This window comes from Sus scrofa, chromosome 3 (genome assembly GCF_000003025.6).
Source record: "Sus scrofa isolate TJ Tabasco breed Duroc chromosome 3, Sscrofa11.1, whole genome shotgun sequence".
In the NCBI taxonomy this organism is placed as follows: domain Eukaryota; kingdom Metazoa; phylum Chordata; class Mammalia; order Artiodactyla; family Suidae; genus Sus; species Sus scrofa.
The window spans coordinates 80,253,210-80,670,754 of record NC_010445.4 but is presented as its reverse complement, the minus strand read 5'-3'; the positions used below and the strand labels follow the sequence as shown (position 1 = coordinate 80,670,754).

Sequence of the window (417,545 nt, the reverse complement as noted above, 5' to 3'; positions counted from 1 at the left end):
AATGATTTGAATAGACATTTCTCCAAAGATATACAAATGGCCAATAGCACTTGAAAAGATGCTCAACATCATTAACCATCAGGGAAATGTAAAGAAAAACCATCATGAATTAGCACTTCACATCCAGCAGGGCAGATATCACCAAAAAATCACTTAATAATGTTGCTGATAATATGGCAAAATTAGAACCCTCACACACTGCTGGTGAGACTGTACAATGATGCAGCCACTTTGCAAAGCATTCTGGCAGTTCCTCAAAAAAATTAAACATAGAGTTACATTTATCTACCAATTTATCCTAACAGGTATATCATTTTCTATTTAGTCTCTTCTTGTGTTTACCTAAATCCACACATCCATGCACAGAACAATATTATCTGCCTTTTTTTTTTTAACAGATGGAGAAACTGAGACCCAGACATGGCAACTTGTCTAAGGGCAACAGAAAATGGTGACCCAAGCTGTGTGCTCTTGATGACGATATCACTGTGTTAAGGTAACACATGCATGTAAAGCACTTAGAACAGTGCTTGACATAAGTAAGTGCTCAAAAAAATGTAAAATATTATTATTAGACCATTATTACTTAGAAATAACTAGATTGGAGTTAACAAATCCAACTAGGAACCATGAGGTTGCGGGTTTGATCCCTGGCCTTTCTCAGTGGGTTAAGGATCCAGTGTTGCCATGAGCTGTGATGTAGGTCACAGATGAGGCTCGGATCTGGCGCTGCTGTGGCTCTGGCTTAGGCCAGTGGCTACAGCTCCAATTAGACCCCTAGCCTGGGAACTCCATATGCCGTGGGAGCAGCCCTAGAAAAGGCAAAAAGACCAAAAAAAAAAAAAAGAAATAACTATATTGTGCTCACTCCCATTTTTGGCCTTGGCCCATGCTGTTTCCCTGTCTTGGCTGCTCTTTTGCTTTGCTGCCTGTGGAAGATTTCCCCTTGCTCCAAGACCTTGCTCAAATGTCACCTCCTCTGTGAAGTCGCTGACCTCTCTCTTCTCTGAATTGTATGGCACTCACAACAGCGTCACAATTTAGCAGTCAGAAATTCTCACTGCTTTTGCTATTATTGGTCTTAACTCCCCAACCAACTCTTACGGTCTATAATAGCAAAATTATATATGAAACATGCATGACAGTGTTCACATTTGTTAATTTTGAATGGTGGGTTGTTTTAGATTCTGCCTGTGGATAATATATTTTCCCAAAAAAAAAAAAAAAAAGAGGTGTTCTCATTGTGGCTCAGCAGTAATTAACCCAACTAGTATCCATGAGGATGCAGGTTTGATCCCTGGACTAGCCCAGTGGGTTAAGGGTCTGGCATTGCCATGAGCTGTGGTGTACCTCGCAGACATGGCTCAGATCCTGTGTTACTGTGACTGTGGCATAGGCTGGCAGCTACAGCTCTGATTCAACCCTTACCTAGCCTGTGAACTTCCATATGCCTCAGGTGTGGCCTAAAAAGACCAAAAAAGGAAAAAAAAAAAAAAAAGCCAGCCAGAAGCTATTTATAGACTGTTGAAATTATGAGAATTTCAAAAAAATTAAGAAAAAGCAAAGCTTCAGCAAGAAATGTAGACAACTGTCAGAATTATTTTACATCATGAACAAATACTTGAGGGGGGTTCTCTAAAGTGTATTCTCTCTTTTTTTTTTTTTCCTTTGGTCTTTTTGCCTTTTCTAGGGCTGCTCTTGAGGCATATGGAGATTCTCAGGCTAGGGGTCTAATCGGAGCCATAACCACCAGCCTACGCCAGAGCCACAGCAACGCAGGATCTGAGCCTCGTCTGTGACCTACACCACAGGTCACAGCAACGACAGATCCCCAACCCACTGAGAAAGGCCAGGGATCGAACCTGAAACCTCATGGTTCCTAGTCAGATTCGTTAACCACTGCGCCACGACGGGAACTCCAAAAGCGTATTCATTTCTAACCATAGTAAGTAGCTGTATGATATACTCAGGTAAGGAAGACAACTTTTTCCCAATAAGTACTGGAGCTGAATGTTTGTTAAATGACATCTAGCTTTGTCCAATGAATCAGCTAGTCTCTCTGAGAGTGGTTCTGGAATGGGGCCTAGAGTTAGTTTTTTTAAAAAGTGACCAGGTGACTCTATTGTGCAGTCAAGTTGAGAACCATACTGCTGTGAGACTAACGCTGCAAACCTCAGCCAGAGGTCAGGAGCGTTAAAAGAAAGCATAGGTTCTGACCTAGAGTGCTGCCATAAGGTGGCGCTAAAAGTGCAGTGAAACCATAGTATAAATCACATTGCTTGCTTGCTTGCTTAGTCTTTCTGAGTGCGCATATGCATATTTTTTGTAGAAGGAAACAGAATATGGGAGAAAGAACTCATAAGAGAATAGCAAAAATACATAAGGAACCCTAGAAAGCAACTGAGAAAATGGAAGTAAAGTGGAAAAAAACCCCAAGGAACGCCACTTATAAGATCAAGTTTAAAATGGATGCTCTTCTTTAATGCCAGAATTGCTTATTCTCATAGCCATATTTTGCATGTTTATCCTATAGGTTTTATATGCATTTAGAAGTCTCTAATAGTTCTGAAATATCGAGAGGGGAACCGTTTCAAAAAAACAAGAAAGTGATGGGAAATGAATTAATGCAAAATTTAGAATATAGAATAATGAAATGTTGGAGTTCCCGTCGTGGCGCAGTGGTTAACAAATCCGACTGGGAACCATGACATTGTGGGTTTGATCCCTGGCCTTGCTCAGTGGGTTAAGGATCCGGTGTTGCTGTGAGCTGTGGTGTAGGTTGCAGATGCGGCTCAGATCTGGCGTTGCTGTGGCTCTGGTGTAGGCCAGTGGCTACAGCTCTGACGGGACCCCTAGCCTGGGAACCTCCATATGCCATGGGAGCAGCCCTAGAAATGGCAAAAAGACAAAAATAAATAAATAAATAAATAATAAAAAAATAGAATAATGAAATGTTTCTCCTTTTAGTAAATATTCAAACTTAGCAAGACCACATCTTCTAAGTGAGTAAGCTAAAGTCCAGATTATCTAGGCAGCTAAACTCTGCACTGTCCTCACCACAGTTAAATGAAGACCTACCGCCCTGTCTCTTCTATCCAGCTGGGCAGGGACACAAAGACACAGAGAAACCACATTGGACAATGGATTTTCACCAGTATGTTAATAGAGGTCATTTCAGGGATGGAGGAGGGGGTCAGGGTAATACTTATAGATGCTCTTTCTTTTCATTTTTGTTTGCCTGTATTTTCTTTTTGCTTTCTTTCTTTCTTTCTTTTTTTTTTTTTAGGGCTGCACCCGCGGCATATGGAGGTTCCAGGCTAGGGGTCTAATCGGAGCTACAGCTACCAGCCTACACCACAGCCACAGCAACTCCAGGTCCGAGCCGCATCTGCCTACACCACAGCTCATGGGCAAGGCCGGATCCACTGAGCAAGGCCAGGGATCAAACCTGCGTCCTCATGGATGCTAGTCAGATTCATTAACTGCTGAGCAACAATGGGAACTCCTTCTTTTTAATTATTATTAAATATTTCAAATAGAGAAGTGCAGAGGATAATACAACAAACATCCAGGTATCTGTCACCCAGCATTTTAACACAGTGGCATGGTATATATTTTTTAGGAGAAATGAACCATTCCAAATACCCTCACCCTATTATAGAGGATCCCGTTTCTAGCTCTTCCTTTCCAAGAAGTAAACACTTCCCTGAATTTGATATTTGTTATGGCCATGCATGTTGTTATATCTTTACTACATATACTGTGTATCCACAACATAATGTACTATTTAAACTTTATGTAATGAACTTGTACTGTACATCTCCTTAAGTGAGCTTTTATACTCTAAATTATGTTTTTAAGATTTATACATTTTGAGACAGATAGCTTCTGTTTATTTACTTTAGCTACTCTATGGTCATATATTCTATGAAATCTATGAAAATGTATCCATTTCCTGTCAATAGACATTGAGTTGTTTTCATTTTTTTCTTAATGCTATGATAAAAACTTTTGATCATCATCCTTGTGCATTTGTGAGTTGCACAAGTTGACCAAAGATTTCCAAACTTTTCTGCAGAGTTGCTGTACTGGCTTGGCCTCCTGTTTACAGTATGTGAGGGTCCCTGTTCTGCTTCTTTAACAACGATTAAGGTTATGTCAGTCAGGATGACTAAAATTAAGCCACAGTAACCAACAATGACCAGTGGCTTAATTTAGATGTTAGCTTTTATTTTTATTTTTGGCTATGCCTGTGACCTGTGGGAGTTCTGAGGCCAGGGATCAAACTTGCACCACAGCAGTGACAACACCAGATCCTTACCTTCTAGACCACGGGGAAGTCCCAAAAGTTTGTTTCTTGCTGCAAGGGCAATGCATGTTAGCTGTGAAGAGCTATTTCCCACAGTCACTCAGGGACCTGGGACGAGAGGCTCCATTCTGACCCATGCTTCTGTGAGGCTGGGGGAAAAGAACTAAAAGGCTTGTGCTCTGACTGTGAAAATTTCTGCGTGGAAATGACACTCCTCACTTCTGCTCACATTTCATTGGCCAAAACAAGTCGTGTGATCACCTCAAAGGATCCCCATCCTTACTTTTAGGGTCTGAGTATTTTCGAATGGTTACCAAGGTACTGAAAGGCTTTAATTTTTATTAGTCCAGTGAGTATGAAACGATGACTTGTTATTTTTATTTATATGCCCCTGATTATTACGGAGGTTGAGCATGTATTCAGATGTTTATTGACTGTGTGTTAAGTCTTTTGAAAATTGCCCATTTATCTCCTTGGCACATTTTTCTATGGAGGTTTTAAAATTTGATTTTGAGGATTTCTTTATATTCTGGCTACTAATCTTTTATTGATTCTATGCACTATAAATATCTTTTTCCAGACGGTGGCATCACTTTCCACTTTGTGGAAATGACACTCCTTGTTTACGGTATCTTTGTTCATGGAATTTAATTTTAAAGTAGTCCTATTTGCCAAATTTTTCCTTTATGGTTGGTACTTTCTGCATCTTATTTAAGAAAAAGTTTCTTATCCTAATATTTTAAAACCCTATAAAATACTTTCAGAAGTTTTGCCTTTTCACATTTAGATCTTTAATCTACCTGGTATTGACTTCATGTATGATAAGAAGTGAGGATCTGATTCTTATTTTTTCCCATTTAAATATAAAATGAATTCAGCTTCCTACTTTCTTCCCTGATTTATAATGCTGCCTGTTATCATGTCTCTATGTATGTATATGCTCTTCTGGGATCCTTGCTTTGTTCCGTTTGTCTGGTCCTATGCTACAACGACATTATCTTAACTACTATAGCCTTATAAAGGCCTTTATATCTGGTTGAGTAAGTCTAACTATCTTGTTCTATCTTATTTTTTAAAAACTGTTTACATTGGTTTGAAAGTTAAAGGCTATAAAAAGATTGTTAGGAAACAGAAACCATACAAGGGGAGTTCCCACTGTGGTACAATGGAAAAGAATCCAACTAGTATCCATGAGGATGTGGGTTCGATCCCTGGCCTTGCTTAGTGGGTCGGGGATCTGGTGTTGCCATGAGCTGTGGTGTAGTCGCAGACACAGCTTGGATCCCGTGTTGCTGTGGCTCTGGTGTAGGCCAGCAACTGTAGCTCCGATTCAACCTCTAGCCAGTGGACCTCCATATGCCATGGGCCCTAAAAAAGCAAAAGAAAAGAAACCATATAAGGTGTTTCAATCAATAGATGATAAGAAATTGATCAAACAGGCAGTGGAGAATTTAAGAGATGAAAAGAGGACACTGAGGTATTGCAGGCAACAACCACCACCCTTGGGCTGAGGGAACAAAGTGAAGAAGTTTCCTATTTATCATTTGTACTTTTACTTGGTGAATGATGTCTTTTAGCCATTCAGAGAGTTTTTACATTTACCTATTCAAATTTACCAATCTAGTCTTTCATGACTTTAGGTTTTTTGTTGTTTTGTTTTGTTCTGGTTTTTTGGCTGTACCCCAGGCATATGGAAGTTCCCCAGCCAGGGTTTGAATTTGAGCCACAGTCGTGGCTCTTATAGCCCACTGCACCAGACTGGAGATTGATCCCATACCTCTGCAGCTACCTGAGCTGCTGCAGTCCGGATTCTTAACCCACTGCACCACAGCAGAAACTCCAGGCTTTGAGTCACATGTAGAGAGGCCTTTCACATTTAAAGCCTTCTAGAACTTGTATGATTTCATTTTTCCCATTGCAGTGTTTGATTCCTTTGAAAGTTTTTATAGTAAAATGTGTGAAGTATGGATCCACCTTTAGTTTTCTTTTGGATGGCTACCCAGTTTCCATGGTGTCAATAACACACATACTGGATTGAATTCTTTCCTCCACTGGTTTGAGATGCTGAATTTATTACATACTAAATTCTGGTTTAAGGTAACGCTGACTGCAAACTCCAAAATGGCTCAAACACCATAGAAGTTTACCTGTCATTTGAATAAATTCCTAACAAATGTTCCTTATTAATAAATAGCTTCCTGTCTGGTATTGCCGTGAGCTGTGGCGTAGGTTGCAGACACAGCTCGGATCCCGCATTGCTGTGGCTGTGGTGTAGGCTGGCAGCTGTAGCTCCGATTTGACCCCTAGCCTGGGAACCCGCAGCCCTAAAAAGACAAAAGACAAATATATTGTTTATATATAGATATAGATATATACACACATATATCTTCCTGAATTGGTAATTTGTGAACCCAGCTCTTATTTTCTGGTTCCACACTCTTCAAAATGGCTTTCAAGTAGCCCTGCTTATCTATCTCAAGTCAGAGGATAGAGTAGAAGATTACTTGTGAGAAACTTCTGGGGCAAGCCTGCTAACGACATACTTCACTTTTGCTCAAATTCTGTCACCTTGAACTCAATCACATGACCACACCTATTTCTCCATTTATTGAACCTTTTCCTTTCTAATTAGTTTTTCTTGCTACTTTCTACCTTTCTTAATGTTGTCAGAGGTTAATGATTTTTACAAGTTTTTAAAGAACCAGTCTTTTTTTAAAAAAAATTTATTGGAGTATAATTGACTTACAATATTGTGTTAGTTTCGGGTATACAGAAAAGTGGATCAGTGGTGCATACACAAATATTCATTTTCATATTCTTTTCCTATATAGGTTATGAGAGAATATTGAATAGATTTCCCTGTGCTGTACATTAGATCCCTGTTAGTTATTTTATAAATAATAGTATATATATGTTAATCCCAACCTTTTAACATATCCCTCCCCCAAACATTTCCCCTTTGGTAACCATAAATTTGATTTTGAAATCTGAGTCTATTACTGTTTTATAAATAAGTTCATTTGTATCATTTTAAAAATTAGATTCCACATATAAGTGATATCATGTTACATTTGACTTTTTCTGACTTACTTCACTTAGTATGATAATCTCTAGGTCCATCCATGTTGCTGCAAAATGGCATGATTTCATTCTTTTGGGAGGCTGAGTAATATTCCATTTTATATGTGTACCACATCTTCATCCATTCCTCATTCGATGGCCATTTAGTTTGCTTCCATGTCATGGCTATTGTAAGTATGCTGCAGTGAATATGGTGGTGGGTGCATGTATCTTTTCAAATTTTGATTTTTTTCCAGATATATGTCCAGGAGTGGCAATGTTGGATCATATGATAGTTCAGTATTTAGTTTTTAAAGGAACCTCCATACTGTCCTCCATAGTGGCTGCACCAGTTTACATTCTCACCAACAGTGTAAGAGGGTTCCCTTTTTTCCACACCCTCTCCAGGATTTATTGTTCATGGAATTTTTTACAATGGCCATTCTGAATGGTGTGAGGTGATACCTCATTGTAGTTTTTATCTGCATGTCCCTAATAATTACTGATGTTGAGCATCTTTTCATGTAGTTTTTGACCATCTGTTTGTCTTCTTTGGAGAAATATCTGTTTAGATCTTTTGCCCATTTTTTGATTGGGTTTTTTGTTCTTTTGATATAGAGCTGCATTAGATAGTGGCATATTTTGGAGGATAATCCCTTGTCAGTTGCTTCCTTTGTAAATATTTTCTCCCATTCTGTGGATTGTCTTCATTTTGTTTATGGTTTCTTTTGCTGTGCAAAAGTGTTTAAGTTTAATTAGGTCCATTTGTTTATTTTTGTTTTTATTTTCCTTACTTTGGGAGGTGGATCCAAAAACATATTGCTGTGATTTATGTCAAAGAGTGTTGTGCCTATGTTTTTCTCTAAGACTTTTATAGTATCCAGCCTTAAAACAAACAAACAAAAAAACCCAGAGTTCCTGTTTTAGCTCAGTGGGTTAAGAACCTGACATAGTGTCCATGAGGGTGTGGGTTCAATCCCTGGCCTCAGTTAGTGGGTTAAGGGTCCAGTGTTGCTGCAAACTGTGGTGTAGATTGCAGGTGCAGCTTGGATCAGGTGGTGTTGTGGCTGTGGTGTAGGCTGGCAGCTGCAGCTCCAATTTGACCCCTAGCCTGGGGAACTTCCATGCACCACAGGAGCAGCCCTAAATTGAAAGAAGAAATTTAAGATTATGACTCATTCCTTTCCACTCTCTTTCCCCACCTCCCAAACCAAAACTTTGGAAATCAATACTGACCTTATGAAATGCATGATGCTAGTTACAGACCGCTTTTGCTGACATGAAAAATTTTTTTTCACATTCTTAGATCATGAAATTTTTAAAAATTTAGTGCAGGAATTCCCACTGTGACTCAGTGGTAACGAATCTGACTAGTATCCATGAGGATGCAGGTTTGATCCATCACCTCACTCATTGAGTTAAGGATCTGGCATTGTCATGAGCTGTGATGTAGGCCATAGATGTGGCTCGGATCCTGTGTTGCTGTGGCTGTGGGGTAGACCAGCAGCTGCAGCTCCGATTCAACTCCTAGCCTGGGAACTTCTATGTGCCGTGGGTGCAGCCCTTAAAAGACAAAAAAAAATTAGTAGCGAGAGCACTTTTTTAGAGCCCCGCTGGCGTGACTATATAGTAATTAGTTTGTAAATACATAAATTGCTCCAAACTTGCAAAATACTGTTTGCAAAAGATACTTCTCAAAGCTCAGCTAACGGCAAGCTGACAGACTTATTTCCCCCTTTTTTTTAATCTAGAGAAGTCATATATATTGCAAAATCTTGTAATATTCCTCAAACTTGTGTAATATATGACAATGTAAAACCCACATTGTCTATATAAAACTGTGCATTACACAGACAGAAGTCAGAGTGCCTAGACAGAAGTAAATATAACCTAATTGACTATCTCCTGTGATAATAGTACGGTCACAAAACCTTTATTACAGACCAGTCACCAATGTGGACTGGTCATTTCCTGTTAAACTGCAGTTCTACTTATTGTATCTTTGTTTTCTTTTTCATTAATAATTTCCTTTGTGCTTGAACACATACAAAAGTAGCTTCTGTTCATTGATAGGGTAAGTCAATATTATAAATCTATTAATTTTCCCCAAATAATCTACAAGTTTAGTGTGACCTCAATAAAAATACCATTTTTTTTCCTGGAACTAGATGAGTTGATTATAAAGTTAATATGAAAAATAAATATATAAGAAGAGCTGGGGGGTGTTCCTGTGGTGGCGCAGTGGTTAACGAATCATGAGGTTGCGGGTTGGATCCCTGGTACTCACTAAGTGGGTTGAGGATCTGGCGTTGCCGTGAGCTGTGGTGTAGGTCACAGACTCGACTTGGATCCCGAGTTGCTGTGGCTCTGGCGTAGGCTGGTGGCTACAGCTCCGATTGGACCCCTAGCCTGGGAACCTCCATATGCCACAGGAGTGGCCCAAGAAATGGCAAAAAAAAAAAAAAAAAGAAGAAGAGCTAGGAAAATCTTACAAAGAAAATCCAATTTGGTGTGTAGGATGGACTGGCCCTATCAGGATATGAAAGCATTGAAAACCCTCTACAATTGAAACTGTGTGGATCACTAGAACATGAGAGAAAGTCCACAGACTCAAGAAAATAAAATACACGGCAATGGTAGCATCTCAAACCACTAGGAGAGATGGGATTTTTAATAAAGCATTAGGACAACAGAATATTTTGAAAGATAGTTTTAGATTGTACCTGATCTCATACATTAGAATAAAACCCCAAAGAGCTATTATTTATTAATTAAATCATACAAGTACTAGAAGAAAACTACATGAATTCCACTATAATCTGGGAGTGGGAGAAGTAATAAAGAAAAGACTAAAGATTTTACTTTTTTTTTTTTCTTTTTAGGGCTGCACCCACAGCATATGGAAGTTCCCAGGCTAGAGGTTGAATGCGAGATGCAGCTGCCAGCCTACACCACAGCCACAGCAATGCAGGATCCAAGTCAGATCTGCAACCTACTCAACAGCTCACAGCAATGCCAGATCCTTAACCCACTTAGTGAGTACCAGGGATTGAACGCGCAACCTGATGGATACTAGTTGGATTCTTAACCTGCTGAGCCACAACAGGAACTCCTGAAAACTTTAAAAAAAAACAACAACAAAAAAAACCACTTTATTGTGGCAAAAATAAATAAATAAAAAATAAAGTCAGGAAATATTACAACCTAGAGAAAATGTCAAAGGTTTTATTACATAGGGCTAATCTCACTAATATACAATAACTTCTTTTTTTTTTTTCTTTTTGTCTTTTTGCCTTTTCTAGGGCCGCTCCCGTGGCATATGGAGGTTCCCAGGCTAGGGGTCTAATCAGAGCCGTAGCCACTGGCCTACACCAGAGTCACAGCAATGTGGGATCCGAGCCACATCTACAACCTACACTACAGCTCACGGCAATGCTGGATCCTTAACCCACTGAGCAAGGCCAGGGATCGAACCCACAACCTCACAGTTCCTAGTCAGATTCGTTAACCACTGCACCACAAGGGGAAGTCCTACAAAAACTTCTTTTAAAATTAAGATGAAAAAGAAAAAAGACCAAAACTTGCGAGAAAAGAACAAAATATTAAATAGTTCACAGGAAAAGATATATGAATGGCCTTCAAAATAAACCACTGAGAAGCATCTCAACGTACTATAGGAGAAATGCAAATTAAAATTACATTGAAGTAAAAAAAAAAAAAAAAAAAAAAAAAAATTACATTGAAGTACCAATTCTCATAGGGGAATCTGGCAATATCTAGCAAATATACATAGGCATTTATCCTTTCACCCAGGAATGCCACTTTTAGGAAATTACTTGGAACTTCAAACCTTACAAATATAATATTACTCATTGTAGCATTATTTCCACATAATAGCAATAATGTAAAAACACCTCAAATGTCCATCAGCAGGAAACTGGTTGAGTAATAATAGGACATCAACACATTAGAGTACTAAACAGCCATTAAAAAAACAAGGACAGGAAGTTGCTGTGTGATGCAGCAGATTAAGGATCCTGTGTTGTTGCAGCTGTGGCGCAGGTAGAAACTGGAGCACAGGTTTTATCCCTGACCCAGGAACTTCCACATGCCATGAATGCAAAAAAATAAAAGAACAAGGATGAAGATTATTTCTATGAATTGATATGGATATATTGTTAAGAAAAGAAGGAAGAAATGTATAAAGCAAGGGTCTTTTGTTCAAAAAAGAAATAGAAATAAGAATCTAGATTCTGTTATTTTATATATATATATACATACATATATATACACACACACATATATATATATATATATATATATATATATATATATATTTTTTTTTTGGCTGCACCTACAGCATGTAGAAATTCCTGGGTCAGGGATCAAACTGAGCCACTGCAGTGACCAGAACCACAACAGTGACAATGCCAAGTCCTTAACCACTAGGCCACCAGGGAACTCCTAGATTCTATTTTTAAACAACAAATTCACTGTTTTATTTAGCAATATAATTGTTGAAATAATATCCACATTTGTTCAACAACAAATGTTTATTTTTTCAAAAAGAAACAGAAAAGATCAAAAAATGAAACTATGGGGAGTAAGAATGAGGTGGAGGCGTTAAGAGTTAGAAAAGTTAGGCTTCTTTAAGGCATAACTCTTTACATGGTTTTGATTTTTAAAAACTTTATTTTGAGGAATTCCCATGTGGCTCAGCAAGTTAAGGATCTTGAGTTATCACTGCTGTGGCTCAGGTTGCTGCTGTGGCATGTGTTCGACCCCTGACCTGGGAACTCTGCATGCGTCAGGTGCAGCAAAAAAAACAAACAAAAAAAACTTTTTCTTTTTTTCTTTTTTTGGTCATTTGAGGCCCAGACTCGGGCATATGGAAGTTCCCAGGCTAGGTAGGGGTTGAATCAGAACTATAGCTGCTAGCCTACACCACAGCCACAGCAATGCCAGATCTGAGCCAAGTCTGCAACCTACATCACAGCTTATGGTAACACTGGATCTTTAACCCACTGAGAGAGGCCCGGGATCGAACCCACATCCTCACGGATCCTAGTCAAGTTTGTTACCACTGAGCCACAACGGGAACTCCCCAACTTCATTTTGAAATCATTATAGATTGGCTGAGTACTATAACACAGTCAAATTGGCACATAAAATGATGACAGTGGGGATAAAACAGGAAACATGAGAGTCAAGGGATGTTTAGGAAGTAAAACCAACAAAACTTGGAAATTGACTTAGGAAACGGTGGGAGAGAGGTGGGAAATTGAGGATAATCACAAATTTTTTTGCTCAGAAGATCCAGTAGCTGAAATGAGAAATAGAAATAGAAGAGCAGACTTGGAGTGGGGCATCTGGTAGAATTGTGCCCAACTTCTTTTTTTTTCTTTTTATGGCTGCACCTGCAACATATGGAAGTTCCTGGGCTAGAGGTTGAATCGGAGCTACAGCTTCTGGCCTACATCACGGCTACAGCAATGCCAGATCTGAGCCAATCTGAAACCTACGCCACAGCTCACGGCAATGCCAGATCCTTAACCCACTGAGTGAGGCCAGGGATCGAACCTTCGTCCTCATGGACACTATGTTGGGTTCTTAACCTGCTGAGCCGCATCAGGAACTCCTGTGCCCGGCTTCTTGTCATTCACGCTGAAACAAATATGCCGGTAGAGAGACCCTCCCATGAGCACCGAGTGATAGACAAGCTTCTTCTTGCCTGATTCTTAAATGCAGCCATCAGCCAAGGAACATTGAAGAGAAAGCCTGACAGAAAAAGACCAATATAAACAAAGAGAAAAATGAACTGAAAGGAAAAGCTAATTCAGGTAAAAAAATAAAACATTAAAAAATAACTTTAATAAATGTCCTAGGAAAAATTCGAGAAAATTTGCATCTGTCAAGTAAATAAAAGATAACACAAGAAAAAAAGAGAATAAAAAGGAGGTCTTTCACTTGCTGAAATAAAATCATGCAATAATAGATAAAATTGGAGTTCCCATTATGGCACAGTGGAAACAAATCCAACTAGAAACCATGAGGTCGCGGTTTGATCCCTGCCTTCACTCAGTGGGTTAAGGATCCGGCGTTGCCGTGAGCTGTGGTGTAGGTTGCAGATGTGGCTCGGATCCCACATTGCTGTGGCTGTGGCGTAGGCTGGTGGCTACAGTTCTGATTCGACCCCTAGCCTGGGAACCTCCATATGCTGTGGGTGCAGCCCTAAAAATAAATTAAAATAATAGATAAGATTAAGGAAATTGCTGAGCACGTAGGGAGGAAATGATGATTGGGACCTTTTGATCCTTCTGCGAACTACAACACAGCTCACAGCAACACCAGATCCTTAACACACTGAGCGAGGCCAGGCATCGAACCCACATCCTCATGGATACTAGTCTGATGCATTACCACTGAGCCATGATGAGAACTCACTCCACACTATACCATTTTAAATAAGGAGCTATGGCTTGTAATGAATTTATCAGATAAAACACAGAAAAGTATGTGAGCATTGCATATACTCCTGATATTATAGCATCAGTATTGAGACTGATTGGTTGTTCGGGAAAATTGAATTTGAAGGAAAGGTTTCCATATACTTTGAAAAATAATAGTTGGGTTAATGGGTGTGTCTATACAGCATGCTTGGGATTAAGATAAACCATGCAGTTAGCAGCTGTGTATGCTCTTTGTGACTTGAGTCCTAGCAATCCAGCAGAAATATACAAGAAACCAGAAGCGTGGAGGAAAGAGACCTCTAATAGTGTTCCATCCACAGTTGTCAACTACCTAGAAGTCAATTCATTGTGTGCAGAACTCAGGAAGCCACTGGCAAGCTACTGTGTCTAGAAAAATGCTGTTAGACATTTTGAATATAAATAAATGAGTAAACGTTCAGCCATAAACTAAAGTTTAAATAAGAAATACATGGATAAAATGACAAGAGGCTGGGAAGGAGACAAGAGAAACAAGCACCTGCAAAGATGTTTTCCCCTAAACTGCACGAATTTCATGCTAGACTGCAAAGATCACGAGGTATGTATTGCACTATCGTGTCTTTGCCAATCAGCAAAACTTGAACTTAGCCCTTTTGGGCTGTAGAAAGTGTATTTTAGTGACTTTCTTTTTCTTTTCTTTTTTTTTTTTTTTTTTTGCCATTTTCTTGGGCCGCTCCTGCGGCATATGGAAGTTTCCAGGCTAGGGGTCGAATCAGAGCTATAGCCGCCGGCCTACGCCAGAGCCATAGCAACTCGGAATCCGAGCCAAGTCTGTGACCCATGCCACAGCTCTCAGCAATGCTGGATCCTTAACCCACTGAGCGAGGCCCAGGATCGAACCCAAAACCTCATGGTTCACAGTCAGATTCGTTAACCACTGAGCCACAACAGGAACTCCGTAGTGGCTTTTTTAAATTGAGTGGCACCTTATGGAGTTCTTGTTGTGGCTCAGTGGGTTAAGAACCCACCTGGTACCCATGAAGATGCAGGTTTGATCCCTGGCCTCGCTCAGTGGGTTAAGGATCCAGAGTTGCTGTTAGCTGCAGTGCTGGTCACAGATGTGGCTTGGATCTGGTGTTGCTGTGGCTGTGGTGTAAGCTGGCAGCTGCAGCTTCAGTTCAACCTATAGCCTCAGAACTTCTATAGGCTACAGGTTCAGCCCTAAAAAGAAAAAAAAATGAGTGGCATTTTATGAAATTAACAATATAAAAATGGGATATGGTTGCTGAGCTATTTTTGTACTTTGCTCACAAGTGACTGAGTAGGAAAAAATTGGCTAAAAAGGAACTAGAAGACTTTCACTGCCTTAGCTAGAAATGGGCTACAAAATTTTCTCAGGATTTCCCATTGTGGCGCAGTGGAAAAGAATCTGACTAGTATCCATGGGTTGTGGGTACGATCCCTGGCCTTGCTCAGTGGATTAAGGATCTGGCATTGCTGTGAGCTGTGAGGTAGGTCGCAGATGCAGCTTGGATCTTGCGTTGCTGTGGCTGTGGCGTAGGCCGGCAACCGTAGCTCCCATTTGACCCTTAGCTGGAAACCTCCATATGCCACGGGTGCAGCCCTAAAAAGCAAAAAACAAAACAAAACAAGTTTTTTCAAGGTCTAGTGCACAATTGTTCAAAGCACAGAGAGCTCCTAAAATTTAATGCATTTTCTTTATATCTCTAAATTTCCTTAAATATTTAACCATATATCAGGAAAACAACAACTGGAGAGTAGAAGTTCAACTGAAGGCTTTTTTTTTTTTAAATCAATGACACGTATATAAAATATTCAAAGAAGACCCAGGTGCATCTGTGTGAGCTGTGCGTATATAAATAGTGCTATTGTGTGTTTCATATTTAATGATATTCTACTTTGGAGCTCCTGTTGTGACTCAGCAGGTAAAGGAACTGACATAGTGTCCATGAGGATGCAGGTTTGATCCCTGGCCCCACTCAGTGGGTTAAAGATCTGGCATTGCTGCAAGCTGCTATAGGTCACAGATGTGGCTCAGATCCATTGTTGCCATGGCCATGGTATAGGCCTGCAGCTGCAGCTCCAATTTGACCCCTAGTCTGGAAACTTCCAGATGCCGTGGGTGAGGGCTTAAAATGAAAATGATAATAATAATGCTATTCTACTTTTGGAATTTGAGTTGATGTGTATAAAAATGGGTTTAATAATGCATCATGGTTCTGATTTATCTTACATTCATCATTTCTTAAAATTCTTGCATATACTTTTTTCAGTCTTTTTAGGGCCACAACTGCAGCATATGTAAGTTCCCAGGCTAGGGGTCAAATCAGAGCTGTAGCTTCAGGCCTACCTCACAGCCAGAGCAACACCAGATCCGAGCTGCATCTGCAACATGCACAGTTCACAGCAACTCTGGATCCTTAACCCACTGAGTGGGGCCAGGGATCAAACCCATGTCCTTGTGGATACTAGTTGGGATAGTAACTTGCTGAGCCACAGTGGGAATTTCTGCATTTTTTATAATAAAAAATAAAAGTGAGGCCCAAGAAACAAAGACAAACAAGGTATGCCATTATGAAATTCGCAATGCATGGAATAAAAAGACTCTAAAACCTTCCACGGAGGGGAAAAAAACAAGTCATATTCAAAGTATAGGCAATTGAAATGACATTTTATTCTCAAGAACAGCACTGAAAAGTAGAGAACAATGGAGAACAGTAAAGAAGACAATAGAAAATGCTTTGAGGGCTTCTCTTGTGCAGGGGGTTAAGGATCCAGCGTTGTCACTGCAGCAACTTAGGTTCCTGCTGTGGCACAGGTTTGATCCTTGGCCTAGGAACTTACACATGCCATGGGCACAGTCAAAAAGAGAAAAAAAAAAAAAAAAAAGAAATTGCTTTAAATCTAGACTTTTGTGTGTAAACTATCACGTGTGAGAACAGAGTGACGGGATCTTTAGTTAATCAATGACTCAGGAGTTCCTCTGTGGCACAGTGGGTTGAGAGGCCGACTGCAGTGGCTTGGATCACTGCAGAGCCATGGGTTCAGCCCTGGCTAAAAAGGATTCAGAGTTGCTGCAGCTGCAACTGGGATTCTGTCCGTGGTCCAGGAGCTGCTATGTACCACGGGTGTGGTCATAAAAAAATTTTTTTTTAAATCAATGACTTAGGAAGTTTACCTTCCACACATATTTTTTCAGGAGATTATTTGTATATGTAAAACATCAACAGAAGGAAAAAGAAGGTGTGGTTACCCCAAAAAACAAGAACCCAGCAGAGGAGAGACATGAAGAGGATCTCCTTTCAGTTACCCACTGGGACAAGAGAAGATGGTACCATCCAGAAGAGTCTTCGGCTCTTCAGTGAACAGTGGTTAAACAATCATCATAATGTAAACAGTGTTTTTTGGTTTTCAACTTTTAGAATCAACCTATCTGGGAAGGGGCTGTGTTAAATCCTTTGTTCATAGATCACCCTTCTTTCCTACTTCATTCAAGCTGTGCCTTGGTCTTTTACTGGGCATCACAGCTGGTAATGAGTTGAAGATGTGAATCCTCTCAGTGTGACTGCTGAGGTTGAGAAGGAAGCCAATGACTAAATCAAAAGCCATGAGGGGACCGTGAGTGGAGGCTTGAACTGATTATAACTGGATTTAGAAAAATGCCTGAATGTTGTAAAGTAAATTCATTAACCCACTATATAAAATGTGGTGGGTTTTTTTGGTTTGTTTGTTTGTTTGTTTGTTTTGTTTTGTTTTTGGACTTTTTGCCTTTTCTAGGGCCGTTCCCGCGGCATATGGAGGTTCCCAGGCTAGGGGTTGAATTGAAGCTGTAGCCACCGGCCTACGCCAGAGCCACAGCAACTCGGGATCCAAGCCGCATCTGCGACCTACACCACAGCTCACGGCAACATCGGATCCCCAACCCACTGAGCAAGGCCAGGGATCGAACCCTCAACCTCATGGTTCCTAGTCGGATCGTTAACCACTGAGCCATGAGGGGGACTCCTTAAAATGCATTTTTTTTTTTTTTTTGTCTTTTTGCTATTTCTTTGGGCTGCTCCCGCGGCATATGGAGGTTCCCAGGTTAGGGGTCGAATTAGAGCTGTAGCCACTGGCCTACACCAGAGCCACAGCAACGCAGGATCCGAGCCGCATCTGAAACATACACCACAGCTCACGACAACGCTGGATCCTTAACCCACTGAGCAAGGGCAGGGACTAAACCCGCAACCTCATGGTTCCTAGTCAGATTCGTTAACCACTGCGCCACGACGGGAACTCCTAAAATGCATTCTTTTAATTTTCACATACACTGGAACACAGATATATTTAAAGAAATCTTTAAAGATTATTCAATTAAACTAAGGAGCATTGTGTGCTAGATAATGTTGGTTGCTTTTTTTCCCATTTGCTAAATAGAATTCAACTTTTGTTCAGGTATTAAGCGGTGAAATGCTTTCAAGGGAAGCTGGCCTTAACCCACTGATCAAGGGTAGGGATGGAACCTTTGACCTCATGTACTAGTCAGGTTTGTTTCCCCTGAGCCACAACGGAAACTTCTAGAAGATGAATTTCGATTAGTCCAGGCTAGTAATGGTGAGTCAAGTTCCCTTACCAGTGATTCATTTAAGAATGACCATGTGATTATGAATAATGAAAGGTGAGGAAAAGTCCACTGTGGAGCTTCTGGGAAATTTCCCCGATGTTTAAAACTAGGCATGAGTAAGGGATGTACTTTTCTTCCCTTTCAGGCCTTTGGATGTTGTAATATCAGAACATTAAGATTGGAGTTGCTAAAACTGCATTGTAGTCATGAGTGGAACCAAGAGAGAACCAAGCTGCTACACTGAGAGATGGAAGAGGAGAACAACTTAAAGTCTTGGGCTTGGGTAACTTTTTGGCTAAATGACTTTTCAGGGCTTTTTGTGAGAAAATGTGATTCTTTTATTGTTTCAGGCAGTTGAATTGGATTTCCTGTTACTTGCAAGCAAATACATCCTAACAGATCCCACATTTTTGGGGCCATGGTCATAGCCTGGCGGCTACAGCTCTGATTTGACCCCTAGCCTGGGAACTTCCTTATGCCATGGGTGTGGCCTAAAAAGCAAAAATACAAAAATAAAAATAAAAACAGAACTCATCATCCCTGGAATATCTGGGCAGTTTGTGGAAGAGTGTTCTGCAAGTGGGAAATGATGGGCTTCTTGCTAAAAGGACTTTTGGCTAATTAAGCAATTGTTTGGAAAAACAGGCCATAAAATTTACCATGAGAAATGTGCCTTCCCTGTACCAGGAAGAGAAGAAAACCCTTATCACTATAGGCTGGGAATAGATGCTGAAGTGGATCGCTATATACAAACTTACTGAAATAACTCATCTGTTTTGCCCTGCCCTCATCTATCTTGTAGCCACCTTTCCATAATTTACTGTGCCTAGACCAGACCCCTTTGCCTTGTCATTTCTTCATAAGTTTATTGTTTCTTTGTCTAAAAGGTATAAATGCTTTCTAATCTAGTCACTCCTTTGGATCTTCATTCTCTTGTGATGGTCCCATGTATATGTATGCCTTCCTCCTGCTAATATTTTTTTTTTTTTTTTTTTTGTCTTTTGTCTTTTGTTGTTGTTGTTGTTATCTCTTGGGCCACTTCCTCGGCATATGGAGGTTCCCAGGCTAGGGGTTGAATCGGAGCTGTAGCCACCGGCCTACGCCAGAGCCACAGCAACGCGGGATCCGAGCCGCGTCTGCAACCTACACCACAGCTCACAGCAACGCCGGATCGTTAACCCACTGAGCAAGGGCAGGGACCGAACCCGCAACCTCATGGTTCCTAGTCGGATTCGTTAACCACTGCGCCACGACGGAAACTCCAGCAGTTTTTTGTTTTTTTTTGTTTTTTTTCCTCCTGCTAATATTTCTTAATGCCAGTTAAATTCTAAGGCCCAGCTGGAGACCCTATGAGGGTAGAGAAGAATTTTTCCTCCCCTATACTCTCGTCAGCTTAGAAACACCTCAGCTCATACTTTAAATCATCCCTCTTGACCCAACATTTACCCTTCAGCCACTATCCTGTTTCTCTATTCTCCCTCTCAGCAAAAACTGAATTTTTCCTCAGCAGTGATCTTCAGAGTTTTTTGCCTACAACACCCTAGAAGAATTTTGTAAAGTTATGTACCCCTTTGGCATGTTTTTAGTTTAACATTTACATTTTTTCATATTGTTTACATAGTTGCAAAGGCTGTGATTTCCAGAATAATGTAAACGTTGGTGTTTTAACATTGCCACATCAATCTTTAAAATATCCAGTACATCTAAATATGATATTCATCATTCACTAAAAAACCAAAAGCAATTTAAAAAGCTTATCTTTAGCACACAAATTGTACATCACTCCTTTGTTTAAGTTAGCTCTAGTTCTAATTCACTTCCCCCACAGAATTTTATCCTGATATATCTTCAAAGTCTTTTGTTTACCTATCATACTTCTTTGGAAAAAGTGTATATGAAATTAAAATGTTTACATTTCCCATGACCAGAAGGCTCTAAAAGATAACGTGTCTTGTGGATTTATTGTAATTATTCAAACATAAAAGATCAAAATCACATTGAAGTAACATTTTATGGAAATGCTGTCAATGAAATGAGTAGATTTTTTTCAATTGGCTTATATTTTTGAGGATAGCTCAAAAAGGTTGGGACTCAGCATCAATTTTATTTCAATTTTTTATTATAAAAACTTGTTCACCTTACTGAGTCAGAAGAAAAAAAAAAGAAGAAATTCTATTACAGCAGTATCAGTTATTTCTTTGGACTCCTAAATTAATGCCAAAAATTACTGTGTACTATCATCACATTATTATCTATCATCTTTCTCAATTTGATTGAAAGAATATGAAAACATCTGACTTTCAAGATAATTTCTTGGAGCTACTGCTTTCTCAACTTGATGTCCATGTCTTGAATTGTCACTGTGCTGTGTCATCCCTGGACATTTTACACCCCAGAGAGATGTGCTGTTGTTATAGCCAGAGGAGATACATACCTTTCTCTTGTAAAAAGGGAAAAGGGTGACTGAAAGCTGAAGTGAGAAAGGAGAGGCTGTGCCCACAACAAAGACTTGCTCTTGGGAAGAGCATTTTTAGGAAAATGCACCTTTAGAAAAGAGTTTATCTTAAATGGAGGACTTGAAATTTGATCCCTTGAAAAGTCTTTGGGTTCCCTAGTTTGAAGACCACTGATATATACATGCTTTTTCTACTGACCTCTATTCACTCTTAAAATCCACCCTCCTTGCACCCCTGTCGCCACGCCATTGAAAATACTTTTACAAAGGCCATCAACAATATCCACACTGGTAAGTCCAAATAAACACCAAGACTAAGAAGCAGTTACAAGCTTCAGGACAAAATAAAAAGAAATTCTAGGAAGTTAAGGATAGGGCATTGCTATAGATGTGGCACAGGCCGCAAGTGCAGCTCGGTTCCAATCCCTGGCCTAGGAACTCCCACATGCCTTGGGCAAGGTCAATAAAAAAATTTCTAACTCTAATGCAGAAATCTGACCCAAAGTTGCTCTTAAAGAATTTTCTCTCACAGTGGTCAAGCACTCTGTGCCCATTTTATAGTGAACATTACTAATAAAGACCTGGACGTAGGGTACATTAGTTTAGGGACAGGTCTCCCCATCCATCTGGCTCCAAATAGGAATGCCACAGTTGTGCAAGAACTTTGATGAAGCATCTCACAAGGTATGGGCAGCTTCTGAAATGGTAGGAAGAACCGTGTTTTCAAGATGTATTTGCCTCAGCCAATCTCCATCACACCTTTTTACCAGGTACTATTTGACATTGAAGTCTATTTATTTAGAAAGGGAAATTTAAAATATTAAGGTAATGTTTGGCAGAACTCATTTAAAAAATTCACTGGTTCCCAAAGAAACTCTTCTTTTCAAATCACAGATAATCAGAGACTGAGCATAAGATGTTTTTCAAGGAGGGGAGAGTAGAGCCAACATTATAGCTCTTGGTTGGAGAAAACAGTCCTCAGACTTCCAGAACCACCTCTCCAGGATTTAGTTTTAAAATGCTGGGCATTGTCTCTAGGAGCTTTCAAAAAAGTCTCACAAAATGCAGAAACATGACTGGTGCAGCACCTTTTTCGGAGTGGATGGCATCTTCCGATAAGGTTTAACTCTTCATCGCGTCAACCAAACTGAGAAGTCAGAGCATCTTCTTCTCTCTTTGTAAACAATAGATTCCCTCGCCCCGCCCCGGGCTTTTCCGTCTGGGCGCCTCTCTATAGTGCAGCTTATGGAACACGAAGAGTATATAGCCTAGTATTAAGCTCTTGACGCCCTTGAAGGTCATTTATCACTAACTTCCTCAATATAAAGCATCAATTCGAAAAACTTGCTTTAGACACTGTTTAGCGAGGGGCGGTAATAAATACCCGCTGATGTAATGTAGGGGGGTTTTCGTTTAGGAGCCACAGGAAGAAGCCTTGTTAGCAGTGGAATTCCTTCTACAAATCGGGGATGGTGACTCGGGACATATTCCGACAGCAGGGGGCTAGGCGAGACCTGCACCGCCAGCGCAGCAACAAACGCCTTCAGGTATTTGTGGAAAAGCTAAGAGGGCAGGTTTAGGAGCATGCGCAACAGATTTTCCGTTGGGAAGCAGTGAGCACGCGCACAGCTGATTCGATTCAGGTGAGACTCTTCGGAGCGCGCGCCGTGGCGTCCCGGCTCCCGGTAGCTGTGTGGGCGAATCTGTGGATCCCCCCTCCCCCCTTGGCTGGATTCCAGACTCGTGGAAGAAAGGCTGGTATATTCGTTTTTATGGCAAGAGTTTTTAAATCTTTTTTTTTCCACCTTCTTGAATCGTTGTTTTACAAATACAAATGTATACTGAATATGCAGTGTAAAATACCTAACAATTGGCAACAAGCCACTTGAAAAAATAGGCAAAGGACTGGGGAACAAAGGCATCACAGAAAAAATAACCACAAATAGGCCTTAAACATGCAAAAAGATGCTTGGCATCAGTTGTAATAAGAGACAGCAAAGTAGAACTACACTAAGATACTATTTTTAATTACTCATGGGATTTGGAAACATTGAAGCCTTTGGTGCTATGCCATATAGGATGATGTGGGGAAACAGGCTCTGTCTTACAGTGGGTTTGAGAGAGCAGAAGCTTGCAACCCTTAGTGGTTATCAAATCACAGCTGTATTCACACTTTGAGCCAACAATCACACTTTATGGAATTATTCCTATACATACACTTATTTACATATGAAATGTTGTAGAAGGTTGTTGATTGTAATTAGCAAAATGTGGAAGCTACCAGAATATCCATGAAAGGACTGATTTTTTTGTTTTTCTTTTTTTACGGCCACACCTGTGGCATATGGAGGTCCCCAGGCTAGGGGTCCAGTCAGAGCTGTAGCTGTTGGCCTACACCACAGCAACAGAAACGCCAGATGTGAGCAGCATCTGTAGCCTACACCACAGCTCATGGCAATGCCGGATCCTAAACCCACTGAGCAAGGCAAGGGATAGATCCTTTGTCCTCATGGATACTAGTCAGATTCGTTTCTGCTGAGCCATGCCAGGAACTCCAAGGACTGATTTTAAAAACAGTGGTATATATGCACAATGGAGCATTACACAGCTGTGAGAAAGCATGAGGAGTTTCCTGTGTACTGATTTGGAAAGATCTCCAGGATATCTTGCTAAGTAAAAAGCCCAGGCAGGTGCAGAACAGCATGTAAGGTATACCTTTTGTGTAGGAAAAGAGAATAAGACTTTATGATCCTTTCTCATTTCCCTATAAGTTTTGGAAAGATACGCAGGAAACAAGTAATCATGATTTCCTATGGGGCGGAGGGGAGGGCAGAGATGAGTTGAGGGACTTGTGGATATATACATTATAATATACTGCTTTTTGAACCTTGTGAATGTTATCCATTAGACACAAAAAATTAAATTACAGTAACTTAAAAAAAATCAGCAATATGTAGTATAAAAAATGAAAAATCCCCTCTTCTAAGGATAACTACTAAGTTGGGTGTATGTTCTTCCAACATCTTACTTGCTTTAATCTTAAAAGTCTTTTTAAAAATTCCATTACAATGTATGTTATTCACATGCTTCAGAAATATGGGGAAAGGATTGTTTGTTTTTTAAATATTCTGAATATAAGTCCTTTGTACATAAATACTTTTTGGCTTGTCTTTTCACTTTAATGTGTTTTGATGAACAGAAAGTCTTAATTTTAACGTGGTCCAATTATCAGTTTTTTAAATGGATGATGCTTTTTCTCTGGTACTGTTTAACAGTCTGGTATTAAACCTCTTTATTGAGTTCTTAATTTTTTAATTCTATAATTTCCATTTATTTCTTTACTATAGTTTCCAGTGCTCTGCCAAAGTTGTCTTTTTTCTATGAATATATTAAGAATTGCTATTTTAAAATTTATGTCTGATAACTCTTCCAGTCTTTTTTTTTTTTTCTCTTAATTTTTAAATACATCAACTTGTCTCCTTGTGTGCCTGGCTGTTTTTTTTTTTGTTTGTTTGTTTGTTTTTTTTGTTTTTGAAATGTCATTGCCTATGAGAAATTATAAAGAGAATTTGAACCCTAAAATTATGCCCTTTTCATCAAGAGGGAATTCATGTTTGCTTCTGACAGACGGCTAGGAGCACTGCAGTCTCAGAGCAACTTCATTCATTCCAAAATTGGGCTTCAGTGCTTATGAGGGCTGGTTCAGCCTACTCCTAGAGTGTGACCCTTTGTATCCCAACTCAGAGCCTGAGGATTTGCCCTAAATGGTGTTCCCCAGCCCCATGAGTCTGTACAAAGCTCTATTCAGCTGCTCAACTGCATCTTTTCAAACTGGAAGTCTAAGTACTGGACTGAGCACCATAGATTTCCGTCTATCCATTTTCTCCTGATTCTTAGCACATAATTCTTCATGGCTTTATTTGCTCTTATATGCTTTCAAATAGATATTTTAAAAACACTTCATCTAGGTTTTCCAGTCGCCCCTGTAGGAAAATTGGTCCAAATTGCCAATTCTGCAAAACGTTTTTATAACTTGAAAAAAAAAATTGTGTGTTTCAAGACTTTAAAGGAGGAAAAAAGGCTTTAATTTTATGTTCTTTTTGTGTGTTTTGAGAGTAATACTGTCTTGGAGCCTTATCTATATGGTGAGTTTAAAGATAAAATATTTACAGCTGATTTTCAGACAGGCTTTTATAAAGCCTGTGCTGTTCTTTAAATCAGAAACTTTTGGGAGTTCTCGTCGTGGCGCAGCGGAAACGAATCTGACTAGGAACCATGAGGTTGCGGATTCGATCCCTGGCTCAGCGGGTTAAGGATCTGGTGTTGCCATGAGCTGTGGTGTACCTTGCAGACATGGCTCAGATCCTGCGTTACTGTGACTGTGGCGTCGACTGGAAGCTACAGCTCTGATTATACCCCTAGCCTGGAAGCTCCATATGCCTCGGGTTCAGCCCTAAGAAGACAAAAAGACGAAAAAAAAAAAAAAGAAAGAAAGAAACTCTCAGAATATAAGGACTATGTTGTGTTGAGGCTGTGGATGGTGGAATTAGACTTGGAAATAGAGGGTACTTAAGCTGAGTGTGTTTTGAGAGCCCGATGTCTCTTTTGCACTGTCACTTCTCTGCCTCCATCTCTAGTCTCAGTAGCATTTCATGTAGGTGACCACTCCATTCTTCTTCTTCTTTTTCTTTTTTTTTTTTTTTTTTTTTTGCATCCATGGCCTATGGAAGTTCCCAGGCTAGGGGTCGAATTGGAGCTATACCTACCGACCTACACCACAGCCACAGCAATTCCAGATCTGAGCCATGTTTGTGACCTACACCACAGCTCGCAGCAACACCGGATCCCCAACCCACTGAACGAGGCCAGGGATTAAACCTGTATCCTCATGGATACCATTTGGATTTGTTCCCCCTGTGCCACAGTAGGAACTCCACCCCTCCATTCTTCTTGAAGCATTTTCTCTGAACCCTTATTCTCCTGTTCCTTCTCTCTCTCTCTCATTCCTGATCTATTTCACTGACTTATTTTCCTTTTCCTCACCTCTGGTTCCCTAGAGCTTACTCTAGGGTTTCTTTTCTACCTAAATTCTCTTCCTAATTGATCTCATGCTGACCCATGATATTAAATGTTTTGTGTGCACAGAAAAAAAAATCATGGACTTGGAGAACAGACTTGTGGTTGCCAAGGGGGAGGGGGAGGGAGTGGGATGGATTGGGAATTTGGGGTTAGTAAATGCAAACTGTTGCCTTTGGAATGGATAAGCAATGATATCCTTCTGTATAGCACAGGGAACTATATCTAGTCACTTATGATGGAGCATGATAATGTGAGAAAAAAGAATGTATACGTGTATGTGTGACTGGGTCACCTTGCTGTACAGTAGAAAACTGACAGAACACTGTAAACCAGCTATAATGGAAAAAAATAAAAATCATTAAAAAGGGAGTTCCCATCGTGGCACAGTGGTTAACGAATCTGACTAGGAACCATGAGGTTGCGGGTTCAGTCCCTGGCCTTGCTCAGTGGGTTAATGATCCGGCGTTGCAGTGAGCTGTGGTGTAGGTTGCAGACGTGGCTCGGATCCCGCGTTGCTGTGGCTCTGGCGTAGACCGGTGGCTACAGCTCCGATTCAACCCCTAGCCTGGGAATCTCAATATGCCGTGGGAGCGGCCCAAGAAATAGCAAAAAGACAAAAAAAAAAAAAAAATCATTAAAAAGAAAAAAAAATATTTTGTGTGCAGAAAAATCTCAGATTTACATCTCCATCTTAGATATCTTTGCAGATCATCTACTTTAGTTCCTCCCTTTTTTATTAAAAAATTGATATATAACTGGCATACAGTGAAGTAGACAAGTCTTAATCATATAGCTATAAAATAAATTTTACATATGTATACATCCAAGTAGCTACCACCCAAATCTAGATATAAGGCATTTCTACTATGCCAGAATGTTCCACTGTGGCCTTTCCGTTCAATACCCTTTTCTCAGGTCTCTACTGTTCTGACTGCAATTTTGCCTGTTCTTGAACATCATATAAATGGAATCATACAGTGTCTATGTGTCTGGCTCCTTTCACTCAACAAAATGTTTTACAAATGTGTTTGTATTGCTCTATATATCAGTATGGCACTCTTTTATTGCTGCATAGAATTTCATTATATGAATATCCCACAGTTTATTCCTTTTCCAGTTGTTAGATATTGCTTTTCCCCCAGTTTTTGATTATCATGAATAGAGCTGGTCTGCTATGAACAATTTTGTACATCTTTTTTTGGGCTACTCTATGACACATGGAGTTCCTGGGCCAGGGATCAGATCTGAGCCACAGCTGCAGCAAAACTGAATCCTTAACCCTCTGTGTTGGGCCAGGGAACAAACCTGAGTCCCAGGGCTCTAGAAATGCTGCTGAGCTGATCCCGTTACACTACAGGGGGAACTCCTTTTTTTTTTTTTTTTTTTTTTTTACTATAATGCACATATTTCTTTTTATCCAATCGCATGCTTCCAAGATCTGATTAGATGGCTTACATAATACAGCATCCTAAGAAGAGAAACATTGACCTTGACTTTTTCTTCCAAGTTCTTAAATTCAGCTACAGTTAAAAAAAAAAAAAAGGCTAACATCCAAAATGAAGTGTTGTAAATCTGTGAAGATAACTGAAATCATCAGTGATAAAGAACTTTAAGAGTTCCCATCGTGACACAGCAGAAACAAATCCTACTAGGAATCATGAGGTTGTGGGTTCGATCCTTGGCCTCGCTTAGTGGATTAAGGATCTGGTCTTGCCGTGAGCTATGGTGTAGGCTACAGATGCTGCTCAGATCTGGTGTTGCTGTGGCTGTGGCGTAGGCCGGTGGCTCGGCTCCGATTCGACCCCTAGCCTGGGAACCTCCGCATGCCAAGGGTGTGGCTCTAAAAAGACAAAATACAAAAGACAAAAAAAAAAAAAAAAGAAAGAAAGAAAAGAAAAGATAAAAAAGAACTTTACAGAAAATTATAATTTTCCAGCCCTAAGCAAACGTTCAAGAGAATTTGCTCGCCAAGTTATATTGACTCCCTCTGCTGATGATTTTTTTTTCTTCCAGGGACCTACAAATTATTAGGGCTTTGAGGACAGGCAAAGAAACACATGTACACAAACATTTGGTTTCTTTATGCTGGTTGTAATTGTGCCAGGGAGACAAAAAGCAACACTCACAGTGGCCAAGACACTCTCAATCCACAGACCTAGTGCCTTTTGTTGACTATGTTAGCCCTTTTTCAGTGATCTTTTCTTCTCCTTTATTTCCTGGCTACTCAGAGTGTGGTCCTCCAACCAAGAGCATCACTGTCACCTGGAAGCTGGTTGCCTACTGTTGTATAACAATTTATCCCAATATTTATCAACCTAAAACAACACATGTGTTTTACCTCACTGTTTCTGTAGGTTGGGATTCTGGGCATGGCTTGAATGGGTTTTCTGCTTCATGGTCTCTCATAAGGCTGCAATCAAGTTGGCATCCCAAAGTCTGTGATGTTGTCTGAAGGCTTAACTGCCACCAATCCTGAGAGCAGCCAGCTGGGGTCTGAGTGAAAGAGTGCCGAATTCTTTTTTTTTTTTTTTTGGCTTTTTGCCATTTCTAGGGCCACTCCCGAGGCATATGGAGGTTCCCAGGCTAGGGGTCTAGGGGTCTAATTGGAGACGTAGCCACTGGCCTACGCCAGAGCCACAGCAACGCAGGATCCGAGCCCCATCTGCGACCTACACCACAGCTCAGGGCAACGCTGGATCCTTAACCCACTGAGCAAGGCCAGGGATAAAACCCAAAACCTCATGGTTCCTAGTCGGATTCGCTAACCACTGTGCCACAACGGAACTCCGTGGAGTGCTGAATTCTTTACCTGCATAGGGCACCCACACAGCTCAGGCTAATTCTGTTCATCAACTCAGTGATTTGGTCAGATCCCCTAATCCAATTCATCATCTCTAACAGCTTCAATCCTCCTTGTTTGTTCTTTTTCCTGATTCCCAAATAAGCTCTCTGGTTCTAGTCTCTGCCTCTTTTTTTCTGGCCTCATTTCCCATCATGATGCTTAGCCTCTTAAGGGCCAGGCCTGAATTGGCCAGCATTTTTTTTGTTAGAGTCTGTGGGTCAAAGCAAGTCACTAGCCAGCTCAGATTCCAGGGCAGAAGTGACTTCCCCTCATAGGAGGAGTGGCATGCATGCCCAGGGGACAGGAGAATTTTTGGTGGTCATCCTTGCACATAATCTACCACAGAAAGAAAAGTGGAGGATACAGATTTTTGCTTTCAAAAATTAACAGGTTATTTCCCTTTTTAAGAGGAACAAAATTCTATTTAAGAAACAAACTAACTCTAGGAACAATAAGGGTAAAGGGCTTAAAAATAAATTTTTTTGGTTTTTTTGTCATTTTAGGGCCGCACCCATGGCATATGGCGGTTCCCAGGCTCGGGGTCCAATCAGAGCTGTAGCTTCCGGCCTACGCCACAGCCAGAGCCACAGCAATGTGGGATCCGAGTTGCGTCTGTGACCCACACCACAGCTCACAGCAATGCCGGATCCTTAATCCACTGAGTGAGGCCAGGGATCAAACCCGAAACCTCATGGTTCCTAGTCGGACTCGTTTCCACCATGCCGCAATGGGAATTCCGGAGATAACAGTTTCTGAAAGAAGAGTTTAGCTATGTTTCTCCTGAGATAGAGAGAATGGAATTCAAACTCTGGCGAATGTTCTTGGTCTGTTGCATAACAACCTCAGAAAGGGAACCTTCTCTTTTCCACCCTCAGACATAGCAGCAGCAGCAGAGAGAGGAGGGAAGATGGGAGTTCAAGAAGATGCAGGTATGCCCTTTTCCTGCCCACACCTCTGATTCCTCTAACAGAGAATTCCCTGCAGAGGAATTACTGAAAGCTTGGGAATAGTGAGAGGGAATTACAACATGGTGGGTGACCCAAAAACTGGATACAAAATATTATGGTCTAAGTGGGGAAAAAAAAACAACAACATGACTCTTCTACAAGGTTCCTGGTCTTGCTTTCTTGTCTTTATTTTTTTGGCCATACCCATGGCATGCAGAATTATCCAGGCCAGAGAACAAGCACTACAGCAGTGACCCGAGCCACGGCAGTGACAAAGCCAGATCCTTTAATACAAAGCTAGCAGGGAACTCTGTTGTCTTTAAATCCACCCTTCACTTATGTGTCAGATGTGGCCACAAGAAGTGACACAGGAGAGAATCAGGAAAACAAAGTCTACACTCACAAATCCTGGAGGCAGGATGCACAGCACGTCATGCGGGGCCACATGGGAAAGCACCTGTGTTGGTTAGGAGCTGAAAGGAGCAAGGGAGCTGAGACCACATCCTTTATTGGAGTTTCCACAGGAAAAGCAAGGCAAGGCAGGGGAAACAGCTTAGAACTGACTAGTTTTTAAATAATTTTTGAAGTACCTTTTATGGTTCAGCGGTAACAAACCTGACTAGGAACCATGAGGTGGCAGGTTCAATCCCTGGCCTTGCTCAGTAGGTTAAAGATCGGCATTGCTGTGAGCAATGGGATAGGTCACAGACAAGGCTTGGATCCCACGTTGCTGTGTCCGTGGTGTAGGCTGGCAGCTGAAGCTCCAATTCAACCCCTAACCTGGGAGTTTCCATATGCTGTATGTGAGGCCCTAAAAAGCAAAAAAAAAAAAAGTTTTTGTGAGCTCCAAACTATATGGATGGTCTCTAGTTGCCTAGTGCCTACCCCTGGGATGATTAAAGTAGAGGAAAATTGCCTCCTGGGGTGCCTGGACCAGACTGGGGAGCTATGGCTCTGGATTGGTTAGTATGCATAACCAAAAGCATGCTCCTACTTGAGCCCTTTGCTATCTCTAAGAACTGGCTAAACCTAGCAGGGCCTAGCCAGAAAGGTTTTTAATATGTCAAAATACCATAGTATAAACAAAATAAAGTTGTTCCCATCATGGTGCAGTGGTTAACAAATCTGACTAAGAACCATGAGGTTGCGGGTTCGATCCCTGCCCTTGTTCAGTGGGTAAACGATCCAGCGTTGCCTGAGCTGTGGTGTAGGTCGTGGATGCGGCTCAGTTCCCGCGTGGTTGTGGCTCTGGCGTAGGCTAGTGGCTACAGCTCCGATTCGACCCCTAGCCTGGGAACATCCACATGCCGCGGGAGTGGCCCAAGAAATGGCAAAAAGACAAAAAAATAAAATAAAATAAAAATAATACAGGCTGTATTAGTCATATATTGCTGCATAACAAATGATCTTCAAACTTCACAGCTTAGAACAAACAGTTTCTATGGGTTAGGATTTTAGGAGTGGTGTGGCTGGTTGATTCTGGCTCAGAGTCTCTCCTGAGGTTACAATTAAGATATTGGTCTGCAGTAATCTGGAGACTCATTTGGAAGAGGATCCATTGGCAGGCTTATTCTCATGGTTATTGGCAAGAAGCCTTAGTTTCTTGCTAGTGGCGGAAAGGCCCTCCGTTTTTCACCATAGCTGCTTGAGTGTCTCCACAGCATGACAGCTGGCTTCTCCCTAAAGAGGTGACCCAAGAGAATAGCAAGGAGGAAGCCACAATGCTTTGTATGACCTAGACTCAGAAATCATAGGCCCTCACTTCTGCTACTTTTTATTCACTGGAAGTGATTCACTAAGTCCAGTCAACACACAAAGAGAAAGAAAGAATAACTAAGAATTAAAACCGTTAGGAAGTCCAGCACGAACTTCATCTCCACAAAGTTAGCTCCATGGCAATGTAGCAAAAGCTAGACTATGAGTTTGTCTTAGATCCAATGATTCAGTCTTTTGGAGGCCATGGATTTTAAACCATGAGATTTCTCCTTTTTGTGGATTAGAGATGGGAGATTTTGGGAGTGAATCCAGGTGAATTGGTTTGGGGTCTGCAAAGGTGGAGGCTCCAGAATGTCCCAAAGTGAGGTTTTCAGAGAGAGGTTCTTTAAAGTCTAGAAGAGTCACTGGGCATAAAGACTGGGTTAGGTTGTGTAGGGCCAGATGCTGCCAACCCACTGCCATAGACTCTTTCTCTTTTTTAGGGCCACACCCACCACATATGGAAGATTCCAGATTAGAGCAATTGGAGCTGCACCTGAGGCCTACGTCAATACCCGTGGCAATGCAGGATCTGAGCCACATCTACACCACACCTACACCACAGCTTGAGGCAAAGCTGGATCTTTTTTTTTTTTTGTCTTTTTGTCTGTTGTTGTTGTTGTTGTTGTTGTTGCTATTTCTTGGGCCGCTCCCAGGCTAGGAGTTGAATCGGAGCTGTAGCCACCGGCCTACGCCAGAGCCACAGCAACGCGGGATCCGAGCCGCGTTTGGTTTGGGTTTTTTGCCCAACAGTAGCCAAAATCTTACACAGAAAGGAAGCATTAGGTAATCAGTGATGTACAATGAGCATTCTTACCTTGAGCTTGAAAAGATAACAGAGAAGTTGAAAGTGTTTGATTAATCAAATTTAAGTAAATTTCTAAAAAACTAAATTTGCTCAAATGGCAACTTTGTGAATCTAGGGTTTCTTTTAATTCAAATAAGGCAATAAAGTTTTATGATCAAGGAATACTTTGACACCTATACTAGAGGCTAACTTCTAGACTCAAGAAAATTGCTTCAAATCAGGAAGAAAAATGCGCTTATGAGAAAGTGCTTGTTTATGAAATATGTTTCTTAAAATTTAAGTCACATCACCAGTGCATTATTTTCTTTTTTTTTTTTTTCCCACAAGCAGGAATAGCTGTTGGGTTCTTCAGATGATTGTGATTTATTATCCCTCTTTGTACTAACTAATGAGACAAATTGTAATGAAATTGTAGTGTCTTTAACAGTTTCTAGGAGTTCCTGCCATGGCACAGCGGAAATGAATCTGACTAGGAACCTTGAGATTGCTGGATCTATCCCTGGTCTTGCTCAGTGGGTTAAGAATCTGGGTGTTGCCGTGAGCTGTGGTGTAGGTCACAGACCTGGCTGGGATCTGGCATTGCTGTGGCTGTGGGGGTGGTGTAGGCCGGCAGTGTAGCTCCAATTCGACCCCTAGCCTGGGAACCTCCATAAGCTTCCCGTGCGGCCCTAAAAAGACAAAAAACAGGGAGTTCCCATTGTGGCTCAGTGGTTAACGATCCAACTGGGAACTGTGAGGTCGAGGGTTCAAGCCCTGGCCTTGCTCAGTGGGTTAAGGATCCGGTGTTGCCGTGAGCTGTGGTGTAGGTCACAGACGCGGCTCGGATCCCGAGTTGCAGTGGCTGTGGTATAGGCCGGCGGCTATAGCTCAGATTGGATCCCTAGCCTGGGAACCTCCATATGCCATGGGAACGGCCCTAGAAAAGACAAAAAGACAAAAAAAAAACCAAAAACAGTTTCTAAACCTAAAGGAAAACATTGCTTTGGCCTTAACAAAGGTTGAGAGGAGACTGAATCTAAGAAATTAGAAATAAGGTTTGTTTGTTTGTTTGTTTTGTTTTTAAAGGGAGTAAGTAGAAGTTAAAGATAATAGATCAAGGAGTTCCTATGGTGCAATGGGAGTGCTGGACTTGGGTTCGATCCCCATCCTGGCCCAGTGGATTAAGGATCTTGCATTGCTATGCCTTGCTGCATCTGGACTTGATCTGATCCCTGGCCAGGGAACTCCATATGCCATGGGCGGCCACAAAAGAAAAAAATATAGTAATAGATCAATATGTAAGATATTTAGAACAGAATGACACAAAAGGGATGAGATTTAAGATAAAAGATAAAGCCAGGCAGAGCCTCCTTGACTGCCCACTTGCTTCTCTCAAAGTACCCTACCTGAATAAATCTATTTCTTGCCTAAAAAAAAAAGGTAAAGCCAGAAATCAGTTAGTTTTTAAGATAAAAGCAAAGGTTCGTATTTGGTAAAAGATTTAATAGTATCAGAGTTGTGCTCACATATTTATGTACAAGTATGTCCATCAGTGTTATTTATAAAAGAAGTGGGTTGTCTAACAGTAAGAAAATAATTATAACGCTTATATAAAATGAAAAAAAAGTATAGATATTAAAAATGATCCTTTTGAAAGATATTGGGAAATGTTCATAATAAAAATGATGTTATATTTAACAAAGTAAATATACACTGGCTCCAACTTAAAAAATTATAAAATACATATGTATTTTCTCAAAATGCTAAACATAGAAATACTATGTGACTCAGCAATTTCACATCCAGGTATTTACCCAAGAGAAATTAAAACATATGTCTATGCAAAAACTTATTCATGAATGTTCATAGTAGCATTATTTATAATAGCCAGAGTGGAAACAACTCAAATTTGCAAAATTTGATGTATTCATAAAATGTTATTCAGCAATAAAAAAGAATGAGGTACTGTTACATGCAGCAACATAAATCTCAGAAACGTTATGCTAAGTTGAAAGAAGCCAAACACAAAAGACCACATATTGTATGATTCTGTTTGTATGAAATGTCAAGAATTGGCAGATCTAGAGAGAAATAGATTAGTGGTTGCCAAGGACTGGGGAACAGGGAGTAGAGAGTGACTGCTAATGGCTAAGTCATTTCTTTTAGAGGTGATAAAAATGCTTGGAATTTAGGTTATGGTGATGTTCGTGAAACTATATATACATAGATCAGTATATACAGTATAAAATATCGGTATATTTCAACAGTTTTTCTCTCTAGACGGTGGAATCATAAGAGGTTTTGTTTTCTTTTTTTCTGCATTTTCCAAATTTTCTACAGTGAAAGATGTCATTTAAAACAAATAAATGAATTAGTAACCAGCACTATTCTAAATGTGATTTGCGGAGTTCTCATTGTGGCTCAGTGGTAAAGGATCTGACTAGTATCCATAGGATGCAGGTTCAATCCCTGGCCTCACTCAGTGGGATAAGTATCTGGTGGTGTTGTGAGCTGTAGTGTAGGTCGCAGACATGGGCTTGGATCCCACGTTGCTGTGGCTGTGGTGTAGGCCAGTAGCTGCAGCTCTGATTCGACCCCTAGCCTGAGAACTTCCATATGCTGCATGTGCGGCCTTAAAAATACATAAAATAAAAATAAAGGTGGCTTTGTGAGCTGGTGCTGATCCCCAGGTGTCACTGGTCTGCAACTAAATGCAGAAATTGAGGTAAAATACTTAGAAACTTTAAATAACTATTTTACATTGCTGTGATATCCAAGTGTATGGTCAGTTTTTTTGGCCATGCCAATGGCATGCAGAAGTTCCTGGTAACCCAAACTGCTGCAGTGACATTGCCAGATCCCTAATCCGCTGTACCACAGGAGAACTCCTGATTACTTTAATTCTCTTTTACTAAAATATTGGTCCTCAGTGGATTGGGATTAAAAATAAAAACCTACTCCTTCACCATAGATAGTTAGTGAAGCCATGCCCTAGAGAAATTCCTTAATATCCTTTTCAGAAATGTCGAGATCAAAGGGATTGATCGAAACTGAAACATTGTAAGAAGATATAGGAAATCATACTAGTACCAATGATTACAGCAAATCATGTTTATAAGGAAATAAAAGCAAAAGGCTTATGGATTGAACAGAATGAATAGAAAGGGAGAAAAGAAAAAAAAAAAACAAAACACTGCCATCAGTTTCAAACCATCAAACAAAAATGCAAAAGGAGGTCTCCATCTGCCTCTCGATTATGGTTTCCACTGCTTGTAACAGGTGCGGCATTGTTGTAGGGGTAGGAAGGGGGAAGGGGGTTGGAAAACAGTGTGAAGCACAAAACGCTCAGCCTGTCTGAACCCTGTGGCCGCCTGGAATGTGGCATTGCCTCTTCCCTGGTTTGGATCCCTGAACCTCCCCAGAACCAATGAGCCAGGTCAGCTTTAACACATTTCCCAGACATCTCAGGAGTGTGGAATCCGAGACCAATCAAAGGCTGTGGAATTTGATCTGCACTAACTGTGTAGCATGGGGCAAGGCAGAAGGTGCTCAATTGCGTGGCAAAAACGTTCTCTGCCTGCAGCCTAACACTGCCCTTCACAAACCAGAAGGGTAGAATGGGACCACCGGGAGAATGGCTCAGTTGATGAATCTTCAACACTGTATTCTTTTTTGTCTTTTTTTTGTTGTTGTTGTTGCTATTTCTTGGGCCGCTCCCTCGGCATATGGAGGTTCCCAGGCTAGGGGTTGAATCGGAGCTGTAGCCACCGGCCTACGCCAGAGCCACAGCAACACGGGATCCGAGCCGCGTCTGCAACCTACACCACAGCTCACGGCAACGCCGGATCCTTAACCCACTGAGCAAGGGCAGGGATCGAACCCACAACCTCATGGTTCCTAGTCGGATTCGTTAACCACTGTGCCACGACAGGAACTCCAACACTGTATTCTTGCATCTTCATGAACCCTGCAAGGCAGAGGGACTTTAAAATGTGGCCCAAGATGGATGTGTGCATGGATGTTGTGGCTACCATGGTTGAAGCCAGGCATGTACTGACCCAATGTGGGTCATTACAGCATAATATTAAAAGTACATTACTTCTGACACAAAGACATTTCAATTCCAGATGAATAGATATTAGCTATAAAATTTTGCTAATTCTTTTGCAGTGAATTTGTAGGCTCTTCTGCTTAACTATAGCATTAGGGGATTGGTGCCCAGTTCCTTAATGAGTGAAATGCTGCCTTGGTGTCATCACCTCTGCCAAGGACAGTGTTTCCTATGATATAGCTCAATGTTACTTGTTCCATGAGAAACAACTGGGTGATGAATGGATTGCATAAAAACCTTATGAAGCTATAATGACTTTGATGTTTTAAATGGCTTCTTCATGAAAAGGTTAATTGTGAATCATGAATAATGAAGGCTTCTCTACAGAACAATCTTTCTCTTGTGTAGACATCACATATTCTGAAACTTTAGCCATTTGTCTTGATGTTTAATATCATTTTTTTTTCTTTCTTCCTAAAATAAAACCTAAAGGTTTTGGCCATTAATGTAGAAGGAAAAAAACTCTTTCAATCCAAGTGCCTTGTTAAATAAACAGCTCAATGTTGATGAGTTTCAGAAACTTCCATTTAATTGTCTAAAATCTGAAATAAGACCTCCAATCAGCACCCCCCCCCCCCAGCTGTGGTAGGGAAAAAGGCTGCACTAATTATATGAAAGAGAGAAGGTACTCATTTCATTCCACTTGTCCTTTGAGGAGAGGAGGGAACCTGTTTAATGTCCAACAAGGTCAGGACTGGTTGATGGGCTCAGTGGCTCTTGTGTGAGGAATCAAGGAATCTCACGTTAGAAGTTTTAGGGCTTAGAATGGGAGGCAGTGTGATGTTGGTTACACTGTGTTTTGGTCAGCAGTCTTGGGTTGCAAGAAATAAATGCCACTCAAACCAGCTTAGAAGAGCACTGGCTCATGTAACTGAAAGCCCAGTCCAGGTTTCAAGCCTTAGATCAGGCTTGGTTAGATCAGGCAGAGTCATTTGCAGTTTGACTCTCTCCATACCTCTCTCTCAGCCCGCTTTCTTCTGTGCTGGTAGTTTCTGCACATGTCTTTTTTGTCTTTCCCCCCCACCCCAGGGCCGCACCTGCAGCATATGGAAGTTCCCAGGCTAGGGGTCTAATCAGAGCTACAACTGCCAGCCTACAGCACAGCCACAGCAGCATGGGATCAGAGCTGCATCTGCAACCTACACCATAGCTCACGGCAACGCCGGATCCTTAACTCACTGAGTGAGGCCAGGAATCAAGCCCGTGATCACATGGATCCTAGTCAGGTTCACTATTGTTGAGCCATGATGAAAACTCCAGGAATCATACTTTTGTCAGAGGACCTCACCAGATCACATGGATCAAGACCTCGGGAGGTGTCTGAGGATTCATATGCACCCAGACCTATCTGGAGCACAAATTGTGGGGATCCTGTCACCGAGAGTCCAAACCCTCTGGCCACCAACCCCAAAGGTGACTGAAAGCAGGAGAGGGAGGCAGGACAGAACTGCTCACCCGAGGAGGAGTTGTCTGACTGCAATGTGCAGTTACCAGCAGTGTCAGAAAAACCCCCTTGCTCTAAAGAGAGCTCCCCATCTGCTGGCTGATGCCTGAAATTCTACCTCGACTCTCTCTCTGGCTTTTGCTGTAAGCCCTTGAGAGTGGAAACACTTTAAGTTTCTATCAGACATTCTTGGTATGAAGGATTAGAAAGCAGGTTTTGATAATAGGAGGGAATGAAGTTTTCAGGGTTCTGGGAGTCTGGGGTCAAGGAATAAATGGGGAGGAAGGTGAGAAGTGATGAAGAATATGAAAGAACCAGCCACTTTCCATCATGTCTATGGCTGGAACTACGTGAGGCAAGGGTTTGTGATGCACGTAGGTGCCATAGTGTCACTGAGTTGAAGTGGCAGCCTAAAGAGCAAGAGGGAAGGAAGCCCTGTGGGGAGTGATGGATTCATGGAAAAGCAGTCCAAGAACCAAATCTCAGAGGATTTAGAGGTGGGGACAGATAAAAGTAGGGGAGGACAATCACAGTGGGGAAATAACATTGAGCAAATGGATGGAGATTGAAACAAGTTCTCTATGTGCTGGTTGTCTTGTTTTTCCAGAGCCTGCCTTGTTACCAGGCTACTTTACAGATGGGTTACCTTTCCTTTGATACACAAATAATTTTTTAAATTGTGATAAAATGCATACAATACAAAATTTGCCATTTTAGCTGTTTTTTAAGTGTACTGTCTAGTAGCATTAAGATATTCACATTATTGTGCAACCATCATCACTAGCCATCTCTAGAACATTTTCAACATCCCAAACAGAAACTATATCCATTAAACAGTAACTCACCATTTCCCTCTCGCCCCAGCATCTGGTAACCACTCTTCTACTTTCTGCATCTATGAATTTGACTATTCCAGGAATGTGATATAAAACAAGTCATTTTGTATCTGGCTTACTTTACTTAGTATAATGCCTTCCACCATTCATCCATGTATCACACATACCGGAATTTTATTCTTTTTTAAGGTTGAATAACATTTAATTGTATGTATATACCACATTTTGTTTATCCACTCACCTGTCAATGAATACCTGGGTTGTTATGGCTATTGTGAATGAGACTGCTGTGAACATGAGTGTACTATTTGAATCCCTGCTTTTACTTCATTTGTGTGTATACCCGGGAGTGGAATCGGTGGGTCAAATGGAATTCTATGTTTAATTTTTGGAAGAACTGACATACCATTTTCCACAGAACTATACCATTTTACATTTTCAACAGCAATGTACAAGGGTTCCAATTTCTCCACATCCCTACCAACACTTTTTTTTTCTATTGTATTTTTAATAATAGCCTTCTTAATGGGGTGTGAGGTGGTAGCTCATTGTGGTTTTGATTAGCTCCTTTAATGGTTAGTGATTTTGAGCATCTTTTCATATACTTGCTAACCATTTGTATGTCTTCTTTGGAGAAATGTCTATTAAAGTCCTTTACCCGTATGTGAATTGGGGATTGTGGGGGTGGGGGGGGTTTATAATTTTTATTTTTTCCATTATAGTTTATTTACAGTGTTCTGTCAATTTCTACTGTACAACAAAGTGACCCAGTCACACATATATATATGCATTCTTTTTCTCACATTATCCTCCATCATGTTCCATCATATGTGACTAGATATAGTTCCCTGTGCTATACAGCAGAATCTCATTGCTTATCCACTCCAAATGTGTAGTTTGTATCTATTAGCCCCAGACTTCCAGTCCGTCTCACTCCATCCCCCTCCCCCTTGGCAACCACAAGTCTGTTCTCCAAGTCCATGAGCTTCTTTTCTGTGGAAAGCTTCATTTGTGCCATCTATTGGATTCCAGATATAAGTGATATCATATGGTATTTGGCTTTCTCTTTCTGACTCACTTCACTTAGTGTGAGAGTCTCTAGTTCCATCTGTGTTGCCACAAATGGCATTATTTTGTTCTTTTTTATGGCTGAGTAGTATTCCATTGTGTATATATACCACATCTTCTTAATCCCTTCATCTATCGATGGACATTTAGGTTGTTTCCATGTTTTGGCTATTGTGGATAGTGTTGCAATGAACATACGGGTGCATGTATCTTTTTCAAGGAAAGTTCTGTCTGGGTATATGCCCAAGAGTGGGATTGCTGGATTATATGGTAGTTCTATATTTAGTTTTCTGAAGTACCTCCATACTGTTTTCCATAGTGGTTGTACCAGTTTACATTCAAATCGGGGATTGTTGTTGTTATTGTTCTGAGTTATAAGATGTCTCTTTAATTTCTGCTGTATATAAAAGTGACCCATTGAACAAGGTGAGGGATTGAACCCACATCCTCATGGATACTAGTTTAGTTCATTTCTGCTGCACCACAGAGGAACTTCCAAAGTGCATTCATCTTAAGCACAGAGTTTGATGGATTTTTTCATATGTCTAGACCTGTGTAACTACTAGTAGATTTATATAAAATATTACTATTGTGCGTTGTTAGTGTACATGAGATGTGAGATGATTTGGGCTCTTAAAATCTCAATCTAGCGGCAGTGTAGAGTAAGGAGGCTGAGACAGACTCTGAGTCTTCTTCATCTGGGAGTCTTAACTGGAGGAAGCACCTAAAAATTCTTCTGACTCTGCCAGGAGTGACTTAGAAGTTCACATATTTTGCAAAATCAGCTTTGTCCTGAGCCCTCCAACAAACTCGATACACACATACACACACACATTCATTCAGTATTTGTGAAATTTGCAGGTTCTGACTTGGTGAAAAATCCAGAAATAAAGGACTCTATCCAATATTCTGTGATAATCTATAGGGGAAAAGAATCTGAAAAAGAATGGATGTATAACTGAATCACTTTCTTGTATAGCAGAAATTACCACAAGCTTGTAAATCAACTATACTTGAATAAAACTTAAAATGAAGTGGGGAAAAACAACAAAGATAAAGAAGTCCCTGCCTTTCTTTAAGAGAAGAGTCAGTGTCGCTGCATCCCCAAAGACCTCCCAGGGCCCACCTTCTGACTTTTTCGAACATGGTTGGCAGCAGCTGCCATACTCCTGATACCCTCTTGTTCTTCTCAGAAAACCCTAGCTCTGTTCTCCCTGTCCGTGCCATAGGCATCACCTACTCACCTGAAATTGAGTCCGATCATCTTATCCTATTCCTGTGTCTTCAGCTCTGGCCTCTAGAGCTGCCAGTTTTCTTGTGTGTCCAGGAATTTGGCCCAATGATGTGGGATCTGAAGGAAATGAGCCAGTTAGTTAGCCTGGGGTAAACACCATTAGGAGGTAAGTTGATCCCTGACCTCAGGGCTATAGAGAGGGATTTTTATAAGAAGGAGGTAGGCTGATTGTTTATGGTCTATGAAATAAACAGTATCATGAGCTCAGGTTAAGAAAGAAAAGGTTGGCATTTGGAGTGTAGAAAGAAAATCTTTGTCCGAAGAGTGGCCAAGGTGGTGCTGTGTGGCTTCTGCTCTGGTCCTCTCAGAGTAGAGGACACTCAGACTGTAGCTGAGGGGAGAGTTTCATGGTTCTCCTGACTTGAGGTGATGGGTGGGGTTGGGCTGGTGCTCTGATCCCTCTAACTGAGCAGTTCCAAGATTCCGTGATGTCACTGAGGAGAGAAGAATGGGGAGCTGGGCTTAGCTCAGCTACTCCAATTCCTCTCTCCTCTGGATTCTGATAGTTTTTGGGGTGAGGGGAGGTGAGCTGAGTCCCACGTGTCCCAGCTCAGTCTCCCCTCTAGCCACCTCAGCCCCCACCACATTTATGGAGAGAGATTAACCAGTGTGAGTCCACACCATCAAAACAAACAGAGCATCTTTTATGAAGCTGATCAAAAGAACAACAATGAAAACATCCTTTTATTCTTCTGTTTCTAGAAAACTTAAAAGAACAAGAGAACTACATTGAAACTGAGCTGGAAAAGTATATTTGGACAATCTGTGATTGTGAGAGTGGATGAGTCTTCTAGATAACTCTACGAGCTTTGAAATCACAGTATTCACTTTCTTCATCATCCTTCTAATTTGCTTCAGTTTCATCTTCTTTTTATTGGTGTTTTTTTTATATAAATGGTATAAATCCATGCTGATAAATTGGGATCAGATTTCAACTCACTCTAGCAAACGTATCTAGAAATAATATAAAACAATTTAAAATAGAGCAAATAATAATGTAGCAGCTATCTGTTTTTTCTATTTCAGGGTTTTAGAAATGCTAATTTCCTGTTTAAAAGTGAAGCTCCATCCCAAGCCTTAATTAACATCAAGACCATTCTTCCTTTTCTGATTTTTTTGCTTGTTTGTTTCCAGTGCCCAAAGCAGGACAGATGAAGAGACAGAAAAAGGTCCTTGTACAGATGCCAATGGAGGTGAAGATTGTACAGTTGCCAATACAGAGATGATCAATTTAGAAGACCAAGAAAAGTAAGTCATTATCTTAGAATATGGTAGAATGCTACTTTTGTGTGTGATAACAGTGGCTAAGAGGCATGAGTTTTAAAAATGTTGCTGGTTGATTTTCTAGGACTCTTGTACCCATGAGGCCTGGCATTCTTGTCCAGAGACGGGTTAAAGAAGCGACGGGCACATTAGGAAATGGAGAGGAAGTGGAGGATGAAGAGGAGGACAAAATAAAAGAAATGCAAAAGCTTGAGAATGCTGGAGAAAATCATCAAGAGGTGATGGGCTTTTCTGTACTCAAGGGGCAGATAGATTAGAGTTTGACTGAAGAAGAGGTAAATTCCGTGGCTAGGTATAATAAAGGATTGTCTTGTCTGTAACTGAGGTTTGTATCTGGAAGGAGTGCAGTGTTCACAGTCATTTAAACTGTTCTCCTTAGTTTATTAAATCATGTTCTTAAACCAATTACACATGCCATGCCTGGGCAGTCACTCCATCTTCATTCTTATATTTGTGTTTTTCTTAACAATTGCCCTTCGGAGTTCTCTCTGTGGTGCAGTGAGTTAATGACTCAGCTTGTCTCTGTGGCAGCACTGGTTCGATCCCCAGCTTGGCACAGTGGCTTAAGGATCTGGCAATGCCGCAGCTGTGGCAAAGATCACAGCTCTGGCTCACACTTGATGACTGGCCAGGAACTTCCATATGCCATGGGTGCGACTGAAAAAGAAAAAAACATTCCCCTTCATTTTGCTTTACTCAGAGTCCTAAGATCATAGAGCTGGAGAAGGCCTTGGAGGTCATTGAGGGATTCAACCCTCTCATGCTACAAATGAGAAAATAAGATGAACTGTTCAAAGTCACTCCTCCACGATGGCAGAGCTCAGGACCAGACACCAAACACCTGCTCTACTTCCAGGCTCCTTTTACAATTAGCATGTAAACTGTTTTACATGCATTGAGCTCCATGTTTGGGGCTTCCTAATAAGAACAACTCACATGCCTCATCCCTGCCAACTTAAAACTCATGGCCAGCTGGAGACAGAATGATGGTCCAGGAAGCTCTTGGGTTTAACTGCTTCGTAGAGACAGTAACAGATGTTGCCAAATGCTATTTGTATTTTTTTAATTTTTTTTATTTTTGCCAAATGCTATTCGAAAATAGCAATGTATACTTTTATAAACATAGAAATATGAAAATAAGATCATGATGGAATATTACTACTTGCCTATATCATTTAGAAGTCCTTTTTCGGAGTTCCCGTTGTGGCGCAGTGGTTAACGAATCCGACTAGGAACCATGAGGTTGCGGGTTCGGTCCCTGCCCTTGTTCAGTGGGTTAACGATCCGGCGTTGCCATGAGCTGTGGTGTAGGTTGCAGACGCAGCTCGGATCCCGCGTTGCTGTGGCTCTGGCGTAGGCCGGTGGCTATGGCTCCGATTCGACCCCTAGCCTGGGAACCTCCATATGCCGCAGGGGCGGCCCAAGAAATAGCAAAAAAAAAAAAAAAAAAAAAAAAAAAAAAGACAAAAAAAAAAAAAAAAGAAGTCCTTTTTCTTTTTCTCACTAACAATGTACATATAACATTACATATATATACACTTTTTTTTTTTTTTGTCTTTTTAGGGCTGTACCCATGGCATATGGAGGTTCCCAGGGTAGGGGTCTAATTGGAGCTGTTGTTTCCAGCCTATGCCAGAGCCACAGCAACACCAGATCTGAGCCACGTCTGTGACCTACACCACAGCTCACGGCAATGCTGGATCCTTAACCCACTGAGCGAGGCCAGGGATCAAACCCTCAACCTCATGGTTCCTAATCAGATTCATTCCTGCTGTGCCAATACAGGAACTCCAATATAACCTATATTTTTAAAAGCAGGGTGTATTGCATTCATAAATTGATCTTATAATGTTTGTCCCATTCTCTTACAGAATGACTATTTGCTAAAACCACCCATACCTGTCACTGGAAGTCCTTCGGTCATTGATAACCATAAAAGACCCTTAAAAGGAGTGACGTTTTCTAGGGAGGTAATTGTTGTGGACCTTGGAAAGGACAACCCTATAGCCCGAAGCTATACTCGATTACATAAAGAGAGAAAATGAAGCTCAAAAAAGGCTGAGAGTGGAAGAAATGTAACCTTAGACTAACAATGAAATGGCTGGGGGTCCAAAATCTTGTTGAAACAGCAAAATAATGGAAAATTAAGGAAATACAAATAGTATTTTACCTTTGTGCAGAAAGAAATGGACTATGTGCAAAATGCTATAAGTAAAATACCCAGAGCTTGAATATAGATTTTTAAAAATTCAAATCTGAGTTCAAGAAATTAATTGTATTAAGTGTCCTTAAAATTCTCTCTAATCAAAGACTGTTCTCACATGTGAATAAAGTTATTTGTGTTTGTGCAAATGTCTTTTAGGTTAATCACACTCAAGGGTGACTTTGGAACCAGCATGGATTCTTGATGCTTTGATCACAGGCCTTTAGGACCAGTGATATTACCGGTATCATCATGGAAACTTCCAATAACTAGGACTAGGATCTCCTCTACATAATTCCCTTTGAACTCAGCCCTAAAACCTTTCTCATACTAACAACTGCTTTTTAAGATTGATACCAAAACAACTGCTATCAACACCAAAATATCCTGTTACTTCAGACAAATCCTGAGATTATACTATTCTTGATTTCAGCAGTTTAAAATTTGCTTTTCATATGTGGAATATGACAGTACAGACCAATATAACATCATCCAAACCATTACAGTCAACATTTATAAAAGGTATAAGGGGCTATGTGAGAGATTAAAAAGCAGAAAACATAGCATTTGATTAAGGGCCTGGCACATTGTCATGTATATGGCATATGCTTAATAAATGTTGACTAATGGGGAGAATAAGTGACAAAGTATAATGTATGACCAATGCTAACTGGGGGTGTATTGACAACTTTTGTTGAGAATTCCCTGTGGTCTGGGACCTTTCCACTGTGGGGAGGAAATGGAACTTACTGGAGTGGGAGGTTTGGCTAATACAGGCAAAGGGAGGAGTGTATTTTAGATGGTGAAAAGCAAAGCCAAGGCAAAGAGGTGAGAATGGGTATTGATTTTGTGGGACACCAGTTAGCTGTAGTGAGGTTGGCCTTGAGGGGAGTTGAGAGGTAACATGAAGAGTAGTGAGGAGTCAGAGTAAAGTAATTCTTAGGATCCCATCCCAGGTATAGAGTGGAAAGTGGAGTAAAGCAATGTGCACTGGAATTCCTGTCGTGGCTCGGTGGTTAACAAATCTGACTAGGAACCATGAGGTTGTGGGTTCGATCCCTGGCCTTGGTCAGTGGGTTAAGGATCAGGCATTGCTGTGAGCTGTGGTGTAGGTTGCCGATGTGGCTCGGATCCCACATTGCTGTGGCTCTGGTGTAGGCCGGCGGCTACAGCTCCGATTGGACCCCTAGCCTGGGAACCTCCATATGCCTTGGGAGTGGCCCTAGAAATGGCAAAAAGCCAAAAAAAAAAAAAAAAAAGAAAAAGAAAAAAAGGAAAAAAATGCAATCTGCACTGGAGGGGGTCTACAGAAGGATTCAGAGCCCATGAGACAATAAGTACAAGTAGAAAAACAAGTGGCCAAAATTTTTAATTGCTTATCCTGACTTTGTAATCAAAGAAATTCAAATCAAAACAATAATATGTGAATTTTAAAATCTATCAGGTTGTCAGATAAAGAAAGATGAACGACACAGGTAAAGGGATGGGTGAAAGCATAAATAGATGTATAAGTTGTTAAGTCATTCTGGAAGCTACCTGGGCAGTTTCTGTCAAAATATATCTGCCTTTTAACCTTGCAATCCTGCTACTTGGAAATTATGATACACTTGAAAGACTTCACTGATGTATAAACTTGCTTGCTTTTTCTAGCAAGGTTTCAGAGAGAGACCAACAGAGTGAGCATGAAGATTGGCGGGGTTTGAGCAACCCAATCCTGGACATGACATCCCATCACTTCTGCTATATACTCTATTCATTGGAAGCAAGTCACTAGGTCCAGCCCACATGCAAAGAGAAGGGATATACAAAGACATGGAAACCAAGGAATGGGGGTCATTGATGGTCATCCTAGAGGCCACCTACCAGAGTCTCAGGATTGTACTGCCTTGGTTGGCTGGGTAGTCCTCTCTGGGAGAACTTGACTTCAGTAGAGGTCAAGAGCACTACCAAGTGAAGATGCATTTGCTTCCAGAGCTATTAAAATATGTGATTATAATGCTATGATATAATGTATTGGCAGAGGGGAGTGTGACTCTCGGAGAGGTGAAAGACATCAAGGCAAGTTTTGCAGAGGAAGAAATATCAGAGCAAAGTGAAGGTGAAGGAGGTGAGAGTGGGGAAAAGGCCCCCCCAGGCAGAGGCAGAGGGTCCTGCAAGTGCAGAGGCACAGATGTGTTGGAGAGCCCCAGAGTTTGGCTGCTGTATAGGATGCAGGCAATGAAACAATTCAAGACTCCTGGAAAGGCAGGTCAGGCCAGCCCTTGAGTGAGTCTTGATGAGGGGGTGGACATGAGGAGTCATTGATAAATGTAAAGCAGAGCTATTACATAATGGTTTTGTTAAAAGAAAAAAAAAAGATTGCTGTGGATGTAGTGGAGGATATATTGAAGAGGAGAGAGACTGGTGGGGGCAGGAAGACCATTAGGAAGGCCATTGAAAAGATCCAGCAATAAAAGGTGAAGAGCAAAACAGGGTGGGATGGAATAAAGAAAAATGATTCAAGCAGGAAGTTCCCATTGTGGCTCAGTGGGATACAAACCCAACTAGTATTCATGAGGACACAGGTTTGATCACTGGCCTTGCTCAGTGGATTAAGGATCCGGCGTTGCCATGAGCTGTGGTGTAGTTTGCAGACGCAGCTCTGATCTGGCATTGCTGTGGCTGTGGTGTAGGCCAGTAGGTGTAACTCCAATTCGATCCCTGGCCTGGGAACTTCCACTTGCTGCAGGTGCAGCTCTAGAAAGAAAAAGAAAAAAATATATAGGAAGTAGACTCGATAGGCTGTCCAGTCAGCCATGAGGGATGAGAAAGTTTGCCTCACTGTACAACTCACAGTGCCCCTTGAGCTGGGCAGGGTGGAGTCAGATGAGTAGAACATCCAGCCCCTGGATGGTAGATGATGGTGCCCATAGGCCTACAGAGGGAAGCCAGGAGGGGAATAGGAGGAGGAGCAGGTTTAGGGAAGTGGCAGTAAGTTGGGGCTTATAAGTTATTCTCCAAATATACATCCTGTCTTTCTTCCTATAGTAACAACCCTTCTCCTGTATTTCATCTGGGAGTCTGTGACTAGGTTCTGGCCATTGAGGTGAGCATAGAATTGATGTCTGCAACTTCTGAGTCATTCCCTTAGAGACACATGCCTGCTTTTGATCTTTTCCTCTTCTTGCAGGTAAGAATATGGAAGTGGCTGTGAGCCATCTTTGACAAAGCAGATGAGGGTAGCATCTCAGAAGTGGAAGAGCAGCAAGGTATAGCCCAGAAGCCACATACACCCAGCTTCCACACTGCTCCTGAAGTACTAGTGAGAGAGGAATAAACTGCCAACTGGTTTAAACCATTTTGGGTGAGTGGGTGGGGCTTGGGGAGAGTTTCTTGCTACAGAAGCCTGGTCTGTATCCTGACTATTAGAGAAGTTATGTAAAAGTGGGGTGGAGGAGTTCCCATTGCAGCTCAGTGAGTTAAGGACCCAGTGTTGTCTCTCTGAGGATTTGGGTTTGATCCCTTGCCTTGCTTGGCGGGTTATGGATCTGGTGTTGCCCAAGCTGCAGTGTAGTTCACAGACGCAGCTCAGATCTGGCATAAGCTCCAGCTGCAACTCTGATTAGACCCCTGGCTGGGGAACTTCAATATACTGCAGGTGCTATCATAAAAAGAAAAAAAGAGTGGGAGTAGGAAGTGTTGGAGGAAGATGTTCCTCCTGCATTTGTGCCAAGGCCACCCTCGAGTGCTCCTGACCAATGTCTATGCTGGCAGGATACTATTCCTTCAAAGATGCAAGACTCCTCTGACTGGCAGACTGGTTCCAAGAGTTGCCTTTGGCTTGGCTGAGAAATTAGGATTAAAGTGTCAATTTAGGAGTATTTGGATTTGTTGGTAGTTTGTGTCTAGGAATAGAGGAAACCACCCAGGGAGGGTGAGGATAAGACAGCAAGAACATTTTTAAAAGTGCTTTCTTCATGCCTGGAACTGTTATAAGAGCTTTAGTTGTATTAATTCTTTTAACTTCACACTACCTATGAGGGCAACTGCTAGTTGTCCCCCAATATCTATTCTTCCCTTCTTTCTTGGGAACAGAACTCTCATATATTGGCTGGGCACATGGTTGACTAGAACAAGAGTGACACTTCCCAGCCTTCCTAGGTATTGTGTGATGTGTTCTGGTCAATAGGGTCTAAGCAGAGTGCTGGGATGTGTCTTAATGGGTTGAGGATATACTCTTGCTCTTTCTTCTTCCTTCTAGTTCGAAGGTGGATGTGTTGGCTAGAACCAGACTCTAATGTGGAAGCCACGTGTTGAGGGTTATTGATGTAAGCTCAGGTCCCTAAAGACTGTATATCTTCTATGCTTGCCACAGACCACCTATTTTTACATGAAAGGAAAAAGCACTCACTTAGTGAGAGCTTCTTTTATTATTGCTACTTTGTGAGAGCTTATTTTACTATTGCTACTTTGTTACTAGCAGTTGAATCTAATGGTAAAACAGATAGGTAGTAACACAATCCCCATTTTGCAAAGTACAAAGAGGTGATGAAGTACAAAGAATTTAGGGAATTTGCCCAAGGTCATTCAACTGGTAAGTGCCAGGGCCAAGACTTGGATCCAAGCACTGGGCTTCAGAGCCTGCTAGTGTGGTCTGATACTGCTATGGGAGCTACAACGCAGCATTCACTGTTGGTGTAGGAAGACTCTTCATTCTGGCTTTCACACCCTCCTCAAAATGTCCTCATTATAGCCTTAGCGGCCATTCCGTTTGTGTCCAGCCTACTTCCTCCCCATTGCTTTCCTGCTGTTCACATCATTGCTAATGCTTTTCTTCTTTGGTCTGGCTGACCTCTCCCATTTCTACCTTCAAAGCCCTTTCATATCTCTTCAACCAATGTCTTCTTTTACTCCTATGAAATGATTCATTCAACTAATATTTTTTCTTCTATGTATTAAGAATGACACTATTTGGAAAAATCAAGAAAATAGTCACTCAAATCATTTTCTGTGTCCTGTAGTTTATATGAGGAACTATAGTCAAGAAAGGCTAAACTAATGCTTCATTAATAGACATATGAACTGAGGTTAGTGCCAGTGACTTGCTCAATCTTCTGGCATATGGAAAAGCTAACAACGGGACATTCCTTTGCTAAATAGCCCCCAGTGTTATTATATAAACTCATCTATGGGAGCCATCTTAAAATAAATCCTTTTAACCTCTCCCCCTCTAACCCCTGCCTTCATTCATTCAACCAACAATATTTATTAAGATCTGCTGTGTGCCAGGCACTGGGGAGTCTACAGTGTGCAAAACAGATCAACAGCTAGTTGTAAGCTATCGTGCCTACCTTTGTGTTTGCTACAGCAGTGGCTTTCAAACATAAAAAAAACCCAAACCAAAACAACTACCCACTTAATATAACCATATCATACCACACACATGTGATAATTTAAGAAGCAATATTTACCTCTACCACAAGTAAGCACTCATATTTAAATTCTATTTCATTAAAATAAAAATGATGGTGATGTCCGCTGAATTGAATTTACAGCCTATTAATACATTGGATCATACAGGTTTGAGAAATATTTGTTCCTTTTTCCATCCATTTATACAAACGAGCCTCTCCTGGTGCCTACTGTGTGCCAGGCACAGCTCAGAGCCTGAGAGCAAATGACTGCACACAGTGTAACCACGAACTCTGCTGGGCCTGGGGCCAGTGTGCATGCTGGTATAAACAAATGTGAATGGAATTAAATTCAACCAAGGGATAGGCATCAGAATCATAAAAATAAATCAGAATGGTGACTTCCCCAAAAGCAGAATCTTAGCCACTCCTAGACCTACTGTGGTGTGAAATGTGAATCAAAGTCCTAACTCTAGTTCATTGCTAACGAGACTCAATCCTGGATACATTCTTTTCAACTTCTTTCTTTAAACGGAGAAAATGTAGTGCAGTTGTGTTCAGAAGGGGCGACAATGATTTGGGCTTACCATGGTTCAGATGGGTTATGGAAAAAAAAGATACATAGAGTATTTTGCATTTCTTCTCCCAAAGCCTGTCAGTGTCATCACTCTCACTTTGCTGTAGGTAAGATATCACCTGAAGTTTTCCAACTTGCCACCTCGTTCATCTCTCCCTCTCCCCAGATCACACTGACCAAAACCCAGCGTGGCATAGAAATGTGCATCTTTATCCTTTCTCTGTGGGTTTTCCCACCCCAGGTTGAGCTCCACCTGCCTTTGGACTCATATCCTCTCATTGCTTCTGGCACTTTCCTCTACCTCCTGTCCCTCTTTCTCCAGCTAGTCCCCATCAGCAGCTGAAAATGTTTAAAAGGAAAAGGCACAATCTCCCTTCACCCCATTTCCCTATCCAGCTACTGTCTGCTTCTCTTACCCATCCTGTCAAACATTTTGAAAGCATGGTCTCAACCTTCTCACCTCCCATTCATTCCTCTGTCCACTCTCACCTGGCTTCCACCCCAATGGTTGACTGGAACTGTCTCTGCAAAGGGCCCAATGACCTGCTTGTCAAACCAAAAGAACAATTTCTCTGTTATCTCACCTGCCCTGTTCCTTATCTCACACTGCTGACCATTCCATCAGGGCCCTTGGCTTCTGTGATCAAATACCTTGTTTTCTTCCTCCTTCTTTGGTGCCTTTTCAGGCTCCATCTTCTCTTCCAGTCCCCTACATGCTCATCTCCAGAGTTATAACCTAAGTCCTCCCCTAGCCTCTTTTCACTCTAGTCTCTCAAAATGATGGTAACTAACCAAGCTGAAAGTTCTAGTCTCTGAAAAACACTTCTGTTACTCCATTGCAACATCTGATCCATTCATTGGTTCCACTTCCAAATGCCTATCATATCTGCCTCTCCTCTCCACCTTGATATTCCCCCCTTCTAATTTTTATCCCACTCTGGCCTGTTGTTCAACTTGTCATAAGAATGATTTTTCTGAAACACAAGTCTGATCATGTCATTTCTCCATTGAGATCACCCCAGTGTTTTCTTGTTTCCTGCAAAACAAAGTCCACAATCCTCAGCAAGGCAAATGAGGCTTTCCATGAGGGGGCAGTTTGCCCACTGGCAGCCTCATCTCCTGTACCCCCCTTACAGGACTCCATTAGAGCCTCCTTGGTACAAAGTGCTTCTCCATGTGTCTGTGCCTGGGCACTAGCTGCTCCCTCTGCCTGGTGTCTCCTTTGCTCTGTTAACAATAGGAGTCCTCACTCTACACGCTCCTCTGAGAAAAGAACCACACGAACACTACACTCCCTAGGTTAAATGAGGCACTTTCTCCTCTGTGCTCCTAGGGCACACTGGATTTACCATGAAGGTGAATTCACACCCCATGTCCTACTCAGTTTTGTGGTCACTTCAGCACATAGCTGACTTGGACTAATGGATGCTTGTGGTGTAATGCTTAGCCACCCTAGTACTGGATGGCTACCTACACTAGAGGCTAGAACCCACGCTTTGACCCTGAACATATCTGGACTCAATCTCTCCCCCCCCCCATTTTTACTTTGAATAAAATTAATCTCACACTTACAGAAGAATACTTCAAAGAATCCTCAGATAAGCTTCACCTACATCACCAGGTGTCAACCTTTTGTCACACTTGCTTTATCTACTTTTCTCTCTAAACTGAGTTAATTGCAGCCCTTATGACACTTTACCCATAAATATTTCAGCATGTATCTCCAAAGAACAAGAAAGTTTCACTTTGTAACCAAAGTTTAATGCTCAGAAAATTTAACATTGACACAATGTTATCTAGCAGGCAGTCTGAAATGCAATTTAAATCTCCCCAATTATGTCATTTTTAACTATTTGTTTTGGATCCTGGAGCTAATTTAGGATCAATAATTGCATTTATTGAGAGTTCCTGCTGTGGCACAATGGATCAGCAGCATCTCTTCAACGACACAGGTTCGGTCTGGCACAGTGGGTTAAAGGATCCAGCATTGCCCCAACTGCAGCACAGGTTGCAGTTGTGGCTTAGATCTGATTCCTGGCCTGGGAACTCCATATGCCATTGTGTGGATGAGAAAGAAAAAGAAAAAGAAAAAAAAAAAAAAAGAATTGCTTTTATTGAGTTCTCCTGCAGCAAAGTGGGTTAAGGAAACAGTATTGTCACCGCAGTGGTTCAGGTTGCTGCCGTGGTGTGGGTTCAATCCCTTATCCAGAACTTCTGCATGCTGAAGGCATGACAAAAAAAAAAAAAAAAAAAGAATTGCATTTGTTGTCATGTCTTCTTAGTCTTCTTTTGACGTTCATAAAGTGCTTATTTTGTCATCTAGGCTAGATCCATTTTGCAGAATTTCCCTCAATTTGGACTTTTCTGATTGTTTCCTCATGATTAGATTCAGAATAAACATTTTTGGCAGGAATGCTGCATAGGTGATGGTGTACACATGTCCGTTTACTCCATTATTGGTAATGCTGACTTTGATCATTTGGTTAAGGTGGTTAATTGCCAGATTTCTCCCTTGTAAAGATCACTTTTCCTTTTTGAATGTAGTTAGTAAGTAAACTGAGCAGGGATATGTATGAATGCTATACCTTCAAATTGCATGACTATCCTCTTCCCCAACAATCTTTTACTCACTGACTTAGGGTTTTTTTTTTTTTATTGCAGTAAAATACACACAACAGAATCTACCATTGTAACCATTATGTATATAGTTCAGTGGCATTAAGTGCATTCATAACATTGTGCTACCATCACCACCGTCCATCTCCAGAATTTGTTTCATCTTGTAAAACTGAAATTCTACATCTGCTAAACAATAACTCCCCACTTTCCTCTCCCCTTAGTCTCTGGCAACCACTGTTCATTCTGTTGATAGGAACATAAGTCTTATTTTCCCCCAGATTCCAATTATACATCTCTAAACCTCACTATGTGCTTCCTTTTGTAATATTCTTTATGAACTGGATAAAAGATTAACAGCTAATCCACAAGAAAACAGTGCCCATCAGTATTGCCAATGAAATTCTTTTTTCTTTAATATCTTGTGTTACTTGTTCGTGACCTTGGTGAAGTAAAAAAAGGTGAAATTAAAATGTCATTTTGTTTTGGGGGCAGTCAAAACACTTTGAAGCAGCCTGTTTACAAAACTTTTGTAGTTTTTGGGAAATGACTTTGAAACGTAGTGGCTCCAGCAAGCAAATGGAGAAAATATTGTCCACTAGTTGATTTTGTTGATGGAAACAGACCACGGGCAGAGGACAGGTCATCACAGGGAATAGAACAGGTACTTTAAGACTTCCAACATACCCGTCTGCCTGCTAAATAAATCTCCACAGACCAGTCAGCAACATTTTCCAAATGGTGCGAAGTTTTTGCTGGAAGGTGAAAATTCGTTAATATCCCCTTGATTTTTGTAAAACCGCATCAATCTGCAATAATATGCGCTTGCAATCACATTCTTTTGTCATCAATACGGATTATTACATGAATAAAATGTAAACATTCCTGAAATAACTAGGAACTTGGTAGCTCGTGCAACTTGAACAGGTGTAGGAAAGGTGTGAGACTCGTCGCCCAGGGGAGAGCCAGGGCGCACCAACTCCTTAGGAACTTTGAAGAAAACATGGAATATGGTGTAAGGAGAGCGCGCTCGGCGGAGAACACCCCTCACCGTGAGCGCGCTCCGACCTCACAGTCGGTCGCCCAGCAAACGGGGTGACCAAGTCCCTCAGGTCGTATCCTCGAGAAGACCCAACACCGACAGCACGATTGGTGGCAGCCTGACAGCCGCTTCCTTCCTGTAGCCCCAGGGTGCCTTGAAGGCGCTCCTTAGCGCCCCGCTCGCTAGCGCTTAAGGTAATCACTGCAGTAATAATGATGAATCCTTGAGAGGCGTCCGGCCTTTCGGAGGCGCCTGAGGTCCCCCCTTTCCAGCCCCTGCCCTTGCGATTCCCGAGGCGGGGCCCAGAGCCTCCCCAAACTCCGCTCGGCCTCCCGGGTCGCCGCCTCCCGAGCGCGGTGTCTCGGACCCCTCTCCCACCCCACGCCAACACCATTCCCCCTCCCCGCCCGGGTCTCCTGGGCCCCTTCGCTCCTCTCCTGGCCCGCACCGCCTGGGGCCAGGCCTCCTGGGCCCAGACGCCCCCAGCCATCCTCCCGGCCCCGCCCCGCGCCCTCGCCTCTCGGAACCAGCCCGGCTCCCGCTCCCCCGGCGCTCCGCAACGGGGCGGGCGGGGCGGGGTGGCGCAGGGGGCGGGGATTTCTGGCACTTTCTGGGCGCCGAGAACGCTGCGATCCCGGGCTCGCAGGCCGGAAACGTCGGCTACGGAGCCGCACCGCAGCCGCGGCCCTTCCTTGTTCTCCGCTGAGGCCGCGCCGCTGTGCAGACATGGCCAAGTGGGGCCAGGGGGACCCGCGCTGGATCGTGGAGGAGCGGGAGGACGGGACCAACGTGAACAACTGGCACTGGTGCGGCCGGGCGGGGGCCAGGGCTGCGGTTTCTGGGCCTCCTCCCTCGGGAGCCGCCGGGCGGGGCGGGGCGGGGGGACCCTCTGCGTGCGTCCTGTGCCTGGGGGAAGGGGCAGCCGGGGTCTCGGGACGCCTCCCGGGCCGCGGTGAGCCCCGGGCGGGGCGGGGGCTGCACAGGTGCAGAGGCTTGTCTTTAGCCTCAGGGCTGGGAGGAGCCCGCGGCGCCTGGGAGACCAGGGGGTCTTACCTGCACTGGCTCTGAGATTTCACTTTGCTGTTTTGAAAGTTAGGTTGGGCCCCAGGAATAGAAGTCACTCCTGACTTGCCTCTTTAGTTTTGGCAGTCTGTGACCTTAGGAGCCTTCTCTCCCCCAAGCTCCTTGAAGTTTTGGGGAGTTAAAATGAAGCTAGAAAGTGTGTGTGTGCGGGGGAAGGGAGTACATGTGTAGTGGAAAGAACAGGAATTTGGATCTCAACTCCGCATCTAACTTGATGGTCTCTGATGAGCGCTGCCGTCTAGGAACTGGAACTAATTACCCATCTTTTTTCTGTCTCTTCTGGAACATGGGCTAATTTCTGCCTCCCTCTCCCTTCTGCCAGAGCTTCGGAAAGTGATGCTCTCTGCCCTGCTCCTCTGAGGGCTGTGTTACCTCAAGGCCATCAAGGTGATGCTGAGGCAGGTTTAGGGCAGAGCAAAGTCTCAGCCTGTGAGGGGATCTTTCCCTGGGGAACCCTGGCCTGGAGTTGGGAAGAGCTGACCTCTCATTTCCCAGACACTGTCACCATGGGCATTTAAAGGACTTTCCTCAGCTTATTTTCACCTCCTAAAATGGGAACATTGTTTGGGGAGATTGTACAAGATAATATATGTGTGAAAACACTTGATAATTTGTCTTATGATAAAAATTACTTCAGTTATGACTACCTGTTCATGTGGCCCATGCTTTGCCCCTCTATTTCCAACAGGTGAGATTCCTAGGCCTCCCTTTGCCCCAATAAGCCAGTGTTTCTAAAGCAAAATACCACCCAACATATCTTAGAGAGCTGAGCGGGAGCGTTAGGAGATATTGGGTAGAAAGCTGATTTGAGAAGTGTGTAAGTTTGGGGGTGGTAGTTCTCTCACCGCTGCTTGAGAGGAATTGGGCTCATCTGTGCTGAGCCAGGGCACTGCTCTGACTCCCAAGCTGGACATGTGGCTACCAGCTGGGGCCTCCACTCATGGCTCTGCCCTTCTGGTCCCTGGCAGGACGGAGCGGGATGCCACCAGCTGGTCCAAGGGGAAGCTCCGAGAGCTCCTGGTGGGCATCACTGTGGAGAATGAGGCTGGCCACTGCGAAATCAGTGAGCTGAAGCAGGTGGAAGGCGAGGCTTCCTGCAGCAGCCGTAAAGGAAAGTTGATTTTCTTCTATGAGTGGAACATCAAACTGGGCTGGAAAGGTAACAGGGGCTTCCAGATACAGGTGGGGCTGGGGATAGCATTGAGGCAGAGTTGGTTGACTGACTAGTCATTTATTCAAGATTTTTTTTTCTTGTTTTTTTTCCCCACTTTTCAGGGCCATACCCGAGGCATATGGAAGTTCCCAGGCTAGGGCTTGAATTGGAGCTGGCCTACGCCATAGCCACAGCCACAAGGAATCTGAGCTGTGTCTGCGAACTACACCACAGTTCACAGTAATGCTGGATCCTTTACTCAGCAAGGTCAGGAATTGAACCTGCATCCTTGTAGATACTAGTCAGGTTCTTAACCACTGAGCCACAACAGAAACTCCCATTCTGTAGATATTTTTAGAACTCCTGCTCCGGGCCCTTAATTGGTGTATGTAGTGCCATGTACCCTTAGTGATGTTGAGTTCCTTGTCCCACCAGCTGGGGGCTTCCCTTTCTCCCAGCACTAGTGCTGCTTGGGGCTCTTTGCTCTCTGCAGGACTCTAGGGCCAGGCACTTGTGAGATCAGAGTCTGGTGGACTAGTGTCCTGTAGTTGCTGCCTGGTTCCCCTACATACCTGCCTGCTGGCTCTTTTGAGGTTTGCATCCTGAGCAAAGCCACCTGTCTCCATTTTGTAAGAATTTCCGTTCCCTTCCTTGTGTAATTTTCCTCCCCTGATTTATTTCTCCCCAAAGCACTGATATCTGGTGTGTTAATATGGTTGCATTATTATTGTTCTGGATCCCCCTTTTCTATTTATCAGAGCAGAGAATTTTTAAAATACAGACTTTATTGAGGTCTAATTCACATAGCATAGAGTTTGCCCATTTTAAGTGTACAGTTCCATGGTTTTCAGTACTTTCACAGAGATGTGCAGCCATCACTATAGTCAATTATAGAATATTTTCATCTCTCCCCCCAAAACCATGTACCCATTAGTAGTAACTCCCCCAATCCTTGCAACCACTAATCTATTTCCCATCTCCATGGGGTCGCCTGTTGTGGACATTTCATATGAATGGCCTTTTGTGACTGGCTTCTTTCACTTAGCATGTTTCAGGTTTCATCTGTCTTGTAGCATATTTCATTCTTTTTTAGAGTTGTCTAATGCTCTGTGCATAGATGTAGCGTAATTTGTTAATCTTTTCATAAGTTGATGGACATTTTGACTGTTTTCAGCCTTTGGGTCTTGGGGTCAAGGATTGATTGGTTTTGTTTCCAGCCCCAAATCACTGAAACGTGTGTGTTTGCTGAATGAGTATATTTCTTTTACGGTGCCTAGCTCTTGGCTAGGTCAACAGCCCTTACTGAGTAAGTATTTGTTGAAATAACCATGACTGTGAAAACAAAGGGGAAAGGAAGAAGAGAGAGGGTGAGATCTGGTTCTGGAGGATCGTGCTGTGTTAAAGTTTGGGCCTCAGCTCAAGAGTCAGCTCCTTTCTTGAGAGTTTGGGTTAGAGAACTGCCCAGTAAGCCGGTATTAGACCTCTGCCCTCTTGGCTATCTTGCCAGCTTGAGCCAGGCCAGGGCCCAGGGAGGTGTTCAGCAAACATCAAAAGCAGTTCCAGGAGTTCCCATGTGTCTCAAAGGTAACAAACCCAACTAGTATCCATGAGGATGTGGGTTCAATCCCTGGCCTCACTCAGTGGGTTAAAGGATCTGGCGTTGGCATGAGCTGTGGGGTGGGTTGCAGACATGGCTTGTATCCAGTGTGACTGTGGCATAGGCCAGTGGCTACAGCTTCAATTCGACCCCTAGCCTGGAAACCTCCCTATGCCATGGGTTCAGCCCTGGAAAGAAAAAAAAAAAAAAAAAAAAAAGACAAAAAAGCAGTCCCACTTCTGCCTTGAACCTTCTGGGTGAGGGTTGGCTCTTAGCGGCTGCTGCTGGCTGGATCATAGCAGGGCCTGGCTCCTAACATGCCCCAGTTGCCCCAAGACAGGGCTCTGAGGGCCCCAAGGAAGCTCATGGTCTTGTGTCTCTTCCATCTTCTTTAGCTCAAAGCAGCAATCCACTCTTTTGCAAGATAAGACCCAACCATTCCCAAGCAGCAGCCAGGGCGCAGGTCAAACAGGGCTTGCCCTGACTTTGTGTGCCTTATCCTGTAACAGTGAGTCCTAGAGGTGGCTAGTGGGACCCGCTGGGAGGAAGCAGTAAATACTCTGGTCTGGCTTATTTTTTTGGCCTCGCCTACAGCATGTGGAAGTTCCTGGGCCAGGGATTGAACTGGAGCCACTGCAGTGACAATGTCGGACCCTTAACCTGCTCCACCACAAGAGAAATTCTTGCTTTTTTAAAAAATTAAATGTTAGTTAAACCTTTTCAGCTTTACTGAAATATAATTGGTTTATAGCATATGTTTAAGCTGTACATGATTTGATGTATGTATATATTGCAAAATGATTTCTACAATAAGGTTAATTAAAATATCTGTATCCTCTTATAGTTAAAATTTTTGTGTATGTTGAACATTCTTAAAATCTGATCTCTTAACAATTTCCAAGTATACGGTACCGTGTCATTCACCGTTGCTGTACATTACATCCTTAGAATTTATTCATCATGTAAGTGATAGTTTCTGCCCTTTGTATCTTTTGACCATCTTCATACTGTTCATGCCTCCCCATCAGTCCACTCTGTTTCTGTGATTGGGTTTTTCTAGATTACACATACAGATGAGCTCATACAGTATTTGTCTTTCTCTGACTTATCTGACTTAGCATAATGCCCTCAAGGTCCATCTGTGTTGTTACAGATGGCAAGATTTCTCATTTTGTGGCTGAATAACAGTCCATTGTGTAAATGTGCCACATTCTTTTTATTCATTCATCTGTTGGTGGACACATAGGTTTTTTCCATGTCTTGACTACTATAAATAATGCTGCATTGAACATGGGGGTGCAGATATCTCTGAGACAAGGATTCCATTTCTTTTGGCTACATATATAGATGTGGAATTGCTAGATGATTTGGTAGTTCTATTTTTAATTTTTTGTGGCACCTCTATATTGTTTTTCCATAGTGGCTGCACCAGTGTACATCCTCACCAGAACTTATTTCTTTTTGATAGTAGCCATTCTAACAGATGTGCAGTGGTATCTCTTTGTGGTTTTGATCTATATTTCCCTGATGACACATTTCCCTGTTGATTAGTGATGTTGGATATCTTTTCATGCACCTGTTGGGCATTTGAATATCTTCTTTGCATAAATGTCTTCAAGTCCTTTGCCCATCTTTTCTTTTGGCTGTGCCCATGGCATGCAGAAGTTTCAGGGCCAAGGATTGAACCTGAGCCACAGCAGTAACAACACTGGATCCTTACCCACTGAGCCACCAAGAAATTCCTTTGCCCATCTTTTTAATGGGATTATTTGATTTTTTTTGCTGTTGAGTTATAGGAGTTCCTTACATATTTTGGATATTAACTCCTTAACTCCTTATCAGACAAGATTTATAGATATTTTCTCCCATTTTGTATATTGCCTTTTCTTTTTTAATGGCTGCATCTGTGGCATGTTCCCCAGACCAGGGATCAAAACTGTACCACAGCAGCAACCTGAGCCTCTGCAGTGACAGTGCCAGATCCTTAACCTGCTGCACCACAAGAGAACTCTGTGCCTTTTCATTTTGTGCCCTATTTATTTTTTATTATTTATTATTTTTTTATTTTTTGGTCTTTTTCTCTTTTTAGGGCCACACCTGTGGCATATAGAGGTTCCCAGGCTAGGGGTCTAATCGGAGCTGTTGTTGCTGGCCTACGCCAGAGACACAGCAATGCCAGATCCGAGCCATGTCTGTGACCTACACTACAGCTTACAGCAATGCCGGATCCTTAACCCACTGAGTGAGGCCAGGGATCAAACCCACAACCTCATGGTTCCTAGTTAGATTTGTTTCTGCTGCACCACGGCAGGAACTCCTTGTGCCCTATTTTAAATTCGACATGTGATGTCATCTGCTATTTGTCTTTCTCTTTCTGACTTCACTTAGTATTATATAATTTTATTGATTATTTATTTTACCATACAGAAGCTTTTTAGTTTGACTAGTCCCACCTGATTATTTTTGCTTTTGGTTTTTGCGATTTTGATATCATATCCAAAAAGGATTGCAAACCCAATGTAAAGGAACTTTTCCTGTTTTCTTCTATGAGTTTTAAGAATTCAGATCTTACACTTAAGGATTTAATCTATTTCAAGTTCATTTTTGTGTATGGTGTAAGATAGGGGTTCATTTATATTCTTTTGCGTGTGAATGTCTAGTTTTCCCAGCACCACTTATTGAAGATACTGTCTTTTACCCACAGAGTATTCTTGTTTCACTTGTCGTGTATTGGTTACCATATATGCATGGGTTTATTTCTGGGCTCTATATGTCTTTTTTCATTGCAACACCATACTGTTTTGATCACTCTAGCTTTGTAGTAAAGTTTGAAATTAGGAATTGTGATGCATCCAGCTTTGTTCTTCTTTCTTGGGATTGCTTTGGCTATCAGAGTGTTTTGTGATTCCATGTGAATTTTTGGGGGGCCATACCTGTGGCATGCAGAAGTTCCCAGGCTAGGGATTGAACTCACGTCACAGCAGTGACCTGAGCCATCAGCAGTGACAATGCTGAATCCTTTACCCATTAAGCCACAAGGAACTCCTTCTGTGTGAATTACATTGAATGTATAGATGCTTTTGTTTAATACAGACATTTTAACAATATTAATTCTTCCAAGACATGAACATGGGATATCTTTCATCAGTATGTTAAAGTTTTCAGTCTACAGACCTTTTATCTCCTTGGTTAAATTTACTCCTAAAGGAGTTCCCATTGTGGAGCAGTGGAAACAAATCCCACTAGGAACCATGAGGTTGTGGGTTCAATCCCTGGCCTCACTCAGTGGATTAAGGATCTGGCGTTGCCATGAGGCTTGGATCTGATGTTGCTGTGGCTGTGTCCAGCTCTGATTGGACCCCTAGCCTGGGAACTTCCATATGCCACACGTGTGGCCCTAAAAAAAAAAAAAAAAGGGAAAGAAAGAAAAAATTTACTCCTAAATATTTTACCATTTTTGCTGCAATTGTAAATGGCATTGTTTTATTTCTTTTTCAGATAGTTCATTAGTTCCAGGGCCAGGGATCAAACCCAAGCCACTGCAGTGACAACACCAGATCCTTAACTCACTCTGTGAGTCTGTTTCTGTTTTGTAGATAGGTTTGTTTGTGCCGTATTTTAAATTCCACATGTAAGAGATATCATATGGTATTTGTCTGTCTTTTTTTTTTTTTTTTTTTTTTTGTCGTTTTGCCTTTTCTAGGGCCGCTCCCGTGGCATATGTGGAGATTCCCAGGCTAGGGGTCTAGTCAGAGCCGTAGCCACCAGCCTACACCAGAGCTACAGCAGTGCGGGATCCAAGCTGCGTCTGCAACCTACACCACAGCTCACGGCAACGCTAGATCCTTAACCCACTGAGCAAGGCCAGGGATCCAACCCGCAACCTCATGGTTCCTAGTCGGATTCGTTTACCACTGCGCCACAACGGGAACTCCTGTCTTTCTTTTTCTGACTTCACTTAGTATGATAATCTCTAGTTGCATCCATGTTGCTGTTGATTTTATATCCTGAAACTTTACTGAATTTATTAGTTCTAACAGTGTTTTGGTGGGATCTTTAGGATATCTTGTATATACAATCATGTCATATGCAAATGGAGACAATGTTAGTTTTTCCTTTCCAACTTGGATGCCTTATGTTTCTCTTTCTTGTTTGATCTGGCCAGGACTTCCAATACTGTGTTGAATAAGCGTAGTGAGAGAGGGTACCTTTATATTGTTCTTGATGTTACAGGAAAAGTTTCCAAATATTTCACCATTGAATATGATGTCAGCTGTGGGGTTGTCATATATATGGCCTTTATTATATTGATTTTTTATTTTTTGGCTGCCCAATTGAGTATGAAGTTCTTGGGCCAGGGATCAGATCTGAGCCCCAGTTGTGACCTACACCACATCTGTGGCAACACTGGATACTCAAATTACTGTGCTGGGTCAGAATCTATCCCATGTCCCAGTGCTTCAGAGACACCACTCATCTCGTGCCACAGCAGGAACTCCACAAATGCTTTTGCTGCATGAATTGAGATGGTCATATAATCTGTATTTTTCATTGTATTAATGTGATCTATCATGTTTGACTAGGGTATGATCTGTTCTTCATCCAAGGGATTAATTCTACTTGATCATAGTGCAGATTCTTTTAACATACTGTTTCTTTCTTTCTTTTTGGCCACACCCTCATTCCCAGGTCAGGAGTCAAACCTACACCACAGCAGTAACCTGAGACGTAGCAGTGACAGTGCTGGATCCTTAACCCACTGAGCCATATGAGAACTCTGTAATGTATTGTTCAATTCAATTTCCCACTATTGTGTTGAGAATTTTTGTATCTATATTCATCAAAGGTATTGCGCTATAGTTTTCTTTTTTGGTGGTATCTTTGACTGGTTTTGGAATTAGGAAGATAGTGGCTTCATAGAATGTCTTTGGGAGTGTTCTCTCCTCTAGAGTCTTTTGGAAATGTTTGAGAAGGATCCCTGTAGGTTCTTCTCTGTATGTTCAGTAGAATTCACCTGGGAAGTCATCAGGTCCTGGACTTTTGTTTGTAGGGTTTTTTTGTTTTGTTTTTTGTTAATTATATATTCTATGTCACTTCTAGTAATTGGTCTGCTCAAATTATTTCTTTTTGATTCAGTTTCGGTGGGCTGTGTTTCTAGAAGGTTGTCCATTTCTTCTAGGTTGTCAGATTTGTTGGCATATCATTGTTCATAATATTCTCTTATTTAATTTTTTTTTTTTTTTTTGTATTTCTGCAGTATCGATTGAGATTTGTTCTTTTTCATTTCTTATTTTGTTTATTTGGGTTCTCTCTTTCTTCTTTTTGGTGAACCTGGCCAGAGGTTTGTCAATTTTGTTTACCCTTTTAAAGAACCAAGCTTGGTGTTACTGATTTTTTTTCTGTTGTTTTTGAAATCTCTATTTTATTGATTTCCTCTCATCTCTATGGTTTCCCTATGCTAACTTTAGGTTTTGTTTGTTCTTCTAGTTCTTTTAGGTGGTAGATTAGGTTGTATATTTGAGGAATTTTTCTTATTTTTTGAAGAAGGCCTGCATTGCCCTGAATTTCTCTCTAAGAACTACTTCTGGGGTATCTCATAGATTTTTGTACTGTTTTGTTTTCATTGTCATTTGTCTCAAGACATATTTTAATTTCCTTTTTGACTTCCTTGTTGACCCATTGCTTTTTTAGTAGCATATTGTTTAGTTTCCATGTAGTCAGTTTTTTCTCATTTCTTTTCCTGTGGTTGATTTCTAGTTTCACACCATTGTGGTCAGAGATGCTTGAAATAATTTCTGTCATTTTAAATTTGTTGAGGTTAGTATTGTGCCCTAGTATGAGGTCAATCCCAGAGAATGTTCCATGTGCACTTGAATGTATTTTTTTGAATGTAATGTCCTGAAAATATCAATTAAGTCTAACTGTTCTATCATGTCATTTAGGATCTCTGTTGTCTTACTGATTTTCTGTATAGAAGAACTGTCTATTGATTTGTATGGGGTGTTGAAGTCTCCTATTGTTATTGTATTCCCATCAATCTCCTTTTATGTCTGTTAATATTTGTTGTATGTATTTGGGTGCTCCTATATTATGTGCCTATATGTTGATGAGTGTAATATTCTTTTCTTGAATTGATTGCTTTATCATTAAATGGTATTTTTTTAAAAACATTTTTTTTAACTTTTTTATGGCCGCATCTGTGTCATATGGAAGTCCCTGGGCCAGGGGTCGAATAAGAGCTGCAGCAGAGACCTACACCACAGCCACAGCAACACCGGATCTGAGCTGCATATGTGACTTATGCTTCAGCTTGCGTCAATGCCGGATCCTTAACCCACTGAGCCAGGACAGGGATCAAACCCATTTCCCCACAGAGATGTTGGGTCCTCAACCCTCTGAGCCACAATGGGAACTTTCTTTCTTTATGACCTATGTTTTAAAGTTTATTTTGTCTGATAGGAGTATTGCAACTCCCACTTTCTTGTCATTTATGTTTGCGTGAAATACTTTTTATTCCCATCCCCTGACTTTCAGTTTGTATTCTTTGCCCTAAGGTGGGTCTCTTGTGGACAGCATATTGTAGGCTCTTGTCTTTTTTTTGGGGGGGAGGGTTTTTAGGGTCACACCTACAGCATATGGAAGTTCCCAGGCTAGGGGTCGAATTGGAGCTGTAGCTGCTGGCCTGTGCCATAGCCACAGCAATACAGGATCTGAGATGCGTCAGCGACCTACACCGGATCCTTAACCACTGAGCAAGGCCAGGGATCAAACCCGCTTCCTCATGGATACTAGTTGGATTCCTTAACCACTGAGCCTAGAGGGAAACTCCCTGTAGGCTTTTGTCTTTTTATGTAGTCTGCTACTCTTTTTACTGGAGCATTTAGTCTGTTGACATTTAAAGTAATTATTGATACATAGTATTTATTGCCATTTCAGATATTGTTTTCCACTTAATTCTGTTTCTTCTTTGTTCCTTTATTTTTTATTTTTATTTTTTGGCTGTTCCCGAGATGTGAAAGTTCCTCAGTCAGTGATCAAACTCATGATACGGCAGTGACACTGGATCATTAACCTCCTGTGCCACAAGGGAACTCCTTGTTCCTTTCTTTTTCTTTTTATGGTTTTGATGATTTCCTTTTCTTTATGCTGGAGTTCTCATTTCTTTCGGTTTTTGTGAATCTTTTGTTTTTGATTTGTGGTTGCCCTGTTTCTCAGGTATGTTAATCTCTTCCTATCTGCTTGCTCTTGACTGATAGCCAAAAAGGCTCAAACACATTTTTAAAAAGTCTACATTTTATTACTCTCCTTGCCCATGTTTTATGGTTTTGATATCCTTTTTTATATCTTCATGTTTATCCTTTTGCGGTTACTTGTGTTTATCATCGCTTTCACAAATAGATGGTTTTGATTTTTATTCTTTTTCATCTGTAAACTGGCTTAAGTGATTATTTTCTAATTCTTTTTTTTTTTTTTTTTTTTTTTGTCTTTTTGCTATTTCTTTGGGCCACTCCTGCGGCATATGGAGGTTCCCAGGCTAGGGGTCGAATCGGAGCTGTAGCCACCAGCCTACACCAGAGCCACAGCAACGCGGGATCCGAGCCGCGTCTGCAACCTACACCACAGCTCACGGCAACGCCGGATCGTTAACCCACTGAGCAAGGGCAGGGACCGAACCCGCAACCTCATGGTTCCTAGTCGGATTCGTTAACCACTGCGCCACGACGGGAACTCCTATTTTCTAATTCTGACTCCCTTCGTCCTCTATTGTCTTAATTTTCTATTTAGAGGAGACCTTTCAGTATTTCCTTTAGGATAGGTTTAGTATTGCTATATTCTTTTAGTTTTTGATTATCTGAGAAATATTTACTTCTCCTCCTATTTTAAATGATAGTCTTGCTGTGTATAGTATTCTAGGTTGTAGATTTTTCCCTTTCAGAAATTTGACTATATCTGCCACTGCCTTCGGGCCTGTAGCATTTCTTTAGAGAAATCAGCTGATAGCCTTTGGGGGTTCCTTTGTGGTTAACTCTTTTTTTTTTTTTTTCTCTTGCTGCCTTTAGAATCCTCTCATCTTTAACTTTTACCATTTTGATTATAATATGCCTTAGCATTGGTCTGTTTGGGTTCATCATGTTTGGGACCCTCTCTGCTTCTTGTGTCTGGATATTTGTTTCCTTTTTTAGATTTGGGAAGTTTTCAGCCATAATTTCTTCAGATACATTTTCCCTTTTCTCTTTTTTCTCCTTCTGGGATCCCCGTTATGCACAGATTGGCATGTTTTGTACTATCCCATAGATCTCTTATATTGCTTGCTTGCTTCTTTCTTTCTTTCTTTCTTTCTTTCTTTCTTTCTTTCTCTTTCCTTCCTTCCTTCCTTCCTTCCCTTCCTTCCTTCCCTTCCTTCCTTCCTTCCTTTCTTTCTTTCTTTCTTTCTTTCTTTCTTCCTTCCTTTCTTCCTTTCTTCCTTTCTTTCTTCCTTTCTTCCTTTCTTTCTTTCTTTCTTTCTTTCTTTCTTTCTTTCTTTCTTTCTTTCTTCCTTCCTTCCTTTCTTCCTTCCTTTCTTCCTTTCTTCCTTCCTTTCTTCCTTTCTTCCTTTCTTCCTTTCTTTCTTCCTTTCTTCCTTTCTTCCTTCCTTTCTTCCTTTCTTCCTTTCTTCCTTTCTTCCTTTCTTTCTTCCTTTCTTCCTTTCTTTCTTCCTTTCTTTCTTTCTTTCTTTCTTTCTTTCTTTCTTTCTTTCTTTCTCTTTCCTTCCTTCCTTCCTTCCTTCCTTCCTTCCCTTCCTTCCTTCCTTCCTTTCTTTCTTTCTTTCTTTCTTTCTTCCTTCCTTTCTTCCTTTCTTCCGTTCTTTCTTCCTTTCTTCCTTTCTTCCTTCCTTTCTTCCTTTCTTCCTTTCTTCCTTTCTTCCTTCCTTTCTTCCTTTCTTCCTTTCTTCCTTCCTTCCTTCCTTTCTTCCTTTCTTCCTTTCTTCCTTTCTTTCTTCCTTTCTTCCTTTCTTCCTTCCTTTCTTCCTTTCTTCCTTTCTTCCTTTCTTCCTTCCTTTCTTCCTTTCTTCCTTTCTTTCTTCCTTTCTTCCTTTCTTCCTTCCTTTCTTCCTTTCTTCCTTTCTTCCTTTCTTCCTTCCTTCCTTCCTTTCTTCCTTTCTTCCTTTCTTTCTTCCTTTCTTCCTTCCTTTCTTCCTTTCTTTCTTTCTTTCTTTCTTTCTTTCTTTCTTTCTTTCTCTCTCTCTCTCTCTCTCTCTCTCTCTCTCTCTCTCTTTCTGTCTTTCTTTCTTTCTTATTCTACTTTCTGTCTGCTGCCCTGATGGTTGATTTCCATTAGTCTATCTTCCAAGTCACTTATTCTTTCTTCTACATTACTTATTTTGCTATCCATTGCCTTTAGCTCAGCTTTCATCTTAGCAAATGCATTTTCTAATTTTTCTTTGTTCCTCCATATAGTTTCTAGCTCCTTTTTAAAGTAATCTCCATTTCTGTTGATAGCTTTTTAAAATTCCTTCAGTAATTTTCATTACTTCCCTTTTGAAGTAATGAAAGTGTCTTTTAGACTGTAGAGGTTTCTTTCATGGTTTGTTCCTTCAGGGAAAGTCTCCTGTTCTTTTAATTGTGAATGTTCCTGTGTTTCTTCATTTCGCTTATTTCTCTTATTCTGTCAGTTTAGGAGAAACTATTATTTACTGTAGTCTTGGAGGGTTATTTATATGTGGGATTGTCTCTGGGTAGCTTACAATTTTTTTAGCATGAAGACTGCTTTTGGTTTGGATACTTGCTGACTCTTTCCTCAGCATGTTCAGGCTGTTTTCCCCTTGGTAGAGGGGGTGTCAGTGTACAAGCTCCATCCAGATGACTGCAAATTGCAAGGTTTTTTCTTTTTTTTATAACTAAATAATATTCCACTGTGTATATGCACCACATTTTCTTTATCTGTACATGGGACACTTAGGTTGCTTCCATGTCTTGGCTGTGGTGAACATGGGGTTGCATATCTTTTCAAATTAGTGTTTTTGTTTCCTTTGGATATATACCCAGATGTAGAATTCATAGATCATATGGTAGTTCTATTTTTTAATTTTTGAAAGCACCTCCATACTCTTTTCCATAGTGGCTGCACCAGTTTACATTCCTATCAACAGTGCACAAGTGTTCCTTTTTCTCCACATCCTTGCTGACAGTCATTATTTTTTGTCTGTTTAATAATAGACCTTGTAGCAAGTGTGAGATGATATCTCATTGTGATTTTGATGTCCACTTCCCTGATATTTAGTATTGTTGAGCACTGTTTCATGTATCAGTCAGCCATCTGTGTGTTTTCTTTGGAAAATTATCTCCTCAGATTGTCTGCCCATTTTCTTTCTTTCTTTCTTTCTTTCTTTCTTTTTTTTTTTTTTTTTTTTGGCCATACACAAGAAAATTCCTGGGGCAGTGATTGAACCTACACTATGTCAGTGGCCTGAATCACTATAGAGACAGTTCTTTTTTTATTTAGTTCTTAACCCAATGCACTACAGTGGGAACTCCCCATTTCTTTTTGTTGAGAGGTTTCTTTGTCGTGCGGAAGCTTTTCAGTTTGTCTAGTTTCTCTTGTTTATTTTTACTTTTGGTGTTAAATTAGATGCAAAAGTTGTTGCCAAGACCAATGTCAAGGAGCTTGTTGCCTATATTTTCTTCTAGGGGTTTTGTAATTTCAGGTCTTATATTCAAGTCTTCAATTAATTAAATTTTTTTTTTTTTTTTTGTCTTTTTAGGGCTCTACTCATGGCATATGAAAGTTTCCAGGTTAGGGGTCTATTTGGAGCTGCAGCTGGTGGCCTACACCACAGCCACAGCAACACTGGATCTGAGCTGTGTTTGTGACCTACACCATAGCTCATGGCAACACCAGATCCTTTAATCCCTTGGGCTGGGCCAGGATTAAACCTGAGTTCTCATGGATACCAAACTTGGGTTCATTACTGCTGAGCCACAATGGGAACTCCAAGTTTTTAATACATTTTTGAGTTAGTTTTTTGTGTGTGGTGTAAGATAGTGGTCCAGTTTCATTGTTTTGCTTGGGGATGCCACTTTTCTCAACATTGTTTATTGCAGAAACTATCTCTTCTTCACTACCTATTCTTAACTCCTTTGCCATGGTATAATTGACCATATCTGCATGAGTTTATTTTGGAGCTCTCTATTCTATTCCATTGATATGTGTGTCTGTTTTTATGGCAATACTATAATGTTTTAATTATGGTGTCCTTGTAATATAGTTTGAAATGAAGTATGATGCCTTCAGCTTTGTTCTTTCTCAAGATTGCTTAGACTATTTGGGGTCTTTCTAGTTTCATACAAATCCTAGGATTGGTGTTCCCATTGTGGCTCAGTGGGTGACAAGCTTAACTGTATCCATGAGGATGTAGGTTTGATCCCTGGCCTCACTCAGTGGGTTAAGGATCTGGCATTGACGTGAGCTGTGCTGTAGGTCACAGACATGGCTTGGATCTGGTGTTGCTATGGCTGTGGTGTAGACCAGCAGCTGCAGCTCTGATTTAGCCCCTAGCCTGGGAGCTTCCATATGCCACAGTTGCAGCCCTAAAATTAAAAAAAAAAAAATCAAGGTTGTTCTATTTCTGTGAAAATGGCACTGGAATTTTAAGAGACATCACATTGAATTTGTAGATTTTTTGATATTTCCTTTCTTCTGCTAACTGTGGTCTTAGTTTTTCTTTTTTTCTTTAGTTCCTTGATGTGTAGAGTTAGATTCTTTATTTGAGATATTTCTTTTTTCTTGTTGTATGAGTTTATAGCTACAAAATTCCCTCTTAGAACTGTTTTTGCTTCATCTCTTAAGTTTTCATGTATTGTGTTTCCATTTTTATTTCTATCGAGACATTTAAGAAATATCCCTTTGATTTCTTTGAGCTCTTAGTTGTTCAGGAATGTTTTAACCATGTCTTTGTGAATTTTTCAGCTTTCCTCTGGTTAACTGATTTCTAGTTTCATACCGTTGTGGTTGGAATACATACTTACTATAGTTTCTGTGTTTTTGAAAATATTGATATCTGTTTTGTGGCCTAACATATGATTTATCATAGGAAATGTTCTGTGGGTGCTTCAGAAGAACATGCATTCTGCTACTGTTTGATGGAATGTTCTATATATGTTTATTAGGTTTATTTGGTCAGTAGTGTTTTTCAGGTATGATATTTTCTTTTTGTTTTTTTTTTTTTTTTTGTCTGGATGATATATCCATTGTTGAGTGTGGGCTATCAAAGTCTCCAATTGTATTGTAAATCTCCATTACTTTTGTATTGCTATTTATCCTTCCATACAAGTTCTGTTAGTAATTGCTTTATGTATTTAGGTGCTCCAGTGTTAGGTGCATAAATATTTACAGTTGTTATATTGTGTTAATGAATTGACAACTTTAGCTGTATATAGTGACATTCTTTGTTTCTTTTGACCATTTTTAGCTCAAAGTCTACTTGTCTCATGTAAGTATAGCTACTCCTTCTATCTTCCTTTTTTTTTTTTTTTTTTTTTTTTTTTTCCTGCTTTTTAGGGCTGCACCTGAGGCATATGGAGGTTCCCAGGCCTGGGGTCTAATTGGAGCTACAGCTGCCAGCCTACACCACAGCCACAGCAACACCAGATCCAAGTCACATCTGTGACCTATACCATGGCTCATGGCAATGCTGGATCCTTAACCCACTGAGTGAGGCCAGGGATCGAACCTGCACCCTCATGGTTCCTAGTTGGATTCGTTTCCGCTGTGCCACGACGGGAACTCCAACTCCTTTTTTCTTTTGGTTAATACTTGCTTGAAATATCTTTTTCCATTCCTTGCCTCCTCTCAGTTTATATGTGTCCTTAAAGCTAAAGTGAGGCTCTTGTAGGCAGCATGTTGTTGGATCTTTTTTTTTAAATCTATTCAGCCATTCTTTGATTTTTTGATTGGAGAATTTAATCCATTTGTTTAAAGTAGCTACTGATAAGGTATGGACTTACTCTTGCCATTTCTTAATTCTTTCCTGTTTTGTAGAACTTGTGTTTTTTCCTTCCTTCCTTGCCAACCCTTGGTCATTTGATGCATTTTTGTTGTGGTATACTTTGATTCTTTTATTATAACCTTTTGTGATTTTTTTCTTTGTAACCCTGAGGCATATATATAAAACATATTTATAACATCCTATTTAAACTGATAACAGCTTAACTTTTTTTATTTGTGGTTGTACCCCCCGGCATGTGGAAGTTCCCAGGCCAGGGATCAAAGCCATGCCACAGCAGCAATCTGAGCTGCTGCAGTGACAATGCCAGATTCTTAACCCACTGCACCACAAGGGAACTCCAGTAACAACCTAACTTTAATAGCATACAGGAATTTATACTTATCACCCCCTCACATTTTATGTTCTTAATGTTACAGTTTACTTTTTTTTTTTAAATGGCCACACCCACGGCACATGGACGTTCTTGGGCTATGGATCAAGTCTGAGCCCCAGCTCTGACCTATGCCTTAGCTGTGACAGCACCAGATCCATTAACCCACTTCTCTGGGCCAGGGATCAAAGCTGCATCTGCGCAGGAGCCCAAGCCACTGCAGTCAGATTCTTTTTTCTTTTTTTTTTTTTGTCTTTTCTAGGGCCATACTTGAGGCATATGGAGGTTCCCAGGCTAGGGGTCCAATCAGAGCCATAGCCACCAGCCTACACCAGAGCCATAGCAACGTGGAATCTGAAATGTGTCTTCAATCTACACCACAGCTCACGGCAACGCTGGATCCTTAACCCACTGATCGAGGCCAGGGATCGAACCCGAAACCTCATGGTTCCTAATCCAATTAGTTAACCGCTGAGCCACGATGGGAACTCCTGCAGTCAGATTCTTAGCCCACTCCTCCACAGTGGAAACTCCTACTTTTTTTTTTTTTTTTTTTTGGTCTTTTTGCCTTTTCTTGGGCCGCTCCAGCAGCATATGGAGGTTCCCAGGCTAGGGGTCGAATGGAGCTGTAGCCACCGGCCTACGCCAGAGCCACAGCAACTCGGGATCCAAGGCGCGTCTGTGATCTACACCACAGCTCACGGCAACGCCGGATCGTTAACCCACTGAGCAAGGCCAGGGATCGAACCCGCAACCTCATGGTTCCTAGTCGGATTCATTAACCACTGCACCACGACGGGAACTCCCTACATTTTTTAATATTGTGTATGTAATAAAAAATTATCACAGTTACGGTTTTTTGTTTTTTGTTTTTTCTTTTTAGGGCTGATCCTGAGGCACATGGAAGTTCCTAGGCTGGGGGTCAAATCATAGTTGCAGCTACCAGCCTATGCCACAGCCACAGCAATGCCAGATCCAAGCCATGTTTGCACCCTATACCACAGCTCACAGCAACACCAGATCCTCACCCCACTAAGCAAGGCCATTGAACCCAAATCCTCATGGACACCATTTGGGTTCATAATCTGCTGAGCCACAATGGGAACTCCAGTTATGGTTAATTTATTTTATTTTATTTTAATTTAATTTTTTTGATTTTTAGGGCTGCACCCGCGACATATGGAGGTTCCCAGGCTAGGGGTCTAATCACAGCTATAGCCGCCGGCCTTCGCCAGAGCCACAGCAACGCGAGATCCGAGCCTCGTCTGCAACCTACACTACAGCTCACAGCAACGCCGGATCCTTAACCCACTGAGCGAGGCCAGGGATCAAACCTGCAACCTCATGGTTCCTAGTCGGATTCGTTTCTGCTGAGCCATGACGGGAACTCCTGGTTATTTTAAATATATTTGTCAATATAGGATTGTAAGTGAATTAATTACACACCACCATTACAATATTAGATAACCTGACTTTGTATGTTTACCATTACCAGTGAGTTTTACACATGCTTATGTTTTTATGATGCTATTTAGCATCCTTTTATTTCAGCTTGAAGAATGTCCTTTAGCATTTTTTTTAGGAAGGTTTAGTGGTATTGAGCTTCTTCAGCCTTTGTTTGGGAGAGTCTTTATCTCTCTTTTATTTCTGAAGTACAGATTTGCTAGGAATTGTATTCTTGGCTGACAGTTTGATTCTTTTACTATTTTGAGTATATCATTCCACTGCTGGCCTATCAAATTTCTTTTGGGAAATTCACTTATAGCTTTATGGATGCTCCTTTGTATATGGAGAGTCTCTTTTATACTGCTACTTTTGAAATTCTTTTTGTTTTTGACTTTTGACAGTTTAATTGTAGTGTGTCTTAGTGTAGCATTTTTGAGGTTCAGCCTATTTGAGGGTCCCTTTGGGCCTTATGAATCTGGTCATTCATTTCTTCTCCCAGGTTTGGGAAGTTTTTATCCATTATTATTTTAAGTAGACTTTTTGTCCCTTTCTTTCTCTTTCGGGACTCCTAAAATGGATATGTCGTTTCATTTGATGGTATCACATGAGTTCCGTAGGCTTTCTTCACTTCTTTTCATTCTTTTTCTTTTTTTTCCCCTCTGGACAATTTCAAATAACCTGTCTTCTCTTTTACTTTTTTTTCTTCTTCTGCTAGATTAAGTTAGCTATTGAAACTCTCTGTTGAATTCTTCAGTTGAGTCATTGTATTCTTCAGCTCCAGTATTTCTGTGAGTTTTTATTTATTTATTTGTTGATGGATGATTTCTATTTCTTTGTTGATCTTGTTTTATTCATGCATTGTTTTCCTAATTTCATTTAGTTGACTGTGTGTTTTTGTCATTCACTAAATTCTTTAAGAGGTTTATTTTGAATTCCTGGTTATAGACTTTGTAGATCTCCATTTCTTTAGAGTCAGTTATTAGAGGATTTTTAGGTAGTGTTATGTTTACCTGATTCTTCTTGAGCCTTGATTCCTTGTACTGGTGTCTGCTCATAAAAGTAAGTGGTCTCTTCTGCCATTTTTACAGGTTTGCTTTGGCAGGAGAAAACCTTCACCATTCAACTTGGGTTGTTGGATGTGTCAGTTAGTCGTGTCTGTGGACCACTAGGGCTTGCTGTCCAGATGTCTGGTTGGGTGTGCTATGAGGTTGGGGTGGGGATAACCACTGACTGGGCTTTGTGGTTGGATGAGTTGACTGACTGGGCTCCATGTTGAAGCAGGACCGCTGGGTGGACTCCCTGACCAGGCATGGTTGATGGTTGTGCTTCACGGTTACATGGGGCCGTGAGCAGGGCTCTGCAGTTACCTCTGGTCAGGTAGAGTCCCTGACTGTGTTCCCTGGCAGGGTGGTGCCACTGGCTGGACTCTGATGGGGCAAGGTTGTGGGCTGGGCCCCACAGTTGCTTCTGGATAAGTGGGGTCTCAGGCGGTTTTCCCTGACTAGCTGATACTGCTGATTAGTCTCTGTGTGCAGGCAGGGCCACAGGTATGGTATCACAGTAGGTCCTTGCCTCAAGCTGTGTTCTGTGACCAGATGGGGACATAGATTGTGCCTGGGCATGTCAGCAGGCATGGCTTCACCATCTGTAGACAGTGGGGATGCTCTGCCCTTGAACAGGGTTGTTGGCATCATTCTCTGTATCCTTTAGTTGGGTGGATCTGGAGACCGTTCTCTGCACAGAGGGATCAATGCTCGGCTCCTTGTCTGGACAGGCCACAAGCTGTGTTAAGCAATTGGGCGGGGCTGTAGGCTGAGCTCTGAGGCTGCTTAGGGTCATTGTTCAGGCTCCCTGGTTATGACAGGCCAGAGGCTGTGCTCAATAGTTGAGCAGGGCTGCTGGCTTGGCCCTGCCCCAGTGGGGCTGTGTGAATGGGCTCCTAGGCTGTCCAGGTTCTCTGGTCAGGCTCCTGGATGGTCAGGATGGGAAGCTACACTCAGCAGTTGACCAGAACTGCAAATTTCCTTCCCTTTGTGGGTGGGGCTCCACAGCTGGCTTTGGCCTAATGCTTGGGGACCTAAATCAGGCAGAATTTCCAGCTGAGCTTTGTTGGTGTACTGCTTAAGAACAGCATCCATCCAGATCTGAGCTCTGGTTGCTGAAAGCCTTCCCTCCCTTCTTGTTTCTATCTGATTCACAGTGGTCTCCCTGAGTCAAGACCCCAGTGGGCCTCCCAGGAAACATCCCACAATGCTGGGAGGACTGCATATCCAGCTTGTTCCCTCTTTTCCCACTGGAGGAACTGCAGTGGGTCCTCTCAGTGTGGCTCTGCGCTGGCCTGGGGGAAGGGCAGTCTGGTTAGAGCAGTACCACTCCTCATACCCTTGCTACGAGGTCCTTCCCTGCCTCTGGTCCAGGAGAGTGCATCAGCCTCATGTCTGGGTTCTGGGATTTTCACGGTGGTATCTTGTCCACTCATAGCTGCTAGTTGGTCCTCCTGTGAGAGGGACTGAAGTTGGGAATAACCCGTGTCACCATCTTGATGTTACTGTAGCCAGCAGCCTGGTTTTAAAGGAAATCAGCTGCGTGGAGTCCGTATAAACTTCCCCAGGCCATGCGTCTCTCCCTTCACTCTTTCCATGAGCAGAACTCATTGTCCCATTCTAGCTTCTTGTCCCTTTTGTGACTCCTCTTCAAAATAGCCCTTTATCAGACATGGTTCTCTTGTGGAGCAGCAGTTTTAGGATCCAGTGTTGTCATTGCAGCAGCTCTGGTCCCTGCTGTGGCGCAGATTCAATCCCTGGCCCAGGAACTTACACATGCTACTGGCATGGCTTAAAAACTGAACAAAACAACACAACAACAACAACTACAAAAGAAAAAAGATAGCCCTTCCTTTTGTCCTGCTTTGACTTGGTGAAGAATCTTGGGGGCCGAAGAAAGAAACACGGGTTAGTTAACAGACCCACTTACTCCACTCCCCTCCTTCCATGTGGCCCCTGGTTTTGTGTGCAGTTTCATTGGCCAGGTTCTCCACCACCTCTCTTGGGTGCTTTATTTCTGATGTGGCCAGGAGAATGGGGCTGGTTTTGGCCTGTGTGTGGTGGGGAAAGCTTGAACTTGCCTCGTCGCCACAGTGGTGGTGCCCTATGAGGAGGGTGGGCTATTAGGCAGGGTGGTCGCTTGTTAGTTTGTAATTGAAGAACACATTTTGTTCCTTTTAGGTATAATTAAAGAATCTGGTGTGAAGCACAAGGGATTGATTGAAATACCCAACCTGTCTGAAGAAAATGAAGTAGATGACACTGAGGTGAGGTATCTGATGGAGTTTCTTTCTTTTCTTTTCTTTTTTTTTTAAATCAAGTTTCTGCTGTAGATGTTGGGCATTTGAAAAACTGTTTATCAGATTGTGTGGTTCCTGTATGGAAGGTTTTTTTTTTTTTTTTTTTTTTTTTTTTTTGTCTTTTTCTAGGGCCGAACCCACGGCATATGGAGGTTCCCAGGTTAGGGGTCTAATTGGAGCTGTAGCTGCCAGCCTACACCACAGCCACAGCAACATGGGAGCCTTAACCCACTGAGCAAGGCCAGGGATCGAACCCACAACCTCATGGTTCCTAGTCAGATTCGTTAACTGCTGAGCCACGATAGGAACTCCAGTATAGAAGTTTTGACGACTCATGGCAGGCTTGTTTGCTGAGAAGGGTGGCTGCACTGTGCAGGGCAGCGTGGGGTTGGACAGAGTGGTGCAGGAGAAAGGTACGCCCACAAAGCCCTAGACTCTCTCACGGACCAGGAATGGGGCCTGGGGAGGTGACTGCACCCTCCGTGGCCTCCTCATCTGTGAAATGGGGTTCATTAACCTTTCAGAGGTGTTATCAGGTAAGTGCGAAAGTGTATATACTGTAAAGTGCGCGGGCCTCATACAGAGTTTGGGTGAATGGGATTTTTTTTTCTCCTCCCCTGAATCTTTGCTCTTTCCCTTTCATAGTGAAAATTCTCAGCTTTTCGTTGTGATCTCCCTTATGTCCTTTTTTTCCCCCTTTTGGCCACACCACAGCTTTTGGAGTTCCCAGGCCAGGGATCAGATCTGAATTGCAGTCACAACCTAAGCTGCAGCCTGGCAATGCTGGATCCTTAACCCACTGATCCGGGCTGGGGATCGAACCTGTGTCCCAAGACACTGCCGATCCCACTGTGCCACCATGGGAACCTTTCCCTTATGTCATGTTTTTTCATAAATTAGTATGTGTTGCTTTTGATTGGCTCCTCTAGCTGTCTTGGGGGTAGAGCCTGTGTAACTCGCATGCTTGCTTTGCAGTCAGTGCCCTCTTTAAGCTAAAAGCTTGGCTCTGGGTGAGACCATTTGTACAGCAGTTCTATCTTCCAGATGAGGATAGCTTGATAAAGGGTCTTTTTTGATTTGTGAAATTATTCAGTGTGAAGGCCTTCAAGATATAAAAACTTAAGTTACACCGAACCACAAGTCTGTGAGTAGCCTTTCTTCAAGGTTATAAAATGCTCTAAAAGTGGGGCTGTTTCAGACATACCTTCAAACATGTGGTTGGTATACTCTGGGGCCATGGTTTCACCTTGCTGTCTTCAGATCTATCAGCTGAGAAGTGATTCATCAGCATGTAAAACTGGTCTTTTAGATTCAGCTCTTGGTAGCATTACAGAACAAACCTGAGACCAGGCCCAGCTTGGCTGAACCACAGGGACACTAAACGATTTCAGACCAACTCCTCTCTGTTCTGAGAGCATCTCGGGCATCCACAGAGCAGCATCTTGGTGCTTCCTTCTCCCTGTCTCCCTGTCTCTCCTCCTGCCCCTTTTCTTCCCTCCCTCCCGCCTTCTCTTCTTTCCTCCTCCTCTTCCTCTCCCTTTCCCAGCTCTCTTCCCTGCCAAAAAAGGGTAGCCCAGGGCCAGGCAATTGGGAACTTGATTTTCCTAATTACACTGGTTTTGGAGTTCTAGACAAGTGCCATTCAGTAGAAATATTATGCAGGCCACGTAAGGAACTTAAAATCTTCTAGTAGCCATATTTTAAAAATTTTAAAAATCAGGTGAAATTAGTTTTGTTTTTTTGTTTTTTTCTTCTTCGGCCACACCTGTGGCATATGGAAGCTCCTGGACCAGAGATCAAATCCAAGCTACAGCTACGACCTACGCCACAGCTGTGGCAACACTAGATCCTTAAGCCACTGTGCTAGGCCAGGGATCAAACCTGGGCCGCCACAGAGACAATGCCAGATCCTTAACCTGATGTGCTACAGCAGGAACTCCTGAAATTAATTTTAAGAAGGTTTTTTATTTTCTCCAGCATATAAAAATACTATTTTAACATGCAGTTATTTTCAGAATTATTAATGAGATTGTTTTACGTTTTTCTTTGGTACTGAATCTTCAGTCTAGTGTGTATTCTTTTACACTTAGAGCATACCTCAGATCAGACCAGCCACATTTCAGGGGCTCAGCAGCCAAATGTGACTAAGTGGCTACCATATTGGACAGTGTAGTTTTAGACCGTGATAAAGGCCATGGACTACATCATTATTGTACTACATATCCATGAAAATGTATGGCATTTAGGTAGTTCACATCCTAAGAAGCCTGCTCAAGATTTGGCCACCAAGCAGGTCAATGGACCCTTGATTAAAAACCCCTTACACTTTGCAAACTGTGTGAAGAAACCTCCATTCTCTCTTACATCCACTTCTTTCCCTTTCCTCACCATCATAGTGCTCTCATCCTTACGTCCCAGTGTTGTAAGAATACATCAAACCAGATTTTTCTTCGGTTTGTATTTTTCTGATTTGTAGGTGAACGTGAGTAAAAAGAAAGGAGATGGGGATATACTGAAGGATCTTATGAAAACTGCAGGCACCGCCAAGGTCAGGGAAGCCCTTGGAGATTACCTGAAGGCACTTAAGACGGGTAAAGAAGGCATCCCTTGTGAACTAGAGAGTCCCTTTTGCTTTTACCCAAGTAACGCTCTGCACTGTGGTCTGGATTCCAAGGTTAGGCTGATGTCCAAGGCTCCAGAAACAACTGCTTATGCTGCAGGATAAATTGTAGTCTGGAAGCTGAGCTAGTTATGAGTAAGACCATAATTAGTGATTATCTGTATTTTACCCCCCATGAGCTGTTTTGCCTCCAAAATTGTTTACTACTTTTCTGGAATGATAATTATTTCATCAGTTGTTTGTATGTTTGTTTGTTTAATGTCTGTCTTCCCTACTAGACCGTAAGCTCCGTGAGGGTGTGGAAGGTGTCTATCTTGTTCACTGCTGTATTTCCAGCATCTGGCACAATGCCTGTCATGTAGTAGGTGCTTAATCTTTGTTGAATGAATGGATGAATGAATGATATTACAGGTATAGTTGGGGTTTATCCAGATAATCCCTGCACTGTGTGGGACTGAGGGTACTGTCTTCTTCCCTAAATCAGAGAAGTAAAACAGCCAGCAGGGCCTGCATGTCTGCACCTCATCCTTGGACTCTGCTACTTGAGTACCTAGGTGTTGGCATCAGTGGTTTAGGGTTGCCACTTTTCCTATGAGGTCACCCACGTGGCTGGCATACAGGCCTGAATACTGTGAGACCAAGCTTTGTGAGGTGGTGGTGAAGCAGCGAGCAAATGTCTGGTTTTGACATTAAGGGAAGGCCATAAAGCTGTTAGTAGTTAGTTGTATAAGAACTTTTTGGAAGAGAACATTTGAAAATTATGCTATTTTATCAAGAACTAAATAAAAGTGAGGCATCTGATAAAAAGGATAAAAGGCATTTGTTGTGGTGGTACTCATATTGTTAATGATTAGTTTTAAATTATGAAGTGGTTTTTGAAATTCTGAAATTTCAAAATTCTTTTTATCAAGGAATTCTTTTTATCAAGTAACAGTTCCTTCATAGTCTTATATACTGTTTTCACTTTCTGCCTTTACTAAAAAAAAGTAAAAAGTTCTTTACAAAAGCCATTTCTTGGGTTTTCTTTGTAGAATTTACAATGGGGATGATTTTGCCAACCAAAGCGATGGCAACCCAGGAAATGACTGTTAAGAGGAAACTGAGTGAGAATACCTTGCAGGTATGATTTCTGATGGCCAGTATGTAGGGAGGGGAGGAAGGAAGTGCTCTAAGCTCTAAACAGCCCCTGTGAAGATGAATTATAAAGGATGGCCAGGAGAGCCAGTTAGTCCACCCTGGTGTCCCCTGCCACTTTTGGGGGGAAATGATGAAATGAGACTTTAATCTTTGATGGGATTATATAAATAGGCCTTTTTGTGAGATTAAATATTGAGTTTACTTCAAGGCAGTGTTGTAAAGACAAGATTGTTTTGGTAGGCAACAGATTACAACAGGTGACTTGGAGGTTCATATACCACAATGGAAGAACATTTTCTCCAGACTCTTGGAGGACTGGGAGGTTTTAGATCCTGTTCTTGGAATCTGGTGATGGGAAATTGACAGCCTTTGGCCTGAGTGCTTACCTTTATTGGCCCGCCCTGTCCCCAGGCCATATTTACATATGAGAATAGGATTTGGGGTATGAAGGCATAGTTTAGGAGTGGAACAGAGCTCAAGAGCTTATAGGAACAAGGGGTTCTGTTTCCAAAATAAAGACTAGAATTGGTGGTGCTCAAGAGGCTTTTAGTGGAAGAGGTAGTGTGCAGTTTGGGGGGATTTTGGTTTTATTAAGACTGGGAAACTGAATTTTTAACATCTCATCATGCTAATTATGCTTTGGAACCTTTTCTCTTGAGATTCAGGCCTCCTCTGCAGTGGCTCTGGGCGTGAGGATTCCCACGGTGGCACTGCACATGACGGAAAGGTTTGACACAGCAGTTGAGCAACTGTACAGAATCTTCACTGTGAAGGATGTAAGTAACTTCTGAAATGCTGATGTTGGGAGAAAACACGCTACTAGGAACTGGAGCTTGTTTTTGTTTTCCTGTACGGCCCTGCTTTTCTGATTGAAGGGTTCGAGAGTCTTTCGGATAGCTTCTGAAAAATTTGAGAGGGGAAAAGATGGGCATTTGGGGGGAGTTTATCAGCATTTAGGGGCTTGGGAGCAATTTGCTGACTTTTCTTCATCTGAAAGAGGAAAGAGATGAGAAAGCTGTGAGTAAAGCTATGCATTCACAATTAAAAACCCAAACCAAACCCCCAAACCACAGTAACTGTTACATTAGCACTTTACATTTAGGTTAAAAAAAGGTAGCATGTACCAGAGTAACATGTCTGTTGTGTTTTGCTTGCTTAGTTGGTGCAGAAATTTTCTAAATCTCCTGCTATATTAGAAGCTGAAAAGGGAGGGAAATTCCAAATGTTTGATGGAAATATCACTGGTGAATATATAGAATTGGTAAGTAATCTTATGGCTAAAGGAGAGTAAGCTGGGAATGACTAGTCTGTTAATATTGCTTTATTTATGCTTTTTTTTTTTTTTTAACTTGCTTTGGTTTTTATCTGATTCACAGAAACTTGAGCACTTTATAAAGTTTGGTTGTAGGGCATAAAATGTAATATAAAATCTATCTATAAATTAATGTAGGGAGTTCTTGCTGTGGCACTGTGGGTTAAGAACCTGACCGCAGTGGCTTGGGTCACATTCAGTCCTTGGCCAGGGAACTTTTATATGCCAAGGGTGCAGCCATTAAAAAAAAAAAGTTATGTATACCAAGAAATAATAAAGATGAAGTCTTAGTTTTACAGTAATTGTGCAAACATTTATGCTTTTAGAAGAAACAAGTATAATTCTTCCCAACTCTTGGTTGGTCTAGAAGCTTCGGGTTTCTGCCACTAGAGTGTTTGCTACCAAATGTCAGTTGCCTCATCATTGACATGATCTCTTTATTGATAACCACACTGATGTCCTTGATGTTACTGGGGTTCTGTTTAGGCACTGGGGACAGTGAATCCTCAATGGTGCCGGCATATAAACTGCAAGACGGCTGTGCGTGTTGTTCACTGGTTACTTCAATGAAAGGATTTGTTTTTCTTTGTTGTGTAGGACTGTACAAAGTTTTAAGAGATGTTTTTAGTGGACTTTCCCTTTGTTTTCAGTTAACAAATAAAAAGATCGTCATGAAATGGAGATGTAGGAACTGGCCGGAAGGTATGTTACTACTAGCACCTTTTGTGAAAAGTCCAAAAAACAATCCCTGGCCCGGGAACTTCTGCATGCCCCGTGTGTGGCCCAAAAAACCCCTAAACCAAACCCACAGTCCATAAACATGTTTTTTCCCCCCATTATGAAAAGGCAGTGGTACCGTATGGATGTTTTCCTTTTCATAATGCAGAAATAAGCTTTCCTTTTCTTCCAGAGCACTATGCAACAGTTGCACTGAATTTTGTGCCTACTGTACGGCAAACGGAATTACAATTGGACTGTAAAGGAGTTCCTGTCTGTAAAGAAGAGAACATGAAATTCTGTTGGCAGAAACAACATTTTGAAGAAATAAAAGGTTTATTGCAGCTGACCACCCTAAATGGCTGAATTAGGTAGAAGATTTTATAAGGGCATTATCCTTTTGTAAGCAGAAAAAGTGTCAAGTTTACCTCTTCCCTATCATTTCCTTTTAAAAAAGAAAACAAATAGTTTTAATTTATATTGGATGAAATCCATGAACTTAGAACCGAAAGCATTGGATCTTTACTGTAACTAGACTCTCTGCATTGTTAAAAGCAAGCAACATGAAATCAGGTTTAACTTTGCTTCGCATAGCTGCTCCTCTAGGAACAGACTGATTCCCTGAGTACAGATAGTTTAAGTGTCCCACTTGCTAAAGCTTGTCCTAACAAGTTTACTTTTAGCTGTAGTTTTAGTTCAGGAAGACAAAAAATAATGGCATGTTGATACTATTCCTTTATTTTATTTAGGGTTTTTAAGGTCTGTAGCTCTTAGGTTATGAAACAGTGGCATGTTGCATTCAGAAGCATGTTAAAGTGAGGGTGAGCAGGATGTGTAGTTACGCCTCTTCCTGTAGCAGTTATGAACTTTGGGGTGAAAGAGTCTATGAAAAAGTTACTTTATGGACTGTGTACATCCCCCCAGTCACAGTTTTCTCACTACTGTCATCTGAGAAGACTGAAACAACGTATGTAAACAAATAAAAAGTCATCACAATCAGTTTAATTAAGTGCACAGAATAGCAATCAGTCATGTCAATAAAAATAAAACAATTATTTTTACATCAAGTGTGCTTTATTTCCTCCACAGGTATTCTGTTAAATAAAGCACCATTTATATACTGCCAGGCCACAGCTAAAGAGGATTCTTTACAGAATCAAATTTCTTGTGGTTGTTCCATATACAAGTAAACTTAATTTTGATAATAAGAACCACAGCGATTGGAGGCAATCTGCCTCTATTATAAGGTACAAAACTGGCACAGAGGACACCATATTATACACAGTAAAAATGCTGTAAGTTTAAATTACATTGTACAGGGCCAGGGAACCCTGTTCCTCCCAGACAGCCATATTAAATGAAAGCCACTACAGTGAACTCTTAATTACATAAAACATATCCATTATCTGATTGCCCTTTAGAAAGTATATTGAAGATGCAAATTTTTTCACCTGAAGTTCTGCCTGACCAAGAATTAAGCCTATGAATCTATCTTGCCATTCAAGCAGAGAGCACTGGACGAACTGAAGCACAAAAACAGAAATAAGCAAAACTTATACAAACAGCATTGGGGGGAGGGGGGACCTTAAAAGTAGACATGCTACATCTAATGTCAAGAAGCAGCTTGGTTTCCTTTGCCAGATATCCTTGTGACCACATGGATTGTAGATTCAATGGTCCTACATAGGGTATCTAAAATATCGTGCTGCTGCATGTGACTAAAGAGTCCTCTGGAATGGCCACAACTGAGTGATAAAGCAGCCTCAGGGTCCTGGGAGGGCAAAGCTTGACTGTCACAGCTTCTCAAGTCAGCTAAGTCAGACAGAACTGCAGAGAGAGAAGTAGAAGGGAACTCAGATTCTTCCCCAGCGAGGTGAGAATCCTTCGAACAGTGGAGGTCTTTAAATTCTTTACAATCTTCAAATCTACCACTGTTGGACTGTTCTTCCACATGCCGTGACCTGACATTTGACGTGTCTTCTGAAAACGAAGATGGAACTTCCATTCGGTATTCTTTGACAGAACTATTTTCAGGGGAAGGAAGATCTTGCTCAGTTCCCGGATCGATAATTGAGGAGTCTCTTGTCTCATTGTCTGAAGTGCTAGTCGGGGTCAGGACCTCCCTGGTTTCTGTTTTCATCTCACTGATGCAGCTCTCTACAGTGTGCTCCTCATCACTGCTAACTCGCCTTCTTTTAATAGGAGTCGCCCCTTCATCATCTGTGAAAATGAACATCAAAACAGTTTCTCTGAAAGGAGTGATTAGGATCACAAAGGAATGTTTGTGGGAAATTTGGTTTTCTAGCATTTCTTTTCAGGAGGCTTATATGCAGCTACTGTAAAGTCAGGGGCACAGAGAGTATCCCCCCCTTCCCCCACTCTAAAGTATTTTATTAGTCCATAAAGCTGACCTTTAGTTTTTCTTTCTTTGGCTTCTTGCTCTTGGAGTGAGTTTCTCTGCTGCAAACAAGTCCTGCATTTGCTTAAAAGCTCTTGCAGAGTTGGAATTAGCGCTGGGTTTAATTGTTTCGGAGTGTGTACCGACAGGAGCAAAGCAAGTGCCCGCAAGTCCTATAAAAACACAGACAAGAACATTTCAAATTCTGAAGCCAACATTTTGACACAACTGTTAACAGTTTAATGCACATATTTTTACTCTTCCAGAAATTCATCCTGGTTCCTCTGATATTTTTAGAAGAATGCTAAAACCAGAAAGCTAGTGTTATGATGTTACTGTATTTCTATTTCATTGGATCCAGGTCACTAATACCATTATTTATGCACCACAGCACTAATTAAGTCAGATTGAAAACTCAAATAGTGTTTTCTGAAAATGGAAAAGGAAAAAAAAAAAATCAGTGATAGAACTTATCTAGGAATTTAAAAAACAAACCCTGAATGATCGATGAGCAATTAAGGCCATATCCATCTAGGAGTCAGTTTTCAGATATGCTTGATTTCTGGTGGATGTCACAAATAGTAAGGTCTTCCTCACTTAGCTCTGTAATCCATTCTGGCATCTAAGCATTTTGTTACTTGGGAGGCTGCTGCTGGGCACGTGCTAACACAAGGCATTCCATTATTCTATGACATAGTTACTACCATGGGAGTTTTTATAAGGCAACCAATTCCCTAGTCTGAAATGGCTTTATATTCAGATTTTATTTATATTCAGATATTTATAGGATCTGATTTTCAGTTACTTATGAGTCATACGCACTGACAGAAACGTCAAGCAATGTTTCAAAAAATGTGAGAAAAAGGGAATGTCTTCTCTTAGTGGTCTTGTTGCCCTTAGCATTTAATGACATTAGCTCATGTTTTCTATGGTAACAGGAAGTGTGTGCTACATACACAAAAGGCAAAGTGAACACCTTTTTATTTGGTTATTTCATAATATGTAGCTTTCAGAGTTTGAATAATGAAGTTATGTATAAAGTAAAAGCATATACTAAGGTCAAATTTAGAGTTATTTAAGGAAAAGTTCTGAAGTATGTGACTATTCCCTTACATAATTCTTACCCCATTTATTTATTTTTATTTTTTTTCTTACCCCATTTAAAGAAGCACTTGCTTTGGAAATCTCAACTCGGTTGGTAAAGTCAGATTGCAGGTTCTGATACTGATTTATCAAGTTCGTAATAAGAGTACTGATCAAATTGGCACAGTTTGCTTCAGAAAACACTTGACCTTGAACCTGAAAAAGACGATTTAAAAAAAAAAAAGTCTCCACGAGACCAACACAATGAAAACACAATCATAACTAACTGGAAGTAACTCATACCTGGTTTCCAACTTGGGACATACCTTTAGAAGAAAATGTGTCATGAATGTGTAGACGATGTTGTTGTTTAGGAAGGTTCTTTCATCCATCAGGATACATTTTATATACTCTGCAAAAACGGGATCTTCACACAAAAGCTTGATGCAGTTTTTTGACATAGCAGACTGAAGTGGGGAAAAGAAGCACTGATTGAGCACTGAAATAACTGGAAATTGTAAATACACTGCTTCTGATGTATAGCCAAAGTCATTTTAAATCCTATTGGAAAAGCAACTTTTTAATTCAGCTTATTAACTTTGCAGTTAGAGTGACTGTCCTCCTAATAAATGAAACTATTACTAACTTGGACTAACGATGAGTGTTAGAAGAAGAGGCTTATAAAGTCTGAATGGCAAAACTGAACCAAAAATACATATTAAAAGAAATGCAGCTTTATTATCTAGCATTAAGAGAGCTAATAGGACTGGACAAGTAAGACTAAGGAGATGATGTTTTCAGGGGGATATTAAGGTCACCAAATCACATATACAAAAAAAAAATTTTTAAGACAAAAATTAAAAAGAAAAATTTTAAGAATTAAATGTATTCCTTAAAATGAGTTAAAACTTTCACTGTATTGTCATTAGTAATAGTAATTTGTTTGGTAAACACCCTTCCCCTCACAAATATTGCAAAGGTAAACAGCAAACCTCTTTTCCTAATTATCTCATAGAATTAGTGGGTCCCAATGTATGTAAATTTTACTAAAATTTGGTCATGGCTCTTAAACACAAGTAGTATGTCTTTAAGTAGATATATTCCTTAGATGATTTATATGTGTGTTTTAATAATAGATCATTTATAAGGAAGACAAAATGAACTATTTTTAAAAAATGGGATAAAGTTTAGATAATATGTATGTATATACTTATATATTTTATTAGAAGTAAGCACTGTGTTAAGTAAACGGCTCAAGGTCACCTAAGAAACTAGGAGTCAGGTAGGACCAGCATCCCGGTCTTCAGATCCTTGGTGTCAGGAAAATCTGCCTCATTCTACCAGTCATAGTCTCTGCCTGCTGCCTATGTTTCTTATACAGCACAGCTGCTTCTGTAGGGCTCGTAGGGCCTCTGGAAGCCTTAAATGGTTTGGCTTTGTTTTAAGGGAAGTTTTGGGGGGTGATGAATTCTGTGGAAAAAAAGCCAAGTAAAGATCGCAGTATACTGCAGAAGCAGATAAAGCAACAGGGAAGTAATGGCTGGTGGTGGAGTACAGAAACCAAAAAAAAAAAAAAAAAAAAAAAAAAAGCCGTTACCTAAATCAAGAAGAATGAAAAGAGCAGCAGCAGTGGCAGAGAGGGGAAAAAAGCAGAGATCTGCTCCTATTAACTAAATAGACCACTCAGCTCAAAAACCAACTAGCAAGTTCTTTTCTAAATGTCTACTATGTACTAAGCCATATGATGAAAGTATAGTGACCTATCAAAGAGTCCTACTCTAGAAAACAAAATGACAATTCCTCAGGGAATAGAGATGAGTCAGATAAAGTCTCTACACTTGAGTTCTTCATTTGGGACAAGGAGATAGAGAAGCAACTATTATAATACCACGTAACACATCCATTAGGCGAATATACAAAGCATGACTGCCCGGGTAGGAGGCTGGACCAGACTGGATGTATTCCAGATACTAAGTGTTAAAGGTTTATGCCAAGGGAATTAATAAACTCATCTCTTCCTCTGGGAATGGGCAGGTGCACACAGGCAAGAAACCAGTAGTTTTTTCAGAGTCTAAAGACAGGATCTTTTATGCCTGATCCAAGAAATGAGCCACACCTTAGGATGAATCTGATTTCTCTCCCTCTCCCCGCCATTCTCCCTCCACAATTAAATAAGCATTATTTACGTGCCCACTTTAAGAGGCTGGCTATTAGATCTTGAGGTAGGAAAAGTATATATATAGCATTTCCTGTTCTCAATGAGATTGCTGATAAGAAAACAAATCCATCAGACTCTTAAACTGCTGTAAGCTTGTCGATAAGCAAGAGATAAAGGACAGGCTGCCGAAATGGTTTCTGCTAGAGCTTTTGGAATAGTGGAGGGGAGAAGAAAGATATGAGACATGTGAGGAAGAGCAAGAAGGGGCATATGCCTTCGTGCCCTAATATCTCTGTGTTTTAGATTTCTTCCACACTGTTTAACCTTTAAATGAGGAACTCAATTATAAACAGCAATTATTTGAAATCTCCTTTGTGATACAAATCTACAGAAGCAAAAAACTTCAAAGGGCAGCTAGATGCCTAATGCTTAATAGTTTAGTAGCTGTTTTTTCCATTAATACTATTTTACCTACCAAGATTCTAAAACATACCCAATTTCCAGCCATTTTTCAAACGGTTGTTCCTAAAATTACTGACCACATGGTCAGATGAGATGAAGACCAAATCATCTAAAACTCATTTTCTTTACCTGAGTCTGGCATAGCTCAGTCCAAAGTTTGGGGAACAGTGCAAGATGAAGTGGCAAACCTTCATAGGCAACTAGGACACCTAATATTTGAAAAGAAATCAGAATAGGTTATAATTATCAATTATACTACTGAGGTGTTAAACTGCAGGCACAATATTATAGCTATTTCTAGTCATTACTGCACATGTTCTATGTTTTAGAAATATATAAAATACTTAAAGAGGAAGAATTCATTCAAATGTTTTAACCAGTCAAGAACAGAGTGTAGCACACTTTGACTTTGTATCCCATACCTCAGGAAGGACCTGAGGCAACTTAAATCAATTCTTCTTTTTGACTATTAGAACAGTATCTGGGACAATTTCATAAAGATTACTGCAAGTGGTTCCAAAGCTTTCCAAAGATTAAGATACCACTCTGCTCATTACATAATTTATATGGGATAGCTAGACTGCAGTCGGGGGCGGGGGGGGGGGGCAAGGTCAAACAGGATATGAAGAATTAGAAAACATCATTCTTTCCTCTTTTGTTTCTCTGAAGATAAGGAGAATTAACTTTATGGTAGATTTAAGTAAACTTTGCTCTAAGTCTTAACAGCTTTCTAGACTTGTCCCTAGGATCTTCTGGGTGGATCATACTTAGGAAGCATCCTGCTTGGAAGGTCTAAGGTCTTTCTTCTTCTCGACTACAGATGTCAAGTATGTCTTTAAGAAACTTGTTCCCCTACCCTTTGCCTTCCTAGCTCTCTCAAAGCACAGTAGTTGTAATGCCACAGTCAGTCAGTCATAGGTAAATTTTACATCCTCCAATGCTCCCACACGCAGGGAAAGTATAATTATGGAGGAGAAATAGTTACCCTTCTCCAGTTAAGAAAGAAATTATGAGTAACATCTAAAGTTGACAAAACTTTTCTGTCAAGGGCCAAACAGTAAATACAAGTTTCCCCCACTTATGAAAGCTTTCATAAGCTGAAATAGCGTTAAAGCGAAAAAGCAATTACCTTTTTTCAAAAAAGGCAAAAATCCTCTTTGGGGTCTTTCACAAAAGTGAAGTGGCATAAAGCAAACTTTGGAAAATTGGGGGATACCTGTATTTGTCTTTGCAGCCTATTTAGTTTGTTGCAAAGACTCAACTTGAGAGGTGGTGTGAATGCAGCCATGGACAACACAAAATGAATGGGTGTGTCTTTCAATAAAACTTTAAGAACACAAATTTGAATCTCATGTAATTATCATGCATTAGAAAATATTTAGAAAAACTTAGTTTTAAAAAATCTAGAAAGTATAAAAACCCTTCTTAGCTTTAAGAAGCTCATTGGTTATACCAAAACAGGCAGCATGTAGACAACTGTTTGCCAACCTCTGTGTCAGACCATGGATTTGAGAACATCTTTGAGAAAGGGAAATCAGATCAGTCACCCAATTTAGTCATCCAAGGATGCCTAGACTCCCTCTTGCAGGAAAGCCTATTACATCTTGCTGTCAAGATTAATCCCTTTGTCAAGACCCAAGGAAACTATCATCTTTCTCCTTTATCCTAAACCTAATCAGGTTGGAGCTGAAGGCATTTATTTACCCATCCTAACAGCACAATTGATGTAAACAAACAAGGGCATCATCAAAATTGTTGGCTACAGGGAAGAAAGTGTCTATGCTCCCATGTCTCTGGATAATAATTACCCATAAAAGTAGAGTAGTGGTTGGAAATTTGGCTCATAGCCCATCTTTCCTTTGCAAAAAGAGGCTGCCTTTCCAAAACCCCATCATGTGAAAGCACGCCTTATACTATAATTTAAGTTTCTCTAGACTTTACTCCTCCCCCCTCCCCAGTTATTCCTCAAAGTAAAACAAACTATTCCTATTTTGCACAACTACTAAAAAGCTTGCACTATCACAATAAACAAAAAAAACAGGTCTTCTATGATCTAAAATTGTTTTCAAGTAATACTCAGATTCAAGTATCCTTATTTTACAAGTGAAGATGGAAATAAACATACTGATATCTATTGTGCTCAGTGTGTCAGATAACCACATTTACTTTTCTCATCAACTCTGGAACACGTCATGTTATCCTTATTTCCTCTGCTTTTTTTGGATGAGACAATTAGGCTCAGGGACCACGTAATCTGCTTAGTTTCAACCCAAAAGCCAGTGGAGTGATACAGTTAGTTCTATCTACCCCTCTCCCATTTATGATTCTAAAGCTCATAATCTTTCAGTAATCAGTGTTTCCACAAACTTTAGTCATTCATGTGTCATTTTCATTATCTATCCATCACCTGTACTGATTACTTGATACTGTTCTTAAGATTCATTCAGAGAGCTTTATACTACATTAGCCTTAGTTCAGGCACTACAACATCCAGGAAAATCATGGATTTGGTGTATGAGTTATATTTCTTTGTAATACAGTGAGATCCATTCATATTTATTAAAATGCAATTATCTTCCCTGGGACATCTTGTACGCTACACTCTGGATACACTGTGCCACTCACAGTGAAGTGAAGACACTTCTTTCACAGTCTTAACCTATTCCCTATCTAAGCTGCACCTGTTTGGGAAGGAAGACCATCCCTTCAGGGCAGGAGTTTCGGTTTCTTTCCAGCATTTTCACAAAGCACTGAGGGTAAGGTGTAAGCTCTGTGACTTAAGTAGAGGCCAATGCCATCCTATTCCACACACTCCTCTAATACTTTCTGGTGTTTCTCACTGGGTGCAAAGCACAGGAAGACGCAATCAGGAGCAGTCTCAGGAATACTTCCAAGCCCTGTCTCAGTAAACAGGATGAGCAGGGCTAACACATACTGGCTCCTGCATCACTTTCTTTCTTCATGCTTTAGGCATCCTTAACAGGGTCATTATCCCACCCCGTTCCACCCACGAAGGAATATACAATAATGAAAAGCTGCTTCAAACATATCTTTCTCTCATCAGTAGCACCTTATACTGTAGAAGCTGCTGGGTGTGTTATTAAAAGGCAACTGTTTTTAAAAACACTTGTAGGTAAAATGGTAATTCAGATGATTGCTGTTAGGATAAAATATTTCACATGTATATTTACTAGTTAGGGTTTCTCCTATCTGAATTGTGATTCTATAGGAGTACTTATCCCATCCAAGCAGTATTCATGGTAAGTGGGAGCTTTAGCCACAGATTTAAAGCTCATGGCTAATGTTCCACTGCAAGATTGACTCAAGACATCTTACCCTAAGACTATCACATTTGAGTCTTCTACTCCCCCTATTTCTGACTTCATATCCTAAGCAAGCTACTGTTGTTTATTCAGCTTCGCATGTAGGTTACTGGAAAAAAATCTGCTGGGCCTACCAAATAATAATTCAGATCCCTGTGTCAATTCTTTGTAAATTAGCAAACTAGTAACTGACCTCTGAATTATATTTTTGTCTATCAAATGTAATTACTACGTATTAGCCCAGGATAAATGGATTTGCCCTTGGTGGATGGCTAAATAATGGCTTTGAATGAGTGGAACTTGTCTGAAGTATATTCATCCTAAGAAGGTTTTGGGAAACAGCTAACCAAACCACCTTGATATTACAAAAAGTTGAAACATGAACAAGAGCTCTGCTTTTTATAATTTAAAATTTAATCTGTTTATAACTGTGCTAATTTTTAAATTCTAGACATTTTGAAGCTTATTGATTTACTAGGTACATCATAATGTTACTTGCGAAAAATCCTTGTTTTAATGCATTAAGAAAACTTAAAACTAATGTCAAATAATAAAGGTGATATTGTTTTATTTCTAAAAATTAAAATTATTTAATTGTACAATAATTATTTAATTATACAATAAAACCAAGGGATCTGCTACTTAATTTTACTTGAACATTTTGTTAATTGAGCATGTGCACTATGGTACCTAAAAAATTGTTTTGATTACAGAGTTTGCAACATCGATTTTCCATGTTTAAAAAAAATTTTTTTTTCTCAAATATAAAACCAATGAATAAACAACACAAAAAGACAACCCACAGAATGGGAGAAAATCTTTGCAAATGAATCGACTGACAAGGGATTAATCTCCAAAATTTATAAACAACTTCTGCAGCTCCATACCAAAAAAACAAACAACCCCATCAAAAAATGGGCGGAAGATCTAAACAGACAGTTCTCCAAAAAAGACATACAGATGGCCAAAAAACACATGAAAAGATGTTCAGTATCACTCATTATTAGAGAAATGCAAATCAAAACGACTCTGAGGTACCACCTTACACCGGCCAGAATGGCCATCATCCAAAAGTCTACAAACAATAAGTGCTGGAGAAGGTGTGGAGAAAAACTAGTACACTGTTGGTGGGATTGTAAATTGGTGCAACCACTGTGGAAAGCAGTATGGAGATTCCTCAGAAAACTAAACATAGAACTACCATTTGATCCAGCAATCCCACTCCTGGGCATCTATCCAGAGACAACCACGACTCGCAAAGACACATGTACTCCAATGTTCATTGCAGCACTATTTACAATAGCCAAGAATGGAAACAACCTAAATGTCCATCGACAGAGGAGTGGATCCAGAAGATGTGGTACATATACACAATGGAATATTACTCAGCCATCAAAAAGAACGAAATACCAGCATTTTTAGCAACATGGATGGACCTAGAAATTATCATGCTAAGTGAAGTCAGCCATACAATGAGACACCAACATCAAATGCTTTCACTGACATGTGGAATCTGAAAAAAAGACAGACTGAACTTCTTTGCAGAACAGATGCTGACTCACAGACAATGAAAAACTTATGGTCTCCGGAGGAGACAGTTTGGGGGTTGGGGGGATGTGCTTGGGCTGTGGGATGGAATCCTGTGAAATCAGATTGTTATGATCATTATACAACTACAGATGTGATAAATTCATTTAAGTAATAAAAAAAAACAATGAATAATCAACACAATTTAAATCTTACAGATTTTTTGTTTTGTTTTGTTTTTTTGTTTTGGTCTTTTGTTTTGGTCTTTTCAACGCCGGATCCTTAACCCACTGAGCAAGGCCAGAGATTGAACCCGCAATCTCATGGTTCCTAGTTGGATTCATTAACCCCTGAGCCATGACGGGAACTCCAAATCTTACAGATTTTTAACCTAGAAAATAAAAGCATCCCATAATTTTATCCTTATAGAGTATAAACATCTATGTGGTTTTTTTTTCTTTTTTGCATATACTGAGTCCCTGCACTCCCCCTTTTTAAGAATGTGGTCATATTCTGTGTATATATTATATTATATTGTTATATATATATAAAATTATACATTTATTATTATTTTTTGCTATAGCTGCAGCACCTGGAAGTTCCCAGGCCAGGGGATGAACCTGAGCCACTGCTGCAGTGACAACCCAGAGCTGGATCCTTAACCCACTGCACAAGGGAATTCCTCCAATTTTTCATGTGATCCAAGGTCAATTCCTCTTTTTATTGTAAAGACCATCTAATATAAATGAACTATGTTTTACTTAAGTAAGTTTTTATTGATGGACACTTGGTTTGTTCCCAGTTTTATTCAATACAAACCAAGTGAAAACAAACACCCTGTGTATGTTATTGTACACTTTTATGAGTAGATTTAGGGTGGATTCCTAAATATAGTATTGCTGGGTCAAAATGCACAAACAATCGAAATTGAAAATGCCAAACTGCCTCTCCAAACTGACTCCGTTATAAGATCTCCTCTTTCCCCCAACTGTTTTAAATATGCATATCATGTAACTTTATCTCACAGTTGGAGGGAAAAAAAAAAGAGAAATAAGTTTTGTTTGCTTTATTAATAAGGATGGACAACTTCTTATATGGTTACCAAACATTTACTTTCTCTGTGTGTGTGTGTGTGTGTGTGTGTGTGTACACTGCCTTGGTTCACGTCCTTTGCTTATTTTACTTAATGTTCTTTACCATCTTATTTAATTCTAAAAACTCTTTGTATATTGGCACTGGTAGCCACTTATCTGCTAAGAATGCAAATTTTTTCATTAGCAATATGTATTTTAATTCAATTTACTGCATTTTCAACATGTACTATTTTCAATTTTTATGCAGTCAAATTTTTCTATTCTGGAGTTCCTGTTGTGGCTCAGCAGTAACAAACCCAACTAGTATCCATGAGGATGCAGGTCTGATCCTTGCTCATTGGGTTAAGTATTGCTGTGAGCTGTGACTACTGCTGTGAGCTGTGGTGTAGTTTGCAGATGCACGTCTGATTTGCCCCTAACCTGGGAACTTCCATATGCCACATGTACAGCCCTAAAAAGCAAAAACAAAAAATTTCTTATTTGTTTCTGGGTTTGTATCCTGCTTAATATGGTCCTTCAAATCTCAAGGTGTGATCCATACGATCCTAAGTTTTTTCTTAAATACTTCCAGGATTTTACTTTTAACAAATATTTAACCCTGGGAGGTATTTTGACCTAAGGAGTCAAAAAGTAAAAGTCTTGTCCTTCTTCTCCCATACAGCTAACCAATTATCTCAATACTATCCATTCTAAACTACTGTGATAAGTTATCTTTACTATTTACCAAATCCTCATATATCCTTGTTTATTTGGGAGCTGTTTTTCACTGTTCCACCAATGTGTTTCCATGTTCGGATTGTGTGGTTTTAATCACTAGACTTTACAGTCTTTCTCTGGGTATCCAGGAGGAACTGGTTCAGGAACCTCTGAGGATGCTTAAGACCCTTAGGTAAAATGCAAGTAAAATGACCACAGTGGAAATTTCAATCTACAGTTGGTCCTTTGAGGATATGGAGGACTTTACATAAGAAAGAGGAGGGAGGAGTTTCCACCGAGGCACAGTGGTTAACGAATCCGACCAGGAACCATGAAGTTGCGGGTTCACTTCCTGGCCTTGCTCAGTAGGTTAAGGATCCGGCGTTGCTGTGAGCTGTGGTGTGGGTTGCAGATGCGGCTTGGATTTGGTGTTGCTGTGGCTCTGGTGTAGGCCAGTGGCTACAGCTCCGATTAGACCCCTGGCCTGGGAACCTCCATATGCTGTGGGAGCGGCTCAAGAAAAGGCAAAAAGACCAAAAAAAAAAAAAAAAAAAAAAAAAAAGAGGAGGGAAAAAACCCCTGTATTTGATGTTTTCATGCAAAAAATTTAAAAATGAGTGAAAGTGGTTGGGGTCAGGTCTGTAAGTGATACGGTGATTTATACTTTTTTGATACAGTTTTGAATTTTGAATTATGTATTAAATATCAAAAAGAATTTTAAAATGACTGTATGTTTAGTATTTTAGAAATCAATAGTGCCGGTATCATATTGTTCTTCTTTTTCAGAATTTTTCTGGCTGAATTCTTTTTAAATGTCTAAATACTGTGATCTCAGATATACTACTATTTCACATGACAGTCAGCAACTCTGTTCACCTCCCCTGAATTCTCTCCCCACATTTTCTGTCTCCCACAACTCTATACCTGACTGTCCTCACTTCAAGAGTACTCCAACCTTCCCTTTCTTTACTATTTAGGACCTGCAACTCTATCTCCCCTGTAATTCTAATTTACAACTATTATATAACTCCTTTTTATCCCCCCAACAAATCTCCTAATCCACTCAGTTACTCATAAAAGAATCACCACAGAGGCTTTTCCTCAAAACTGAAAACGACTTGCAATCCAATATAGGTGTTGACACAATTCCACATATGTTTATACACCATTCTGGCCCTTGGAGCACCTAGCCTCAAGACTCAAATGATTAAGGACATAATCAATTTAAACTTACCCTTTCCTCTCTTGTTGTCAAATACAATTTCTCAAAGAAACTATACTAATTAAAATTTCCAATCAACTCTCTGCTTCCCGTTGCAGTCATCAATGTGGGCTTTGGTTTCTCAAGCACTTTCCTAGTTGCTTCTCCCTGGAAATAGTCATTTCAGCTAGAAGAGGGAGTTAACTTTAAATACTGGGACATAATTTCTCCGTTTGGAAGAGACCTGAAGAAAGCACTGCTAGAAAGCATTAACTAAATTATAACCATGAAAAACTTCTTTCCTCTCACTTTGTTAAGATTTTGGTTTATTTCTAGAGCTGTTCTATGCAATACAGTAGCCACCAGCCATATCTGGCTATTTAAAATTAGTTTGGTTACAAAAAAACGAAATAAAAAATTCAGCTTCTTAATGATGTTTCAAGTTCTCAATGCTCACTCACATATAGTCAGTGGCTATCAGATTGTGGACGGTGATGCAGCTGGAGAACATTTCATTCTTGTAGAAAGTTTTACAGAATGTACTTGTGTAGAGAAGTAAATTCCATGAGGCAGCACAACTGCACTTCATGAGTAGAAGAGTGATGAGAGTATAAAATATTATGAAAATTGATTCAGTTAATGTGGACAGCTAAGTGTGTGTCCTTTCTTTCCTTCTTCCTTCTCCCCATGTTCAGTTTCCCCCAAACTGTGTATTTGTGTTGATGAGGAAGATAGTCCAACAGAGCAGAACACTGATTATTCATTACTTCCATTATTTCAGAGCCATTCAAGTAGATAAAATAGCTCCTCACCTAACTTCTGGTATATATCATGTGAACACAATTACTAAGAACTTTTCTAAAGGTCAGCATCTTTGTAAGTCTTCCTCCTTATCTGGGAGCAAGGCTGTGTTACTATAACTCCTGGATAGTTCCCTACTCTCCATCATTGCCACTGCTATGTTTTTAGCTTTTTACCAGGAGCAACAACCCAATTATATAACCATGAAATGGCCAATGTGCACATATTGGCCATTTCACCTGTTCCCTCCCCAATCTTCAGCTTCATGTATATAACATCAGCTAATGATAACAGGTGGAAGGAACAACCTTTCAAATCTGAAGGTGCTCTAATCACTTTTCTGAAGAGGAATTATCCCTGACAGCTGTTACCACTTTCTTCTCCTTAGAGAATGAAACCTAAGGTATGTTCACATCTTTGCCCTACATATAATAGATCAAAACCTTTTCCATAGGAAGGAAGGGATTGTGACTGAGAAGGAGCACAAGGGGCAACTTCTACGGTGTGGTAATATCCTATTTCTTGAGCTGGGTGGTGGTTCCACGAATATTTTACTTCTCATGCTCTGAAACAAAACTAAGGTTTACTGGAGAGGCTCCTGGTCCATCCCTAAAGATGACAGACTCATAGGACACACGCAGCCTGAGGACTCTGGAGGGATACATATTTTCTAAAGGCTTGCAGGCTGAAAAAAGTCACCCAAAGGGACAGTTCTAACAGCTCAGGAACATCCTCAGAGAGACAATATTATATAAAAGTAATAAAAGTCCCCCCCCCAAATTCACTGATTTTTTTTTTCTATTTCTCATATCCTCTTTTTAAAGTTTCCCTTCTTCTCACTCACCTCTCTGTTTTATGAAACTTACCTCCTAATTTACTCATATATGCACCTCTGCTTCACCCTGGCAAGTCCACTCAGCTTGCTCTTGTTGCCAGCTCCAAAGCACAGCTGGCACTATTGATCTCATCTTACCCTCAAGATAAGGGCTGGGGAAGTCCATATCTAAGCCTGCCTCCCTAAGCAGAGCAGTTTTTGGTTTTCGTTTTTAAATTCTGCTGGCCAGATGGAGGAGGACTTGGGCTTCTATGTATGATTAGCCCTACTCCACACTCCGTTGTAAGCCAGCCGAAACTCTGGGCAGAACTATTCAATGGAAACCAGTAAGTTGGTGTTTTCTTAATAAAAATTAAAAATGTTCCCGAGAATATTATTTTTAAACATTCACTTCAAAAAAGCAAAAAAGGACTGTCTCATTTTCTTCTCCCCTTCCTGAATGGCTAGGGGCTTAAAATAATTCAGTGGAATTTACTGCTCATCTTTTATACTTACTCAGCTTAACTAATGTTTCAGTAAATTTTTCACAGTTGATTGCAACTCGGCATAATAGATGGATGAATTGATGATAAGAAAAGAAGTAGTCTAGCAGCATACGATCATAAACGTCATCTTTGCCCTGAAGGTTAAAGATGATAAAATGGTTGCACTTAAATTGTATAATAAATTAAAGAGCATATTTTGTGCAAATGTAATAATTTTAACTAAAAAGCTGAATATTTAAATTCTATAAGAACCTAGTTTTAAATTCCAAGTTTCTAGTAATGGTATTAAGATCTTAATCGTCACAAGTTTATCTTCAGTGTGCAAATGCTATCAATTAAAATTACCACTTATTTCTATATACTTTAATAAAGTAAAATTACTGTAGGATTTTAAAATGTGACACTTTAGCTCTATAGATATATCATCAAGAAGAGTGAATTAAATCTGATTTTTGAAATTGACTCCAAATTATTTTTGTAGTGGTTACTACAAGTGTTAATTATTTTTAATATTTTATCTTATAAAAACTTCTAAATTTATTTAAGATCCAAAGATACTGGGCAAGGGAGAATGTAAATCAAGTGGGGTAAAGAAAGATAAAATGGAAAACTTGTTTAGAAAAGTGTTGGAACTAAGATATATTACCCTGTGTCAATGTACCTTCCCTCTATAATTTAAAATTAGCATTATTTTAGAGTAAGTATTAGAGGACAAGAATCAACTACAAATGATGATGAATCTATTAATCAGTGATAATTAGGCTTAAGTCAAAGGATCATAATTAAAGGGCAGTAAAAGAAGTCATTGATTTTATGGCAAAATATAAACAATAAGTACCTAACTTGACTTTTCAGGTTTAGATATATGACCCAGTAATAATTTAGCCTAGTGACAAATACTAATAAGACTTTCTGCTAGGATTTTTTTTTTTTTTTTTTTTGCGGGGAAAAAAACTTACTACTTGTGCTTATTGTTGATTTTGCAAATATTCAACCAACATTTCAGAGCACTAAAAGGAAAAAGTCCAAATGAGACTAATCTTCTTAGGATCCACAAAATGATCATTTAAGTCTAATACACTCATAACTGCCAGAGGGGAAATTTCAAACTACTGTGTACTAGAGAAACTTGGTTTCCCTGGCATCCCAACATACCTTACTGGTTTCCACCATTGTGGGCAAGAGGCACATATTGAGTTCAGGGCGCGGAGGCCGAATATTGCTTTTCCCTCCTATTAGCTTGATATTTTCTCGACAAGGGAAATAAGGTCCAAGAGACACTAAGGCATTAAAAGTGTACAATAAGAATAAATGGAAAAAATAAATCTCCATGTTTCAGTGCGCAGAAAGATTAAATGCCAACCATGATCAAGTAGTGTGCTAGATGAATACATACTTGGTATATTACTGTGATGGTAAGTACAATGGTTGTGTTGTAGAAATGGAACCAGAGTATGAAGAAAGTCATGAGGACTCAAAAGCACAAGTTCCTTGAGGACATCTGAAAATAAAAACACAGTATGGGTATTAAAAAATTGTAGTATGTCAACCACTACTTTCAAAATCACAAATCCTGTTGGGATGACTGGCTGCAGTGCAGCAGCTAAAAATTTTTAATGAGTCTAAATCTAAAGTTTTAAAGAACCTAAGCTCTTAATAATGGAAGAAATTCTGTCTGATTCTAATCAAATCTGGATTGGAAGAGTTACTAAGGACAAGAGGGAATATTTGGAAATCAAAGTTTAAAACTATTAAGAGAAGCATCATGGAGAAGTGAGTGCAATGAGGGAAAATTTTTTTTTTTTTGTCTTTTTGTCTTTTTAGGGCCACACCCTCAGCATATGGAGGTTCCCAGGATAGGGGTGTAATCCAAGCCATAGCCGCCGGCCTACAGCCACAGCAACAGCAACTTGGGATCTGAGCCTCGTCTATGACCTACACCACAGCTCATAGAAATGCCGGATCCTTAAGCCACTGAGTGAGGTCAGGGATCGAACCCGAACCCGCAACCTCATGGTTCCTATTACGATTCGTTAACCACAGAGCCATGAGGGGAACTCCAATGAGGGAAATATTTAATGAACATTGATGATGTAGCTTCAAAATCAACCAAAGCAGCTTATAAACCTAAGGTTCAAAATTCTTTAGTTCTTTGATGATCTAGTAGTTAAGGATTTGGTGTTGTCACTGCTGTGTCATGGATTTGATCCCTGGCCTTAGAATTTCTGTATGCTGTGGGAGAGGCCAAAAAAAAAAAAAAAAAAAAAAAAAAAAAAAGTTCTTTGGATCTGAGACAGAATAGTTAATCTACTTTTAGTGTTTCATGGTGCTAGCTGGACTGATTCTTTTTTTTTTTTTTTTTTTTTTTGTCTTTTTGCTATTTCTTGGGCCGCTCCCGAGGCATATGGAGGTTCCCAGGCTAGGAGTCCAATCGGAGCCATAGCCACCAGCCTACGCCAAAGCCATAGCAACGCAGGATCCGAGCCGCGTCTGCAACCTACACCACAGCTCACGGCAACGCCGGATTGTCAACCCACTGAGCAAGGGCAGGGATCGAACCCGCAACTTCATGGTTCCTAGTCGGATTCGTTAACCACTGCGCCGCAATAGGAACTCCCCGGACTGATTCTTATCCTCTAATCATAGGAATAAAGTTCATGATGACAGGCTACTGGCAGAGTGTCTGTCAATTAGAGGTTATTGCTATGTGCCCCTCTCCTCTTGCTGGAGAAGTATAGGCCATTAATTCCACAGATCAGGTCAACACTTGCCAGGACTGACTGCTTACACAAGACAGCCAGTCACACACGTCATTTTGAGAAACTGTAAATAAACAGTTATAATCTCTAAAGATGATTTAAATGGCTTCTAAGGAGCAAAAAATTCAATATGAATTTAAAACAAGGGGAGGACCTTAAAGAGACACAAATTATCATTTTATTATAAATATGCAATAAAAAGATGATATACTCAGCAGTCTAAGAACAGCTATTAGGAACCTTTAGGCAAAAGAACACACAGTGAAATAATCACCCTAAACTTTACAATGTCAGTTCTATTCTAAACATCTGATGATTCTCCCTCTTTTATACAGGATCAGTAGATTTCAGAACTGCAAGAGATATGAAGATAACCTGAGGTCAACAAGCCAGATATATGAAGTGACCTGCCTAAGGTCACATAGTTCATTATTGGCATGTTAAGAAACAGGATTTGATTTTTTAAGGTTCTGTTGGCCAGTGTGAGTCACACATAAAAAATACAAATGTCTTCCAAACTCTATGAAGCTAACATTACATCTTACACACACAGTATCCCAACCCATGCCTACAATCCACTAGGTTTTTACACAGGTATATCTTCCAAGTCACTTACCTATACAGGCATTTCTAAGTTCTGGAGGGCTATAGGAATTAAGAAGAGTTAACAGTTTATGGGCAAATTCAATTCGCTCCTGCCATTGGATTAATGCTTGTTTCACATCTGCAAAAAAAAGCATACATAAATATGTTATTTGAGAACTTCCTCATAATTATTTTCTGTTGCAAACTACAGAATGCTAATAAAAATAAGAAATAAAAATTAATTACATAAACATCTTTGATGAAAGCTACGTTGATTATTTTCATGAGATGGCTACTACTGTTAAATCTGCTAGATTTTCTTAAAGCACACATTTTAGTGATGAGTATGTCCCATTTTCTAGGAACTTATATGTCCTTCAGAGTTCACACTATCTAACAGAGACACAAGAGAGATATATTTTATAGTTTATTTCTCTTGAAAATAGATGATTTAACCTAAGCCATGGAAGTTTATAGCAGGAGAACTTGCACAAAACTCATGTTCCTACTATACTTGGAAATATTTTCCAATCTTCTAAATCTTGACACCTATAGCATGCCTGCCTATTTTCCAGGCAGATATAAATAAACAAGAACATTCCAGTTTTATATCAGGTCATGATAAACATTTTCCTGATGGTTAGCTAACATCAGCCATATTTTCTGTACATAAGTTAGAGATAAAGATAAATCTTCTGAAGCATGTGGTTTAAAATTAGCTTTATTTTGCTCTTTAAGTGCTAAACTAACAAAAATAAGAAGCAGGATTCCCAACAATACATTAAAAGGATTGTACATCATGATCAAGTGGGATATATCCCAGGGATGCAAGGATTCTTCAATATCCACAAATCAATCAGTGTGATACACCACATTGATGAACTAAAGAATAAAAACCATATGATCCTCTCAACAGATGCAGAAAAAGCCTTTGACAAAATCTAACACACATTTCCGATAAAAACCCTTCAGAAAGTGGGCATAAAGGGACCCTACCTCAATATAATAAAGGCCATATATGACAAACCCACAGCTAACATCATTCTCAATGGTAAAAGGTGAAAGAACTCCTGCTGAGACCAGGAACAAGACAAGGATGTCTGCTCTTGCCATTACTGTTCAACATAGTTTTGGAAGACCTAGCCATAGCAATCAGAGAAGCAAAAGAAAGAAAAGGGAATTCAAATTGGAAAGGAAGAAGTAAAATTATCACTATTTGCAGATGACATGATACTATACCTAGAGAATCCTAAACACTCCACCAGAAAACTGTTAGAGCTCATCCATGAATTTGACAAAGTTGCAGGATACAGGTTTTCCTTTTTTTTTTTTTTTTTTGTCTTTTGTCCTTTTAGGGCCACACAAGGGGCATATGGAGTTTCCCAGGCTAGGGGTCTAATTGGAGCTGTAGCTGCTGGCCTACAGCAATGCCAGACCCAAGCTGTGTCTGTGACCTACACCACAGCTCACTGCAATGCTGGATCCTTAACCCACTGATCGAGGCGAGGATTGAACCCGCAACCTCACAGTTCCTAGTCAGGTTTGGTTCTGCTGTGCCACAACAGAAACTCCTGGATACAAAATTAATACACAGAAATCAACTGCATTTCTATATACTAACGATGAAAGATCAGAAAGAGAAATTAGGGAAGCAAACCTGTTTACCACGGCATCAAAAAAAAATAAAATACTGAGGTATAAACTTACCTAAAGAGACAAAAGACCTGTACTCTGGAAACTGTTAGATGCTGATGAAAGAAATCAAAGATGACACAAATAAATGGAAAGACATACCATGCTCTTGGATTAGAAGAATCAATATTATCAAAATGACTACACTACCCAAGGTAATCTACAGATTCAATGCAATCCCCTATCAAATTACCAAAGACATTTTTCACAGACCTTGAACAAAATATTTTAAAGTTTGTTTGGAAATGCAAAAGACCCAAAATAGCCAAAGACATCCTGAAAAAGAAAAATGGAGCTCGAGGAATCAGGCTCCCTGACTTCAGGCTATACTACAAAGCTATAGTCATCAAAACCATATGGTATTGGCACAAAGACAGATGTACAGATCAGTTCAACAGGATAGGAAGCCCAGAATTAAACCCACGCACCTACAGTCAACTAATCCATGACAAAGGAGGCAAGAATATACAATGGAGAAAAGATAGCCTGTTCAATAAGTGGTGCTGAGCAAACTGGACAGCCACATGTAAAAGAATGAAATTAGAACACTTCCTAACACCATGCACAAAAATAAACTCAAAATGGATTAAAGACCTACATATAAGACCAGATACTATAAAACTCTTGGAGGAAAACACAGGCCAAGCACTCTCTGACATAAACAACAGCAACATCTTCTCAGATCCACCTCTTAGAGTAATGACAATAAAAACAAAAATAAACAAATGGGACCTAATTAAACTTAAAAGTTTCTGCATTAGCAAAGGAAACCCTAAACAAAACGAAAAGACAACGCACAGAATGGGAGAAAATATTTGCAAATGAATGGAATGACAAGGAATTAATCTCCAAAATTTATAAACACCTCCTACAGCTCAATACCAAAAAAACAAACAACCTCATCAAAAAAATGGGCAGATCTAAACAGACAATTCTCTAAAGAAGACATAGAGATGGCCAGAAAACACAAAGATGTTCAACATCACTCATTATTAGAGAAATGCAAATCAAAACGACTCTGAGGTACTACCTTACACCAGCCAGAATGGCCATCATCCAAAAGTCTATAAACAATAAGTGCTGGAGAGGGTGGGGAGAAAAAGGAACCCTAGTACACTGTTGGTGGGATTGTAAATGGGTGCAACCACTGTGGAAAACAGTATGGAAATTCCTCAGAAAACTAAATAGAATTACCATTTGATCCAGCAATCCCACTCCTGGGCATCTATCCAGAGAAAACCATGACTGGAAAAGACACATGTATTCCAATGTTCATTGCAGCACTATTTGCAATAGCCAAGACATGGAAACAACCTAAATGCCCATCAACAGAGGAGTGGATGAAGACGATGTGGTACATATACACAATGGAATATTACCTAGCTATTAAAAGGAATGAAATAACAGCATCTTTAGCAACATGGATGGACCTAGAAATTACCATGCTAAGTGAAGTCAGTCAGACAATGAGACACCAATATCAAATCATATCACTTACATGTGGAATCTAAAAAAAGGACACAATGAACTTCTCTGCAGAACAGATGCTGACTCACAGACTTTGAAAAACTTATGGTTTCCAAATGAGACAGGTTGAGGGGTGGGGGGATGCACTGAGGGTTTGGGAAGGACATGCTGTAAAATTTGGTTGTGATGATTGTTGTACACCTATAAATGTAATAAAATTCATTAAGTAATTAAAAAAAAAAAAAAAGAAGGATCATCCAAACCTTTTCTCTGAAGATATGGGCGTGTAGACTTCAAAACTGAAAGGAATATTGACAGAAGTTCTACCAAGTCTCCAGTCACATGGCAAGCTGTGGCTTCATGATACATCATGTGAAGTGTGTTGAAAGACTATAAGTGATTTAAAAAAAAAGGAAAATGTCATTTAATTTTCACTTTATTGAGCCACAAAATGGTACTGTTCTTCCTCTATGATAGGTGTTTTCAGACTCAGATTATGTGTATGAATCTGTGCACAAAGCAAACGTATTTGCTTTCTTTCTTTCTGCTTTTTAGGGCCACAATTGCAGCATATGGACGTTCCCAGGCTAGGGGTCAAATCAGAGCTGCAGCTGCCAGCCTACACCAGAGCCACACCAATGCAGGATACAAGCCTCGTCTGACCTATAATATAGCTCACAGCAATGTCAGATCCTTAACCCATGGCATGAGCCAGGGACTGAACCTGCATCCTCATGGATACTAGTCAGGTTCATAACCTGCTGAGCCACAATGGCAACTCCCAAATGTACTTGCTTTCTATCCGCAAGTCAAATCCTCTCATTTAGTTCTTTTAAAATACAAAACAGGAGTTCCTATGTGTGTATTAGTCACAATTTACAGCTGAAAATTCATAGCCTAGAATCTCTGGTGGTACATAAACTTAACAATGTACTTTGTGTGGCATTTAAGTTCTAAGCTATGAGGATAGGAGTCATGTCTGTCTTGCTCACTGCAATAAACCTAGCACTTAGCACAATGGCTGGCACAGAGCAGACATATATACATCTGTTGAATGAAATTCTCACTATTCTTCACATACTTTTATTTTAGCCAAACAAAATACTTGGCATTTGTTGAATACAACTAACACTCTCTTGCCTTTGTGCTGATTAAGTCATTCATCTAAATGCTTTCCCATTTATCTCATCAAGTCCAGCTTCTTCAAAGTGCAGCTGCACACATGTTGTATTCCTATCCTGTAATACCATTAACTGAAAAAAAATATCCTACCTCGTAATTCCCACGGGGCACTTGGCATGTACTCTTTCACCTTATCTCCATTATAAGACTAAAGGGTATGAGGCACCTCTGTAGACTTAAAAATCATCTTACAGTTGTGGATGTTCAATAATTATGAGAAGAATGAATAGCTGATTTTAACCACCTGTACTAGTCTCACTAGCCTCTGATGATGGAACTCTAATAAGCGAGCTGCTAAGAAATTATGTGTGTCCTCAATTAAATCATACAAATTCTGTTTCTAGTCTCACAAATAAAATGAATAAAACTAGTCTCTTTCAAGTTGTTCTAAATACAAAATGAGGGGAAAAGTAAATGATTATTGTGGAAAAAGAAAACAGCACCCTAAAAACTATGAACTAATTATTCCTGGAATATAAATTAGTATTTACTGATCTGCATATTTAAAATCCAGACACCTATAAAACAATGTACCATAAACTCTATCCACAAAACAAGTTTTGGTGAGAACATTAAAATAAATCTATAGTAAAATGCAGTAAAATATTTACCTCAGTCATCAGGATCAACCCTCGATTAAATACCACAAGAAGTCGGTCTTCATCAGATTCTAAAAGTATTCGGAAGGCACTAGAAAAATAGAGTTCAATTTGAGAACTCAAAACAGAATACTCAGGTGATTAAAAAATTAAATTGTCATGAGGCTCTCTACTTTCTAAAAGAGATAGCTACATCTATTTCTTAGTAACATAATATTAAATAAGAAACCCTCAATGCAACTTAGAGAAAAGTTATGTTGACTAGTATCACACTGTTGAACACTTAATTCTCCACAACTGTGGAAGAGATGTGATGGAAGCATTTTATTTATTTATTTTGGGTCGCATCCACGACATACGGAAGTTCCCAGGCTAGGGGTCGAATAGGAGCTGCAACTGGCAGCTCAGGCCACAGCTGCAGCAACACCAGATCTGAGCCGAGTCTGCCACCTATACCACAGCTCACAGCAATGCCAGATCCTTAACCCACTGAGTGAGGCCAGGGATTGAACCTGCATCCTCATAGGTACTAGCTAGGGTCTTAACCTGCTGAGCCCTGATGGGAATATTTTTAGTTTCTGCAGAAACAATGTTTCTTTTTATATGGGGTTTATCTTCTATATTATGTTAGGTTCCACAAAGTAAAATGCACTTGATATTATCAAAACACTCATGAGCTGGTTACTGAGAAGGGCAACATGAAGGGGAAAAATATATGTAAATCATCCAAAAAATAGCTGTATTACTCTTATTAACATACTTTCATTATTAGACACTGTGAAGTGCTATTACACAGCACAACTGGAGAAGATGTTTTCTTTCCTACTTTATTTTTTGTCTTTTAAGGGCCACACCAGTGGCATATGGAGGTTCCTAGGCTAGGGGTTGAATCTGAGCTATAGCCCCTGGCCTACACCATAGTCACAGCAACGCAGATCCGAGCTGTGTCTGCGACCTACGCCACAGCTCATGGCAATATCAGATCCTTAACCCACTGATCGAGGCCAGGGATCGAACCTGCATCTTCATGGACACTAGATTTGTTTCTGCTGAGCCATGACAGGAACTCCTTCTTTCCTTTTTTAAAGAAATAATTGGGAAAGCTCCCAATCTTTATTTGAAAATAAGCTTTAAGTAGTAAATCTTGGGAAAATAATGTTTCAAAATTAATGTCAAAATTTTTAAAGAGTTCCTTTAAAGAAACTTGGTGAAAGCACTGTTAATTTCATTTTGTGTACTAATCAAGATTCAAATTTAAAAGTTTTCTGAAGAAAATAATATGAAATAACCTTATCTTGGGTTGATTGGCTTAAGATACTGAAATATTCAAAGAAACCATTGAGCAAAAAATGTGTGCCTAATAAAGAATATCAGCCCTAAGTCTTATATGTAACATAAAGAAATCAACCTACATTTTATTTCTACAGTTAAAGGGAATTAAGTGTAATTTGTAGCAGCTCCCTTATAGCCATTCAATATTCAATACCTTCTGTTGTGCTGTACAATTAACGGTAAAGATCATATTTTGTTATTTTGGCTATATATGTACTAAAATTCCTATAGTACAATAAGATAGGAAGATCTGGGTTAAATAAAATGAAAAACACATTGATAGTGAAATTTATCCAAAGATGGAGTAAGCTGTCTCTTCAGCTCACCAGAACTGAACTGTCCAAGCATAAGTGAGGATAAACTGCCATAGAGAAGAGGATTCAAGTTTTAGGTGGAAGACTGTACATTAAGGTTCCCTCCAACCCTAAAACTTTGTGATTCTGATAAAACATACACAAACAATCCAAAACCAAATTAAAATAAAAACTACTCAAAGTAGCTCAGTAACTCTCAAAGTATAAATTCCTCCAAGGTAGTCTAAAGGTTTAAATGTTTCCTCAGTCGGCTTAAAGAACTGGTAAACTTAACGGTTGTAAATAATTTAAATTATCCCTTTTTTAAGTGTCAAAATGATGGTTCCCATTCCCTCACTTGGATAAACAATATAAACCAAAACATACCAGAACATATCTTTTTACCTTATTAAAGTAGTCCAGCAGGATCGGCCATCTAAGCAACGTAAGTAACAGCTTATGGTTGTTTTCTTAAATTGTTTAATATCTTCTAATTCTTCTTCTCTCATATCTGGCCTCTGAGCTATGAATAGCTGCATCAGGTTAAATAGTTCTTCCACTGCCTAAAAAGGTTAAATAAGCATGATGATGACCTTTTAACCTTACAACATCTTATGACATCGGCTTCTCATTTCTAAATGTTGTTATGCTATTAGCCAGCTCTTAAGTACTAGTTCTGTAATTTCAAAGTATGTCCAGAAATGCTATGCCAGTCCTTTGCCCCCTTTTCCATAATAAATGGGAAAGCATTACTTTGTCACAAAGATTTTACACCTCTCAATTATACCTGAATTAATACTGTTTCTGAAAAATTATTATCCTTATTAAATACTAAAGGTAATTATTTATAATCTGTTTAGGCTTATGGATAGTCTAGTTCAAGTTACCTGATGGATGAAATGTAGGAACTAATATTTTAGTAAAATCAGTAGCTGTGATTTTATAAACTCATTTACTTATTGGGCATGTAAAGAAAGGGTTGTTCTTCACATACCTATCAATGAAACGAAACCCCGACTTCTTATTTTTCATGGCAAAAATTGATTTAAGCATCATTTTCATAAAAATCTCTAATAGTTAAGTTCTAAAGTAAAGATGTTACATTTCAATGTGAAGGGCAAGAAACAATATTAAGGGATAAATATTCTAACTCATCCAACACTCATCAAAGTATGTTTAACTATGGACATCACGCTTAGTAACTAAAGCACGGATTTTTTATGTGAATGCGATAGAGGTAAATCCACCGCATCTTTGACTCCTAAGTTAGGCAGATTTTCATTCTTCTCCTTTTATATTCTTGTTACCTTTGATTTGAACCTCTTTTGGTATTTAATATACTCACTTTCTTTCCTTCATTATGGGCATTCTAACTTTCCTGACAGGAAATTAGGTTATCTTTTTCTAAACAATTCACTACATTATATCTAAAGGACAGTTAAGGTCCTTTCTTCAATAGGAAAATGTAGCACACAATTTAAGGATACCATACTTAAAATATCCTTGATTACAGCCATTTGATCAAACTCTTCAGTAAACGCTGAACATCTTGAAAAAGTTCTTATTCCTACACTCCCATCACTACGTTTATAGCCTCTGGGTTGACAACAGCTTGAAAAAGGGTTCTACACTCTGCTTTTCAACCCCCTTCCAAGACTGATACCATCCTGGTGTAATCTTCAGTTTACAACAAATAGTAAGAGGCAACAATGAAAAGAAATATCGAGGAATGACAGCTTAACGTGGAGAGGGGAAAACTAAATATATAACCTATAGTCTGCAGAGAAAAAGGGATCTTATTTATTTATTTATTTATGTATTTATTTATGTCTATTTGCCATTTCTTGGGCTGCTCCTGTGGCATATGGAGGTTCCCAGTCTAGGGATCTAATTGGAGCTGTAGCCACCAGCCTACACCAGAGCCACAGCAACACAGGATCCGAGCCTCGTCTGCGACCTACACCACAGCTCACGGCAACGCCTGATCCTTAACCACTGAGCAAGGCCAGGGATTGAACCCGCAACCTCATGGTTCCTAGTCGGATTCGTTAACCACTGCGCCACGACGGGAACTCCGAGAGGCCCACCTCTTAACCATCATTCACGTGAATGCAGTGTGTGTGGGGGGAAACCCTACCAAAAACCCTTATCAAATACTAATGTTAAGATAAAATATTGTCTAGCATATAGCTTAGCACAGCACATAGATCATGATAATAAATATCTAAATAGTAAATACTTTCTTAAACCTGTACCACAAAGCTCAATTTTTTCATTAGGTGCATATAAAAGACTCATTAACAAAACCACAAACTAGAATAGATTAAGTTCATTCAGAGGTAAAATTTCAACATCAACCTAAGAAAAATTATGCACACTTATTTTATTTTTTTTGACTTTTTAGGGCTGCACCCGCAGCATATGGAGGTTCCCAGGCTAGGGGCCCAATTGGAGCTACAGCTACAGGCCTACACCACAGCCACAGCAATGTCAGATCTGAGCCTTGTCTGTGATCCACACAGCTCACGGCAACGCAGGATCCTTAACCCACTGATCGAGGCCAGGGATTGAACCTGTAACCTCATGGTTCCTAGTCGGATTCATTTCTGCTGCACCAAGATGGGAACTCCTACACTTATCAATTTTATAACAATATTTTAACAGCATTTTATACATGTATTCAAGAAAACAAATATACTTTAAGTCTTTAAGAAAGAATGGTTGAAATTAGACTACACTCCCATATTTTGTCACTACTTCCCACAAGGGGGAAAAACAAGTGTTTCCAATCAATTTGAGGAAACAGATACAAGAGTTATAGTTTACTTACTCCAGGGTATTGGCTGGCATGTGGTGTAAGATTCTTAAAGGCCCACTGGATGTTCTGGTGAGAAGCCAATTGTCGTGTAAATGCAGGAGACTGCTCACAGCAGAGTCTCAGAATGCCGTAGTAGGCGGGCAGCATCCCACGGTTAAAAAGCACCACATCCTGATCATCATGGTCAGCAAGGATGTAATTGAAGGCAATGTTCTTGGTTACCACTGGGTTCTGAACAATAAGGCGGATATTCTCTGGACAGTCAGCACACACATTGTACCAAAATGAAAGCAAAGCCTGTTTATTGTGATTTGTAGCTATTGCTGGCTCAGAAAGTTTAGGCTGGAAAAGGTTCCACAAATCCATGAAATATGTGGAAAACATCAGCTTCTCAGTTTTGGAAATTAAACAGTAAGTCATAAAGCTAAAATAGGGCACTAGCTTTGTAGTGCCATGAACAGCAGCATCAACATAAAGTTTGGCTCTTGAGAGCAAACCAAGGAGCACGTTGTAGACCTGATGTAGGACTACTGTTGTGTCTGGACTGAGTGGAAGGTCACGGGTTGGGATGTGCAAAGACCTTGTTGACCGGAACATCTGGCGGAATGAATTGCTTGGTATAAGGGACACCAGAAGATAAGCTGCAGCTATAAAATGTAAAACAAAACTGTCAGATGCTTACAAGATTATAAAATAGATTGAAGAGCAGTCATTAAACACAAAGCCACTCTTCCCTTTAAAATTAAAATGAATAAAAATTAAGGGACATGAACATTTTAAAAAATATCTTTCTGCTCTACCACTGATACCAGATAAATATCCTAAGGAATGAAAAAAAAAAAAAAAAGATGTCTTCCATTCTGTCATTGCTCTTTTTTTTTTTTGATCGCACCCAAGCATATGGAAGTTCCTGGGCCAGGGATCAAATCTGCACCACAGCAGTGACCTGAGCTGTTGCAGTAACAACGCTGGATCCTTAACTCGCTGTACCACAAGAGAACTCCTGTCATTGTTATTTTTTAAGTGGTGACAACAATCACTTTAACAGAAATAGTTTTAAACCTCTTTTGTTTAGCTTTCTCAAGATGTAGAACATTCCCACTTGTTTTATTTCATCTCACAAAATATAGCTTAACAGGAAGAACACAGCGTATGGTGCCTGAAGATCTACCTAAGGCTGTCTAACCATTAATTCAGGGTTTTAAGTTTTCTTATTCTTTATAAATTATTACAATTTAGCATTATTTTATAGATAATGGTCAAATTACTTAAGTTACAAAGATCTACCTAAATGTTTCTTATGGTATAAAGATTATATATATGGCAACTAAAGAACATTAACTCTGAAAAATGATTGTCTTCCTTTTGGTTTTTATTTTTTGGCTTTTTTAGGGTTGTACCCTTGGCATATGGAGGTTCCTGGACTCGGGGTCAAATCGGAGCTACAGCAACTGGCCTATACCACAGCCACAGCAATGCCAGATCCGAGCAACATCTGTGACCCACACCACAGCTCATGGCAATGCTGGATCCTTAATCCACTGAGGGAGGCCAGAAATTGTCCTCATGGATACTAGTCAGATTTGTTACTGCTGAGCTGCAACGGGAGGTGAACTCCCTGGAAAATGATTACGTCTTCTAGGCTAACCTGAATCCCTTCCTTCAACATATCTGAAAAATGTTATTAAGCCTGTGGTATAATTCTAAGGGTAATAACTCATTACTTGAGCCCATCTGTAAAAGCAGTTATCAGGAGCAAGGCACTGAGCTAGGTACTTTATAAATATTATCATTTAATCCTCACAATCATCCTGGAGGTAGGTGATGTTACATTGGAAAAGCTGACTCTTGGAGAAGCAGAGACCAAGGTCACACAGATAAAGGAGGGGAACCCAGATTTGGCCTTGAGAAATGATGATGATGATGATGATGACAACGACAATAAGATAATGGTAACATAACAAGAATGATAATGCTAAGAACAAGAAATGCTAACATTTACCAAATGCTTACTTTTAACATCATAACTTAATGTAGTAGGTACTACTTTTATTAGCTCTACTTTTACTCAGGCTTAAAACAGTAAGATTACTCCATTTTATACAACTAGCGGCAGAACTAGAATTCAAACCTAGATTGTCAGACTCACAGGTAAATCCTCTTAACAACATTCACCACAGAGCCTCCTCAAGGTCTCAAATGCTTTAATCTCTTCAACACACCTGCCAATTCTGTCTGCCACTAATCTACCTATAATTTGATAATTTCCATAGTATTGCCAAAGCATATAAAGTTAAGGTTTCTAAAATTAATTGTATTATCTTAAAGATTTATTTCAAATTAAATTTTATTTGTGCACAATTACTTCATTTCTACATCTTTCGCCACCTATATATTAATGATTAGTCTGTTTTCAGTTAGGCCCAATTTGGTATGTGTTTCAAATATAAAAACCTGGCATTTAGGTGTCATCTTGATCAATTCTGTATAAAACTGCAATTAATAAGATCATTTGAATAAAAAAAATTTCAGTTTAAGTTACATACTTTTACCCCAACATTTTGAAAAAATTCTGAATACAGTGAAAGGTTAAAAACATTACTAAATAACGACCCATGGACCTTTCATATAAATTCTACACTTGTTTTGTTTCATCACATATCTAACCGTCTATTTCTATAAAACATATGTGCTTTTAAGTAAAAAGTAAGTTCTGATAGGACGAAAAAACACAACTTTTAAATTATGTTTAAGAACAATTAAGAAGATCGGTATGGAAAAACAGAATCTTGCTAAAGACTGCTTGGTGGTATGACATAAGAGTTCCTGGCTCTAAAGAACTTAGAACAAGTTCTACTTTGCTTTCTATGTGGCAACTCAACTATTTTTTTTCAACTATTTTAAGACACCTATCACGTCACCATTTTTTTTTTCTTTAAACATTCTCATTCATTCCTTAAAATAATTTTGTAGGATTTAAAAGTATTTCTCCGTAGCTTTTCTTTTTTTGGTCTTTTTTTTTTAGGGCTACATCCATGGCATATGGAAGTTCCCAGGCTAGGGGTCGAATTGGAGCTGTAGCCACTGGCCTACACCAGAGCCACAGCAATGCCAGATCTGAGCTGCGTCTGTGACTTACATACACCATAGCTCATGGCAACGCCAGATCCTTAACCCACTGAGTGAGGCCAGGGATCAAACTGCATCCTCATGGATCCTAGTTGGGTTTGTTACTGCTGAGCCATGACGGGAACTCCTCTGTAACTTTTCTTTTATGCATGTTACCATCAATTTTATTCTAAAGCTACAATGATTCTATTCAAATATGTAGGCTCTCTTCTCAAATACATTATTTCAAAAACATGTTTTCATATTACTATGGTCTTCAATATTATAATTTTTAAATGATACACTATAACAATTTATTTCCTATCTGAACACCCAATTTTAATTTTTCGCAATTATAATTAACGCTATTGGATATCCATATACTAGACAACTTACACACTTTTACTGGAATCTCTGAAATGGTATTATTTACCGAGTTAAAAGGGGGAAAAAATATTTTAAGGACCCTGTTACACACTGCTAAACCACCTTTCATAAGGGCAATATTACTTATATCACTGCGGTGTATGAGAATGCTGTTTTTTCAGCACCATCACGAGTATTAGGTGTACTGGCTAGCTAAAAAGTTTTTTTTTGGTTCAGCATAGATGATGTTGTTGCTATGGCCATGCCTGAGGCATGTGGAGGTTCCCAGGCCAGGGACTGAAACTGTGCTACAATCGAGATCTGAGCCATAGGTAATGCTGGATCCTTAATTTAGCATAGGTAATGCTATGCCACAAGGGAAATTCCAACGTCAAGTTTCTTAAAGTTTTTTTTCCATTCTCCATACTCTGCTCTTTAAGTTACTAAGCTCACACTCAAGGGGTGTGGAATTTAGCTTCACCTTTTTGGGGGGAAGATGTAGATAAATTATTTGGGATTGTTCTGTGTGGGAGATTTATCTTTTCTCCATTTTATTTATTTATTCAACCATTTATTTATATTATTATGGACTCATGGATATTTATTTTATACTCTGGACTATAATTCAGTGCTATGCTAATTATTTTTTTTACTCAAATTGCTTCAGCTTTGGGCACTGGGAGCTCTTTCAGATTAGCTCTGTCCCTTTTACATACTTTCATCCATTATGTTTTTGGAGTGCCTCTCTACTTTCTGGTTCTATAACATGCTCAGGCTCATCTTGTATATTCTTTGCTCCAGTCCTACAATCAGCCATTTCTACAAGGAGTTGTGTGACTGTTTTATTGGAAGTGATACTTAGAAATATGGATCTGAGTATCTGATGTGCTTGTTGCTGCTGCAGTTATCATTGATTTTATGCCCTCTCTGCAGAAAACTAGGAAAAATGATTTTTTTAAAAATGGCTTCACTGGCCCTGTGGGATATGGCAGTTCCTGGGCTAAGGGTGGAATCAGAGCTGCAGCTGCAGGCCTATACCACAGCCACAGCAATACTGGATCTGAGCTGCATCTGTAGCCTACTCTGCAGCTTGTAGCAATGCTGGATCCTTAACCCACTAATTGAGGCCAAGGATGGAACCTGCATCCTCATGGACACTAGATTGGGTTCTTAACATGCTAAGCCACAAAAGAAATATGATTTTAATGACTAAATTGAATGATTAAAGAATCTTAAAAATTAACTACTTTTGAGTTTTCTTTTAATACTATCAAAACAAAACATACTATATATTTATTTATGAGCAATTTCCTAATCTGTGAAATATCTATTTTTGCTATTTGTTCATCTGTCTTCCAAGATGTTTATTTCCTTCCGGCTTACTATTTAATTCCCATAATTTCAGAGAACATTTTCTCTCAGCTTGTTTTGTGTCTTTATTGCTATTTCATTCTTAGCCTTTTCAAGTCACTTTTCTTTTGTCTTTTTAGGGTCATACTCACGGCATATGGAGGTTCCCTGGCTAGGGGTCCAATCGGAGCTGTAGCTGCTGGCCTACGCCACAGCCACAGCAATGCCAGATCTGAGCCATGTCTGTGACCTACACCACAGCTCATGGCAACACCGGATCCTTAACCCATTAAGCAAGGCCAGGGATTGAATCTGCATCCTCAGGGATACTAGTCAGATTGGTTTCCACTAAGTCACAACGGGAACTCTTCAAGTTACTTTTAAGATAGGATTTTCAGACCCTTTACTCTCTTCACTAATTCTGACCATGTTTTATAACTCTATCAAGAAAAGAAACAAAAATGATAATGGTTGGCAATGTCACCCAAGAAAAGACATGGTTTCCTATTCTTTATTTTTTATTTTTTTTTTGCTTTTTAGGGCCGCACCCGCGGCATGTGGAAGTTCCCAGACTGGGGATGGAATCAGAGCTACAGCTGCTGGCCCATGCCACAGCTGCAGTAACATAGGATCCAAGCCATGTCTGTGACCTACACCACAGCTCATGGCAATGCTGGATCCTTAACCCACTGTGTGAGGCCAGGGATCGAACCCACAACCTCGTGGTTCCTAGCCGGATTCGTTTCCTCTGCGCCACGACGGGAACTCCATAGTTTCCTATTCTTAAAGAAACAAAAACACTACAGATATTTGTAAAACATTGCCATAGATATCCAAATACTCATATAACCTTAGCTTTCAAAACAATATCTCTAAGAGGCTTCGCATTATACAATGATCATATTGTGGTCACCTGAAAAACAAAACAAACAGAAAACAAAACAAAACTTCGAACAACAATAAATGTTTGTTAAATTCTGAATATCTGACTTACAAGTCCTGACTCTAGGATAATTGTGAGCCAAAAGAAACCGCTCCACCCAGTTTTCCATATTCTGTAGGACCCAGCTGTGTGCCAGTTTATTTCGGGGTGTCTGCACTGCCAACCAATCCAGACACTGAGAAGGATTGTATTCAATTACCTACAAGTAAAATGACAAAAACAGAATATAAGGCCAACTGAATGAGCAGTTACTTTTCTGTTTTTTTTTTGTTTTTTGTTTTGGTCTTTTTGCCATTGCTTGGGCCGCTCCCGTGACATATGGAGGTTCCCAGGCTAGGGGTAGAATCGGAGCTGCAGTCGCCGGCCTATGCCAGGGCCATAGCAACGAGGGATCCCAGCTGCGAGCTGCGTCTGTGACCTACACCACAGCTCATGGCACTACCGGATCCTTAACCCACTAAGCAAGGCCAGGGATTGAACCTGCAACCTCATGGTTCCTAGTCATATTCGTTAACCACTGAGCCACGACGGGATCTCCAGCAGTTACTTTTCTAAATTTATTTTTGGTATAAGTATTAGACACTTTAAAATTGAAAAGTTTTCTGAAAACTAGAGCCTAAAACAAATTTCATCCATGTTTCTTCCATTTTTAAAGCAACTTATTTTTATCAACAGGAATATATTCAGGAAAATTTCTCATTAGTTTAAAAAATAAAATTATAATAACCAAGGACTCGAAACACAGGACCAATAAGAGAATCCAGTACCTTTTATTTATTTTTTCTATTTATTTATTTATTTATTTTTGTCTTTTTGCTATTTCTTGGGCCGCTCCCGCGGCATAGGGAGGTTCCCAGGCTAGGGGTCCAATCGGAGCTGTAGCCACAGGCCTACACCAGAGCCACAGCAACGCTGGATCCGAGCCGCGTCTGCGACCTACACCACAGCTCACGGCAATGCCGGATCGTTAACCCACTGAGCAATGGCAGGGACCAAACCCGCAACCTCATGGTTCCTAGTCGGATTCGTTAACCACTGCGCCACAACGGGAACTCCCAGTACCTTTTAGGTTTTGTGAAGTTTACAAATTTATTTAAAAGTGCTTTTAATTCTCTTAAAATTCTCATTTTTACTTTTCTCATTGGTTGTCCAATCTGTTACTATAAGTGAGAATGAAAACTAGCTCACTATACCACTAATAAGATTTTTATCATAGGAAAAGGGAATCTTAGGCATCTAGAGTGGGGGTTGGAAAACTATGGCTCTTGGGCCAAATTCTGTGATTTGCCTGTTTTTAAGTTTTTATTGGAACACAGCCTTGCCCACTCCTTTACTTATTGTCTATAACTGGTTTTATGCTAAAACAGTAATTGAGTGGTTCCAATAGAGACCATATGGCCCATAAAGCCTATAATATTTAGTATCTGGCCTGTTATGACAAAAAGTTTGCTGGGCACCAGGTCTAGAGAGTAGGCCTTTTCAACATTCACCAACCTCAGCAGTAACTCTGGAAGAAAGGAAGTGGTTGGTGCTTCCTCTGTATTTTCTATCAACTAATGAAAGCACCTGGTTTGTATTTCTAGGGCTTCTACCACTTTATGGACTCTTTTGTGAGGGTAGGGATAGGCTGAAGGTTGTTTATGACTCTACGAGAGAGTCTTTAAACATCTGAAACACTAACTAGCTAAGAATTCTTCCCCCCCTCCAGATCTTCAAGCTAAAGCATCTCTTCTTTCCGTGCAGTAAGAAACTGGTACTTAACACAGGAATGATTTCATTAGAAAAATAAAGTCCTCAGAAAAATAAATACTGAAACATGTGCTGCATGACTTACCTCCCATATCCTCTGCAGAATGTAAGATGCAAAGGGAGGCATTCCTGGAGGTCCACCAGCAAACTCCATTAGCATAGTCAACAATTTAAAGAAAGGATTGGCTGCCTGTAATATATATACATGATTGCATATTTAGATCTGTTTGAACCCATCTCTTATAGCGGTAAACAAACACATCACATTTAAATCTGCTGTATTAAGTTAGAGAGCTCAGTATTCATACATATCAAACAGAACTATCATAAAGCAGGATGAGCTGAGGATACAGTGTCAATTGCCTGGGAGCCACATCTGACAAAAAAAAAAGGTATTTTTCTGGATGTCAATTTGGGGAGAAAAAAAATCAAAATAGCCTCATATTAATGAGACAATCATGTTTATAGAAAAACTAAGATTAAAAGTTTCCTGTAGCAACCTCTGCTCTCTGAAGTATAATTTATATAAGTTATTTGACATGTATTATCAGAGTAGCTATAACATTTTCATTTTACAAAAATACTTTTGTACAATTCTGTATTCTATTTTACTCATACTTCTCCACCTAGGCAGAGTTTTGGGTTAGTCTACTTTCTTTTAAAGTACAGTATGATATATGCTTCAAACCAATTAACTTTAAAGATTAGTACCCAGGTGGCACTTGATAAACTGAACTTGTATGTAAATTTACATTTAATGGGAAAAATTACATTTGTGATAACACATGAAGAGGTTTATTGAAGTCACACAGTTAAAAACAGGTTATTGTGGGAGTTCCCTGGTGGCCTAGTGGTTAAGGATTTGGTATTGTTATTGCTGTGCTCTGGGAACTCCACATGACCCAGGTGTAGCCAAAAAAAAAAAAAAGTTATTGTGTTACCTTCATAATTTTTTCCCCAAAAAACAATTACACAGGTTCATTTGAAAGCAAAGTCAGTGCTGACAGTTGCTTGAAAAACAAATTAACAAACATCTACATACCTCAGGTGTCAATTTTGCTATTGATGTAAAAAGCATAGATACAATCTAAAACAAAAAAGGAGAATTTCAGAATATTCTTCTAAAAATTGCCAAAAAACTTTTAAGACTGTTTCTCATCACTTACATGTTCTGCAAGTCGATTATTGTATCGACAAAGGCTGAAAATCAGATTACAAGTCTGTCTTATATTGATGCCATCACGAATATGTTGAAACAAGAAGGGAAATCCCTGTTAAAAGCAAAAGTTGTTCATTTAAGAAATATTTTGTTTTTATTTTTGTGATTATCAAGTGGTCTAATACTGAGAAGGTATTATTACCTTTCCTCCTGTTAATGCCGCCATGTCAGTCTGTGATAATGTCAAATGCCTGAAAGAAAACATTAGTGGAAGTAAGTTTTTCTTTTCTCTGTACCACTTTATAGCCATCTGCATCATGACACACAAAAATTGTTGATTCAATTACAAGTGTACCAAGTCACCATCATAAAATGAACTCTGAACTTTCTGCTATCTAGACTGGTTAACTAAATATCTTTTAGACAATTTTTCAAAATTCCAAGAGTGGTATATCGAAGTCCAAATCTACTTTATTTCCATTTAATCACCTCAGTATTTTGGTATACTGTAACACTAGGATGGGTCTAATTTGGAGAGCTTTTTATGACATGAGAACCTTCAAAACAAAATGAACTTCTAAGAAATAGGGAATTTTACTTTCAATTTTAAAATCACTGCATATTTCTTTAACTTATGAAAAATTTCATACACATACAAAAGTAGAATATTGTAAGCATCACATCACTCGGCTACAGATTACCAACTCACGGTCAGTCTTGTTTCATTTGTACCTCTTACTCATTCAATACGAAAAATTCTGAGGCAATTTCAGATATTTTATCACTTAGTCCATAATCCCAATACATATCTCAAACATAATTTCAAAAACATAACATTTCCATTATTCACACCTAAAATAAATTAACAATTATTTATGACCACACAATATCCAATGTACAATTTCCTCAAGTTTCTAAAAAAATTTTGCTTTATACTTAATTAGTTTGAATAAGGATCTAAATAAAGTCCTCTACTGCCACTGGTTGAAATGTCTCTTAAATCTCTTTTAGATAACTGATTTCCCCTCTGATTTTATCTTGCAATTAATCTGTTGAAGAGGGCAGGTGGTTTGTCCTGTAGACTTTCCCAATTTTCCATTTTGCTGATTATATCTTTGGTGTGTTGAATTAACACATACTTCCTATAAATGTTGGATCTAGAGACTTGACCAGATCTAGGTTTGACTTTTTAATCAAGAATACCTTGTAAGAGGTGGTTTGAACATTCATCAGAAGGTACACAATGAAAAGATGTCCCACTTTTTTGTAATGTTTTCAACCAATGATGGTCGTTTCTTGGATCCATTATTTCATTTGGGATACAAAATACTGATATCCTAATTCCAGCATTATTTCTTCATTTATTAGCTCAAATACTCTATGACGACAAACATCCCTCTCATTTCCCATCTGGTTGCCACGAAGTATATAATTCTTGCAGGTACGGTAAATGCTTGATATTTTTCTTTTATTAATAAGTTTCCAAGATTATTATTTGGTTTCTTAATATACTCTAAAAGTTGCCAATAACTTTTAAAAACTTCATTTTTAGGTATCATTATGAACTCATGGATGTAAACATCTGTGATGTAAAGTCCACTTGCAGTTATTCTTACTATTATTGATGCTCAAGTTGTCCAGTCTATGACCAGTAGAAATGTCCTTAAGTTGACTCTTGAGTCCTTTTAACATGAATGACCTCATTAGTCTCTGACAGCCTCCTTGCTCTCCAAAATGACAAAATATTTCAAGCTTCCCATTCACTTCTTGCCCAAGACCTGGAATTGGCCCTTTTCCCAAGGAACCTTGATTTTTTTTTTTTCAGTGGGAAATGATATCTAGATGCCAGGATATCTCACTGATTCTGGGCTGGACAGGATTTCTAGGCCTTTTCAGAAAATGGCAATACATAATACATTTTCTGTTTCCTTAAGACAAAATATATCATGACCTCTACTGATATCCCCAAATTCCATTTTAAACGTTATATAAACACCCTACAGTTTTATATTTATATTTATCCTTTCTTTTTTAAAAAGTCTTCATTTCTAATGACATTAACAATTACGTATTTACTTTATTCTATAATATAGTTTCAAAATAACCATTCTGATTATACTAGTAACAATATAAGCAGTAAAACACTCTAGGATAATTTTACAATTCTTTTTGTCCTTCAGGTACATCCACTAAAAATAACAGTTAAATTAGTGTGTTCTAAAGTCACTTTAATTCTTCTTCAGTAGCTATGTTGGCAACTCAAATTATAGTTAGGCTCATTTATTTCAGTCTTTTGATTTTTTGGGATTGCATTTTATTAATTTATAGTTATATTAAACATTTACATGATAGCAAAGATAAGTCTAAAAAACAACACAAAGTACTATATTCAAAGAAGTCAAATTTCCACTCCTGTCCCCTTTAGCCTACTTTCCCCTCTCCCAACCATTGGAAGTTTTTTCTTTGGGGGGGGGACGTGCCAGTGGCATGTGGAAGTTCCTGGGCCAGTGATCAAACCCACGCCATAGCAGTGACCTGAGCCACAGCAGTGACAACACCAGATCCTCTCCTTAACCTGGTGAGCCACCAGGGAACTTTGGAAATTATTTTTTTAAAGTTTATTTTTTAAAATTTAGTCTTGAATTTAAAAAAATAGTCAATTACTGTTATTTGTAGTACTATTTTCTTTTATAAAGAGCTGCAAACCCAGTAATTAGTGAATACTAAATCACTGCTCATAGGGAAAAATAAAAATAAATATGATTCTCTGGTCATACCATTTTTATCAACAGATGGATGTTATCTTGTTTTATGTATGTTTGTGTTCAAAGATACCCAATTTAATGTTGATTTATTACCACACAGCAAACAGCACTGTAACTCAAACCTGAACGAAGTTTATCTAATGTATTTTCCCTCTAGGGCAAATCATGGCCTTCTGCTTGAAAGCATGTTTAAATAGCAAAATCACCAACAAAAAGCATAAATGTGAAAATGTGGCATATACCACAGAAAAAAACATTCATTTACAATATAAGTAGCTGAAACAAGAAAACAGAGTGTCATCATGTTTGACCTCAGCTGGGAAAGTGTGGATCAGGTCAACTCAAATTCTTTGCCACTCTGTATGTTCTATAATGTACAAATGACTATAAAAGCTCAAGTACTTACAAATAAATTAGTATGTAGGTAAATCTGCAAACTGGAGATCCATGAATAATGATGATTGATTGCATTCACAGATGTGCATACACACACATTCACACTTTCTCTCACTGTCATTTTCTCTCTCACAGTTTACCCTTTCTTACAAAATAGCATACTATTATATATACTTTTCTCCACCATGTTTTCACTTAGTAATATCTATCCTTAAGATTCCCTCATAATAGTACAGATATATTCCATACTTTCTGTTTTTTTCTGGTATAGAGTATTCTGAGTGGATGCTGCATTTCTTCAACTAGTTCCCTTTGTGGACATTGTCAGTCTTTTGCTGTTTATAAACATTGCTTCAAAAAACAGCACTGCACATACATCTTTCTGTATTTTGAGAACAGAATCCCAGAAGTGGGGTTACTTGGCAAAAGGATGAATGCACATATAATTTTGCTAGATATTTTTTACTGTATATTTCTTCAATGTATATTTCTAACATGGCTCAGAAGCAAAGTAAAGAGTTTGGTACAAAGGATTGAAATACTTATGCTACAAGAGTTGATGAATAATGTTATTATTTAAAAGAAATTAAGTAACAAAAGCTACTGAGTTAATAATGGTAAAACAATTGTAAGAGGAATAAAATTAAACATGCTTTAAGCACTTTGAATGTTGAAACATTTCACCTTTCTGAGCGAGACTGTTCAACCAAAAGAGCAACTAAAGCTATCATTTTTTCAAGGGCAGCTGGCCTGTATTTTTCTTCTGCCAGAGAGAGAATATCTTCTTCCTCCTCCTCTTCTTCACCTTCTTCCTCTGACAACACTTCAACTTGAGGCTAGGACATAACAAAATTCATCAAAATTCAGTATTAAAATATTGGTTTTTAATATTACATTGAGAGCAAGTAGCTTGTTTTATATAACTATCCAGGGTTTATGGTAGCAGAAGCATGAATCAGGAAAAATAGCCACTAATCCTAACTTTAAAAGTTTAAACCACATTCAGGACAATTTTAGACTTAATCAGAGAAGAGCTGTAAAGATTTTCAATACTGTGATTATTTACCTTACCTAAGGAGATAAATTTTTTAATAATATTTTATTCTTAAAGGCAAGCTCCATGGAAAATAAATCAGGATCAAATTTATATGAGTAAGATATAACAGTATTTCATATTTAATAAAAATGCTAGTTCACAAATTAAGAAATCTTTATTTGCAGTTTTCAGATAATCCAAACAGTAATAAGCATTTCAAAGAGATATTCATTTGGGTTTTCAAATGCCAAGAGTGAAAAGATTTTATGATCTAACAAAGCAAAAGAAAAGCATTCTAAATAAGTAGCCATCCAGGCTGGAATTAGGTAACAAAAGTACTTATTTGGAAAAGCATTACAGCATAATGTTTAATAGTTTCACTCAAGAGTCTTACCAAGGATTCAAAGCCCAACACACTGTAATCTAAAACAAGTTAAATTCTTAATGCCCCAAGATCCCATCTGTAAAATGGAGTTAAGAACAGTACTTACCTCTAAGAGGTGTAAGAAGGATTAAATAAGACAATGCAAATAGAGCAATGATCCATTGTGGTCACTACCGACAACACAAAATTGATGTAATATTTCAATATTATGAACAGCCCAGCTATTCGAATTTTTGGAAGACTCTGACAGACTTAACATAGTAAGGGCTTAAAAAATAACCAACACAAATGTTCACCAAAAAACAACTTGCTATTAATAGAATGGTAAAGTAGGTGGTAAACATTTTGCCTAAATTTATTTGCCTTGATCCAGGGCCATACCAGTGAAATTTATCACTTGCTATGTCCATTAAAAATATCAACCAAACTCAGTCTCTTAAAATCATTAAAATTTAATATCAGGGCTAGAAGAGACTAAAAGGGAATCTTTTATCTAATGACTTTTCATGATGCAAACTTGAAAACTCTAAATCCCTGATACGAGACAGAATTGTACTTACATTTTCAGGCCCTTTGGTTCCCATGTAAAAATGTACCATTGTAGATATGGCTTGCAGTGAAAGCAAGAATTGGCTCTAAAAATAAAAATATCAATTTAATAATATAAAATAAAAACAATTTAGCTTTAAATACTGAAAATAAGTACATAATTCAAAAAATAAACAAGATTGAGTCTCACCTCTTCTTCACCCATTTTGGCAAATTCATAAAGGAAGGCAAAGTATTCTGTAAGATGTTTACTGTGAGGCTTTACACCATGTTCCATAATTAATAACAGAGTTCTTACAAATCGAGTGACACATGAACGGCCACCTATATCTTCTACTGAAGCATCCATATCATCAGACCTGAAAACATAATTTTATATACTTTAGGGAAAATATTAAATCTGGGGAGAGATATTTTAGGAGAAGAAATATTTTAAAAACTTGAATTTATATCTTTCATTTTTATAATAATATTATCAATTATAGTAATAAAAATAGTTGGATTTCAGTTATTGTGCCTGGCTAAAAGCAATCAAAACAAAAAGACAAGTATTCCAAAATTTGAAGATTTTGAAAATGCACTTAATTAAATAAAAATAAGGAGTTCCCACTGTGGCTCAGTGGGGTTAAGCACCCAACACAGTGTCTGTGAGGATATAGTTTCAATCCCTGGCCTCACTCAGTGGGTTAAGGAGTTGGTGTTGCTGCAAGCTGCAGTGTAGGTTGCAGACTCGGCTCAGATCTCGTGTTGCTGTGGCTGTGGTGTAGGCGGACAAGTGCAGCTCCAACTTGACCCCTAGCCCAGGAACTTCCATCTGTGCAGGTGGGGCTGCAAAAAAAAATAAAAACAAAATTTCCTTCTTGATTTCTATTATTACAGGTTATTTTATTTAAAAATTTTTTTAATTATAGTTTACAGATTATTTTAAAATCGAAGAATCTAAATATTCCAGTGTGGATATTTAGAAATACTTTGTAGGCAGATCATCAAAAAGCTTAAAAGTAGATTGTTCGGTTCCAAAGATATACTTCTTACCCATCTTCCATTCCTGGCTGTAGATAGAGATGAGCGTGCACAGGTCTAAGTCTCTGAATCACATGGATACACAAACGCTGGAACATCTATACATGAAAAGATAAAACATCCTAAGAGTCAACTCACATCAGGTAACAAAGATACTGAGAAATTAGCAATGATCGAAAATTCTTTGTTGGCGTTCTTGTTGTGGTTTAGCAGATAAAAACCCAACACAGTGTCTGTGACGATGCAGGTTCAATCCCTGGCCTAAGTGGGTTAAGGATCCAGTGAAGGTCACAGACGCAGCTCAGATTCCACATTGTGGTGGCTGTGGTGTAGGCCTGAAGCTCCCATTCTACCCCTAGCCTGGGAACTTCCATATGCCTCAGATGTGGCCATAAAAAGGAAAAAAAAAAAAATTCTTTATTACTCATTTATATTTTGCCCACGGATTATCTTTTGACATTCTAAAAGTTTCCCGAAGTCTCTACTACAGATTGAAGTTGAAAGGCAGGGTTAGCTTCAAAAACAATATTCAGTCTTACAATAAAGCAAAAAGGAAAAACAAACTATAAGGTTTAAGTAAGAGATTATCAAATACAAAGCTTCATGAAATCTTCCTAACTACTGGAGACAAAAAAAGAAAACTTGGCCTTCATTTCTTTTAGAAGAGTGGGGTGGGGCAGGACAGTTGTTTATCAGAAGTTGAATGACTAGGAGAAGGAAATATGATTTAAGTTTATCCAAAAAAGTATGGATTACAAATATCTGGGGATTCTCTAAATCAGATATACAAACAGCCATTAAGCACATGAAAAGATGTTCAATATCATTAATTACTAAGGCAACGCAAACCAAAATCACACTAAGATACTACTTCACACCCATTAGAATGGATAAAATCAGGAAAACAATAACAAATGATGAAGAAGATGCAACAAAATTAGCACCTTTATAGATTGCTGGTGGGAATGTAAACTGGTGCAGACTTCATGAAAAAAGTTTGGTAGATCCTAAAAATGTTAAACAGAGTAACCATGGAACCCAGCAATTTCTTCCTACATATATATCAAAAACAAACAAAACACTGAAAACACATGTCCACACAAATAGCTAGATATAAATGTTCATAGAAGTTATTAATAATAGCCAAAAAGTGGAAATATTGGAAATGTTCATCAGCTGCTGATGGGATAAACAAAATTTGGTATTTGGAATATTTTTTGGCAGTAAGAAGAAATGAAATACAGATAGAAGCTACAACACATGGCTAAATCATAACAACACTGTTAAATCAAAGAAGCCAGTCACAAAAGACCACATGCCATGTGATTCTAATTATACAAAATGGTCAGAATACGCAAACCCATAGAGACAGAAAATAGATTGATAGTGGCTCCAAGACTGAGGAGAAGGGACAGGATAAAATGAAAGTGACTGCTAGTAGCTATGGGATTTCTTTTTGGGGTATTACAAAATTAGATGATGGTTACACATTTGGGAATAAATTAACGACCACTAAAATTTATATTTTGAAAAGTTTTAATACATTTTATAAGAATCATATTTCATTATAGGTTTGTCTGAATATACATCCAGGAGTGGGATTTCTGGATCATACAGTAGTTCTAAATTTGGTTTTCTGGAGTTCCCATTGTGGTGCAGCAGAAATGAATCTGACTAGAAACCATGAGGTTGCAGGTTCGATTCCTGGCCTCCCTCAATGGGTTAAGGATCTGGCATTGCTGTGAGCTGTGGTGTAGGTTGCAGATGCTGTTTGGATCTGGCGTTGGTGTGGCTCTGGTGTAAGCCGGCAGCAACAGCTCTGATTAGACCCCTAGCCTGGGAACCTCCATGTACCGCAGGTGCAGCCCTCAAAAGAAAAAAGACAAAGGACACAGACACATAAATAAATAAATAAATTAATTAATTAATTAGGTTTTCTGAGGAGCTTCCATACTGTTTTCATAGTGATTGTACCAATTTACATTCCCACCAACAGCATAGGAGGATTCCCTTTTCTCCGCACCCTCTCTAGCATTTATTATTTGTAGCCATTCTGTTATTGACAGTCATTTTGACTGGTGTGAGGTGGTACAATTCAAAAAAATAACATGCAGGAGAGAGGATTAAGATGGCAGAATAGAAGGACTGGAGCTCAACTTCTCTCCTAAAAACAACAAAATTCACAACTAAAAGCTGAGCAATCTCCACACAAATGGACCAGAAACCTTAAAAAAAGATATCCTACTCACGAAGAAAAAGAGGAGGCCATATCAAGTGGTAGGAGGGGCGATTTCACCATATAAACAACCCCATACCTCCCAGGTGGGATGCTCCACAGACATAAAACTAACTGGTTCACAGAGACTCACCTACAGGAGTGAGAGTTCTGAGACCCACATCAAACCCTCATGTGCAGGGATCCGGCACTGGGAGAAAAGAGCCCCTGGAGCATCTGGCATTAAAGGCCAGTGGGGCTTGTGCGCAGGAGCTCCACAGGACTGGGGGAAACGGAGACCCCATTCTTAAAAGGCGCACATGGACTTTCACGTGCACTGGGTCCCAGGGCAGAGCGAGGTCTCCATAGGAATCTGGGTCAAACCTGACTGCAGTTCTTGGAGGACATCCTGGGAAAACAGGGGTGAATGTGGCTCGTTGTGAGGGAAGGACATTGAAGGCAAAGCTCTTGGGAATATTCAGCAGCTGCCTCTCTCTGGAGGTGCCCATTTTGGGAACATCTGGCCCCACCCTTCAGTCAGTGCTGAGAAGCCTCAGGGCAAACAACAATCCAGGTGGGATCATAGTCCCGCCCCTCAGTAAACAGGCTACCTAAAGACCCCTCAGGCACACAGCTGCCTCTAATCCCATCCAGAGACTAAGCCACACCCACCAGAGGGATTAGAATCAGCCCCACCTACCAGTGGGGAGGCATCAGCCCCTCCCATCAGGAAGCCTACAGCAAGCCCCCATACGGACTTCAGCCACAAGGGGGACAGACACCAGAAGTAAGAGAGGCTACAACCCTGTTATCTGTAAAAAGGTTACCACACCAAAAACCTATAAAAATGAAAAGACAGAGAACTATAACTCAGACGAGGGAGAAAGGAAAAACCCCAGAAAATCAGCTAAGGGATGAGGAGATTCTTAGCCTCCAGGAAAAAGACTTTAGATTTTGATGCTGAAGATGATGCAAGACATTGGAAATAAACTGGAGGCAAAGATGGATAACTTACAGGAAACACTGACCAAAGAGATACAAGATATAAAACTTAAACAAGAAGAGATGCAAAGTACAATGACTGAAATAAAAATCACTAGAAGCAGCTAGCAGCAGAATACAGGAGGCAGAATGAATAAGCAAGGTGGAGGACAGATTAGTGGAAATTACGGATGCAAAACAGAAAAGAAAAAAGATTGAAAAGAAATGAAGAGAGTCTCAGGGAACTCTGGGACAACATTAAACGCACCAACATCCGTATTATAGGGGTGCCAGAAGGAGAAGAGAGAGAGAAAGAGACAGAAAAAATATTCAAAGAGATAATAGCTGAAAACTTCCCTACCATGGGAAAGGAATCACTGACTCAAATCCAGGAAGCACAATGAGTACCATATAAAATAAACCCAAGGAGGAATACACCGAGACACATATTAATCAAACTGACCAAAATTAAAGACAAAGAGAAAATCTTGAAAGCAGCTAGGGAAAAGAAACAAGTAACATACAAGGGAACTCCAATAAGGTTATTGGCAGATTTTTCAACAGAAACTCTGCAGGCGAGAAGGGAGTGGCATGATATACTTAACATGATAGAAGGAAAAAACCTCCAGCCAAGGTTACTTTACTCAGCGTCTCTCATTCAGATTTGAAGGAGAAATTGAAACCTTCACAGATAAGCAAAAGTTGAGAGAATTCAGCAACACTAAACCAGCCTTATGACAAATACTAAAGGAACTTCTCTAGGCAGAAAAGAAAAGACAGCAACAGGAAACAAAAGTTCCACAAATGACAAGGCCCACCTGTAAAGGTATATATACAGTAAAGATACAAAATCATCCATGCACAATTATACCACCACAATCAGAAATCATGAGAAGAGGTGGGTACAAATGCAGGACACTGGAGGTGAACTTGCAATTAAGAGAACAACAACTTAAAACAATCTCAAATACACACAGACTCGTATATCAAAACTTCAGTATAACTGCAAACCAAAAATCTACAATTGATACACAAACAAGGAATCTCTGGAGAAGAAATATATCTCATAGTAAATAAGTGCATAATCCACCATGAAGGGGGTCATTTGACATCATTCTTGGACTGCTGAAGTCTTCTTAGAACTGATTCTGATTTCCTCTCCATCAAACAATTTATGATAATTAAATAATGCAACTGTACAATTAAATAATACGGTTCTACAACTGTATTATTAATAACCATTTCTCTCCATGGTATAATGTAAGGTCTATAATGTCTTGTTTATCACATCACCTAGAATGGTGTAATGCCTATATTGAAGAATCAATAAGATGTAATAAATTGTGAGGACACATTTATATAATTACGCTGTTTTTTAACCAATTTATGCATTTTATATTTTCCTTATTTTCAGAGGGTGTATTATTTTTGTTATTTTTACCAGTTATTCTTTTTTTATTATGCTATATAAAATATTTAATGGTATATAAGGCTTCCTTCTTTATAAATTTTAGTTGCATAATATACCAATTTTAAGATAATGCTAATTTTTAAAGAAAAATTGAAATGTAATAGATAATACTAAATAGTAAAGATAAAAGCCATACAAAATGAGATAAAGTATAGAATAAATTTCCTATTGGTCTCAGCATATTTTCCATTCCACTTCTCCAGAGGGAGTCATTTAATCTCTTTCTTAAGATCCTTGATATAATAATCTGTGTGAATGTAAATGTATTTAAATATATGTATTTTATTTTGTAAAAAAATAAAAATAAAATTTCACACACACACAAAAATGTATGTAATTTCAGAACAACCCCTTAACTTTGTAACCTCTCAAGAATGTTAATTATTCTTAAATAGTTATCAAATGTTGCTACCTCCCCCACATACATGGTTTTTACATACTTTCATATTCTCCTTCAAAATTACATTGATTATTATTTAGCCTTTAGATCTCTTCAATATATTAGAGAATCAAATTTTCATGAGTGTGTTTGAGTGTGTTATAATCAATTGACAATTTATATAAACTATCTTTGTATTCTTGATCACAGAAATATTTCTCCATTCATTCATTTAGGTCTTTCATAACTTTTGATGATTTTTTATAATTTTCTCCATAAAAACCTTGTACATCTTCTTTGAATCACTGTACTAAGTATCATGTGTTATTAGCTGCTGTAAATACATATATTTATTTTTAGAAAGAAAAAAAACCCAAAAAACAAAAAGATACATGCACCCATGTGTTCATAGCAGCACTATTCCAAATAGCCAACACATGGAAACAACCTAAATATCTACCAACAGATGAATGGATTAAGATGTGGTACATATACACAATGGACAACTACTCAGCCATAAAAAGAATGAAATAATGTTATTTGCAGCAACATGGAGGCAACTAGATATTCTCATACTAAGTGAAGTCTGAAAGAGAAAGTCAGACACCACAGAATATCACTTATATGTGGAATCTAAAGTGTGGCACAAATGAACTTACCTACTGCAGAACAAAAACAGACTCACAGACATAGAGAACAGACTTGTGGTTGCCAAGGGGGAGGGGGGAGGGAGTGGAAAGAACTGGGAGTTTGGGGTTAGTAGAGGAAACTATTATACTGAATGGATAAGCAATGAGGTCCTTCTGTATAGCACAGGGAAGTGTATCTAATTTCTTGTGACAGAAGATGATGGAAGATAATATGAGAATGAGAATGTACATAAATGTATGACTGGATCACTTTGCTGTACAAGAGAAATTGACAAAACACTGCAAATCAACTATATGTAGTTATATACAAAAAAAGATTATATTTCAGTAATAACTGAGAAGTAGCATATTTCAGATTAAATTTTTGGTTTTGTGTCATAAATGCATATATACTTTTTCTTCCTTGTTAATTTTTCCAATAATTTAAGAAGAACACATTGATTCATGTGACAGTTCAGAATCTATCAAAGTAATATACTATATGCTATTCATTTAACTTTCAAGGCCATTATAGTACCCTCCCATGGCTAGAGTATCTAAGAATATCTATGGGTCTAAAAAAGAATCTGCACAACTCGTTAAAGCAGTTAGAGTAAGAGCTGAGAAAATAGGTTACATAGCTGACTTCCTATAACCAGGAAATGTGAATGATTTTAATCACTTGACTGGACTGATAGTTGATTTGCCAAAAGAAACTGGTGAAAAGAGTAGCAAAATAACTTTTATTGTATAAAAGAGGTGTATCTTTTTAAATTACTTTCAATGCTGGGTTAAAACATATTCACAGGCAAATTTAGAATAATTAATTTGAAAGCCACTTTAAGTAAATTTTTTCTTACCTGTCTCACAATTTGATTAGGGCACTTAATTAGTATCTGCATTGGCCACCAATCATCATCAGCCATGCGGTCCAAAAACCACTGTAAGAAAATAGTGTGATTTTGACTCTAGTTGACATAAAGATTATTTTAAATTTTCACCAAAATAGATTCTTCAACTGTTACAAAGTCTAAAATTTTAAATGCTGAAAGTCATAGGGTCACCTCATTACTGGATTTCATGGATTCCAACTATATTACAGTGCACAACCTACATGATAACAACCTGCAGTCCTAACAATAAAAGTGGAATGACAGGGATTTCCCTTGTGGCATTGTCACTGCAGTGGCTCAGATTTGACTGCTGGCCGAGGAACTACCGCATGCTGCAGGTGTGGCCCAAAAAAAAAAAAAAAAAAGATAATACTGTTTTCCTCTTAAACTTCATAAAGGTCACACTGTAGCCTTTTCCTATTGATAATATATGATCTGAGTATGATTCACTTTATGTTTAAAAACAAAATTTGTTGTCTTGATAACAAAAACATCTTTCTTTATGTTTAGCTAAGACAATTTCCCATTAATTTCAAGATATCTCTTTCTTTTTGGCTGTGCCTGCAAAATGCAGAAATTCTGGGGCCAGGGATCGAACTCATGCCACAGCAGTGACCAAGTCACAGCAGTGACATCAGCAGATCCTTAACCTACTGTGCCACAGCAGGAACGCCCCAAGGATTTTTAAGTAACTTAAAAATCCATTAATTAATCAATGTAACAAATGTGATACATAATTATAACTTTCTCTTAGTGGTGAAGTAACTTTAGGAACAATTTACATTGGGGTCCCTATGATATGTAATAGATAAAACAATTTTGCTATAGCATCAAAAGAATAAAAGAAAACAAAACAAAACAGTGAACCTTAAACTATATATTGCTTGTTGAATTATTCACCTCACCTCACAAGCTGCTTGACTATTATTAAACTGTTTGGTCAAGAGTTCAATCCACTGAAGCATTGTGGGCTAAAAAAGAAAAAGAAATTACTTAAGGTGTTAAGAAATAACTGACAAATGACATAAATGACACAAAAATTTACAAAGTAGAACACATACCTTTTCTTTTGAATGAATAAATGTCTCTAGGACAAAGGAAGTGCTTAACTATAAGGAAAAATAAAATTAAGCAAAAAAAGATTTAATTATTTTAAAATAGTCAATTCTGAAGAATATCTAAGGCTATATATATGTACATATGTATATATATTACCTTTGCTGTCATTAAAGACACAGCTTTAGGATCTGGTAATGTACTGGGAATACAACTACACAACTGCCACATAAACCTAGAATTTGAAAATATTAGGTTAAAATTCTTACAGAATAAGATTTTCTTAAAAAATAAAAATCTATCTTTAAATCTACCAAACTTACCCAAAATATGTATGTTCAAAAATGTTTTTGTCTTGAAGAAACTGCATGTTATCATGCCAAATCCACTGGAAAAAAAAAATTTTAACACTAGACAACAGAAAGCTTTTGTTTCATTACATTTTGCCAATATTTTTATTAGACAAAGGCTTGCTCTAAAAGAACAAACGACAAAAAAAAACACATGCACTTAAAATTCCATTAGCTTTTTCCCAGGTATGTGGAATATGGAAATATTTACTAAACATGATCCAATTTATCATTCCTTTTCTGGCAACCTCAGCAATCATGTTTTTTAAAAAAAAATGTATTTATGAAGATTTTAAAGAATTCTGAACTCCCATCTGTCTGAAGAGCAAATGCATAATGAATAAAACTGTTACACTGACAACATACATGAAAATTATGTTTGACTGATATTCTGATAAGAATAGGTTTTAAGAGAAAGATTTATGTTTAAAAACTGGCAAAATAAATTTTATTCAGGTTTGCAGGCCTAAATGAGAGATGATTTCCTTGTTTACTCTCTAAAAACAAGGAAGAATGATCATCTCTGAATATGTCCTATAGAAGTGCTTTGCTGACTTCAGTCTTTGTGTCCTCTCTCTGAATACCCTAAACATGCTCTAAGTCATTTTAAGTTCTATAAAATTATTTTTATCTGGAATAAATTTATGTTCTGATTATGGATATTTACTATCTTTATCCCCCTGAAGATTTAAAACCACCTCTACTTGCCTCCCCAGCCTACTACTCTACACCAGAACCAGGTCTTATAATCATGAATTAGGGCTCCTGCTCCACATTTGGTATCTGGAAAATCACAGGTCTGATCTGGCCTGCTTCAGAATTCTTGGTCCTCTAGCATTTCTAGGCATATAGCTTTCTGTGTAGCTCCAAACACACACTCATCTCAATCTGGCACCTTTTCATGGCCCCATTCTGAGCTGCTTGCTTCTAGACACAAGCTCACCTCTAGATCCTGTGTCATAATTTTTGTCCCCCCTTTATCTCACAAGACCTTAACTCTTGGCCACTATTATCTGTTTTGAACCTGAAGTCTGGTAGACCTGTGGTTTCTAGCAGACTCAGTGCTTTTAATTCTACTCCATTTCAGTCCTACAGAAGCATTCATCTTGTTTTCTGATAGTCCTTTTTACACTCTATGTGGAGCCACCTGTGCATGTCTAAGTGTAAGAATACTATATCACACTGATGAGAACATTTCTAGATATTTTATGCATATCAACCAACTTCATCTTGGGCCACTTTTATTAAACATTACAGCCACAGAGGTTTATCTTTCAGCTTCTAAAACATGCCAATGAGCTCCATCCTTCCTCAGGGGATTTGTACATAATGTTCTCTTTGACTGGACTACTCCTCACATGATTAACTCCTCAGTAACTTTCAAGTCTCAGTTTAACTTAAGTTAATCTGAAACATTTCTAGATCACCTTCCTCAGCAATCCCAATCAACTGGTTATCCTTTCTGATCACTCTATTTGTTTTCCTTTCTGATCACTCAACTAGTTATCCTTTCTGATCATTCCATTTGTTTCATCCAGAACAGTCATAACAATTCAGAATGCTTGTTTACATAATATATTTTAAGGTTCTAAGATTTTCTATTCTCCCTTTTGGAAACATCTGCTACCAGCTATATTTTAACTGTCCAAATGTAAAGGACTAGATTCCAGTTAATATCTAAAAATCTATATTAAGTATCAGAGTATTACTCTATTTTAAAAATTTTTAGTAAAATATATATGCAAACATTTTGAATTAGTAAGCCGAAACAATAACGGGTAAAAAATGTTTGGTTTATGTTTACAACCAAGAATATTCTAATGTAGTTTAGTTTGTTTTTCTTGTTACAGCAGAGAAAAAGTCTAGGATTCTTTCCTTTTTTTTGGCTGCACCCATGACACAGCAGCGATCGAAGCTGCTGCAGTGACAACACCAGATCCTTAAGCCACTGTGCCACAAAAAAACTCCTAGGATTCTCTTTTGTCATAACACAGATTAGTGGTTCTCAAAGAATGGTTTAGAGAGCTGTGGGGGGTGGGGTGGGGGGAGAGGTTTCCCTGTGACCATTTTAGGGTGTCTCTAAGGTCTAAACAATGTTCTTAGTAATAATACAATGCCATCTGCTTTTTTTTTTTAAAAAAAAGACTCATTCTCTCCTCAGTGTACAATGGAGTTTTCTAGAGGTTTAATGATAAGTAAGTTCACAAGAGACCAAATGCAGAGGCTGTTATGAGACTCTAGTTGTCTTACACTAAAGAAAGTATTAGATTTGCAAAACTAAAACAGGGCCATTTTCTCACTGAATTATTTTGTGAAAAATATTTTTCACTACAAAACATTATTTATATTAGCATATCATGGGTTTATTTATTTATTGTCTTTTAGGGCCACAGCGGCGGCATATGGAGGTTCCAGACTAGGGATTGAATCGGAGGTGTAGCCACTAGCCTACGCCAGAGCCACAGCAATGCCAGATCCAAGCCGTGTCTGTGACCTACACAACAGTTTATGGCAATGTCACACCCTTAACCCACTGAGTGAGGCCAGGGATCGAACATGCGTCCTCATGGATAATCAGTCAGATTTGTTTCTGCTGACCCACCATGGGAACTCCCATTTTTGTTAATTTTAAATAAATTAAAACAAATTTTGAAAATTTGTTTTAATTTCTAATATGGCAAATAAGGATACATATAACCACATTAAAACTAACAGTTAAAAATACTCTTAGAGTTCCCTCATGGCTCAGTGGGTTAAGAAGCCAGCCTGGTCACTGTTGTGGCTTTGGTTACACCTGTTGTTCTGATTTCATCACTGACCAGGAACTTCCACATGCTGTGGGTGTGGCCAAAAAACTCCCCAAACAAAAAACCAAAACAAGCCTGCAAACCAAAAATTTCTTAAAGGTTCTCAGTAATTTTTAAGACTACAAGTAAGTCCTAAGAACAGGAAGTTTGAGAACCATGTATGTAGATAAACAATATACAGTTGACCCTTGAACAAGAGGGATTTAGGGTTGCCAAAATCTAGCCCAGTCAAAAATCTATAGATAACTTTTGACTCTCCAAACCTTCAGTATTGATAGCTTACCGTTAACTGGAAGCCTTACTGATAACATAAACAGTTGATTAATACATATTCTGGGAGTTCCTGTTGTGGCACAGTGGGTTAAGAACCTGACACAGTGTCTGTGAGGATGCGGATTTGATCCCTGGCCTTGATCAGTGGGCTAAGGATCCGGGGTTGCTGCAAGCTGCAGGGCAGGTTGCAGACGTCACTGCGGCATGGGTCGGCAGCTGCAGCTTTGATTCGACCACTAGCCTAGGAACTTCCATATGCCAAAGGGGTGACCATAAAAAGAAAAGAAAAAAAAACAAACCAAAAACCTCCCTGACATATTCTGAATGTGTATGTGTTACATGCTGTATTCTTATAATAAAATATCCTAGAGAGAAGACAATGTTTCAAAAAGCTTAAGAGAATATACATTTATATTACTGTATTATATTTATACTGTAAATTTATGTCATCTGTTTACAAGATGAGTCATTTTCATCAAGTCTTATACAAAACCTTGTAGATATTATAGGTAGTACTAACACTAGATATCAAAAATAAGAAGATAACATGTAAAAGAAATCTGTATTTAACTAGATACTGTATTTACTGAAGGAAAAAAATTCACATAAGTGGACCCTGTAGTTCAAGCCCATGTTGTTCAAATGTCAACTGTATATCATTAAAATTTTATTTAAAATTTCATTTTATTTCGCAAGTGGGCTATTATTAAACACTGTTGTGTCCTTATCTAGAACATGGTCTAGATTTGTTTGAAAACCCTGAGGACACGAAGTCCTGCACATGATGATGATTATAATTTTGGTTATGATAGCAGTTGAAATAAATTTTTGTATAAATAGGTGAGTTTAATAGCTTGAAATCTAGTGAAGCATCTAATTTTGCTGGTAAGTCCAATTCAATGGTTTGAAAGAAGACAATATTCTTGGCTTTTTATTAGTAAATTATAGGAAGTCAAGATACTATTAAGAGTGCTCGGGAATCAGGGAGGGGGAAAAAAGTGTGTTTGGAGAACAAAATCCCGTTTTAAAACTTGACTGTAACAATGGAAATGTCAATCAGTTAGTGAAAGCTGAACTGTCAAGATGAAAGAGTATGTTTTTATTAGATTATACATTTCTGGAGGTTTACTTTCTGCAGTTTTGGCTGACTGTTTACGACATACAAGTTGTGAATTTTTTTTATAGATCTTAAAACATTAAAGTAACAGTATCACTTATTACATCATGGGAAAAAAAAAAAAAGCCCCATTACTACAAATGAGATGTATGTTTAAAATATACAATAGATGTTTTAAATGCATTTATAACATTGTATACTTGTAATATGAAGCATAAGAAAAGGAATACTTGCAATCCTATCACCTAGTCCAAGAAGAATTATCACAACCATTAAAGTTACGTTGTTACCTTCCTTATTTTTCTTCATCATTACTAATAGTTGTTTTCCACTATCTTTAATCTCATTTACTTTATATTTCACTTGTCATATGTCAGTATTACCAAGACTATTTGTTAATACTGTTAAGTTCTACCTTGGATTATAGATAAATTATCTTTAAGCATATGTTTATATTACAGTACTAATGCTTGCATAAATACTTAACATGCTTTTAAATTGTTGCTAAAGTTAAATTAAATTATACCTCTAGTAACTCCGATGAAACATCAAATTTGTACTCTTTGCCATTTTCTTCCTCTGGTTCCATGCGTTTGTAAAACAGCATATAAGCACTATGTGTCTTTAAGAGGCAAAAAAAAGTATATTTTCATTTTTGACACAGTATAGACATAAAAGTAGACTACATGGAAGTAGAAAACAATGTAACATTATATATTAAAGAAATGGTTACCTTTTCAAAGGAGAAATCCATAAATTTATCTGTAACAGAGTCATAGGTCTTGGTCTGTTTTAAAAAAAAAAAGTTTTTCCTTCTTTAAGAAATGACTACCCTTAGCTATATTTATATATAAAATATTTCATTGACAGTTTTTATACTTTATAGTAGCTTTGTAAATAGTCCTCAAATAGCATAATATTCATAGAAACACTTGATACAAGTTTCTGGCTAGGGATATATACTTAAAAACAAAGATTCAGAATATTTTTAAGGCACTTTACTATCAAATATATAGAGCTTAATAAAACTGACTAGCAATCCAAAAAAATACCTTTTAAAAGAAGAGTTTTGAAAAGCTTGTCGCTTTTCTTTTCTTTTCTTTTTTTTTTTTTTGAGGAAATATCCTAGGAATAACATCTAGAGGTGCAATAGGTTTAGTTATTTACGGCTTTAATGTTAACTCATTATTATTCACATTATTTCCTTCTTCTAACAGTTTCCCAAGGCAGCATTTTGTCTACTTCTCACTTTCTATTCAGAATAATACAGAAGAGCACCAAAGAGCAGTAAGAAATCCGTTTCATTAAAATCCAGAATGTGAACAGTTATTTAACAACAAACATGGCTATTAAAAGGAAAAATAGGAGTTCCTGTCATGGCACAGAGGAAACGAATCCGATTAGGAACCACGAGGTTGAGGGTTCAATGGGTTGAGGATCCCGCATTGCTGTGGCTGTGGTGTAGGCCAGCAGCTACAGCTCCGATTCCACCCCTAGGCTGGGAACCTCCATATGCTGCAGGTGTGGCCCTAGAAAGAAAAGAAAAGAAAAAAAAAAAAGAGTAAAAGGAAAAATAACTTTATCTGGGCTTCTCAGTGAAATAGAAATGACTTTCTAATACTTGACTAGTGAGAATCAACAGGGTATTTTTAAAGTTTTCAGAAAACTGGTACTAGAGTAAACTGCATAACAAGAAGTGTAATTATACTCCAACCTGTCTTTTCATATCTCTTAACTGCTAATTATCTTAACAGATATTCTTTTTCTTTGAATTGTGTTTTGTTTTTGTTTTTTTTTCAGGGCCGTACCTATGGTATATGGAAGTTCCCAGGCTAGGAGTTGAATTGGAGTTACAGCTGCCGGCCACAGGAACTTGGGATCTAAGCCATGTCTTCGACTTACACCACAGCTCACGGCAACAGCAGATCCTTAACCCACTAAGCTGGGCCAGGGATCGAACCCATGTCCTCATGGATACTAGCTGGGTTCATTACCACTGAGCCACAATGGGAACTACATGAGTTAAATTTTATTTGAGGCAAAATGAGGATGTAAGTCTGGGAGGCAGCATCTCAAGTAAACCTGAGAAAACTGCTCCTTAGGTAATCTTTTTCTATCCCACCACTAGTAATAACCAGGTTTCTACTGCTGTTATAAAGAGGAGTTCCCTAGTGGTTTAGCAGTTAATTATGTGGTGTTGCTGCTACTGTGGCGCAGGTTTGATCCCTGGCCCAGGAACTTCCACATACCCTGGCCACAAAAAGTAAATAATTAAATTAAAAAATAAAAAGCACTAAAGAAACAATCTTTAATGTTCCGCTTAAGCCAACTTTCTTGTCAAAAACTTTTCAGAGACTTTAAATTTTTTTTTTTTTTTTTGACATTTAAGGGCCACACCAACAGCATATGGAGGTTCTCAGGCTAGGGGTCCCATCAGAGCTGTAGCTGCCGGCCTACGTCACAGCCACAGCCATGCCAGATCTGAGCAGAGTCTGCACTGAGCCAGGCCAGGGATTGAACCTGCAACCTCATGGTTCCTAGTTGGATTCGTTAACCACTGAGCCACAAGGGGAACTCCTGCTTATCTCTCCTAAATGTAACAGTTTGGGGGTTCCTGTTGTGGCTCAGTGGAAATGAATACAACTAGTATCCATGAGGATGCAGGTTTGATCCCTGGCCTCACTAAGTGGGTTAAGGATCCAGCCTTGAATGAGCTGTGGTGTGGGTCACAGATTCGCCTTGGATCCTACATTGCTGTGGCTATGGCATAGGCCGGCAACTGTAGATCCAATTCAACCTCTAACCTTGGAATTTCCATGTGCTGCAGGTGTGGCCTTTAAAAAAAAGCAAAACTTAAAAAAAAAAAAAAAATTTAATAGTTTGCGTCTAATAGTCCCAAACTCCTAGTCCATCCCACTCCCTCCCCCTTCCTCTTGGCAATCACAAGTCCGTTCTCTCTATCTGTGAGTCTGTTTCTGTTCTGTAGATAAGTTCATTTGTTCCGTATTTTAGATTCCACATATAAGTGATATCACATGGTATTGTCTTTCTCTGACTTATTTCACTTAGTACGAGAATCTCTAGTTCCATCCATGTTGTTGCATCAAAGACTTTTCATACTAAGTTCTTAAAGAGTAATTTCTTTCTGCTCTGTTCCCAAAGCATTTAAGTAAATAGTTTATTCAATCATAATGTCTCGTGTTAATGTAATTCAAATCCTCTACTACAATTCTTCAATTTGAAATCTTAACCTTCTTAATCAGATTTTTTTAATCAGTTGAAAAACAGTAATTAAAGAAAAGATTTCCCAGTGTCTGGTTTCATTCCAAACATACTAAACTATACAAACAATAAATAACAATTGAATAAATTTTAGATTTAATCACAGAAATTAAAAGAAAGTTAAGTGACTCTGTTATTGGTTTTATGATATTGCAAAGTACTTGGAAAGCTATGAACCATTTATAATTTTTGAGTAAAACTTACTGTCATCTCTCCACCAAAACATTCAGAAGCAAGCTGAGCAGAGTCAAAAGGTTTTACCTCAGCATCGTTAAAAAGATACCTAAAGCAGAGCATACAGTATTGGTCAAGCACATTTGTAGTGAATATGTCTGTATTTTGCCTATTTTTTAAATATTTAGGTTATATCCTATTATAAATATTAATCAAACATTAAATAGGGTAAATTCTAACTAAGCTTTACCAGAAAGAGGAATATAATTTTGCTTTGTCGCAATGACCTTAAAATATGACAGATATATCTATAACCTAGGAGTAACAAGAGTTCATAAAAGGAATAGAAAGTTTGCATAAATATAGTATGACAGAAAACATTAATAAAATTAGAGAACTTACAAAGATATTATGTCAAAATATAGAAATATATTCAAAAGACAAAAAAGGTAAAAGATGCCATGGATATGATGGCTTAAAGAGAAATAGTTGAAAAGAAAAATACTCTGCTAACTGCAGATCAATTTACCAATGTACTCTTATTTGAAGCATTATCTCCAAAATTTAGAACAATGCTTAGCATGGCAATAGTCTCTATACATGAGACTTTACTCAGCAACACCAGAAGATCAAAAACCAGCTATCAGGAGTTCCCGTCGTGGCTCAGTGGTTAACGAATCCGACTAGGAACCATGAGGTTGTGGGTTCGATCCCTGGCCTCGATCAGTGGGTTAAGGATCCGGCGTTGCCATGAGTTGTGGTGTAGGTCACAGATGCGGCTCGGATCCCAGGTTGCTGTGGCTCTGGCATAGGCCGGTAGCTACAGCTCCGATTTGACGCCCTAGCCTGAGAACTTTCAAGTGCCGCAGGTGTGGCCCTAAAAAAAAAAAAAGACAAAAAAGACAAAAAAAAAAACCTCAAAAGAATCTGGAGATCTATAAAGTTAAAGCACAAGAGACTGAACTTGTATTTTGAAAGCTGCCTTCATTTAAATACGCTCTGTGCCTCTTTCTCAAATTTAGAGAAAATGTTTGGAAAACTAAAATTAGAAAGCATATCTCAAGAACTACTGTAAGTTTATACTTTAGAAACAGAAAAAACAATTTTTAAAACCCCAAGAATAAAATACTTGAAACTCACCATTTATTGTTTTTATAAGCATGAGGATTGACTATATCTCTAATGAAGCTGTAATAGTGCCCACCATCTGCTGTTCCTGTGTGAACGGTCACTCCTATCAAGTCATATTCATAGCTCTCTGTGTCTTTTGAATGATCACCGACTTCCTTAAAACCTGAAATTATTTACATAAAAGAATGGCAATAATTTTGAAAATGCACACAATGACATCTTAGAATCACTCTATATACTGTATTTTATGCACAAAAATAGGCATGGGATACTTTATATATTCAAATAGGCACATAACAACTCTACTTAGTAGTCATTGTCCATTCATAGTCTAGAATTTTAAGAACATTTATATAAATCATTAGAAAAACAACCATCTTTTAGTGTGTAACTATGGACAATCTCAATGTAATAGGTAAATATAAAATATGTTGTTTGTTTAATCTGGCTATTCTTTTTGAAATAAACTTGAATGAAGCCTTTTGTACTATCCTGATTAGCAGACAAACAAAAAATCTGAAAGGCATCAGTGTATTAATACCTGTTAATCTCATCTTAAAGAAAATGGAGTACTGCACTGATAGCATGCTTCCAACTGTTTATCTTTTAACAGAAATATTCTGGATTGGGAGCTTTATGTGGACAGAAACAAAATCAACAAAATATATACTTCCCACCACAGGATTATTACGATCTGTATTCCCACCAACACATAGAAAGGAAAGATATAAACAGAAGCAAATAGGTGAGAACATATTCAATTAGTCTGAGTGCACTGTCTAACCTGAAAACTGAAGGGACAGATAGATGATAAGGAGGAAATGGAGGATTGCCAAAGCAGTGGCTGAGGAGTTTCTTTATACTAGGATCTGACTCTGTGGCTTAATAAATTTACTTGTGGCCTAACTCCTTTATCTTGGAATATGCTTTTGCTACTTCCACAAATTCGGTCCCCATGAAAAATACTATCACTTCTCTCCAACCCTACAAAAACTCTATCACTTCTCTCCAACCCTACAAGACAGATACCACATTGTCTTGGTATGATTTTACAAGTTGTAAAGTAGGATGTATATATATAATGTCCACTTCTTAACTTTGTTTATATATTCAAACTTACCTCTTCTGGCTCCTTTCGTGCAACTTCTAAAGATACTTAAATTCTAACTTTAAAATTCTCTCCTTTGACCCTGTATATCCCTTCATAGCTACAGTCACCATCTTCTCTCTTTAAAGAGTGTATTTTTCTCTTGAAAGAGTAGCCTACACTCATTGTTTACACCTTTCATCTCCCATATAGTGAGAGAAAAACATTTATTGGATTCTCATTAAGTGTCAAGTTTATTATTTTTTTCTTTTGGGGGCCACACCTACGGCGTACAGAGGTACATAGACTAGGGGTCAAATTGGAGCTGTAACTGCCGACCTACGCCACAGCCACAGCAACGGGGGATCTGAGCCTCGTCTGCGACCTACACCACAGCTCATGGCAGCGACGGATTCTTAACCCATTGAGTGAGGCCAGGGATTGAACCTGCATCTTCATGGATACTAGTCAGGTTCATTACCGCTGAGCCACAATGGGACCTCCAGTATAAAGATTAAAATATGGTTCTCTATCCTAAATCTTATAATGTGGAGGCTCTTCAAATCTTAAAAACTTAAATTAGCACAACTTTCTATGCAAACAAACGAACAAAACCCCAAAAAACTGTTAGGACCTTTGCTATGTAAAATGGAACTTCTCTGGCTAAAGAATGGGATAGGTAAGAGCTGGACCTGTTCTGCTTTCTTCTCTCAACTATTTCCATTTCTCACCATGGTCCTTGTGGCATGTACACAGATGTATGAAAAAAAATCACTAGGTCTTAAGGAAGTAACAGCAATTTGAGGGTAACTAATTATGAACCAAGTGCCATTTTATCATTATTTTTATGGCCACATCCACAGCATATGGAAGTTCCTGGATCAGGGACTGAATATGAGCCACAGATGCGGCAATGCCAGATCCTTTAACCCGTGCTTCAGGCTGGGGACTGAACCTGCATCTCTGCAGTGACCGGAGCTGCTGCTGTTGGATTCTTAACCTGCTGTGTCACAGCAGGAACTCCTCAAGTGCCATTTTAAACTTATTGCATTATGCCTTCCTATTCCAACACCCAAATTAAACTGCTCTGATAACCAAAAATCTTCAATGTGTTAGATAATTTTCTGTCATGGTCTTACTGGAACTGTTCTTTTTCTTCAGCATTCAATACTTCCTCTTTTTTTTTTTTGTCTTTTTAAGGCCACACCTGCGGCATATGGAGGTTCCCAGGCTAGGGGTCAAATCGGAACTGAAGCTGCTGGCCTATGCCACAGCCACAGCAATGCAGAATCTGAGCCGCTTCTGGGACCTACACCACAGCTCATGGCAATGCCAGATCCTTTACCCACTGAGCAAGGCCAGGGATCGAACCTACATCTTCATGGATGCTGGTCAGATATTTCCGCTGAGCACAGTGGGAACTCCAGCATTCAATACTTCTGACCACATTCCCTCTCTCTTTAGATCTTGAAATACTGATTCTACTATTCACCTAGCAGATCAAGGCAGAAACCTTTCTTGACTTTTCCTCCTCCCTCTAGTAGCAGACTGACTAAACTGTGTAAGCTTCATGGGACAGAGATCTTTTTTTGTCACTATACTTCCATTACTATAATAGCAAGTTAAGTAGTGGATAGATGTTACACAACCTTGTTAGATTCACTTATTCATTCAATCATCAAATTCTGTAAACTCTATCACTTCTCTCCAACCCTACAAGCATGCTTTCCCATCTATGCTACTATTTCTCTGGTTTGCCAGAATGGACTCCCCACACTCTATTTATCACCATCTCATCTATTTCTACTGTTAAAGTTGTAATAACCTTTTTCAGACCCCACCTGGTTATCTCAGTTCTAAGCTTAAAATTTTCCAACAGTTTCACATTGAAATCAAATTAACATGGCCTACAAAAAGAAAAATGATCTGGACACTACCCTTTTGATTATCTCATCAACCTCTTAACAATCACTCTTCCTCCAAAGTTTATCCATTTTTCTTAATCTAGCTCTTACTCAGACTCTTTAAACATCACCTTCTCCTGAAAGCCCTGATTCCCCTCAATCTCTGATACATTCACTCTTTGACAAAACATGTTCGTAATTTCTTGTTCAATATAAGACATGCCCACTAGACTTAAGTTCTTCAAGGGCAGAAATCATGTTTATCTTTCACTACTGTGTATTCAATGGCTAGAAAGATGTCTAGAACACAGTTCTAACAGATGCAAAATATTTATTGGTCAAACTGACTGACTATGCCATATTGTCTTTAAAAAATTCTCCTTTCTAAGATTCCATTTAATTTTGTTAAATGTGTAGTGGATTACAACTTTATGACTACCTTATTATGGGGACTTACAGTAAACATAGGCAGGAGGAAGAGATTTTCCATTACCTTCTTTCCTATCACTCTTTCCCATAAGAAAATCTTCTGTATAGGGTGTCATATCCAGACGTAATGGGAAGGAAAAGTGTGTGTTAACTTTCTCTTTCATCATTGTGACCATATTAAATGTATACCTCATAGTATTGAAACTCAGAATTCGAGGCAATTTCTTAAAACATGCTCTGAAAGACAAAAAAAAAAAAAAAAAAAAATCCAAACAAAAAAAATTTGTTAAAAATTATCTTTCAAAAGTACTCCAGCTGCTATCAATTACATTTATATTATTCTCATTTGAATATTCAACTATTAAATAATAAATGGCACTCTAAATCATGCTCCTATTAATTCTATCAATCTACCTATCTCTCTATATATACCCCTCTTACATGACTTTTTCCATTCTGAAAGGGCTTTCCTGTGTCTAGATAAGAAAAACAAAAAACTACTGTAGACTACGGCACAGTCCATGATGAAATACACAAAAGTGCTATGGGGGCATAAAAAAGAAGTCACATCATAAAAAGGCAAGGTGGTTTTCAGTTCAGAGTTTCCTTCCCCCCTTAAGTAAATAAACACGTGCTTATGTATTTATGTGCCACACCTGCAGCATGTGGATACTGAACCTGTGCCATAGCTGTGGCAACGCTGTATACTTAATCCACTGTGCCACATGGAAACTTTCAGTAAGCATTTAGTTTTGTGCACTGGAATTGCAAAATCTGCCTGCATCATTTACTAGATGTATGACCCTAAACACGTTATTTCACCTCTTTGAACTTCACTTCTGATTCGTAAAATGAAAATTAAAGTACCCACTCCCCACTACTTTTAGAATGCTGCCTGGCAAATAGTATTCAATGAGAGTTGCCTAATATTACAATCACCACTGTAACAGCAGCAGCAAGTCAAGTAGTTACCTAAATCTTATGATATGACTTACTGCTGGTTTAGGTTTAAAAAACCAAAATTACAGTTTAAACAAAACATACAAACTTGGATTTATGAAAAATATGAATTCTAGGGAATTCTTCACTATGTATAGGATTTAAATCAAAATTTGTTTAAACAAAGATCTTAGTGTCTTTAAAAAAATAGGAATTTAGGGAGATGAGGAAGGTAGGGGAAGGATGTCCACAAGCAGAAGGAATAAGAATTCAACATTATTTATTACTTGGGAGACTGGTAAATGATGAGGTTATAACTACAAAGGAGTCAGAAAATGAAGGGCTTTGTGTGTAATCTTAAGAGTATGTACTTTATTTTGAGAGCTAGGAATCACTAAAGAACTTGTCTGTGGGGTCAGTGGAACCATACCTTAAGTCTGATATGAACAGATCTGAAGAAATGACCTGAATCTACTACAACACCCAAGGGGAGAGAGTTGGGGGAGGACAGCACAGCATTCTGAATTAGGTAAGACAATTTGGGAATCATTACCATGTCAGCAGAGATTCATGTGATAATGGTAGATAAAATTATTCAGGAAAGATTGAATAAACTGAGAAAATTAGAGGTTTGAAGATACAACAAAAAATGATCCCTGGCCCATTTCTGTTAAGAACATTTATTATGCTGTTATAGACACGTAAAAGTATGATAAGAGCACAAAAGGACTGAATAATATTTCGCCTGGGAGAGATATGACAGTATTTTAAAAAAAATCCAATAGAATATTAACCGAAATAATGATTCAAAAAATAAAAGATTATCAGTAATGACAGGTTTATTCAGTAAGTTTATTTATTCCAAATAAAAAGAGTTTCTCCAAGGGACTCAGCCTCTCAATTATCTTTTATTGGCTCCTCATTATATTCCTCCATAGTAACGAACTTTTTTTTTTTTTTTTTTTTTTTGGTCTTTTTGCTATTTCTTGGGCCACTCCGTGGCATATGGAGGTTCCCAGGCTAGGGGTCCAATCGGAGCTGTAGCCACCAGCCTGTGCCAGAGCCACAGCAACGCGGGATCCAAGCCGCGTCTGCAACCTACACCACAGCTCACGGCAAGGCCTGATCCTTAACCCACTGAGCAAGGCCAGGGATCGAACCTACAACCTCATGGTTCCTAGTCGGATTCGTTAACCACTGAGCCACGATGGGAACTCCAGTAACGAACTTTTAACTGACTCCATCCTTAACTCTTAGCCTAAGCCAATTCTCACCACATGAGTTTGTCTTCTACCTATAAGTGCCTGCACAGCTATGCTTTCTTTTGAGCACATCCATCTACAACTTCTCTCTCTTGCACCCTGACTTATAGAGATTAAAAAAAGAATACCATTCTTTTCAAATGTATATTACCTGGAAAAATCTTCTATTAAGCAATTTTAAAGATGGCTTTTCATTCTCTGCCTTCAAACATGCTCAGATCTATTTCAAGTAGAAAACGCCACAAAATAAAAAAAGACGATCCTATACTTGATCTCAAAGCTCTTTCTAGAGTCTATCTTCCTTGCTTTTCTCACTGCCAAACTTCTAAAATGAATGGTCTATACTTTATGCCATATACTGATGACCCTGATTCTACGGCTACAATCTGACATCACTAAACTACCTTTTTGAAAAATCTAATGATTTTACTCAGATGTTACTTTCTCCCCATTCTCTGTGGACTATGTCAAATGAACAAATACTTTCTTCTTGATGTTCTCCTTCCCTGGTTGCTGATTCTTTTCTTTCCTGGCTTTGATTCTGTCACTTTTCCTCTGCATTTTTAGCTTGGCTTAGGTCTGAGTTATTTGCAACAGTTATGTTCTTTCTAAGGCAGATGTTCTGATGGCTTTAATAATCCTCAAATCTAAATGTTGATCATCTGATGTTACTGTATATTACCTACCTTATTTTCTATTACTGGTAAATGCAAATGCTCTCCTTGAGGCAGGCTGGCCCAATCCCAGACCTCTTGTACTTACAAGGTTATTACTATTTCTCCACCTTTAACTAGATTGAAAGAACAACTTATGCAGTTAATTTCTATTTGTCCTTCAATGTTTATTGGCAGAATTAAAACATCTTTACCCAACTACTCTGCTGTAAACCAATTATTTTAGCTGGCTGGCTCTTGAGGAAAAAAAATCTCTCACTTTTAGAGATTCAGAAGAGGTCTTCAGTTCATGAGTAGACTCTATTATTCTCCACTGAGTTCACAGCAGAGGGCTAAGGAATCATACAGACCTTGGTAAGTATTTGACTAATAAAAAGGAAAAAAAATCTGAAAAAATGTAAAGGTGTTTGAAAGTTTACTTGAATAACTGAATTAAAATTGCTGTGAGAATGAGCTCCAAGCAACTGACATAACATTAATCACATAATTTTCATAAAGTTTAACATCGATTCATCCTAAGTTTGTGTTTTACTTTCATTTGGTGATTTATCAAAATGATAAAAATTACATTTCAGAAAGCATACCTTTTTTCAGCTCGTACTTTCTTCCCACAATGAGAACAAGTATACATGTTGTCACCTTCTAAAGTATCTTTAATAGTAACTTCATCAAGAGATTCCTGTGTATAAAACAATATTTAAGAGTTTCATATTATTGTTTATAGCATGCAAAAATACAAAAAAGCATTAATAACAATTTGGACAGAATGCACAGAGGCAAACTAATTTTTTTTTTTTTTAAAGTGAATTCAAACTTAGTAAGAGTATCGACACGGTGCTGTGAATCTCACTAAATTAAAAAAACTCAACTATTTAAAGTTTAAGGAGTTCCCTGGTGGCTCAGCAGGTTAAGGATCTGTTGTCACTGTTGTGGCTTGGGTTTGCATGCTGCAGGCACAGCAAAAAAAAAAAGAGAGAGAGAACAAAAAATTTTGATTGAGAAAAATCAGCCCTGCAAATTTTTTGGGGGGGGGGGTCTTTTTTGGGCCGCACCCTTGGCATATGGAGGTTCCCAGGTTAGGGCTTGAACTGGAGCTAAAGCTCCTAGCCTACACCACAGCCACAGCAATGTGGGATCTGAGCCTCATCTGCGACCTATACCACAGCTCATGGCAAAGCCAGATCTTTAACCCACCAAGCAAGGCCAAGGGTTGAGCCTACGTTCTCATGAATACTAGCCCGGTTCATTACTGTTGAGCTACTACAGGAACTCTGAGCTTTGGATTCTATCTTTAATTTTTTAAAAAAGTTTTATTGACATATAGTTGATTTACAATGCTGTGATAATTTCTGCTGTATTTAATTCTTATTTAAGTAGTGTTGCAAGAAGATACATAAAAACGTAAAAGCTAATTCTCTCTTAAGGTAACAAATAAGCCTGCTATATATGCAGATAGTTAAGACTAGAAAAAAGTTCAAAAACTATATATAACATTACTCACATAAATGTTCTTCATATCAGCCACCTGGCACCTCACGGTGTAAAACTCTTCAGCAGTCTGACTAACGTGTTCACAATCCTGGTCAATCAACAGCCCAAAATTGGTAAATTATTGTAATAAGATAAAATACAAATTAAGACTTCCAAAAAGCAAAGAAGAGGTCAAATACTTACCAAGGACACAACATTGTTTGTAATAACACCTCCAAACAAACTTTTGACAGTATTTTTCTTAAAAACAAAAAACACAAAAGTCAATAATTGCAATAGAGTAAATCTGTACAAATTCCAAAGAAACTTGAATATTCCAGTACTAACCAGTTCTGGAGACATTTCCTCAATTTTAGTAATCAAATCAGTAAAAAACTCTGTCATATCTTTCTGCTCCCCAGTATTTAGAGGCTGTTTATCCATGGTGTATGTTTTACAAAAGGGTCTAGGATTATATGCTTTGCATTCACTCTCCTGTGAAAGAAAAAGGAGAAGGGAGTTATAAAACAATCAAATAAACAAATCTAAGTCTTAAACAGAAATTACCACCAGAAGGTTCTTAAACAAAAACAAAACAGGTAGTAAATCTACAAAGAAAGGATTAAAATGAGGAGTTCCCATTGTGGCGTAGCAGAAACAAATCCGACCAAGAACCGTGAGGTTTTGGGTTCGATCGCTGGATCCTCACTGGTGGATAAGGATCCAGCGTTGCCATGAGCTGTGATCACAGATGCAGCTCAGATTCCGCATAGCTGTGGCTGGTGCACAGGCCTGCAGCTATAAGCTCCAATGGAACCTCCATATGCCATGGATGAGGCCCTAAAAAAACAAACAAACAAAAAAAAACCAAAAAAAAAAAAAAAAGAAAAAGAAAAAAGAAAGTATTAAAATGCACTCTTCTATTTCATTTTTGTTTGATTTTCATGGCATTTTCAGTTTACTTGGTGCCAAAAGATGCTTCAATTACTGTAAGTGAAGACATTTATATTTTTTAGGTCTAGGAATTTCTAGGAAAGAAGCTGAAACCCAAAGGATACAGATTTGTATTGTGAAGCATAAAATACAAAACCTTTGCAGGGAGTAAGTTTTCTTACGGACTGGACTTTTGTTGTTTAAAACAGCAATAAAACTATTTTGTCCATTCAGAGAGCATGTTCCAACTCTGTTTAAAGGAGAACAAAAGTGGGATCAAGGGGTAACAATTTTTCTTTTTTTTTGGTTCAAAATCTCATTTATTGAGCACTTATTAAGTCTCAGAAGCTGAAATACATAGGAATAAATATATGATCTCTGTCCTCAAGATTCTAACAGGCGAGACAAGTAACTTTGAATACAAGTGCTGGCTCAACGGCAATGAACCTGACTAGTATCCATGATGACTAGGATTCAATCCCGGGCCCCGTTCAGTGGGTTAAGGATCTGGCATTGCCGTGAGTTGCAGTAGGTTGCAGACGTGGCTCAGATCTTGCATTGCTGTGGCTGTGGCGTAGCCTGGTAGCTACAGCTCCAATTTGACCCCTAGTCTGGGAACTTTCATATGCCATGGGTGTGGCCCTAACAAGCAAAAAAAGCAAAAAAAAAAAGTGCTGGAACAACAACATTTTGCTGACGTGGGGATACTCTGGAATTTTTGGTCTTTTGGAGGACAGGCTTTCTCAAGAAAACCAAATTGATTCTTGAAGGATGACAAGTCAAAGAAAATGGAGAAGAGCGCTGATAAAACAGTGCTATAGGCAGAAGGACTAGCATAAATAACTGCTTAAGTGATGAAGCAACAGGGTGAACTTCAAATGGCTTATCATTCCTGTAGGGTGAGGCTGGATGTGGGGAGAGGTAAGAAATGAGGTTGAAGGCAAGGGGCAAAATCACAGAGAGTATGTGCCATACTAACTGAACCTGAATACTTTTCTGTATTCAGAATGAGCCACTGAAGAGTTTTAACTAGGAGAGTAATATTTTAAGATTTTTAATTTTCTTTCAAGATTGATGACTTTCATAGTTTTTTGGGGGGGAATTAATAAGGACAAAGAGAAATCAGTCAGAAACCCCTAAGACTATGGGGAGGGCCTTGTGATGAAAAAAGGATCAGATACAAGAAATTCTTCAAAGGATATATTAACAAAATGTAAATGACTGAAATGTGACTGTTAAAATTCACTATAACACAGAATATCAGCAACTGAAAAATACAATTTGGAAAATAAGAGTATGTAGTTAAGATAAAGCCAATACAAATGAACTCTAATTCATGTTTTCACCCTTGGTCAAAGGGTATATCTAATTAGTTTTTCATATCCAATTCTCAGACATACCATTAAATATGTAAACATTTTTTGAAGCTCCAGAAGAGTGGTCTTGTGCTTCATATCTTCAGAATACTATAAATTAAGAAAAAAACTTTGCATTAAAGCATACCAATGGTGGTAAATTAGACATTCTAGAAAAGAAAGTATTACATGTGCTTATAACTTTTAAAAGAATGTGTTTTCATTCTTTTAGTCATATATAAGAAAAATACACAGTCTATATTCTTGAGAAATTTTAGCATCTTAAAAATTGGAGTATTTTGTTCATTATATAAATACAGCCATCACTACTACGTAAGCAAACTGAAAAAAGAGATCTTAACTGCTTTCCAGATCAGCACTTATTTGGTTCAATGCTGATTTACAAGATGGCGATTGTGTAAGAACAGAAAACATTTTCTAAGTGTGTAACAAAGCTGTTTTCCACAAATACATCCATACATTAAAAAAATATATTAACAAATGACAAATCTTACCTTCATCTAGCCATATCTTTTTTTTTTTTTTTTTTTTCCCTAGAACAGTGGATTCTTAACACTTCCAGGGAATATTGCCCAAGGTCTTTGAAAATTCTCTGAATATTCAGTACATTAACTGAGAATCAGGATTCTGGGTAGACTCATTTACTAGAGACTTTGTCCTGAATAGGACCTTATGAGAGTCCCACATTCATGCCAGGCACATGTTAGATATACTTTATCTCAAATATTAAAAAAAAAAAAATCCATGAAGTAACTAATATCCTCATTACAAATTATTATCTATCATAATTTTGAAGAAATGCTGACAGTGTCTGGAAATAATAAGCATCAAATACGCCAAAAGTACACATGTGTCAATTCTGTGGCAGGGGGACAAGTAAAATGGTTCCACTCTTTGGAGCTTCTAATCAAATTGAGGACACAAGATAAGGACCCTGAAATAGAAATCTGTTCAACGTATAGTTACTAAAAAATTATATGGTTTTACATGCAAGAGGAACCGAATAAAAGGAATGAACAAAACTGGCAAAACTACAGTGGAGTCCTGGCATAGGGAAGGCTATATATTCCATGAGATTATGAGAGTAGTCACATAAAATGACATCTTCCAGTATATAAGAGATATGATACAAACTGTTAGTAATTCAGAATTTTTAAATGGTCAGGAATAAAGACCTGGATTTGTATTTTCATTACTGGAGAATTACTAATTATTAATTAATTATTCATTACCGATAAATTCAGCTGAATAGAAATGACTGAATCCTTTAAAATCAAAACCAGAGATATTTTACTTAATATGCATTTTATAAGTAAGTAAATATCTTATATATGTACCTATTTACTACTTAAAAGAATACATGTTTAGGAGTTCCCTTTTGGCATAGCAGGTTAAGAATCCAGTGGGGTCACTGCAGTGGCCTGGGTTGCTACTGTGATGTGGCCAAAAGTGAAAAGAACAAAAAAGGGTGTTCACACCTGTTAGGATGGCTATTATTAAAAAAACTCAGAAAATAAATGTTACTAAGGATATGAATAAATTGGAACTCTTGTGTATTTTTAGTTGTAATGTAAAAGAGTACAGCCACAGCGGAAAAATGGTGGCATGGGGGTTACTTAAAAAACTAAATACAAAATCACTACATGCTCTAGCAATTCCGCTTCTGGGCACACATAAAAAAGAAGTGAAAGCAGGGACTCAAATGGATATTTGAACACTCATGTTCAAAGCAACATTATTCACAATAGCCAAAAGGTTATAAGTAACCCCAAAGAGCCCAATGACAGACGACTAGATAAACAAAATGTAGCATATATATATTATTCAGCCTTAAAAACAAAGGAAATTCTGACACACAATATAAATGAATCTTGAAGACATTATGCTAAATGAAATAGGCCAGTCACAAAAGAACTAATATTAAATGATTCCACTTATATGAAGTACCTAGAGTAGTCAAATTCACAGGAAGTAGAACAGTGGTTACAAGGGATTTTGGGAAAAGGGAGAATGGATAGTTAAATATTTAATGAGGACGGTGAAGAAATTCTGGAGGTTGACGGTGGTCTTGGTTGCAATGTGAATTAATACCACAGAACTGTACTTATAATTGATAGATTTTATACTGCGTATATTCTACCACGATTAAAATACATGCAGTTTCAACTTTCTGCGGAAATCAGAAAGGAAATAATAAAAATTAACATTTTCATGTAAATAATCAAGTGCTTATTCAACTAGGGTATTTTCCAAAGCCATGTCAAATTCTATTCTGTAAGAATTTCCTATTTGGAGACAGGTCTCTAAATTTAGAATGGTATTTTAACCAAAAATATCATTCATGATACTTATTCATAGTTAGCACATCTAATTATTCTTTATGTTGCTACATACTAAGTCCTGACAGTGCTAATGGCTAAAAGGTAATCATTACTATTAAGAAGAGAAACCAGGAGTTCACTAGTGGTGCAGTGGAAAAGAACCCAACTAGGAACCACAAGGTTGCGGGTTCAATCCCTGGCCTTGTTCAGCGGGTTAAGGATCCAGCATTGCTGTGAGCTGTGGTGTAGACTGCAGACGTGGCTTGGATCTGGCGTTGCTGTGGCATAGGCTGGTGGCTACAGCTCTGATGAGACCCCTAGCCTGGGAACCTCCATATGCCGCAGGAGTGGCCCTAGAAAAGGCAAAAAGACAAAAAACAAAAAACAAAAACACTAGGGCTCACAATCAAATTTATTTTAGGACAAATATAAAAGAAACAAGGTCAGTGATTCTGGTAATACTTCCAGAATTTAGGCTTTATTTTCTATGTAATTAAAATCTCTATCAATTTTTACTGAAAATATCATGTTTTGTTTTTGTTTAGTTTTTACTGCACTTGTGGCATGTGGAAGTACTCAAGCCAGGGATCAAAACCCTTGCCATAGCAGCTACCCAAGCCACTTCAGTGACAACGCCACATCCTAACCCACTGCACCATAAGGGAACTCTCTATATTCATTTAATACACTAAGTGTGTATATTCCACAACTGTGTTTTCCTTTGATAAAAAAGGAATTAGGAGTTACCGTCATGGTGCAGCAGAAACGAATCTGACTAGGAACCATGAGGTTGTGGGTTCAATCCCTGGCCTCGCTCAGTGGGTTAAGGATCTGGTGTTGCCGTGAGCTGGGAGGTAGATCGCAGACATGGCTCAGATCTGGCGTTGCTGTGGCTCTGGAGTAGGCTGGCGGCAATAGCTCCAATTAGACCCCTAGCCTGGGAACCTCCATATACCACAGGTGCAGGCCTAAAAAGACCAAAAAAAATAAAAAAATAAAAAAAAACAAAAAAAATAAAAAAAATTTTAAAAAGGAATTATATTATTTGGAGTAATGTACTGAAGTGTAAAAATAATTGACTAGTATCCATGAAGAGTGGGTTTGATCCCTGGCCTCACTTAGCAGGTTAAGGATCTGGCATTGTTGTGAGCTGTGATGCAGGTCACAGATGTGGCTTGGATTCCACGTTGCTGTGGCATAGGCCAGCAGCTATAGTTCTGATTCAACCCCTAGCCTGGGAACTTCCATATGCTGCTGGTGCAGCCCTAAAAAACAAAAAAACAAAAAAACAAAAAAAAAAAGGAAAAAAAAAGAAAAGAAAAAAAGATCTATTTTAAAATTTTGTTTTGCAGTTTCAATTTTTAGAATAAGGGAAATTATACCTTAGCAGTGAAGACAGCTTGTCTTGCCTCAGGTATCATATAAAGTTGCTGAATAGTAGAAGCCAAGTAACAAGTAGCTCCAAGGTTAGTCAGGCCAACAAATCTACACTCAGCACGGACATCTTCATGAGGCCAATAGTCCCATTTATAAGGTGCATGAGCTGCTGAAAAAAGAGGGGGAGTGGATGCCCCCCCAAACAAACTATTAAACATAATGTATTTTGCTTTCATTAACAATTACTACATCCATTGCTTATTTAGTTCATATACATACAACATATATAATGATTTTTAAAATTAATAAGAACACATACTAAAACTAACTCATTCCTAAAAATTCAAAGGACCATCAAAACTTTACTTGGCACTAAATTATTTAAACCCTAAACATGAAACTATTTCAGACATCTATTAAAAAGTCCATCACACCTGTTTTTTTCTCCAAAGACCAATGTTTGTGTTTTAACGTCAATGTCTTAGCAACAATAGTTTATAGTGTTAAAATGTATGAATAGTGAATTCTTTCATTAAATCATGCTCTCCAAAATGTCACTTCTGCAAACAAAATTTAGAAAGAGTAAAGGAAAAGACTGCTTACACTGCATGTGTTGTGCCATAACCCAGTTATGTATTAGTCTGTAGTTTTCAACAGATCCCTTGACCATCTCCACTAACAAATCATATGCAGCAGCTCTTGAAGAATGTGATTTGCACTTGGGCTGTTGTCTATCTTTTAGACTAGGCAACAAAAACAGAAGATTGAAGATATCTCTTAAAAATTCCTGGGGAAAAAAGAAAGAAAGAACAAGTACATTATCTAAACTTAGAAATTAATTATATTCCAAATATAATGAGTGAGTTACACAGAGTAAACTGGATTATATGACAATCTACAATTTACTAAAAGATTTTTAAAACTTAAAGGAGTACTACACATCATCATCTGAAAGTATTCCCAATGTTCACTTCTCTTAGAGAAAATGGAATGGGGAAGGGGTGTCACCTTTATTCTTCCCTCCTTCTTGATAACTGCTAACTCATTTTTACAGAGTCCCATCTAGAATACTGTTATTTTCCATTCCATTCAGTGCCCAAACACTTTTGCTCAGGTCCCATTACCCTCTATTTAGGCTTAAGTTTTTCCTATTTTAGTCTAATTATAGTAGTAGTATCAGCAAGAGCAACAAAAGCAGCAACTAACTCAACAATGAGCATCTATAAGTACCAGTTACCATTCAAAGGTCCCCAAACAAAAAAACCCCAAAAGGGTTAAGAATCTTTCCTGGAGTCACAGAGTTGGAAGGTGCCATACTCAGGATTTAAAACACCAAGCTCTTAACCTCAATACCTGTGAAGTTCAAATTGAGGTGCAAAGTTATATAAAATACATTATAGGGAGCTCCCGTCGTGGCTCGGTGGTTAATGAATCTGACTAGGAGCCATGAGGTTGCAGGTTTGATCCCTGGCCTTGCTCACTGGGTTAAGGATCCTGGTGTTGCCGTGAGCTGTGGTGTAGGTCACAGACGTGACTCGGATCTGGTGTTGCTGTGGTTCTGGTGTAGGCCGGCGGCTACAGCTCCGATTAGACCCCTAGGCTGGGAACTTCCATGTGCTGCAGGAGCAGCCCCAGAAAAGGCAAAAAGACAATAAATAAATAAGTAAATAAATAAATACATTATAGATGTACTTTTCCCTAAATTTAATCTGTCTGAGAAAGGGTCACCTTTCCCTCTTGTTCTTTAGTTGGTCCTTTGCTACTTTTTTAAAGAAAGTTACTTCTCACTTATCTCACGTTGTTCCCCACTGTCCTGGATATAAAACCTCCTGAGGTACTGTGTAGAAAAGACATAATATTGTTAAGATGGAGACTCTGCTATCCTTAGAAAAGCTGCATTATAATGTTGGCTCCAGGCTACCATCTGAATTCTTGAATGGTAAACAGTTCCCTCCTCTGTTATAAAACCTTTTCTAAGTAATAAAATGGCTAATTATGCCTCATTGTATTTGGTTTATGCAGAATACCTGCCTTCCATCCAGGAGCCTGAATTTCAGTGACTGTGGTCAATTATGGAGATCTTATGTGCCTACATGAACCAACCCTTGATAAAGCCCCTGGACTCCTACATTCAAGAGAGCTTCCTTGGTAGACAACACCTCATACATGTTGCCACACTCATTGCTGGGAGAATTAAGCACATCCTAATGCAACGCCATTGGGAGAGAACTCTCAGAAGGGCTTGCCTGGTTTCCACCAGACTCATCTCCATGCTTTCTTCTACTGATTTTATTTTCTATTACACTTGTGATAAAGCTTCATCATAAATACAACTACATGCTGAGTCCTTCTAGGGAATCACTGAAACTGGGAGTGGTCTTGGGTACCTCTGATACAGGTACTAAATGAAAAACAATTCACAATATTTTCCCATTAATAACTTCTCCTCTTGCATCCCACTATCATCAAATAAAGTACAATGCATTTAGTAAAGAAAATAAGTTTGGATAAGAAATATGGAAAGTGAATAGAGGCTTATTTCATATATCTGACAGACAATAAGATTGTATCTATTTTATAATTCAGAGGTGAGAGGACTGTCTTAGAGACACAGAGTAACACATTTACGTGAACTGGAAAATAAAGTCACTCACTCAAAAAGAAACAGACTTGGCTAATAACTAGTTTAACAATAAACTATCTTTGCTAATTAGTTTAGATCTAGAAACTGAATGAGCTAAACAGACATAGCTCCAAAGTTTTGACAAAATACATTTTTTAACTTTTTATTTTTTATTATTACAGTTAATTTACAATGTTCTGTCAATTTCTGCTGTACAGCAAAGGGACCCAGTCATTCATACACACACACACACACACACACACACACACACACACACACCCTTTTCCCACATTATCTGCCATTATGTTCTATCACGAGTGATTGGATATAGTTCCCTGTGCTATACAGCAGGACCCCATTGCTTACTCATCCTAAATGTAATAGTTTGCATCTTGACAAAATAAATTTAAAGCCTGAGATAAAAGGATTTTACTGAAACATTATCATTGGTAAAAACATGCTGAAATGAACAACATATTTTCCTCACTCTGAGTTTACCAGGAAAGCAGGTGTCTTTCAGTGAAAAAGTAACATGTATAATAAGATACGCATTTGATAAACAACTGTAAAGCCATTTTGGTATACTTCATATAAAGAAGAAGCTTAAACTGACGCTTGAGAGAATATTAAAAATAACTTTTATTATTATTATTTTTTTGCTTCTTAGGGCCGCACTTGCAGCATATGGAGGTTCCCAGGCCAGTGGTTGAATTGAAGTTACAGCTGCCAACCTACCCCACAGCCACAGCAACACAGGATCTGAGCTGTGTCTGTGACCTACACCACAGTTTACAGCAATGCCAGATCCTTAACCCGCTGAGGAAGGCCAGGGATTGAACCCACAACCTCATGGCTCCTAGTTGGATTCGTTTCCACTGCACCACAATGGGAACTCCTAAAAATAATTTCTGACGACAGATCAGAGTGTGATCTTCAATATGTAATTCAGAAGAAATTCAAAGAGTTAATCTTACTAAAACAAAATTTCCATTCCTACTGCAAACATTATATAAAAAAAGGTTTCTTAGAATATACAGTACAGTAGTAAGAGAATTAATGAACATGTGGTCATATTAGCTTATTAAGTAATATCCATCTACAAATATACAAATTAATTTAAAGCCACATATCTTTTTTTTTTTTTGTCTTTTTGCTATTTCTTTGGGCTGCTCCTGCGGCATATGGAGGTTCCCAGGCTAGAGGTCGAATGGAGCTGTAGCCACTGGCCTAAGCCAGAGCCACAGCAACATGGGATCCCAGCCACGTCTGCAACCTACACCACAGCTCATGGCAACGCCGGATTGTTAACCCACTGAGCAAGGGCAGGGACCGAATCCGCAACCTCATGGTTCCTAGTCGGATTCGTTAACCACTGCGCCATGACGGGAACTCCATGCCACATATCTTTCTTGTTAATGCTTTTCTTTTTGGTCACAGTTGCAGCATTTGGAAGTTCCTGGGCTAGGGATTAACCCAGGCTGCACCAGTGTGAAAATGGCAGGTCCTTAACCAGCTGAGCCACAAGAGAACTCCCATGGTGCATATATTTTCAATAAAATTTCAGTTTTAATGTTTCATATTTACATGGCAAAATTCAAAGTATATTTACATTTGCTTTGACTGCTCATGCTCAAATACATATAATGTAATGATAGCTAAAAATAGAAGAAATTTAAGACAACACCGTGTAGTCATAGGCAATAAATGCTTTTATCAATTTCAACAATCCCCTGGAAATTACATCCTTTAAAAATATGTAAACCTAGGATATACTGAGTAACAGAGAATGCAGCCAATAAATAACTATAAATGGAGTATAACCTTTAAGTATTACAAATCACTATATTGTACACATGTAACATACATTTACACTAACTACACTTTCATAAAAAATTTTTTGAACTTGAAAACATTTAGAAATTTCTTAAAATTTAAAAAATTTAACAGGACACCTAGGTTTTCCAAAATTCTTCTTTCTGGGGGGAGAGGGAGAATGTGCCCTTGGAATGTGCAATTTCCTGGGCCAGGGGTGGAACCCAAGCCATGTTTAACAGTGACAACACCAGATCCTTAACTGCTAGGCCACCAGGGAACTCCTCGAAAATGCTTTAAAGAATATGTGAGCAGTAAGTTTGAAGATCACTTCAAAAAGTGATCTTTTCAAAGAGTATGAAAAAGTATGCTGGCCCTCAATCTTTTATCAAATTTATTTTGTTAAAGTATAAAGGCCCCCTTTTGGAGTTCCCGTCATGGCTCAGTGGTTAACAAATCTGACTAGGGACCACGGGGTTGCAGGTTTGATCCCTTGCCTTGCTCAGTGGGTTGAGGATCTGGCGTTGCTGTAAGCTGTGGTGTGGATCGCAGACACAGCTTGGATCTGGTGTAGGCTAGCGGCTACAGCTCCGATTAGACCCCTAGCCTGGGAACCTCCATATGCCATGGGAGTGGCCCTAGAAAAGGCAAAAAGACAAAATAAGATAAAAGGCCCCTTTTTTTAAGTTCCAAAAATAATGATTTGGGGAGTTCCCGTGTGGCTCAGAGGGTTAAAGATCCAACACTGTCACTGCAAAAGCTCAGGTTGCTGCTGTGACATGGGTTCAATCTCTGGCCCAAGAACTTCCACATGCCACGGGCATGCTTTCCCCAAAAGTAATGCTTTTATTTTATCGTACATATAGAAATAATTTCCTGGGACTACAATAGATGGCTACCTAGCTTCCCAAAGTTACCTCCTATATTTCGTCAAACTCAAGCCAAAGTGAACTAATCACTCAATAACCTGCACATACCCATGGTTTTGTAGGACTTATTTTTCATTAATACTCTTTTCTGTAACATAAAAGTTTCCCTTACTTTTCTACTTAAGAAAACCTTATGCTGGTTTATCTTCTTCAAAGACTTTCCTAATCGTGTCAGTGCTATTCAATTTTCCCTACCTCTGATGGTATAACTTTAATGGCTCTTATTTTTCACCATGAATTACATATACCATAAGCAGTCATTATTTGTGAAGGCACATAATATTTTGCTAAGGCAGATTTTTCTCAATAATTACCTGCTGAACAAATAAACCATTAGATTGTTAGTTCTTAAGAATCATTCATTGGTTGAACATATATTTGCTAGATACTATACAAAGTAGTAGAAGTAAGAATGAGGTTTATATTTTTAAAATTAGAAGAATTCGAATTCTTCTAATTCTTATTAGAAGGGAGCAGGGAATTAGAAGAAGGGATTAGAAGAATGGGGCAGAGAGCAGAAGGGAGAATGAGGAAAGTGGAAAGGGGGGAGGAGGGGGAGAGGAAGAAGCAGCAGCAGTAGCAGTGATGGTGACAGTGATGAAACCAAATGTGGCCTACAAAGCCTAAAATATTTAATATAAGGCTTTTAGAAATAGCAACAACAACAACAACAAAAGACCAAAAAAAAAATAAATAAATAAATAATAAGGCTTTTTTTTTTTTTTTTTTTTTTTTTGGGTCTTTTTGCCATTTCTTGGCACACTCCAGCGGCATATGGAGGTTCCCAGGCTAGGGGTTTAATCGGAGCTGTAGCTGCCAGCCTATGCCAGAGCCGCAGCAACACGGGATCCGAGCTGCATTTGCGACCTACACGACAGCTCATGGCAACGCCAGATCCTTAACCCAATGAGTAAGGCCAGGGATCAAACCCGCAACCTCATGGTTCTTAGATTCATTAACCACTGCGCCACGACGGGAACTCCCTATAAGGCTTTTTATAGAAAACCTTTACTAATTCTTCAATAAAGTAAATTCCAGATGAAATTTTTTAAAATTCTTTTTTTTTTTTTTTGGTCTTTTTGCTATTTCTTGGGCCGCTCCCTCGGCATATGGAGGTTCCCAGGCTAGGGGTCGAATCGGAGCTGTAGCCACCAGCCTACGCCAGAGCCACAGCAACATGGGATCCGAGCCGTGTCTGCAACCTACACCACAGCTCACGGCAACGCCGGATCCTTAACCCACTGAGCAAGGGCAGGGACCGAACCCGCAACCTCATGGTTCCTAGTCGGATTCGTTAACCACTGCGCCACGACGGGAACTCCTAAAATTCTTAAATAATAAAGTGAAATTAGAGTAGAAAAGATATTTTTATTATCTTGGAGATAAGGAAGACTTTTCTTAACAATACACTAACATCGAGTGCCTTAAGCACCTACATTTGGAATCTAATAGATATTTCAAATTTAAGATGTCCAAAACAGAACTCCTGATTCTGATACCCTCCCCTCCCCTAATCTTAAACAATGAGTTTTTCCTTTCTTAGTAAATGGCATTATCATTCAGTTAATTTCTCAGACTTAAAGTTAAGACGTTGGAGTTCATGTCATGGCGCAAAGGAAACAAATCTAAGAACCACGAGGTTGTGGGTTCGATCCCTGGCCTCACTCAGTGGGTTAAGGATCCAGCGTTGCGGTGAGCTGTGGTATAGGTTGCGGACACGGCTTGGATCCCATGTTGCTGTGGCTGTGGTATAGGCTGGCAGCTGCAGCTCCGATTCACTCCCTAGCCTGGGAACCTCCATATGCCACGTTGTGGCCCTAAGAAAAAAAAAAAGCTAAAGTTAAATTAAGAAATCATTCTTGATTAATTTCTCACTCTTTCATCTTACAATTTTATCCAAATTTAAGTCTTGCGAGCTCTATCTTCAACAAATATTTCAAATCCAACCACTTTTCACCATCATCCCTTTAAAAACTTAACTAGACCTCTGACTACTCACACACTTGCCCTCCTAGTTCTCTACCTAGAGTCTAGATCTCCCTCTAGAACTGGAGTGAAGCTTATAAAATGTTAATTCAGGCCATATATCTCCTATACAAAAGTTTCTAAATGTTTCCCATCTCACCAAAAATGCAAGTGGAAACTATAGTTTTAACTACATAAACATTAAAACCTCAATAAACTACTATTACTAAACAATAAAAATAATTTATTTAACACTATTCTGGAGGTTCTAGGCAAAATTAGACAAATGACAGAACCGAAAATTAAGACTTAAATAAATGAAGAAGTAAAAGAATTACCTGAAGACAAACTAAAAATGAAAAATCAAAAACAAAACTGAAGATAAAAGCAAAGACAAGTGAAAAAAAAATCTACAAACAGTAAGTGAACTTTAGGTGGCCTGGAACAAATTCACACACAAAAATCCTTACGCTACATAATGAAGTAGAAACAAAATTGAAGAGTCCATTTATGATACCAACAAAGAAAATAAGTTCTAGAAATAACCTTATTTAAAAAATCCTAAAATGAAAATTCTAAACAAAAACTTTAAAGTGAAAAACATAAAAACACTGGTCTTGTATAAATAAGACAAATTCTGTTCTTATACAAGCATATTTAATATAATTTCCATTTTTCTACATCAATCTATAAATTTAACACAGCCCCAACTCAAAGGAGTAATAATGAAAACGGACCATCTCTACAAGATATTAATGACTGTAAAGCTACTTAATTAGGATATGATATTGGTGAATCATCAGTAAACTCAAACAGAAAGTCCAGAAATAAATCCAAGTACATGTGGCAGTTTCCTTCATACAAAAATGCTTCAAATTGTCAAGAAAAGAACCTTGTATACATATGAAAGGAAAATAAGGACAGGATTTGAGCAGGGCAGAGAAAATATAAATAATAAACAGCTTTAAAATATATGAAACTCAACCTTATTCATAATTATGAAAAATAAAACTAAGAATTTTTCCACTTAGAATGGCAGAAATTAAATATTTGATAATACAATGGATTGATAGGAATGTGGGAAAATAGTCACTTGGCTCACATACATGGGACCATAAATCAATCAGTTCAGCCTCCATAGAGGGCAAAAGGAATGAATTAAATCTACACATGGAGAATCTATACAGTAAGTGAAAAAAGGAAATTATAGAACAGTGTGTTTAAGGTTTTGACATCTATAGACAGTATTGCACAATGGTCAGATGCTTGGTCAAGTAAAGAGTCTGCTGCTTGAGTGCAGCTGCAGCTCAGATTCAATCCCTGGCCTGGGAACCTGCATATGCTTTGGGTGTGGCCATAAGAAAAGTCTTGTCTGTCCTCAATGTACCAAGCTGCATAACCTGTTTACGTTTCATCATCTGTCAAAATGGGATCCAATTAATACTATCTACCTTAGCAGGGCTCAAATATTTTGCCTAAGATAATCATTTGTATAAATCAATTTTTAAAAAAAAGGAAAAAAGCAAGTGGTCTAAAAAAACAACAATAATAAAGACAAATAAGACTTGTGGAAATATTTTTACACATACAGGAAAAGAGTTGACATTTTCAAAATAAAGAACTTCTAAAAATAAAGAAGAAAACTTAATGGGGTTCCCGTCGTGGTGCAGCGGAAATGAATCCGACTAGGAACCTTGAGGTTGCAGGTTCGATCCCTGGCCTTGCTCACTGGGTTAAGGATCCGGTGTTGCCGAGAGTTGTGGTGTAGGTCACAGACTCGACTCGGATCCCGCATCGCTGTGACTCTGATGTAGGCCGGCAGCAACAGCTCCGATTAGACCCCTAGCCTGGGAACCTCCACATGCCATGAGTGCAGCTCTAAAGACACCAAAAAAAAAAAAAAAAAAAAAAAAAAAAGACACTCATCTTCAACAACAACTACAAAAATAAAACTAAACCTAAGAAATAAAGACTTAAAAAGCCATCTAAAGAAATGTGAAGATGTCTAAGAAACTGGTACTCTTATATAGTGAGACAGGGAGTACAAACTGAGTCTTTTGCAAATTGATGTATTCTGATTAAAATGAATCAAACTTACTCTTAATTTATATGAGTACATAATGGGACAGGTATACAAGGATGTTCGCTGCATTTTTTTTCTTAATTTAATCTTTATTGACATTTATGTTAATAGTTATTTCCCTCTTTATATAATTTTATCTTAACATATTTCCTTTTTTTGATGCATTCGTTTGAAATGAACACTACAAATCATAGAATGGTATTTACATAATATAAATTACATACCTATGTATTTAATTTAGCCACATAAAGTCCTAGGACTCTTCTTGTCAGCACTACCTGAAATTTTTTTCTTTATAATTTTTCCTTTATAAATGATACATTATCAGAAAAAATCAATTAATAATTTATATTTTCAAATAAAAAAAGGTACAGATTAGTTTATATATAACATGAGACTTAAACCAGCAAGACTAAATAAATCAAGTTATTACCAGTGAGTGTAATGAAAAAAATTTAAAAAGACCCAGAAGAAAACACAAAACAGCTTTGTGGAACAGGGGTAGTAGCACAGTTTAAGACTGATTAGACTGTTGTTACCTTCAGTTTACCTCAAGAATCCCCTAGCCTATTCTTGTGGAAACAATCTTGCATCCTTTTTCCCATTTTCTAACACAATCAACAACCTCAAGATAACAACCCTACAAACCATAACTAACTCTCGAAATGAAGGCAATGACAAAAGTGTCAATGGCAGAGTAAATAATTTAACCTAAAGATTAAGCAGACATTTCTCAGTTTAGAATCATTAGGTGTTATCAAATAGTCATTAACAGAAATTTTTTTTTAGAGCTGCACTTGTGGCATGTGGAGTTCCCAGGCTAAGGGGCAAATCAAGAGTTGTAGCTGCTGGCCTATACCACAGCCATTGCAATGCGAGATTTGAGTTGCATCTGCAACCTATACAACCGCTCACAGCAACAATGGATCCTTAACATACTGAGCAAGGCCAGGGATCAAACCTGCATCTTCATGGATACTAGTCGGGTTTGTTTAACCACTGATCCATAAAAGGAATTCCTCAATAATGTATTTTATGTCAAATGGGCCTTTATCATATCAAACCAGTTAGTATTCTATAATGACTACTTACTAATTCCATTGTTTAAGTTTTTAATTCAGAATATTCAATCCTATAAAAATGTACTATTAAAGTAGAAGTTGCCTTTTTATATACAGTCATAGGAATTAAAACTACATTCTACAAACAAGGCTAAGATTTACATTTCTAGGGTTCATTTTATTCAAAGTTCACAGTTCCTATCAGCAATAAAATTCAGGCAAAATTTATGTGTGCATGTTTAAAGAAATTTAACATATCCACATACAAAGAAACAAAAAAGCTCAATATTTCATCCTACCTGTCCTTCCCTTGAAAATTTAAAGGGTGGTTTGTGTTTAATAACGCTTGTTGCAAGCCTCAGGAGTCCTGTAAGGCCATCATCTTCTATATTACCATCTTGATGATCAAGGATCTCCCTGCTACAAAGAAGAACACAAGCAAAATAAGATAGTTATGTAATTATGGCCTTTATGTAATTATGGCCTTAATCTTGTTTCAATCACATTCAATTCACATCAAACCTTACCTTCGAATACAATCAGCCAAATGTCGTGCCAAAGCATCCAGGTCGAGGAGTGTTGTCTTAAAACAAAGAGAAAAATATAAAATTCAAGTAATGAATTTTATCTTTAGTATTTCAGAATTATTAAAACAAAAAACTCTTTCAAATAACAAGAATTTGGTTCTTTTACATTCATTAATATATCAGTTATATTACAAATACATAGCTACTCATACATAACAACATCAATAAAATTATGGTTATAAACATATCATTAACAGTCCTTTAAAAAAGAATTAATGAATATTGGTAATAAATTATGATGGTCATGGTAATTTAATGAAGACACTAGACGTTTTAAAATTTAACCATTTTATTGGGATGTAATTCACATACCACTAAGTTTTTGTTTGTTTTTTTGTCTTTTGCCTTTTTAGGTCCACACCTACGGCAAGTGAAGGTTCCCAGGCTAGGGGTCGAATCAGAGCTGTAGCTTCCGGTCTACACCATGGTTACAGCAATGAGGGATCTGAGCCATGTCTGCGACCTATACCACAGCTTACTGCAATGCCAGAGAACCTGAGTCCTCATGGATACTAGTTGGGTTGTTAACCACTGAGCCACAATGGGAACTCCTAAGATTTGTTTTTAATATCATCTTCAGAGTAAATTCAAATATAGTTAATTTCAGAAATCTTTAATTCTCATTATAGCTGAGCAACAAAATTAAAATGGACTTCATCAAATAAAACTTAAGAGGATTCCCAAAGAAACTCGTATCTCTAAGAAAGAAAATTAACTAGCAAGCAAGAAATACTAGATTCCAACTTTAAATCTGCAACCAGAGGGTAACAAAAAAAAAGAAACCAGTGTTTATCTGGCACCAACATTTTATGGATAAAGTAAAATGCATTAAACACGTTTTGGGGAGGGGGAGACTAGGATTGCCAGTCAACAAATATAATTAAGCACTAGGAATGTAATGCACAACATAATAAATATAATTTACACTGCTATGTGTTATGTATGAAAGTTAAGGGAGTAAAGTGCTCATCATAAGGAAAATTTTTTGTTTCTTTAATTTTGTGTCAATATGAGATGTGATGTTCAACTAAACTTATTGTGGTAATCATTTCATGATGTATATAAACCAAATCATTATACTTACATCTTGAACTTATGTAGTGCTATATGCTAATTACAATTCAATAAAACTCGAAGAAAAAATTTAAAACATGTTCAACATTAATTTTTATAATTATTTCTCAAATGAAAAGGAGAGTAAGAATTCAGATGTAAACTGTTCCTTGAAAGTAGAAAGTTTGAATATTACAGGATTTTTAAAATGTGAAGTGTATATACTGGACTTTCACAGAAACACATGAAAAAAAACTGAAAAAAAATGTTTCCTAAATAATGCGTCTTTTTCAAATTTTTTTTTTTTACATCAATGAGATGTATTTTAGCTTACTAAATTTATAATAAAGAAAAAAATTTATGCAGCAAGTTTGTTTTTGAAATCAACTTGTTTTGAATATTTGTTTGGACAGAAGTATCATATTAGTCTCCTATAAGAAAATTAGGAAATCAGCAAACTGACGGTGGTTTCTTTAGCTTAAAGTAACTGGTTTTTGTTTTTTCTTTTTCAGCCACCCCTGTGGCATATGGAAGTTCTTACGCCAGGGACTGAATCCTAGCCAGAGCTGTGAGCCACATCATAGCTGCAGCAACACCAGATCCTCAATCCACTGTGCCAGGCAGTGAATTGAATCCACTGTGCAACAGCAGTAACTCCTAGCTTAAAGTAACTTTTATTTGAATTGCAATTTTATTTTACATACTCAGAATCCACTTGCTATTTATAGAAAGCTGTATATTTTAAGTCTAAATTTCATGCTTCAAGGAAGATTTTACATCCACAAATCTTATTCAGAAGATACCGGAAACTACTTACATGTACACCAAGTGAAGATATTTCAACTAAGGTCAAAGTAAAACTGAAGAAAGGAATTAGAGCATAACAAAAAGGTACAAACACAGTAGAAAAACTATGGCATTTTCAATTCACTATAGACTGATTAAAATGACCTTAATAATAAGGACTTATATGTTCATGAACATATATGTGCATAATTCATCTCAACAAGATAAGGTCAATTTTCTGAACATACCTGACTAGCATCCTTTATATGTATATTGTCAATTAATTTGCACAACAACCAGAAATATTCTTTACATCCAGGTTTTAACATTGGTTCTTCTTCATAATCATCTATCTATTAAAAAAAAATTTAAACTTTGTGAAAATATTTTAAAAGGGGGAATAACTTAAAATTACATTTTACAAACTACAGGCTCTATAAAAAATTAAATCTCTACAAACTCAATACTATTTAAAATTTAACAAAAAAAAATGTAGAGAACATTTCCAGTTTCTATAAAATTAGAGTAACTAGATACATAAGTGAATAATAAGAAAAGTTTCAGAGAAATAATACTCTTAAATTACTTATAACCTACTTGGAAAGAATATGAATAACCTATAAATGCTAAATAATCTAATAGCAACTAAAAATTCAAAGAAAATATACAGAAACCTATAGAAAATTAGTAAATATAAATCTACCCACAAGCAATGGTCTATTACAGTTTTGAAATCTGAAAATAAAGAATGCATTACATTCCTTACATAGTCAACGATAGTAAATATGGAGAAAAATGTAAATCCTACGATGCATCATACTTCTGGGATGAGTAAAATTAACTTACTAAGCTCTGGATATACCATGTGCTATTGAGAATTCAGAGTAACATACATAAAACAACCATGAATGAATAAGAAGAAAGCTAAATTTATGAAGTTTTTATCATTCAACTTTTAAATTTTTTTGGCTTTTTTTTTAAGGGCTGCAGCTGCAGCATATGGAGGTTTCCAGAATATGGGGTGGAGTCGGAGCTGTAGCCGCTGGCCTACACCACAGCCACAGCAACGTGGGATCCAAACCATGTCTGTGACCTACACCACAGCCCATGGAAACACCAGATCCTTAACCCACTAAGAGAGGCCAGGGATTGAACCTATGTCCTCATGGATGCTAATCATATTTGTTTCCGCTGAGCCATGACAGGAACTCTGCCACTTTTAATTTTTTTGGTCAAGCCCACGGCATGCAGAAGTTCCAGGGCAAATGATCAAACCTGTGCCATGGTAGTGACCCAAGCCACAGTGGTGACAATGCTGGATCCCTAACTCGCTAGGCTACCAGGGAACTCCCTCATCCACCTTATTAACACACAAGGCTTAGAATCTAGTAAGGACAAATGCTATTTCCAAAACAGAATATCCCAGAGAGCTGAAACTAAAGCACAAAGATTACATCCCTAGATATAACATGGACATAATATGTCACAATGCTGTCACTTTAAGAACTCTATAACTACTATCCTCCTAGTGAAAACTATAGATAGTAAACAAGTAATGGAAATTACATGGACAGATAATACAATGATAAACCTGGGGCAAAGGAAACTGCAGAAATAGGAAACTGCTCCTAAACACAGTAAAATCTTACCCTGATAGGTTTGAGTGCCTGAGCATCAGGAAGAAATTTCAATAATGTTGAGGCAGCCAGCAGCAAAAAAGAGCGATTGATTGAGTCTCCTCCATCCAGTCCTGACAGAGACAACTTATAAAGACCATTGCAAGACTCATGACGAACTGCAGTCTAAATGAAAAAAGAAAGTTCCAAAGATAGTCTGAGTTAGTATTAAGAAGTTAATCTTGATGTTAATTAAATGGCAGAAACAACGTTAGGTGGCTTCTTTAGTAACATATTTTAAAATGCAATGCCCTAATCACATATTCATGCATGTAAATAATATATGATCAAATGAAGTACCCCAATGTACATAGTAATAAGTAGAACATTTTATAAATTCCCAAATATGGTCATAAAAACAAACCAAGTAAACACAAGAATAGACAAATACAAAAGGGATTGAAAAGACAATATGCATAATAATTTATTTACATGATTAAGTATATGAAAAATACTTTCAGAAATAGAAGAAACTTCAACCAAAACATTTAACATATTTTACAATCTTTTTTTTTTTTTTTGCTATTTCTTTGGGCCGCTCCCGCAGCATATGGAGGTTCCCAGGCTAGGGGTCGAATTGGAGCTGTAGCCCCCGGCCTACGCCAGAGCCACAGCAACCACAGCAACCACAGCAACGCAGAATCCGAGCCACGACGGGAACTCCTAACATATTTTACAATCTTGTCCAAATGTCACAACAATTACTTGGGAGAAGGTCAGAATAGGAACACATATGCATTCAATACAGAGCTAATAATATTAGAAAATGTACTCTAAAAAAGATGTGACTGGAGGTCCCACCGTGGCTCAGTGGTTAACGAATCCAACTAGGAACATGAGGTTTCAGGTTCAATCCCTGGCCTTGCTCAGTGGGTTAAGGATCCGGCGTTGCCGTGAGCTGTGGTGTAGGTTGATGACGAGGCTCAGATCCTGCTTTGCTGTGGCTCTGGCATAGGCCAGTGGCTACTGCTCTGATTAGACCCCCTAGCCCGGGAACCTCCATATGCTGCAGGAACGGCCCTAGAAAAGACAAAAAAAAAAAAAAGATGTGACTACTGTGGGTAACTGTATTAGTAAGATTGTTTTCTACTATTTCATTTAGGAATATGGGTTGAGTAAATCAAGATATAATTAATGAAAATGATACTGACTTTAGTATCAACACTTAAATCAAAAGGAAAAATATTTAACTTATTTTTAGCCTCTTCTATATCCAAGGATGCACTCTAACAGAAAAAGCAAAAGAAACTTCTCTAAAACATCAATTACAAAAATAAATGCTCAAGTCCTTCCAAACACCCTCCCCCCAAAAAAAGACTATAACAAACACTGAAAACGAAAGAGTCACAATGTAAACAAACATTGCAGAAAAAGACAAATATGAATGCTAAGAATATTCAATGCTCACACATCAGTGTACATGGTTCAAAACACTCTAGATCACTCAAGTACATTCCAGGTAGCATGATACATTTATGGAATCATGTTCATTTGTTTCCATTAGCTCTTCTATTATCAATTTAATACTATGAAAAAACATGAAGAGTAATACTAATCTTCAATCTTTAGCTTACCTCAGGAATAAGGAGAGTCAATTTCTTCAGCCAATCCTGTAAATGATCACTATCAGCAAGGCTAGATTTCACTAAAGAACAGCAATGAGCCCAACTCACCAAGAGCCACATTGAATAATGTGAAACTGAAGAGAAATCGGGAAAAAAATAATTTAGTCTAAAGGCTTGTGCTATAAAGAGAAAAAAATGCTCATTATTAAAAATATTGTACATAAACTTATCTAGTCTTCCAAATCTTTATCTATTAAAAATTAACTGTGTGGAACCCTTACCTTCATGTCTAGACCTGTGATCAGACTGAGCTTTCAAAACTCTGTAAAGTAAGAACACATCACCACCAATAATTAAATTCAGCAATTAATTAAAATAACTCAATTTATTATCACAAGCCCTTTAACTTTCCCTGTCCCTCAAGAGATTAGACTTTACAAAAGGCACTAATTTATTTCCTATGGTTTTCACTTTTTATCTGAAGAATCACTGGCAAAATCTTACTACAGCAAACACCAAATGACTAGTCAGATTTAATAAAATCTGAGTGAATCCCACATTGACTGAAGTGAACACTTATAAAATACTAAAGCCTTGGTTACTAAAGAGAAATATATTACTAAAAGGAATGTTATAGTAGTTTAGAGTCTAAACTTAAGAGTTTAGACTCCTAAAAAAAAAAAACTACAACATACAATGGCATAAAATGCCCTTCCTTTGTTTTATTAATGCCAATGCCAATTTCTATCAGAAATGGTTAAAAGCAAATTACTGAAAATGACTAACTTAATTCCATATTATTTCGCTTCTATTTTTCCCCATGATATTTTAGTAACTTTAATGGAAAACATCTTACCTCAATTTAAAAACTCAACACTAAAATTTTTTTTTTCTTTTTTTTTTTTGGCCACACCTGCAACATGTGGAAGTTCTGGGGCCAAGGAATTGAACACGCACCACAGAAGTAACCAGACAGCAGTGACAATGCTGGATCCTTAATGGGCTGTTCCACAGTAGAAATCACCAAATTTTTCATTTTTAACAAGACCAGTACAGAGCAATTTATAATCTGCCTTACAAATAAACTAAATTTTTTTTAAAGGCACTGATCTCTAACATTCTCATTTTGCTACAACTAACAAAATCACCTTTTAAAATCTCAAATACAAGACTTACCCATATTGATTTAAAGTAAAAGGTAGTAAAAAGTTAAAACTTATAAATCAAGTAGCTGGCCATATTTCACATTTAACTTTTATTATCATAGTGGCTTAATATATTTAACTTTCTTACCAAGAGCAACCTACCCATCTATCTTTTAAATCTGTAGCAACATAAGATTTTTTGATAATAGGCAAAAGGTTCATTTTAGCTACCTTAATTTAGATAAACCTCCCAGCACCATATAAAACAGATGGTGAAGGCTTATGAAAAGACAATGGCACAGGGCAGGAGAAAGAAAACATGCAGATTGAGGGTGGGGGCCCTCACATTACAAAGACTGTAATGAGATCTTTAAGAATGGAATCAAGAATTGCTAGAGAACCAGCTTTAATAGCAGCAAAATATGTGTTTTAACAGAGGACAAGGAGGAAGATTAAGAATCATTTAACTGGAGAGTAAAGGGTACTTGATGTACAAACTGCATTTTTTAATTTTTATTTTGTATTACTTAATGAATTTTATTATATTTATAGGTATACCACAATCATCACAACCCAATATTATAGCATTATCATCCCCAAACCACAACGGATCCCCCCACCCCCAACCTGTCTCATTTAGAAATCGTTTTTCAAAGTCTGTTCTGCAAAGAAGTTCATTGTGTCCTTTTTTTTAGATTCCATATGTAAGTGATAGCATTTGATGTTGGTGTCTCATTGTCTGACTGACTTCACTTAGCATGATAATTTCTAGATCCATCTATGTTGCTAAAAATGCCATTATCTCTTTCCTTTTAATGGCTGAGTAGTATTCCATTGTGTATATGTACCACATCTTCTTTATCCACTCCTCTGTCGGTGGACATTTAAGTTGTTTATAAAATGTATTTTATCATACAAATCAAGGTCATGTTATAGCACTTTCTTTGTTTCTCCACATTATCTATTTGTATGTTTAAAAAATAATGAGGTAAGGTACCTGGCACTGATAATAATAGGCAAAATCAGATATAGTTCATATAGAACTTAAGAGTCCAGTGAGGTAAAGCTGGACTTAAAATAATCATGCTACTTATATACAACCATTGCTATGAAGGTGACTTTTTTTTTTTAGAGCCAAACCAGTGGTATTTGGAGGTTCCCAGGCTGGAGTCGAATCCAAGCTGCAGCTGCCGGCCTACACCACAGCCACAGCCACACCAGATCTGAGCCGTGTCTGCAACCCACACCACAGCTCATGGCAACACCAGATCCTTAACTCACTGAGTGAGGCGAGGGATCAAACCTGCATCCTCATGGATACTAGTCAGATGTGTTTCTGCTGAGCCATGGCTGGAACTTTTTTTTTTTTTTTTTTTTTTCTTTTTTTAAATGGCTGCACCTACAGCAGATCAGTTTCCAGGCCAGGAACTGAATCCAACCTGTAGCTGTTGCAATGCCACATCTTTTAACCTACTGCGCAAGGTCAGGGATTGAACCTGCGTCTCTCAGCAACCTAAGCTGACGCAATCCGATTCTTAACCCACTGCACCAAAGAAGGAACTCCAAAAGTAACTTTTTTTTTGCTTTTTAGAGCTGCACCTGTGGCATATGGAAGTTCCCAGCCTAGGAGTTGAATTGAAGCTGCAGCTGCTGGCCCACATCACAACCACAGCAATGCAGGATCTGAGCCACATCTGTGACCTACATCACAGCTCATGGCAACACCGGATCCTTAACCCAATGAGCGAGGCCAGGGATTGAACCCTCATCCTCATGGGGCCACAACAGGAATTCACAAAAGTGACTTTTCAAAGCATTTAAAAACAAGTAACTAGCTATTAGCAATAAATAAAGTTAATAAGCATTTTTACAGCTATTTACATTAAAAGAACAAAATAATGCCATTTGCAGCAACATGGATGGAACTGGAGACTCTCATACTAAATGAAGTAAGTCAGAAAGAGAAAGACAAATGTCATATGGTATCACTTATATCTGGAATCCAATATATGGCACAGATGAACCTTTCCACAGAAAAGAAAATCATGGACTTGGGGAAGAGCTCGAGGTTGCCAAGGGGGTGGGGGAAGGAGCAGGATGGATTGGGAACTTGGGGTTAATAGATGCAGACTATTGCCTTTGGAATGGATAAGCAATGAGATCCTGCTGTGTAGCACTGTGAACTCTATCTAGTAACTTATGATGGAGCATGATGATGTGAGAAAAAAGAATGTATACATGTTTAACTGGGTCGCCATGCTGTACAGTAGAAAACCGACATAACATTGTAAACCAGCTATAATGAAAAAAAATTACATAAAAAACTTTTTTAAAAAATAAAGCTATTTACATTAGCTTTGTAATTCATTTGAGGACAACAGCCAACTTCAGCTCAACAACACACCTTCAGAATATATCTCTTGAAAATTAATTCTACATACTTTAACCTTATTTATGTGATTATTTAAGGCAAACAGGTTCTCATGAATTAACAATTATCATTTATATATTATTAAAATTCTGTACATTATTTTTAAAAATCTCCAACGCAGCCCACATAAATGAGATCATTTTAACATATTTAAACTATATTCTTAAACACATTATTTCTAGTTTTACCTACTGAGGGCCTAGAAGCTTCAGGAAACACTAACAGCAGTTAGTACCCATATTTTGCAGGTTCTCCACCAACAGGAACTAGGGCTTCTTAAGGAAGTGCTGATTACAGAACAAAACAGGGAAACTCCAAGCCTGGAAGATCTTGAAGTGACAGAAAGGAAAAAAAAAAGACTCCTCTCCTCTCCCCAAATAATGGGAACATAGCCAAAGGACACATGAACAAGACTGAAGAAGCCAACTCAGGTATAATTTGAGCTAAGAGAACAGTAAGAATAATAAATTATATTGAATGATTAAAAAAATCAAAATTGATACTAAATAAAAGGTAGAAAAAGATCTTCCTTACAATAGAATGTCAAATAATAAACATAAAATGAAAGGTAAGAGAAAATCACTAGGTTGCAAATATTATACTAATATTTAATTAAGGTAAGATTATCACTGAATTTTAAAAGTCAAGAATTAAAGTTTCATGAGAATCAGGAAATTGAAGCAGTTGCAAAATACCTTCCCACAGGGTTACTTTTAATCAGAAAAGAAAAATCAGAAATTTGATTGTAGAGAAACTTGGAGGAAATCAGATAAACTGATCAAAATTATTATCATTAATAAAAGACAAACTGATACTACCAGGATGCATTGGGAAAGCTACATTACTTGTGGGATATCCTGCTAAAAAGTGTAATCTGAATCTAATTAGAATCAGAAAGACCTAAACTGAAAGGCTTTATAAAAGAATTGACCTATATACATGGAATGGATGGTCAAAAAGGACCTGCCGTATAGCACAGGAAACTACACCCAATATTCTATGATGACCTACATGAGAAAAGAATCTGAAAAAAATGGATATGTGTATGTGTATAACTGAATCATTCAGAAATCATCACAACATTTTAAATCAACTATACTTCAATAAAATTAAAAAAAAAATTGGCCTATAATACTTGGAAATGTCTGTATCATGAAAGCAAGTCTAAAAGTATCCTCAATTAAAGGAAATGGAAGAAATATAACTACTAAACAGAGTATGTGATCCTGGACCAGGAAAAAGCTGCTGTAAAAGAATGTTAATGGGACAATATGAGTATGGACTATGTGTTAGATAATATTACATTAATGTTAAAATTTTCAAACTTAAGTACTTAATTATATTTGTTAAGAAAATATCCTTGGTCTTAGGAGACACATCAAACTATTTATGGGTAAATGATCATGATGTCTAAACTCTTACAAGATTCAGGATAATATGTAAATAAATGTGTGCACAGACAGAGAAAATGCATGCTCATGATAAAGTAATAAAAATGTAGATAACAATATGCAAATCTAGTTAAATGATATGAGAGTTCACTAAAACACCCTAACAATTTTTTCTTTTAGATTTTAAATTTTTCAAACTGAAATTTTAAAGCACTATATTCTTACTAAAAAAAAAATATATATATATATATATACATAAATTATGTAGAAACTTCATACCTAGGAGCCAGATTATCATATGTATAAGCAACAGACATGAGTCGCTGAATCAAACTTGTTCCTTGGACAAGAACAAGAAATACCTTCAAAACAAAAACATAAAAAAACCTATAAATACACTAAGACACAAAACTATGTTTAACCAAAGACTCCAAATTACTGTAATTTTTACTTATAAAAAAAAAAGAGTAGCTTTAAAATGGTTATTGGAAAATACTATAAAATATTAAGTATTAGAAAACCAGATTTCTGTAACGAAAGAACAGCAACTTTAAAAAGAAAATACTGAAAATTTGGAAATATATATGCAATATATATTTGATTTACAGATTATCTGCATGACATCCAATAAATTAAGAAAAATATTATATATATTACATGTCATTGGATTTTCTTGGGCAGTAGGTAAAATAACATTTTTCACTTTTGAAATTAGAAAAAAAGTCAAGCAGTGGCAGTTTGGTCAACCATCCTGAAATAAATATAGAAAAGAATACACCACAGATTAAGAGCATGGATTCTAGGTTTAAAATCTTGAGGTTCAATGTTCAGTTCACTAACTTTCAAGTTCCATGACTTTAATGTGTAATTTCTAGGTTCTAGTTCTTTATCTATAAAGTGAAAAAAATACCTGCTAACGCAAGAATTATTGAATCCCTTCTAAAATAGAAGGGAATAGCAACAAATCTGTCCCTGGCAAAAAGGGGAAAGCTTCAAGAAAAGCTGTATTTAGGTTAGAATTTGAAGGTTCATTTTGGAATTTGAACCTTCTAAAAAGGCCATTAAAGGAGAACAAGTGAAATAATGCACAACGGTACATTATTACAAGAAAAAGTATTCTTCCTTGCTTTTACCAACAGAATTAGGATTAAAAAAAAATTTTCCCCAAATAGCTTAGATTCTCATACTAAGCCCTAATTACTACGATAAACAAATGAAAACATATAAAATATGCTCTTTTCCAAACTACAAAAAGGTAACATTGGCATGTGTGAAGGAAAAAAATCTGCACATAAAAAGATAACACATAAAACTATTAATGTTAGTGACCCACGATTTCGGGGAAGGTTCACATGCATATTCTAAATTATTTTCAGTAATTATGAACTTGAATAAGTTTATTTAAAAAACAAGCCAATTATTTAAAAATTCCATATTTGGATATATGTATTTCTATCAGTAACAACCCTGAGGATGGGAAGGTATGAAATGATGTGCCATTCTCAAAAGGTTATAAAATGAAGAAATTTCAAGTAAAAATTCATCTTCATCCTTCCCCAGTTTCCAAGTCACTGATAGAAACAATGGAAGGGCAAATATTTGATCACATAAACAACAATCTACAGTCAAAAAGAATTCTAATTGTATTGCTGGAGGTGCTGGTTATTGTGTGATCTTCTTTTAGCTCTAAATCTACCAAACTGGGTACTTGCTGTGTAATGTGAGGGCTGGTACATTATAAACTAAGTTCCTTCTCTGCCAGCTGGCTTCCCATCAGTTTTGCCAATCTAGGATATTAGAGGGATTACTTCTTTGCTTCTTCTCCTGGCACTGTTCCAGAAGTATTTTAATGGAAAGAGGCAATTGACTTCAGAAGCTGTAATAGAACCACTTTCTTAGAGGCCTAAACTCCAGTTCAACAGGACCCCTCCTTTAAGCTTCTCATTTCTGATAATCACAGCTTTTCCCATATATTCTTCAACCCCCCCAGAGGGTAGTGAATGGTTTTACTTGCCTCAAAAATCCTTTTTTTATTTTTAGTCCTCCAAACACACATGTATAAAACCAGTTCTCTATTTTAAATTCGCTCTGTTGAAATACCTAAGGTGGTTTGTTTTCCTGAATGGATTCTGATACACTCAGGGTAAAAATCACTAAGACTAATTAATGAACTCAATCCTATAGTTAGATACCATTAAAATGGCACATAATTAATGCATTCTTGCATTCTGAATGATAAACTGAAATGTTATTACTGCTTCATAATTTCTACTGCTTTAAAATGAAGGCATCAACTCTATTGTTAGGTCATATAGTAGTAATCTGGGATTGTATTTTGTATACATTACTGTATTCACTTTGTAAAAACAAAAATAGAATGTGTATGCATATTTGTGACTGGGTCACCTTGCTGTACAGTAGAAAAATGACAGAAGACTAAATCAGCTATAATGAAAAATAAGAAAAATCACTGAATAAAAACAACAAAAATAAACAAGCTCTCTTAAAACACAAACAGAATTTACTACTACAATTTAATAGTAACTTCTATACTTTACCTCTGTTAATCTGGGTATATGAAGACCCTTAGCATGATCACCAGCAGCCTTCCTTGATTTGCCAGGCCACGTTCTTTTCCTATGGCTCTCTGCTATACCAGACCAGGCAAATACATCATGATAAGCTAAATCCAAATCCGATGGATCTACTGCAAACTGGCATATTAACTTCAGCAAGCAAGCAAGACAGTCTAGCTGCCACTGTGGATAAGAAAAAAATGTCATTTCCCTATATTCATTAATTTAATATGGTCATTATACAACTTGAAATGAAAGCCTGGAAAATAATTACAGTTAGTATTTGACCCATGGGGTACAGAAATTTTGCTGCTTGTGTATTATGGTTGGTAAAAATTCAATCTTACAAAGATAAATTTACTAAACACTAGAAAGTATATTTAATGAAATGGAATTGATACTGCATTTCTATTATGAAACCATCATATAAATATATGTAATAGAGATATACAAGATTGAAAAAAATATACTGCTCAGAATGTACTAAAATTTTTGAAAATTACTAATATGCTAATAAAGATATTTACCAACAAATGCTGGAGAGGGTGTGGAGAAAAGGGAACTCTCCTACACTGCTGGGAATGTAAATCAATACAACCACTATGGAGAACAATATGGAAGCTCCTCAGAAAACTAAAAATAGAAGTACCATATGATTTAGCGATCCACACTTGGGCATATAGCTGGGACAAAACTGTAATTCAAAAACCTATTATCAGTCTACAGCCATACCACCCTGAACACGCCTGATCTCCTCAAAAACATACATGTACTGCTATGTTCACAGTAGCATTATTCATAATAGCAAAGACAAGGAAACAACATAAATATCCACTGACAGATGCACGGATAAAGAAGAGGTGGTACATACATACAATGGAATACTACTCAGCCATTAAAAAGAATGATACAGTGCCATTTACAGCAACATGGAAGCAACTGCACATTATCATACTAAGTGAAGTACAAAGAGAAAGACAAATATGATATAATATCACATATATAGAATCTAAAGTGTGGCACAAATGAGAAACAGGACATAAAAAATAGACTGGTGGTTGCCAAAGAAGGGGTGGGGAGAGGGATAGATGGAGAGTTTGGGGTTAGCAGATACAATCTATTAGATTTACAAAGGATTAACAAGGTTCTACTGCCTCGCACAGGGAAGTATATCCAATCTCCTGGGATAGGCCAGGATGGAAAAGAATATTAAAAAGAGAATACACACACACACACACACACACACCCACACACACACACACACACACACACACACCCACACACACACCCCAAGTCGCTTTGCTATACAGCAGAAACTGGCATAACATTGTAAATCAAGGATAATTTAAAAAAATTTTTAAAGATGTCATTTACCCACAAAATAGAGTTGGGAGCAAAAATATTACAAGTTGTCTCTCCACATAGTGGCATATATTCTAATATTTTGGAGTGAAAGCAATTCTCATCAATTCTAGAAAGTAATTCAACTGAAAACTTTGTGCCTTACATATGTATATTTACAACAAAAATTTCATTTGTAAAATATCATTTAGTATAAAAAGTAAAATTTTTAAATGACTGAAAGCTCTACTTAAAAATTTTTTTTAATAAAACAATTTCTTCAAATAAGTATCACTTAGGTATGAGAGCCTCAAAGCTCTCTCCTGTTCTCTGCTTTTCCTAATACTACTTCTAAACGGTATAGCTATGCCAATAGACCAGGAAAATAGCAACACCATATAATTGATTTTCAAAATAACTACCAAGAAATTTGAGTGAGAAAAAGTCTTTGTTTCAACAAATGGTGCTAGAAAAAACTGGACAGCCATGTGGAATACAGCAAAACCTCAACCTCACTCAAGCTACATATATAAAAACTTAACTTAAAACATATCACAGACCTAAATGTTAAAGATAACTATAAAACTTACTGAAGAAAACAAAGGACAAAAATATTTGTGATTGTGGAACAAAGATTTTCTCACTAGGATACAAATCTTGTCAAAATTGAAAACTTCTCTGCTTAAAAGACACAGTCAATATAAAGAAAAAGTAAACCACATATTGAATACACATAATCCTGGTACATATACTGATCAGCAAATTTGTCCAAATTGATTAAGGTAAAGAATCTTAGAACTCTTCACTAAGAAAAAACAAAACAAAACAAAACAAACCCCAAACAGATAAAACAAAAAAAGCCATGACATGAACAGACACTTCACATAAGAAGATAAAAAATATGGTAAATATGAAACTTAAGGAATACAGCAAAAGCAATGTTAATGAGGGAATTTATACCTATAGATGTTTACATTCAAAAAAAACAAGGTATCAAAAATCTAACTTTACAGCTAAGGAACTACAAAAAGAACAAACTAAACCTAAAGCTAGTACCATGATGAAGAAAATAAAATCAGAGCAGAGGTAAACAGAACAGTGAGCTGAAAAACCTGCAGAAAAATCAGTGAAAATAAAAGTTGGTTCTTTGAAATGAACAATGAAATTTATAAGCCTTCAGCTGAAAGGAATGAGAAAAAAGAAAACCGAAATCACTAAAATTAGAATCGAAAGTGGAAAGAAACATTTTGGGAGATCCTGTTGTGGCTCAGCAGTTTACAAACCTGACTAGTATCCATGAGGATGTGGGTTCGATCCCTGGCCTTGCACAGTGGGTGAGGGATCCTGCTTGCCATAAGCTCGTGTAGGTTGCAGATGTGGCTCTGATCCTGCATTGCTGTGGCTGTGGCATAGGCCGGCAGCTGCAGCTCTGATTCAGTCCCTAGTCTGGGAACTCCCATATACTGCAGGTGTGGTCCTAAAATGCAAAAAAAAAAAAAAAAAAAAAAAAAAAGGGAAGATAAAAAGAAAGTGGGAAAATTTCTACTAATTCTACAGAAAAAGAGAAGATTTTAAGAGAGTACTACTACAATTGTTGTAGAGTTCCCACTGTGGCTCAGAGATAACAAACCTGACAAGTATCCATAAGGACTCAGGTTTGATCCCTGGCACCGCTCAGTGGCTTAAAGATCTGGTGTTCCATGAGTTGTGGTGTAGGTCGCAGGTGTGGCTCAGATCTGGAATTGCTGTGGCAGTGGGGCAGGCTGGCAGCTGCAGCTCCAATACAACCCCTAGTCTAGGAACCACCATGTGCCACGGGTGTGGCCCTAAAACGCAAAAAATAAACAAGTAAATAAATATTTTATTTATTTATTTATTTATTTATTTATTTGGTCTTTTTGTCTTTGTTGTTGTTGTTGCTATTTCTTGGGCCGCTCCCGCGGCATATGGAGGTTCCCAGGCTAGGGGTCCAATCGGAGCTGTAGCCACCGGCCCACACCAGAGCCACAGCAACGCGGGATCTGAGCCGCGTCTGCAACCTACACCACAGCTCACGGCAACGCCGGATCGTTAACCCACTGAGCAAGGGCAGGGACCGAACCCGCAACCTCATGGTTCCCAGTCGGATTCGTCAACCACTGTGCCACAACAGGAACTCCGTAAATAAATATTTTAAAAAATAAAGAATACCAACAATCCTCAAACTTTTCCCAAAAAACTCAAGAAGAGGGAACTTTCTAGCTCATTTGATGAAGCCAGTATAACTCTGATACCAAAGCCAAACAAAATATACTATAAGAAAACTACAGACTAATATTGAACACTGATGCAAAAAGCCCTCAACAAAATATTAGGAAACAGAATTAAACAACATGTATAAAAAGATTATACATCATGACCAAGTGGGATATATCCTTGGAATGCAAGGATGTTTCAACCTAACAAGTTATCAGTATAATACTCCACATCGACACAACGAAGAAAAAGACCCTATCATCTCAATTAATTTAGAAAAGGCATCTGACAAAATCCAACATCCTTTCATGATAAAAACACTTAACAAAACAGGGAGGAAACTACCTCAACATAATAAAAGCCGTATATGAAAAACCCATAGTGAAAACCATGCTCAACAATGAAAGACTGAAAGAATTTCTCTCTTTAAGATCAGGAACAAGACAAGAACAACTGCTTTTCCCACTTCTATTCATCAAAGTGGTGGAAGTTGTGGCCTGAATTACACGAGAAATCACACAAGAGAAATTACACAAGAAAAATAAAAAGGATTCAAATTGGAAAAGAAGTACAATTATCTATTTATTAACGCAGAAACCCTAAAGACTCCACTCAAAGGCTCTTAAAACTAATAAATGAATTCAGCAAAACAGAAGAATATAAAATAAACATACAAAATTCAGTTGCATTTCTATGAACAATGAATACTATAAAAAAGCAATTACAAAGACAACTTCATTTATAATATTGTCAGAAAGAATAAATGCTTAACCAAGGAGCTGCTAGACTTCTAAAGCTACAAAACACTGCTCAAAGAAATTAAAAACATAAATAAATAGTAACACATCCCATGTTCATGGACTGGAAGACATTATTAATACATTGATACTACCCAAAGTGATCTACAGATTCAATGCAATCCCTAACAAAATCCTAATGATGTTCCTTGCAAGAACAGAAAAACCCATCATAAAATTCATAAGGAATCCCAAGGGACTCCAAATAGACAAAACAATCTAAAAGAAAAGAACAACCCCACTCCCCTTGGGTGAAAAAAAATCACAGCCCACAGAATCCTCAGGGCAGAGCCTCCTTGCCTGCCTGCTTGCATCTCCCATAAGCATCCTATCTTAATAAATCTATTTCTTGCCTATCAAAAAAAAAGAACAAAAAAAAAGAACAAGATTGGAGGACTCAGAATTTTTGACTTCAAAATTCACTACAAATCTACAGAAATCAGTACAGTGAAGTGGGCATAAAAACAGGCAAATAATTTAGAGGAATGGAAGAGAAAGCCCCCAAATTTATCCTAATATATACAGGCAAATGGTTAGTGACAAGGGTGCCATTCACTGAGGGAAATAGTCTTTTCAAGAACAGGTGCTGGAAAGCCTCCACATGCAAAAGAATGAAGTTGGACCCTTACCTAACACCACATATACCAATTAACTCAAAACAAATCAAGGTCCTAAATATAAGACCTAAAATAATAAAACTCTTGGAAGAAATATAGGACAAAAAAGCTTCATGATATTTTATTTGGCAATACTTTTCTTGGACAGGATAGCAAAGGCTTTGGTAACAAAAGAAAAAAAACAAGACAATTTGAACTTCATGAAAATTTAACAACTTTGTGCATAAGACGACCCATAGTATCTTTAATATATGAAGAGATATTATAAATAGAGAATCTCAGTGGACTTGAAAGCAATCTGTGTCTCAGGCAGGATGGGCATCTCAGGTGTTGCCAGGCTACAATGTGTCCATATAGTAGTAAAGTTTTCTTAAAACTTTATAGAAGTATCCACAATTTTTTTTACTTTTTTGGGGGGAGGGCATGCCAAGCATAACCAAGTACATGATCTTTCTCTTTAGCCACGCCCATACCATGAAAAAATGCCCAAGACAGGGATAAACCCCCAGCATAGCAGCAACCCAAGTTGCTGCAATGACAACACTGGATCCTTAACTGGCTGCACCACAGGAGAACTCCAGAGTATCCACAATTTTAAAAGGAAACAGAGCGAGAAAATCTTCAACATATGATTCCCTGCAAATTTTATTCAAAACTAAACTTAGAGCAGTTTATAAACAAAAGTTCTATAAATGACATATGGATAATATAAACTACCCATTAAAGATTTCAGTTAAATTCTCCCACTTTGCCAAAGAACTAAAAGGCACTTTATAATTCTGAAAGATTAGTGGGGCAACAAAGATATGACTAACATTAAAACACAACATACATCTGAGCTATAAGAGAAAGAAAACATTTTTTTTCTCTTATCAGAAAAAATGAAAAAAAATTGAAAGAAAAAATTTTTCCAGAAAGGAAAATATGTAAAATAAAAATGGAAAAAGGTATTAAAACCACTGGTAAGATAAACAAAATCTCGGGAGTTCCCGTCGTGGCTCAGTGGTTAACGAATCCGACTAGGAACCATGAGGTTGCGGGTTCGGTCCCTGCCCTTGCTCAGTGGGTTAACGAACCGGCGCTGCCGTGAGCTGTGGTGTAGGTTGCAGACGCGGCTCGGATCCCGCGTTGCTGTGGCTCTGGCGTAGGCCAGTGGCTACAGCTCCAATTCGACCTCTAGCCTGGGAACCTCCATATGCCGCGGGAGCGGCCCAAGAAAGAGCAACAACAACAACAAAAAAGACAAAAAGAAAAAAGACAAAAAAAAAAAAAACAAAAACACACACAAAAAAACACAAAATCTCTAAATAGCAGTATGTTTTTGTTGTTGTTTTGGGGGTTTTCTGGCTATGCCCATGGCATGTGGAAGTTCCCGGACCAGGGATCAAACCCAAGCCACTGCAGCAACCCATGCTGCCGCAATGACAATGGCAGGCCCTTAACCTGCTGCACCACAACAGAACTCCAGTAATATGTTTTTAAAGTGTACTTTTGTTTGTTAATCTTTTGGACATAGCACCATTTGACAGCAATCAGGAGCATCAGATTTCTAGGTTCTAAGGTAATTCCAAAAAAAAGGTACTAAGAGATTAATATTTGAATGTAATGTTAGATAATGTTACTTTTCTTTGCTGGAGGTCAGGAAACGAGCACTCTTTCCATTTAATACAAAACTGGATTATACAGTGTGGTCTAGCACTATGAATTTTTAAATATTCTATGAGCAATTTTACTTTCCTAACATTTATTAAAACAGTGCTTCTTTACATTCACAGTGATAAAGGACCATTTTCTGAAACTTTCATTTTGTTGAGAATCAATAATTTTCTAAAATACTGTAAAAATAATGCAGCGCTATCCAATTGCTGTAAAAATTTCTAAAGGCTTACTCTTATGTTCTATACCTATTTTACTGCAGACCAGTAAAAAATGATCTGGAAATTCGTTTTTCTTTTTAGGGTCACACTCACAACATATGGAAGTTCCAAGGCTTAGGGGTTGAATTGGAGCTGTAGTTGCCAGCCTACATCACAGCCACAGCCACACCTGCGACCTACACCACAGCTTATAGCAACACCGGATTCTTAACCCACTGTGCAAGGCCAGGGATAGAACCTGCATTCTCACAGATACTAGTTGGGTTACAGCTGAGCCACAAAGGGAACTCTTGGAAATAAATTTTTGAGTGGTGCTGATATAAAGGAAGAAATGGTCAAAAAAAACTGAATTAAAGGACATAAAGTTTTTCTTAAAAAGTATCCAAATTTAAAACTATATAAAATGTTAATATATAACTTATCAACCTAAAGGAAAAATGTTTATGAATTACCAGTTTGGAGTCATTAATATTAGCACTTAAAAATTTTGGAGTTTCTGTTGTGACTCAGTGGATTAAGGACTCTATGTCATCTCTGTGAGGATGCAGGTTTGATCCCTGCCCTTGCTCAGTGGGTTAAGGATCCAGCGTTACCATAAGCATATGTTGGAGATGCAGATCAGATTCAGTGCTGCTGTAGCCATGGCGTAGGCCCCAGCTGTGGCTCCTTTTGGACCCCTGGCCTAGGAACGTCTATATGCCGCAGTTGTAGCTGTAAAAAGAGAAAAAATAAACTTTAACAGAGTTAACATGGAGCTCTCTTACCACATAATTAGTTCATCAGACTCCTTATTTTTTCTTAAATTTATCTGTACTGTACACTACACTCTTTTACCACAATAAAGTCTGCAGCAAAAGTTACACTTGCTAATGGGAAATGCAAGTGGCTTATTAGAAAAAAAACATTATAACTGGTCAAAATGTTAATTTTCACTTACCACAGTCCAGGATTCCTGCTCTTTTGGCTCTAGAATTCCAGAATTAAAAATTTCTAATAACTGTTGAAGCCCTCCAGCAGCAACAAACTGTAAGCAATTATGAGAGTAATGTAAGAGAAATAATGTAGTAAAGACCTGCTTTTTGATTCAGTAACTAAATGTGTATGTAAAGAGAAATATATCTTTCCTTTAGGAAATTATTCTTTGATTCAAATAACCAATATAACATCTATAAAATTAAGTATCAACTTTATTTTCAAGAATTTTTTAAAAAAATTCTTGCAAAAATCTGTATATATATATAAAAATATCTTTACATTCCATTAACCACTCAATCTCAGACACTGGGATGTTCTAACACAGCATTCCAATGAAGGGGAAAAAATGTACTAAAAATAGAAGCCCTGGAGTTCCCGTCGTGGCGCAGTGGTTAATGAATCCAACTAGGAACCATGAGGTTGTGGGTTCGATCCTTGGCCTTGCTCAGTGGGTTAAGGATGTGGCATTGCCGTGAGCTGTGGTGTGGGTCGCAGACATGGCTCTGATCCCGTGTTGCTGTGGCTCTGGTGTAAGCCAGTGGCTACAGCTGTGATTAGACCCCTAGCCTTGGAACCTCTATATGCTGCGGGAGCGGCTCAAGAAAAGGCAAAAAGACAAAATAAATGAAATAAATAAAATAGGAGCACCAAAGCATTAAACAATCTCAGTTTATTATTGTGAGTAGAGTAATACATTATTTTTAAACCATGCTTTATTTAAATGATAAGTTTAAAATAGTAATTATGGTACCTACTTTGGAAAATTAGAAATAACTTATTTTTACCAATGCACTATAAAACACATATGGGTCAAACCTTGCAACTCCAGGAATTTTTACTATTTTCCACTTGATCCTCACTTGAATCATCTGAATCTGGATAAAGATCACTATAACTTCCCTGTGGGAATGTCAAAAACAAACAAATAAATAAAGGTGACATCTGGACAAAACTATAATTCAAAAAGATAGATGCACCTCTACATTCACAGCAGCACTATTCACAATAGCCAAGACATGGAAACAATTTAAATGTCCACTGACAGATGCATGGATTAAGAAGATGTGGTACATAAGTAACAATGGAATACTACTTATCCGTAAAAAAAGAATTAAATAATGCCATTTGCAGGAACATGGATGCAACTAGAGATTCTCAAAGTAAGTCAGAGAAAGACAAACACCGTATGATATCACTTACATGTGGAATCTAAAATAGGGCACAAATGAAGCTATTTACAAAACAGAAATAAACTCAGACATTCCAAACAGACTTGTGGTTGCCAAGGGGTAGGAGGGATTAGGAATTTGGGGTTAAAAGATGCACGTTATTACATTTGACTGGATAAGTAATGAGGCCCTACTGCACAGGGAACTATATCCAATCTCTTGAGATAGACCATGATGGAAGATACAGTACAAGAAAGGGAATGTGTATATATGTATGACTGGGTCACTTTGCTGTACAGCAGAAATTTGCACAACATTGTAAATCAATCATACTTTAATTTAAAAAATAAATAAAGGTGGCAGGAAAATTAAAAGATAATGTACTCCAGAATTTTGTTCCCGAGATAAAACAAACATTTAATGATAATAATGGAAATGCAATTACCGTAGACTCTCTCCTTATTCTTCTGTTAGGTTTTCCCAATGCTTCAATAATTTCCAGTGCATATAACAGCTTATGAGCACTCTTAATTTTGAGCAGTTCTTTCCAATTTGGTGCATCATTATTCTTAAATTAAAAAGAGAAGAACACAAGTTTCTCAAACCAACTTACAGAATACCCTCCAAAATAACTTAAAAGAAACTAACGCTACATTAAAACTTAAATGTTACATATATACTGAAATATATTCAAATAAGTGAAGACTAATTATATATCATTGGTACTAATCATTTGCTTGAAACACCAACTATTCATTAAATTTTTAAAAAATTAATACAAAAACAGGAGTTCCTCTGCAGCTCAGCAAGTTAAAGATCCAGTGTTGTCCACTGACAGATAAATGGATTAAGATGCAGTACATGAATAACAATGGAATTACTGTTATTCCAGTGACTGCTGTGGCCCGGGTCACCGCTGTGGTGCAGGTACTGTCCCTCACCCAGTAACTTCCACATGTCATGGGCATGGCCATAAAAAAAAAAGAAACTAATACGAAAGCAGTAGCATAGGAAAACATTTTATCTGTTAATCTCCATGACTGCTGAGCTAGTTTACCATCTTCCCAATGAAAAAAAAAATTGCAGCTTAGTTGAATGTATGAACTTTCAAGGATACAGAAGTAATGTGATCTATAACAAATACTTATAAGTGACACCCACCCATTTCAAAAGTCATATATGAATACATAAACTTAAAAATACTGTTCTTTTCTACTCTCAATTTATCAAAGTGTTATTCCCACTTAATGTGCATCCTTGACACCAATATTATTATTTGAGCTATACTGAATCATCAACCACCATTTTCCAGGCCCATCTTCTTCACTTTTAAGTTGTTTTAAACACAGGACCTTGTGAAATCACATAAAACATTCTGAATCATAGATAACTATTAGTATAAAATTAGAACATTATTTTTCCATTAGTTCTATAGGTGCTTTGTTGATAACGCCACAAAAAAAAAAAAAACCCTCTTTTTATAAAGCTTTTTTTATTTTTTACTTAATTTTTTTGTCTCTTCTAGGGCGGCACCTGTGGCATTTGGTGGTTCCCAGGCTAGGGTTCTAATCAGAGCTGTAGCCGCTGACCTACACCAGAGCCACAGCAACATGGGATCCAAGCCATGTCTGTGACCTACACCACAGCTCACAGCAACACCGGATCCTTAACCCACTGAGCGAGGTCAGGGATTGAACCTGCAACCTCATGATTCCTAGTCAGATTTGTTAAACACTGAGCCACGATGGGAACTCCTAAAGCTTTCTTAAAAATTTTTTTTAATTTTAACAGACATCTTTACAAAGATATCTAACACTTAATATGTGAACTCAAGCCTCTGGGGAATATTAATAGCTACATATTAAATTTCTTTGCCTCATTTCCCCCTAATTCTATCAGTTGACTTATATAAACATTTAAAACAAGCACTGATACAATGCCATTAAACCATAGTGTATTTTCCCTAAACATTACTTTTTGTTGTAAAAAAACAAAGAAATATTAGTGTTCTTCCTGTGGCACAATGGGATTGGCTATGTTTCTGGAGCTCTGGGGCACAGGTTCGATCCCCAGATCGGCATGCAGTAGATCAGGGATCCAGTGTTGCTGCAACTGTGGCATAGTTGACCAGCACAGCTCAGATCCAATCCCTGGCCTGGCAACTCCGTATGCCGTGGAGTGGCCAAAAAAGACAAAAGGAAAAAAAAAAAAAAAAAAAGGCAATATTCACAACATTTAATATGAAGAAACACTAATATAAAGGCTAATATTAATTCATAATTTTTTTTTTTTTTTTTTTTTTTTTTTTTTTTTTTTTTTTTTTTTTTTTGTCTTTTGTCTTTTTGTCTGTTGTTGTTGCTATTTCTTGGGCCGCTCCCGCGGCATATGGAGGTTCCCAGGCTAGGGGTCGAATCGGAGCTGTAGCCACCGGCCTACGCCAGAGCCACAGCAACGCGGGATCCGAGCCGCGTCTGCAATCTACACCACAGCTCACAGCAACGCCGGATCGTTAACCCGCTGAGCAAGGGCAGGGACCGAACCCGCAACCTCATGGTTCCTAGTCGGATTCGTTAACCACTGCGCCACGACGGGAACTCCTAATTCATAATTTTCTAAAGATAATTTTAGCAAACATCTTGCCTTATATTTAGCCCCTATCATTCAGCCTCACAAATAAATATATGAACATTAAAAAACACTAGCACTTTTTAACCTATTAAGTGGGCAAAATTTTACTGAGGTTACAGGTTAACAAGTAATATCATTCACTGCCAGGAGGAATGTAAACTAGTACCATCCTCCAAGAGAGTAAAAGGATCCTGTGAACTTACCTGTTCATCTGAGATATTCTGGAATGCCATCAACATGTTAGGACATGTAGGAAGAAGCATCAGTAGCTCCCACACACGCCTAGAGAGGTTTTCTGCATGAAGATGAAGTTCTTCACATCTTAAGCTCTATATAAATGAGAACACCTGCTTATTAAGACATCAGGGTTTTTTAAAAAAAAAAAAGTTTGAATAAAATCACTATCAAATTTAATATTTAAAAATCTTACTTTAAAATTGAGAATAAGTCATCTGTTACACAGTAAATACTATGTAACAATAAATAGTTATGTCAAAGTGGTGGTTTTTCAACGTGTTATTGAACACTCTTCTGTTAAAAAAAAAGTGACCTGCAAGTCTGGCCACTTTCCTCAGAAAAACTTTTCAAACAAAAGTAAAAATGTCTGCTTTATAAAGCCATCCAAGTAAATTTCTATTTCCTTTTTGTAGGTTCCTATTCTACGAATGCCAAAGGAATCATCTTTATATCTACAAAAAATAATTTAGTTCTTTTTGTATAATGGTATAAAGCTAAAGGCAAGAAAATCTTAAGAGATGGCCTTTCAAGGTAAACTTTGCTTTTCACAACCCTGATGAAGAAAGAGAAGCAACTCACTATCTAATACTTTTAGTTTAGTAGGGGACACGGCACTTAAAAGTTCTTCAGTAAAATATAATTCATTCCTTTGAAAACATCCTGTGTAAAAGGGGGAGGGGAGGGGACTGAACTCTATGCAAAAAGGAATTTAAAGGGGAAAAAAGTCTCCCAAGTGTAATTAACTGTGTTCTGTGTTACGACTGAAAGGCCCTACTATATGGGACATACACAGTGAAGATCTTTTACTTTTTGGGTAATCTTATTCAAGACTGAATCAGTCTTACTTGCAAAACAAAGAAACCTCACAGCACCAATAGCATACTTGTCACAAAGTTCAAAATGACTGCTTTCTCTCTTGTTTAGGCCTTACATGGATAATTATAATGGCCTACTAATTGGTCCTCCTACCTCTGGTCTTTGTTTTCTCAAATATAATCCTCCACCACTTACACCTAAACTTCGTTTCTACAAGTCCAGAAAAGATCTCAGTTTGTTGCTTTAAAACATTCCATAATAATAGCAATCCATTTTACAAAGAATAAAAACCTCTTAGGGTCTTTTGTTGCATAGATTACAATCTCCCTTTCAGTCCTTATATCTGAATTACATTATACTCACTCTCCCAGTTTTTCAATCATGCATTTACTTTTCTGTGACTCTATAGTGCTCTCTTCCCTCTTTATCAGTAGCTAGACCTAATTTAAACAACTCTGCTTCTGCAGAAATCTTCCCCAAATTTTTGTTTCCTATGTTCCTCATAACACACTGCAGAACACTAGCATCCTCCTGGAAAACTGAGGAATTCTTAAAATTATCTTTCTTTTAAACTGGCAATACAGTGCTAACATGAAGTAAAAGGTCATTAAGCATTTAAGGCATAAAATTTAAAAGGTGAGGAATTGGAAGTTCCTGGACATCCTTTACTGATTATTCTGCTTGAACAAAAGGCAGGTTTCTAAGGAAGAGTGAACCACCACAAGAGAAAGTAGGTCATTGGGAACAGACGTCTCAATTTGGTCATTCATGACCAACCATATTTTAGAAACATAGAAAGAAGCTACTTAACATTCTTGGGAAAGAAAGAACAGTTAGCTTAACATAAGGAAAGTCACCACTATTTTATTTGCCACTCAATCTCAAAACTAATGATTCTTCCAAGAAAGAGTTGATGGTGCCCTGAAACAGAATTGAGGCAGTGGAAATAAATTAAGCGGACAACAGGTCAAAATAATATCACTTGGTGGTGGACTGCATTAGGAATGGGGATGGACTAGGCTTCAAAAGCAGGAAAACAGAGATGGAGGCCAGATTTCTGGCTTGGGCAACTAGGAGATTCCACTTGAGATGAAAAAGAATGGATGCCTGTGGAACGTAAGTGGAATCGTCAAGTAAGCAACGGGATATACGAGTCTGGAACTCAGAGAACAGGTTTGGGCTGGGGAAGTAAGTTTGTAGGTTATCACTAAAAAAAGGTGTATTAAAGTCAATTCTTCCTTGGACTAGTGCATCAGGTTACTACTGCTTTTTCTGTTCTTACAAAACAAACCTATTACCTTCAAAATAAAAAGACATTAGTCTCTCCCTCTGCTTAAAATACTTCAAATGTCATCTACTTTACTCTGAGTAAACTGGAAACAGCTTGCAATGGCCAGTTTGGATCTGCTTACCTTTTCAATCTCATTCCTCTCACGTCACTCTCCCATTATCTTCCACACTCTACTTACTAGCAGCTCTCTAACAATTCCCAGACCTGCCTACGGAAGCCCTAAATACCAAGGGCTTCAGGAATCAGTTTACTCTATCCAGATCATTCCTCATTCTCTTCTTTTAGTAAACTCCCTTTCATCCTTGAAAATCAAATTACATATGGTCTCCCCCAGAGAAAACCTTCCCTGATCAAATATATAAATAAGTCTCTATCATCTGTTCCCAATAATAGCACGTCATGTTCATGTTTCATGTTTGTGTTTCATTCATAGCAGCTATCTCTACCTGAAACTATTCATCTGTTAGGCATGTCCATTAACTCTTCCCCACAGAAGTCAGTGAAGGCTGAAACTGTGCCTATTTTGATCCTTGTAAAATAACACTTAAAATTGTAGCCTGGGATGTTAGGCACTTAAACAGTTAATGAATGAATACATGGGTTCCTAGACTTTATTGCTTTTAAGAGATTATTGAGAAAATTATTTTCTACTCAATAGAAGATAAGATTTTGTGAAAACGAAATGACAGAGTCACCTCACTATCTTCGACTGCCACTTTTCCTGAAGGTGGTTTAAATGATGCAAGCATCTCTAATAAATCAAAAAGAGTAGTTAAATGAGGTTCTTGTAAAAGCAAAAGCATCGGAATGTTGTCCTTCTGAGGGGGTGGCAGGCAAGATGCTGGCAGCTGAACACCTTCCCCTTTCCGTTCTCTCCGTGGTGCACCCAAAGAAACAAATACCATCTATAAAAACAAGCAAGAGGGGAAAAATCAACATATAATTAGACATATCAAGTTTTCGGTTTAATAAACCTAAGCAGAAAATTATTTCCCTGACAATGCTAATATAACAAAGGCAATGACAACTATTTTAGAACCATATCTTCAATTACATAACTATGACCATAACAGTCAATAGATAATTAAAACTCAAACCACATTTATGTGTACCTGCATATCCTTAAAACCAAGCTCGTGAAGTGCTTTCTCATCATAGTCTGTTGTTAACTCATGTCCAGATGAAATCATCCTCACAGGTCCCATAAGGCCTCCTTTAAAACAGTAGAAAATTTAAGTGAACATTTTTATAATACTTAACTTATTTGGTGACATGAGTATATGGTTATAGCAATTAATTCCACTGGGCGTTACGCTTAAATATAACTCTTGAGCAAAGTATAAATAGTGTTAAGCATGCTTCCTGAGCTATTTTCTGTTGTCTGGGTTTAGCTTCAGGCAGTAAACATTGCAAGAAAATCCTCCTTTAGCACCTGCCTAATTAGATCAATTCCTGCTTGCTTAATAGTATAAAAAATTTTACGATTAAAAAACCCTATGGAGCTTTCTGGGAACCTGCAACATTTCCCCTCAGCAATACATGGAGTAGGAACAGATTCATTAATGCCACAGTTCACAAGTTACCAGTATCTATTCATAATGATCAGAGTTCTCTCTTTGCTGTTACTGCCCATCAAAACGAAATAAGATAGATTATAGGGAAGAAAAAAACACAGTTCTGACATGGAAAGAAAAAAGATGAGCTACAACATTCTAGATTATGGTAACTTCAATGAACTCAACAGATTGAGGCAATTCATTTCTAGGCTGCATTAAAGTGCTTTGACTTTGACTTCATTTCCCATCATCATCCCTACCTAAACATGCTTTAGCCACCCAAGTATGTTATTTCGTGAAAGCACCAAGCATATTCCCATCTTGCGGTCCAAGACGTATCTTCCCAGGAATTCACATGGATCATTTCCAGAGTTACTTCAAGCCTTTCATCAAATGTGAGATCTAAAAAGTCCTCCTCAGAGTTCCTGTCATGGCGCAGTGGTTAATGAATCCAACTAGGAACCATAAGGTTGCGGGTTTAATCCCTGGCCTTGCTCAGTGGGTTTAAGGATCTGGCATTGCTGTGAGCTGTGGCATAGGTCACACATACACTCAGATCTGGCATTGCTATGGCTGTGGTATAGATGAGCAGCTACAGCTTCGATTAGACCCCTAGCCTAGGAACCTCCATATGCTGTGGGTGCGGTTCTAGAAAAGGCAAAAAGACAAAGAAAAGAAATAAATAAAAAGTACTCCTCCCAACTAATCAATCTCAGGAGCTTTATCTCATTATCAACCCCTTACTTTGATCTTTCTTTCTTTAAAGCACTTATTAGCATCTGAAAATATATTTAAGTATGTCTCTCCCCGCCTGCAAAAAAAAAAAAAAAAAAAAAAAAAGCCCAGCTCCACAAAGGCAGAAATTTTATTATGATCATGGATATATTCCCATCATTAGAACAGCAGGCATTCAAATTAATTACTTTCTTTTTTTTCTTTTGAGGGCCACACCCTCAGCATATGAAGTTCCCAGGCAAGGCGTTGAATCAGAGCTGCAGCTGCCAGCCTGCGCCACAGCCATGGCAACGCCAGACCCCAGCTGCATCTGTGAACTAAGTGGCAGCTTGCAGCAATACCAAATCCTTACTTAACCCAATGAGTGAGGCCAGGAATTGCACCTGCATCCTCATGGATACTAGTCAGGTTCTTAATCTGCTGAACCACAGTGGGAACTCTCAAATTATTTACTGTTTAACCCATGAAAAAATTTTAAAGAAAATGCTTGACTAAGGAAGAAAATTGAGCACAATGATTATATATCTGATGAATAAATGAAACTCAAATATTGTTAAATTTCATTAACTTAATGTAGGAAAATTCCATTGGACCGGCATTACAACAGCTATTTTCAGGAAGAAAAGGACTACTGCTTTCCATAAAGACAAATAACATTTAACAATTATCTTTTCCCTCCATTCACATAAAAAACTCTATCAGAAAATATTTCAAACACAGGGAAGGAAAATGAGTTCTTCCAGTAAGATTCATTTCAGTAATTTTCCTTAAGCGTAACCATCATATAGCTAAGTGTTGTGTAGCAAAATCTACGACTGTTTCCTTTCTCATTATTTCTAAGACTAGAAACCCTGACCTCGGCCTCGCAATGGTTTGACAAATATCCAATCCTATTTCTTCTGAATTTTCCTAGAGTTTATTGTGTGTGCATGTGTGTAAAAAATACTTTAAATTCATCCTGAATATTAGAAACAGGTTTTTTCTTTCTTCCCCTAAACATGTCATACAAGACTACTTCTTTGTTATCTATTGCTATTTACTTAACAATTCAACAGATCATATTAGTTTTTAAATGTATAATAGAACATTTATTCATTTATTACTCTTTTGAATTTTCCTCTCAGAACTTGTTATTTTTTAGTTTACTCACAATTATTAAGAGTAATTTTATCCAATTTAAAATAAAAATTCATTCAGATTGAGGTAACATATTAAGAAAGAAATTAACATTGCATCTCTACAACAGAGATGTACAACAACATGCTAGATATTACCACTTTTTCAAGTGTTTGTATATGTCTCAAAAAGTTTTATTCTCATCATTCCTCAAAGACCTCACATTAAGAGAAACCTAATTAAATTTTTTATATTGCTACAAAGCACTTGGTTTCTTTTTTTCATTCTGTTTTTTAGGGCTGTACCTGTGGCATATGGAAGTTCCCAGGCTAGGGGTTGAATCAGAGCTACAGCTGCTGGCCTATACCACGGCCACAGCAACACAGGATCTAAGCTGTGTCTGTGACCTACACCACAGCTCAGGGCATCGCAGGATCCTTAACCCACTGTGCTAGGCCAGGGATCAAACCTGCATCCTCGTGGATACCAGTTGAGTTGTTTCCGTTGAGTCGCAACAGGAACTCTCACTTGATTTATTTCCTATTCTTCATTATATTACCAACAAATTATGAGTTCCCGCTTATGATACTAATGTTTTATCCATTATTTCATGCAATAAAAAATTAGTGCTTAAGAAAAAAAATGGGCTACTACATGAACAGAAATTTTATACTAAACTTTTAATACTTTGACAGATTTTTATTAAATTACATCTTTATTGAGATAATCTTATACAATCTATGATTGTTGATCCTTTTATAATAGTGACATGAAATATCCTTAGTGAAAATGGCTTGCCAAAAGTTCCCATTATGGCTCATCAGGTTAAGAACCTAACTAGTATCCATGAGGATTCAGGTTTGATCCATGGCCTTGTTCAGTGGGTTAAGGATCCGGCATTGCTGCAGATGTGGCTCAGATCTGGCATTGCTGTGGCTGTGGTGTAGGCCAGCAGCTGCAGCTCTGATTTGATCCCTAGCCTGGGAACTTCTGTATGTCGCAGGTGAGACTCTAAAAAGAAAAAAAAAAGGGTTGCTAAAATAGTATCGAGTTGATTTACTTCCTAGTTTGTTAGATACCCTAAACATGGATGACTTTGTTTTAAAATAACTTAGATTGCTAGTAGTTTAGATTTTGGGTATGTGAGATATGTCTATACATTGTGTACATAACATTACCTTCCAATTATAATGGTTGAATTGATTTTTATAGTTAACTGAAATTTTTACAGTTGAATTGATTTTCACAGCTTTCTATCTTCTACTACATTTTTCCTTTTTGGCTTTTTAGGGCCGCACATGTGGCATACTGAGGTTCCCAGGCTGGGAGTTGAATCAGAGCTGTAGCAGTTGGCCTAAGTCACAACCACAGCACCATTAGATCTGAGCCATGTCTGTGACCTACAGCACAGCTCATGGCAATGCCAGATCCTTAACCCACTGAGGGAGGCCAGGGATCAAACCCGTGTCTTCATGAATACTGGTCAGATTCATTTCTGCTGAGCCACAATGGCAACTCCTATCGTCTACTGCTTTTGAGAGTATCTTTTGAACTCCTGAATTCTTAAATGAATTCTTAAATGAACTCTTGAAATCTTAAATAAATTGCTTGTTTCTTAACAGTTCTGGAAAAAGTTACTGCCTTAAAGAATGTTAAACGCTCTTTTTTTTTTTTTTTTTGTCTTTTTAGGGCCGCATCTGCAGCATATGGAGGTTCCCAGGCTAGGGGTCTAACCTGAGCTGTAGCCGCTGGCCTACGCTAGAGCCACAGCAACGTCAGATCTGAGCCGTGTCTGCGACCTACACCACAGCACACACCGGATCCTTAACCCACTGATTCAGGCCAGGTATCGAACCCACAACCTCATGGTTCCTAGTCGGATTCGTTAACTACTGAGCCATGACAGGAACTCCAAAAAATGTAAACTCTTAAGGCAATGAATATTTCAAAACAAGAAATCTTAAAAATTCTTAGGTTATGATGATATATTAGACCACACACATCTAATTTTTTACTGTTTGAAACTGTAATAAATTAAAAAATTTTTATAAACATCTGATAGGGAAAAAAAAGAAAGACAATACCAAGTTTTTAAGCTGAAATCCAATGAATTTACAGTAACAGAAAGACCTCAAAAAGTTCTATTTTAAACCAGAGATAAATTTATAACCTATAATCTCATTTATACTGATTTGGAACAGGAATAAGATCACTTATCAAAGGAGGGAAAGAGAAGTGGGAACGAAGTGGGAGAAAGGGAAGGAAGGAGCAAAGAGAGAAGGAAAAGAAAAAAAGAAGAAGAAAATAAAGGAAAGGAGAAAAGGAGAAGAACAGCATCTCAGTGGTCTGTGAGACATTAACAAACAATCTAAGATACATTTAATTAGAGGCCCAGAAATTATGCAGATGAGTAAGGGAAAAGAATACTATGTGAAAAAATACATAATTGCTAACCTTTTTCAAATTTGGTAAATATTATAAATACATGGACCCTTAAGAAGCGCAAACTGCATAAACACAGAGACAAAAACACAAGAAGGCACACAAGTAATCAAACTACTGAAAATCAATTTTAAAGAAAAAATACATAGCCTATTATACATGGAGGTCATTAACAACAAAGACTACTGTATAGCACAGAGAACTGTATTTAGTGGCCTATGATAAAACATAATACAAAAGAATATTTTTTAAAAAAATGTGTCTATATATGTATAATTGAATCACTTCGCTGTTTAGGAGAAATTAGCACAACATCAACTATACTTCAATTTAAGAAATCTTTTAAAACAACCAAGTTACAAAAAATACATTGCTGGGAGTTCCCATTATGGCACAGTGAAAACAAATCTGTGGATTCAATCCCTGGGCTCACTCAGTGGGTTAAGGATCCAGTGTTGTAGTTAGCTGTGGTGTAGGTTGCAGATGAGGATGGAATCCTGCTTTGCTGTGGCTGTGACACAGGCTGCCAGCTGTAGCTCTGATTGAACCCCTAGCCTGGGAACTTCCATATACCGCAGGTGTGGCCCTAAAAAAAGCAAAACAAGCAAGACAAAACAAAACCAACCTAAAACAAAAACAAAAAAACCCCACTGTTTACAAAGGATTAAAGATAGGAAAAACTATAAGCTTTCAGCCAGAAAGTTTGCAAGCCAAATGATAATGGGAAAACTTTTATAAAAAAATTCCTGAAAGAAATTATTTTTTTACTTCAAATTCCAATCTAGTGAAAATTTCCATCAAAAATGAAAGTCAAAACCAGAGTTCCCTGACAGCTTTTCAAGTTTAAGGAGCTAGTGTTGTCACTACTGTGGACTGGGTCACTGCTGTGGCGTTTATTAATGTGGATTTATTAATCCCTGGCCCAAAAACTTTTGTATGCTGCAGGCACAACAGCCCTCCCTCCAAAAAAAAAAAAAGGCAAAACAAACTTCTTTTTCCGACATAAAAAACTTGAGAAAATTCATCACCAGACTTGCAATATAAAAATTTTTTTTTCTTTTTCTGCTGCCCCCACAACATATGGAAGTTCCGGGACCAGGGATCAAGTTTGAGCCACATCAGCAACTTACACCACGTGTACGCCAATGCTGGATCCTTAACCCACTGCACTGAGCCAGGGATCAAACCAGAGTCTCCACATAGACAAGGCAGATCATTAACCCTATGCACCCCAGGGGGAACTCTAGCATAAACATTTTTTAAAGGAAGTTCAATAGAAAGCAGAAGCAAAAAGAAAGCAAGTGGAAATTACAATCTATACCTAAGAATGAAGAATGCCAAAGTCGTAGATATAAGGTTAAAGATGTGATGAGATTAAAAGAAAATAACTAGGTAATTAGCTAAACATTCTAGTTAAAATGCAAGCACCATGCATCTGGATTTAAGAGTCAAAAAAAAAAAAAAGATGTTAGTTATATAAAAAGCATGGCAGCAAAAATGAAAACCTCAATAGAAAGTTGCAAAATAAAATTTGTAACATCTCTCAGGAAATTAAGACTCAAAGAAATGAAATACAGGAAAGGAAATAAGGAATAGTTCAAGAGATGAAACATGTAGAAGAATAATTTCTAGAGAGAGAGAGATGATAAAATAGAAGACAAAAAACCATTAATTCAAGAAAATTTACCCAAACTTAAAAAGACACAAGTTGCCAAACTAAAAGGGCCCTTTAAATACCTAAATAGTAAGGTACCCATTACAACTGATGCAAACAGATACATACTCAGGCCAACTATGGTAAAATTTCAGAATATTAGGAACAAGAAGATACATTAAGCTCTCTCTCAAAGAAAAAAACTATCAAAAGTCAAAATGGCTTCAGAATAACACCAAAAGGAGAACCAAGAAACAAAATGGAGCAATACCTCAAAAATTCTGAAACAAAATTATTTCCTACCTAGGATTCTATACCCAGCCAAATTACCATTTAGAGTACGAAAAAAACTACAAATACATTATTAATTATTCAAAGAATCAAAAGCCTTATCCCACAACAACCTTTTCTCAAGAAACTACTGGACAGGAGTTCCCATTGTGGCTCAGCGGAAACAAACCCAACTAGGATCCATAAGGATGAGGGTTTGATTCCTGGCCCCGCTCAGTGGGTTAAGGATCCAGCATTGCTGTGAGCAGTGGTGTATGTCACAGACGCAGCTTGGATCTGCCAGTTGCTGTGGCGTATGCTGGCAGCTATAGCTCCAATTCAACCCCTAGCCTGGAACTTCCATATGCCGCTGGGGCAGCCCTAAAAAAAAAAAAAAAAAAAAAAAAAGAAAGAAAAAGAAAAACTACTGGACAATTGCTTTGCAGATCAGGAAAAAAAAAAAGTGAATTAGTAAAGGCATGGTTTATTGGAAACAGAATATTCAACATAGGAAAAAGAAACAAAAACAATTACCAGGAAAATGAGAAAGCATATCCAACTGCTATGCATCAGATCTAGAGGACAATCAACACGATCAGTGTAACTAGAAAAATGTATTACTGAGGCCCATTGAGACCAAAAGCTCTGCTGCCTTCATAATACTTTCTCTATCTGAGGACTGAATGGTGAATGAACCTGGCCCAGGTTCTTTTCTGTACCTGGACCATCTTAACCATATGCAAGTGAAGTGTCTGCTCTCATCTTCAGGTCCTACTGCTTGAATGAGCAGAAGACATTCATATGATCTCACACAAGCAATTGTTTTGGTCTACTCCTGAGAGCTAAAGTAGGTCATGAAGAGATTAGAAAAAGACTCTGACTATATTTTTGTTGGCTGTTTCACCATTTTGTCAACATTACAGCACTAAGATCAGTCTTCAATGTGCCAAGACCTATACTTGAGAATTTTCCCACTGATAAACCTCAGATGAGGCTTTATATTGATCTTCAGGTAAGTACCTTCAGAAAGCACACCCTCTTTGGGTTGTTTTCGTCAAATGATGCCTTACATAGTACCGCTCTTAGTGGCCATACTCCTCTTTTCCTTAATTCATCAAGTTTGTGCAGGCTTATCTATTTCTCAGAACTAAAACATTCTTTAGGAGGTAAAGTAAAGAACACCAAAATCAAAATAAACCCTAAACACGCACGCGCACGCACACACACACACCCTAAAAAATGAAGATAGTGTTGAAGTGGAAAAGGATGATATCAGGGAGGGAGGGACACACTAGCTTTTAATAATGTTCTAGTTCTTAATCTGGGTGGTAGGTACACTGGAGGTTTTCATTATTATTAATTTCATATTATCTTCCTTAGGTACAGTATATTTCAACATAACAAAAATAGATTTTTTGACTTGAAAATTCCATAACTAGGTAGTTAGCCAACTTACATAATATATATATTAAGGAAACTCTCTATTAATACTGTAATATCACATGAAGAGAAACAACCTAAATGTCCATTAGTAGAGAATAGGTAAAATAAATCATGGTAACACCCTATTATAGAATAAGCAGATCTTAAAAAGAATAAGGTAACTTTCATATGTACTAATAAACTATTGAACACTACAAACAAAGGGTAGTAGCGTATAAATGGAATGCTACCATTTATGTTTTAAGTATACAGTTGACCCCTGAACACATGTTTGAACTGTGCTAATCCATTTATAAATAGACTTTTTAAATAGTAAATACTATAGCACTTAATGATGCCGAGCTGGCTGAGTCCACAGACACAGAACTATGGATATGGAAGAACTGTGAGTATGGAGGACCAATTTTAAGTTATACATGAACTTTTGATTGTGTGGAGGGTTGTTACTCCTAATATCTTCTTTTCTCCTGAAGACTACGTAAGAACATCTGCCTCAGGAGAAGAGAAATGGGAGGTTTAGAGACAGGTGTAGTAAGGAGACTTTTCAACATCTATTCTTCTACCAAGAATACTTTTTTTTGGGTCTTTTTGTCTTTTCTAGGGCCGCACCCACAGCATATGGAGGTTCCCAGACTAGGGGTCCAATCAGAGCTGTAGGCACTGGCCTACACCAGAGCCACAGCAACACCAGATCCGAGCTGTGTCTGCGACCTACACCACAGCTCACACCAACACTGGATCCTTAACCCACTGAGCGAGGCCAGGAATCAAACCCACAACCTCATGGTTCCTAGTTGGATTCATTAACCACTAAGTCATGACAGGAACTCCCTTATTAATTATTTAAGAACAAAATTTAAGATGTGATATACTTAAGATACATATGCTTTCATCTTAAACATGCTGTAGTAAAATTGTTGGCTCCTTACTAAAGAATGCCAAAGAAGTATCACTCTGCACTTAGGCAAGTTAAAAGTACTAAAAAGAAACTTTTAAAACTTTAGGATTTTTTTTAAAATATGTATTTTGCCTGTTATAATTTCAGACCTTTAGATTTTAAGTAAAAAATAACATAGTTCATGGATATTCTTCTGATCAGCTCCTATTTTATGTGCTATGGGAAGACACTAAAAATCCACCCCTGGTTAAACAGTAAGGGAGGAATCAAAAATACCTTTCAGGACCATATGAAAAATTTCTTAACGTGGTAACTTCTTTGGAGGGAAGGGGAGGTGCACGGATGGAATTTAAAGCTGTATTGTTTTCATATGCTTTGAAAAACCAAAACTCATCAAAATAGCTAAAAAACTTACTAGGTAAAACTGGGTACTAGGTAGTTAGTATATGGACACTTAAACTTATTATCCCCACATCGCTTATCAAATAACCTCCAAAAGTAAAATTTTTTTGAGAAAAATGCAGACAAGTGTTTGCAAATAACATCTAAAGAAACCATTATTCTTGCCTAAGAATCAATGGCACTATACCCAAGGGTAGGAGAGAGATGGGGGGAGCCATGCATGAACATGGTTGGTAGTCTTCAAAGAAGTAAGGTTTGAAGTTGATATATAATAGAACCTGGAAAATATGAAATTTGAACTGGTGGACTTACCAGGAAACTCTCCCTTTCGGCTGCTTTGACCAAACTCCTGAAGCTGAGCTTGTTGATTTATTTGTTCTTTCTGTAAATTTTCATACCAATGAGTTACTTCAGCCCTAAGATCTGCTACCTGGTCACTAGGATACATTTCAATAGTCATCTGAAATATGAGATGCAACCAATTTAAAAATACAAAAAGAACATATATTGGAACTGGGAAATGTTATCAATTTGGAAACTAAAACTATGTCACTACCTTGTCAGGAAGTCCAGCTGGCTGGCATACAACCCTTAGCGGCAGGGACTGTTTGTCACTCAGTGCTTTCAAATGACTACTAATGCCAGTGCCTTCAATTTGCCACTGTCTGAGATGATATGCAAACCTAAAATACATAAAAACCACACATAGGAAGCATATAATTTTAAACCGTTCCAATATTATGTAAGTTTTTACTATTTTACAAGATGAAAGAGTCCACAAAATGTCCTAACATTAAGTTCAGATTCATCATATGGAATCTAACTTGAATGTATAAATAGCTAAGAGCTCCTTAAAAAATAGTTTCCAAGAGAAATTACTGGGGGTAGGGGGGAGAAGAGTCCCATTAAGAACATTATTTTTTTTTAAAGGGGGAGGAATAGGCTGGAGGAGAGTAGCAGAGGCAGGAGGAATTTAAAGAAACCAACTAATCCAGCAAGTAAAATGGCAAGCTCTGTCATTCCTAATTTCAAGAGGAAAACAAGTATTATGAAATATTTTCAAAGACAGAAATGTATTCTGATAAATACATGTTAATAACCAGCCTAAAAACCTGAAAGCTGACTCCACAACTGCTAAAATCATAAAATGAATTATGAAGATTAATATTTCAAAGGAGACAGGCATCATGCATGATGCTTGCTAAATATCCGTCAATTTTCTAACTGATTTTCAGTTGAAGACAGGATCCAGGGAACCTGAATTTAATTAAGAAAAAAATTATCAATCTCTAAAACTAATAAGCAATTCTGAAATAAAAGAGTGCAAATAAGAGAATAAATGTACTTGATTTCCTAGAAGTGATTCAATGTTCAGCTTCTACAAGCAAAAGAATGATCTTAATCTTTTTGTCCTGAGGGGGTTATCTTGTGCACTATACAATGTCTGGCTGCGTCCTCTACCTACTATATGCCAATAGCATGGTCTTCTCCTTTAAGCTGTAATAATCAGCAATGTCTCTAGTCATTACCTCATGTTCCCTAGGAAACAAAATTGCTTCTGGTTGAGAACCAGTGTTTAAGCTTATAACCTTATCTCTTTTTAAAAAGAAAATCCTTTTAAAAAGATGTATTTTAAAATTTTCTCTTTTAATATAAGGAATACACAAACATAATTACTACTTTATATTTTCATTTTATAAATGTTAGGCAATTTTAAATTAGGATTAGCACTAAGCACATTAAACACTTGAAATTACAATGATACTACACAAAGATTTGCATGGAAATTCCTAATATTTTAAAACTAGCTCTTAGTTTTTGAATACTCAATTCTATTTCTTTACTGGCAACCCACAAGTATTTATATAAATTATTTAACACCAACATTATCTTTTAGAATAAAACGTGAACAAATACAAAGATTTCTATCAAGGATAGTACAAACATTTTTTTTGAATTAAAAAAAAATTGTACAACTAAGAAGGGATTTTTGAACTGAAGTTCATTAAACTTATAAAATGCATCACTGACTCCTAGGAAACAATACATTTTAAAAGACTTTTGAAATAGGTGCTAATTTTTAAAATATGGGTAACACTATACGAAGACTAAGGGCTTGAACCAACAGGACCTTTTAGTTTGTTATTTGTGGACCCTGCAGCACAGAGAAATATTAGAATAATACTTATCATATCATTAACAGTAATTATCTCTGATAGGAAAAGATAGATTATAGAGATGTTGATATTTTATAATATTATCTAAGTATAATATCTGAATTTTATGAGTACGTATTAATTTTTTCATTAATGTGAATAAGACATATGACCACATTTGCTTTTTATTTTTAGCTTTTAAAGTGGTAAGTTATGAGGCAGTATTAAGTTTCTGTGCAAAAAAACCTTAGAGTTCCCTTAAACATTCTTTAAAAACGCAAGGAACCATTTAAGTAGAATTTCTACAAATTACAATCATAATCAAAATAAAGAATTCTGTAATGCCTACATGTTTTAAATCATGGAGCCATGTTATTATAAGGAATGTGTAGAAATTTCTCTATTATTCAGTATTTCCTGATATTTTAAGCAAAATGTCACTGTATCAATTATATAAGTTTTTCATTATCAAACTAAGCTCTGAAGTTGAAAAAAGTTATTAACAATTTTTTCAACAGTTCTTTGTACTTTCACATTAACTCATGATTTTTAACAAACAGAATTTCTTAATTAAAACTATCTACTCACCTTTCAATTCAGTCGATATATTCATAAATGTTAATTTGCTTTATTTCTGTATTACACAGGGTATGTCTAAATTAATTATACAGATATTCATTAACACAGAATTTTTTGATCATGTTTCCATGGTAAATGGAAATTCAAAATTAAAATACTGTCTCCTAGTCCAGGAAGAAAAAAAAACAGCAAATGAAACAAATGACTCAAATTGATTCAACTATGAGAGATTATCTGATGTTCTTGGTGAGGGTTTCAGTGAAACCTTCTTTGGTAGCTGTGTTCTGCTATCTCAATCACAGTAATACTTTCTTAGAGATGGAATCCTGTCTAGAGATTCTTATTCATGCACATGTTCTCAGAGTGTTATGATTTTTAAAGCTTTGCAATATTTACCAGGAATCCATACTGCCTACTCTGTGGTGAAACGGTACATATCATGATAAAAATTACTTTCATTACTAACTCTTCACTTTTGGTAAGTTATGCTTTCTACCTGCCCCCAAGAAAACCTTCAGTTTAATTTAAGAGTACTTTTGGACATATCAGCAATTTTAAAAAAGGCTTAAATTCATTCTAATAATGTATTAAAAAATTACCTTCTCCTAAATGCTTCCAGATGTGTCTTCAGCATAAGAAGTCCTCTTTCTATAACTGTGAGACTTGAGTGTGATTCCTGTTCAAGACTGCTAGAAGCTATCATTAGACTCTCCATACACTTACTAATAAATTCTTGCTCCTTCTCCAAACCCGTTTTACCTAAAAAATCAGATATTTAGACATGTATATCAATCTCATATTCTTGTTTAGGCATATCAAGGAAAAAAATTACACCTAAATAAGAAATACTTACATAAAAAAAAATTACCTATTAGACAATATTTCAAATCACTCACCATTAATATAATAGGAGTTAATATACTGGATAGCTGCACGACTGACATCACCAGACTGTGCTCTTAAAGCAATGCCCCAAAATTGGTCCATACCACAAAGCTAAGAAAGAAAAATATGACATCTATAAATGGTATTATTTGTCAATGTAAATTATTAGGAGACTGAAGCAACAAATTTAAAAGTCATACAATACTAAAGAATTTTAATATCCTATAAAGTATTTAAAAGAAAAATCCTAATTACTTAGTGTTATTAACTAACACTAAATAGCAATAAGGATAAAAGCCTTGAAAATTTCCTCGATTACTGAAATCTATTTGTACTGGTTCTAAAAATACTTATATATCATCTAACTATGTATGTGTTTAACATTTAACTCAAAGTCATGACAACATAGTAGGAAAAAAACCAATCCTCAAAACATGCTGCAAAGGGATAACAACACACATATATTAACATAACACGTTGATGCTTTCATCCAACTAAGTCATTGCTTTCAGGTATTCACAGAAAATTAAAAAGATATGCTAATTCTGGAGTTCCCATCGTGGCTCAACAGAAACGTATCTGACTAGCATCCATGAGGACACAGGTTCAATTCCTGGCCTCACTCAGTGGGTTAAGGATCCAGTGTTGCCATGAGCTGTGGTGTAGGTCACAGACATGGTTCAGACATGTTGCTGTGGCTGTGGCATAGCCCAGCGGCTACAGCTGATTCAACCCCTAGCCTGGGAACTTCCATATGCCATGAGTATGTCCCTAAAAAGCAAAAAAAAAAAAAAAAAAAATACAATAACTCAAACTGTCACTGAAATTTATGATGTTAACCATGAGATGAAAAGAACATTCTCACTAAAAAGTACAGAAAAAATGAAGAATAAAAGTTCTCAAAAGTTGAGCAGGGTGAAGAAAAATAAACCGGTGACAGAACAGCCTTAGTATTTACATTATCTACTTAAAGAACAGTATTATCTTTAGAGAATTATTACTTAGATAAATTAGATCTGTCTAGTTGTGTGAAATCACCAAATTGAAACTTATCACAGTGCTATCAAAGAGTCAGGACCAAAAAATTAAACACAAAAACAGAAGTTCCCATGTGGCTCAGCAGGTTAAGGATCCAGCAATGTCACTGCTGTGCCCCTGTTACAGCTGTGCATGGGTTCAATCCCTAGCCCGGGAACCTCTGCATGACGCAGGTAAGGCCAAAAATTGAGAAAGAAAAATTTAAAAATAAAAGCAAAAACAAAACAAAATACTATTAAAATAAGAAAAGGTAGGGAGTTCCCGTTAGGGCACAGTGGTTAATGAATCCGACTAGGAACCATGAGGTTGCAGGTTCGATCTCTGCCCTTGCTCAGTGGGTTAAGGATCCGGCGTTGCCATGAGCTGTGGTGTAGGTTGCAGACGCGGTTCGGATGCTGCGTTGCTGTGGCTCTGGTGTAGGCCGGCAGCTACAGCTCCGATTCGACCCCTAGCCTGGGAACCTCCATACACCGCGGAAGCGGCCCTAGAAACGGCGAAAAAAAAAAAAAAAAGAAAGAAAAGAAAAGAAGGTAGGAAGACACTATGAAAGTGTGTTAAATATAGTTAAAATTATTCTTTACCACATGGATTAACATCAGTTTTCTCTACTTTTCTCTTTATAATACACTCAATCTCTAAAGAAAATTAATGAAAAATGTGAGCAGATTCTGCATAAACCAAAGCTATCATTATTATTAAACTGAAATGTCCAATAAGGAAGGCTTTCAAATTAACAGTCTACATCAGGGGAGTCCAGAAATGAAGAATTCAACAAAAAAATCACACAACCATCCAATAAGGTAAATGGAACTCTAAGCCATTAGAGATTAGCAGTTTGTAAATCTTCAGTTAATGAACTGATCATTATGCCTCATGGTCAGAGATGAGATAGGTATATTCTATTCCAGAACAGAAATCACCAAAAGGAACTCTGTAGTTACCTAAGAGCAACTAAAAGCTTGGTTACTATAAATGCCATGACAATCAAATTTTCGACAAATCAACCTTCTACATGGCAAAGTCTTTATTAATCAAGGAAGGAATAATTAGTTATGTTAATTAGCTTATAATTAACACACAATATAATAATTTCACATATATAGCACATTGGTTCAATATATTTATACAGGATGAAATGATCACCACAGTAAGAGCAATTATCATGTCAAACACAAAGTTGTTAGTTAAACAATATTATTGACTATATTTCCAATGTATACATAATACCCTTGTGACTTTTTACTTTATAGGTGGAAGTTTGTATCACAAGTTTTCATTAAGCACAACCAAGGTTACCTTTAGGAATGAAAAATCACCATCTTTGTTTTGTAAAATTTTTAAAACCTAAAGATAACTTTTTAAAACCTTAGAAGAAAAGTCTCCATACTTAGTAGATTCAATGCTTGGTAGACTATTATGATTAAGTAATCTGAGATTACTAAAAAAAAAATTCCACAAGCTGACCTAATAAAATAACAAGCCTTAATCCATACCTCAGAGTTTGAACCACCATCATAGGCACTGGTAGCCAATCGAGCCAAGTTACAGAGATGCTGAAACAGGTTTAAGCCAGTCATGCTAATCGTTTCAGGTTTCAGCTGGGGCATCTTCAAAAAAAATTTTTTTGAAAATAGTTTCAGTGTCATAATTAAATTAGATTTCATTTCACTGGATTTAACACGACAGACTTAACAAACCTAGTTTTACTAAAAACACTGCAGAATAAAACACTTCAGCTCAGATGTTTCATGATAATTTAAAAACATTTTTTTAAAAATGGGTAATAATTTTGGAGTTCCTGTCATGGCTCAGTGGTTAATGAATCCAACTAAGAACCATGAGGTTGCGGGTTCGATCCCTGGCCTTGCTCAGTGGGTTAAGGACCCGGCGTTGCCATGAACTGTGGTGTAGGTCGCAGACGTGGCTCGGATCCTGTGTTGCTGTGGCTCTGGTGTAGGTCGGTGGCTATAGCTCCGATTGAACCCCTAGCCTGGGAACCTCCATATGCTGCAGAAGCGGCCCAAGAAAAGGCAAAAAGACAAAAAAAAAAAAAAAAAAAAAGTAATAATTTAAAGAAAATTTTATTCACGTCATAACTGAAACCTAACATATGTTACATTTTTTAGATGAATATAGACACAAATCAGAGGAAATCAAAGAATTTTATTATTTATTGTATACCTACACCATACACATTTATAAGATGTGTATCTTATACACGTATACAGCTTGTATCAAGTTAGAGCTTGAAAAAACAAAATAAGATAAACAAAAAGATATTAGAGCCTGAAATTGTCATAGCTGAAAGTCCATTCGTAGTTCTTTTTTTTTTTCTTTTTTTTTGCTTTTTAGGGCCACACCCACGGCATATGGAGGTTCCCAGGCTAGGGCTCGAATCGGAGCTACAGCTGCCAGCCTATGCCACAGCCACAACAATGCAGGATCTGAACTGCGTCTGCGACCTACACCACAGCTCCTGGCAATGCGGATCCTTAATCACTGAGCAAGGCCAGGGACTGAACCCACAACCTCATGGTTCCTAGTCAGATTCGTTTCTGCTTCTCCATGATTGGGAACTCCCGTAGTTTTGTCTTAAATCTCTAAGCGATTAAGTTTATATTACCTACATAGAAACAATCTAAATGCATACTGACAGATGAACAGATTAAGAAGATGTGGAACTATATACACAATAAGGAATACTACTCGGCCTTAAAAAAAATAATGTATTTGCAGCAACATGGATGGAAACAGAGACTCTACTAAGCGAAGTGAGAAAGAGAAAGCCAAATACCATATGATATCACATATCTGGAATCTAATATATGGCACAAATGAACCTTTCCATAGCAAAGTTCATGGACTTGGAGAACAGACTTGTGGTTGCCAAGAGGGAAAGAGGGAGAGTGTGGGATGAACTGGGAGTCTGGGGTCAATAGATGCAAACTATTGCACTTGGAGTGGATAAGCAATGAGATTCTGCTGTATAGCACAGGGAACTATATCTAGTCACTTGTGATGGAACATCATGGAGGATAATATGAGAAAAAGAATGTATATATATACACATGACTGGGTCACTTTGCTATTCAGTAGGAATTGACAGAACACTGTAAATCAAGTATAATGGAAAAAATAAAAATCATAAAAAAGTTTATGTTACCAAATTCTTCATGTATTTAATTCTACCACAAAGATGAGAGTTCACAGAGAGCCTTCATAATCTCAAAAATTAGCACAGAAAAATACTAAAGTCTATTGCTTTATTATCATTGATGTTTTAAAATTAAAATGGAAAACTATCACCAGAACCAATTGTGGCATCTGATAAATAAAAACAAAAATTGGCTAGATGAGTATCTTTAATATCATGACAGCACCTCCTAAAAATGTACTTCACGGGAATCTACAAACCTGAAGAATGACTTCTATTTTCCAGAAGACTGGCTAAAACCACAACCATTTAACTAAGGAAAGAGTTGTAGAATACAGCTCTCATACTAGCAGGTGTGGGCACCAATGCCTGAAAAATTTAACTACAATATTAATAATGATTTCTAGAAATAAACATCAAAAACCCACCATATTTCATATTTGTCTTTATCTAAGAGTTATTCTAATTATTGTTAGCTGAAGTACCTTGGCTAGGGAATATATTTTTGTAAATTCAAACCAAGTATTCATTTAGATATAAACATTGGAAGACAAAGCAAAATCTAAGGAGCAAAAATTATATAAGGACTGCTAAAAATAAGTAAATTTATTTATCTACTTATTCATTGTCTTTTTGCTATTTCTTGGGCTGCTCCTGCGGCATATGGAGGTTCCCAGGCTAGGGGTCGAATCGGAGCTGTAGCCACCGGCCTATGCCAGAGCTACAGCAACGTGGGATCCAAGCCGCGTCTGCAACCTACACCGCAGCTCACTGCAACGCCGGATCATTAACCCAGTGAGCAAGGGCAGGGACCGAACCCACAACCTCATGGTTCCTAGTCGGATTTGTTTAACCACTGCGCCATGATGGGAACTCCAAATTTATTTTTTTAAACAAGTATGTTGAAAGAAAAAAAAAAATTAATACCGAGTTTATATTTCAAGAGAGAAAAAGGAAATAAAAAAAAAATAATAATCCTCTTGACAATAAAACTGTCAAGAGGAGTTCCTATTGTGGTGCAGTGGAAATGAATCCAACTAGTATCTATGAGGAGGTGGTTTTGATCCCTGGCCTCACTCAGTGGATTAAGCATCTGATGTTGCCATGAGCTGTAGTGTAGGTTACAGATGCAGCTTGGATTCTGCATTGCTGTGGCTGTGACATAGGCTGGTGGCTACAGCTCTGATTTGACCTCTAGCCTGGGAACTTCCATATGCCACAGGCATGTCTCTAAAAAAAGAAAAGAGAGAAAAAAAAAAATGTCAAGAAATAATATTACCTTCTCCAGGAAAAGATGTTTGTAGGTTTCCATTCCCATAGCATGTTGATCTTTACTTCGAACTTGATTTAAAAACCAATGGAGTGCATCATCATAACACTCAGAATCTTCTACTAAACAATGCCATAAAATATCAACTTGTTCCAAACTTAACCCTAGATAAAAATTACAAAATTTAAATCATGGTACATATAACATTTTTATCTGAATTAAAGGTACTGAAACACTAATAAATACAGAAATATAAAGGAAATATTTCATACTATTTTATAAAAGTATTTCATAAGAGATTTCATATAATTTATGCTTTCAAATATAGTTAACTATACTCCTCACATAAATCATCTAAAAAACACAACTTATATAGTATCCTAGAAGAGCCAATAGGTCTGGAAAATCACTTTACCTAAAATATGAATGTATTTTTGTATTACAGTAAACATGATTAAAGGGAGGCAATCACCAAAGTCCAGTTTGTTCTCATGTTTTAAGGGTTTAGAATGGATTGGATAAATGTTCAAAGCTCATTCTATGACAAAGTACATAAACAATAAATGCCAATAAGCATTATTTTTGTAAACTAGGAAAAAAAGGATCCTTCTGATTAATAAAATAAAAGGCAACTGACTAAAACAGAATAGCAACCCATCAGGGGAAATGAATAGCTGAAAAGTCAATCTAATAAGGAAATCTGTATGGTACTTTGACCCAAGTATTAGAGATTTCCAAAGTATGGCAAAAGGAATCACAACTATTCAGAATTAAGAAGAGGCATTAGGCAATCACAAGTTTGAATATAGGTAAGTGAGTCAATCCAAAAGAGAAGAATAAAAGAATCATAGGCATTTCTACAGTATATCATAAGGGCTTCTCAAGCCTGGGCTTATTCCCCAGGACTGGAAAGCATTTAAAAAGATAATAGAATCATAAGAAACCCCTTTCTCTCTCTTAGGAAAAGTAGATGAGATCCAGAATACAAAAAACAAAACAAAACAAAAAAAACCCAACAAACCCTCAGAAATTATTTACCTAGAAGCAATATTAGTTTAAAGCATATGATCAGAAAAATACATCCCATCAGTTCCTCACAGAAATAGTTAATGTATGGATTATTTGTTCTAAGAATTTGTGCTCTGGGAGCCAATATAAAAAACTAGAAACAATCTTCACTGCCTATTATAACTTCAATACATTAAGTAATTAAGAAGAGAGATAAGTGAATAGGTGAGATTCCTTAAAAAAAAAAAAAAAAAAAAAAAGCCTCCAGGTTAATTACAGTAAACTATATGACAAAACGAAAGTGTATAAATCAACAATACACATTCAATAGACAATGTATAAGCTAAGTATTAACTTATCAAATACAACTTTGGAGTAACAATATTATCCCTGACAGGAACAGTGCCAGTTACAGAAGTACAGTTATGATGTGGGATAAATGAAGTTTTCAATTTGACTATCTGGACAGCAGCTACTGAAAGCCCATACAAAAAGAGTATGTCCTATGCTCACTGGAATGGGAACAGCAAATTAAATTATTCAAATATTGAAAAGAGTGGTTAACATTTTCCAATGAAAATCTATACTCAACAAACATGAAACTCAATGGTCATGTCAAGTTATTTATGCTGACAATATTTGTTTTGGTTTGACTTCTTCATGTCTAAGGCTGCTTTTTTATATTTTGTATTATTTGTTTCTGTATATTAGCAGTCATAATGGCTATAATAAAGACTAACACATGAAACAGAAGTTTCCTATCAAAGAAAGGTGTCTTCATTTTGAAATTTCTTGGTTTCACAATGTTAGTGGCGTTTGTTACAAACATCTTGACCTAAAGAAGAAATCATACACTTTAACAGAAAGATAAATGCATGGCGTATCTCACGCATAGATATGGACTTAAGAGTCATGATGACACCCTTCTGAGGCTAGTAAAACACTCACCAGTTTGACTGTATTAACCACAGTTAAAGAAAGACAATGTCCTTCTAACAAACGAGATTTTTTGACATGAAAAAGAAGAGTGTGGAACATGACAGAATACAGTCAGTCTAGCAAGAGATAATGAGCCCTGGCCAAAAAAAATTAAGCTTCCTCCCTTCTTGTGAGAAAACTGAACATGTGGATTTGGAAATGGTCCACACTCTGAATATATCAGACCAATCTCTCTTTTTTTGTAAAGATTAATTGCTAATAAAATTGAGTTTGAGATTCATCTAAATAAAACTATAGAGTCTCTAATTCTCTATCCCCTGTGATGCCAAGTATTTTGGATAAGATTAGCCCTTATCCAAACAGTGGATAACTGTGGAACAGTGGCTGTTTCCAACCGAGTGACAGGAAGATTCTATATCCAAAGGTAGGTAATTAAAAAAATACAGTCACCCTAACATGGTATGTTCTATCCCAAAGATTTTGTCTTGAAATAAGCCAATTCACCACTAAGAAACTGGCATTTTAGGAGCCTGAAGCAAAAATGTGTCAGAGACAAGCTCCTATTGCTTTACATACCGAGAAGACATTCAGTATTGAGAACAATTTGATCACCACAGAAATCTAAAGGCCTAAGTGCATTTAACTGGGCTCTTTCAAGAGTCAATACAGAATCTAAAAACTGATTTAAAAACTTACTGAAATGATCAGGTGATCCCAGAGTTGAAAAGACACAAGTTAAGAACTGCAGTCGCACTTGAACTTCGGCACTATGGCTGTACCTATATTTAAAAGTCAATAAAATAATTAACTGAGAGATCCTTTTTTTGAATTATTTTTAAAAATTTAATGGCACTAATCTTAAATTATACTAATGGCCCTAATCTTCAATTATATAAAATAACTGGAACTCTAATAATTCATAATTATTAAATATTTTAATTATATCTTTGGTTATACACAAAAAAATGGCTATGAAGGCAAATGCTATGTTTAAGATTTCTTATTTAATATTCTAAAAAGCTGCAAACTATTAAAACACATACTTTTTTTTTTGGTCCCTTTGTCTTTTGTCTTTTCTAGGGCTGCACCCTCAGCACATGAAAGTTTCTAGGCTGGGGGTCAAATCATAGTTGCAGCTGCCAGCCTATGCCACAGCCACAGCAACGCCAGATCCAAGCTGCATCTGCAACCTACACCACAGCTCACTGCAACGCCAGATCCTTAACCCACTGAGCGAGACCAGGCAGCGAACCCACAACCTCATGGTTCCTAGTTGGATTCGTTAACCAATGAGCCTCGATGGGAACGCCAAAACACATACTTTCAAATTAGATAAGAAAGTAGTAGATAAGAACTCAACAGTGGAACAAAAGAAATACGTCATTTTAAAATTATGCAGTATCAGAATTCCCATTGTGGCTCAGCAGGTTAATGACCCGAGGATATAGGTTCAATCCCTGGCCTCCCTCAGTGGGTTAAGGATCCTGCAATGGCCTAAGCTACAGTGTATGTTGTAGATGAGGTTCAGATCTGGTATTGATGTGGCTGTGGCATGGGCCTCAGCTGCAGCTCTGATTCAACCCCTGGTCCTGGAAATTCCATATGCTGCAGGAAGGAATAATATTCCAATATGCAATATGTACACAGAATAGTTGATAAAAAAAATTTCCATCTAGAAATTGCGTGTTTCATTATCACTGCCCCTCTAGTGATATTATTATAGGAAAACTACACTCCTTAAACAAGAAATGTTAATAAAATATCATTCCCATAAAACTAACAAAGAATACAGCTGAGGAGTTCCCACTGTGGCCCAATGGGATCAGTGGCGTCTCTGGAACAGTGGGACACAGGTTTGATTCCCAGCCCGAAACAGTGGATTAAGGATCCAGCATTGCCAAAGCTGTGGCACAGGCTGCAGCTGTGGATTGGATCTGATCCCTGGCCTGGGAAATCTCTATGTCACAAAGCAGGGGGGGGGGGGGGAATACAGCTGATATAAAAATCAGCATTTCTTTCTTTTTTGGTTGCCCTGAGGTATAAAAAGTTTTGGAGTTCCTGAGCCAGGAATCAAATCCAAGCCAGAGCTGTGACCTACGCCACAGTTGCAGCAACGCCAGATACTTAACCCATTGTGCCTGGCCGGGATAAAACCCAAGTGGCTGCCACTGCAGAGACACTGTCGATCCTGCTGCACCACAGCAGGACTCTGAAATTACCATCTTTGAATGTTATTTCAAGTTTTAGTAATTGTAATTCATGTGCACAAAATTCAATGGATAATATAAGAGTTGCTTTAAAAGCCTGGTTAAGTAGATGTTTTCACATGGTTCTCAGGGAATTTGGTCTGTATGCATTTACAAAGCAACAGCATTTTAAGAAGCAAATGTTGGACTATGGTGGAGGAAGGGTAAGAGAAGGGTCTGAAGCAGTAGGTAGGAGCCAACTTGCATCCAGTCAAAAGAGTTTGATACTGTTCTAGAATAGATAAAGAAGTCACAGAAGGATGCTGGGGAGAGAAAGGTTTACATTTGAGGATTCCTTTAGTAACTCTATTAACTGCATATTGAACTATGTCTGTGGTATCACAACATTCTAGTTTCTACAAGCACCTGAGTACCCAATCCATGAGACTAAATCAATCATGAGTTTTTATCACTATGTTACAAATGAAAAGCCTGGCTGTGGATAAAGTGCCCAAATTACTCTGCCAACAAAAAGCAGCCAGTTCGAGCCATGATATCTATATCCCAGTTTGCAGAGAGTTAAAGAGCCTCTTATATAAGCGCAAAATTTTAAAAGCTTCCCAAAATTAGCTGGTTTCACAAATTACTCAAGGTTCACTACTTAAGTTTAAAGTTAAGGTTTTCTAAAGATCTGAGTTTGCTAGATGTTATCTTTGCTTCTCTTGAATGTCTCATGTTAACACTGGCAAAGAAAAGATGAACTTCTGCTTCTTCATTTTTGGAGCTCCCTTTGTGAAGATGAAAGTACTTATAATAGCAAGGTGACTAGGAGTGGGGGAGAGGGGAATACAGTAATCAGCTCACAAACTAGAATACTCTTCAGAGAAAATTCAAGGCCAGCTTTTAATAGTTTTGGTCCTTTCATTGAAAGGACAGAAATTTTGTAGAAGAGACCTTGGAGTACCAGTCCAAACATGAGTTTTATCATACATCGGTTTTGTATTACTACACTTCTCTGAGCCTGAATATGGGGAACACTGGTCACAGACAAAAAAGGGGAATGATGTCTTGTCCTTTATTTCCTGACTACTTTCTTCCCCTCAACTTGCATCTCTGAGTAAGGGACCCATAACGCTAGAAAGCACAGATCCAGTCCCTTTGTCCTCTCTTCTTAAGCTTCCACTGTAATGCCATTGGCTCCATACTCCAAATGATTCTGCCTGCTGTGTCAGCTTATCACTGGCTGCTGAAATCACCATCCAGGAAATTCCTTAGGATGAAAATCAAAAGTGCTATCAATACTGATAAATTCTAGTCTTGTCTATGTTTCCCAACATAACAGAAAATATGGCCGAAAATCATCTCTGTACAGGCATGAAACTTTAGTGACGAATACCTTAAAAAAAAAAAAGTCACTCTCTTTGTAGCCTCAATGTTGACCCAGGATATTCTATAGAGATAAATGGATTCAAGAAATACATAATATGTCCATTTATGAAATAAAAAGTTATCTTTAACGCCACAAGAATTTTTTGTCCTAGGTGAAAATCTTAGAACTTGCCTACTATCTCCGCTAAAGAAATGGAAAGTAATGTGCCACAAACTCATGAAGCCAGTATGCTCTAACAAAGAGCAACGAATGTACAACTCTGTTTTCAGCCTTAAGAAACAATGGAATTATACTGAAATAGCCCAGACCCTCTGTTTTAAGATTTTATTCTCCTAAGATGTCAGGAAACAAGGCACACTGGAGGACTGGAAGAACATTTTGGTATACCCTAGGAAAAGTATAAAACTCATCTCCAAAGAGCACTTTTTTCTGGGTTGGAGGAGGCATACCACAGAATGTTCCTGGGCCAGGGACAAAACCCACACCACAGTAGTAACTGGAGCCACAGCAATGACAACACCAGACCCTTAATCCCTTGGGGCATCAGAAAACTCTGAAGTAATACTTATGTGAGGCTCTACCTCTGGCTCCACTAACAAAGAGAGCAATTTCCCTGTAGCTAATGCTGAGAACAACCAGGTCTCAGATCTATGCTCATTTTTTGGCGCTCAATGGACTTTCTCTTTCTGAGGATGACTCATCTATGTCTTCTACTCCTCTCTTAAGCTCCCATTCCTATTCTTTAAGTCTAAAGGTTGTAGCTCTGTTGGGAGCTCTTTTGTAACTTAAGTGTTTATCTCATTGTTGACAGGTAATCTGAATTCTGCCTCCTAAAAATGCTGGTCAGTATGGTTTTATTCCTATTCCTTGTTCATCCTAAGGTTTTATATCTCTATATATCTATGGATATATAGATTCAGGAGGCCACAATTTTCCACACCTTTGCTTCGAGAAGAAGAATTAAAAGACAGACCGTTAAGAACACCTAGAATTCTAAAAGGACTTAAAGAGAATGAATCTTGTATAGAGGTAACTTTTATTACAAGCAAAACTCTGGAAAAGAGTAAATTTAAGGAAATATCCCAGATATAATTTGACAGGCTTGCAGAACAAGATGTCTAAAAAAAACCACTGAACAATACACTGCAAAGGTTAGCTCAGTTTAGTTTAGATTTTACAGGGCCCAAAATATGAGGCTGAAGAAACCCAAATTTATCTCTATTCAGTAAAGAATGTAAATGGAAGTGGGAGGCAAGCTTATTTGTTTTATACCATAGTTTTTTTGGTTGTTTTTTGTCTTTTTAAGGCCATAGTGCGGCATATGAGAAGTTCCCAGGCTAGGGGTCTAATTGGAGCTATAGCGGCCGGCCTACGCCAGAGCCACAGCAACACCAGATCCGAGCCGTGTCTGCGACCAACACCACAGCTCACGGCACCACCAGATTCTTAACCCACTGAGCAAGGCCAGGGATCGAACCTGCAACCTCATGGTTCCTAGTAGGATTTGTTTCTGCTGCGCCATGACAGGAACTCCTTGTTTCATACCATAGTTTGCTGTTTTAGCCAAGTAACTACAATTTATAGATAATCTACTAAATGCCAGATACAGTTTAGTAAACTATTTCATTTAAGTCTTAAAAAACTCATGAGGTAAATAATGGGAATTTTATAAAGCATTAAATAACTGAAATAAGGTCAAAACGAAAGATTGATAATCTAAACCCAGGCCCGTATAATTCTCAGGTCCATGTGCTTTTCACCACTATCACTATGCCTTCCTAATTAAATAAAGATAAGGAATTAATGAGCATGGGGGAGGTTGAGGGAAGAAGAGTGATTCAAAGGTCAGTTAAAAGAGGAGTTCCTGTCGTGGCACAATGGAAACAAAACGTGGCACAATGGAAACAAATCTGACTAGGAACCATGAGGTTGCAGGTTCAATCCCTGGCCTCGCTCAGTGGGTTAAGGATCTGGTGTTGCCATGAGCTGTGGTGTAGGCCGCAGATGCAGCTTGGATCTGGCATTGCTGTGACTCTGGCGTAGGCCAGCAGCAACAGCACTGATTAGACCCCTAGCCTGAGAACCTCCATATGCCGCAGGTACAGACCTAAATGGACAAAAGACAGGGGGAAAAAAAAAAAAAGTCAGTTAAAAGAACTGGAACAGTGTTTGCAGGAAGACAATTTCTGAAAAGACATGGGATATATTTTAGCATTAAGATAACTAGAGATTAGGAGTTCCCTGGTGGTTCAGTAGATTAAGAATCTGGCATTGTCACTGATGTGGTGCAGGTTAGATCCCTGGCATGAGAAATTCCTTCCTTTGGGAAGGGCCAAAATAAATAAATAAATAAATAAAAGATAACTACAAATTAATGACAGTATAATGTGGTACTCAAGAATGTGAATTATAGAAAACAGACTATTCAACTGCTAATATTTTTATAAAATGAATTATACAAATTCTGGCTTCAATATTTATAAAATGTATAAATTTATAAAAATACACAATTGTGACCTTGGACAGGTTATTTATTGTCTCACAGCTTACATGTTCTCATTCCTAACATGGAACTTTCCACCTCTAATGAGTTGTTATATATATTAAAGTTAGTAGTATTTCTAAAGTATCTGCACATAGTAAGCATCAATGAACACTGGCTACTGTTATCACCACCATCATTATTCATGCTTGGAAATAAAGGCATACAAAAAAGGCTCCAAGCCTCCACATTTCAGGTGACTAGGACGATGGTGGTACACTAAAGGGCACAGTAAAATCTGGAGAAAAAAACTGATTTGTGGAGGAAAATACCTAAATTCATTTTTAGAGGTGACTAAGTATGCCTTAAAGGACTATGTCTTTTCTGAACACTTCTACAGTGTGATCAGTTCTGATCTGTATGAAAGTTTTCTACGTGGAAATTTTTGCAATAAATACTATGGCTACTTTTCTTATTCAGTGACATGCTGATACCGACACTTAGCTGGTTTCCTTGACTATCAATTTCCACCAAATGATTCACAGGCAGCAACTTTTTGAATTCTACATATTTCCTTCTAGGCAGGTATCTTCCTATAAGAAGCTTTAAAAACAGGTTAACCACTGAGCAATTTCCATCAATCCATATCCAAACTGACTTCAATATATCTAGAGAATACTTTTTAATGATGAAATATTAACCAGTTACAACATCAGTTTTTAAAATTTTCACGTCTTAAACTTTCTAATATTAATATCCAATTATAATAATAAAGGGAAATGTTTTAAATTAGTTCTATGAAAAATATACTCACTTGGAAATAAGCATTTCAAAATTTGAGAATTAATGCCTTAATACATTAATATAAGGATACTGGTGACTTCTGAAAACAAAATATTTACTTTTGATTCCTGAAAACAATAACTTATGTACAGTACTCAATACTGAAGGTTAATCAACTCCCGAAGTTATACAACCTACATTTCCCTATGATTAAAAATTACAAAAACAGCCTTATAAAATTCAACTTTAAAAAGCTTTCTGGGAGTTCCCGTCGTGGCTCAGTGGTTAAGGAATCCGACTAGGAACCATGAGGTTGCAGGTTCGATCCCTGCCCTTGCTCAGTGGGTTAAGGAACCGGCGTTGCCGTGAGCTGTGGTGTAGATCGCAGACGCGGCTCGGATCTGGCTTTGCTGTGGCTCTGGCGTACGCTGGTGGCTACAGCTCTGATTTGACCCCTAGCCTGGGAACCTCCATATGCCACAGGAGCGGCCCAAGAAATGGCAAAAAGACAAAAACAAAAAACAAAAAACTTTCTTTCTCTTAAAAGTTCTGTAAGTAAAATTTTCATTATATTTATTGTATGAAAGCAAAGGAGTAGGAACACTAGAAAATAATCTTTCACAGAAAAGACAATCAACACTTAACACATAACTAACCTAAAGTATACTTACAGTGCATGTTTTTGTCTCCCTTCTCTTACACCTTGAATATAATACACCAAATTATCAAAGAAAAGCTTCATCATGTTCAGTTCTTTTTCTGCCCACCTGGCCCAAGTGAAAGAAAAAAATAACTTTAAAGGCATAGGGTAAGAGAATAAATCTCTTCTAAAGCAAGGGGAAAAAAATTTATCTAAAACTTTTTCTAAAGCAAAATATTTCAATTATCAAAAACTTGTAAGGACTAGTTATACTTCAATTGTGAAAAGACAAAAAACAGTGCACCTTAAACATTGTTTTTTAATTTATTTATTTAAAAACAGCTATACCTGTGGCATATGCAAGTTACTGGGCTAGGGGTTGATTGTAGAGGCAGACATGGCTCACATCCGGCATGGCTGCGGCTGTGGTGTAGGTAGGCACCTGTAGCTTGGATTTGACCCTTAGCCTGGGAACTTTCATATGCTGCAGGTGCAGCCCTAAAAAGACAAAAAATAAATAAAAATGAATAAATAAATCCTTCATCAGGTTCAATTTTTCCTGAAATTTAACAGTCTCTGAAATCTTTCCAAAAAGTCTATTTGAATAAAGCAATTAACACATTCTTAAAGGTTAGAGACATGCTTGTGATAGCCAACTTTCTATAGATATAATAGTCTCAAATACCAGATCAATTTCAATCAAAGTACTATCCTTGAAGGAATTCCTTAACATTAATCATAAATTCTCTATGTATATAAATGAGTAATGGGTGGTATCAAGATTATCTGCAAAATAATGTAATATCTAGAGCCAATTCATAGTAATGGGAAAAATTAAAGGCACCCTAGAGTGTTTAATGTGTGAATATTCTTCAAGAGTCCTCTGCTATGGCTAGATACACTAAAAATCTTAACAATCAGATTAACAGCATTAATTGCTATTAATTGTGACAGTATTTTTCTCACAAAACAATGAATACAAAGGTCAGATTTCCTACTTCAGGGATATAATCTCCATGGGACTAAGTGGCAGAGACAGCACTCAGAAAACTAAGAAAACATCTGATTTATACAAAATTCAAGTTTTCCTGGTGCGGAATAAAGAATGGTAAGTTACTCAAAACCTTGTTTGATACTTATGACTTGAAAAAACTCTTTAAAATAAATACTTTTCTTTCTTTTATTTACTTACATTGTAATCCAATGTGTATCATAACTGCTCCCAAATTGCTGAAAAGTACCAAACAGTTTTGGAAGAAGACGAAGTGAAATTACTACTGATCTGAAACAGCAAAAACAGGTATTTATAGAGTAAAATAATTTTAAATACTATCAATAATTCTAGCTCTTAACAGAAATTCAGCTATTTAAAGTCTTTTATTATGGTTGATTTACAATGTTGTGCCTATTTCTGCTGTACCAGCTATTTAAAATCTTAAACATAAAAGGATTTAATGAACTTTACATATTTCCAAACATTAAAAATCTTTTTCCAATGTATCAATTTATTACATATACACTGAGACAAGAAAATCAAGTTTTAAAAATCTAATCTAATACATTTAAAGTAAAATACACTATATAAATATCTGAGTATAAGCAAGGCAACAGCATTAAATTTTTTTTCCATGAAAGAATTCTTTAACTAATGAGTCATACGTGCTTCTAGGGATTTCATCCAGGAAAACAGGAATTAGGAGCTTAGGTAAATTATCCAGAGCAAGGCTTCTCAAAGTTTAGTGTACACTTGATTCACCTAAGGGAATTTTGTTAAAATGCAAATTCTGATTCAGTCGATCTGGAGTAGGTTTAGAATTGCAGTTCTAACCAGCTCATACTGCTGGTTTGTGGACCACATTCTAAGCAGTAATAAGGTATAAAACATTTTTTTAACTATATAAATTATCAGTTTCTCCCTAATTCTCACAATATAATCTGCATCTAAACTGAAAATCACTCCATTATGAGCTATGTTAATAACGAAAGCACATTATATACTTCAAGCATAAAGGAGACAAAAGGCAACAGGAAATCATTCTAAAACCTCATGTAGATCTCAGTAAGTTTATATTCTGGAAAAAAAAAAAATAACAGGAGTATAGGGAATATAATGACATGCAAATCCCACAAGACCTAGTAGCCAAGAGAGCTGCTTGTATGAGCCTGGAAAGAAAGGATAAACTCTAATAAGCTATCAAATTTCTTTTATTTTTAAGCTCAGGAGAAATACTGCTTCATAGAGAATTTTTAAAAAGAGAAAAAAAGGTAGCACCCTAACCACAAGTATGGTGTATAAATAAATTCTCAAAATGCCTCCTCTTTTTGAGACAAGTACCAGGGATATTAGAATACAGGACTACACTTCTGGGTTGGAGAAAAACAGTCGTGAATAATACTGAGTAGGAGAAATGAAAAATCTTCTGAATAAAATCCCAAGTACTTAAGTTGGACTATAAAGCTCCTTGTGATCTGTCCCCATTACTTCTATCAGTCTAACTTAATTTCCTTCCCATGGTCTTTTCTGCCATCCCTTCAACACACACAAGCACATTCCTGCCCATAGGCCTTTGGTGTAGCCTCTGCTTGGAGCTTTGAATGCTCTTCACATTAAAAACCACCTGAAAGACTTCTTCCCTCACTTTACTAAGGTTTCCTCAAATGTCAATAGAGAGGATGACCCTGACAACTCTATATTAAATAACACCCATCTGTTGCTCCATGAACCTCTTTATTCCTCTTGATTCCTTTCCAATTTTTCTTCATCACCATCTAATGAATATTCCTTTATTTCATGTGTCTACCACTAGAATGTGCTCGATATGAGCAGACTGTCTTATCCATTAAAAAAAATCCCTGCAAATGGTGCATACTGAGTACGTATTTGCTTAAATAACAAGACAGCAAAGAACTTAAAAGCAAGATTTTCAAGGAAGAAGAAAGATCACAGTGTAAAATGCTTTATTACAGTTAACGACAAAGACAGAAAAAAACACTACCAGAAGATAAAAGAAACAGCGTTATTAGGAGAAATGTCAGAGGACTGAAACCACATTGTTATAAATTAAAGAGTACATAGTAAAGCAACGAAGACAGTAAATGCCTGATATCCAATAAGTACAAGGTAAATATTCTTTAAATATTCAAAAGCATTTAAACTTTAAAGTATATTTTTATATATTAAAATTTTTATTATTTTTCAACAATTTGCACAGTAATAGTGCTTGGGAAGATGGACCAAGGAAAATCAGAGAAAATCAATTTCAATTTTAGATTATTTATCTAAAATCCTTTATCAAAATTTAAGAAACATTAGTAGAGTTTTTCCTAAAAATTAAGACATTAGAAAACCAGAATGAATACATATATATATTGACTTTATTAGCAAAGATATTACAAAGAAAAAAAGAACAAAAAAATTTTTAAATTACAAAAGCAAATTTCAAAATTGTCTGCCTCGTGCAATCTCAATAACAGTTTTAAAATACAAAGAAAAAAATAGAGATAACATATCTCACTTTCTCTAAGAAACTAAAGCAAGTCTTACAGTGTACCAGTTCTATATTTTCTGAAAACCTTTTCTGCAGTCACTATTGTTTAGAATCAGAATGGTTTAAATTTACTTACTCAATTTTCTACAGTAAACATGTTTTTATTGCATAAAATGTAATATAGACACAAACACATGATGCATGGCATTAGAGAACAGGACGCCAGGCACTGAGTGGGTTACTGGCTGAATTGAGTGGATAAAGACGTGGTTCATGTAAAAGAACCGAAAGTAAGATTGCCCAAATTGGACTCATCTTCCCTCAACCCCTATGTAAGCGAAATACTTTTCTCCACAATTTATAATATAAACACTGAGTTATGAAAGAAAGATTACATCTTACATGACTAGAACCTTTATTTAAAAGTTCTTCCTAAAATTATCAGAAAAACTCCAAAATTTGCTCCTCAAAAAGTGATTTCAAAGAACACAGAAGACACATATTTTAAGTACTATAAATTAAAGAACATAAAAAAAGACCAAATCCAGAATCAGTAAGATCCCAAAACACTGGAACACCTTATTTAAACTGATAAATTCTAAAGAAAAAAATGATATAAATAAATAATGATGATAGCCTGAATATTAGTAACAGTATTTACACAGGTTAAGATAATTTATTTGCTTGGTGACAACTTATATTCCATTGTTAAAGGAAACTTCACCAAATCAAATCTACCAATCTGTTCCAATTAAAATTATGTAGTAGCACTTCTCCTGTAACAACTGAGATATTACCTTAACCTATCAACTTTTTTGCCCAAATAGTTTTATAGTTGCTAACATATTTTGAAAAATATAAAAATTATTGTTATATTCACACTTCACAAATTCTTTCACAAGAAAATTTCAAATACGAAAACACACAATATTAGGCAATATGGTTAAGATTAAAGGGTTGAATTATCCAGAGTAGTGAGACAGTCAGACCTCTGAATCTGTAGCTTCCTTATCTGTGGGTACAGAGCCAACTGTTCCTCACTGTTTTATATAAAGGACTTGAGCACCTGCAGATTTTGGCATCTAGAACCAAACCCCCACAAAATACAGAGGGACCATAGAGCTAATTTAGACTCAAGAAAAATACTATTACCTGAAACGACCCTGTTTCTTTTGCTTGATTTTAAGTTTTTGTTGTAACTGGAATCTTATTACTAGACAGAGTGAGGTGTGACTCCAGTAATTACCAGTGAAACTTCATGTTGCCTCAGAAAAATGAATGCATTTGCTGGTGCTCTTCACAATTAAAGTCACACTTGTGACTTTTTCCTGGTCCTAGACTCCATATTTGAAGACTTTGTGTTCTACAAATGCTAGTCAATCTTTTAGAATTATAATATACATGAAGAGCTAACATGAAATGCCCTATATAATTTTTTTAAGGGCTGCACTTGCAGCATATGCAAGTTCCCAGGCTAGAATTAGAATTAGAGTTGCAGCTGGTGGCGTACACAACAGCCACAGCAATGCCATATCCCAGATCAATGCCGCATCTGTGACCTACACCACAGCTCACAGTAACACTGGATCCTTAACCCACTAAGCAGGGCCAGGGATTGAATCTGAGTCCTCATGGATACTAGTCAGGTTCATTACTGCTGAGCCACAATGGGAGCTCCTATAACATAGTTTTTACAGAAGAAAAACAAAATACATAGTACCAACCTTTTCTTAAATATATGAACCTTTATTTGTGTAAACAGAATTCCTGATACATGCAATCATTTTTACTTTTGTATACAAAGGCAAAAAATTTCACACATAAGTTAAAGTACCTCAGTGGATCAAGAATGGCCAAAACAAACAAACAAGCAAAACAAAAACCACACTGGACAGGTTCCCAGAGTCTAAAGTCAATTCTTAATAAGCCACAGGAGAAGCTCAGTGTTAACAAACCGGACTGGTATCCATTAAGATGTGGGTTTGATCCCTGGCCTCACTCAGTGGGTTAGGGATCCAGTGTTGCTGTGAGCTATAGTGTGGGTCACAGATACAGCTTGGATTTGGCGGTGCTGTGGCTGTAGTGTGGGCCGGCAGCTGCAGGTCCAATTCAATCCCTAGTCTGGGAACTTCCACTGGCCTTGGGTGTGGCCCTAAAAAGACCACCAAAAAAAAAAAACAAACAAACAAACAAACAAAAAAAAAAACAGCCACCACAAGATGTGAACCCGATTTCTAGTTAAATATTAAACAACAAAGGGGGTGATAACAACCCAACCCCTATTTCCACCCTACTCACTGGTCACAAGTCTTACCTCACTCATTGACTGCAAAAGACCAAGGTGAAAAGCAGCGTTGTGAAAATTACTCTTTATCTCATGCTCTTACTTAATGACAACATTCTGCGAACCTGTCTACTATGTGTTACTTTAAACCTTCTGCACCAAAGAAATGTCATTATATGCCTTCTAAAACAATCTGCCTAAGGCATATATGCCGCACATCATAGAGACTGACTATGTAAACATTTTGTATACAAGTGTTTACTGTGGATCCTGGATAAATGGTAGAATTATGAGCGATTTATGGAAGACTTTAATTTTCTTTTTCAGATCTCTATACTTCCTGAGAAGTAATGAGCCCATATTACTATCCAAAAGAAAACTAAGTACATTTTATAAAATAAACTGGAATAAGACCAAAGAAAAGCAAAGACAAACAAAAATTGCTAATAGGTCTATAAACCAGGGCAAGTGAAGAACTAAAAAGAAAATGAAAAAGTTAGCACAGAGAAAATTAAAAGAAATATAAAACCTCTGCTAAGTACATAAAAAAGTGACATCAAGAAGTAGACATTCGTGGAGGTTTTTTTTTTTGGTCAAATGTGAGGAAAATGGTAAATGTGTTAAGGTTGCAATGGCCCATTTGTTTCAACATTTAAGGAAGAGTTCTCCTATTAGTATTAGTACTCTTGTACAGCATGCCTTTCTTACTGTGATGGCAAACTCAGAGGCTACACTTGGAGAAAGGATTGTGTTTAGAATAGGATTTATAACAGTTTTCCTGATTTTAAACTTTTTTATATAAATGGAGTAATACAAATATCCTTTTTTGTATCTTGCTTTTATCTGATATTTTGTTGATGAGATTCATCCACATTATTCCACGCAGTTGTAGTTCTTTCACTGTTACTATTACATATGATTTCATTCATTTTCCACAATTTAATTTCCCTTCCTATTTTTTGGGGGGGCATTTGGATAGCAGTACAAAAAATAGTTATTTTGAATAGTGCTTTTAAGACCGTTCTTGAATGTGTCTTTGTGACTTGTGGATATATTATTTTAAGGCACATATTTAGCAGTGGAATGACTGGGACATAGGGTATGTGCAGATGCACATATGAGGAATATAAATTGATATAACTTTAAAAAACTGTTAAGTAGTTTCACAAAGACTTTAAAAAGATAATCAACATTTAAAAATTTTCTATAATACCTATGTAACTGATGAAATTATCATCCAGCCACTAAAAGCATTCCTTTTAAAGAATATATGCCAAATGAGGCAATTAATTGATCCACTAACAGAGGTATATTAATGGTTTCTAACACCTGTATGAATAAGCAACTTTTCTCTTTTGATTGTTCATATTATAGCCCTTTAATGATAACAAGTAGAAAATAAAATATTGTATATACTTTTTCTAATTCAATTAGGTAAAAAAAATTTTGAAGCAGTTAGATATTCAACAAAATTAGACATTAATGTTGGGCCTGAGAATATTAATAAATTCAATTAACATATTTCACAATATCTAAGAATGGAGTAACATTATCAAAGCAGTATAATACAAGGGAAACTGGAAATTTTATCAGTGGAACAGAAATGAAAATCAAGCAACTTGTGGTAGTAATTTGAGCTCCAATAAGAAGTACATCAAGAGACCTTGAAACTAGATAAAAAAACACTAACCTATTCTTTGTGCCTACAGAAGTCAAAAGATCCACCCAGATGGATGGATGGATGGAGGAACAATGTAAGTTGAACTTCACTTACTTAGCTTCCTTTTTATATAAGTTCAAGAACATTTAACTGTAAACTGACAACATGGTAATCACCACCATGTTCCTAGAATCAGGAGTGCCAGAAAATGCTAAAAAATTCAAGACTGAGTGATAAAATATAAACCGGGAGAGAGAAGAGAATTTAAACGTAATTATAAACACTACGATTACTAAAAAAACAGGCTAATGATATATTCAATGTATGAATCCACCATACCTAGTTAGTAATACACAAAATGAACTTTGTTTATTGCATAAAAAAATTTAAATTCCTATTTACCTGTTGTTTCCTAAATTTTCAAGGCAACCTTCAATGAATCTCATTCGAATCTGTCTATCTGTAAACCAACATACTAAGGAACAGAGAAGTTTCTCTGCTTCATTTATTAATCCTTCAGATAGATTAACCTACAAAAAAGGTATATACATAAAGTTACTGTTTATACTGATTGTATTTTGCTGCAATTTTTGTAGTCTTTTGATTCTATTAAATAACTTACTGCATCATCATCCTGGACTATATCCCACAACAAAGTGTTTCCTTTCTTGCAAACGTTATCCAAATTAATGTCTGTCACAGCATTACTGTTGAATTGATGTTTATGAACTGCAGGTCCTGAAAAGGCAAAATATAACACATTATAGAGGAATGCAGCTGAATGAAATCATAAAGTGAATTACAGCATTCATAAACTTAACAAATTCAAAGTAAAAATTAACAATAAATCTGTTCAAAAATCACAAGATAAAAACAGGATTAACACAATAGTTGCAAGTTATGAAGGGGAGAGTACAGTTCTGTTTAACACTTGATGCGAAGTTCCCATTGTGGCTCAGTGGATTAAGAACCCAACATAGTGTCCATGAGGATGTGGGTTTGATCCCTGGCCTTGCTCAGTGGGTTAAGGATGTGGTGGTGTTGCAAGCTGCAGTGTAGGTCGCAAATGTGGCTTGGATCTGGTGTTGCTGTGACTGTGGCATAGGCCAGCAGCTGCAGCTCCAATTTGACCCCTAGCTTTGGAATTTCCATTTGCTGCAGGTGTATGACTGAAAAAAGAAAAAAGAAAAAAAAATTTAAAAAAGAGTTTGAGGAGTTCCCATCGTGGCTCAGTGGTTAATGAATCCAACTAGGAACCATAAGGTTACGGGTTTGATCCCTGGCCTCGCTCAGTGGGTTCAGGATCCGGTGTTGCCATGAGCTGTGGTGTAGGTCACAGACGCAGCTCAGATCTGGCACTGCTGTGGCTCTGGCATAGGCCAGTGGCTACAGCTCTGGACCCCTAGCCTGGGAACCTCCACATGCCACGGGTATGGCCCTAAAAGGACAATAAGACAAAAAATAAAAATAAAACATAAAAAATAGTTTGATACTACTAAAGTGAAATAAGAGTTCACAGCCTCTTCAGTATTTCTTTTTTTTTTTTTTTTTTTTTTTTTTTGTCTTTTGTCTTTTTTGTTGTTGTTATTGTTGCTATTTCTTGGGCCGCTCCCGCGGCATATGGAGGTTCCCAGGCTAGGGGTCGAATCGGAGCTGTAGCCACCGGCATACGCCAGAGCCACAGCAACTCGGGATGCGAGCCGCGTCTGCAACCTACACCACAGCTCACGGCAACGCCAGATCCTTAACCCACTGAGCAAGGGCAGGGATCGAACCCGCAACCTCATGGTTCCTAGTCGGATTCGTTAACCACTGCGCCACGACGGGAACTCCAGTATTTCTAATAGTTATGATTACTTAATGTTCTTCACTGTATATAAATAGCTGAAACCCAAATTAAGCACGAAGCACACAATTTACTTTAAGTAACTAAAAAGCTGGAGGTCCCTTTGTGGAACAGTGAGTTAAGAATCCAACTGCAGGGGCTTGAGTTACTGTGGAGACACCAATTCAATCCCTGGCCCGCCTTAGTGGGTTAAAGAATCTGGCTTTGCTGCAGCTGCGGCATGCGTTGCAGCTGTAGCTTGGATTCGATTCCTGGCCCATAAACTTCATGTGCCACAGATGCAGCCATAAATAAACAAAATATTTTTTTAAAGAAAACTGAAAAGCCAAGAGACATTCCTCTAAATGACTTTCTGTAAAGTGTCTTATATCAAAAGGTTTTTCTAAATGAAATGAATTACCTAAAACGTTCAATTAAATTCAAATATTCTATTATAATAATGCAAACTGAGTATCAGACTATAAATTCTCCCTAGCATGCTATATTAAGCAAAAATGGTTGTTTTAAAACAGTTTTACCATTAAATTTCCCTATTAAATTGTACAAACATACTAATTTTATTTAGAGATTGAGTTTTAGAACACTTTCAGCACCCTAAAATATTCTCTCATACCAATTACATTTAACCTCTGATCCCATTCTCCAGCCCTAGTCTGTTTTTCCACCCCAATAAATTAGACTTTTTTGGAAATTTCACATAAATGGAATCATAAATTACATATGTATACTCTTCTGACTTTGTTTACCTAGCAAAATTTTTTGAGATTCATCCATGTTCAAGCACCTATCAAGCAGTATATTCCTTTTTTTTTTTTTTTTTTTTGTCTTTTTTTTTTGTTGTTGTTGTTGTTGTTGCTATTTCTTGGGCCGCTCCCGCGGCATATGGAGGTTCCCAGGCTAGGGGTCGAATCGGAGCTGTAGCCACCGGCCTACGCCAGAGTCACAGCAACGCGGGATGCGAGCCGCGTCTGCAACCTACACCACAGCTCACGGCAACGCCAGATCGTTAACCCACTGAGCAAGGGCAGGGACCGAACCCGCAACCTCATGGTTCCTAGTCGGATTCGTTAACCACTGCGCCACGACGGGAACTCCAGTCTATTCCTTTTAATTACAAAATGCTATTTCATGATGTGAAAACATTACAGTTTATGTATCAATAGTTAATGAAAATTTGGGTGGCTTCCAGTTTTTGTCTAATATGAAAAATGCTGCCATAAACATTGATGTAATAACAAGTCTTTATATAAACATATACTTTCCTTTCTCTTGCATGAACACATAGAAGTGGAATTGCTGGGTCAAAGTAAATGTACATTTAAAATTTGAAGAAATCGCCAAACTGTTTTCCAAAGTGGCAGTGACACTTTACATTCACAATAATGGTGTGTGTAGGGCATCACTTCCTATTCATCCAAATCCTCCCCAACACATGTGTGTGTGTGGGGTGTCATTCTTTTAGCCATTCTAACAGGTGTGTGGTAGAGTCTCTCTGTGCTTTTCAATTTGCATTTCCTTAATGACTAAGGATGCTGAGCATCTTTTCACATGCATATTAGCCATTTGTGTACCTTCTTTGGTGAAATAAATCAAATCCCAATTTGTACTTAAGTTGTCTGGATATAATCCCTTTATTAGATATGCAATTTGCAAATATTTCTCCCAGTTGGACTTAGGTTGGTTTTGGCTTGTTTTGATATTTACTTTTAAAAATTAATTTTATTAAAGTACAATGTCTATATATAATCAAGATACAGAACATTTCTATCACCCCAAAAGTTCTTGTGACCCTTTATAATCAATTCCCACCATCAATCACTAAGATTTCAATCATTATAAATTACCTTTAGAATATTTTAGAAGTATAATAAAGGATATATATACATTATGTTCTCTCCTGTCTAGTTTCAAGTGCTTAGAATGTTTTCTAATATTCATCCATGGTGTTAAATGTATCATTAGCTTTTTTTTATTCCACTATGTGAATATATCACAGTTTACTACCAGATAACTTCAACTGAGGCTCATAAATGAAGTAGATATGAACATTCACGTAAAAACCTTTGGTTACATTTTCATTTTTCTTGGGTAAATACCTAAAACAGGAATTTCTGGGGCATATGGCACTAGTTTAACTTTATAAGAAACTAATAAGAGCTCTCTAACCTGGCTGTATCATTTTATACTCCTTGACAACAATGTATGAGAGTTCTAATTGCTTTACATCGTGTCATCAGATATCATTAGTCCTTAATTTTTTACCTATCACAGATGAGTAGAAGTATCTCTTTGTAGTTTTATTTTTGTCTTTTTAGAGCCACACTCACGGCATATGGAAATGCCCAGGCTATGGGTCGAATTGGAGCTATAGCTGCTGGCCTATACCACAGCCACAGCAATGCCAGATCTGAGCCAAGTCTGTGATCTACACCACAGCTCATGGCAATGCCGGATCCTTAACCCACTGTGCAAGGCCCAGGATGGAACCCATTTCCTCGTGGATACTATTGGGGTTCATTACTGCTAAGCCATGGCAAGTGCTCCTCATTGCGGTTTTAATTTGCATTTCTCAGATGACTAGAGATACTAGTAGTTACTCACCATTCCTCTATCTTCATTTATGAATTAACTAAACTATTCATATCTTTTGCACATTTTATTTTTTGTCTTTTTAGGGCCACACTAGCAGCATATGGAGGTTCTCAGGCTAGGCAGGGGTCGAGTCAGAGCTACAGTTGCTGGCCTACACCACAGCTACATCAACACGGGATCTGAGCTGTCTGTGACCTACACCACAGCTAAAAGCAATGCCGGATTTTTAACCCACTGAGCAAGACAAGGGATTGAACTTGCATCCTCAGATTCATTTCCACTGAGCCATGATAGGAACGCCAGCTCATTTTAAAATCGTATTGTCTGTCTTACTGTGTGGGAAGGGTTCTATATAGTATTAAATATAAAGTAATACAAGGTAGATTTGAAGAGCATTAATATGTTTAATATCTTGCTAACTTTCTAACTTCATATAGTAAAAAATATGTACAATACTGAATAAAAGGAAATGGGATAAGAATAAAAATATGGCGAAAACTTAATATGGTATCAAATTCAACTGGCCTCAATCTTACCCCGTTTATTTCTCAACAATCACAGTAACACAACAAAAAAAATCAAAATAGTAGCCTTATCTAGATTATATACAAGTAATATTTGAAATGACAAAGTTGTTGCCACGATCCACAAGTTACCTTGTCTCCAAGTCTGACCATGGCCTTAGAGAATAAACCTAATCAATCTATCAAGTTTACTTAGTTTGTCATTTACTGGCACCCCAAAACCTATTTCCTAGGCTACCAAGGGCTGATGGGATATAACCAAGCAAGAGGTTAGATATCGATCTTTATTTTTTAAACTTCCTTTCTCTGTTCTTATTTTTATTATTTTGGCCTCAGCATACAGAGGCTTTTTGTGAAAATCTCAGTTCCCAGACCAGGGATTGAATCTGGGCCACAGTTGTAAAAGAGTTAAGCCTTAACCACTAGACCACCAGGAAACTCATATAGACCTTTAAATCGCCAATTCTAAAACTGCTTTTCCCTCTTCATTTTTCTCCCTTTCCTCCTTTATCTTCTACTATTCTCTAACTTCCTCTAATCTCTATTCTTTCTAGTTTGGTCATGTCCTATTACTTTTCTGGACTGATTTAGAGTAACTGGAACCATCATTTGTTGAACATTTTCATCACTTCAGATGAAAAAAACACTTTACCCGTCCTCTTATGTCCCCCCAACCCTCCTGAGCCACAGGGAAACATAATCATAATCTATCCTTTCTATCTCCACAGATTTGTCTATCCTAGTCATTTTATATAAATGGAATCATAAAATATGTGATTCTGTGTAATCTAATTTTAAACCCTAAGACTACTGAATATAAAATCTAATAGTCACATCTTTTCTCAAATTCAGAGCTATGTATAATTTTTATACATATAATTTATTTCCCTTGTTAAATACCTCTTGATGGAACTGGAATCTTAATATACATAATGGAATATTCAAAATTAATTTCATTGCCTTGGAAAGAAAACTATAATATGAAAGTTATTTGGCAAAAACACTGAAGCATCATAACATTAACTACTTATTCCTTTTAACAATGTTATATAAATTACTCCTATTTTAAGAAATACACTCTACTTACTACAGAACCTTACCTTGACTAAGATGTTCATGGTAGATAGATGCTAAATTGGGAAGATGTTGTTGGAGATGAGATGTTAGCTCTGCATGTGAATTAATCTGAACTAGCTCCTCTTCACACCCAGATTCTTCACCATCAAAATCAGCCATATTTTTTTCTGATTTTGCACTGACCTGGGAGCTACTGCAACTGACATCATCTGCACTTAACATATCATCAACCATGTGACTGTAACACAGAGAGAAGCACAACGTTTATTAATTACAAATTTACACACACTTTGTGAATAACAAAAATTATCTCAAAACATTTGGCACAGTTACAACATACTCAAGAATAAAGTTACATTTGTTTGTTAATAATATGGAGTATTGACAGCTTTACAAAAACTAAAAAGCCCACAATGTCAGCACTACATATTATTTTTACAATATACACACATATTATATGGCTCATCAATACACTTCACTAAAACAACTTCAAAAAGAATAATTTGGGGGAAAAATCAGTAAACTTATTGATAATTATTTTATAAACTCAAATCTTAAAATATGTTTATATTTGTTCATACAACTGCAGAATCAAATGAGATAACTATCAGAAAAAAAAATTCAATTTAAAGCTGCCATTTAGGAGTTCCCTTTGTGGCTCAGTGGTAACGAATCTGACTAGCATCCATGAGGATGGAGGTTCAATCCCTGGCATCCCTCAGTGGGTTAACGATCCAGCATTGCCATGAGCTGCAGTGTAGGTCAGACACAGCTTGTATTGCTGTGGCTGTGGCGTAGGCTGGCAGCTGGAGCTCCAATTCAACCCCTAGCCTGGGAACTTCTACATGCTGCGGGTGCCACCTTAAAAAAAAAAAAAAAAAAAAAAAAAGATAAAACTGTAATCTAGATATGGCTAATATTATTTGGGGGACTTTTAACTTAATAAATACCTATTAAGCACTCACTTCTAAAATATACCATAAAGAATGTTCTAAGGATGTAAGGACAAAGGGACAAAAATAACACAAAGAAGTTCAGGACTGATTTAGAGACTTGCAAGTAGAGCCATACTCAGAGAATATGGAAATGGCTAATGTTAAAAAATTAAATCACTAAGTCTTGTTGGGTAGAGGGCAGGTGTCAGTAGGAGTGTGGGCATGGGTAGAGGGTTGATGCGAAGACTAAAAGGAATGTGCCATGTGCCAAACAGAAATTATTACCCTCCTCAGCTCTATGAACGAGCTGCTTCAGTATTAAGATGTCCTAGAGAGAACCCTGAATGTGCATATCTATAATTCAGACCATAATCCAGTGGTTCTCAATCCATAGCTGAAGGGAATGTTTGGTAATGTCTAGAGACAGTTTTTAATTATCACAACGTGGGACATGTCTCTGGTATCTAGGGACAGAGGCTAGGGGATGCTGCTAAACATCCACTCTACAATGCACAGGGCAGCATTCACATTGCTGCATATCCAAAGCACAGAATTACCTGGCCGAAAATGTCAATAGTGCCATGACTGAGAAACACTGCCTTAAACTCATATGAATTAATGGTAAGAATAAAAAGGCAAAGGAGGATAAGCAATGAGATCCTGCTATACAGCACAGGGAACTATATCTAGTCACTTGTGATGCAACATGATGGAAGACAATGTGAGAAAAAGAGTGTGTGTGTGTGTATGAGACTGGGTCACTCTGCTATACAGCAGAATTTGGCAGAACAGTGTAAATCTACTATAATAAAAACATAAAAATCTTAAAAAAAAAAAAAAGGCAAAGGAAATAAAGTAGGGATATGAATGGAGATACAGTTCTCCCAAACAACCACAGTGAAAATTTCCAAAGGCCTGGCAAAAAGGTCTAAGAAAAAAAACTGATTAATCACATATTTATATGTCATCATTATCTGAACTATTACTACTTGCAATGGCAGTAAAAATGAATGGCAGCTAATATTTATTAGGCTCTTATATGCCAATGACATTAACTTAAGAAATACTCAAAATAAACCCACGTGACAGGTACTACTGTTCCTATTTTATAGACAAGAAAATGATGGAAAGTAAAATTGAGTACTTTGCCCAACATTGTAAACACTATTAAGTGACAGAATCACCTACTGTTAAACACCATAGGTATACTCCACAGATCATCAAAAGACTTTATACTGAGGCTTTGTCCTTACTAATATTATAAAATGTTCATAAAATTTCCCTTTTCATGATGATTTTTTTTTGGTTTTTCATTTTTTTTTATAATAGTTGTTTACAATGTTGTGTCATGCCCACACTTTAATGGAAGCTTCCACAAGATTTTATATTTACTTTTAGCCAATTATTATTATACGGAGCTGAACTGTCCAATACAATAGCCACTAGCCACCTGTGGCCGCTGCACATGAAAAAGTGGGTAATCTAAATGGAGATGTGCTGTAAGTAGAAAATATATACAGATTATTAAAGACAGTACAAAAATATTTTAATTAAGTTTACACTGATTAGGAGTTCCTATAGTGGCACAGCGGAAACAAATCTGACTAGGAACCATGAGGCTGCAGGTTCGATCCCTGGCCTTGCTCAGTAAGTTAAGGATCTGGCGTTGCCGTGAGTTGTGGTGTAGGTAGTAGTTGCAGCTCAGATGCAGCTCAGATCTGGCATTGCTGTGGCTGTGGCGAAGACCAGCGGCCACAGCTCCAATCAGATCCCTAGCCTGGGAACCTCCATATGCCATTGGTACGACCCTAGAAAGACAAAAAGGGAAAGAAAAAAAAGTTTACACTGACTACATGTGGATATATGTGAGATATTACTGATTTATGATTAAAATTAATTTTATGTTTCATTTTGCTTTTTAGAATGTGCCAATTAGAAAATTAAAAATTATATATTAGAGCATGCATTTGTAGCTTACATTATATTCTTACTGGATAGCACTGATCCAGAATATATTGCAATTGAATAAATATAGGCTATAATTACCTCCCTTAAGAAAATATAAGTTGTTTATTTTTTAAGTAGACTCACCCATCATGGTGGTGATGATGGTGATGGTGGTGGTGGTGGTGATGTTGTGGACCAATAAACTGCCGACAATTAAATAATTCATTCCCAATAGTCTCCCCAAGAAAGTCCCCAGTGCGTGTAATACAAGATTCCTGAGATGCTTGTGCTATATGAGCAGCATTCATTTCCCCTGAAATATCATGTTCTGGGTCTTCAGAGTGTGAACAGGCATCAAGCATTCGTATTCGATTATCTACTGATGGCAAGGACTCAGTGTTAAAAACCAAGTCCTTTCCTGTTCCATTGCTTGTCCCACTTCTTTCTGATGGGCCTTGGGAATCCCCTAAGCAAATGCCTGCTTGACTTTCTAACTTTCTGTTCCGAAGATCTGTACCACAACTGCTTTTAGGAGGATTATGACCATGATCATCATCTTCATCTTCTTCTTTAAGAGCTTCAATATCCGCAATGTCTTCAGACTGTACCTCACTGCCAGGGCTCCCTGCTGACTGGCTTGCATGGCTAGAATTCACCTCATTGCTAGATCCGTCACTATGTCCACTACTGCTACCAGGACCACTGCTTCCATCTTCACCACTGTTGGCAGTTTCATCAGAACTTCCCTGCATGGACTCCTATATTTAGAAACAAAGAGATTAAATAAATATTTAAACTAATCAGAAAAAAGCAAATGGCATTAACACTCTGTACTTTTTTTAAAAGGCTGCCACAGTTTGGACACATTTCCTTGGAAAACATAAAATGGAATTAAAATGTCAAAGCAAAGTAAAGAACCTCAATGATACTAAAAACATAGGAGAGGAATTTCCTGGTGGTTCACTGGGTTAAGAATTTGGCAATATTGTACAACTACAGATGTGATAAATTCATTAATTAAAAAAAAAAAAAAAAGAATTTGGCATTGTCCGAGTTCCTGTCATGGCGCAGCAGAAACAAATCTGACTAGGAACCATGAAGTTTCAGGTTCAATCCCTAGCCTCACTCAGTGAGTTATGGATCCAGTGTTGCCGTGAGCTATGGTGTAGGTCACAGACACGGCTCAGATCTGGCATTGCTGTGGCTGTGGCAGCTGTAGCTCCAATTAGACCCCTACCCTGGGAACCTCCATATGCCTTGGGTGTGACCCTAAAAAGCAAAACAACAACAACAAATAACCATTTGGCATTGTTAGTCAGGTGGCTTGAGTCACTGATGTGGCACAGGTTGGATCCCTGGCCCAGGAACTTACGTATGTCAAGGGTACACTATGGCCAAAAATACCAAATAAAGAAGTTCTGTCTGTGGTGTAGTGGGTTAAGGATCTAGCATTATGTCTGTGGCTGTGTAGGTTGCAGCTGTGGCTCAGATTTGAACCCTGGCCCAGGAACTTCCATATACTGAGGGTTTGACCATAAATAAATAAATACGTAAATAATTTTAAAATAATAATAAATAGCCGCGGGAGCGGCCCAAGAAATAGCAACAACAACAACAACAAAAAGACAAAAGACAAAAGACAAAAAAAATAATAATAATAAAATAAAATAAAAATAAAAAAATAAAATAATAATAAATAAAAGTTGAAAAAAGGAGTTCCCGTCGTGGCGCAGTAAGTTAACGAATCCGACTAGGAACCATGAGGTTGCGGGTTCGATCCCTGCCCTTGCTCAGTGGGTTAAGGATCCGGCGTTGCCGTGAGCTGTGGTGTAGGTTGCAGACGCGGCTCGCATCCCGAGTTGCTGTGGCTCATGGCATAGGCTGGCAGCTACAGCTCTGATTAGACCCCTAGCCTGGGAACCTCCATATGCCGTGGGAGCAGCCCAAGAAATGGCAAAAAGACAAAAAAAAAAAAAAGTTGAAAAAAGACAGGAGGAGCCTGAACAGGGATCATTATTTATATCCCTAGTTTAAAGAATAAGCATGGCACAAAATCAAAAATCAAGACATCTGGAGTCCTGTTATAGTGCAGCAGATTAAAGTCTGGCATTGTCACTGTAGCAGCCTGGGTCACTGCTATGGCACAGGTTTGACCCCTGGCCTGGGAACTTCCAAATACCACAGGCACAACAGCAAAAAAAATCTCTCAGAGTTCCCATCGTAGCTCAATGGAAATGAATCTGACTTGCATCCATGAGGATGCAGGTTTGATCCCTGGCCTTCTCAGTGGGTTAAGGAACCGGTGTTGCCATGAGCTGTGGTGTAGGTCACAGACACGGCTCAGATCTGGCATTGCTGTGGCTCTGGTGTAGGCCAGCAGCTACAGTTCCAATTCAACCCCTAACCTGGGAACTTGTACATGCTGCAGGTGAGGCCCTAAAAAGACCAAAAACAAACAAACAAAAAAAATCAACTCTTTAAAAGGGAGGAAAAGTGTTTTCATACCTCTGTATCTGAAAGTCGCTGTTGCACATGTTTGGTTCTATTAATAAGTTGCTCATCCATTTCAATGTCACTGCCTCCACTTTGATGAGTATCACTGTTATCACTGCTTTGAGGACTGGCTGCAGGTGACCCTGTATTAAAATGATTTTTTCTTTTTACTTTTAATTTGTATTAACACCGATCTGTCAGAATGTCATAATCCTTTGATTCTTTGATATACCAAAGCTTCATGCTAGGCAGCCAAAAATATAATCTAGAAATATGTTAACATTTGCCATTTATTTCTAGAAGATATATGATTTCAATTAAAAGTAAAGAAACTAATGATTTAAACAAAAAGGGTGAGATAGATAACTACTTAAGGGTTTCCATCTCCTGTACAAAATGAACTTTATGACTGATACAAGTATGTTGTATAAAAACAATTAATTCTAGAGGATCATCAAAATAAAACTAGATTGTAGCAAATGGATACTGCTTGTTTGTCACCTCCATATCCATAATCAGAAGGAAAAATAAAGGTTTTGTGTAAGGCATTTAAAAATAATTAAATAAAACTGTAAGTCATCTTGCCATATATTTCTAAAACTCAACTTACAGGGTGATGGTGCAGCTCTTCTGAGCTCTTCTTCCTCTGAAGGAAAAGGGAAAAACAGGACAGAAATACTCTAAGTGACTGAATTTCTTTGGGACACATATCAGTTGTTCTTATTATATAATCAACAAGATATAGGTGGGGAAATCTGCAATAGTGTCAGTCCCCACCACTTGCTGTAGTAGCTGTGGGTGCCTGCACAGAAAAGCCTAAGAAAGGAGTAGTATATGATGTCAGGAGACAAAGACAGGGATAAAGTTGGCTAAAGTCTTAGAAAACCTTGTAAAGCTATACATGTAAAAACCACACAAAACACAACTGAAATGACAGGAAACTTAGAAAACAGAAAGATATCATTATGTTCTATTCTCAAAACCATTTCTAAAACAGCATTGTTGATTATTTGTCTTCTAACCACAAGCTCTAAAGCGACTATGAAATAGTTTTTGTTTTTTTTGTTTTTTTTTTTTTTAAGAGAAGAACCAACAACTACTGGAACTTTATTGCTATCACTTGAACAGTAAACCAAAACATGCCCTAACCCTAATTTATTAATCTTTTCATAAGACCAATAGCTCCCATTCAAACTCATTTCAAAACTGAGATTGAACTGAAATTACGTGGCAGAAACCACTTCAAATCTGAGTTATAAACTTTGGACAACATACATTATACTTTACTAACCTTTCTTATTTCCAATGGGAAGATTAGTGTTTAACAAAGATGCAAAAGAACTCTGTTTAGATAGCTGGGCCTTAGCTGCTAGTGCATTATTCCATAATGCTTTAATTAACATCGATGCCAAGTACAGTGTCTTAAAAAAAAAGAGAGAGAAGTTGAAATTAGAGGTTTTATGAAACATTGTAACAGATATAATATCCTTTTGCCTAACTGAAATGTCAACAACAATAAACTACAAGTTAACTCATCTCAATCAAATAAATTTTAACTTTCAAAAAAAAAAAAAAACTCATACTGAATGTTTTGAATTACCTGTTCAGTATGAACTCCTGGCTCAAGAGCTGAGACCAGATTAAGAAGATGTCTAAGTGGTACTGGATCCAAATTCTTGATAAGTGAAGGAAATAAGTCATGTATATACCGACTACAATGTTTCAACTAGAAAATAAAAGTAGAACAACAGTCAAAAATAACTACACTGCATAAATAATCTGATATCAAAAAAGTTACATACTTTAAAAGTGAAGAAGGCGGTAATCACACTAATATTTTTTAATATATTGGTAAAATTTTAATTACCAAATATCATAAATCACAGTACATAAAACTGTGAAAATAAAACTCCACTTAGGCAGAACTTTATCTTACTCAAGCAAACCCACAAATGCTTTTTAACTACAGGAGGAAGGCCCAAAATAAATACAGTTTCTGGAATCCAGGTATAAAAAGGATTCCAATTAAACTTAGCCACATATGATTAACACAAATACAAGTTAAATAGTGAATTTAAATGTAGGTAATTACAAATAAGATAAATTACACTTAGGAGAGAAAACCAAACAAAAAATTTTTAAGTGTACAGTGGACACTTGAAAAACATAGGTTAGACCTATGAGGGACCACCTACGTGTGGACTTTTTTCCCCACTAAATATGTACTATAATACCACATGACCAACAGATACGGACCAGTAGATATGGAAGGCTGACTACAAAGTTAATACATGGATTTTCAACAGCATGGAGGGCTAATGCTCCTAATCCCCATATTGTCCAATGATCTACTGTATTGTATTTCTCATATTAAGAGGTTAGAAAGTATTTATAAGATGTTCATTTTAATAGAGTACACAACAGAAATCCTCTTATACTCAAGGTCTACATAATATAAACCAGTCAAGTCTCCTGTTATACTAAGCAGAATTATGTAAATATGAGGGAAAATATAACATTTATAAACATATGATTGTTAAATATTACAATGTCTTTTACAGCCATGAAGCAGTTGACTGCTAAATGAAGATACAACAACAAATATAACTAGGCCAGAAAAACCCAATTTCAGGGTATATCCAGATTATATAAAGTATTCCTAAAACTTCACAAAACCCCACAAACAACCCAATTAAATAGGCAAAGGACTTGAATAAACATTTCTCTAAAGATGTACAATGGCCAATAAGCACATGACAGGCTACTCAATATCATTAGTCATTAGGAAATGCAAATAAATGCAAATTGCAATCACAATTATATACCACTTCACACCTACTAAGGTGGCTAAATTTTTTTTTAAAGACAAGTAAAAAGCATTGGCAAGAGTGTGAAAAAATTAGAACCTATCTGTATTGCTGCAATTGCTGTGGAAAAAGTTTGGGGTTTCTCAAAAAGTTAAACCTAGATTTACCATAAGACTCAGGAGTTCTACCCCAAGGTACATATACAAAAAAACTGAAATCAGAGACACAAACATGTATCTATGTATCCATGTTCACAGAAGTAATATAATAAATAGTTAAATGGTAGAATATACTCAAATGTCCACTGATGAATAAATGTCTTACACATACACATATTTATCACAAAAGGAAGCAAATTTTAATATATGCTATAACATGGATGGACCTTGAAAAAAATGGTGTTTAGTAAAATCAGCTAGACACAAATACTGTATGACTCCATTAAATGAGGTACCTAGAATATGCAAATTCATAGAGACACAATGTAGAACAGAGGAAACCAAAGTCCCCTGTGGGGAGGGAAGGAAGCAGAGTTATTGTTTAACAGGTATAGCCCTTTTGTTGGAGATAAAAGCACAGTTTGAATACAGGTAAGTGATGATTAAAAAACACTGTGAATGTATTTAATGCCACTGAACTGTATACTTACAAATAGTTAAAATGGTAAATTTTGGTTAATTATGTTGGCTGTTATTTGTACAATAAAAAATGTGAATAAAGAGTTTCCTTTGTAGTGCAGTGGAAATGAATCTGACTAGTATCCATGAGATGCAGGTTCCATCCCTGCCCTTGCTCAGGCTGGCAGCTATAGCTCTGATTCAACCCCTAGCCTGGGAATTTCCATATGCTGCGGGTATGGCCCTAAACAGCCAAAGGGAAAAAAAAAAAAAAGTGAATAAAAAATAATATATTCGTTAAAGATCAACAAAAAACTCAGAACAAATTTTTAAAACGCCTCATGGGATTAATGAACACTTTAAAAACAACATGACAAAAATCCTCCCAACAAAAAAATGACAATATATATTAGGTATTTATCTTCATAAAATATTAAAAATAAAATATTTTGTTCAAAAAACAAAAAACTATTCTTCATGTATACTATACGGTTTTGACAGAAAACAAGAGTGGCTCTAGTATATTATATTACATTCAGCCAAATTCTTGAAGTACAAAGAAAACAGACATTTCAAGTGTGTAGAAACGCAGAATAAAAAATGTATTAATTTCTCATCAAGGATGTTGAAGGAGAAAATCAAGACGACATGACTGCCAACTGACCTCTGAGCTGAAACTGGGTGACTTGAGGCTCCTCACTCCCTCCTCTGTCACTGGAATGTGTGCTCTTCCGGCTGTTCCCAAAGTGGGAGCTATTTCAAGGACATAACCTTAAGGTGCTGTTGAGACCATCTAGACAGTATATACGCCTGAACCCAATTAAGGCCTCAGATTTGGCAGGTGGGTACAGAGATCTACTCATCTTGCAGCCACTGAAGACAAGTCTCCTAAGTTAAGATCCCTTGTTTATTAAACCTACCATCTACCAGTCTGAAGTGGTCTCTGCCTCTTTCTTTGGTCTTTCCCTGACCTCTGTGTCCAGGCCAGTTTACAAACCAACACGGAAAACAAAAGCCTACTCTGTGAAATCCACAAGAATAAACAAAAAGTAACCGTAGAGTATGGAATAGAGAATTATAGAAACAGGAATGAGGAAAAAGGATTTGTGGTGAATCATATACCTAAATACAAAGTTAATATAAAACAACTGTGGAAATTATGATCATCATGTAGAACTTAAAAGTTACACAACTTTATAAAATATAAATAATAACTGAAAAGTGGAAAATAAAAGAAAAATGATGAGAATTTCCTCATCTTTCATAGAAGAGACTCATTATTTTAGAATGAGAAGAAAAAATTAAAATAAGTAATAGATTAAAATAAGTAATAGATATGAGATGTCAACAAATTTCTGAATGACTAAAATGAATGGGAACCCTCCTGCACTGCTGAGGGGAATGTAAGCTGGTACAACCACTATGGAAAACAGTATGGAGGTACCTTAGAAAACTATACATAGAACTACCATATGAGCCAGCAACCCTACTCTTGGACATATATCCAGACAAAACTTTCCTTGAAAAAGACACATGCACCCACATGTTCGCTGCAGCACTATTCACAATAGCCAAGACATGGAAACAACCCAAATGTCCATGACACATGATTGGATTAGGAAGATGTGGTATATATACACAATGGAATACTACTCAGCCATAAAGAAGAACAAAATAATGCCATTTGCAGCAACATGGATGGAACTATAGATTCTCATACTGAATAAGTCAGAAAGAGAAAGACAAATACCATATGATACCATTTATATCTGGAATCAAATACATGGCATGAATGAACCTTTCCACAGAAAAAAAAACCTCATGGACTTGGAGAATAGACTTGTGGTTGCCAGGGCGGGGGGGAGGGAGTGGGATGGATTGGGAGCTTGGGGTTAATAGATGCAAACTATTGCCTTTGGAATGGATTAGCAATGAGCTCCTGATGTGCAGACTGGGAACTATGTCTAGTCACTTACGATGCAGCATGATAAGTGTAACTTGGTCACCATGCTGTACAGTAGAAAAAATTGTACTGGGGAAATAATTTGAAACAGTAACAGTTGTATTGGGGAAATAACAATAGGAAAGAAAATCATTAAAACCAAGAGCTGGTTCTTTGAAAGGGTAAACAAAATTGACAAGCCTTTTACAAGGATTACCAGGAAGAAAAGAGAACCCAGGAGTTCCCACTGCAGATCAGTGATAACAAATCTGACTAGCATCCATGAGGATGCGGGTTCAATCCTTGCCCTCACTCAGGGGGTTAAGGATCTGGAGTTGCCATGAGCTGTGGTGTAGATCACCAACATGGCTCAGATGTGACGTTGCTGGTTGCTGTGGCTGTGGCATAGGCTGGGAGCTACAGCTCCGATTCAACCCCCAGCCTGGGAACTTCCTTCCATATGCCATGGGTGAGGCCCTGGAAAGACAAAGAAAATTCAAAATTAAAAAAAAAAAAAAAAGAGAGAGAGAGAGAGAACCCAAATAAAATAAGAAATGAAAAAGAAATCTCAACTGATACTGCAGAAATACAAAAAACCTAAGAGAATACTATGAACAATTCTATGCCAACAAATCTGACAACCTACAAGAAACGAACAACCTTCTAGAAACATAAAGCCCACCAAAACTGAATCAGGAAGTATATAATGTGAACAGACTGATCACCAGAAACAAAACTGAGCATGTAATAAAATAGAAAATTACAGGACAATATTTCTGAGTAATATAGATGCAAAAATTCTCAATAAAATTTTAGCAAAATGAATCCAACAACACATAAAAAAGATCATACATGACCAAGTGGAATTCATCCAAATTCAAAAGAATGGTTTGACATATGCAAATAAATACATCATGCTAACAAAAGTAAAAAACCACATGATCATCTCAATAAATTCAGAAAAAGCATTCAACAAAATTCAGCATTCGCTCATGATAAAAATTCTAACCAAAGTGGGTACAGAGGGAATATATCTCAACATAACAGAAGCCACTTATGACAAACCCACAGTCAACAGAACACTCAATGGAGAAAAGCTGAAAGCCTTCCTACTAAAATCTGGAACAAGACAAGGATGCACACTCTCACTACTTTTATTCTATACACTATTGGAAATCCTAGCCACAGCAATCAGACAAAAGAAAGAAAAGCTATACAGACTGGAAGAGGGAATACTATCACTATACGCAGATGACATGATACTACATATAGAAAAACCTAAGGACTCCACATATAAAGTACTCCACCTGATCAAAAAACTCAGCAAAGTAGAAGGATACAAGATTAACATTCAGAAACCAGCTGCATTTTTGCATACTAACAATGAAATAACAGAAAGGAATATTAAAAAAAAATACTTTTTAAAAAATCAAACACGCAAATACCTAGGAATAAACCTGACCAAGGAGGTGAAAGACTTATACGCTGAGAACTACAAAACATTAATCAAGGAAATTAAAGAGGATTCAAAGAAAAGCAAAGATATCCCATTTTCCTGGACTGGAAGAATTATTAATGCCCATATATTCAAAACAATCTACAGATTTAATGTGATCCCTATCATGACATTTCTCACAAAAATAGAATAATCCAAAAATTTATATGGAACATAAAAGACACAGAATTGCCAAAGCAATCCTGAGGGAAACAAAAAAGCAGGAGGCATAACTCTCCCAGACTTCACACAATACTACAAAGCTACAGTCATCAAAACTGTGTGGTATCAACACAGACACATGGATCAATGGAACAGAATAGAAAGCCCAGAAATAAACCCACATCCCTACAGTGAATTAATCTTTGACAAAGGACACAGGGAACTATACCTAATCACTTGTGATGGAACATGATGGATGATAATGTGAGAAAAAGTGTATATATGACTGGGTCACTCTGCTGTACAGCAGAAATTGACAGGACACTGTAAATCAACTATAATGGAAAAAAATTAAAATCTTTACATAAAGATTCTTGACAAAGGAGGCAAGAATATAAGGTGATATAATCATAACATAAACCATACAAATACTTTCTGGGTCAATCTCCCAAGGCAATACTAATAAAAACAAAAATAAACAAATGGGACCTAATCAAACCTACAAGCTTTTGCACAACAAAGGAAAACAAAAATAATGAAAGGACAACCTACAGAATGGGAGAAAATAATTGTAAATGATGAAACTGACAAAGGCTTAATCTCCAAAATACACAAACAACACATAAAACAAAAAACAAACAACCAAATCAAAAAATGGGCAGAAACCTAAATAGACATTTCTCCAAAGACAACATAGAAAATGGCCAGTAGGAACATGAAAAGATGCTCAAGATCACTAATTACTAAAGAAATGAAAATCAAAACTACAATGAGGTAGCAACTCACAATGGTAAGAATGGCCATCATCACTTAAGTTTACAAATAACAAATGCTGGAGAGCGTGTAGAGAAAAGGGAGCCCTCCTACACTGTTGGGAATGTAAATTGATACAACCACCATGGGAAAAGTATGGAAATTCGTCAGAAAACTAAACACAGAATCACCACATGCTCTAGAAATATATCCAGACAAAACTATAATTCAAAAAGACACATGGACCCCTGTGTTCCCAGCAGCACTATTCGCAATAGCCAAAACATGAAAACATGGAAACATAAATGTCCATCAACAGATGAATGGACTACAAGATGTGGTATATCTATAATGGAAGAAGAGCTAGCAGGCTTGAAAAATGATTTGCGAGATATGGTAGCTTTAAAACACATCCACAAATTTTTTGAAATTCATTTCTCTAAGAGGTGGAGATTCCTAAGGCAACAGAAATAAAAGCTAAACAAATGGGATCTAACCAATCTTATAAGCTTTTGCACAATAAAGGAAACCATCAACAAAACAAAAAGACAACCTACAAAACAGGAAAAAATATTTGCAAATGATGCCACCAAAAAGGGCTTAATTTCCAAAATATACAAACAGCTCATACAACTCAATAACAAAAAAACCAAAACAACCCAATCAAAAAATGTACAGATGGAGTTCTGTGGCATAGCAAGTTAAGGTTCCGGCATTGTCACTGCAGCAGCTTGGGTCACTGCTGTGGCACAGATTAGATCCCTGGCCCAGAAACTTCCATATGCCACAAGTTGCCTCCCCCCAAAAAAAGAAGCAGCTTACCATGAAATAAAATCTATATGTGAATAACTAAAATACTGAATGATACAAAAGAAAATAAATGGCTTATCATGTTCTGTACAGAATACAGACCTTCACTTCTCAAATTAATAACTATAACAAAAAAAGTAAATGCTAAATTCACAAGGAATAAGAAATGAAATGGAAATTTCTTTACAAAAAAATATAAGGCTAAAGAATTGGCCTTGACAGATATTAAAAAATATTACCTAGACACAAGGAGAAGAAAGAAAAGACATTAGTATAAAATAAGGAATCAGTAAATTTTCTTTGATGGGCTAGACAGTAAATACTCTAGGATTACAGATCATAAGGTCTCTGTTACAAATGTACTTTTTCTGTACTCTCTGCCATTGCAGAGTGGAAGCAGCCAAAGACAATATGGAAAAGAATGGGCAAAGTTATGCTGCCAAAAACTATTTACAAAATCAGGTGGCCAGCAGAAGGCCCTAAGTTTATTAGATCATGCTGGATATTATCAATAGGTCAGCCGACAAAGTCCAAATTGGCCCAGTCAAAATAAAACTGGTATCTCAAATCAGTTTGGTATCTCAAATCAGAATGGAATGTGAACAACTATGTAACCAAACAATGGCGGGGGAAGGGGAGAATTTCTGGATATATACATTACACCTTGAACCATGAGAAATTCCAATGGATCAAAGATTAAAATATAAAATTGAAAAAAACCTGTACAGAAAGAAACTAATGGGGAATTTTCTTATCATCTTGAAATGAAGGCACTGCAAAACATAACACAAATGCCATGGGCCACGAAAAATTCAACCCTAAATTTGAAACTATAAACTTGAAACTAAATGACAAAAACCACCTTAAGGAAAGCAAAAAGACATCAAAGTAGAATGTAAAATATAGAATGCAGTCATAACTCATTAACAGACAAAAGTCCAATTTCATTGATATATAAAGCTCTCCTGCAAAAAAGAAAACAAAGCAACTGATAAATGGCAAAGAATATAAACAGATATTCCAGAAAAGGAAACGAAAATGGCTATTAAACACAGAATTTTCAACCTGATTCATAAAAAAGAAATTCAAATTTAAATTATCAATGATATATATCACTTTTCACCCACGAGTTTAGCAAATATCAAGAAATTTAAGAACATAATTTATTGAAAAGGATAAGGTAAGTCACTATCGTGCCATTAGCTATAAGTAAAGCTACCAGAAGCTTTAACCTAAAACTTCTACTTATCCTACATAATTATTTTGTACACAGATGAAAGGAGTTTCATAATAAGTTACTTATTATAGCACTGGTTATAATGGAAAGGACTGGGAAAAAATATAATGCCTATGAATAGAATTGGTTAAATTATTATGGTACAAGCATATCATGAAACACTATACAGTTCCAAGAAAATAATAAGTGCGTCACATGTTGATATGGAATAGTAATTTCCAGGTTAAACTGTAAAGTGAAAAAAGACAAGTCCATTTAGTATGATACATTTGTGGAAAAGAGGACAAGGAAAGAAAAATGTTTACAGTTACCTATTGATATAGAAAATCTACGACGCACCTGAGAGGTTAGAAATTGCATGCGTGGGAGAAAGAGGAAGGAGGGAGAAAATGTCTATTCTTTTATAATCTACTTTACAACATTTGAACCATAGGATATGTGCCTATTCAAAAAATTAAATTAAAAAAAAACCTGTATAAAAGAAAACACCGATACAACATTCAGGATAGAAGAACTGATTGTGTAAATATAAAAGAACTGATTGCATAAATGTCTCTTTATAAACCAAGAATCTCCCACTGACTGACTCTCATTTCCCTCAACTGTACCAATAGTACAGACCGTAGGATATGTGCCTATTCAAAAAATTAAATTAAAAAAAAAGCCTGTATAAAAAAAAACACCAATACAACATTCAGGATAGAAGAACTGATTGTGTAAATATAAAAGAACTGATTGCATAAACGTCTCTTTATAAACCAAGAACCTCCCACAGACTGACTCTCATTTCCCTCAACTGTACCAACAGTACAGTAAGACACAGACTCTAAAGCTAGAATTCATAGATTCCATCCCCAACTTTTTCCATGTCTTTGTTTCTTTAGCTACAAAATGAGAATGGTAATAGAATTTACCTTATAGGGGAGCAAAACACTTAAAAGATATAATAAGGAAACACCTAATAAATGAAAACTACTGCTATTACCTGCGCTGCAGCCCAAATGCAGTCAATATGCTGAGTACTCAGTCGTCCTTCTGCTGCCAAAAAATTCAAAATCACTTGGCACTGTTTGATAATCTGCAAAATAAAAACTTACTATAGTTAATTTTTCAAAACATTCTTGTCTCTTAATAGAGCAGAGAAATCATACACATATCCACAAACCTCAATATGTAAATTTGGTCCAAATATATGCTCTACCACATTGTTGCTTATAAGCCAGTCTGCAAGTTCTTTAGCAATCGACCTAAAGTCGAAAAATAAAAATAGTTAATCCATTAAAAAAAATAGCAGTCTAAAAGCAGATTCAGTTGCAAACCTAAATTTGTTCATATACAAGTAATAAAGAAGTGATTATATACAATTAACTTTATATATAATTATCGGTTTAACAAGAGAACTGAAAAAGAAATACAAATGGTAATATTGGCTGAATTTACAAACAAGCAAAAAAATTCTGGCAAGTTAGGATAACTAATAACCAGGTACACAGGTGACAATACCAAGGGTAACACCTAAAAAGTGATCTATTTCCTTACTAAAAGACTTTACCTTCCCATTTTAAATTTCCGTAGTAGGCACTGAAGCATTTCATTTTCTAGAATTTCATGTAAAAAAGAAAAAAAAAAAAAAAAAAGATACAAGAGTTCCCTGGTATCTCAACAGGTTAAGGATCTGGTGTTGTCACTGCAGTTTAGTGAGTTCAATCCCTGGCATGGGAACTTCCACATGATGTGGGTATGGCAGGGGGGAAAAAGGTACTGTATTTTAGATTATTTTACTCAGCATTAAGATTTATCCATTTTGTTTTGTCATTAGCTCATTGGTTCCTTCCAGGTTTGGGCAATTATGGGTACAGCTGCTATAAACACCTGTGGGCAGTCTTTTGTGTAGACATAAGTTTTTACCTCCTTTGGGTAATGCCAGGGAACACGACTGTTAGGTCTTGAGTATTCCGAGTTTTCTAAGATACTGTGAAACTGTCTTCCAAAGTGGCAGTACCTTGTTGCATTCCCATCATCAATGAATGAGAGTTCCTAATGCTCCATATTCTTGTCATCATTCGGTGTTATCAGTGTTCTGGATTTTGACCATTCTAATAGACGTGCAGTGAAATCTCATAAATCTTTTGATTTGCATTCCCCTGACTGAAAGAGGAAGCATCTTTGGATGTGTTCATCTGCCATCTGTATATCTTCTTTGACAACATGTCTGTTAAAGTCAGCATATTTTGTAATCAAGTTGTTCATTTTCTTACTATTAAAATTTTTAAGAGTCCTTTGCCTATTCTGGATAACAATCCTTATCAGATGTCTTTTGCAAATATTTCCTCATCTATGGCTTGTTTTTTCATTCCCTTGATAGTGTCTTTCGCAGAGCCCAGTTTTTAATTTAAAGAAGTCCAACTTATCCATTCATGGGTCATGATGTTGTGTCCAAAAGGTCACCACCACACCCAAGGTCAGCTAAGTTTCCTCCTTTGTTATCTTTTAGGAGTTTTATAATTTGCAATCTAACTTTAGGTGTGTGTTCCATTTTGAATTAATTTTTATAAAAGGTGTGAGATCTGTCTAGAATTTATTTTTGTTTCAGCACTACTTGTTGAAAACCCTATCTGTGCTACCTTGTACTGTCTCCTCCTTTGTCAAAGGTCCGCTGACTATATTTATATAGCCCTATTTCTGAGCCCTCTGTTTTCTTTTTTTTCTTTTTTTGCTTTTTATGGCCACAGCTGCAGCATATGGAAGTTCCAGGCTAGGGGTTGAGTCCGAGCTACAGCTGCCGGCCACAGCCACAGCAACTCAGGACCCAAGCCACGCCTGTAACCTATGCCACGCTCGTGGCAACACCGGATGCTTAACCCACTGAGCAAGGCCAGGGATTGAACCTGCATCCTCATGGATACTAGTCAGATTTGTTTCTACTGCACTGCAACGGTAACTCCTGATCCCTCTATTTTGTTTCACTGATCTATTTGTCTATTCCTTCACCAATACCACGCTATCTCAATCACTGTAACTTTTTTTTTCTTTTTTCTTTTTTTTTTTTTGCCACATTTGCACCATGCAGAAATTCCCAGGCCAGGAATTGAACCCATGCCACAGCAGCAACACAAGCCATAGCAATGAATGACAATGCTGGATCCTTAACCCACTGAGCCATCAGGCAACTCCTACATTAAGTCTTGAAGGTGGGTAATGTCAATTTTCCAACACTGTTCTTTCAACACTGTGTTCTACTCTGGGTCTTTTGACTCTCTATATAAACAAATGTTAGAATCAGTTTGTCAACATCAACAAAATAACTTAATTGGGATTTTTGATTGGGATTACATTTAATCTGTAGATCAAGCTAGAAAGAACTGATACCTTTTCAATTTTCAGTCTTCCTATCCATGGACATGGAATTTGTGTCTTTTTTTTAATTGGTCTTTTGTTTGTATGTTTTAGGGCCGCATCCAAGGCATACGAAGCTTCTCAGACTAGGGGTCCAATCAGAGCTACAGATGCTGGCCTACACCAGAGCCACAGCAACACAGGATCCAAGCTGCATCTGCGACCTACACCACAGCTCATGGCAACACCAGATCCTTAACCCAATGAGTGAGGCCAGGGATCGAACCCACACCCCCATGGCTGCTAGTCAGATTTGTTTCCACTGAGCCAAAGGAACTCCAAATTTCCACTTATTTAGCTCTTCTTCGCTCTTTCATCAGAGTTTTATTTTCCTCAGATAGATATAAATGTAACAACATACAACATACAAACAAGATCTAAGTATTTCATTTTTTGTGTGCTAATGTAGATGGTATTCTTATTTTAAATTTCAAATTCCACTTCTTCACTGCTGGTATAGAGTAGAGACTGATTTTTGATTAACTTTGTATCCTGAAATTCTGCTGTAAATGTTCATAAGTTCCACCAGTCTGTCAGTTCTTCCAGATTTTCTACATAGACGATCATAATATCTACAATCAAAGACAGTTTTATTTCCTCCTTCCTATTTCTTTCTTCCTTCCTCAATATACCTTTTACTTCCTTTACTTGTCGTATAGCATCAAGTAGGACCTTCCAGTACATTGTTGAAAAGCAGTAGTGAGAGGGAACAACCTTTCCTTGTTCCTGATCTTTGTGGAAAAGCTTTGAGCTTCACATTAAGTATGATATTAACTGTAGGGGTTTTTACAGAAGATTTCCTTTTGGGGGGAGGGTCTTTTTAGGGCCACACTAATGGTATATGGAGGTTCCCAGGGTAGGGATCGAATTGGAGCTGCAGCCACTGGCCTACACAGCCACAGCAACAACAGATCTGAGCTGTAAAGGCAACCTAAACCACAGCTCCCAGCAACGCGCTGAGGTCAAGGATCAAACCTCCGTCCTCATGGATGCTTAGTGAGATTCTTTTCTACTGAACCATGACAGGAACTCCTAGATGATCTTTATATCATGCTGAGGACATGCCCCTCTCTGCCTAGTTTTCTCAGAGTTTTTATCACAGATGAGTGTTTGTCTTTGTCAAATGCCTTTTCTGCATCTATTCATCATCATGTGACTTTTCCTTTTCAGCCTATTGATGTGATAGATTACATTAATTGACTTTGAAATGCTGAGCCAACCTTGAATACTTGAGATAAATCTCACTTGGCTGTAGTGTATCATTTTTTTCATACCTTGTTGTGTTCGATTTGTTAATCTTTGTGAGTATTTTTACATGTATGTGCATGAGAAGTACTTTTCTGCAGTTTTCTTGTAATGTCTGGTTTTGGTATTATGGTAATGTTTGCCTTAAAGAATGAGCAAGCCAAGGTTCCCTCTGCTATCTTCTGAAGGAAACTATAGAAAATTGGTGTAATTTTGTCCTTAAACATTTGGTAAAATTTACCAGTGAACACATCTGGGCCTGGTGCTTTCTATTCTAGTTTATTGTTAATTCAATTTATTTAATGGGCCCTTTTAGATTAATTCTTTAAAACAATTTAAATGGCTACTACAGAAAAAATTTTAATGAAAAAAGCAGTGATAGGTATATTCTGGGTAGTAAAAAAACAGGTTTCAAAATAATACGTGCAGTGAAAAGACCCCAGGTTTTTTCACCTATATAAATTATTCAGAGACAAACCAGAAGGATTAAACAATTTCTTTTCATATTTATCCACAGACTAATTATAGTTAATTAAGTAATCAATCTAACAAGGCCTTACTGTATAACACAGGGAACTATATTTAATATCCTGAGAAAAACCATAATTGAAAAGAATATTAAAAGGAATGTGTGTGTGTGTATATATATATGTATATATATATATAACTAAATCACTTTGCTGTACAGCAGAAACTGACACAACATTGTAAATCCACTATAATAGTTCAATTCAAAATACAAAATTAAAAAATTTTATTCCAAAGATCTAAAGAAGTTATGAATTAGATTTATAGCCTCGCCTCAATAAAATATTAAGATAAAACTACTAAGGTATATTTTACCTATTTCTGAGTAGCTCTACAGAGGCTATGATCCATGAAACAACTCTGTGATTTGCCTAACATGCACATGGACAGTTCCACTACTAACAGTAATTCTAAAAAACAAACCCCATGTCTTCAGTTTCTTGAAAGACATTAAAACACTCAGGGACTTTTGTAACAGCTGAGAACTCTAACTAGAACTTAGCAGCATAAAACTGGACCACATTATCAATAATAACCAAACATGTATACACTCGGTCTCCCAGAAGAAGTAAGGGGGAGCAGGAAAAAAAAGCTCAAAGAATCTATAACCAAACATACCAAATTTGATGAAAAAGGTTCATCTACACATCTAAGAATCACAACAAACTTCAACTAGGATAAATACAAGGATATCAATACCCAGACACAACACAGTCAAAGTGTTAAAACCTTAAGACCAATGAAAGAATCTTAAGAACAAGAGAAAAAGAGATAAGCATATACAAAAGATCCACAACAGGATTAGCAGCTGACTTCTTATCAGAAACAAAGGAATAGAGCACTACTGAAGCAGTGATCCTATATTTTACTAGACTTGTTATTAATCTGAAATAGACAATAAATTACTATTAATAAGACGCATATTTTAACTCATAAAGCAACCATTAACAAAGTAATTTTTGTCACACCCATAGCATGTGGAGGAAATTCCTGGGCCAAGGATCGAACCTGTGCCACAGCAGTGACCTGAGCTGCTGCAGTGATAATTCCAGATCCTCAACCCACTGCACCATGAGAGAACTCCATAAAATAATTTTTAAAGTAGTAAAAAAGGGAATTAAAGGGGGTGGGGGGAGGCTGAGGATTTGGGATGGAAATGCTCTATTATTGTACAACTATAAATGTAATTAATTAATGTAAAAAATTCAAGGTATAGTTAATTTACAATAAAAAATAAAAACAAATAAATAAAAATTTTAAAATCCTCTGTAGGAGTTCCCGTCGTGGCACAGTGGTTACTGAATCTGACTGGGAACCATGAGGTTGAGGGATCGATCCCTGCCCTTGCTCAATGGGTTAACGATCCGGCGTTGCTATGAGCTGTGGTGTAGGTTGCATACGCAGCTCGGATCCTGCGTTGCTGTGGCTCTGGCGTAGGCTGGTGGCTACAGCTCCGATTCAACCCCTAGCCTGGGAACCTCCATATGCCGCAGGAGCAGTCCTAGAAAAGGCAAAAAGACAAAAAAAAAAAAAAAAAGTCCTCTGTATCCATGAGTTCTGCATCCACAGACCCAACAAACGGAGGGTCAAAAATACTTTTTAAAAAATTCCAGAAAGTTCCAAAAGGCAAAACTTCAACTTGCAACATTCTGACAACTATTTATGTAACACCTACATTTTAAATTATGTAAGAGGATGTATATAGCTTATAGGCAAACACCTCGTTTTATATAAGGGATTTGAGCATTGGCAGATTTTGTTATCTGCAGGGAGTTCTGAAACCAATCGTCCAGATATGTCAATGGACCACTGTACTACCATGTATCTACATAATGCAAAATAAAGTACTAAAGGAGAGACAGGAAAAAAATGTTTTAAAAGAAGACATGTAAGAATCCAAGAGCTTGGGGGAAATAACAATAAAAATTAAATAAATAAATAAATAAAAAGAATCCAAGAGCAAAATGGCAAATATAAATACAACTATATAAATAACATTAAGAGTGAATGAATTAAATACCAATCAAAAGGCAGAGTTGGTAGGAGTGATTTTCTTTTTTATTTCTTTTTTGCTTTTTAGGGGTCACACCTGCAGCATATGGAAGTCCCCAGGCTAGGGACTGAATCAGAACTGCAGGTGCCAGCCTACGCCACAGCAATAGCACCTCCAGATCCGAGCTACATCTGTGACTTACACCATGGCTTGTGGCAACACCAGATTCTCAACCTACTAAGTGATGCCAGGGACCAAACCAGCATCCTCATGGATACTAGTCAGGTTCATTACCACTAAGCCATAATAAGAACTTCCAAAAAAAAATTTTTTTTAATCCAACCATATGCTGCCTCCAAGAGACATACTTTGGGTCCAAAAGCACAAACAGATTGAAAGTAAGAGGATGGGAAAAGACCTACCATGAAAACAGCAATCAAAATAAAATTACAATGACTGGGCTAAATACACTTTAAGCCAAAAAAATGTTTTAAGGAGATAAAGAGGAACATTTTATAATGATGAAAGGATGAAATTACCAGGTCTATAAAACCTATAAACATATATGTACCTAACAAATTGTCCTAAACTAACATGAAGCAAAAGCAAAACACAACAGAACTGAAAGGAGAAAAAGAAATACAGCTAATTCTTGTAACACTTGGCAGTTATATTCTGTAACGTCACTGCACTGTTTGCTAACACTGAACCCTTGAATATTTTCTAAAATTATTGTCACCCACCACTTTAATGGGTAAAAAGAAAATGTCATTACCATCAGGTGCTTGCACGAGTGGGTTCTCTTTAAAAAAAAAAAAAAAAAAAAGACTCAGTGCAGTAATGTAACTTGCTATATGCCTTTGACTGGAAAAAGATAGGGTACGATTAAACATAAATCTTATAAAGTAACTTTAGGTACACAATTTGTTCTACAATCCATCAGAATCCCTTTTGAAGACAGATGTTTCACAACATTAAGATTTGTTTTCAAGTTCTCACTTAAGTCAGGACAATGTAAGGGAAGCTTTTCCCCTTATGTAAAAATGCTATCACAGACCATCACCATCTGTTCCCCCAGGCCCATTCATTTCAGTATTAAAATTATCTCTCAATCATTTCTTTCTTTTTATTTGATAGTTTTTCTAAACATTTTTAATATAACTGAGGTACAACAGATATATTGCACTAGTTTCAAATGTACAACATGATGATTCAATACAGTATATATTGCTAAATGGTTACCTACTGTGATAGGTAACTACACTTACTGAGTTAACAAACACCATTATACACACTGACAAAAATTTTTTCCCCTGTGATGAGGACTTTTAAGATCTTAGCAACTTTCAAGTATGTTACACTGTATTAACTACAGTCATCACCATGCTGTGCATTACATCCCCATGGCTTAATTATTTCATAACTAGAAATCTGTACCTTTCGACCTTGGGGTTTTTTTGTTTTTAAAGTCCATATATAAATGAGATCATATGGTATCTTTCTCTGGTATATTTTAGTTAGTATAATGCCTTAAAGGTCCATCCGTGGTATCATAAATGGCAAGACTTCCAGAGAAAATGAGGTTCAGAAGTGTTTAGGTGACTTGCCTGAGGTTCCCCAACATCAGGAGCTAGAGTCGGGATTTATATCCCTCCAACTAGCTCAGAGCCACAGCTTCTGGCACTACACTGCACTGCATACTACCACTTCCATCCTCAGGTCATCTCTGTACCAGGGTTCAAACAAGAACTCAGAGAATCACCTTGTTTGACTTCATTTGGGAATGTGCATGTGGGGACACTCAAATTTTTTACTGCTCTGCACATTTCCACAAACAACCATGAGAGTACCACCAGGATTGATTTGAGGGTTACAAATTAATTGCAGCAATGGGCAAAATCATAAACAAAGAATCCACAGAGAGGATCAAGTGAAATTGGAGACTTCAATGACCTACTTTTAATAATGGAATAGAAAAATAGCTAGAAAATCAACAAGGATATACAAGACAAGCAATATTACAAACTCTTTAGATGTGAAGGACATTCAGAAAACACCCCATACAACAGCTGAATAAATAGTCTTAATAAGCACAAATGAACTTTCTGCAGTACAGATCACACTCTAGTCCATAAAGCAAGACAAATAATGCAACTAAAAACTGGGCAAAAAAACTGAACAATTCCCCAAAGAAAGAGGATTGCAAATAACCATACCAAAACATGTTCAATACCAAGTGCAATTAAAACCAAAATGAAATGCTACTTTACACCCCAGAATCAAAAAGACCTAAGTGCTGGCGAGATTGGGGAAAAAATGGAAACCTCATACATTGGTACTGGGAGTATAAAATAAATGAACACTGGAAAACATCTTAAGTTTCTTTATAAGTTAAACATAAAATCACCATACAAACTAGCAATTATATTCTTATAAATCGACCAAGTGAAATGAAAACATATGTCCACAAAGACTTGTACACAAATGTTTAAAGCAGCTTTATCCATACTAATCACAAAGTAGAAAGAATTGAAGTATCTATCAAATATCCATCCTTAATAAAAAGATAAACTGTGATACAGTTACATAATGTAGTACTATTCAGCAATAAAAAGGAGTGAAATGCTGATTCACACAACATAAATGAAACTCAAACAGTTTAAGTGAAAAGCGGCAACTCGAAAAGACAACTACTGGGGAGAGGGGAGGAAGCGGGATGGAAGAGGAGTTTGCAGTTTTTAGATGCAAACTATTACATTTAGAACAGATAAGCAATGAGGTCCTACTGTGCGGCACAGGGAACTATATCCAATCTCTTGTGGCAGAACATGATGGAGGATGGTTTGAGAAAAAGAATCTCTATATATATGTATGACTGGGTCACTATGCTTTACAGCAGAAACTGACACAACACTATAAATCAGCTATAAAAACAAAACATAAACCCTACTATGAGGAAAATAAATAAGCTACAAGGATATATACTGTACAACACAGAAAATATAGCTAATATTTTATAACAACTATACATGGACTAAAAATTGTGAATCACTATGCTGACACCTGCAACTTATATAATATTGTACAAGCATACCTCAATTAAAAAATGAACACACCCTGAAAAAAGAAAAAAAAGAAAAAGACCACTATCAGAGTTCCCACTGTGGGACAAAAGGATCAGTGGCATCCCTGCAGAACCAGGATGCACATTCAATTCCCCACCCATCAGTGGGTTAAAGGATCTGGTATTGATGCAACTATAGCTTGGATCTGATCCCTGGCCCAGCAACACCGTATGTCGTGGGGTGGCCAAAAAAGAAAAAAAAAATTTTTTAAAAAAGGTGAAAATATTCAAGTACTACATTTTATTAAAGAAAGAAAGAAAAAGACCACTTCATTTATAGGAAATGCCGCAAATGGGCAAATCTATACAGACAAAAAAGTGGAGCTGGGGATAAGAATAGAGACTGACTACAAATGAGCAAAAGGATCTTTCTTAAGTTCTAGCATTGGACTGTGATGATAAATGCACAACTGTAATTTTACTAAAATTTATTATAAAAACAGGTGAGTGTTATGATATGTATAGTATCTATACCTTAATAAAACTGTATAGTATCTATACCTTAATAAAACTGCTTAACGAGACCCAATTCACAGGCTCCAACTATATTTATCACACTTTTTGTTATTTGCTCCAATCTTTTCACACCGTATAGATCCTTGTCTTCCCAACTTAAATTATCTCTATCCACTATTCCTCAAAATTTTTACTCCTCCCTCTTAAGCATGTCTTTAGGATATATAAACCTGACACATTTTTGAATGGAATACCTTCTTACTCTCTATCCACAGCAACATAAAGACCCAGGCTGGACATGTCAGGGTTACTGCCCTGATGATTCCAGGATTTTTTTCTTTTTGTCTTTTTGCAGGGATGGGGAGTGATACCACATTGGTAATCTTAAGATTCTTTTAGAGGCAATCTAACCGGGTCGGAGAAGAGGCACTGAGGGGTCAAAAGGGAAATCCAGAGCTGTAATTTCATATACACTGGAAATAATCCATGTAATGTTCTGACTCTGTGAAATAGCACTCCTAATATGAACCAGAATTTATAAAGCTAGTACCAATTCTGGGCACACATTCTAAAGGGACCACTGACAAAGAATGTTGCCAATATGAATGATTCGTGTGGTGATAAATTATAAAAACCATAACACATGAGGGAAAAAAGAGACATAGTCTCTGGTTTTCAAATTCACGAAAGATTGGCTCAACTGAGATTAGCTTCATAGAGCAAAACTGGGATCAATGCAGTACAGTAAAACAAAAATGATTCATTCAAATAATTATAAATTTCCTAACACCTTAAAACTGTATCTATTCAAGCAGAAAACATTACTACCCACTGAGATTAAAAAACATTTCTATACTGAATGGACTATTAAATGGAACAAATATTGGAATAAATAAATATTTCCAAGTACTTAAAAAGTCCGAAGCTATAGAAACTACTTCTTTTCATACATGAGCATCACTAACTTGGTTTCCCTGCAAAATCTGTTGAATGCTATCTTTTTCTGCAACAAGTGTGGTTTCTAACAACAGTCAGCACTTTTTCTTTACTACTAAATTCTCCTGTACAAATAGCATCTGTTTTGCATTTTGTACAAATAACTTTATATGCTTTTAAAAGAGAAATGTTTCAATACATTGCTCAGAAAACTTATTAAAGACTGTACAAATGAACCCACAAGGCAAATAATTTCTAGTAAACATTTCAAATATAATAAAGTCACAATTATATTTACCATATAAACAGCTGCACACTGAATAGTGTATTTATGTATAAATTAACAATCCTACTTACGTTTCTGTGTCTGATACCAATGATTCATTATTGCACACATCATTGAAGGTATGAAGTTGATTCTATAAACAGAAAAGAAATTAAAGATTTTCCACAAGTTTTCTTATATATGTTAGCAATTGCCAAGAAACATCATTTGATATACATAGATCATTATCATAACTAGATCAAATATAAAATAGATGATAATCAGATACACATATATTTCCCAAGTCTAGCTATTTCCTTTATCATTTTAAAACATTAATTCATTCCACAAGTAATAAATAGGCTTTATTCCACTAAAAACACTAAAGAAAAGCTGAATGAGGAGAAAAACACAAAAATCTAATGCAAGACAGCAAGTAACAGTATTACAAACATGAATTTCAGGAATGGCTTCCTAGACATATACTTTTTAAGATTTGACTTGGGAAACTCATCAAGTGTTTTCTACAAAGTCCAATGCATGGGTAAAAATCTAACTACTTCTGAATAACTACATTACAAAAACAGGCAGCAAATGTAAAGGAGTAAACTAATGCAGATTTTGGTAAATCAGAGAATGTAAATCTATTCTAAAGAATGCAGCTAACTACTTAGCTCTAGCAAATTGTGGTCAACTAAGAATACATACTCAAGGATACTAGGTCTTATTCTCCACCCTACAGGCAATAATATGTACTTTTCCCTATTTAAAACAGTATTTGCTACCACACAACCCAAACATTCCTGTTAAGGTCAAATCTGGCCTATGGCCCAATTAATCTGTGGCTTCTGCCTAGAAAACGAGCTAACTACTTATAATTTCCAATTCTTTTTCCTCTCTGAAAAACTGCTTTCTAAATATGAAAAACTGAATAGTTTCTGGTTTTGTTTTTAAATTAAGGAGCTGGAAATAAAAAAGACCTAAAGTATAAATCCTTCTGAAGCTAAGCCTCAGCCTCCCCACAGTTAAAATAGGGAAAATGAGAATATATAGAAATTATTTGTAAAGACCATACAAAGTAATGCATGAAAATACTTAGCACAATGCCTAGCGTAACATAAGTGGCTCCAAAAGTAATAGGTATTAAAATGATAATGATGATAGTCTAAGAAGGCAAATAAAAAATTACAAAAAATAAGCCAAATACAGCTTACTGTTATCTGACTTAGTCCAGCCAACCTCATAGTCAACGTAGGCGACATAAAGTACTTAAATGCAAGATCTAAGCTTTCTTTATCAAAGCATAATGTCGTATCCAATGGTTCTTTCACTGTGCTCCACATTAAGTCAGCCATGTTGCGAGCCGCACTCTGTCTTAACTCCTGATCAGAGAGCTTGCATAAATACCTGAAATGATTTAGAATAAAACATACACAAAAACTTACAAACTATTTCTGAAGATCACTGAATAATCCAGTAATATTCCTTTGCTCAGTAATTACAAAATGTTTAGTACAGTAGAACCTGGCATCCTGGGATTAATATTCTCAATTTCAACTATTTCTAAGTGATGTTTCAAAGACTGTTATCTGTGGCAGTGTATCCCTTGCTGAGTCCAACATGAATCAGAAACACAAAGTCTAATACAACACTGTAAATCAACTCTATTTCAATTTAAATAAAGAAAAGAACAGCAAAGAGCCAAGTCATTTAACATCAGATTCTACAACTCCAGTAAAGCTTTACTATTCTCTAATATATGTATACTGCTGTTTTAGTAAATTTTGGGTGAATTCATGTAAATAGTACATCTACTCCCCTACAAGCCAACATTCTTCAAAATATGTACATTTTAAACATCATTCTTCTTTGGCTTTCAAAAATCACCAACCATGGAGTTCCTGTTGTAGCTCAGTGGGTTAAGAACCTGACATAGGGTTAAGAACCTGACATTGAGGGTGCAGGTTCAAAACCTAGCCTTGCCCAGTAGGTTAAGGATCTGGCACTGTCACAAGCTGCAGTGCAGGCAGCAAATGTGGCTCGGATCCAGTGTTGCTGTGGCTGTATTAGAGGCCATCAGCTGCAACTCCAATTTCACCCCAAGCCTGGGAACTTCCGTATACTACAAGTGCAGCCATAAAAAGAAAAAGAAAATCATAAGCCACTGGTTTTCTTCTCAAGCTCTGTATTTTGATTGGTTCCTCCTCTATTCAATCTTTCAAGATTAGTTCTCCTCTGGGCTTGCAATGGATTGCAAACAGGCCCCAATTACTTCATACAGTTTTTACAATGTGACTTTGCCACTTTTCCCAACAAAGACGTCATTTATCACCCTACTTCCTTGCATCTGAGCTTTGCCATGACAGTTCCTTTGGCCAATGGGGTATTAATAAGAGATTTGAAAGGTGTTCTCCTGTGGTGCAGCAGGTTAAGAATCCAGTGTTGTCACTGCAGCAGCTCGGGTCACTGCTGTGGCATGGGTTTGATCCCTATGCCTAGGGTGTGGCCAAATTAAAAAAAAAAAAGATGTGACATAAGCAGAAGCTTAAAAAGCCTTTGAACTTGCCCCTTCTCACTGGGAACTCTCCCACCACCAAGAAAAGAGACCCAGGAGAGCCTACAGGATGAAAGAGACATGGCTGATGCCCCAACTGACATCTAGCCAATTGCCAAGATAAATATGAACATCCTTCTCCACCAAGACCTGCTAACTAAAGGACATATGAATGAGGCTATTTATCCTAGCGCATCCAGCCCAGTGAGCCAAATCAGAAGATCTAGCCAACCAGAGAACTGAGACAATAATAAATGGCTGTTATTTTAAGCCACTAGTTTGGGGTGTTTTCTTACATAGCAAAAGCAAACTCACTGAGACCTTTGTAATTATAGTCCACTCTTTAGAACTTTCAACCCACCTCTGCTGTGATTTTTCCCTCTAATACTTATCCCTTTCTGATGAACTATATCATTTACTTATTTTCTACACAGACTACACAAAAGAGTTTTCTTCTCTGCTATATCCCCACTGCCTACAACATAGTATTTAGTATTTACTTGTTGAATGAATAGAGCGAAATATCATGTAACCATTGTAAATCTCTTTAATCCTTCTTACATACTCTGCAAAAAAAATTCCAACATAAATTGTTTAAAAGCAAATACTAAATATAAACCTACATATGTGCATAAAAAATACAACAAATTGTCAATGAAAATTTTCTCTGGCATATGTAAATACAAAGGACTGACAAACCATGTAAATCTGTACTATGGATATAAACTGTTTAAACATTGTTATATTAATAACCAGAGGGAAAAGATTATATTAACTCACCTGATAACATATGTCCTAAAAGGGATAATGTGCTGCATGACAGCAGGGATATGTAGCCATATTCGAATCTATAAAGAAACATAAAAATGTACAATGAATATGTCAAATACATATTAATTAAAAACAAGAACATTTAGTATTTTGTTGCCTCTAAAAATTAAATACATTTCATCTATTTTGAAAATATTTAATTAAAAAATGACTGCACACATTATCAGGTAAGTAATTTAATCTATATACATTTCTAATACATACAACAAAAGTCAATCTGAAGAATTAATACTAGCTTCTTGTTCAAAAGAGAACCATCTATACAAGTACTATCTTACTACATGGTATTCCGTATCTCTTTGTATGGTAGCAATCCAAATAGTACAGAACTAAAAAAAAAAAAAAAAATTTTTTTTTTTGTCTTTTTTGCTATTTCTTGGGCCGCTCTCACGGAATATGGAGGTTCCCAGGCTAGGGGTCGAATCAGAGCTGTAGCCACCAGCCTACGCCAGAGCCACAGCAACGCAGGATCCAAGCGGCGTCTGCAACCTACACCACAGCTCACAGCAATGCCAGATCCTTAACCCACTGAGCAAGGGCAGGGACCGAACCCGCAATCTCATGGTTCCTAGTCGGATTCGTTAACCACTGCGTCACGACAGGAACTCCAAAAAAAAAAATTTTAATAAATCATCTTGGTTTTTACTAAGCCATCTCATCCTTCCTTCTAAAAAGTACTGAATTACCTGATTTCTAGTCACTTCACTATCTAAATATATTTTTTACAGTCATTTACTGACCACAGTATCAACTATTTGTTGAATTAAGCACTTTAAGTATCTTAATCTAAGTTATAATAAAACTTATAACAAATCTGTTAATTTTTTCTGCACAATATTCCAGCCCATTTTTAAATCTACTGTGCTTATATTAGCTTTATTCTCATAAATGGTTTAAATATCACATAAAATCCTAAGTAGGAGCTCCTGCTGTGGCTCAGTGGAAACAAACTGAGGATGCGGCTTCAATCCCTGGCCCCACTCAATGGGTTAAGGATCTAGTGTTGCCATGAGCTGTGGTGTAGGCTGCAGACACAGCTCGAATGGCATTACTGTCGCTGTGGCACTGGCCAGCAGTTGCATGTCTGATTCAAACCCTAGCCCAGGAATTTCCATATGCCATAGGTGCAGTGCCCCCCCCCCACCAAAATTTAAGTAAATCATTAAACAAGAAACTATGCTACTAAGCCTTAACACATGCAACTAACACAAATTACAAACAAATTTGGAAATACAGATTGTATGGCTTCACTTTAATCAAAGAACATAAGTTCTATAGCAAATACAATACTAATAGTGAAATGTTAAAACCCTTCCTTCTAGGACTAGGAACAAAACAAGAATACCTTTAATTCAACTTAAACTGAAGCTCCTAGACAGTGCAATAGGCAAGTAACTAAATAAAAGCTCCTATAGGACTAAAAAGAAGAATTACAATCAATATTAGTCTAAGTGTAAGTAGGAAATCCGAAAGAACTTTCCAATAAACTTTTCTGGAAATAACTAGTTTAGCAAGACTGCTGCTTAGAAACATCAATAGAAATAAATGAATATACACACAAACTATTTTTTATATATCCATATATATATCTTCCCTGCCAGAAAAAACAGTAAATGAAGTTTTCAAAAATATTCTCTTCTGGAGCTCCTATTGTGGCTCAGTGGTAATGAACCCAACTGGTATCCATGAGGACACAGATTCTATTCTTGGCCTCACTCAGTGGGTTAAGGATCTAGGGATGCCATGAGCTGTGGTATAGGTCGCAGACATGGTTGCTGTGGCTGTGGCGTAGGCTGGCAGCTGCAGCTCTGATTTGACCCCCTAGCCTGGGAACCTCCATATGCCATGGGTGCAGTCCTAAACAGAAAAAATTCTCTTTACAACAGCAAAAAATATTATGCGCCTAGAAATAATCTAACAAAGATATATAATATCTCTGCATAGAAACTCAGAAAATTATAGTTTTAAATATAAAAACACATTTTCCATATTTGGAGAAGACTCCATACTGCAGAGATAACAGTTCTCCCAAAACTGATCTACAAATTCAAAACAACCCAAAAAGGTTTTATATGTGCCACTTATTCCAAACGCAAAGGTCCAAGCGGAAGCAAAATACTCTTTAAAAATGACACGGAGTAGAGATGTAATGTACAGCATTAACAGTATGGTTAATAAAACTGTATTGTGTAATGAAAGCTGCTAAGAGAACAGTTCTTAGAAGTTCTCATGACAAACATAAGAAAAATATCTGTTAACTCTGAATGGTGTCAGATGTTAGACTTCCTGCAGCAATCATTTTATAACATACATAAATATACAATCACCTAAAACTAACGTCATATGTCAATTACACCTTAGTAAAATTTGTAAAAATCATAGGGAGGTAGAATTTGCTTTACCAGATAGCAAGATTTCTTAGAAAGCTGCAGAAATTAAGATGGTATACAAAGAGCACAAGACTGATCAAATAGACTAATGGAACATACTAGAAATTCCAGACCCATGCACATGAAGACACATAACACAACTGATTTGGAGTTGCCGCTGTGGCACAAAAGGATTAGTGGCATCTCTGCAGTACAGAAACACAGGTTTGATCCCTGGCCCAGCACAGTGGATTCAGCATTGCTGCAGCTCAGATCTGATCCCTGACCCACGAACTCCATATGCCATGGTATGGCCATAAATTAAAAAAAAAAAAAAAAAAAAAGACACCTGATTTATGACAAAATGGTACAGCAGAACTATAAATACTGATAGGATCAGTGGTTATCTACATGGAGAAAAAATGAATCCTGATCCCTCACAAATACCACATATCAAAGTCATTCCAACTAAACTACAGATCAGAATGTCAAAATAACACAATAAAATTTTCAAAACCTAAGAAAAATATCTTCATGACCTTAGGATAAGAAAGATTTTTTTAAAACATTAATGAAAACATTAACCATACAGAAAAATTTTAAACAAATTATACACCATTAAGTTTGGTTAAGAAGTAACGCAATGCAATATCCAGACAAAACTTTCTTTGAAAAAGACATATGCACCCATACGTTCACTGCAGCACCATTCACAACAGTCAAGACACGGAAACAACCTAAAGGTCTATCGACAGCCAACTGGATTAAGAAGATATGGTATATATACACAGTGGAATACTACTCAGTCATAAAAAAAGAACAAAATAATGCCATTTGCAGCAACATGAATGGAACTAGACACTCTCACACTAAGTGAAATAAGTCAGAAAGACTAATACCATATGATATCACTTATATCTGGAATCTAACATATGACACAAATAAACCTTTCCACAGAAAAGAAAATCATGGACATGGAGATCTGACTTGTGGTTGCCAAGGGAGTGGGGGAGGGAGTGGGATGGACTTGGAATTTGGGGTTAACAGATGCAAACTATTGCATTTGGAATGGATAAGCAATGAGATCCTGCTGTACAGAGCTGGGAACTATATCTATTAATTATGATGGAGCATGATAATGTGGAAAAAAAGAATGTGACAGAACACTGTAAACCAGCTATAATGAAAAAAAAATAATTATAGAAAAAAATAACTCAATGCAAATCAAAACTATAATGAAGTATCACCTCACACCAGCTAGAATGGCCACCATCAAAAAGCCTACAAACCACAAATACTGGAGAGGGTGTGGAGAAAAGGGAACACTTTTGTACTGTTGGTGGGAAAGTAAATTGGTGCAGCAGAAGTTCCCGTCGTGGCTCAGTGGTTAACGAATTCGACTAGGAACCATGAGGTTTCGGGTTCAATCCCTGGCCTTGCTCAGTGGGTTAAGGATCTGGCGTTGCCATGAGCTGTGTGGTGTAGGTGGCAGACGCGGCTCAGATCCCACATTGCTGTGGCTCTGGTGTAGGCCAGCAGCTACAGCTCCAATTAGACCCCTAGTCTGGGAATGTCCATTTGCCGTGGGAGCGGCCCTAGAAAAGGGAAAAAAAAAAAAAATTGGTGCAGCGAACTGAAAACAGTTTGGAGGTTCCTCAAAAAAACTAAAAATAGAGCTAGCTTATGATCCTACTCCTGGGCATATCTGGAAAAGACATAATATCTAATTTGAAAACATATATATACCCCACTATCCATTGCTGTACTAGTCACGAGTCAAGAAATGAAAGCAACCTAAACGTCCAGTGAAAGATGGATAATGAAAATGTAGTATACATAGAGAGTACTATTCAGCCATAAAAATATAGAATATTATTCAGCCATAAAAGCGAATGACATAATGCTATCTGCAGCAACATGGATGTAGCCAGGAATTACCATACTAAGTGAAGTAAGTCAGGTAGAAAAGGATAAGCATTATTTGATATCACCTCTAGGTAGAATCTAAAAAAAATAATACAAATCAACTTCTCTACAAAATAGAAACAGAGAAAACACACACACGGTTACCAAAGAGAAAAGGGGAAAGGGAGGGATAAATTAATAAGGCCATGGGATTTATAGATGCACACCACCATATATAAAATTAACAAGGATTTGTTGTATATTTCATGGACTATATTTAATATCTTGTAATAATCTATAATAAAAAAGAATCTGAAGCTGTACACCTGAAAATAACATAATACTACAATAGTAACTACAGTTAAATTTTTTAAAGTAACATTTAAAAGACACAAGAGAATGAAAAGCAAAACCAGAGTGAAAGAAAATATTACCAATTACATAAATGTGAGTCAACAGACTTAAATCCAAAATATATACACAATCTTGTGGATTTTTTTTTTTTTTTTTTTTTTTTTGGTCTTTTTAGGGCTGCACCTGTGGCATACAGAAGTTTCCAGGCTAAGGGTTGAGTCGGAGCTATAGCTGGAGGCCTATACCACAGCCACAGCAACAAAAAATCCAAGCTGCGTCTGCGACCTACACCACAGCTCAGAGCAACCCTGAAACCTTAACCCACTGAGTGAGGCCAGGGATTGAACCTTCATCCTCATGGATACTAGTTGGGATCATTACCACTGAGCCACAACGGGAAAGCCTAGGAACCTCCACGCATTAGTAAAGAAAAGAAAGACAATTTGATTTTTATAATGAGTAAATTAAAAAAGAAAATTTGAACAGACACTTCTTGGAAAATAGCCAAAAGGCTAATATGCCCATGAAATGGTGCTCAATCACTTCAGTCATTTAAAAATATAAAATAAAACTACAATGAGATACTACTATAAGTCCATCAGGATCTCTAAGAATAAGAATACTAGGTGTTGACAAAGATAAAGAGCAATGAGAACTCTCAATCTTGGTAGGAGTGTAAATTTTAATGCAACCCCTTAAGAAAAATCTTAGCATTAATTGTGTAAGACACATATGCAGAATGTTATGATCAAGAAATTCCACTACTAGACATATATTCAAATAAAACACAAGCACTTATGCACCAAAAGACATCAGAGAATGGTGACACATTAATCATAATAACTTAAATGCCCACCACCAGTAAAATAGATCACTGTTGCTATGTATTATTTTGTCTGTTTTGTTTTGTTTTTGGCTGCGCCCAAAGCATACAAAAACACCCAGGCCAGTGAATGAACCCACACCACAAGAGTGACAACACCAAATCCATAACCTGCTGGGCCACCAGGGAACTCCAATGTTGGTATACTTTTTTTGTTTGTATGCTTTTTAGGGCCCCATGTGCAGCACATGGAAGTTCCCATGCTAGTGGTGGAATCAGAGATGCAGCTACCAGCCTACACCACAGCCACAGCAACGTCAGATCCTAGCCATGTCTGTGACCTACACCACAGCTCACAGCAGCACCAGATCCTTAACCCACTGAGCAGGGCCAGGCATTGAACTTACATCCTCACGGACACTAGTCAGGGTCATTATCGCTGAGCCACAATGGGAACTATAGTTGGTATATTTATACACAACAATAAAAATGAGCAACTAGAATTACATGCAATGTAAATCTCAGTGTTAAACAAAAGCAGCCACACATGAAAGAATGCATTGTTTGTGATTCCACTTACATGGTTAGCAAAAGAGACAAAACTAAATCATAGTACTTAGGAACAGAAGCTTAGGTAATAAAAAATAAAGAAAAGCAAGAAATAAAATATGAATTGTTTACCTTTAAAAGAAAAGAGATGGGATAGTGACTTAGAGGAAGCATGAAGGAGCCTTCTGGGGAGTTGACAAATTTTTTTTTTCCAGCATAGATAGTGGTTAAATGGGGTATTCACTTTGATAAATCACTGAGCTGTATACTATCTTTTCATGCACTTTTCTGTATGAATGTTTATTTCCAATTTTTTAAAAAGGTTAACAGACTCAATTATATACAAGATACTTTAGAGAGAATGAAAATAGGTATAGTAATGGGAGTTCCTGCTGTGGCTCAGCGAGTTAAGAACTCAACATAGTGTCCACAAGGATGCGGGCTCCATCCGGCATTGCTGTGGCTGTGGTGTAGGCTGGCAACTGCGGTTCCAATTCAATCCCTAGCCTGAGAACTCCCACATGTCACAGGTGAGACCCTTTAAAAAAAAAAAAAAGGGGGGGGGGGAGGAAAAAGGAGAGAGAGAGAAAAAAAAAGAAATAGGTACAGAAATACTTTTTATTGGGGGTGTAACAAGACACCAACAAATAAAAATTTAAATAAAATGACAAGGAAAAAATGTAAACATTGGAAGGAAATTTTTTTAATAGAACGAACAGCTATCATTCACTGAACCATTAATATTCCCATTCTAATGGATGGAAAAAAAAGAGCCTTCTGGAGTTCCCTTTGTGGCTCAGTGGTTAATGAATCCGACTAGGAACCATGAGGTTGCAGGTTCGATCCCTGGCCTCGCTCAGTGGGTTAATGATCCGGCATTGCCATGAGCTGTGGTGTAAGTCGCAGACGCGGCTCGGATCCTGTATTGCTGTGGCTCTGTTGTAGGCTGGCGGCTACAGCTCCAATTGGACCCCTAGCCTGGGAACCTCCATATGCCACAGAAGCGGCCCAAGAAATGGCAAAAAGACAGAAAAGAAAGACAAAAAAAAAAAAAAAGAAAAAAAAAAGAGCCTTCGAATGTAATCAAAATTAGATAGTACATAACAATTACAATTCAAACCTCAGGTTATTTCTCTGTAAATTCCTCATTCTTTAATAGCACTATGATGCAAAACATTACAAGAATCAAATTCCATATGGTATTAATCATATAATTTATGTCCTTTTTCTTTCCTTACTGTAAGTTTTGAGCTTCTAAGGCTTGCTTTCCCCCCTCCCCCGTGACAAGAGAATTCCAGCAGCCCTTCTAAGTATGTACATGTTAAAATTCCCAGAAATAGGAAAAAATGTTCTCTGATCCCTGATTAATTGCACAAATGCAGACAGTATTCTACATTACAAAGCTAGTTTTAACAAAATGGCAAAAAGAAAACAGAACTATCAACCAACTCTCCTGACCAGTGTGAAAACATATGAAAATGTATAATCACAGCCTAACTTCTGAAAAAAATAGTCCTTGCCAGTGTTTTTGTAAAGTAGTCTTAAGACACTGAGAATTCTTACTGTGTCCTCTAATGTGTTACTATAAGTTTTTGCATCTCTGATTACATCTCTTACTTAATAATTTATCCTGTTTTCTAAAGCATATATTCATAAGGTTTCTTAAGGCTCATTTATAATTTTTCATTCATGTTAATAAAATAAATGCCATGACTCTTAACTCCTTTAAATTCTTAGATTTTATTATTTTTAAATTAATAAAAAGTGTTGTCTGAGATGACTAACTCAGGCAAAGAGCTGAGGGCTGAATCAAGATACTATGAACTAAAACCAAATATAACTCACCATGTGAGTCTCAGTCGGGAAACATCTATGAGGACTCCACATTCTATTTCTCTAACCTGTGCTAAATACTAGTTAACTATTTTGCTAAAAACCTAAAGGCTAATATCAAGTAAGAAAACTACACACATAAAAGCTACAGTTTTTTCCCCCTGTGACTGCAGCCATTATTTCTAAGAACAGATCCTTATAATAGTGAAGTAACATCTGTGTAAAACTGAGAAATCTCATAACAGTAAGTGTTTAGAAATGCTAAAGCAAACATTGGAGACTGGAGTTCCCATTGTGGCGCAGTGGAAATGAATCCAACTAGGGACCATGAGGTTGCAGGTTCAACCCCTGGCCTTGCTCAGTGGGTTAAGGATCCGGCATTGCCGTGAGCTGTGGTATAGGTTGCAGATGCGGCTCGGATCCCGACTTGCTGTGGCTCTGTCATACGTTGGTGGCTACAGTTCTGATTAGACCCCTAGCCTGGGAACCTCCATATGCCATGGGTGTGGCCCTAAAAAGACAAAAAGACTAAAAAGACAGAAAAAAAAAAAAATTGGAGACTGAAATAAATGTATGGGCTTGAGAGTATTAACAAATTTGAGCCTTTATCTGATGAAGTAAGAGTTTTCTTTCTTTGCTGATAATTCACTCAGGGCAAAGTGAGTTTTCCTGTGCTGCAAGCTAAGGTTCTAGGAGATAACACTCACGACCTGAAAAAGTTGCTTTTCCTTATTAAGAGTGAAGGAACCACTTTAGAAAACAAACAGAATGGTTTGGTTTCTAAGAAATGATATAAACATGTTTTCGGAGTGATTTATTATAGTAAATTGTGGGAGAAATAGGTACCCAGTGAGGTCAGTTCTTACCTATCTTACTATAAAAATGGTTTATAATTCACGGAGTTTTTTGCTTTTCAAGGAAAGGATTGCCCTAAAATCCAATAATTTTTTTCCTTATTTAAATGTAGTAGCTTTTGTTCTTGTGTGAAAGCCAATGGAAAATCAGAAATTCCCAGAAAAGCCTTCCTGAGGCTGAAACAACATGGCTAAACAAGCTGCCTATTTCTCATAGAGAGAAATAAAACAAGTTTCTTTTTTTTCTCTTTTGTCTTTTGTCTTTTTGTCTTTTGTTGTTGTTGTTGCTGCTACGTCTTGGGCCGCTCCCACGGCATATGGAGGTTCCCAGGCTAGGGGTTGAATCGGAGCTGTAGCCACCGGCCTACGCCAGAGCCACAGCAACGCAGGATCCGAACCGCGTCTGCAACCTACACCACAGCTCACGGCAACACCGGATTGTTAACCCACTGAGCAAGGGCAGGGACCGAACCCGCAACCTCTTGGTTCCTAGTCGGATTCATTAACCACTGCGCCACGACGGGAACTCCAAACTTAAGTTTCTTAAAATGCAAAGGGATGTCTATCTCAATTGTTTAAAGCGACCACTAAGTATTTTTATATACACTTCAAGCACAGTGGTCAAACTGCCAAAAAAGGTCAGAAAGCATCCCATTGCTTTAAATGTAACCAGTCCCTTAAGAAAAACTCCAGACTTTTGGGGGTGGAGGGGGTAATGCAGAAAACTTAATTATAAAAAGAACCTTAAGCTCTTAATGTGCAAAGTATAAACTGTATTTTAAAAATGAGAAGGAAAAGAAGTAAAACAAAAAAAATTTTTTTTATGAGGAAAAGGTGCCAAATGAGTTATTCAATCGAGTTACAAACCTTTTGTTAAAGAATACATATGTTATATGCTCAGGAGGAAAATAAACAGATTACAATATCCAAACAATTATTAATGTAAACAATATGACTAATTTTAACTTAGGTTTAATGGCTTCAGTTGAATTAAAAGATAAAAGTTACACAAATTGACAACAGCTCACCAATCAGCAGTCATAAAAAAAGGGTGAAGAGAAAGAAGCAATAGAATCTAAATCTTTTTCTTTTCTAAACTTTTTTTTAAAATATTTTTTCGGGAGTTCCCGTCGTGGCGCAGTGGTTAACGAATCCGACTAGGAACCATGAGGTTGCGGGTTCGGTCCCTGCCCTTGCTCAGTGGGTTAAGGATCCGGCATTGCCATGAGCTGTGGTGCAGGTTGCAGACATGGCTCGGATCCTGCCTTGCTGTGGCTCTGGCATAGGCCAGTGGCTACAGCTCCGATTCGACCCCTAGCCTGGGAACCTCCATATGCCGCGGGAGCGGCCCAAAGAAGTAGCAAAAAGACAAAAAAAAAAAAAAAATTTTTTTTCAACCACACTCCCAACATGCAGATATTTCCAGACTAGGAACTGAACCCTTGCCACAGCAGTAACCAGAGACAAAGCAGTGAAAATGCCACATCCTTAACCTGCTGAACCACCAGCGAACTCCTTAAAACTTTCTCTTTAGTAAAGAATTACTTCTCAAGACATAGTAATAAGTTAAAGTCTATTTTTTTTTTTTAAGGGCCAGGCCATCGGCATATTGAAGTTCCCAAGATAGGGTTCGAATTGGAGCTATAGCTGCCAGCCTACACCACAGCCTCAGCAACTCAAGATCCGAGCCACGTCTGCGACCTATACCACATCTCATGGCAATGCCAGGTCCTTAACCCACTGAATGTTGCCAGGGATCGAACCCTCAACCTCATGGATGCTAGTCAGGTTCATTAACCACTGAGCCACAACGGGAACTCCAAATTCGAGTCTTTAATGAGCCTTCCATAATAGATTTAAACCAAGAATTAGTAAAATTAACTCAAGAACTACATTTTAATTTGGGTAATATTCCCACTTAAGAAAGATTATTGATAAATTATTTTGTGAATTTCAAACTCAGTTATATTCCTTCTCTGAATTCCCCACAGTGTAAATTTTAAATGTCAACACAGAATTTAAGTTCCTTCAAAAGTTTTCATTTTATTTTTTCTCCCAAAGGAAGATAAACTGAATAGAACTTCCTTTTAAACAAATAAGGTCAATTAGAATAACAAAATCAGATGATTGTTAATAACAGCTACTTTTTTGTATCAAGTGCTATTCTTTCTTAAAACCTCACAGCCAGCTAAAGTACATCAGCATTTTCATCCTTCCTACTCTATGAATTAAAAAAGTAAAAAAAAAAAAAAAAAAAAATTAAAAAAAGGAGTTCCCGTCGTGGCGCAGTGGTTAACGAATCCGACTAGGAACCATGGGCTTTCGGGTTTGGTCCCAGCCCTTGCTCAGTGGGTTAAGGATCTGGCGTTGCCGTGAGCTGTGGTGTAGGTTGCAGATGCGGCTGGGATCCCGAGTTGCTGTGGCTCTGGCATAGGCCGGTGGCTACAGCTCCGATTCAACCCCTAGCCTGGGAACCTCCATATGCCATGGGAGCGGCCCAAGAAATAGCAAAAAAAAAAAAAAAAAAATTAAAAAAGTAAGGCTCAGCAGGTTAAGAATCCAGCATTGCCATAGCTGGCACAGACACAATGGCAATGCACGATCCATCCCTGGCCCGGGACTTCCACATGTCATGGATAAGGCAAAAAACAAAAAAAAGAAACTTGAAGCTCAGATCCAGAATTCAAATGCAATTGTGAATCCAAAGTGTACATTTTTAACCTGCCATGTTATATTGCCAATGTATGTAGTATATTCAATTGTCAGGAATCAGGAATTTGGGAGTAAAAATAAATTTATATCAAATTATTTACTTCAAATATGGAAAAATGATAGTCTAGACACTCAATAAATCTAAGTAAAGCCAGTATCCCTTCTAGTGTACTTCTACAATGAAAACAACACAACAAAGTATTTTTGGTTGAGTATTTTTTCATTCTGTACTTTTATTTCACATATATACTTTAAATATTTTACCGTAGTTACTATTTAAGGTAATTCAGTCAAGAAAAGAATTCAGAGAGTTCCCGTCATGGCTGATTGGTTAATGAACCTGACTAGCATCCATGAGGACACACGTTCAATCCCTGGCCTCGCTCAGTGGGTCAGGGATCCGCGTTGCTGTGGTGTAGGTCAAAGACATGGCTAGGAATCCAAGTTGCTGTTGTTGTGGCTGTGGCCAGCAGCTGTAGCTCCAACTGGACCCCTATCCTAGGAAATTTCATATGCCGTGGGTGCAGCCCTAATAAGATAAAAAGACAAAAAAAATTTTTTAAATAAAATGACAACAGAAGGTTTTCATAGGTTAAATATATAGGCAGTAAAAAGTATTTCTTTCTGCTTCCACACTTGTGCTTTATAGTAACTGACATTCACAACATACAAAAGAATTACCTTCTTTATAAGACAAAAGAAATGTTAGATATTTACTTATAATATACAGGAAATCAGACATACTATAGAAGTACCTGAGGCTAGGCTAACTATCATTTAAGGAACAAAGGACTCTAAAAAGCCAAAAATTCCCCAGCACAAAATCCCAGGCAAGGAAAATTAAAATCAACATAAGATTTCTGTGCTTCTACCTATCTTTTATTTTATTATTATTTCTTTTGACTGTGCCCCTGGCCTGGGGAAGTTCCCAAGTTAGAAACTTAACCCAAGCCATAGCAATAACTCAAGCCACAGCAGCCACAATCCCCAGTCCTTAACCACTAGGACACCACAGAATTCCCCTATCTCGTATTTTAGATAAAAGTGGTAGGTGGCTGAATTTACCTATTTAGCTTAAATTCATTACCTTATACAAATTTCAATTTAATTATAAGAAATACTTTTTTAAAAAGATGTACTCAATTTTTTAAAAAATATAATCCAAAAAAAAAAACAGTATTATACATGCAAATCACTCAAAACCTATCTTTTCTGGACATAAAATTATATTATTAAAATAACAGTCTTTGGGGAGTTCCCATAGTGGCACAGCGGAAATGAATCCAATTAGGAACCATGAGGTTGCGGGTTCGATCCCTAGCCTTGATCAGTGGGTTAAGGATCCAGTGTTGCCGTAAGCTGTGGTATAGACTGCAGACGTGGCTCAGATCTGGCGTTGCTGTAGCTGTGGCGTAGGCCGGCAGCTACAGCTCCGATTAGACCCCTAGCCCGGGAACCTCCATATGCCTCAGGTGCAGCTCTAAAAAGACAAAAACAAAAACAGACTTTGGGAGTTCCCATCATGGCTCAGCAGTTAGCAAACCCAACTAGCATCCACGAAGATATGGGTTTGATCCGTGGCCTTGCTCATGGGTTAAGGATCCCATCTTGCTGTGGCATTGGCGTAGGCCAGCGGCTACAGTTCTGATTGGACCCCTGGCCTGGGAACCTCCATATGCCATGGGTGTGGCCCTAAAAAAAAGAAGGAAAAAATAAATTCATTAATAAAATAATAGACTTTGTTTCCAGGATTAAAACCAATTCCAAACAATACTTACATTAGATACAACTGTAATAAATGCATGTGCTATAAGAAATGGCAAAGTTTCAGGAGTTCCATATTCAAAGCAATCCTTCATGAGAGAAAGGCCATTTTTCCCACAAAACAAACATACATAACGAAGCAAATGCAAAGGTACTTCTACATCCTGAAGAAAAAATGAAAATATGTTATTTTAAAACTTGTCTGGAATAACTCATTTTATTACAAGTATAGGAAAGATACTCTTCAGACATAAACTCAAAAGACATAAAAACAATGAAATTTTCCATTAACCTAAGAATGAAAAAAGATAAACACTTACATTCATATCACAGAATGCCCCTAATATGTTGCTTTCTTGCGTTGATATATCCTGATCCAAAAAAAAAAAAAGATAAATAGTTACATCAAACTACTATACGACAATCTTTAAAAACTATAATTTTCTTAAGAGTGATTTCAAAAAAACTCAGATTTTGCAATTGCTTCTCATGATGAACAGTATTATTCCTACTAAAACTAATGATTCAGATTCATCTCTATAGTATATTTTAACTCTTCTCTAAAGAAATCATTCTACAATATGTGCTACACATTATTTTGCCAAAAACGATTTCTTAAAACAGGTTAATTCCTAAATACATCTTAACTTAGCTAAGTGGTTTTGAAACTTTGCTCTGAAATTCTCTATAGGTATACTAAAAATTCCACAATGAGAATTTCTGTTGTGGTGCAACAGGTTAAGGATCCTGTTACTACAGCAGTGCTAGTCTGATTACCTTGCCCAAGAATTCTACATGTGGCAGGCACAGCCAAAAAAAAAAAAAAGGTCCACGATGAGCTCTCCACATATAGGATTTAAAATACTTGAAAGGACACTCATCCACTGTTGGTGTAAGTATAAGCTGGTATGACTTTGACTTTGTTGGAGGGTAATTTGGTAACACCTATCAACATTTAAAATGTACATTCCTTTTAACCTAAGACCTAGTAACATAAAACTCCCAGAAGAGGTCAAAGGCAAAACATTCACTGACATAGATCAAACCACTGTTTTCATTTTTTCCCATTTTTAAAGTTTTATTAAAGTATAGCTGATTTACAATATTGTGATAATTTCTACTGTACAATAAAGCAAGTCAGTTATACATGTACACACATGCATTCTTTTTTGGGTTCTTCTCCCCTAGACCATCACAGAATACTGGGTAGAGTTCCCTGTGCTATAGAGCAGGTCCTCACTGGCCAATCATTCTATAAAAATATGACAAATCTGCATGTCATCCTCACTCAGGAGCCACGCTAATCTTCTTTGTATTGTTCCAATTACAGTATATGTGCTGCCAAAGCAAACATGATACCAGTGTTTTCTTAGGTCGGTCTCCCAAGGCAATAGAAATAAAAACAAAAATAAACAAATGGGACCAAATTCAATGCACAGCAAAGGAAACCATAAATAAAAGGAAAAAACCTACAAAAATGGGAGAAAATCTTTGCCAATGATCCAACTGAAAAGGGCTTAATTTCCAAAATATACAAACAGCTCATATAATTCAAAAATAAAAAAACAAACAATCCCATCAAAAAAATAGTCAGAAGATGAAGTTCCCGTCGTGGCTCAGCAGTTTAAGAAACCCGACTAGCATCCATAGAGACAAAGGTTCGATCCCTAGTCTCACTCAGTTGGTTAAGGATCAGGCATTGCTGTGAGCTGTGGTGTAGGTCACAGACTCAGCTCGGATCCTGTGTTGCTGTGGCTGTGGCGCAGGCCAGTGGCTATGGCTCCGACTGGACCCCTAGGCTGAGAACCTCCATCTGCTGCAGATGCACCTCTAAAAAGACCAAAAAAAAAAAAAAAAAAAAAGTCAGAAGACCTAAGCAGACACTTCTCCAAAGAAGAAATACAAATGGTCAACAGGTACAGAAAAAAGTGTTCAACATCACTAATCATTAGAGAAATGCAAATCAAAACTACAGTTAGAGGAATTCCTGTCATGGCGCAGTGGTAAACGAATCCGACAAGGAACCATGAGGTTGCGGGTTCGATCCCTGCACTTGCTCAGTGGGTTAACTATCCGGGGTTGCCATGAGCTGTGGCGTAGGTCACAGATGCGGCTCGGATCCCATGTTGCTGTGGCTCTGGTGTAGGCCTGTGGCTACAGCTCCAATTCAATTCCTAGCCTGGGAACCTCCATATGCTGCAGGAGCGGCCCAAGAAATAGCAAAAAGACAAAACAAACAAACAAACAAAAAAAACCAAAAAAAACCACTTCAGTTAAATACCATCTTCGTATAGGTCAGAAGGGCCATCATTGAATCTTCAAATAACAGGAAGTTCCCATTGTGGCTCAGTGGTAATGAACCAGACTAGTATCAGGATTCGGGTTTGATCCCTGGCCCTGCTCAGTGGGTTAAAGATCTGGCATTGTTGTGAGCTGTGGTGTATGTAGTTCGCAGACACAGCTTCGATCTGGTGTTGCTGTGGCTGTGGCAAAGGGAGCCAGTTGCAGCTCCGAATCAACCCCTAGTCTGGGAACTTCCATATGCTGCACCTTCGGCCCTAAAAGGCAAAAAATTACGTCAAAATAAAAAGTCTGGGAGTTCCCATCATGGCGCAGTGGTTAACGAATCCGACTAGGAACCATGAGGTTGCGGGTTCGGTCCCTGCCCTTGCTCAGTGGGTTAAGGATCCGGCATTGCCGTGAGCTGTGGTGTAGGTTGCAGACGCAGCTCGGATCCCACGTTGCTGTGGCTCTGGCGTAGGCCGTCGGCTACAGCTCCGATTTGACCCCCAGCCTGGGAACCTCCATATGCCGCGGGAGCAGCCCAAGAAATAACAAAAAGACAAAAAAATTTTTTTTTAAAGTCTACAAAAAACAAATGCTGGAAAAGACATGAGGAAAAGGGAGCCCTCCTACACTGCTGGTGGGAATTTAAGTTGGTCCATCCACTATGGAAAACAGTATGGAGGTTCCTCAGAAAACTAAAAATAGAACTTCTGTATGATCCAGCAATTCCACTCCTGGACATATATCCCAACAAAACTATAATTCAAAAATAAGAACATGCCTATGTTCATAGCAGCACTATTCATAACAACTTAAATGTCCATCAATAGATGAATGGATCTAAATCAAAAAATTTTTACATGCCAAAAATTAAATTCATATTTAATATATTTCTATCATGTCTACTATTAACATTTCATGTTGTGCTGAATTTGTGGAGACTATGCTTTGAAAACACAAAGTTTCTAAATTTTTCCTCGGGGGGGGTGGACATGAATGGCTTAAGAAGATGTGGTACATATATACAATGGAATACTACTTCACCATAAAAAAGAATGAAATAATGCCATTCACAGCAACATGGATGGAACAAGAGATTTTCATACTAAGTGAAGTAACTCAGAAAGAGAAAGACAAATACAATATGATATCACTTATATGTGGAATCTACAGTATGACACAAATAAACCTATCCACAAAACAGAAACAGATTCCTGGACAGGGAGAACAAACTTGTGGTTGCCAAGGGGGAGGGGGATGGAGGAGGACAGAGCTGGAGTTTGGGGCTAGCAGATGTAAGCCATTACACACGGAGGGGCTAAACAAAGAGCTATGGTTCTGTAGCACAAAGAACCATATTCAACATACTATGAAAAACTATACTGGAAAAAATACTTTTAAAAAAGAGCATTACTGAATAACTCTGCTGCGTAGCAGAAATTAACACATTGTAAATCAACTATATTGCAATTTTTTAAAAAATGCACATTACCTTTGACACAGCAATTCATCCCCTAGTTATTTACTGTAAACAACTAGTTAAAGAAGTGCTAGAAAATATATGTATAATGATGATCACTGAAATTATTTATATAACATCTCAAAATCAGAAACAACTTCAATATTCATCAATAGGATGACTAAATAAATGGTGGCATCAATATTTAGAGTCCTATGTAGCCTTCGAAAATAATAAAGTGAAATGGCATGAGGAATAATGTTTTGGGGATGATAAAAAAGTTCTCAAATTGAAATGCAGTAATGGTTTCAGGGCTTCATAAATTTATGAAAAATAATGTATACTTTAAACAAGTGATTTTTATGGTATGTAAAGTATACCCTTAAAATGCTGTTAAAAATAAGATGAATCTATATGCACAGGCATAGAATGATAACAGCTTGTATTACATTTGTTAAAAACAAAAAAGAACATGATCTGATTTTCATAGTTTTTTAAATGTCAGAAAACATGTGAACTAGTGTCATAAATTTTTTTTGAGAGGATAGAGAAAGAGTCTCTAGGCTTTCTTCGAATTTTGTATAGTTTTGGAAGTTTTTGTGTGTTTGTTTGTTTGGTCTTTTTAGGGACACACTTGGGGCTAGGGGTCCAAGCAGAGGTGCAGCTGCCACAGCCACAAAGGATGAGCCACATCTGTAACTTACATCATATATCTTGGCAACACTGGCTCCTTAACCCACTGAGCGAAGCCAGGGATCAAACTCGCATCCTTATGGATACTAGTTGGGTTCACTACCACTGAGCCACAACAGGAACTTCTAGTCTGTGTTTTTAGTCATATTCAACGTGGTACTTTTATAACCAGAAAGTTCACTTTCATCTCAAAAATGTTAGCTGTAAAGGGAACCCATTCATTCTTCACTGTTACCTGTTTTAATATAATTAAGTTCAACTCCTGAAATACAGTTTGAAAACAACTGATTGAGATCACACATAAAACTCTCAGAACATTTCAGAATAATCAAAAACTGTCCTAAGAGGTAAAAACACTTGTCACATTAAGTATACTAAACCTCCTTATATGTATTCCCAAACCTCTACTACCAGAGCTACAAAGTTTTAAGTTTATTCTTAACAAATCTTTTGTTTTTCAAAAACACAGAATACTCTTGTGGTATTATTAAATACAGATTCATGGAGCAGATGAATCATGTTGAAATATTAGATCAGAGTTAAGATTTCTGGTGCCTGACATGGACCCAGCTAGAAAATCTCGTAAGAGAACTCTATTATGATTTGAAAAATGTTACTCACGGACTTGATTATATCTATTGCGGTGACTCAGAAGATCTGTTTTACCATTTCATATTTCTATTCTGGATACATGAAGCCACCACCCTAAGGGTGTTGTTATAGCCTCATTTTAAATAGTATTTAAAGAGTTAACATACATTTGTAGGTAACAATACTAGAAGCAACACTAGGAAGTCTTGCTAAAGGCTAAACCATCATCATTCTTCTAAAAGCTCTCTTGATAGATGATCCCTGAAAAGGTCTTGAAACCTAGCAAGAATTTTTAGGAGGAGTTCCCAACATGGCTCAGCGGAAATGAATCTGATTAGTATCTATGAGGACGCAGGTTCAATCTCCTGCCTCGCTCAGGGGGTTAAGGATCCAGTATTGCCATGAGCTTGGTGTGGGTTGCAAACCCGGCTCAGATCTCCTGTTGTTGTGGCTGTGCTATAGGCCAGCAGCTGCAGCTAGCCTGGAAACATCCATGTGCTGAGAGTGCAGCCCTGAGAAAAAAAAAAAAAAAAAAAAGGAACTTTTAGGAGTTCCCATTGTGGCTTAGCAGGTTAAGCAGCCTACATCGCAGATGCTGCACAGATCTGGTGTTGCTGTGGCACAGGCCTCAGCTGCAGCTCTTATTTGACCCCTGGCATAGCAACTTCCATATGCCACAGGTTCGGCCATAAAAAGAAAAAAAAATTAAAGTTTTTATATTTTTCCAAAACCTCACATTTACTAAATAATCTAGAATTAAATAGATGAATTTGCCTATTACTTTAAAAGAGAAATAAGTAACTAGAAAGCAATTCTGTACCTAATTAAGCAAAGACTGCTCCATGATGCCACCATGAAGAATTGAAGGCCAGTGGATTAGGAGTAAGATTTTTGCTTAAAAAGAAGGCCCTGGTATTGGAATTAGATAGCAGTGAAGATTGGAATTAGACAGTAATGAAGATTGTAAAACTCCTAGGAATATATTAAAACGTATTTACTTTTAGAAGTATATAATTTAGGCATATATTTAAAGCATAAAGGGTAAATTTTAATTTTGTTTTTTGTCTTTTTGCCTTTTCTAGGGCCACTCCCACGGCATATGGAGGTTCCCAGGCTAGGGGTCCAATCAGAGCTGTAGCCACTGGCCTACACCACGGCTGCAGCAACGCAGGATCCAAGCCGTGTCTGCAACCTACACCACAGCTCACGGCAATGCTGGGTCCTTAACCCACTGAGTGAGGCCAGGGATCACTCATTAACCACTAGTTAACCACTGCACCACGACAGGAACTCCTAAATTTTAAATTTTTTTAAATTAAAAAGTCAACGGAAAGCAGCAAAGAGGAGTTCCCATTAAGGCACAGTGGAAACGAATCCAACTAGGAACCATGAGGTTGCGTGTTCAAGCCCTGGCCTTGCTCAGTGGGTTAAGGATCCAGCATTGCCGTGAGCTGTGGAATATATTTAGGTCACAGACGCAGCTCGGATGTGGCTGAGGCATGGGCTGGCAGCTGCAGCTCCGAATGGACCTCTAGCCTGGGAACCTCCATGTGCCGTGGGAGTGGCCCTAAAAAGCAACAACAAAAAAAAAAAAAAAAAAAAAAAGGAGCAAGAAAAAACCAGCCTAGATTCAGAAATTTGGACTATAAAACAACAATGTATATATTCAATCTGCCTGATCATCCTTTAACAGAACGGCAGTGGTTTCTCTCTGCAAATTTTTTTTGTTTTGTTTTTGTTTTTGTTTTTTTTTGGCTGAGCCCACAGCATGTGGAAGTTCCCAGGACAGGACTGAACCCACACAACAGGAGTAACCTGAGCTGCTACAACACTGGATCCTTAACCCAATGCACCACAAGGGAACTCCCTTTTTTCACACTTTTTATACTCATTTTGCTATAGGGAAAAAAACTTACACTAGAGCAATACTTCATTTCTTAGTATTATTCATGATTAAGAAAAAAAATGCCACTGGCCCCTCCAAAAAACTCTCACCCTTAATTAATATCACGCATTTTAAATTACTGCATCTTTAAAATTATCAACTTCAACAGGAGGCAAAGAAGGATGATGACAGGAAGGGAGGAGGACTCCAAATTCCCATTTTACTAATGGCAATGGACAGTTACAGCCATCAGTTCTGAACAATTCAAATGTAATGAAGTAGAGTAACACCTGAATTCTAGAACTCTCCGCAATATGCTATGCAAATCTCACCAAAATTTTTAACCTCTGAAAGTCAGTTTCCTCTTGTATAAATTAAGGATAGTAGTTTAAGTCACAGCTATCAAAAAGCTAACACAGGAGGAGTTCCTGTTGTGGCTCAAGCTAACAAAACCAAATAGTATCCATGAGGACACAGGGTTTGATCCCTGGCCCTGCTCAGTGAGTTAAAGGATCCAGCGTTGCCATGAGTTATGGTGTAGGTGAAAGATGTGGCTCAGATCCTGCACTGCTGTGGCTGTAGAGTAGGCTGGTGACTACAACTCCAATTCGACCCCTAGCCTGGGAACTTCCATATGCTAGAGGTGCAGACCTAAAAAGAACTGCCCTCCCTCAATGAAAAAAAACAAAAAGGTTAACACAGGAGTACTGAATCTTCTCCTAGAGTCTTGGCCAATTTACATCCCTCAAAAAAATACAAATTTAAACACAAAAGCCTTATCATGAAAGGAAGCATATGGAAGTCTGAGGGAAAGACTGGATGGACTACTTCCTTGTAAAAAGATGGGATTCAAAATCTCTAGGATGTTCCCCCGTGGTGGTGCAGCAGGTTAAGAATCTGGTGTTGTCACAGCTGTGATGTAGGTCACAAGTGTGGCTTGGGTTCAATCTCTGGCCCAGGAACTTCCACATGCTGAAAGCAAGGCCAAAAAAGAAAGTCCTTATTACTATTGCACTGCATAGTAAATAATAGTTTTCTTAAGATATCTGTGTGTATTTATATACAGACAGACACATAATTTTATATATGTATACTACATCAAGGTTTTGATCTGAGACCCTCTGAAGCATGGCCACAAAGACAGAAACTAGAAACTTTAAAATACGTGTAATAGATTATTACTAAGATATTAGGAACTTGGGATAAAACTATTATGAAAAGAATAATATTAAAGAAGCATCCAGAAATTCTATATAAGAATAGAATTCTGTAAAAGAATATAGAATTCTGTAAAAGATTCCTCCTTTATTATATCTAAGTGTTTCTTATCACAATTTTACCTAAAGACCTCATGAAGCCATTGCATTCAATCATGTGGAATGATCCTTAAGAACATTAATGTGGTATTTTATTCCCCGTACAAGGAGAAAGTATAGAAATTATGCCGACCTTTGGACATCAAAAATTTTGGTTTTGCTTTGGGGGGGGCAATACCTGTGGCATACGCCATTTCCCAGGCTAGGGGGTGAATCAAAAGCCAGAGCCAGCTTGTGGGAACGCCGGATCCTTAACCCATCAAGCAGGGACAGGGATGGATCCAGCATCTTCATGGATACTAGTTGGTTTTGTTTCCACTAAGCCACAACAGGATCTCTGGAGATCACAATTTTTAAAAATAATTTTAAAAAACTGATGAAGAAACTGATTTTAAGAACAAAATAGTGTGGAATTCCCTTGCGGCATAGCAGGTTAAGGATCTGGCATTATCACTACGGTGGCTCTGGTTACAGCTGTGGCACAGGTTCCATCTTTGGCCTGGGAACTTCTGCATCTTGCAGACACAGCCAAAAAACAAAGCTAGGAGTTCCCGTCGTGGCGCAGTGGTTAACGAATCCGACTAGGAACCATGAGGTTGCGGGTTCGGTCCCTGCCCTTGCTCAGTGGGTTAACGATCCGGCGTTGCCGTGAGCTGTGGTGCAGGTTGCAGACGCGGCTCGGATCCTGCGTTGCTGTGGCTCTGGCGTAGGCCGGTGGCTACAGCTCCGATTCAACCCCTAGCCTGGGAACCTCCATATGCCGCGGGAGCGGCCCAAGAAATAGCAACAACAACAACAACAACAACAAAAAAAGACAAAAAAAAAAAAAAAAAAAAGCTAAACAAAACCAAACTAGGAGCTCCCTTGTGGTGCAGCAAGTTAGGATCCAGCAGTGGCTCAGGCCACTGCTGTCATGCAGATTTGATCCCTAGCCAGGGAATTCGACATACCATGGGCACAGCCGGGGTGGGGGGTAGATTTAGTATTTCTATAACTTTATCCAAGTTTTTTTTTGGCTGCACCCAAAGCATGTTCAAGTTCCCAGGCCAGTGATCCAACCTGAGCCACAGCAGCACAGCAGCAACCTGAGCCACTTGCTGTGGGTACAGCCATAAAGAAACAAAGAAAATAAAATGAAACTTTACCTCTCCTCTCACCTAGAGATGGAGTCTACTTGACACCCCTTTGATGTGAAATGCCCTTGTGAACTGCTTCATCCAACTTGATGTGGCAAAGTGGATACTGTGTCATTTCAGTGCTCTATCTTATAAGCGACCCTATAGCTTCCACTTTTGCTGGATCGATGCTAAGACTACCATGCAAGGGAGTCAGTCTACCGTAGTGGAAAACACCAGGTCATGCAGAGAAAAATTCAAGGAGCCCTATACAATAGCCATCACTATCAGAAATGTGAGTGAGGCCATTTTCGACTTTCAAACCTGTTCAACTCTCAAGGTAAACCTAACTGCCTAAGTGAGGCCACACAAAAAAAGGAATTGCCCAGTCAATCCACAGAATCATGAGAAATAAATCACTGTTGTTTTAAGCCATTATTATAATACATTATCACATAACTATTTCAACTCCTGCTATGTGTAGAAAGAAATGCCATTATCTAAATTAACCCAAGACAGGTTACCAATATGTTTCAAAGGCTTGTAAAAATATCACTGGTGGAAGAGGGAGGGAGGGAGGAAAAAAAAAAAAAAATCACTACTGGAATGGGTCAAATATCTTCATTTACAAAAGAAAATACTATTGTTATTAAAAAGCAGTAATTACAGGAGTTTCAGTAGCGGCTCAGTGGTTAACGAATCCAACTAGCAACCATGAGGTTGCGGGTTCAATCCCTGGCCTTGCTCAGTGCGTTGAGGATCCGGTGTTGCTGTGAGCTATGGTGTAGGTTGCAGACACGGCTCAGATCCCCGAGTTGCTGTGGCTCTGGCGAAGGCCGGTGGCTACAGCTCAGATTGGACCCCTAGCCTGGGAACCTCCATATGCTGCGGGAGAGGCCCAAGAAATGGCAAAAAAAAAAAAAAAAAAAAAAAAAGCAGTAATTACAGATAATTTGTTTAGCATTTATTACTACAACATATCAGATAATTTGTTCAGCATTTTTTTCTCTACAAACAGAATTCCAAATTCTGTTAACCTATGTTTCTGAGAATGAAACAAAATTCTATATGCTTTTTCCTCACATATTTGAAAGAGTCACAGTAAGTAGAGCACAGATCTACATCAAAATGTTATCAACTGACGGTTTAGTTTTTCTGAGTTCAATTTATAAATCTTTCCTTGATAGAACCATGATGAGCAAATGTTCAATACACGTTGCTAAAGAAATAGTCTGGAGAAATCAGGAATAATTTTTAACAAGTGATTTTTATAATTTTCCCATCATTAATGACTATCTTCATATCTGTTCCTAAGTGAGAAATTACCAACATAATAATGACTTGGTAGTACTTAAATTTTACAATACCTATTTTTACATACCTCTATAGTAGGATGAGTATTATGCTTGTAAGCAGTATATAAGGGAAACTGAATTTGAAAAATTTTTGCCACACAAAGTAAGAGTTTTTCTTTCTCATCTGTACTCCATAAACTAAAAGGATCAGAGCCCTTTGAAGATTCCTCCTCAGTCAGATTACAAATTTTTGTAGAGTTTGATTTTTTTTCTACTGATTTTTGTCTTTCTGTACTTCCTTCATTACACTCTCTTTCTATGTTCAGTTGTTCTTCTGCTTGATTACTCTCATCTTGCCACGTGGAATCTATGTTAATAGTAGTACAATGTTTACAAAGCTGGTCCCGGAGCACTTGAACTTGGGCAATCACTAAGTTAATAAGTGCACACACTACTTGGTTAAAAATCTCCAGATGCTTATATTCTTTGAAGCAGCATAGACATTGCCTGTAACAGAAAAAAAAAAATTTTCAATAATCAATACTTCCTCAAGAGGCAACAATTATATCATTTTTTTCTTTCCTTGGGCCATGCTTTTGGCATGTGGAAGTTCCTGTACCAGGGACTGAACCCATGCCACAGCAGCTTCCCAAGCCCCACATGAACGCCAGGTCCTTAACCCACTGGACCATGAGAGAACTCCTAATTATATCTTTTTAATAAATAATATTTAAAAAGTAAATACCAAAATATTTTATGAATAATTTTTATTTCCTCCTTTCTGACAGAGGAGCACAAGAACTTTAAAAACATAGTATCACACCAAAAACTAGTACTTGTAAAAAGTCACCATATTAGGTTGACAGCTATCATCTTCGGTTTTATTTATGCATTTATCTGTCCCTCTACACAAAGCACTATTTAAGAACAAGAATTGTGACTATATCTTTGCTTCTGTAAGTACTAAGACTCAATACATGTTTAGTGAATATAAGGAAACTGACTCAAAATACCTTAATAGTAAACCTAACTGATTTTACATAAGGGATTTTGTCAACTAATAAAAAAGCTACATTTTAAAATTAATAATTTGGAGTTTCCATTGTGGCTCAGCAGTGAAGAACCCAACTAGTATCCATGAGGGATTCGGGTTCAGGCTCAGTTCTAGCATTGCTGTGGCTGTGGGGTAGGCCAGCAGCTGAAGCTCCAATTCAACCCCTAGCCCGGGAACTTCCATATGCCACAGGCACAACCCTAAAAAGAAAAAAATTAAAATTAGTAATTTTATTTATTAATAATTAATAATAATTTGCTTGAATGCTACTTAGGAGAGATATCCACGCCTTATCTGGCATATACCAAAAGTCTTTAGGAACAAGACACACACACTATACACACACCACACACACACACACACACACACACACACAGTTTCACTTCAGATCCAGCAGAAAATGAAAATAAAACAAGTAAGAATCAGTAATTGTTACATGAAAATCCAGTTCTCTTAGACATGTTGTTAGTAGCACAATGCCTGGCATATTGTGGATAATCAAAGAGGTCTGGTGAATCAATTAAGTAAATGATATCAAAGTACCCAATTTTACTGTATCCAATGACAGAAAACAGTTAAAAACTATCGCTTACAATTTGCACCTAGTCATATTACCAAAACAAATCAGAACATCCATATTGTACCAAACAGATCACCGAATTCCTTTATGTCCATGTAAGAATAACTTCATTTCTCCAAGTGTGCAGATTTGGGTATGGCCACAATTCTTTAATACTCTTCCCTTTATAAAGGTGAAGCCCAATTTTCCTCCCCTTAAGTGTGGACTGGCCTTAATGACTGGCTTCTAATGAATGGAATGTAGCAGAAATGACAGTGTGACATCTGAACCTAGGTCATAAAAGACATCACCACTTCTACCTTGCTCTTTTTTGGAGCATTCACTCAAGGAGAAGCCAGTTATCATGTAAGCCACCCAAGGAGACCCGGGCCAAGTTCACATGAGAAAAAAACTCCCACAAACAACCAGCGCCAACTTACCAATTGTGGAAGTGAACAGGGAAGCAGATCCTCCAGGCTCACTTAAGGTCATGCAAAGAAAACTATAACCTAGCCAAATCTTGACTAAAATCTTTTTCAGAAATCCAAATCAGGAGTTCCCGTAGTGGCGGCGCGGCAGAAACAAATCCAATTTGGAACCATGACGTTGTGGGTTCGATCCCTAGCCTCGCTCAGTGGGTAAGGATCTGGCATTGCCATGAGCTGTGGCGTAGGTCACAGAAGCGGCTCAGATCTGATGTGGCTGAGGCTGCGGTGGGGAGTAGGCATGTGGCTACAGCTTATATTCAACCCTCAGCCTGGGAACCTCCATATGCCACGGGACGACCCTAAAAAGCAAAAAAAAAAAAAAAAATCCAAACCAAAACCAACCAGCTAAACCACTCCCAATACAATAAATAATAAATGTTTATAACTGAGATAATAAATGTATCTCTGAGGAAAATAAATGTTAATTTTTGTTTTAAAACACTACTCTTGGAGTACTTTGTTACAAAGAAAATACGTAAATGATACATCAGAACTCTTCTCAGTGGCAAAATGAAGGTGATTTTAACTCTAAGGTTTTCTCCAGTTTTAAAATTCTGTGATCACAATTTCTACAAGAAAAATAAACCCATTATTCAACATTTATCTAATGAACAGCTTCTTATTTTAGGTTTAGGAAAAAACCAAGTTCAAAATAAAGAATCAGACATGACTCTCTCTTTAGTGAAAATGAATCTGAGTTTCCAAGGAGTTTCCAAGGAGAGTTTCAAGGAGAGTTGAGAAGATAAGTGAACATACACACCGCTTTAAAATCATTACATATTATATAAATTATACACTTTATTGTATATTCAATTCTGAGAAGTCTAGGTATTTGAATTCTCAATATAGCATTTCTCTCTATATCCTATATCCATACCCCACAATCCAAGAAGGGGAAAGTGTTTGGTCTTTTTTTAAATAAAAACATCACTTTCATGGAGTTCCTTGTTGTGACACAGCAGAAAAGAATCCAACTAGTGTCCATGAGGATGCAGGTTCAATCCTTGGCCTCACTCAGTGGGTCAGGGATCTGGCATTGCCATGTAGGGCCCAGACATAGCTTGGATCCTTTGTTGCTATGGTGTAGGCCGGCAGATGTAGTTCCAATATGACCCCTAACCTGGGAGCTTCCATATGTGGCAGGTATGGCCCAAAAAGAAAAAAAAAAAAAAAAAAGAAAGAAAGAAAAAGAAAAAGGAGGGGAGTTCCCACTGCAGAAAATGGGCTCAGCAGCGTCTTAGGAACACTGTGAGGGGATTCAATCCCCAGCCTGGTACTGTGGGTTAAGGATCCAGCACTACCAAAGCTGTGGATTAGGTCGCCACTGCAGCTAGGATCTGATCCCTGGCATGGGAACTCCGTATGCCACGGTGCAGCCAAAAAAGAAAAAAAGAGGGAAATAAGTGACACTGTGGAATAAATAAACTTGGAAGTGGGAGTTTCCGCTGTGGCTCAGCCGGTAACAAACCCACTGGGATCCATGGGGAATTGTGTTGGATCCCTGGCCTCACTCTGGGTTAAGGATCTGGTACTACTCTGAGCTGCGGAGTAGGCCACAGCCTTGGCTTGGATTCCAAGTTGTTTCAGCTTTGGTATAGGCCAGCAGCTGCATCTCCAATTTGACCCCTAGCTTGGGAAATTCCATATGCCGTGTTTTCCACCCTAAAAAGACCAACAAAAATAAACAAACTAGAAAGGGACCACAGCAAAAGGGACCACAACAAAATGAAAGATTCCCTCTACAGAATACTGTAAAGCTCAGTACTAAAGAACTTCAGATACTTCTGAAAGCAGAAATAAAGCAGAGTGAAAAACAGGACTAGGAGTTCCAGTCGTGTGACTCAGTGGAAACAAATCTGACCAGGAGGCATAAGGAGGAAGGTTTGATCTCTGGCCTTGCTCAGGGGGTTAAGGATACAGTGTTGCCATGAGCTGTGGTGTAGGACACAGAAGCAGCTCAGATCTGCCATTGCTGTAGCTGTGATGTAGGCCAGCAGCTTCAGCTTGGCTTCAACCCCTAGCCTGGGAACCTCTATATGCCTCCAGGCAGCCCTAAAAAAAAAAAAAAAAAAAGAAAAAAGAACTAAATGAAAGGTACCTTTAAAACCTGCAGATACCGTTCCAACTTGACCCAAGGAAATCAAGTTCTCTTTGTACATAAAGTGAACGAGATAAACTCAGGAATACACAATAGTGAAGGAAGAGACACAACAAACTGAAAGCCAAAGAATTAAGTGAAATTATAACTGAATGGTTAAACTCCTCAAGTACCTTTTCCCTGCCCAACCACCAGACTAACAAATCTCAAAGTAAAAGACTTGGAAAATATTAGGAGTCTAATAGAAAAGCCCATTTATCCTATTATGAAGTCTGTTCACCATTTGACCATCATAAATGTGGTCAACATCTGAGATGCTACATTGACCCAGGCTTTCCAATTCATCTTTCAGTGGCCTTCTCCTAATCATGAAAGGATAGCTAAGGGTAATAAGACTTTCAAGAAAAAGCTGCATCACCAAAGGGAGATCATAAACAGTAAAAAGAAATTCAGAGGAAGTGGGTAAAATGCAGGAAGAAAGAAGGTTTTAATTAATTTTTAATCTTCAGAAACATGAAAGATACTGCATTACTGAAACAAGAACAGAATACTATTAAAAAATGCACTCCAGGAAGTTCCTGCTGTGGGCTCAGCAGGTTATGAACTCAACTAGTATCCATGAGGATGCAGGTTCAATCCCTGGTCTCACTCAGTGGGTTAAGGATCTGGCATTGCTGTGGCTTAGGTGTAGGCCAACAGCTGTAGCTCCGATTCAACACCTCACCTGGGAACTTTCATGTACCACATGTTCGACTCTAAAAAGCAAAAACAAACAAAAAAAAACCCTGCACTCCAATTACAAGACAGAATACTTTAACGAGTACAAATATGCATTACATGCATTCTGTGTATGTATCATTCACAATTTAAAAACCAATTAAAATTACAATTTGTAAAATTCAACAGAAGATCCAGAAGTAAAACTGGAAAAATCTCCTAGAAAGCTACCTAGACAAAGACAGATAATGGGGAGAAATAGACAAACAAGCCATCAATCAAGGAAGTATAAGAGTTCCAAAAAGACAGCAGAAAATACAGGAAATGAAATTATAAATTTTCTTAAAAATTTCAGAATTGTTCCTGTCATGGCTCAGTGGTTAATGAATCCAACTAGGAACCGTGAGGTTTCGGGTTCAATCCCTGGCCTCACTCACTGAGTTAAGGGTCTGGCGTTGCTGTCAGCTGTGGTGTAGGTCGCAGACGTGGCTTAGATCCCATGTTGCTGTGGCTGTGATGTGGGCCAGTGGCTACAGCTCCAATTAGACCCCTAGCCTGGGAACCTCCATATGCCGTGGGTGTGGCCCTCAAAAAAAAAAGAAAAAAAGAATTTCAGAACTGAAAACCCACCAAAACACATATCATCATTAAATTTTTGAAGCCAGGAGTTCCCATTGTGGCTCAGCAGAAATGAACCTGACTAGTATCCATGAGGACACAGGTTCGATCCCTGGCCCCACTCAGTGGGTTAAAGAATCCCGAGGGTTGCTATGAACTGTATGTAGATCACAGATACAGCTCAGGGATCTGGCGCTGGCTAGCAGATGTACCTCCAATTCAACCCCTAGCCTCCTGGTAATTTCCATATGCCACAGATATGGCTATTAAGAAGAAAAAACAAAATTCTGAAGCCATGGAGATAAAGATCCTCAAGGTTTTTAGGCAGAGTGAAAACAGTGATAAAGAAGGAGGAGTTCTCTCATGGCACAGCAGGTTAAGGATCGGGCATTGTCAGTATCCTGAACTCAGCCTGGGTCGCTCCTGTGGCACAGGTTAAATCCCTGTGCCAGGAACTTCCATGAATCACGGCACAGCCAAAAAAAAAAAAAGTTTAGGAATGAAAAGAGCTAATATGTCTCCAAAATGATAGTGGAAGCTAAAATACAACAACAACACTTACAAAATTCTGAGAGAAAATAATTTCCTATCCACAATTCCATATTCAGCAAAAATTAGCAATAAAAAGTAAGGTTAGAAGACACATTTTTTAGGCAATAAAGGTCTAAAAACCTTGTCTCCCATGTACTTCTTAGAAAAGATGTCGTTCTAACAAAATAAGAAGTAAACCGAAGTTCCCATCATGGCGCAGTGGTTAACGAATCCGACTAAGAACCATGAGGTTGCGGGTTCGGTCCCTGCCCTTGCTCAGTGGGTTGACGATCCGGCGTTGCCATGAGCTGTGGTATAGGTTGCAAACACGGCTCGGGTCCCGAGTTGCTGCGGCTCTGGTGTAGGCTGGCAACTACAGCTCCAATTCAACCCCTAGCCTGGGAACCTCCATATGCCGCGGGAGCAGCCCAAGAAATAGCAACAACAACAACGACAAAAAAAAAAAAAAAAAAAAAAAAGAAGAAGTAAACCAATCAACACGGCATGGAATCCAGGAAACTAGAGATACAGTGCAACAGAAAAGCAAAAGTTATTTTCAGGGATGATTTGAGGATAACTGTTTCAGTAGTCCTAGTGAGAAATCAATACAGATTAGAGTAAGAAGATAAAGGCCAAAGGTGATGGGAGGAAAGGAGGGAAATAAGATTACTTTTTTTATTATAGGCCTCATTTTTTAACCATTTTATTTTTTAACTCTATACATATTCCTTGTATTTGTACACCAATATCATATAGACACTTCCACTATATGAGCTTATCCTATTTTCTTCTCAGTCCTACCCCTATTATTTCTAGCCTGATAAGACTATTACCCAAGCAGAGTTATGTGCTGCCCATCTGAGTGGAGTACACTTACATTTAAGAACATACAATGGCGGGAAAAAAAAAAAAAAAAGAAAATGCAATGAAAAAAATTTCTAGGAGTTCCCGTCGTGGCACAGTGGTTAACGAATCCGACTAGGAACCATGAGGTTGCGGGTTCGATCCCTGCCCTTGCTCAGTGGGTTAACAATCCGGCGTTGCTGTGAGCTGTGGTGCAGGTTGCAGACGCGGCTCGGATCCCGAGTTGCTGTGGCTCTGGCGTAGGCTGGTGGCTACAGCTCCGATTCAACCCCTAGCCTGGGAACCTCCATTTGCCGCGGGAGTGGCCCAAAGAAATAGCAACAACAACAAAAAAAAGACCAAAAAAAAAAAAAATTTCTAAATGACTAGCATAAAATATGTAGCAGCAACTAATATAGTAAGAATACTAACTACACATTCACAAGAAACCTATGATGTCAAGATTAAGTTATTTTAGGAGTTCCCTGGTGACCTAAAACAGGTTAAGGCTCTGCACTGCCACTGCTATGGCTCAGGTCACAGCTATAGCACAGGTTCAATCCCTGGCCCAGGAATTTCCTGCACACTGAAGCCACAGCCAAGAAATTTTTTTTTAAACAAAAAATAAATTATTGGATTTCATAATTCTATCTAACAACAAGTAGTCCAATAGAAACAACATTTTCCCTGGCCTGGCAACTGCTGAACACATGAAAGGACTACTAATCCACAGTATCCAACCTTAACAAAGTTATTTTATTTAAAAGCTAACTTTTTTGGAGTTCCCATCGTGGTTCAGTGGTTAACGAATCCATCTAAGAACCATGAGGTTGCAGGTTCGATCCCTAGCCTCCCTCAGTGGGTTAAGGATCCGGTGTTGCTGTGAGCTGTGGTGTAGGTCGTAGATGTGGCTCGGATCCATGTTGCTGTGGCTGTGGAGTAGGCCGGCAGTTGTAGCTCTGATTAGACCCCTAGCCTGGGAAGCTTCATATGCCCCAAGTATGGACCTAAAAAGCAAAAAAAAAAAAAATCAATATCCCAATGGTCAAATTTCTTTCTTTTTTTTTTTCTTTTGGTCTTTTTGCCTGTTCTAGGGCTGCTTCCCTCGGCATATGGAGGTTCCCAGGCTAGGGGTTGAATCGGAGCTGTAGCCGAGGGCCTACACCACAGCCACAGCAACACCAGATCTGAGCCGAGTCTGCAACCTACACCACAGCTCAAGGCAAAGCCAGATCCTTACCCCACTGAGAGAGGCCAGGGATCGAACCTGCAACCTCATGGTTCTCACATGGATTCATTAACCACTGAGCCATGACAGGAACTCCAATGGTCAAATTTCTTAATGCCAAAATAAAAAGTAGAGCATTAAAGAAAATACACATTGATCTATTCAAAAGCAACAGTGTCTAAAACTGTTCTAAAAAATAAAGTTCATTAAAACAATGAAAATAAGCAATAGCCTCGAACATTTATTAACTACAAATGACAGGTACGAAAGGTACACTTTTTAGCCTGGAAATACAAAGATCTAACAGAACCTCCCCTCAGCCAGCAGCCAGAATTCTTTTAGGAGAGAAATCTTGAAATAACATAAAGTAGACAGGTAACATAAAACAAAGAACCTTTAATTAAGCCTACTAAGGCATCTGCAAGAAATAAACCTGAATCTGTTTTGTGATAAGCTTTAAACAAGTAAAAAAAAAAAATCTAGCAACAATTCCACTAAAGATTATGCCTTAAGCTATCAATGCCTTCATCATATATGACATTTCTCTCATACCCATATATGCTCTTTTCCAAATTCATTCTTCAATTTATTCTAATTATTCTGTCACTTCATGACAAATGTACACAAACTAACACCCTAAAAGGAAAATTAGGTGACAATGTATATTTAAAATTCAACTCACAAATTTAGTGTTCGAAATAGCTAAAGATGCATACCTCTGTGTCCAGGAATTGATATAAGCAAATATTTTGAGAGTATGTTCCTTTCTGAGCTGTAGTCCATCACCACCTTCTATATCTGATACTGAAAAAAATTAGAAAAGTAACTTTTAATTTATGAATAAATAATGCTAAGCCAATATTAAAGCCAATACTTTAAAAAAGCTTAATTTACAAATACAAATATTTCGGTAACTTTTTTTTTTTACTTTCACCAAAGAAAATAAATTTGGTTTATTTAATTAATGACTCATTTGAGGCTAATACTGTCCCACAAAATCTCAGAAAGTCTCAGGAATTGGAAACACTGAGTACCTCTGAAATTACGAACAAAAGTGGGGCTAAGAAATATTAAAGTCTCATTAAGAAGCAGTCAGACACTCCCCCAATTCCCCCAGCCCTGCTCCCAACCCCCACTATCTCCAAAAGCCTATCTTTCCTCACTGGAGATGCTGAACCAGAGAGAGCAGAGTTTTGAAAAATCAGGTAACTGAAAGCAAGGAGGATCATACTGAAAACATTTCATCTCCCTGTACAGGCATTTCCCACTATGTCAGGTAAGCATTACTGAGAAGGCTCATGTGATATAAAATCTTACAATAAAGAAAACAAGGCGCAGTGGAAACAAATCTGACTAGGAACTATGAGTTTATGGGTTCAATCCCTGACATCGCTCAGTGCGTTAAGGCTCTGGCGTTGCCATGAGCTGTGGTGTAGATCACAGACATAGCTTGGATCTGATGTTGCTGTGGCTGTGGCGCAAGCTGGCAGCTGTAGCTTCTGGGAACCTCCATTTGCCTTGGGTACGGCCCTAAAAAACAAGAAAAAAACAAAACAAGACTAACAATAAAACTTTAGAAGCAGACTACTCAAAATCTATCAATTTACTAACCAGAACACTAACAAAAGTCTGATTTAAACTTTAAAAAAACAGTACACAGTTAAATCTCTGTTGGCATTTGCACTAACCAGTATCAGTCAACCTTCTCCAACTTTAAACCTAGAGGTTCATGCTTCATCTTTTGATATGAAGGTACCAGAGGGTATTCAATTCTAATAAAGATCATTTCCAAAAAATTAAAGATCAAATATTACCAATCTCATGAATTCATCATCTTAATGACTCTGCACTTACTTTCTTCACACAACTCTACAAGTAGAAAACATAGGGGTCCTGAAGACAGTAAACCAATCACCGCAGGCACAAGAAGGCATTTCTGAGGAGTATCAGCTTTGATACTATTTTTTCACATACTATTAGGGTCTTCCCTTTAATTACATGAAAATTTGCGGAGTTCCCATCATGGCCCAGCGGCTGACAAATCCGACTAGGAACCATGAGGTTTCAGGTTCGATCCCTGGCCTTGCTCAGTGGGTTAAGGATCTGGCGTTGCCGTGAGCTGCGGTGTAGGTTGCAGACGCAGCTCAGATCCAGTGTTGCTGCTGCTATGCTGAAGGCCAATGGCTACAGCTCCGATTAGACCCCTAGCCATGAAAGTTTGCATGAATCACTGTAGAATATTAATGTGATAAGGGAAAATTCCATATGAATCAATAAAATGTTCCATCATACTAATATCACTGTATATGCAAGTTTTCACCTTAAAAACTTTTTAAATTTTCACTGAAAAAACAAAACAAAAAACCTTGTTCTAGTTCAGATTAATATACTCAATGTTTGGACTTAGGGTACTCTTCCCCACTCACTTCCAGAAATTACTTAAGTCCAAGTAGGAGGTTGGATGATTCCTCTCTGGTAATACTGACTAGACTAAGAGGGGTATTAGAAAAAGGAAAAAAAAAAAAATTCTCTTGGTCAGAAAGAGAAGGAAAAATTATAGGGCAAAAAATATATGCCAAACAAATTAGTAAAAAAGTAATAGCACCTGAGGCCCTGAAAACCAAAGACACTAATACCCATCAGGGAGAAGATCCTAACAACAAAAACACCTAGCAACTGTGACAGAATAAGATGTGGTGGGGGGGATGAGTTAAGAGTACTACTAAAAGCAAGCTCTTGGTGTGTATGATTTCACCAAGATAAGACCACAATATACAATGACAGTTTCCTTCCCCACCTGAAAACACAAAGGAAGAAAGTGAATCCAAGGATCATACCCTTCTCTAACACCAAACACAAATGGCACACATTCTGGAAAAAGCGTACATGTAATGAGAAACACCTATCCTCCACCTGAGGCCCACCTGGCAACCTCACTAACCTACCCCATAACCAGAAAGGGAAAGAAAGGATATCTTCTCAAAGTTAAATAAACTAAAGTCTTCTCCAGATAGACAGCAAACACCATACTCAACAATTTAACATAAAATGGGAAAAAGAATCTTTTCAGCAATTATTGCTGGGAAGCCTGGATAACTGCATGCAACTCAATGAAACTAGAACACACCCTCACACACCATGCACCAAAATAAACTCAAAATGGCTTAAAGATTTAAATATAAGACAAGACACCATCAAATTCCTGGAAGAGAATATAGGCAAAACATTCTCTGACATCAACCTTACAAATGTTTTCTCAAGTCAGTCTTCCAAAACAACAGAAATAAAAGCAAAAATAAACCAATGGGACCTAATCAAACTGACAAGCTTTTGCACAGCAAAGGAAACCAAAAAGAAAACAAAAAGACAACTTACAGAATGGGAGAAAATAGTTTTGAATGATGCAACTGACAAGGGCTTATCTCTAAAACATACAAGCAATTTATACAACTCAACAGCAAAAAAAGCCAAGAACACAATTGAAAAATGGGCAAAAGACATGAATAGACATTTCTCCAAAGAAGATACACAGATGGCCAATAAACAAATGAAAAAATGCTCAACATCCCTGATTATTAGAGAAATGCAAATCAAAACTACCATGAGGAGTTCCCGTCGTGGCGCAGTGGTTAATGAATCCGACTGGGAACCATGATGTTGCGGGTTCGGTCCCTGCCCTTGCTCAGTGGGTTAAGGATCTGGCATTGCCAAGAGCTATGGTGTAGGTTGCAGATGTGGCTCAGATCCCGCGTTGCTGTGGCTCTGGTGTAGGCCCGTGGCTACAGCTCCGATTCGACCCCTAGCCTGGGAACCTCTATATGCCATGGGAGTAGCCCAAGAAATGGCAAAAAGACAAAAAAACAAACAAACAAACAAACAAAAACTACCGTGAAATATCACCTCACACCAGAGAGAATGGCCATCATTAACAAGTCCACAAATAACAAATGCCAGAGGGAGTGAGGAGAAAAGGGAACCCTCCTGCACTGTTGGGGGGAATGTAAGCTGGTACAACCACTATGGAAAACAGTATGGAGGTACCTTAGAAAACTATACATAGAACTACCATATGAGCCAGCAACCCTACTCTTGGACATATATCCAGACAAAACTTTCCTTGAAAAAGACACACGCACCCGCATGTTCGCTGCAGCACTATTCACAATAGCCAAGACATGGAAACAACCCAAACGTCCATGACACATGATTGGATTAGGAAGATGTGGTATATATACACAATGGAATACTACTCAGCCATAAAGAACAAAATAATGCCATTTGCAGCAACATGGATGGAACTCGAGACTCTCATACTGAGTCAGTCAGAAAGAGAAAGACAAATACCATATGATACCATTTATATGTGGAATCTAACATATGGCACAAATGAACCTTTCCACAGAAAAGAAACTCATGGACTTGGAGAATAGACTTGTCGTTGCTGAGGGGGAGGGGAAGGGAGTGGGGTGGATTGGGAACTTGGGGTTAATAGATGAAAACCATTGGTTTTTTTTTTTTTTTCTTTTTGTCTTTTTTGTCTTTCTAGGGCTGCACCCATGGCATATGGAGGTTCCCAGGCTAGGGGTTCAATCACAGCTGTAGCCAACAGCCTACACCAGAGCCACACCAACTCTGGATCTGAGCCGCATCTGTGACCTACTCCACAGCTGGCAATGCAGGATCTCCAACCCACTAAGCGAGGCCAGGGATGGAACCCGCAACTGCATGGTTCCTAGTCGGGATTCATTAGCCACTGAGCCACGACACAAACTCCGAAAACTATCGCTTTTGGAATGGATTAGCAGTAAGATCCTGCTGGCAACTATGTCTAGTCACTTACGATGGAGAAAGATAATGTGAGAAAAAAGAATGTATAAGAGTTCTCCTCGGGGAGTTCCCGTCGTGGCACAGTGGTTAACGAATCCGACTAGGAACCATGAGGTTGTGGGTTCGGTCCCTGCCCTTGCTCAGTGGGTTAACGATGCGGCGTTGCCGTGAGCTGTGGTGTAGGTTGCAGATGCGGCTCGGATCCCGCGTTGCTGTGGCTCTGGCGTAGGCTGGTGGCTACAGCTCCGATTCAACCCCTAGCCTGGAAACCTCCATATGCCGCGGGAGCGGCCCAAGAAATAGCAACAACAACAACAAAAAAAAGACAAAAGACAAAAAAAAAAAAGAGTTCTCCTCGTGGTGCAGCGGAAACAAATCCGACTAACCAACCATGAGGTTGTGGGTTTGATCCCTGGCCTTGCTCAGTGGGTTAAGGATCTGGTGTTGCCGTGAGCTATGGTGTAGGTTGCAGATGTGGCTCGGATCCCGCATTGCTGTGGCTCTGGCGTAGGCCGGCAGCTATGGCTCCAATTCAGTTCGACCCCTAGCCTGGGAACCTCCATATGCAGTGGGAGCGGCCCAAGAAACGGCAAAAAGACAAAAAAAAAAAAAAAGAATGTATACATGTATGTGTAACTGTACCATGCTGTATGGTAGAAAAAAAATTGTATTGGGGAAATAACAATAAAAAATTTTAAAATAAATAAACAATTCAAGACTGAAGCTTCTCCTCTATCATCAGGAACAACACAAAGTAGCTGCTTTCACAACTTCTTTTCAATGCAGTACCAGAAGTTCTAGTCAGATTAATTAGGCAAAAGAAAAAACTGGAAAAGTAAAATTACTTCTGTTCATGGGTAACATGTAGAAAACTCTAGAGTCTACATACACACACATATAGATACAAAACAGTAGAATAAATGAATTCAGTAAAGTGACATGTCACAGGGTCAACACATAAAAATCTACTGCAGTTCTATCCACTCACAATAAAAAATATGACAAGGAAATACAGAACATAATTCCAGTTATAACAGAATCAAGAAGAATAGAAAACTTAGGAATGAACTAAACCCGGGAGGCGAAAGATTTGTAAACTGACAACTATAAAAAGCTGCTGCAAGAAACTAGACACAAATAAACAGAAAGAAATCTTATATGCATGGAGCATTTAACATTATTAAATGTCAACAATGTCCAAAGTGATATATAGTGTCAATACATCCCCTACGAAAATCCCAATGTCTTTGGCAGGAATAGAAAATTCTACCCTTAAACTCAGATGTTATTTCAAGGGACCAACCCCCACCTCCCAAAAACACTTGAAAAACTAGAACAAAGTTGCAAGACTCACAATTCATGACCCCAAAACAAAGCACATAAAAACTACAATGAGCTATCACTTCACACCCACTAAGATGACTACTATTTTTTTAAAAACTTCATTAAATAACAAGTATAGGAGGATGTGTAGAAACTGGAACCCATGCACACTGTTGGTATGAATATTAAATAGTGCAACTGCTATGGAAAAGAATACAGCAGGTCCTCAGAAACTTGCAATAAGAATTACCGTATGGGGAGTTCCCGTCGTGGCGCAGTGGTTAACGAATCCGACTAGGGACCATGAGGTTGCAGGTTCGGTCCCTGCCCTTGCTCAGTGGGTTAACGATCCGGCGTTGCTGTGAGCTGTGGTATAGGTTGCAGACGCGGCTCGGATCCCGCGTTGCTGTGGCTCTGGCGTAGGCCGGTGGCTACAGCTCCGATTTAACTCCTAGCCTGGGAATCTCCATATGCCGCGGGAGCGGCCCAAGAAATAGCAAAAAGACAAAAAAAAAAAAAAAAAAGAAAAAGAATTACCGTATGGGAGTTCCCGTCGTGGCGCAGTGGTTAACGAATCTGACTAGGAACCATGAGGTCGCGGGTTCGGTCCCTGCCCTTGCTCAGTGGGTTAAGGATCTGGCATTGCCGTGAGCTGTGGTGTAGGTTGCAGATGCGGCTCGGATCCCGCGTTGCTGTGGCTCTGGCGTAGGCCGGAGGCTACAGTTCCGATTCGACCCCTAGCCTGGGAACCTCCATATGCCACGGGAGTGGCCCAAAGAAATAGCAAAAAAAAAAAAGACAAAAAAAAAAAAAAAGAATTACCGTATGATTCAGCAATTCTACTTTTATGTATACCTATGAAAAGAACCAAAAACAGGATCTCAAAGAGTTATTTGTACACCTATGTTCATAACAGCATTATTCACAACAGGCAAGAGACAGAAGTAGCTCTACAGAGAGAGATACAAATGCAGATATGTATATGTGTAATTGAATAGCTTTGTTGGATACTATAAATTAACACAACATTGTAAATCAACTATATTTCAATTTAAAACAAATGGTTAAGATGAGAAAATTCATGTTGTTTTACTACAATTTTTTTTAAAATTTAATTAATAAAAAAGGAGATAGGGAAGCCCAGACTGCAATTTTTAAAAAGCCACTGATTGGAGAGTTCTCCAGCGGCACAGCAGGTTAAGGACCTGGCATTGTCACTGCTGTGACACTTTCATCACTGGCCTGGGAACTTCCACATGCTACAGGTGTGGCCAGAAAAGAAGAAGCCACCACTGATCTTTACAAGTCATCCAAGATCCATTAAAATCCACAATATAATAAATTAAAAAAGGAAGGAAAGAAGGAAGGCAATCTCAAGAAATCCTTCCACCTTTCCTTCAGAAGAGAACTATATTCCAACTCTTAAGGGTCAACCACCTAAGCAGGCAAGAGGACAAGGTGGGGTAACTGTCACACATATTTAGAGAACAACAAAAATAGCCCAATGAAGAGATCAAAGTAGAACTGGGAACATAAAGGCTGGGTAATACCGAAGAGTAACAGAGATACCATCCCCCCAAACCAAGAAAAGGAACTTCAGTAACTGAAAGAAATGTACCCATCTGATACAATGCATGAGGTAGAAGGGTGGAAAGAGGGTGGAAAGTAAATGACATTCACCAATTAGATTTTAAAAAGGAAAGAAAGAAAGAAAGAAAATGCTCATAAAAACTTCAAGATCAGAAACGGCTAATATGATGGCAAGTACAGCCTCAAGAGAAAACAGAAGAGTACAAAGCATAACCCAGAAGTCTAGTAGATATGACCCAGATCTTGACCCAAGCAAAGGATAAGTATTCTCCTATACAATCTCACAACTCATCAGATGAAAAAACTCATGACTGCTAATCATGCCAAAGGTGCTAAATACAACCTCACGTAACTTGTTAGGAGCCAGTAAGAAAGGTACCATCAAGCAAAGTCTCAAAAACACACCAACTGTGGAGTTCCCGTAGTGGGGCAGCAGAAACCGGATCCGACTAGGAACCATGAGGTTGTGGGTTCAATCCCTGGCCTCACTCAGTGGTTAAGGATCCGGCGTTGCTGTGAGCTGTGGTGTAGGTCATGGACACAGCTTGGATCTGATGTTGCTGTGGCTGTGGTGCAGGCGGGAAGCTGTAGCTCTGATTGGACCCCTAGCCTGGGAACCTCAATATTCCTTGGCCCTAAAAAGCAGGAAAAAAAAAAAAACACACAAACTTTAAGAAATTGGGCCCTATCCAGAACCCTGTCCAGCAGTAAAGTTAGTCATTGAGACCAACCCAGGTGGTTAAAATGGCTAAAGTACAAACAGCTCCAGGAGATCAGTACTGGCCAGCAGTTGTTCCTTGGGTAAACAGAAATTACTAGACTAATGCTTGATCTTAAAACTTATTTCAGTTTTCATGTGGTGCAGCAGGCTAAGGATTCAGCACTGCCAAAGCTGTGGTCCAAGCCACAACAACTGCAGCATGGGTTCAAACCCTGGCCTAGGAACTTCCACATGCCACAGGTACAGCCAATAATAATAATAATACACATTCACTAATCTTTTGACACAGGGCCTTTTCTTAGGGTTTTGGTCCACTAATGGGAGCTCTGCATCTTATCTCTTCTTTCAAAAGAAACAGAAGCAGTGCATTGGCTGTCATTTCCATTCCAGCTTTCTATTACAATAGTTCGAACACTTATTCATTTTGCAAAGCAATTTTCTTTTTTTTTGCTTCAGGGCCGCACCTGAAGCACATGGAGGTTCCCAGGCTAGGGGTCCAATAGGGCTGTAGCTGCCAGCCTACGCTAGAGCCACAGCAACGCCAGAGCCTTAACCCACTGAGTGAGGCCAGGGATTGAACCTGCAACCTCATGGTTCCTAGTTGGATTCATTTCCGCTAAGCCACGATGGGAACTCCTGCAAGAGCAATTTAAATACAGAACACTTTATAGATTGTAAAATTTCCCAACCCAGGAAGTTCCCATTGTTGCTCAGTGGTTAGCGAACCCGACTAGCATCCGTGAAGACGTGGGCTCGATCCCTTGCCTTGCTCAGTGGGTTAAGGATCTGGCATTGCCGTGAGCTGTGGTGTAGGTCTCAGACATGGCTTGGATCCTGAGTTGCTGTGGCTGTGGTGTAAGCAGGTGGCTTCAACTTCAATTGGCCCCCTAGTTGGGAACCTCTGTAGGCCTCAGGTGTGGCCCTACAAAGACAAAAACAAAAAACAAAAAAACAAAAAACCCAACCTTTCAGTTTTAACCGTATGTAATTCAAGAAAACTTTTTATGTAACTCTTCATCATCAACTCTTTCCATCTTTTTTTTTTTTTTCTGAACCTAAAAAGCAAGATGTGGAAACAGTCTTGGAAAGGGTTAAAGAAAGTTTCCTAAAAGTAACAATTAAACTGAAAGACAGGAGTTAGAAAAAAGAGAAGCAAGAAAGGAAAAGAGAGGAGAAAAAAAGACTACACAGAGTAACAATAATGCAGACTTCTGACCTAAAGAATAAAACCTTCAAATTGTTAAAATAATGACCAATCTAGAATTTTACACCCCAGTAAACCTCAATCTAGAATTTGATACCCAGAGTAAATCTCAATAAGAAAGGTGAAATAAGATTTTGGACAAATGTATATGTTTACCATTGACAGACCATGAACAGAAACTTAAGATTAAGAGGTACCTCAAAAGGGGGGGAAGGGAAGAAATCCAAGAGAAAGAAGCAAAAAAGATATGGTTAAGAAGGAAGCAAACAAGTGGGTAAACCTAAATAAGCAAACTGGCAAAAAACTAATAATACTTATTATAGATCTTTCTTGACTTACAACGGCATTACATCCCAATAAGCCCACAGTAATTTGAAACATATGTAATTTGAAACAACATAAGCTGAAAATGCATTTATTACATCTTACTTGCTTAACACCATAGCTTAGTTTACCCATCTTAAACATGCTCAGGGAGTTCCTGTCGTGGCGCAGTGGTTAACGAATCCCACTAGGAACCATGAGGTTGTGGGTTCGGTCCCTGCACTTGCTCAGTGGGTTAACTATCTGGCGTTGCCGTGAGCTGTGGTGTAGGTTGCAGACGCGGCTCGGATCCCGCGTTGCTGTGGCTCTGTTGTTTTATAGACAAAAACAACACAAAAGCAAAGTTCCAAGAAACTACAAACTAGGACAAGTCTTTGCAAAAGAGTTACCTATGAGTTCAAATAAACAGATCAGAAAAGAAAAAGTGTCCCATTTTCAAAAAAAAAAGGACAAAAAAATAAAAAATGATACATGTGGTTCAAACATACCAATACAATACTTTTTCTTACAAGATTTGCAAAAAAAGCTTAACACCTAGTGTTGATAAACTTAAAAAACAGGACTTTCAAACATTAGTAAAAAAATTTGACAATATTTATCAAAATCAAAAATAGACTGATCCTCTGAGTGTTAGATAAGCATCTTTCTCTATATATTTTTTCTCATCCAAAATAACACTCATCAATATTCAACATAGCATTGTTCATAATACCAGAAGACTGCAAATAATCTAATGTCTATCAACAGAAGACAAGTTAAATTCATGTTAATAATGGAAAATTATGCTTCAGAAAAAGGGGGGATGCTCTTGATAAAGTGGTATTAAATAATCCTCCAAAAGTTAGGTGAACAATGACAAAACATCATTTTTAATTAATTTTATAACGATCCTCAAAAAAAAGACTATCATCAATCAAATTTTTTTTTTTTTTTTTTTTTGTCTTTTTGTCTTTTGTCTTTTGTTGTTGTTGTTGCTATCTCTTGGGCCGCTTCCGCGGCACATGGAGGTTCCCAGGCTAGGGGTCGAATCGGAGCTGTAGCCACCGGCCTACGCCAGAGCCACAGCAACTCGGGATCCGAGCCGCGTCTGCAACCTGCACCACAGCTCACGGCAACGCCGGATCCTTAACCCACTGAGCAAGGGCAGGGACCGAACCCGCGACCTCATGGTTCCTAGTCGGATTCGTTAACCACTGCGCCACGACGGGAACTCCTCAATCAAATTTTAACAATTAAAATTTTAACAATTCACTGTTTGAAAACTGAGAAATCAACCAAAAAAATCAGGTATTTATCCTGCCTTCCTGTACTAGTGGTAACTCAAAGTAATTGAACAGGTAATAGAAGTAAGTTTTTCCTTATGCAGATAGAAGAGCTAATGAAAAATGATAGAATTAGAATATCACCATTTTGCAAACGCTAATGAAATAAAAGATTTAGGCTATGGCATTACCAAAAAAAAAAAAAAAAAAAAAAGGCAACAAAATGACACTATTTGCCTTCTGATGGAAGACTACAACATATCCTATAAAACAGTAAGCCAAGAAACCTAATCTAAATCTGATTAAGCCCCTAAATTTAATCACTAAATTACAGAAAAAAGAAGACAAAAACACACATTCAATAATTCCACAAAGATAAAATAAGCAACATCCAAAATGAAAAACATCTATGGGGGGTTCCCGTCACGGCACAGTGGTTAACAAATCCAACTAGGAACCATGAGGTTGCAGGTTCGATCCCTGCCCTTGCTCAGTGGGCTGCCTTGAGCTGTACCGTAGGTCGCAGACGCGGCTCGGAACCCGAGTTGCTGTGGCTCTGGCGTAGGCTGGTGGCTACAGCTCCAATTAGACCCCTAGCCTGGGAACCTCCATATGCCGTGGGAGCGGCCCAAGAAATGGCAAAAAGACAAAAAAAAAAAAGAAAAAAGAAAACCTCTATGGGATAAATGATTCATGGAATCAGTAGTTTCCTCAACAATAAATGGCAAGAAAAAAAATTTTTAAACACACAGAAGAGAGGTACCAAAAGACTAAAATAGTCTTAATTAAGTCTGATTAGGAAATGACTCCTAGAAATCTCTCCTTAAAAATAAAAATTTAGGGAGTTCCCCTCATGGCTCAGCGGTAACGAACCCAACTAGAATCCATGAGGACGAGGGTTCAATTCCTGGCTTCACTCAGTAGGTTAAAGGATCCGGTGTTGCCATGAGTTTTGGTGCAGGTCACAGACACAGCTTGTAGCTGGCGTTGCTGTGGATGTGGCATAGGCTAGCAACTACAGCCAAAATTTGACCCTCAGCCTGGGAACTTCCATATGCCACAGGTGCAGCCCAAATAAATAAATAAATAAAAATAGTAACAGATTGGAGTACCCGCTGTGGCACAGTGGGTTAAGGATCCACTGCCGTCTCTGAAGCTGCACAGGTTCAATCCCAGGCCTTGCACAGTGGGATAAACATCCAGCATTGCCACAACTGTGGTGTAGGTCACAGCTGCAGCTTGGCTTCAATCCCTGGCCCAGGAACTTGCATGTTCCATGGGCACAGCCAAAAAATAAATAAATTTTTAAAAAGCAATAGGCAACATGGATAACTTACATACAAATAGTACATAAAGTTAATTTCCTTTTTTTTTTTTTTTTTTTTTTTGTCTTTTTGCTATTTCTTGGGCCGCTCCCGCGGCATATGGAGGTTCCCAGGCTAGGGGTCGAATCGGAGCTGTAGCCACCGGCCTACACCAGAGCCACAGCAACGCAGGATCCGAGCCGCGTCTGCAACCTACACCACAGCTCACGGCAACGCCGGATCCTTAACCCACTGAGCAAGGGCAGGGACCGAACCCGCAACCTCATGGTTCCTAGTCGGATTCGTTAACCACTGCGTCACGAAGGGAACTCCCTAATTTCCATTTTAATTATACCAAAGACAAACCTAAGCTTGAGTTGTATAAAGTATATGAGTAGACAGTCATGTCATCAAAATAGCAAAATGGAAGTTTTCTACCACCTTCCAAAGGATACTTATTTTGACATCACCCATGGATAACACTGCCTTTGTGGAAGTCTGGAAGTACAGCAGAGAAGTTCCAACACACACAAAAAATCCAAGATTGGACACAATGAAGAAAATAAAAGGAACAGTTTCAATTTATCTGTGACATCCTTTCCCCAAGGCAGCACAGCACAATGCCAAGAGAAATCTTGCCTGAGGATGCCCCCAACCCCAAAGAGGCGCTCCCCAACTCATCATATACCTCCCTCACACACACTCCCACCCTGTGGCTAGCTCCCTATCTACACCCCTAAGGGCAGCAAAAGCAAGCCTTCACAGACAGCTAATGAGTATGTGCAAAAAGCTGTCCCAACTCTGCAGAAATGGAAGAAAGTACATAAACTAGAGAATTCAGCACCACTGTTAAGGAAAGCAAGTAAGAGGCAGTCCACACTCAACACGGCTTTGCATGATCAGCAAAGGACATAACAATCTTTAAGAATTATCCTCCAAAAGAGAACAAGAAATGAGGAACAGATATACCCACAGAAAAGGTCTGAGAAAGCCTCAGAATTCCCAATAGGGCTGAAAGAAGCTATGTCTTTCCTGAAGCCAGTCAGTAAAAACTGAAGATGACTGCTTCTTCAAAGGCAAAAACAGCAACTCAAGATATCATGGAACATGAAAAAAAATAAACAATAAACCACCAAAGAAACACAATAATTTCCAGTAACCAACTCCAAGAAAAAGGAGATATACAGTATGTCCAATAAATAATTCAAAATAGGTGTTTTAAGAATGCTCAATGAACTACAAAAAACAAAACAAAACAAAACAACACAGAAAGACAAACACAAATACAATGAATAAAAACAAAAATGCAAGAGGGAGCATCAAAACCATACTTGATCAAGCAGAAGAATCTATGAAGTGGAAGAAACTGAAATTACCCAGAGAACTAAGAAAAAAGAATGAAAGGAAACTCAAAGAAACTATGAAATACAATTATGAGGAAAAATCTATTTCTGGATTCCCAGAAGGAATAAAGAGGAGGAAAGGAACAAGAGTTTACTTGAAAGAATAGCTGAGAATGTCGCAGATCTGTAAAGATACTTAGACATCCAAATTTATGAAGCTCATACTTCCTAAAAAATTTCAATTCAAAAAGATTCTCTCCAATACATATTAGAATGAAACTATCTATAAGAGGGGGAAAAAAAATTCTTTGTGAGAGAGTTTTGTGAGATCTTTCCTCACAAATCATCTGTAAGACTATCAGTGCATTTCACAGCAGAAATCTTACAAGTCCAGTAAGAATACAATGACATAGTCCGAGTGCTAAAAGAAAAAAACTGCCAAGCAAGAACACTTTATTCAGAAAAGCTGTCCCTCAGAAATAAAGTCTACTACTATAATATGGTGGCATGTCAATGAATTAACTACAGCATAAAGGTTAAAGAACAAAACTACTATAGGTAATTATAGTTAAAATAATTTGTTAATGGACACCTAATATAAAAAGATGCTGGACAGAGCTCCCCATTGTGGCTCAGCATGTTAAGGACCCAACACTCTCTCTGTGAGGATGCAGGTTTGATCCCTGGCCTCATTCAGTGGGTTAAGGATCCTGCATTGCTGCAAGCTGCAGCATAGGTACAGATGCAGCTCGGCTCCAATGCAGCATAGGCTGCAGCTGCAGTTGCAGCTCCAATTCGATCCCTGGACAAGCAACTTCCATATGCCACAGATGTGGCCATAGACAAAGATGCTGGCATGCCCTGTTGGCTCAGCGGGTTAAGGACTGTCATTGTCACTGCTGTGGTATAGTTTCAATCCCTAGCCTGGGAAATTCCACATTCCTTGGACACAGCCTCCACATCCCCCCAAAAAAGATGTAAACTGTGATATCAAGTACTAAAAACTAGGAGCAAGAGGAAAAGGATAGTTTGTGTACACAACGTTGTTATCTGCTTAAAATGGACCATTATGTCTACAACATGTTTTATTTAAGTCTCATGGTAACCACAAAGCAAAAACCTAAAGTAGATACACAAAAGTAGGGGAAAAAAAAAAAAAATCAAAGCATACCATTAAGGACATATCAGTTCACAAAAGCAAGACAGTAAGAAGAAGAAAGGAAAAATGAAACTATAAAACAGCCAGAGAACAATAAAATGGCACGAGTCAATCTATACCTATCCATAATGACTTTAAATGTAAATACATTAAATTCTCCAGTCAAAGGCACTGTGGCTACGTGGAAAAAAAGAACAATATCCAATTAGATGTGGCCTAAAATATTTAGACTCACTATGTAAGGACACATATAGACTCAAAGTGAAAGGAAAGAAAAATATATTCCATGCAAATAAAGAAAGAAGGGAACAAGCCATATTTATATCAGACAAAATAGACTTTAAGCCAAAGACTGTAATGAGACAAAGAAGGTCATTATATAATGATAAAGGTGTACATTCATCAATAGGACACGAAAACAGTAAATAATATACAGGTACCCAACATCAGAGCTCAAGACAGAAAATAGACAATAACAGAAAGGAACTTCAATATCCCACTTTCATCAATAGATAGAGCAGAGAGAAGATCAATAAGGAAACACTGAACTTGAACTATACTTCACAACAAACGGGCCTGACACATATAGAACATTTCATCCAACAGCAACAGAACACACATTCTCCTTAAGCACACGTGGAACATTCTCCAACATTTAATATGTTGGTCATTAAACAAGTCTTATCAAATTTAAAAGACAGAAATCATACCAGTTATCTTTTCCAATCACAGTGGTATAATATAGATCAATAATAGGAGGAAAGTTGGAAAATACACAAATATGTGGGCATTAAATAAAACACATACGAACAATGAGTCAAAAGTTAAAAGAGAAATAAAAAACATCTTGAGACAAAAGTAGAAACACAACACACTAAAACTTATTGAATGCAGCATATATAGTCCTAAGAGAGAAACTTACAGTAATAAATGCTACACTAATAGAAAGGAAAAAAAAAAAAAATCTTCAAATAACCCAGCATTACACCTTAAGAAACCAGAAAAGGAATGTGCCAAGCCCAAAGTTAGCAGAGGACATAAATATCAGAGCAGAAACAAATAAAATAGAAACTGGAAAAACGGAAGAAAGAAAAACAACAACAACAAAACTGAAAGCTGCTTCTTTGAGAAGGTTAATAAGAAAAAAAAAAAAAAAAAAAAAAAAAAAAAAAAAAGAACAAACCCTTAACCAAACTAAGAAAAAAAAGAGAGCAGTTCCCACTGTTGCTCAGAAGGTTACGAACCTGACTAGTATCCATGAGGACACGGGTTCTATCCCTGGCCTCTCTCAATGGGTTAAGGATCCAGAGTTGCCATGAGCTGTGGTATAGGTCGCAGACGTGGCTTAGATCCCACACTGGTGTGGCTGTAACACAGGCCAGCAGCTGCAGCTCCTACTCGACCCCTAGCCTGTGAACTTCCACATGCTGTGAGTGTGGCCCTAAAAAAGACTAAAAGACCAAAAAAAAAAAAAAAAGAGAGAGAGAGAAAACACTCCAAATTAGAAATAAAAGGAGACAATTGAGGTATTACAACTGAAGGATCTTAAGAGACTACTAGAAACAATTATAAGCCAACAAGTTAGACAACCTAAAAAAATAATTACCTAGAAACCTACAAGCTACAAAGACTGAACCATGAGGAAATAAAAAATCTGGATGGACCAATAATGACTAAGGGGAACACAGGCAAAATATTAGCTGACATCAAGCGTACAAATGTCTTTATTTAGGGCCACACCCGCAGCATACGGAAGTTCCCTGGCTAGGGGTTGAATTGGAGCTATAGCTGCCTGTCTATGCCACAGCAACACAGGATCCGAGTCACGTCTGCAACCTACACCACAACTCATGGCAACGCCAGATCTTTAACCCACTGAGTGAGGCCAGGAATCGACCTGCATCCTCATGGATACTAGTCAGGTTTGTAACTGCAGAGCCACTGCAGGAACTCCAGAAATGTTTTCTTAGGTCAGCTGCCCAGGACAATAGAAATAAAAACAAAAATAAACCAATGGGACCTAACCAAAATTACAAATTTTGCATAGCAAAGGAAAACATTAAAAAAAAAACAAAAAAATGAAAAAGACTAACAACAGAATGGGAGAAAATAGTTTCGAATGATGCAACTGGCAAGGGTTTAATCTCCAAAATATACAAACAACACATATAACTCAACAGCAAACAAACAACCCAAATGAAAAATGCGCAGAAGACCTAAACAGACATTTCTCCAAAGAAGACGTACAGATGGCCAACAGGCACATGAAAAAATGTTCAATATCACCAATTATTAGAGAAATGCAAATCAAAACTACAATAAGGTACCACCTCACACCAGTCAGAATGGTGTGACTACAATAAGACTACAAATAACAAATGCTGGACAGGATGTGGAGAAAAGAGAACCCTCCTGTACTGGTGGTGGGAAATGTAAATTGGTACCACCATTATGGAAAACAGTATGGAGGTTCCTCAGAAAGCTAAACATAGAACTACCACATGATCCAGCAACCCCACTCCTGGACATATATCTAGACAAAACTTTTATTCAAAAAAATACATCAAGGAATTCCCACTGTGTGGCTCAGCAGTAACGAACCCAACTAGTATTCATGAAGATGTGGGTTTGATCCCTGTCCCTGCTCAGTGGATTAAGGATCCAGCACTGCCATGAGCTGTGGTGTATGTCATAGTCATGTCTCAGATCCCAAGTTGCTGTGGCTGTGGTGTAGGCTGGCAGATGCAGCTCCAACTGGACCCCTAGCCTGGGAGCTTCCATATGCCATGAGGGTGGCCCTAAAAAGACAAAAAAAAAAAAAAAGATACATGTACCCCTATGTCCATTGCAGCACTATTTACAACAGACAAGACACAGAAACAACCTAAATGTCCATCAACAGATGAATGTATTAAGAAGATGTGGTGTATATACACAACGGAATACTACTCAGCCATAAAAAGGAACAAAATAATGCCATTTGCACCAACATGGATGGAACTAGAGATTCAGGTTCTAAGTGAAGTTAAATCAGAAAGAGAAAGACAGATACCATATGATATCACATGGAATCTAAAATATGGCACAGGTGAAACTATCTACAGAACAGAAACAGGCTCACAGACATGGACAGCAGACCTGTGGTTGCCAAGAGGAAGGGAGAGGGATGGACTGGGAGTTTGGAGTTAACTGATGCAAACTGTAACATTAAGAATGAATAAGTGGAGTTCCCGTCGTGGCTCAGTGGTTAACGAATCCAACTAGGAACCATGAGGTTTTGGGTTCGATCCCTGGCCTTGCTCAGTGGGTTAACGATCCAGCGTTGCCGTAAGCTGTGGTGTAGGTCACAGACAGGGCTCAGATTTGGTGTTGCTGTGGCTCTGGTGTAGGCCAGCAGCTATAGCTCCAATTCGACCCCTAGCCTGGCAACCTCCATGTCCCGTGGGAGCAGCCCAAGAAATGGAAAAAAAAGAAGAATGAATAAACAATGTGGTCCTGCTAGCTCAGGGAACTATGTCCAATCACATGTGATGCAACATGGAAAAGATAATATAAGAAAAAGAATGGATATATATGTATGACTGGTTCACTTTGCTATACAGCAGAAATTGACTGAACAATATAAATCGACTATAATTTTAAAAATCAAGGAAAAAATAACAAGAGAACTGAATTAATCAAAAACCTCCCAACTAAGAAAAGTCAAGGACCAGATGGTTTCATCATTGAATTCTACCAAATATTTAAAGAATAATTAAATCAATTCTTTTCAAACTCTCCAAAAAAAACTGAAGAAGAAGGAACATTTCCAAACTGATTTTACATTAAAGGCCAGACTCACCCTGATACTAATGCCAATAAGGATACAAGAAAAGAAAACTACAGGCCAACATTCTGATGAATATACATGCAAAAATTCTTCAGTAAGAGAGTTCCCGATGTGGGTTAATGATCCAGCTTGTCTCTGTGCTGTTTCTGGTTCAATCCCTAGGCTAGTGCAGTGGGTTAAGGATCCAGCATTGCCACAGCTGTGGTGTAGGCTTTAGATGCAGCTTGGATTTGATCCCTGGCCCAGGAACTTCCATATGTCACAGGTACAACCAAAAAAGGGATAAATAAAAAATTCTTCTGCAAAATACCAGCAACCAATTCAACAGCACATTAAAAACAGAAATCAGGAGTTCCCGTTGTGGCACAGTGGTTAAACAAATCCAACTAGGAACCATGAGGTTGTGGGTTCGATCCCTGCCTTTGCTCAGTGGGTTAACGATCTGGCGTTGCTGTGAGCTGTGGTGTAGGCTGCAGACATGCCTCGGATCCCACATTGCTGTGGCTCTGGCATAGGCTGGCAGCTACAGCTCTGATTAGACCCCTAGCCTGGGAACCTCCATATGCCACGGGAGCAGCCCAAGAAATGACAAAAAGACCAAAAAAAAAAAAAAAAAAAAAGAGAGAGAGAGAGAGAGAAATAAGGAGTTCCCATTGTTGCTCAGTGGTTAACGAACCCGACTAGTAACCATGGGGTTGTGGGTTTGATCCCTGGCCTTGCTCAGTGGGTTAAGGATCAGGTGTTACCATGAACAAACAGTAGTGTAGGTCGCAGACACAGCTCAGATTCCACATTGCTGTGGTGTAGCGTAGGCTGGCAGCTACAGCTCCGATTCAACCCCTAGCCTGGGACCCTCCATATGCTGCGAGTGAGGCCCTAAAGACAAAAGACAAAAGACAAAAAAAAAAAAAAAAAAAAAAAGAGAAATTGACAGTAACACAGTAATAGTGGGGCACTTTAACACACCACTTACAGCAATTGAGAGGTCATTCAGATAGAAAAATCCAAGGAAACACAGGCTTTAAATGATGTATCAGACCAGATGGACTTAATATATATATTTATAGAATATTTCATCCAAGAGCAACAGAATACACATTCTTCTCAAGTGCACATGCAACATCCTCTAGGACAGATCACATTCTGGGCCACAAATTAAAGCCTCGGTAAATTTAAGAAAACTGAAATCATATCAAGTGTCCTTCTTGACCACGCTATATGACTAAAAATCAACAACAAGAAAAAAACTACAAAAAAACAAAAAAACACATGGAGACTAAACAACATGCTACTCAACAACCAATTGCTCATGGAAGAAATCACAGAGGAAATTAAAAAATACCTAGAAGTAAAAGACAACAAAGACACAATCCAAAATCTATGGGATGCAGCAAAAGCAGCCCTAAGAGGGAAGTTTATAGCAATACAAGCCTACCTCAGCAAACAAAAAAAAAAACCTCAAATAATCTAATTTTACACACAAAGCAACTAGAGAAAGAACTGACAAAACCCAAACTTAGCAGAAGGAAAGAAATCATAAAGATCAGAGAAGAAATCAATGAAATAGAAACAAAGAAAACCAAAGAAAAGATCAATGAAACTAAAAGCTAGTTCTTTGAAAAGATCAACAAAACTGATAAACCCTTAGCCAGACTCATCAAGAAAAAAGAGGACTCAAATCAACAAAATTAGAAATGAAAAAGGAAAAGTTACAACAGACATCACAAAAATACAAAGGATGGTAAGAGACCATGCTATGTCAGAAATGGACAACCTAGAAGAAATGGACAAATTCTTAGAAAAGTACAATCTTCCAAGACCAAACCAAGATGAAATAGAAGATACACCAACCAATCACAAGCACCTGATTAAAAAACTTCCAATCAACAAACGTCCAGACCAGATGGCTTCACAGGCGAATTCTATAAAAAATTTAGAGAAGAGTTAACACTTATCCTTCCGAAACTATTCCAAAAAATTGTAGAGAAAGGAACACTCCCAAACTCATTCTATAAGACTACCATCACCCTGATACCAAAACCAAAGATATCACCCACAAAAAAAGATAAGTACAGGCCAATATCACTGACGAACATAGATGCAAAAATCCTCAACAAAATACTAGCAAACTGAATCTAGCAATACATTAAAAAGGATTATACACCATGATCAAGTGGAATTTATCCCACAGATGTAAAGATTTTTCAGTATCTGCAAATCAATCAGTATGATACACCACATTAACAAACTGAAGAAAAAAAATCATGATCCAGGAGTTCCTACTGTGCCTCAGTGATGACAGGCCCAATTAGTACCCATGCAGTTGTGGGTTCAATCCCTGGCCTCACTCAGTGGGCTGGGGATCCGGCCGCCATGGGTGGCGGAGAAGACGCAGCTCGGATCTGGCATTGCTGTAGCTGTGGTATAGGCCGGCAATTGCAGCTCCAATTCAACCACTCACCTGGAAACTTCCATATGCCACAGGTGCAGCCCTAAAAAACAAACAAAAAAAACAACCCATATGATCCTCTATTCAGAGAGAGCTCTTGACAAAAACTAACAACCATTTCTGAAAAAAAGCCTCCAGAAAGAGGGCATAGAGGGAACCTACCTCAGTATAACAAACCCACAGCTAACAAACATTCACAATGATGAAAATCTCAAAGAATTCCCACTAACATCAGCAACAAGACAGACAAGGATGTCTGCTCTCACCACTACTATTCAACATAGTTTTGGAAGCACTAGCCGTGGTAATCAGAGAAGAAAAAGAAATAAAAGGAATCTAAATTGGAAAGGAAGATGTAAAACTATCACTGTTTGCAGACAACACGATACTATACCTAGAAAACCCTTAAGACACTACCAGAAAACTGTTAAAGGAGATTGGGTCATGGCTCAGTGGAAATGAATGTGACTAGCGAGCATCCATGAGGACACAGGTTTGATCCCTGGCCTCACTCAGTGGGTTAAGGATCCAGCACTGCCAAGAGCTGTGGTGTAGATTCGCAGACACAGCTCGGATCTGGCATTGTTGTGGCTGTGGCATAGGCCAGTGGCTACAGCTCTGATTCGACCACTCACCTGGGAACCTCCATATGCCACAGGTTCGGCCCTATAAAGATTAAAAAAAACAAACAAAAAAAACTGTTAGAGTTCATCAATGAATTTGGTAAAGTTTCAAGATACAAAATTAATACACAGAAATCAACTGCATCTCTACATACTAACCATGAAAAATCAGAAAGAGAAATTAGCGAAACCATCCCATTTACCATCATATCAAAAAATACTTAGGAATAAACCTACCTAAAGAGATAAGAGACCTGTACTCTGAAAACTACAAGACACTGAAGAAAGAAATCAAAGATGACACAAACAGATGGAAAGATACACCATGCTCTGGATTGAAAGAATCATGTTCTGGATTGGAAGAATCAATACCGTCAAAACGACTATACTACCCAAGGCAATCTAGAGATTCAATGCAATCCCTATCAAAGTACCAAGGACATTTTTCACAGAATCAGAACAAAATATTTTAGAGTCTGTTTGGAAGAAGAAAAGACCTGGAATAGCCAACGCCATCCTGAGAAAGAAAAATGGAGCTGGAGGAATCAGGCTCCTTGAATTTGAACTATACTACAAAGCTATAATCATCAAAACAGTATGGTGCTGGCACAAAGACAGAAATATAGATCAGTGGATCAGGACAGAAAGCCCAGAATTAAACCCAGGCACCTACGTTCAACTAATCTATGACAAGAGAGGCAAGTATATACAATGGAGAAAAGACAGTCCATTCAGTAAGTGGTGCTGGGAAAACTGGACAGCTACATGTAAAAGAATGAAATTAGAACACTCCCTAACACTACACAAAAATAAACTCAAAAGTGTACTAAAGACCTAAACATAAGACCAGATACTATAAAACTCTCAGAGGAAAACATAGACCAAACACTCTGCCATGAACCACAGCACTATCTCCTCAATGCACCTCCTAGAATAATGACAATAAAAACAAAAATAAACAAATGCGACCTAATTAAACGGAAAAGCTTTTGCACAGCAAAGGAAACCCTAAATAAAAAAGACAACCCACAGAATGGGAGAAAGTATGTGCAAATGAAGTAACTGACAAGTGATTAATCTCCAAAATATATAAACAACCTGCATTCATGTAGCTCAATACCAAAAAAACAACCCCATCAAAAAAATGGGCAAAAGATCTAAACAGACAATTTTCCAAAGAATACAGACAGCCCCAAAACACATGAAAAGATGTTCAACATCACTAATTATTAGAGAAATGCAAATGAAAACTACTATGTGGTGCTACCTTACACCAGCCAGAATGCCCATCATCAAAAAGTCTATAAATGCTGGAGAGGTGTGGAGAAAAGGGAACCCTCTTACACTGTTGGTAGGAATGTAAATTGGTGCAACCATTATGGTAAACAGTATAGAGGTTCCACAAAAAACTAAAAACAAAATTACCGTATGAACCAGTAATCTCACTCCTGGGCATCTATCCAAAGAAAACCATGACTGGAAAAGATACATGTATCCCAGTGTTCACTGCAGCACTACAATATAATCACCAAGAATGGAAGCAACCTAAATCTCCATCAACAGAGGAGTAGATGAAGAAGACGTACATATACACAAAGGAATATTACTCAGCCACAAAAAAGGAATAAAATAATAGCATTTGCAGCAACACGGATGGACTCAGAAATTATCATACTAAGTGAAGTTAGTCAGACAGACATCAACATCATATGCTATCACTTATATGTGGAATCTTAAAAAAGGATACAATGAACTTATTTGGAGAACAGAAACAAACTCACAGACTTTGAAAAACTTAGGGTTACCAAGGGAGAAATTTGTAGGGGGAAGGAGGGACTGGGAGTTTGGGATAGAAATGTTCTAAAATTAGGTTGTGATGATGGATGTACAAGTATAAATAAGATTCATTTAAGAAAAAAAAAGAAAGAAAAACCCAACATCACATCCATGAGGATGCAAGTTTGATCCCTGGACTCAGATGGTTAAGGATTCAGGGTTTCCCGCCACAAGCTGCAGCTTAGGTTGAAGACATAGCTCAGATCCTGCACTGCCATGGCTATGGCGTAGGTCAGCAGCAGTGGCTTTGACTGGACCTCTAGCCCGGGAACTTCCATATTCCACAGGGGCAGCAGTATTTAAAAAAAAAAAAAAAAAGTTAAAAAAAACTCAAACTCGATTCAAAAATGAATTCCAGGCAAATCAACATAAAAACAGATATAAACACATCATAGTAAAACTGCTGAAGACCTAAAATGAGGAAATGTTAAAGTCAGACAGATAAAGAAAGAACTTACCTATAAAGAAGCAGTAACAAAACTGACGGCTGATGTATCAGTATGACCTATTAAAGCCAAAAATTTAAAAAGTGGAATGACTTACTGAAAGAAGCAACCAACAGTACCCACCAACTTGTAATTCAATACCCTATTTCAGTGTTTGCTTGTCTGAAAATATTTTATCTCCATTTTAAAAGACAAGCAACTATTGGGAAGGTCATCCACAGCAGAACCACACTCAAGGAAATGCTAAAAGAAAAACGATCCTAGATAAAAGCCCAGAGATGCTATAGAGAACAAAGAGCAACAGAAAGGTTAAATGTGGGTATATCTAAATGACTACTGACTTTATAGTAATGTCTTATAGAGCTTTTTTATAAGTAATGAAAATACACTACAACAATAGTATAAAAGACAGGAGCAAAATAAATGGAATTATTCTAAGGCCTTCCTACTTAAAGTGTGTTTTAAAGACCAACATCATCAACATCACCCAAAGCTTTGTTAGAATGAAAAATCTCAGTCAAAACTGAAGACTACTTGAATTAATCTGAATTTTTAAGAAAATCTCCAGGTGATTCACATGTACATTAAAGTTCCAGAGGTACTATTCTAAGGTCTGGAAAGTAGAACAAGTACTAAAATAAATTCCAGTGTGAGAAATCCACACAGTTAAGCAAGATTTAGATAAAGAAGCAATCAAGAAAATAAATATGAATACAAGACGAAGGACTCAGTTTCACTTTTGTTGAATATGAGGACAAACAAGGATACTTAAATAGGAATGTCTAGCACTAAGTTAAAGATACTGGTCTGACACTTGGAAAATCAGTCAGGGTTAGAAATATATTGTGAAAGTTGTCTAAAGGATTTTGACGTCACTGGGAGTAGGGTGAATCCTTAATTCAACCTCCTCATGATAAAAACAGCAAAGGACTAAGTAACCTCCACACTGAAGAGTTTAGAGTCACAAAACTCTGAATAAGAAAGAGGAACTTTTTTGGGGGGGGGGCGCACACTCAGCATATGGAGGGTCCCAGGCTAGGTGTCAAATCGGAGCTGCAGCTGCCGGCCTATGCCAGAGCCTCAACAACGCCAGATCCAAGCTGCATCTGCAACCTACACCACAGCTCACAGCAACGCCATATCCTTAACCCACTGAGCAAGGCCAAGGATCAAACCTCCAACCTCATGGTTCCTAGCCGGATTAGTTTCTGCTGCGCCACAATGGGAACTCCCCCACAGAGGAAATTTTTAAAATCATGCTTTCCAGGAGTTCTCAGACTTTTTGTTCTCACAGCTTCCTTGCATGCTTAAAAACTGAAGACTTAAAAGAATTTACATTTAGGAGTTCCCATTGTGGCTCAGTGGTTAACGAATCCGACTAGGAACCACGAGGTTGGAGCAACAGCTCCAATTCAACCCATAGCCTGAGAACTTCCATATGCCATAGGTGCTGCCCTAAAAAGCAAAAAAAAAAAAAAAGCAAAAAAAAAAAAAGATGATTCACGCTTTACAATTTCTAATCTTACTTCAAAGTTACAGTAATCAAGACAGTACAATACTGGCAGAAGGACAGACATATATACCAATGGAACAGAAATGAGAGTCCAAAAACAGACCCATGGCCAACTGGTTTTCGACAAAGGTGCCAAAGGTCTACTGAATGTCCAATGTCATTTTTTACAAATGGTTCTAGAACAACTGGATAGCCTCGTGCAAAAGAATAAAGTTGGGCCCTTACCTCACACCATGTACAAAGAACTGACTCAAAATAGATCAAAACCGAAATATAGGAACAAAAACTATAAAACTCTTAGAAGAAAAGAAGTCTTCATGTCTTTAGATTTGGCAATGGATTCTGGCAACATGTATGACCCCAAAAGTGCAAAGCAATAAAAGAAAAAATAAACAACTTCATCAACATTGAAAACTTTTGTGCTTCAAAGAATACTACTGATAAAATGAAAAGACAACTGACAGCATGGGAGAAAAAAACTGCTAATTGTATATTTGATAAAGGATTTGTGTCTAGAATATATAATGAACTCTTACAACGAAACACTAAAATATAACCTGGGAGTTTCCATTGTGGCTCAGTGGTAACAAACACAGCTAGCACCCATGAGGATTTGCGTTCAACCCCTGGCCTCACACAGTGGGTTAAGGATCTCGTGTTGCTGTGAGGTGCAGTGTAGGTCATAAGACACAGCTTGGATCTGGCGTGGATGTGGCTGCAAGCCAGCAGCTGCAGCTGATTCGACGCCAGGCCTGTGAACTTCCATATGCCACAGGTGCGGCCCAATAAATAAATAACCCAAGTAAAAACTGAGCAAAGGGGAGTTTCCATCCTGGCACATCGGAAAGGAATTCAACTAGAACTGAGGTTGTGGGTTTGATCCCTGGCCTTGCTCAGTAGGTTAAGGATCCAGCATTGCTGTGAGCTGTGGTGTAGGTCACAGACGCAGCTCTGATGTAGCGTTGCTGTGGCGCAGGCCACAGGCTACAGCTCCAATTAGACCCCTAACCTGGGAACCTGCATATGCCGAGGGTGCCGCCCTGGAAAAAGACAGAAAGACAACAACAAAAAAAATTTTAATTTTTTAGAAGTAATTCCCAATCTTAGATTTTTTTTTCTTTTTTCTTTCTTTTTTTTTTTTTTTGGAAAAGATGTCAGTGTTTATTTAGATTTTTATTTTTTTATTTTTTTTTTTTTTTGTCTTTTTTTTGCTATTTCTTGGGCCGCTCCCGCAGCATATGGAGGTTCCCAGGCTAGGGGTCGAATCGGAGCTGTAGCCGCCAGCCTACACCAGAGCCACAGCAACGCAGGATCCGAGCCGCGTCTGCGACCTACACCACAGCTCATGGCAACGCCGGATCCTTAACCCACTGAGCAAGGGCAGGGACCGAACCCGCAACCTCATGGTTCCTAATCGATTCGTTAACCACTGCGCCACGATGGGAACTCCCAATCTTAGATTTTTAATCCATAGGTATTAATATCAAGCGACACTTCGGTGGGGGTAGGGTGTGAGAGGCCTAACAAAAAGAGGTTTTAATTAAAAAAAAAAAAAATTGAAGAAACACCTTTTTATGAAGGATGGTGGCAGGCAGGACATCACAAAAGGATTAACAGTATTCAAAGTAGCCCAAAAAATTGAGAAAAACAAAAATTTACCACATCCAGACTACCCTCAATCTCTTCTATTACCCACCCAGAGTAATCTTGAGATTTTTCAGGTATTTTAACAGATACATATTGATCCTAGCATGTGTAGGCACTGTGAAACATAACATTAGTTTCAATCACAGAACTTATAATCTTGTATATTGAAAAAAATAATTTGTTTAAACAAGTAAATAAAAATAAACACGTAATTCTAAACCGTGGTAAGAACTATGAAGGATAAGAACTAGAACTACTTTGGATGTTCAAGAAAGGCCTCTCTGAAAAAATAAAGACATAAAAAGGTGATTAAGCACCAGGCATAAATAAAACGCTCAGGGGTAGCAAAGAATATTATGGAAAGAAAGCAAAGCAAGCAAGGGGATGGAATTACCAGTGGCTATGTCATGCAAAGTTTCACTAATCACGATAAGCTATTCCACTTCCCTCATTCCCAGCAACTATTCCAACCAGCTAAAGGCTCTGTTCAATCTTCCATTTTCCTTGAAACCTGCCTAATCCACTTTATCCAGAATTAATCTCGCTATAGTTCCTGAAACAGTTTTTCAGGCATTTCCCAACTCCCAAAGTCAAACTCCTCTTAAAAACAAGAACAAAAACAAAAACAGCATTGTTAGGAAAAAGTATACTGAGTAGAACAAGAACTAAATCCTAGTCCTAGTTCTGCTACTTAGCTGTGTAACCTTGGTCGAACCATTCTATTTCTCGTGATTTTTATGAGGTATCAGGAAGATATGTGAAAAAGCACAATATTCAAATAGCTTCAGAAGTAAATCATCTTTTTTTTTTTTTGCTTTTCAGGGCCGAATCCGTGGCATATGGAGGTTCCCAGGCTAGGGGTCTAACTGGAGCTACAGCTGCTGGCACAGCAATGCCCAATCCTTAACCCAATGAGAGAGGCCAGGGATTGAACCCGCAACCTCATGGTTCCTAGTCAGATTCATTTTTGCTGTGCCACAACAGGAACTCCAGAAGTAGATCATCATTGTGTTGTACATAATTTAACACAGGGAGTTCCCATCGTGGCGCAGTGGTTAACGAATCTGACTAGGAACCATAAGGTTGCGGGTTCGGTCCCTGCCCTTGCTCAGTGGGTTAAGGATCCGGCGTTGCCGTGAGCTGTGGTGTAGGTTGCAGACGCGGCTCGGATCCCGCGTTGCTGTGGCTCTGGTGTAGGCTGGTGGCTACAGCTCCAACTGGACCTCTAGCCTGGGAATCTCCATATGCCGCAGGAGCAGCCCAAGAAATAGCAAAAAAATAATAATAATAATAATAATAATAATAATAATAATAATAATTTAACACAGTATTCCAACTGCACGAGCACTTCACTACTACCTTCTGGACACCATACTTTTAACACTTGAAGAGAGCAAGTTTCATGCTATGTTGGCTTTTTGAGCACCAATACTGTTAATGGTTTTCAAGCTTATTTATAAAGCGGCTACACCCTTTTCTCCCCAAAAGAAACCTTACATGGAACCCCAATTTACAAAACAGATTAAAATGAGCTTTTTGTTTTGAAACAAAAGAAGATTCCAAAGTCACCCTCATTCCCCTGAAATAAGGATAATTCCATTCCAAGGAACAGTCTGCAACCCAAGGATCATCACTAAAAGTCTTGAAGAGGAAAGAATTAAGGACAAGATTCTGTAGTTTACCACCAGTGATGGCCTTCCAAGGTGACCAAAATAAAACACAAAACAACAAAATCTCATCTTTTCCACAGACAGCTTCAGATTCTGTCAAGTGCCTTGATATAATTGAAGTATGTCATATCTATGACACTTCCATGTTTTACCATATTGATGTCTTCATCGAAAACAGAGAGACTGGTTTGACATAAGTTACTAATGGAGTTCCTGTTGTGGCTCAATAGTAACGAATCCGACTTGCATCCATGAGGTCCAATACCTGGCCTCACTTAGTGGGTTAAAGATCCAGTGTTGCCATGAAGCTGTGGTGTAGGTCTCAAACATGGCTTGAATGCCACACTGCTGTGGCTGTGGCGAAGGCCACCAGCTGCAGCTTCAATTCGACCCCTAGCCTGGGAACTCCCATATGCTACAGTGAGGCCCTCAAAAAAAAAAAAAAGTTACTAGTGCCACATCCACTTTCTTACTATCCCTTCATTCCTTACTAAGTGATTAATTACCTCACAGTGGCCACTTTCTCTTATAGTTCCCAAAATGAGGAGGGAAAAATAAAGATAATACTTGTCAATTTCCGCTTTTCTAGAAACTTAATAGCTAAAGGTTCATAATCACACGCAACCATAGCTCTACCCCACAGACCTTGGATCCAAAATAAACACTAGATGATTATGAAGTCTTTACACTAATGCTCTGATGTTAGAAGTATAATTTTTAAAGTTTCATCAAATTGCCAGATTTCCTTTAGATATGTTGCATGAGCCACTCAACAATCTGATATCAGAGACTATATTCATGGTGATAATCAGACAATTACAAAGTCATATAACAACCCAAATGCCCATCAATACGCAGACTGGTTTCAATATACAGAGCGGTTAAGCTACAGTATGACCAAATGAATACTACAATGAGGCCATTAAAAATGATAATGCAGGAGTTCCCGTTGTGGCGCATTAGAAACAAATCTGACTAGTAACTGTGAGGATGTGGGTTCAATCCCTGGCCTCGCTCAGTGGGTTGGTGATCTGGCATTGGCATGAGCTGTGGTGTAGGTCACAGACACAGCTCAGATGCCTCGTGGCTGTGGCTGTGGCACAGGCTAGCAGCTGTTAGCTCCAATTCAACCCCTAGTGCTGCAGGTGCGCCTCCCCCCAAATAATAATAATGTAAGTGCACAGAGACGTAGAAAGGTACCTGTATCTTATTCATAAAAACACAGGATAACATATAACCCAGTTTATTTACATAAAATAGTATAGTATATCTAAGGAAAGAGAGAAAAGAATGACTCAAGATATGTTTACAGGAAGTTCCCAGGTGGTCTAGCGGTTAGGATTCGGTGCTTTCACCACTGCAGCCTGGGTTCAATCCCCAGTATGGGAACTGAGAACCCACATCAAGCTGCTACACACCGCAGCCAAAAAAAAAAAAAGAGAGAAAAAGAGAATATGTTTATAAAAACATGAATGATCTCTTTGGTCAGTGGAATTTCAAGTTATTCCAATTTTAGTATTTTCTGTACTGGGTTTTTTTCCCTAAAAAAAAGCAGGTATCCTTTTTAGAATGACAAACAACAAAGCTACTTTCATTCTTTTGAAAAAGACTAAGCACCTTGGTAGAGAGATGAGTAAGCAGTAACAGGGGTTTCTAAGTTTTTCCCTGCCACCAAACTCTACAGATGACACTTGCCCAATATGTTCTAAGAAAATAAGCCAGATTGTAATGCAGCACTCACAGCTAAAGATCACACCTAATCTCCAATACAGGAGAGCTCATCAGGGGGCAATACAGAAATCAAAACTCTTGGTTACACACTGACTCAAATGGTATGTACAGGGGAGACAACGCAAAAGGAGCTCTAGCTTCAGTATTAGAAGGCCACCAGAGTATAACCTTCTTTTTACAGAACATCACTGTCAACTCGTTCCACAAGTTTGTCCCAATTCTCTTCTGCAAACAGCCTACTCCACTTGCTCATGTTTCTGTTCCTTCACATCAGCTTAACAAAGCACTTACTTTGGTTTAGCTACTCACAGCTAACTGGCTCTTTAGTTCAAATACTCAGAAAGGAAAAACCTGATTGATGGGCAACAGCCCCACCAATCCACCAGGTCAGAAGTCTATCTGGAATCCAATCTGCAATACCTAGGGAGAAGGGCCTTTCAGGGGATGTACACTAGCTAAGATCTCTAGAAGAGGTTATGGCCATGGCAGGAAGAGAAAACCTGTCTCTATCACAGTAAGGAAAGTGCAAGCAGCAGCTAGGTATATATTACATCAATTCTCAATTAACTGAGTAACCTACACTTGCGGACTGTTTTTAAATTCTATGGAATTTGAGAGAAAAATAATATTAACAGGTGTTAATCACATTAAAAGGTTAAAAGTTCAATTATTTTCCTAGTATATAAAGTCCTAAGTAAAAGCAGTTTAGCAAAATGTAATCCCACAGACCCAAATCTCACCATTCATGTAGGAAAATGTTTGCCTTTTGCATTACCTATTAATTTAGAACATAGGTGGTTAAGGTGGATATTTTAAGTATATGCCTACTGACTTATGATAAACAATATATGTGATATAATCTGTAGCTACAGCCCAAGAACACTGATTTACCGAGGCAATCACTTTCTTCTACAAAAACTATTAGTTAACTAATATAATCTTTCGTTAGCTGTTTACTTAGCAGCTACTCTCTACAAAGCACTTTATTAGTCCTGAGATAACAAACAAAACATGGCCCCTAACTTTAAGGCATTCACCATCTTTACAAAATGAGGGGGCTATAAGAATGTATTCTAAACTAAAGGGCGTAAGTCATTTTAAGAGAAATTGGAAAAGATTTAAGGCCTCACAAAACATGAGAAGTGAGGCTAGAAAGCTAAGTTTGGACCAAACCGTGCCAATATATGCCATGCTAAGAAGCTAGGAATTAACTTTTCAGGCAATGAAGAGCTATGATGGTAATATGATAATCATATGTTGTTTTCTGTGGTTTTTTTTTTTTTTTTTTTTTTTTGGGCCGCCCCATGGCATATGGAGTTCCCAGGCCAGGAATCAGATCGAAGCTGCAGTTGTGACCTGTGCCACAGTTGTGACAAAGCCAGATCCTTCTGCCAGGCCAGGAATCAAACCTGTACCCCAGTGCTGCAGAGATACCACCAATCCCACTTCATCACAGTGGGAACTCCAATGTACTGTATTTTAAGATGGACAACTCTGGAGAAGCTGCACCATAAAAAACATTTTCAAAAACTTGTAATTAAAAATATAAAAATGAGGAGTTCCTTCTGTGGCTCAATGAGATTGCCAACGTCTCTGTACTGCCAGGAGACAGGTTCGATACCCAGCCCAGCACAGTAGATTAAAGGATCTGGAGTTGCTGAGGCTTTGACACGGGCTCATATCTCGTCCCTGGCATAGGAACTCCATACGACATGGGGGAAGCAAAAAAAAAATTTATATATATAAAATTTTATATATATAAATGTAAAACATATTTATAAAATATATAAACATAAAATATATTTTATATATAAATTATATATATGGGGAAGATGTGAAAAAGCAATCAAAAAAGTGTGAAAGATGAAATTTAATATATATAGGGGATATATGAAAAAACAATCAAAAAAGAAGGAAAAAAAGTATAAGATGAAAAAACCTAGTGTTGGTATACTTAGTAACTGAACAGCTCTTATAAGTTTATAACACAAATCATTAAAACGTAAAGATTTTAGGTTTTAGAAAAAAAAAGGGAAAAGAACACAGGCAACACATTAAATAAGAAATGCAGGAGTTCCCATTGTGGCTCAGCAGTAACGAACCCAACTAGCATCCATGGAGAACTGGATTTGATCCATGGCCCCCTCAGTGGGTTAGGGATCCAGCACTGTCTTGAGCTGCAGTGTAGGCTGCAGATGAGACTTGGATCTGGCGTTGCTGTTGCTGTGGCTTAGGCAGGCAGCTGCAGCTCTGATTGGACCCCTAGCCTGAGAACTTCCATAAGCTGTGAGTGCAGTATTAAAAAAAGAAATTCAAATAGCCAATAAAAATGAGTATTTAAGCTTACCTCTAATAGGTTACTACATTTTTTGCCAAAATATTCAGCACAACTCAGAGTACTAAAGTTGAGCAGATACCGTTGAAAGAATGGAAACCAGTATTTCCTTTCCAGAAAGCAACGAAATAATATAAACAAAAAATGTTTATAAAATGGTGCACCAAGATTAGTGGCATTTCTGATCCCTACCCAGGCATAGTGGGTTAAAAGGATCCAGCACTGCTGCAGTGTAGGTTGCAACTGTGGCTCAGATCTGCCTGGGAACTTTGTATTTTTGCAGGGCAGCAAAAAAAAAAAAAAAAAAAAAATTCTGTTTTTAAAAATAAAAATAAATTCTAAGAATCTATTTTAAAGAACCAGTGATATAATTAAAAGATTTATATGCAAGGGCACTCATTTGCAGCATTACTTATAATATGGAAGAATTATAAACATACATACAAATAGGGAAATACTAAATTGTACACAAAATAGAATATTGTAAAGACAAAAAAAAAATTTTTAAATATTAAGAGAAATGATGAATGTTAAATGAAACAAGCAAGATATTAAAATACATTTATCTCATTCTCAATTTTTTAAAATATAAATGTGTATCAAAAACAAAAGATGGAAAAATACTTCAAAGAATCAAAAGTAATCATCATTTGATGGTTAGATTATGGGTAATTTAAACAAACAGATGGGCAATAGGCACATGAAAAAATGCTCAACATCCCTGATTATTAGAGAAATGCAAATCAAAACTACTGTGAGGTACCACCTCGCACCTGTCAGAATGGCCATCATTAATAAGTCCACAAATAACGAATGCTAGAGAGGGCGTGGAGAAAAGGGAACCCTCCTACACTGTTGGTGGAATGTAAATTGGTACGACCACTATGGAAAGCAGTATGGAGGTACCTCAGAAAACTAAATATAGAACTACCATATGACCCAGCAATCTCACTCTTGGGCATATAACCGGACAACACTTTCCTTGAAAAAGATACATGCACCCATATGTTCATTGCAGCACTATTCAAAATAGCCAAGACATGGAAACAACCTAAATGTCCACGGACAGATGAATAGATTAAGAAGATGTGGTATATATACACAATGGAATACTACTCAGCCATAAAAAAGAACACAATAGGCTTTCCCCTCATGGCACAGCAGAAACAAATCCGACTAGGAACCATGAGGTTGTGGGTTTGATCCCTGGCCTTGCTCAGTGGGTTAAGGATCTGCCATTGCCATGAGCTGTGGTGTAAGTCAGAGACACAGCTCAGATTTGGTATAGCTGTGGCACAGGCGTAGGCCAGCAACTGTAGCTCCAATTAGACCCCTAGCCTGGGAACCTGCTTATGCCGTGGATGTGGCCCTAAAAAGAGAGGGGGAAAAAAAAAAAAAGAACAAAATAATGTAATTTGCAGCACCATGGATGGAACTACACACTCTCATACTAAGTGAAGTAAGTCAGAAAGAGAAAGACAAATAGCATATGATATCACTTATATCTGGAATCTAATACACAGCACAAATGAACCTTTCCACAGAAAAGAAACTCAAGGACTTGGAGAACAGACTTGTGGTTGCCAAAGGGGAGGAGAAGGGAATGCGATGGACTGGAAGTCTGGGGTTGGTAGGTGCAAACTATTGCATTTGGAGAGGATAAGCAATGAGATCCTGCTGTATAGCACAGGGAACTATGTCTAGTCACTTATGATGGAACATGATGAAGGATAATGTGAGAAAAAGAATATGTATATGTGTGACTGGGTCACTCTGCTATACAGTAGAAATTGACAGAACACTATAAATCAACTGTAATGGAAAAACAAAAATCATTTAAAAATGAAAAATAAACTTAAATAGTTGTTTAAGTTATTCTCATGTCTACAATGAAACTATTCCATCTTTTTAATTAGGAAAAATTAAAGTGACAAAGAGAAAAATAGCCTAGACCATTCGGCAACAGTCTGTAATACCTTAGTCAAGTCATTATAGAAAAGTTTCTGACTTTCTTTCTGGAAAAAAAATTTTTATTAATGCACATTCAATCTAGACATAAGAAATACTTGTAGATATATAGATACTATCATAAAACATATAAAAATATTAACATTTCACCAATATAGAGCTAAAGCTACATATCAATAGTTTTTGACAATGCAGATAGTCTGCACAATAAGCTACTACACTTTGTAGTGCTTCGTGGCTTTTAAGTTAATTATAAAGATATTTGAGTTGAAATTGTGAATACTATTATCTTTAAAAACCTGTTTCAGCGAATCCAGCTAGGAACCATGAGGTTTCAGGTTCAATCCCTGGCCTCACTCAGTGCATTAAGGATCCAGCGTTGCTGTGAGCTGTGGTGTAGGTGGCAGATGCAGCTCGGAGCCCATGTTGCTATGGCTGTGGTTTAGGCTGGCAGCTGTACTCCAATTGGACCCATAGCCTGGGAACCTCCATTTGCCACAGGTGCAGCCCTAAAAAGCCAAAAATAAATAAATAAATAAATAACAGTTTCAGGAGTTCCCACCATGGCACAATGCGTTAAGAATATGATTGCAGTGGCTCAGGTCACTGCAGAGGTGCAGGTTTAATCCCTGGCACAGTGGGTTTAAGGATCCAACATAACCACAGCTATGGCAGCTGTGACTCAGATTTGATAAAAATCAAAGGGAAAAAAAAAAAGCAGCAAGTTTACAAACTCAACAGAACAAGCAAGGGAATATAAACTTAAAAATATTTCCTGGGAGTTCTGATAGCCTAGTGGGTTGAGGCTCCTGCGTTCTCACCACTGTGGCTCTGGTTGCTGCTGTGCGGTGTAGGTTCAATCCCTGGCCCAGGAATTCCCACATACTGCCTGTGTGGCAAAAAAGAAAAAAAAAAAAAAAAAAAAAAAAAAGAGAGAACCTGAAATAAACATTACAACTCTAAAAAAAAAAAGAAAGAAATTTCCTAAACTGAATGCACCCCACAAACTGACAGCAGCAAAATTCACTTAATACATTTCCCACTTTTAAAACATCTTCCTTATTTAAAACAAGGCATTGAAAAGAATATGAAAACTCAAAATTGTTGAGACTGGTTATTCTAACACTAATGTCAAAGGGTATTCTTCAAGTTTTCGGCTATGTGTCAAGACCACGCTTCAGGAGTTCCCTTGTGGCGCAGCAGGGTACGGAAGGGGCATTGTCCCTGTAGCAGCTCAGGTCACTGCTATAGCAGAGGTTCAATCACTGAATTTCCATATGCCTCAGCATGGCCAAAAAGAAAAAATTAAAAGACCATACTACAAAAGGGGATGAGAAGCCAAAAAAAAGAAAAGAAAAAAAAAAAAATATGGAGTTCCCATCGTGGCGCAGTGGTTAACAAATCCGACTAGGAACCATGAGGTTGCGGGTTCCGTCCCTGCCCTTGTTCAGTGGGTTAACGATCCGGCGTTGCGGTGAGCTGTGGTGTAGGTTGCAGACGCGGCTTGGATCCAGCGTTGCTGTGGCTCTGGCGTAGGCCGGCGGCTACGGCTCCAATTCAACCCCTAGCCTGGGAACCTCCATGTGCCGTGGGAGCGGCCCAATAAATAGCAAAAAGACAAAAAAAAAAGGGGGGGGGGATGAGGAGGTCCTTTTAACTGAGTCCTTAACCTGATTCCACAGACAGGCTTCAATGGGCCCTTAACCTACAGGCAGGCAAAATGTTCTCTGTATACCTGTATGGGTTTCTATGATCAAAGTTTCAGAGTCTCAGCAAGACTAGAGGTATAACTAGTAATGTTAATATTCTCATTAAGAACTTATGACAACAAAAGCAAAAAAAAAAAAAAAAAAAAGTAAGAGTTCCTGTCATGGATCAGGGATCAGGGGTTATGAACCCGACTAGTGTCCATGAGAATGCAGGTCTGATCCCTGGCCTCACTCACTGGGTTAAGGATCTGGCATCACCATAAGCTGTGGTATAGGATGCACACGAGGCTCAGATCCCGCATTGCTGTGGCTGTGGCATAGGCAGGCAGCTGCAGCAGCTAGGATTAGACCCCTAGCCAGCAACTTCCACATGCCAAAAATTCGACCCTAAACATAACAAATAAAAAAACACTTATGATTAAAAGGAAGCTATTTACTATCTTTTGTTACCAATTTTCATTTTAACTACATTACATTCTGCCAGATTTTAAAATAAACAAAATTTAAAACACATTCTGCCAGATTTAAAAGAAACAAATTCATTGTCCTTATCAAAACTGTATCAGATGTAAAGCTATACTACCCACATTTAACACACAAAATTTGCAGGTTATACATTTACTAGTGCATCCACGGAGACTTTAAGTTTGATTGAGTGTTTGCAAATTTGACAAGAAACAGGTTTTTGGTATTTAAAAAAAAAATGATTCTATCTTTCCAACATCAACTTGAAGCAACCTACCTCAAAATGTACTAATTTCATTTCTTCTCTTGGTTAAATTGTTATGGGAGTTGTGCTGAGAGAGGAATTCTGAGCACATATATTTTGGGACATTACCTCTGAATTTCTAAATGAAGGATGAACTGATGCTCATCTTTGCACAAACTATATATGGGGGGAAAGGGCAGTTTTTTTGTTTTGTTTTGTTTTTGTCTTTTCTAGGGCCGCACCCACGGCATATGGAGGTTCCCAGGCTAGGGGTCCAACCAGAGCTGTAGCCGCCAGCCAACACCAGAGCCACAGCAACTCCAGATCTGAGCCGCGTCTGTGACCCACACCACAGCTCACGGCAACACTGGATGCTTAACCCACTGAGCAAGGCCAGGCATCTAACCTGCAACCTCATGGTTCCTAGTCTGATTCGCTAACCACTGAGCCACGATGGGAACTCTGGCAGATTTAATACCTAATATTATGAGTAAGATTACAAGGAAGGCATATAACCTACTGTAATTCAACAAGTTTTATCAATTTCCAACCATCAAGTTCCTACCCAGCAGTGGATAAATGTTACTATAATGAGGTAAAGTAATACCCTCTGCTCTCAGGGAACTTAAGCATCTTATGCTTGAGATGTAGGACTACAAAAATGAAAACAATTGGAAAACAACTATGGGGCATGGGAGGGAAGCCATTTGTTATAGCTTGATATAACCTACAAATAAAACTGCTGAATTTAAAAAAAAAAGGAAGCTTCATTGTCAAATTAGTGCTTAAAAGGCAGAAGTTTTAACAGCTTTATAGTAAATATTAAGATACTAAGTATTTTTAGAGACCACTGGCTTATGCACAAATAGAAAACCCTTACCTGTTCATTAAAACAGGTTTCTTAGAGGGTCCTCATGGCCCGATTTTGTGAACTTTGTGAACCTGGTTCAACTAACCATATATAATTAAAGGTAACAAAAGCTAAATTCTACTTCAATTCACATTTCTAACTCTCCATAAATCCATTCCATTTTTGTTTGATGTCTTTTAGACAAAGTTTTATGGGTTTCCCAAATAATCTTCAACAGAACCTTTCATTATGTCCCTTTTCACAAGATAATAAAGGTTAACAAAGTTTAGTTTCTTTTGATACTAAAATTAATTTTCATAGTTAAGTATAAAATAATTTGTTTTAAACACCAACAGAACTATTAAAAGCAGTTTTTGCTAATACGTTAGACACCAAACCTATTCATTTTCCAATTTCAGAATAACAAAGCCATAATCACAAAACTTATACCTGAGATATTTAAAATACAGTTCACTGAAATAAGTACTAAGGACTTTACTATCACATCATAAACCACCTGCACCAAAAATAAAAGTAACTCAAAATACAAATAACCTTAAAATTCTAGGAAAATTAAGACTGACACAGATATTGCAAAGTATAGGCTGAATTTGTGCAAAAGCCTGCTTCCACCTGTCAGGAAGTAAATACAGAGCTGAAAGTAACCTAGAACGCTTCCACGTTTATTTTTGCCTTTGGACATTAAAGTAAATTTCAAATAGAAGACGATACCTTTTATAATCAACTGTTTTTAAGAAGCTTATTAGAAAACCGTTTGGAAGTTGTTCGAAATTTCACCTACAGAACACAAATCCAAAACCCACAAAAGCCGCTCGTAAATGAGCATTTTCTCCACAGTTAACTTTTTGTAAATTAATCTTTTATCTAATTCACCTCGTCCAACCAGGCCTTTGGGCCCAGAAGTAGTTAAGGTGCAATACGTCTTGTTTCTTTAAGCTACACCACCAGTCTCTTAAAAGGGTCTGTAATAAAATAATCTAACGAGAAAAGAGCTAGGTACGCTCTGTAATAATCAAAAGTACAGGGAATGAGACCTTTCATTCCAGGAGATAGGCCATGACTATCCCGGGCTGGTATCTGTAGTACATAAAGCGCTCTCCTTAATATAACAGAATTTACCACTAAAACGACGAATGGTACACTAAGAAGAAATATCATTAACTAGTTGGGTTTTTTTTTTCCCCCAATAGCTATAAGGCTTCCAATCTTCACTATCACAGCTCATTTTCAGCTATTTAAGGACTGGCAGAAGGGTTTAATACACCCACACATCCCCAAGGAAGGGGAAAACCACCAACCACCTCCCAAGGAGTTTAATGAAAATTAGCAGGTAACAGAGGCCTCAGCAGCACGCTGAAAATCAAAGAGGGCGGCCGGAGGGTCGAAGGGTTCGGACTGCAGAGAGCTTCGTCCACGGTCCCCACCTCCCCTCACCTTCCCGGCAGGGCAACGGAGGCGAAGGCTCATTAGTGCCTTCGTTAATTGACACCTGTAATGAGGAAACTTTCCGAGAGCTGAGACCTCTCAGGCCCGGCCTAACCAGAGCTCCGCCGCGGCCCCTACTCGGGCGCCCAGGTAACTGGGCCGGGTTGGGCCCGAGGCGCCGCGGCGGCCGCGCCACCGCGCACCTTCCCGGGGCGCTAGGCCCGCACGCCGCCCGGCTCAGCCGTCGCCTCCCGCAGGCCGCGGCAGCTCCGGGAGGCCGGAGAGCGACGCGGGGACCCCCAAACCGAGCACCCGGACAGGCCGCCGCCGCGGCTACTTACTTTCATTTAACACCTCCACCAGGTCTGCGCAGTTCTCGCACATCGTTCGGCCGCCGCCCCCCCCTCCCCCGCTTCGGATCGCACTGACTGATCCCGACCGGCGGGGGGAGGGGAGAGAGGCGGAGGAGGGGGCCGGCCGGCCGGCGGGGCGGGGAAGCAACGAGGGCGGGCGGCGGTGGGGACGGGGCGGGGAGCAGGAGAATGGGGGAGGGGGCCGGCGGTCCCCGGAGCGGGCGGGGGAGAGGAGGGGGGCGAGGGGAGGTGCGCAGGCCGGAGGGGCGCGGAGGCGCCGGCGGCGGGGAAGGGGGGGAAGGACGGGGGAGGGGAGAGGGAGGGAGGGGGCGGGTGGGGAGAGAAGCAGCAGAGTCACTTCACCGACCAGACGCCGCGGCCACCGCCGACGCCGCCGCCATTTTAATAGAGCGTTCGGACTGCGCTCGGCTCTTTCCGTCCGGGCGAAGGAGCCGACGAGTAGTGCCTCGCGCTCTCATTCCTCCGCCTCCCGCCCTCCCACCTCTCCCTCCGCACACACGCCGCACGCCCCACACCCCGCCGGGGCCGGCTCGCCGCCCTCCTTTTCCTCTTCCGTCCGGCCTCCCCGCCCTCGGTCCACCCCCTCCGCGCGCTCGCCCACCCCGCCCAGCCCGGATCTCAGTCAGCGGCCGGAAGGGAAACGCGAAGCCAGCGCCGCTGCGGGGGGAGTCGGGTGAGTCGGAGAAGATGGCGGAACAACGAGCGGGTCGCGGTTGCGCGGCGTCGCCCACCGCGGCCACTGCGCGGGCCCGGAGGCCCAGCGAGCGCCGGGTCGCTCGCGCCTCCCTGTCCCCCGCCCGGCGCTTCGCCATTTTTCCTCCGGGCCTCCGAGGCGGGCTTGATGCTGATTTGTCCCGTCCCCCTCCCGGACTTTGAAGTTCAGGAGGCTAGGGTTCGGGAGAGCCGGCCGAGGAGATGCCGCAGCCCAGGTGGGGGCACGCGGCCCTCTCCCCTCAGGGTTTTGTGAGAATGGAACAGCCTGGGGCCGCCTTAACCTGCAGGCGTGTTTCTCGCTATTCTCTACTCTGTACGGCTCATCCGTCCTCGAGGAGAAAGACACCTTGATGTGACAAGAAATGGCGGAGCGAAGAGTGTTCGCTTGGCATCTCCTCCTTTTTACGCAAGAGGGCCCCCTACGAATTCCCCAGCTGCGAGTCTTCACCTGAAGTAGCGTATTATCCACCCGGGCGAAGAGCAAACAAGTCGGGTATTAAGAAGGGGAGGGGATGATGAAGAACAGGTGGAGGGAAGGGGGCGCTCAGCTGGAGTTTAATGTCGCGCAGTTAGCCAGCTTTGGGGAAATTTCCCTCCCCTGCACCGATAACTTCTTGATTTCTATAAACATTACGTTATATGGAGATATGACTGAAAAGTCCAGAAGTAGTCTACATGATATTCATAAGATATGTATCCAGAGCAGCTGTGGAGGCCTTAATAGCAATTCTTGCACAGGTTTTGTTGAGGTTAGGTCACACCATCTCTCTATGCCAGGACCACCTTCCCGGTATTCTTTGCCGTTCTGCCGCTTGAAATAAATGCTATAAAGTTTTTGCTAAACCTATTTTAAGTTGTTCCATCCGAGCAGGTGATCCATAAAAGCTATAGCTATTGTGCCATCATCTTCCTTTCTTCCCGTCCTTCCCACAAAACATGGGTTTCTTCAGACTTTAGATCCTGTAGCAGCCATTGCCCATCCAATGCCCATTCCATCCACCCCTCATCTCTTTCCAAACCCAAGTGTGTTTGTTTGTTTTTCAGGTCGCAGGTGAGACTCTGAGAAGCCCCAAGGACTATTTGTGTTTGGTTTAAAGCATCGAGTATGATTTCTCTAGGGTTGGCCATATTGTTTGAGTTCTTGCCAATAAAATGTAAGCAGAAATCTGCAGAGTGGGTCTTTGGGAAAGAATTTCCCATTCCTAAAAAAAAGGGCCAAATTCAGCAGATGTGCCCTGCCTGAAACATGGCCTTGATACTCAATGCAGCATCCCAGTTTGATTTTTTTTTTTTAAAACGGTTAAACCACAAACGGTAAAAGCCAACCTAAAGTTGAGGATAAAGTATAGGACTTTGCTGAACTGATGCATTGCACAGCAACTATCTACCCTTTATGTGAGAAAAATGAATACCTTTTTTCCTTAAGCCACTCTTAGATTTCCGTTACTTGTAGCAAACACATTCGTAACTGATATATTCTTTTAATAAGTATTTGTAAGTATCTGTCAGCTATGTTTTTTAAGACTAGAGAGAACCCATAACAGTTCTTGAAAATGAGGACAATTCTTACCATAAATATGAAGTACTAGGATGTATAGAAGACACATTCTGATTTTTTTTTTTTTTTTTTTTTTTTTGTCTTTTGTCTATTTTTTTAGGGCCAACCCTTGGCATATGGATGTTCCCAGGCTAAGGGTTGAATTGGAGCTACAGCTGCCGGCCTGCACCACAGCCACAGCAATGCTGGATCTGAGCCCTGTCTGTGACCTACACCACAGCTCACAGCAATGCCAGATCCTTAACGCAATAATCAAGGCTAGGGATCGAACCCAAGTTCTCATGGATACTAGAGGGGTTCATTAACCACTGAGCCACGACGAGAACTCGCACATTCTGATCTTTAAAAAAATATTTTCCTGGAGTTCCCGTCGTGGCGCAGCGAAAACGAATCCGACTAGGAACCATGAGGTTTCGGGTTCGATCCCTGGCCTCGCTCACTGGGTAATCTGTGTCTCACAACTACTCAACTCTCTTTCTCTCTTTGCACCCCCACCTCCACCCCCACTACTGGAGCCAGCCTGTGCTTTCTTCACATCCATCGTTCTCTCTTAATATCTTACTTGCCTCACTAAAAAAACTAATTTTTTTTTAAAATATCAAATATAGATAGGAGTTCCTGTTGTGGCTCAGAGGTTAACGAATCCAACTAGGAACCATGAGGTTGCAGGTTTGATCCCTGGCCTTGCTCAGTGGGTTAAGGATCCGGTGTTGCTGTGAGCTATGGTGTAGGTTGCAGACGAGGCTCGGATCCTGCATTTCTGTGGCTCTGGCGTAGGCCAGTGGCTATAGCTCTGATTAGACCCCCAGCCTGGGAATCTCCATATGCCACGGGTGTGGGCTCTGAGAAGACAAAAAGAAAAAAAAAAAAAAAATATATATATATATATATATATAAAATATAAAAACTATTCTTAGCCCATAGGTCATACAAAAAAATATAAAAACCATTCTTAGCTCATAAGCCATACAAAAATATAAAACTTTCCAGATTTGGCCTATTTGCTATAGTTTACCAATCCTTTACTTCAGCTGCTTAAGAGATAAAAGCATAGAAGCCAATAAAAACAAGGTTACCTGCCTCCTAATTCTAGAATCTTCACTCTTCTGTGCTGACTTGGTATATGTATCAACAGAGACCTCTTAATGTACTCGAAAGGTGTGTGTTCCAAAAGACTAAAGCTGAATGGCCGTTAAAATATCCCCTGAATTCCTCCTGTAAATCTGGATTTTCAAACCAATAATCAGCAATCACCATACATACTTTTATAGCTAGGAGAGAGATAAAGATGACTGTCTTCAATATTTTGTATACATGTCACCATCTAGTGGTAGAATTATGCTTTCAGTAAAATTATTCAATCTACTTGGAGATATCTAATTTTTGAGTTTGTAGTATATTTGTGGTATACTCCTAGGTACTTGCCTGAAAACTAGCCCACATAAACAACTTTGGGAAATTAATATTGCTGTGGAAATTATTTGCTCTTAGCATTCTGATTGCAGTTGTTAAATGTAGGATTTTTGTCTGTGGAGTTTGGGGTTAAAGTCTGTTATTAGTGTCAGAAGCCAGTTACTGCAGAATTTTCTCTTCTCCCTCACAACATTGTGGTTTTGTGAAACGTAGGACCATTGTTAGAAGGCAGGTGTGCTATTTTATTCTCTCCACGGCATTTGGTTCAATGCTTTGTACATAAACTCTGCAAATTGCTATTTCTTTCTTCAGTTGCTGTAATAAATTTGATTATATCACTTCCTTACTTAAATCCCTTCAATATTTCCTGTTAGATTTAGAATAAACCCTACTTGGGCCTTCCCCAACTTCTCCAGTTTTTAATGTCACTTTTACATTCCAGCCACTCTGGTGTGCTTTCTAACAAAAACTTTTTGTGAATGTTGTTTCTTCCTAGGACATGCCCTCTAATTTTGAAATGACTAACTTCTTATCCTCAAAATTTTGACTTAAGCTTCTGGAAAAAATAACTCCCCTCTAATATTTTATCACAGCACTGTGTTTATTTCTACCATTGCTATTCCTATAATTTATTTCTATCAAGGATGCATTTGACCATAAGTAAAACAATTTTTGGAATTCCCTTGTGGTTCAGTGGGCTAAGGATCCACTCTTGTCACTGCTATGGCTCAGGTCATTGCTGTAGTGCAGGTTGGATCCCTAGCCCCGGAACTTCTCACTCTGTGGGCAGGGCCAAAAAAATTTAAAAGAAAAAAAGGGGGGGACTTCCCATTGTGGCTCAATGGGTTAAGAACCCAGTTAGTATCCATGAGGATGTAGGTTTGATCCCTGGCCTCAGTGGGTTAAGGATCCAGCATGGCTGTGGCATAGGCTGGCAGCTGCGGCTCTGATTCCCAGCTGACCCCTAGCCCAGGAACTTCCATATGTTGGGGATACAGCCCTAAAAAGAAAAGGGAAAAAAGTGGCTTAAACAGAGCTTATTTTTCTCTTATAACGGACAAACAATAGACAGTATAGGGCTGGTACAGTGGCTCAAGGATATGGACCCAAGTTTCCTGAGTCTCCACCCTCCTCATATTGGCTTTGTCATCTCCTCATTATAAGATAGCCATGGGAGCACCAACTTTGTAATGCAGCACCAAACTTTCTGCCTTAAAGACAAGGAAGGAAAAGTGGTGATGGCTTATCTTGGATTGGATTCACCTCAATACAGGCCCTGAGACAAGGACACAAACAAAGATAGTTTGTGAAGAAACTGGTGGAATAGTGGGAAAGTGAGACAGGAAATGGGGGGGGGGCTGGCTAATCAGTAAAGGATTCATTATTAAGCCCCTTTACTCGTTAGGGTTACTGAAGCTGGTCCCACTGGGAAGCTCCTAACCAGTATAGAACATGTGACTTAAAATCATCCTACCTGAAGGACAAAAGCTGGATATTTACATCTCCTTTTAGTCATTGATTGAGTGTTCCTAGTGCAGAGGGGTTGTAGGCAGCAAAACAGGTTTCGTTTTGCACAAGTAGAAAAACCATCAGACATAGAAATGCAAGTACTGGAGTTCCCGTCGTGGCGCAGTGGTTAACGAATCTGACTAGGAACCATGAGGTTGCGGGTTCGATCCCTGCCCTTGCTCAGTGGGTTAATGATCCGGCGTTGCCGTGAGCTGTGGTGTAGGTTGCAGACGCGGCTCGGATCCCGCGTTGCTGTGGCTCTGGCGTAGGCCAGCGGCTACAGCTCTGATTCGACCCCTAGCCTGGGAACCTCCCTATGCCGCGGGAGCGGCCCAAAGAAATAGCAAAAAGACAAAAAAAAAAAAAAAAGAAATGCAAGTACTAGCAGCAGCTGGAAGTTTGGCCACTGCACATGAAGTGATAAGAACTAGGGAATATGGACAGAGCATTGGTAGGATCTTGTATACCCCCACATCACTCTTCTGTTTGCCTTGAATACAGTAGTATCTGGAGAAGTAGCAGCAATCCTGAAACAAGTCTAGGCAAGAAGCAAAAGCTAAGGCATTTGAAGATGAAATTGAAGAGAAAATGTCTGGGTCCCTAGTGGCACTATTAAGCAACTGAATCAGTGTTAGTAACTGCCTCCTTGGTGCTGTATAAGACATTTTGTTACCTAACAAAAATGAAACCCTAAAGCCACTCTCGGAGTTTTTGTAGCCCAATGCAGTCATTAGAAATTGTGTGGATGGCACAATAAGTTCTCCCATCTGCAAAGATGTCCATGTCCTAATTCCCAGAATGTGGTATCTTACATGGCAAAGGGAACTTTGCAGATAAGGATCTTAAGATGGGAAGATTATTTTAAATTATTCATGTGGGCTCAGTTAATTACATGGGCCTTTCTTTTTTTGGCCCCCCCTTGGCATGCAGAGGTTCCCAGGTCAGGGATCAACCAGCACCACAGCAGCTACCCAAGCCACAGCAGTGACAATGCTGAATCCTTAACCTACTGCACCACCAGGGAACTCCTCATGGGGCTTTAAAATTAGAATCTTCCCCAGCTTTGTTCAGAGGGAGCTATGACTTACACAAGAATAGGCAGAGAAATGCAACATTCCTGGCTTTGAAGAAGGAGAAAGGGGGCCCTATGCCACGAAATGTGGGCCCTCTAGAAGCTGAAAAGGACAAGGAAACATTCTCCCTTTTAGTCCCCAGAAAGGCATGCAACCCTGCCAACACTTCTGTTTAGCCCAGTGAAATCCATGTTAGACTACTAATTTGACGGAACTATAAAATTATGTTTTTAGGGGGTTTTTTATTTATTTTATTTTTTATTTATTTATTTATTTTTGTCTTTTTGCCTTTTCTTGAGCCGCTCCCGCGGCATATGGAGATTCCCAGGCTAGGGGTCGAATCTGAGCTGTAGCCGCTGGCCTATGCCAGAGCCACAGCAACGTGAGATCCGAGCTGCGTCTGCGACCTACACCACAACTCACGAAAATGCCGGATCCTTAACCCACTGAACAAGGCCAGGGACTGAACCCACAACCTCATGGTTCCTAGTCGGATTCGTTAACCACTGAGCCACAATGGGAACTCCTAAGGTTTTTTTTTTTTAATGGCTGTACCCACTGTACCAGGCTAGGGTTCGAACCCACACCTCCTCAGCAACCTGAGCTGCTGCATTTGGATTCTTAATCCCCTGTGCCACAGCGGGAACTCCAAAATAATGTTTATTACCACAAAATCTGTGGTAATTTGTTGCAGCAGAAATAGAAGATTAACATAAATTGCATGCAGATCTAGGGAACAGCATATGGAAAACCTCCAAGACACAAGATTCCTTGGCTGTTTCTAGGAACAGAAATAAAGCCAGTATGACTAGAACATGGTTGGAGGAGAAGGCCTGTGCCAAACAGCAGAGCACCACCAATCTTGCTAAGGTTTTGGCCTAGATCCCAAAAGCAACAGAATGCTTTTAAGTGTGGGAGCAGCACAATTAGATTGTATTTTAAAGTACTTTGACTAGTCTGTAGAGAATAGATTGAAGGTAGGGACAACTGAGGTTATTTATATTTATCCAGAAAGATGATGATAGCTTGGAATAGGGTAATTGGAAAGAAATGGAGGAGAGAGTCCATCCTAAGAATACTTTCGAAGTAGAAAAAAAAAACACAGGACTTAGTTGATGGGTATGCAGAGAAAAGATGGTTTTAGAGCTGTGATTTGCACAACTGAGTAAATGGTGGTACCATTCACCAATATAGGGATCATTTAAAGGAGGACTAGAGAGAAATGTAGTCAGTAGTGACAAGTACTAATTTAGAAGTGCTCCACTTGCGGTACCTGAGAGGTAACCAAAGAGTTGTTGATTAGGCAGTTGTTTAAAGCTCAGAAGAAAGTTCTGGACTGGAAATGTTAATATGAAAACAATTTTTAGTATGCTAGCTCTTTGCCTTATAGGGAAAAGATAACTGCTAAACGTTTAGCATTACAAGTTCCAGACATAAAGGAGGAGGAAAGAACCAGTTCCTTCAACTGTCCTCTTATCAGAAAAAGCAAAAACTTTCCAGAAACCCCTACAGCTAACTTTATATTTGGTCTCATTACCCAAAACTCTTACATGGCCTCCTCCAAGAAGCCTTAAGCCTCAGAAAGAAATCCTGTATTTCACTTTACAGCCTCTAAGGTAGAAGCACTAGCTAGCAGTGAGTATTGAGTTTATTTACAGTAGTTACTGTAAGTGGTAAATGAAGCCATGAGATTGCATAGGGAGAGGGAATACAATGAAGAGAAAAAAACCAAAGAGAGCCTCAAGGAACCCTTAACCTCTAAAATTTGAATTGAGGAGGAGAGGTTACCCCAGAGTTTAAAAAATACGATGAGAGAAGGAGGAGGGATTTGGGTACCATTTAAGTCAAGGAAATAGAACTTAAAAAGGATGAAAAATATACTTGTTGAGTGCTAAGAGGTCAACTAAATTGAGGTCTATCCAATATTCATTAGATTTAGTACATGGAGGTCATGAAGGAGGAATTGGGGACACTGAAGCCTCATTGCAGTAGAGAGAAAAGCATTTATAATAGAAATGTTTAAAGTAGAAAACAGTTTTTTGGAATTCCCGTCATGGCGCAGTGGTTAACGAATCTAACTAGGAACCATGAGGTTTCAGGTTCGATCCCTGGCCTTGCTCAGTGGGTTAAGGATCTGCCGTTGCTGTGAGCTGTGGTGTGGGCCGCAGACGCAGCTCGGATCCTGCGTTGCTGTGGCTCTGGTGTAGGCCGGTGGCTACAGCTCCAATTGGACCCCTAGCCTGGGAACCTCCATATGCCGCGGGAGCAGCTGAAGAAAAGGCAAAAAGACAAAAAAAAAAAAAAAGTAGAAAATGGTTTTAAAACTTTGGATTCTAAAGAGAAGGTGGGGTAAGTAGATGAGGAAGAAAACTAATATGTATAAATGCTAACAGAAACATGAAAATAATAGGTAACTTTTACTGTACATTCTGTATAACAGACCCTGTTTTCAGCACTGTTTTAATTAATTCTCACAGCTACCTTGTGTGGAATGTTCTATCGTTCTTCATATTTCCCAAAATAGAATAATAAGACACAGAGAGGTTAAGTAACTTATCCCAGAGACTTATGGGTTATTATACTAGGACAGAAAAGTCGAGAGTGATTGCCATAAGTTTTCTAAGAAGCTAAGAGGAGATGGAATCCATTGCATAGACGGAAAGATTGATAATGGGGAGGAAGGAAAGGATGGGGGTACCCACCTGTATACTTTTGATGATCAGGAATTGAGGGAGTTCCCGTCAGATGACTTGTGGGTTTTTTTCTGAAATAAGAGGCAAAATCATTTCTTTCTGAAATTTTCCACTTAATATTTTTGGACCACACTTAATATCAGGTAACTGAAACTGCAGAAAGTGAAACTAGAAACTGTGGATAATGGGGGGCTACTGTATATGTTTGCATGTATCAAATTTTGGGATTGGGCTTTGCAGACTATTAAGAATACATATAAGGGGAGTTCCCGTCATGGCTCAGTGGAAATGAATCCAACTAGTATCCATGAGGGTGCTGGTTCGATCCCTGGCCTCACTCAGTGGGTTAAGGACCCAGTGTTGCCATGAGCTGTGGTGTATGTTGCAGACGCAGCTTGGATCCCGCATGGCTGTGGCTGTGGCGTAGGCCAGCAGCTGCCACTTTGACTGGACCCCTAGCCTGGGAACTTCCACATGCCCCAGTTGCAGCCCTAAAAATGCAAAAAATAAAATAAATACATGTAGGAGTTCCCATTGTAGCTCAGCAGTAATTAACCAGACTAGTGTCCGTGAGGATGCAAATTCAATTCCTGGTTTCATTCAGTGGATTAAGGATCTGGCATTGCCAGGAGCTGCAGTGTAGGTTGCAGATGCAGCTCAGATCTGGCCAATGACTACAGCTCTGATTTGATCCCTAGCCTGGGAACTTCCATATGCTGCAGGTATGGCCCTAAAGAGACAAAAAAAAAGAATTCATGTAAAAATCAGGGAGTTCTCACTGTGGCACAGTGGGTTAATGATCCAGTTTGCCTCTAGAGGTGCCAGTTCAATCCCTGGCCAGGTGCAGTGCATTAAGGATCCAGCATTACTGTGGTGTAGGTCAGAGCTCTGGCTTAGATTCAGTCCCTAGCCCAAGAACATCCATGTATGTAAAAATCAGAAATTAATACATTCATTTTGTTGGAGATCAAGGTCAAAGTCTTCCTATGTATTTAGTGAAACAAAAGCATATATTGCTAAAATCTAATTGGCGTAGTAACTAGCAGATTAATTTTATTTTTTAATGGAAGTAGGAAATAAAGCATTTAATAAGATGAAATAAGAATTGACTAAAATTTGTATAAAGATGTTATATGATGTGACAAGAAGTTAAAATTACCTTGACTTATTTATACCTTACTTGAAAGAAATTCTTTAAAATATTTAACCTTGATTTTATTTATTATATCCAAGAATCATCCCCAAATTAAAAAGAAACACCATCACCAATAAATATACTGCTTCTGCTATTCAAATGTGATTTTCCTTTCAGCCAATGGTATGTCTTAGAAATAAGTAATTGAATAGGTGGGGAAAATAATTGCTTACCTTTAACTATAGGGTGGGGAGGAGTCATTTCTGTGTGTTTGAGGTTTACTTTGCTTCTCTCAAGAGCTATTCATTCTTTGACAGTAATTAGGAATGAAAGAGGTCACTCTGACCAGCCCATTCTACATACAGACATACTTCGTTTTTTATTTCGCTTTACAGATACCGCCTTTTTTACAAACTGGAGGTTTATGGCAGCCCTGCATTGAACAAGTCTATCAGCACCATTTTTCTAATGCTGCTTGCTCACTTCATGTCTCTGTGTCACATTTTGTTAATTCCTGCAAGATTATTTTTCATTTTAATATTATGTCTGTTACGGTGATCTGTGATCAGTGATCTTTGATGTTACCATTGTAGTTGTTTTGGGGGCCACAAACTGTACCCATGTAGGGTGGCAGACTTAACTGACTGTTGAAATGACAAAGGATTTAGAATTTTATGTAAACTCAGTTGATAAAAACAAGGGGAGGGTTTGAAGGGATTGACTCCAATTCTGAAAGCTCTATTGTGGGTAAAATGCTGTCAAACAGCATTACATGCTACAGATAAATTGTTCATGAAATGAAGAGTCAATCTACACAACAAACTTCACTGTTGCCTGATTTTAAGGAATTGCCACAGCTGCCACAGTTGCCACAGCCTCCCCAGCCTTCAGCAACCACCTACCTGATAAAGCAGTCAACATCAAGGCAAAACTCCACTGAACCACCAGGGAACTCCAGCAATAAGCTAAATTAAGATAGTGTTTTCTTAGACATAATGATTTTGCACACTACAGTATAAACATACCTTCTATATGTATTGGGAAACCAAAAAATTCATGTAACTCATTTTACTACAGTATCTGATTTATTGCAGCAGTCCGGGACCCAACCCACGATATCTGTGAAACATGCTTGTATTACCTAATTATTATTTTGTTTGACTTTTTAACAAAAAAGTATGTATAACAGGGGAAGAAAATCCTATAGAAGCATGTAGTGATTTAACTAATCCTAAAGGAGACTTTCCAAAAGCCAATAATTTGAATTGTCCCTTTGTTCCCCACACACCCCTAGGTTTTTTTATACTTTCAGGCAGTGCCTCATTGTAATGAACATGGAAGTTGAATGCCTAGAAATTGATGCCCTGAAAACTTTCCATACTGTGGTCCTTTGGAAAGTGTTTGTAAAACCCTCTATGTAAACCCTCTTCTGAAAACCACTGCTCTGAAATCTTTGCATTATGGCCTAGTTGAGGCATAAAGATTCCAAACATTCACAGGTTTGATGTTTAATTTATAGTCCTGATGTTACAGACTGGAAGAAGTTTATTCTATCTAAAGAATTTTTTTTTCTTTGCTTTTTAGGGCCACACCTGTGGCATATGGAGCTTCCTGGGCTGGGGTCTAATCTGAGCTCTATTTGCCGGCCTACACCACAGCCACAGCAGTGCCAGATCCCAGCCACATCTTCCACCTACACCTCAGCTCATGGCAACGCCAGATCTTTAACCCACTAGCAAGGCCAGGGATGGAACCTGAAATCTTCTGGTTCCTAGTTGGATTCGATTTTGCTGTGCCACTATAGGAACTCCAAGAATTTTTTTGTAATAACCACCACTGTGTGTCCTTGATCATGTTACTTAATCTCTCTATGCCTCTGTTTCTTTAACTATACAAGGAGCACTAATGATAGTACCTACCTCCAGGTTGTAAGGATTAAATGAATTTATGCAGATGAAATGTGTAGAACAGTGTTTGACTTATAATAAGCACAGAATTAAATGATCATCTTTTGTTTGAAAGAGAAAAAAATTACATCAGAATTTTTGCTGTCTGGTGAATTACTCTCAAATTATTTGCAGTAATTCTTAAACTTTGGTTCCCATGAGAAGAATTTAGAGTGCCTTGTTTTTTGGGGGGTGGGGAAAGAAAACATATTCCTTGCGTATTTCCCAGAGATTTGGATTCTGTTGGCCTGATTTGGGCCCAGAAATCACCTGTTTTAACAAGCACTCCAGGTAATTCTGATGCAGATGGCTCTTGTCTGACCCTGTTTATTTGAAACACTATAGTCAGGTTTAATCCCATTTCGTCAACATACATCCTGCCTATATTTAAAAGCAAGAAGTCTGGTTTCTATTTCGACTGACTTTTCTTTGGCCCAGAACACCCAGAGCTCTTTTACCTCTTCCTCATGTAACAAGGTTTCAGATTTGTACATGGTCCTGATTGAGAAATTAAGCCTTGTCTAGAGAATAGCAATGTTTTCATGAGATATGGTATCTAGAAATACAGTCTGACCTCACAAAGTAGCAAAAAATTATGATCTTTTTTGTTCTAGACAACATGCTCCAATTAATTTAGCCATATAATATTTGGCAACTCTAAACTGCAGTTAATTAAAATATTTAGATCTTTTTCACATTTTCTGCTGCTATATCTCTTCCTATATTTGTGCAATTTTTTTAACCTACTTGCAATATTTTGCAATTATTTCTTGTAAACTTTTTTCATGTAAAAGTAATACTACTCACTATAAAAGCTAAAGAAAAATTTTCAGCATGGAAAAACTAAATACTGACCATTATCCAATATCCAATCATAGGCAGTATCAACATCTTAATACATGTTGTCATTCTTTAATAGGCATGTAAATCTCCTTCTATCAAAATGGGATTAACATGTTTAAATGAAACAAGTATTAAGAATTCCTTATTAACATGTATAGATATATAATGCTTTTATTGTCCTTAGTATAGCATTTCATTGTAATGATTCACTGTAATTACATAAAACTGGACTCAGCTGATGAACATTTAAATTGTCTCCAACTTACCCCTCTTAAGCAGCACCGCAATAAACTCTCTAATGCACATATCTCTGTGTACTGTTTCATTTATTCTCCTAGGACAAATTCGTACAAATGGAGTTATTGCAAATGACTAACTTCAGATAGACCCTCTGTGTCCTGGATGTTTGTTTTCTGTCTCCTTTACTGACTGTTTTTCATCTCTGAACACTGGAGTACCCAGGGCTCAGGACTCCACCTCTTCTTATTTACTCTCTAGAAGATCACATCCAGTCCCATGGTTTTAAATACCACCTAAAAACTACTAAATTCATACCTCCAACCCATCCTATGCCCTGAGTCTAAATGTTGATTGGAAATCTCCACATAGCCCCTGAGCATTTCAAACCTAATAGGTCCAAGTTTGAGCTTTTGATTATCTCTGCCAAGCCTGCTCCTTTCCTGGCCTAACCCAATCCAATAAATGGCAACTTCATTTAATTCATTTAATCTATTGCTTAGGCCAGAACTCTCTGGGTTTTTTTCTTTTGTTTTTTTGTTTGTCTTTTTAAGGCCGCACCTGAGGCATATGGACGTTCCCAGGTTAGGGGTCGAATCAGAGCTATAGAAAATATATCCAGGAGTTCCCGTCGTGGCGCAGTGGTTAACGAATCCGACTAGGAACCATGAGGTTGCGGGTTCGATCCCTGCCCTTGCTCAGTGGGTTAAGGATCTGGCGTTGCCGTGAGCTGTGGTGTAGGTCGCAGACGCGGCTCAGATCCCGCGTTGCTGTGGCTCTGGCGTAGGCCGGTGGCTACAGCTCCGATTCAACCCCTAGCCTGGGAACCTCCATATGCCGCGGGAGCGGCCCAAGAAATAGCAACAACAAAAGACAAAAGACAAAAAAAAAAAAAAGAAAAGAAAAAATATATCCAAAATCTGGCCTCTTTTCACTCTTCCCACCCAGTGCAAGCCACAGTCACTTAAAGCTTTGATTTTAATGTCACTTCTCTGGTCAACGCTTCCAATGGCTTCTGTTTTTATTCAGAATAAAATACATAATCTTGCCATGACAGTTAAGTCATACATTATCTGACCCTCATCCATCTCTGACCTTAGTTCTCTACCACTTCCTTCTCACTTCCACCCTAGCCACCCAATCTCTTTGTTGTTCCTCTAACACAGTGATTTTCAGCTGGAGGCATTTTCTCCCCAGGGGACATGTGTCAATATCTGGAGACATTTTTGGTTGTCACAACAGTGGCGGGGGCCATTTTACTGGCATCTAGTAGGTGGAGGCCGGATATGCTGCTAAACCGCTTACGATTTGCAAGACCACCTCTACAACAAAGAACTACCCTGTCCAAAATGTCAATAGTGCTGAGGTTGAGACACTTTGCAGTAATATACCAAGGATGTTCCATTTTAGGACTTTGCACTCACTGCTTCTTTTGCCTTGAATGCTCTTTCCTTAGCACATGCTGTGCTTCTTTACTCCCTGCTGAAAAGTCACCTTATCAGAGAAGCCTTCCCTGATCACCCCATGTAAGGTAACATCCCATAGTCACCCACTATACCTATGTTATGAATATATTTGATTATCTCGCTTCTTACCCTAGAATATAAGCTCCATGAGAGCTAGATCTTTGTTTTCCTTGTTGTATCCTGAGCACATTGCAGGCACTCATTAAATATCTATTAAATTAATGAATGCATTAAGATTGTATCATTTTATAATCCTATCAGCAGTGATGAGAGTTCCCATTTCCTTATATCCTGAGTATACTGGCTAAGTAGTCTTTAAATTTTTGCCCATCTTATGGGTGAAAAATGGAATTTTTGTGGAATTCTATTCACTCTATTTGGAAAGTTTTGTTGTTTTTGGTTTTTGATCCTGAATCTGTCATTCAAACTCTTAATTTCCAATTCTCTTAATCATCTGATAGTGGAATAATAATTAAGATTATTATGAAACATAAAGTTTTAGGGCAAATTTCTTTTTTCTTTTTTTTTTTTTTTGTCTTTTTAGGGCCGCATCAGTGGCATATGGCGGTTCCCAGGCTATTGGTCCAATTAGATCTGTAGCCGTGGGCCTACCCACAGCCACAGCAATACTGGATCCAAGCCACGTCTTCGACCTGCACCACAGCTCATGGCAACACCGGATCCTTAACCCACTGAGCAAGGCCAGGGATCAAACCTGTGTCCTCATGGATTCATTTCCACTGAGCCACAATGGGAACTCCCTGCAAATTTCTAATTGAGAAAAATAAAACTGAAATTATAAATCAAGCAAGGAACTTTCAGTGTAAATTACATTATCACAACTGGTTTAAAAACCTAAATATTGGGAACCCTCCTACACTGTTGATGGGAATGTAAATTGATGTAGCCACTATAGAGAAGAGTATGGAGTTTCCTTAAAAAACTAAGAAGAGGAGTTCCCATTGTGGCACAGCGGAAACAAATCTAATAATCTTGAGGTTGCGGATTTGATCCCTGGCCTCACTCAGTGGGTTAAGGATCCGGCACTGCCATGAGCTGTGGTGTAGGTCACAGACACAGCTCAGATCCCGAGTTGCTGTGGCTATGGCGTAGGCTGGCAGCTGCAGTTCCAATTAGACCCCCAGCCTGGGACCTTCCATATGCCCCAGGTGCGGCCAGGAAAAAAAAAAAAAACTGTATTTAAAAAAAAGAAAAAAGATATATGCACCCCAATGTTCACAGCAGCACTATTTACAACAGCGAAGACATGAAAGCAACCTAAATACCCATCAACAGATGAATGGATAAAGATATGGTATATACACACAATGGAATACTACTCACCCACAAAAAAGAGCAAAATAATACCATTTTTTGCAGCAACATGGATGAACCTAGAGATTATCATACTGAGTGAAGTAAGTCAGAAAGTAAAGACAAATACTGTATGATATCACTTTTATGTAGAATCTAAAAAAATACAAATCAACTTATTTACAAAACAGAAAAAGACTCACAGAAATAGAAAACAAAGTTATGATTACCTCAGAGTTCCCTTCGTGGCTCAGTGGTTAACGAATCCATGAGGTTGTGGGTTCAATCCCTGGCCTCACTCAGTGGGTTAAGTATCTGGCATTGCCGTGAGTTGTGAGGTAGGTTGCAGAATGCAGCTCGGATCCTGAGTTGCTGTGGCTCAGGTGTAGGCCAGTGGCTACAGCTCCGATTAGACTCCTAGCCTGGGAACCTCCATACACCACAGGTGTGGTCCTAGAAAAAACAAAAAAGACCAAAAAAAAAAGTTATGATTACCAAAGGTGAAAGAGTTGGGGGAAGGATAAATTAGGAGTTTGGGATTAAAAGATACATACTACTGTATATAAAACAAATCACCTACTGTATAACACAGGGAACTATATTTAATATCTTGTAATAACCTATATCAAGTGGGATTACATCAAACTTAAAAGCTGCATAACGAGAGAAATGATCAACAAAATGAAAAGGCAATCTACAGAATGGGAGAAAATTTTTGCAAACCATATATTGGATAAGGAGTTAATATCCAAAATATATAAAGAATTCATCCTACTCAGTAAAAAACAAACAAACATCCTAATTATAAATGGGCAGAGGAACTAAGCAGACATTTTTCCAAAGACCTCCAAAGGGCCAACAGATAAATGAAGAGATGTGCAACATCCCAAATCATCAGGTAGTTGCAAATCAAAACCACAATGAGATAACACCTCACCCCTCTTAGAATGGCAGTCATTAAGAAGACAAGAGATAGCAAGTGTTGGTGAGGATGTGAAGTAATGGACTTCTTTGTGCACTGCTGGTGGAGATGTAAATTGGTTTAGCCTCTATGAAAAATACTACGGAATTCCTCAAAAAAAAATTAAAAATAGATCTAACATATGATCCAGCAATTCCACTTCTGGGTCTATACCCAAAGGAAATGAAAATTGGTATCAAAGAGATATATGTACTCCCATGTTTATTGCAGCATTATCCATAAACACACACACACAACATGGTATTATTCAGCCATGACAAAGAAGGAAATCCTGCCATTTGCAACAACCTGGATAGACCTTGAGGAAATTATGCTAAGTGAGATAAGTCAGTCAGAGAAAGACAAATATCATGTGATATCACTTACATGCCAACCTCGGAGTTCCCACTGTGGTGCAAGGAGATCTGCAGCATCTCTACAGTGCTGGGACACAGGTTCAATCCCCGTCCCAGCTTAGTGGGTGAAGGATCAAGCATTGCCACAGCCAGCCATCGGTGGCAACTGGGGCTCAGATCTGATCCCTGGCCCAGGAGCTCTATGTGCTGTGGGGTGGCCAAAAAAAGAAAAAACAAAAACAAAAGCAGGAGTTCCCGTTGTGGCTCAGCAGTTAACGAATCCGACTAGGAACCATGAGGGTTAAGAATCTGGCGCTGCCATAAGCTGTGGTGTAGGTTGCAGACACAGCTCAGATCCTGTGTTGCTGTAGCTGTGATATAAGCCGGCGGCTACAGCTCTGATTAGACCCCTAGCCTGGGAACCTCCATATGCCTCGGGTGCGGCCTAGAAAAGACACCAAAAAAAGGCAATATATAATGTATCAAAACAAAGTGTTGTACCCCTTAAATTTACACTGTGTTATATGTTAAGTAATAAAAAAATAAAAATTAATCATTTAAAAAGTACTAAATTGGCTTCACAACCTTCTAATGGGTTATAAACCTGTTATGGAAAACACTGATAAGACAACACCCTCACTTTACAAATAATTAAACTGCCAGTTTGTTTTTCAAATTTTTCATAAAACATTTCAGTAGACAATAACAAACATCCATTTATCAACCATTTTGCCCTATTAAATCCTCTATCCATATTTGCTTAATTTTTTCTTAAAGAAATAAAACATGTACCTCTGTATTTCTAATAGCATTTTACACCCCCACTTTTCTAAGTAATCATAATCTCTTATTTCAATTTGGCATTTTTCCACACATTCACATCTTTATATTATCAATACATAATATTATATGCATTAAAAATATAACACAAAAACCTGACATATTTTTCAAACTTTAAGTAGATGGTGTACTACTTTTAAAATTGGGGAGTTCAGGAGTTCCCGTCGTGGCGCAGTGGTTAACGAATCCGACTAGGAACCATGAGGTTGCGGGTTCGATCCCTGCCCTTGCTCAGTGGGTTAACGATCCGGCATTGCCGTGAGCTGTGGTGTAGGTTGCAGACGCGGCTCGGATCCCGAGTTGCTGTGCCTCTGGCGTAGGCCGGTGGCTACAGCTCCGATTCAACCCCTAGCCTGGGAACCTCCATATGCCGCGGGAGCGGCCCAAGAAATAGCAACAATAACAACAACAACAACAACAAAAAAAAAAGACAAAAGACAAAAGACAAAAAAAAAATTAAAAAAAATAAAAAAATAAAAAAATAAAATTGGGGAGTTCCATTGTGGCATAACGGGATCTCTGGAGCGCTGGGTCACAGGTTCAATCTCTGACCTGGCACAGTGGGTTAAGGATCCATCGTTGCTACAAGCTGTGGTGTAGGTCACAATCATGGTTCAGATCTGATCCCTAGCCTGGGAATTCCATATGCCATGGGGAGGCCAAAACAAGAAAAAAGAAGATTGGTATTTTCACTCAAGTTATTTTTTAAGTTTATCCTAGTCCATTCATTATAACTATACATGGTATCTCAATGTATGACTTTATCAAAATTTGTCCATTCTCCTGTTGGACATTTAGTTTATTTCCAGTTTTGGGTGTTAGAAACAATAGTGCAATAAACATTCCTGTACATCTCCTTGGATACGTGTTCAAAATTATCTCAGAAATATATTCTGAGAATTAGTACTGCTGGATTCGGGATAAATGACTCTTCAGCTTTTCTAGACATTGCTAAATTGCTCTCCAAAGTTGATGTGCTAATTTATACTATCAGTAGTAGACATAAGATTTCCTGTTTCTTCACATCCTCACAAAACTTGGTTCTTATCAGACATTCTTAATCTTTGTATAAAATGCTGTCTCGTTGTTTTAAATTGTACTTTCAAGATGACCACTGAGATTGAGCAATAAATCATTCTTAAAAAACCCAAGGCCATTACTTTCAGACAGAATTCTCCCTCTGACATCAAAGCACTATTATAACACTGTATTTGTATTCCTGTTTGATGCTTACATGTCCCTGTCCTCCTCCACTGGACTGCTTTATGCCTTCCTAACAATGGTGGAAAGAACACATGGAGCCAGAGGCCTGGATTTGCATCACAGCTGCTCTGTCACCCCATAATTCTGTGCCGGTGGGCAAGTGAAAACTTCACCTGCTCAGACTCCTTCACCTGTAAAACAGAGATGATGGCATCGACAAGGTTCTTGAGAGGATTAAATGTTACAGCAGGTTATTATTAGCTACCATTGTATCCCAAACAGCTCCTACCTTGGTATACAGTAGGCTTGTTAATGAAGGCACGAAGGGCCACTCTCTGCCTCTATCTATTCACTTCCGTGTTCTGCAGACACATCACATTACGCTTTGGGGCATTCATTCTTGCTGTTTTCTCTGCCTTGTTTGCCCTTACCACCTTCTCTATGAAGCTGATTCCTCGGTTCTTCAAGGCTATTCAAAACAGTGTTCCCTGCCTTCCCCATCATGCCCAGTCACTTCTGGATTAGGTGCCCTCCTTTCATATCCCATCACAACTTGTGCACACGCCTATCATTGAGCACTTCGAATTTTTTTCTGTATCTCTAGTGGAAGATGGGGCCCTAGGTATTCTACTCATCATTGTAACTGCAGCAACTAACAGAACCTAGCACTTAATGAGTAGACTCAGGAGTTCCCATTGTGGCTCAGTGGGTTAAGAACCCAACTAGTATCCATGAGGATGCAGGTTTGATCCTAGGTTTCACTCAGTGGGCTAAAGATCTGACACCTCTAGCTGTGCTGTAGGTTGCAGACATAACTTGGATCTGGCTAGGCCAGCAGCTACAGCTCTGATTCAACCTCCACCCTGGGAACTTTCATAAAACAAAGCAAAAAAAGCAGACTCGGCATTTGTAGAATTGAAAAACATTTGCTCACCAAGCATTTTGCTGAACTTTACCTCCTCAGAAATCCCAGGGGCTCATAATGCTGCCATGGTGTTCAGGCTCCAACCACAAGACCACCAAACCATTTTTGGGTTCAGAGAATGACAGTAACTTGCAGCCCATCCGACAAGTTTATTTCTACTTACTTATTTTTGTCTTCATTTTAAGGATCACACCTGAGGCACATGGAGGATCCTAGGCTAGGGGTCAAATCGGAGCTGTAGCCGCCAGCCTATACCATAGCTACAACACCACCAGATCCAAGCCACGTCTGAGACCTACATCACAGCTCAGGGCAATGCTGGATCCTTAACCCACTGAGGCCAGGGATCCAACCCGCATCCTCATGGATACTAGAGGAGTTGGTTACCACTGAGCCATGACAGGAACTCCTAGAGAAGTTTTGAGGATAGCATGACAATGCGAAATCACTTTTGATGTGTGCACACTCTTAGATATTCAACTGATTAGAAATATCCCCACCAAACTGAAATAATAGGAAAGAAGTATAGGAAAGATAAAAACGCACTATTTGAAAAAAAATTTCTCTTTGCCTCTGAGTCAAATGGAGAAGCACTAAATGAAACTAAGGTAGCAAACTTACCTTCTGTCCTTGAACATTCTTAAAACATTCAAGGTAACAAAACACTTTTAAAAAGAGACTTAGGAGTTCCCGTCGTGGCGCAGTGGTTAACGAATCCGACTAGGAACCATGAGGTCACGGGTTCGGTCCCTGCCCTTGCTCAGTGGGTTAACGATCCGGCGTTGCCGTGAGCTGTGGTGTAGGTCGCAGACGCGGCTCGGATCCCGCGTTGCTGTGGCTCTGGCGTAGGCCGGTGGCTACAGCTCCGATTCAATCCCTAGCCTGGGAACCTCCATATGCCGCGGGAGCGGCCCAAGAAATAGCAACAACAGCAACAACAACAACAACAGACAAAAAGAGGCAAAAAGACAAAAAAATAAAATAAAATAAAATAAAATAAAAAGAGACTTAAGCCCCAGGATGCAGCTTCAATCCCCAGCCTGGCACAGTGGGTTAAAGAATCAAGCCTTGCAGTGTAGGCTGCAACTGAAGTTCCCTGGCCCAGGAACTCCATATGGTGTGGGATGGTCAAAAAAGGAAAAAAGAAAAAAAGAAAGGGAGAGAAATGGGAATTCTCACGAATTGCTTGTGAAGGGAAAAAAAGAAAAAAGAAATAATCTTTATGAAAGTTAGGAATGATATTCAAAATTAATAAACAAATTTAATTAAATCATTCCCTTTTTTTATTCCCTAGATAAACTAAAAAAACATATATTACAAACATTACCAAGTTAGGGCACAAATTGTGTTGTTCATCAAATTGTTCTTAACAAGTTTTCACTGATTTTTAGATTTTTTTTTTTTTTTTTTTTTTTTTTTTGCAACATCTGTGGCATTCAGAAGTTCCTGGGCCAGGGACTGAACATGCACCACAGCAGTGAGGCCAGATCCTTAACCCACTGAGCCACCAGGGAACTCCCAAATTTTAGTAACTGTTGGTGTTATCTTTTCTTTGATACAACTGTCACTTAGCTACATGTAGCCCTCAATGAATAACAAAGGGAATATTCAGGAGTTCCAGTTGTGGCTCAACTGAAACGAATCTGACTAGCATTCATGATGACACAGGTTTGATCCCTGGCCTCGCTCAGTGGGTTAAGGATCTGGCATTGCCATGAGCTGTGGTGTAGTTTTCAGAAATGGCTCAGATCCTGTGTTGCTGTGGCTCTGGTGTAGGCCAGCAGCTGTAGCTCTGACTGGACCCCTAGTCTGGGAACCTTCATATGCCCTGATGCGGCCCTAAAAAGACAAAAAGAGGAGTTCCCGTTGTGGCGCAGTGGTTAACGAATCCGACTAGGAACCATGAGGTTGCGGGTTCGATCCCTACCCTTGCTCAGTGGGTTAAGGATCCGGCATTGCCGTGAGCTGTGGTGTAGATTGCAGACTCGGTTCGGATCCTGCGTTGCTGTGGCTCTGGTGTAGGCTGGCAGCTACAGCTCCAATTAGACCCCTAGCCTGGGAACCTCCATATGCCGTGGGAGTAGCCCCAGAAAAGGCAAAAAAAAAAAAAGACAAAAAGACAAAAAATAAATAAATAAATAAAATGTTTAGAATCTCTTTCAGCTTCTGCCGAACTACAGGAAAAATTAGTTTGAAAATTTTCTAACTTTTTAGTATGTTTAACCTCACTACTATCAATTAAATCATAAAGTTGTTTCTTGGAATCCTGTGGTTAATTACTTGGTTTAATAATATTAACTTTTGTTCAGTTTCAATGCATAGGACATCGTAATTATAATCTCGCCAAGATTTAGGTTTCAGTAGTGAAAGAACTCCGTATTCAAAGTTCACTGTATTTTTCATTTCACTTTAATGATCAAACAACAAATACATGTTCCTATAATTTCTTTGATAATTTAATTATCTCTTAGAATTAAATATTTTATATTGTTCTACATTTCATATTTATTCATTTCTATAAAATCTTTTACTTTACTTCCATAGTTTCCTTACTTTAGTTTTATATACTCAATCATTTTACTCAATTATTGGATTAATCTGTCAGCTTTAATAACTTAAACTGGCTTCCCAAAGATCCAAAAAATATTAACATCTGTTAGGATGCTGTTTATTAAAACCAAATCTTTAAAGAGAATTTTAATTTCCAAAGATTATCCTAATTTCATAATTTCTGTTAAACTAAGTATATGAGGATTGATTCAATTTCTTTTTTTTTTTTTTTTTTGTCTTTTTGCCATTTCTTGGGCCGCTCCCGCGACATATGGAGGTTTCAAGGCTGTGGGTCTAATCGGAGCTGTAGCCACCGGCCTACGCCAGAGCCACAGCAAATCGGGATCCAAGCCGTGTCTGCAACCTACACCACAGCTCACGGCAATGCCGGATCGTTAACCCACTGAGCAAGGGCAGAGACCGAACCCACAACCTCACGGTTCCTAGTCGGATTCGTTAACCACTGCGCCACGACGGGAACTCCTGATTCAATTTCTATACTGCTTATTCAGCTCTTGCACCATAGGCTGCCCATCAAAGTCCACACATTCTTCTGATTTTTATTATTCCAATTCCCTATTTTTCAACCATATATTTTAATTTCCTTTGATTTTTTTGATGTGCAATCAAAAATGAAACTTACCCAATGCTATTTAAAGTAACTTATTTGATTTCCATTTTTTGTCGCATCATCCAGAGATAGTTGAATACAATGAATTAATGCCGAATGAAAATATCCAGAATATTTTCTTAACTTTTGGTTGAAAGTCCAGATTTTCTTTCTAATTCTTGCTCAGTCTGTACAAAATTCAATCTGAATTTTATGTAAGATTTCTTATTGAACTCTCTCTCTCTCTTTTTTCTTTCTCTGACTTTTTAGGGCCACACCTATGGCATCTGGAAGTTCCCAGGCCAGAGGTCAAATCCAAGCCAGAGCTGCTGGCCTATGGCACAGCCACAGCAACTCAGGATCCAAGCAATGTCTGTGACCTACAGCACAGCTCACAGCAACGTCAGATCTTTAACCCACTGAGCAGGGCCAGGGATGGAACCTGCATCTTCATGAATACTGGTTGTGTTCATTACCACTGAGCCACAGTGGGAACTTCTATGAGTAGGTTTATTTTCATTTTATAGATTTGTTGAAAAATCCCTTGTATAATAAGATACTGTTTGAGTCAAAACTGTATCAAGCAAGCTAGATAGCTGAAATGATAAATTTGGGATATACATGCATGTGCCTGAAAGGAGGGCTGCTAACTTTCATTACCTTTTTAAGAATTTCAGGCTATGAAAGAACATTTAGTCTTATGTCAATTGTATATAACCATGATTACATCTATGTCCAAATATATGAACAGAAAAAGACTGAAATAAATGTAATAAAATAATAGCATTGGAGTTCCCGTCGTGGCGCAGTGGTTAACGAATCCGACTAGGAACCATGAGGTTGCGGGTTCAATCCCTGCCCTTGCTTAGTGGGTTAACGATCTGGTGTTGCCGTGAGCTGTGGTGTAGGTTGCAGATGCAGCTCGGATCCCACGTTGCTGTGGCTCTGGCGTAGGCTGGTGGCTACAGCTCCGATTAGACCCCTAGCCTGGGAACCTCCATATGCCACGGGAGCGGCCCAAAGAAATAGCAAAAATAATAATAATAATAATAATAATAGCATCTTACACTAAAACACTAAAATTCCAAATGGATCAATGATTTAAATGATTGCAAAGAATGAATCTAAAAAGCAAAACAAACAAACCAACATAACAAAACAGAAACAGACTTATAGATACAGAGAACTCTGGGTAATTGCCAGAGAGGAGGGGGGTAAGGATATGAAATAGGTGAAGATTAAGAAGTATAAACCTCCAGTTACAAAACTAGTAAGCATAGGAATATGATCAATAATACTGTAATAACTTTGTATGGGGACAGATGGTTACTAGACTTATTGTGGTGATCATTTCATAACATGTGCAAATGTCATATCTCTATTTTGTGTGATTGTCTTTTTACTCTATTTTGGGGAGATCTCAAGTTATCCTTCAACTCTTCAACAGTAGAAATAAAGAACTTAAATTTCAAACATTCTTACTTGTCTAAATTTACCTTTAATATATAGTATTCTCTTATTTCTGGCTTGCTATAGCTTCTTTTAACTTCTCTGAGGTTATTGGTTAGTTTTCTGTTTACTTTTCCTGCCTATGCATGGTTTTTGTTTTCTCTAAGTTTTTTTCTTTTTTCCCCTGATTGTTCCTGTTCTAGCTTTCATATTGAGACTGCCCTCAGAGGCCTGGGTAATCCTTAGTTGTCTAGTTGTACTTAAAGTGAGAGAATTAAAAAAAAACAAACAAAAAAAAACTGACTGGAAGGCTGTGCCCATGAGTGGGGCTCATCTGCTGTGATCTTCATTGCAGAGTGGTCTGACTGAGTTTTAGTCAGAGAACTTCTACAGGTACCTTTGGTTCCTTCCTCCTGAGTTGGTCAGATTCCCGGAGATGATTCTTGCCATCTTTTGCCAGAAGCATCAGGGTCTAGCTACTAGTTTTCCTGGGAACCAAGAAGGGAAAGAAGGCTTAAGAATGACAGTATCTAGATTGCACAGGTTCACTTAATTTTCCTGTTTTCAGAAAAGGAACCCTTTCCCCAAAGTAAGAGTGACTAAAGAAAAACAAATAGGTACAAAATGGTGCAAATAGGGGTGGATTCATGCTCTGAATCAAAAAACTTACACAATTGGGGAAACTGGTTGAGAAAAAGAATACAAAACTACAAATACACAATTATGTACAGGGAGTTCCCATCGTGGCTCAGCAGTAATGAACACAACTAGTAACCACGAGGACTTGGGTTTGATCCGTAGTCGTGCTAAGTGGGATAAGGATAGGCGTAGGCTGGCAGCTATAGCTCCGACTGGACCCCTAGCCTAGGAACTTCCATATGCCGTGGGTGTGGCCCTCAAAAGACTAAATAAATGGATGTGTATGACAGAGGGGAAAAAAAAAGACTTAATAAAGTACAAAAGTGAATACTTACTGAGAATGAGGACAGAAATCTTAATAATCACACATTTCAAAAACTGCTAACTACAAATATCACACATACCTAAGATTCCTAAAAGGCCTTGGAAGGATCTCTGGCAAGACAGAGGCCTTCAAGTCTAAACTTCATGAGCTTCATGTTAAACTCTTTAAGTGCTAGACAAACTTGAAAAGGTGATCAGTGTGTGCTGAATCGTGCTGGGTATTCAAGACAAATCTTCACATTGGAATACTTGCTTCTTTGAGGTACTCCAAATTCTTATCGGGATATTCTTTAAGTACCTTTAACAGAATCAACCACAATGTAGACTTTAACAGTGATCTGCCCCTAAATGTTTTGGCTTAACTCTCTCATTTCCCTTTCAAATACCCCATCCCCCACTTTTTGAAGTTATGCCTCTCATCAATTCTATTGCTTCACAATGTGACAACTTCCAAGAGACAATTCCAGAAGGCATAGCTCTTAAGTTACTTGTGAGGAAGGCAAAGAGAGTTTTGGATGAGGGCGACTGTAACTATCATGCTGGTAACCTTGGTAAGGTTTTATATCCTACCATCTGTCTTTTTCTGTCTCTGTCTCTCTTCCCCTTGGGACTTGAAAGTAAGAAGCAGGAAAGTTCTCAGAGGAATACATTTTTTTTTTTTTAATTTGAATGCATGTATCTGAAATTTTAAAAAAAAAAAAACTTTTTTTCTAGAGTTCCTGTCGTGGCACTGTGGAAACAAATCCAACTAGGAACCATGAAGTTGCGGGTTTGAACCCTGGCCTTTCTCAGTGGGTTAAGGATCTGGCATTGCTGTGGCTGTGGTGTAGCCCAGCAGCTGTATCTCTGATTAGACCCCTAGTCTGGGAACCTCCATGTGCCGTGGGTGTGGCCCTATAAAGCAAAATAAATAAATAAATAAATAACATATACACACACAAATTAGATTATTTGTCTATCAGGGAAGCAAGAGTGTTATGTTCAGGACAAATCTATTATGTCTTGCTGGAGTACAAAAAAATAGTGTATCCCAGCTCTCATGGAACTCTGGTCTTATCCTAATAGGTTAACAGAAGAGAGATGTAATAAACTAAGTGCAAATTGATTAAGTGTAAAGAAATACTGAGAGTAAGACAACAAAGGAAGATTTTTGAAAGTGTAGCAAGTACTCCCATGTCAGGAAATAAAATGTTCAGTCGTGTCTAGACAGAGGGGAGAGTAGTGATAGGTCAGGAGTAGATCAATCAAGAAAAGGACTCTGGAATTTTTGATAATCATTTTCCCAAAAGATCTTTTTCACAATGGAAGTGACAGGTTTCCCATATAAGTTTCCTCAACTCTCAGACATGGCCCTTTTCCTGTAATTACTCCTCTTCTTTGGGTTTTAAAGTCTTCATCTTATAGTCAGCTTCAGCAGTTGTTTTTTTTTTTTTTTTTTTTTTGGGCTAGGGAACAAACCCACATCACAGTTGTGACCCGAGCCACAGCAGTGACACCACCAGACCCTTAGCGCACTAAACTACCGGGGAACTTCCAGGAGTTTCTTTTTATCTCGAAAATCAAAATTACACAGCAATTAGTAATAAAGAGTAAATGTAACAAAGAGGAGTAAATGGTTTTGTCTGCCATCCTGTAAGATGGATTTTCTTTTCTGAATTGTCTATAGTGAATGACGAAGGCATCTGCCACAGGAGCAGCAATTCCTTTGGCATTTTCAGTACCTCATTGCTTAGGGAAGCCTTTTTACTTTTCTCATGGAGACTTTTTTCCTTTAATTTTTGATGAACTTGTGCTTGGGACTATTTTTTTCAGTTCACTCTCCCCCATTTCTCATTAACAGAATGCCAATTTTACTGAGTGGCATGCATTCAACTTTAAGATTACATCCCTCAGCTTGTCTTGTTGGGTGAGGCTGTGGAGATGTATTCAAGTGTTCTGTAACTTGTTCCGAGTTTTACAAAAGGAAGCTTTTATCCTCCCTGTCACCTAAAATGTAGACGTAATAGCTGAAATTTCCATAGCCATATCTGACCTTGGGGTATAACCCAGGTGCTGAGGACAGAAAAACTCCTAAATTGCCAAAACCTTGCGATATCATATAGCTGCCCTTGCCAAGTTCTGAATTGCTTCTCTGGACTTCACTGATACAAGCACAACAAAATAAATACATAAATCACTTATTACCTTTTTGTTATATGACCCCAAAAAACACCTTAAATATTCTTAAATACACAACCACTTTGTGAGCTAGCGTTTATTCCCTAAGGCATCCAGGAGAAAATTGTAAAATTACCATTAATTTTCTAACTGAAGTGAAGAACACAAAAAGCAGTAAGAAACTTTAAGGTAATGAAAGTACTATCCATAAATATATTTTTAATGTAATAATTCATTTTGTCCATGAGCTTTTTTCTTGGGGCGGGGGGGGGGGTGTGTGCCAGAGGCATGCAGAAATTTCCAGATCAGAGACAGAAACCACACCACAGCAGTGACCTGAGTCACAGCAGAGATGACAGATCCTTAACTACTACATCACCATGGAGCCTCTCCACGAGCTTCTGATCACACCAGCATAATCAGTTGACTTGCAACTTTTTGAACCTCTTTTCCACAGACTTAAGCCTTCATATCATTATTGAATTAATTCTTCTGGAAACTTTCTGGGAGGAAAACTCAACACACATACCGCTAAATCAGACCAAATCCTCTCAACATTCTTTTTTTTTTTTTTCAACATTCTAATATATTTTCTCCAACTCTTTTAATGTATGTTGTATACTGGCATCAAATCGTGAAAAGCCTGAAGCTTAGGTAAGTTTACCATAGATTCTGCTCAATATGGGGTTGACAGTCTATGAAGACACTTGTTATACTTACTGCTCTATTTCAAATCTAAGATATCAATTACCAAGATGTGCCACCAAGCTTGAGAAAACACTATCAATGGATAAGCAATGGGATTCTGTTGTATAGCACTGGGAACTGTGTCTGGCCACTTGTGATGCAGCATGATAATGTGAGAAAAAAAGACTGTACACATGTATGTGCGACTGGGTCACCTTGCTGTGCAGCAGAAAATTGACACAATACTGAATCAGCTGTAATGGAAAAAATAAAAATCATTATAAAAAAGAAAACACTTATCAACCAAAACAGTAAGTCCTTACCGCAAAATGCATGAATTGGTTGCAGAACCCCTTTTGAAATTTCATTATCAACTTCTCATGAATAAAATTGCACTGCATGGCATTTGGTGAACAAGTCTTTGCTTTACTGCTCTTGGGCAGCCCTCCTGCTTAGGTCCCAAAGGAAAATGTGGTCACCACTTTGTAAGAAAACATTGAAGTTTAATTACCCTTATAACAATGGGTACCTCCTTCCTTACCAAGTTTATATCTTGCTGCCCCTGGATGCCTATTTGCACAAAGATGACATTTTTATTTTGTTGCCAGGCAATCCTTCGTATTTTTTCCTTTTGCTACCCCTGTGGCACACAGAAATTACTAGGCCAGGAGTTCCTGTTGTGGCTCAGTGGTTAACAAATCTGACTAGGAACCAGAAGGTTGCGGGTTAGATCCCTGGCCTTACTCAGTGGGTTGAGGATCTGGCATTGCCGTGAGCTGTGGTGTAGGTTGCAGATGCGGCTCGGATCCTGCATTGCTGTGGCTCTGGCAAAGGCTGGTGGCTACAGCTCTGATTCGACCCCTAGGCTGGAAACCTCCATATGCCACAGGAGCGGCCCAAGAAATGGCAAAAAGACAAAGAGACAAAAAAAAAAAAAAAAAAAAAAAAATTAAATTACCAGGCCAGGGATTGAACCTGTGCCGCAGCAGTAACCCAAGCCACAGCAGTAACCAGCCAGATCCTTAACCGCTAGGCTACCAGGGAACTCCTGTAAGACCCTTTCAAATAGCAATTAAAACTAATAAAGACACACAGCTCTAATTAAACTCATACATGGACAAACAGGGAAATGTCAGTAGTATTGCCTAGCCACCCTAAGTTTTAAGATGCTATGGACTATAAAATAAACCCCAATTTCCAGGGATGCTAAAATGTGAACAAAAAAATGCATCTTACTCTCAATGAGATATCCTCACAACTGACACAGGAATTAGCTTTGTGACCCATTTTTCTAAGTTCAAATGAGTGCATATTAAGCACCTAGACTAGGATTCAGATCTACTCATGAGACAATTTCAGTTCTCCCCCACAGTTTATAACTGAGTCATTGCCTTGTTCCAGGAATTAATCAGCCCTAAACCAAACATCTCAAATGACCAGGCATCAGTATGCTTTGCTGTCAAATATACTGATGTTGGCCTGAATTATGATTAACTGTCAATTAAACAAAAAATGCCCACCCTAGATTTACTATTGCTGTCATGTTCTCATTTTGGCCAAATCTCCCTTGATCACACTCCTGCAACCAATCTTCACACAGGGGATTTTAAATATGGAATGGAAAAAAACTGATGACATCTATTATTATTTTTGGCCATGACCTTGGCATGCCTAAGTTATTGGGTCAGGGACTGAACCCATGCCACAGCATGAACCCGAGCCACAGCAGGGACAACACTGGATCCTTAACCCATTGAGTCACCAGAGAACTCTGAGATCTACTTTAAATTAAAACAAAACAAAACAAAAACCACTTAGGAGTTCTCATTGTGGCTCTGTGGTTAACGAATCTGACTAGCACCCATGAGGACACAGGTTCAATCTCTGGCCTCACTCAGTGGGTTAGGATCGACCTGGCATGGATGTGAGCTGAGGTGTAGGTTGCAGATGCTGCTCAGATCTGGTGTTGCTGTGGCGTAGGCCAGCAGCTACAGCTCTAATTTGACCCCTGGCCTGGGAACCTCCATATGCCACAAGTGCAGCCCTAAAAAGCAAAAACAAAAAGACACAAAAAAGACCAAAAAAACAAAAAACAAAAAAACACCTCCGCTTAAAACTGAGCTTTCTAGTTCAATCTATGTACAAATTTTAAATGAACGTGTCTTTATGTATTTTTTATCTTGAAGAAGTGATTCTTTTTACCTATGGCTATTAACAACTCGCTTTAACCTAAATAAAGGTTTAAGTTTATGTTTGATAGTGGCTGCATCCCCAGTTGCAAATCATTTTTAATTCAAAGTGAACTGCCCTGGTTCCCAAGCCAGAGCTTGGTTTCTTAAACATCCAGAACATAGCAAGGTAAGCAATGAGGCTGTAGAAAAATAAAATGATATATGACACTGGGTGGAAATGGTGACAGCTGTTCTAAACTAAATACAAATTATAGCTGATTCAAATAGAACAATTTGCACCTGAACTCTTACTGATCCAAGAAAACCTTTTTTAGGTAAACATCAATGATAAGATCAAAGATTTAACAAAGCTAAAGTTTTAAATCAAGTCTTAACAATATTCTTTGAATACGTTTTAAAATCTAACCATTTGTTCCAGAAAATATTATTTATATGAGATTACATTCTACTGAAACGATGCCAGTTTTTCCAAAACCCTCTAAAACTAGGAGTATAGCAATTACACCAAGTTGTTGATTCTCCAAAAACATGAAGCACTTCAAATGCTTAGGGGTTCAATCCTAACTGGAGAAGAGAAGATGCTTTTTTAACTGCAAATAAAGTCACAGAGAAGAACAGAGGTACCTCAGGAGCGTGTTCATTTTATACAAGTGCTGCCTTTACTCAAAAACCTTAGAAATAATATTTGGGAGTTAAGAGGTACTGAATTCCATTTTAAAATGTTACCTAATACCTAAACACAAATAACCACCTTTATTAACATAGGAATAAGTTTGAGCCAATAGAGGGAAAATAAATGTAAACCAAGTTTATTTTGCTTTTTAAGTAGTGTTCTTAAAGCACTACAGCTTGGTAAACAATGTAAATTAGTATAAGTCATCTCAAAAGCCAGAGTTTTGTTTTGTTTGTTTTTTAATGAGTTGTTAAAAAGATGCAGCCTATTCTAACAGGATAAATATTTTTAACCATTTCACTTCGAGTTAATGAAGGCTCACAAATGAGCAACACTCCTCATTGAGGAAAACAAAAAGCTGTTGTCGACAAGCGACAGCACACACACACAAAAACAAAAAGAACTGTGTAAAAATAACTAACTGTGTTCCCATATTTTTTGAAGTTGCTTTACAATGGGATGATATGCACATGATCTTGCTGCAAACTTGCCATACAGACTTGTAATACATGTAGTCTAGACAAACGATTCAGTCCAAGAGGTGCTAACTCCAGACAATGCAGCACTATAATCCTTTTAACAACGCAATTTGTTTTACTCATTATCTTTTCTTCTAGACTGAAATACAGGCTAGAAAGAAAATGCTCCCTAATTAAAAATGGGTATTGTTTACAGGAAAAATTGTATAATTTTGCATTAGAATTTACAAGTATATGTTCAAATTGAATTTGCCTCCTCCCCCCATCCCAGCCACAAAATGGGCATGAAGTAAAATTTTAAAAAATGCCTTAATTTTCAACTTCATGCAAACTAAATAAAGATGACCAAAACAAAAGCTTAAACAATGGAAGGATATTTCACAGAAAATTTCTTATACAAAAAAACACATAAGAAAAAGGGCCACTAGGTGACATTTTAATTTACAAATTGGCATCATTTTGGTCGACAAATATCCAGATGCTGTTTTCATCTGCTAACAAGAGTTGCAGAAGAAAAGAAAAAAAGAAATAAAGAAAAAAAAAAAAAAAACAACCCAAGAAAAACCCAGCATGACTTCCGATTTTAATCACACATTTCTTCTGGAATTTCATGTGGATTAAGGATGCCAGGGACAGACATTTGAAGTTTATGTTTCTCTTCCTGAGCCTGTCGAAGGGCTGTTTCTCTTTCTTCCAAAAAGAGATCAGATGTATCTTCACCTGCAAACTCCTGTGAAAACAGAGTTGAAATGTCAGCACAATGAACCTGAATTTGGAAAACGACTTGCATTTGGAAAGAAAGAAAATTGTAGATAAGCACTTCCCTGCTTAAACAAGTGATAATTTATTCATCAATTGTTGAGTTGAAATTATACATAATTGAATTAAAAATCAAAGGTGTTATTTGGGGGGGGGAAGATTATAAAGAGACAGTGTAATGCCATATATAAAATACACTTCATAAGAAATAATATTAAGATGTTCCTTCTTGCCATGAGCTGTGGTGTAGGTGCAGATGCAGCTCGGATCCCGTGTTGCTGTGGCCCTAGCGTAGGCTTGGCAGCTACAGCTCCGATTCGACCCGTAGCCTGGGAACCTCCATATGCCGTGGGAGCGGCCCAAAGAAATAGCAAAAAGACAAAAAAAAAAAAAAAAAAAAAGAAAAAAAAGATGTTCCAAGGCTAATGATGATCACATTTAACTATATAATTACTGTCCTCATAATTGCATTTTACACAATTTTCATCCTTTATACACTATCTATGAATTTTTTAAAACTAAATACACATATAAATAATATATGTATATAAATACTTTCTTGTAATCAGTCTCAAAATAGTAAGAAAACTCAAGGCTGAACAGATTTGAAATGTTTGGGGGATCTTTTAGAAGATATAAATGTCTACATTGCAACACTGTGACCGAATCCATAATTTTTTTAAAGGAGTGGAACAGGAGAACGAAACAATGGTAGTTTCTTTGGGATTTTTATACCCGTTGTTAGTAAGGAACAGTACTTATGGGGAACTTTGATAATTAGCAGATAGCCTACTTTTCTTTCTGTAATTACTTTCTAGACCATGTGTATATTTGAAGTCAATTCTAGATACAAAAGGCGTTCCCATCATGCGCAGTGGTTTACAACCCAACTAGGAACCATGAGGTTGCCAGTTTGATCCCTGGCCTTGCTCAGTGGGTTAAGGATCCAGCTGTCGCCGTGAGCTGTGGTGTAGGCTGGAGACACAGCTTGGATCCCGCATTGCTGTGGCTCTGGCGTAAGCCAGCGGCTACAGCTCCAGTTAGACCCCTAGCCTGAGAACCTCCATATGCCATGGGAGCGACCCTAGAAAAGGCAAAAAGACCAAAAAAAAAAAATCTAGATGCAACAATCTAACCATATTTTACTCAATACTTATGCAACAGTAAATAAAATACATACTTTTATTTGTACCAGAAAATCCCTCAGATGTTCCTTGAATGCCGGAATATCCTGATTTAAGCTGAAAAGTCCAGTCACGAAGAGCTTTACTTGAGCACTGCAAGTCAAGATACAATGATTAAATAACTGCTTTAAAAAAAAAAAACTTATAAATTTAAGGTTATTAAAAAGTGTATTTACTCTTGTAGATGAGGGAATGCAGATTTAAGAAGATTAGCCACGTATTCCTGAATAAACATTTGGTTGTTTACTGGATTTCCAGGATTTAATGGTGTACTAATTTTTCCTTCTTCGACCAAATTAAACATATATGCAAGGATAGATGCATGCATTGTCAGACCTGTTGATAGGAAGGACATCATTAACCCCAAACTGCAAAAACAACCAGAACACTTAATGTTTTTATGACTTTAATAAATTCTTACCAGCAGTATGTGAGGTGTCTGTGACAACAGAAAAGATGTGCTGAAGAATATCACAAAAGTAAGTCTGATAGAAACTCTGAGCTGCAGCTTCTTCTTGTGCAACATTTTGTAAGAGTGTAAAAAGGATCTGTAAGCCTAAAATACATACAATGCCAAAATTACTACATAATGACAACATTCATAAAAAGACTTCATCTATTAAACAATTCATTTAAAGCCCATTCTCAGGTCTTTTTTTGGTAATGACTAACATCATCTGTATGTATTATATTGAATCAGTAATGAATGTAATTAAACTAGAATCAATGACTGCTTACTTAAGACTATAAAAGCTAGCCATTACCACCTTTCCGTTGTTTCTGAAGGTTTAGATGCTCCTCTCTACATCCACCCCCAAAGCAGCACAACTGAGTAAGATTTTTCTATTACATAAACCAATTATTATTTAAAAGTAAAACAAACAAATCCCCCTGCTAGAAATAGTTTTCTTGCTTTATTCTTAGCTGACTCTTAGTGCCACAGAGGAAAAGCATATGGGTAAAGGGAAACACTGGTGAGGACATGGATATGTGATGCTCTCCTTGCCTTGAATCTTACGCACATCTCCTCATAACTCAGTTCTGCCAATGGACTCACTCTAGAACAGATGATTTAACTGTTTATAGGACTTATTCCACATGTGTGCAACTGATGCACTCAAACAAGTGAAGTGATACCTACTTATCTACGACTATCTGTAGCTTGGTAGTCAAATACATAAAGAATACTGTTCCCATGTATTTACCTGTATCTGCTACATTCCTCATAGTATGTTTGAAAGCCCATATAATGGAATCCAAAACAAGTTTAAATTGTGCAGGTGGAATAGCCAGGAATGCTGGGAAACAATGAGAATTGACAGCCTGAAGCAGCAAGAAAAAGTTCGTTCTGTGTTCAGGATATTCTTCAAAGTCCTAAAAAGAAGTGGTGGGAACAAAGGAAAGTTTCAATGCCTCAATTATGGAAGGGGAAAAATAAGTCCTAATTCAGTATAAATGTTTGGAGTTTTTAGTGGATCCCATAAGATGTATGGCCTGCTGAAAAAGCAAACCCAAAGACAACAGAATTCACCTCTCAAGTAAGACAAAATTACTATTTATTATACCAATCACTTCCCAAAACAAAGGAATACAAGGTCATTTAATTATAAAGAGAACTCATCAAAAGCCACGTAAGAGGAGTTCCCATTGTGACTCAGCGGTAACAAACCTGAACAGTATCCATGAGGATGCAGGTTCTATCCCTGGCCTTGCCCAGTGGGTAAGGATCTGGCCTTGCTGTGAACTGTGGTGTAGGTCGCAAATGTGGCTCAGATCCAGCCTTGGTGAGCACACAGGCCAGTAGTTGAGCCATAGGGTGGGAACTTGCATATGCCAAGAGTGTGGCCCTTAAAAGACCAAAAAAAAAGCCACCTAAGAACCACGCACATTTTCTAGTAACTTTAACACAATCACTACCAACTTTTTTTTTTCTTTTTAGGGCGAACCTGTGGCATATGGAAATTCCCAGGCTAGGGTTGAATTTGGGCATCTGAGATCTATACCACAGCTTACGGCAACACCAGATCCTTAACCCACTGAGCAAGGCCAGGGATAGAACCCACATCCTCATGGATACTAGTTGGGTTCTTAACCCAACTCAGCCACAATAGCAATTCCATCACTACCAATTTGTGTGTGTGTGTTTGTGTGTGTGTGTGTGTGTGTGTGTGTGTCTTTTTGCCATTTCTAGGGCCGCTCCCGCGGCATATGGAGGTTCCCAGGCTAGGGGTCGAATCAGAGCTGTAGCCGCCAGCCTACACCAGAGCCACAGCTACGCAGGATCCGAGCCAAGTCTGCGACCTACACCACAGCTCACAGCAACGCCAGATCGTTAACCCACTGAGCAAGGGCAGGGACCGAACCCGCAACCTCATGGTTCCTAGTCAGATTTGTTAACTACTGCGCCACGACGGGAACTCCCACTACCAATTTTAATGACCTTGAGACCACTGTACAGATTAGAAAATTGTTACCTACTGCATAAAGGTATAGACTTACATGTACCTTTTCTTCCTCTTGGTTAATACATTTCCCCATTCTTTATAAGGATATACTATACTTATAAAAACTAAAAATGTAAACCCGCCTGTTTATTTCAACAAATACAACTAAAGCCAATTTTTCAATAAATGCAAGTTGCTATTTGAACAATCTCAAATGTACCTTGCTATTATAATTTCTTGTACATTAAAAAATGCAGATCACATACCTTATTTATCATATTCAATGTGCATTCAAAAACAGCATCAAATATTTGAGGTATTTCAGCTGTTATATGTCCTCCTAACTTGTTGACAATAATAGCCATAGTACTGAGCACTTCTGGTTCTCTAGCAGCTGGGACATTTCTCTGATAATCAATGAGAACGGCATCCAACAGAGGAGGAACAAAATTTTCAGCTACCTGTTAAAAAAAGGAAAAACAAAACAAAAAATTTTCAACATTAATTTAGGCACTTGTTAACTCATTAAGTAGCTAAGTCAATATCTCTAATTTAGGTTGAGTATCTGCTGAAAACTGCTAACTCCTATACTTTAAGTTTAATGTATTAAAATTTTCTACCAAGAGATCATGATAGTCTGAGGGGGCCATAGACAATGTAGTTTAAATCTGTTAATTATTAAAGGAAACTGAGGCCTCAAATCAAGTGACTAGCTCTAATGCAGCAGGACCAGGATTCTAAGGTACTGTGTATGAGGGATGGTTAACTTCAAAGTAGAGACCCACCACTTACTCTCAATAAAGTCTTATTAAGGCGTAACTTTCATGTTTTTAATAGGTTCTCCATTAAGATGTTTAACAATAAATACAACCAATGTTTCCTTTAAAGATTACTGGTTAGTAGTGTCCCACTATGCAAAACAGGTCTAGTAAGATTTTTAACAAGCAAAAAATTATTGTCCTTTTACCCATTTGGTTTTTTTTAAAACTAGTTCTTACTTATTTTTCTTGATCTTCAAGTCTGAGACATGCTTAATGTACAGCACTGTATAACTTTACTTACAATTTTCTTATATAATACACAGCAATGTTAGTTCTATTTTTTTTTTTAAAGTGCTGCACTGCAGCATATGGTAGTTTCCAGACCAGAGGTCGAACTGGAGCTACAGCTGCCAGCCTACACCACAGCCACAGCAAAGGAGGGGCTGAACCGAGTCTGCCACCTACATACACCACAACTCATGGCAATGCCAGATGCTTAACCCACTGAGCGGGGCCAGGGACTGAACCCCCATCGTCATGGGTACTAATCAGGTTTGCTAACACTGGGCCACAAGAGAACTCCTCAGCAATGTTAGTTTTACTTATCGTTTTTGTATATCACATCCTTAGTTCTTATTTATATTAAAACTGAAAGTTTCATCTTTTGACTACCTTCATTCAATTCTCCCTATCCCATCCCTCTCCTCTGGTAACCACAAATCTGATCTCTTTTTCTGAATTTGTTGTATGTTTGTTGCTAATGTTAACTCCTGTTACACAGCATAGTGATTTGAAACATCTCATATCTGTGACTCATTTATTTTGTAATTAGAGGTTTGAACTTTTTTTTAAAGTTTTGTGGGTTTTTTTTTTTTTTTGTCTTTTTAGAGCTGCACCCTAAGAGGTTCCCAGGCTAAGGGTCCAATGAGAGCTGTAGCTGCCAGCCTATGCCAGAGCCACAGCAACGTGGGATCTGAGCCAAGTCTGCGACCTACACCACAGGTCACAGCAACACCAAATCCTTAACGCAGTGAGCGAGGCCAGGGATCGAACCCACAATCTCATGCTTCCTAGTCGAACTGTTTCTACTGCACCACGACGTGAACTCCAGAAGTTTGTACTTCATAATCTACCTCACCTATTTCTTTCCTCCTCTACCCTCAAGTATCTGAAATTATTTTCCTGTAAACTGGCTCTTTTAATTCAGTCTCAAAACTCAAATCTTAGTTGTAAAATAATACCTTTCTTGTTATTAACACTAATACTTCTGAAATTACTGCCCAAATTTTTATAAATTATGAACTTCTCAATCCCTTCAGTTCATCCTATTTTTTATTTTCCAATTTTTTTTTGTCTTTTGTCATTTTAGGGCTGCACTTTCGGCACATGGACATTCCCAGGCTAGGGGTCTAATCGGAGCTACAGCTACCAGCCTACGTCAGGGCCACCGCAATGCCAGATCTGAGCCGCCTCTGTGACCACATCACATCTCACGGCAACGCCAGATCCTTAACCCACTGCGTGAAGCCAGGGATCAAACCTGGTTCCTAGCTGGATTCCTTAACCACTGAGCCATGACAGTAACCCCTACTTTCCAATTTTAAGTTAAGTTCTAATCTCATAATGCACCTTTAAAACCTTTTGGTATTTAAGGTTGATACCTTAAGAATTTCCTAAAAATTTTCCCTATAAATAGGAACAATATTGAAATCCCAAAATTATGAAATAAATGGCATACTTATCAATAGTATTTCCACACAAAAGTGATAAACAGAATAAAATTTTTGTAATGTTCAATGGATCAAGAGAATGTAAGATGGAACAACAGAACAGGAGTTTCTGCTGTGGCACAATGGGTTCAGCAGCGTGTCTGTTAGCGCCAGGATGCAGGTTTGATCCCTGGCTCCACACAGTGGGTTAAAGGATCCAGCATTGCCACACCTGTGCCACAGGTCACAACTGTGGCTCGGATCTGATACCTGGCCCAGGAATCCCATATGCCACAAGGTGCTCAAAAAACCCCATAAATCACATTTCCACCTAGCTGAGACATATGGAACTAGTTTAGTTTCTGAAAACCATTTAAGACTAACAGGAATAAGAGAGCAAAAGAGACTTTGAAACCTTTAACTGGTTGATTATCCCCACTTAAGAAGCAAACTAATGACAGCTTTGCAAATTGCTCTCAAAATTAAGAGGAAAACAAAAAATTTCACCTGAACTCCATCTATGGAAAAATAAAAACAACTCAGCTATCTTGTTACATCACCACCCCTTACCCCCACTAACAGCAATTTCTCTGGGAAGATGGTATTTTTGCTATTTTTTCCCTTCTGTCTTTTTAGGGCTGTACCCGTGGCATATGGAAGTTCCTGGGCTAGAGGTCTAACTGGAGCTGTAGCTGAACCCATACCACAACATGCAGGAACATGGGATCCTTTAACCCACTGAGCAAGGAAGGCCAAGGATTGAACCCCCATCCTCAAGGATACTAGTTGGATTCTAATCCATGGAGCCACAGTAGGAACTCCCCATCTTGCTACTTTAATGTACTTAGACTCCAATAAAATAAAATGTTATAAAATAATCCTAAATAAAAACATCGAAATTACCTTTAAAATAGTTAAATGCATACAGAGATATATGCACATTCCAGAGAATGCAGCGTTAACTTTACAAACAAAAGGCCCATCTCACTTACCATCTGTGGATCATTGGACCGGCTCACCCAACCAGATATTAACTTTAAAGTTTCCCTTTTTACTGTTCGCATACTTCTAATCAATGGTTGCTTTGTAACCATCTCACCTAAAAAACATAATCAAGTGGAATCCAACTTGACAACTAAAATTCTATATTGGCAGTTACGTACTTCAGATATTAATTCTCATTTACTATTAGAAAACAAAGACAAGAGTACAAAGATAGGTATCCTGGGAAAATAAACTAAGATTAATTTTTTAAGTGAAAGGGGTATGTGACTGGTTATAAACAACTGCCTAAAAACATGGGAGGGATTAATTAAAATCTGTGAGAAGTGCTGAATGCTTATGCTAAGGCAATGAATATGAATATACAACTGACTTGTTACTCTATCACTCCGTAAGAATTCAGAGTCCTTTACCATTAGCCTGGATAGCTGCAGAAATATTTTCACTGAGGCACTTGTATACATTAAGCATATCTAAATAAATTCTCCCAAGCTGAATCACAAAGGGGTGTCCAACCGCTTTGCAGGCTCTCACATTTGTTTTCAATATGCTACCAAGTTGCTTGACTGTTTCAGGATCTTTAAGTATGTCCACATTCTGTGAAGGACAAAAAAACAACTCCACTTACCACGTGAAAATTATCTTTGTAGCTAAAGCAAAAAACATTACCTGCCTTATTCCAAACCATCATCACATTTATAACCTTAAACGGTGAAACGAATGTAAGACTTTATCACTAAGAATAGACCCTTAATTTTCCATCAAAACAGAGTAAAAATACATTACAATTTTTTCAATGTGCAAAAAACATGTAAAAGAAGTTATGGATCAGATACAGAGATGTCAAAGGTACTAAATTTACTACTTTGTAAATAATCTTTTATTAAATTCCATAACAACTTTTAAAACAAGTCATAAAACTTACTTTGGTTGCTTGCTGGATTATGCTATCCCAAACTTGATTAGGAAGTAGCATGTATTTTTCTATCAAATGTTCTTGTACTGTTTGGTCTGTCTGTGCACCAATCATGTACCCCACAGCTTCATAAAATGTATGGACCTATGTTAAAAGGCAGACAGTTTACTTTCATGCATCTAATAAGGAAGGCCACAAACATACTATATATGTGTGTATGTATATATATATATATATATATACACACACATACACACAAAAAATATGTATTTAATAAACTTTTTGTTACAGTGTCAGAAATAATTTATATTAAGTAAAAAGCAGCCCAACAAACTTTTGGTTGAACTTCTGTCTCAATATAAAAACCAGAGATACTTGAAAACTGAATCTAATAACGGCTTTCCTTCTACTCCTACTAATGAATTCTCATAAAAACAGTAGTTACTGGAGTTTCCATCGTGGCTCAACGGAAACGAGCCTGACTAGCATTCAGGAGGACCGAGGATCAATTCTCGGCCCTGCTCAGTCTGTTAAGGATCTGGCGCTGCAGTGAGCTGTAGTGTAGGTTGCAGACGCAGCTCACATCTGGCGTTGCTGTGGCTGTGGCTTAGACTGGCAGCTATAGCTCCAATTCACCTCTCGCTGGGAACCTCCATATGCCATGGGTTCAGCCCTAAAAAGACAAAAACAAAACAAACAAAATATTAGTTACTTTCCAGGAAAAATATGCTTTGTGCTTCACATACCTGTTGCGGCTGAAGATCACAAATTATAGTGTTAATGTTGTTCAAAATCTCATCAATAAATGGCATTACTTCTCCAACCTGAACCTGAACAAAATGCCTGCGGCATTTCTGAGCTATTTTAATGAAAGTATCACAAGCCATGTCCTGGACTCCATCATGGGTCTCTAACAAAACAAGAACAATTACCAAAATTTTTTTCAAAAAAATTGTTTTATTCAGCAAAAATAAATAGAATATATTAAATAAGATTTACCATGCATGAATTCAAAAAGCTTGTTAACTACTGTCTTCAAAAATTTCCAGTGAGCTCTTAAAAATCGTGGATATTGACCTACTATATACATGATATTTGATGCAATAATAGCTTTATTATCTTTGCCTCTTTTCTGTTCACATAATCCTAATAGATCCTGTAAAATAAGACAAAGTCCAGTCATTTGTAACAAAGCACACTTATCTAATGGTTCCAGTACACACACTCCTCTTGCCTACCTTTATAACAGTGACAAGAAATCGTTTTTCATCCTCTTCATGCATTGCTCCACTAATGGAGCCTATTGCCCAACACAATGTATTCAAATTTTTCCATGACCACTCTGTACCATTCACTTGATTGTGAAGCTTCTCAGTCATTATTCTTTCTGTATCTGCATAATCCAGATGAGTAAGATAAACTACAAGAAAGCAAAAAAGTTATAGAAGCTTCAAAACTCAAAACCTGATGAGCAAAAAGATTTTTACTAATTGCACACAAATATGATGGCTATTAATAGATTTAGAACCTAAGCATGCCATACTTCCTAAAAAGTATTTCCATCCCAGAACAGAATTACAAAGATAAAGATTTAATTAACAGCATTTATTAACTTACCTAATGTTTCTCTCATATTCTTATATAAATTTATGGAATCTGTATCCTTCATGAATTCTCTTACAACTTCTCCCTGATCATTTTCTACAACCAATACTTCCTCTGGCTTAGCCATTCGACTAACCATCAATAAACGGACCTGTTTAACAATATACAAGAAAAAAAACCTGTTAGATCTCTGAAAACAGCTACATAAATAATTCCTACTATGGCACAGTGGGTTAAAAATCTGACCGTAGGAGTTCTCGTAGTGGCTCAGTGGTTACAAACCTGACTAGTATCCATGAAGACACAGGTTTGATCCCTGGCCTTAATCAGTGGGTTAATGATCCAATGCTGCTGTAAGCTGTGGTGTGAATCATAGATGTGGCTCAGATCCAGCGCTGCTGTGGCTGGCAGCTACAGCTCTAATTCAATCCCTAGCCTGGGAACCTCCATCTTCCATATACAATGGGTGTGGCCCTAAGAAGCTAAATAAATAAATAAATAAATCTGACCACAGTGGCTCAGGTTCAAACCCTGGCCCGGGGCAGTGGGTTGAAGGGTCTGGAAGGGCCTGGTGTTGCCACAGGTGCTGCGTAGGTCACAGTTATAGCTTGTATTTCATGCTTGGCCGGGGACTTCTGGCTTGGGAACTTCCGTATGGTTTGGGTACAGCCATAAAACAAAACAATACAGAAACCCAGACTCATCAAATGTAGCCCCCACTCCCTGAAAAACAATTAACACCAACATACCAAACAAAACTATTCCCACAATATTAAAATACAACCATACTTAAAATGTAATTCTACAATGACTTTCAGTCTTTATTTATCATGGATAAAAATTAAGTTTTGTGTTTCATTTGCATTGCCAGTACTCACAAGTGGTGCTTGGATAGACTTAGCCAAAAAATTAAAGTCAGTATTTGCATTTAAGTCCTTGAAAATCACAGGAAGCACACTCGAAAACATATTTTATTGTTACCTTGGATAATACAGGCAAATACAGTTGTCTTCTGGGAGGAACATCAAAATGTTGACTTCCAGATAGCAATGGAGAGGCAGATGTTGAGAATGGGCTCTCTCTATAGAGTTCAGCTGCCAGATGATTCCAGTACTCAAGACAAATCTTAAAGATTTCAGTTTCCTCTACTTCAGACACCAATAACATATAATGAAGGGCCTACACAGAACAAAACCATTAAAACAAACCTTTATTAACCAATATCAAACTGCTTTCCACTTGCTATGTTAAAATAAAATTCATGCTGTGGAGTTTCCATTGAGCCTCAGCAGTAACGAACCTGACTAGTACCCATGAGGACACAGGTTTGATCCTTGGCCTCACTAAGTGGGTTAAAAGATCTGGTATTGTACAGTGTAGGTCACAGAGTAGGCTCAGTTCTGGCGTGGCAATGGCTGTGGCTGACAGCTGCAACTGTGACTGGATCCCTAGCCTGGTAACTTCCATTTGATGCAGGTATGGCCCTAAAAAGACAAAAATAATAAAGTTGTATTTTGTACAGCTTCGAGTTTCATTATTCATCAGACAGCATAAATTACCCAGGAGTAAATTATGCTTTCTTCTGACATGTCCTAGAATACTTCAAGAACCTTATATATTGTAAAAAAAGTATGAATATTAGAAAACATTTGGTATAGATAAAAAGGCATGTTCTGGAATTCCCACTATGGGTTGGATTCAATTCCTGGCCTAGGAACTTTCATATGCTGCTGGTGCACCCCCACCCCCAAAAGAAAGAAAGATAGAAAAAGGTGAAATACTGGTGGTACATGCTATGACATGCTAATTGAAAGAAACCAGTAACAAAAGACCATATATTAGGATTTCATTTATATGAAAGGTTCAGAATAGGTAATCTACTGAGACCTAAAGAAAACGAGTAGTTGCTAGGGACTTGAAGGAGAACAAAATGAGGGAGGGACTATTTCAATGGATATATCACCCTTTGTCAATGATGAAAATGTTCTGGAATAAATATGGTTGATAACACTGTGAATATACTAAATGACACTGAATCACACAATTTTAAATGGATAGTTTTATGATATGTGAATTACACCATAATTTTAAAATGTCTTTAGACTTTTCATCTTAGAAACGACACATCTGCACACCTTTAAGGAATTTAATTTTCATTATAGATTATTGATTTGGCATTAAACACCACAAAATCAGGAAACTAAGTTTTTAACTATAATTCAGAATTGGCAACATGTACTTATAATGCACAAACAAGTAATAGGTAAGAAGATACGTCAAAAGACACATGAAGTTTAGAAGAAAGGCATGCTTTTAAGTGTTAATTATGCACAGATTTTCACAAGCCAAAAGCTTCACAGAGCCTACCTCCATGAGTGTTTCCCTGAGATTTAATCTTTTTTCTATAAGTTGACCGTGTTCTTTAAGAAAGGTACAGAGAAACAAACTGAGATTTTGAATAAAGTTCTGTTCATCATCCTTTCCATTTGAGTATGCAAGCCGAATATTGGTATTTAAAGGAAGCATCTGTAGGTTTAAATATGGATCATAAGCCTTCATGTTAAAAACAACAACAAAGACACCGCATTTAAGCTGTAAGATTCCATCTCCTCTCACTACACATAGGGAATTAAATGGTTTAATTTAATTGGTGTATTATACCCATTTTGGTACCCTTTGTCCTAGCTTTTCGGTTTTTTTGATGTTGCAAAGATTTCCTCAAACATTATCCTTTTGAGTTTTGCCTGTATCAGTTATCCCACATTTGTGTTATTAAGAATTCAGATTATAAACATACGCAATATTCTGATTAACCTTCTAGATAATTTCACATATACCTAGTCAAACTGAGATTGAATCCCTTCATTTAAGAGATGTAGTATGGTCAGGAGTTCCCACTGTGGCGCAGCAGAAACAAATCCAACTAGGAACCATGAGGTCGGAAGGTTTGATCCCTGACCTCACTCAGTGGGTTATGGACCTCGTGTTGCCGTGAGCTGTGGTGTAGGTTGCAGACACAGCTCGGATCCTGCGTTGCTGTAGCTATTGCTATGGCAGGCAGCTGTAGCTTCAACTGGTACCCTAGCCTGAGAAAATCCACATGCTGCGGCCCTAAAAAAGAAAAAAAAAAAAAAAAAAAAAAAATCTAGCTTACCCTTCCATAATAAATATTCATTCCCATTACAGCTGATCTGTTTACAGTTATGTTGTGATGAAAGGTGATGTGGGTTCATTTCTAACCCAACTTTTTCTAAGGCCGTTTTCAAGAGTGTTGCATTACCTGTTTTAGCTGCATCATTGTCAGTGTAAATAGTGTTACAAACTGTTCCTCATACTGGCTTACGCTCACACCAGCAATCTCCGTGAGGCACTTCAGAGAGACATTTCGAAACATTGGAACATTCAGGAACTATTAAAAAAAAAAAAAAAAAAAAAAGCCCAGGGGGAGGGCGCATAAAATTAAATAGTCTCAAGCACTTGAAATTAACAATTAAAAGAAATAATAAAAGATTTAAAGATCAGAAAACTAAACAAAAAAAAATCATAAATAGATGATAAGGGTTTTGGTACGTATCTTTTACACAAATTTCCTTATTCACCCAACTGACAGTAAATGCTTTAGGAGCAAACTGTGCTTTCTTTTGATGTGTCCTTAGGTATCTGAAAAGCCCAAAGTTGCTTAGAAACTTTCCCCAAGTGATCTACTATAATACACTTAAGGACATCATGTTTTCTGCGTAATCTTAAAAAATTATGATTGTTTAGAATTTAGGAGATGAGCCATATATATACCTAGGATTAGTGAAGGTGTGAGAAAAACTAGTTTTTACATTTTATTGTTGAGAAGGTGTATTTATTGAATTGAGAAGTACCTAAATGTCTGACCTTACCTGCAGTACTGTAGACAATAGCAAACAATTTTAAATAAATTGTAGCAATAAAATGGTGGCTTCAATATATTAAATTCATATTAGAATAGAATATGACCGTATCATGCCCTGAGAGTTACAAAGCCCCAAATTTAAGTTATAATAGTCTGCTTTTGTAAGGTCTTGGTTAAATACATAATTTATTCATCATATCTGATAAGAAAACACCTGAAAATATAACAGGTTAGTAATTGATTGTCTCTGGATGAATGATTATATAAGATTTTTACATATAAGCATTAAATACTACTACTTTAAAATTATCAGAAAAAAATACATTTTCCATTTCATAGAAATATCCCTTAGCTTACCTCACTGTGACATATATAATCAACTAAAATAAAGGCAAACTAAATTCATTATTAGTTGTTCACATGGAGAGTGCGCATGGTACAGGTGGCAGAATCCTGAGATTTTGACACTTTTAAAAAATGACTAGGAGTTCCCGTCGTGGCGCAGTGGTTAACGAATCCGACTAGGAACCATGAGGTTGCGGGTTCAGTCCCTGCCCTTGCTCAGTGGGTTGACGATCCGGCGTTGCGGTGAGCTGTGGTGTAGGTTGCAGACGTGGCTCGGATCCCGCGTTGCTGTGGCTCTGGCGTGGGCTGGTGGCTGCAGCTCCGATTCAACCCCTAGCCTGGGAACCTCTATATGCTGCGGGAGCGGCCCAAGAAATAGCAACAACAACAAAAGACAAAAAAAAGACCAAAAAAAAAAAAGACTAGCTGAAATTATAGAAAATTTCCTCATTTTAGAAACAACATTGATTATGGCTAGGAATGTAGAACGGTTTTTCTATATAAAATAAGAAAATACACACAACTATCTAGTAAAAAATGTAACTGAAATATACCACCATACCTTATAAATTAATGTGCTGATTAACTTGGTCTCAAAAATATATCCAAGTGGAATCCAGTTAAGAAATCTGAGCAATGTTTCCAAAGTTGCATGTACAAGTGGAGCATTTTGGGAATTTTCCTACAATAAAAATACGCTTGTAAATCATGTTCTCATGTATGATCATTATTTTTAAAAATGAAATTAAAAGCACTTACCATCACAAACTGACACAGCTGAAAAATTTGTGAGAATTCATTGCACATGCTAAAAAATAAAAGTGATCCATTTAGAAGACACATAGAAATAAAAATACTGTGATTACTTACATACTAACATAATTGGCAGCCTGGACATTAAAAAATTTAATTACTTCTATTTACAAAGTTATTAAAACTATGTTTGTAATATCACTCTTAAGACTCACCTAAAGAGCATTAATTTTGTGGGTTTTTTTTTTTTTTTTTTTTTTTTTTAGGTATGGGTTTTTTTTGTCATCCTTATTCCATCTGAGTAATTTCAATCAATTCAGTCTTTTAAATCAAGATAGGAGACAGAAAATTCTCCGAAATAAGGAGTGGTGTTAGATAGATATACCCCAATCCTAAAATGTATCTATACATCAAATCAAAGGAAAAAATTCTAAATTCTGAAGCTAGTTTCAATACATAAAGATAATACTTCTGTTCCTTAATGACTAAACACATTTTATTACTATGTTGAAGAAAATAAAATTTGACATGTTCCTAGCGTTAACTATTGGGGAAGTGACAAAATGCAGAACAGAAAGATTCACTAGACATTTGGACACACGTAAATTCCTTGGACCTTAATTAACTAGACACCTTATAAAACAGATTACGAAAAGGTTCTTGGGAAGTCTTACCCTATACTATACCCCTTCCACGTGACATGTATAATGCTAATTTGCTGTAATACCACATATACTTTTTAGGCCTTCATATTTAGAGTATTAGACCACTCCTTTACCTTTTTTTTTTTTCTTTTTTTTTCTGTCTCTTTAGGGCCATACTCACCGCATATGGAGGTTCCCAGGCTAGGGGTCGAATTGGAGCTGTAGCTGCCTGCCTACACCACAGCCATAGCAGCTCCAGATTCAAGCCATGCCTGCAACCTACACCACAGCTCCTGGCAATGCCAGAAACCCAACTCGAGTGAGGCCAGGGATTGAACCTGTGTCCTCCTCATAGATACTAGTCAGATTCGTTTCTGCTGAGCCGAGACAGGAACTTCCTCACTTTACCACTATTTAAATTATTACTCAAGAAGAACTAGAAATGTGCTAGTTTTCAACAATCATAGTTTCATAAAAATTTTTAATCTACATCCGAATGCCTTGGAATTGTTAGAAAAATTACTTTAAAATTCTAAAACAAGTACTTGCCTGTCTTTTAAATGCTTAGCTTTCACTTGGGTTATCTGTCCACTAGAGAAATCAAATACTTCTTCACTCAAGAGTTTCAGAATCACCATATTATTCTGACAGAGACTTTCACTGGTCCTACTTGCTCCAACAATGTCACTGATAAAAGTTGGCCAGTGTTTTGGCCATTCTTGTTTCAATATCTAAAATAAGATAGGAAAAGTTAATTTCATTTTTCAATGGCAAATAAGACAAACTTCATAGACACTGTGATACCAGAAGCTGGAGCAAATACCAACCATCTTTGATTTTCTCCCCTCTCCTACAGTAAGACAGGAAATGTGCTACTCTCCATATAATACACTGAGTAGAAAGTACAACACTGATAAAGTTCTTTGTCTCAAAAGCCCCATTCCTCCTCTCAATTATCCTGACTGCTCTAATCTGGCTCTAATGTATATCTGTCAGACATGTGCAAATTATCCTAGGAGACTCAAAGATCAAACTCTATGTGATAAAAAAGGTGATGGGCAGGGAAATATAGTAGGGTTTGGATATATAAACTCTGAAGAAAAGCAGCATTCCCAATGGGGACAGAATCATCTTTGACCAAAGGCTTAATAGATTTTAAGGTCTGTACTGCTTATTTTGTAAACTAGGGATTTCCAATCCAGATATTCTATAATAGTACCTGTTACTAAGAGGTAAGCAAATTAACCTCTTCGTACTCTTTCTTTTCCCAGTACGACAGGTTTACAACAAAAAGTCCTCAGTATAAAAGCCAGCAGAACTTAGTAACTTAGTAAAAATCCAAGTGTTGGGGAAAACCCAATGTTCCTATAACTTATTTTACAGAAAATTCTATCTTTCTCATATATCAATTAATGTTCTCAGAACTTTTTGAACATATTTTGAAAGATACGTAAATATAAAATTCCTAAAGTTAAACATATAGAAAGGTTTTTTTAAAAATGCCAAATATAGAGATCAATTAAAGGGATGCTTGGATTCAAAGGAAATTTTAAATAAGCTTGAGACTGCTGACATGGAAAAGAAACATCCAATTTGAGACACATGAGAACTTTTTTTAACCAGTCCAATACATATTGGAGCCAAATAAGTCAAAGGTTTATTGTACTTGGGGTTTCTTACACAGAACAGTACCAAATTTAAATGCCAGACAGTAAGATAACCATTGTAGTTATTGTGTACATGACTATCACTACTCTGGCAGGATCGGAGTTATTCAATACGGTAAGTTAGAATCTTTTGTTCAACTAATCTGCCTAACTGAAACATTTTAATTCTCCTCAGGGAAACAGTGTACCAAGTAAAAACTTACCTGAACAAGAATCATATTTAATTTCCCGATATATACCTTTTCCTTCTAAGAAAAGAAAAAAGATAGATTAGATGAGGACCTACAACAGATAACAATAACAACAAATGTAGGCAATCCCCCTCACCCTCTGCTGAGAGAAAAAAAAATGACTGCAGATCTACTGAAAATGATTATGCATACATACATGTGTGTCTGTATGTCTGTGACAGAAGCAAGTTTAAATTAAAGATCCAATGTTTAAATGATTTTACACTGTGGCAATAATCTCCAAAAAAGCTCTTACCTCTACACAAGTTGGGTCAGATGACGTCTTGATAATGAGGCCAACAACATATTTTTTTATTCCTATCAAAAAAAATTATTCAACACTTTTACAGCATGCTAATAAATCTTCAGGAACCAAAAGAACTGCGGGTTGGGAGGGCAGAATAAAATCCCATCACCAATTACGGCATTTTTGAAAAATGCCAATTAGTTTAGTGTACCACTCCTTTAAATTTTAATTTTTGTTAAGTTTAACAATTACAAATTATTGTCTTCTATGACTCTTTAGTGCTAGATAGTCAAGAACACTACGCTGTGATTTTTTAATTTAAGAAAAAAAAAGAAGCCACAGGGACTAATGTGTTCATTTAAGTAAATATATACATTTTTCTTGTGGGTTACAACTACAAAACCCCTGAAGATACATAAAACTTTGTGAGCACTGAAAGAAGTTTACATAAAGCTTTTGTAAAACACTGTACAGTATAATGTACTTTAGTTAAAAATACTTTAATAGTATAAACTACCTTTTAAACAGTTAAGACTTCATGCCTTTGATTTTAATTTGTATCTTTCAGAATGTACTGAGCATATACTACAAGTCCCTTTAAAATTTAATTTCTTGTGGTACACTTGTACTAACATACCCTAAGGGTCTGAAGTAGGATTCCCTAATCCAACAAATTAATTATAGTAACAATAAAAAATAAAGACTACTCTCACATTTAATAATTTAGGCTTTGCCATCAAAATCAATTGATTTTGAAGATTTCAAATTTTCAGAGCTATATAAACTTTGGAAATACAGATAAGAGTTTCTGAAACTGGATATCCCAAGTCTCATCCAACAAATCTACAACACTGGACTCAGTATCCACTGAAAAAGAAATATGCTAAGGACACTAAGAATTAGAAGGAAATAGAGTCAACTTGAGGGCAACAAAACACATATTTGACTGTAATCTTTATGAGCTGAAGTACTCAATTCACACTTTCAATCTATGGCTCCTTTTCACTGGTACATAAAAATAATCACTATTAATTATGGTGAAACTGTACATTTCCTATTTAACGTCCCAAATTAAAAAAAAAAAAAACTTTTAGTATTAATTACAAAAAGTTTCCTAATTGCAGAATAATTTAATGCAACAGAGTCATATAATAAGCGTTATTTATCAACTGAAAATGTAATGTTATGTATTAACAATATGCACAACATAAGAATCGTTTAAAAGAAACTACCTGTCAGGTGCCAAAAATTTAACTGTTATATACAAACACATACAACCCAGTGAAAACTAGTTATTGCTATTTTTAAAGATCTACATTAGCCAAAGACCATGGAACTAATTGCTAAAGATTCATGAATGAATGGTGAAACAAATGGGCAAAACTTTCAGAAGAAATGCATTATCTGCATAGTCTTAAATTATCTTCCCAAAATATTTATCACAAAGTGAAAAATAGTAATTTTGTAAATGGAAAAGTAGCTAGCACCAACCTAACTAATAAAGGTCAATAATAAATGAATAATTAAACACATTGACATCATATACCCTGGTTTGGTGGACTGAGGACACACCTGTGTGGTATTCCTGTCCCAAAATATGGAATCTCAGTCTAATTATGAGAAAACAAAAAACAAACCTAAATTGAAATACACTAAAAAATAACCAGAACTCATCAAAAGTGTCAAATACATACCACGCAGGAATTAAAAACTGTCACTGATTAAGAAAAATAAAGAGATACAACCAAATAAAGTGAAGAACAGGAAAAGGACGTTACAGAGAAAACTTGCGAAATCTAAATTAAGGTCTAGGTGTTCCCATTGTGGCACAGCAGAAACGAATCTGACTGGGAACCATGAGGTTGCAGGTTCAATCCCTGACCTCACTCAGTAGATTAAGGATCTGGTATTGCTGTGAGCTGTGGCTGTGGCCTATAGCTGTAGCTCTGATTAGATCCCTGGCCTGGGAACCTCCATATGCAGCGGGTACAGCCCTAAAATGCAAAATTAATTAATTAATTAGTGTCTATAATTCAGTTAGTAGTACTGAACCAATGTTCATTTTCTGGTTGTGATAATTTTATTACAGCTGTATAAGTTAACAGTGTGGACTAAAAGCTGTAAGTATATTTTGTACTTTTGGGGGGCAATGTTTCTATAGTTTAAAATTATTTACTTTTTAAAATAAGAGGCAGAAGTTCCCTTATTTCAATCCCTGGCCTCTACTCAGTGGGTTAAGTAAGGATCCAGTGTTGCCATGTGCTGTGGTGTAGGTCGCAGACTAGGCTCGGATCCCACATTGCTATGGCTCTGGTGTAGGCCGGCAGCTGTAGCTCTGATTCAACCCCTAGCCTGGGAAGTTCCATATGCCATAGGTGGTGGCCCTAGAAAGCAAAAAAAAAAAAAAAAAAAAGTTTAATTAAATCAATAAGAATAAAAAATAAAAAATAAATAAAAATAAAAAGAGGCATTGTGGATATAGCCCAAGTACAATCAAGTCTAGATTCAATATTTAAAAAAAAAAAAAAAAAAAAAAAAGACCACAGGAACCAGTTTTATTTTACTAAATTTCCTAAATTATACAATTTAGTTAGGGTAACCCAGTCAATATGCCCTCAATATCCATTAGATCTGGTATTGCTGATCCTTCTGTTCTCTGCACATATAAATTACGATCATTATGGTGCTACAAAATTAAGGAAAAGGGCCATTCTAAACAATCAAAAAAGCATCCCTCTGAAATCTAAATACAAGCAAAACAATTTAAACCAAAACCAAAAATACAGCCTACTCTCTCAGATTAAATGACTGATAATAACAAATAAGAGATTCAGTATGTTTTCTTCTAAATCTGTCATAAGGGACCAAAGTAAACTATAATCCCTGCCTCCAGTTCAATGATTCTGGAGGCTCTTCTCAGCTGTGGAGAATAAAACAGGATCAGGAATTCTCTTGTTGGACTGCAGGTTAAGGATCTCAGGTTGTCACTGCAGCAGCTCTGGTTGCTGCTATGGCTTGGGTTCTATCCCTGGCCCAAGAACTTCCACATGCTGTAGGTATGCCCCCCCCCACCCATGCAATAACACACCCAACTAGCATCCGTGAATTGCTGGTTCGATCCCTGGCTCTGCTCAGTGGGTTAAGGATCCAGCATTGCCGTGAGCTGGACACAGCTCGGATCTGGCATTTCTGTGGTTGTGGCTGGCAGCTGAAACTCTGATTTGACCCCTGGCCTGAGAACCTCTTCATATGCCGCAGATAGGCCCTAAATTAAAAAAAGAAAAACGGAGCAGAAACAGATCCTTTAATTCTTCTGTTATCAATTAAATAAATACCTTCTCCCTCTTTTGAAAGGCTTCTGACACTTACCTCTAGATGGAGCAAAGGGTAAAAGATGAAAACAGGAGAAATGTAAAATAAGGAGTCAGAAAAAGATAAGGATCTCAGAGACAATAAAGTCTCAATATAGTATCACTCTACAATGCCCAGTACTTCCATCCATTCAAAGCAATGAAACTATATATATATATAGTTTCTGATTAAGTACTGCTACTCATAAAAGCATAAAAGAGTCTGTCTAATCTCCTGCTGCATAGAAAGTTTATTTAAGTACCATGTGACTCGCTTCCCAAATTCCTTCCCATGGTTTACCATAAATTTAACAGATAAAAGCAGCTCAACTGAGATCTATTTTCTAATTGTGAACTGTACCTTTAAAAAGGAATGGTGCCATCCATATCAAGGTAGAAAGTCAAATGTTTACAAGTAGCAGAGAAAGAAAGCTCAGCTTCTGAGCTTTAGCAGAAAACTATTATGAGTCTTTTTTTTTTGGCTGCCCTGTGGTATATGGAGTTCCTGTGCCAGGGATCAGATCCAAGCTGCAGTTCTGACCGATGCAACACCTGTGACAACTACGGATCCTTCAACCCACTGTACTGGGCCAGGGATCGAACATGTGTGTCCTGGTGATGCAGAGCTACCACCAATCCCATTGTGCTACAGTGGGAACTCCAAAACTATGAGTTTTGACCAAAAATACTAGAAAAAAATACTCAAGAAATAGTAAACAATAGAAATTCCTATTGTGGCACAATAGGAACACATCCGACTAGCAACCATGAGATTACAGGTTTGTTCCCTGGCCTCGAATGGTGGGTTAGGGATCCGGTGTTGCCATGAGCTGTGGTGTAAGCTGCAGACACAGCTTGGATCCTATGTTGCTGTTGCTGTGATGTAGGCTGGCAGCTGTAGCTCAAATTCAACTACTACCCTGGGAATCTCCACGTGCCTGGGTGCAAACCTAAAAAGCATTATAGGGGGAAAAAAAAAAAAACAAACGAAAAAAAACCCAACAAATATTGAATAATGACAAAAATTTAAAAATAAAGTTTGTATACTTTAGACAAGAGCAATTATGCTCTTATATAGTCACTTTGTCAAGTTTTTCAAAGGATCCTTTCAATGATCTACCATACTTATAATTCACAGCCCTCCACTCCATTCTTCTAAACAATAATTTCACGTGCAAAGTTAAAAAAATAAACCTTCAAATTTGTTACTGCAAAGTATTACTTTTTGAAATTCCCAGTGTGGCACAGCAGGTTAAGGAAGGATCTGGAGTTGCCCCAGATCAGGCAGAGGTTGCAGCTGCAGCTTGGACTCAATACCTGGCCCAGGAACTTCCCTATGGCAATGGGTGCGACCATAAAAGGGAAGGGGAAGGGAAGGGAGGGAAGGGAAAGGAAAGAGTTTTTTAAAAAGGACCAGCCACGTATAACTTCTTGAAAAAAAGGTACTCTAGTATAAAAATGCCTAACTAGGCACTAGAAAGCAGTTTATGGAACTTAAATCTTTCATATCCAAAAGTCCATGCATTTTCAGAGTTCCCGTTATGGCTCAGGGGTGATGAATCCAACTAATACCCATGAGGCTGACGGTTTGATCCCTGGCTTCACAGTGGGTTAAAAACATGGTGTTGCTGTGAACTGTGGTATATGCTGGCAGCTGCAGCTACAATTGGACCCCTGGCCTAGGAACTTCCATATTCAATTTCAAGAAAAAAAGTCTTTGACAGTCCATATCTTTCTTTTTTAAAGGTTGCACATGGGGCATATGGAAGTTCCCAGGGTAGGGGGTCAAATTTGGAGCTGTAACTGCCAGCTTATACCACAGCCATGACAGATCTTATCTTGTATATAAGTTCATTCTTATCATTTTTTAGAGATTCCACATATAAGTGATATCAAATGATTACGTCTTTTTTATTTTTTGTCTTTTTGCCTTTTCTAGGGCCACTCCCACAGCATATGGAGGTTCCCAGGCTAGGGGTCCAATAGGAGCTGTAGCTGCCGGCCTATGCCAGAGCCACAGGAACATGGGATCTGAGCCGAGTCTGCCACCCACACCACAGCTCATGGCAACACCAGATCCTTAACCCACTGAGCAAGGCCAGGGATCGAACCCACAACCTCATGGTTCCGAGTCAGATTCGTTAACCACTGAGTCACAACGGGAACTCTGATTATTTGTCTTTTTTATTTCACTTATGATATGATAATCTATTATAGGGCCGTACATGTCACTACAAATGGCAGTATTTCTTTTAAATGGCTAAGTAACATTCCATTTTGTGTGTGTATGTGCATATATATATATATATATAAAAAAATATTACATACAATCACCACCCACCACCTTTAATAAAATCTATATGTGGTTCCTATCTCCTAGGTGGACGTCAGGTAAGGAACAGGCATTTAAGTGAAGATTTCTTATGGAAGTTCCATGGAATTAGAAACTTTGGAGGGACCAAGCTGTCACTACCTTAACGAAAAGTGGTGGGGGAATTCCTGTCGTTGCTCAGGGGAAACGAATCTGAGTAGCATCCATGAGGACACAGGTTTGATCCCTGGCGTTGCTCAGCGTGTTAGGAATCTGTCATTGTCCTGAAGTGTGGGGTAGGTCGTAGACACAGCTCGGACCCAGTGTTGCTGTGGCGTAGGCTGGCAACTACAGCTCGATTCGACACCTCGCCTGGGAACCTCCATATGCCGTGGGTGCGGCCCTAAACACACACACGCACACACAAAAGTGTGGGAAAATAGTTTCTGTCAATTATGTATATGATGCTGAATGTAATGTAAAAGAACATCTTGAAAAATATTACCTTATTATATAAAAGGTAAATTTAATAAGCATTACCTTCACTTTATTATCCTGTCATGGTATAAAACCGGCAAATATAGGGAGTTCCCGTCGTGGCACAGTGGTTAACGAATCCGACTAGGAACCATGAGGTTGCAGGTTCGGTCTCTGCCCTTGCTCAGTGGGTTAAGGATCCGGCGTTGCCGTGAGCTGTGGTGTAGGTTGCAGACGTGGCTCGGATCCTGCGTTGCTGTGGCTCTGGCGTAGGCCGGTGGCTACAGCTCCGATTGGACCCCTAGCCTGGGAACCTCCATATGCCGCAAGAGCGGCCCAAGAAATAGCAAAAAGACCAAAAATAAATAAATAAATAAAAACTGGCAAATATACATAAATATGAGTGCCTATCAAATCTGATATTAAACTGATATTTTAAACAATACATTGGGGGTGGGGAAGGAATTCCTCCACTAATTTGCTTAAGAGTCCAAACACTTACATTTTCTTTTCAAAATAAGCAACAAAGGAAACCATCGCTGTTCAACAGGGAATAACACTATCAACTTAAACATGCATGTAAAGAGGGTGTGAAGGATACTCAATAGTGTTAATAATTACAGAAATTCAAATTAAAACCACAGAGCGAAGACTGTGCTAGAGTGGCTAGAATTAAACACTGACCATACCAAACTTTTGTGAGGCTAAGAAGCATATGAGAATGTCAAAATGACACAACCATTTTGGAAAAAAGTTGAGCGGTTAAACACACAGCTAGCATATGATCTAGACATTCCACTCCTAGCTAATCAAATAAGTGATAGAAAGCAGACTGGGGCTAGGGAGGTAGAGAGACAAAGATGAAGGTCTTGAGTGTAGTGGTTTCACAAATGTATGCATGCGTCAAACTATCAAATTATATACCTTAACACATGCAGTTTACTGTGTATGTCAAATACATCTCAAAAAATTTTAAAAAGGGCAAACACAGATAACTTTTAAAAGGCAGTACTGCTTAAGGGCAACATGTTAAACCCATGATATTCTGTACGATGGGAAATTTTAAGCATGGGAATGACCCGATTAGTTCTGCTTTTAAAATACCATGCTAAATCCTTTGTAGTGAATGTAAGTGGGTGTCAAAGAGCCCAGTAAGGATGCTACTGAAGAAATTCCAAGGCAACTTGAGACTGTTATACGGTTATTCAATGAAATGGAGAAAAATCAGAGTATTTTTATGGAAGAAGATTGTCAACACACATTTATCCATAGTCAGCACCTAGATATGAAGGTCTTTACACACATTATCTCTTACATCATATTTCAATAACCATTCAGGACAATCAAGAAAGTATGAATGTGGTTTTATCTCTTTGAACTATTTTCTTCATAAATTTACCACTCTTCTCCTCAGTGCCAGCAAGTTTTTAATACGGCTCATGAAATGTAATGATCTGTAAGCCACATGCCTTAACAGATTAAAACATAATCCTTTGGTTTAAGTCAAAAATAGATTCCCTTAAAAATAGTTTTTCAGTAAAAGACAAAGGAGGCCCACCCCACCCCAACTTCTTTATGGTTTGAATTTTTTAAACCAAGAACAAAAATTATTTTTTAAAAGGCAGGCAGGCTACCTGGACAATTAAAGTTGATGTGCATTGCACACAAAGACAGAATCAATGCCACTGACGGTCCTAGTGTACCTTTAACTACTTCAGTGACTAGAACCCACTCCCTATTTGGAAATTGTTCTACTTCATACATTAAAATGTCTCCTTTATCTTTCTTAAAAAATACTGTCTGGGGAGTTCCCGTCATGGCTCAGTGGTTAACGAATCCAACTAGGAACCATGAGGTTGTGGGTTCGATCCCTGGCCTTGCTCAGTGGGTTAAGGATCCAGCATTGCCGTGAGCTGTGGTGTAGGTTGCAGACGTGGCTCAGATCCTGCGTTGCTGTGGCTGTGGTATAGGCCAGTGGCTGCAGCTCCGATTGGACCCCTAGCCTGGGAACCTCCATACGCTGCTGGTGCGGCCTAGAAAAGGCAAAAAGACAAAAATAAATAAATAAATAAATAAAAATACCATCTGCGAGTTCCCTGGTGGCCTAGCAGTTAAGGATTAGGCGTCATCACTGCTATGGCTCAGGTTCAATCTCTGGCCTAGGAACTTTCACACACATACACAGACACACACGGTCTTGACTTAAAGTAAATCACCTATGCAAATATTCACCTCAAAAATTAACCTCAAAGATATCAATTATATAAATACACATAACTTATAAATATAAAAAGCAAAAATTCTGAGAAAATCATTAGGCTCTTAAAGTAGAGCTATGAATTTCAAATAGGGAATGATGCTAGTCACTTAAGTAATTAAATAATACGCAATTCATTAACTGAATAATTATATACTGAACACCTATATATCAAAGAATAAGAGTGCAATAAAGACATCTTCTGATCCCCAACACCTATAAGCTTACATATTGGGGAAAAGAGAAAGAGTGAGAAAAACAGTGATAGTCAAGTGGGATAAAGGTTATAGTGGGTAGGGGTGGCCAAATAGAAACATTTTTCTGACCTGAAATAAAATGGTAAAAACCAGAACAATGTAATAAATTTTGTATTTACATAAAACTAAATTCATTTAAAAAAATGATTATGAAGGCTATATCTCCCTTGCTTTATTTTAGTTAAAATATCTTTTTTTTTTTTTTGTCTTTTTGCTATTTCTTGGGCCGCTCCCACGACATATGGAGGTTCCCAGGCTAGGGGTCCAATCGGAGCTGTAGCCACCGGCCTACGCCAGAGCCACAGCAACGCAGGATCCAAGCCGCGTCTGCAACCTACACCACAGCTCACGGCAACGCCGGATCCTTAACCCACTGAGCAAGGGCAGAGACCGAACCTGCAACCTCATGGTTCCTAGTCAGATTCGTTAACCACTGCGCCACGACGGGAACTCCAGTTAAAATATCTTTTAATTAAAAATTTTTAAAATGTCTTTACTTGGCTAACTATTCTGTCTTTTGCTAATTAAAACTTTACTCATCAGTGATCTCCTGGTACAGGACACACTAAGGGGAACAACATACAGCATGAGACATCTAAACGCAACCTACAACTGTCAGGTAATGCCCTAATGAAAATGCCATTCCCCTAAAAGAACATGTGAAAATGAATATACGCTTACAGACAAAAACCTAAAAGCAGATAACATAAATGCTACACTGTAAAAAATGTACGAAACTTATTCTGGCTTGCTGTTTGCATAGCCAATTCTATCTTTCTTTAAAATATACACCAAGCATTGTCATTTTCGTAAATGAGCTTGTCTAAAGGACCCAACTTGATTATTCTTTTAGCATGTGTAGCACTAATTATATATACCTAATTTAACACTTATTATTTTAAATTTATGTTTCATCTTTCCACCCATGACGCTCTTATGTAGGAATATTTATATGGTCTTAATACCTAATAGTGTTTTACACAAAGCAGATACACAGTATGTCCCATATACATAAGAAAATTGGACAAGACTAGCTAAAGAGTGATGACAACAGCTTTAAAAAATATGACAATGATAAATAAAAAGAATGTACACATATTTTGTGAGATTTATGACTGCAGAAGCCTCTTAGGATTGACAAAGTTGCAAAGAAATAAAAAAATATAGGAGTTCATGGCGCAGTAGTTAACGAATCCGCCTAGGAACCATGTCATGAAGTTGCGGGTTTGATCCCTGGCCTTGCTCAGTGGGTTAAGGAGCCTGGGAACCTCCATATGTGGCAGGAGTGGCCCTAGAAAAGGCAAAAAGACCAAACAAAACAAAACAAAACAAAAAAAACAAAAAAAAACTAAAGAAAGGAAAAAAAAAGTATTGAATTTGTTTTCCATGTTTTATAAATGAGATCAATCACCTTAAAAACACAAATCGTTAAATTAATGCAAAGCTGCTACTGCATATCTGAAGTTAAGAGTTCACTAAAATTCTCTGGGAATCATTTTAAATGATCTGAGCTTCTGAAAAGACCCTAGAAATTATATCACACTTTTCCCTCCATGTAATGATTTCACTGACAGTGGCAACTATACATCCATGACAGTAACTTCAGGTACTTTTAGAAAAGGTTATATCCCACACAATCTTACCACTGGCACTGATGGGAAATAAAGGGGGAAAGCTGATTCTGATAGATGTTTTTTCGAAGTACCTCACCAACACAGAATAGGAATGCATAAATGAAACAGAATTCTCTTAACTTGGGCAGAATAATCACTACCACTCCCCACCCGTTTTTTTCCAAATAAGATGACAAGCCTTTAAGAAATTAAACTCTTATGCTCTCTGGAATATGTGCATATTTGATACTTACATAGAAACATATGGAAGCTTTTAACTTATGATAAAAACCAAAACATGTCACCCTCATTCATATAGAAAGCAAACCATGTCAAGTCCTCAGGGAGAACTTTAGCCTCTAGTTTTTTCAGTAACAAATATCACCATGACTTTGGTAAGCTACTATAATTTTAAACTATTTAATTTTATAGCTAGAAAATATCTTGGGAGGATCTAATCTAGCACAATCCTTATGTGATAAGCAGCAGATGTCTAGGTGTTAAAGGGTTACTAAAGTAAAAAAGTATTGAAGTAAAAAAATTAAATACTTTTTTTGCTGGTATAAGCCATAGCCACTGTTAAATGAAGCTCAAACCACAACTATAAAATAGCAGTAGTAGGAGTTCCCATCGTGGCTCAGGGACAATGAATCTGACTAGTATCCATGACAACACGGGTTCAATCCCTGGCCTCACTCAGTGGGTTAAGGATCCAGTGTTGCCGTGAGCCGTGGGGCAGGTCGCAGACACGGCTCAGATCTGGAGTTGCTGTGGTGTAGGCCAGCGCCTACAGGTCTGATTCGACCCCTAGCCTAGGAACCTTCCTATGCTTCGGGTTCAGCCCTAAAAAGACAAACAAACAAACAAACAAAAACAAAAACAAAGAAAAACAACCTACAGTAGTAAAGGAACCAGGACTGCACATAAGGTCCCTAAAAAGTAATGAAGCACAGGATTTCCCACTGTGGCACGACGGGATGGGCAGTGTCTTGGAAGTTCCCACCCTGGCCCAGCACAGTGGGTAAAGGATCTGGCACTGCCACAGCTGCAGCTTATGTCTCCACTGTGGCTTGGATCTGATCCCTGGCCTGGAGCTCCATATGCCATGGGGAGGCCAAAAATAAAAAAATAATGAAGTATACAGGATCTACTGGGGCCACAGAATCCAAGTGTACTAACTAATTTCTTATAAGGTCACAAATCTAAAATGGTTTCAAGCCAAACCAAACCAAAACATTTAAAGAATGTTTTGGGGAGAACTATTTCTTTCTCTACTATCATTCCTTTTTTTTTTTTTTTCTCTCCTGTCTTTTTTTTTGCTATTTCTTGGGCCGCTCCCGCGGGATGTGGAGATTCCCAGGCTAGGGGTCCAATCGGAGCTGCAGCCACCGGCCTACACCAGAGCCACAGCAACGCAGGATCCAAGCCGCGTCTGCAACCTACACCACAGCTCATGGCAGTGCCGGATCCTTAACCCACTGAGCAAGAGCAGGAACCGAACCCGCAACCTCATGGTTCCTAGTCAGATTCGTTAACCACTGCACCACGACAGGAACTCCTCTACTATCATTCTTAATCCATAGTTTATAGGGTATGAAGGATATCGCCATTAAAATTTATTCCATTCACCTCTAAACATGCTAGAAAGACGTCAAGTCATACTGAGTAAACTGAAATCACTATCCCACCCTAAAGATGACATGAGAAAGCAGGTGAAAGCAACTTCCTAAAGAGCAACAGCCAAAGAAAGGGGATATTAATAGAAGAAAATGACACCAAACGCAGTACAACCCACATTATCAAGTCTAGATTTGTATTTCAAAGATTAAACAAGTAATATAAAAGACGAGTTCTGGTTGTGGATCAGCAATAACGAACCCGACTAGTACCCATGAGGATGAGGGTTCAATCCCCAGGCTTGCTCAGTGGGTTAAGGATCCAGAGTTGCCGTGAGTTGTGGTATAGGTCGAAGATGCAGCTCAGATCTGGCGTTGCTGTGGTGCAGGCCGGTCAGCAGCTGCAGTTCCTATTGAACTCCTAGCCTGGGAACTTCCATATGCCACAAATGCGGCCCTAAAAAGACCAGAAAGTGTTCCAAGACCCTAAACTTGCTTCAAGTTTCTTAAATCACGACTACTTTTATAGAGACTGTACCAAGGGTAAAGTTAAAATATTACCAGGCATCACCACATCCTCATTTTTTGATCTTTCCTTATTTTAGAAGTCAATCTCTTATAAGGTATGCACAGAATTTCAAAAAGTAAAAAGCCTTGTGATTTTTAAAACTTGGTTTTTCCTCTGCTGTTATATTTATATATTATCCTATGTATTACAATACTAATTACTTGCTATTGCATGATGAATTTAAAATGATGCATAAGAGGCACATATTCAAATTTCATTCCCTTTAAACATGGTCCAGATTAACTATGAGTTGGTACAAATTTCTCACCACACATTACTTACTTTACTAAGTTTAACCAGCTTTCCCCAAAAAGATAACCTTTCTTTCCCTTGCCCCCTGAATTTAAACAGAACCTGCCTTGCCACATGATGAAAGAGGTAATCCATTAGCAGATAATAAACTAGAAAAGATTCAATGGATTCCTCCTGTCCAACACTCAACTATAACAAAAATGCCCAGAATAATACAATCCTGAATTTATAACTCTTTAAAACATTCTCCTACCTTCGCATTGGTTCCTCGGAAGAATCTTCCACCTTGTTTTTATCACATTTTCCAAAATTTGTAGTCCATAATACTGAAAATTGGAGAATAGAAGCATGTGAATATATTGCTATAAGACAGGCAACTTTTAGGATTCACAAATGGACAGACATTCACACATTTACATCTAAAATTTCAAAAACATTATGCTACCAAGTTTAATTACATATATTAAACAAGGATCTATTCACCCATAAACTGAGTTTTCATGCATTTTCCTCATTTTATTGTTTACTACTCTAACGTCCTGCTGTTTAGACATGCTCACACCAGGAGGAAAAACCAAATAAAAAGCCCTTTAGCAGCCAAATGGGCTTAGTCTGTAGAAGGAAAAGTAGCATAGCAGCCAGATATGAATTCACAGCATAAATGACTGCTTATATAGGCTCACGAACTTAACACGACCAGGCTCCTAAGAATTAGCAGCTTGGATGCTCTCAAGCTTCCTACCATCTTCTAGGAGTTGTAAGCTCTTGGCCAAGTATTAAAGTATTATCACAAATAACTTTCTATAGAAAGTGTTTACAAACATCACTGGTGTGTTACTTAAGGAGCAGCAAGACAGCCCAAGGGTTTAATTTTAAATTTTAACCCCACCCTTACAGTTGCTATTTCTACTAATTTAAAGATAAACTTTTGTGCACAGTCAAAATAATACACAAATGCATGTTGCAATCTGTATCTACCTTTCAGGTATTCCTTCCAAATATAAAAATGGTATCTAAAAATGTAAGTTAATAAATACAAATACCACTTTCAAGCCATTTTGTCCCTCCTGTTGATTACTCACTCTAAATAGTCAATCACATGTATAACAATTTATAAGGTTACAGGAGTCATTATCCAAAATTATTATCATGACCAATTAGTGTGGATAGACAGGAGGAAGAAAAGGATCAAAATTGTTGTGGTATGTTTTCAACTGGTTGAAATAGGGAAGATTCAGCAACAATACCTGAAAGGTAAATTCATCCATATATAGACATATAACCTCAGATTGCAAGTTTTGGCTGAGAATAAGAGTTCATCTTTAAAATGGTTAGTCATCACACAATAAAATAGGAGCATTAGTATTTCAACCAAAGGGATCATGTGAATGCACACTTTATCCAAAGCACAATATAGACTGTCCCAAACTACATTGTGCTCAAATAGTAAATGTTTTTGCTGTTTTCTTTCATTTTTAAGATTTCATACTTTAGGAAAAATTTGCCATTTCAACCAAAATCCTACATTCCTTAAAGACTTCAAAAACAAAAACAAGGCCAAAGCAAAACTCTGAAATTACAAATTATAAATTTGATGCCATTTAAGTTTCATAATCAGCAGTAAATGGTGAAGCTTTCTATCCTGTTCATTTATATCTCTTTATAGGTCTAGGTCTCAGAAAAATATAAATGAACCAAAAAGGTTTCTCATTGACTAAGATTCTAAATTAACTTTAAAAAACATACTACCCTAAACTTGCTTTAATTTTATAAGTATGAAATCAGTGTCAGAATTTTTTAGTGAGTCAAAACAATGCATTCTTACTACACAGAATATATATCCTCTTACTAATTCTCAACAAATTAAAAAGATCTTAAAAAAACCTAAGAAACAAAACCCAACACAAAACATACCAATTAAGAAGTAACAATCTTAATAACTTCACCAATATATTTTAGCCAATGTATTTTTCAGCTTACCTTTTTAAATTGAAGGATATTCCCCCCTTTAGTGTCGCATTCATTTATTTACTTCTTCCTTTATGCCTGATACTTTCTTACCTAAATTACCTATTTACTAACCTCTAGTCCTTTCTCCAACTGTAAAACAAGTAGCACAAGCTTGCTGAAGATACAATTCATATTTTCCTCTTTCTGCCAACAGGGCTGAGGCAGGACGCCCAATGAAAGCTTTTCACAAGTTAGTTCAAAGGAATACATAGATCACAACCACAATACCCTAAGACCCAATTTCTCCTAGACATTAAGACTTATCACATGAAGAGAATTCACATTTCTTGGAGGAGTACTTTGATTAAAAAATCTGAAATGACAGCCAAATCTGAGAGCCAATGATAAGTAACTACTTTGGAAATATACTACTTTTGGAAATCCAAACACCATCCTGAAGTACTACATTTCTGCTTTACATTACAGGACTTGAGAAATCCACTGCTGAGTTATGAAGATGAGGGACAGATAACAGCAAAGACTAAATGAAAAAATAAATGCATGAAATGATCCCTATGGTAGAAATTTCTACTGAGCCCTTAGAAATACTTATTTTATGCATTGAATTCCCAGTTCCCCTCCCACCGCCCATGAAACAAAAACAATTGATGAACAGAATTCAGTTAAAGGGAATCAAAAGGGTAGACCTTGTGGAGGCCTGCCGTCAAAGCCTAGCTGTGTCAGTTGCACAGGAAGACACCCCTTTTCTTCCTATTACAAGCAATCAACATAATGGAACATTATGATTAATATCAGGTAGTGTTAACATCTTTAAAGAAAAAAAAAATGATTGCATAAAAGCCAAATGTCATAGTGCATAAATTTAGCACCAAATCATTTGTAATTTATGTAAATTGAAGAATTCTTTACCTGTTGCTTTCTTTCTGTTCCTCTAATCATCTCATTTTTCACAAGACAAATTTGAGTTTTTAAAAATACTGTTGATAAATCAACTTAAACATTAGTAATGTCTGTCAGTATAAAAAGCAAAATTTACCAGGCAAGCAAACAGGCAAACACTGTTATGTTACTTAAGGTTAGCACTTTGAGGAAGTTCCGGACTGTATTTTTGCCCTAAAATTTATAAGATGTCAAAACTAATTAATATTTTAAAACTGTTAATTAACACAGTCTGATTTCAGAAACAGAGGTGAACATGGCTATTTTCTGTTTTAACACAATGTATACCAAGTGGAAACCTTGTGTGTAATTTAAACAGAATGCCATGCACGGTATTTTATTACTTCAAGGCAGTTTAAAGTGTGAATCATTAAGCCTAAACAGTCAAAACACATTTTGATCAACCCTTCTGTTCAAACTTAAGAAGAAAAAAGGACCCAAATGATAACATTTTCAATTGCAAATAAAAACTGAGTGCTGTCCCATTAAAAGCATTGGTACCATTGAGTAGGGTTTTACGCTGCCCACACATCTTGGTTTTGGAGATACCTAACCTGTATTATATTGATTACTTGCCCAAAATAATGCCTCTGATGTTGTTTCATCTCTGAGTAACATTCAGAATTTATGCTTAGATCTGTACACATATTCTTTAAAAAAAAAAAAAAAGCCAAAAAAAAAAAAAAAAAAAAAAAGCAAGCCCCAAATTTAAAAAAACAACAACAAAAAAAGCCACCTTGCATACTAGTCCCAATTATAAAACTTCATTCATAATTCTTAGGACTATTTGCAAGAATTAATTCTATGTTTAAAAATAAATTTTGAAATAAGTTAACATTAGTAAGTGATTTGAGATAACAAATGCTAATACTAAAAATGAGATACCTTCCTCAAAGTTCATGACTGGAAGAAAAGAAGAAATAATGGATTTTAAAACCACCACTTGCTTACTTTCGTGTTCATATTCTGTGAAAATTCCAAAATTGTGTCGACTCTTGTCCATGCATCAGGATGCTCCTTTAAATGTGTCAGTACTTCTTGAGCCATTCTTTGCTAAAATATTATACAAAAAGAATTTTAAGCTTACTTGTTATTTTGAATGGTATTGAATAAGGCACAAATCCTAATAGGACAGACAGCCTATCAACTTCCAGACAGCCTATCAACTTTTTAAACTTCAGTTAAAAATGGGACTATTCCTTTGAAACAGAAAAGTTTATTTTCCTAATTTGCTTTATTTGGTATCCTCAAAACTGAAATTAAATTTAATCAATTCTAACAAAGATCTACTCCTTTACCGACATAAAGGTAAAGAGTTCTCAGCACATTCAACCAAAAGCAACATATAAAAATTCACATCAACTTAAAAACCTTTGAACCTTCAATTTACTGCAAACACATTTTTGCCTCTGAAAATTCTCTTATTTCCATATATTAAGTCATAGCCTATTTTGGAAATTTTTTTTTGCTTTTGTATTTCTAAAATGCAAACCCAGAAATAGTTAAACCTATGAAAACATCATCTAGAATTAACAAATGTTAAGGTTTTTTAAAAAGATTTTTATTTATTATAGTTGATCTACAGTGTTCTGTCAATTTCTGCTGTAAAGCAAAGTGACCCAGTCATACATATATATAATTTTTTCTTACATTACCCTCCATCATGTTCCATCACAAGTGACTAGATATAGTTCCCTAACAAATGTTTAAGGAGTTCCCGTCATTGGTCAGTGGTTAACGAATCTGACTAGCAACCATGAGGTTGTGGGTTCGATCCCTGGCCTTGCTCAGTGGATTAAGGATCCAGCATTGCTGTGAGCTGTGGTGTAGGTTGCAGATGCGGCTCGGATCCTGCATTGATGTGCCTCTGACGAAGACCTCTAGCCTGGGAACCTCCATATGCTGCGGGAGTGGCCCTAGAAAAGGCAAAAAAAAAAAAAAAAAAAGAATTCTTTTCCTCTGACAACAGATAGACTATCACATTCATGATTTTTTCCTATCAACCAGCAATACACTATTTACTGTTTAGATGAAAAATTTGACAAATATACACCCACTAATTTAGGTAGTGGTTCTGTACCCTGACAATAACACCAGAAACATTGTGGAACTTGAAAGAAAAATCAGATGCCTGGGTTCTATCCTAAAGGTCTGGTATTAGAGCTAGTGTCTTGAAATACAACCACACATTTTAAATTTGATTTCATTAAGGTCTGATAGCTTCAAAGGGTTGTAATTGTGTTATATAATAACCAGAAAAAATACAAGAAATAGAGATGAGTTATCCAGGGCCAAAGCCCATTTTAGCGGTATTTTGATTCTCTTCCTGAGAATATTTAAATAGATATTAATTTCTAACTAGATAGAGACATGTAAAACAGTAACGAATAGTAAGATATATCAAAGATACATTCCTAGTGTTATCTGGTCAAGATACAACCTCATCTGATTTTTCTGAAGTGATGAGCATTCTACACATAAAATACTTCCCACACTATCACTATTCATTTCCATCTCTGCATAAATCATGTTCCTTTTAAGTCATCCTTCTTGTTGTAATTTTACTCTATAAAGTTGTAACTTCTAGTATTTGCACTTTAGTGTCTTTAATGGTCCTAATACCACTGTCCTCACATAATATATTCTTTTACTAACTTAAAACTCCAGGAAGGGTTCAAAAAGACGCAAAAGGAAAGAGAAAGAAAATCTGGCATCTCCCTGTGTTACTAATTGAAGGGTGAAACTATCTAAGTTGCTAAGCAATAGATAAAAGAGTTCAAGACACTTAACATAGTATTGGAGAAAACAACCAACTCTTCCATATCCTTCCCCCCCCCGCACCCCCAGCAGCCTAGTTGGCTAAAAACAGAAACATGTTTTTAACAGAAGGTAGTCCTAATATTACAGTGCTAAGTTTCCTACTATACTACCATCTAGGCAGAATTTCTATTTACAGATTAAACCCTTCTAATAATTTCATTCCTTCCAAAGTTATACAACCCTTTTAAGAGGCTATATACAGGTGAGTTTGAAATTTTAATTAGCATAATTTCCAGTTGCTATTTCTTTCTAGTTACATATTTTATGATAAACCAAAAACAACCAAAAGACCCCTCACCAAACCGTATTTTAAAACTATGAATCTGTATCACATATGCTAAATCTTCTTCATTATACTTTCAAAAGTACCCTTTAAACAGAATGTCTAAGTATCAGGCACCAGTAACAGTCACTTTACAAAACCTCATCCATCACTAATCCTCCAGTATCTTGCAAGGTAGGTAACACTTTGTAGATGAGATTCTAGAGGAATGACTACAAAATATCCTAGAATAAAATTAAGACATTTAACACTAAAAGAATGTTTTCCACTACAGCCTTCTACTTTTTATTCAAAATAAAAAAGTGGTATATAAGAAACATACTAAACAAGGAAGTTTAAAGATATGACTTTTAGAAAAGGGTTTAACTGACTTTAAACTCTAAGCCTATCTCCTAATATCAGCTTACTGATTATCCAACTGATTTGTCCCATGAAAGATCTAACTACACATAAATTTCTTACTTTTGGGAAAGTTAATTTTGCCTTTATAAATGGAAAATATTTGCAAACACTTTTCTAAATCTATTCATATTAAAAAGTCAAATTTAAAACAAATCATTACATCTTAACACTGAAACATTACTACAAGTAGTACTGCAACATATTCTTTATGATAATTACTACTGCTACTTCAGTTATAAGCCTAGAAGAACACTGTTTAATCATCATACTTTCAGATGTTGTGAACCAGAAATAAGATTAAACAGCAGTGGTAGCTTAATGATGTGATAAAAATTAAATGTCCATCTTCCTAATGTTTTACAGACTTGTTCTTCTAGTAAGTCAAAGTTGAGCCCTTACTTCATGCATTTCAACCTTACTTTCATACTTTTTTCCCAAAGCAGCTGCTTTCTATACATCAATGTTGGGATGAAATGAGGCTTAAAGCCCCATGTTGATGTAGAGTCATCAGGAAACAACTACATGATATGTATAGTAAATTCCAGATTAACTTTTCCAGGAATGCTTTTGGAGACAAGAATACTGGTCAAAAGCCCCTAGGAGTATAAACTGCACTAACGAACAAGCTTACAAAACCACTTTAATTTTTTTTCACTCATACAACTTTCATAGTCTTCTTCCTTTAAAATTTTCTTTATTGGAGTTCCTGTCATGGCTCAGTGGAAACAATCTGACTAGCATCCATGAGGACGCAGGTCGATCCATGATCTTGTTCAGTGGGTTAAGGACCCTGCATTGCTATGAGCTGTGGTGTAGGCCAGCAGCCACAGCTCGGTTAGACCCCTAGCCCGGGAACCTCCATACGCAACAGGTGATGGCCCTAAAAAAACAAAACCCCCAAAACTCTTTATTATAGTGAAATTTATTACAGGGAATAGAAATAATTACGCACTTGTTAATATTTATACATCATTTTTTTGGACTATTATAAAAGATACTGCTACATCCACCTTTCAAAGGTTTCTAAAAAGTATGAAGGCAGAGTTGCCAAATGTGGTGCAACGGGATTGGAGGCATATTGTAAGCACTGGAATGCAGGTTCGATCCCCAGCCCAGCACAGTAGGCTAAGGATCTGGCATTGCCACAGCTGCTTATGCCGAGACTAAGGCTCAGATCTCATCCCTGGCTGGGGAAATCCCTATGCCAAGGGCCAAACCAAAAAAGTATGAAGGCACTCAGGGTTTAATTATGTAAATTTAAATTAGAATCTTGAAGATATAATTTCATATACACTAGCTGAACATTATCACATACCTTTTTAGCAATAAAACTAACAGATATTTGTCACATCACCTTAAAAGGTTTTAATTCAAAAACAAAAGCTTTTTTTTGTCTTTTTGCCTTTTCTAAGGCCGCACCCACAGCATTCCAGGCTAGGGGTCTAATCAGAACCGTAGGTGCCAGCCTAAAGCCACAACTACAGCAACTTGGAATCCGAGCCACCTCTGCAACCTACACTACAGCTCAGGGCAACGCCGGATCCTTACCCCACTGAGCAAGGTCAGGGATCGAACCCATAACTTCATGGTTCCTAGTCAGATTTGTTAACCACTGAGCCACAACAGTAACTCCTCAAAAACAAAAACTTTTACTCTTTTAAAACTACATTAGGTCCACAGATTGAAGTTTCAAGATTGCCCAGTTTCACGTAACATAAAATTTTAAACTTAACAAACATTCCTGTCTCTTCTACCCCCCCACCTTTTTGGTCTTTTTGCCTTTTCTAGGGCCACACCCATAGCACATGGAGGTTCCCAGGATAGAGGTCTAATCAGAGCTGTAGCCGCCAGCCTACGCTACATCCCCAGCCAACACCAGATCAGAGCCTCATCTTCAACCTAAACCACAGCTCACAGCAACACCGGGATCCTCAATCCGCTAAGCAAGGCTAGAGATCGAACCCGTGTCCTCATGGATGCTAGTCAGATTCATTTCCACTGAGCCATGATGGGAATTCCTCGACTGTCTTTCCATTGATAAATAAGTTTCAAACTGATTTTGAAATATTAAACATCAAATATTTAATTTAAACTTATCAAAACATACATCACCTGTAAGCTAATTCCTTACTTTAACAGTTCCACCTTCAGAGTTCCTGTTCTGGCGCAGTGGAAACAAATCCAACTAGGAACCATGAGGCTGCGTGTTCGATTCCAGGCCTCACTCTGTGGGTTATGGATCCGGCATTGCCATGAGCTGTGGTGGAGGTCACAGACACGGCTTGGATCCTGAGTTGCTGTTGCTATGGCTGTGGCGTAGGCCAGCGGCGACAGCTCTGATTAGACCAACCCCTAGCCTGGGACCCTCCATATGCCACAGGTGTGGCCCTCAAAAGACAAAAAACACAAAACAAAACACAGTTCCACCTCTGCAAGTGCTAAAATACAAATAACTGTATAAATGCTTCATATCAGATTTTTTTTTTTTTTTTTTTTTTTTGCTTTTTGGGGGCCGAACCCTCGGCATATGGAAGTTCGCAAGCCAGGGGTCTAATCGGAGCTACAGCTGCTGGCCTACGCCACAGCAACTCAGGGTTTGAGCTCATCTGCAATCTAAACCACAGCTCCTGGCAATGCCAGATCCTTAACCCACTGAGCAAGGCCAGGGATCAAACCTGAGTCCTCATGGACACTAGTCGGGGTTTGCTACCACTGAGCCACAACAGAAAAATCCCTGGATTTTTTTTGTCTTTTTCTAGGGCCACACCTGTGGCCTATGGAGGTTCCCAGGCTGGGAGTTGAATTGAATCTGTAGCTGCCAGCCTACACCTCAGCCATAGCAACGCCAGATCCAAGCCTCGTCTGCGACCTGCACCACACACAGCTCACAGCAATGCCAGATCCTTAACCCACTGAGCAGGCCAGGGATCAAACCCCCAACCTCATGGTTCCTGGTCGGATTTGTTAACCACTGAGCCACAAGGGCAACTCCCAGAAAATCCCTGGATTTTTAAAGTAACTTTTATCTGTGAAGTACTTCCGCAATTTAAATGTTTCAAAATGCAATCATATTAGCTTCAAATATATGAAGTACATATAGTAATTTCAAATATATTAAATACAACCTTTAATATCTAAAAAAACATTTAGTACATTGGACTATATCTTTTATTAAAAGGAATAAAGGTTTCTAAAGGACAACCAATATTCCAAAACATCCCACTCTAAACCATTTCAAAATATAATACAATTTTTTTCTCCAGACCACCTCTCACAATACAGAATTCCAATTTAATACAAACTACAGAATACTTTCTATTAAAGGCAGTAATTTAAAATTTTTATTTTAAACATTGTTACACTTCAATGTTTTGATCAGCTACTTTACCTGGGCTCCTTCTCCATGGTATAAGCAATTCACCACATTGTCTAAAAGGTTGATATCCAGTTTTTGGCTGAAATCAAGCAGCTGGCGAGCTGCATGGTCTGCTAACATTGTCATAATTGCTGGCATAGATTACTGAAAATAAAGAAAAAAAATTTAAAGTGCCTGAGAAATTCTGGTATTATCAAAGAATTTCTACTCAAGTTATTTTACTTCAACTATGTTCTTATAAATATTTTAATGAGTATTTTACAGATTTTACCTAACAACTGAGATAGTAAAAGCAAATAAATGCTGAAGTTACTTAGGTACTCCATAACTGCATTAGTCATTAGGATCCACTTTATTTTTAAACCCCAGAAAAAATTCTACTGTTCTTTACACTGATATGTATACACAAAGTTACCCTAACCCATTTAAAAAATAATTAAAGAATTCATGGCCCTAAAAACTGATACAACTCAGTCTTGATCTCAAATTTTTATACAGATGAAGCTCAAATGGCTGTTTCCCCCCCTTCCTAAGTAGGGTCTTCTATTTCAATAAAAGCTCGCTTTCCCTCATTTCATGTTACCTTTATTTTTAAGATACGAAAATTACATGTGGGTGGTATAAAAGTTTTCCTATATATAGAAGAAATATAGTAAGTACCCTTAACCTCTGCAAAATTCAAGTTTCTGCCCTCAATTAAACCATCTATATTTGTTTCTTTTATCTTTGAATGAATTTGAAGATTAAAATTAAAGTGTACAAACTCCTTGACTATATACAGTCTTAAAAAAACCTTTTTGGTAATACATCAAACAAAACATTTTTTAAATTTCCAGGTATTCACTGGCAAAGCATATGGCTGTAAAAGCTTGCCAACTGTTTCCCAAACAAAAACAAACTTTATCATAAGAGAAAAATGAACTTCTTCACCTCAAATAATGTACTGGCCAAAACCTACTGGGGTTCATATGCAATGTTACCCTTTTAAGAGGACGCAACTCTAATGTGCTGGCACACTTTCACATTTTTGTTGCCCAGTATTATAAAAATCTTTCCTTTTACTTTTTCTTCAAAGCCAGAGCCACTTATGTCTGATTGGCTATATCAGTACTCCTCAACGTTTTTTGGGTCAAGATGCCTCACAATCAGAGGAACAGGATAGCTCTTGCCAAATTAAAAAATTTGAAAACTTTTCATACAACTGCAGATGATTCAGGACACCCTGAAAGCCACGCCTCAGGTTAAGTACCCTTGGTTTACTGTACTTAGATCCAACAAGGTCAGATGGTCATCTCTACTTCTCCCCCACTTAACCTTTCCAGATCAGGAAATGAGTGGTTAATTTGATTACCTTATGTTTGGACAAACTAGCTTGATAGGAAAAGGGCACTATTTCTTGGCTATTTTACTACGGTTTAAAAATATTCTTAAAAATGGCAGTAATTTCAACTCGAATGTCTTAATGATAATGTCAGTTACGACAAAGTAAAAGTCGGAAAGATCAATCAGATAAAATATAAGATATAATGTAAAAATTGAGAAATTAAGAGTTTAAGGACTTTCATTCAAGTTTTTTGATCCATTGACAACAAAACTGATGAGATTTCAAAAATTTCTACCAGCAGTTACTACCTAACATAATCTTTGACCTAAATATTAATACAAAAAAGGAAATATATATTTCACAAATTAAAGCGTTAAATCTCTCCCCTTCAAGTGTCATGTAATTTTAAAGGATCAGAACAATCTTAAAAATTGAGCCTGAAAAGCAATGTCCACGAAGAATCAAGATCTACATATCAAATGTTCTATGGGGGGGAGTTAATTAAAAACTGAACGAACTTTTCTCCTATTTAGTCCTATCATAATGTAATAGCCAAAACAAAAAATAAAGTAACTATAAAAAGTTTCATTTTCAAGTACATTGTCTTTACAGAGTTCAAGACAAATCCTGTGAAAAAGCAGGTTTAGAATAGAAGCTTCTGTTAAATACAGCAGGGTATGCCACCCTTAGAACTAGCGCCTATCTTCGAAATGACCTACCTAGTCTTAAACTGTACGTAGTACAGAAATGGCGGCTTTCTGGTCAATGCCAAGCACATTTAGTCTCCCAAATTAAATAGCTTCCAAAACATTCTTTCCACCAACAGCAGTGTCCAACGCGCTTAAGATACACAATCAAGCAGATAGCAAAACAGCCAAAGCGGGAGGTGAAAGAAACCACAAAAGCTTTCTCCGTTCCTTGGGACACTCAATGCTAAATTCCACTCACTGCACAGCAAATACAAGGTACTGTCCAGCCATGTGGTGACTCTACAAGTGACTACCAAAATACCTTCACAGCCACTTCAAACTGGCAGCTACACACTGCCAGCTCCCATCCAAAAGCCAAAAAATCATAACCGTTGCTTAATGATAACTACATAGTAGGTCAAAAAACAAGTCGCTACAAGGAGAAAGACTGCTACTTTAGGTGTGTGGGCAATTGCCTGCTTCATTCAGTAGAAACACACCTCACTAAGGCCCGCCCTCCCCTCTCTTCCCACCCGAACCGATCCGCAGCACTTCTAACTATAGCATACTGGAGCACGCACTCACCCCGCCCATACTCGGAGGAGGCATTTAGACCAGGCGCCTGAAGTTCACCGCCCCATTCTCAATGCAGCATGGCCTCTGCGTGATCAGAGGTCCGTGCTGGGCAGATCTTTAATGCTTCCTCTAGTACACCGCTTCCTTCCACCCACCCCAAACTCAGACATCGGAATGAAGCAGAATCAGGATATTGTCCACTGTACAGCGCCAGCAGTAAACGTTTTGATCACTTAACACACTCAAGTCCGTGAAAGCAAAACTACAGCATGGAACCTCACCTGCAGATTCCCCCCCCCCAAAAAAACCAAATAACCTTCCCTACTTTTAATCCTACTTTGCAAAAACCCAAAGATTCTGAGTTTCCCTGCAGGAGGAGCAGGCATCAGCCCCTCCCTCCCGCGATCCCAAGCTCTCCACCGAGGGGCCACGTGATGCAGGCGGACGTTTCAATGCTGCTGCACTAAATATTTCTGGAAACTTCCACTCCTAATAATTTCCTGAGATGTTCCTGAAATCACCCTAACTTCTCCCCGGCCCCTTGGGCTGGGGAAGCCCTTCCACTCCCGCGCCGGGCCCCACTTCACTATCACGCTCCTTGCCTTCCTCCACCGCTACCCGCACACGCGAATGACCCAAGCAAGCGCTCCCCTCCCGCGGCCGCCTCCCCGCCTCCATCCCCCAGCGGCAGAAGCGGCTCCATTCAATCGCAGGCTGTGCTGTGGGCCCGCCGCCGCCTCCCCGGCTCGTCTCCCGCGGCCGCCGCCGCGCCCCACACCAGCCTCCTCCCGCCCGGCCGCGCCGCCGCCCGACCCTCGGCCCCGAAGACACAGTCGACTTACCCAGAGATTGAACCAACTGCTTCTTCCTTCCTTGTCGGGGGATTAGGGCGAGGGAAGATGGGGAGGGGGGGAAGAGGGGAGGAAATCAAGGTGGGTTTCACAGTTTCCCCACCTTAAAAAAAGAAATTAAAAAAAAAACGAAGGCGATAAGGGCAAAAAAAAAAAAAAAAGCTCAATATTTACTATCTCAGGGACACCTCCCCCCGACACACACACCCACCCTCCCCCCCAAAAAAAGAAGGGGAATTAATATGTGGAATAAATGCTCCCGCCTGGCTGGGGCGTGAGGGAAGGGGGAGGGGAACCGGGTCAGGTCCCAAAGATTCAGCCCCAGGGGGACCCTCCAGCCACAGGCGGCAGCAGGAGCGGCAGGAGTAGGGGGTGTAGAGTCCACACGGTCGGGGGACGCTCTGCTGCCAGTTACAGTCCGACTCCCCCCTACCAAAATACGGCTCCCTCTCTCACGCGGCTCCGGTGCTGGGCCCCCCCCACCCAGGCTCGCCTAAACTTTCCCCCCTTCTCTTGCTCCTCAGCGACTGGTGGTTCCCCCCTCCCCCTCTGGGTGGTTGCACGGACTGCAGCAGCAAAGACTGGAACAGGCACCGCCGCCGGGGCTGTAGCTACTGTTGCTCTTGCTGATGCTGTAGCTCCCGCTGCTCCTGCCGCGGCCGCTGCAGCCGCTTCTCCCCCTCCTCCTAGTGCCTCAAACTCGGAACCGGTTGAAACCGGTTCAGACTGGGAGATTCCATCTCGGTTGAGTTTTCAGCCCATGGCGCCGCGGAGCGTTTGGAACCTGGGCCTCCGCCCCCAGTCCGCTTGCCCATTGGCCGCTTCCAGCCATAGCCGCGCCATCAGCCTACCTCCTATTGGTCATATCGCCCATCAATCTCTGCTCTAGGCTCCACACGAGCCCGCCGCTTCGGCCCCCGCCTCTTTCCAGCAGCGATTTGCCCGCAGAGTGGGGGAAGGGAAGTGGGGCGGGTCGCAAAGGAGCGAGGAGGGGGGGTGGAAGAGGAGAAGGTGGGACGAAGAGCTAAGCAGAGCAGAGTAGAGAGCGAAGAGAAGCCGCGCGGAAGATTGGTTCGAGAGGTCTGTCAATCAAATATAGCCCGCCCTCAACTTCCCGTCCTCCTCCCTCCGCTCCCCCTCCCAGGGCTTAGCCCGCAGGCCCGGCCTTTCCGGCCCGTTCATTGGCTGGGCGCCTTTGGTGACGAAGCGGGTGGGGCGCAGCTCGTGAGCTGGTGGAGGCGCGAGTTTAAGCGCGGCGCGCGGCCGCCTGCGTCCGCTCGGCTACTCCCGGACTCGCGTTGGTCGGCCCCCGCCGGCTCCCGCCTAGCTGCAGGGCCTTAACCCGCAGTGGTCGGGACCTGTCCCCCACCCATCGGATGGGGGCTGTGCAAAAACTAGGGCACACCCAGTTTTTTTTTAATCGGAGAGGGGCGGGGTGGAAAAAAGGAGCGAAAACAACACAACGGAGGCCAGTCGTAGGCCCCAGACCGGGTTTGGGGCCGAGATGTTGAGAGGTTGGGGTGAGGTATGGGGCACGCTCCCTTGGCGCCTCTTACTCCTCTCCGAGACGTGGGAAAGTTACCTAAGTAGTTCTTGGGCAAGTCTCCTTCAAATTTTAACTCGCCGTCTCCCCAGGTTGGAATTTGGCTGCTTCAACAACCAATTCTTCCTAAAAATTAAGACACTGTAATCCCTGTAATTGGTTTAACATCCTGTGCTTTTTGCTGGGTAAGCTTGAGTGCCAGCTGCCCTTGATCTTCCTTTACCTTCGCTTTTTCCTTTCGGGTAGTTACCCTTCACAAATTTCATCATCACCAAGTAGTATTTTCTATGAAAGTCACACGCACGTGGCCCTTCACATGGTTGTCTCTCTTGTCCGCAAGTGCCCTCCAAGTAAGCTTTACTGATTGTTCTTTGCTGAAGAAACAGCAAGCAGCCCACCAACATTTAGTAGGCCCATTGTGCCACCAAGAGGTTGATAAATGGTTTATTAAATCACAGTTTTCTTCAGCAAATTCTCACTTACAGTGGACAAAGGCTAATACCCAAACACTGCTTAAGAGTAACTCTCTCACCCTCCAATAGGTTTGCCAAAATGATGTTGGATTACTTTGAGACCTAAGATTTTTTATTCATTGCTTAGCTTGAATGGTATCAAACCAAACTGTATTATGTATGTGACGAATACACTGATCATCTGGAATACTTACATCCTATTACAGGACTGTCCTGTTTTTTAAAAAGTTTTTCCTCCACATTTTCAGCTCTTGCACCAGGCCACTGATTTTTTTAGATGCCAGAACAATGAATAAAAATCGACTGGTTTGTAAGACCTGGCTTTGCTGAGAATGTGACCTTGGGCAAGTCTCTTGACCTCTTTGGGCCTCAGTTTCCTTTTCACTCATTAATGAGACTCATATCATCCATGCCTGTCTCATCTGTATAGAGATCAAATGGGTGTGAAAGAGCAGTGTGGCCCATAAAGCACTAAATAGTCCCAGTTTTCTGTCCTCTTCTTTAGCTCTTCTCGTCTTTAAGTCATATCCCCTAGGAGATCATATCTCTCTGGACCATAGTTAATCAGATGTAAACATTTAGCCCATTATTTTTG

The 417,545-nt window shown here is 38.3% G+C and overlaps 4 protein-coding genes, 1 long non-coding RNA gene and 1 other non-coding gene across 28 annotated transcripts; 4 read left to right on the top strand and 2 right to left on the bottom strand.

Annotated features, from left to right (window-relative positions):
• Positions 19,671-44,699, top strand: C3H2orf74 (chromosome 3 C2orf74 homolog). Of its 2 annotated transcripts, none has more exons than XM_021087504.1 (4): positions 19,671-22,654; positions 42,198-42,311; positions 42,412-42,565; positions 44,219-44,699. In XM_021087504.1, the coding sequence occupies exons 2-4, from the start codon at positions 42,286-42,288 to the stop codon at positions 44,390-44,392; spliced, it is 354 nt and encodes a 117-aa protein (XP_020943163.1). In that variant the 5' UTR covers positions 19,671-22,654; positions 42,198-42,285; the 3' UTR covers positions 44,393-44,699. The 2 variants fall into 2 exon arrangements, with proteins under 2 accessions (XP_020943163.1, XP_020943164.1); XM_021087505.1 differs by having other exon boundaries at positions 19,671-22,658.
• On the top strand, positions 54,917-55,008 carry MIR9811 (microRNA 9811). Its single transcript, NR_128496.1, has one exon. It is a non-coding gene; the product is annotated as a microRNA 9811 (primary transcript).
• Positions 72,666-82,999, top strand: AHSA2 (activator of HSP90 ATPase homolog 2). Of its 2 annotated transcripts, XM_021087502.1 has the most exons (8): positions 72,668-75,760; positions 76,034-76,119; positions 78,629-78,743; positions 79,804-79,892; positions 80,569-80,685; positions 81,069-81,170; positions 81,872-81,923; positions 82,132-82,999. In XM_021087502.1, exons 3-8 carry the CDS (start codon positions 78,677-78,679, stop codon positions 82,302-82,304), a joined length of 600 nt encoding a protein of 199 aa, XP_020943161.1. In that variant the 5' UTR covers positions 72,668-75,760; positions 76,034-76,119; positions 78,629-78,676; the 3' UTR covers positions 82,305-82,999. The 2 variants fall into 2 exon arrangements, with proteins under 2 accessions (XP_020943162.1, XP_020943161.1); XM_021087503.1 differs by lacking the exon at positions 78,629-78,743 and having other exon boundaries at positions 72,666-75,760.
• USP34 (ubiquitin specific peptidase 34) lies at positions 81,241-339,859 on the bottom strand. Of its 15 annotated transcripts, none has more exons than XM_021087501.1 (81): positions 338,875-339,007; positions 322,968-323,014; positions 299,432-299,519; positions 290,666-291,086; positions 280,260-280,310; positions 279,954-280,103; positions 266,726-266,793; positions 264,606-264,798; positions 263,484-263,545; positions 252,614-252,695; positions 252,434-252,526; positions 243,226-243,351; positions 242,917-243,046; positions 242,236-242,271; positions 241,638-241,768; positions 239,277-239,890; positions 236,274-236,488; positions 230,834-230,949; positions 230,614-230,741; positions 223,972-224,061; positions 222,811-222,906; positions 215,995-216,077; positions 213,361-213,515; positions 210,421-210,534; positions 207,901-208,000; positions 207,604-207,763; positions 204,826-204,952; positions 204,582-204,729; positions 194,866-194,966; positions 194,449-194,658; positions 191,613-191,738; positions 189,227-189,349; positions 188,429-188,512; positions 187,575-187,661; positions 179,753-179,953; positions 177,474-177,556; positions 172,509-172,549; positions 172,237-172,361; positions 170,636-170,788; positions 169,235-169,339; positions 167,088-167,143; positions 166,860-166,980; positions 156,691-156,874; positions 156,093-156,253; positions 152,414-152,479; positions 150,429-150,575; positions 150,285-150,341; positions 150,112-150,189; positions 149,195-149,289; positions 145,764-145,972; positions 142,325-142,478; positions 141,215-141,293; positions 138,462-138,515; positions 138,255-138,350; positions 133,505-133,569; positions 133,341-133,416; positions 133,187-133,234; positions 133,031-133,096; positions 132,093-132,173; positions 125,570-125,655; positions 124,725-124,893; positions 124,546-124,620; positions 123,249-123,400; positions 119,606-119,654; positions 119,411-119,515; positions 119,287-119,331; positions 118,330-118,434; positions 116,547-116,694; positions 110,741-111,375; positions 108,316-108,473; positions 106,298-106,376; positions 104,768-104,894; positions 101,377-101,484; positions 99,398-99,502; positions 99,157-99,281; positions 98,012-98,135; positions 88,169-88,248; positions 85,746-85,886; positions 85,492-85,635; positions 84,350-84,509; positions 81,241-84,158 (listed from the first exon to the last, which is right to left on the bottom strand). In XM_021087501.1, exons 5-81 carry the CDS (start codon positions 280,263-280,265, stop codon positions 83,551-83,553), a joined length of 10,083 nt encoding a protein of 3,360 aa, XP_020943160.1. In that variant the 5' UTR covers positions 280,266-280,310; positions 290,666-291,086; positions 299,432-299,519; positions 322,968-323,014; positions 338,875-339,007; the 3' UTR covers positions 81,241-83,550. The 15 variants fall into 15 exon arrangements, 13 of the variants coding, with proteins under 13 accessions (XP_020943160.1, XP_020943156.1, XP_020943148.1 ...); XM_021087497.1 differs by lacking the exon at positions 322,968-323,014 and adding an exon at positions 320,063-320,093 and having other exon boundaries at positions 338,875-339,004; XM_021087489.1 differs by lacking the exons at positions 322,968-323,014; positions 338,875-339,007 and adding an exon at positions 339,254-339,858.
• Positions 339,521-340,786, top strand: LOC102166164. Of its 2 annotated transcripts, none has more exons than XR_002342704.1 (2): positions 339,521-339,580; positions 340,666-340,786. It is a non-coding gene; the product is annotated as an uncharacterized LOC102166164 (long non-coding RNA). The 2 variants fall into 2 exon arrangements; XR_302445.3 differs by lacking the exon at positions 339,521-339,580 and adding an exon at positions 339,894-340,114.
• On the bottom strand, positions 370,495-415,739 carry XPO1 (exportin 1). Of its 6 annotated transcripts, XM_021087485.1 has the most exons (26): positions 414,926-415,686; positions 411,507-411,638; positions 405,565-405,666; positions 404,584-404,651; positions 401,957-402,029; positions 389,012-389,073; positions 388,729-388,773; positions 387,408-387,589; positions 386,221-386,269; positions 386,024-386,143; positions 384,514-384,642; positions 383,601-383,759; positions 382,215-382,412; positions 381,246-381,384; positions 380,867-381,048; positions 380,628-380,784; positions 380,375-380,538; positions 379,638-379,772; positions 379,126-379,309; positions 378,703-378,809; positions 375,507-375,701; positions 374,002-374,170; positions 373,218-373,352; positions 372,973-373,132; positions 372,793-372,889; positions 370,495-371,583 (listed from the first exon to the last, which is right to left on the bottom strand). In XM_021087485.1, exons 3-26 carry the CDS (start codon positions 405,614-405,616, stop codon positions 371,437-371,439), a joined length of 3,108 nt encoding a protein of 1,035 aa, XP_020943144.1. In that variant the 5' UTR covers positions 405,617-405,666; positions 411,507-411,638; positions 414,926-415,686; the 3' UTR covers positions 370,495-371,436. The 6 variants fall into 6 exon arrangements, with proteins under 6 accessions (XP_020943144.1, XP_020943143.1, XP_020943145.1 ...); XM_021087484.1 differs by lacking the exon at positions 404,584-404,651 and having other exon boundaries at positions 414,926-415,739; XM_021087486.1 differs by having other exon boundaries at positions 404,361-405,666; positions 414,926-415,685.

Excerpts from the sequence above, each read along its gene's own strand:
- C3H2orf74 (XM_021087504.1), top strand. The coding sequence starts at position 42,286 with ATGATCAATTTAGAAGACCAAGAAAA. Across the intron at positions 42,312-42,411 it reads AATTTAGAAGACCAAGAAAA|GACTCTTGTACCCATGAGGC; the intron begins GTAAGTCATTAT and ends TTGATTTTCTAG. Across the intron at positions 42,566-44,218 it reads CTGGAGAAAATCATCAAGAG|AATGACTATTTGCTAAAACC; the intron begins GTGATGGGCTTT and ends ATTCTCTTACAG.
- AHSA2 (XM_021087502.1), top strand. The coding sequence starts at position 78,677 with ATGAAAACTGCAGGCACCGCCAAGGTCAGGGAAGCCCTTGGAGATTAC. Across the intron at positions 78,744-79,803 it reads CCTGAAGGCACTTAAGACGG|AATTTACAATGGGGATGATT; the intron begins GTAAAGAAGGCA and ends TTTTCTTTGTAG. Across the intron at positions 81,924-82,131 it reads ATGTAGGAACTGGCCGGAAG|AGCACTATGCAACAGTTGCA; the intron begins GTATGTTACTAC and ends CTTTTCTTCCAG.
- USP34 (XM_021087489.1), bottom strand. The coding sequence starts at position 339,719 with ATGGCGAAGCGCCGGGCGGGGGACAGGGAGGCGCGAGCGACCCGGCGC. Across the intron at positions 150,190-150,284 it reads CAAACAATGTTGTGTCCTTG|GATTGTGAACACGTTAGTCA; the intron begins GTAAGTATTTGA and ends TTGATTGACCAG. Across the intron at positions 119,655-123,248 it reads GAACAGTCTCGCTCAGAAAG|GCATTTGACATTATCACAGA; the intron begins GTGAAATGTTTC and ends GTTTTCTTTCAG.
- XPO1 (XM_021087484.1), bottom strand. The coding sequence starts at position 411,632 with ATGCCAGCAATTATGACAATGTTAGCAGACCATGCAGCTCGCCAGCTG. Across the intron at positions 381,049-381,245 it reads GAATATGAGAGAAACATTAG|TTTATCTTACTCATCTGGAT; the intron begins GTAAGTTAATAA and ends GCTTTCTTGTAG. Across the intron at positions 379,773-380,374 it reads GTGATCTTCAGCCGCAACAG|GTCCATACATTTTATGAAGC; the intron begins GTATGTGAAGCA and ends CTTTTAACATAG.